This window comes from Agelaius tricolor, unplaced genomic scaffold, assembly GCF_023055355.1.
Source record: "Agelaius tricolor isolate 1412-34295 unplaced genomic scaffold, bAgeTri1.0.p SCAF_21, whole genome shotgun sequence".
NCBI lineage: Eukaryota > Metazoa > Chordata > Aves > Passeriformes > Icteridae > Agelaius > Agelaius tricolor.
Window position 1 is genome coordinate 8,278,024 of NW_027269281.1, and position 576,716 is coordinate 8,854,739.

General features: G+C 44.6%; 2 protein-coding genes, 1 long non-coding RNA gene and 1 other non-coding gene across 6 annotated transcripts; all 4 read right to left on the reverse strand.

Annotated features, from left to right (window-relative positions):
- Positions 1 to 93,202: 93,202 nt before the first annotated feature.
- Positions 93,203 to 363,068, reverse strand: LOC139598963 (protein FAM219A-like). 3 transcript variants are annotated; one of them, XM_071445889.1, is made up of 7 exons: positions 362,927 to 363,068; positions 254,315 to 254,351; positions 157,307 to 157,318; positions 117,406 to 117,508; positions 96,047 to 96,127; positions 95,618 to 95,672; positions 93,203 to 93,364 (listed from the first exon to the last, which is right to left on the reverse strand). In XM_071445889.1, exons 1-7 carry the CDS (start codon positions 362,984 to 362,986, stop codon positions 93,209 to 93,211), a joined length of 504 nt encoding a protein of 167 aa, XP_071301990.1. In that variant the 5' UTR covers positions 362,987 to 363,068; the 3' UTR covers positions 93,203 to 93,208. The 3 variants fall into 3 exon arrangements, with proteins under 3 accessions (XP_071301990.1, XP_071301987.1, XP_071301986.1); XM_071445886.1 differs by having other exon boundaries at positions 93,203 to 93,367; XM_071445885.1 differs by lacking the exon at positions 157,307 to 157,318 and having other exon boundaries at positions 254,255 to 254,351.
- LOC139598939 (uncharacterized) lies at positions 221,348 to 241,522 on the reverse strand. The gene is made up of 3 exons (XM_071445869.1): positions 241,422 to 241,522; positions 225,635 to 225,756; positions 221,348 to 225,116 (listed from the first exon to the last, which is right to left on the reverse strand). Exons 1-3 carry the CDS (start codon positions 241,520 to 241,522, stop codon positions 224,326 to 224,328), a joined length of 1,014 nt encoding a protein of 337 aa, XP_071301970.1. The 3' UTR covers positions 221,348 to 224,325.
- On the reverse strand, positions 321,736 to 329,493 carry LOC139598990 (uncharacterized). The gene is made up of 3 exons (XR_011682118.1): positions 327,271 to 329,493; positions 323,110 to 324,065; positions 321,736 to 322,141 (listed from the first exon to the last, which is right to left on the reverse strand). It is a non-coding gene; the product is annotated as an uncharacterized lncRNA (long non-coding RNA).
- Positions 363,069 to 443,703: 80,635 nt separating the features above from the next.
- On the reverse strand, positions 443,704 to 443,776 carry TRNAK-CUU (transfer RNA lysine (anticodon CUU)). Its single transcript has one exon. It is a non-coding gene; the product is annotated as a tRNA-Lys (tRNA).
- Positions 443,777 to 576,716: the final 132,940 nt, after the last annotated feature.

A 576,716-nucleotide genomic window follows, 5' to 3' on the forward strand; every position in this document is an offset into this window, starting at 1 on the left:
TTCCTTTTTAAATTCTCTTACATCCCCAGTATTAAGTGGGACTGTTACAAACCTTATTCCCATTTTATTTCCTCCCAAAGGTACTTCTCTAAGGGAGAATAGTTTCTTCTTTTGATCTTCCTCGTCCCTACTAGAATTATTTTCCTCGCGTTGTTCTCTCCTCTTGCTATGAGTCCTACTAGATGGTGGTGATAGTGGTGGAGCTGTCGGACTCCGGGGCCTCTCGGGGGAGGAGGGAGTTTTCTGTCCTTGATAGGGAGGGGGAAAATTGTCTAATGGTTCCCAAGGTTTTTCTTTTTCCTCCACCTTTCTCCCTTTTTTAGTTTTCAGGGAGTATAATGCTATCGCTGCAGAGGACCCCCTCCAAAGTGCCACATAATCACTTTTCTCCTGATGAAAGGGTTCCTTATTATTTACATAAATATTTAAAGCTTGACACATCCAATCATCAAAGGACCCACACACTGACCAATATAAATGATCAGGCCTAATTTCTTCCTTAGTCCATTCTACCATACAATAATGTACCATCTTTACTTTTTCCCTTCTGAGAGGGCATTGCATCTCAATGTGCAATCATTAACCCCAGGGGGCTGTCTAGGGGTATCTCTGGTAATTCACTCCCTTTCTTGTTTTTAGAGCCTCTCTGGGGGTCCCATAACCTTGAGCCTCTCTTGGGGCCCTTTGAGCCTCTCTGGGGGTTCATGGAACCTTTCTGGGGCTTCCTTGAGCCAGAGGTCTTATTATTCCCCTGACCCATTGTGACCAGTGTCTCACACCACTTGCTTCATGCCTTCACTGGCCAAGCCCCTCATGGGGTGATGGAACTGCAGATATAAGGACTCCTCAATAGTTTTGCAATAATATTGTGTCTCACTCACTTTCATTCAAACACTATCACGTCCACCCAACTGAACAATACTCACAGCCCGCTGTTCTCGTCCGGATCTTCGTGCACTAGAATTACAGGTGATTTAAACTGCAGTTCTCAGGGAGATCAATTCCTTGCTTGCTTTCTTTACCAGGTTCATGGTGCCGTTAGCTCTCCGGCTATTGGCTTCTATTGGCCACAAAAGTGGGGTGCCCCCCACAGTAACCTCAGTCCGAGAGATCCAAGGGCATCATCAGGTTGGTGTCACCAAATTGATATAAAATTTCAATAGCCAAACTGAATTTTATTTCTATATCTTTTATTTTAAAGAAAGCAAGCAAGCAGCGCTAGGTGGACAGGGAGTCACCGCTCCACTCACAGCACACACCACTTACAATTTTGGCAAAGTATATATACTGTTTTTAATCCTACAAAGCATTTTCCAATGTGCTTGCTTAGTCCGAATCAGCAAATATCAATAAGCTGGGATCAGAAATTTCATAATCTTTCCAGGTGGTCATTGGCTTCCTGTTCTTCTTGTGGTCATCTGGAGGGAGGCCTTACACTGGTGTCTGCTACATGATTTTTGTCAAGTCCATCTGAAATGGAGGTTTTGGGGGTTTGCTTAAGTTAGCAATATGAATTAAGCATTTAAATTTTAGCTTATATAATTAAGCGTTGAATTTTAACCTTTTACTTCAGAAACCTCTGCCATGCTACAAAGGGCATAAGAAAATGCAAATTTCTGAAGCTTCTTGCAATAAAGGACAATAACAGGAGAAGACCAGGGAATGCAAGAAACATAGATAAAGGAGCTCCTCTGTCTCCAAGCTGATCAAAACTGACAGATGTACTCAGATAAGCACCAAAGGACCACAGTGCATGTGCAAAGGAGAAAAGTTCAAAAGTTCAGTCATGAAGAAGACCACAGCCTTTGGCCTCAGAGACCATCAGAGACCCCCGTGTGACCACCACAGCAAATAATGCATGCCTAGAAGGGCGTGGATCTAATTACCATGTGAGACGAGGACAGGTGGGGCCAGGGGTGGAATATGCATGGAAAAGTTGTGTAATGTAATGCATATGGAACATCTTCGTGAATAAAGATGTGGGTCAGACCGATGCTCTTGGGGCACAAGCTTTCACAAGAGTTATCTCGTCTGTGCTGGGCGCTGACATACATACCCACTTCATAACTACATGAGGTTGTGGAGTCTATTTATTCCACATATCGCTTCACATCAAGCTGTTTATCATACTTAAGTATGGCCACATTTCTCTTCACAGAGAAAAGCAAGGCACAATTCTTCCCCAGAATATTTCTGGGTTTCACATTCTCTGAACCTCAGAGAAAGGATAAACAATTCTTTTCTTACTTCCTGTGCCTGTGTTTGTGCAAAAGTAGAATGCAATATGGAGATTGTTTACCCAAAGTGATGGTATTTTGTTTCCTTGGCCTATCAGGGCCAAGTGTGTGTGTGTGTCGGGACTGTCAGCAGACAGTCACGAGATGCTGTGCAGTTGTCTGCAGTTGAGTGCTTGGCAGATTCAGTTTAGATGTAATGTAACATAGTGTAATATAGTATAAAATAACATAGTATAATAAAGTAATTATTAGCCTTCTGATAAGATGGAGTCAGATGCATCATTCCTCTCTTTCTTCGGGGCATTTCCCTGCAAATTCGATACATAAGTATTTAGTTGCTTTGTTGCAAAGCAATCTTTTCAAAACTTCAGGGTCATATTTTACCTCTCTCCTAGAGAGAATATACTGGAGGACTTTTAGACCAGCCTGCTTTTCTTTTGAGAGCGCCTTCCCCATCCTCCAGCCCCCGGTTGCTCATCTGTTCCAGTGCTACAGCTGCACCTCCAGTGAATTTTTTCTGGAGTTGTTTTCCTGGCTCTGTGGAGTCATCCTCTGACTGCTCCCCCCCCGCGATCACTCAGCAGAATCACCTTCAGAGTCCAAAGTGTTAGGAAAATTAATCCACAAATATCAGAGGTTTATGTCCAAAAAGGAGACAGAGGGGTCCTTTTACTTTGTTAGAATAAAGGGAGAGGCCATGGCGCATTCCCCTGGGGTCTCTCAAATTTTTGGAGGACACAGCCTCCCTTTTTATCCTAATTTCCCGTCCGCATTTCCCTTCTCTCTTTCCCCATTGGCTGAGGTACTTGAGAGGTACAGACTTCCTGATACGCCTGATACCGAAGATTTGTCTCTAATGTATAACCCTCCCTTTTAATTTTTAATTTTTATGGAATTTAGGGGTTTTTCTTCCCCGTTGTGGAGGATCAGTAACGGGACATCATGCCATGATCAATATGATTGAGTAAAGCCAATTTATTGCAAAAGCAAGCTATATTTATACTGTTTTCTATTGTTCACGCCTCAAGCTTATACATGATTGGTTAAATCCTTCTATGCACGCATTTTAATATTTCAGTTAATTTTAGTTAGTCTTTCTTCTTCATGCATCTCACTGTGGTTTTCTTGTCTGCCTTTGCATCCTGAACCGTCTGCTTCTGAGCGTGTTCTTCTTCTTTTGTGTCCTTCAAGGGCATTGCGACCTTACTCAGTTTCTACGAAGGCTGGATTGTGCATATGTTGCATATGTCCATTGTTCTGTAAAAAGCTCTCAACAATTCCCATCTTGTTCTTGCACAAGCCAGACTGAATTAATAGCACATTCAGTTATTCTTTGCACACACTGTAATAAGCAGGGTACCATAAGCAAAATCACTAAAATAATGCAAAAAACCATAATGCCAAAGCGAACTAAGTCTTTAAGCCAACCAGTAATGCCCCAAGATTTTAACCATTCATCAAAACAGTTATTAACAACTGTTTCTTCATGTTTTCTTTAAGTTGCGAAAATTTCTTGCGAATTGATTCAGAGTGATCAAAAAGGTTCATGCAGCACATCCCTTCAAAATCTTCACACCCGTGCCCTTGTGCTAGCAATAAAACATCTATGGCAGCCCTATTTTGTAACACAGCATGGCATATGCTATCAACATCAGTGGTGAGTTCATCTAGCACTGTGGACATGATGTTAATTTGTTTCCCTACCCAACATGCTAGTCGCCTTAATTGGGTGAGGGCCTGTGCTGAGGCTACTCCTGGCGTGAAAAACGATGCCAATATAACTGATGGTGAGTCTCATAATTGTAACTCATCTCTACATTCAGGGCCCAACTGATGCACACTATGTCTCAAGCATTGGGACTTGTGACTGATGTTAAGCATCGGTGGATGTTAGGGGTGAATAACAAACATAGCTTGCCAAAATAACATGGTCCTCCCAATGCTTTCTGGGGCACCACAGGCCAGGGTCTATCCCCGCAAATGAGGAAAACCCCAGGAGGTAGCATTTTAGCTGCACCTTACTCTGTTGGTAAAGGCCTTATCCAATTGTTACAATAATCTGTGGTATTGTAGTACCATGAGGAGCCAGGGGATATCCAAGTGCTATCATTTTTTGGTCATCCCTCTTTTATGCCAAACAAATCTGAGCTTGTAAAATAATACCCAAAAAAATAGACAGTAATTGCCTGGCATAGAACTCAGGATGTCTAGCTCCTGTGGCTCCATGATGGTGATATTCAATCCCTGGGCAATTGTAAAAGCTTGTGCTCCCAGGGGGTTCATTGGAATCCCAAAAGTGTCGCACCAATTTGCAGAGGTTGGTCCGCTCTGGATATTTCACCATTGGACCATGCACCAACTTTACCAAGCCTCATTCAAATTTTTGTGCACCATAGCTTTAGTCCAAGGTCCAAATTCTTCCATAGAATCTAATGGAACTTCAATTAAACAAGTACGAAAAGGATCAGAAGGCGTAGCCAATGATAAGCAAATTGATTCCTGCCCTGTTTGATTAGCCCATGTAACCCACATGTTTGTTCGCTGATCAATGTTATGCATTCCCTGCATTTTTCCTATTATCGTAATGATTATCATCAATATTATTTGCGGGACAATTGCCATTGTCGCCACCTTTGTTGATCATGTCTACGCTTTAGCCAATATTCTTTGGCCTCGTCCCACTGACTGTCAGAAACGTGATGCTGTTGTGGCACTGTTATTCCTCTCCCACACTCTGCAGCTGTAATCTGACTTTGCAATACAATGTGATTTGCTATTGCCTGTTTTGCCAATTGAAATTGAATCCAAAGCAAACTTCGCTGATCCTGTGTTTCAATAAGGGCTAAATACTGGTTAAAATTCCAACGTTGTAAAAATATCCCTCTAAGAGGTTCGGGGGGAGGTTAACTTCTATGGCTAGGCCCTAAAAATATTTCTAGTGGGCGCTCAACATCAAGCGTATTAAGTATACTAAAACATCTATTGCAAGCTAAATTAGTAGATCTAAGTTTTTGCTTTTTCTTGCGAGTTATAAAGAGATTATTTTCCTGACGGACTTGTCGCCACCACTTCAACTTGCATTTAACACACAGGACCCTGATCCATGGTTTGCAAAAATAGCCATGAACAGAACAAGGTTGTTCAATTTGGTTTAAGACCCATATTGGAAGTGGTGGTAAGCTGTCGTTACTGGTTACTGTAACCCCAGGTCCAGCTAGTTGGCCTGCATCTGTTAATAGCTGTGGAAAAAAGTTCAATCGTTGTTCAACCGTCAGGTGCTGGAGTATCGGATTCAGCTGCGTCTGGAGTCAGTGTTGTTGCCGACGTTCTGCTTATGGACAAAGCATTAGCTGGCAGGTGTGACTTTAGGCAAGATTTTACCCACTTATCTGGAATCCAGGGAATTCCCTTATCTGTAAGTAAGCATATGTAACCTCTTCCTATTAATTTCACTGTGGCTGGCCCATCCCACATCCCCATTTCTGGGCTTTTAAACATGACTTGAATACCGTCAGGCAATTCCTCACTTGGCATGATGCACAAGAATAGGTGGTTTGTCCCTATCTCCTGTTGTTCTGAGATAATTAAGTACAAAGATAGCCTTAGCTGTCCTTTTTTCTGGGGATAACCCTATCATTCCTCCTTTTTGTTTTTGCAGCATGCTCTTGAACGTCTGATGGGCTTGCTCAATAATTGCCTGACCTGTAGGGTTGTGTGGAATACTGGTATCATGTTGAATACCCCATAAGTTGCAGAAACGTTGAAACTTTAAAGAACAATAAACAGGGCCATTATCCGTCTTGATGGCTAAAGGGACTCCCAACACTGCAAAGCAATTGTACAAATGTTTCTCAACATGACGTGCTGTCTCACCTGTTAAAGGGGTAGCCCATATAACACAAGAGTAAGTATCAAAGCAAACATGCACAAACTTCTTCTGGCCAAATTCTGCTACATGTGTTACATCCATTTGCCATAATTGCAAAGGTTGGGTACCTCTTGGGTAACACCAGTGCCTAAGCCAATGCCATCCCTTTGACAATCTGGGCAGGATCATACAATGCCAATGGCATCACTAAGAGGGATACCAAATTGCTTAACCAACATCTTTGCGTATTGATGTAAAAAGGCAGGAGAATTTTTTGCTTGTTGAAATTTATCAGAGGTTGGCATTGGCCAGACAGCGGCTACCAACCGATCAGCTCGAGTGTTACCTTCAGACAGACCAGGGAGATTCTGATGACTGCAAACATGAGTAATAAAATACTCCTGTCAGCGTTGGTTCAAGTTTCTCAGTAGTCAGCTTAAAAGTGAATACAAATGTTTGTTATTAACTTCCTTAACTACCACCCTTTCAAGGCGTTGTACACAGCCAACCACGTAAAGTGAATCAGAAACAATGTTAATAGCCTGATTGTTCCAATTCTCAAAGGCCCAAATAACTGCCTTCAACTCCAAGGTTTGCAATGTATCTTCTACTTCCCCAGGAATTATATGCTGATTCCATGAACCCTTTTTCTGCCACGTACAAGCAGCCCTTTTAGACCGTTTGCCTGCATCTGTAAAGATTGTTAGTCCTAGTACTGGATACTCAGATTGCCACAATCTGTCCTCCAGCCACTGCTAAAAAGGCTGTGTAACAATTGTGACTTTCAGTTGACTTAACAAATCCCTGCCAATTAAACCTAACAAACTACCGGGAGTCTGCATGACATAGGGTCTTGTTGTTGAGCTCACTCCATCTGGTAAAGTAAGGGTAATTACGTCCCTGTTTAATCGAGTTGCTTGGGTTCCACCAATCCCTGCAATTCCCAAAACAGGATCAACTACTGGCCAATTTTTGGGCCATATAGTGCTTGAAATGATCATTATATCTGCTCTGGTATTGATTGTGAGTCTCTTGGTAATAGAATTACCATTGGGATGAGTCAAGGTTACCTGCTTATCTGATTTACCTCTTGTAATGTCCATTGCCCAATACACTTCTGGGTTACCTGTGGAACCAAAACTGCCAGTTCCCTTCTCCTTCAATCCTGTGCAGGGAACACAAGACTTAAAAGGAACAAGTTGAGCAATTTGTGATCCTTTAGGGATAGATACAGGAGGGAAAAATGTCCTAACCATAATTTTGATAACCCCTTGATACTCTGCATCAATAACCCCGGGAATTACATCCAATCCTCTTCTGCTAGCAGATGACCTTCCTAACAGGAAGGCACTAAGCCCAGCCCCCAGAGGTCCCTTTACATTAGTCTCTACCAGATGTACTTCAGAGTCAGTGATGGTAAGGTCTACTGTGGTTTCCACGTCCATTCTGGCGCTTCCAGGAGTTGCGGATTGGAGTGAGTAAAGTCCTCCAGAGGGGGTCAAGCCACCCATGCAACTCTTTTTGCAACGTGCCTAAAATCTGCCAAGTCTTGTCATTAGCATTGTCAAAGGCAAGCATCTTAAACAGCTTCTGCTTTGTTTCCAGATGCAGATTGGGGTGATCATAAATAGCTCTATGCAAGCGGTCTATGAATTTATCAAAGTCCTAATTTCTGCCTTGACATATCTGTGTAAAAGCCTGAGTATGCAGCCCATCAGGCAATGCAAGGATCGAGTTGAATGCAAGTTGTTGGCTTAGATGCAAAACTTCATCGATACTTTGGGCTTGGGCAGTTGCTGTGGACCAGGGACCTTCTCCTAATAATTGTGCTGTAATTCCAAACAATGGGTCTCCCTGAGCCCGAGGTCTTGCTTCCTCTTCTTTACATGCCCCTTCCCAATTTCTATAAAACTGAATCTGCTGGTGAGGGAGCATGATTAATCTAACCAAAGTTTGAAGATCAGCTGGAATAAAGGTATCTGCTGTAAAAATGAATTGTAATAACAATTGTGCTAATTGAGATTTCAAGTCATATTGTGTAACAGCGCTTTTCAATTGTTCTAATATCTTCCAATCATATGGCTCCCATCCTCACCCTGTGGCTTGGGTTGCCACAGGGAAGGCTTCTATAGTACTAGGGGAAAATGTCCCTTCAATTATTGCCTCAGTAATAACTCCTTTCCACTTTCTTTTCTGTGCTGTTTCTATTTCGGGATCTAGCTCTAACTCCCAAACTTCCATGGTCAAGGGGGGTATCCACCTCCCTCTTCGCTCGTTGAGAGCCCTTTCAGAGCTCAAAATAGCTGGCAGCGCCCTCCTTTCAAAAGAATAGTCCTTTTGGGGAGCAACTCAATCGCTTTGTTGAATTACTAACTTCTGCAAATTGTCTACCAAAGCTTTTAACTCCTCCTCTACTGAGGCAGATCCAAAATTGGTTTCTTCTTCAGCCTTATCTTCAGATGATGAGTGCGTTATTTCTAACACTTCACCACCAGCTGCTCCCTTTTCCTGAATACTTTTATTCTTGGGTCAGCAGCTGAAACCTCTGAGGGAGGCTGCTTCCTGACTCTGTTTCTCATCTGAGGGTCCTGAGGTTTTGAGTTCCTCTTTGGTTAGTAGAACCGGGCTACAGAGTCCTGGGCAGCACCAAGGAACATGTAACATAGTTGAAAATAACTTGCTAGCAGGAAATGCCTGTGGCTCAGGATCGGGGCTCAGGGAAAAAGCAACACAAGCTGCTGCTTTCTTTTCTGCCTTCATCGCCCGTAATACCTCTACAATGCTTTTCCACAGGGTAGCATATTTAGACGCCTCTTTAGCCTCACATACTCCCGAGGCAATACAGTCCCACAACATGCCGCCCACAGCTTCCCATGTCGATACCTCAAAAGCAACCTGCGCTCCTGGTATGAGGTTTTGTTCCCATGCCCAGTAAATAAGTCCCTTCAGAGTGGAAGCATCATATTTCTGCCCTCTCTTAGAGAGGATATGTTGGGGGAGTTTCTGAACCCCATCTCTCTCATGGTCCGACCCCATTCCTCCCCAGCCACTCACCTGATCAGGGCGAGATCAATTCTTCTTCAATTGGAACTCCTTTATCCACTTCTGCTTCTCGTCGGGGCAGCGAGGATACTTTCGACTGGCTTCTCTGCCTCCCAAAGGCTGTCACTGAACCTCGTCACAGCAGTGAAATAGCCGTCTTCAGGTCCCTCATTCGGGCACCAAAAAATGCAGAGGATCAGTAACGGGACATCATGCCATGATCAATATGATCAAGTAAAGCCAATTTATTGCAAAAGCAAGCCATATTTATACTGTTTTCTATTGTTCACGCCTCAAGCTTATACATGATTGGTTAAATCCTTCTATGCACGCATTTTAATATTTCAGTTAATTTTAGTTAGTCTTTCTTCTTCATGCATCTCACTGCGGTTTTCTTGTCTGCCTTTGCATCCTGAACTGTCTGCTTCTGAGCGTGTTCTTCTTCTTTTGTGTCCTTCAAGGGCATTGCGACCTTACTCAGTTTCTATGAAGGCTGGATTGTGCATATGTTGCATATGTCCATTGTTCTGCAAAAAACTCTCAACACCCCATTGCTTCTTTCATCTTTCAATGTCTAATTTCATTTATCAGCAAACCTAAAGTTTATTTGTAAAAGCAAATATCTTTTTCCATTCATCAGTCAGTGGAATCCTTCCCATTGTTTCTTTATCTCTCAGTGCTAGTTTTATCTACCAGCAGACCCACAGCTTGTTTGTACAAGACAAATCCACTATTCCTCTCAAAAGGATTTAAGAACTCCCCTTTTAGAGTCCAAAAGTTTTAATCTACTTCATTAACACGTTCACTATTATATTGTGCATCACCAATATATTGTGGGAAATCCAGGACTGCTGTACAGCTGACCAGTATGATCAAGCAGAAGCTGTTTATTGTTTACATTACATACATATTTATAGATTCTACAAACTACTAAGTACACACTTCTTGATCAGTGCATTTGTCTTGTTCACTCGTTTTCTGCCTGCATTTCTCGAAGTATATGATTGGTTGCAGTCCAGGTGTTTCACAGTCCTCTGTTATCTAGTTCTTGCGGTCTTGGTACCTGGTTTCTCAGCCTCTTCTTTCTTAACACAATTTATGTTCCAAAAGCTTTGACGAATTCCTGAGGTTTTGATAACAAACTTAGAAGCAGGTTGGCTAGTGCACACTATGGCCTAACCTTTGCAAATACATTGCAACATTTACTGAATACTGGTATATACTGAATTTCTCATGTAGGGGTCAGGATCATTATCGCTTTCTCTTCCCTGGACTCAGCTGCCTTTTTAGCTTCTAAGTCTGCTAAGTTGTTCCCTCTCATTTCTAAGGCAATCCCTTTCTGATGCCCCCAAATATGCACAACAGCAATTTCCTCTGGCAACTGTATGGCTTCTAAAACTTGTGAGATAAGCCTTTCATGAATTAATCCTGTCCGTTTTGATTTTAGCAGTCCTCTTTCCTCCCAGATTTTCCCAAACATATGCACCATCCCAAAGGCATACTTAGAGTCAATACACACAGTCCCCCTCTCTTGTGTTAATATTTCAAGGGCTCATTTCTAAGCATACAATTCACATGCTTGAGCTGACCAACGGGGGGTAACCATCTCTTTTCTATGGTTACTAACCTTTAATCTACTATAGCATATTCTGACATTCGCTGCCCTCGAATCACCCTTGAGGATCCGTCAATGTATAATTGTTTCCCCCCCCCCCCCCCCCCGCAGGTGTTGGTCTGTCAGATCCTCTCTCACTTTGGTTTGATAGTTTATGATTTCTAAGCAAGCATGCACTAGTTGTTCTACTGGTTCTCCATAAAAAAACTGGGCAGGATTGAGGTGCTTATCTGAAATTAGTTCTAGATCACCTTTGTCTATTAGAATTGCTTTATATTCTAGTACTCAAGATTCAGTGAGCCACCTCTCAGCTTTCTGGTTCAGAATATTTCTAACTGTATGTGGGGTGTGCACTATTAATTTCCTCCCAAAAGTTAATTTTCTGCTTTCTTCTACTAGTAAGGCAGTGGCAGCTACTGCCTGGATACAGGTTGGCCACCCCCTACTAACAGGGTCTAACAATTTTGACAGATAAGCCACTGGTTTCTTGGATCCCCTCCATTCTTGGGCTAGGACTCCATGGGTGTTTTGGTTTGAAAAGATAGGTGTTTGCTAAGGAAGGCAGGAACTTCTCCTGAATTGGAAAATGTAAACCCCCTCCCTCTGAACTGTTATAATTTTGAAATTAGGGGGGTTCTCAGATAATGATATGGGAGCAGGAATAACAGTTTTTCATTAGGGAAGAAAATAAAAATAAAATAAACAATGCAGTAATACAAAACAACACTGACAGAGTCAGAATACAACCTGACACCCTGTTGGTCAGGATGTTGGTAGCAGTCTAATTGAAATGGTGGCTGCAGTCCTGTTGGAGTGGTATATGTGGTTTTGTTGAAGCAGTGATCTTGTAGAAGGGCGTAGTCTTTCTCTGAAGATCTAGTGGTGGTGTAGATGGGCCTGGTCTTCTGGGAATCCAGTCGAAAAGGCTGTTCTGGTGTTTTAAAATCTCAGATTACATCTAGTTAAGAATGCTTGGCTCTTCCTTTTGGATGGAGCATCTCACAATGGGATGATGTAATTTTTATCAGTCATGCAGTGACACTCAATAGGTCATTAACAGCAGATGTCTCCCCAGCGGGAGGATTGGTTTGTGGAAGAGATAAAGAAAACTCCGCAATTAACAGAAGATAACTGCCACACCTATGACAGATGGCAAATAGAATACACACATTGCCTTGCAATCTAGGACATAATCTACTCTTTATTCTATTTCTATCTGCATTACAATGAAACCTTACATACAGTTCTCACTTAAGACTAGGCTTCTCTGTGGTACACAAAGGCTTTCTTTATCTTTCTGTATTACTTACTAAGCATAACTAGGTCCTTGAGCAAAAACAATCTCATGGATGGGTTTGTCTTTGCTTGAGGTGAGATTAATCTAAACAGTCTTTCTTAAAATTCTTTTCATATGTATTACAGGGACTTCATCTACTGTGTGGTGTGTAAGGGTTCAGATTGGGTGGGACCAGTTCAATTGATGGACCTTCGGGTGTTGACTATCTAGGTGGCTTTTGCTAAGTTCATTTCTCAATTTCTAGAAGTTCCCCCACTAAGTGCCTTCAGGGTAGTTTTAAGTAGTCTGTTGTACTGTTCAACTTTCCTGGTAGCTGGTGCATGATAAGGGATATGATATATCCATTCAATACCATGTTCTCTGGCCCAGGTGTTAATAAGGCTGTTTTTGAAATGGGTCCTGTTGTCTGACTTAATACTCTCAGGGGTGCCATGTCTCCACAGGACTTGTTTTTTTAGGCCCAAGATAATGTTCCGGGCAGTAGTGTGAGGTACAGGGTAGGTCTCTAACTATCCAGTGGTGGCTTCCACTATGGTCAGCACATAGTGCTTGCCTTGGCATGTCTGGGGCAGTGTGATGTAGTCAGTGAAAAATGCGTATTTTATGATTGGCTTTTCGCAAATATTAAAATGAATATTATATGTGTTATGTTAGAAAGTTATGCTGTATTAATTTTTTTAAGTAGTGTGTTAAATATAGTTTTAGGTTATAACATAATGTTAAAATAGAAAATATGCTATGTAAGATACTTTTTTTTTAGAGAGGACTTGCACCAAGATAGCAGCCACAGGACACATAAATCTTTCAGAGAAAAAGAATTTATTGCTCTCTTATCAGAAGAAACTAACTTGTTCCTGCCTCGCTCATCTCTGAAGATGCCATTAGGATTAAGAGGAAGAAGTTGACACTGACCAGACAGAATTCTGTGTTTGAATGGAATCTATGCATCATGTATGAGTTGTATGAATATGCAACAGGCTATTGTTTTTAAGGGCTAATCCTCTGTTAACGTGTGTCCTTTTTTGGGCATATTTTGCCTGGAAAGAGGTACCCAGACTGTCCGTAACCCTTTGTCTTTTATTGTCTCATATTGTCCTAATCCAAATTGTCCAAATTGTTATTACTCTAATTATATGACTATTTTTATAACCATTTTATTACTATTAAACTTTTAAAATTTAAAAACAAGTGATTGGTTTTTCACATAGTCAATCGGCCAGGCCTCCCCATATTTATATTTGGACTACCACCCACCATACTATAGGGGCTTCACTCGCTTGGCCTGCTTGATCATAGCACACGTCTCACAGTTATCCATAACTTGTGAAATACAGTCTATGGTTAAATCTACCCCTCAGTTTCGTATCCACGTAGAGGTGGCATTTTTGACCTTATGACCTGAGGCATCATGGGCCTATCGAGCTAGGAACAACTCTCCTTTCTGTTGCCAATTTAAGCATATCTTTGACATCTCTATCTTTGCTGCTTGATTTCCCTGCTCATTGTTTCGGTGTTCCTCATTAGTTCAATTTGTAGGGACATGGGCATCTACATGGCGGACTTTCACAGGTAGCTTCTCTACCCGAGTGGCAATGTCTTTCTATTTATCAGCAGCCCAGATTGGCTTTCCTCTATGCTGTCAGTTGGCTTTTTTTCACCTTTCCAGCCAGCCCCACAGAGCATTGGCTACCATCTACGAATCAGTATAAAGGTAGAGCTTTGGCCACTTCTCTCTTTTAGCAATGTCCCGGGCAGGCTGAATAGCTTTGAGTTCAGCGACTTGATTTGATCTACATTTTCCTTCGGTAGCTTGTGCAACCTGTCGTGTGGAGCTCCATGCAGCTGCTTGCTACTTCCGGTTCATCCCTATGATGCGACAGGAACCATCAGTGAAAAGACCGTAGCGTGTTTCCTCTGCTGGTAGTTGGTTATATGGTGAAACTTCTTCAGCACATGTCACTTGCTCTTGTTTTTTTTCATCAATGAGACTAAAGTTTTCACTTTCTGGCTGATTTGTAATCATCTCTAAAATCCCAGGGTGATTCAGGTTTTTAATACAGGCCTGCTGCGTGATGAGAGAAATCTATTTGCTCCATGTGTCATCAGTGGCGTGGTGGGCAGTGGGAACCTTTCTTTTAAATATCTACCCCAGCACTGGTAGCCAGGGTGCCAAAAGGAGTTGTGCTTCCATGCCAATCACCTCTGAGGTAGCTTGAACTCCTTCATAGGTGGCTAAGATTTCTTTCTCAGTGGGAGTGTAGTTGGCTTCGGACTCTCTGTAACTTCGGCTCCAGAATCCCAGTGGTTGGCCTCAAGTCTCCCTAGGCACTTTCTTCTAAAGGCTCCAGGACAAGCCATTGTTCTTGGCTGCAGAGTAGAGCACGTTCTTCACTTCTGGTCCTGTCCTGACAGGGCCAAGGGCAACCGCATGAGAGATCTCCTGCTTGATCTGGGCAAATGCTTGCTGCTGTTCAGGACTCCAGTGGAAATAATTCTTTTTGCTGCCTTGGACTCCAGCTCATACTGGAGTTCCAGCATGTCCGGCACAGCAGCACTCAGCAGGGGAGTCATTTTATTCAAGCCACAATAGTCTACAGTCAATCTCTATTCTCCGTTAGACTTGTGCACAGGCTAGATGGGGCTGCTGAAGGGTGAGTGGATTTTGCTGACCACCCCTTGGCTCTCCAGTTCATGGATCATTTTGTGAATCGGGATCACGGTGAGATGAAGGACTACATTTTGTTCATCACGAAAAAGAGACCAGTGTGTTACAAGAGTTGTCTGCTGACTATTTCTGTACTACTTCATGAGATATGAGCTACAAGGATACCAGGGAAGGGGTTGCAGGAGCCCACACATAGTCCCACCCAGCAAATGGTACAAACAGATAACTAACAGAAATAACGACCAGGGAAAGGCTGGGGAAAGGGCAGGGGCAGATTAACACCCAGCAGGGAAACCTTTCCCGCTGACAAATGGTACAAGCAGATAACTCACAGAGATAACGACCAGGGAAAAGCTGGGGAAGGGGCAGGGGCAGATAAACAGTCTGCAAGGCAGGATATTTGCTTGCTGAAACTTGATAGGGCACATATTGCATTAATCATAAGATTTTGGTAATTTTCCACGGAGAAGTCACCAAATAAAGACATAGGGTGAAGAAGACGCAGCTGAGGAAGACTCCGCAGCCTTTTATCACCGACCACCAGGAGACAGAAGGATGACCCTCTAGCAACAACCAGCGCAGGCACAGAGAACTCCGAGATAACATGGACTCCTGAAGGATGGAGAGGATAAAAGGACTGAATCAGAAACTAGTTGGGGCGGCAGTAGGTGGAGCTGAGACTCCCCTGTCGCCCAGCGCTGAGCCTTTGCTTACGTAGTATAACTGCTTCAATAATTAATAAATTATTTGATTGGAAATTGCTCGTTTTGAGTCAATTTTATAACAACGGCATCTCAAATCATTCGATACTGCTGGCAGTGCACCGTCGAGGTGGCAATCAGCACTCGTAGCTTTTCTACCTTCAGGAGTCCTACTGCAGATGGGTTTTGGATCTCTGGAAGGGTCTCATGGAGTGGAAAGGGGCATCCGTTTCCTGGAGCGATTTTGAAAGATTATTTCTGTGGGCCAGAGAGCAAGGGTTTTTTTTCAGACCCTGCAGAGGCGTTCTCCAGGGAGGCATGGTCTCTCGTGGGAGACCGTCTCATGGAAGCCCTGTTTGATGATTGTAGTATAGATGTGGGATCGTTGCTGGTGCAATGGAAAAAGTTTGACGTGGTTTGGCGGGGGTTTGGATTTTGTAGCTCTCGGAGTTCCCAGGGGGACCCTTCCATCTCGGACGTGGATGAGGGGGAATTCAAATTCTTGGGCAAAGCAGAACCTTCCCCTCCCCCCTGGGACGATGAGCTGGGAGGCCGTTCCGTCTCGGATGGTGACGTTTGTTCCCCCGGGGTGGATTGGGCTCCCGGCCAACTGGTTCTGAGTGGCCAGCAAGTGGACAGAGCCCTGCGGGCTTCTGGGGGCCCTGTGGAGTTGGCTAAGCTGACCCCGCCCCTCCCAGTGCCGCGGGGGCGGGGATGGGGAGAATCACTCTCCCTTTGTGCCTTCTCGGCGCTCGGGGACTGCAGGGAGCCCCTGGCTCAGCCTCCGCCTCTGCTTGAGTCTGATTCGGTGACAACACTTTGTCGGCATTGTGGCGTTTCCACGAGATACCCTCTGAGCACAGTGGGAGCGGGTTTGTCCGGTTCAGCGTCGGTCTCGTCCTCGGGGGGGTGGGGAGGGGGGGAGGGGGGCGGTATCGACCGCCACGGAGTCTGCGCAGTCTGCCGGGCATGCGCAGGCGGTGGAAGCCACTGGAGGCAGGGCGTTGGTCGGTGTTCCGTCAGGCCCTGCCACGGTGGGCGGGAAGCCCGCCCTGCTCCGCTCCGGGGGGGGCAGTGTCCACTGTGGGGTTTCGGGTCACGGGCGGGACCTTGATAGGGGCGGTCCCGGACACCCTCGTGCCGCCCCGCGTGGCCGGGGAGCGGGGCAGTGACGAGGCTCCGTAAGTCCCGTATCTCTCTGCGCCCCACCCCTCCCCCGCGCTAGGGGAGGGGGGCACCGCGCAGGTCTCGCTCCAGTCCTCACCGGCTTTGTGAGCCCTGCTGGGACCTGCGTCCGCCGCGGCGTCCTCTGCCCATGCTGCAGCAGGCACCACTGCTGGGCTGCCGACGGGCACAGGTTCTGCTGGGGCTGGTTCGGCCCTGCCGCTCCTGCCTCCCGCGGATGCCGGGGCTGCGGCGGGAGCGGACGCTGAGGTGTTCACCTTTAGTGCGAATGCTGACGCAGCCGGCGGGAGACCAGTGGGTTCCCAGGGCCTTGGACCCTCCTCGTCAGCTTTGTGGACACTCCCCCCGTGTCAGGTGACCGTGCATCCAAAGGAACACGGGCGATTCGGGAGAGAAGTCCAAACTAAAGTTGAGGAGGTGGTTGAGTCTGCCTTCATGCAGCGTCTGCTGGATTGCGGAGAAGGCTCCTCTGGCCCTGCTAATGCTGCAGGGGGCACGGTGTCGGGTGGTGTTGAGCTGCCTCCCAGTCAGGCATCTTCCTCTGTTGCTGTGGGGCCCATGGGACGGGACTTGTCAGGTGCTGCAACCTTACCAGGGGGTCCCCAGGCCTTCCCTGTGCTCAGGGGTGTTACTCATAACACCTATCGACCTTTATCGTGGAAAGCTATGATGGAACTCTGTGATAAGGTTGGACAATATGGTCTGGGGTCTGTTGAAGTCATGCAGCTACTTTGAGTGCTTGCTGCTGCTTTGCTGACACCTTACGACATCCGCACTATGGTACATATTCTTTTTCTGCCTGTGGAATTCGACATTTTTGAGTCTAAATGGACTGAGTTGGCAGCCAGGGCAGTGGAGCGTGTGGAGAGCTAGGGACCTGCGTGCGGAAGATCTCAGGCTGTACGGGTAGATAAGAAGCCCCCCCTCACCCTGCAGTCTGACTGTTGCTCCGTACCCAGCCACACCGAGCCGGACGTGAGCAGAGGGAAGTGACACAGACTGCCCAAGCCATAAATACCCCTGAGACCCCTCAATAAACGCCATTTGCTGTCCACCATATTGGTGTATGTAGCATTGGACCGAGTGACCCTGGGCTTTGGGTCACCGTGCCGGACCTCCCGAACCAGGTCGCCACGCCGTAACGGCAACAGGAGCGGAATGCTACGCTGGGTCTGCAAGATCCCAGGTGTGTGATTGGCACTGATGTGCTGTTGGGCACAGGCAATTCTGCTGGTCCTAATGGGCAAGTTGGCTTCTATCCCCTCATGCTTGACCAGTTCCAGACAATAGGCATGGCAGCATTGGTTCAGACTATAGAACTGGCTGCTCCAAAGCAGTCATTTGCGACTGTTGCCCAGGGGGCTGATGAGTCTTTCCTACGATTTGCAGGGAGGCTGACTGCCTCTGTGGAGAAGCAGGTGGCAGATCCTGAGACAAGGAAGGACGTTCCAGTGTCCGCGTTGTTTTATTTCCTGTCCTATAGCGACACCAATACTGCTACTTCTCTTACCTGTTGGATCTCTTCCTCAAGGGGCTTCTAGCGTATTCTATGGTGGTGCTCCTGCATTCTCTCCCTGTGGACAAACATCTCTCTGACACTCATTAAAAGCTGCTCCCAGAGGGAAAGGCACTCTGGGTCCTTGACAAAAATCTGATTCATAACTTAGTCCTGGGTCAAGGGTCCCAAATTCCTTGCCTCACCACTATCCAGTTGGAAGCCTGTACTCATAAGGACCCAGACTGGAAGTAACCAGGTTGTATAAGCTTCCATGTCCCTGCCATACAATGTCTTTGTGCTGATTACAGAGACTTTCGTACGTCAGGGACTCAGTGATGGTTGCAATCTCTGGCTCCCCTGTGGGTTGTGAGGGCCCTCTATTCTTATCTTTGTCCGGGTCCTTTGATTTCATTTCAGATGTCTTTGTTTTTACAGGGTGTTGGAATCCTGGATGCTGCTGGCTGTGGCTGCCTTTGCAGTTCAGCTGGATCCTGGACAGTTGTAACATCTGTGGGTTCTACTGCTGCACTATTAGACTCTCCCTCTGAGGCAGGGGGAGGGCTTCTCACCAGCTCAGGAAATATGCTCCTTCAGCATCTGGCTTATCTCCTTTACTAGAACCCCCACCTAATCTGGGTAGTTCATATCTGAGGTGGGCTGTGGGGCAGGGTCAGGCGCTGGGGTGATATATGGTCTTCTTCAGCCAGGTCTCATAAGCTCTTGGAGATCTATATCACACCCAAGATAGCTCAGCTACCTTAGAAGGCATAAAATCAGCAGGATGGCTTCTGTGGTAGTGTTGGAAACAGAAAAGTTTTAATAAAAGGCAAAATAACAAAACTCTTTACCGAGAAAAACCGAGCCAGGTGCAAGAAGTTCTTGCTTCTGGTAAAACACCTCCCAAAAGCAATCAGTTCCTTTGTTCTCTTCTTTTTCTAGTAAATTGCTTAGGTGGGACTTTTTGGCTCCTGTCCAATTGGCTATTCTTAAGTTTGAGATGAAGTCCCCAAGGTTCTATGAGGTGTCTTTATACCTAATTGAGGAAAGAAACTTCTGGGCTTTTTACCTTTTTAAGGAGACAAAGGATAGTTTTGTCACTCCGTCAACAGGGGGCACATTCCTATACTGGGGCAGCAGCATCCCTAGTCTCTGGTACCGTGTCAGGTTTTGTGGCAGCATCTCTAGCATTTAATCGTCAGCTCCCTTGGCTTATTATATGCCCTAAGTATTTTACTTCCTTCTCTACAAATCGGAGCTTTTCTTTCGATACCCAAAGCCCCTGGTTTCCCAAAGAATTTAGTAATGATATGGTGGATTCTTGGACTTTTTCCTCATCCTCTGTCACACGTCCCAGCTAGATGGTGACGGGGCGGGGCAACAGTCCCCCTCTTTCGGGCTCCGCAGAATCCCAGCTACCAGTGGAGGCGCAGCGCGGAACAAAAGAACAACAGCACGGACCTGGGGTGGCACTGGGGTTACTTTATTTGATGGTAAAATTCCCCAAGTCCAGGGTCCCAGGCCCCGAACTGGGGGCAAACAACAGCTTATAAACTGGGGGGAGGTCTCAGGGGAGGATACAATCTCTAGCTAATCAGAAAAGCTAGGGGTGAAATACAAGGCAGGGCATACAACGTGTAAACCAATGAAGGATTTCAAGGGAGGGGAACAGCTTGGGATAGGAGGGGTTAACAACTGGATGGGGGGGAAGGGGGTTTGAAACTTGACAAGGAAGTAGCTAAGTAACAAACAGATAAACCAACACCTGGCTCAATTAAATAACAAAGGCAGGTCTGTGTCACTCTAAAAACAGGGGGAGAAAAAACCCAAAAGGACTACCAAACCACAAATCAAACAATAAACATGCCAAATAAAAACACCCTACAACAATCCTCTCCTGAGAGAAGTAAGTCATCAACATGTTGAATAAGTTTTACCTCTGGTATTATGGGGAAACATTGTAGTACCTCTTCTAAGTCTTGTCCAAATAAATTAGGGGATTCGGTAAATCCTTGGGGTAATTTGGTCCATCTAAATTGTTGCTTTCTCCCTGTATCGGGATCTTCCCATTCAAAACCAAATATATCTCTGCTTTCTTCTGCAGAGAAGGGGCAGGGACAGGCCCCAAAGGCATCTTTCACACTAAACCACCAATGCCATGGGGGGATTTTACTTAATAGAATGTAGGGATTGGGTACAACTTAATATCGATCTATAGTTCATTTATTTATTTCTCTCAGGTCTTGGACAAGCTTGTATGCCCCATTTGATTTTCTCACTGGTAATATGGAGGTATTGTGGGGAGTCATGCATAGTTATAAAGTTTGTAACCCTCTTCTCCCTTCTAAAGAGAGCAGGCATTGCCATACTCAAATCAGCCAATCAGTATTAGTTATTTTGATTACTATAGAGGTTATGTTTAACTTGTCCCTATTTCCAGGCTTGGCCCAGACTACTCCTTCAATTTGCTTTTCATCCTCCTCTTTTAACTGGAAGAGTTTGACCACCATTTTATCCCCTTCTGGAAGCACCCCGATACCTAACTGTACTTCTAAGTCCCTCCCCAGAAAATTACATCTCGCCCCTGGTACAAACAAAATGTCCCCCATTCCTATCTTGTTTGTTCATTCAAATACCACGTTTTCTTACTGGTGCTCTAAATCCTTCCCCTTTTCCCCCCCAGTATTTGAATTGTATTTTGGCTTTTCTTGCATCCTGTTGGAATTTTACAAACACATGTCCTCTCTGCCCCTGTATCTACTAAAAATTTAAATTCCTCCTGATAGTATAGGGATAAAATGTTTCTAAAATCATGAGACATTCAGGGGAGTTAGAAAGGAAGTATAGGCATGGTAGGCCCTAGGAAAATGTTAGGCTTTACTGGATCATGCAAAACTGCACCTGTATAATCATTTAATGACTATGATAAATGATATGATTGTTAAATGCGATGATTGCATGGTAATTGGATATAGTTATTGTTTAATCATAACAAGAATCATGAGAAACAATGTTTGGGGGGTTTGATGGAATTTACAAAATCCATGCTTGGATGAAATCAATGTATACAATAGAACAATGTGAGTTTAATAATTAATATGTAGTTATATAACGATAAGGGTACAAAAACATGTTTATCCCGAACCCATGTCGGAGTCAGATTTGGATCTGTACCCCTGACACCCAGAGCTCTACAATAAAAGCACCTGCATATAATCATTCCATGATTATGTATTTCTGAATGCTAACATGTTGACAGCAGTGACAGCAAGTCAGAGTCTGATACAGAGGACATTGATCCATAGACTCTAATCAAAATGGAAGCAACTCAGGCAGGGGATTGGGAACTAGCTCAGAAAATATCTGCCTTCCCAGTAAATTATATAAAGGGAAGAAGAGGTGGTTCCACCACTAGAACAATGTGGGAACCTAACACAAATAAAGAACTTGTACAACTTCAAAATATAGCCAAAGAACACAGTTCACATATTTTTAGAAATTTCCTATAAGCTATTTTCTCAGCACATGTTTTAGTACCCCACGATGTTAAAAATATTGCCCACTGCCTTCTTTCCCTGGCAGAATATATGCTATGGGAAAGGCATTGGAAAAGACAATTAAAAACATTATCAGGCACCTATGCTACAGATGCTGATAGGCCAGATTTTACAGTCGAACAGCTGGCTGGAGAAGGGGATTTACAGAAACCCTCTGACCAAGCAAACACCTTACCTAAGGCAGCACTACAAGACTTGGCTATTGCAGCAAAAACCTCCTTACTTCTTACCCCAGATGACTCTATTCCTACCCAACAGTTTTTTAATATTAAACAAGGAATAGATGAAAGCTTTATCAAATTTGTGCACAGAATTAAGGATGCGCTGGAAAAACAGATAGAGAGCACAGAGGCAAGAAAAGAACTCTTGTGCAAGCTTGACATGACTAACGCTAACGAATGGTGTAAAACAATTCTGAGGGCCCTACCCTTAGATACAGAAACTACCATAGAGCAAATGGTGGAAAGCTGTACATGTCATTTGTCCACTGAAAACACAGTGGCCCAAGCAGTTGCTAAGGGTATTGCAGAAGGAGTTTCTGGTGCATTTGCAGTAGTGGCTTCCAGAGACCAGGCCCACTGTTTTCACTGTGGAGAAGGTGAACATTTTATAAAGGACTGTCCAGACAGGTCACCTACCCGAAATTCTTGTAACACCTGCCAAAGACCCCAGAATCAGCGGCACTATGAACAGCGTTCAGGAAACTTCCAGCTGAGCGGGGTAGAGCCCTGTGCAAAGACAACAAATCAAAAGCCGTCCAGACCCAACCACCATCATCCCAGGAGATTCCAGATCACGTGAAGAGGATCCAACACACAGAACAATACAGATGGGAACCCGGCGCCAGCTGGTAACTGCTCTATCCATTGACTTTAATAATGAAAATGTTTATCGTATCCCACAGGCAAACATGGGCCAAAAGGTGGTCCTTTTGACATCTTAATTATAGGTGACACTCTCCATGGCCCAGAGGAAATCTTTGTTGTTCCAGAAGTACAAACAGTGCACTCGGGACAAGAAATCTCTGTCCAGCTGTACTGCATGGACTTACCATTTTTCTTTTCACGGGGAACTCTGATCCCACAAGTCTTTCTCCTCCCAAAGAATCACAAGGAACAGCTTCCTCTCAACCCTAGAGCAATGTGGGAAGAAGTTGCAGGTCCAAGTAAGCCTACCATCAAGTGTGGTCTATCCTGCAGAGGAGAGAAGATCTACTGACCGAGGATGCTGGACACCAGTGCCAATGTGACCATCATCGCCCGCTCAGGATGGCCGGCACACTGGGAACTACAACTGGTAGCAGGGATGATTTCAGGGATTGGTGGAGCTACAGTTTCTATGTGAAGCAAGCACAACATCCTCATTGAAGGGCCTGAAGGCAAGTTGTCAACCATCCGCCCATTTGCGGTAAGGGCCCCCATCACCCTTTGGGGCAGGGATGTTCTATCCCAATGGGGAGCTTCCCTACATATTCCCAGTTGGGATTTCTAACTGGGGCCACTGAGGAGCGCCCACTACCAGATACCCCTCGACTCACCTGGAAATGCCAAGACCCAATCTGGATTGAACAGTGGCCCCTTCTACAAGCCTTTGTGGAAGAACAGCTTGCCAAAGGCCACATCATCGAGACCACTAGCCCTTGGAACTCCCCAGTCTTCGTACTGCAAAAACCTGGAACGGACAGGTGGAGGTTCCTCCACAACCTTCACAAAAGCAGTAAGGTCATTGAGTATATGGGCCGCCTCCAGCCTGGCCTGCCTTCACCATCGATTCTATCTAGAGACTGGACACTTGCCATCGTAGATATTAAAGACTGTTTCTTCAGCATTCCGCTGCACCCCCAGGACGCTCCATGGTTTGCTTTCTCCATTCCCTCTCTTAACAGAGAGGCTCCACTCAAAAGATATCATTGGTGTTTTCTTCCTCAAGGAATGAAAACCTCGCCTATTATATGCCAGTGGTACATTGCTCACATTCTGTCCCCCATCTGAAACCAATTTCCAGATGCAATCATCTACCACTATATGGATGATATCCTGGTCTGTGCATCAGAAAAAGCTTACTTAGACAAAGCAGTTAAAAAGACCATTGAAACCATAGAAAAAGAAAGATTCGAGATCTGTGGGGACAAAATACAGTACACCAACCCATGGACTTATCTTGGATTCCAGACCCATGAAAGGACCATCGTACCCCAGCAGCTCGCCATCTGAGATGACCCAAAAACCCTGAGAAACTTACACAGTCTGTGCCAATCCATCAACTGGGTATGTCCCCTGCTAGGAATTACAACAGAGGACCTCGCTCCCCTGTTCAACCTTCTCTGTGGCAACGAAGACCTGGACTCTCCATGCACTCTCACAACAGAAGCCCAATGTGCCATCACCAAGGTCCAAGAAGCCCTGTCTTCACGCCAAGCCTATCGCTTTGAGGCCAACCTGCCTTTCCAGTTCATTATTCTGGGAAAAGCACCCCAGTTCTACAGACTGATTTTCCAATGGGATACTCAGCTTTGAGACCCTTTATTGATACTGGAATGGATCTTTACAAACAACCAACCTTCAAAGATGATTCCCCCCTTACAAGAATTCATGGCGCATCTATTATAAAAGGCCAGAACTCGCCTCCGCTCTCTTGCAAGGTGTGAGTTTACATGCATATACTTGCCACTGACCACTGGGGACCTAGAGCATTTGCTCCAGAACAATGAAAATCTCCAGTTCGCCCTAGATAGCTATACAGGCCAAATTTCAGTTCATATCCCAAAACATAAATTTTTTAATCCTGATGAAACCTTTCATCTGACCCTAAAATTAGTCCAAAATAAAACACCTCTCAAAGCTCTAACCATTTTTACAGACGGCTCAGGGTCATCCCACAAGTCTGTAATGACATGGAAAGACTCTAAGACCCAAAAATGGGAATCGGACACCCAAATAGTGGAGGGATCTCCAGAGATTGCAGAGTTAGCAGCTGTTGTCAGAGCCTTTGAGAAATTCAAAGACAAACCCTTTAATCTGGTCACAGATTCAGCTTATGTTGCTGGTATGGCTATGAGAGCAGAACATGCTCTTCTCAAAGAGGTTTCCAATCCAAAGTTGTACCAATTGATTTCTGCATTGATATGCTTAATCTCCAACAGAAAGCAACCTTACCATATAATGCATGTGAGGTCACACACCGACCTCCCAGGTATCATCACAGAAGGGAACAGGAAAGCAGATGCATTGGCCATGGCAACAGAGACTGCTAATGTCCCTAACATCTTTGCCCAGGCAAAGTTGTCACACGCATTTTTCCATCAAAATATACCTGCCCTTATTAGAATGTTCAAGATCTTGAAAGATCAAGCAAAATCTATTGTCGCCACATGCCCAAACTGTCAAAACTACCAGATACCATCTATGGGGACGGGAGTAAATCCCCGAGGCCTAAACAGCTGCCAGCTGTGGCAGACAGATGTAACTCACTTCCCACCTTTTGGAAGGTCAAAATATGTGCACATATTGGTCAACACGTTTTCTGGAGCAGTATTTGCTTCAGCTCATCCAGGAGAAACTACACAGCACACCATTAAGCCTTTCCTCCTTGCCTTTGTGACCCTGGGAGTACAAAAACAGATCAAAACAGATTGTGAACCTGCCTATACCTGTTGTAGGTTAAGAGTTCTTCAGTGAGTGGGGAATAGAACACAAGAAAGGCATACCTGCAAATCCCACAGGACAATCCATTGTAGAAAGGACACATCAAACCCTCAAAAGTGTCCTCAATCATCAGCAAAGAGAAACAAAAATAATATCTCCAGTAGAAAGACTTTGCAAGGCTCTCTACGTCAACTTCCTAAATTGTACAACATCAGAGCCTGACCTCCCAATACTTTGCCGTTTTGCAAATACCACCCAAGAAAAGCTCACCGAGAAACCACCTGTGCTAGTGAAGGACCCAGAAACACACCAAATTTCTGGGCCTTTCCAGTTGATTACTTGGGGAAGAGGGTATGCATGTGTTCTACTACCATCTGGCCCAAGATGGTACCCAGGAAAAAACATAAAACCATACCAAGGCAATGCAAACACTACTCCCACAAACACTGACAAGAATTCTCCTGAGTCAAACACAAGACCTCCTCAAAACCAGACCAGTTCTGCCTGGAGACGAAGGAGTCACCGAATGTCCGCATACAGAAGAAAAGACCATCCCATCACGCGACAGCAGACAAAATAAAAAGCTGAAAAACATTCTGCTGCATCAGTCAGGCCATAAGCCAGACACAGCCTGAACACAAACTATTCTCTAAATTACATGTCGTTACCCCTTTTTTTCCTAAAAGCCCTATTATTCCCCTTTCCCAACTCTTAGCAAAAACCCCTAACCTTATACCCACTCCCCCATCCTTAGCTTAAAGAAAAAGAAAAAAAAAGGGGGGGAAGGAATGGAGGAAAGAACAAGGGAGAAAACCCTAACCCTCCCCTCCCACCATAAGGCCCCATTCCTGCCCAAAGATGAAAATTATCTCCATTGGTTCTGTCCTCACTACTGCCTGGATGTTCTTCACTGTCCTGTATGCCTTCGGCTGGATTAGCCCACAGCCTAGCCATTATGTTTGGGTAACCTTAGCAAAGACATTAAAACAGGATAACATGTGCCTATCCATGAGAAGCCTTGATTACCCCCTTTCCACATGTCTGGTAGGGATTCCCTTCGTAGCAGATGACTGGCCTGTCTATAATTCAGAGCTCCTCCACACCACAGGTAAGAGACCAAACCTGGTAGATACTTGGGACGAGTGGACAAAAATGTTGCCCAATGCTCTAGAGGAACCCCAAGAATTGGACCTGTTGGGGTCCTCCAAAGCAACATACTGTGTCAAATTTTACTTTAAACGTCCAAAGAATAATTGTCCAGAAATTGACCAGACAAAAAACACATATCGAAAAGAGATATCACCAATTAACAAAGCCTATAACTATCTCGATTGGAGTAATTACACCGTTCACGTGATCTCTGCATCCTCTCTTCACCCTAAAGTATTACCCAAGGGAACATTTCTCATCTGTGGTGACTGAGTATGGGCTGGGATCCCCTCGCAGCTCCAGGGAGGTCCCTGTACCCTTGGAAAACTTTCTACCCTCACTCCAAATATCACTTTGTTACATAATCAGAAAAAAGAAAGTGAATTAAAATGCCACAAAAGATCCTACATGGAATTTGATGAAAATTGCCATCCCAAATTATACGATTGGAACAAACCAAAAAAGATTGCTGTCTCCCTATTCCTACCATGGGTAGCTGCAGCTAAAGCCCTTGGTGAAATAAATCACCTCGGGTGCTGGTTCAGTAAGCAAGCCTATGCTACATCTGCTGCCCTGAGTGATCTTTTAAAGGAAGAAGAAACCACAAGACATGCATCACTTCAAAATCGAGCAGCGATTGACTTCCTACTGCTTGCCCATGGACATGGCGGCCAAGACTTTGAAGGGATGTGCTGCTTCAGTCTCTCTTCACACTTGGAATCTATTCACGCAAACATCCAGAAACTGAAGGAAGTTGTGAAGGATTTAAAAGTAGAAAACAACCCAGACTGGGTCAATGATCTTTTTGGTCAATGGGGATTAACAGGATGGGTTGCATTTTTGGTTAAGGGAATGTTGTGGATTTTCCTTGTAATTGTCATTGTATTAGCTATGATCTCATGCCTTTTCCATTGTTTTAAAAGAACTATTGGGAACGCCTTTTTACTAAATACAGAAAGTGGGGTTGTAGCAGGCACAGGGCCTGCAAGGCCTCCCTGGCAGTCAGCAACCTAAGATAAGAAATGCTTAGTCATGATGACTGGACCTAAGAAGCCCCTCTTCTGCCTTCTGACCCTTGTTATCTCTCTGTAAAACGATAGGTCATTTTCACCTTGACCCTTACTTTTGGACTGTTTCCCAAAACTCCTATACCCTATATAAACCCCTATTTCTGCCCAGTTCAGGAGAAGAGCTGTCACTGGGACCCTTCGCAGAAGATACAATAAAGACATCTCTGTGGAACCTCATATAGCACTTCTCCTTTCTCTCCCTGCATCTGCTGCTGAAGCAATTAGCAAGCAAAGAGCTGAAATCACTAATGAGCTGAAAATCACCAAAGAGCTGATCTCACTTCAAAGGTGAGCAGCTTGCTAAGATTGCCTGCGGCTTTGGAGCCTGCCTGAGGGGCCCAGACAGGTTGTGCTTAACTGGACTTTGCTCTCTGGGACACCTATGGCAGCTGGGGTCGGGGAGACCCCGAAAACCCCTGAGCTGCATTACAAGACAATCACGCAACAATGTTGTGCTGTCAGAGGCAATTAAAATATTGTTCACATACAATTACTCTCCTTAAAAGACATGCGTACTTCTGGGAACTTCAGGTCCCTTTTTATCCCCCTCTCAAATACATATGCATAGAATTTCACTATAGATTCATACATATTCATTTTTACGAATTTTGCATGACATTTGCTGCTAGTTCTTCTTTATCAGAAAGAATTCCTAGGTCAGGTTGACCTGCTTTCACAGCAGTCTCTCTGTCTCTCTTTATCACCCTCTGTCTCCCCCCCCCCCCCATTCCCCCCCCCCCCCCCCCCCTTATCTCTGTCTTTCACTGAATCAGTTTCCCTGAGCCTAGGCTTTGCAGTCAGGCTACATAGCTATGTTTTCTAACCACAGATTCAAAGATGTACATTTCACATAAATCAAAATGGATTTCTACTCTGGAGAATTTCTACTCTGTCTCAGTGATACAGCAAAACAGATGGATATTTTTGCTGTATTGGCTGTATTGCTGAATGACTGACAAATTGACAAATAGTTGAACTGTTTTTCATACCCTGGGGTAGGACAACCCAGTGGTATCATTCTGTGGGGGTTTGACGATTGACAGATGGTAAAGAAGAGGCTAATTTCAGTGCATTGTCAGGATGTAAAGGAATTTTTAAAAATGGTCTTTTAAATCAATTATTGCAAATTCCCAGTGTTCAGTAATCATAGTGTGGTTGGGTATTCCTGGTTGTAATGACCCCATAGGTGACATGACTGCATTGACTGCCCTGAGATCCTGTATAAGTCACCACTTTCCTGATTTCTTAAGAATAATGAAAATAGGTGTGTTCCATGGGCTGGTGGAGGGGACTATGTGACCCAGTTGTAGTTGTTCCTGTACAAGGATTCAGGCTTGGTGAAGCTGCTCGCTTCTTAAGGGCCACTGGTCTTTCCACACAGGCTTACCAGTAGGGTAAGTTTCAGGAGCAGCATTTTGTCAGTGGCCCGCAAATGTGTTGAAATTATCAAGCCCAATTGAGTCAGTAGATCTGGCCCCCACAAAGTGTCTGCACGCGGGAGTACATATGGTTGCAAGGTGGCAGTCTTGCCTTCTGGTTCAACAATGTGTAGTTCTTTGGATGATTGCCATGGTATCTGATGTCCACTGACTCCAGCAACAATCACTGTAGAGGGTGCCATGGGCCAATCAGGAGGCTACTCCTTCTGTGCTATGATGGATACTATGATAGTATCAACCAGTCCTGTAAAAGACTTAGACTCTATTTGGCAGGTGAGTAATGGCTGTTGTGTTCCAATTACTTTGGACCAAAAGATCTGAGGAACACCTGTGCTCCCAAAGCTCCCATTGTTTCGTTGATGCTTCAATATTGGCACTGGATAAGGAATTGCTGGCAGTGGTATGAGTTGTACCAAGCGTGTCCCTTCAGGCATGGTGCAAGGGAGGTTAGAAGTCCAAGCCATAATTTTGATTTCCCTTTATAATTGTCCTGGTTTAAGGCAAATTTGGGAGAAAACCTCCAAAAGGGGGCCCCTCCAGAAAGCAAACCCACACAGCCCCTCCCCCAACCGGTTGGGGAAAGATTCCTTGGAGACAAGTGGAAAGAACCTGTTTATTTAACTGGCAAAACACTCCCCAGCACACAAAATTAACAATACCACATGACAACACTCTTTCACCGCTCTGAAAAAAGAGGACAAATTCAGAAAGTCTCTCCTGGGGGTGGTTGCTAGGTAATCAGTCCCTCCGTCCCCGGGAATGGCTGCTGCAGGCCACAAGGTGCAAACTCTTGGTGTTTCCCAGCTCCCAGTACGGAGCAGGTACGAGTAGTTCCAAAAAAGGAAAGGAAAAACAGTCCAGGGAAAAATTCGGACTGCTTAGCTAAACTAACTAATGGGCAGAAGCAAAAAGCAAGAGCAAAGCAGGAGCAAAGCAGAATCAAGAGCAAGAGCAAAGCAAAAAGCAAAGCAAAAAGCAAAAGCTGCACTATGTACTGCCCCGTCTCTGCATCCCGCCAACCGTGGGGGAGCAGCTGATAACAAAACCAAAACAAAACATTCACTCTTCAGAGCCATACTTGAAGGCACAGAACATAATATCCAGCATAAACAGAACAGACGACTGGGGATACAAGCATCATAACGTCACCCTAGGACAATAATCTGCATCAATAGTCCCCGGTAAAATAAACAATCCAGTTTGAGGGGTAGAAGAGAGACCCTCTAATAAAGCATGAGTTTGAAGTGGTAGCGGACCAAAATCAGCAGTGGGTAATAGATGAACAGAAGCATCTTTTAAGACTGTTGCAGAGATAATGGCCACGTCCAGGCTGGCAGAGCCTGGGGTGCCCCTTGCCAAACATGAGTTTGCATTGGGAGTTGGCTGAATTGGGCACTGTTGGGTTGAGGGGCCCCAGCCCATGTGCCCCTGTTCAAGTTTCCCTGCTTTTGAAGTGGCTTGCCATCCTTGTCAAATTTAAACGGGCATTGGCTACTCCAATGAAGGCCTTTTTTAGAGCGAGGACTGGCTTTATTTGGCTTTTTACTAGTTTTCTGCCCCTTTGGGCATTGTTTCTGAATATGTCCCTCATCTCTGCATGCAAGGCACTTAACAGTTGCTTTAGCTGCTTGCAATTGCTGGGAAATTGTAGTAGCGATTACTTCCACTTTATATTGTTCTGAGTCAATATTAGTACATACTTTGATATAATAAGCAAGTTCAACATCGGCATGGTTGTGTGTGGAATCTAGGGCTTTTTTACAGCCATTATTAGCAATTTTGTGAGTGAGGGATTTTAAAACAGCATCAGCTGCTGCTTGCATTTCAATTTGCCGTCTGATCACTGATTGCAGATGGTCAGTAAAGGTGATATATGGTTCCTGGGCACCCGACAAATGGCCACAAATCCTGGCTCTAGGTTTTTTGTATCGGGTACTTTCTTTGGAGCATGCAAGGCAATAGCTGTGCTTTGGTCCCAGGCCTAGGGTTGTAATTGCAGCTCGGCACAGCCAGTGGCATACATGCCAGTTCCTGAGAGCTGGGGTGCTGTGATATTAAGTGGCGGATTTTAATGACCATTGTTCAATGCTTGGGTTTGAGCCAAATCGACAAATTCCATCCACCACACAGAGTATTGCCCCCCCCAGTAAAACTGTTTTATAAAGAGATTTCCAGTCCACCTGTAGCATGGTATGTGTTTCAGCTATAGCATCTATTAAATTCACAGTAAAAGAGGAATGCAAGCTTTTTTCCTTCAGAAATTTCCTTAGTTCTTTAACCATTTCATAGGACAACTGTTCATGATGTGGATTTTGATTACACTATATTACAGGCATAGATTGTAAAAATTCAGTATCTCCTTTTTGTAGAGCTCTCCTGTGGCAGCTATGTATGAATCTTTCTGGCTCAGGTTCAGTGGGTAACATGTCTTCATCATCATTAGCAAGGTGACATGTGGCATAGGGAGGAGGACAAGTGGGTGAAAGGGTTGCAGCTGCCTTTCGGCATGCTGTCTGTAATATTTCTTTGGTGCTTGGAACGGTGGCTGCCGTAATGTGTATTGGGGTCAGAGAAGGGTATAAATCTGGTTCTTGATCAGGATCAACTGGCCTCGGATCAAACAGATCTTGTCCTGGTTCAGGGCAAATTTGGCAGAGAACCCCCAAAGGGGCTCCTCTAGGAAAGCAGATTCAATCCGCTCCTCCCCCCAACCGGTCCGGGAGAAAATACCTCCTTGGAGAAAAGTGGAAAAAACTGTTTATTAAACAATAAAACCTAAACAATATTAAACAATAAAACCCCTTGCTGCTCCAAAAGAGATGACAAACTCAGAAAGTCCCCTCCCCGAGCTGCAGTTCAGCTCACTCAGTCTCATATCAGTCCCTCCAGTGCTGGAAATGCTGCGGCCCAGGCCCGACCGGGTGGGCCACAGGTGCGAGCTGCCGGTGCTCTTCTGGGTGTTCAGTCCAGACCAGGTTTAAACAGGTCCAAAGAAAGGGGAAAAAAGAACCACAGTCCAGGGAACTTCTTTGCCTCAGCTGGCTAAACTAACTAAAAGCAAAGAAGAGCTCTGTCCTCTGTCTGTCCATCTGCAGACAACACAGTCCAGGAGCAGGAATGTGGAGGAGTGAGTGCAGTGTCTCAAAACAAACTGTACACTTCTTCTCTCCCCCCTTCACTCTCTGGAACAAGTCTTAAAGGTGCAAAACTTATTATTCAGCATAAACAGAACAAGATGATTGGGGATAAAAGCATCATATAGTCAACCTAGGACATGGATCATCCTCCTCAGGAGGAGAGGATAGTGGTTCGTCCAAGGGGACATGGTCCACTTCCTTAAATTGTTGCAAGGCAGAATAGATGACACGCCAAGTCACAATATCATCAGGGTGAATGTCATGGCAAGTAACCTGACGAGTCTGTAAACATTCCCCGACTTTTTGCCTATTGTGATTTATCAGTATTTAAACGCATTCACATTTTACTTTAAAATCACTATTTGTGTTTTTCCTTAAGTAGATGTTTAACTAGCCATTAGGAAGACGAATTCCTGCCAAAGTCCCTGCTACATCTGTCACAAAGCCCTTGGAAGCTGGACATGTATTAACAACAAATTCCAAAAGGGAACAGAAGATGAACTGGCAACATTTGAGAAAAAAAAAAAAAAAAAGCAAACCTTTTAAAGAATGACATTGTCCTATATTGTTTTCTTCTGTGTGAAACACTGAACCCCAGTGAAGGCAGTTGACATTGCAAAGATTTTTGCAAATTCTACTGAGAAAGGCAAGATAACCCAGGAGGAACACATTGTCCTCTACATCTGTAATTTTTGCCAGCAATGAAGCAATCTGCCCTGAGACTTTGTTCCTCACTATCACCTCCGGATTTTTCTCAGCTTGCTCTGGTGCAGGAGCTGAGTTAGCAGCACTCCCTTGAAACACTGAGGAAAAGGGGAGAGGGATCGCAACACTGCAGTACAGAAGGGTCTCCCTTGCACCTGTAAAATTTAGCAAGGGTATATTTTCTTGCAATGGGCCCTGACCAAATTCAGACTGAGGTGATGCTCAGAAAAATGAGGGCAGATAGGACTATCCTACAAAAATTGTTGGTCAGGTGTGGCGGGTTGAACTTAGCTGGCCACCAGATGACCACCAAACCATTCTATCATTCCCCTTCCTCAACAGGAAAGGGGGAGAGAATAAGATTAAAAACTCATGAGTCAAGATAAGGACAGGGAGACAACAATTATTGTAGGAGGCAAAACAGACTCATTTTGGGGAAATTAGTTTAATTTATCACCAAACAAATGAGAGTAGGATGATGAGAAATAAAACCAAATCTAAAAACACCTTCCCCCCCACCCCTCCCTTCTTCCCAGACATAACTTCACTCCCAACTCTTCCTCTTCTTCCCCCCAAGTGGCACAGGAAGATGGCAAATGAGTGTTATGGTCAGTTCATAATGCAGTCTCTGTTGCTCCTTCCTCCTCATCCTCTTTCCCTGCTCCAGCATGGGGTCCCACTCACAGGAGACAGCCCTTCATGAACTTCTCTAGCATCGATTCTTCCCATGGGATGCAGTTCTTCAAGACCTGCTCCAGAATGGGCCTTTTCCACAGGGTGTAGTCCTTCAAGAAATGGACTGCTTCAGCATGGGTCTTCCATATGGTCACAAGTCCTGCCAGAAAACATGCTCCTGCATAGACTCCTCTCCACAAGTCACAGTTCTTCCCAGGAGCCTGCTCTGGTGTGGGCTCTCCACAAGGTCACCGTTTCCTTCAGAGCACATCCACCTGCACATCTATTTCAGTTTAAGACAATTTAAGGGGTGACGCTATACAGGGGGACACTCTAAAATGAGTTACCTCCCCTTAGTTTTAACCAATCCCTTTCTACCAATAAGGAGAAATGAATACAAGTAGATATAAGTGAAAAAATAACAGTTTACTAAAAAAGCCAAAATAGCAACAAGCTAAAATTAACAGCAAATAATCACTAGATACAAAATTGCTAGATCTCACCCCCCCCAGAACAAAGAGAAACTTAAAATGGTGGAGTGACCCCTTCCACAAGATGGCGCTCTCCACAGATGAGCGCATGGCTGAAAAGACAAAGGGAAAATGGCAGAAGCCCCTTCAGCAGTCCCATCTGGCCTGTGCGCAAGTCTGACAAAGAATGGAGATTGACTGTGGACTATTGTGGCTTGAATGAAGTGACTCCACTGCTGAGCACTGCTGTGCCGGACATGTTGGAACTCCAGTACGAGCTGGAGTCCAAGGCGGCAAAGCGATACGCCACAATTGACATTGCTAATGTGTTTTTCTCCATTCCTCTGGCAGCAGAATGCAGGTCTCAGTTTGCTTTCACCTGGAGAGGCGTGCAGTACACCTGGAACCAACTCCCCCAAGGCTGGAAACACAGCCCCACTATTTGCCATGGACTGATCCAGACTGCACTGAAAAAGGGTGATGCTCCAGAACACTTGCAATACATTGATGACATCGTCATATGGGGGAACACGGAAGAGGTTTTTGAGAAAGAGGAGGAGATAATCCAAATCCTCCTGAAGGCCATTTTTGCTATAAAACTAAGTAAGGTCAAGGGATCTAACCAGGAAATTCAGTTTTTAGGCATAAAATGACAAGATAGACATTGTCAGATTCCAGTGGGTGTGGTCAACAAAATAGCAGCTATGTCCCCCACTAACCAGCAAGAATAAAACACAGGCTTTCCTAGGCACTGTGGCTACTTGAAGAAAGTATCTGCCAGAGTACAGTCAGATTGTAAATCCTCTCTATCATGTGACATGGAAGAAGAATGATTTTAAGTGGGGTCCTGAACAACAATAAGCTTTTGAACAAATTGAACAGGTGATTGTTCATGCAGTAGCCCTTGGGCCAGTCAGGACAGGACAAGATGTGTCAATGAGGATGGAATGCTCTAGTTATACCAGTCATGAACTCCTGATGTAGCTTGCAACCAGCCACCAATTACTCTCTCTTTTGTACACTTTTGTTATTAATATTTTTGCTGTTACTGTTTATCTCATTGCTGTTCCCAGTAATTTTTTCTTATCTCAATCCATAATCTTTACCTTTTGTGCCTCCATTTCTCCTCTCCTGAGACCCACATGAGGGAAGGTGGGGAGGGAGCAAGCAGCAATGTGATTTAAAAAGTATCAGTTGTTGCAGACATCTTTCATGAAAAATCCTTTCTTAGGATTTTTCCCTTGTGAGAAGCTGCAGTTTCAGCAACCAAAAGTAAACAATGGTTATCTGCTGCTGTGGAATGCAACAGGTAGACCCGTGATTGGTCTCCTGTGGGTGTTTGGATTTCCTGACCACTCATGGCAGAGCTGGCTCTTGCTCTGTCTGAGACACAGATCTTTGTTATTCATTCTTTTCTATTCTTAGCTTAGCTAGCTTCTGAAGAAACCTTTTCCTTTCTATTTCTTTTTAGTATAGTCTTAATGTAACATATATCATAAAATAATAAACCAAGCCTTCTGATCATGGAGTCAACATTCTCGTCTCTTCTTCATCCTGAAAACCCTTGTGACCACGGTCACATATCAGTGGGAGCACTAAATCAGGGAGTACCATTCCTAAACCATGACAGACACCTAGAAGACTAATAATTTTGGACTCATGTCTTGTCCTAGAAAAGTTTCCTAGATTTTAAAGAATTACTAATTCAAAGCCAAAAGTCAGTATAGAATATTGTTCTCAGAAAAATAGTTTAATCAAACATGTTTATAATATATTTCAGATTTTTTTTCAGTGTATAGTAACAAAAGAAACAACAGATTCAAAATAAGAAACCCTTCTGGATAAAAGCATTTTTAAAGAATCTCTTGATAATTTTAAAGCCCCAAATAAATATCTAAATATGACAATAACTGAATCTGATTCCTTGTCAACAGTTTTGATTTTAACAAATGGTGAATTTCAGAATTACATAAAATATTTCCAAATTTGCTTGACAATAAAACTTTTGATTCCTTTTTTCCTAGATCTTATCTTTTCTTTTTTTTTCTTTTCTTTTCTTTTCTTTTCTTTTCTTTTCTTTTCTTTTCTTTTCTTTTCTTTTCTTTTCTTTTCTTTCCTTTCCTTTTCCTTTTCCTTTTCACTTTTCTTTCCTTTCCTTCCTCTTCCTCTTCCTTTTCCTTTCTTTTTTTGCCTTTCTGGTCTGGCAGTTCTGCATAGAAACAAATTAAGAACTTCTGGTGGGGGGTGGGTTTAGACAACTAAAAAGACATATATTCTTTTGTAGGTAGTCAGATCACTCAGTGCAGATGTAAAATGCAATAACCATAAGTCTGTATTTGCTTTAGGTGTGTGGGAGGCAGGGAGACACAGCTGTGAATTTTGATAGCACTTTTACTCACTTTGATAGTTATAGAAAGCATGGAGAAACTACATAATTATTCTTTAATTTTGATGCACCTAAAGGGTTCTTTTATGTCTTTATTAGTCTCTTGTCAAAGACGATTTTTGGTCTTTATCCCTTTAACCCTATTCTTTAATTGCCTTTTTCTCATTTTCTGGAACACAGCACTGTGTTTTCAAAAGGTTTATGTTAGTGCCAAATTACTCATATAATCTTAGAAAAACCCATTCTTCTTTCCTGTACTATGTGTCCTTTTATTTTTAAGTAGTGAGGTAATTATTGAATTACATGTAATGTATTCATTTCTTCATTTATTTATTTACATTAATTTATTGTATTGCCTATTAAGATAGATTTGGACAGTGAGAAACAAAACCAAAATTAGAACAACAGCTGCCCCTCACCTCCCCCTTACTTCCCAGGCTCAACTTTGCTCCTTCAGTCCTGACTCCTTTAACTCCCCCCTCCCCCAAGTAGAATGAGGAAAAATGGCGAATGGTAGGTGGTCGCTGTGGTGCTCGATAAAGAAGGATGCAGGACACACTTTATGGCGTAAAAAAAAAGAAAAGGATCGACCCTGGTCCATTTTGCGTGTCTCTTTTTATAGAGTTTTTAAAGAACATCCCCTGTCCATCCCAATTTGGTCAGTAACAAGTTGCTGCCCTGTATTGATTGGTCACTCAAACCCCCAGTGTGTATGTCTTAGGTTGGAAATGGGGGTGTACATTCTATTCCTATCTGTTAGAGGGGGGGCAGTTATCTTCTGTTAATTGGGCAGTTTTCTTTATCTCTTCCAAAACCAATCCTCCCTCTGGGGAGATATTTTCTCTTAATGGGCCGTTGAGTCTCACTGCATGACTGATAAAATCACATCATCCCATTGTGAGAAGCTACATGCAGAGGGAGGAGCCAAACATTCCTATCTGGATATAATCTGAGATTTGGAACACCACAGCCAGCCTTTTCCCACTGGATTCCCCAGAGGAAGACTGTGGTATTCACATGTTCTTTGAACAGAGAGAGACATAATTCTCTCTCCTGGGCTTTTCCTGGGAAGCTGAAAGTCTGTGAGAAAGCTCAGACAAAGAAGGAAAACAATTCTTATCTCTACTTGCTGCTCCTGTTGTTTGGCGCATCTGGAATGTAATATTGAGATTGTTTACCAAAAGTAATTTGTTAATTGGACACAGGTGATGGTTGTTTTGACTGATTGACCAATTAGGTCAAAGCTGTGTCGGGACTGTCTGGAAAGGGTCACGGGTTTTTTCTTGAGTATAGTTTAGTATAGCATTAGTATAGTATAGTGTAATATAGTATATAGTATAGTGTGTATTGTAATACAGTATAGCTTCATAAAGCATTTGTTCAGGCTTCTGAATCCTTGGAGTCACTGCACGTTATTCCTTGGCTAGGGGTTGTCCTGTATTGATAGAAGACCAGGCCCATCTACACTACCACTAGATCTTCAGAGGAAAACTACAGCCTTCAACAAGATCACTGCTTCAACAGAACCACATCTACCACTCCAGGAGGACTGCAGCCACCATTTCAATTGGACTGCTACCACCACCCTGACCAACAGGGTGTCAGGTCGTGTTCTGACTGTCACTTTTGTTGGGTTGTTTTTTTGTTTGTACTATTGCATTTGTATTTTTAGTTTTCCTAGTAAAGAACTGTTATTCCTATTCCCATATCTTTGCCTGAGAGCCTTTTAATTTCAAAATTATTATAATTTGGAGGGAGGGGGTTTACGTTTTCCATTTCAGGGTGTCCTAAGGTGACTTTATGATGCTTGTATCCCCAATCATGTGTTCTGTTTATGCTGGATATTCTATTCTGTGCCTTCAAAACTGGCTCTCAGAGTGAAGGTGGGGACAAGAAGAAGCACAGAGTTTTTTGTTATCAGCCTCAGTAGCTCACTCCTCCACATTCTGCTGGATTGTGTTGTCTGGGCACGGATGGGGGGAAAACACAGCACTCCTTTGCTTTTTAGTTAGTTTAGCTAGCTGAGGCAGAGAAGTTTCCCTGGACTGGTTTTCTTTCCCTTTTTTTTGGAACTGTTCAAACCTGCTCTGGACTGGGACATGGGGAAACACCAAGAGCTTGCACTTTGTGGCCTACCGGGACCTTCTCTGCAGCCTTTCCCAGCACCGGAGGGACTGATAACAGAGCAACTACCCACTGGAGAGATTTTCTGAGTTTGTCATCTCTTCAGAGCTTTGTCATCTGGTGTTGTTCATTTTGTGTGCTGGGGAGTGCTTTGCCTGTTAAATAAACGGGTTTTTCCACCTCTCTCCGAGGAAATTTTTTCCCGAACCGGTTGGGAGGAGGGGCCCCATGGGTTGTCTTTCTGGGACAGCCCCTTTGGAGGTTTTCTCCCAAATTTGCCCTAAACCAGAACACAGGGGAGGCTCCTGCCTTCCTTAGCAAACACCTGTCTTTTCAAACCAAGACAGTGTACGTGCAGGAAAAGTTGTTTGTGAGAGATCATTTTCATTTTTCTATCTAATGGTGTAAAAACAGTTTATACAGGTGGCTAGTGTTTATCACAGTCCTAGAGCTCTTTCTCAGGGAAAGCAGGTTGGTTTTCACTGCTGCAGAACTGTGTTCTCACAAAGAGCTGTCAGCTTTCTCATGGCTTCTGTCCGCTCGAGTCAGGATTCAGTTTGTAGGCCTTTGGCTTGCTGTTTCACCACCACAGTTTCCCCTTTCTGTTTAGCGAGTTCAAAGTTGATCTCCATTGTTCTCTGCAGGGCTCTGAAAACAGGACAACAGACATGGCACAGTGACTGAAACAATTATGGTGGCACAGAATAGCAACTTAGATACAATGAGGTTCTTTACCTGACTTCATAAACTTAATTTCTCTAGCTAATAATCTACTTAAAATCTTCTAGGAGCAAGCAAAAGAGAAGCAACAACAGTATGACAACATAAAACAATGTATCACACACTACTTAGTTCTATAACTAAAACATTCAAAGTTAAGGAACCTTCATTCAGTCCTTTCATCACAAAACAACTTGGCTTATCCAAGTCACCTAACTTATCAGAATTAACACAACAATTTAACTTATTTAAACTGACAAAGAAACCTAACTTAACTAAATTGACAAAGGCCTTTGTTGTTACTAATAAAAGGTAGCAAAGATGTACTCTATAGGATTTCCAAAAAAGAAAGTGTGGCAGTGGGGGTTTGAAGATGTTTAGTCTCTCCCTGCCTGTGACAGTAGTTGTTTGAAGATGTTTAGTCTGTCTGAAGTTGTTTACCCCATGTCTCGCCGTGGCAGTTAGAATAATTCCAGATTCTTCCCTGTCTATCCTCAAAAATCCTGCCCCTTTGTCTAGAAGATTCTCTGTCAGTTATGATTTTTCCTTTTTGCCATTGGTCTGTGTCTTTCCCACTCCAGATTATGTTTACAGTTGTCACCCTAGACCCCTCCTAGCTAGCCAGACAGTCCCCTCCTGGATTTCTACCCCCCTCCTCAATAAAAGATGCTGTTTTCCTCTTTTTCCCACTCTCTGACACTGCCCCCTCTTCGGGCTGCATGGCACCCATGCCGTTCTGGCTCCCGCACCCCGCCGGCACTCGCACTGTGCAGCTCTTTTGCAGCCAGCCCTGCTCTCCACCGTGAGAAAGAAGAACGCCCTCACGGCATCAGCTGCCCTGCTCCTGCTGCTCCTGCCCGTGCCCTGCTGGCACCCGTGCCCCACGGCACCGATGCCACCGCCTGGGCAGCCACGACTCCTGCAGAGAGAGATCGCTCGTATGGCCGCTGCCACTTGAGCGGCCACTGCTGCTGCCATTGCTCGCGCGGCCCTCGCTGCATGGGGAAACACTGCCACTGCAGCCGCTGCAGCTGTCGCTGCCCATGGGTGTTGCATCATCTGCCTTGCTCTGGCACGGTTCCTGCCGTGGGAAAGAATAACTCCTGTGCCATGCTGCCGGTTCCAAGCAGTGCTGCTCTGGCACCACTTCTGTGTGGGAAAGAATTAAAGCAGCTCGAAGAAGCAAGCAGAGAGTCCTTCCTTTTTTCCTTCATCTCAATCCTTTGGTGTTTGGTCCATGTTTATCGACCACCTCGTCGGTTTAGGATCCCAGCCAGTGGCCGTACCACGACCCTGCCTGCTGGAGGCTAAGGCAGGGTGTGGCCCCTCTTGGCGAGCGTGCCAATCTCCTCCTGCAATCGGGGCACAACATCAAGAAAGGAACTTCTTTAATCCACACAGTTAAAACTTACAATTGTTATCTATGTAAATGGTATGAATTAGCATCATTCAATAACGAGAGCAATGTTATTTAAAAATTGTTACTTATCTATGGCATCAGCTGCTGGGTTGTCAGGCGGGCATTGCTGGTTGCGACCCCGATCAGGGCATAGTGCAGGGTGTGCGCATCAGGCAGGCACCCATTGCACACCAGCATCTGTAGAAACAGAAGCATATCCATACCCCCAAGTGACAAGGTCCCATGGGCCTTCCCACTTGTTGGTAATGAGATCCCATACCAATACCTTAGGCTTGGAAATCACTAGAGGACTGTAATGACAGAAAATTATTCAAGATAACAGGATTTTGAGAGTCTGGCAACACTGTGAGATGATTCAACATGTATAGGGCTTTAGCTACTCTGTTTTGAGGAGTTTCACCATGCATTCCCCCTTTTTGTTTATCAAAGATGTATTTCAAAGTGCCATGGGCACACTCAACAATAGCTTGGCCTCTTGAGGAATGAAGAATACTAGTGACATGTGACACGTCCCATAATTGCAAGAGCTGGTAAGCATGTTGAGAGATATACAGAGGGCCATTGTCAGTTTTAATAGTACAGGGAATGCCTAGGACGGCAAAGGCTAATTGCCACTGTGTGATAATATCATGACCCTTTTCTCCTGAATGAACTGAGGCCTATATAGTAGATGAAAAGGTGTCTATTGAAACATGAACATACTTTAGACAGCCAAATTCAGGAATATGAACTGACGTTTGTTTGCCAGATATGTAAAGCTTGCAGACCACAGGGATTTACACCCATCTGCAATGGTGCAGTGTGGCTTTGACAATCAGCACAGGTGTTAACAATATTGTGGGCCTCGGTATCTCTTAATGAAAACTGTCTTTGTAAGACTCAAACACCTTGGTGAAAAAAGGCATGTGATGCTCTCGCTTGTCCTAACATGTCTGGCTGTGGCACTGTCCAGGCAGGACTGGTTAGTAAATCAGCGCGGGCATTACCTTCTGCTATGAAACCAGGTAAATTGGTATGACTCCAAACATGTAACATATAATAAGGGTGATTTCTGGCTTGAATGACAAGCCACAAAGTTTTTAACAACTCAAACAGTGCTACATTATCAACTTCCTTCAGTAGTGCTTGGTCCAGTCACTGAGTGATGTCTACGACATAAGCAGAATCAGTTACAATATTCAAGGGATCATGAGGAAAGTGTTGGAATGTCATGATTACAGCACATAATTTGATCAACTGAGGTGACCTGCTATCGTGACCCTCTAGCGTGTGCCACCCATCATCACCTTTCCAGGTCACAATAGCTTTACCTGTTTTCTCAGACCCATCAGTAAAAACAGTAAGACCCTTTAAAGGTGTACAACTGCTTAGAGATTTTAAGGACAGCTCAGTGGTGTGACTTAATTGCAATAAGCGGTGACTGGGCAAATGGTAGTTGATTTGTCCTGTGTAATTTAGTAAAGTGCTCTGCAATGGTGTGCTGTTTATAAAGCTCCATTCAAAGTATTCCTGTCTCATAGGAATAATGATGTTAGAAGGATCTTTAGCATTCAACTGCAAGCGCCCGTGATGGTACTTAATTTGCAATTGTGCAACCAATTCAAAAATCGTAGGTGCCGTCTTTTTTGTCTGGTGGGGCAAAAAGACCCATTCCAGTATGTGAAGGGGGTCAGACCACTAAGCATGACACTGACCAATAATACCTGTAGGATGGAAATCTGTGTTGACAACAGATATTGTGATGGAAATTTCTGGACACATTTGATGAACTTTTCTGTTTTTGATAGCCCACTCTACCATCTCAAGTGTGGCCTTTGCTTCTGGGGTTAACCTTCTCTGGGAAGTTAACTCAGGGTCACCTTTAAGCATGTTAAACCAGGATGATAGTTATGATGTGGTCAACTCCAAATAGGATCTTACCCAAATGATGCTTCCCAAAAGTTTCTGTACATCATTCAGTGTCTGGATTTTAGTTGAAAATGGAATTGATTTGGGCCATATTGTTTGATCTAAAATTTTCACTCTGAGGTATTTCCATGGAGCTTCTTGCTGCACCTTTTCTGGGGCAATTTGCAGTCTGAATTCTTGCAATGCCTATATTAATTTTGACTGAATTTGCACAATGCCATCTTTGGTCAGGCTTGCTAATAAAATGTCATCCATGTAGTGATAGCAAAAGGCTCTGGGGAATTGTTCTCTGATTGAAGACAATGCCTGTGCAACATACCATTTGCAAATGGTTGGACTGTTTTTCATTCCTTATGGCAAAACTTTCCATTGGTATCATTTGGCTGGAACTGCATGATTGACAAGGCACTGTGAATGCAAACTTTGGGGTATCATCAGGGTGCAAAGGAATGGTAAAGAAACAATCTTTTAAATCAAAAACCAAAATGCCCCACGTGGGTGGTATCATGGTCGGGGATGGCATTCCAGGCTGTAAAGAGCCCATGCTCTTGATTACAGCACTGACCTTCTTTAAGTCATGGGGTAATCTCCACTTTCCGGATTTCTTTTTAATTACAAACACAGGAGTGTTCCAGGGACTGGTTGATGGCTCAATATGTCCTTGATCTAATTTTTCTTGAACTAGCATGTTAAGGGCGTCTAGTTTTTCCTTTTCTAGGGGCCACTGGTCCACCCACACAGGCCTCTCAGTGAGACACTTCAAAGCCAGGGTAGCATGCTTTACGCCCTTCATCACAGTGGCCCCCATTAAAAATCTGTACTCAGCCAAACTCCCCATGCTGACAAGACATCCCTCCCCCATAAGTTGAGTGATGCAACAGTGATGTAGGGATGGCCTGTGGTTACCTGGCCCTCTGGATTTTTAGTTAACACTGAGTTTCTGCTTAAATGGCTTTTTGTGGAACCTCTTACACCAGAAATGAAAGATTCTGCAGCTGTGAGGGGTCATGATCGAGGCCATGCGTCGGCAGATATGATAGTAATATCTGCTCCAGTGTCTATCATTCCCTTAACTTCAATTTGGGGTGGGTTTGCTTGAGGCATGGTAAGAGTACAGACCATATTTGGTCTTCTATCAGACATGACCCGAGTTCAGTATATTTGAGGTTCTCCTGTTGATCTGGAGTCCTGATTTCCTAGCAGTTCTGAGTCAGTTTCTAAAACACAAGACTTAAAAGGCACAAGTTGAGCAATATGAGTTTTAGCTGGAATATTCACAGCAGTACTTGTCCATACCATAGCATATATCTGTCCAGTATAGTCCACATCTATAACTTCAGGGCAAACAAAACCACCTAATACTGCTGTCGCAGACATCTTTCATGAAAAATCCTTTCTTAGGATTTTTCCTTGTGAGAAGCTGCAGTTTCAGCAACCAAAAGTAAACAATGGTTATCCGCTGCTGTGGAATGCAACAGGTAGACCTGTGATTGGTCTCCTGTGGGTGTTTGGATTTCCTGACCACTCATGGCAGAGCTGGCTCTTGCTCTGTCTGAGACATAGATCTTTGTTATTCATTCTTTTCTATTCTTAGCTTAGCTAGCTTCTGAAGAAATCTTTTCCTTTCTATTTCTTTTTAGTATAGTCTTAATGTAACATATATCATAAAATAATAAATCAAGCCTTCTGATCATGGAGTCAACATTCTTGTCTCTTCTTCATCCTGAAAACCCTTGTGACCACAGTCACAACTGCAGCATTGTATTGTCCTAATAGTAATGCACTTTGTCCATTCCCTATAGGCCCGTAGGCGTCAAGGGGAACTTCATGTACCCGCAGTCAGTCTATAATGACGGAGGTGGCGGTGGAAACATCAATTCCAGCAGCCCCCCTTGCTGTCCTTGTGTGGATGCCGAGAGAGAGAAACGGATAGTTTCCCAGGCATCGTTCTGGGAAAAGCTGTGAGAAGCTCAGAGAAAAGAATTAAAACAATTCTTATCTTAAGGCTCTACAGCTGGTGTTTTGACCAGTTGTTTTTCATTAGATGTTTACCAAAGGGTGGTTCCACATTAACCAATGAGTGACAGGTGTTACTAAGAGCCAATCAGGTTCTGGGTGAACCATGTTGTTTATAAATATTGGGAGATTATAATAAAGTAAGCTTTTATGCCTTCTGAAAATGCATGCAGTGTGTCACTCATTTATCCCTTCCTGACTCAACGGTGACATCCCTGTGAGTCGGTTGTACAGGCCTGTATCTGGGAATGGGAAGGTACTTGTGTCTTTGCTCTCCTTCCCTTCCTGCTCCTGTCACAGTTTCCCTGCTCACCAAGAAATTGACCATTAGCATGGAATTTAGACTTATATTGCTTGGCAAGATGACCAGGTTTTTCACATCAGCTGAAGTTTTCTACCATAGACGCAGGTTTGGGTCTCGGTCGTGTCTCCAATGAATCAGAGCTGTTGGGGCAGTATGCTTTCATATGGCTTCACTGTCCACAATTAAAGCATTGAAGCAGCGCCTTCATTGCAGCTGCAATAGAATTGGCTAACAAAGCTAGGTTATGAGGTGCAGTCCCCACTTTAGAGTATGCATCAATTGTGGGAAATCCAGGACTCCGGTATGACTAAGCAATATGATTAAGCAGAAGCCATTTATTCTTTACATTATGCACTTATTTATAGATTCTACAACTACTGCACAAGCTAGTCATGCATTTCTTATTGGTGCCTTTGTCTTGTCCATGCATTCTGCACGCACTTCTCAGAGTATGTGATTGATTACAGTCCAGGTGGTTCACAGTCCTCTGTTATCTAGTTCTTGTGGTCTTGGTATTCTGTTTCTCAGCCTCTTCTTTCTTATTTTACAACAGTTTATGTCTTAGTAACCTTGATGCATTCCAAAGGGCTCTGATAAGAAGAATTACAAGCGGTATGGCTGGTGCACAATGTGGTCTAAGTTGTTCAGATACATTGCTACAATCATTTTGTCTAAAGAATGGTTCTCTCCAGGCATTAGGTCAATAATTTTCCTGTATTCTTCATTAGTGTTATCTCTGGTTAATTGACGTATTATTTGTTCTTTGGCTTCTTTATTTACTATTTGTTTTTCTAATGCACCTTGCAATCGCTCTATGAACTGTAAATATGGCTCTGTAGCACCCTGTTTTATGGCTGTGTAGCTTTGAGATGATGTGAACATGTTATCAACTTTTAATATTGCTTGCAATCCCAGATCTTTGGCTTGCTCTAATATGAAAGGGTGGAGTCTTGCTTGTAACTGTGGATTCACTATGGGTGGCAAGCTCATGATCTGTGGAAGTCCAGAACCACATCGTGGGTCATCTATTGGCAAACTAGCATTAGGTAAGGCTCTCTCTCCTGATAGCCTTTGCCATGTAGATTCAAACATCATGTATTGAACTGGGTTACAAACCAGCTTTGCCAATTGCTTTACATCAAAAGGTATCATCTCCTCTGCAGTTAGAAATCCTAGTATGTTCTTTACAGCCAGAGATGCAAGTCCATGCTTTGCTACTAATTCCTGTAACTCAGAAAGCACCTTCCACTTAAAACCCACATGGGCATCAGGTGCTGTCCCGTTGTTCTGTATTATGGGACATGCTCCAGCTGTATTACTCATTGGTTCAGTGTCACCAGCTGGCATGGGCACAGTGATTTGCTGGGCACATTCTAAGTCTCACTCAGTTACAGCCATCAATTTGGTTTGATTCCAGAAACTAATCAGATCCCGAACAGGGGTAGTAGCCGATCAGAAAGTAAAGGTACCAGGTGAAGGCTAGATTGCCCCAAATTCAGGTCTCTTAAGTATATCAAAGAGGGAGTTTTACGCTCCTCTTTCTGTTGTGGCTGAGGGATTAACAAGTCAAGAAGCGGCCCAGCGCTGTCGTTGGTACAGGTGCATTCTTAACATTCCCATCACTCATATGCAAAGAGGGATTAACCCAGTTTGTAAGACTAGGAGATGCAGGAGGGGGTACAGGTGATGCCACCATTGCCGGGTTTTGTGTAGACATGAGCAAGCCCACCTCTCCCAGGCACCGGGGAGGGACAGACGGCACCACTGGTTCTGCAGACGTGGATGGCCCCCCCGCACCCACCCTTCCTGGGTGCTGGGGGAGAACAGGTGGCCCTGCCAGTTCTGGGCAGGGCGGAGGGGCAGATGGTCCCCCCACACCTGGGCACTGCACAGCTGCAGATATCACATCCATATCATGGCACCACGCATGCACGAAGATCATGTCCATCAAACAACATGACACGTCCCTACAGGGGGACTGCACATGCGCAGGGATGATGTCTGTACAGGCACTCTGCGCATGCTCAGATAGCACGCTCTGTTCCGCGACAGGCTCCGCACATGCCCCCAGCAGCTCCAAGTTCGCTTTTTCTCCCGGTGCCGCTCCACTGCTCCTGTCACTCCCCCCGGGTCCCCCTCCATCTTCCGGTTCTATGGGAACCCCCATTTCTGCATCCCTGTCTGCCTTTAACAGTTTCAAAGTGTCCAAAAGCAATCTCCAGGTAGTAAGGATGTGCCTCGCTGACTTGTCACCCCAAGAGGTGGAGTCCACATCTACTACTCCCGCCTTCTCCTAACAGGCTATGTTAAACGCATTTTCCAGATCGAGATATAAGCCTTGTTTCTTACACCATAATATCAGAGCTTGTAGCATACACTTATCACGTTTTTTGCCTTTTCTCCCCAGCATGCCAATCCAGATATTAACTATGGTTTTTTCTTGGGCTGAGACATGCTGACCCATTTTTCCTCCCCTGTATCACCCTCTATTCAACTTACAGTTTACACTTCTGCTGCTTGTCCTTTTCAAGGTTCGTCGACTGTACCCCCACACTCAGTGGTGTGATACCTTCTCCAGTTCGTGACCTTTCTCCCCTGCCTCGGTGGACGGAATGCTGTCTCCGATCGGCGATCCCTTTTCCCCACCTCGATGGATGGAATCTCTTCTCCAGTCCGTGTCTTGTTCACTCACCATGGCTCTTGTCCACTGTTTTTCCATGTCTCAGAGAATGCGTGTAAAGTGACTATCTTTGTGTGTCATCTCCCTCTTGCCGAAGGCAAGCACTGTCCCGGCACTTCATGCCTGCTGCCCAGTGTTGTAGTGTGTTTTTACACCCAGGGTCCACACCACCCGCCTGCAGGTGGGTGTCTTTCCAAACCAAGACAGATTTTGGCACCCAGCGTGGGGCTCGAGGGCACAGAAACAAAAAGGGAATAACAGTTCTTGAGTAATCTAATTTTTTGTGTGCGGCTATAGAAACCTTGATAAGTGACACCATGTGGTCTAACTTACCCTGGTTTGGGTGGCACGTGATCATGGCTATATTTCTCCCATTTGTAGGCCCTTATCTAAACATGGGTCCTATAACCAAGGCTACTGTGGCTATTATCCGGTTTGTTTTATGGGTGAATAAGGTGAGGAATTCATGGATTTTTAACTTCCTCTGGAAAGTGGGCACATGGATTCCCAGCTATCACACACTAACTGTATGTTTTTGGGGTTACTTTGATAATGGCACTTGCTGTAAGGAAATGACACCGGGGGAAATTTTCTCCCAACCCTTTAACCATCTCTTTGGATCTGCCCAACCAGTTTTTGAAGGGTTCAGATCCACTCTAAATATTAATGATATCATACAGTGGCTGGTGTTGCTGATAGGCCTGCTCTATTTAGCATTTAGAGAGAAGGGGAGACTAACCTGGATAACTACCCTGACACCTACCCCAGAACCTAACAGACCACCAGAGCCTAGGGATGCTGCTGCCCTAGAGCCTGACCCTACCCCACAGCCCACCCCAGATACAAACTACCCAGACTGGGTGGAGGGTCTGGTGAAGGAGATAGGCCAGATGCTGAAGGAATACACTTCCCCAGCTGGTAAGAAGCCCTCCCCCTGCCTTGAAGAGGGAGAGTCTAATAGTGCAGCAGCGGAACCCACAGATGTTACAACTGTCCAGGTTCCAGCTGAACTGCAAAGGCAGTCACAGCCAGCAGCAGTTGCCCCTGTAGAAACAAGGAGATCTAAGATGAAAGCAGAGCACCCAGACAGGGGAGGGCCCTCACAAACCACAGGGGAGCCAAAGGTTGCGATCATCACTGAGTCCCTGATGTACGAAAGTCTCTGTAATCTGCACAAAGACATTGTACGACGGGGACGTGAGGCTTATACAACCTGGCTACTTCGGGTCTGGGATCTTATGGTTAAAGGTGTCCAGCTGGATGGTGGTGAGGCAAGGAATCTGGGACCCTTGACCCAGGACTCAGGTATGAATCAGATTTTTGTAAGGGAGCCAGGGTCCCTTTCCCTCTGGGAGCGGCTTTTAATAAGGGTCAGAGAGAGGTTTGTCCACAGGGAAAGAATGCAGGAGCACCACCATAGAATGCGCTGGAAGACTCTTGAAGAAGGGATCCAACAGCTGAGAGAAGTGGCAGTATTGGAGGTACTCTTTGGTAGGGAGGGACAGCATGATAATGACCCTGACAAAGTCAGGTGCACAGGGCAAATGTTGGGGAGTCTGGCAAATCTAGGGCCATCTCAATACACCACCTTCATTGCAATGATTAATGCTGATACCGAGAGACAGTGGGCTCTGTGGCCAACAAGCTTAGGAATTATGAAAGTATGATCAATGGCCCGATGCAGGCTCATGTCTCTGCCGTGGTCCAAGAACTCAGAGAGGAGATGAGGGAGGAGGCGAGGAGGAACAGTTCCCACATTGCACCAGTGCGAGTCACAGGCCCCAAAGTCAGAGCCCAACGTTCTCCAGCTAGAGAGAGAGGGTACACCCCACGGGCTGACCTATGGTTCTTTCTGCATGACTGAGGGAAACACATGGGAAGGTGGGATGGAAAACCCACTTCTGTCCTGGCAGCACGGGTGCGTCAACTCAAGGAGGGAAACACTAATCGAGGGGACTCCAGTAAAGTGAAGGTAGCCTCAACCTCCCATGACTGAGCTGCTGAGTATGATCTGTCAGATCCCCTGGAAGGTACCTCTACCATGTATGCCCAGGAAAGAAATAATAACCAGGGTTAGCAGGGCCCTGCCTCTAGCCAGGGAGAGGCATGGGAAAACCGGATTTTGTGGATGGTGTGGATCCAATGGCCTGGCACATCAGAACCACAAAAGTACGATGCCTTAGTTGATACTGGTGGGCAGTGTACCCTAATACCATCAGGACATGTGGGCCGGAACCTATTTCCATTGCTGGGGTGACGGGGGGATCACAGCAATTGACCTTGTTGGAAGCCGAGGTGAGCCTGACTGGGAAAGAGTGGAAAACATTCTATTTTGACTGGCCCAGAGGCCCCGTGTATTCTGATCATAGATTTCCTTCGGAATGGCTATTACAAAGACACAAAGGGACTCAGATGGGCTGTTGGCATAGCTGCTGTAGAGGCAGAAAACATTAAATAGTTTGACACTTTGCCTGGCCTATCTGCAGAAGGTCTCCTGAAGGTGGAAGAGCAACAAGTGCCGATTGCCACCTCGACAGTGCACCGCCGACAGTACCGAACGAATCGAGATGCCGTGATCTCCATCCACAAAATGATCCATGAGCTGGAGAGCCAAGGGGTAGTCAGCAAAACCCACTCACCCTTCAACAGTCCCATCTGGCCTGTGCGCAAGTCTGACAAAGAATGGAGATTGACTGTGGACTATCATGGCTTGAATGAAGTGACTCCACTGCTGAGTGCTGCTGTGCCGGACATGCTGGAACTCCAGTACGAGCTGGAGTCCAAGGCGGCAAAGTGATATGCCACCATATACATTGCTAACGTGTTTTTCTCCATTCCTCTGGCAGCAGAATGCAGGTCTCAGTTTGCTTTCACCTGGAGAGGCGTGCAGTACACTTGGAACCAACTGCCCCATGGGTGGAAGCACAGCCCCAACATCTGCCATGGACTGATCCAGACTGCACTGGAAAAGGGTGAAGCTCCAGAACACCTGCAGTACGTAGATGACATCATTGTGTGGGGGAACAAGGCAATGGAAGTATTTGAGAAAGGAGAGAGGATCATCAGGATTCTGCTAGAAGCCGGCTTCGCTATCAAGAAGAGTAAAGTCAAGGGACCTGCCCGAGAGATCCAGTTCCTGGGAGTGAAGTGGCAAGACGGACGGTGTCAGATTCCCACTGAGGTCATCAACAAAATCACCACGATGTCTCCACCAACTAGCAAGAAGGAAACACAAGCTTTCCTGGGTGCCATGGGTTTTGGAGGATGCACATTCCCGAATACAGTCAGATTGTGAGCCCTCTTTACCTGGTCATCCGCAAGAACAAGTTCCACTGGGGCCCTGAGCAGCAACAAGCTTTTGCCCAGATCAAGCAGGAGATCGCTCATGCAGTAGCCCTTGGCCCAGTCAGGACACGACCAGAGGTGAAGAACGTGCTCTACTCTGCAGCCAGGAACAATGGCTTGTCCTGGAGCCTTTGGCAGAAGGTGCCTGGGGAGACTTGAGGTCGACCACTGGGATTTTGGAGTCGATGCTACAGAGGGTCCGAAGCCCACAGAGAAGGAAATCTTTGCTGCCTATGAAGGAGTCCAGGCTACCTCAGAGGTGATTGGCATGGAAGCACAACTCCTCTTGGCACCCCAACTGCCAGTGCTGGGGTGGATATTTAAAGGAAAGGTGCCCACCACCCACCACGCCAGTGACGCTACATGGAGTAAATGGATTGCACTTATCACACAGCGCACCCGTATTGGAAACCTGAATCGCCCTGGGATTTTGGAGATAATTACAAACTGGCCAGAAGGTGAGAAATTTGCTCTCGCTGATGAAGAAGAACAAGAAGTGACACGTGCTGAAGAAGCTCCACCATACAACCATCTACCAGAAGAGGAAACACACTATGCTCTTTTCACTGATGGTTCCTGTCGCATTGTAGGGATGAACCAAAAGTGGAAAGCAGCCGTATGGACCCCCAGATGACAGGTTGCACAAGCTACCAAAGGAGAAGGTGGATCAAGTCAACTTGCTGAACTGAAAGCTGTTCAGCTGGCCCTGGACATTGCTGAGAGAGAGAAATGGCCAAAGCTCTACCTTTATACTGATTCGTAGATGGTAGCCAATGCTCTTTGGGGCTGGCTAGAAAGGTGGAAAAAGGCCAACTGGCAGTGTAGGGGAAAACCAATCTGGGCTGCTGTTGAATGGAAAGACATTGCTGCTCAGTTGGAGAAGCTACCTGTGAAAGTCCGCCATGTAGATGCCCATGTCCCCATGAGTCAGGCTAATGAGGAACACCGAAACAATGAACAGGTAGATCAGGCAGCAAAAATAGAGGTGTTGAAGACAGACTTAGATTGGCAACATAAGGGAGAGTTGTTCCTAGCTTGATGGGCCCATGATGCCTCAGGTCATCAGGGTAGAGATGCCACCTATAACTGGGCATGAGACTGAGGGGTGGATCTAACCATGGACAGTATTTCTCAGGTCATCCATGACTGTGAGACATGGGCTGGCATCAAGCTGGCCAAGTGAGTGAAGCCCCTATGATATGGTGGGCGGTGGTCCAAGTACAAGTATGGGGAGGCCTGGCAGATTGACTACATCACACTGCCCCAGACACACCAAGGCAAGTGCTACATGCTGACCATGCTGAAAGTGAGGCAAAGTGGAAATTTTCCAGGGTAGAAATCCATTTTGATTTAGATGAAATGTACATCTTTGAGTTAAGTCTGTAGTTTGAAACACAGCTATGTAGCCTGACTGCAAGGCCTAGGCTCAGGGATTCGGTGAAGGACAGAGATAAGCGGGGGGAGACAGAAGGTGATAAAGAGAGACAGAGAAACTGCTGTGAAAGAAGGTCAACCTGACCTAGGAATTCTTTCTGATAAAGAAGAACTAGCGGCGAATGTCACGCGAAATTCGTAAAAATGAATATGTATGAACCTATTGTGAAATTGTATGCATATGTACTTGAGAAGGGAATAAAAAGGGACCTGAAGTTCCCAGAGGTACGCATGCCTTTTAAGGAGAGTAATCTCCGCATGCGTCTGGCGCTGTAATAATAAACATACCGGCTTTACAACTTTCACAAAGTTGTGGAGTTTTTGGCTATCTCCGCAAAACAGAAGCCACCACTGGATGTTTGGAGACCTACTCTGTGCCTCACGCCACTGCCCGGAACACCATCCTGGGCCTGGAAAAGCAAATCCTGTGGAGACATGGAACCCCTGAGAGAATTGAGTCAGACAACAGGACCCATTTCAAGAATGGCCTTATCAACACCTGGGCCAGGGAACATGGTATTGAATGGATATATCATATACCCTATCATGCACCAGCTGCCGGGAAAGTTGAACGGTGCAATGGACTACTTAAAACTACCCTGAAGGCACTATGGGAGGGGGACTTTTAGAAATTGAGAAATGAACTTATCAAAAGCCACCTGGATGGTCAACCCCAGAGGGTTCATCAATCGAGCTGGTCCTGCCCAGTCTGAACCCTTACACACAGTGGATGGAGATAAAGTCCCTGTTGTACACATGAAAGGTATTTTAGGAAAGACTGTTTGGATTACTCCCACCTCAGGCAAAGACAAACCCATCCATGGAATTGTTTTCGCTCAAGGACCTGGTTACACTTGGTGGGTAATGCAGGAAGATGGAGAAAGCCATTGTGTACCACAGGGAAACCTAGTCTTAAGTGAGAACTGTGTGTAAGGTTTCATTGTGATGCAGATGGAAATAGAATAAGGGGTGGATAATGTTCCAGATTGCAAGGCAATGTGTGTATTCTATTACCATCTCTATGGCAGTTGTCTTTTGTCAAGTGGGCAGTTTGCCTTATCTCTCTCTCTGAGTGACCACAATCACTCCTCCCTCGGGAGGGGACATCTGCTGATAACAGGCTATTGAATGTCAGTGCATGACTGATAAGAACTATAACATCCCATTGTGAGATGCTCCGCCCAGAGGGAGGAGCCAAGCATTGCTACCCAGATATAATCCGGAGGTTCTGAAACACCAACACGGCTTCTCCACTGGATCCCCCAGAGGAACAGCAGCTGCCTCTTCTTCCACTGGATCTTCAGAGGAAGAATACATCCTTTTCTACAGGACCCCCTGCTCCAACAGAACCACCCCTGACACTCCAGGAGGACTGCAGCCACATTACCAATTGGACTGCTACCAACACCCTGACCAAAAGGGTGTCAGGTTGAGTTCTGACTCAGTCAGTGTTGTTCTAGTGTACTGCATTGTTTATTTTTTCCTTTTATTTTTTTCTTCCCTATTAAAGAACTGTTATTTCCTGCTCCCATATTTTTTGCCCCTTAATTTAAAATTTATAGCAATTTGGAGGGGTGGGGGGGGGTTTACATTCTCCATTTCAGGGGAGGCTCCTGCCTTCCTTAGCAGACTCCTGGCTTTCCAAACCAAGACAATTGGTCACTCAAACCCCCAGTGTGTACGTGCAGGAAAAGTTGTTTGTGAGAGATCGTTTTCATTTTTCCATCTAACAGTGTAAAAACAGTTTATACAGGTGGCTAGTGTTTATCACAGTCCTAGAGCTCTTTCTCAGGGAAAGCAGGTTGGTTTTCACTGCTGCAGAACTCTGTTCTCACAAAGAGCTGTCAGCTTTCTCATGACTTCTGTTGGCTCGAGTCAGGATGCAGTTTGCAGGCTTTTGGCCTGCTGTTTTACCACCACAGTAGGTTGCAGTCAGCGTGATGCCTTTTTCAACCTAGAAATGAAACAACACACACTGTCGAGATAATATTAGTATGGGAGGTGTAATATATGTTATAAAGTAATTCATGCTGAAAGAGAAAATGTATATTATAAATTTGTAAAATCCAACGAGTCTCTGACCACAAGCAGCCCAAGGACAGATAACTACTTTGGAATTTCAAAATTCCTGACGGCAGCAGGAGAACAATGCTCCATTAGCCCATGAATAGATGTGGCCAGCGCGATTATGGGCTTCCTCTGGGGCCATCAGGAGACACCCAAGGGTGATCATCGCTTGATAGATACCATCAATCAAGATAACCAAAGTCACCAAGAAAGATACATCTGAATATGTGACTCCCCCTGACATGATCAGCGCCTGCCACTACTCAGGAAACAGCAATTGTCCAGCCCTGCACAGTGAAAGAAACTTTCATACATATGCAGGGTTACAAAAGAAATCGGGGCACCTCTGCCTCAGGCATAAAAAACTGTATAAAATAGCCTCACTGGAAACGGCATTTGTGAACAGAGGGAGATCTGGTGCGATAGAGGTTGGATCTAGGTTCACCCAGTGCCGATCCCAGGCTCGACGCTGTCTCTTTGGCTGTGGTTTTTGAGGACCATATTTTGGTCGGGAAAATAAAATCTTTCGCATTTATTAATTTGGAGTTCTGGCTGATCATTTATAACAGAGGTAATAAAAAGGTGGATCTTTATTGAAAGCCTTCAGGGGCAGTTATGGAAAAATTTCCACAAAAGCCTACCCCCCATGGGGGTGCGTACAGTTTTATAAGTTTGGTAAGTTAGAATAAATGACAAAAAAGCACCAATTAGTAGCACAATGGTGATGCAATTCCCCCCAGTCTAAGCCCCTTCTAAATTCTCCCCACCCTCAGATGGGTCTGGACTTTGTTGATGAAAATGTGTCTGAAGAGCTGTTTTTCAACCTTGGTAGCAAGGGAGAACCAAGATAGGATAGGGGCCCTTGGAATATGTTTTGTCTTTTTGCCTAGGGAAAGGGAATGGAAAACTACTGGGAAAACTAGCTAGAATACAATAATAGGCTACAGGGCTCCAAATATATGTGTAAAGAACACAGAGAATACATAAAAGAAAAAAGACAAAAATCAAAACGGCATCAAGCGCATAACACTTCCTCTCTTGCACTCCTTTCTCCTTACACTTTTAATCATCTCTGGAATGGGTCATTTCCAAGGCCTGCTGCCTTTCAGGAAAATTCTTCTCCAGCATGGTTCCTCCACAGACTGCACTTCCTATCAGGAGCATCTGCTCTAGCATGGTCTCTCCATGGGCTGCAGTTCTTTCAGGAAATATTCACCAGCTCTGCCATGGGGTCCTCCACAGAATGCAATACAGGTATCTGCTCCAGCACTGTCCTCTCCACAGGCTGTATTTCTTTTTCTCTCTTCTTTCTGGAATTTTTGCCTTTTTTAAGATATGTTTTCTCAAAGGCACAACCATCTTTGCTGATTGTCTCAACTTTGGTGTGAGGTGTGTCTGTTTATGAGCTGGCTGGAACCAACTGTGTTCAGCACAAGGCACCCTCCAACCTCTTCTCACAGAAGTCACACCTGCAGGCTCCCTCCCCCTGCTGCCAAAACTTTGCATGTATACTCAATACAGCACAGAAGAACAGTCTGCTTTCATGTTTTATTCTTTATATATTTCCATTGCTGGATTCTCCTTTTATGTGTTCATGGTTATCCAAAGGTTAACAGAAATTCATTGGCTTGTATGTTACTTGAGGCAGATACCCAGTAAAAAAAATATCAACACGTATAAGAAATATTTTTAAAGTTAATATTCTTTGCTTATGATGGTTCAAACATGGAACAAGTCTCGGTTTTGGACAAATTAGGAGGAAACATCCTGAAATGAATGTGTCCTCTAATAAAAGGCAGATTCCCACAGCCCCTCCCCCACAGGTTTGGGGGAAAAAATCCTGTAAGAAAGTGAAAAAAACCCTAAACTGTTTACTTAACAAGCAGGGTGCTCACAGGCACGAAAATAATGTTAGATAATAAACCTTCTTGTTGTGGAGAAGAGCTGGTAGATTCTGAGTCCTTTCTTTGGGTGTGGCTCAGCTCCCTCTGAGGTCTGGAGCTGGCATCTGGGGGGCTGCAGTGTTGGGGGGGCCCTGGTAATGTTCTGGTGTTTCGGAGTGGAGAAAAGCTGAACAGTTCTAGAAGAAGCAGCCACAGTCCCAGGAAAAACTTCTTGCCTCAGCTAACAAGCGAGAAGCCAGCTAAAAAGCAAAGATGTCCTCCCTCTGTTGATGTTAGACAACACAGCCGAGAGAGAGCCTGGGGGAGGATGTGTGAAAAACTGAGCTGAAAGAATTCCACTGGTTCCCCCTCTTCCAGATCTTGCTTAAAGGTACAGGATCTGTGTCTGAGCATCAAGCAGATGATAGGGGATACAGTATCATTACATCACCCCAGGACATTCCATCCCTTATTCCATATTGTTGGCTTAATGCCCAAACTAATATATTTTAACTCTAAACACACCCATTTATACATACATGCATACATATATACAGCTATATACAGGTAGTGGCAGCGGCATTCACTAAACAGTGGTATTTACGCATGGTTCTTACCCAACATCAAATCTCCCTGTGGTTCACAACGTGTTGCTCCATCCCTCTGCATTACCCACCATGTGCAACCTGGTCCCTGAACAAACACAATCCCATGGATGGGTTTGTCTGTACTCAAGGCAGAATTAATCCAGTCTTTCCTAACAGTCCTCTGACATATACTACTGTGACCTTGTCTCCATCTACTGTATGCAGGGGCTCAAATTGGGCAGGGTCTGCTCGGTTGGTGGAGCCTCAGGTGTTAACTAACAAGCTGGCCTATGCTAGATGCAGCTCCCAATTTTTGAAAGATCCCCCACCCAGTGCCTTCAAGGCAGTTTTTAACAATCCATTGTATCTCTCCACTTTGCCTGCAGCTGGGGCATATTAAGGAATATGGTACACCCATTCAATTCCATGTTCTTTAGCCCAAGAATTTATAAGGCTATTATTGAAATGAATCCCGTTGTCGGATTCAATTCTCTCAGGGGTACAATGCCGCCAAAGGACTTGCTTTTCAAGGCTCTGGATGGTGTTACAGGCAGTAGTGTGAGGCAAAGGGTAGGTCTCCAGCAATCCACTGGTGGCTTCTACCATTGTGAGCACGTAGCACTTGCCTTGGCAGGTTTGAGGCAGTGTGATGTAATCAATTTGCCAGGCCTCCCCATATAGGAATAAATCACACAAGTCTCCATTTTCTTCATGGTGGAAAAAACCTTGTCTTTATTCACATGACTCATTTTTATACAGTTTTACAGACCTCGTGTCTAACTCCAATTGGTTAGTAGCTTTCTTGCCAATCACTCTATTGGTTAGTAAAAGATATTTTACTTGTCCATCAAATCTCTCTACTCTTTAATGGTTTACATATTTTCTTTATTGGTTCTCATGGGATAGATTTAATGTTTATGCAGGTACTAGTTGTTTTTCACCCAGGAATAGATTGTTATGTTAACAAACTGTTCACACCAGGATTGCTTTCCCATGGGAACTTGCAAAGTGCTAGCTTGACAAGGCAAGCCACTGATTTAACAGAGCAGGCCTGATTTTGAGACCTTTCTTTATAATTTTTCTACCTTACTACATGTCATAGTTTGATGCTGGCACAATGCCAGTGCACCCATGAAAATATATTTTTCTCAAATAAGTGCTGTGAGATGCGACCAGACACAGAGCAGAGCAGGCTCAAGCTTAGGAATAAAGGAAGAAAAAACTTTATTAACCTACAATATAATCAGAAGAACACACAAAATTCAACATGAAAACCTTCCAAAACATTCCTCCTCCCCCCACCCAGTTTCCACCCAAGCACTGAGACATAACCTTAGATTCTCAGTCAAGTTACCACCCCTCAGACAATCAATTCTCAGTTCATCAAGGGAGAGAGGAGTCTCTCTTGTACCATAGTCTTCCCCAGGAAAACACAGTTGAAATCTCTTGTGTTTCCATGTCACACATGGCATCGCCCGGAGAAAATCTGCCATCATGACATCTTCCTCCCATGTACAGTGCTCTCACCACTGTTCATGGACCAAAACTGCTTATAGGGTTCCCCTTTTAAGGATACTTTGCCAAGTACCAAAGAACAACCATCTCTCATCTGGGAACAACAGTCCCCCACCATTTTCACTTCCCCTGGGTCAGAGGGTCTCGAGAACAGTGATCTTCTTCCCTGAAGCCAGAGGGCACCACCACACCCTCCTCATCTTTCTCTGTTCTCTTCACCCCTGCACTTGGCATCACTGCAGCAGGTAACTCTCTTGGCTCGAGCCATTGCATCCCCCTAAGTGCAGTCTCTAGGATTCTTCTCCATCTTTTGACATCCTTCACTTGCTCAGACCTTCACCACACTTGCCCATTTCCTTCTATTTCATGTCTGTCTCTCTTCTCGTTCAAATCAAGGAGGACTCAACCCAGGCCACATGGCTTCCTCTTCCCCACCCAGCCCATGGCTGGGCAGGGGAGGCCTGACCTCTTTCACTGACCGGAACCAAGAGAATTTCCCTGGGAGTTCTCTGCTTTTTAACCCCCTGTGTTCTCAGAGGCGTATCCATGTCTTCCGTGATCACACCAGGTGCCAATATTCAAATCTGACCACTGATTGGTTTGACCACAATGTTCCGAAAAACCCACTTCCTTGTCAACCCAGGACACTACAACATCCCCATACTCCTATTTGGATCACCGTCCACCTTACCACAGGGACTTCACCCTCTTGACCTGTTTGATCGCAGCACGTCTCACAGTCATGGATAATCGGAGAGATACTGTCCATGGTGGTTAAATCCACCCCTTGGTCTCATGCCCACTTATAGGTGGCATCACTGCCTTGATGGCCTGAGGCATCATGGGCCCATTGAGCTAGGAAAAACTCTCCCTTGTATTGCTAATACAAGTCTATCTGTGACACCTCTGTCTTTGCAGCCAGATCTACCTGATCATTGTTTTGGTGCTCCTCATTAGCCCTACATTTGGGGACATGGGCATCTACATGGCAAATCTTCACAGGTAGCTTTTCTACCCAGGCAGCAACGTCTTTCTACTCTTAGGCAGCCCAAATTGGTTTTCCTCTATGCTGCCAGTTAGCCTTTTTCCACTTTTCCAGCCATCCCCACAGAGCATTGGCTACCATCCATGAATCAGTGTAGAGGTAGAGCTTTGGCCACTTCTCACTTTCAGCAATGTCCAGGGCCAACTGAATGGCTTTGAGTTTTGCGAGTTGGCTTGATCCACCTTCTCCTTCAGTAGTTTCTGCAACCTATCATGTGGGGGTCCATATGGCTGCTTTCCACTTTTGGTTCATCCCTACAATTTGACAAGCACCGTCAGTGAAAAGAGCATATTGTGTTTCTTCTGCTGGCAGTTGGTTGTACGGCAGAGCTTCCTCAGCGTGTGTCACTTGTTCTTGTTCCTCTTCGTCAGTGAGACCAAAGTTTTCACCTTCAGGCAAACTTGTAATTATTTTTAAAATCCCAGGGTGATTCAGTTTTCCGATACGGGCGTGCTGTATGATGAGATCAATCCACTTGCTCCATGTGGCATTGGTGGTGCGGTGGATAGAGGGAACCTTTTCTTTGAACATCCACCCCAGCACCATTAGTAGGGGCACCAGTAGGAGTTGTGCTTCAGTGCCAGTTATCTCTGAGGCGGCTTGGACTCCTTTATAGGCTGCCAAGATTTCCTTCTCTGTTGGAGTGTAGTTGGCTTTGGACCCTCTGTAGCTTCGGCTCCAGATTCCCGGTGGTCAACCCCGAGTCTTGCCAGGCACCTTCTGCCAAAGGCTCCAGGACAGATCATGGCTCCCAGCTGGAGAGCAGAGCACCTTCTTCACTTCTGGTCCTGTCGTGACTGGGCCAAGGGCTACTGCATGAGTGATTTCCTCCTTGATCTGGGCAAAAGCTTGTTGCTGGATATTGTTCTTTTTACAGGTGTAACCAGATAGAGAGGGCTCACAATCTGGCTGTACTCAGAAATATGCATTCTCCAAAAGCCTATGGTGATGCCTTGAGAAAGCTGACCTAGAACAGAGGCTAGACAGAGTTAAAGAATAAAGTAGGTATTTATTAAAAAGCCTTAATGGATACCCCTTGGGGAGTACAAGAGCCTGGCCAGGGCTACACCCAAGATGGACCCAAAATGGTCACAAAATGGATGACCAGTCATGAGGTCTCACACTTTTATAACTTTTGGTCCATTTGCATATTGGAGTTAATTGTCCAATTATAGCTTTATGTTATGAAGTTCCATACTCCTTGTTTTTCTCTCCTCAATTCACCTTTGCTTATACTTTGTGGCCTGGAGCTTGTAACAGTTGTCCTTGGTCTCAAGTTGGAAAAGGATTCTTTTGTCTACCAACCCTGTGAAGAGAACTTGCTAACACTTAATATGAAGCTCAGAGTTAGACACTAAAGAAGCACAGAATCTGAAAAATATGAAAGCTTAAACTTAAGGCACCTAGAAAAGCTTGTGTTTCCATCTTGTTGGTTGGTGGAGACATTGCTGTGATCTTACTGATGACCTCAGTGGGAATCTAATGCCATCCATCTTGCCACTTTACTCCCAGGAACTGGATCTCTCATGCAGGTCCTTTGACTTTGCTCTTCGTGATGGCAAAACTGACTTCCAGGAGAATATGGATGATTTTCTCTCCCTTCTCAAATACTGCTGCCATGCTCCCTCCCACAATGATGTTGTCAATGTACTGCACATGTTCTGGAGCCTCACCCTTTTCTAGTGCAGTCTAGATCAGTCCATGGCAGATGGTGGGGCTGTGTTTCCACCCTGGGAGCAACCAGTTCCAGGTATATTGCACACCCCTCCAGGTGAAGGCAAACTGAGGCCTGCACTCTGCTGCAAAAGGAATGGAGAAAACTGCATTGACAATGTCAAAAGTGGCATACCACTTGGTTGCCTTGGACTCTGGCTCATACTGGAGCTCCAACATGTCTGGCACAGCAGCACTCAGTGGTGGTCACTTCATTCAAGGCATGATAATCCGCAGTCAATCTCTATTCTCTGTTAGACTTGCACACAGGCCAGATGGGAAGGAAGGGTGAGTGGGTTTTGCTGACCACCCCTTGGGTCTCCAGCTCACGGATCATCTTGTGGATGGGGATCACAGAATTTTGAGTTGTTTTGTACTGCCAGTGGTGCGCTGTTGAGATGGCAATTGGTACTCGTTGTTCTTCCCCCTTCAGAAGTCCTACTGCAGATGGGTTCTCTGATAGTCCAGGCAAGGTGTTCAATTGCTTAATGCCCTCTGTCTCTACAGCCACTATCCCAAATGCCCACCTGAGTCTTTTTGGGTCTTTGAAATAGCAACTTTGGAGGAAGTCTATGCCCAAAATGCACAAGGTCTCTGGGCCAGTCACAATGGGATGTTTCTTCTGCTCATTTCCAGTCAGGCTCACCTCAGCTTCCACCAGAGTAAAATCCTGTGATCCCCCTGTGTCTCGGTTTACAAGACAGGTGTCTGCTAGGGAAGGCAGAAAGCCTCCCTTGAAATGGAGAATGTAAACCCCCTCCTTCTGAATTATTATAATTTTGAAATTAAGGGGCTCTCAGGCAAAGATATGGGAATAGGAATAACAGCTCTTTACTAGTATGTATAACAAGGCAAACAAAACAATAACTATGGCATTAACAGCAAACAGAACCAGGGACCCAGTAACAGTGCTCTTGACTGCAGGCACTCTCCCCTTTGGTACAGTTACCGTCACAGCCGGCAGGAATGAGCAAAAATCCTGGGCTGGTGGGCGAGATGTATCAGAAGTTTCGCGGTAGCTGAAAATGTGGGGACGTGCCGGCAAGGCAGCAGGGTGCCGGCTAAGGCGTGGAGAAACCCAGAGCAGTACCGAAGAAAACAGCGGGGGCGGGACAGAGGCGGCCCGGCTCCGAGCAGGGCAGGGAGAGGCAAAGTTCAGGATTCCTGGGGCACACGAGCAGATGGTGATAGGTCCCTCATGGCTGAGCTCCAGCGGTGCTGGTGAATTCTCCTCGCAGTAAGCGACAGCCTGGCCGTCGCCCTCCTCCGATGCCAAAGAGCGAGAGAGAGCGGCTGCCCCCAATCCCATCTCTTTTACCTGCCCCCCCATTCTCGCGGTATCTCTGCCCCCCTCCCCCGCTACCCCACCCCGAGAGAAACTCCCAAAAACCAAAGGAGTTCCCCCTCCCCGCCTTCTCAAGCACCTAGCCATCAGTGCTCCTTAGCAACTCAATGGGAAAAAATTCCACAAGTAACAGGGAAAAAACAGAAAAAAACCCCATCCCCCAACACCGTGTCACACCAGCAATAGAAACAGGTTCACTGTGATTTGGGCTTGCCGGCTTGCTTCTCTGCCCCTCTGCCGCTTGGGAGCCCAGATCTCGTGCGTGCTATGCTGGGAGCCGGGAGCACTCCGTGTCGGGCCGCTCCCTCTGCACGGCAGCCCGACCCCGGGACCTGCCATCACCAGTGAGCTGTCCAAAGGAGCAATCCTCTACCCAGCTCCGCTGTTTTCTGCCGCTGCTTTAGGGCTTTTTGCTACATTTTAACTTGACACCCCGTGTCTGCCCAGACCCCCGCGGCTTCTGCCACGGCTTCAGAGTTTTTGCTACACTTTGCCAACCCGTGTGTGCTCGCCTCTGCTGTTCTACCCTGCTGCTCCGAGGTTCCTGCTACAGTCCATTCAGCTTCCTGAGTGGCACTGAGACTGGCTGCTTCTCGTGAGTTGGCAAAGGAAGCCCCTTTTCTCTCTCTTCCGCCATCTGAGCCGCCATTACCATGTGGAGAGCTTGGCTGAGCTCGCGCCACAGCGTCCCCTGTAGCCACGGGGGAATAATCGTACCTGTCCTGCCTAGCTGGGAGCCAACAGTCCCCCTGCTGGCTGTGGCCGTAACTGCACCAAAGGGGAAAGCCCTTGCCGGCCAAGAGAAGGCTGTTATTTGGTCTCTTTTTCTCTTTGTTCTTGCTGCCGTTGTTGTTTGTCTTGTTATACATACATACATACATACATACATATACATATATATATATATATGTATAAAAATAACTGTTATTCTTTTTCCCATATTTTTGCCTGAAAGCCCCATAGTTTCATAGTTCTAATAATTTGGAGGTAATGGGGTAATATTTTCCATTCCAAGAGAGGTTCCTGCCTTCCTTGGCAGACACCTGTCTTTCAAACAGGGCAAAAGAGGCTCAAATTAGAGATCTAAAGTGAATTTATCGCTAACAAAATCAGAGCAGGATAATGAGAAGTAAAATAAAACCTTAAAAATGCCTTGTCCCTACCCCTCACTCTTTCCCAGCCCTACCACCTACCTCAGTGGTGCAAGGAGACAGGGAATGGGGATTATGGTCAGTTCATCACCCATAGCTTCTCTCACTGCTCAGGGGGAGAAGTCCTTCCCCTGCTGAACCACGGAGTCTTTCCCACGGGAGACAGTTCTCCGCAAACATCTCTGACATGGCTCCATCTCACAAGCAGCAGTCCTCCCAAAACTGCTGCAATGTGAGTCCATCCCACGGGAAACAGTACCCCTCAAACTGCTGCAGCATGGATCACTGTTCCGTGGGGTGCAGTTCTCCAAGGTCAGGCAACTCCAGCCTGGGAGCAGGACCCCTCTCTCCACAGGTGCCCCACAGGATCACAGCCTCCTCCAGGAATCCACCCGCTCTGGTGTGGTGCTCCTCCATGGGCTGCAGGTGAATCTCTGCATCCCCATGGTCCTCCATGAGCTGCAGGGGCAGAGCCTGCTTCACCATGGTCCTCACCACAGCCTGCAGAGGAATCTCAGCTCTGATGGCTGAAGCACCTCCTCCCCCTCCTTCTTCACATACCTTGGTGTATGCATAGTTGTTTATCTCACATATGCTCACCCTGCTCTCTCTGGGTGCAATTAAAACTGCGTAACAACCTTTGTTTTGATTTCTTCTTAAATATGTTATTGATCCCTCAGGATTTTAACTTCTATATTTTTAAAATCCTATACTGCTTTAGTGTATAACTAAAACTCCATAGCCTGTCAGCTACTGTTGTCCCGTTTTATTCAGACAAAACAATCCCTCTAGGCCTGTAACTCAAGGACACTCTACTGCCTTAGGCCCTGAAAAGTATAAACAAAAGTGAGTTGCGGGGGAGCAAACTGGGGGTATATGGCTTCATTATCTGAAGCTGTAATTGGAGGATTAACACCTGATACGTAAATGGACCAAATTTATAATTGTCTGAAAAACTCATGACAGATGTCCATCTTGGGTGTAGCTTCTGGGAGGCTTCTGACTGCCCAAGGTGTACCTACTGAAGGCCTTTAATAAATCCCCACTTTATTCTCTTAAACTTGTCTAGCCTCTATTCTAGGTAGCCACTCCAAGGCATCATTATCACAGAGACATTACCACCATTTGTAATTGGCTCAGCCTTGGCCAGCGCCATGTACATCTTTGGACCCATCAGGGATTGGCTCTGCCAGACACGGTGGAAGCTTCTAGCAGCTTCTCAGAGAAGCCATCCCCCACTACTGAAAATCAGGCCATGCAAAACCAATACACTTGTGATGTCAGGTGTTGTAATAAATCAGCCAGGACTCAGTTTTTTCATGCAGTAAAAGCCAAATCTTTATTGCATAGGTCATATTTTATATGATTATCAGAAGGCACCGTGTTGAACTTAATTGATCAGCAATACAGTAAAACTCAGTTCATTGGTTGAGAAGGGCTATTGTACATGTCTATCAAATTTTCTCCCTCTAGATATGTTTACATCTTTTCTTCACTGATTCTCATGGGACAGATCTATTGTTTGTGCAGGTGCAGACTTATTTTTCTCTCCAAGAAGAGGTTGTTATGCAAACAAATTCTCATTCCCAAGGTTGTTTCGCATGGGAACCTAGCTAACTGCACTTAGAAGAAGTGACAAGCTAGTTTGGCAATTCAGCAGAGCAAGGCCTGCTTTTATAAAGCATTTATTTTTTAACGTCTTTTACCAGTCTGTAACAGTCAGGGACGGGGGGGGGGGGGATGGCCAGAGCTATTCCTCCTCTCCCCAAAATACAATTCCATGGGGCCAGAGGACATGTCAGACATGGTGCTTCCAGAGTCCTTGTTGGGAATTTGTGATAGGGATGATACCCACCACTTTCAGTCCATTGGTTGCTTATCCCTGCCCACGTGACCTTGGTCACTGGAGGCTGTGGTGTACCAGGAAAGTGTCCTGCAGGTAGTACTTACCACCAGGGGTCATTTAGGGGCCACTGGGTGAGTGAAACCTGGGGACTTGCAGACATCCCTAGGAACAGGACAGTCTCAGTGTGGGGATAGGAATGGGCAAAATCACAAGTGCCGGGGCTGGGGGAGGGTCTCTTCAGCACTGTGGGGAGGAACACAAAATGCAAAAGAGGGTATGAACAGAACCACTTCCACTACTCTCAGCCCCCCAACCTCATGGTTATGTGGCCTGTGTGATGCTGGGAGAGAAATAGTTGGGACCTCAGTGATACCCTTAGACCTGGCCAGCTGTTGCCACATATCACAGTACAATCTGGCTTGTACTAGGCAAATTAACCAGCCCCTGGGTTGACTGACAAGGGTTTCACCCAATCACATATTTCCTAAGGCTTCAGGCATATCACTGATCCAAGATTTGGGGGGTGTAAAGATCAGACCAATAGGCTATCCAGACCAGGTTTTTCAAATGACCTTTATAAAGAAGGGCTTGAGAATAAATCTTCTCTGTTGTCCCATGAACATTGGGTGAGTGGTCTCTTTGTCTCCAACCCACTCCCCCATGCACTAACAGCCAGCCAGCAGGGTCGATAACATTCCTGTATTACTCCTGCATCTCCACCTTAATCATTTGTTCAGGCTGACTTAAGCTTACCATATTTTGCACCGGGGGCATTTTTAGTCCCTAGAAACAGAAGCAAGTGGGGACAGATGCCCATGGCATGCGGCAGTGCATGTCTTCATGAGAGTTGGGGCACATGGTGAAGTGGGTTACTGAGCAGGGTCTAATGCCAGAGACCTGCCACAAGTGCCAAGCCCCTCTTCTCTACAGTGGGTGGTCATGGGGATTGTAGCAGCATTGTGATTCCCCCCCCCCCCCCCCCCCACCTCATAGCTTCACACTCACCCAAAACTGGGAGACAGAGGATGGCTTCTTTCCTGCTGCACCCAGGGTGTCTGTAGTCACCTGGGCTCTTTGCAGAGGAGGACACGGGATGGATGCACTGGGGCCACCAGGTATGGGGCCAGCAGAGGTTGAGAAAGGAGTTACAGGATGGAGCTAATCTACAGCTGACAAAGCCCAAGAGGGCTGGAGTCTTGAAGGGGAGAGGGGTTCCCTGGTTGCATGAGCCATTTCTGTCCCTGCACAGCAGTGACATCCCTCTCCATGCTTTCTACCAGCTCCCTTATTATAATGTACAGGCTAACAAGGCTGCAAGATATGAGCTGGTTTGCAGAGTGCTTTGCATCAGAGCCTGCATGCTTGCTAGCCCATGTGGGGACTACTGCATGTCCACAGCATACATGTGATGTACTACAGACACTCCTCCACAGTGAGGCCATGGTGCAGGGATTCCTTCAGGATCGGGTCTGGGAGAGGTGTTGAAGTGCTTAAATCTCCCCCCAGCCCGCACAGGGTCCCCCTGGCATGGAGCGCCCCTTCCTTCCCTCACCAAGTCAGAGCTGAACCAAGCCTGTGTACTGTGTGTTGGAGCTCTCAGGACCAGACAATCTGCTCCCCCATCATCATCATGTCATGCATCAGACCCAAGCTGAGCCTTGCCACTGCTTCAGTTTCATCTTCTGCAGCAAGATACTATCCTATGGAATATTAATCCCAATATTTCCGGGTGGGACGTGCCTGGCCTCGTCTGACCCTTGCTGCTAGGCCAAAGGCGGCAGCTGTGATGTTTCACCTCAGAGATACCTTTGGCCGGCTGGATGCTGCAGCTAGGCACTTGGAACAAATCCAGGCATGGTAGAAACTCAGTTTACCTCTGGTGGAAAAGGTTCAGGCGACGGTGAAGAGAAACAGGAGAGGATTCTATTGTAGAGTTTTAATCCAGAGTTTTATTCCAGGATGATAGACCTCTGAATCTTGTAACAGCTCCCAACAGAATCCCGACCGCATGGTCCCGTCTCCTTTTAAGCCCGGGGACAGGGGGAGGGGAAAGGAGAGGTTCACACACCTGGGGGGTTGGGATAGGGGAAACAGGAAATGGCATCACACTGCAACATCTCCCCCTAGTTTTGTTTAAAAAGAAGAGGACTGGGTATGTGGTGCAGAATGCTTGCCAAACCATGGTTGGTAAATCAGTTCCTCCTCTACAGGAGGTTCAGTGCTTTCCACTGAGGCTTCCATGTCATTCATTGGAGCACTAAGGGCTTCCAAATGGTAAACTTCAGGAGGGGGAGATGAGCTTGAAATCAACTTGAGAACCATGCGTTTAACTAGTCCAAAAACAATGCTAACAACTACAACAATGATAACTAATATAAACAATACTAAAATTACAGTTTTCAGAAAAGATCTCAACCAGCCCGAGAGTCCCCAGCCTTTGAACAGTCCACTTAGCCAGTCGTCAGTTTCTCTCTTGATGTCCGAGGTCTTTTACCAAGGTAGTCCATATGTGCTTTGGGCTGAGGGACTATCCCGGAGATCGCTGGTGGGATGATCGTGAGTAGGATGAGGAGCAGGCTTGGTCTCATGGCGTCTCGAGGCTACGCACGAACCGTGGGATCTAAACTGGTACAAGGAACTTAAGACAAACATATATTATAAACTATTCCAGATAGGAGGCTTACATGGAATTTCCTCCAGAGAACGCGTGTGGCGTTTCCTTCTCCAGGCAGCCTTAGCAACCTGGAGCGCTTCTGTAGATTTCTCTGAGACCTTGGGAACATAGGGCCTTATCCATTTGGAAGGAACCCACTTTAACCCAGAGGGAGTGGACACACAGGCATATCCATGTCCCCAAGTAACCAATTTGTAAGGTCCCACCATCTTCCAAGTCTCAGGGTCCTTTACTAAAACTGGAGGCTTTTCTTTCATCAATGTATGACTGCTCCCCCCAAAGTGGCGTAGGATAGGTGGGTTCAGGCTGCCAAAGGAACAATTCAGAAATTTTATTGTGAACAGTGCCCTGGACAACTGGATGTGGGGAGGTTCCACCTTCAGAATCTGTTGTTGATGGTCCAGGACTCTTTTAATATCGCAGTGAGTCCTTTCTACTATGGCTTGACCTGTAGGGGAGTAGGGGATGCCAGTTTTGTGCTCTACTCCCCATTGCTGCAGGAAGCTCCCAAATTCCTTGGATTTGTAGGCAGGCCCATTATCAGTTTTCAACTCCTTGGGGATGCCCATGAAAGAAAAAGCCTGTAAGAGGTGCTTAATGGCATCATTAGATGATTCTCCTGTGTGGGCAGAAGCATAGACCACTCCAGAAAAGGTATCTACACCTACAGGAACGTATTTCTGCCGTCCAAATGACTGTATGTGTGTAACATCTGTTTGCCACAGTTCACAACTGTTCAACCCCCTTGGGTTTGCTCCTGTACTCACTGTAGGGAGTGCATGTTGTTGGCAATTTGGGCACGTGTCCACAATCGCTTTGGCCTGTTCTTGAGTGATGTGAAACTGACGAACTAGGCCAGGTGCGTTTTGGTGGAAAAGCTGGTGGCTGATTTTTGCCTGTTCAAAAATATTTGGGAGAGTGGCCATCACTGCAGGTGCAGCAAGAGCATCTGCCCTTCTGTTGCCTTCAGCGATAAACCCCGGCAAGTCGGTGTGTGACCTGACGGGCATCACATAAAATGGTTGCTCCCGGCGAGTGACTAACTTTACAAGTTTTGAGAGCAATTTGAAAAGTGCGATGTTAGACACTTGTTGCAGTATTGCTTGATCTGCCCTGGATACTACTCCTGCCACATATGCAGAATCTGTAATCAGATTGAATGGTTCTGAGAACCTTTCAAAAGCCCTAACAACTGCAGCCAATTCAGCAACCTGAGGTGAACCTTCCATCTCAGCAATGTCCGTCTCCCACTGCTGGGTTTGAGGGTCCTTCCAAGTCATAACGGAATTGTGGGACCTCCGGGACGCATCTGTAAAGACAGTCAGAGCCTTTTTTAAAGGTCTCCTACTCTGAGCACTTCTCAATTTCAGAGTAAATTGAACATCATGTTCGAACATTTTGTGGGCAGGCCGCACTACAGAAATTTGTCCTGAGTAGGAATCCAGAGCAAACTGCAACACTTCATTTTCTCAAAACAATTGTTCCAATATTTGCATAGTATTTTGACCTGATTTTAACTCAATTGGAATGTGAATGCACTTAAAGTCACATCCTGCTAACTCCCTGATCCGGGTCCTTGCTTTCCGGATCAGTTCTGCTACCAGCTCCTGAGGCTTTGTCATTCTCTTGGACCTTTTGTGACTGAGGAAAACCCATTCTATGATCAAGAGAGGGTCCCTCTGGTCCTGGCCCTTTTTAGGTATGCCCTTTGCCTTAGGAGTTTGTTTTTCCTCCCACTGGAAAATGATTCCATGGAGGTGTGGCAACTTACCTAAGATGATAAGTTTGAATGGCAGGTCAGGCCAACATCGGTGGGCCTGTCTTGTGGACATTGCAATCTGAACCTTTTCTAGAGCTTTCCGTGCCTCTGGGGTAATAGACCTAGGAGCACCCGGGTCCTCTCCCCCTTTCAATAAATTGAAAAGAGGGGCAAGGTCTTCGTTAGTCAGACCAAGCCATGGCCTTACCCAATTCAAAGACCCACACAACTTGTAGACATCCACAAGGGTCTTGATCCTTGGATTAATTTCTAGTTTTTGAGGAATAATGGTCCTATTTCCAATTTCTAAGCCCAAATATTTCCAAGGTTGCATCTTTTGAATTTTCTTTTCCTGGAGCTCGAACCCTGCAACAATCAATGCATGGATCGTTAGGTCAAGCACATGTGTGAGTAAATCATCATTGGGGGCACACACAAGGATATCATCTATATAGTAATAGATGATGGCTTTCTCTGCAGCTGCACGCACTGGGGAAAGCAGGGAAGAGACATACCACTGGCAGATTGCTGGCGAGACCTTAAGGCCCTGAGGAAGAACTGTCCAATGGTACCTTTTCATAGGGGCTTCCATGTTGATGGTGGGGACTGAGAACACGAAACGCGGTGCATGGTCAGGGTGTAGGGGAATATGGAAAAAACAATCTTTTATATCAGTAACAGCTAATTTCCAGTCCTGGGGAAGCATTGCTGGGGATGGCATACCAGGTTGGGGAGAGCCCATATCTTCAGTGATATTATTAATTTGTCGGAGGTCGTGGAGGAGCCGCCATCTCTTTTTGTCAGCTTTCTGAATGACAAACACTGGAGAGTTCCACGGAGATGTGGTCTCCACAATGTGACCCTTTTTCAGTTGCTCTTCCACTAGCTCCTCAAGCGCCTTTATTTTTTGTTTACTGAGTGGCCACTGTTTCGCTTCAACTGGTTTGTCTGTTTTCCACTTCAGTTTTTGGGTGGGGCACTGTTGTTCAATGGCCGCTGTACAAAAATGCTGTGGAGAGTCTGGAATATCAATTGTGACACCCCACTGGTCCATTAAATCTCTCCCTTACAATGGTTCCAAATAATCTAACACAAATGGATGGATATTTGCCAATTGTCCGTTTGGTCCCTCAATTTGGATGATGCTTTTGGATTGTCTTGCCAATTGCAGGCCTCCTACACCTTGAACGTGACCAGCAACGTTTTGCAAAGGCCAATGTGCTGGCCAGTCTTGTACTGGGATCACTGTGCAGTCTGCACCCGTGTCTACAAGCATCTCAATGCGTTTTGACTCCCCACCCCCACTGACATTACACCATAATTTGGGTTTGTCTTTCCCAATAACTTGGACCCGGGCGACTGTGGGCCCTTGTTTTTCGGTGCCTTCAGGCAAAAACGGCACAGGGATAGCTTGTGCAACAATTTGTCCTTTGGGAAGAAACAGGGGTGGGTGGAAACAGTGCAGCCCAAGAACGAATTGCTCAGGATCTGATGCTGTCATTCCTGGAGCAATTTCAATCTCATGTGGTGTGTGTTTGGTGTCCCCAATGACAATGTACTTACAACGAATTTGGTGCCAAGTGCCCTTCTGTTCTGGACTGACAGAGACAAAATGCCAGTCTGTGTCTTTCAGGTGGAGTGATTCTGTCAGCTGCAACCTGTAAGGCTCATTGACAGAAGACGTGGTTAACATAGGTTCACCTAAATCATAACAAAGGTTATTTTATTTCACTTTCAACAGTGGACCAGCACCCGTGGTCTTTGAAGCATCTGCTTCACTTACAGAAATATTAATATTACCGCATGCTTAGTTTGTTTTGCTTCCCTAATTCCCTTGGCTTGCTCTTTTTGTGTCTGCATGTCTGGCAGGCCGGCACTCCCCTTTCAGTTTTTTTGTTGTTGTTGACCCCCTGGGAGTGTTTGTAATTTCCCTCCTGTGCCATTTCTAAATTCATCAAATTGCCTTTTCAGGGGACACTGGCAACTCTAATGTCCAAGGTTATTGCAAGGCAGGCATGGCTTTGTGGGGTCAACCATTGCTGGTCTTCACTGCTGCCCAGGGTACTGCTGTGCTAAGGGAATGGGTGCAGGGCTGGCAACGGCGACACGCTGTGGTGGTCTTGGCAGCAGCTTTGGTCTGGTGTCTTCAGCAACACTCATCAGAGGCACTTTCCTGTTACAGACTAGAAGCATATCTTTTAGTGTAGGGGGAGGTTCTAGAGGGAGACTCAGAATTGCCGCTCACACTGTTCATTTGCATTTGTAAATGCCATTTCCTCTAAAACCTCTTCCCTTGCATTCTGTTTTTTAACTTGGATTTCAATGGCTCTAGTTAACCTTTCTACAAATTTCAGAAAAGGCTCTGATGGTAGCTGCTTAATCAAACTGTAGGGCTCAAAAGGCCCCTCAGGTGTGAGGGAAAAGAATGCTTTTTCAGCTGCTTCCTTTACTTTCTCGAGTGTTTCTACAGGAATTGCGGTAGCTTGGATTGAGGGTGAAGACCATTGGCCTTCCCCGGAGAGATGCTCAATGGTAATTGGCATGCCATTAGCATCTTTCGCTGTGTTTGGATCAGCCTGCAAGCCTGGGAGAGCCTCTTTTAGCAGTTGTTTCCATGATAATTCCCATAATTTCAATTCTGTAGAGGTCATGAGGCACGAGAAAAGCTGCTTTAAATCATGTGGGACTACTACAGTTCTACTCAATTCAGAATTTAAAAGGCCACGGAAATATGGACTGTGTGGGCCATACTCCCGGTGAGATTTACAGATCTCTTTAATCAATTGTCGTCCAAAAGAGCTCCAATTAGCAGTTGGGGCTGCTCCTCCTTGTGCGGCAGGCTGATATGAAACGGGCGAATGACAAAGTGGGACCCTGTATTGGGTCTACAGCTTCCTGCCCTGTATCCTTTGAATTGGAAGCATTGAGATAACAGATACAGGTTTGGGGACATGCAGTGGGTGTGCCCCCACCATGGGAACCCGGGGAGGGGGCGGGGACAGGGGGAAGGCAGGGGGCGGGGACACCTGGTGACATCACATCAGCAGACGCCCCCTGGGAGGAGTAGAGGGGCGGAGCTGAGGGTACTGCAGGAAAGGGGGGAGGAGGGAAGGTGTCACGAGGAACAGGAGGAGAGGGGGATGGGGAAGGAATTTTGGGATGCTTAAGGGGATCTTGGGAAGAAGACGACCAGGTTTGGGATGGTGCCACGTGGCATCCTCCATCTTGTGTACCCCCTAGGCACTGGGGGCCATTTTGGGCATCACTGCTCTCAGAAAAGCTAACACATGCTCTGGGTTTCAGAGCAGGGGACACAGGGTTTTGGAAAATGTTCCACGTGGTCTGGCCAGGTCCTTGTGGACAAGGGAACTCAGGCATTTTAACATTCTGAGGGAATCGACTTCCAAGAACATGAGCAGAATTTGCTCTCTTTAAAATACCAAGTTTTGGGGTAAGAGGTTTAGGGCTGGAAGGGGGAGAAACAGGGAGAGCAGAAGTACATGGCTTGATATTTGGCTTTTTCTCCAATTCCCTTTGTTTGAGCAAGGCTGTTCGAATTTGTAAACTCCAGAACACAAATTTAGCTGAAGATGTATTCCCAGACTGTCCCAAGGTTATCAATTCATGTCCTACTTTATCCCAAAATTGAATATTGTGGACTTCCTCAGGAGAAGTTTGTGGGAAGTGTAGAAAAAGCCACCTTATAAACTGTTTCAATTTTCCTTTAGAGAACTTTACATTTACACTAACTAAAATTCCAACAATATGATAATACACTCCTTTTTGTGCTGTGCTTAACTTCGAGCCCATTTTAGATGTAAATGGCACAGAACAAAGTGCCGCCGACCGAATACAAAGCCAAAATCAGCAACCGATTTCTAAAAAGACAACGGATAGGAAAGCGATAACGATCAGACAAAAGCTTTTACAATACAGCTGTATATACTGGTTTTAAAAATGCCGTGGCAGCAGCAGCAGGGAATCGGGACCTGCTCTGCCGCGTGGAGAGACAGACAAAGCCTTCCCCGCCCGAGAATGCAGCCCCCCCTCGCCACATGTAGAGAGCAGCCCCCCCGCACCACGTGGCAAGCCGAAATCGGGACTGCTCCGCACCGCGTGTAGAGAGCACCCCCTGCCCCCACACTGAGAGAGAGCAGCCCCCCCGCACCGAAAGAGCTTCCCCCCCCTGCCGAGAGCCGAGCATGCTGCGCTGCCGAGCCGGGGGAGGGGCAGGCAGAGCTGTCCCGCTCCTCCAAGCCGGCGCCGCCAATTCTAAAAACGGCGAAAACACGCCACAGTGAGTTAAAGCTTTACAGGGTATTGCTTTCGCTCAGCAGGGCTGCGCAGCCTAAATGCAAGAGCAAAAAAGAACAAGTCTCACGGCAGAGACGGAATTTGAGCTTCTACTCCCAAGGAGCAGAAATGCTCACCAAAATCGAAGCTGTTGCTGGCAAAGTCAGGCAGGAAGGTCTCTTCACTTGAATAGGACCCTTTGGGCAGGAGAGGCTCCCCTATTCTCCCCTGGAAAATTCGCTCACCAGAAAGGAGCTGCACTTTCCAGAGGCATCGAGCATTCCACGAAACTTCTTGTGAGATCAGTCCCAAAGTTTCTCTGGAGAGCTATACATCCACAGCTCTACCAGTGGATGCTAAGCTGCCTTAAAGCTTTTCCAAGGTTCTGAGATTCCTTCTGGGGCTGCAGGTTCATGCAGCCACACGTTTGGGCACCAATATATGGAATATTAATCCCAATATTTCCAGGTGGGACGTGCCTGGCCTCGTCTGACCCTTGCTGCTGGGCCAAAGGCGGCAGCTGTGATGTTTCACCTCAGAGATACCTTTGGCCGGCTGGATGCTGCAGCTAGGCACTTGGAACAAATCCAGGCATAGTAGAAACTCAGTTTACCTCTGGTGGAAAAGGTTCAGGCGACGGTGAAGAGAAACAGGAGAGGATTCTATCGTAGAGTTTTAATCCAGAGTTTTATTCCAGGATGATAGACCTCTGAATCTTGTAACAGCTCCCAACAGAATCCCAACCGCATGGTCCCGTCTCCTTTTAAGCCCGGGGATAGGGGGAGGGGAAAGGAGAGGTTCACACACCTGGGGGGTTGGGATAGGTGAAACAGGAAATGGCATCACACTGCAACACTATCCCCTGCTCACTCTGAAACCTATTGATGGACAGGGTTGACACATGAGAACTTATACTAGTGACTGCCTGCCCCGCAAGCCCAAAGCCAATGCAGGGTACAGTTCTAGTGGACAAGAAGACAGCAAGCACAGACCATGGGGTGTCAAATGCTTTGCTAACCAGGGAACATGACCCCTCTTTCCCCCTTCTCCCCATGCGACTTGCCCAGCAACGAGCATCCACAAACAAGTTAGTGTCACAGTACAGCTGGTCTGTAGCTGAACAAGATAAATCTGTCCATAACAAATCCAATTTGGCTGACCTGGCTAATTCTAGAAAAGAGGTAACAGAGACCTCAGTCAACCGTGTTGTAGTGGTTTTGGTTTGCTAACTTTAGATTTCTCTAATTTTGAGATTTCTTAATTAATTTGCTGATGAGTGTGGTGGGTTTCAGTGCTGGCTAATTACTGAGACAGAGTAGAAATTCTCCAGAGTAGAAATCCATTTTGATTTAGGTGAAATGTACATCTTAGAGTCTGTGGTTAGAAAACATAGCTATTTAGCCTGACTGCAAAGCCTAAGCTCAGAGAAACTGCTTCAGTGAAGGACAGAGATAAGGGGGGGGGAGACAGAGGGTGATAAAGAGAGACAGAGAGACTGCTTTGAGAGCAGATCAACCTGAACTAGGAATTCTTTCTGATAAAGAAAAACTAGCAGCAAATGTCACGCGAAATTCATAAAAATGTATATGTATGAACCTAGTGTGAAGTTGTATGCATATGTATTTGAGAAGAAGATAAAAAGAGACCTGAAGTTCCCAGAAGTATGCATGTCTTTTAAGGAGAGTAATCTCCACATGCATCCGGCGCTGTAATAAACATACCGGCTTTACAACTTTCACAAAGTTGTGGAGTTTTTGATTATCTCTGCAAAACATTCTGGTGAGCCAGGCAGGAGGAACCGTCTCTGTCTCCACAGAGGCAGGAGATAACAGACGGACTCCTAGGCACGCCCCGGGATTTTCCTGGAGGAGCTCCGCTCGTCTCGGCTTGCCTGCTGCAGAGACAGACAAGGACCTGCTGGTGTGCAGAGGATACGGTATGTATTGAGGGGCCCCCGGGGGAAAACAGAGATAGGACGGCTGAATAAGTCACTAAGAGACGTCTGGGTGCTCAGCCTGCGCAACAGCCCAGTTGATAGAGCAACTGGGAGAGTTCACTGTCTGATAGAGCGGCTGCTAGCGACCCTGGAGGTGGGTTCGAGTGGACTCACGTGTGTGTGTGTGTGTGTGTGTGTATGTGTGTGGTGTCCGAACATTGTATCGTTGTGTAGTTAATGCATCGTGTTTTTAATCGTGCAAGTGCATGGTGTACAAAAGGGAGTATATCTACAGTGCGGGGGGGTTTCTACCTGTGACTGAAAGGGCCAAGTGAGGCCTGAAGCACTGGCTGGGGCAGGCTGTGAAGACAAGGAGCGCCCGGCAGAGAAGTAGAGCAAGTAGTGGAGAAGCGTGGGTGAGGACCTTCATTGAGGAAAGGTGGTGAATTGTGGTGTAGATTGTGCATACTTTTACCGTGGCTAGAAGAACCCAAGGGCTTCCTCTGCCCCAGTGGTTTGGACTCGACCCCTGGGAATTTGTGAATCCTGTGAATTATTAGGTAGATAGAGGAGATGAACAAGTTCATTTAGAGGGGTGTCGCAGACATCTTTCATGAAAAATCCTTTCTTAGGATTTTTCCTTGTGAGAAGCTGCAGTTTCAGCAACCAAAGTAAACAATGGTTATCTGCTGCTGTGGAATGCAACAGGTAGACCCGTGATTGGTCTCCTGTGGGTGTTTGGATTTCCTGACCACTCATGGCAGAGCTGGCTCTTGCTCTGTCTGGGACACAGATCTTTGTTATTTCATTCTTTTCTTAGCTTAGCTTAGCTAGCTTCTGAAGAAACCTTTTCCTTTCTATTTCTTTTTAGTATAGTCTTAATGTAACATATATCATAAAATAATAAATCAAGCCTTCTGATCATGGAGTCAACATTCTCGTCTCTTCTTCATCCTGAAAACCCTTGTGACCACGGTCACAGAGGGGCTTTACCAGACTTCAGCTGGTACTATAGTAAGTCTAGACTGGGAACAACCTGCTATAAAGGATTTAGAATTCTCTGTAATGAACGGAATAGCCTGCCTCTGCGAGCAATTCCTGAGAGCCTTTAGTGCATCAAGAGGCTGACACGCTGCATGGGTATTATTGCAGTGCAGTTTGTGAAAGACGCTGGTATTGCTGTTCTAATAAGTGTCAAGGCACATGCCCCGAGTGTAAATTAAAGTTTCCTGATCAAGCTGATTCAGAACCTAAGATCTTAAAGCTTGCATGTGAGAAATGACATCTGATACCTGCCACCTGGAGCTGTGTGTGGGAGGAAGACTAGAAAACTACTGTGAAGTTCCGTGAAGAGAGGTTTAGTTAGAAGCAAGATAGAACAAAGAGAAAGAGATAATAGGAACTAACCAGAGCAAAGAAGTTCCTCAGGCTAGCCCCTTGAGGTGCATCTTGGCCCACTGGAAGGAAGTCACTACTAGGGGGGGCTCTTGAGAATAAAAAAGATCTAATCCAATATTGCACACGCTGGTTGCCATTGCACAAGTTACAAGATGGAGCGAAGTGGCCACCCACTGGAACTTTAGATTATAATACCTTACTGCAGTTAATGTTGTTTTTAAGACAAGAAAGTAAATAAAATGAAGTTTTGTATGCTGATATGTTTTTTGTTTTAAGAAATCACCAAGAATAGCAAAGAGACTGTAAGATCAGACCACCCTCAGACCCACTGGTCTTAGCCCTTGAAAAGGAAAACAAGGCAAAGAGAGGGCAAATCAAATGTTGTTGTTCAGCATGCAGTATAAGACAACAGTGTATGAGATCAGACAAGGTTTATCATTCTGAAGAGCAAGAACGAAATACATTTGAGTAGATGAAAGCTCCTCCAAGGAGGAGGGAGGTTGAAGATGAAGATGAAGAAGAAAGAGACTTCCCCAAAAAAGAAGAGGACTCAAGCTGAGAAGGCACATCCACTAAAATCCACCCCCCCCAACAGTCCAGTTGCATCTAGAACTAGAAGGCAAGCAGTGTTATAGGCCCCTCTGCAAGAGGCAGTGAGACCAGAAGGAGAAAGATTAATGATTAAAGTGCCATTTACCACTCTTGATTTAGAGGCATGAGAAAAGATTGCTAAAATTTATCATATTGATCCGATACTTACTGCCAAACGTCTACAATATGTTATCAAGCAACACAACCCAGATTGGGCTGTCATCCAGTTACTCCTAGATGCTTTCACTGAAACGGAAATAAACCTGATCTTAAAGACAGCAGGCACTCCTTGCTGTGAGATAGGATTAGGAGAAAGGTAAAGCAGGTTCAAAACGTTTAAAGGGTATAAAGAAAATTTTATTAAAAGTAACTAAAAGGGGAAAAAAAGTACTAAGAATTAAAACAAACTCTTCAGACCACTTCTCCTCCCCCCACAACCTTTTCTATTGACAATGTAAAGAAACTAAACTTAAGATTTCTAGTCAGTTTACTACTTCTAAAATAGTCTTTCTTTGGTTGATTTAGGGAGAGAAGTTTTTTTTGTTAACGTGTCCTGGATTGCCAAGCAAATTGTATTCTATTTGCCATCTGTATGGCAGTTGTCTTCTGTTAAGTGGGCAGTTTTCTTTACCTCTTCCACAACCACTCCTTCCTGCAGGGAGACATCTGCTGATAATAGGCTATTGAATGTCACTGCATGACTGATAAGAACTATGTCATCCCATTGTGAGATGCTCTGCCCAGAGGGAGGAGCCAAGCATTCTTACCCAGATATAATCTTGAGATTCTGGAAGACCAACACGGCTTCTCCACTGGATTTCCCAGAGGAACAGCAGCTGCCTCTTCCACTGGATCTTCAGAGGAAGACTACACCCTTCTACAGGATCCCTGCTCCAACAGAACCACACCTGACACTCCAGGTGGACTGCAGCCACAATTCCAATTGGACTGCTACCAACACCCTGACCAACAGGGTGTCAGGTTGCGTTCTGACTCTGTCATTGTTGTTTTGGTTTACTGCATTGTTTATTTTATCTTTTTTTTTTTTCTTCCCCAATAAAGAGCTATTATTCCTGCTCCCATATTTTTGCCTGAGAGCCCCTTAATTTAAAATTTATAGCAATTCTGAGGGAGGGGGTTTACATTTTCCACTTAAGGGGAGGCTCCTGCCTTCCTTAACAGACACCTGTCTTTCCAAACTAAGCCATAAGGTTATGGAGACTTCTCTACAAGAAGAAAGAAAACAATTCTTTCGTGGTTTTAAATTTTGTTACAAATAACAGCCGCCTGGGGAACCTTGCTATTGTGAAGTTTTTCTTATTTCTACAAGCTTTTTTACAGCTTGTTGATGGGCCATGTTGACTTGTGGAGTATTGTTTTAAAGATGCGCTGTTTAAAGGTAAAAGTTCCCATTATCTATGTCTAAAATTATCTTCATCCCTGGGAACAGAGATTTTATTTGTCTTCTTCTTGGGGGTATAGGGTTTCATCACTCTACTCTCTTTTTCTGTTCAAACTTTTCATGGGATCACAGTTACTTTAATATTTGCTTACTTTATTATGGAGGCCTTTACTTGATATGAATTTGAACATTTTCTCTATAGTTTCATGCAATATAAGGAAAAAGAGTATTTTCTCTATGGTTTATAGGAGGATTTCAGCTTTAAAAACAAGGTATCTCCTCACTTTTCTTATTTGGGACTTAACTTTTTCCCTACTGGCTTTGAAGTCTTCATGTTGTTCCTTTATATGCTTGTATCTTGTTCCTTTCTCTCACTCAATCCTCCCTCAGAGGATTGAAGCACTGAAAGAGTTAACATTGTTTTGTATATAATTATAACTGTAGTCTTAGAGACTACCTCTGTGGGATCTCAGCACATCGTTCCCGATGTCCAGAGATGCCAGGAGAACCCTTGGGGGTCTCGAAAACCCTGGAATGTTGCCAAGAGTGTTTGGTGGCTTGATTTTGATCCATCCACAGAAGTAACAAGAGTCTGAGGACAAGAGAATCACTTTAGAGTACAAGGTGTAAAAGAGACACATTTAGAGGGTGAGATATAGACTTTAAGGTTTTTGGTACAGGGGGGTTATGGAGACAAGATGGAGGGATCAGGGCGTGTCTTGTCCTTCTTCTTTCTTCTTCTTGTCCTCCATCTCCTGTGATGATGTTGGCACTTAGAGATTGGTTTATGGTGAAGGTGCACTTGCTAACATGGGCGAAAAGCATTGGGAAATAAAGGTAAATATTGTATACGTAGGTTTTAGTATAAAAAGACATGACCGCCCCGTGGGTGGTCAGAGAGTGCCTGTGACTGCTTGCAGATCAGACCTCTGTTGGGCAGACAGAAAAATTTTGTAGATAAGAAATAATAAACAACCTGAAGACCGAAAGCTGAAGAGTCCAGACTCGTCCTTTGCATCGCGACCACCAAAGAACCACTCTACCCGTGTCGGGGCAGAGACAGACAGCCGGACCCGACATTTGGCGTCCCTGGGTGGGCACCTCGTGGGCACCGGCACCCCGTGGGCACCCGGCGGCGACCCGGGGGCAGCTCGGCAGCGACCGGCGATCCAGCAGCATCCAGCAGCCTTCACTGAGCCACGGTGAGCTCTGCTGTGCACCTCTTGCACAGGGGCAGCCTTGAAGCACCGAGTGGGCAGCTCCCGAGTTGGACTCATTCCCAGGAGAGCCTGATAACTCCTTGGGAAAACAGCCAAAAAGCAGCCAGGAGACTCTGAAAACGCAGCAGCCACAGAGGACATCGCACTCCACCTCAGCCGAAGAAAGTTCGTAGCAGAACAGCCCGGATCGGATCGGAAAGGCGCCTCCGGATCCATCTCCTGTGACCTGCAGGCCAGAGACCAGGAGCCTCCGGACTGCTCTGACGACAGGAATTCGGTGAGAAGGTCAAGAATTAAGAACATGGGGGGTACACTTTCCCAGGAACAAATAGAAATTCTGTCCGACCTACAAGGCGTGGCAGACACACACACTAAAGGGATCCCAAAGAAAAAGCTTAGAGAATTATTGCTGTGGGTGCGGTGTAATTACCCGTACTCCGAAACAAGGCTGTTATTTGAAGTAGGCTTTTGGCAAGAAGTTAACAGACACCTATATTTTCTAGCCATCAATGAGGATAAAACAGCCTTAAAATTGCTGTCCTCAGCAAGAATTATGTTAGAGGTGACCTCGACTCAATTTAGGGGGTCAGCCAGGCAACAAGTTGTTGCAGGTCCCAAAGGGGCGGAGGGAGCAGAGCAATGTTCCAAGCAGAAATTGGCTCTGATCTCAATTAGCCCGGGGGAAAAGGTGCCCGAGAAAAGGGTACAAGGGGAAATGTCATTGCCCTCAGTCCCACCATCCCGAAAACCCAAGGGAACCCTAAAGCACCCTGAAACCACAGAGAATACGGGGACCTCAGACTCCGACACAGACACTGATGATACCATTCCTCTTCCTGATGAAATGAGGTTTTCTCCCAGCGACATCGAGGAGACAGGCCACCCTTCCGGAGTGTACTGTCCCGATTCGCAGGAATCAGGGGGGGAGGAGGTGGAAAACGTGGCGGAGTCGGGGAGGGGGGTTCAAAGGGAACAAGCGGGGAGGGGGGATGCGCTCTCTCGCGGCAGGTGCGGCGGCGCGGAAGCGGCGGCGGCTGGCGGGGGGGGCGGGGAGGCAATGGGAGACATGGGTTTCCATGCGACTCTTGCGAGCGCAACGCCGAAAGCGACAGTCGCCTCTGGAGCGGTGCCAAAGACGCGCGGGTCGAGCAAGGCTCAGGGAGTGGCCGGGGAGACCTCTCAAACCAGCGCGGGAGCGTCAGACACGGGCGGCAAGGGCGGAGCAGCTGCAGAGCTCCGGAGAGCCGCTGTGGAGGGACGCAGGAGACGCGCAGTGGTGACGTCAGACCCGGAAGTCTGGACCCGGAGATCGGCTCGAATCGCAGCAAGAAAGGGAACACCCGCGGGGGGGGGGGGGGGGGGGGGGGGGGGGGGACTGCGCGCTTCGGCGGGGGGTGTGGATACAGCGTCAGAGGAGGAGGAGAGAGGGACAGGAACAGACGATAGGGAGGAGACTTCGGAGGTGGAGCGGGACGGAGACAGTGACGTCAGTACAGGGGAGGCAGGGGGCGTCCCCGAAGGCACGCATGCGCGGGAAGTGCCGGCGGAGCGAGGTCGGGGGCGGGTCCGATCCTCTGTGACGTCTGGGGCGAAAAGAAGGGGCCACACTCGGGGTTCGGCATCCCGGGGCTCCATCCCCTCTCTGAGCCCGATGCCACTAGCCTCAAACCCTATGGTTCAAACCCCTTCCACTCAAAAGAAACGCTCAAGTACTCAACCCTCAATGCCAGCTCAGTCAGTCAGCCAAAACAAAATGTTTGGGAAACGTTAGCCCAGGCAGCAAATTTAGAAAGTATCTGCCTGACACATTCGAAACCAGGGAAACCATTCACGGCATGCATGGTTGGGTTGCCAGTGGGCGAATGGCCAATTCCAGGGCATCCTCCAATGGAGATTTCACAGGTCATCAAAGATCCTGTGAATGAATGGTGTGCGTGGACACATCTTTTACCTGTGACTTCTACTGAACCGCAGGAATTGGAAATTTTTGGGTCCACAACAATGGAGCTATGCATGAAATTTGAAAATTCGAATGTGTCAAGGACAAACAATAGCATTGATGTCACACCAAATCATGAATATTATAGAAATGCATCAGCTTGGTGCAATCACACTGTGACGACAGCCAAAGGATCAATCCAGGTCCCAGTGCAATTGCCACGTGGGTTGTTTTTAATTTGTGGGGACAGAATTTGGCACGGCATTCCTGCAAATGCCAAAGGAGGTCCATGCAGCATTGGGAGGATTTCAATGTTGTCACCAGATTTAAAAGTGTTGAGAGAGCAAAAACACAAAGAGAAAAGGTCCTTGCAACATTACAGTGCAGACTGTGATGATGAAGTATACACCTGGGACAAGGCAAGGAGAATTGCAGCAGCAATTTTCTCACCTCAGACAGCATCGGGGGTGGCCTTGACTCAACTGGACCACATGGGTTGTTGGTTGAGCAAGCATGCTCAATCAGTTTCTCTCGCTTTGAGTGACATGTTGAAAGATGTAAGCAGTGTGAGAGAGGCAACTCTTCAAAATAGGGCAGCAATCGATTATCTGTTGCTCGCTCATGGACATGGATGTGAAGAGTTTGAGGGAATGTGCTGCATGAATCTCTCAGATCATTCGAGATCAATTCATGAAAGCATTCAAAATATAAAAGACAGTATAAAGAAATTAGGCGAAATCACTGGGTCATGGATTGATGATGTGGCGGGATTTTTTGATCTTTCTCCCTTATGGAGAGGGTTTTTAAAAATGGGATTTTATATTTTAATAATACTCTTAGTCCTCATGCTCATCGTCCCATGCATCTTTATGTGTGTGAGACGTGTCATGAGTCAAGTTGCCAAAGAAGTCTTCTTGGTGCAAACAGAAGGGGGAGATGTGGGATCTCAGCACATCGTTCCCGATGTCCAGAGATGCCAGGAGAACCCTTGGGGGTCTCGAAAACCCTGGAATGTTGCCAAGAGTGTTTGGTGGCTTGATTTTGATCCATCCACAGAAGTAACAAGAGTCTGAGGACAAGAGAATCACTTTAGAGTACAAGGTGTAAAAGAGACACATTTAGAGGGTGAGATATAGACTTTAAGGTTTTTGGTACAGGGGGGTTATGGAGACAAGATGGAGGGATCAGGGCGTGTCTTGTCCTTCTTCTTTCTTCTTCTTGTCCTCCATCTCCTGTGATGATGTTGGCACTTAGAGATTGGTTTATGGTGAAGGTGCACTTGCTAACATGGGCGAAAAGCATTGGGAAATAAAGGTAAATATTGTATACGTAGGTTTTAGTATAAAAAGACATGACCGCCCCGTGGGTGGTCAGAGAGTGCCTGTGACTGCTTGCAGATCAGACCTCTGTTGGGCAGACAGAAAAATTTTGTAGATAAGAAATAATAAACAACCTGAAGACCGAAAGCTGAAGAGTCCAGACTCGTCCTTTGCATCGCGACCACCAAAGAACCACTCTACCCGTGTCGGGGCAGAGACAGACAGCCGGACCCGACATACCTCTATCCAAAGCAATGCTGATTGGTCTTGGTCCCAGGCTTTTAATCAGTATACTGGATCCATGGGAGAACCTTCTGAGAAAAATTTAAACCTATCCACTGTAGTAATCCACGGGAATCAGGTATATGAGGAGCAGGAGTGGCAGGAACGAGAGCTGTGCAAGGAATCAGAGGAGAAAGACTGCCTCCCATGAAAAATGAAAAAACTTAAACCGTTCATAAACGTCTCGCTGAGTGATGGTAGATCTCAGTTCCATCGCCCGGTCCCGGTAAGCTGGTGCCCTTACTGGGAATTCCCCTCTCTGTAAGCTTTTTACCCCATGTTCCTTTTAAGATAGGGATCCCGCAAGGTGTAGTTCAGCAGGTGACTTACGGGGTGCTGGTCGTGCTGTCCTAACTGGCTGCCCACATTCTCCATTTGTTGCAGTGCTATGCAACTGAGTTCATCGTGTCCAAGGAGAGTGCAGCTGCTGTCCCCGCTTCCCCTGCTGTTTCGGCAGCGGGGATTCCCTTCCCCCCGCAGCCCTGGGTCTCTTTCCCACATCCCTGCGTCTCCCCACTCCCGTGGCTCCGGGTGTCCCCCCTACCCCAGCTCCAGGTGTCCCCCTGGTGGTAGCAGCCTCCGCCCCTTTCTACCGGCTGTCCCGGCAGTGGGGATTTCTTTTCTCCCCATCCCCTGCGGGACCCCCCCTCTGGGTCCTTCTCCTCCCCCGTTGGCTTTCCCCCCACCTCCGCTGGGTCCCACGGTTGCTCCCCTGGGTCTGCCCCCACACCCTACTGGGAGGGAAGCTAATCAGAAAAAGCCCTCCTATTTACACACCAAAGGCTCCAAGCATGAAGTGTACCCTGGCTGGGGCTCTAGTACTGATTCTAGAACATCTGTCTTTACCTCAGATAACAGTCAGACAGCGAATTTGAGGATCCCTGGGTTCAAATCAAAAGAGAAGCAACTTTGGATAAGAACTGGGAGTTCGCTGGAAAATTAAATGTCCTTGCCGCCCCAGTTAGATACAAAAGGGGGTTCCCCCCAAAATGAAAAACTATTCCTTATAAAGAGCTCAGAGAAATCTGCAGAATTTCCAAAGATTTTGGCCACTCTTCCCCATATTTCAAAAATCTCATACAAGTAACGTTCTCAACTCATGTGCTTGTCCCCTATGATCTCCGGCATGTTATGTCCCTCCTCCTATCACCTACAGAGCTACTTCTGTGGGAATCAATTTGGAAAAAACAATTAAAAACGTTAGTACAAAATTACCAATTGGAGGTTAGCCAAGCTTATCTCACTGTAGAGCATCTGAGTGGGGAAGGAAAATATGAAAATCCACAAGCGCAAGCCTGAAATTTATCCAAAGCTGTTTTAGAGGATATTAAAAATGCTGCCCAGAATGTTTTATTCCGAACACCTGATGGTACTACCCCACAACTAAGTTTTGCTGACATTTGTCAAAGCACTGATGAAACATATATTAAATTCATTGACAGATTAAAAGATACTATTGATAAGCAGGTCGATTGCCCAAGGGCTAAAGAAGAGCGGCTCAATAAACTAGCAGTATCCGATGCAAATGAAAATTGCAAAAAAATCATAAGGGCACTCCCTCCAGACCCTGAACCCACCATTCATCAAATGGTGGAAACCTGTTCCCGCCTCACAACCACTGAACATATAGTAGCCATGGCAGCCAGCAAAGGAGTAGCTGAAGCCTTTGTAGCACAAAACAAACAAAATATGCAATGCTGTAAGTGTAATGAACTTGGTCACCTCAAGGTGGAATGTGATAAGGACTTTGTGCAGAGAAACCCTTCCACTGGTTGTCCCTCTGCAGCATGCTTAGACTGTAAAGAACATTTTAAACACTGTCTGCAGTCTCAGTATCACTAGCAGATCCAGCATCAGCCCTCTCAACAGCAGCACCAGGGAAACTTCCCGCGGAGAGCAGGGCGGCCCTGTGCGATGACATCAAATGCCAAGCCGTTCTGTACCCCTTTCCCCACCATCCCGGAAAGCCCGAGGACCAAGAGACTGTCTGTGATGATGAGGAAGAGATCCAACTCTCCGAAGTCTACCAATACATTCAGGCAGGGACACGACGCACGCTGGTGAGCACCCTTTCCATACAGATTGAGGATATGAAGATCTACAAAATTCCAACAGGTAAATTTGGACCCTCTGATGGACCAAGGGACATTTTAATCATAGGGGACTCTAGTATTGGACCAGACCATTTGCAAGTACTACCAGAAGTCCAAACTGTGGGACCAAGGGAGGAAATTACTGTGACTGTCTCATGTGTACACCCACCTTGGTAATTGTCTAAGGGTATACCCAGTGCCCAAGCTTTCCTCTTGCCCACCCGGACTGACATTTTGCCAGAAAACCCTACAGTCTCACAGGCTGAGACTGTGGGCTCAGACAGACCTATTTTAGAGTGCAGTTTGTTTAACAAAGGGGACAAAGTTTATCTTCCAGGTGTAGCAGACACCAGTGCGGATGTGACCATCATTTCCCGCTCTGAGTGGCCACAGGGTTGGGAACTAGTGCCAGCCAATGGAGTCATTTCTGGGATTGGAGGAGCTGCCACCTCTATGTGAAGCAAACAAACAATCCTTATCCAAGTGTAGCTATGATATTTTCTGAAAAATCCCTTTTCAGGATTTTTCTCCTGAGAAGCTGAGAGGCCTCAGAAACAAAATGTAAACAATAATTATCTGCTGCTGTGGAATACAACAGGTGCATCTTTGATTGTTCTCATGTGGTTGTTTCTAATTAATGGCCAATCACAGTCCAGCTGTCTTGGACTGTCTGGTCAGTCACAAGATTTTATTATCATTCCATTGCTTGCTATTCCTTGCTAGCCTTCTGATTAAATCCTTTCTTCTATACTTTTAGCATAGTTTTAATATATCATTTTCTCTTAATATATATATATATTAAAATAATAAATCAGCCTTCTGAAACATGGAGTCAGATTCTCATCTCTTCCCATGTCGGGATTGCCTGCAAACTTCCACATCCAAGGACCTGAGGGTCAGGTAGTCACAGTAAGACGTTTCGTGGTAAGGGCACCCATCACCTTATCGGGTAGAGACCTATTGTCCCAATGGGGAGCAAGGCTAGAAATCCCCTCACCTTATTTGTAGGAAAGGGGGGAATGAAACAGAGCGGAAATTTTCCAGGGTAGAAATCCATTTCGGATTTAAGTGAAATGTGCCGTTTTGAATTATTAAGTCTGTAGCTTGCTAGCATAAGCGAACCTGTTTAGTCTGCTAGCTTCGCTGTGCTCACAAAAACTGCCTCAGCTGAGGAAAAAGGAATGCAATTTCTAAGCTGAAGAGATAAGAAGGGCCCCTTGAACTTTGAATCAAAGACAAAAGCCTAAAGCTGAGGCTGCAAGAGACCAAGAGAGGGACAAGATGACCAGAGAGTTCTCTCTGTACAAGGACTGATAAGGACTAATTGCAAGTTGTAACGTGAAACCAGTAAAATTAATATGCATGAACCTATTGTGAAACTCTATGCATATGTACAACTAAGGGGGGATAAAAAAGGTTCAGGAATTCTCAGGGGTGAGTATGTCCTTTAGAGGGGTGTGATCCCCACATGTGTCCAGCCCTGTAATAAACATACCAGCTTTACAACTTTTACAAAGTTGTGGAGTTAGGGTTTTTTTTCTGCAAATCATTTCCCCTGATTTCAGTATCCATGATTGTTTGGGTCTCAGACGAGATGGTGTGGTTCGTACCCACTCACCACTGTTCACTCCAATGACAGTCTGACAGGCTGGTTTTCATATGTATGCTTTTTAATATTAATTCTGTTACACTATACACAACCAGTAACAATGATAAATACTGCAATGGAAATGTTAAAAAAATATATACATAGTTCATGTTTTTGAAATCCCCCACTGTTTGAAATAAATTAAAGCATAAAATGGATGGTGGAAAAAAGAAAACCCAAAATAAACCACAACATGATTGATCTGTTTAATGCAGTACTCTACATGGATGGGAACAGAAGTACAGCAGTGTGCTACATGATCTGAACAGGAAAAAAGAAAGAAACACACCCCCTGCCCTATACAAGATGCAAATTGATGTTTCAAGAGTCAAAAATCTCCCAAACCTGGATAATAAAACCAATGGCCAAGTTAATGCAACATTAATGCACTCTGCATGTCAGATGATTTACAGGTTCCTTACATGAACTAAGGTCAAGCTACAACAAATTTATCTTCCTAATTAAAGGGTTATTCTGGTCAAACCCAATATTTAACTGTACTTTGCATTTGGATGTTTGAACAATGTTTCACTATGGGCAAGGACAACTGGAAATTAGTTTCCTGCTCTGAGATTTACACAAAAGTTGTGAGGTCTCCTCTCCTCCTGAAAGATATTTCCATTAAATACATCCAAAAAGGATCTTGCTTTTGGTGACCCCCAAATGCCTTCCACCATTGCCTCTCCTGAGGCACTAGACACCACATGGGGAAAGGAGACCTGGGAAGTATTTGGGTTGATTTTTATCCAAGCTAAGGGCATGAAATGGAAGTGCAGATTTGATCTGAACTCTGAGGAGTGCTGTCTGCCAGAAATGGCTATCTGGAGCCTGCTGAAAGCACTTTGCCAGCATGGGAGAAACCCAGCCTGTATCTAGGCTCTGGATAGAGATATGGTGTTTGCCATTAAGGTTGGTGTGAAGCTCCATACCTGTCTGGACAGTCAATTAACCCATTATTAATGCAGCCCAGAACTTGGCCACTGGAAGGTGGACAATAATCATAATACCAAAAAATCCCACTTTCTCTTAAAAAGGAAAAGAAAAGGGACAGTAGCTACTTCCTTCTGGTTTCTCCCAATGGATCCCAATCATTTGCCACCTATGCAAGATCAGCAGCACCAGATCTCACCATCATTGACAGAGTATATTCACAGTAAGGTTCATGTCTGTAAGGTGCTGCCAGGGGGAAAAGAAACTACTTGGGACATGGTTGGAGCCTCCTGTACTGCCCTGCTAGAGTGCGTGGGGAGGAAGCTATGGTACATGAGGAAAGAAACCCAAGCAGAGTTACTAAAAATTTAGACTTCTGATGGCTAACAACTGTCTGGGCTGCCTTGGGATTGGGTGGGAGAGGGGAGTGCAGAACTGGGCTGAGTCACTTTGGGTGCAACTGCCCCTGATGCTCATCACTAGTGCATAAGGGAGGGGGAAGATGATTGCTGCTTTGAGAAAAGAGGAGTGGAAAGAGGACGTCTGCAATATAACAAAGCTTGTGACTCTAGAACTATCCACTGGACATGGATACCAAAGTTTACCTGTGACAACTACCTATCTTTCTATGGTCACGACTGCTTTCCTTCCTTTCATGGTCTGATTCTTCTTCAGTTTGGAAAGCTGGGGCTGTTTGACATGATGGTCAGCACTGATTCTCCCATCCCAGTTCCCACAACACATGGTGACACAACTACAGTATGTACAATGAGGTCTGTAAGTCACATCTTAGGCACAGACCAACTGCATGCAAGTGGTGTCTGCTTTTAGAACCCTTCAGAAAGCTATTTAATGTTGGCTCATTTCCTTCTTTATTAAACTGAAGGTTCAATAACCCTTGTGGAAGGAGTAAAAATGGTTAAAAATGTGCAAAAAGGGGGAGAATAAATTTTTCTGAATTTTCTTCCCTGCAGACTTCATCCTTCATCTTTTTATCTGCACAACTACAGCCCTACCAGTGCACTCTGCCCCAGCATGGTGGGGACACAGCTGACTGGCTTTCCAACTGTGCCTCTGCTGTGGGTTTCCAGTCCATTTCACATGGGCTTATAGGCCTGGGACCTGGTGCTTGGGTCCCAGATCTCCCAGAGTGCTGAGCCTGGGAGGATGAAAGCAGCTGGCTCACACCAAGGTTTTACTTTAGCCTAGCTAACCCTCAGCCCCACTGCCTTCAGGTGGATGAAAAGAAACCCCAGTCTGCTCTCTGTCTCAACCACCATCACAGATGCTGGATGTCCTGCTGGTTTGATGGTTGCCTTATATTTGTCTCAGGACAGAGGCAGCTACAAGCCAAACACAGCTGCTATCCCAGCTTTTCCGTGAAAAAAAATTACCCCAGAAATCAGTGAGCTGGGGATGGAGATGAAGGTGATAAAAACCAGCAGGGATGTTGTGAAGAGAGCTTGTCCAATTTTTACAGCTATCTCAGTGGGTCTATATTACATGCCCCAAAAAGCTTCACATTTCCTATATCATGTGAACTTGAGGAAGGTGAGTAACAGATGGAGAAGGTGGAGTTACAGCTCTTTTTGGACCAGTTCAGAAGGAAGAATGCAGCCCAGGTAGACAGCAGTTCTTCCTAGTGAACTCATCCAGGGCAGCTGGATGGGCAACTACAGAATGCTGCTCTGGGAGGACAAACATCTCGGCAGATAATAGCAGTTATCTCAGCATGGCCTTTTCTTTTCCTGGTGCTTACTCTGCTGGTTTCCAGTGACACATTTGAGACAGTCACATTTTAATGAGACTTCTTTTGCACCTTCCACTCCCCGATGCAACCCTACCACCTCTATCACCATTTGTTACTTGTAACGACTCCACAGTCCAGGCACAACTGGTGAGATGGGTTCCTTCCAGGAGCAAATCCATCTTTTACTGGAGCAGCTTTTTACAGAAAGAGAAAGGCTCAGTCACCACCAGTTTCTGCTGACAACTGGGTCAGGAAAGCAATGGGAAGAGCTGCTATCCACAGGCATCAAGGAAAGATGCAACTTGTCCTGTTGCCCATGTTGCTCTACAACACTCAGAGTGCAACTGAGATAGTGAATGGTGATGGCAGGGAAGAGAGCATCGAATGGCTCCTTTGGGATATTCCCATGGCACTTTCATGCTCTTACTTTTAGCATCCATTTAATGATCTGAGGGTATAAACTGGCACTTTTGCCTGGGGTCTTCCTTTACTATTCTCCCTTAAAGCTCACACAGGGTATGGCCACTATTACCTAGAATGAAGTAGGCTTTATCACCTGGCTCCTGCTTGGCTCAGCAAGCACAGGCTACATGTGCCAATGTAAACATACCCTGGCTTTGACCTCTACCACCCTTCAGAGCTGACTCTTCACATGACCCTATTTCCACTTCTCACGTTTCAAAAGAACTATCTGAATAAATGGGCAGTGCCACAGGGCAAACTTGGCTAGGTTGAGCCTAAGGGGAAGGCATGGAAAAGTGCTCATTTTAAGGTGCTTTTCACCTTTAGAACATGGCATCCTTGTCACTTCCTTTCAAGGATTTCCTATGTAAGGGATCCTTCCAAACCTTGAACCACGTCTCATTATACAAACCCACATCTGTGACAGAGCTGCACAAGCCCTGTAGCAGAAGAGTCAGCAACTCAGCATAAAGGAAGAGGTTGTGATTTGGGATTACCTACACAAGATTAATGCCAGACTGACCAGGTGCATGTTTCTCACAGGGGCTGGCATCTGTATTTCAAGTCCTTGTTGGACTCCTAAATTCCTTAACTTCATTAGCAGTGGATGGTGCTGTTGTGCCACCAAATCTTTTTATGCATTCTTTCTGGCATCATGCAGATTGAGAAGTCAGTTGTGCAAGAGTCAGCTGCCAAATGTGTGAGAAACACATCCTTCCCAAACATCTGCTCCCAAAGTTCTTTAATCTCTTTACTAACCTCCACTCTGCAGCCTTCTGATGCATGTAAACAACATCAGAAAATGGTAAAGAGAAGGAAAGCAGAATTATGCTGCTTTTCTTTGTAGTACTTTGAAAATACATGCAAAACTTCTACAGAATGCTTTTTGCATCTTACTTGCAGAACTATACTATCAATGGTGTCCACCACACACTTGGCAACATCCATGCAGATGGATGCAGAGTGGTGGTAGGATCTTGTGAAGCCAGCTTTCTCTCCTGTGCTGCAGAAAGGAATGGATGTCAAGAGGGAATGTGACTTGTCTGAGGTTAGAGCAAACGTAGTATGTGACAACAGCAGTCTGACACCACCAAAGACACCTTTCAGCATTAATAAATCTCTCCCATGGGCACAAAGAGATGCCATGTCAAGACAATATCAACAGCCAAGCTCTGTGAAAATGTGCTTTCTTCAACTAGTTTTTCTGGTACTGACCTTCAGACTGAACAGTTCTAGTTCTGTCTTTTTTCTTAGATGAACACACTTTAAGATTTCTGAAAGCACATGGGTCTCGCAGAAATGAAGTATTAGCTGAAGTCATTATACATGGCTGGTCTGAACTCAGGAGTATGGTATTCTTGGGCAAAGACTGAATCCCTGAACTGAAGAGCATAGATAGACTGCAGATTGAATCCAATGTGTTTGGTGATAATTTAATGTGGAGCTAAGGACAGAGTGCATTAGATATGTGACACAACAGCTCTAACTAGTATTGACTCACAGTGAAATATCACCTATTTGTCCCTTTTACAAGTAAATGAATTGCATCATGCTAATCCTGACTAGCCTTGCCATAAGAAAGGATGCCCTCCTCTGTTCCTATTTCTGTGTCCCAGTTACAGTATAAGTATAGTTATGCAAATGTATCAGGTTTAGTGAATCAATTAAGAACTGATCTTCTCCAACAGGTAAAATCCTCTGACACCTCAGACTCACCCCTGATCTTGTAGATGGACTGGTTTCAGTGGGCAGCAGTAACTTCAGCTCCATCTCACCCTTCCCATTCTGGAATAGACACCTTACAAAACATCTCCAGTGCCTACACAAACCAAGGAGGTATCTCTGGACCCTTCTGCATTTGCTTTCCAGACCAGTCCATTCTGCCAGGCAGTGCCTGGCACTTTGATCAACTTGTCTTTTGTTTTATCATAGTTTAAAATAACTTATTAACCAATCATAAATTTTTGAGTTTCTTCTGGCTCCATGAACACAAAGAGGTGCATGTCCTACCATAGGAGGAAGCGATGACTTAAGTTTTATAGTGGAAAGCACTGAAAGCACTGCTGGCCTCACTACTGGATGTGACAGGCGGTGGAAGAGGTGGCTTGGCAACACATGCAGGTAGGGTTCACAGATTTAGGGGGAATTAGGTCGAGGTCCTCATCATCTGGGATCTCATCTAACCGGTACCCATCCTTTAGGAGCTGGATGTTCAAGTCTTGGTTGATCTGCTACAGACAAACAGACAAACAGACAAACACTTGAGATTTCTTCCTTCTGATGGCTGGAAGAGGAAAGAAGTCCTTTATTCTGAAATATATTTCCCTATCATTAGCAGCTGTCCCATCAATGAAAGAGTTCCAGTTTTTGACCACAGGTGAGGGCTGCTGTTGGGGTTTTAGTTCTCCTATTGTTTTTTGTGGTTTTTTTTTCCCTCATACATGTTGCTAGGAGACAATAACGACTGGCTACTTAAAAGGGACAAAAGAAGGTGTCACAGCTCAGGGGAGGGGTGCAGCTGGCTACTCTCTCTTTACATGGGGTTTCTCGTGAACAGCAGAGATACTGCAAGATTTAGACTGGGTAAACGGCATTGGGTGCAGCCCCTAACTCTCTTGTGCTCTCAGCATTCGGAGGGGAGAGACGCTGCGGTCGATGTGGAGAGAATTCGTCACCACTGCGGGATTCAGTCTCCTGCTGCCTGTCTTCTACCCTGAGTGGAGCTCTGTTCGTAAGAGTAGCCGTTGTACTGGGACTTTTTCCTGCCCTGCTCAGAACTGGGTCTGCCACTGCCCCGCCCCCGCCATTTCTTCTTCGTCACTGCTCCGAGCTTTTGCTATACTATAGCCCCGCACTCCCTGCCTGCCGAGAGGTCCCGCAGTTCCACCTACAGCCGCGGAGCTTCTGATACATCTCGTCCACCACCCCGGGATTTTTGCTCATTCCTGCCATTCCAGCTTGCTGCTTCCAAGAGTCCTGCTGGGGCACTGCAATCAGATGCCCCTGGGGTGTTTGTAAAGCAAGCCTTTCTTCCATGCCTTCTCATCTCGGTCAAGTCTGCCATTATCACATGCTCCCCGAACTCGTGCCACAGCACCCCCTGCAGCCGTGGGGGAATCATCACACCTGCCCTGCCCACCAAGAGCCACTAGCGCCCCTGCCGGCTGTGACCATCACTACACCACAGGGGAAAGAGCCTGCGGCTGGGAAGGCTGTTACTGGGTTTCTGGTTCTGTTTGTTGTTAATGCCATAGTTATTGTTGTTTGTTTGCCTTGTTATACATACTAGTAAAGAACTGTTTTTCCTATTCCCATATCTTTGCCTGAGAGCCCCTTAATTCCAAAATTATAATAATTCGGAAGGAAGGGTGTTATATTTTCCATTCCAAGGGAGGCTCCTGCCTTCCTTAGCAGAAACCTGTCTTTCAAACCAAGACACATGCCTTCTATTTTTTAAACTTCTTCCAGAATAGGAATATCTAGAGTAGCAAACTGATACAGTATTTTAATCTGGAATAATCTTTCCATAAAGATTAATCCCCATTTAAAGTAATGTAATAATAATGATAATAAACTGACTGGCAGCTGGGCAGTCCCTCCTTTCAGTCTGGGGCACTGTAGCAGTTGAAAGGTGGTAAAGCTTCTTGACTTTTTGTAATCTCAAATTCAAGTGCTGTCTAGCCAGATCTGGGTGAACAACACTTCATCAGGGCCCAGAGATGGTCCAGATCAGCTGATCTGGTCCCTGCTCTTGGACATTTCTCTGCATTTCAGAGGTATTTTGCCAAGGAAGAGATACAAATGGGAAGAGTTCCCAGTGGCTTGTGGGCATAATGGCTGTTCCACATCTTGGATGTAAAATAAGATCCTGCAGAAGCAGTACCTGGAGCCTGAACAACTAATTCACAAGAGACCTTGGGAATATATTCAGAAACAATGCAAAGGGATTAATAAGCCAGAGCTTCCCTGCCTTTTCTATTTGAAAGTGCAGAAGTTCATATCTGCAAGTCCTCCCTAGAATTTCTGGTGCTCCAAATAAACATGCACTGGGTGACTCTGACTCCCACAAGAACTGGAAATCACAGCACACCCTCAGATCCTTTATTCGTGTCCTTGACATGCATACAGTTTCTTATCTGCTGTGACAGAAAAGTTGATGCATTTGCACCACATGGGCCAACACTGCACGACTGAGCAAAACTGGGAAAAGCTTGAGTGAATCCAAAGGTATCTGTGATAACAGCCGATGGGCAGATCTGTGTCTGTGCCATGGAAGTGTAGGGATGGAGCCAACTGGATCGCCAGGAAAGACAGAAATATGACACAGTTTCTGCCATGGCCCCTTCCAGGCTCATAGAGTCTACATCACTGGTAAATTCCTTGTGGAGCTGTTTCTGGCAGCACAAGGCCATTCTAAGTTGTTTCTGGCTGTTCAACTATTAGCATTCATGGCAAAGATGGCAGGAAAGAATGTAACTCACCTCAGCTAATGAGTATCCTGAGGAGGAATATCTGGACATGTCAAAGTCATCATCACTGCAGGGAATGACAAGATGCAGCAAAGAAGGAAACAACAGTTAGAGAGACCTGTATTCCCTGGTTAGCCCTATCTTTCTTGTGTCATGAAGCTGTACTTCATCCACAGAGGAATTACATCAAGGGAGTCTGGAGACCAACTTTCATCTGAAACCCAGAGACCTTTCCATCAAAGTATTCTTTACTCATGTCTCTTCCTACTTGTTTACACACACAGACTTGTTACAGCATGTGCTGAAGGGCACAGCAAGGAAGAGTGCAAGTGTCCCACAGGAGCAGTTTCAGCAGAAATTCGCTTCAGTGCTGCACTATAGCATGAAAACTTGCTTGCACTGTAATATATATACATAAAATCTTATTAACCCTTTGCATACCTGTCTGTATCCAGGGCTACCAGTGGCTTTTCATCTGGACTCTGATCTAATGACGAATAGCCTTTATTGGGAATGATGAGCCTGAAATAATTAAATGTTGCCCGTTAACCATACAGTAAAGCTCAGTACCACACATAGTTTAGAGCAAAGCCATATATTTTGCTTTCTCTGTTTCACTTATGTTTTGGGGAGGGCTCATAAGGTGTATCCCAGAATAATTTGTACCAGAAATTGTCACAGTTCCCCCTCATTGTTGTCCCCACCCCCCCCCCCTCCCTTTGTGGTTTGGGGGATATCGCAAGATATGTAAGCTTAACCAGGACCCTGCAGGGGGGATGGGGGCAGGGCTAGGTTGTCTCTTCCCTTCTGGTTCAGGGATCAAGGAGAGTGCCCACGTGGGTGGTGGAGTGTGTGTATCTGGCCAGGGGTACTACTACATTGTAACTTGGTACTAGGATTGGATCTGCCTGCCTTCACCACTCTTGCCTGCTGCCAGGGGTGGTACCTAAACTGATTACTGCCTGTGAGTTTACAAAAAGAGCAATTTCCTCTCTTCCCCTTCACCCAAACCTCCATCACCACATGATGGAGGTTGCCGAGCTCACATTGGAATGCTTCCTGAAGCCAGGCAGAATCATCACACCTTCCCTGCCTCACCAGAGACTGCTAGCACCCTCTGCTGGCTGCAAGGTAGTCACTGCAGCTGTTGTCTCACCATAGCCACCAGCACCCCCTGCCAGTTGTGGTCATAACTACACCAAAGGGGAAAGTGGTGCTTAACATGTGGGAAAACTTTTGTTATTGGGGTTTTTTTGTTGTTTGTTCTGTTCTTATATACATATATATTTTCTGGTAAAGAACGTCTATTCCTTTTCCCATATTTTTGCCTGGAAGCCCTGTCATTTCAAAGTTATAATAATTTGGAGGGAGGGGGGATCATGTTTCCATTCTAGGAAGGTTCCTGCCTTCCTTAGCAGACATCTGATTTTTTTAAATCAAGACAACTTCCTTGCAAGTCCTCCCTTATCAGTGAAGACATTTAAATGGATGCAATTCAGAGGAAGCAGGCTGTGTGTCTGGGTAGTTCAGAGCAGTTTCACAGGGATGAACACTGGACATGCACTGAGAACACACTCCTCCCTGGAAGAAAAAACAGTTGGGACACTCCACACTTCATTCTGGTAAACCTGATCACTAGCATTGCTTGTTGTATCAAATTGCTCGTTCTTTCCTCTAGAAATTCTTTTTTTCCCCTCTAGCAATGAGTACATGACACTAGCAATAAATAAATGTGAGAAGGAAGCTGGGGAAATACAGAGGCTTGGTGCTCCTACTATTCTATTGAAAATCAAAGATTCAATCTTTCCTGCATGAGTTCCTACACAGACCTCCACAATACAACACTTTTGAGGTCTCACTCCTAAATTTAGTAATATGAGGAATATGAGCTGGTGGGTGCCGCACAAAAGTCCAGTCAGACTAGCTCTTTTAAAATTCTATTATTTTATAGACCTTTACTTCACCAGAAGTATAACAAAGGCTGATGATGACTCTGCACATTTAATTACTTATTAGATTTTATGTGTTGAAAAACAGGCTTCAGAGCTGTTGTAATAAGGAAAATACATTAATTCAGTGCTACCTACTTCACAACAGTTCTTTCATGCACAAAACTGAACATGAGTAAACAAAACATCAAGGAATCTAAGAGAAGAGCCCTTTGTGGTGCTATTTAATCAAATTTAAAAAATCACTACATCTTTTTCTTGAGAAATGTCTTCATTCATAATAATACAGAACGTCAATTTTTCTGCAACAGACAAAAATTGTAATTGTGTCTTTGCCCTCAATCAAAATCTTTCTTTTGCATCCTGATTGTTTTTATGCTTGCTTTCCATTGTCCTTGGAAAAAAGCCAGATTGTAGTCAGAACTGCTTTCATCTGCATGTGTCCTAGTATGAGATTCTTGTCTTGGTGGTTTTAATCACTTAATGTGAAATACGTTATGACAAAATCTGATTTTAGGTTATCCTCAGAGCAGGCTGCAATATCTGTCTGTGCAGAAGTGATGCAGATGGTGGTGTGGACTCTGCCTGTGTTACCAGATGATAAACGGCCTCTACCTGGTGAGCTAATACACTGCTTGTTCTCCAAAACTACTGGCCAATGGAAACTGCACAAGGCCCATTGTGTAAGAAGGAGAACTGGAAGTTCACCAGCCTCAGTGTCCTGCCACCTCAGCCAGGTCACCTGGAACATTGGGGTCTACTACCACCAAGGACCTCCAGAGAGACTCACAGGGCAGAAGAACACATATGTAAAGGGGAGGGGAAATATGTTAATGATTTCAGGGAAATGATTATCATGTGTATGTTTAGTCCAGGACAATCAATGAATATGTATGCAAAATACAGTATATAAACAGAAACTGTCCTGTACTCAGCATGCATGACTTTGGGAGGAGCTATCCCCCCATGTATCCAGCCAAATAAAGAATGCCTGCTTCTTAATGCTACACTGATGTTAAGGAGTTTTTTATTTTTTACCAAATTTTTGGTAACAGTTTTGGCAACCCAGGTGGAACATACTCCTGAATTTCAACGGATCCAAGGGATCACAGGACCTCCAGCCAGCACCGAGGGATTCTCAGGGAGAACCTTCGATCCCTAGTCTGAAGGAAATTGGAGCAAGACCCCTGGTAAGACAAAGGCATTCTTTACTTTAAAGGTGTTAACTTGCCTGTAAGGTGCAGCCAAAGCTTTGCAGGGCTGGATTTAAAGGTACCTAAGGTGGGAAAAGGGAAGGTTTAGAGTCCCTTCAAAAAGGGAAAGGTTAGAGTCCCTTCTAAGGAGCTCCTAAATAGTAATTGCTTATAATGGGAAAAAAAAACCTCGAAAGGGGTGTCACAGGTGTCACCACTGGGATGCATCTTGAAACATTGGAAACAAATTGGGGGTGATCTCCTCACATGAAAAACTTACAGAAGTTTGTAATCAGTTGTGGCTGCTTTACACTCTGTAAGATCAAGAGAAGTGGCCTAAAGATGGAACCTTACAGTAAAACACCATATTGCAATTAATGCTGCTTTGTAGAAGGGAAAATAACTGGGATAAAGTTCCTTATGTTGACTTGTTTTTCACTGTAAGAAATCATCTGGAGTGGCAATAGGAATACTGGAGGATCCCACAAGATCCATTAATTTTAGCACTTGAAAAGGAAAAGAAAGGCAAAGGGTTTCAAAGAGGTGTTGTTCTGCATGCAGCATAGGGCAGAGGTGCTTAAAGTGTGGAAGAGAGGACGAGGATGATTTACAGCTGATGGTTGCTCTGCGGCAATGAGCGGGTGGGGTGAATGATGAATTTCTGGGGAACATGGCTAGACACATATGTAGGTCATGGGAGAGTGGACTGGAAATGGAGACAAGGCTTTAGGGGATCATTTGGAAATCAACTAGCAAAAGAATTAGAACAATGGAGGAAAAATAACACTGGATGAGCAGTTTTACAGTATGTGGATGACATTCTGCTGGCAGCAGAGACCCAAAAACAATGCCTACAAATGACCATGAGTGTATTGAACTTTCTGGGACAGAATGGTTACAGAGTAACTAAAAGAAAAGCTCAAATAGGAAAAACAACTGTGAACTATTTGGGCTTTGAGATCACTCAAGGGCAGAGAATTCTTGACCTTGACAGAAAGGAAGCAATCTGCCAAACTCCAGAACCGCAGAATATCTGAGAATTACCAGGCTTTCTGGGAGTGGTCAGGTGGTGCTGGTTGTGGATATTAAACTATGGACTTTTAGTCTTTTAGTGAAGCCCCTCTATGAAGCCCTAAAAAAAACAAAGGAAGGACAATTGGTGGGGACTCCTGAGTGCCAAACTGCCTTCTGAGAACTGAAGAAGGCATTAATGACAGCACCAGCTTCCTGACTAAACCAAGCCCTTTGAACTGTTTGTGCATGAGAGGCAGCATTTAGCCCTGGGAGTCCTAAAGGAAAAGCTGGGAACCTGGAGGAAACCTGTGGGCTATTTCTCCAAACAGCTGGACAATGTGAGCAAAGGATGGCCAGGATGCTTGTGAGCAGTTGCTGCAAACTTTTTACTGATCCAAGAGGCCAGGAAGCTCATGACTGGACAGCACATAACTGTTTTTGTCCCTTGTAATATATGTGAGAAATAATTCATGCTATAAAAGAATGTATTTTATAAAGATTATGAAATCCAAACGAGTCTCTGACCACAAGCAGCCTGAGAGGTGGATGTCTATTCAAACTCCAAAATTCCTGGAGTCGGCCAGATAACGATCGGCATTTAGCTCAAGAATAGACACACCCAGCGCAATGATCACTGTTACCCCAAGTCATCGGAAACTGCCTAAGAGCGATCATCGCCCTGTGGATAACATCGATCAAGATAGCTGAAGTAGCCAGAAAGATACATGTGAATACACGACTTCCCGGGATTCAATCAATGCTGGCTATCAACCAGGAGACGGCGATTGTCCAGCTCTGCACAGTGAAAGAACCAACTATGAATGTGAAGAGTTACAAAAGAAACTGTGACTCCTTCTCCTCAGGCACAATAAACTGTATAAAACATCTCTGCTAGAAGTGACTCTCGTGAACGGGGGGGATTCGATGCGATAGAGGTCAGATCCAGGTTCACCCAGCACCAATCCCGGGCTCGACACTGTCTCTTTGGCTGTGGTGGTTTTGAGGACCGTATTTTGGTCGGGGAAAAAAATAAATAAATATTTTTGCATTTTTTTTGATAATTTGGCTTTTGATTGATCATTTATAACAATTCTGGTGACCCCGACATGATTTGAATTTGGGGTTCGGGGACCCCTCTCCGGTCAGGAGGCGCCCCGCTGATTTCAGTGGCCTGATGGGATTGGGAGTTCGCGAAACCAATCAAACACCGAACCGAAGCCAGAACTACAGCTAAAGAGGGATAAAACAGGCCTAGAGCTCTCAGAAACTTAAAATGATCCAAAGAGGGATCTCCAAGGCCACGATGCTTTTTTTTTCACTCAGAAAATTGGCGTGCATGAAGAATCCACGTGGGAAAGGAACCATGAGTACCGTGTGGTTGAGTGGGGTGTGATTGAGCGTGTGTGTGAGACGTGATTCTATCACGAAGTGAGTGTGGACCCCACGATCGCAGTTCCAATCTCCTGTGAGGGAAGTGGTCGGTCACGGGGGAAGAGACTGTTTTTTCTTGTCACACAAGGGACCTGAGACTCATAGGGAGTTCAGGGGATCGATCACGGTTGGGTCAGGAGGGGAAAAAACGTTCCCAAAATAATGTGGGAGCCGGTCCACCTTCTGATCTGGACAATCAGGTAAGAATGCTCCATACCAGTCAAAAGACCTGCGGAACGGTTCTCTGCATGGCTGAGTAGACTGGTAGTGTTTCACAGACTTAGGAAATTGACATCAGACAGAGCCTTGGGACTTGTGTCGAGAATCCCAGCCGAAGGACACAAGGTGAGAAAATTAGCAAACGGGTTTTTTGGGAAAATGGCATTGAGAAAGAGTAAGTGCCAGAAAAAGCCCCAGGAAAAACCTCCCCAAGATCCCAAGAAGGTTCTGCCTGAAATTCCGAGGGGAAGCCCGTTGGGATGGATGTTAGAACACTAGGACGACAGCCACAGGAGGGTGGGAAAGTCCAAGGAAAAGGTGATACATTTTTGATGGAAAAATGGGGGGGAAAGGAGATTGCGAAATATGTGGTTTGGCCGGTGTTCGTCACTTTTGAGATATGGACATGCAAATCCCTGTACGGCCACGTAGTTGATCACTGCCTGTCCTAGGGTGACGTTATGATGCTTGTATCCCCATTTGTGTGTGCTGTTTATGCTGGATATTATGTTCTGTGCCTTCAAGACTGGCTCTGAAGAGTGAAAGTTTTGTTTGGGTTTCTTATCAGCTGCTCCCCCATGGCTGGCGGGACACAGAGACGGGGCAGTAGCTAGTGCGTCTTTTGCTTTTTTGCTTTTGCTTTTTGCTTTGCTCTGGCTCTTGCTTCTTCTTTGCTTCTGCTTGCTCTTGCTTCTGCTCATTAGATAGTTTAGCTAAACAGTCCAAATTTCTTCCTGGACTGTTTCTCTGTTCCTTTTTTTGGACCTACTTGAACCCGCTCCAGACTGGGACCTGGGAACACCAAGAGTTTGCACCCTATGTCTGCAGCAGCTGCCCCAGTGCCGGAGGGACTGATAACAGAGTGAACACCCCCAAGAGAGACTTTCTGAATTTGTCATCTTTTTTCAGAGTGGTGAAAGAGTGGTGTCATCTGGTATTGTTCATTTTGTGCGCTGGGGGGTGCTGTGCCTGTTAAATTAACAGGTTCTTTCCACTTCTCTCCGAGGAATTCTTCCCAAACAAGTTGGGGGGAGGAGCCGTGTGGGTTTGCTTTCTGGAGGGCCCCCCCTTTGGAGATTCTCTCCCAAATTTGCCTTAAACCAGGACAGAGGAAATTGAGTACGCTGAGATGTGGAAATATGCTTGTTCGGGGTTATACCTGATCAGAGCTCTCAGATGCTCGGCAAACTGGGGCAAGGAGTGGGAACTGCTGGAAAACCTTTCATCTCCCTACCTTGTCCCTCCACCCCAGCCCACACCAGCCCAGGTACCTCCGCTGCCTGTGTTGCCTCCCGAGGCATCGATCCTGCAGGGACAGGCTTCAGCGTCGCCGCTCCCACCGGAGCTGGCTGCGGCACCTTCTCTCCCACGTGGGCAGGCAACGGCGCCTCCACTCCCATGCAAGCAGCCCCAGCCACCGACCCTTCCCAAGACTGAGGAGAAACAGGTATTTTCCCCAAAGAAAGCAAACTCTCCTCCGGCCCATCGAATGAGGCGGAGAACGAGGAGGGCAACCACTGGAGACAGTGATGACGAGGAGGAAAAGCCCCGTCTCTTCCCTTTACGGGAAGTACTGATGGCTCTGGGAATTATTGGCTTCGTACATGCGCCGATCAACACCGGGGACGTGAGGGCTTTCAAGAAAGAGATGGGGAAACTGATGGACGATCCTTTGGGGGTGGCAGAAAGACTAGATGAATTTCTAGGAACCAGCACCTACACGTACGAGGATCTCAATGCGATCCTGAGGTCGCTGTTCAACAACGAGGAGAGAGAAATGATCAGACAAGCCGCAGTCAGGGATTGGGAGAACAGGAATCCCCAGAGGGAGCGAGGAGATCAGAGGTGGCCGGACCAAAAGCCATCTTGGAATGCCCAGACTGAGGAAGGGAGGCAGAAAATTATAAATTTGAGAAATATGATAATACAAGGTATCAGGGAGGCTGTGCCAAAGGGACAAAATATGAGTAAAGTACTCAGGGAATGTCAGGGAAAGGACGAAACCCCCACGGAATGGCTGGAAAGGCTCTGAAAGAGCCTGAGAATGTATTCCAGGATGGACCTTGATTCAAGGATTGGGGCGGTTTTGCTGAGAACCCAATTTCTGGCGAAATCATGGGAAGACATAAGGAAGAAATTGGAAAAGATAGATGGATGGCAAGACAGGGAACTGCAGGAATTGCTCCAGGAAGCCCAGAAGACCTACATGAGAAGAAACGAAGAAAAGCAAAAGATTCAGGTAAAAGTGCTAGTGGCTGCAGTGAGGGAAGCACAGAAACAGGAACAGATCAGAGACTCGGCAAAAATGGCACTTGCAAAGAAGCAAAATCCTTCCCAGGGAAAGGGTTCAAACAACCAGAAGAAGGACATCGAGTGCTACCACTACAAGCAAAAGGGACACATTCGGAAGAATTGTCCCAACAAGGTCAAGGATCAAACTATGTTTCAGGAAGATTAGGGGTGTCAGGGGCTTTTCAGTTTGGGGTCCGGAACACAGAGGGAGCCCTTGATAAAATTGAGAGTGGGACCCCACAGGCAGGATATTTGGTTTTTAGTAGATTCCGGGGCTGAACAGACCATGGTGCAGCAGTTACCACGAGGGTGCTCTCTGAGCGATGATGCAATGATGGCAATTGGAACAAAAGGGGAACCTTTTAAGGTTCTGATCATAAAGAATGTCGAAATAGAGACAGAAACTAAAAAGTGTATAGGAAATATGTTATTAATAAAAGATGCAGACTTTAATTTGCTGGGACGAGATTTGATGGTGGCATTAGAAATTGGTTTAGCAGTGGAAGATTCCCAGCTCAAGGTGAGATTGTATAAACTCACCACCCAGGATGAGGAGAAAATTAATCCAAAGGATTGGTATGTCCAAGGGGAGGCCGGGAGGTTGGACATAGAGCCAATCCACATTGAAATTGAAAGGACAGAAGACCCCATTCAGGTCAAACAGTACCCAATCCCCATTGAAGGGAGGAGGGGACTGAAACCAGTGATTGATGAATTGATAAAGAAAGGAACGTTGGAGCCATGCATGTCCAGGCACAACACCCCGATTCTGGCAGTGCGAAAGATGAATGGTAGCTACAGGCTAGTGCAGGATTTAAGGGCTGTGAGTCAAAGGACTAAGACACTGTTCCCCACTGTAGTAAACCCCATAGATTTAGGAAAAGCACCATGGAGAATATGAACAATAGGAATGCTGAAACAGCAAAAGAAAATTCCTGTTTCCCTGTCCTCTGCCCTTAACCTATCTCTGTAACCCTATAAGGCAATGTCATGTTAACTCCTTACCATTAGTCAAGCTTGGATCCTTTCCAACCCTATAAAAGAAGCATACTGTACCCCATTAGGGGAGAAAGAAGAGCAGAGACCCTTCACAGACCTCCCCAAATAAAGCCATCTCCGTGGAACAGCCTGCGCCTTCTCCTTCTCTTCTCTCTCCGTCTGCTGCAGCCTCAAGCCCAGGGCACTATTACCTAGCAAGCAAAGCTGAAATCCTAAGAGCTTGCAATCACTATAGAGCTGATAATCACCATGCTTGCTAGATGGTAGCCCCGCGGCGTTGGCATGAGCGAGCTAGCCTCGGGCACCCAGTCCCTACTCAGGGACTGAGCTCCTGAGCCCTATTGCTCTGCTTTATAATAACGCCAATAAGAGGCTTTTTTACCCCACGGTCTCGAATCTTTATACCCTGCTAAATAACATCTCTCCCGAGGACACGTGGTACAGTGTGATCGATTTGAAGGATGCTTTTTGTACCTGTCCTTTAGCAGAGGACAGCAGACATTACTTTGCGTTTCAGTGGGAAGACCCAGAAACGAACAGGAAGCAGCAGCTCAGATGGATATTGTTGCCTCAGGGCTTTGTTGATTCCCCAAACCTTTTCGGGCAAGCACTCGAACAAGTGCTGAGTCACTTTGTACCAACGGAGGGAACAAAATTGCTACAATATGTAGATGATTTGTTGATTGCAGGCCCAATGGAGGAGGTTGTGAGGATGAGTACCATTGAACTTTGTGAACTTTTTAGGGGAAAAAGGATTGAAGGTGTCTAAGTCGAAGTTGCAGTTCACAGAGCCTGAGGTCAGATATTTCGGACATTGGTTAACCAAAAGGAAAAAGAAGTTGGATCCTGAAAGGGTGGCAGGGATTATTGCCCTGCCACCCCCACGGACAAAACTGGAAGTTAGGCAATTGCTGGGATTGTTGGGATATTTCCAGCAGTGGATTGAAGGATACAGCGAGAAGGTGAAGTTTTTGTATGAAAAACTCATGACAGACAGAATCAAATGGACAGAAAAGGACAAGGATGAATTCAGGGGGGGTCAAGGAAGCGCTCACAGCAGCACCAGTGCTGAGCCTCCCGGATGTGAGACGGCCATTCCAGTTGTTCGTGGATGTGAGCAATCACACAGCACATGGCATGCTGACACAGGACTGGGCAGGGGCCAGGAAACTGGTGGGTTACTTGTCTAGGCTTTTGGACCCTGTTAGCAGGGGCTGGCCCATGTGCTTGCAAGCGATTGTAGCTGTAGCACTGTTGGTGGAGGAAGCCAAGAAAGTAACTTTCGGAGCACCTTTGGTAGTATTTGCACCACACAATATGCGGGGCATACTACAACAGAAGGCAGATAAATGGCTCACGCGTGCTAGATTGCTGAAGTATGAGGCCATTTTGATTCACTCACAGGATTTGGAATTGCGGACAACAACCGCACAAAACCCAGCTCAGTTCTTGTTTGGGGAAGCTTCGGAGGAACTCGTCCACGATTGTGTGGAAGCAGTCGAATTGCAGACAAAGATAAGAGTGGATTTGGAAGAGGAGGAATTTGAGGTAGGGGAAAAATGGTTTTTAGATGGCTCAAGCAGAGTGATCGAAGGGAAAAGGAAATCAGGATATGCAGTCGTGGATGGGCAAACAGGGAAAGTGATAGAAGCAGGCCCCCTGAACGCGGGTTGGTCTGAGAGCCTTGAAAGGACTGAAGGGAAAGAAGGGAACAATTCTTACAGACTCTAGGTATGCCTTTGGGGTGGTTCATACCTTTGGGAAAATTTGGGAAGAAAGGGGGTTGATCAACACACGGGGACGGGGACTGATGCACGGGGAATTGATCCGGCAAATTCTGGAAGCAATAAGGGAGCCGGAGGAAATTTCGGTTGTCCATGTGAAGGGACATCAGGCAGGGATGCAGTTCTGGACCTGGGGAAACAACTTGGCAGACCAGGAGGCCAAGACCACGGCACTGATGACAGTAAGTACCCCGGAGATCGAAGGGATCAAGGTCCCTGACGACCCTCCTCAACCGTCCCCAAAGGAGATTGAAAGTTTTAGGAAGACTGGGGGAAAATTGGAAGAAGGTAAGTGGAAACTACCGGATGGGAGAGAATTAGTCTCTAAAGGTTTTACCAGGAGAATTTTGAGGAGACTGCACCAGCGAACACATTGGGGGGCTCAGGCCCTGGCTGAACAGTTTTTGAAATTTTTTGGGTGCAGAGGAATCTATGAACTGGCCAAACAAGAGGTACAGGGATGCCTGATTTGCCAGAAAATTAACAAAACTAAGGCAAGACAGGCAATCTTGGGGAGTCGCCCCATTGTGTACCGACCTTTTGAAAGAATTCAAGTCGATTTTACTGAATTTCCCAAGGTGGGAAGGTTCAAATTTGTGCTTGTAATAGTAGACAAATTGACCCATGGGGTGGAAGCTTTCCCCAGTCCAAGGGCAACGGCTCAGACAGTGTCCAGGAAATTGCTGGAAGAAATTGTGCCCCAATATGGGGTGGTGAATTACATAGATCAAGGGACTCATTTTACTTTGGAGATTATTAAGCAGATGGCAAAGGCACTGGGCATTAGTTGGGAATACCACACCCCATGGCATCCCCAGAGCTCGGGACAGGTTGAAAGGATGAATCAGACTTTGAAGGCGCAGTTGTATAAATTAATTTTAGAAACCCGGATGTCCTGGCTGAAATGCCTCCCTCTTGCCTTGCTTAATATCAGGACAATGCCTCATTCAGAGACGGGGCTCTCACCCTTCGAAATGCTATATTGGATGCCATATAAGCACGGGATGCCAGTGGGACACCCCACATAGGAGGACAGCCAAATTCAAACATATTTGGTAGCGATAAACAGAAACTTACAGGAATTGAGAAAACAGGGGATAGTATCTCAGAGCACCCCTCTGGGATTTGCTATCCACAAAATTCAACCAGGTGAGAGAGTACTTGTGAACGTGTGGAAAGACTTACCCCTCTCCCCTCACTGGGAAGGCCCCTTTCTTGTCCTTCTGACAACAGACATGGCCATTCGGATGGCGGAAAAAGGTTGGACACACGCGTCCAGAGTGAAGAAGGTCGAGCATCAGGAAGAGGCTCCCGAGTGGAGGATCACCTCTTCTCCAGGAGAACTGAAGATCAAGCTCCAATGTCCTCGTAAATGACCGACGGTGAACAGATAGGTTGTATACTGTCAGATTGTGTATGCTATCCGTTTGTACACTTCAAGTGTGAATATTGTCAAGGGGATTTTGTTATACATTGCAGAAGGGGCAGAGGCCAAAGGGTTGTGCACCCAGTGTCTGGAAGAGGAGCTTGAGCTGACTGACCGTATTCTAGCCTTAGCCACAAATTTAGGAATTATTGAATTACACTCACAAGAGTGGTTCCACATTTTTCAGAATGGGGTGCGTGGAAAACTCAAATCTAAGGCAGAGATTTTGGATGTGGAGTGTCGGAAGTCAATCAAAGTACTGTGTAGCTCAGATACTGTCAAGATCTCAAGGTGGGGCGCCTTTAAGAGGAGGTATGTGGCAAGGTCTGAGAATGTATTCCCAGAAGAATACTCCTGCTGCTGCGAAGATGGTCTTCCGCGCCGCTGGTGGCACCCCAGGGGGTGGAGGCAAAGGCAGAGAAGTATGCCTGGTGGGAATCCTGATTGGCCTGAGCCTAGCCATGTGCGGGACGCAGAGTCTGCACATTGAGACCCCGATCCATGACAGAAATCAGAGCTCCGTGGACGAGTGATAGTAAGTGCACTCAGATGGTCCCATTGAGCAAAGGGACAGGGGGATCTCAGCATACCAAGCCCCGGAGGAGTGCATCAGGGAGTCTGGCAGGTGCTGTTTGATAAACGGCACTTGGGTCAAATTGTGCAGATCAGGCAAAGAGATCTTGTGTTTGGATCTGAAGGCGGGGACGCAGAACGGGCAGTCAGACAAGCACCAACACCGAGTACTGAAAAGGAATGCAGAACCAATGTCAATCCCCATTTGCAGTCAATGTAACCGAACAATGTGGGTTGGGGGAAAGACAGAATCAATTTTTGTAGCATATCACCAGGTGAATCCATTGTGTTATGACAATTCAAAACTGGGAATGTGTGTGATGAATGGGAAAATGTATTGGGTGGAAAGATATAAAATTTGACAGCAAATTCACCCTGAACAGAGAGCCAACCATATTGGACTTAGCACAGGCAAACAATGATAGAGTCTGCCTGCAATATGATAGGGCTGTCTGTTTTGTGAGAAACAAAGATGGAACAGATCCTGAGGGAAAAATGAGAGAGATTACTCAGGAGCTGAAAAGGAGGGAGTCAGAACTGAGAAAGAAAAGGGTGGAACAGGAAAGATTGAAAACTTTGGGGGAGCAGTACGAACTGCTCGAGAAACAATACGCTGACGGGAAACTACCTTCCCAGGACCGGAACTTATTCATTGATTTAATGCAGGAAATTGCCACAGAATTGGGATTGTTAAACTGTTGGATTTGCAGGGGGCTGAAATCGGCAGAGAAGTGGCCATGAAAAGGATGAAGGTTTGGCTCTGGAACAGCTTTTGAAATGGGACAACCAAGGGTCTCAAAATTGGCACAGAGACCTGAAGGATGGGTATTGGATCAACGAGTGATTGGGACAATCTGCATCAGTCGAGAAGGGAAAGAATATACTGAAATGGTGGGATACACTCTGTGTATAACCACTCTGACAGTAAATTCAAACAGCAAGAGCAAAGTCTGGCAACCAGAACCTCCTACAGGGTACTGGAGTCAGAAAAATGAAACAAATTGTGATTGGAATAGTCAAATAGGACTTTGCTGGGTCAAGAGTCCCGGAGCTAATCCTTACCAATCCTTGGCAGGCCTGAGAGGATATTGGGGAGACCCAGGGAAAACTAATATCAGATGGAAAGCCTCAGATGGAATTTATTTGATTTGTGGAAAGAAAGCATACAGTGAGTTACCTCCAAGGTGGAAAGGATCATGCACATTGGGCATAATCCGGCCAGTTTTCTTCACTCTCTCCCAAACAAAAAGTAACCTACTAGGGGCTCCTCTCTATGAAACCCTGAGGAGGGAGCAAAGAAGCTTGAAGAAAATACCTGTCATAAGTGGCAGGCAAACTTGGGGGGAGGAGGAGTGGTCAGCAGCAAGGATAATTGATTATTATGGGCCGGCCACATGGGCTCAGGACGAAAGCTATGGATATAGGACTCCAATCTATCTACTGAACCGGCTGATCGGGTTGCAGGCAGTGGTGGAAATTGTGTCAAATCACAACTCAGAGGCCCTGGATTTGTTGAGTCAGCAGCACACTCAGGTACGAGAATTTGTGTACCAGAATCGAATAGCTTTAGACTATTTGCTGTCCAAAGAAGAGGGAGTGTGTAGAAAATTCAGTGAATCAGAATGTTGTATCGAAATTGATGATTATGGAGAAACCATAAGAAGATTGGCAGCTGAAATTAAGAAAGTGACCCATGTCCAAGTTCAGAAATGGAATTCGATCTTGCAGTCATCCTGGTGGGACAGATTATTTGATGGGGCCTGGTGGAACAAAATAATGGTTTTTGTGCTGTGTTCAGTACCAGGAATCCTATTCCTCCCATGTCTAATTCCTTGTTTTATTAGACTGATCCACTCTGTGGTACAGGGCATGGAGATAGCTGTAGTGCCCGTGGACCCAGAGTTGGCTTCCGGAAACAACATGTCCAAGATCATGAGCCTGGGAGAAGGGAAGTGTGCAAGCAATGCTGCCAAGGTCTTGGCAAAATTTGAGAAACAGGTCAAAACAAATGGGAACAATTATAATGGTTATCAGGGAATCCCGCAAGGAGAGCATGGAATGAGAATTTAATAAAGCTTTCTCTTTGTAGGAGATCCTTAAAGGTGGAGGGTAGAAGTAGGAAGTAAATAGTAATTTGGGATATAGAGGGAGCATGAATTAATGGGTTGATATTAAAGGGGAGGGATTGTAATATATGTTAGAAATAATTGATGCGATAAAATAATGTAATTTATAAAGATTGTGAAACCCAAAAGAGTCTCTGACCACAAGCAGCCTGAGAGGCGGGTCTATTCAAACTCCAAAATTCCTGGAGATGGCCAGATAACGATCGGCATTTAGCCCAAGAATAGACGCACCCAGTGCGATGATCACCGTTACCCCGAGTCATTGGAAACTGCCTAAGAGCGATCATCACCCTGTGGATAACATCGATCAAGATAGCTGAAGTAGCCAGAAAGATACATGTGAATACACGACTTCCCGGGATTCAATCAATGCTGGCTATCAACCAGGAGGCAGCAATTGTCCAGCTCTGCACAGTGAAAGAACCAACTATGAATGTGAAGAGTTACAAAAGAAACTGTGACTCCTTCGCCTCGGGCACAATAAACTGTATAAAACATCTCTGCTAGAAGTGACTCTCGTGAACGGGGGGGATTCGATGCGATAGAGGTCGGATCCAGGTTCACCCAGCGCCGATCCAAGGCTCGACGCTGTCTCTTTGGCTGTGGTGGTTTTGAGGACCGTATTTTGGTCGCGGAAAATGATAAATAAATCTTTTTGCATTTTTTTGATAATTTGGCTTTTGATTGATCATTTATAACATCCCTCACATGGTAATATCTGTATTAGAGCAAAAGGGGGGGCACTGACTATCTCCCAGCAGGATGCTTAAATACTAAGTTGTGCTTTTGGAACAGGATAATGTGGAATTGAAGACGACAGCAGCCACAAATCCAGCTGTGTTCCTTGATCCAAAGGCAGTGGATGAGGGAGCCCCAGCACATTATTCTCTCCAAACTGTCAAACAGGTATATTTCAGCAGAACTGATTTGAGAGATGAGCCAATAAAGAATCCTGATTTAGAATGATTCACAGATGGGAGCAGTTTTGTTAAGAAGGGAAAACAGATGGCAGGATATGCAGTGGTGACCATTACTGAAGTATTGGAAGCTTGATCTTTACCATGTCATCACAAAAGGCAGAAATAATAGCACTAAAACAAGCATTGCATTGGTCAGCAGGCAAAAGGGTGAATATTTGGATTGATTCTAGGTATGCATTTGGTGTAATTCATGGCCATGGAGCTATATGGAAGGAAAGAGGACTGCTATCAGGGCAACAATCAGCTATTAAACACAAAAAAGAAATTTTACAACTTTTGGAAGAAATTAAAAAACCAAAGGACGTGGCAGTGGTGAGTTGTAAAGCACATCAACCTGAACAAACTAATGTTATAGTGGGAAACTGATAGGCAGACAAAGCAGCTCAAGGACTAGCTTAAAAAGTCATCCTAGTGTTAGCATCAGAAATTGACCTATCTGAATTTAGGCTTAATTATGAAAGTGAGGATCAGTGCTTAGCAAACACATTAAAAGCCACTAAGAATCAGGAGGGATGGTGGCTAACAGATAGCCAACACATTATAGTTCCAACTTCTGTAATGAGAAAAATAATGGAAAAAAGAACACAACAAAACCTATTTGGGGAATTGCGTCCATGATACTAGTCTCCAAAGCTCTGTACTCAGCACAGGAAAGACTGAAATAGCCAAATCAATCCCAGTGAAATGTCCAATTTGTTTAAAAAACAATCCCATATATAGGAAGAGGCCACCTCCTGGAAATTTAAACAGGGAAATTTACCTGGAGATTATTGGCAAATAGATTTCTCTGAATTACCCAGGCAAAGCGGGTGTAAGTATCTTTTAGTATTGGTAGATACATTTTCTGGATGGTGAGAAGCCTTTCCCTGTCACACCAATAAAGCTAAGGAAGTGGTAAAAATCATGCTTAAAGAAATCATATCAAGATTTGGGGTGCCACTTGGGATGTCCACAGATAGAGGCCCACATCTCATAGCAGATGTGGTGCAACAGCTAAGCAAAACTCTAGATATAAAATGGGTCTTACACACACCTTGGCAACCACAATCAAGTGGGAAAGTGGAAAGGATGAATCAGACTTTGAAACGACAAATTAGCAAAATGTGTCAAGAAGCTTCCTTAAAATTGCCACAGACCTTCCCTCTGGCTCTTTTGTGAGTCAGAATTCAGCCAAGGTCAAAAACCAAACTAAGTCCCTATGAATTGCTGTACGGATGGCCGTATCAAACACCATCCATTCCCAGAGAAATACATTCAAAGGGACAAACAGATTTAAATCTATACTTAACTTCTTTAGGAAAAACTCTTGCTGTACTCCATTGGTTTATAACCATATCAGGACCAGTTGCTTTGAATGCACCCGTTCACCCATACCAACCTGAGGACTTTGTATATGTAAAGACCTGGAACTCTGAACCCTTGAAAGAAAAGAGGAAAGGACCCTTTCAAGTTCTCCTGGTAACCTACACAGCACTTAAGGTAGAAAGAATCGAACTCTGGGTCTATCACACGAGGGTAAAACCAGCAACCACACATTAAACACAGCAGAAACAAGATTAATTAACATTGTGCAAGGGTTTTTTTGTATATAAACCCTATTGTTTTAGGTATAAGATATGATTTTCTAGGGGGATATTATTTATTGGATCTAAATGAAGATGATAAATAATTGCATAATTATAATAATAATAGAAACTATGTTGGTAATCTCTGGGGAAGGGAAATGTGATCTTAAAGCTAGTGCAAGATTTTGGCAGATTACAGAATGTAACCTCTATAACAGCTTGTTTGCCAACACCAACCTCTGCAGAAAATCCAGTTCTGTGGGGAGCTTTAGTCAGCAATTTGACAAAAATTTGGGAATACGTGGAAAGGAAATAGCACCCATGCTAATTGGTCAGGGATGGAAGGAGAATATTCCTTATAATGGACACATAAGAATGATACTGTTGAGAATTGTAATATCTCAAAACCAGATCTGGAAATAACCTCAGGGAATATTTATTGGCTGACAGACTGCACTAATACCCCTTGGGGATGTCAAATACCAGAAATATGGAACATCCCTCAAATGGGACAAAGGGAAGATATTCATCCAGTTCAGTGGTGTCTAGACTGGGAAGAGAATTCAGGCCTCCCAGAAGACCCCTTACAGGTAGGTATAAAATATTCTGATTTAATAAGGTCAAGGCAAAAGAATCCAAAGATAAAAAAAAGTGTAATTGCACTCAAGTATACACTTGTACTAGTAATAATCCTGACATACAGTGACTCATGACTGTGGCTCAAGATCTAAGGTAAGGATGTGTTTGTAGAAATTATTCCACCTTTCTTAATGACACCTGGTGTCACCTAACAAACGAGACTTGGAAAGGTATAGACTGTCAACAAGACATGGCAAAATCATTAGGACCCACAGTATGGGTGGGAAGTAATGGAATCCGGCCCACACATTTGCCCCTGGGAGAATCAAGAGTACAATGGACACTGGGGGTATTAACGTGGTCCCTTGTGGAAGGAGTCACCACTGGGAACCCGACTACGGGGAAAAGTTAAACGTGATGAAACATGGAAATACCCTTGTACAGGAACCATAATGGGATGGATTCTAGAATCCATCTTCACTCCACAGATATCTACCTTCTGGAATAGACTAACCATACACAGTTTGACTCTGAAAATGGAAACTTTAGCAAATGCAACTCAGTTGGGGTTCACTGAAATAAAAGAACAATTGTAAGCCATAACTAAAATGACCGTACAAAACAGATTTGCCTTAGACTTAATGCTGCTACATGGAGTATGTGGATACTTGAATTTAAGCAACAATACTTGTGTCCACATTCCAAATGTGACTGCTGACTTGGATGATCAAATACAGAGGATAAAATCAGTTGATCCATCCAGCAGAGAATTAAGGGCAGGATTAGAAAGTAACTCATTAAACAAAATATTTAAAGGATTTGAATTTTCTCTAACTGGTTGTTGGCCTCTCTTTTCCAAAGTATAATTGTGATCATAGTAATAATTGTGATTATGATGCTTGCTTTAAACTACATAAAAACATGATTGCTAATGCAACATGAGGAACTTATATGATGTTAGTAAAAAGGCAAAGTGAGGCTTATGAAGGCTTGCAAAAGAAGACAAGCTTCACAAGCCTCAAAGGGGGGGAATGTTACCAGATGATAAACAGCCTCTACCTGGTGAGCTAATACACTGCTTGTTCTCCAAAACTACTGGCCAATGGAAACTGCACAAGGCCCATTGTGTAAGAAGGAGAACTGGAAGTTCACCAGCCTCAGTGTCCTGCCACCTCAGCCAGGTCACCTGGAACATTGGGGTCTACTACCACCAAGGACCTCCAGAGAGACTCACAGGGCAGAAGAACACATATGTAAAGGGGAGGGGAAATATGTTAATGATTTCAGGGAAATGATTATCATGTGTATGTTTAGTCCAGGACAATCAATGAATATGTATGCAAAATACAGTATATAAACAGAAACTGTCCTGTACTCAGCATGCATGACTTTGGGAGGAGCTATCCCCCCATGTAGCCAGCCAAATAAAGAATGCCTGCTTCTTAATGCTACACTGATGTTAAGGAGTTTTTTATTTAGCCGAATTTTTTGCAAGACCAGTGCTCATAGTGAGTATGCCAGCAACACCCCAACCTTGTTCACATATTATTATTTGCTCTTAGGGAGACCAATTGTGTTATAGATTCAGAACATTTTACCTCTAAGGCTGGCTGTGCCCCTGACCCAGAAGACTGAATAGTGAACGCTACCTAGTACTAGAAGCTGAATGTAAGAAATTCATACAGAAAATACAGAACAAAAGCCTTAAGAAAGGAGGAAAAGGTGAAGTAGAGACTAGGAGAGGTAATGTGGTTTCCTTGAATGAAGGAAAACATATTTGATGAGGAGAAGAGCAGAACTGTTAAAAATGTGGACATGGCTTGAGCTTATTCTCCTCCTGCAGAGACCAGAGGAAGTCAACAGTTTAGACTTTAAAGAACTACCATAACCTGATTGTTTTGCAGAGTATCCCACTGGAATATCTCCCATTGTACTGCAGTCATTATCCTGTGAAAAGTTGCTTGAACAAGCTTGTGGCATTTCTGCCTTCCTGGGGTTCCCTGTTTGTGGCACAACAGACAAAACTATTTTGAAGTATTACTAGGGCTATGCTTGTGGTGCTGCTTGGCTCTCAGAAAGCCAAGGGAGCTGGGAGATTAAGAGACATGGGCCAGTGAGACCCTGTGCCAGACATCTCCCAGCCATGTGGGAACAATGGAGCTTGGCTACATCTGCTGCTAAAACAATGGCTTCAAACCTCTGTTTTGCAGATCCCAAGGGATGCTTCTAAAAGCTGTGTGAAAAGTAACTAAGAAATGCAAGTCTACTGCCAACAGGCTCTGCTTGGCAGTGAAGGCATCCACATGTCCTCTGAACAGTGCTCAGGTGTACACAACTGACTGAACTGGCTGTTTAAAGCTTTTGTTGATGGGTGTCATTGCTCAGTCCTTTCCCACCTAAATCACTCTTCTTTTCATTGACAGCTCAGAAAGGGCAGCCTCTCCAAGGAGAAGTCACTAATTTTACAAGTAGGCACCTGTACATATCCCATCTTCTCTCCCTTAGCATCTTCCTTCACTAATTTCAGTGTTTCTAAACTTCTCAAGCAGCAAATCTTCTACCATTCCTCTTGGAAAACTAGCGTTCAGCCTATTGCCAAAAGAAACCATTTTTTTTCAGCTTGTATTTGGAAGACAAGAAGCATGGAAAAGCCAGTGGGAGCATCTGCCCAATTTCTTGCTGCCACTAAGGGTCTGCCTCCTTTGTATGATCTCAACAACCAAACAGAGCAGTGAGCAATGCAGTATGTTCCAACATCACAGGGGCTTACAAATAAAACTTGACAAAATCCTGGCATGATTTATGACTACTACTGTGGGGTTTGGGAATTAATTAATTAACAGAAAGGCTCTGATCTGCAGTTCCCTTTCTATGTAATATATGGTAATTCAAGCAACTTTATCATATTCTGCTGTTATTCTAAGTGAGGTCCTCCTCTAAAAACTGCAAAGCATATAATCCTGTGGACTCAGGGGAGGTTCCTTACTCCTGAATGCAGGTAAATGATACATTGGTGTACGGAAGCTTGCATGGAAACAATAGAAATATTCTAAATGAAAGTATTCATCCAATAACATCCTTTTTTACAGCAATTTGTGGCACTGTCTGATACTGTCATACAGAGATGTGCCAAAGTAGCTCCAGCAAAGTATGACCATGCTGTTTCAAATGAGGAGGAGGTATATGGCAAAGTACACAGAGATGGATTGTTAACAATCCTTTTTAAGTCAATAAGTATGGAGAAGGGGCCATCATCAAAAAGGAACAGGGGAACTACTGTAATAAAAGCAGCCAAAGCAGAATTAAGCTTTAAATCAGTTTGTGTTACATGAAGCAGCATCATACACTCTCCTGCTGTCAGGATTAGGTGTTATGTGAGACTACCCAGAACATGTAAAACAGTCATATCAAATCCCTAATTTCAACCAGGCTGGGCTTCCTCTGCCTCCTTCAGGCTGCATTGTCACCAGTCCTGAGCCCAGCTGTCCCTGCATCTCCCCAGGGGATGGAATGCAACACAGCATTTGGGCATGTCAGCACCAGGAAGGGTCATCACTGCTCTTGCAGTGTTTGGCAGTAGGCAAATAGCAATGACCATTATCCTTGCCCATCCTAAGATCATTAGGGATTGCAGCTTAAAGCACAGAGGAGTGCTTTTCCAGTCCTTTACCTTGTTCGTGCCATCACATTGTTCTTCTTGGGCTGCTGATTAACTGGGCTTCCCATGTTGCCATTCTTCAGGAAGCCCTTCTGAGCCAGCTCCCTCTGCTTCTCTGCATATGGGATACAAAGAGGGAAAGCAAAATTAGGGCAACAGCCTGGTTAGCCACCATACAGCTGCAGAAACTCAGATTTGATTGATGCTGTTGAGTCGGGGATGGATGAAATGACTCCATGGTTAAGAAGGCGAAAAAGAGGTACTTTATTAAGAGGTAGCGTCCTTTTATAACCAGGATCGCTAAGGTGAAATCTGATTGGTCTCAAAGTAAAAACCTTTCACACTATTGGTGAACTATGGATAGCACACTCTGAAGGTACATATCTATAAACAACATGAACAGAAAGAGAGATAATAATTGTTTTCATTCTTCCTCTCTAAGTTTCCCAGGCCTGAAGCCTGGGAGAATTCTCTTCGACTGAACTGAGAATCTCCACATTTGATAGTGATAGTAAAAGATTTTAAAATCATAGAAAATTCCGGGAGTTAGAAAGAAAGTTAGGCTTAGTAGGCCCTGGGAAAATGTTAAAGGTAGGCCCTGGGAAATGTTAGGCCTTGTATTTGCTAGATCGTGTGAAACTGCACCTGTGTAGTCAGTAGATGATAAATGATATAATTGTTAGATGTGATTAGATATAATTATTGTTTAAAGAATCATGAGAAACTATATTAGGGGTTTCATGGGGATCATGAGAAATCCGTGCTTGGATGAAATCAATGTATACAGTAGAACAATGTAAGTTTAATAATTATTATGTAAGTTATATAACGATAGAATATAAAACATGTTCGGCTAGAAACCATGTTGGGTCAGATTTGGGTCTGTGTACCCCTGACGCCCAGAGCTCCTTAATAAAAGCACCTGCATATAATCATTCTGTGATTATGTGTTCCTGAACGCTCACAATAGCAGCAAAATGCATAGCAGAATTAATAGCAACAGACATTACCTCTCCATCTCTCAGGAAAGGACAGCTGGATGAGCCGTGTCCCATTGTCTCCAAGGTCACCAAATGCTAAAGCTAACATACCCACTGTATTGGGTCTGACTGAGGTAAAGTTCACAGCCCTCATAGTGCTGTGCTTTGCGTTGGTAGCTGGACAGGTGTTGATAACAGACCATTGTTTTGGCTACTGTTGAGCAGTGCTGTCCCTCTGACATTCCTTCCCCCATCAAAGGGGGTGGGAGTGGGTAAGATCCTGGGAAGGGACACAGGGACACAACTGGGCCAGCTGACCCAAATTAGCCAAAGGGATATTCCATACCATATGATGTCAGCTCAGATATATAAAGCTAAGGGAGATGTGATGTGACTCGCGGGGGGGGCAGGGGGGTGGGCAGGAGACAAAGACCACTCACCCCAGTGTTCATGTGGCAACAGAGAGAGTTTATTTCCCAAGCCCTTCCCTATACAGAGCATTTGAAAAACCCGGTCTGGATACTTTCATTGGTCAGATCTCTACATCCCTTCAGGTTCTGGCCAGTGAAATGCCTGCGGTCTTAGGAGAGATGTAATTGGACGAGGCCCCTGTCAGTCAACCCAGGGGCTCCTTAATTCACACAGTACAAGCCAGCCTGTGTAGCAGTGCGGGGGTTTAGATGGTGGTTGCTGCTACCTATTTCCCTAATAAGTATCTCCTGTGGAAATGCCGCTTGGGTAAACATTCAGGCAAGGCAGTCAAGTCCACGCACACCACACTCACCACGGCAAGCTCAGCGAAGAGAGGCAGAAGGGCCTTTTATATAGTTAATTCCACTGAGGTTTATTTCTGCACACCAAAGGGGAAACCAGAGACAAAAGATCAACCATGTGCTCTCCACAAGGTTTAAGTAGGGGAGGCTATGGGGGCGGTACCAAGGAGCAGGGCAAAGGGGATTGGCTTTCAGGGAAGAAGGGGCTGGCCACCGTGGCACCACAAACAATGAGGAAACAGGGAAAGGAGAAACCAGGGGAAGTTGGGACATATGGAGAAAGGAACTGGGATGGATCAGTGTTGTGCAAGACTCCATAGGGAAGTCTTTTCTGTCTGCCCAGATGGGAAAACTCTATGGTAAGTCTCTCTAAGGGAGGCTCTGGGGAATTCCCTGAGGGGAAAAGATCCAGAGGATTCCACAATTCCCCTGTTTTTTCTTACTAAGAAGACTTCCCCAATGGACTTCTGCAGACACTTAACTAAACAGGGAAACATGAGTAAAACAATAAAAACAATGATTACAATTGAAAAAATTTCTTAAACAAAAGATGAATCCCATCCTGTCAACCCCCATTGTCCAAAAAGTTTATTAATCAAGAGAGAGTCTTATAATCTTTTGGAGCAGTAGAGAGTCATCTGCTTCTGTGACGAACATTTGTGTTTACAGTCTTTTTCCTTCTTCTGCTCCACACCACCCAAGCTTGACCTCTTTCCTGTCTCTGGGGTTCTGGGGAAGTGTCTCTGGGTGCTGTATTTGGCGACTTGATAAATGGCTTGACATTCTTGCCAGGAATCCACCTTGGGCCAGATTCTGTGGACATGCAAGCATAGCCTCTGCCCCAAGTTACTAATGGAATGGACCCATTATTTGCTTGAATTTGGGGTCTTTGATCAGCACAGGGGGTTTCTCTGTGAGCTGACCTCTGCTAGTGTTGGTGCAATGGGGGGTTTGGCTCCATAAATGAAGTATTAAGAAAATTGATGACATAAAGAGCGTTACATAATCTTTCTACATTTGGTAGTGTTTCAACTTCCCCCATGCTGCTGATCAAGGACTCTCTTGAGTGTACGGTGAACTCTCTACAATAGATTGCCCTGCTGGGGAGTGGGGTATGCCAGTGGTGTGCTTCACCCCCCATTGATCTAGGAACTGTTTGAAATTTTTGGAAGTGTAAGCTGGACCATTATCTGTTTTGGTGGCTTGGGGGATGCCTAGGGTGGAAAATGATAGAAGAAAATGCTTGATAATGTCTTTGGCCTTTTCCTCTGAGTGGGCAGATATGAATACAGCCCCAGAGAAGGCATCTATGGACACATGGATACATTTCTGTCTCCCAAAGGGTGCGTAGTGTGTGATATCTGTTTACCACAGCTGTAAACTTTTGAGGCCTTGGGGGTTAACCCCAGCCTCCATAGAGGGCAAAGCAAACTCCTGGCAATTGGGGCAGGAGCCCACAATTGCTCTTGCTTGCTCCCTTGTGATTTTGAACATACGGACAAGGGCTGGTACATTTTGGTGAAAAAATTGATGGCTCAATTTGGCTTGATAAAAAATGTCTGGTAGGGTGGCCTGCACTGCCATAGCTAAAATATCTTCTCTCTGGTTCCCTTCTGTAATTGGTCCTGGGAGGTCAGTGTGTGACCTCACATGCATAATGTGATATGGTTGCTCTTGGTGGGAGAGGAGGTATGTTAACTTCGAAAGCAAGCTGTATAAATCTGGATTTGGTACTTCCTTTAATAAGGAATGTTCCGCTCTTTCCACTATTCCAGCAACATAAGCCGAATCAGTAACCAGATTCAAGGGTTGTCTGAACTTCTCAAGGGCTCTGACAACAGCTGCTAATTCTGAAATTTGTGGGGATCCCTGAACAATTTGAACATCAGACTCCCACTCCTGAGTGTCAGGATTTTTCCAAGTCATAACTGACTTATGGGATTTTCTGGAGCCATCAGTTAAAACAGTCAGTGCCTTTAAAGGAGTTCAACTCTTAAATTATTTTTGAACCAAATTAAAACACCCATGTCCTGGATTGCCAAGCAAATTGTATTCTATTTGCCATCTGTATGGCAGTTGTCTTCTGTTTAGTGGGCAGTTTCTCTTATCTCTCACAACCACTCCTTCCTGCGGGGAGACATCTGCTGATAATAGGCTATTGAATGTCACTGCATGACTGATAAGAACTATGTCATCCATTGTGAGATGCTCTGCCCAGAGGGAGGAGCCAAGCATTCTTACCCAGATATAATCTTGAGATTCTGGAAGACCAACACGGCTTCTCCACTGGATTTCCCAGAGGAACAGCTGCCTCTTCCACTGGATCTTCAGAGGAAGACTACACCCTTCTACAGGATCCCTGCCCAAACAGAACCACACCTGACACTCCAGGAGGAATGCAGCCACAATTCCAATTGGACTGCTACCAGCACCCTGACCAACAGGGTGTCAGGTTGTATTCTGACTCTGTCAGTGTTGTTTTGGTTTGCTTCATTGTTTATTTTATCTTTTTACTTTCTTCCCTAATAAAGAACTGTTATTCCTGCTCCCATATTTTGCCTGAGAGCCCCTTAATTTAAAATTTATAGCAATTCTGAGGGAGGGGGTTTGCATTTTTACATTTAAGGGGAGGCTCCTGCCTTCCTTAGCAGACACCTGTCTTTCCAAACCTAGACAACTCATTAAATAGTTTATGTTTCTGTAGATGGACAGAGATTTGACCTGGGTATCTGCCAAGAGAGAACTGGAGGTGTTCATTGGTCTGGAGCAAAGCTTCCAGATCACCTGATGTCAATGGAAGGTAAATACATGTGAACTCACACCCTGCTAAGGTTTTGAGGCGTGATCTGACTTCTATAATGAGCTAAGCCATCAACTCTGGGGTGTTCTGATAGTCTTATGTGGTTGGTGCAATCGGAACACCCACTCTATGATTAAAAGCTGGTCCCTCAGAGTGGGGTCCCACATGGATAATGAGCCCATGAAACCTGGATGACTTACCCAAGATGACAAATTGGAAAGGCAGGGTAGGATCAGAGCGGTGGGCTTGTCTTAAGCACAGTGCCTCTGATACATTTTGGATTCCTACCTGGGCTTCGGGTGTGATGGTTCATGGAGAGTCGAGGTCATCAGAGCCTCTCAGGAGGTTGAAAAGGGGTGCAAGGTACTCGGTCGTGATCCCTAGCAGTGAACAAACCTAGTTTATGCTTCCACATAACTAATGTAGGTCCCTCAGAGTTCTCAGACTGTCCTTGATGGTGAGCTCCTGAGGTACAATGGTCCTTTCGCCAATTTGCAATCCAAGGTAGGTCCACGGGCAGGTGCGCTCAGTCTTCTCTGTAGCAATTTCAAATCCTGTTCCTTCAATGGCTTGCATAGTCTTTTTGAGAACCATCTCCAAATAATAGTCAGTCTCAGTGCATACTAAAATGTCATCCATATAGTGAAAAATAATGGCATGTGGGAATTTTTCTCGAATGGGCGAGACGACCATCATTGTGGAGTGCCCCTGTTCCTAAGTGGTGGGAATTTGATTGTACCCTCCTTGTGTTGCTAATAACTCCTCCCTTGACCCAAACCCTAACTCCACCCCCGTGATACCCTATAAAACCCCATGACCCTGCCTTTGCCTGGTGTTTTCATCTTTGTTCAGCCCCTCCTCCCCAGGGGTAATAAATGGATTCTTGAGCTTTATGAAACCAAGACCCATCTCGTTTGTTCCCATGCCCAGCACCAGCAGCTGCACCCTCCCTGGACACGATGAACTCAGTTGCAACGTAACGCAACAAACCTGCACTGTGATACATGGCAACAGGGAGAAAAGAGGAAGATGGGGCATTTGTGATTCTTCAGTGTTTGGCTCCTGGAGGAACCATTACGCGTGCTGAAGCCCTGCTTCCCAGGAAGTGTCCGAACATTGCTACTGACTGACCTTTTTTTCTTTAGCTTATGCACACACAGGTTCTTGCTTATTACTGTCTTTTAATATGGGAAATATGTATGTTAATGAAAACTCAGAATTTTAGAAGCATATAATGTACTCAGGCAGGTGGAGGAAAACAGAAAGATATATATAACTTATTTAGCAAGTTTGCAAAATTACAGAACACAGTTTGTAACAGGAATGTAACTTGCTAGGTAGAAACAACTTGTAACAGAACACATAAGAATTTAGTTGCTAAGTAAAGGCAATAAAGATAAGAAAACTCAGTAAAGCAAGACTCAGGTATTGTTGAAACCCATAAAGCAGAACCTTTTGCTTAAGGAGCCAGCAAGAACCAGGCCCCTGCTTTTGGCCAGGACAAACTGACCTGGGAGAAAGCCAAACCTCCACTGCGCTTGCCCAGAAGAAAAGGTCAAGTGGCAAACACTGAAGAAGATGATGTTACTTCATTGAAGACCCCTACCCCTGACCACCAGGAGGCGTGCCACCACCAAAGACTAATTATAATATGAAGCGCAAGAAGGCGGAGAATGGGCGGGGAATGGGCTGGCAGGGAGGTGTGGGCTTGGGGGATCAATTTGTATTTAAACCTGAAACCTGTCTCACCAGGTACGCATGTATGGTGGAAATATCCCCTATGTGTCCCAGCTGGAATAATGCATACCTGCCTTACAATTTTAATTGTAAAGTCCTTATTTACCAACTCACTTTCACTGTGTTATAGATGGATAATGAGATGATTGGCTCTCGCAATTAAGAGATAACTATTGTGTGAATATTAGGAAAACCTTTAGTGATGTATAGTTATGTTACTGTAGTTTAGATGTCCTCTGTTCTCCCTATAGTTCCCTTTACCCCCCCCTGTATTGTGACCATCAGACAGCCGGGGTTGTCTAGGGCAAGTTAAAGAAGGCGTGCACGAGTCCCTTACCTGGGGCAGTTGGGAATGGAAAAGCTTGTTGCTTAGGGGGCGCAGCATGACAACACCTGATCTCCAATCAAGTTACAAGAAAGATATCGCTAAAAGAGAGGCAGGTAAAGAGATGAGGGCTGGAGAGTTGGGGACACGCTCTCTCTCTCCTATGCTGGGCTTCGGAGGAGGACGGTCAGACCTGCAACTTGGGGAAAGGAATTCCCTGCCATCACCATAACCCAGCAGGGAACTTTTCTTCTGCTGCTAGGCCCCACATCCCCCTGCCCTACCAGGTCATCCCACAAGTTCCAGCTATTGCCATGGAGTTCTGATACATCTCGTCCACCACCCTGAGATTTCTGCTCATCCCTGCTGTTCCAGCCTGCTGCTTCCAAGAGTCCTGCTTGGGGCACTGAGATTGACTGCTCCAAGGATTTGTGAAGTAAAGCCTCTGTTCCATCCCTTCCCGGCTGAGCCACTATTGCCATGCTGTGGTGGTTTGACAGGAAATGTGTTTTTTGGGATGCTGTGTTTTTGGCCAATGGATATTCAGACTTTAATATTGGCATTTAACCTGGCCATTGGGACATGGACACGCCTCTGAGAACACGGGGTTAAAAGCAGAGCTCTCCCCTGGGAGGGGTCTCTTGGGTTTCTGGCGGGAAAGAGTTCGGGTCTCTCCCCCGGCCCAGCTGCTGGCTGGGCAGGGGGAGGGGAAAGCCATGTGGCCAAGAGAGGTAGGCCTGAGCCCCGGGGTGGAAGGGTGGAAGAGAGAAAGAGAGAGAGAGACACCGGGAGCCATCGGGCAGCCCCCCCTGAGAGACAGAGAGAGAGAGAGAAAGAGCCGCTGCCTGAGACTGTAACCTTGAAACTGGATAAACATGGGCCTGTGCCGGCAGCACGGCTGGGACGGAGAAGAGGGGGGGGGGGTTCATCCGGCTGCTTGTAGGAGCTTTTAACCCCTTTTTGGAGAATGAGAACTTTACAGAACATTGACCTTTCCTAGAAGATAGAGTGGAAGATGAGGAAGGAATGTGCAAGTGTGAGAGAGGTCTGGGCAAGTGAGAGATAGTAGAAGAGTAGAGAAGAATCCTAGTGGGAAGAGATGATGGAGTAGCTTTTGCTGGACTCTTTTTGTATAGCCATGGACAGAACCAAGAGGGTTCATTGTTGATGCCCCTCGGCCCCAGGGGGTGAAAAATATATGGGGGGGACAGGTCTCCCAAAGGAGAGATTGTGGGGACAGGTGTCCCAGAAGAGAGATGACGGCCTCAGAACCAAGAGGGTTCAGTGTTGATGCCCTTCGGCCCCAGGGGGTGAAAAATATGGGGGGGACAGGTGTCCCAAAGGAGAGATTGTGGGGACAGGTGTCCCAAAAGAGAGATGACGGCCTCAGAACCAAGAGGGTTCAGTGTTGATGCCCCTCGGCCCCAGGGGGTGAAAAATATGGGGGGGACAGGTGTCCCAAAAGAGAGATTGTGGGGACAGGTGTCCCAAAGGAGAGATGGACAGACCCAAGTTCCTTGTGACACAGAGACTGCATTCTAGGGGGAGGCAATGGCCTCAGAACCAAGAGGGTTCAGTGTTGATGCCCCTTGGCCCCAGGGGGTGAAAAAATATGGGGGGGACAGGTGTCCCAAAGGAGAGATTGTGGGGACAGGTGTCCCAAAGGAGAGACTGTGCCTTTTTTGGATCGGGACAGAGCATCCTTAAAAGACAACCCTAGAAGCAGTTCTGGTCCGTGTTCAGTGGTGAGAGCACTGGACATGAAAAGGAAGAAGTCACCACGGCAGATGTTCTCCGGGCGGTGCCACGAGTGACACGGAAACACACGAGGCTTCGACTGTGTTTCCAGGGGAAGCCCATGGCACAAGAAGGACTCCTCTCCTCTTGATGAACTGAGGATTGATTGTTTGAAGGGTGGTGCTGGACCGAGAGTTGGTGATTTGAGAAACAAATGTATTGTGTTGGAAATTTGGTAGGGGGAGGAGGAAATGCATTTGTGAAGTTTTCATTTTCCCTATGTGTGGGTTTTATTTTATCTGTAGTTGTAGAGTAGTTAATAAAGTTCTGGTTCTTTTTCCCTAAGTAGGAGCCTGCTTTGCTTATTCCTGGTCACATCTCACAGCAGAAACCAGGGAGAGGGTATCTTCATGGGGGCACTGGCATTGTGCCAGTGTCAAACCATGACACATGCGCTGCGCGAACCCACGCCAGAGCTCCCCCTGCAGCCATGTGGGGATCACTGCACCTGCCCTGTCCACCAGGAGCCTGCCAGTGCCCCTACCAGCTGTGACCATAACTACACCAAAGAGGAAAGTGATGCAGCCGAAAAGGCTGTCACTGGGTTCCTCGTTCTGTTTCTTACTTATGCTGTGGTTGTAATTGTTTTGTTTGCCTTGTTATATATACTAGTAAAGAACTGTTATTCCTATTCCCATATCTTTGCCTAAGAGGCCCTTAATTTCAAAATTCTAATAATTTGGGGGGAGGGGGTTTACATTCTCCATTCCAAGGGAGGCTTTCTGCCTTCCCTAGCAGACACCTGTCTTGTAAACCAAGACACACCACCATTTAGTGTTATCCCAGCCTAGCTTGACACCAGGCCTGAGTTATTACTGATTCCCTTTATGGCAACTCAACAGACTAACACACCTCACAACAGAAAATGTTGACCCTGCTTCTCTTCCTGGCAACCTGTGATGTCACCTGTGTGTCTTTCTCTTTTATCTCACATTGATTCTGGGAAGTGAAACATTCTGCAGCTGTATTTTTAAATAGTGTATTGTTTTCTTAGATTTTCAGAGTGTGAAAAATGCTTATTATATGATTGGCTCTTCACAAATATTAAAATGAATACTATATGTGTTATGTTGGAAGTTATGTTGTATTAATCCCTTTAAGTAGTGTGGTACATATAGTTTTTAGGCTATAGCATAATATTAAAATAGAAACTATGTGATGTAAGATACTTTTTGTAACTGACCCAAGGAATGGAAAAGATAACCAAGAAATTCTTCTCATTATCCTCTCTGGATGGAGATACAACAGGATTCCAAGAGAAGAATTATTGCCTCCTTATTGGGAAGGCCCAGACTCCGAGGAACCAGAGAAGATTGATTTACAAGATGAGGGGGGAAGCTGAAGTTAAGCAGAAAACACCCTTTGTTTGAAAAGAATTTTTGAATCATATATGAGATATATGAATATGCAGCAGGCTATTGCTTTTAAGGGCTAATCCTTTGTTACCAAGCTATGCTTTTTGGGGCTTAATGCCCAAGAAGCATCCAGATGTCTGTAATTCTTTGTTTTTATTGTCCTTTATTGTCCTAACTCTGATTGTCCAAATTCTTATTGCTTTAATTTGTATTACTATTTTTATAACCATTTTATTACTATTAAACTTTTAAAATTTTAAAACAAGTGATTGGCATTTTTCACAAGAGCTTGTTCTACATGCTGCTGAAATGTACCTTAAAACTTTGACAGTACATCAAGATTTCTTTGTCTATTCAGTGCAAGAAGTATTTAAATCAACTTCTCATTTAGGAGAGACTGTTCTTAATAACTTCTCACCACAGATTAACAACTAGAATTCAGGTCCAAAATTTAAGCCTTCTGCAGATATGCAGTGTTTGTGATGCATTATTACATTCTTGCCTCCAGTAGGGATAGGAGCCCATGTACAATCAGTTATTATATAAACTGATATTCAGTTTTCTGGTTGAAAGTCCTTCCTTGTTTCTTGTGGGAAATCAGTTGGATTGAGCTAGCAATTAGTCACAAAAGTTGAGCTAACTGTTCCAATCTCATTCTGCAGTGCTAGACAAGGCTTGTAGGGAAAAGCCAAGCATGGAGCCAGTAAGGCAGGAAAGGGCCTAGTTAGAAACATTCTCCAGAGTGTGAAAAAATGTTGGGAACTATTTTTGTGTCATGCCTGAATAATAAGGGTTTACCAGACTGCTGGCTGGGTGTCTTGGGGATGATTTATTATCCCATACAATTTTTGGGGCTTTTGATCTGTTTTGTTTTGTTTGTGCCTGGAGTGGCTGCTGTCCCCACCCCACCCCCCATCCTCGCTGGCTCTGGGACTATGTTTGGGAGCCAAGTCAGGGTTTCTGGAGGGAGTTGGGGGCAGGGCGAAAGGCTGCCCTTCCTCTTTCAATGTGGTCTGTTCAACTGGACACATGCAGCTGGTATCTCTGACCAGGGATCCTGCTGTTTCTGTGAGTTTTGCCTGCTTCTTTTTGATTTTTTTGCTTCAGCCCTGTGACTGAGCTTGCTGGCTTGGCGTCTTTTGCTGCTCTGCTGTTGGGAAGCCCAGATCCAGTGCATGCCCCACCAAGACTTGGGAACACCCTTGTTTTCCCACCAGGGGCCTGCCCCCCTACCCTCCACACAGCCCGGACCTAGGGACCAACTAGTGCCGGTGACAAATCGCAAAGATCCTTTTCCCTACTGTGTTTGGGAGCCAGACTGTAAATGCCCAACCCCTGCCATACCTCTGCCACTGCTCTGGGTTTGTGCTACACTGCAACTTTTCACCCTGTGCCTTCCAGGAGGTCCTGCCATTCCAGCTTGCTTCTCCTGAGGTTCCTGCTACAGCTCCTTTTGCTATCCAGAGGGGGCACTGTGATCGGCTGCCCCTAGGGGTTGGTAAAAGAAGCCCCTTCTCCCTCCCGTCCTGCTGACTGCATCCACCATTGTCCACGTGGGAGGGAGACGGCTGAAACTCCTGCCACAGGGCCCCCTGCAGCTGCAAGAGAATCATCAAACCTGCTCTGCCTGGCCGGGAGCCACCAGTGCCCCTGCCATCTGCAACCATAATTACACCAAAGGGGAAAGTGCTTGCAACCAAGAGAAGGCTGTTATGGGGTTTCTGGGGGAGGGGAGAGTAAGATTCCACAATTTCAATATCTAACATTTATTCAATTTTTTTAAATTTCTTTTTCTGTGCCTTATGAGCACCCTATTTTTGGTTAATAAACAGGGGTTTTTTTCCTCTTTCACCCCCTGGTATCCATCTCTCTGATTAGCAAAATAAAATGGAGTTATTGAAGCCCTTTCTCCTTAGAGGAAACACTCATTCCAGTGCGTTTTCTCCTGAAATTTGTCTTGAAACTGAGACACTGGGGAACTGGTATAGTTAATTTGTTTTGCTTCTGCTTCCCTGTAGTGTGTGAAATGTGCTGAAATAGTTTTTTTTTTTTTTCTTGTGGACTTTATTTCCTCTGGAGAGAAAAGCACCTTTTCTCACTTGTCTTGGGAAAGTGGCATGCCTACCAGGATGTATAAGTGTAAGATGTGCCAACTCATTCCTTTCCACATAGGTATAAGCAGGGGGACATATGTCCAAGGCCACCTTTTTGAGGCTCAAATAAACATCAGAGATGCCTAGAGATTGTGGTGATGAGCATGACTGAGGAACCTGAAAAGAAGACTGCATACTCCTACAAATCTTGCCCAGCTTTCCTGCTGCCAATAGCTGCGTTGAACAAATGCTCATTGAACTTGGCAGGAAAAGGATCAGACTAATAACTCGCTGGCATGAGATACAAATTCAGACTAATTTTTTCACACTGACCACAAATACACAGCACTGAGACAAGCTGCCAATGCTTCAGGAGGCTGTATAATTCACAAAAGGCACTTGACTCAGAAAAAAGGTTACAGGTTTCATTTTCTGCCAAGACATTTAAGGCCTGATGAAGCCTTTTAAATGGACCATCACACTTTGCTTTCTGTTGAATGCTCAGTACAAGCACTAATGCCCTTTAACTCAGATTTCTCATTCGGTCAATGAATCTGGACTTTTATTAATTGTCTTTTTCCTCCAACAGATCTCCCCATGATTATTTCTATGCTCTTACTGAAGGCTATTGCAATGTGTGGATCTGAACAATATGAAATTTCTTATTAAACCCCTTCTTCCACTTGTAGGCTTGGAGTGAACATTCCTAAAGCAATGTAAGTGTGGTAGGAGCATCCATGCCAGTGTCCCCAGCTAAATATCTTAAGCATGAATCAACAGTTCATCTTCCCCTTGGATGCTATGAATCCTGAGTCACTGGTGGCCAAAATGTGAGGGCTACCAGGAGGAATGGAAGTCTCTCTGTATTGGATTTGTGGGCCAAGTTTTGGTAACGGGGGCTAGAAGGGTGGCTCCTCTGAGAAGCTGCCAGAAGCTTCCCTCATGTCTAATCCCTCCCTGTCTTTATCTCAACTTATGAGCCTTTTGCTTTATTTACTCTCCTGTCCACTTGAGGAGGGGAATGATAGAGCAACCTTAGTGGGCACCTGGCATCTAGCCAGGGTCAACCCCACCACAGCCCTAGGATGTTGGGACAAGCTCCTAGAAGGTGGTAGAGATGCACATGATTAATTTCAGGCTTTGAAGCAAGGAAACCATCTTTCTGAGCCTTACAAATATTATGAACCACTACTACTTCCACCATCACTCAAAGAAGCTGTTTGGAAGACAATGTCCTGAAGTAATTCTGGGCTATAATTCCATCACACCAACCATCAGGTCCATCAGAATGGGGTAATGAAATTTTTAGTGCCCATTTTGTGCTCAGTGCTTCCTCCTGGCATAGCAGGTGGGGTTTGTGAACTCCATTTCTAGGTAGTGAGGTCATTCCCAAGCTTCCAGCTCTTGGTTTTAGCCCCCAGATGTTTCTTTGAAGGCCAGGGCCCCAAACTCTAAGCACCTAAGTTCCTTCTAGAAATGTGACTGATTTAGGGACTTCTGAAGTTGTGACTTTTGGGGTCTGAGATTTTAACAAAAATCTGTGATTTCACAAATTCAAACAGTTCTCATATAAGCTGCAATCAAACACATAAACCAACACAGTGAATAGATGAAAGAAGGAACTAAAACTTAGCATTGATAAGTAAATGGCATTTTTCTTTGAAGTTTGCCCCATATTGGCTGATGATACACCCAAATGAGCATGAATCCCACGATCACAATTCTCCATTGACCCAACTGTGCTAACCTTTGTGTGAAACCTGGAAACTATGCACCTGGGGAATTCTTAGGGCATGAAAAGCTAAGATGCTCTTTCCTTCTCAGTAATTCCAGACACTCCAGTATGGTAATCAAGTATTCATCACTGGACTGCATTCCTACATGTCTTCCCCAGCCTTGAGGCCACTGTTTATTGGGGGCATGGCCCCATCAGAGAGAATAGGCAGTTTGCTCTCAGCCCTTGGCAGTTTCTGCCTCTGGCTATGAAAAGACTCTCCAGGTTCAGAACTGCCTGTGCTGCCTGCAGCATTCAGTATGTGCAATGAACTTCCAGGAAGGCTACACAGCTTGATGGAAAAGTCTGTGTTGACCCTATTAAAATAGTTAACTCAGGGCAACTCTTGGGCACCAGAAGAATGAGGAAGGGTTGGTAACAGTCACTCCCAGCAAAATACGGGGGGAAAGGAACATACAAGAACAAATGAAGAAATAACAAATATCAGTGCTCAAATTATGCTATTTACATGGTATTTGCAAGTATTTGAAATAAGTTTTTTAGTTTCCATTTCACTTGGCTGTTCTACATTTTATCATTGTACCTAGCAAAATACACCCATGTGGTTTGTTGTCTTCCTTCCCATGAAGTGGCTATGGGTGACTATGCACACTGAGTACAGGTGTGATGGTTTGCAGAGCCAACAGGCAATCATTAGCAATGGCAGCAGGGCTGGTACAGTTTGGAGAGAGACAGCTTCCTGCTGGCTTTTCATGAATTTTCTCACCAGACATTTCTTTGAAGAAACAAGATAGAGCAGAGGAGGCTGAGAGGGCATGAAGTAGCCTGCATGTGCCTATGACATTGTCCTGCTTTAGGGCAAATTTGGGAGAAAACCTCCAAAAGGGCGCCCCTCCAGGAAGCAAACCCACACAGCCCCTGCCCTCAACCAGTTCAGGAAGGATTCCTCAGAGAGAAGTGGAACCTGTTTATTTAACAGGCAAAGCACTCCCCCAGCACACAAAATTAACAATACCGGATGACAACACTCTTTCACTGCTCTGAAAAAGATGACAAATTCAGAAAGTCTCTCCTGGGAGTGGTTGCTCTGTTATCGGTCCCTCTGGTGCTGGGAATAGCTACTGCAGGACACAAAGTGCAAACTCTTGGTGTTTCCCAGGTCCCAGTCTAGAGAAGTCTCGAGTGGTTCCAAGAAAGGGAAAGAAAAACAGTCCAGGGAAAATTCGGACTGCCTAGCTGTGACTGTGGTCACAAGGGTTTTCAGGATGAAGAAGAGACGAGAATGTTGACTCCATGATCAGAAGGCTTGATTTATTATTTTATGATATATGTTACATTAAGACTATACTAAAAAGCAATAGAAAGGAAAAGGTTTCTTCAGAAGCTAGCTAAGCTAAGAATAGAAAAAGAATGAATAACAAAGATCTGTGTCTCAGACAGAGCAAGAGCCAGCTCTGCCATGAGTGGTCAAGAAATCCAAACACCCACAGGAGACCAATCATGGGTCTACCTGTTGCATTCCACAGCAGCAGATAACCATTGTTTACTTTGGTTGCTGAAACTGCAGCTTCTCACAAGGAAAAATCCTAAGAAAGGATTTTTCATGAAAGATGTCTGCGACACCTAGCTAAACTAACTAACAAGCAGAAGCAAAAGCAAACGCAAAAAGCAAAAGCTGCCCTGTGTACTGCTCCCGTCTCTGTATCCCACCAACTGTTGGGGGACTGAGCAGACTGATAACAAAACAAAACAAAGTTTCGCTCTTCAGAGCCAGTCTTGAAGGTACAGAACATAATATCCAGCATAAACAAAACAACGACTGGGGATACAAGCATCATAACGTCACCCTAGGACAGACATGAAGAAGTATCCCTAATTTAGAGTCTGAAGATCTCGTCTGGTCATTAGCAGCGTTGCTGTGTTGGGTAATCTACCTGGCTCTCCATGCTTGAGTGGAGCCAAGCAAGATTAGCTTTGGTTTCAGTGGAGAGCTCAGAGAACAGACAGCTGTGCTGCCAGCCTGATGCAATGGGGAATTTGGCTGACCAGTGTCATTTTAGAAAATCCTGGACATTGTATCAGAAGAGGAATATGTGGAGTGGCATGTGTGTGTTCATCTGTGTGTGTATGTGGGGAAGGGGTCCAGGATCCTTTCGATACCACTATACTACTCTGTACAGCATGAGGGACATGTCTTTGTCTGGATGTGCAAACCAACAGATCACATCTCACCCCTCCTTTCTTATCTATCTTGACACTTCATCTTTAAGGCACTTTATCCCCTTATGACATTAAAATAATTTAAAGAAAGAAGATAAATCCATTTAACAAGCTAGCTGCTAGCTTCACACTAGCCTGTTCTGCCTGCTGGCCCCATCTGGGCCATTTAGCATCTGCTCCAAGTGCTGCTTCAAGGTGAGTGCTACTGGTGACAAGACAACAGCCAAGGAAGCCCACAGAGCTTCCAATAAGACAGAAATAACACTGAAGTATATAGGAGCAAATACATGCTGCAGACACGATCAGGACCATAATCGGATCCTGTCTGGCAATGGTCTCATGATATAGCTGCACACAAAGGTCCTCAACAAGATGGTGCCCCAGCATGCTGAGCACTCAGCAAATCATTCCTGCCCTGGTGTGCTTTCACCTGCCTGATTCAGGATGTCAGAAAATGGGCAAGTAATAGAGAACACACTCCCATGGGGAACCTCAGAGAAAATTGCATGTAAGTCAAGAGGAGCTGAATTCCCCCCTTCCTACCAGGAACAGCTACAAACCTAATGAATTATTTCAATAAATACTGTATTACTCAGTGCAATTTAAAATGGTTAATTGTTTAACTTGCTGGATGTGTCTAGCTGCTTTATAATGAGCCAAGATAGTAATGGAGAATGGGAAGCAGAATGGACTTAATGTGAATGTTGTCTATGTTTAAAATCAGATTTAAATATATCCAAAAAATTATTCCCTGGTGTCATGGTTTGACACTGGCCAAACCCCAGGCACTCACTAAAGTCACTCACTCACCCTCCCCTGCCACAGCTGGGCAGAGGAAAGAGAAATTTAATGAAGGCTTCATGGAGTTGAGATAAGGACTGGGAGACAACACTCCAAGGGCAAAACAGGCTCAACTTAAAGTTGCAAAGCGAATTTATTACTAACAAAATCAGAGGAGGATAATGAGAAGTAAAAAAATCCCTTAAAAACACCTTGTCTTCCATCAGCCCCTTCCTTCTTCCCACCAACAGTGCAGAGAGATAGGGGGATGGGGGTTTTGGTCAGTTCATCACTCAAGGTTTTCTTTGGCTGCTCAGGGAGAGGAGTCCTTCCCCTGCTACGCTCTGGGGTCCCTCCCACTGGAGACAGTTCTCTGCGAACTTCTCCAACATGGTTCCAAATCTCACAAGCAGCAGTCTTCCCAAAACCGCTGTAATGTGAGTCCCTCCCACAGACAGACAGTCCTCCCAAAACTCCTGTGGCGTGGCTCACTCTTCCATGTGGTGCAGTTCTCCAAGGACAGGCTGCTTCAGTCTGGAAGCAGGGGCCCTCTCTCTCCACTGGGTCTCGCACTGGATCACAGCCTTCTCCAGGAATCCACCCACTCCAGCGTGAGCATCTCCCCCATGGGCTACCGGTGGATCCCTGCATCCCCTGTAGATCCCCATGGGCTGCAGGGGGACAGACTGATTCACCATGGTCACCACCACAGCCTGCAAAGGAATCTCAGCTCTGGCACCTGGAGCACCTCCTGCCCTGAAGCGATCAAGCTGGGGAAGGATTGTCCTTCTCGGACGTCCCGGCTAGCTATCCAGCACCGCTAGCAGTAGGGAGGCACTATCCCGATCTCCATGGTTTGGGACAGCACCTAAGGCAAACACCCTGTGCTATGACAGCAGCGCTACCTTGTGGTAGGACGTGGCTTGGCTTATGGCTACAGTCAGCAGAAAAAGAGAGCTCTCTCCAGCTGTGGTGAATCCAGGTTTATTGGGCCCCAGGGGAACCGACAGCTGAAGAGAAAAAGTGGGAGGTTGCAACAGCTTATAAGGAGGGACGGAGACGGGAAGAGTTGGTCCTCTGGCAGATAGAGTTTTAGAGGGGAGTGGGATAAAAAAGATTGACTTAGGGAGAACACCAATGGGGATAACTTGAGGGTGGGGCCCCGGCCCCTGAACCAATCACTCGATGCTCTAGCTGGAAGTTTCTAGAGAGAAGGGTGGGAGCGCCAAGTGACAGACAGGTCACCGGGGAGGGATTTGAGAAAGGATACATTAGGCTACAAGGCAACTGGGGAGGGGTTGGGATAACTGGCAGCACAAGGGAGGGAAGAGAGAACCAGGGCAGAACCATTACATGATAGGGGGAACAGAACAGTCCAACTTATACAGACACAACACAACACTGCCCCTCCTTCTTCACTGACCTTGGTGTCTCCATGTTGTTTTCCCTCCTCCTCTTCTCTAGCTGGAATTCATATTGTAACCCCACTTTGCTTTGATTTTCTTCTTAAATATGTTATCACAGAGGTGTTACCACCATCGCTATTTGGCCCAGGCTTGGCCAGCGGCATGTCCATCTTCAGAGCCATTAGGGATTGACTCTGCCAGACATGGCGGAAGCTTCTAGCAGCTTCTCACAGAGGCCCCCTTCTGTGGCCCCCCCACTACCAAAAACCAGGCCATGCAAAACCAACACACTTGAGTTTCAGTCTTTAAATGAAATCATAGCCAGTTTTTATAATATTTTCCTCATTTTAAAAATGAAATTCTGAACAGCTTATTTGTTACATGTTGCTATGTGTGGCATTGATTTTGCCTACACACTGTCCAAAACCAGAAATGTCAAAAGTAGTCATATGCTTTGATCTCCTACAGAACTGCTCCTTTTATGATTTCAGGCAAAGCACATAAGCCAGGAAAATGGTGAACATCATGCATGTTATATGCTGAAGATCTACTTGGAGGGTCAGACCACCACCTAAATCCACAGTTTCCATTTGTCACAAGGTATTGAGATTTCAAGTGACTGACTATGGTTGGACAGTGGTAGGTGGAGAGTGGTTTGATGCCATCACCTCTCACTGCTTCTGTACTTGACCACTTACATCCTCCTCATCTGAGGCAGTTTGATCTGCATAAATGCCATTTGGTTGTAGACTAGGCTGATTTGCTTCCTTTGCACAGTGGGTTGGACTCATGCAGACTGACTGTTCCTGTCACTGCTGAGGGCCACTGCTGAGAGCCACTGGAGTCTGGGCCTTCCCGATAAGGAGGCAATAATTTTTCTCTTTGGGATTTTATTTTCTTGTTGCTGTTATCTCTGTGCAAAGAATTTTTTGATTATCTTATCCATTCCTTGAGCTAGTTACGAAAAGTATCTTACATCACATAGTTTCTATTTTAATATTATGCTATAGCCTAAAAACTATATTTACCACACTACTTAAAGGGATTAATACAACATAACTTTCTAACATAACACATATAGTATTCATTTTAATATTTGCGAAGAGCCAATCATATAATACGCATTTTTCACAACACATATATTTGTAGCTTTGTAGCTTCTTATTGTATCTCAGTTTCAATACTTTCCTAGGCAGAAAGACAAAAAAAATTCCAGGATCCCTATGCTATCTTGGTTCTAAGCAACCAAGTCTGAAAACAGCTTTTTGAGACATATTTTTGCAAACAGGGCCTGGATCTCATCCCAAGGGGGAAGCATCTAGAAGGTACTAGAGCTAGAGGGTTTACTTCACCAGGCAAGTTCCTAATTGGGGGGTTCTTGTCAGATATGCTAATTTGCAAAATCTATAAGAATTGTACACACGTCACTCACAAGGTGCTTCTTTGGCATTTTCCACCTGAAGGATTTGTGCACTTGAGGATCCTCATATAAAGGTATCCCTTTTTATCACCCTAACTGTGTCTAGCCCAAATTTTAGAACCAGAGAAAAGGGCATAATGGGGAAGCACCAGCACAGTCCCACACATCCTGAGGGTGTCATGTCTGCTAATGGGCCATAGTGAACTGAATGTTACCAGCAGAATAGGCAGCTGCAACAACCATCAAGGACTCAAAAAAATATCCTATGACTCAAAGGATTGCATCATTCCATTGTGAAACTCCTCTCCCTGGGGGAGGAAGTGAGCATTCCTGCCTGAATCTGAGCATATAAAATATCGAGGTTTGGGGACTGAGGACACCACCACCACTGGACAGATCAGAGGAGCAGAACTTCCACAGGACCACCACATTTGACTGCAACCATCACTTCAACTAGACTGCAACCACCACTTGATAGGACTGTAACCATCACCCTGACCAACAGGGTTCCAGGTTGTACTCTGACATAGTGGGTTTAAGCCAGTTGTCTGTGTATCATTGCATTTATTGTAATCTTTCTTTTACAGAATCACAGAGTCGCAGAATAATGAGGCTGGAAGAGACCTCTAAGATCACTGAGTCCAACCTATGCCTTAACATCTCAACTAGACTATAGCACCAAGTGCCATGTCCAGTCTTTTTTTAAACACATCCAGAGATGGTGATTCTACCACCTCCCTGGGAAGAGCATTCCAGTACTTTATTATTCTTTTGGTAAAAAACTTTTTCCTAATGTCCAACCTATACCTTCCTGTGGAGACTCTGGGGGGGCATTTTCTGGTTTAGAGAGACATGAGAAGCTTCTCTCAAAAAGCTGTTAGACCCCATTGGCTCTTTTCCTTGTTCTTATGTCTGTTCTTATGTCCTTGAGCCACTCCTTCTTTATTCTTTGATTGGCCTTCATTTTTGTACTGCCTTGAGACTAGGGTCAGCCTTCGGGCTTTTGCAGAGAGAAAAGTCAGACTCTTTATGTGTGTGTGTTTGGGATTTGATCATTTCACTGCGCAGCTGAATAAAACATTTGTGGATATTATGCAAAGGTCCTTTTTTCTTCCTTACTTTGGACTATGCTAGTAGCAATTCAGACTACTATAAAAAAGAATAACACTAAGAAATACCTCTACAGTCTAGGAGATGGAGAAATTTGGAATTTAATATAATACAAAGAAGAAAATGCCCCCAAGCAGCCAATGTGACGACTTAGTAGAGTTCCAGTGCACAGTAGTAAATATGCACAAAACTGCAAACTTATGAAATATTACCCATGTCATAGAAGTCTTTTATGCACTTACCAAAGAAATAGAACCCAAAACCAACAACCATCAAGCCTTAGCAACAGCCTAAAAGCAAGAAGAGCACAGAACACCAATAAGTGGTCCTGCATTCAAAAGCCCATGTCGATAATGAAAGAACTTTCCAATCCGATAAGTCCCACTTCTTCTAATACCCTTCCCCAATTCCTGTGGCCTCCTTGCCCCTCTCCTACTTTCTCTTTTATTTTTCTATTGTCTTATTACCCCTTTTTTATGTTCCCACAAATTCCTCCCACCTTTTCCCCCTTTCCATAGCCTCCCTCCACTAATCCCTTCCCTCAAAGTTCCTTCATAATACCAGAGGGAGGGTGATTGGAAGTGAAAGAAAGTTTCCCTAATACTTTTCTTGAAGTTAATAATTTCTATTCAGAGTTTCCAACAGACACACCACCACCTACACTACCTCATACAGAGCCAATTACAGCCAACAACACTGCCTCAAGTGGCAGAGAACCATTCCCTGCTAAAGGAACCTTCTCCTAACTCAGTTTCCTGATAAACCATACTAAGAAAACCCCGCATCCCTCCTACCAGCTCTAAGAAAATATGTTTGGACATTAGGGACTCAGAATTGTTTGCATTTTGAAAATTGTCTTATGAGCGCTTTTGATTGTTTTTGTCATTTTGTGTTGATTTAGCTGATCCTTCAGGGCAGCTTTCTTAATAATACAAAAAATGGGGAATTGTGGAGACCCTGGGGGTCATTCCATGGTCTAGGGAGACACAAGAAGCTTCCCTCAAAAAGCTGTTAGACCCCATTGGCTCCTTCCCCGGTTCCTATGTCTGTTCCTATGTCCTTGAGCCACTCCTTCCCTATTCCCTGATTGGCCCTCATTTTTGTGCTGCCCCAAGACCAGGGTCAGCCCCCGGGCCCCGGCAGAGAGAAAAGCCGGACCCTCCATGTGCGTGTGTCTGGGATCTGATCATCTCACCACACAGCTGAATAAAATATCTGTGGATATTATGCAAAGGTCCTTTTTGCTTCCTTACCCTGGACTATGCTAGCAGCAATTCAGACTGCTACACTTTCCCTGACGTAGCTTGAGACTGTGTCCTCTTGTTCTGTCAGTTGCTGCCTGGTGGAAGACACCGACCCCCACCTGTCTACAACCTCCCTTCAGGAAGTTGTAGAGAGAAATAGGTTCACCTCTAAGCCTCCTCTTCTCCAGACTAAACAACCCAAGTTCCTTCAAACGTTCCTCATAGGGCTTGTGTTCCAAGCCTCTCACCAGCCCTGTTGCCCTACTCTGGACTCGCTCAAGCATCTCAACATCCTTCCTAAACTGAGGGGCCCAGAACTGGACACAGTACTCAAGATGCGATCTCACCAGCGCCGAGTACAGGGGAAGAATGACCTCCCTGCTCCTGCTGGCCACACAATTCCTAATGCAGGCCAGGATGCCGTTGGCCTTCTTGGCCACCAAGGCACATTGCTGGCTCATATTCAACTGGTTGTCAACCAGCACCCCCAGGTCCCTTTCCACCTGAACACTGTCCAGCCACACTGTCCTCAGCTTGTAACATTGTAGGGGATTTTTGTGGCCAAAATGTAGAACTTGGCACTTAGACGTATTAAACTTCATCCTGTTGGACTCTGCCCATCCATCCAACTGATCTGTCTCTCTGAAGAGCCCTCCTTCCTTCCAATAGATCAACACAAGCTCCCAGCTTAGTGTCGTCTGCAAATTTACTAATGAAAGACTCAGTGCTCTCATCCATGCCGTCTATGAAAATATTAAATAGAACTGGTCCCAGTACAAACCCCTGAGGGACACCACTGGTGACTGGTCGCCAGCTGGATGCAGCACTGTTAACCACCACTCTCTGGGCCCGGCCATCCAGCCAGTTCCTAACCCAGCCAAGAGTGCTCCTGTCCAAGCCGTGGGCTGTCAGCTTCTCCAGGAGTATGCTGTGGGAGACAGTATCAAAGGCCTTGCTGAAGTCTAAATAGACAACATCCACAGCCTTTTCTGCATCCACCAGGTGGGTCACCTGGTCATAAAAGGAGACCAGGTTGGTCAGACATGACCTACCCTTCGTAAACCCATGCTGGCTGGGTCTGATACCCTGGCCATCCTGTAAGTGCTGTGTGATAGCAGTCAGTATGAACTGTTCCATTATCTTACCTGGTACTGGGGTCAGGCTAACTGGCCTGTAATTACAGGATCCTCCTTCCTACCTTTTTTGTAAACGGGTGTTACATTGGCCAGTTTCCAATCATCTGGAACTTCACCAGCGACCCACGACTCTTGATAAATGATGGAGAGCAGCTTCACAAACTCATCTGCCAGCTCCCTCATCACCCTGGGATGGATCCAATCTGGTCCCATAGATTTATAAATATCCAAGTGTCTCAGCAGTTCTCTGACTGCCTCTTCTTGGATAACAAGAGGACCATTCTGCTCCCTGGCACCACCTACCAACCTCTGAGAACAGTTGTCTTGAGGACAAGCTGTCTTACCACTAAAGACTGAGGCCAAGAAGGCATTAAGCATTTCTGCCTTTTCCTCATCTTTAGTTACTAGGTTGCCTGCATCATCCAATAAGGAACAAAGGTCAGTTATACCCTTCCTTTTACCATTAATATATTTGTAAAAACTTTTTTTATTATTTTTAACAGAAGTTGCCAAGTTAAGTTCAAACTGAGCTTCGGCCTCCCTAAGTTTTTTTCTACATGCCCTAGCAGCTCCCTTAAATACTTCCTGAGTAATCAGACCCTCCTTCAAAAGATGATACATCTCTTTTTTTTATTTCTAAGTTCCTTCAAAACCTCGTTGCTTATCCAGACTGGATGTTTGCCTCGTCAACTCATTTTTCAGCACACAGGGACAGTCTGTTCCTGTGCCCTCAAGATCCCTGCTTTGAAGCACACCCATCTCTCCTAGACTCCTTTGTTTTCAAGGGCTGTTTCCCAAGGAACTCTCTGAATAAGTCTCTTAAATAGGCCAATGTTGCAGACATCTTTTTCACTAAAAATCCTTTCTTTAGGATTTTCCCTTCTGAGGAGCTGAGGCCTCAGAAAAAGAATGTAAACAATGGGTATCTGCTGCTGTGGAATGCAACAGGTGGATTTTTGATTGGGCCATCTTGAATGTTTATAATTAATGGCCAATCAAGACGGAGCTATCTCAGAGTCCGAGAGAGCTGCCTTTTGTTTTCATTCTTCTTATTCTATTCTTAGCTTAGCTAGCTTCTGAGGAAACCTGTTCTTCTATTTCTTTTTAGTATAGTTATAATGTAATATATATATATCATAAAATAATAAATCAAGCCTTCTGAACATGGAGTCAACATTCTCGTCTCTTCCCTCATCCAAGAACCCTTGTGACCACTGTCACAGGCCAAAGTCTGCCCTCCGGAAGTCCAACGTAGAGATCTTATTGATATTCTGCCTTATTTCACCAGTTATTGAGAATTCTATAATTTCATGATCACTGTGCCCCAAGTGGCCTCCAGCCTCCACATCACCCACCAGTCCATCTCTATTTGTGAACAACAGGTCTAACATAGTCCCTCCCCTGGTGGGCTCACCCACCAGTTGTGACAAAAAGTTATCCTCCACACACTCTAAAACTTTCTAGACTGCCATTTTTCTGCTGTATTAAGTTCCCAGCAGATGTCTGGTAGGTTGAAGTCGCCTACAAGAACAAAGGCTGATGATCCTGAAACATTGTTCAGTTGCTTATAGAATAAGTTGTCCACCTCTTCATCCTGGTTGGGTGGACAATAGCAGACTCCCAGTAGGATGTCAGCCTTGTTGGCCTTCCCCTTAATACTTACCCATAGGCATTCATTTTCATTAGTTTAAATACCTATGACATCCAAAACCTCCACCTCTTCTTCCTTTTTGGTCTCTTCTGAAGAGCTTGTAGCCATCCAGAGCTGTGCTCCAACTATGTGAGTCATCCCACCACGTTTCTGTGATGGCGACTACATCATAGTTCTGCTGTTGTACCACGGCTTCCAACTCTTCCTGTTTGTTACCCATGCTACGTGCATTGGTATTCATGCACTTCAACTGGGCCACTGATTTCTCTCCTAACTCAGGCTTACCATCCTTGGGCCTGCTTCCAGACAGCCCAGATGCATCCCCTTCCCCCTTCAGACCTAGTTTAAAGCCCTCTCAACAAAGTCTGCCAGTTCATGAGCTAAAAACCTTCTGCCCTTAACAGAGAGATGTATCCCATCTGGTTCCAGTAGCCCAGGTGCCATAAAAGTTGCCCCATGATCAAAGAATCCGAAATTTTGCTGATGACACCAACCTTTGAACCACTTGTTAATGATGTGAGGTCTCCTATTTCTTTCATCATTTTTCTCTGCCACCAAAGGGACTGAGCAGAACACTACCTGGGCCCCTGTCCTATCAACCACTTGACCCAGTGCCTTAAACTCCCTTTTAATTGCCTTGACACTCCTCTTTTCAATCTCATCACTGCCAGCCTGGAGTATCAGCAGTGGGTAATAATCAGAGGACTGAATCAACCTAGGAAGCCTCTCAGTGATATTTCGTACCTGGGCCCCAGGGAGGCAGCAAACCTCCCTGTGGGATGGGTCTGGTCGACATATGGGGCCCTCTGTTCCCCTAGTTAGCATTGGAGGTGATGAGATCTGTAACCAATAGGAAACCAAATACTGAGAACTGCATAACTTGGTACCAATGAACATTGAACGAATTAATTTCTATGAGTTTTGACTGTATAAGTATCTGAAAAATCTAGTAAAATTCATGTGTCATAGAATGATATTTTCTGCACACGTGGTCTATGAGTGGATGAAATTATTTCTGTTGCACATCCTGGCTAGAATAAAGTAATGCCTTGATTGTCTAAGAACTAAAAATGTTGTAGGAGGGTTTTTGTTTTTCCCACAGTTTCAGTGGCAACTCCAATCGGAAATCTCTCTCAAGGTAATTGTGTGGGGTTAATTTCTCCTGCCGGTTTAGGTTTACTTTTTGTTATAGATACATATTATAAGATTGGCTTTTCACAAATATTAAAATGGATTCTATATGTGTGATGTTGAAGTAACTTTGCTATAAAGATATAGTTTTTATTTCTGTTGTTAATTAAGCTTAGACATAGTAGTGAAATAGCTGATATAAATATGCTTGTGTTAAAAATGCCTACTTGGATGGGATAACATCCAATGAACATATGAAGAGGACACCTACTACAGATATGCCAACTATCAGCACTCACCATCTGAAGACAGTGTGGGCCAGGGCTCAAAACTGAAGGTAATGATAAAAAAGGACTAAAACCACAACCAAGGAATATGCATGCTCTAAAAAGGTGGACCCAAGGAGGAGCCATGCTAAACAGTTCTTGGAACATATTAACTAGTTTGGGGAAATAGTTTACTATGCATAATTGTCTATGAATATGCAACAGGCTAATGTAAGGGAAAAGGTATTTAAGGAGTAGCCCCAAAGATAGCAATGTGGTCTTGGCTGAGTGCCAAGATGCACCGGGCCATAATAACCTTTGCTCTATGGTCCTTATCTCCTCTTGTCCTTTATTAAACTTTTAAATTTTCACAGGAGAGTGAATGTGTTTTTCACACTTTTCAAATCAGCACAGCAGAGAATTTAAATTCTACAATAAATAAAATTAATCTCTTTTCAAATCCTGATTAGCAATCAACAGAGTCTTGAGAAAACAGAGGAAGAAAGAACGAAGTGCTGACTACAACTTCCAATTTGAGACCAAGTCCCAGTTTCAGCTCACTTGCATCAGTTAGCTCAAGGACATTAGCCTGCTTCTAGTCAACGCTGAAATCATCACTACCTTCACCTCTGATAGAGAGTATTTGTCAGCAAGGACTGTGTTACTTCTTGGAGAGATTTCAAAGTATTTACATCATTAGGTGCTTTGCTTGCAGGCTATATAGAAAGGGAGATATAAAGAATGACATGTGCTGTGGCCATGCTGATCACAATAAGGACTGTGCTACCCAGGGAGATTTGGAGAGCCAAAATGCAACCACACAGGTGGGATTAGTGCAGCTGATGGCCATACCTCCATGTATTGTAAAGAAATGCAAAAGAAAAGTGCTTTTTACTAAACAGGGGTAGCAGAAATGAAAAGGATCTGCATGCTGCCAGCCCCCTCCTCTGAATATAGGAAATATGGTTTAAAGCTGATGTTATAGATGAGTAATGGGATGATTGGCTCTCGCAATTAAGGGATGAATATTGTGTGCATGTTAAGAGAAGCTTTATTGATGTATAGTTCTGTTACTGTGGTTTATTGTTTAGATGTCCTCTGTTCTCCCCATAGTCCCCTTTCCCCCGCTCTGTATTGTTGCAACTGGACAGCCTGGGTTGTCTAGGACAGGTAGAAAGAAGTCATGTACATGTGTTCCTTTCATGGGTCAGTTTGGAATGAGATAAGCTTGTTGCTAGGGGGATGTGGCACGACAACACCTGACCTCCAATCAAGGTGCAAGAAAGTAGCCTCCATCAATGAATGGCAAAGAAGAGTTGACTGACAGACTTCAGGAAGGGCCATGATTGCCTGATGCAACCCCCAAGGGTATAAAAGGCAGAGCAGTCATTTTGTAGATGAGCTCATGGCTGCCGGGTCACCAATTTTCAGCACCCTGTCCTTTTTCCTTATTCAGTCCTTTGTTGTATTTTGTTAAGGTTTTTAATAAACCTCTGAAATTTTTAAAAGTGAGCATTGTTTCTCACACTGCTATGCGCTGGGTGCCAGCATTGATTATTCGGGACAGGTCTTATGAATCAAGATTTTTTTCACCCAGCTTCATAAAAGACTCTTCAGATAAGCAAGAGTGAGACAGCTAGGTCATCCAACTATCAACTTGAGCATGTTGTGCAAGACACTATTTTTAGCTCAAGTATGTTGTTTTGCTGACACAGCCAAACTTGGGGAAATTAGTGAACTGTGTCTGATTGTGAGAACTGGTTAGCAAAAACAGCTGTATAAATCTGTCTTCCAAGGTCCCTCTTTGACAAAGTTTTAAGAGTCAAAATAGCTCAATTTTTGTGATAGATAAGTAATGTGATGATTTAGTCTCACAATTAACAAACAAATATCATGTATATAGGTTAAGAAAAGTTTTATAGATTTATAGTTATGTTTTACTCCCTGCGTTTTTATCAAGGAACAGCCAGGGTTGGGATATTTGGGAAGGTTGGCTTGTCACTATGGTGACATCTGACCTCCAATTAAGATTTGAGGAAGTAAACTCCACCACTGGACAGTGAAGAAGGAGTAGATGGACAGAATTTTGGGAGGGGTTAAAGGGTTAAATGGAAAAACCTCCATTGTGTGGATGAGCACATGGGGGGGAAAATCCTTTGCTCCTGGCACGGTAACATTTTCTCCATTCAGTCTTCTGTTGTATTTTTGATAAGGTTTTAATAAACCTTTCTAAATTTATGAAAAGTGAGTAGCCATTTCTCACAATTTTTGGGGACTCATCTGGGATAAACACCTCGCTCCTGTGGTGCTGGGAGTTTTCGAAAAGAGGTGTGCCCATGCCACAAATTTGGCGGAGTCTATCGGACACTCCCAGGGCCATGGGTGGTCGCAGGCTGAAGCCCGGAGACAACAGGAGGCTGGATAAAGAAAAGAGAAGGAGTGAGTCATAACTTTTTTTGGCCAGATAATTACTCTGTATTTCTGGTATAGGAAAGCAGACTCCATGCCAGTACTATACCAGACCCATCCTGGTCCATTGGAGTTTTAGGATATTGGGAGATTGGAGGGAACGGCGGGATGTGTGGTGAGGAGGAAAGTGAGAATTTTGAAGATTGAAGGGTTTATGAAGGGTTTCACAGCACAGAGCCAGCGGACACTAAGGGGGTCAAGCAGGGGCCCATGTGAGGTACCACCAGGCTCTGGTGCATGGCCGGTGCTGTGGTATTCTGGGCCGGCCAAGCAGCGGTAAGCAAGCGGCAGTTTCAGGGGAGGCACTGGCGAGCCAAGCGGTAACCGCGCCAGCAGTGACAGAGCCGGGGCAGGCCAGGGGCAGACCTTAGCCAAGCTGTGTCACAGCGAGTCAGGGCAGAGCTCCCAAACCAAGACAGGGTGGGCCAGGGGCGGACCTTAGCCAAGCTGTGCCACGGCGAGTTGGGGCGGAGATGCCAAACTGAGCTGGGACGGGGGCAGAAGCCCCCTGGAATGTAGGTTTTTTTTGGAAGAGAGGTAAAGTTCCTTTTTTGGTTTTTTTCTCTCTCTTCCCCTTTTTTTTCCCTCCCTTTTTCCTCTCTCTCTTCCCTTTCTTTCTCCTTCCTCCTTTCCTGGTTTCTTTCTTTTCCCCCTTTCCCTCGCCTTTCTTATGTGTAGTTGGCTGATTGGGGGAGGTGGGCTCTGTCAGAAGGGCTTGTGGTTATAAAGGAGGGCTCTGTTGGGGGAAGACCTGTGATCTGCTGGTCAGGATGGGATTATGGGTGAGTAGCAAATCCCCAAAGGAAGAAGCAGATATTGAAGAGGAACCAATGGGCATACCCCCAGATAGTCCACTGGGAAGGAAACTAGCCTTTTGGAAACATGATCCCAACACCAGAGATAAGGACGAGAGCAAAATGGTTCAGTACTGTGTATTGGAATGGTCCAGAAGGGAAATTAGGAGTGATCACGTATACTGGCTGAGATATGGGTCAGAGGAGGGATGGATATGATGGGCATTAAATATGTATGTAAGAGCTAAGAAACCATTCAATCAGGAAGAGAGTGAATATGCTGCTTGCTGGGAAAGGGAAACCGCACCCTCGAGGATGTGAGAGACAACTGCTCACTTTAAAAATTTTAAAAGGTTTATTAAGCCTTAACAAAAATACAACAAAAGGACTAAATAAGGAAAAATTGCAGCGCTGGGAACTGCCTTCAAGGCTGTCTACCACATGGCTGGTTCGTCTTCAAGATGGATGCTCAGTCTTTTATACCCCTGGGGGTTGCATCAACCAACCCTGGCCCCTCCCAAAGTCTGTCAGTGAACTCTTCTTTGCCATTTATTGGTGGAGACTGCTTTCTTGTAACTTGATTGGAGATCAGGTGTTGTCATGACGCACCCCCTTAGCAACAAGCTTTTCCATTCCCAACTGTCCCATGGAAGGGGCACATGTGCATGCCTTCTTTCTACCTGTCCTAGACAACCCAGGCTGTCTGATGGCAACAATACTGGGGGGGGGGGGGGGGCAGGGGAAGGGAACTATGGGGACTATGGGGAGAACAGATGACACCTAAACTACAATAAACTAACTATACATCAAAAAAGAAAAAGTTTGTCTTAATATTCACACAATATTCATTCTTTAATTTTGAGACCCTATCATCTCATTATCCATCTATAACAAAGGTGAGCGTGTTCAAGGTAGTGGAACATACAGAGTGGGACCCTATAGCAGGCACAGGGCCTGCAAGGCCTCCCTGGCGGTCAGTTGCCTAAGATAAGAAATGCCTAGTCATGATGACTGGACCTAAGAAGCCCCTCTTCTGCCTTTAGACCCTCGTTATCTCTCTGTAAGACAATAGGTCATAGTTGCCTCAACCCTTACTATTGGACTCTTTCCCAAAACCCCTATACCCTATATAAACACCCACTTCTGCCCAGTTCAGCAGAAGAGCTGTCACTGTCACCTTTCACAGAAGCTGCCAATAAAGACACCTCTGTGGCACCTCATACAGCCTTCTCCTCTCTCTCCCTGCGTCTGCCCAGGCATTTAGCAAGCAAAGAGCTGAAATCACCAGAGAGCTGAAATCACCAAAGAGCTGAATTCACCAAAGAGCTGATCTCAATTAAGAGCTGAGCTGCTTGCTAAGATTGCCTGTGGCTGGAACCCTGCCTGAGGGACCCGGACAGATTGTGCTTAGCTGGATTTCGCTATCCCAACACGTACGACAGCCAGGGTCGGAGAGACCCCGAAAACCCCCGTTGTAATAAATACGACCCATTAGACCACTTGCCCCCCCCACCTCCAGTAGCTCCAACTCTACCTCCCCTACCCCCTGATGGGCCTAGCCACAACACCAGGGACAGGGTAGCACAAAGAGAGGAAAGGAGATCAGAGGATGGGAGCCAAGCATTGGGGCTGTACCCCCTGAAGGAAGTACCCCTTGGGGGGGGTACAGGGAGGAATTGGATTTGTAACTGTACTTCTCAGTTCCTCTGATGTAAGAATGTTTAAAAAGGAACTAAAAGGACTATTAGAGGACCCCCTCGGGTTAGTGGAGCAGTTAGACCAGTTTCTGGGGCCCAATATTTATACATGGGAGGAAATGCAATCAATAATGACTATGTTGTTTACACCAGAGGAAAGACAGATGGTCCGGGTGGCTGGGATATGGATATGGGAAAGGAAGCATGTGCAAGGACCTCCTGGGGATCTGAAAATCATCACTCATGCCTGGCCAGATATACGGAGAAAGTTAGAAAAGGTTGGCAAGAAAGGGGGTTAGAGGATCTTTTAAGAGAGGCACAAAAGGTGTATGTAAAGAGGGACGAAGAGAAGGCCAAGGCAAAAGCCAAGGTAATGGTAACTGACATTAGGGAAGGAAACCAGCGCGTAAAGAACTACCCATTTAAGGCAGGGGGACTCCGAGTACAAGAAGATAGAGTGAGGGGGGATGCAGCTACTTGGGACTGGGCACAAAAAGGAGTTTGGAAAACAGGGGAACCTAGGACCAGTTTGCTTTTACTGTAAAGAGAATAGACATATCAGAAAGAATTGCCCCCAGAGGGAAAAGGACCTGAGGGTCCATGAGACTGAGCAAAAAGGAGAAGTGGAAGATTAGGGGTGTCAGGGGATCTACCTCCGGGGGACAGAATACCATCAGGAGCCCTTGATAACTTTAAAAATAAGCCCCCAGGAGGAGGAATTTGAATTCCTAGTAGACACGAGGGCTGAAAGAACTTGTGTTTGTAGAATCGCGAAGGAGTCCAAGAAGGCTCAAGATACCATACAAGCACTGGATGCAAAAGGGGAGGAGTTCAAGCTCTTAGTTATAAAGGAAGTAAAGTTTGAAGGGGCAAATACAGTAGGAATCGGGGATGTTCAATTAGTTCCAGAAGCAGGGTGCAATCTATTAGGGTGGGATTTACAGGTACAGTTAGACATTGGAGTACTCCCAGAGTAAGGAAAAATGGTAGTTAAGCTTCTCCAATAAAGGGATGAAGATGGGGACAAAATTCATGAGATAGTGCAGGCAAAACCTAAAAATCAGGGTAAATTTAACATGAAACCTATAGTAATAAAAATAGTTCATGAGAGCCATCCAGACTAGGTATGACAATATCCACTCTCCCTGGAGGGGAGACGAGGACTACGGCCAGTGATCCAGGACCTACTTGAGGACGGGACCTTAGAACCATGTATGTCCCCCCATAATACACCCATATTACCAGTAAAGAAGTCAGATGGGACTTATAGGCTTGTCCAAGATTTAAGAGAAATGAACAAAAGATCAGTGAATCAATACCCAGTAGTGCCTAACCCCTATCCACTACTAAGTAACCCCTCACACCAGTGGTTTAGTGTGATAGACCTAAAAGATGCTTTTTGGGCATGTCCACTGGCAGAGGACAGTAGGGATATATTTGCCTTTGAATGGGAGGACCCCAATTCCGGGAGGAAGCAACAGCTTTGGTGGACTAGATTACCCCAAGGGTTTTTCTAATCCCCAAACCTATTTGGTCAAGCCTAGGGAGAAGTACTACAACTCTTCTCCATCAAACGTGAGATAAAGCTCATCCAGTATGTAGATGATTTGCTTCTCTCAGGATGGGAAGAAAACGAAGTTTGGGAATGCACCAGAGCATTGTTAAATTTTCTAGGGAACCAAGGACTTCGAGTATCAAAAGGGAAACTCCAATTTGTAGAGAGGGAAGTAAAATACCTAGGACATGTGATTTGTCAAGGGAGCCGGCAGCTGAGCCCTGAGAAAATTAAGAGGGAAGTTAGAAGGTTTCTAGGCCTGTTGGGATATTGTAGGCTGTGGATTGATGGATACACACAGGTCATCAAGTTCTTGTATGAAAAGCTAGTAGAAGAAGACATTAAGTGGGAAGAAGACGATGAACAAAAGTTTGAAGCCTTAAAGCAAAAATCAGTCAGTGCACCAGCACTGAGTCTTCCTGCCTTAGACAAAGCTTTTTATCCGTTTGTAGATGTAGAAAGAGGGGTAGCTCATGGAGTACTAGCCCAGGACTGGGGAGGATCCAGGAAACCGGTGGCCTATTTATCAAAACTACTAGACCCTGTCAGCCAGGGATGGCCAACCTGCATTCAGGCGGTGGCAGCGACTGCTGTACTCATAGAGGAAAGCAAAAAATTAACCTTTGGGGGAAAATTGAAAGTATATACCCCTCACTCAGTTAGAAGTATCCTAAGCCAAAAGGCTGAGAAATGGCTCGCTGATTCCCGAGTGCTAAAGTATGAAGCCATCTTAATAAATAGTGATTTAGAGCTGATCGTGAGTAACCAACTCAACCCTGCCCAGTTTTTATATGGAGAACTAGGTGAGGAATTAATACACGATTGTCTAGAAATTATAAACTATCAAAGTAGAGTAAGAGATGATCTAACGGATCAACCTCTCCAAGGAGGGAAATGATTGTACATCAATGGATCTTCAAGGGTAATCCAGGGGCACCGAGTATCAGGGTATGCTATAGTGGATGAAGGGTTGGTAGCCATAGAAAAGGGAAAGTTACCTTCCAACTGGTCAGCCCAAGTGTGTGAGCTATATGCCTTAAAACAAGCTCTGGAAATATTAGCACAGAAAAGGAGAACAATATATACAGACTCAAAATACGCTTTTGGCGTAGTGCATACCTTTGGAAAAATTTGGGAAGAAAGGGGGCGATTAAAATCAAAGGGAAAGGGACTGATTCATGAGAAACTTGTTTTAGAATTGTTAGAAACCTTACAATTACCAGAGGAAGTAGCAGTAGTATATGTTAAAGGACATCAAAAAGGAGTGACTCAAGAGGCGCGAGGGAACAATTTAGCAGATTTGGAAGCTAAAAATGCAGCGGAATCAGGGACAGAAAAACTAATGATGGTGTTAACCCCCATGGGAGAAATACAAGAAGTCCCAGTGTTTAGTAGGGCAGAAGAGGAAGAACTCCTCAGAATAGGAGCCAAGAAAGATAAAGAAGGGAAGTGGAGATTAGCGGATGGGAGGCAAATGTTGAATAAGCCCCTTGCCAGGAAAATGCTGGAAGGCATACATGGGACAACACATTGGGGTACACAAGTGCTAAGTGATCAATTTCTAAGGGATTGGGGATACATAGGAACTTTTGGGATAGCTAAGCAGGTGACTGAACGGTGTGTGATATGTCAACAAGTAAATAAGAAGGTCATGATGAAAACACCCAGGGGAGGGCAAGAACTAGCCTTAAGGCCCTTTCAAAACATCCAAGTAGACTTTACTGAGCTTCCCCAGGTACAAGGTGGAAGATTTTGCTAGTGATAGTAGATCACTTGACTTATTGGGTAGAGGCGGTACTCACTGTTAAAGCCAATGCCAATGCTGTGAGTAAAACACTCCTAGAATCAATCATTCCCCGATATGGCATGGTAAACAGGATTGATTCAGACCGGGGAACTCATTTCACATCAAAGATATTGCAAAAAGTGGTTCAAGCCCTGGGAATGAAATGGGAGTTACACACTCCATGGCATCCACAGAGTTCTGGTAGGGTTGAGAAAATGAATCAAACTCTTAAAAGAGCTCTAGTTAAGCTAATGACTGAAATCTGAATGCCATGGATAAAATGTCTCCCTTTGGCCTTATTAAGAATTAGAACCCAACCCCGGTCAGATTTGGGGGTGTTACCCTATGAAATGATGTTTGGGTTACCCTTCCTGACCTCATCCCAGAAGGCTGCCACATATGAGGAAGGGGAAACCAATGCCAAAAAAATATGTTTTGTCTATAGCACAAACCTTAGATGGGCTAAGACATAAAGGGGCAGTTCCTCAAACTACCACCCTGAATTTCAGAATCCATAATATTAATCCCAGGGATTGGGTTATGATTAAGTCATTAAGAGATCAGCCTCTAACTCCTCAGTGGGAAGGTCCCTTTCAGGTACTGCTCACCACCAAATCAGCCATGCAAACTGCAGAGCGGGGATGGACTCATGCCAAAAGAGTTAAAGGCCCAGTAGAAGAACCCAAAGAATGGACCGTAACATCCAGGCTGGGGGAAATGAGATTGACTCTCAAGCAGAGACCGAGCGACAACCAGAAAAACAACAGGATGCAAAAAAAATAGAGTCAAGTTTCCACGAGCCAGCCCAAGAACTGTTGTTTTTTTCATGTTTTAATGAGAAAGAATTATGAGCATCTCTTGAGGGGAAGTGCACAAGGGACCATAAAAGGTGATGGGGCAGCTTCCTTATGAAAATAAGACAAAGGAAGGAGGGCAAGACCGGGTTGGCCCCTTTGTTTGCTCCCAAGAAGACTCCATAGCCCTGCTGCAGGTAGCAACACCATAGGCATGGTAAGGTAGGGACAAAAGGCCATACTGGACCTCTGCAATTCCCCAACTGTCTTTGAATACAAAAGGGACTGGAGGGCAAGAATGAGTTGGCCTCTGTACTCATCACTAAGAGACACCTCCTATGGGTAGCAACTCCATAGGCAAGGTAGATGGGGGTAAAAGCCATACCAGACCTCTGTAATGTCCTTTTGATCATTCTGGTTAAGGGTATCTAGGGAAATTTTTGTTTCTTTTCCCTTTCGTTCCCTCTGTCCTTGCCCATATCAACAGATGCTAGTATGACTAATTGAGTTAAATTGTTTGAGCCAAATAATCTCTGGAAAAGGAAAAGGGGGGATTGTGATAGATGAGTAATGCGATGATTGACTCTCACAATTAACAAACAAATATCATGTATATAGGTTAAGAAAAGTTTTATAGATTTATATTTATGTTTTACCCCCTGTGTTGTTATCAAGGGACAGCCGGGATTGGGACATTTGGGAGGGTCAGCTTGTCACTATGGCGACATTTGACCTCCAATCAGGATTTGAGGAAGTAAACTCCACTACTGGACAGTGAAGAAGGAGTCGATGGAAAGAATTTTGGGAGGGGCTAAAGGGTTGTGAAAAGTACATATTACATGGTTGGCTCTTCACAGATATTTAAATTAATATTATATGTGTTATGTTAGAAAGTTATACTGTAATAATATTTTTAAAGTAGTTTTAGGTTATAACATAATGTTAAAATAGAAACTATGCAATGTAAGATACTTTTTTAAACTAGCTCAAGTAAGGGATGAGATGATCAAGAAATTCTTCGCACAGAGATAACAGCAAACGACACCTAAATTCCCTAGAGAAAAATTATTGCCTGTCACCTTGTTTTTTCTAAGTTCTTCTGTCTTCTGATGTTTACATTCTTGTAATGAACTTTCTCACACACTTTATGTAAATAATTAATTGTTTTGCATTCTTTTATGGAGGAGGAGAAATTTGATGGACTATTGGTTTGTCCAGTGTCATTGGAGAGGTGGCACTGTCATCCTCCAATCCACTGTCACTTTTGGAAATCCATAAATGTTGGAGTCAGAAATTAAACTGCCCCCTTTTTTACCTTGGACATTCCAGTGTCCGCGTTGTTTTATTTTGTGTCCTAGAGTGACAATTGCCTCCTTCTCACCTTCAAGGAGCCAAGAGGATCAAGGGGGAGAAGTTGACAATAACCAGAGAAGACCCTTTGTTTAAAAATAATTTATGCATCATGTATGAGATATATGAATATGCAACAGGCTATTGCTTTAAAGCATTAATCCTTTGTTAGCGGGTGTGCCGTCGGGGCTTTATTGCCCAGGAAGGTACCCAGACTGTCCGTATGTCTTTGCTTTTATTGTCTTTTATTGTCCTAACTCTTATTGCCCAAATTCTTATTACTTTAATTTGTATTACTATTTTCATAACCATTTTATTACTATTAAACTTTTAAAATTTTAAAACAAGTGATTGGCATTTTTCACAGGGTTAAAAGGTGAAACCTCCATTGTGTGGGTGAGCATATGGTGGGGAAAATCCTTTGCTCCTGGCACTGTAACATTTTCTCTATTAAGTCTTCTGTTGTATTTTTCATAAGGTTTAATAAACGTTTCTAAATTTATGAAAAGTGAGTAGCCATTTCTCACATTTTCTTATGTTTTGCTGATCTGGCTGCTGCTCTGTCCCTTTGGCATGGATGAGAGTTGGCACAAAAACCAACAGGCTTTGAGTGGTTTTGTTGGAAAATGTACTAGTTTAAAAAATTTTGTATAACTTTAGTCAAGGGGTTTTGTTTGCCTTTGCCCTGGGGAAAAAGAATTTTAAATTTCGTTCCAGGACATTGTTCCACCAGGTGGAGTCTGATGAACTCAACATATCAACAGACTGGGAGTAGCCCAAAAGATCAAGGGCCATCAGAGGCCATCAACAAGCATCTACCCTCAGATGCTGCCTCTGGCAGAGTTGGAGACATCTGGTCTGGAAAGGACTGATAAGAAAATCAAAGAATGAAGATCTAATTAATCTTGGAGGGGAAGAGATTTGGATCCAATGGGAAACCGAATACTGGGGGTTGCTCAACTCTGGACCAATGAACTTTGAAACAGTCCATCTCTATAAGTTTTCACTGTATAAAGTTTGGGGGGAAATCCTGTAAAATTCATGTGTCATGGAATGATTCTCTCTGCACACCTGGGCTATGTGTGGATGAGGTGATTTCTGTGGTACATCCTGGCCAGAAAATAAAGTAATGCCTTGATTCTAACATTAAAAATGTTGTTGGAGAGTTTTTGTTTTTCCCACAGTTTTGGCGACAGTTTTAAGTTTCCCTGAAGGCCTGATCAGACACATAACTGAGGTGAAAAACGCCAAACACTTGTTTTAAAATTTTGAAAGTTTAATAGTAATAAAATAGTTATAAGAATAGTAATAAAAAATAGAGCAATAAGAATTTGGACAGTCAGAGTTAGGACAATAAAGGACAATAAAGAAAAAGCAAAGAATTACGGATGTCCGGATGCTTTGCTCAAAACAGTATGTCCGCTAACTAAGGATTAACCCTTAAAAGCAATAGCCTGTTGCATATTCATATATCTCATTGTCATGGTTTGATGCTGGCACAATGCCAGTGCCCCCATGAAAATACATTCTCCCCGGTGTCTACTGTGAGATGTGACCAGGAAGAGCGAAGCAGGCTCCAGCTTAGGAATAGAAGGAAAAAAACTTTATAAACTTACAACATATAGAAGAAACACACAGAACTCGGGATGAAAACCTTCCAAACATTCCTCCTCCCCCCAAACAAGTTCCCAATACATCACAGTAAGACAAAACCTTGGACTCAATTCAGTTGCCATTCCTCAGATCACCAACTCTCAGTCCATCACCACCCTTCAGATAACCAATTCTCAGTTCATCAAGAGAAGAGGAGTCCTTCTTGTGCCATAGGCTTCCCCAGGAAACACAGTTGAAACTTTGTGTGTTTCCATGTCACACGTGGCACCACCCGGAGATCATTTGCCATCGTGACATCTTCCTTCCATGTCCAGTGCTCTCACCACTGCACATGGACCAGAGCTGCTTCTAGGGTTCCCCTTTTAAGGGTGCTTTGCCCAGTTCCAAAAAGAGAACAGTCTCTCACTTTCAGGACACCTGTCCCCCCCAAATTTCACCCCCTGGGGCCGAGGGGTCTCAAGAACAGAGATCTTTTCTTCCACTTAAGATTGAGGGCACCAACTGTAGTAAACCCCATAAGTTTGGGAAAAGCACCATGGAGAATATGAACAATAGGAATGCTGAAACAGCAAAAGAAAATTCCTGTTTCCCTGTCCTCCGCCCTTAACCTATCTCTGTAACCCTATAAGGCAATGTCATGTTAACTCCTTACCATTGGTCAAGCTTGGATCCTTTCCAACCCTATAAAAGAAGCATATTGTACCCCATTAGTTGAGAAAGAAGAAGAGCAGAGACCCTTCACGGACCTCCCCAAATAAAGCCATCTCCGTGGAACAGCCTGCGCCTTCTCCTTCTCCTCTCTCTCCGTCTGCTGCAGCCTCAAGCCCAGGGCACTATTACCTAGCAAGCAAAGCTGAAATCCTAAGAGCTTGCTAATCACTATAGAGCTGATAATCTCCATGCTTGCTAGATGGTAGCCCCGCGGCGTTGGCATGAGCGAGCTAGCTTTGGGCACCCGGTCCCTACTCAGGGACTGAGCTCCTGAGCCCTATTGCTCTGCTTTATGATAAGGCCAAATCAGAGGCTTTATTAACCAACCACCCTCCTCACCCATCGTCTCTGTTCCCACACTCCTTCACATAACAACACTGAACTCTCTTGGCTCTGAGCCATTGCGTCCCCCTAGATGCAGTCTCTGTGTCACAGGAAAAAAAGGTTCTGTCCATGGCTATACAAGAAAAGTCCAGCCAAAGGCCACTCCATCATCTCTTGCCACCTAGAATTCTTCTCAAGTTCTCTCAGACATCTTTCACTTGCACAAACCTGCATCACACTTGCCCATTTTCTGCTATTCATCCCTATCTCTCTTCTCATTCAACTCCAGGAGGATCAGCATTTGTAAGGTTTTCATCATCCAAGAAAAGGGTTAAAAAATCTAAGGCTCTGTCTGTCCAGAGCTACCACGCTGCCCTGCTGGGCACCTTCTAACTGCTACCCCCCCCCCCCTTCTCCTTCTCGCTGGCCATGCTATCAAATTTCATGGTGGCACAGGCACAGACACCGGCTCTCGCTGTCTCTCTCCTGGGGGGGGTGGCTGCCCGATGTCTCTTGGTGCTCCTCCACCCTTCCATCCTCAGGGCCCAGGCCTACCTCACCTGGCCGCATGGCTTCCCCTCCCCTGCCCAGCCCACAGCAGCTGGGCAGGGGAGGTCTGACCTGTTTCACTGCCGGAACCCAAGAGAAAGTTTTCCTGGGAGTTCTCTGCTTTTAACCCCCCATGTTCTCAGAGGCGTATCCATGTCCTCAGTGGCCACACTAGGTGCCAATATTCAAATCTGAGCACCTATTGGTTTGACCACAGCATCCCAAAACACTCACTTCCTCTCAAACCACGACACTCATACATGATGCAAATATTCTTTTCAAACAAAGGGTGCTTCCTGGTTATTATCAACTCTCTCTCTCATCTTGTAAATCAATCGTCTTGGTCCCTCAAAGTCTGGTTCATCCCAATAAAGAGGCAATACTTCTTCTCTTGAGTTTTTGGTGTCTTGTTGCTGTTATCTCTCCTTGAGCTAGTTAGAAAAAGTATCTTACATCACATAGTTTCTGTAGCCTAAAACTATATTCACCTCACTGCTTAAAAAGATTAGTACAGCACTACAAAGAAGGATTAATACAACATAACTTTCCAACATAACACATCTAGTATTCATTTTAATATTTGCGAAAAGCCAATCATATAATATGCATTTTTCACAACTGATAAATGACCTAGGGACTATAAATACAATGTTTTCATCTTTTTTCTGAGGATACAGCTCTTAACTTCTCAGAGCTACTGCAACAAGAAGCCAGTTCATTGCATGCAGAGCAATGAAGGGCTCATTCTGGGGTAACACTCATCAAGTGTTGACTGCACAAGTTACAGAGAGGTTTCTGATGGCCAGGCTGATGTTAATTTTTGTGTTTCTCTTCAGAAAGCACACACCAAACAGAAGTGCCATGCTATTCCTCAGCACAGAGGAGGATAGGTAAATGACTGCTCTGGGCCTGACCAAAACTTAAACCATGAGTCTCCCAAAGTGGCTTTATTTTCCAGCAGTATGCACCAGTCTCAGTCCCAAAACTCATTTATCTGACCTTCATGTGATTATAGGAAGGAAGGACTTCTCTGTTTATATCCACTATTGGGCTTTGATGCATAGGAGAGCAGGGCATCCAGTGTAGTTAGCCAGTGAGCAAAGAAAACCTTATGGCTGTAACTTTAAGTAAAAATGTACTTCTTTAAACACAGAAAATATTGCTTCTTCATGGTATAGTATAATAATGAATCATCTTTGTGAAACAGTAAGCTGTATTTTACCGATGGGAGAAACTATTTAACTGATTTGCCTGAAAACCATGTTAAGCACCTGTGGCAGCATAGATCCTGAAATCCTACCTCATAGACACCTTCTGCCCCATAGATCGTGCCCTATAGATCCCCTGTGCCCCATAGACACCTTCTGCTCCATAGATCCTGCCCTATAGATCCCCTGTGCCCCATAGATCCTGTCCTCTGAGCTGTTATTGGGGCACACAAGAAGGAGTACTTTGGACCTGATTAGCACAAGAGATTTGATAATGTCTTGGTTTAGGGCAAATTTGGTAGAGAATCTCCAAACCCACACAGCCCCTCCCCCCAACCGGTTCGGGAAGAATTCCTCAGAGAAGTGGAAAGAACCTGTTTATTTAACAGGCACAGCACCCCCCAGCACACAAAATGAACAATACTGGATGACACCACTCTGGAAAAGATGACAAATTCAGAAAGTCTCTCTTGGGGGTGTTCGCTCTGTTATCAGTCCCTACGGCACTGGGGCAGCTGCTGCAGGCCACAAGGTGCAAACTCTCGGTGTTCCCAGGTCCTAGTCTGGAGCAGGTTCGAGTCAGTTGAAAAAAAGGAAAGGAGAAACAGTCCAGGAAGAAATTTGGACTGTTTAGCTAAACTAGCTAATGAGCAGAAGCAAGAGCCAGAGAGCAAAGCGAAAAGCAAAAGCAAAAAAAGCAAAAGACGCACTAGCTACTGTCCTGTCTCTGTGTCTCGCCAGGCTGATAAGAAAACCCAAACAAAACTTTCCCTCTTCAGAGCAAGTCTTAAAGGCACAGAACATAATATCCAGCATAAACAGAATACATGAATGGGGATGCAAGCATCATAACCTCACCCTAGGACAGATAATCAGGATGCCTTGGCAAGAACAAACAGAGCTTTGAGGATTGAATCAAGGAAAGAAGATTGAATCAAGACTGGCTGACAGGAAAAGAAGATTAAATCAACTTCTGCAAGCAAGAGATGTTGCAAAATGTATGTTTGTTTATGTGATGATTAACCCAATCACTGTAGTAAAAAATTACTAGTCGTCCTAGAATAGTATATAAGCATATGTAGTCCACAATAAATTGGGATTCTGATCAACAGTCAAGTCTCCCTATCTCTCTCCATTGCCGATAATTGGTAGCCCCATGTGAGGAGCAAGGAAAAGCCTATCTGGCTGCAATCAGTGAGCCCCCCAGAACTGGAAGTGCTGGTGCAAGAACCAGGAGCAGGCCCGAAACAATCTCCCCACGGAGAAAGGAGGTGAGCCAGGGGGAACATAGAACAAAGTACGTCTAAAGAAGAGAGAGGCGTTTTTGAACTAATGATTGCTTTGCTAGTGAAACATGGCAAATTTTTGCCAAAGCTGGACTCCTCTATTTTTACAGCTCCTGTTTGGGATGATGTGGGGGTTATGCTCTATGATTTAGCTGCTACAGGACATGAGCCAGCAATGTGTATGCTCCCATCCTGCAGAATAATTTTTGAGACATTGAATAAGCAGAAGCACTCTCAGGCTGTATCCTCTGTGGATAATACTGGCCCCCTACCCTGCTCTGTCTCTCCTCACGCTAACTCTCCCTGCCCACCTGAAACTGGCACCTCTGATACTGAAGTGCGGTGGCAGCCATCAACCTCACCCCTGCCCAGACAAAGGAGGGGAAGGCATCCTTTCTCATGGTCGTTAGCAGTTTATATTGCTGACCTCAGCTCTAGCAGTGAGGAGGAGGGGGAGCCCTTTGATCCAGGACCAATAGATTCAGATTATGAGACTGATCTATTCCTTCCTGACCCTCATGATAACTGGATGCAATTAAAGAAAAAGGCTCTTAAGGAGGGGGACCCCCGAACGTGCTTCAGGTGCAGGAAATCTGAGCATTTGAAAAATGACTGCTTCAAAAAGGGGGAGGCCAAATCCACAAGTCCCAGTATTTGCCCTTGGTGCCATAAGGGAAGGAATTATGCTAATCAATGGTGGTCCAAGTATGATTTTGAAGGGCGTCCAATATTGGGAAACCAGAGCCAAAGTGCAGAGCAGTACCATGCAAAGACACAAATGCCCCCGCTGATGCTTCAGAGCGGACCACCACAAGCTTCAGCCCAGCTGCCACCCCAAGCAGCCTTCGCCAGACCACAAGCAGCCTTCACCGGACCATCGCCAATTTACAGCCTGTCACACCAGGGAGTGACAGACTAGACCTAGCAACCTCCATCACAGTAATGTTTCTTGATTCATCTGTTCATTTGCTTCCCACAGGAGTTTTCAGACCACCTGAAAATGTTTTCAACACATGCATGCATTGCTTTTAGGTCAGTCATCTACCTCTTTGATGGGGCTGGTTGTTCTTAAACAGAGTGGAAATTTAACATGGTAGAAATCCATTTTGGATTTAGGTGAAATGTGCCACTTTGAATTATTAAGTCTGTAGCTTGCTAGCATAGGTAAAATATGCTGTTTTAACTTGTTTAATCTGTTAAACTCTGCTTGCAAAAACTGCCTCAGCCAAGGAAAGAATGCGAATTTCCAAGCTGAAGAAATAGGAGGTGCCCCTTGAACTTCAAAACAAAGGCAAAGAGCCAAGACTGAGTCTGCAAGAGACGAACAAAATGACCAGAGAGTTCTCTGTACAAAGATTCATTGCAAGTTGTAACACAAAAACAGTAAAATAAATATGCATGAACCTATTGTGAAACTCTATGCATATGTACCAGTAAAGGGGAATAAACAAGGATCAGGAATTCTCAGGGGTGTGCATGTCCTTTAGGGAGAATGATCCCCACATGCATTCAGTGCTGTAATAAACATACCGGCTTTACAACTTTTACAAGTTGTAGAGTTAAGTTTTTTTCCCACAAATAATTTTGGTGAGCCAGGTAGGAGACTGTCTCATTCCTCATAAGGGCAGGAAGGGGGTCGGCCCTCCTAAGTGTGTGTCAGGATTTTCCCTGGAGGAACTCTACTCTGTCTCAGCTTGCCTCCTATGAGACAGACAACAGCCTACTAGTGTGCAGATAAACAGTATATATATCAAAGGGCCCCAGGAGAGAGAGAGATAGGACTACTGGTAGGCCACTCAGAAACGTCTGAGTGCAAAGCTTTGTCCCTGTGCATACAGGCAGCCATCGGCCAAGAACACAGTCAGCAACAGAAGTCCCCTGGTTGATAGAGCAAGTGGGAAGACTAGGGACAAATTCATTATTCGATAGAGCGACCACTAGTGACTCTAGGAGTAAGTCAAGTGAACCCAAACTTTGTGTACTTGTGGTGTCCAGACATTGTAATTAATGTTAATGTGTTTATAATCGTGTAAATGCGTAGTGTATGAAAAAGCAAGCAAATGAGTGCACCCATGATGTGCGGGGAAAAGTTCTACCCACATCTGAAGTGGCCAGGTGAAGCCCAGAGTGACGACTAGGGCAGGCTATGAGGGCAGGGAGCGCCCCACAGAAAAATGAAACAAGTAGAGAAGCATGAGTGAAGACATTTATTGTGTTTAAAAGTAGTGATTTGTGTAAATTATACACATTTTAACTGTGGCTAGATGAACTCAAGGGGTTCCTCTACCCCAGTGGTTTAGACTTGATCCCTCAGAGTCTTTGAATCCTGTGAATTATTAGATAGATAAAGGAGACGAACAAGTTCATTTAAAGAGGCTTTATTGGGCTTCAGCTAGTAATATAGTAAGTCTAAACTAGGAACAACCCACTGTAAAAGATTTTAAAATCCCCGGAGTAATAAACGGAACAGCCTGCCTCTGCGGGCAGTTCCTGAGAGCCTTTAGTGCATCAAGAGGCTGACACCCTGCATGAGTACTATTACAATACAGGGTTTGTGAGAGGTGCTGGTATTGCTGTTCTAGTAGACAGCAAGGCATATGCCCCTAGTGTAAATTAAAGCTTCCCGATCAAGCTGATTCAGAACCTAAGATCTTACAACTTGTGTGTAGAAGATCACATCTAATACCTGCCACCTAGGGGTGTATGTGGGAGGAAAACTAGGAAAAGACTGTAAAGCTCTGTGAGGATAGGTTTAAGTAGAAAAAAATAGGACAAGGAGAAGGAGATAATGAGAACTAACCAGAGCAAAAAAGTTCCCCAGGCTAACCCCTTAGAGTATATCTTAACCTACTAAAAAGAAGTCGCCAGTAGAGGCGACTCAGACAATAAAAAAGATTTAATTCAATATTACACACACTAATAGCCGTTATACAGGTTAGAGGATGGAGCGAAGTAGCCACCCACTAGAACTTTAGATTATAATACCTTATTACAGTTAATACTGTTTTTAAAACAGGAAAGTAAATAGAATAAAGTTTCGTATGCTAATATATTATTCACTTTAAGAAATCACCCAGAATAGCAGACGGACTGTGGGCTCAGAACTCCCTCTGACCCACTAGTGTTAACTCTTAAAAGGAAAACAAAGCAAAAAGAAAGCAAATCAAACATTGCTATTCAACATACAGTATAAAACAACGATGTATAAGATCAGACAAAGTTTATCATGCTGAGGCACAAGAACTAAATACATTTAATTTATTAAAAACTCCTCCTAGGAGAAGGGAGGAGAGGATAAAGATGAAAATAAAGAAGATTTTCCCAAAAAAGAGGAGAACTTCCTCAAAAGAGAGGAAGACTCAAACTTGGAAAACACATCCACTTAAACCCATCCGCCTCCTAACAATCCAATTTCATTCAGAACTAGGAAACAAGCAGTATTACAAGCCCCTCTGCAAGAGGCAGTGAGAACAGAAAAAGAGAAATTAATGATTAAAGTGCCATTTACCACTCTTAATTTAGAAGCATAGGAAAAGATTACTAGGAATTATCACATCAGTCTAATACTTACTACCAAATGTCTATGGTATGTTATCAAGCAACACAATCCAAATTAGGCTAACATCCAGTTACTACTGGATGCTTTCACTGAAACAAAAAAACAACTAATCTTAAAGACAACAACGACTTTAGCAGAGGATCATTACAAAAGCAAACAACTAGATGTAAAATAATATTTCCCCCTCCAAGACCCAAAATAGGATCCCAAAGAATCAACAGAAGTAAAGAAATTAGGAGATTATCAAAAGTAGATAACAACAAGAGTAGAAAGAGCTATTCCAAAGACCATAAATTAGTCTGCCCTATATTCCCTTAAGCAGGGGCTTTCCAAGACTCCGTCCGAGTTTCTAAAGTGTTTAAGGGATACTATACGTCACCATACATCATTGAATCCAGAGTCTGAAATAAGGATGAATCAGCTAGTTAATTCATTTCTGGACAGTCTACTAGAGATATTAGGTGTAAACTTCATAAATCCAGGGACCGGAAAGGAGAAACCTCAAAGTCTTACTAGAGGAAACATAGAGTATTTAGTAACCAGAAAAAAGGATATAAACAAAAAATAAAAAAGCTAGTGGCAGTAGTACAGGAGGAAAAGCAAAGAAAACACAAGCAGGAACCACCCAAACAAAATCCACCTCAGCTAGGCAGAAACCAGTGTACAATTGCTCTGGTTTAGGGCAAATTTGGGAGAAAACCTCCAAAATGGGGCCCCTCCAAAAAGCAAACCCATCTGCCCCCTCCCCCCACCTGGTTCGGTAAAAAATTTCCTCATAGAGAAGTGGAACCTGTTTATTTAACAGGCAAAGCCCTCCCCAGCACACAAAATGAACAATACTGGATGACAAAACTCATTCACTGCTCTGAAGAGATGACAAATTCAGAAAGTCTCTCCTGGGGGTGGTCGCTGTGTTATCAGTCCCTCCGGTGCTGGGAAAGGCAGCAGAGTAGGCCCCAGCAGGCTACAAAGTACAAGCTCTTGGTGTTTCCCCAGGTCCCAGTCTGGAGCAGGTTTGAATGGTTCAAAGAAAAGGGAAAGAAAAACAGTCCAGGGAAAGCTCAGACTGCCTCAGCTAGCTAAACTAACTAACTCAAAAGCAAAAGGAGTGTGGTGTTCTGCCTTGTCCGTGCCCAGACAACAGTGTTCCAGCAGACTGTGGAGGAGTGAGTCTAGTTCTTGATAACAAAACTCTGTGCTTCTTTTTCTCCCTGCCTTCGCTCTCAGCCAGTCTTGAAGGCACAGAATATAATATCCAGCATAAACAGAACACACGATTGGGGATACAAGTATCATAACATCACCCTAGGACAACAATCTATAAAAACCTAATCACTAGAAAAACCAATACCCAGAACAAAGACAAGGTAACTGACAAGTGGTTGCACACATACAAAACAACTAAGGAGGACCAAGGGATTCCACCCCAGCGAATCCACTAGTTATAACAATAAGGCTAGGGAAAAAAGGAAAAAAGGTAGAATTTTTAGTTAATACAAGGGCCACATATTCAGTTTTAAATAAAACTTTAATACCTGTAAAGAATAATTATATTGCAGTGTGAAGAACAACAAACCAGTCTAAGAAAACATACTTTTGCAAACCTTTAAAATAAAAATTAGAGAAACAATAGGGTATTCATAAGTTTTTGTATATACCCAATTCGCCAAAGGTGCTTTTAGGGAGAGACTTATTAGAACAGATACAAACAACCATTACATTCAAAAATGAGGAAGTTACTCTGGAAGTAAATAACCAAAAATACATAAAAGTTTAAAGTTTAACATTAACAACCATTAAATTAAGGAGGAAATTAGTGAAGAAATATTAAGTCAAGTATTTCCCATAGTATAGGCCTCTGATGTACCAGGGAGGGCAAAAAATACCCCCCTCCCCCACAGTAATTAAACTTAAAGAAAGGATACAACCAATGAGAATTAAGCAGTACCCCCTAAAAAAGAAAACAGAGAAGGAATCAACCCAATAATTAAAAATTTTCTGCGGTTAGGGTTATTAAAAGAATGCCAATCTAATTTCAATACTCCTATTTTACCTGTTCAAAAACCTAATGAATCATATCAGATAATACAAGATTTGAGGACTGTCAATAAGATAACAGAAAATTTATATCCTGTGGTAACAAATCCATATACGTTACTAACTTGTTTAAAACCTAAACTAACCAAATGTACCATTTTAGATCTGAAAAATACCTTATTTTGCCTCCCTATCCACAAAATCAGCCAGAAAATTTTTACATTCAAATGGGAAAACCCTAAAAGCGGACACAAAACCCAACTCACATAGGCCATATTGCCTCAAGGCTTCAAAAATTCCCCCACTCTGTTGTCGCCGTTACGGCATGGCGACCTGGTTCAGGAGGTCCGGCACGGTGACCCAAGGCCCAGGGTCACTCGGTCCAATGCTACATACACCAATGTGGTGGACAGCAAATGGCATTTATTGAGGGGTCTCAGGGGCATTTATGGACTAAGGGGTTTCTCTACATCAGAAAGGGGTTTGGCTATACTTTCTAGGGTTAGTATGGAGTGGAAAGTTACTGGCATCTATAGGTTAGGGGGGCTACATGTTTGGCTACATTCCAAGGGTGATCCTTATCTCTGGGGAAAGGGGCAGAAGGATTCCTGTAATTTTCCGTCACAGCCCGAAATCTTCCGAACGCCTGTCCCTTACCTACCACACTTCCCCCCCCTCTTTCACAGGTGAAGCACTCAAATGAGGTAGGAGGTTGAGATCTGACTAGGGAAAAGGGTCTTGGAAAACCTGAGTAAGGTTCTGCCAGGCAAGTCTCTCGTGACTGGCAGTGTTCCCTGTTGAATTCACAGTAATTGTTGCTGTCCCACGAACAGGATGCTAGCCCGTTCTAGGCGGGCCTGAACGAATGAGACTAGCTTGTTCAGCAGGCATGGCCCAAAGGTAATAGCTAAAAGCAGCATTGCCAATGGACCTATTAGGGTAGAAATTAGGGTGGTTAGCCATGGTGATCGATTGAACCAGGACTCGAACCAGCCCTGTTGAGCTTCTCTATCTGCTTTCCTTAGGTTTAGCCGATTTCTCAGTTTGGCCATGGAGTCTCTGACAACTCCGGTGTGGTCTGCATAAAAGCAGCATTCCTCTTTCAAGGCAGCACACAGGCCCCCTTGCTGCATGAATAAGAGGTCCAGTCCTCTCCTGTTTTGGAGGACAACCTCTGAGAGTAAGGAAAGGGATTTTTCCAGGGAAGAGATGGATTTCTCGATCCTTTGCAAGTCCTCATCAACTGTCATCTGCAGTTGTGCCAGTCCCTGATGTTGTGTTGCAAGGGCCGAGATGCCTGTGGCAGCGCCGGTAGCTCCTAAACCGAGGAGCATTGCGATGGTGACGCCTGTTATCACCTCTCGTTTGTAGAGCCGGTTGGGTTCCTCGAACAAGCGGTACACCTCTTCTTCTTGGCGATACAGGACTCTGGGGACAATTAGAACTTGGACACAAAAGTCAGTAGAACACGCTTAAGAATGGACTGGAGAGGGTTGGTTTGGTTAAGAGATCGGATGGGGAGACTAGTTTCACCTCTGTGTTTCGCGGCTAGAACTACCATTAGCTGCGATCTCTTCCCTGGGTCTACTTACTACTAGAACCGGATTGGGTCCGACTGATTGGGATATTGAAGCTGGGAGTCTGATAATTTGTATGTTCGCCCAGATGCTGCGGTTAGGGAGATGAGCATACGCTGTCCACACTTTACCTGTGGCCCAGGCATCATGGGTCGGCTGCAGGATTGTCATTATATAACCTGTGCAAGTGTGCTGTTTCAAGCCTCCGGGCATAAGCGCATACCCATCTCCGTCATATTTTGGTTCGATACAGCCGTGTGGAGTGTACTTAATTTGCAGGAACTTATCCGGCTGTTGAGGCGTCCATCTATTGCTTATCACAATAGTTTCACACCCCCAATATCCACAATATCCATGCCCTGGGTAATTACAATAACTTTTTCCTGGGTTGGAAGCAGGGCACCAGTACATCCCAAATACTGTTGTCTCCTGAAATCTGGGGTGCCCTGTATTCATGGGAAAAATGTCTTTTAACCTGAACTCGAAAGATGGGATGTCAGCTGTAACAATTTCTTTGATGACCCCCTCACCTGAGAGATGGCGTAGAACCCACCTGAATGGCTGGTGAGGGTAATGTTTTGTGTCTGCTTGTTCTCCGCCTACTAACCCTAGAAACAAGATTACACAGAGATACCGTTGCTGCTTTAATTTTGATGGCGCGAGCTTCTCAGGTGGTGTCGGGTTGGCCTCTCTCTCTTTCCCAGTAGTGGGGCATATGAGTTTCGGGGACGTCCAATGATCCAGTCCTGCAAACAAAGTCTCACAATTCTCATGAGTTTCCCTTTGAAGGTCTGGTTTGATAGATTTGAGTGGACACCATTTAATGTCCCCGTCTTTTTTAACGGCCGCATATCCCCGCCCCATGAGCACCAATCTCCAACCCTGTTCCCACTCCCCTAGTTCATTTTTGATCACCACCCGTGGGCCTTCCTCTAGCGCCCGAGTGGCCCAGTATCTCTGAGCAGGACTGTTTGTTTCGTCCCCCCTAGGGAATTGATTTAACGCTAGCAGCGCAGTTGCCAGCATGCGCGCCTGGTCACCCGGGGGAATGGCATTGGTGAAGCCTTCTGCCTTTGCTAGCACTTCCAGCTTAGTTTTCAGAGTCTGGTTTGCTCTTTCAACGATGGCTTGCCCGGTGCTGTTGTATGGGATGCCATGCACCAAGGCGATGTTCCATTTCGAGGCGAATGCTTGGACTACCTTTGAGATGAAGTTTGGGCTGTTATCTGTTTTGATCTGTTTTGGAACTCCAAGCCATGCCATGGCTGTTAGCCAATGTTGGATGGTCGCTTTGGAATCGGTCTTGAGATGCTGTGTGGCCACAATCATGCTGCTGTACGTATCTACGGTAACCGCGAGCCATGCTCGGGGTTTCAACAGCTGGCATTGTGTAAAGTCTGTTTGCCATATTTCTGAGGCTTTGAGGCCTCTGGGGTTGACGCCACTTGACCACAGTGACGACTTCTGGCAGTGGGGGCACGTAGCGACGACGTGCTTTGCGTCCACGGTAGAAATCCCGCACCTTTTCGCAAGCGCTTTAGCTCCGATGTGAAGGGATTCGTGCAACTGACGAGCTTCTTTCAGTGTCCATACGCCCTTTGCGGCAGCGTCAGCCTTGTCGTTGCCTATTTGGTAGAATCCTTTGACCGGGTCATGGCTGTTGACATGGATGACTGATATGGTGCCTTTCCGTGAATAGAGTGCTTCCTCCAGCATCGTTGCCACTGTGGACACTGACACACCTGGTCCGGACATGGCTAGGCAGAGCTTGGCCACAAATATGGAATCAGTCACAATGTTAAGGTGTTCTTCTGGGAACAGTCCGCACGCTAGCACCACAGCTGCTGCTTCAAGCTGTTGGACCGAAAGCGTGGGGTCGGTTGCCTTGACACATTGCCACTGTTCTCCTGACTGCCATACTGCTGCCGCGGTGGAGGTCTGCGATGATGTGTCCGTGAAGATGGTTGGTCCCGCCCGCGGTCGGTCAAGTACTTTTGGTGGGAGGTCGATATCGATGACCGTGAGCAGCCGAGTCCAAGGGGGTTTTTCCGCGAAGCAAATCTCTCCTCCAAAGCCTGTAAGGGCCATGGCTAGATATTCCGATCTTGTTGTTGACTGCGCAGAGAGCTGTTTGCGGAGAGGCAAGCTTATCCTGGAAGGTTCGATGCCCAGATGTCTTAGGGCGAGTTTCCTGCCTTTCATGATGAGGCTGCAGAGGCACTCGACTCCCGAGGAAAAGGCACGCGACGGTTTCCCCAAGACCACCCATAGTATTGGTTGGGCCTTGTCGGGGGGTCCTTGGGCTAAGGCTCCCACTCCCCCCTTTTTTGTAAAGTGGACATACAGATCGACTGGAGCACTTGAGTCCCATCTGGTGAGCATGCTCTCTGACATCTGACATTCGATGAAGTTGAGCGAGCATACCGCTTCCGGTGTCAGGGTTTTTTGCTCCCATGGGTTCTTCCCTTTCAAGAGGTCATTCAGAGGGTCCATGACCTCGGGAGGAATCAGGACGATGTTGCGGAGCCACTGTAAGCACCCTACCAGCTGTTGCATGTCGTGGAGCGTCTTGATGTCTCGGCGGATTTTCATCTAGGGAGGAGTTATGTAGGAGCTTGTGATTCCCACTCCTAGGAAGGTCACGCACGGTCCCTTTTTTATTTTTGCACTCGCTACCTCAAAGCCATTTGTCCTTAAGGTCTCGGAGATGGTAGACACCAGCTGGTCCACTTGTCTCGTGGATGGTGCGGCGATCAGGATGTCGTCCATGTACTGCACAATGGTTACAGTCGGATTGCTCTGCCGGACTGGTGCTAGCGCTCGGTCCACGGTGATCTGGCAGATAGTTGGGGAGTTGAGCATTCCTTGTGGAAGCATCCTCCATTGGAAGCGTAGGTTGGGCCGCTGGCTGTTTGGGAAGACGATGGAGAAGGCGAAACGCTCCTCGTCGTCTTCGTGCAGGGGAATAGAAAAGAAGCAGTCTTTGATGTCGAGCACTGCACAGGGTTGTCCTTTCGGTATCACAGAGTTCATGGGCAGCGAAGTCTGCACAAGGCCCATAGGCTGGATTCTCTTGTTCACTTCTCGCAAGTCGTGCAGGAGTCGAAAGCCTTCACCAGACCGCTTAGGTATTACGAAGATCGGAGTGTTCCATGGACTCGTGGAGGGTTCTATATGATTCTTGTGTAATTCACGGCTAACTAATTCAATGAGGGCAGTCATTCAAGGCGTTGACAAGGGCCACTGTTCGACCCACACTGGGTCGGCTGATTTCCAAGTCAGCTTGATGGGCAATGGCGGGTACGCGACAGTGGCCCTTAGAATAAATTTGTCACCCTAACATCCAGCAGGGCTAGGGCATCCTTCCCTAGCAAGGGTGGGCAGTCCGACATCACATATGCAGTGATGGTGATAGTTCTTCCCGGTCCTCTCTCGGTGCAGAGGGTTATTGCCACTGGTTGGGTGCTCTTGTGGGCTCGGGACAGCCCTCCAACTCCGCCCGCCATGGGGGCTACTTCTAGCTTCCATGGTCGAGGCCAATGTATGTCTGGGATGACGGTGACATCTGACCCTGTGTCCACCCAAAAGGGAAGGCAGATGGCTGAGTCGTCGGAGCTGTTGTGGAGATGACACACTGCCCACACGATCAGTGGGTGTTTCCCCACCTTTGCGGCGAAGGCCACCCATGGGTCCCATTCCCATGCTTTCATGGCCAAAGCCACCCAGGGGCCTTGGCCCCAGGGAGCTGTTCTTGGTATTCCTGAGGTGCAGATGGGTTCGATTGAGCCATTGGCTGGGCGACAAAGTTGGTCATTCCCTGAGAGGGTGGTGGTGGTGGGCATGAAAGCCGTGTGCCCCATTGGGGGTTGCTGTAGCTGGGCCGCTGCATGTTCCAGGTGGGAGGAGGCTGGATACGGCCTGGCTGCCCCCTCCCTCTCCCGTTTCCCTGATGCCTGGATCTGCATTCCTTAGCTAAATGCCCTTTCTTTCCACATGCCCAGCATAGTCCCCTAGGTCTCCCCTGGCGTGGTGGAGCAGCTGCTGGTGGGCGCCCTGACTGGGGGCAGTTTGTTGCCACGTGCCCAGCCTGGCCACACTTAAAACATGCCATGACACTCATTATTGCAGCGTGAACTGCTGCCTGAATGGGAGCTAGGTGTTCTTCCTTTGCAACGTGTCTGATCATGGCAGCTAGATTAGACCCTTGCGGCAGTGATCTTAAAATGTCTTTGGTGGCTGAGTTGCATTGCTGGCGTAGGCACTCTGCCAGCACAGGACCCTTTGCCTCTGAGGGTAATGTTGAGGAGTCCAAGGCAGCCTGTAAACGATCCACAAACTGAGTGAAGCTTTCACTCTCACTCTGCTTTATTGTGGACCAAGGCGACGGTTTGGCTATTACTTTGGAAGCAACACGGATGGCTTCTTGGGCAGCACGGGTTGTTGTCATAACCTCATGTGCCCGCATGCAAGCCCTCAGCCTGTGCCTGAGGGGTGATCATTGTAGGGTCTGTGCCCATTAGCCTCTGTATGCTGGAGCCGTGCAGTGGATGGTCTGCCCCTGTTACCAGGGCCAGCTGCTTAATACAGTTATCCTCCCATTCCTGCTTAAAAACGATCATCCCTGCCCCATAAAAAATCATTCTGCAAGTCTGCTTAATATCAAAAGGTAACATGTCATCTCCTCCAAAAACGCTGTCAATGAGTGTGGAAACCATGGCAGAATTAATTCCCCTATCTGCAATTGCTTTAATAATTGCCTGCACGTCTTTCGGGTTTACCGGGGAATAGGTCCTTTGATTCCCGCCGGCTCCCCCCACCCGAAACGGGGACACCAGTTTCGCCGACGGAGTCCATTCAGCACACGCTATTTTTATTTTCCGCCAGTCTGTAAGCGGAGTTCGATCTTTCTCCGATATCTCCTTCACCCATGCAGGAGCGCTGTGGCTAGTGACCTTGTATGCCGCTGCTCCCCTTCTGTTAAAACCCGAATCCGAGTCGGAACTCCCCGATCCCCTCTCGAGCTCAGAGCTCGAGTCCGAGTCCGAGTCCGAGCCGGAAGTCGACTGTCCGGACGTTTCCGGGCTGCTCTGCCTTTTTCTCGGGCTCCGACCCCGCCCCTTCTTGTGGGGGTCGGGCCGTTCCCTCCCCCTGGGGTCCCCCCGCCTCCTACTGGGGGAGGTCCTTGCCCTATAAGGACCTAAAGTGAACTGAGCGCTCTGATTGGCCTTACGCTCCTCCGCGGGGGCCGCCCCGTCCCCGCGCTTGCCCGCGCATGCGTTGTTAAGCAGGCTGACTGCATTTCCGCCCGCCGTGTTTCCCTTTCCGCCCTGAACACGCAGTTCGGCGCCATTTTCAAACGCATACGGAGGGGGTGCGCTTTTATCCACCCCTTTGGGGTGCGGCAATTTCGCCGCCTCCCGCGCTTCCTCCGTTAACCCCCGCCAAAACGCCCGCGCGCGTTCCCCCCCCGATGGTGAAGCAGTCTGCTCGGGGGAATCCGGCGTTCGCGGTTCCGCGGTGCCGATCTGATCGAAGCCCTCCGCGGTCTGCGTTGCCGCACCCACCCCCAACTGCGGCGTGGCTAATAACCGAGCCTGCGCGGCTTTCCAGGTCTCCTGCTCTTCTCTAGCTTTCTGCAGAGCCTGCACGACTCTGCCCCATGACTTTAGAGCTTTCCCTGAGCCTGAGGACATAGTTTCCTCAGCTAAAACCTTTGTACAAGTATCCCATATCTCCGAATGGAGAATATCCACCGGGCTGTCTATCGCCCCCAGCTTAATAAGTCTCGGTATAGCAAGACATAAATCTTTTAGCTTACAATCAATCCCCCATTGAGCATGCATCTGAGTTACGACCTTCGCTATGGCTTCCATGGTCCACGCTGGTCCGGGGGCGTCCCCCCCGCTGCACTAGGCCTGCTGTGCAGCCGCCGGTCCCCTGTCCAGGCGAAATCCCGAACTCCGGGCGCTGCGGTTTTCCCGGGGTTTCGGCACCAGATGTCGCCGTTACGGCATGGCGACCTGGTTCGGGAGGTCCGGCACGGTGACCCAAGGCCCAGGGTCACTCGGTCCAATGCTACATACACCAATGTGGTGGACAGCAAATGGCGTTTATTGAGGGGTCTCAGGGGCATTTATGGACTAAGGGGTTTCTCTACATCAGAAAGGGGTTTGGCTATACTTTCTAGGGTTAGTATGGAGTGGAAAGTTACTGGCATCTATAGGTTAGGGGGGCTACATGTTTGGCTACATTCCAAGGGTGATCCTTATCTCTGGGGAGAGGGGCAGAAGGATTCCTGTAATTTTCCGTCACAGCCCGAAATCTTCCGAACGCCTGTCCCTTACCTACCACACTCTGTTTGGAGAACAACTTGCAAAAAATCTAGGCCTAGGAAACTCCACAAGAAAAAGGAAAACTATTACAGTACGTGGATAATCTTCTAGTAACCACTCAGATGAAAGAAACATGTGTGACCTGGATGGCAAGCCTTTTAGATTTCCTAAGTCTCCAAGGATACAAAGTATCAAAAAAAGAGACACAGATAGAAAAAGAAAAAGTAATCTACCTGGAGTACGAAGTTAGTGCTAAGCAATGAACTTTAGAACAAACTCTCAAGGAAACAATATGCCAAACCCAGAAACCCCAGACAATAAAAGAACTCCGAACCTTCTTAAACATGACAGAGTAGTACCAGCTGTAAGTTTATAATTACAAACTACTCATCAAACCCCTCTATACTCTTATTACCAATAGAAATAAAGATCTCCGGGAGACAAAAGAAACCACACAAGCTTTTCACCAACTAAAAAGTACCCTCATATCAACTCGAGCTTTGAGACTTCCAGATGTAAGTAAACCATTCTTTCTATTTTCCCGTGAAAAACAGGGAATTACCCTGAAAATATTAACTCAGGACTTAGGTCCATATCAAAAGGCAGTTACTTACTTTTCCAAACAACTACATACAACAACCAAAGGATGACCAAGTTACCTCAGAACTATAGCAGCAGTTGTACTAAATATTCAAGAAACACACAAATTTACCCTAGGACTGAAAATGAGTATACTAGTGTCCCACACAGTGTCCACAGTACTAGAAGGGCAGCCACTGACTTTCACCACAGAAGTTCCTAAAATACCAAACCATCATAGTAGAACAAGATGATATAGAGATAATGATAACTAATATAATCAACCCAACTTCTTTTCTCAGTAGAAATCAAAGAAAACCAGTAAACCACAATTACCTAAAAACTATTGAAACTACTTACTCCAGCCACCCAGAATTAAAAAACACTTCTTTAAATGATGCAGAGACTTAATTCACTGACGGGAGTAGCTATGTTACCAATAGAAAACAACATACTAGATATACAGTCACTACCTGCAAAGAATAGAATCCAAACCTTTACCAACAGACACCTCTACACAAAAGGCCAAGATAATTACACTAACCTGTGCCTTAGAAATAACAAAAGGAAAAAGAATAAACATATATACAAACTCGAAGTATACATTCAGAATTGTACACACACATAGAACCATCTAGAGAGAGAAGAAACTACTAACCTCACAAGAAAAGCACATCAAACATACACAAAAAATAATTCGGCTACTAGAAGCAATTCAGCTACCTAAAAATATAACAATTATACATATTAAGGCACACCAGAAAGTGAACTCAGAATTAGAGAAAAGAAATAAACTAGCGGATAGAGAGGAAAAGGAAGCAATGAAAAGTAAAATAATTATTGAAGGAACTCTAATTCCAGATAAACAAATTTCCCTTGAAAGTAAACCAGAATATAATAAGAAAGACAGAAAACTAATCAAAGATCAAAAAAAGACATACAATCAAGAGGGTAGGCTACTATTGAAGAGAAACTAGTAATCCCTTCCCATTTGTTATAGTCACTAATAAAAGAGGAGCACCAGAAAACACACTAAAAATAGAGACCTTGAACACCTATTTGATTAAAAGAATCATTGCCAAGAATTTATATGTCACTATTACTCAAGTGACCCAACGATGCAATCTTTACCTCCAGACTAACCCCAAGAATACCCCCAGACCAAAACTTAATCAAATTAAGCAGGGCCATAAACCTGGACAGCAGTGGCAAATTGACTTTTCAAAACTCCCAAGGAAAAGGGGGTATCAGTATTTATTAGTACCGACAAATACATTTTCAGAGTGGCCAGAAGCGTTCCCCACCAGAACTGTCAAGACTTGAGAAGTAACCAAGGTAGTATTACAAGAAATGGTACCACGCTTCAGAGTTCCAGCCACAATATCCTCAGACAGGATCACATTTCATTTCCAGAACAGTACAGCAAATTAGTAACCATCTGGACCTAAATTGAGAGCTTCATACTCCACACCACCCCCAATCGAACAGCCAAGTGGAGAAAATGAGTCATTCAATTAAACAAATTGTAAGACTGGGGCAAGAAATTAATCTACCCTAGCACCAAGCTCTTCCACTAACACTGTTGCAAATTCAAACTAAACCTAGAACTAAAAAAAAGCTAAGTCCCTTTAAAATACTTTATGGAAGACCATATAGAATACAAAAGGGAATATTCACCCACATTGGGAAAGTAATATTGGCCACCTATATGGTGGTTTTAAATAAACAACTCAGAAAATTTGAAAAACATGTAGCTGGAACTTGGAACAGAGAACTAGATAGACCAGTACGTAACATACAACCTAGAAATTATGTATATGTTAACTCTCTTACAGAAAAAACTTTGGAACCACAATAAGAAGGACCATTACAGGTACTTTTCACCACCTTCACCATGATCAAAATCAAGGAGAAAAATGCCTAGATCTACCACTCTTAAGTGAAGAAGGCCCCAGAAACCCCTTAAAAAGTAACACCAGGAAACAATAAACTAAGACTAAAACTTACTGAAGCAAAATAAGTGTATTGTGACCAGGGGTAATTTGTAATTTCATTTACAGAATTTTTTCGTATATAATAATAATTAGAATCTTAGAATTAGAGAATAAGTTTAAAGTTATCTTTTATATTACTAATTTTTTTACTATTTACTAATTTGAGAATACTACAGCGAGTAACTATGCTAACCTCCTTATCAAATATACATGGTAAAACATTAAAGAACACTTATCGTAAGGATTTACATTAAGTAAAAGAATTTACTTATTTTCTAGGAAAGGGGGGAATGAAACAGTGGAAATTTAACACAGTAGAAATCCATTTTGGATTTAGGTGAAATGTGCCACTTTGAATTATTAAGTCTGTAGCTTGCTAGCATAGGTAAAGTATGCTGTTTTAACTTGTTTAATCTGTTAAACTCTGCTGCGCTCGCAAAAACTGCCTCAGCCAAGGAAAGAATGTGAATTTCCAAGCTGAAAAAATAAGAGGCACCCCTTGAACTTTAAAACAAAGAGCCAAGACTGAGTCTGCAAGAGACAAACAAAATGACCAGAGAGTTCTCTGTACAAAGACTCATTCCAAGTTATAACACAAAATCAGTAAAATAAATATGCATGAACCTATTGTGAAACTCTATGCATATGTACCAACAAAGGAGAATAAAGGATCGGAAATTCTCAGGGCTACACATGTCCTTTAGGAACAATGATCCTCACATGCCGTCCAGCTCTGTAATAAACATACCGGCTTTACAACTTTTACAAGTTGTAGAATTAGGGTTTTTTCCCACAAATCAGTTCTCCCTGGGGTAATAGACTTTGACAATGAGATTATGATAATGGCCTGGACACCTCAACCTCCTTGCATTGTTCCCCAAGGGACTCAAATAGCTCAGTTGATTTTACTTCCCCAAACCACAAGCATACCCTTCACAGACCTAATGGGACAAGAGGGATTTAGGTTTACTGAGACACCCCAAGTATGCTGGGTACAACCTATATCAGAACAACGCCCCACATTCCAATGTACCCTGACATTAAAAAGACAAGAGATAACACTTGTCGGTCTTTTAGACACAGGAGCTGACATTACAGTTATCGCTCAACCCAAATGGCCCCCACAATGGTCCCTTGCTGAAGGTCCGAAGGTGCTCTCAGGCATTGGAGGGAGCAGCAGTAGCTATCAAGGCCAACACTTGATCCAGATCAAAGGCCCTGAGGGACACCTCACCTTAGTCAAACAGTTTGTTACCAGTTGCTTGCCTTTAACTCCAGTTTTAACAAAGCAATTTTACTGTGAACCTTTGGGTACAGTTATTTAGTATTATATAACTAAATTTTTATTGGTTTAGCCTTCAATGTTTATATCCCATTACTTTTATTAAGCCAAACTTGAATCTATCATACAAGTGTTATAGATACATATTATAATATTGGCTTTTCACAAATATTAAAATGGATTTTATATGTGTAGTGTTAAAGTAACTTTGCTATAAAGATATAGTTTTTATTTCTGTTGTTAATTAAGCTTAGACATAGAAGTGAAATAGCTGATATAAGTATGCTTGTGTTGAAATGCCTGCTTGGATGGGATAACATCCAATGAGCATAGGATGAGGACACCTGATACAGATATGCCAACTATCAGCACTCACTTTCTGAAGACAATGTGGAACAAGGCCCAAAAACTGGAGGTGATAAGAATGGACTAAAACCACAACCAAGGAATATGCATGCTCTAAAAGGGTGGACCCAAGAAGATATGCTAAACAGTTCTTGAAACTTGTAAGCTAGTTTGGGGAAAAGTTTACTATGCATAATTGTCTATGAATATGCAACAGGCTGATGTAATGGAAAAGGTATTTAAGGGGTATCTCCAAAGATAAGTGTGGTCTTTGACTGAGTGCCAAGATGCACCCAGCCATAATAACCTTTGCTTTATGGTCCTTGTCTCCTATTGTAATTTATCAAATGTGAAAAACATGTTCACTCTCCTGTGAAAATTTAAAAAGTTTAATAAAGGACAGTAGGAGACACACATCCACATGTCCACACGTCCTTGCTCCAAACCATCCCCCTGACAGCTTGAACACCTCCCACTCTTCACAGCACAGGAAATCCTTCCTCTTCATTAGTATAATACAATCTACCTTCCTCCACAAAATAAAGTTAAACTTTAAATCAACAATCTATATCACATATACTTTCCTTCATTCACACTCACTCACTTTTATTTCTTTAATATCTCACTCATTCTCACTCACAACAAGACAACAACAAGGTACCTTTAACTTTCAAGTCACTTGTTAATATTCACCCATGGGTATTGCAAAATCTCAAAATGTTGTTGGGCAACCCTGGATTTTCTTGGGTACCCCTCAATCCAGCAGTGTTGTCCAAACCTGGATGCTTTTAGGCATCCTATTCCTCAATCCAGTAACTTTGTGGGGCACACGCTTTTGTCCCATTTTCCCAGTGGATTGTGCCAGGAAAACGCTCAGCTCCCTTCCTCCAAGGGGTACAACCTCTCCCTGAGACCCAGTCCCAGTTACCCCAAGGGTATCTCTCACTCTTTTTATCTCTCACTTAGTCTCCTCGCTGGTCGTCTGTCAGGACCCAGGACATTCCTCTGGCTGTCCTGAGCAGCCAAGACCCCTGCCAGGGGTCTCAGAGACCCTGGCACAGAGCCAAAAAATGCCTGTGGTTTTGATTATGACCCGTGGAGCAAGTTACCAACCTTAGATGAAGATCTGCAAGCCACGACAAATTAAGTAGAATGACAGTGAATTTATCACGGGGTGAAAAAGTAGATTTTCGGGTTTCTAGAATGGAGGTTCAGGGGGCAAGATGGAGGGATCTGGGCATGTCCAGTCTTTCTCCTTCTTCTTCTTGGCCTCCATCTTCTGCTGTGATGTTAGCACTTTTAGATTGGTTTAGAGTAGAAGCTCACTGTCTAACATAGGTGATAGGTATTGGAAAGTAATTGTAAACATTGTATATGTAGTTTTTAGTATAAAGACATAACACCACCCTGGGGGCAGGCAGAATGCCTCTGACTGTCCTGCTGAATGGACCTCAGCAGGACAGGAGAAAGAATTTTATAGATAAGATAAAATAAACAACCTTGAGACCGAGAAATGAAGAGCCCTGACTCCTTCTTCAATCTCCAGGCTGGGAAAAGAGACTTTCTAACATTTCTCTGGGTCACTCTGACCAGTTAGAGACCCCGACAATTGTCTTTCTCACAAAAGATTGGAAATGCAGCCCTCAGAGACCCCCCCCATCAATTTGAAGGTCTGGAATAACCAGCCCAGGTCTCGTTCATACACATTCATCCCCTGTGGTTTCTGACAGTCTGGTCAGATAAACTTTCCCAGGCATTGCTCTGGGGAGTTATGAGAAAACTCAAAGAATTAAAATAATCCTTAATCTTTGCAGCTGGTGTTTTGAACGGGTTGTTTACTTGTAAGATGTTTACAATAAGGGTGTTGTTCCTAATTAGCCAATGATGTGAGGGGTGTTGATTGAGGACCAATAAGGTCCAGCTTCTTGGAACAATCTATAAAAGAATGGGAAGTTCCATAAACTTTGCATTTGTCTTCTGACAAAATAGGAGTCTATGTTGCTTCATTCAGTTGTCCCTAATACAACAGCCACAATCCCCCATATTTGCCCCGCCAAAAGAATACTCTACGGGAACTGGGTGGTAATGAACTAGGAAGACCCAAATGATCCTAGGAATGTACAAAGAATCACACCTAATTGGGAAATAAGGCCATGCTTATATCATTGCTTTCAAGTGCTGCCTGGACAAGTCCTGAGACACCTCTTACACTCCCCTTGGAGAGGAATACTTCCACTTCAAACTGGAGGATCAGGACTGGTTCGGTCAGAGAGTTCTCATATTCTGGCCTTAGCCTGTGACTTATACAAAGAAGAGGAGGAATTAAAATTTCCATCAGTGCCATACTGTATACTTTGTTTTATTTGTCCCAATACTGGACACACTAGCTGGGTTATATGCAAATGTTTAAATTGTGGGAAAGATTGGTATTGTAGTTCACAAAATCGACGGTCTCGTTGCAGGAAGTGTCGAGCACCAAATCTATCCCCTATCCAGATAGAACTCAAAACAAATGAAATAGTAACTTTGTTTTGTGGATGGGAATTATTTCTGCCTGTTGAATGGGAGATACCTGAGGAATGGTGGGAAACAACAGTTAAGGAGTGTCAAAAACGATTTGTCTAGAAATTAGTAAAAAGGAAGTGACAAGGGAAAAAGAGGGCAAGCCTGGGTTGACCACTGTACTTGCTACCGAGAAGATCATATACATCTGCTATGGGTTGCAACCCCACAGGCAGGGAAGGTGGGGGTATAAGCCATACCAGACCTCTGTTATTCCTTTTTCTTTTACTCATTTGTTGTCTTTTCCCTTTCGGGATACCAGCAAGATCGTGTCACATATGCTACCGAAAGCATTACATGGAAAAAAACCAAAGTTCCTTTTTTATTGCACATACCCATGTCAACAGTCACTGTTATAACCCATCCAAATTAAGTACTTGTAGGCAAAACATGGAAAAATATTGGATTGCAAGAAACTTAGGAAAAAGCGGTAATAGACAGGGAATTGAATGTCCAAAAGGAGATGGATTTGTTTCACATTTGACCTTAGGGATATAGTCCAAGATTTGGTAAAAGAGCAAGTAGTAAACAAAAAGGTAAAACCAGCACAGCAATCTAACTCTGTATTGGCCCCAAATTATATGCTGAATCATATTTTATAAGACTCCAAGCAGTTATAGTGATGAAAACAAGCAAAGCTGCTTGGGCACTGGAATTAATATAAAGTCACCAAAGCCAAACAAAAACCGTAGTGTCTCAGAATAGGTTGACTTTAGACTATTTATTGGCTAAAGAAAGGGGTGTTTATGGAAAGTTTAATAAATCAGATTGTTGAAAATAGATGACAATGGGGATGTCACCCTTGAAAAAGCAAAAGATATCAGAAAAATAACCCAGGTACCGGTCCAAAATTGGGAAACAATGTTAAAAACTAGCTGGAGAGGTAATGTATTTGGGATAGAATGGTAGAAGAAATTAGGCTTCTACCTTTTATGTGTTACAACTGTCTTGATATTTCTTCCTTGTTTAATCCCGTTTTATTTGATTAATTACCAGCACAGTCTAAAGAATGCAAGTGGACAAGAAATATTGCTCAAGCCAAATATTTATAAAGAATAAGAGGGGGGATTGTTATAGATACATATTATAAGATTGGCTTTTTGCAAATATTAAAATGGATTCTATATGTGTGATGTTGAAGTAACTTTGTTATAAAGATACAGTTTTTATTTCTGTTGTTAATTTAGACATAGTAATGAAATAGCTGATATAAGTATGCTTGTGTTAAAATGCCTGCTTGGATGGGATAACATCCAATGAACATATGAAGAGGACACCTGCTGCAGATATGCCAACTATCAGCACTCACTGTCTGAAGACAGTGTGGGCTGGGGCCAAAACTGAAGGCAATGATAAAAAAGGACTAAAAGCACAACCAAGGAATATGCATGCTCTAAAAAGGCAGATCTGAAGAGGAGATACTTAAACAATTCTTGGAACATGTAAACTAGTATGGGGGAAATTTTACTATGCATAATTGTCTATGAATATGGAACAGGCTGCTGTAATGGAAAAGGTATTTAAGGGATATCTCCGAAGATAAGTGTGGTCTTGGCTGAGTGAGCCATAACGTTTGCTCTATGGTCCTTGTCTCCTATTGTCCTTTATTAAACTTTTTAAATTTTCACAGGAGAGTGAACGTGTTTTTCACAGCTGTTTGGTTGGTGTGTGGGGCTGATAAAAACAGTAGAACAGAACAGCATTTTACTCTGATGAGGACAGTAGATCAGAACAGCACAGCCTTGTAGAAATCGAAAAAGGATGTAACTTAGGCAAACAGAAGTTATGCAAAACACAAACAATGCCAGCTCACCTCTACAAGGTTGACAATGTAGAAGTTATGCAAAACAACAATATTTCTCTTTCTCAAAAGTGGGGGTCAAGAACAGCCACCTCAAAAGGACACAGGACACTGAAGACAGATCCCAAAGAACCATACAAGGACTTCCAATAAGGGATGTGACTATGTAAAATAATACATATACATCAAGTAAGAGGGGATAGCTAAAGCATATGTAATCATTATGCATGATAAAAACTCTATTTACCCAATGCTCGAGGCACTCGATTAGAGGAAGGATCCTCCAAGTGACCAGCATGCTGTAATAAAGAATGCCTGCTTTCTAATACTCTAAACTGTATTTGAAAGTTTCCATCTGACTGCTGCCAGGTGGCCCCTGGAGACAGCTCAGCATTACAGCCCAGTCCTTATACCTGGTGCACCTCAAAGACTCCTCTCTTCTGAAATCTCTCCAGATGGTGTGGAGGGAGGCAGGCAGGGTTTTATGCAGTGCAGCTTGTGACCTCACAAGTACAATTTCAAAAGGCCTAGCCTCTCATTTTGGTATCCACACTTCTCACATGGATTCAGGTGGCTGGCCCACCACAGGGGAGGTGCAATAATGTAGGAATGTGCTCCCTGTTGACAGAATGACCAAATTATTCTTTGTCTGCTTTAAAAGCCAAAAAGCCCAGAAGTTTCTCTCCTCAATTTGGAAAAAGACACCTCATAGGACCTTTGGGACTTCACCTCAAACCTGAGGCTGCCCAATTGGACAGAGGCCAAAAGGTTAATTCACTAGAAAAAGAAGAGAACAAAGAAAATTATTGCTTTTGTGGAGTGTTTTAGCAAGAACCTCTTGCCCCTGGCTTGGTTTTTCTCTGAAAGAGCTTTGTTATTTTGCCTTTTATTAAAACTTTTTCTGTTTCCAAAACTATCTCAGAAGCCATCCTGCTAATTTTATGCCATTTGGGGTAGCAGAGCTATCTCAGGTATGATAAGTTCTCTGAGAGCTCATAAGACCTGGATCGAGGAGAAACATATCACAATAATTCCTTTTTTCTTTCTTTTTGAAGAGGACTCAGAGAAAGCTCATGGCTTCATCTGTGACTTTCTGTCCTATGCGATGTGCTCTGAATGACAGGGTTCACTGAGTGATGTGATCTGTTTCTCATAAGGTACACCTGTACATAGGGACAGGATGCTGCCATCTTTCTCCTCCAACTTGCACCCTGCTTTGGCAAAGAAATAAGAACTAGGCTCAGGAATTAGTCCCAAACTATCATAATTATTGAATCTTCCCATCCTGTGGTGGGTTGACCCTGGCTGGATGCCAGGTACCCACCAAAGCCTCTCTATCACTGCCCTTCTCAACTGGACAGGAGAGAGAAAATATAACAAAAGACTCATGAGTTAAAGACAGGGAGAGATCAGTCACTGATTATTGTCATGGGCAAAACAGACATAATTTGGAGATATTAATTGAATTTATTACCAATTAAAATCAGAGCAGGATAATGATAATGAGAAGTAAAACAAATCTTAAAAACACCTTCGCCCCACCTCTCCATTCTTCCCAGGCTCTACTGCCTTCCCCTCTGTTACCAGATGATAAATGGCCTACACCTGGTGAGCTAATACACTGCTTGTTCTACCAAAACCACTGGCCTGTGGAAACCGCACAATACCCATTGTGTAAGGAGAACTGGAAGTTCACCAGTCTCAGTGTCCCGCCACCTCAGCCAGGTCACCTGAAACACTGGGGTCTACTACCACCAGGGACCACCAGAGAGACCCCCCAGGACAGAAGAATGCATTCATAAAGGGGAGGGGAAATATGTTAATGATTTCAGGGAAATTATTATCATGTGTATGTTTAATCCAGGACAATCAATGAATATGTATGCAAAGTACAGTGTATAAACAGAAACTGTCCTGTACTCAGCATGCATGACTTTGGGAGGAGCTTTATCTCCCCCCTCCCCTCCGTGCATCTGGCCAAATAAAGAATACCTGCTTCTTAATGCTGCATTGGTGTGTTAATGAGTTTTTAATTTACCAAATTTTTGGTAAGAGTTTTGGCGACCTGTAGCAATGTGTCTGAACAACTTAGGCCTCAGTGTGCACGAGCCATACCACTTGCAACTGTTCTTATCAGAACTTTCTCAGGGCACAGTGAAATTCATCAAGGTTAATGTGGTGGTTTGACAGGAAATGTGTTTTTTGGGATGCTGTGTTTTTGGCCAATGGATATTCAGACTTTAATATTGGCATTTAACCTGGCCATTGGGACATGGACACGCCTCTGAGAACACGGGGTTAAAAGCAGAGCTCTCCCCTGGGAGGGCCTCTTGGGTTTCCGGCGGGAAAGAGTTCGGGTCTCTCCCCCAGCCCAGCTGCTGGCTGGGCAGGGGGAGGGGAAAAGCCATGTGGCCGAGAGAGGTAGGCCTGAGCCCCGGGGTGGAAGGGTGCAAGAGAGAGAGAGAGACACTGGGAGCCATCGGGCAGCCCCCCCTGAGAGACACACAGAGAGAGAGAGAGAGAGAGCCGCTGCCTGAGACTGTAACCTTGAAACTGGATAAACATGGGCCTGTGCCGGCAGCACGGCTGGGACGGAGAAGAGGGGGGGTTCATCCGGCTGCTTGTAGGAGCTTTTAACCCCTTTTTGGAGAATGAGAACTTTACAGAACATTGACCTTTCCTAGAAGATAGAGTGGAAGATAAGGAAGGAAATGTGCAAGTGTGAGAGAGGTCTGGGCGAGTGAGAGATAGTAGAAGAATAGAGAAGAATCCTAGTGGGAAGAGATGATGGAGTGGCTTTTGCTGGACTCTTTTTGTATAGCCATGGACAGAACCATGTTCCTTGTGATACAGATTCTGCATTCTAGGGGGAGGCAACGGCCTCAGAACCAAGAGGGTTCAGTGTTGATGCCCCTCGGCCCCAGGGGGTGAAAAAATATGGGGGGGACAGGTGTCCCAAAGGAGAGATTGTGGGGACAGGTGTCCCAAAAGAGAGATGGACAGACCCAAGTTCCTTGTGATACAGAGACTGCATTCTAGGGGGAGGCAATGGCCTCAGAGCCAAGAGGGTTCAGTGTTGATGCCCCTTGGCCCCAGGGGGTGAAAAAATATGGGGGGGACAGGTGTCCCAAAGGAGAGATTGTGGGGACAGGTGTCCCAAAGGAGAGACTGTGCCTTTTTTGGATCGGGACAGAGCATCCTTAAAAAGACAACCCTAGAAGCAGTTCTGGTCCGTGTTCAGTGGTGAGAGCACTGGACATGAAAAGGAAGAAGTCACCACAGCAGATGTTCTCCGGGCGGTGCCACGAGTGACACGGAAACACACGAGGCTTCAGCTGTGTTTCCAGGGGAAGCCCATGGCACAAGAAGGACTCCTCTCCTCTTGATGAACTGAGGATTGATTGTCTAAAAGGTGCTGCTGGACCGAGAGTTGGTGATTTGAGGAACAAATGTATTGTGTTGGAAATTTGGTGGGGGGAGGAAGAAATGCATTTGTGAGGTTTTCATTTTCCCTGTGTGTGTGTTCCTTTTTATCTGTAGTTGTAGAGTAGTTAATAAAGTTCTGGTTCTTTTTTCCCTAAGTAGGAACCTGCTTTGCTTATTCCTGGTCACATCTCACAGCAGAAACCAGGGAGAAGGTATCTTCATGGGGGCACTGGCATTGTGCCAGTGTTAAACCATGACAGTTACTAAAACATAATCTGTGCTAAAATAAGAGCAAAGAAGCTGAGAAACCAAATACCAGGATCGCAAAACTAGATAACAGAGGACTGTAGAACACCTGCATGGTAACCAATCACAGACCCTGAGAAATGAAGGCAGAGAATGAGGGAGCAAGACAAAGGCACCAATCAAGAAGTGTGTACTTAGTAGTGTGTAGAATCTATAAAAGTGTGTTTAATGTAAACAAGAAACGGCTTCTGCTTGATCATATTGTTCAGTTGTACAGGAGTCCTGGATTTCCCGCAATAGCGACCCAGGTGGAACATACTCCTGAATTTCAACAGATCCGAGGGATCACAGGACCTCCAGCCAGCACTGAGGGATTCTCAGGGAGAACCTTCAATCCCTAGTCTGAAGGAAATCGGAGCAAGACCCCTGGTAAGACAAAGGCATTCTTTACTTTAAAGGTGTTAACTGTTAACCTGCCTGTAAGGTGCAGCAAAAGCTTTGCAGGGTTGGATTTAAAGGTACCTAAGGTGGGAAAAGGGAAGGTTTAGAGTCCCTTCAAAAAGGGAAAGGTTAGAGTCCCTTCTAAGGAGCTCCTAAACAGTAATTGCTTATAATGGGAAACAAAACCTTGAAAGGGGTGTCACAGGTGTCACCACTGGGATGCATCTTGAAACATTGGAAACAAATTGGGGGTGATCTCCTCACATGAAAAACTTACAGAAGTTTGTAATCAGTTGTGGCCACTTTACACTCGGTAAGATCAAGAGAAGTGGCCTAAAGATGGAACCTTACAGTAAAACACCATATTGCAATTAATGCTGCTTTGTAGAAGGGAAAATAACTGGGATAAAGTTCCTTATGTTGACTTGTTTTTCACTGTAAGAAATCATCTGGAGTGGCAATAGGAAAGCTGGAGGACCCCACAAGATCCATTAATTTTAGCACTTCAAAAGGAAAAGAAGGAAAAGAAAGGCAAAGGGTTTCAAAGAGGTGTTCTTCTGTGTGCAGCATAGGACAGAGGTGCCTAAAGTGCAAGCAGGAAGAGGAGGAGAGGAGGATTTAGATCTGATGGTTGCTCCACAGCAAAGAATGGGGGGGGGGGGGGATGAATGATGAATTGCCGGGGAATACAGCTATATGCATGAGTAAGTTGTGGGAAATTGGACTGGAACAGAAAGAACGTTTTAGGGGATCGGTGGAGAGGATGCTGGGGGAGATGCCAGGGAAGTTCTTATGGCTTCCCTCCAGCAGGCAATCAGGAATCATGGTGCAGTAACCCCGTTTTCAATACTGGTTTTAATATCATGGAGAAAGGTGGCAGGAGTTTATATGGAAAATCCAGACAGACTTGCTAAAGTATTTGAAACCGTTTGAAACCGTAATTAGGACTCAGGACCCCTCTCACTTAGAAACAATTGGCTAACTGTTATAATAATTGGTGACTAAAGTATACTTTACTTTAGTAATGTGAAAAACAAGGTTCACTCTCCTGGTAAAATTTAAAAGTTTAATAAAGGACAAAAGGAGACAAAGCAAAGATATAAGGGTGTATCTTGGCACTCAGCCAAGAGCACACCTGCTATTTTGGAAACACCCTTTATATACCATTTATATTGCATCAGCCTGTTACATATTCATAGACAATTATGCATAGTAAACTTTTCCCCAAACTAGCTTACATGTTCCACGAATTGTTTAGCATATCTCCTTCTCAGGTCCACCTTTTTAGAGCATGCATATTTCTTGGCTGTGGTTTTTAGTCCGTTCTTATCATCACCTCTAGTTTTGGGCTTTGGTCCATACTTTCTTCAGATGGTGAATGTTGATAGTTGGCATATCTGTAGCAGGTGTCCTCATAATATTTTCATTGGATGTTATCCCATCCAAGCAGGCCTTTTAACACAAGCATACTATATCAGCTATTTCTAAGTTTTAGTTAACAACAGAAATAAAAACTATATCTTTATAGCAAAGTTACTTTAACACCACACATATAGAAACTATTTTAATATTTGTGAAAAGCCAATATTATAATATGTATCTATAACAGTAATTTGTATTAATTAGTGGCTGAAGTATATCTGGCAATTTGTATTGTGATATTTAGTGGCTAAAGTGCATTTAGCAGTTTGTGTTGTGATAGTTGGTAGCTGAAATGTGTTTGGCAATTTGTAAAGAATGGGGACATTGGAAAAGAGAGTGTCCCCAAACCAGGAGAAATTGAACAAAGAACATAAACCAGGCTCTTCAAGCCAGCAAGATCAAGATCTTAAGTAAAAATTAAAACCCCCCCCTGAAGGAACCAGGGGAATCATCCTCAGCTGAGCCCTGCTTACATTATTGCTGGGAATGAAAAGGTAAATTTATTAATTAATACAGGAACAACTTATTTAGTACTGAATATGTGCAGAGGAAAACTTAGCTTGGAACTTGTAAGTGTTGTGGGTGAGATAAAGAGGAAAGAGAACAGGCCTTTTTTTACAACTATTACTATTTAAATTAAGAAAACAGTGGAGGAAACACCAATTTGTACATGCCTGAATACCCAATCCCTTTGTTGGGGAGAGATTTATTGGGAAAATTTGTTCAAATAGCTTTCTAGGATGGGAAAATACAAATTCAAACACCAGAATCAAAAACCATCGAGGCAAAGACTTTATGTTACAGGACTCAGAAGAGTTGGAAGAAATCCCAGAGGAGGCAGAGACTGCTGTAACCCTGTTGGTATGGGCAACTGAGCTGCCTGGATGATCAAAGGTGGCCAGATCAGTGAGGATTACTCTCAAACCTGAAGCCAGACTGGTAAAGCAAAAACAATATCCTATTAAGTGTGAGGCAAGAAAAAAGTTGGAAAAATTCATAAAAACTTATAAAATAATTTTAGCATATGGGTTTTTGAAAGAATATGAATCAGAGTATATAACACACTGTCCTAGGGTGACTTTATGATGCTGTATCCTTGTATCCCCAATCGTCTGCTTTGCTTTACTGCCAAATATGAGCTCTGTGCCTTTAAGATCAGATCCAAGAGAGAAGCCTGGGAGAAGAGGTAGCGCGCAGTTTGTGTGCAGAAACTTCACTTCCTCCCCTGGATTCCTCTCTCCGGTGTGTTGTCTGCTGCACGGCCAGCAGGAGAGAGGCTTTCTTTGCTGCCTTTTTTTTTTTTTTTTTTTCTAGCTTCTCCATTTGTTAGCTAAGACAGAACGTTTTTTCCCGGGACTGTAGCTTCTTCCTCTGGAACTGTTTAGCAGAGAGACTGAGCATACCTACAGAAAGTACTTTGGACTCTGAATCTCTGAATCTACCATCTCTTCAGAGCCGCGAAAGGTTAATTGTTTAATATTATTCCTTTTTTTCTCTTGTAAAATAAACAGTTATTTTTTTCCACTTTGTCCAAGGAAATCTTTCTCAAACTGGTTGGAGGAGGGGCTGCTGGAATCTGCCTTTTTAGAGGAGACCCCTTCAGGATGTTTCCTCCTAAATTTGTCTCAAACCAGGACACACACCAATATTACCAGTTATAGATTAGTAGAAAATTTAGGGGACATTAATTAAAATACCTGATATTCATCCAGTAGTAGCTAATCTGTACACACTCTTGACAGCACATTAAAGGGAATTACAAATGGTTCACGGTGCTTGATCTTAAGCATGCCTTTTTCTGTAATACCTCTTGACTCAAATAATTTGAAAGATTGCTTTTCAGTGGGGGAATCCCAACACAGGGTGAAATGCACAGCTAACATGAATTGTGAAAAAAAATTAATAATACCAGGAAAATCCCCTGGAAAATATTCTGCCAGCAATCAGGACTGAAAGTAAATGCCTCAATTTTCCAGTAAGTGTTACATTTCTTATGATAATCTAGATACAAAGTGTCAAAGAAATGACACAAATGGGCAAAGAAGAAATAATATATTCTAGTTTTGAGATCTCGCAGGAAAAAAGAACCTTGGGAAGCAGCTGAAAATAAGCTGTTTCCAGACTCCCGAGGCAAAGACTACAAGCTGCCTTGGGTGTGGCCGGGTAGTGTCGTTTATGGATTGCCAATTATGAAGTACTAGCAAAACCCTTGCACCAAAATTACTTGGTATGGACTCCTGAGAGTTGGAGGGCCTTTGAAGCCCTAAAAGGAACTTAAAAAAACATTGGGACTCTCACACTTAAGCAAACCATTTGAGTTATCTGTGCATGAAAGGAGGCACCTGGCACTGGGGGTACTGGCTAGTGTTTGGGGTCATGAAAGCATCCTGTCCAAACAATTGGACAATACAATTGAAGAATGACCTGAATGCCTGAGAGCAGTGGTAGCTGCAGAGAAGCACAAAAGCCGATATGTAACCCACATAGTAATCGATGGTTTTGGAACAAAAAAGAAAACATTGGACCAGGTTACTCAATTGGAGCAGGACAATGTTGAACTTAAGGTAACCACTACTTTAAACCCCAGCCATGTTTTCTCCAGGCTTCAGAAGAAACCCAGAGACCTTTGTGCCATGACTGCCTGGTAACCATGGAACAAGTGTGTTCTAGCAGACTGGATCTCAAGAGTGATCCCATCCAGGACCTGGAACTGAACTCAGCATGCATGGCTTTGGGAGGAGCTACTCCCCCATGCATACAGCCAAATAAAGAATGCCTGTTTTTGATGCTACATTGGTGTTAAGGAGTTTTTTTTTATTTTACCGAATTTTTGGTAACACCCCCAGCGGCACAGGGAGACAGGGAAAGGGGTTTATGGTCAGTTCATAACAAGTTGTTTCTGCGTCCTTCTCAGTGAGGAGTCCTTCCCTTGCTCCAGCTTTGGGTCCCTCCCACAGGAGACAGTTCTCCACAAACTTCTCCAATGTGGGTTTCTTTTTATACAGGCTGCAGTCTTCAGGAACAGGCTGTTCCAGCATGGGTCCCCCACAGTGTCAAAAGTCCTACCAGGAAACCTGCTTTAGCATGAGCTCCTCTCTCTATGGGTCCCTGCCAGGAACCTGTTCCAGTGCAGGCTTCCCATGGGGTCACAACCTTCTTTTGAGCATCCAGCCACTCTTTCTTGGGGCTTCTCCATGAGCTGCAGGTGGATTTCTCCATCCCCGTGGACCTCCATGGGCTGCATTGGCACAGCTGCTTCACCATGGTCTTCACTATGGGCTGCAGGGGAATCACAGCTCTGGCACCTGAAGCAACTCCTCACCTTCTTTCTTGGTGTCTGCATAGCTGCTCCTCTCATGTATTTTCACTCATCTCTTTTCTGAGCACAATTACATCTGCACAATAACTTTTAATCCTTCTTAAATATGTAATCACAGAGGTACTACCACCATCTGTTTGGCTCAGCCTTGGCCAGTGGCAGATCTGTCTTGAAGCCGGCTAACATTGGCTTTGTTGGACATGGGGGAAGCTTCTCACAGAAGCCACTCCTGTAGCCCTCTCTACTACCAAAATCTGTCCACACAAACCCAATACACCTCCTCAAGGGATCCCCTGCCTCCTTTCTCAGGTAGGGCTTCTATCTACCAGTGTCAGGCAGTAGAGGAATGGCTGAGGGAAAGGTAGGCTGCTACTGCCAGCTATTTCATGTTCCTTAGTGTCTTCTTCCTTCCAGGGATGAGATACAAGGCTGAGTTTGGCAGCTGCCTTTTCCCTCCACTCTCAAGGAGTCTGGTGGCAAAACACAGCCATGCCTCAAATGGCACAGGGAAACAGGACTGGACAGAGAAAGTTTATATCCCTGATTAAACCCCTGAGAAAGGGGCTTGAAAGACAAGATGAAAGGGACTTTTTGAGTTCCAGGTTTCTGAATGCATCTGATTTGAGTGCTGAAGGAGGGAAAGCAGGTCTAGGGTGTGAGGGATGTCATCCCAAACCACAGATCACTGCACTGGAAATCAGACATGTGCACTGATGAGCTGAAGCATCTGTCAAAGGAGTGGAAGTTCTAGTCACACAGAGAGTTCAGAGACTCATGGAAGAGTTTAACATGCTGAAGGTAACAGTAATGTACAGATAAAGATGATGACAGTTCTTAATATGAAACTCTGATGTCAATTAAATGGGATTTAGTATTTTAATGCTGATGTATTTTACATCTTTCTTACCTGTCAGGACAGTGCATGGGGCAACAATGCTCAGAAGCAGTTTGCTAACACAAGGTGTCATGTGCTGGTGTGCCCATTCAGGACTGTGGTTATAACACTGCCCTCCCAATGTCTCTCACTGCTGGACCACAGTCTCAATGGAGAAAGGATGGGTGCTAAAGCACTGCTGGCCCGAGCAAAGTTTAACATTGCCTTTTGGAAGGACTGTAAAAGGGAGCCTGGGTGGAAGGGAGGAAAGGTCAACCTAGATTTTGAATGTCAAACCCCATGTCTCACTCCACACATTACTAATCTTTTTGCAGACTCCTGCTTTTCTGTCTTGCCACAGCTCTGTTGCCATTAGTTAAGAATGGCTGAAGAAAGGCGACATTAACTCCATGCTCAGAAGGCATAAAGCGAGATTTATTAGGAACTTCACATATTTTATAGACAGGATTGTCCACCCAGAACCTGATTGGTTCTTAACAACACCCCTCACACCATTGGTTAATTAGGAAAAATACCTTCTGGTAAAATATCTTTCCATAAACATCACATACAAAGATTCCACATGTTCACAAACACCAGGTGCAGAGATTAGGATAAGAATTGTTTTAATTCTTTCTCTGAGCATTCTCACAACTTCCCTAGGACGATGCCTGGGAAAGTTATGTTTCTTTCTCTGACTAAACTGTCACATCCACACAGCTCAAGCCATCCTGAGATCCCATTGATTGGAAATTGAGCCCACCTCCCCCAAACAGCAGGCAGGGGATATTTCTGACTCTGTCTCCCAGCTGCCTGCTCTCACCACTGTGGCATTAAATGAGATTGATGACAACACTGCAACTGCAGAGTCCCAGATATCTGACCCACTCTCGTAAATGACCCAGTGAGGCAGAAATTCTGGCAGAACAACATTTTTACCTTCTTCCCATATGGCCAGCTATATGCACCAAAGGGAGGAAAAATCCTACCTTAAATTTGCTTATTGGAAGACCATTAGCTAAAGATTTCCTACAGCACTTTTAAGACAAAAAGGAGAAGACAAGAAAAAGAAATACAAGAATTATTGTAATTTCTGTGCCCCGTGAATGCCTGGGTCAAATTTTAGTTGGGGCACAGTGCACACATTTTCAGTTTCACTTGGCACATACATTTTTGTGAGCTAAAATCACCAACTACATACAAACATAAGGTTTATTGTGGTAGTTACCTGTTTGGATGCCCGACTGAAGCTGAAGGTGAGATGAAAGGAACAGAAGAGTTGTAAGAGTAGAAGAAAAGAGGAGAGAAACAGCTTGAGGGTCTCAGCAAGCAAGGCTTTATTGCAGTAGCACTAAGGGACTAGTGAGTGTGTATAGAAGACTTGTCTGAAGAAATAAAGACAGAAACCAGACAGTGCATAAGGAGTACAGACAGCTAAAATGGTAGATATTTTAGCAATCTATGGTTCCTTGTAATTTCAACTTCAGTTTGAATTATATTTCAATAATTAAAATTTACAACAGGTTTTAACTTGCACACACACAGATATTTAAGTACAGTGAAAGTGTGTTGTATTTAATGATGAAAAATTGGAGTGAGGAGGGTCAGGGCTTTTCCCTGATAAAAACTTTGCCAAAGTCTGTGCTAATTCCAATCTCTTTTAAAGGACTTTGTAAGAAATTACCTGCCTGCCCTTCAGCCAGGTGGTGCTGCTGGCTGGACAGGCAGGGGAGGGAAGAGATGCCAGCAGCAAGAAGATCTCACATTTGCTGCTGGAATGGGCAGCAGGATGTGCAAGGAACAAACCCCTACAGACTGTAATTTAGAGGAAAAAACATGAGTCAGGGGTTGTTGTCACAGAATCACAGAATAAGCTGAGTTGGAAGGGACCCTCAAGGATCACTGACCCCAACTCCTGATCCTGCACAGCACTATTGTAAATCAAAGGCGACTCGGACAAAGGGGAGAGAGAATGATGCATCTGACTCCATCATCAGAAGGCTAATTAATTACTTTATTATACTATACTATGTACATTGTATCTAAACTGAATCTGCCATGCACTCACTCTTGCTCACAACTGCACTAATCTCTCATTCCCTCGTGACTGTCCCGTGACAGTCCGACACACACACACTTCTTGGCCCTAATAGGCCAAGGGAAGAAAACATCCTCACTTTGGGTAAACAATCTCCATATTGCATTCTACTTTAGCACAACACAGGCACAGCAAGCAAGATAAGAACTGTGTTTTCCTCTTTCTCTGCTTGTCTCACAGCTTCTCTCTGTTCAGAGGGCATGTGAATACCACACAGCACCATCCCCAAGAATCTCACCATGTGCCTCAAAGCATTATCCAAATGCTTCTTGAACTCTGTCAGACTGCTGTGACCACTTTGCTGGGGAGCCTGTTCCAGTGCCCAACCACCCTCTGGGTGAAGAACCTTTTTCTAATCCAACCTAAACCTCCCCTTACACAAGGCATGGTGCAATTTCAGAGATCCTTTGGAGATGCAGAGATGGAAGTCTGTTTTGTTTTTCTTTTTGCTACACATTTTTGTAAAGAAATGAACTTTGCTGTTTATAATCTATTTTGAATGAAAAAAAAAAAGCAGATTACCATTACTAACTGCATGACTGCATGCAGGGTTAGTAGTATCAACTGTTCTTTTTTCCCCCATTATTTGTCTCTGTACAAGCATCAGGTCACACTGCATCTTAAATCACCCAGGGGACAGAAAGTAAGGATGATGGGATTATCTGTCCCAGAGACAATTCCAGTTTGAAGCAACATCAGAAACCCTTTTTGAATACACAAGTTGAGACATCTGTAGTGTCTGAACCCAAGACATTGCTCTGACTGCCCTGGAGGACTCAAGACCCTGGCAGGGGGCTCAGAGACCTTGGTACAAAGTCAAAGACACCTGTGCCTTCGATATTAACCCATAGAAAAAATTACCAACTTCGTGCAAAGAGTTACAAAACACAAGAGTTTGAATAGAATGATAGTGAATTTATCACAAGGTGAAAAAGTAGAATTTGGGGGTTTTAGAATGGGGGTTCAGGAGGCAAGATGAAGGGATTTGGGCGTGTCCTGTCCTTCCTCCTGTTTCTTCTTAGCCTCTATCTTCTGCTGTGATGGTGGCACTTTTAGATTGGTTTACAGTAGAGACAAACTGTCTAACAGAGGTGATAGGTATTGGAAAATTATTGTAAATAAAGTACACGTAGTTTTTAGTATAAAAAGATAACACTGTCCTGAGGGCAGTCAGTGTGCTGCAAACCAACCTGCCAGACAGACCTTGGCGGGTCAAAAAAAGAATGTTATAGATAAGAAAAAATAAACAACCTTGAGAACGAGAGCCAAGAAATCCTGTCTTCTTCTTTGGTCTCAGGGCTAGGGAAAAGAGACTTTTGAACACCTCAAAGTCATCCCGACCTCAGAGACCCCATCACTGTAGGACACAGGGAGCAGAAGTGATGCACCAGTTCCCCCAAGGCAAGAAGTTTAAGCAAGGGCAGGGAGGATGAAAAAACTGTGGTGTGTGTACACACACAATCAATAACACTCTTAAGCCTGAAATCTCTTTCTCATGCACAATATGCTGGAAAGACCCTGGGTTTTGCCAAGACCCAATGTCTTAGGTTGCACTGCAAGATGTAACCAAATGTATTCTATTATCACCTGTTAAAACTAGGTGGAGGAGTGTTCTTTATCTCTTCCACTCCTCCCTCCAGGGGGATATCTTCTCTTAATGGGCCATTAAGTCTCACTGCATGACTGATAAAATTACATCATCCCATTGTAAAATGCTCCACCCAGGGGGAGGAGTCAAGCATTTCTACCTAAATATAAAGTGAGATTTAGAACACCACAGTCAGTCTTTTTCCACTGAATTCCCAAAAGAAGAGCAGACCCATCTACACCACCACTGGACCTTCAGAAGAAAACTACAACCTTCTACAGGATTACTGCTTCAACAAAACCACATCTGTCATTTCAGGAGGACTGCAGCCACCATTTAATCAGACTGCTACCAACACCCTGACCCACAGGGTGTCAGGTCGTCTTCTGACTCTGTCAGTGTTTTTGTACTACTGCATTTTATTTTAATTTTCCTATTAAGTTGTAAGGGGGGAAGTTGGTTTGGTGTTTTTTGTTTTTTTAAAAATTTATGCATACTAGTAAAGATCTATTATTCCTATTCTCATATCTTTCCCTGAGACCCACTTAATTTCACGATTATAATAATTCAAAGGGAGGGGGTTTACATTTTCCATTCCAAGGGAGGCTCCTACCTTCCTTAGCAGACACCTGTCTTTCAAACCAAGACAGATTTTGGCACTCAATGATGGGCAAAAAGGCATTGAGAGAAAAAGGGTGAAAAAAACCCAAAAACGAGTTCTTGAGTAACCTAATTTTTGTGTGCTGATATAGAAACCTCATTAAGTGTCACCATGTGGTCTAGCTTTACCTGGTTTGGGTGGCACATGGTCATGGCTATATTTCTCCCATTCACAGACTCTTATCTAAACATAAGTCTTGTAACTAAGGCTACTGTGGCTATTATCCAGTTTGCTTTATGGGTTAACAAGGTGAAGAATTCATGGATTTTTAACTTCCTTTAGAAGGCAGGCACATAGATTCAGGGCTATCACACACTAACTATGTTTTTGGGGTTACCTTAATAATGGTACCTACCATGAGGAAATGACACTGGGGGAAATTTTCTCCCAACCCTTCACCCAGCTCTTTGGGCCTACCCCAGCAGTTTTTGAAAAGTTCAAATCTTCTCTAAATGCTAATGATATCGTACAGTGGCTGGTGTTGCTGACAGGCCCATTCTATTTAGCATTCAGAGATAAGGGGAGATTGACTTAGATAACCACCCTGATACCTGCCCCAGAGAACAAGGATGCTCCCTCAGAAGCTGATGTGGCCCCAGAGACTAGGAATGCTGGCACAAAGCCTGATCCTGCCCCACAGTCCACCTCAGAAATGAACCACATGGATTAGATAGGGGTAATGGAGGAGAAGATATGCCAGGTGCTGAAAAAATAACTTCCCCAGCTAGTGGGAAACCCCCCCCGCCTTCAAGAGGGAGAGTCTATTAATAGTGCAGCAGTGGAACCCACAGATGTTACAAGCATCCAGGTTCCAGAAGAGCTGAAAGGGCAGTCACAGCAAGCAGCAGTCACCCCTGTGGAAAAAAAGAAGTCTAAGATCAAATCAGCACACCCAGTGAATAATGATGGGAAACAAGGACACTTACAACCCACAGGGGAGCTGGAGGAGTCCCTGTTGTACGACAGTCTCCGTAATCTGCACAAAGACATTGTGCAATGGGGGCGTGAGGCTTATACAACCTAGTTACTTTGGGTCTGGGACCTGAAGGGTACAGGCGTGCAACTAGATAGTGGTAAGGCAAGGTATTTGGGATCCTTGACCCAGGACCCAGGTGTAGATCAGGTATTCGTAAGGGAGCCAGGGCCCCTTTCCCTCTGGGAGCGGCTTTTAACGAGTGTAAGAGAGAGGTTTGTCCACAGAGAAAGAATGCAGCAGTACCATCATAGAATGCAATAGAAGACCCTTGAGGAAGTGATCCAACAGCTGAGAGAAGTGGCAGTATTGGAAGTACTCTTTGAGAGAGACGGACTGCATAATAATGACCCCGACAAGGTCAGGTGCACAAGGCAGATGTTGTAGACCCTGGCAAAGCTAGGGCCATGTCAATACACCACCTTCATTGCAACGATTAATGCCGAGGACAACCGAGAGACAGCGGGTTCTGTCACCAACAGGCTCAGAAATTATGAGAGTATGGTCAATGGCCCAATGCAGGCTCATGACTCTACTGTGGTTAAGGACCTCAAAGAGGAGATGAGGAAGATCAGTGCGGCACCAGTGCAAGTCACAGGCCCCAGAGTAAGAGCCCAACTTCCCCCAGCTAAAGAGAGAGAGTACACTCCACGAGCTGACCTGTAGCTCTTCCCACACGACCATAAAAAAAAAACATGAGAAGGTGGGATGGGAAACTCACTTCTGTCTTGGCAGCATGGGTGTGTCAACTTAAGGAGAGAAACACTCACCAAGGGAGTTCCACTAAAGTGAAGATAGCCTCAGCCTCCCATGACCAATCTGCCAGGTATGATCTGTCAGAACCCCTTGAAGAAACTTGTAATATATATGCCCAAGAAAGAAATAATAATCAGGGCTAGAGGGGCCCTGCCTCTAGACAGGAAGAGGCAGGGGAAAAATCAGATCTTTTGGACCGTGTGGATCTGATGGCCTGGCACATCAGATCCTCAAAAATATGAAGCATTAGCTGATACTAGTGCACTGTGTATCCTAATGCCATCAGGACATGTGGGGGCAGAACCTGTTTCCATTGCTGGGGTGATCGGGGGATCGCAGCAATTGACCTTGTTGGAAGCCGAGGTGTGCCTGACTGGGAAGGAGTGGAAGAAACATCCTATTGTGACTAGCCCAGAGGCCCCGTGTATTCTAGGCATAGACTTCCTCCGAAACGGCTATTACAAAGACCCAAAAGTACTCAGGTGGGCTTTTAGAATAGCTGCTGTAGAGGCAGAGGGCATTAAGCAATTGAAAACCTTGCCTATGACGGTATACCACTGGCAGTATCAGGCGAATCAAGATACCATTATCCCCATCCACAAAATGGTTCCATGAGCTGGAAAGCCAAGGGGTGGTCAGTAAGGCCTACTCACCCTTCAACAGTCCCATTTGGCTTGTGCACAAGTCTGACAGAGAATGGACAATGACTGTGGGCTATTGTAGCTTAAATAAAGTGACTCCACCTCTGAGTGCTGCCATGCCAGACATGCTGGAACTCCAGTATGAGCTGGAGTCCAAGGCAGTGAAGTGGTATGCCACTATTGACATTGATAACGTGTTTTTCTCCATTCCTCTGGTAACAGAATGCAGGCCTCAGTTTGCTTTCACCTGGAGGGGCGTGCAGTACACCTGGAACTGACTGCCCCAGGGGTGAAAACACAGCCCCACCATCTGCCGTGGACTGATCCAAGCTGCACTAGAAAAGAGTGAAGCCCCAGAACACCTGCAGTATATTGATGACATCATTGTGGGGGGGAACATGGCAATAAAAGTATTTGAGAAAAGAGAGAAGATCATACAGATTCTCCTAGAAGCCAGCTTTGCCACTAAAAAGAGCAAAGTCAAAGGACCTGCTCGAGAGATCCAGTTCCTGGGGGTAAATTGGCAAGACAGACAGCTTCAGATTCCCACTGAAGTTATCAATAAAATCACAGCAATGTCTCCACCAACTAGAAAGAAGGAAACACAAGCTTTCCTAGGCGCCATAGGTTTTTGGAGAATGCACATTCCTGAGTACAGCCAGATTGTGAGCCCTCTCTACCAGGTTACCCGCAAGAAGAATGATTTCCACTGGGGCCCTGAACAGCAACAAGCTTTTTCCCAGATCAAGCAGGAGATCGCTCATGCAGTAGCCCTTGGCCCAGTCAGGACAGGACCAGAGGTGAGGGATGTGCCTTACTCTGCAGCCGGAAACAATAGCTTGTCCTAGAGCCTTTGACAGAAATTGCCTGGGGAGACTCGAGGCCAACCACTAGGATTCTGAGGCCGAAGTTACAGAGGGTCCAAAGCCAACTACAGTGCAACAGAGAAGGAAATCTTGGCCACCTTTAAAGGAGTTCAAGCTGCCTCAGAAGTGATTAACATGGAAGCACAATTCCTCCCAGCATCCCAACTACCAATGCTTGGGTGGATGTTTAAAGCAAAGGTTCCCTCTACCCACCATGCCACTGATGCCACATGGAGCAAATAGATTGCCCTCATCACACAGCACGCCCATATTGGAAATCCAAATCGCCCTAGGATTTTGGAAATAATTATAATTTAGCCGGAAGGTAAAAACTTTAGTCTCACTGACAAAGAAGAGCAGGAACAAGTGACAGGGTGAAGAAGCTCCACTGTACAACCAACTGCCAGCAGAAGAAACGCTACACTCTTTTCACTGACAGTTCCTGTTGCATCGTAGGGATTAAACGAAAGTGGAAAGCAGACATATGGAGCCCCACATGACAGGTCACAGAAACTACTAAAGGAGAGGGTGCATCAAGTCAACTTGCTGAACTCAAAGCTGTTTGGCTGGCCCGAGACATTGCTGAATGAGAGAAGTGGCCAAAGCTATACCTTTATACAGATTCATAGATGGTAGCCAATGCTCTGTAGGGTTGGCTGGAAAGAAAGGTAGAAAAAGGCCAACTGGCAATGTAGGGGGAAAACCAATCTGGACTGCTGAAGAGTGGAAAGACATCGCTACCAGGGTAGAGAAACTACTTGTGTAAGCTCGCCATGTAGATTCCCATGTCCCCAAGAGTAGAGCCAACGAGGAGCATTGAAATAACAAGCAGGTAGATCAGGCTGCAAAGATAGAGGTGTCAAAGATAGACTTGGATTGGCAACATAAGGAGGAGGTGTTCCTAGCTAGATGGGCTCATGATGCCTCAGGCCATCAGGGTAGAGATGCCACCTATAACTGGGTACAAGACCAAGGGGTGGATCTAACCGTGGACAGTATTTCTCAGGTTATCCATGACTGCGAGACGTGTGCTACAATCAAGCAGGCCAAGCAGGTGAAACCCCTATGATACCATGAGCAATAGTCCAAATATAAGTATGGAGAGGCCTGTCAGATTGACTAAATCACACAGCCCCAGACACACCAAGGAGAGTACTATCTGCTCACAGTGGCAGAAGCCACCACTGGATGGTTGGAAACTTACCCTGTGCCTCACGCTACAGCCTATAACACCATCCTAGGCCTTGAAAAGCAAGTCCTTTGGAGGCATGGTGTTGTCATTATATTGCAAAGGTTCTATATTGTTGTCTCCTTATTGCAAATATTTCATACCGCCTTGATGTTTCTTATAGGCATCTCCTCTAAGTACTGACTCTTCCTTCTTTTTGCAGTAGCCAACTAACTCCAGTTCCCCTCTTAACTAACCAACCCACTCTTTTATAGCACTCTTCTCATTGTCTACAGCTGTGGCCTGTTAAAGTCAGGCCCGTTCCTAATCTCTAATAATTGGCTCAGCTGCAACTCCTTAGGGGTAAGATTACTTTCTATACTACCATTATTTTTCTTGTATTCTATCCCCCTACAGCATGGTACCCCTGAGAAGATTGAGTCAGACAATGGGGCTCATTTCAAGAACAGCCTTATCAACACCTGAGCTAGGGAACATGGCATTGAGTGGGTGTACCATATCCCATACCATGCACCCACTGCAGGCAAAGTAGAGAGGTACAATGGACTGTTAAAGACCACCTTGAAAGCATTGGGTGGGGGATATTTCAAACATTGGTAGTAGCATCTAGCAAAGGCCACCTGGTTAGTTAACACCTGAGGCTCCACCAACTGAGCAGGCCCTGCCCAATCTGATCCCCGGCATACAGGAGATGAAGTCCCAGTGGTGCTGAGACAGAGTAGAAATTCTCCAGAGTAGAAATCCATTTTGATTTAAGTGAAATGTACATCTTAGAGTCTGTGGTTAGAAAACATAGCTATGTAGCCTGACTGCAAAGCCTAGGCACAGAGAAACTGATTCAGTGAAAGACAGAGATAAGAGGGGGGAGACAGGGTGATAAAAAGAGACAGACTGCTATGAAAGCAAGTCAACCTGACCCAAGAGTTCTTTCTGATAAAGAAGAACTAGCAGCAAATGTCACGCGAAATTCGTAAAAATGAATATGTATGAACCTATTGTAAAATTGTATGCATATGTATTTGAGAGGGAGATAAAAAAGAACCTGAAGTTCCCAGATGTACGCATGTCTTTTAAAGAGAGTAATCTCCGCATGCGTCCGGTGCTGTAATAATAAGCATACCAGCTTTACAACTTTCACAAAGTTGTAGAGTTTTTGGCTATCTCCGCAAAACATTCTGGCAAAGCCAGCCAGGAGGAACCGTCTCTGTCCCCGCGGAGGCAGGGGAGAACAGACTCCTAGGCGTGCCCCAGGATTTTCCTGGAGGAGCTCCGCTTGTCTCGGCTTGCCTCCTGCAGAGACAGACAAGGACCTGCTGGGGTGTGGAAGATATGGTATGTATTGAGGGACCCCCGGGAGAAAATAGAAGATAGGACAGCTGAGTAAGTCACTCAGAGACGTCTGAGTGCTTGGCCTGTGGTTGCATCCGATAGAGTGGCTAAACTAGAGACGGGGGTTCACTGTCTGATAGAGCAGACCGCTAGGAACCCTGGGGGTGGGTCAAATAAACTTGTGGTGTGTGTGTGGTGTCCGGACACTGTATCATTGTATGGTTAATGCATTGTGTTTGTAATCGTGCAAGTGCATGATGTACAAAAGGGAGTATATCTACAGTGCAGGGGGGTTTCTACCCGCGACTGAAGGGGCCGAGTGAGGCCTGAAGCACCGGTCAGGGCAGGCTGTGAGGGCAGGGAGCACCCGGCAGAGAAGTAGAGCAAGTAGTAGAGAAGCGTAAGGACGTTCATTGAGTAAAGGTGGTGAATTGTGGTGTAGATTGTGCACACTTTTACCGTAGCTAGATGAACCCAAGGGGTTCCTCTGCCCCGGTGGTTTGGACTTGACCCCTGAGAGTTTGTGAATCCTGTGAATTATTAGGTAGATAGAGGAGATGAACAAGTTCATTTAGAGGGGCTTTACCAGACTTCAGCTAGTACTATAGTAAGTCTAGACTGGGAACAACCTGCTGTAAAGGATTTAGAGTTCCCTGTAATAAACAGAATAGCCTGCCTCTGCGAGCAATTCCTGAGAGCCTTTAGTGCATCAAGAGGCTGACACGCTGCGTGAGTACTATTGCAGTGCTGTGTTTGTGAAAGACGCTGGTATTGCTGTTCTAATAAGCGTCAAGGCACATGCCCCGAGTGTAAATTAAAGTTTCCTGATCAAGCTGATTCAGAACCTAAGATCTTAAAGCTTGCATGTGAGAAATCACATCTGATACCTGCCACCTGGAGCTGTGTGTGGGAGGAAGACTAGAAAACTACTGTGAAGCTCTGTGAAGAGAGGTTTAGGTAGAAGCAAGATAGAGCAAAGAGAAAGAGATAATAGGAACTAACCAGAGCAAAGAAGTTCCTCAGGCTAGCCCCTTGAGGTGCATCTTGGCCCACTGGAAGGAAGTCACTACTAGGGGGGGCTCTGAGAATAAAAAAGATCTAATCCAATATTGCACACGCTGGTGGCCATTGTACAAGTTACAAGATGGAGGGAAGTGGCCACCCACTGGAACTTTAGATTATAATACCTTACTGCAGTTAATGTTGTTTTTAAGATGGGAAGGTAAATGAGATGAGGTTTCGTATGCTGATATGATTTTTGTTTTAAGAAATCACCAAGAACAGCAAAAGGACTGTGAGATCAGACCGCCCTCGGACCCACTGGTCTTGGCCCTTGAAAAAGAAAACAAGGCAAAGAGAAAGCAAATCAAATGTTGTTGTTCAGCATGCAGTATAAGACAACAGTGTATGAGATCAGACAAGGTTTATCATTCTGAAGAGCAAGAACAAGATACATTTGAGCAGATGAAAGCTCCTCCTAGGAGGAGGGAAGTTGAAGATGAAGATGAAGAGGAAAGAGACTTCCCCAAAAAGGAGGAGGACTCAGGCTGGGAAGGCACATCCACTAAAATCCACCCCCCCCAACAGTCCAGTTGCATCTAGAACTAAGAAGCACGCAGTGTTACAAGCCCCTCTGCGAGAGGCAGTGAGACCAGAAAGACAAAGATTAAAGAGCCATTTACCACTCTTGATTTAGAGGCATGAGAAAAGATTGCTAAGAATTATCATATCTATCCGATACTTACTGCCAAACGTCTACGATATGTTATCAAACAACACAATCCAGATTGGGCTGACATCCAGTTACTACTGGATGCTTTCACTGAAACGGAAAACCAGCTGATCTTAAAGACAGCAAGGACTTTGGCAGAAGATTACTGCAAGAGCACGCAGCTAGATGTAAAAGAATATTTCCCCCTCCAAGACCCAGAATGCGATCCTAATGTATCAGCAGAGGTAAAGAAATTAGAAGATTATCAAGAGTAGATAGCAACAAAAGTAGAAAGAGCTATCCCAAAACCCATAAATTGGTCTGCCTTATATTCCCTTAAGCAGGGGCCTTGAGACTCCATCTGAGTTTCTAGAGCGTTTAAGGGATGCTATGCGTCATCATACATCATTGGATCCAGGGTCTGAGATAGGGATGAATCAACTAGTTAATTCATTTTTGAGGCAGTCTGCTAGAGATATTAGACGTAAACTTCAGAAAATTCAAAGACCGGAAGGGAGAAATCTCCAAGTCTTGCTAGAAGAGGCCTAGAGGGTATTTAGTAACCAGGAAAACGGATATAAACAAAGAATGAAAAAGTTGGTGGCAGTAGTACAAGAAGAAAAGCAAAGAAAACACAACCAGAGACCACCCAGACAAGGACCACCTTGGCTGGGCAGGAACCAGTGTGCAATCTGCAAAAGAACTGGTCACTAGAAAGATCAATGCCCAGAATGGAGACGAGGTGACCAACAAGTGGCTGCACACATACAAAACAACTGAAGAAGACCAGGAGATTCTGCCCCAGCAGATCCACTGGTTATAACAATGAGGCTGGAAAAAGAAAGGAAAAAAATAGAATTTTTAGTTGATGCAAGAACTACATATTCAGTTTTAAATAAAGCTTTAGTACCTGTAGAAAATGATTATGTTGTAGTGCAAGGGGCAACTAGCCAGTCTGAAAGAGCATATTTTTGCAAACCTTTAGGGTATAAATTGTGAAAACAATTGAGTATTCATAAATTCTTGTACATGCCCAATTCACCAAAGGCACTTTTAGGCAGAGATTTATTACAAGCAACCATTACATTCAAAAATAGAGAAGTTACTCTAGAAGTGATTGTTCAAAAGTACATAGAAGTATTAAGTTTAACCTTAACAGCTACTGAAATCAAAGAAGAAATTGATGAAGAGATACTAAGTCAAGTATTTCCCAAAGTATAGGCCTCTGATGTACCAGGGAGGGCGAAAAACGCCTCCCCTATAGTAATTAAACTCAAGGAAAGGACACAACCAGTGAGAATTAAGCAGTACCCGCTAAAGAAAGAGGACAGGGAAGGAATCAGCCCAATAATTGAAAATTTTCTGCAGTTAAGGTTACTGAAAGAATGCAAATCTGATTTCAATACTCCCATTTTACCTGTTCAGAAATCTGATGAGTCATACCCGATAGTACAAGATTTGAAGGCTGTCAATAAAGTAACAGAAGATTTGTATCCAGTGGTAGCCAATCCATATACTTTATTAACTTGTCTAACACCTGAGCTAACCTAGTTTACTGTTTTAGACCTAAAAGATGCCTTCTTTTGCCTCCCCATCCACAAAGCCAGCCAGAAAATTTTTGCATTCAAATGAGAAAGCCCTAAAAGTAGGCGCAAAACTCAGCTCACATGGTCGAGATTGCCCCAAAGCTTCAAAAATCCCCCCACTCTGTTTAGAGAGCAACTTGCAAAAGATCCAGAGTCCTGATAAGCTCCACAAGAAGAAGGAAATCTTTTGCAGTAGGTAGATGATCTTCTAGTAGCCACTCAGATGAAAGAAGCCTGTGTAGCCTAGACGGTAAGCCTTTTAAATTTCCTAGGACTCCAAGGATACAGAGTATCAAAGAAAAAGGCACAAGTAGTGAAACAGAAAGTAATCTACCTGAAGTACTAGGTGAGTGCTGAGCAACAGACTTTAAGGCAAGCTCGCAAAGAAGTCATATGCCAAACCCCAAAACCCCAGACAATAAAGGAACTCCGAACCTTCTTAGGCATGGCAGGGCGGTGCTGGCTGTGGGTTTATAATTATGGACTGCTCATCAGACCCCTCTATGCTCTTATTGCCGATAAAAACAGACATCTCCAGTAAACAAAGGAAGCCACATAGGCCTTTCACCAGCTAAAGAGTGCCCTCATGTCAGCTCCAGCTTTGAGACTTCCAGATGTAAGTAGGCCATTCTTTTTATTTTCCCATGAAAGACAGGGAATTGCCCTGAGAATACTAGCTCAGGACTTGGGTCCATACCGGAGGGCAGTTGCTTACTTCTCCAAGCAACTAGATGCAACAGCCAAAGGATGGCCAGGTTGCCTCAGAGCTGTAGTAGCAGTCGTGCTGAATATTCCAGAAGCACGCAAGTTTACCTTGGAACAAAAAATAACTGTGCTAGTGTCCCATACAGTATCTGCGGTACTAGAAGTAAAGAGTAGCCACTAGCTTTCACCACAGAAGTTTCTGAAATACCAGGCCATCATAGTAGAGCAAGATGATGTAGAGATAGTGGTGACTAATATTATCAACCCAGCTTCCTTTCTCAGTAGTAATCAAAGAGAAGCAATATACCACGATTGCCTAGAGACCATTGAAGCTACCTACTCCAGCCGCCCAGACTTAAAAAACACTCCTTTAGACGATGCAGACCTAGTTCACTGACAAGAGTAGCTACGTTGCCAATAGAAAGCGACATGCTGAGTATGCAGTGACCACCTGCAGAGAAGGAATAGAATCTAGACCCTTACCAACAAGTACCTCTGTGCAGAAGGCCGAGATAATTGCCCTGACCCGTGCCTTAGAAATAGCAAAAAGAAAGAGAATAAACATCTATACAGACTCAAAGTATGCATTCAGTTGTACGTGCACATAGAGCCATCTAGAAAGAGAGGGGACTGCTGACCTCACAGAGAAAGAACATCAAACACACACAAGAGATAATCCAGCTGCTAGAAGCAGTTCAGCTGCCTGAAAAAGTAGCAATTATGCATATTAAAGCACACCAAAGAATGAGCTCAGAATTAGAAGAAGGAAACGAGCTAGCAAATAGAGAAGCAAAAGAAGCAGCAAAAAGTGAAGTAACTACTGAAAGAGCCCTAATTCCAGATAGACAAATTTCCCTGGAAAGTAAGCCAGAATATAATAAGAGAGATAGAAAATTAATTGAAGATCAAAGAAGGACGTATAACCAAGAAAGGTAGGCTACTGTTGAAAAGAAGCTAGTAATCCCTTCCCATTTATTGTAGTCACTAGTAAGAGAAGAACACCAGAAAGCACACTGAATATAAGATGCCCTATACATCTACTTGATTGAAAGAATCGTTGCTAAGAATTTATATGCCACTATTACTCAAGTAACCCGACAGTGTGATCTTTGCCTCCAGACTAACCCCAAAAATACCCCCAGGCCAAAACTTGGTCAGATTGGGAGAGGCCATGGGCCTGGACAGCAGTGGCAAATTGACTTTTCAGAATTCCCAAGGAAAGGGGGGTATCAGTATTTATTGGTATTGACAGATACATTTTCAGAGTGGCCAGAAGCATTCCCCACCAGAACTGTCAAAGATTGAAAGGTGACCAGAGTATTATTACAAGAAATAATACCACACTTCAGAGTTCCAGCCACAATATCCTCAGATAGAAGATCACATTTCATTTCCAAAATAGTGCAACAGATTAGTAGCCACCTGGGCATAGATTGGGAACTTCACACTGCATACCGCCCCAAATCAAGCGGCCAAGTAGAGAAAATGAATCATTCAATTAAGCAGCAAATTGTAAGACTGAAGCAGAAAGTTAATCTACCCTGGCCCCAAGCTCTTCCAGTAGCACTATTGCGAATTCAAACTAAACCTCAAGTTAAAGAAAAGTTAAGTCCTTTTGAAATACTTTATAGAAGACTATATAGAATACAAAAAGAAATGTCCACCCACATTAAAGAAGTAACACTAGCCACCTACAGGGTGGCTTTAAGCAAACAGCTCAAAGAAATTGAGAAACACGTGGCTGGAACTCAGAGCAGAGAGTTAGATGAGCCAGTACATAACATACAGCCTAGAGATTATGTATATGTTAAGTCTCTTACAGAAAAGACTTTAGAATCACAGTAAGAAAGACCGTTCCAAGTGCTTCTCACCACCTTCACTGCAATCAAAATCAAAGAGCAGAATGCCTAAATCCATCACTCTTGAGTGAAGAAGGCCCCAGAAGCCCCTTAGAGAGTGACACCAAGAGACAATGAACTGAGATTACAACTTACTCGGGCAAAATGAGTATATTGCAGTCAAGAGTAGTTCATACTTTCATTTACAGAATTGTTTTGTATGTAATTATAACTGAAGTTTTAGAGCTAGAGAGTACCTCTATCCAAAGCGATGCTAAATAGCCTTAGTCCCAAGCTTTTAATCAGTATACTGAATCCATAAGAGAACTTTCTGAGATTTAAGATTTAAACCTATCCACTATAGTAATCCACCAGAATCAAGTATATGAAGAGCAAGAATGGCAAGAACAAAAACTGTAGACACTTCAAAAGATCAGAAGAGAAGAAATCAAAGTAAAGGGCCAAGTAGTCAATGAGACAGCTTATGAGAGACCAGATGCAATTAGTGTCTCAACCTCTCCTGGTGTATACAAACACCAGGAAGTTTGTGATAGCCTAAGTGATTCAGACTGTTAGTGTAATTTCACCTTGATACAACCTGTAAGTGATTCAGACTGTTAGTGTAATTTCACCTTGATACAACCTGTAAAAGTGACTTGCCTTTAGGCTCGAGATGCTATCAGACTTTCATTTAAATTTAAAGTAGACACTGCACATTTTACAACAGCAAGACTTTATACAACCCACACAAAGTCTCAAATAGTTCAAACTCAATCCAAACTTGAACCTGAAGTGTATGAAATAGACCCCTATGTAGTGAAAAATGTGAGTGAACAAAAACTGTTGTTCAATCCAGAATGGTCTCTCAAACGTGTTGAGTTGCTAATGCAAATTAACATCTCAAAAATCCAACCAGCCTGCTCCTCTTGCCTAAGAACATCCTTTGAGAGCTGAACAACGTAGTTACAAAGACAAGTATACCTCAAGAGCAGAATAAGAAAAGATATAACTGAGATATTAGAGACAAGATTAAGAGTTTTAAATAGAATTGATTCAAAAATACTGATGAATAAACTAGCCACTGCAGCAAGTAGCCTAACAAAATTTAAGCAGCCTTTACAGTCATCTCTATTAGCATTAAGAACTAGCCAGTAGCAGATTTCAAAAGTACTGCCAAAGTGAGAAAAAGCCAAAGACCAAGACCACAAGTTAATAATAGAAGCACTTAGCACAGTTCAAGATAATGTGTCTTTAGCTTTCAGTTGTATACAAGCACAGTTATGGATGCAAGCAACAGCAGCTCTGATCATAAGGGAAGGGGGTGAAGGTAATTTTCCAACTGAAATTCAGAAAATTGTCTGAGATAATGCAATTGATTTTGAAAAGAAGTTTCAATCCTAGTAGACTATGGTAAATTTCACCTATGATCCTGCTTGTAATATGGCCACTGCCTTTGTGCTTACCATATGTAATGCCACTGTTTACATTATCCACCCCATCATTGCACTAAGATTAAACCATGAAAAAACAGTGCTCTACCCTTCAGAACATAGAGTGTAAGCACAAAAAGTGAATGAAAAGTAGCAAACAGTAAACTTCGACTCCTGCATTACTAGAGAACAAATGAGATTCATTTGTAAAAGCAATACTATTAATGCTCAAGATGTGTGTCTAGAAACTGAACAGAGCATTTGCCACTTCGAAGTTCATCCAGTCACTGACCAGAAAACTGTGCTCGTATATACTAGAAAAGAGTGTATGTGCTTGAGAACTGCTTGTGCTGCTGTCAAAATTGATAGCAACGATGTTATTTTTTCTAGTAGAAATCATTCTAATTTTTGTATTTGTAATTTTGTAAATATTATCGAGTGTGGTTTTTTTGTACTTGGCCCCAGTGACATCCCACCAGTTGATTAAAACCAATTATACAATGCATCACAAACTATCACCTACCCCTATTGAGATAGACCTTACATTAGTAAAACAATTAATTAAGCACCAAGACCTACTAGAGATCTTGAAAGAAATCCAATAAAGCAGAAAGAAAACCTTAATTATTGTCCAACATGATACAAAAAAATAACCAGAATTCTACAAAAAATAAAACAAAATGCAGATCATCACTAGTAAAATGTGATCTTTAAGTAGTCACCAACTGCAAATAGAATCTTTAATAAGTTGTGTCATCCCATTGTAGTTTTGTTAATATTAGTTAGAATAAGTTTAAGATTATCCATTATATTGCTAATTTGGAATTAGAGAATACTACAGCAAGTAGCTGTGTTAACCTCCTTATCAAACGTACATAGTAAATCATTAAGAGACACTTATTGTCGTAAAGGTTTGCATTAAGTAAAAGAATTTATTTATTTTCTAGAAAAAGGATGAAATGAGACAAAGTAGAAATTCTCCAGAGTAGAAATCCATTTTGATTTAAGTGAAATGTACATCTTTGAGACTGTAGTTAGAAAACATAGCTATGTAGCCTGACTGCAAAGCCTAAGCTCAGAGAAACTAATTCAGTGAAAGACAGAGATAAGAGGGGAGAGACAAAGAGTGATAAAAAGAGACAGAGAGACAGCTATGAAAGCAAGTAAACCTGACCCAAGAATTCTTTCTGATAAAGAAGAACTAGCAGCAAATGTCACGCGAAATTCGTAAAAATGAATATGTATGAACCTATTGTAAAATTGTATGCATATGTATTTGAGAGGGAGATAAAAAAGAACCTGAAGTTCCCAGAAGTACGCATGTCTTTTAAAGAGAGTAATCTCCACATGCGTCCGGTGCTGTAATAATAAACATACCAGCTTTACAACTTTCACAAAGTTGTAGAGTTTTTGGCTATCTCCACAAAACAGTGCATGTCAGAGGTTTGTAAGGAAAAACTGTTTGGATCAATTCTGCCTCCAGTACAGACAAACCCATTTGAGCGGTTGTCTTTGCTCAGGGACCAGGTTGCACATGGTGGATAATGCAGAAAGCTGGAACAACACGATGTGTATCTTAGGGAGATCTGATTGTTGGGTGAGAACTATGTGTAAATATCACTGTTTGTTGAATGTTACTGCCATTGTCTGTATACAGCTGTATACTGTATATATATGTATGTATAATGTATGTGTTTGTGGAGTTAGAATATATATTAGTTTTGATAGTAAGCTGATGATATGGGGATAAGGGGTGGAATGTCCTGGGGTGACTTATTGATGCTGAATTATATTCCCATTCATTTGTTTAGTCCTGAAATAAGTTTTGCACCTTTAAGACTGGTTCTGAGAGCGAAGGGGGAGGGAGACAAGAAGTGCACAGTTTGTTTTCAGAAACTGCACTTGCTCCCCCACATTCCTGCTCCTGGACTTGTGTTGTCTGTGGATGGACAGACAGCGGGATAGAGCTCTCCTTTGTTTTTTAGTTAGTTTTTAACTAGCTGAGGCAGAGAAATTCCCTGGACTGTAGTTTTTCTTTCTCTTGGAACTGTTTAAACCTACTCTGGACTGAAAACTCAGAAGAGCACTGTGAGCTCACACCTGTGGCCCACTGGGCTGGGCCTGGGCCGCTGCATTTCCAACACCGGAGGGACTGATAAGAGACTGGGTGAGCCGAGCTGCAACCCACAAAAAGGACTTTCTGAGTTTGTCATTTCTTCAGATTGGGAAGAGGTTTTATTGTTTAATATTGTTCTTTTTTTTTTTTTGTTTTGTTTTGTTTTTTGTTCTGGTGAATGCTTTGTCTGTGAAATAAAGTTTTTTTCCACTTTTCTCCAAGGAAACATTTTCCCGAACCAATTGGGGGAGGGGCCACTTGAATTTGCTTTCTAGAAGAACACCTTTGGAGGTTTTCTCCCAAATTTGCCTTAAACCAGGGCAATTGATAAGGGTAAATAATTTGGTGAGGTGAAGTACCACAAAAAATGTACTCACAAATCTTCATTTTTAGATACCCAAATATTCTCTCCTTAATTGTTCACAATTCTGTGGTTCTGCCACTGTGTATTGGGTCTGACTGAGTGCTGTGCTTTACATAAGTAGCTGGATAAGTGTTGATAACAGACCAGTGTTTTGGCTACTGCTGAGCAGTGCTGTCCCTCTGACATTCCTTCCCCCATCAAAGGGGATGGGAGTGGGCAAGATCCTGGGAGAGAGCACAACCAGGCTAGGTGACCCAAATTGGCCAAAGAGATATTCCATACCATATGATGTCAGCTCAGATATATAAAGGGGGGGAAGGAAGGGGAGGAAGGGGGGGCATTAATGATTCTTCAGTGTTTGCCTTCTGGAAGAACCATTACACATGCTGAAGCCCTGCTTCCCAAGAAGTGTCCAAAAATTGTTGCTGATAGGAAGTAGAGATTGACTTTTTTTTTTTTTTCTGTAGCTTATGCATACACAGATTCTTGCTTATTTCTTTCCTTTCACTGTAATAAAACTGCCTTTTCTCATCCGCTGGTTGTTCCCCATCTTATTCTCTCCTTATGGAAAAGGGAGTAATAGAGCAACTTAGTTAACACGTGGCACCGAGCCAAGCTCAACCTGCTACAGTCATTTTGGTGCCCAAAGAGGGACTTGAACCATAGACCCTCAGAAAAGGTGTGGCACATGCATTTTTTTCTAGCCAGAGAAGAGGAGGAGGTGAGAACATGTGAGGGAAAACAACATGGCAACACCAAAATCAGTGAAGAAGGAGGGGCAGGAGGTGCTCCAGGCGCCAGAGCTGAGATTCCTTTGCAGGCTGTGGTGATGACCATGGTGAAGCAGGCTGTCCCCCTGTAGCCCACAGGGGATGCAGAGATCAACCCACAGCCCATGGGGGAGATTCTTACACTGGAGCAGGTGGATGCCTGGAGGAGGCTGTGATCCAGTGCGAGACCCAGTGGAGAGAGGGGGCCCCTGCTTCCAGACTGAAGCAGTCTGTCCTTGGAGAACTGCACCCCATGGAAGAGTGACCCATGCTGCAGGAGTTTTGGGAGGACTCACGTTACAGCAGTTTTGGGAAGACTGCTGCTTGTGAGATTTGGAACCATGTTGGAGAAGTTTGCAGAGAACTGTCTCCCGTGGGAAATGACCCCACAGGGTAGGAGGGGAAGGACTCCTCTCCATGAGCAGCAGAAAACCTTGAGTGATGAACTGACTAAAACCCCCATCCCCCTGTCTCCCTGCACTGTCAGTGGGAAGGAGGGAGGGGTAGGGGGAAGAAAAGGTGTTTTTAAAGGATTTTTTTACTTCTCATTATCCTCTGTTGTATTGCACTAAATAGTTTATTTAGCTGTTGTTTTGCACTGGGTTGGTAATTTGCACTGAATAGTATGTTTGTATCCTCATGGGATTCCCCTCTTATATCACATGGTCTTTCCTTCCCCAAAGCCCCGATGGTGGTGTCTCCCCAGGTTACTCCCTCCCCTCTCCCCTCCCATCACTGGTATCCCATTGGCTGTGTTCCCTCTTCTCCGCCCCCATTTCCCTGGGTTTAAAATCTCCCGCCATGAGAGATTCAGCCTCTTTCCCCCCAGGGACACCGCTCAGGCAGCTCCTATCCATGAATAAAGTGGGACTCAGGTCCCGAGAGGAAAAAGTGCCTCAAGTCTTTTACTTTTGTTCTTGTAAGGCTGCGAGGGGCCAGGGTCCAAAGCTAGCCAGATTGGACCTGAATGGCCCCAGAGATCAGCTTTACAATCTTCCTCTGATTTTATTAGTGATAAATTCATTTTGTACCTTTAGGTCGGGCCTGTTTTGCCCTTTGAGTATTTTCTCCTGGTCCTTAACTCCACAAAGCCTTCATTAAATTTTTCTCTCCTCTGCCCAGCTGTGGCAGGGGAGGGTGAGTGAGCAACTTTAGTGAGTGCCTCGCATTTGGCCAGTGTCAAACCACGACACTATTATAGAGCTGGTCTGTTGTTGGTATGTTGAGGGGCACAAGACACATGATGGACTTTGGACCTGGTTAACATAAGAGATTTGATAACAGGATGCTTTGGCAAAAGCAAATGGAACTTTGAAAATTAGACCTAGATTGCGAGAAGATTAAATCAGACAGGTTTACCAGAAAAAGAAAATCTCATTAAACTCTGCAAGCAAGAAACCTTGTTATATGCATACGTTTGTGTATGCGATTGTAACCTAATCATTGTAGTACACATTAGTAGTCTCCTGTTATAGATGCATATTATAATATTGGCTTTTCACAAATATTGAAATGGATTTTATATGTTATAAAGATATAGTTTTTATTTTTGTTGTTAATTAAGCTTAGACATAGTAGTGAAATAGCTATGCTTGTGTTAAAATGTCTGCTTGGATGAGATAACATCCAATGAACATAGGATGAGGACACCTGCTACAGACATGCCAACTATCAGCACTCACTTTCTCAAGACAGTGTGGACCAAGGCCCAAACTGGAAGTGATAAGGAGAAGGGGCCAAAACCACAGCCAAGAAACACGCATGCTCTAAAAAGGCGGATCCCAAGCAGGGATACATGTAAAATAGTTCCTGGAGAATGTGAACGAGTTTATGGATATGCATAAGGGTCTATGACTATGCAACAGGCTGATGTAAGGGAAAAGGTATTTAAGGGCTATCCCTGAAGGTGAAGGTGTGCTCTTGGGTGAGTGCTAAGATGCACCCAGCCGTAATAACCTTTGCTCTATGGTCCTTGTCTCTTATTATCCTTTATTAAACTTTTAAATTTTCACAGGAGAGTGAATGTGCTTTTCACACTCCCTAAAATAGTATATAAGCATTTGTATCCCACAATAAAATCGGATTGTGATCACTGAATCAGCCTCCCCATCTCTCTCCATTGCCGACAATTGGTGCCCCGTGTGAGGAAAAAGACCCAGCCTGACTAGCAGGCAGTCGGCACACCCCTGGAACTGATTGTGACAGTGAGAGAACTGCATCTGGGCCCACAATCACCTGTCTGCTGCAACTGACAGGTGAGCCAGGGGAACTAAAAATGGGAAAGGATATGTCCAAAGAGAGAGGCATCTATGAAACCATGCTTGCCCTTCTGGGCAAGCATGACTCTCCCATCTTAAAGCAGGACCTTAAGTCACTTTTACTCCCATCCTGGAGGATACTTTTTAAGACACTGAAAAGGTGAGAGCGGTCGGATGCCGCCGGCCCCCTACCCCTCTCTGTCTTTCCTTGCTGTGACTCTCCCTACCCACTTGAAACTGGCACCTCTGATACTGAAGTGTGGTGGCAGCCATCAACCTCACCCCTGCCCAGACAAAGGAGGTGAAAGCATCCTTTCTCACAGTCGTTAGAAGTTTATATCACTGACCTCATCTCTAGTAGTGAGGAGGAGGGGGAGCCCTTCGATCCAGGGCAGATAGATTCAGATTATGACTGATCTATTCCCACCTGACCCTCATGATAACTGGATGCAACTAAAGAAAAAGGCCCTTAAGGAGGCAGACCCCCAAACTTGTGGGAAATCTCAGCATTTGAAAAAGGACTGTTTCGAAAAGGGGGAGACCAGATCCAAAACTCCCAGTATTTGCCTTTGGTGTCATAATCAATGCCAAGTATGATTTTAAAGGGCGTCCCGATATTGGGAAACCAGAGCCAAAGTGCAAAGCACGGCACCACGCAAAGACACAGATGCCCCAGCCAATGCCTCAGAGGGACCACTGCAAGCCTCAGCCTTTGCCGGACCACAGGCAGCCCTGGCCAGACCACAGTCGCTGACCTACATGGAGCCACCCCAGGGAGCGGTGGACTGGGCATATCAAACAATGCCACAGTAACGTTACTTCATTCATCTATTCGTTTGGTTTCCACAGGAGTTTTTTCAGACCACCTGGACAGTGTATGCATACTTTGTTTGTTCTCCCTGGAGCTATTGACTCTGACTCATGGCATGGACTCCCCAGCTGCCCTGTGTTGTCCCGGCTGGGAGACATACAGCCCAACTCATATTTTTTTCCAGCAGCACCCCTATCTGCACCCTTGATAACTGAACAGAGGGAGGGAGATTTTTGCTTCTACAGGGGTCTCACAGATTTTTTGCTTCCACAGGTCTCAGCGTCCAACGTGCCAATGCAAAGTGACATTGAAAGGTAAAGACATACTCCTAACAGGACTTATTGGTACAGGAGCCGATATGACTGTTATCTCAAAAAGCCAATGGCCCAGTGATTGGCCATTATCTTTGTCTTCAGCGTGGGTGGAAATAGTGAAAGCCTGCAAAGCCAACACTTGGTGCAAATAACAGAGCCTGACGGGCGGATCGTCATAGTTAAACTTTTTGTGCTGTCTGTCCCCCTGGTTTTGTGGGGGAGGGATGTGTTAACACAGTGGGGAATTTTTATGCATTCAAATTTTGTACAGGAGTCATTGGGGACACTCAACACCCCCACAATGGTCCCTGGCTAAACTGCCCCAGGCGCTTTCAAGCATTGGAAGGAGCAGCAGCTACCAAAGGGACACTTGATACAGAACTAAAGCCCTGAGGGACACCTAACCCTGGTCAAACTGGTTATATTACCAGTCGCTTGTGGGGTTTTTTTAACAATGTATTTTGTTGCGAATTTTTTGGTACAGTTATTTAGTACTATATAACTAAATATCTTTTATTGTTTTAGCCTTCAATGTTTATATCCCATTACTCTTATTAAGCCAAACTTAAATCTATCCTACAAGCAATTTTTAAAAGCTACTGCAGGGGGTGTAGCACCCCTGCCTGGCATCAGCCAGTGTTAAAATTTACCTTCTACTCTTAGTAACTTGTGGATTGTGATTTTTAACAGGATTGCTACTCGAAAAAATTCAAAGATGTTTGTATAGAGGTGGTGTCTTTTTACATATTAGTAATATAGCAAACCTGTACAGTTCACTGAGAGTAATGAGATATAAATTCAAGATTCTTTAGCTCACATTCAAGACAGACCTTGAACTTTATCTGCAGTAGTTATTTGAGACTTAACTATAATTAATATATAAACTCCACTGTCAGCTTTATTAAGTGCTTGCTTTTTACTCCATAGTTCTAACAAGGTAATTTTATTGTAAATATTTCAGTACAGTTCTTTACTTGCATAATTATCTTTATGTTTAACTGTTATATGACAATTTTTCAGTAACCTTTTTGTAATAATAGAGTATAAATAAGTTAATTCTTGTTAAGATTAATTTTTATTTAGTCTCAGTGATGTTAACTTTAAGTTCTTTTCAATATATTTTAAGGTTAAGTTTTAGTGAAGTTGATTTTACGTTTTGTTGAAGTATACCTGTTTGAATTATAATTCCTTTCCCATACAAATGAATGACATAAAGCCTAAATTAATTTTGTCCAAAATTGCTCATTTAAATTACAAGCTACAGCTATTTGTCAATGTTTAGCTGTTTAACTAACAATAAATGACAAAGCCAGCTACTTTAGAAACCTTCACGTATTGTTGTATAGCTATATAAGACATATTATTTTTCTAACTACTATTACTAAGAGGTTTTTGAAATATATTAAAGAGACACCTCCAGTTAAAAGCCTGGACCATGGCCAAGTCCCAGCCTTAACTAGTAGAGAAATTTTTCTGCACCAAAATCCAAAATTATATTCAAGTAATTCTGACTTGCCAAATTTGGACTTATAATACCTAAACCTCCTTTTAAAGTGAATTTGGGAATCTTAGCCGGGAATGATTTTCCAAGCCCTCACTTTAAAAAAGAAGCTTGCCAATTGCTACAGACTCTAAGTAATAGTTCAATATTAAAGAAATTGATAATGCATTATTTTAAATCACCATTCTATTTTTCATGTGTGTGAAAAGTGCATATTATATGATTGGCTCTTCACAGATATTAAAAGGAATACTATATGTGTTATGTTGTATTAATTAGTAGTACTGTATTAATCTTTTTTAAGTAGTGTGGTAAATATAGTTTTAGGTTATAACATAATGTTAAAAAAGAAACTATGCAATGTAAGATACTTTTTCTAACTAGCTCAAGAACTGGATAAGATAATCAAGAAATTCTTCGCACAGAGATAACAGCAACAAGAAAATAAGATCCCAAAGAGAAGAATTATTGCCTCCTTATCGGGAAGAATGAGGCTCCTTCTACCTCCTTCCAGAATTTCACGGAGCCAAACCATGATTTGCAAGATGAAGGGAGGGGGAAGTTGACAATAAACAGAAAAATCCCTAGTTTGAAAGGAATGTTTGCATCATGTATGAGATATATGAATATGCAACAGGCTATTGCTTTTAAGGGTTAATCCTATGTTAGCAGACATGCTTTTCTGAGGAAAGCATCCAGACGTCTGTATTTCTTTGCTTTTTTATTGTCCTTTATTGTCCTAACTCTGACTGTCCAAATTCTTATTGCTCTAATTTGTATAACTATTTTTATAACCATTTTATTACTATTAAACTTTTAAAATTTTAAAACAAGTGATTGGTGTTTTGCACAATGTGCTACTAATTGCATCTATTATGGCAGGGGTTTTCAGGGTCTGTCAAACCTTGGCTGCCATAGGTGTCTGGATGGCGAAGTCCCGCTAAGCACAACCTGTCCAGATCCCTCAGGCAGGCTCCCAGCCGCAGGCAATCTTAGCAAGCAGCTCAGCTCTTAAGTGAGATCAGCTCTTTGGTGAACTCAGCTCTTTGGTGATTTCAGCTCTTTCTTTAAGGGCCTCAGCAGATGCAGGGAGAGAGAGGAGAAGGCTGTATGAGGTGCCACAGAGGTGTCTTTATTGGCAGCTTCTGTGAAGGGTGACAGTGACAGCTCTTCTGCTGAACAGCACAGGAATAGATGTTTTATTTAGGTTATAGGGGTTTTGGGAAACAGACCAATAGTAAGGGTTGAGGTGAATATGACCTATCATCTTACAGAGAGATAACGAGGGTCCGAAGGCGGAAGAGGAGCTTCTTTGGTCCAGTCATCATGACTAGGCATTTCTTATCTTAGGCAACTGACCGCCAGGGAGGCCTTGCAGGCCCTGTAGCTGCTACAACTTCACTTTCTGTATATAGTAAAAAGGCATTCCCAATAGTTCTTTTAAAACAATAGGAAAGGCATGAGATCATAGCTAATACAATGACAATTACAATGAAAATCCACAACATTTCCTTAACCAAAGATGCAACCCATCTTGTTAATCCCCACTGACCAAAAAGGTCATTGACCTAGTCTGGATTGTTCTCTCTACTTATAAGTCCTTCACAAGTTCCTTCAGTTTCTGGATGTTTGCATGGATGGATTCTGAGCATGAAGAGAGATTGAAGCAGCACATCCCTTCGAAGTCTTCACAGCCATGTCAGTGGGCAAGCAGTAGGAAGGCAATTGCTGCTCGATTTTGAAGTGATGCATGTCTTGTGGTTTCTTCTTCCTTTAAAAGATCACTCAGGGCAGCAGATGTAGCATAGGCTTGCTTACTGAGCCAGCACCTGAGGTGATTTATTTCACGGAGGGCTTTAGCTGCAGCTACCCATGGATAGGAAAAGGGAGACAGCAATCTTTTTTGGTTTGTTCCAATTGTATAATTTGGGATCGCAATTTTCATCAAATTCCGTGTAGGATCTTTTGTGGCATTTTAATTTGCTTTCTTTTTTCCAATTATGTAATAGGGTGATGTTTGGAGTAAGGGTAGAAAGTTTTCCAAGGGTACAGGGACCTCCCTGGAGATGCGAGGGGATCCCAGCCCATACTTGGTCACCACAGATGAGAAACATTCCCTTGGGTAATACTTTGGGGTGAAGAGAGGATGCAGAGATCACACGAGCGGTGTAATTACACCAATCTGGATAGTTATCGGCTTTGTTAATGGGTGATATGTCTTTTTGGTATGTGTTTTTTGTCTGGTCAATTTCTGGACAATTATTCTTTGGACGTTTAAAGTAAAATTTGACACAGTATGTTGCTTTGGAGGACCCCAACAGGTCCAATTCTTGGAGTTCCTCTAGAGCATTGGGCAACATTTTTGTCCACTCATCCCAAGTATCTACCAGGTTTGGTCTCTTACCTGTGGTGTGGAGGAGCTCTGAATTATAGACAGGCCAGTCATCTGCTACGAAGGGAATCCCTACCAGACGTGGAAAGTGGGTTATCAAGGCTTCTCATGGATAAGCACATTTTATCCTGTTTTAATGTCCTTGCTAAGGTTACTCAAACATTATGGCTAGGCTGAGGGCTAATCCAGCTGAAGACATACGGTAGGGCGAAGAACATCCAGGCAGCAGTGAGGACATAACCAATGGAGATAATTTTCATCTTTGGACAGAAATGGGGCATCTGATAGGGAATATAATGAAAATTTGTTATCTTTATGGTGGGAGGGGAGGGTTACGGTTTTCTCCCTTGTTCCTTTCCTCCATTCCTTCCCCCTCTTTTTTTTTTTTTTCTTTCTTTAAGCTAAGGATGGAGGAGTGGGTATAAGGTTAGGGGTTTTGGGTAAGAGTTGAGAAAGGGGAATAATAAGGTTTTTTAGGGAAAAAAGGGGTAATGACATGTAATTCAGAGAATAGTTTGTGTTCAGGCTGTGTCTGGCTTATGGCTTGACTGATGCAGCAGAATGTTGTTCAGCTTTCTGTTTTGCTTGCTGTCGCATGATGGGATGGTCTTTTCATCTGTATGTGGACATTCGGTGACTCCTTCGTCTCCAGGCAGAACTGGTCTGGTTTTGAGGAGGTCTTGTGTTTGACTCAGGAGAATTCTTGTCAGTGTTTGTGGGAGTCGTGTTTGCAGTGCCTTGGTATGGTTTTATGTTTTTTCCTGGGTACCATCTTGGGCCAGATGGTAGTAGAACACACGCATACACTCTTCCCCAAGTAATCAACTGGAAAGGCCCAGAAATTTGGTGTGTTTCTGGGTCCTTCACTAGCACAGGTGGTTTCTCGGTGAGCTTTGCTTGGGTGGTATTTGCAAAACGGCAAAGTATTAGGAGGTCAGGCTCTGATGTTGTACAATTTAGGAAGTTGACGTAGAGAGCCTTGCAAAGTCTTTCTACTGGAGATATTATTTTTGTTTCTCTTTGCTGATGATTGAGGACACTTTTGAGGGTTTGATGTGTCCTTTCTACAATGGATTGTCCTGTGGGATTTGCAGGTATGCCTTTCTTGTGTTCTATTCCCCACTCACTGAAGAACTCTTAACCTACAACAGGTATAGGCAGGTTCACAATCTGTTTTGATCTGTTTTTGTACTCCCAGGGTCACAAAGGCAAGGAGGAAAGGCTTAATGGTGTGCTGTGTAGTTTCTCCTGGATGAGCTGATGCAAATACTGCTCCAGAAAACATGTCGACCGATACGTGCACATATTTTGACCTTCCAAAAGGTGGGAAGTGAGTTACATCTGTCTGCCACAGCTGGCAGCTGTTTAGGCCTCGGGGATTTACTCCCGTCCCCATAGACGATATCTCGTAGTTTTGGCAGTTCAGACGTGGCAACAAGAGCTTTTTCTTGATCTTTCGAGATCTTGAACATTCTAAAAAGGGCAGGTACATTTTGATGGAAAAATGCATGTGACAACTTTGCCTGGGCAAAGATGTTAGGGACATTAGCAGTCTCTATTGCTATGGCTAATGCATCTGCTTTCCTGTTCCCTTCTGTGATGATACCTGGGAGGTCGGTGTGTGACCTCACATGCATTATACGGTAAGGTTGCTTTCTGTTGGAGATTAGGCATGTTAATGCAGAAATCAATTGGTGTAACTTTGGATTGGAAACCTCTTTGAGAAGAGCATGTTCTGCTCTCATAGCCATACCAGCAACATAAGCTGAATCTGTGACCAGATTAAAGGGTTTGTCTTTGAATTTCTCAAAGGCTCTGACAACAGCTGCTAACTCTGCAATCTGTGGAGATCCCTCCACTATTTGGATGTCAGATTCCCATTTTTGGGTCTTAGGGTCTTTCCATGTCATTCCAGACTTGTGGGATGACCCTGAGCCATCTGTAAAAATGGTTAGAGTTTTGAGAGGTGTTTTACTATGGACTAATTTTGGGGTCAGATGAAAGGGTCATGATTAAAAAGTTTATGTTTTGGGATATGGATAGAAATTTGGCCTGTATAGCTATCTAGGGCAAACTGGAGATTTTCACTGGTCTGGAGCAAATGCTCCAGGTCCCCAGTGGTCAGTGGCAAGTATATGCATGCGAACTCACACCCTGCAAGAGAGTGGAGGCGAGTTCTGGCCTTTTTTATTAGATGTCCCATGATTTCTTGGAAGGTGGTAATTGTCTTTGAAGGTTGGTTGTTTGTAAAGATCCATTCCATTATCAATAAAAGGTCTCGAAGTTGAGTATCCCATTGGAAAATCAGTTTGTAGAACCGGGGCGCTTTTCCCAGAATACCGAACTGGAAAGGCAGGTTGGGCTCAAAGTGATGGGCTTGGTGTGAAGACAGGGCTTCTTGGACCTTGGTGATGGCATCTCTGGCTTCTGTTGTGAGAGTGCATGGAGAGTCTAGGTCTTCGTTGCCACGGAGAAGGTTGAACAGGGGAGCGAGGTCCTCTGTTGTAATTCCTAGCAGGGGACATACCCAGTTGATGGATTGGCACAGACTGTGTAAGTCTCTCAGGGTTTTTGGGTCATCTCAGATGGCGAGCTGCTGGGGTATGATGGTCCTTTCATGGGTCTGGAATCCAAGATAAGTCCATGGGTTAGTGTACTGTATTTTGTCCTCACGGATCTCGAATCTTTCTTTTTCTATGGTTTCAATGGTCTTTTAAACTGCTTTGTCTAAATAAGCTTTTTCTGATACACAGACCAGGATATCATCCATATAGTGGTAGATGATTGCATCTGGAAATTGGTTCCAGATGGGGGACAGAATGTGAGCAATGTACCACTGGCATATAATAGGCAAGTTTTTCATTCCTTGAGGAAGAAAACACCAATGATATCTTTTGAGTGGAGCCTCTCTGTTAAGAGAGGGAAGGGAGAAAGCAAACCATGGAGCATCCTGGGGGTGCAGCGGAATGCTGAAGAAACAGTCTTTAATATCTATGATGGCAAGCGTCCAGTCTCTAGGCAGCATTGATGGTGAAGACAGGCCAGGCTGGAGGGGGCCCATGTCCTTGATGACCTTATTGATTTTACAAAGGTCATGGAGCAGCCTCCACCTGTCCATTCCAGGTTTTTGCAGTACGAAGACTGGGGAGTTCCAAGGGCTGGTGGTCTCGACAATGTGGCCTTTGGCAAGCTGTTCTTCCACAAAGGCTTGCAGAAGGGGCCACTCTTCAATCCAGATCGGGTCTTGGCATTTCCAGGTGAGCCAAGGGGTATCTGGTAGTGCATGCTCCTCAGTGGCCCCAATTAGAGATCCCAACTGGGAATATGTAGGGAAGCTCCCCATTGGGATAGGACATCCCTGCCCCAAAGGGTGATGGGGCCCTTTACCACAAATGAGCAGACGGTTGCCAACCTGCCTTCAGGCCCTTCAATGAGGATGTTGTTCTTGCTTCACATATAAAATGTAGCTCCACCAATCCCTGAAATCATCCCTGCTACCGGTTGTAGTTCCCAGTGTTCCGGCCATCCTGAGCGGGCGATGATGGTCACGTCAGCACCGGTGTCCAGCATCCCTGGTCAGTAGATCTTCTCTCCTCTGCAGGAAAGACCACACTAAATGGTAGGCTTACTTGGACCTACAACTCGTGCCCACATTGCTGTAGGGTTGAGAGGAATCTGTTCCCTGTGATTCTTCGGGAGTAGAAAGGCTTGTGCGATCGGGGTTCCCTGTGAACTGTAAAATGGTAAGTCCGTGCAGCACAGCTAGACAGAGGTTTCTTGTCCCAGGTGCACTGTTTGTACTTCTGGAACAACAAAGATTTCCTCTGGGCCATGGAGAGTGTCACCTATAATTAAAATGTCAAAAGGACCACCTTTTGGCCCATGCTTGCCTGTGGGAACACGATAAACATCCTTATTGTTAGTCAATGGACAGAGCAGTTACCATCTTGTGCCGGGTTCCCATCTGTATTGCTCTGTGTGTTGGATCCTCTTCATGTGATCTGGAATCTCCTGGGATGATGTGTGGCTGGGTCTGGATGGCTTTTGATTTGTTGCCTTTGCGCGGGGCCTGACTGGGCTCCGATGGACCGTTTCCCGAACTCTGCTGGTAGCAGTGCTGATTCTGGGGTTTTTGGTAGGTGTTACAGGGGTTTCGGGTAGGTGACCTGTCTGGGCAGTCATTTATAAAATGTCCAAAGTCTCCACAGTGAAAGCAACGGGCCTGGTCTCTGGAAGCCACTACTGCAAATGCACCAGAAACTCCTTCAGCAATACCCTTAGCAACTGCTTGGGCCACTGTGTTTTCAGTGGATAAATGACGTGTACAGCTTTCCACCATTTTCTCTACGGTAGGTTCTGTATCCAAGGGTAGGGCCCTCAGAATTGTTTTACACCGTTCGTTAGTATTACTCATAGTAAGCTTGCACAACAGTTCTTTTCTTGCCTCTGTGCTCTCTATCTGTTTTTCCAGAGCATCCTTAATTCTGTCCACAAACTTGATAAAGCTTTCATCTACTCCTTGTTTAATATTAGACAAATGTTGGGTAGGAATAGAGTCATCTGGGATAAGAAGTAAGGAGGTTTTTGCTGCAATAGCCAAGTCTTGTAGTGCTGCCTTAGGTAAGGTGTTTGCTTGGTCAGAGGGTTTCTGTAAATCCCCTTCTCCAGCCAGCTGTTCGACTGTAAAATCTGGCCTATCAGCATCTGTAGCACAGGTGTCTGATAATGTTTTAATTGTCTTTTCCAATGCCTTTCCCATAGCATATATTCTGCCGGGGAAAGAAGGCAGTGGGCAATATTTTTAACATCGTGGGGTACAAAAACATGTGCCGAGAAGATAACTTCTAGGAAATTTCTAAAAATATGTGAACTTCTACTGTGTTCTTTGGCTATATTTTGAAGTTGTACAAGTTCTTAATTTGTGTTAGGTTCCCACATTGTTTTAGTAGTGGCGCCACTTTTTATTTTCCTTTATATAAATTACTGGGAAGGCAGAAATTCCCTTAACCAGTTCCCAATCCCTTGCCCGAGTCGCTTCCATTTTGATTAGAGCCCATGGATCAATGTCCTCTGGATCAGAATCGGACTTGCTGTTGCTACTGTCCTTAGTGGCGGAGTGAGAGTGAGCAGGCGGTGCAGTATGCTATTTTGGGCGTGTTGGAGTGAGAGTTTGCAGGGGTGTAGGGGACTGAAGAGGGTGTGAGGAGGTACCTGGCAGAGCTTGGCTAGAGGGAGGCAGAAGTGGAGAGTTAATGGCAGCGCCACATGTGGTGCAGACTGCACAGGACTGAGGTGCGTGGAGAAGTGGGGTGCCACCATGGGGGGTCTTGGAGGTGTGTTCAGGGGATCCGGAGGGTGGGTGGGTGGTTGCAAAGCCTGGGAATGCGGGCAAGGGAGAAGTAGGGGAGAGGAGGCAGTGGGATTGGCAGGGGCTGTTGCTGTCACAATGGGCACGACGGGGTGTGCGGCGTGGTTTGCCAGAGCTGTGGCAGGCAGGCAGGGAGAAGACCGTCTGCTGCAGCAGGAATGGTAGCGGGGGTAGGGAGACAGACAGTGGGGGTGAGAGGCACGGCGGCAGGGGTGGGGGGGTAGCGGCATGGCTGGGGGGGGGGTTTTGGCGGGCTGCGTGGTGAGGTTGGAGTGAGGGGGGGCAAACCCGATAGGGACCAGCACAGTTACACCCTAAGGTAGCACGGGGGGAGGGGTGCAAGAAGCATGCTGTGGATTGTGCAATAGGTGGAGTGGAATCCGCGCTTGCTGCGTCCGGAGGAGAAACCGAAGGATGGGCGGGTCCTGCGGAGTCTGTGGGCGTGGAGGGGGTGGGTGGGCGCAGTGTGAATTTCGTGTTCCCAATCTCAGGAAGTGGGCCCAAGGGTGGAGCGGCCCCAGAGACAGCGTTTGGACCCAGAGAAAGTGGAGGATAGGATTCAGAGGCTGAAAGGGGAGGAATGTTATTTGCATTTGAAGAGAGAGTCTCTGGTGGGAGAGATAAGGTCAGAATGCCCTCAGCAGGGAAAGGTTGCAAAGAAATTGAACTCTTTATATTTGTCTTTTCAATCGATTTGGATATAGAATGAAAAAGAGGTAAAAACCAAGTTACAGAAAAATCTTCATTAGTTTGGAGAGAATATATTCTTGTCCCTACTGTGTCCCAAAAAGAATCTAGAGCAATAATGTGTGTGTTAGTATCTGGAAACTGGGAAAGAATGCATTTTATAAATTTTTTCAAGTTAGTTTTTGAGACATTGCCTTTCGAGAAAGAAAAGCTGTTAGCGGATAGGATTTCTAGGATTTGTAAATATAAGCCTCTCTTGTTCTGGGATCGTTTTAATTTACTAGATTTTGATCCCATTCCCTTTTCCCCTCCAGCAGCAGAAAGAGAAAAAAAAAAAAAAAAAAGAAAAAAGTACCCAAGGTAAAAGCACGCAAAAAAAGGCTGTTTTAAAACTTACACTTCTTCAGCCGAATGTGGGTCAAAAACTGCTGGTTGGTGGTCTGCCGTGTCCGACTCCTCAGGATCTCATCCCAGATGTCGATATGGAGAGTCGTCGGACGCCTTTTCAGATAACTTCTTCTATAACAGAGAACTTATCTTCAGGAGGTTGTAACAACCCGAGGCAGTGCCAATTCAAGAAGAATGCTGCTCTCTGCTGTGCTAGGGTGGAAGCACGCAGTTCAGTGCCCCTAATTTATTATGGCAGGGGTTTTCGGGGTCTGTCCGACCCTGGCTTCTGTAGGTGTCCAGATAGCGAAGTCCCGCTAAGCACAACCTGTCCAGGTCCCTCAGGCAGGCTCCCAGCCGCAGGCAATCTTAGCAAGCAGCTCAGCTCTTAAGTGAGATCAGCTCTTTGGTGATTTCAGCTCTTTGCTTGCTAAGTGCCTCGGCAGATGCAGGGAGAGAGGAGAAGGCTGTATGAGGTGCCACAGAGGTGTCTTTATTGGCAGCTTCTGCGAAGGGTGACAGTGACAGCTCTTCTGCTGAACAGCGCAGGAATAGGTGTTTTATTTAGGGTATAGGGGTTTTGGGAAACAGACCAATAGTGAGGGTTGAGGCGAATATGACCTATCATCTTACAGAGAGATAACGGGGCCCGAAGGCAGAAGAGGAGCTTCTTTGGTCCAGTCATCATGACTAGGCATTTCTTATCTTAGGCAACTGACCGCCAGGGAGGCCTTGCAAGCCCTGTGGCTGCTACATGCATCTATTATCTGATTTATTTTTACTTAATATAAGTTTATTGTTATGTTACATGTTGTTTTGCTTTTATGTTACCTTCATGTTCATAATGCAAAACACATGTTATTAAAAATCAAAATAAAAAAAATTAGGGGGGAATATAGTCCCTCCAGAATTTTACACTAATATTTACACTAAAAATTTTGAAAGCAAATCAAATCACTTCAAATTGGATCCCTTACCCTCCTGAAACACCCTTGGAACTTCAAGAATTAGAGTTCTTGGGTTCTGTGAAATTGGATTTTTGTGTTAATTTTAGATACACATGAAGGAGTCAATCTAAAATGTTTCTCCCTTTCACCCTGTGTATAAGAATCAAACCTTTTGGTACAATTACACTTCTGGCAGTCTTTCTAAATACAGTAATGCGGCTGCCATCAAGAATGTTTTTAGTTTATAAAGATCAAGCCTGAGCCTTTTAGTGGCTGAAGTTTTTAACTAAAAGATTCTTTTAAACATAGGTATATATGTGATAATTTTGATAATAATTGAATTAATCATGATACCTTTCAATGTGTGCAGAGATTAATTAATAAGGCCATTAAAAGAGTGGTTTTGGTTGAAAGTAAAGGGGGAGATGTTGGTATGTTGGGGGACACAAGACACATGATGGACTTTGGACCTGGTTAACATAAGAGATTTGATAACAGGATGCTTTGGCAAAAGCAAATGGAACTTTAAAAATTAGACCTAGATTGCAAGAAGATTAAATCAGACAGGTTTACCAGAAAATCTCATTAAACTCTGCAAGCAAGAGATGTTGTTATATGCATAAGTTTGTGTATGTGATTTTAACCTAATCATTGTAGTACACATTAGTAGTCTCCCTAAAATAGTATATAAGTGTTTGTATCCCACAATAAAATCGGATTCTGATCACTGAATCAGCCTCCCCCTCTCTCTCCATTGTTGACAGTCTGTGAGGTCTGACAAGTTGTTTTTCTTTTGTATCCTGCATTTGAAAAGTTTTAATATTTTTCTGTAACCATGTATTCTGCTTTCATCTGGGATTGTTAATTTTCTTGTTAGTAGGTGGTACAGTGCTGCATTTTGTATTCAGTATAATGTTATCAGAATTTTATAGTCAGAATAATGCTGATAACACACTGATGTTTTGGTTGTTGCTGAGCATTGCTTACCCTGAGTCAAAGGCTTCTCAGTGTCTCATGTTCTGCTAGGGAGGAGGTGCACAAAAAGTTGGGAGGGAGCATAGCCAGGACAGGGGACCTGAACTGACCAAAGGGATATTCCATACCATAGGACATCATGCCCAGTATATAAACTAGGGAGAGGTGACTGGGAGGAACCAATCGCTGTGGGGGGGACACACTGGACATCAGTTAATGGGTAGTGAGACGTATTGTGCAATACTTGCCTTTCTTGGATTTTCTCTCTGTCTCCCTCTCCCCCTCCTTTACATTACGATCATTATTATTGTTATTAATATAATTTGTATTATTATAATGTTTTACTTTGTTTGAATTTTAGAACTGTTCTTATCTTAACCCACGAGTTTTACTTTTTTCTGATTCTCCTCCCCCTCCCACTGGGGAGTGGAAGAAAGTGAGTGGCTGCATGGTACTTACTTGCCAGCTGGGGTTAAACCACAGCAGTAATTTTTGGTACCCAATGTGAGGCACAGAGGGTTGAAGTAACAACAGATCTGACCAGAGAGTTGTAAAAGAATTTTTTTAGAAGTATTCATCATATTGGTTTAATAGTAGATGGTCATGCATGATGATGTTTGCTCTCGGAGTTGTTGCGCTTGTTCTCAGGGTTGTGTTATCTAATACCATACTTGCAATATGTGTTTCCCATGGTGATGTTTATCTTCCATGGGGCCTGGACTGATTATCCTTGTGGTGTACTTTGTAGTATTGGCTTATGATATGATAGAATTGCTGGTCATGAAACTAATCTGGTTTGTGTACTCTGCGTTGTCATAATATCTGTATTTTGGGAGCCATCTATTGGTAATTATTAACAATTAAATTTTTTGCCTTTTCTTCTTGGAGAGCCTACCTATTGAGGATCCTTCCTTTCTCCCTTCCTCCCTTCCTTCTTCCCTCCCTCCCTCTTCTTTATCCTCCAGTCTGATTACAGGACCACTTGAGAATTTTAAAGATTTTTTAATATCCTTTGAACACCCTTGAAACCAACCTGCTCCTTTTGCTAGGAGCCAGCCTGTTGCTAAATATGGTTCAGGTCCTATTTGAGGTTAAACAGCTGTTTAAGAACATTGTGGGAGCAGTGCCAAACACTTGGCATCCTGACCAAGATTAGAACAAGAATATGTTAACTCCTAAGGGCCCTGCTAAATTGTGTGCTTGCTGAAGGATGCTATGGAATCTCATTTCTTGGCAGAACACTGCTGTGTGAGTGTGACTGTGTGGCTTATTGTGATTGAAAAGAATCACATGCATGGAAAGCTTGAGTCATGTTTTGTGTGTTACAAAATTAACAGGACGCCCTAGGGACCAATGAGAAGATGATTGTTTATCTGTAATGAGATTTAATTAAAGGGGGCTCGCCTGAGAAGTGAGGGGATTGAGGAGAGAAACAGTACCTGTCAAGCCCAACACCACTATAACACTGTATCAGTGTGGTTTTTTATCATCACCAGGGCATGTGTATGTATGTGTGTGTGTGTGTATATATATATATATATATATATAATATTTAGGTTTTTCTTTGGATTTAAACTTGGTCATCAACAAACATCACCCAGAGATCTGTCTCTAGGTCAGATAGTTAGGAGTGGCAGGGTGTGAGAAATAGTATGGGCCTAGGACAGTGGCCACCTCCAACATTTTGTAATTTCATCCCCAAACAAGTGCAGAATCCAGAAAAAGAACAAGACCAAGAGGTAACCACTCAATCCTTTTCCTTGAGTAAGCTGCAGGATATACTAAAATATTTGAGCCATTATCCAGGTGAGCACATTTTGAACTGGGAGCTTTGATGCTGGGATAACAGGACTAACAGTTTGGAATAAGAGAGTAGGGAAGCCAAGCAGCTGGGATCAGTTTCTAAGGAAACAGGTATTGACAAGGCAATTAAAAGAGGGACATGAGTCCTTAGCCTCTGGAAGTGACATCTGTCAAATGTGAAGGAAATGTACCCCTCCAAGGGAGATGTTATATGTCACCCAGGCAAGTGGATTACAGTAGGGAAAGGTAGCCAGTACCTGACAGAATTAGCCATGCAAGAGATTATTTGACTTTAACAAAGTGCAGTTACCCACAAATCAAGATGTAGTCCATTGGCCATGACCCATGTGACAGAAATTTGCATAGAGTGGAGAGGACATGAGGAAGTGGGATGGAAAACCTACCTTGACCCTAGAGGCATGGGTATGTCAATTGAAGGGAAAAGCAATCACAAATGGGGGTTCTTCCAGGAAAGTTGCCGCTCCAATCTCCAGTAGCCAGTTCCACAGGCAAAGTAGAAGGGCTAATTTTACTCTTGATCCTATGAGAAGAAATCTCAGGAGAGGGTATTTCAAGGATCCAAAAGTGTACCGGTAGGCTTTCAGTATAGCTGCCCTGGAAATTGAGGAGATTAAGCAGCTGTCTGCCTTGCCTGGTCTCTCAGAGGACCCTTCTGTTGTGGGGTTGCTGAAGGTCAAAGAATAATGGGTGACAATGGCTACCACAGTGGTGCACCAGTGGCAATATCGCACCAACCAAGACTCCTTGTTTCCCATCCATAAGCTGATTTGTCAACTGTGGAGCCAAGGAGCGACCAGCAGGACCTGCTCACCCTTTAATAGTCTCATATGGGCAGTGTAAAACTCTAATGGAGAATGGAGACTAAGAATAGATTATTGTGGCCTGAATTAAGTCATGCCACCACTGAATACTGCTGTACTGGACATACTAGAGTTTCAGTATGAACTGGAGTCAAAGATAGCCAAGTGATGCCACAATGGATATCACTAACGTGCTTTTCTCAGTCTCTTTGGCAGCAGAGTGCAGGCCACAGTTTGCTTTCATTTGGAGGGGCATCCAGTACACCTGGAACCGCCTGCCCTGGGGGGGAAAACACAGCCCTAACATCTGCCATGGACTGATCCAGACTGCACTGGAACAGGATGAAGCTCCAGAACACCTGAAATAAATTGATGACATCATTGTGTGGGGCAATACAGAAGAAGACTTTTTTGAGAAAGGGAAGAAAATAATCCAAATCCTTCTAAAAGCTGGTTTTGCCATAAAACAAAGTAAGGTCAAGAGACCTACAGAGGAGATTTAGTTTATAGGAATTAAATGGCAAGCAATGTCTCCACAAACTAACAAGAAAGAAACACAAGATTTTTTAGGTGTTGTGGGATTTTTGAGAAATCACATTCCAAATTGCAGTCTGATTGTCAACCCTCTCTATCAAGTGACTCTGAAGAATTATTCCAAATGGGGCCCTGAGCAATGATAAGCCTTTGAACAAATTTAGTGGGAGATAGTTCATGCAGTGGGCCAGTTTGGACAAGGCAAGATGTAAAAAATGTGCTCTACATGGCTGCTGGGTGAGAATGGTCCTACCTGGAGCCTCTGTCAGAAAGCACCAGGGGACACTCAAGGTCAATGCCCAGGCTTTTGGAGTCAGGGATACAGAGGATCCGAAGCCTGCTCTACTCCATGAGAAAGAGAGATACTGGCAGCTTATGAAGGGATTTGAGCTTCTTTGGAAATAATTGGTACTGAAGCAGAGCTCTTCCTGGCACCCCAGTTACCTGTATTGGGCTGGATGTTCAAGGGAAGGGTCTCTATGCATCATGCAACTGATGTTACATGGAGTAAGTGTATCACAGTGATTGAAGCTCTAATAGGAAAACCAAGTAATTAAAGAATCTTGGAAGTGATCATGGACTGCCCAGACAGCAAAGATTTCAAAATGTCACCAGAGGAGGAACTGACACATGCTGAAGGAGATCCACTGTATAAGAAATTACCAAAAAGTGGGGAGTAAAATGCCTTCTTTACTGATGGGCCCTGTCAAATTGTAGGAAAGCCATTCACTTAAGAGATGGACTAGATCCTTATGGGTCCCTTTCAACTCAGAATATTCTGTGATTCTGTGAAAGCATCAGAGATGGAAGGTAGCTATATGGAGTCCCGTATGACAAGTCACAGAAACTGCTGAAGGAGGTGAATCCAGTCAGTTTGCAGAGTTGAAAGCCATCCAGTTGGCATTAAACATTGCTGAATGAGAGAAATTATCAATACTTTACCTCTGTACTGACTCGTGGATGGTAGCACATGCCCTGTGGGGGTGATTGAAGCAATGGAAGCAGAATAACTGGCAGCACAGTAGTAAACCCATCTGGGCTGCTGCATCGTTAGCAAGATATTGCTGCCCAGGTTGAGAACCTGGTTGTGAAGGTACATCATGTAAATGCTCATGTACCCAAGAGCCAGGCCACTGAAGAACATCAGAACAAACAGCAGGTGGATCTGGCTGATAAAACTGAAATGGCTCAAGTGGATTTAGATTGCCAACATATGGGTGAATTATTTCTGTCTTGGTGGGCCCATGACACCTCAGGCCATCAAGGAATAGATGCAACATACAGATGGGCTCACGATCAAGGGGTGGACTTAACCATGGACACTATTGCACAGGTTATCCATTAATATGAAACACTGAAACACGTGCTGCAATTATTCTGGCCAAGTGGTAAAAGTCTCTCTAGGATGGAGGACGATGGCTGAAATATAAATATGGGCAGGCCTGGCAGATTGAATATATCACACTTCCACAAACCCACCAAGGTAAGTGCCATGTTAATACGATAATGGAAGCAACCACTGTATGGGTGGAAACATATCTCATGCCCCATGTATCTGCTAAGAACACTATCCCACAAGTTTTTAATTATTTTAGATTCTCCTCCCCATCCCACTGGGGCAGAGGGAGTGAGCAAGTAGCTTCATGGTTTTTATTTGCTGTCTGAGGTTGAACCATGACACCTTGTTGAATGTAACAATCAAGTTTTCATAAGTATTTCTTACTTCTGAACTCCTAAAGCATGAAAGAAAATTTCTTTATTTTCACCTATGGGCAACACATTGGTTTCTTCTAGAACAGCATTCATTTTTTCTCAAGGCAACCTCCACTTTTAACAGATTTGAACATTTATCTACTGCCTCCACTCCTCTCCTAAATTCCTTATAAGAAGATTTTCTGGTCAACCTAAAGGGCAAGAAGGAAACACACTGGCAGTGGAAGCAAGGACAGGTACCCTTGGGAGAGTACAACAATGCAGTTCAATTGTGTCAGGATAGGGTGAGGAAGATCAAAGCAAAGCTGGAGTGGAACTTGGCAAGGAATGCAAGGAATAACAAGATGGGCTTCTACAGGTATTTCAGCCAGAAAAAGAAGGTCAAAGAAGGTGTACCCCCCAATAAACAATGCTGGAAAACTGGTAACTACAGACAAGGAGATGGATGAGTAACTCAACAACTTTTTTACCTCAGTCTTCACTGGCAACCTCTCCTCCCACCCTTCTTGAGTGGATGGACTGCAAGATGGGCACTGGGGGGAGCAAAGTCCTTCCCACTGTAAGAGAAGATCAGGTTCATGACCACCTGAGGAACCTGAATGTACATAAGTCTACGGGACCTGACAAGATGCATTCCTGAGTCCTGAGGGAATTGGCTGATGTAGTTGCCAAGCCATTCTCCATATTTGAAAAGTCATGGCAGTCAGGTGAAGACCCATGTGGCTGGAAAAGGGGAATCATTGTACCCATCTTTTAAAAGGGTAGAAAGGAGGACCCTGGGAACTATTGCCCTGTCAGCCTCACCTCTGTGCCTGGGAAGATCATGGAACAGATCCTCTTAGAAACTGCTCAAAGGCACATGGAGGACAAGGAGATGATTTGAGATAGCCAGCATGGCTTCTCCAAGTGCAACTTCTGCCTGACCAACCTAGTGGCCTTCTATGATGGAGTGACTCCATCAGTGGAGAAGGGAAGGGCTACAGATGTCACTTATCTGGAGTTTTGAAAAGTCTTTGACATGGTCCCCTACAATATCCTCTCAAAATTGGAGAGAAATAGATTTGATGAGTGGACTGTTAAATGAATAAGAAAGTGGTTGGATGGTTGCATTCATATGGCAGTGGCCAACAGCTCAGTGTCCTGATGGACCTCAGTGACAAGTGGTGTTCCTCAGGGGTTCATACTGGGACCAGTGTTATTTCATATCTTCATTAATGGCATAGACAAAGGGATTGAGTGCACTTTTAGCAAGTTTGCATATGGCATCAAGCTGAGCGGTGCGGTTGACACACCTGAAGGACAGGATGCTATCCAGAAGACCTGGACAAGCTTGAGTTAAAAAGGTTAAAAAGGTTTTCCTTAACATAATTAAGGTGAGAAAACAAACAGGTTGGAAATGAAGCACCCACTAAATACTGCAGACATTTTACTGCCAATTCAGCCTTATTCATATAATTCCTCACTAGCACAGAGGAGGTTTCATATGAAGGCTTTCCACTTATCTTACAACTCTCTAGATTATCCTGGTCATCTCTCATCTGATGATCATTACCAGGCAAATGCAGACAGCTAGCACTTTTTCCTCTTTATTCCTGTCCTTTTCCCTTTCTCCATCTTGCCTTGCCCTGAAGCAGAGATTACATCCTGGTTCTAGTTCAGATTAATGTCCTGGAGACCCCTTGGAGATAATTCACTTCATCTAGTCAATGAGACCCAAAGCAGCCATAGCCTTTTCTAACATGGCCATGACACCACTTTCTAGGGAGGTGGAAACTCCCAGGTACCTATGAATTGCAGTTAGAAAGAAGAACATTGGCAACAAAGGAACCAAAATTACTTCTTTGTGTTACTGATCATCCCCTTCCCACAAAGTACAGTAAAACTCAAAGGACTCAAGCCAAATCCAAGGACTTCAAGTGTATCGTTGCTCTTCTGCACATAGTCAGGAGTCAGCTATGTGATCTGGGAAGCACTAAAAACATAACATTTGCCTGCATAGAAATATCTATGTCAAAGTTTTGTTTTCATATTTTGCAATTGCTTCATGCCCTGCTCCACAGATCAGAGGCTGCATAAAGCCACATTTCAGCTTAGCAGTTAAAGAATTTAGGCAGAAAAAGTAATCAGACTTGAGTCTTCCATGTTCTGTCTGAAAATCTATAGCTAAAAAAAGGCACAGCTGTTTTGTGACTTGAGCCTCCCAAACTTTTTATAGCCAAAATCACCTTGAAAATCAGACATTAATTTTGTGAATAGTTTTGAAATTACCAATTACATATTCTTTATGTGAAGTTAAAAAAAAATAGTTATGGGGTTTACTAGAGACTTTAATCCCAAGATACCTGTTGATTGTTTGGCGGGTTTTTAATTGTAAGCAAAACCTGAAAATCTTGATTTTAAAAATTGGCCTCAATTCTGGACTTAAACTACCCATGCCTGAAAGCATCACTTTAAAAATTAAATATGCTAGCCTTGTCAAGACATTTTAGCACAGTGTCATTTAATGTCAAAAACTGCTTTTCAGATCAACTTATACCGTTATCTCACTTTTAATATTTATTTGTTCTCCCAAATTTCTAGTCCTACAATCAGTATTTAAAATAAACCATATAAAATCTTTCTTTTTTGAAAATCTGTTCTTACTTTAAGGCTGGGTAGTGATGGGGGAACTGAGAGAGGCTGTATTCTGTCATGGTGTAGAGTTGCAGTGTAATGCCATTTCCTGTTTCACCTATCCCAACCCCTCAGGTGTGCCAACCTTTCCTTTCCCTTTTGCCCTCCTGCTAAGAGCTGTCCATCAATCTTAACATTACAGCAAGGGCGTCGTGTGGTTGGCAGAAGTTCAAAAGATGCCCCTCAGGTCCAGGCTCATTGGCCTGTCCAAGCGTCTATATCCCTTGAGCCTTCCCCTCCTCCCACCTGGTTGGTCCTCACCTGTCCTTTCCCCTCCCCCTGTCCCCGGGGCTTAAAAGGAGACGAGCCCATACAGTCAGATTCTATTGGGAGCTGTTTCAGAGGTCTACCATCCTGCAATAAAACTCTGGATTAAGACTCTACGATAGAATCCTCTCCTTTCTCTCCACCTTCACCTGAACCTTTTCCACCAGAGGTAAACTGAGTTCCTACTATGCCTGGATTTGTTCCAAGTGCCTAGCTGCAGCATCTAGCCGGCCAAAGGTATCTCTGAGGTGAAACACCACAGCTGCTGCCTTTGGTCCAGCAGCAAGGGTCAGACGAGGCCAGGTGCGTCCCACCCAGAAATATTTGGATTAATATTCCATAGTGTAGCTGGTGTTGCTTGTGAGCTCCATAGCAGTGGAGAGACTGCCAGCAGCCTGTAGCTTTGAAACACACGGTGTGATTAAACTCTCTTCTTTTAGCCAGCTGGACATTTATTCATGGCAGAAAGCACTTTTAAGCTCTTGAACTTGAGGCTATTGACCTAGATGGGAGAACTGCATAATTCCTTTAAGAGATATCAACACCTGCTGTCTTGATTGTACCAGTTTCATAGAAGAGAGCAAAGAAGAGGGTATTTTGTTGTTTGGAAAATGCAGGGGTTATCTTGCATTCAGAGCAGAAGGTAGAAAAATTTGAAGTTACAGCAAACATAACATGATGGGTTTGGATTTATGGTAGAATTGCCTTAAAACCCTAATTCTGTCTTGGTAGTTATGAATCACTGTTATATCCTTTGTGTGGAAGGTAAACCGAAACCAATGGACATGATGAAGTCTGTGCTAAGTGGAAAAAATAAAAAGCTTAGTTTGTTGCTGCTGCTGCTTCTATCCAACTTCCTCACTGTTTAATGCTGTACATCTCCCTGACATTAAGAATTAGCTGTATCACTTACTGTACTTGGCACACTAGGGCTCTGCTGTACATAGCTGGGTGTAACACTGTGTCATGGTTTAACTCCAGACAGCAACTAAGAACCACAGAGCCACTCACTCACTTGCCCCTTCCCCTACCTCCCCAGTGGGATGTGGAGGAGAATCAGAAAAAAACAAAACAAACTCCTGGGTTGAGATAAGTACAATTTAATAATTGAAAAAAAGTAAAATATAGCACTAATGATAATAATAGTAACAGTTGTAATGAAAAGGCTACTGAACTCCAGTGAATTCCTCTGTTCCAGTTTCTCTTAATGGCTTTGCTGTTTATCTGAGCCTGTGTCAGCTACAATGTACTAGCTCTTCCCTTCTTACCCCTCTATTTCTCCTCTAACTAATCTGCAATAATATCACAACTGTTTTTCCTTCCTCTAAGTGCCATGTCTACACATCTTTTAAATATGTCTAGGGATGGTGACTCAACAATTTCTGTGGGCAGCTGTCACAGACATCTTTTTGTGAAAATCTTTTCTTAGGATTTTTTCTCTTCTGAGAAGCTGAGGCCTCAGAAACAAAATGTAAACAATGGTTATCTGCTGCTGTGGAATGCAACAGGTGGATCCGTGATTGGTCTCCTGTGGATGTTTGGATTTACTGACCAGTCACGGCAGAGCTGGCTCTCTCTCTGTCCGAGCCACATATCTTTGTTATTCATTCTTTTCTATTCTATTCTTAGCTAGCCTTCTGAGAGACGAAACCTTTCCTTCTATTTCTTTTTAGTATAGTTATAATGTAATATATATATATATCATAAAACAATAAATCAAGCCTTCTGAACATGGAGTCAACATTCTCATCTCTAGCCTCATCCAAGAACCCCTATGAACACTGTCACAGATGGTGACTCCGAGTGACTGAAGAGGAAATTCATCACTTGGTGAGACCCTCAGAGGAGCATTGCTACATTTGGGTAAACCCCGAGTATGTGGCATTGATGGTCACCTCACAAGTGACCACAGAAGTGGATTCTAGCCAGGAGCTGAAGAACTGAAGATCCTGATTTAGACGGAGTACGCAGCAAGGCTGACCACAAAGAGAACCTTTTGAAAAGCCTCCAGGAAGATGTTCGGAAAGCTCAGCAGCACCATGCAGCTGGCCAGAGAGTGCTGGACACTGTCACAAGGTACTGTTAGCTTTTCCCTTCTGGACGATGCTGCCCTTTGCAGATTGTGGCTGCACATGTGGGGGGCCTCTCCCACAGAGGCAGAGGTTCCATTCTCCCCTTCAGAGGAGAAACTTATTGCCCTCTGGCAAAAATGGGGTGAAGAGGATGAAATTCTCCTGTTGGAGAGACATCTCTATGAGTTTTTTCGATTGGCAAAGTTCTTTGGGTTTTTTATGAATGTGCTCTATGCCCTTGATATGTTTGTATGGGAATGCATGGAATCCATTTTCCAAGACATTTTGAACTGTGGATTGGGGTACCCCCGCATTTATCCAGTGTTCAGGGCACTCTTCCCAGTTTTGAAACGGAGAGCGGCTGCCTTTCAGTGGATTGCTGACTGCAGGAGGCAAGCCCCATTCCCCCCAATTCCCACGGGAGAAGACCCTTTGGAGTGAGACGATCTGCTGCTTCCCAGCCCCCCTGAATTGCAGCGGGGGGGGGGGGAGCGAGATTTTGCCCGCAGCCGAAGTTTTCTTTCCTGCGTTTTCGGAGCATGCTCAGACGGAGCCATCTTTCCACCCCCCTCGTCTCTCTCTGGGGGATGCTGAGTGGGCTGCGCCGCCCCTGGCAGCCCTGCAGGCCCCGCCCCGGCCGGGCCCCTGGACCCCACCCCGCTCAGAGCTGAGGGCAGCACTGGTCTCCGAGGTCCTGCCTTCCGGGCCCACGGGGCCGCCTCCCGAGTCTGTAGGGCCGCCCCAACTCTCCCCGTGGCCGCCTCTCCGGGCAGCCCCGCCCGCGGCTCCGCCGTCTTCTGTGCGATCTCAGAAACACCATTTCCTGCAGCTGCGCTGGTGTTGCTAGGCAACGCACTCGGCGGCTACAGTGATCGGCAAGCGGCACCGCCCCTGCCGCTTCCCGCAGCTGCGCCTGTGTTGCTAGGCGATGCACTCGGCGACGACACGGCTGCTGCTTCCGGCCCAGCCGGAGATGCATTCCCTCCGGCCTCGCCGCCCCCACCAGCCCCTCCGGCGGCCTTGCTGCCTTCCGCCGAACCAGTCCCAGTTCAGGATGCTGCTGAAAATGGCGCTGAGCCCGCGGGATCGTCTTCGGAGCTGCCCGTGGTCCTGCCACCCCCAGCGGCAGCTGCCGCGGCGCCTCCTGCAATCGGCGTGACTTCCCCCCCGAGTTTTTCGGGCTGTCCCAAGGCTGCCCCTGCGGGGGGAGCTGGGACAGGGGAAGAGGGCATCAGCCTCTCCTTCCGTGGAGGAGGCATGGCCTGACAGCTGGTTGCGGGCACAACCTGGCTGCCTGCTTTCAAGCTCAGCATTCTTGGCGGGTTGGGGGGTGTTTGGTCGGTTGTTTCCCCTTGGGGGGTGCGAATCTTTCTGCCGCCCCTCGCGTGCCCCAGCGGCAAGGGGGAGGGGGCTCCCGAAAGTTCTGCCTTTGGCCCCCAGCCCAGAGGGGGTGGTACCGGGAGGCAGATGGGAGGAACACATATTGCATTTGCATTGCAGAGGCAGAGGGAACGGCGGAAAACCATCATTGCTTGTTTGCTGTGGGGAAAAAACATTCCCAGACCCGAGATGAAGATCCTTGGAACAGCTTCTGTCACCCCACTGCCGGCATGCCTTGGTGATTTTGGGGAAAGGAAGCGTTTGGTCACTCGTGCTGCCATTGTACTGGCAGCAGGGTGCAGGTCTGTGACAATGCAGAGCCTGCCACGTGGGCAAGGTTTGGAGTTCCTGATCTTTCCAAGGGAGCCAGGGTGCCCCAGGACCTCTCAGGCTCCTCTGCTGCTGCTGCTCTTTCCGACAAAAAAAAAAAAAAAAAAAAAAAAAAAAAAAAAAAAAAAAAAAAAAAAAAAAAAAAAAAAAAAAAAAAAATTAATTAAATAAAAAGAGTTGAAAGAGCTAGCAGCAGCTCAAAAGCATTGAAGGGCCAAAAATCAAAAATTAGCTTCAGCCCAAGTTGTTCAATAAAGGGCTGTGGCCAAGACATTCCAGAAATTTTCTCAAAATTGTTTGACATTGTTTGATGACTGTCAATGGATTTTTGATAACTATTGGTGGATTTTTCTGTAGCAATTTGTTGTTTCAGGATTCTGCAAGCCTGTTTCAGGACCAAAAGGAACTTTCAGAGATGTCAAAGAGGAACATCTTCAGTCCATGGACTTTTCCTGAAACTCAGCTGTTTGGACTTGAATTTCTTTGCATTGTTTTTGCATTTTCTTATATTGTAAAATTGTTTTAATGATATGATAGAGTTTTATGTTCTACATTCCACATCAGCACTTGACTGAAGTTTTGATTGGCAACAGATAACCTGTCAAGTGTTTGTTCTTTCCTCTGCATGAGCCCAGCAGAGAAAATTACAAACACTTTTCTTTTTAATTTAACTAAATAAAAAAAGGTGACATGTCACAGACATCTTTTTGTGAAAATCTTTTCTTAGGATTTTTTCTCTTCTGAGAAGCTGAGGCCTCAGAAACAAAATGTAAACAATGGTTATCTGCTGCTGTGGAATGCAACAGGTGGATCCGTGATTGGTCTCCTGTGGATGTTTGGATTTACTGACCAGTCACGGCAGAGCTGGCTCTCTCTCTGTCCGAGCCACATATCTTTGTTATTCATTCTTTTCTATTCTATTCTTAGCTAGCCTTCTGAGAGACGAAACCTTTCCTTCTATTTCTTTTTAGTATAGTTATAATGTAATATATATATATATCATAAAACAATAAATCAAGCCTTCTGAACATGGAGTCAACATTCTCATCTCTAGCCTCATCCAAGAACCCCTATGAACACTGTCACAGGCAGCCTCTTTCAATGCTTGATAACCCTTTCAGTGAGGAAATTCTTCCTAATATACAGTCTAAACCTCCTCTGGCACCACTTGAGGCCATTTCCTCTTGTCCTATCCCTGGTGAATTAAAGAACTCAAATCCAACAGCAAAATTCCATTAGATCAAACATTCCTTTATTACAGCGCTGGAGACATGCTGGGAATTTTTGCCATGAGCCTGTCCAATGAGACACAGTTTCCTGGGGTTTAAATACATTGCAACACTTAAAATTTCCTCACAGTCCCTCCCAGGGTCTGCCCAGTCCATTACATCAGAGGTGCTGTTTCCAATGTTGTCTTGCTGTTCTTTCATGGAGCAAGGCTGATATCTAGTGTCTTTTTCCCTGTATTATGTTAAGTAGGGGGCTCTGTTATTTCATCAGTGTCTTCATTATGGTCTTCATCACCTGTCCTCTGGATGACTCTTCCATGTTGGCAGCTCCCAGTTCATGCATAATTTACTTCTGCTGACCTCTAGTTTCTTATCTTATTGTTCTGTCACTACTAAGATACTACATTTATCTTTAATTAAACACAACCCAAAACTCCTCTTACCTAAACAATTCTTTATTGAATTTGCTTCCTTAGCTGAACAACCCTCTATTGATTAAGTTTTCTGAGGTGTATAGGTCTCTCGAGTTATTTCCTGCAGGTGCAAGCTCAGCTGTTCCTTAATTTTCTCAGGTACTTTATCTTGTTCTACTGACACTAAGTTAAACACACATTTAAGCAAAAATGGCTAAAATTTAAAAGCCCCAAAAGCCATAAATTCCTTAGTCAACTAGGGCACAGCTCCTTACAAAGTTCAGGGGACCACAGGATTCTCGGCTGAGATAAAACTCCTTTTCACTCATTTGGGAGAAGAGATAGACCCCCACCTTTCTGCAACCTCCTTTCAGACAGAGTGATAAGGTCTCCCCAGAGCCTCCTTTTCTCCAGGCTAAACAACTCAAGTTCCCTCAGCTGCCTTTCCTAAGTCTTGCTCTCCAGACCCTCCACCAGTTTCATTGCCCTTCTTTGGACATGCTCAAGCACCTCAATGTCACTACTTATTGTAGTGATGGTCAAAAACTGAACACAGTATTTGAGGTGCAGCCTCACCAGTGCTGAATACAGGGAGACAATCACTTGCCTCCTCCTGCTGGTCACACATACAATCCAATACAGTCTAATACAATCCAGGATGCCATTTGATTTCTTGGCCTTCTTGGTCACATGGGCATACTGCTGGCTCATATTCAGCCAGCTGCCATCCAACATGCCCATGTCCTTTTCAGACAGGCAGCTTTTGAGCCACTCTTCCCCAAGTCTGTAGAGCTGCATGGGGTTGTTGTGATCCAAGTGCAGGATCTAACACTTCACTTTGTTGAATCTCATACAAGTGGCCTTGGCCCATGTCTTGGTTTTGTATTGGAGCTACCCATGATTTATTTTTTAAGAGAAACTGCTGAGAGCTTCTTCTGTGCTTAGCAAAATTAACTGTTGGTTAGTTTTAAGAACAGGCATGTTAATAGCTAATTAAAAACTAGATCTGCCTCTGTGAGATTCACATTTTAAAACAAAAAGAAATTAGGAATGTTATTTTTTTCTTCTGACTTGGGAATAGGTAACAAGGCCGGTCCAGCCCCCCGGTCTTGGCTGGGTGAGCTCTGCCAGGGGGCTGGGCTTTTTTCTGGGGAGCCTGCTCGGGTCCATCCCAGCCAGGCTGGGCCCCAGTGGCTGAAAGGCAGGGAGAGGGGAGGCTGCAGCTGTTAAGATCTTGCCGCTAGGTTGCTAGGTCTCCCCCTCCCCCCCCTCAACATGCCAGCACGGCCGCCACACAAAATTATGCGGCTGTGGCCAGAGGCGGCCCTGCTGCCCACACAGAGAGTGGCTCTGTTGCTGGAATTGAACGCAGCAGGGGCGGGCGACACAGCCCCCCAGTGCGGCCTCACTGCAACTGCTTCGGCTGCCACCTGGCAGGGATCACGTAACTATTTGTAGGCCCCAAGTGAGATATTATTGTTTCAGTGCACAGATAAGACTTACAGACTTCCAATCCTCCCTCGGGTGAGAGAAAGGGACAGAGTAAAGGCATGTAGAAGAACAACATGAAGACACCAAGGTCAGTAAAGAAAGAGTTCAGACCAAGATAAAAAAAGAATGAGGAGATGTCAATCTTGGGCTGAAATCTTCTTATAAGGCTATGGAGAAGAATGTAATTGATTCATCAGACTCTTTTTCTCTGTAAATCATTGAAAAGTATGGGGAGATGAAGCATTCAAATTGTAGATATGAGCAAAGGCATCTATGCTGAAGCAAGTAGATGTTAAAGTACCTGTGATCTTATGAGAAGTTTGAACAGAAAGAGAGAAGAGTGATGAAGACACTTTACCCCAGGGAAAGAAGAAGACAACCTCTATTCCCAGAGATAAAGATGATCTCAGAAATAGATAGCAAAGAAAACCTTTGCTCTTGAACAACTCATCCTTAAAATAGTACCCCATAAGTTGACATAGCCCATAAACGCAGCTGTTGGAAAGCTGTGAAAAATGAGAAAGACTTCACAACTACAGATTCCTGGATGGCTGCTATTCGTGGAAATTAAAAGTCACGAGAGAACTGTTTTCTTGTGGAGAAGTCTCCATAACATAAGAGAGACTCCTCTCCTTAAGTAAACTGAAAAAAAACTATTCTAGAAGTGATAAACTGACTAAATTGTTTCTGTATCTTGTTAGTAAGAAAGAAAAGATTGTAGGGGGATGAGAAGTGTTCTAAAAGTTTTATTCTAATTCTTATTATTCTTTCTTTTAGTCGTATTAATAAAGTTTTCTTTACACCCTTTTAAAGTTTTAAGCCTACTTTGCCTTCCTCCTAATCCTATCTCACAGCAAAAGATAAGTAAATAATTCTAAAAAGTACATAAGCATTTAGCCAGCACTGAACCCATCACATTAATTAGTGCATTAACCAAAAAAACTCAAATTAGCAAACCAAAATCACTACACGAAATTAGTATTTCCGCTCAAAACCAAACTAGAACCACCACAGCCCATCAATCCAGCCTGTCCAGATCCCTCTGTAAAGCCTTCCTACCCTCGATCAGTTCAACACTCCCACCCAACTCGGTGTCATCTGCAAACTTACTAAAGGTGCACTCAATCCTCTCATCCAGGTCCTTGATAGATATTAAAAATAATTGGCCCCAATATGGAGCCCTTGGGAACACCACTTGTGATCATCTGCTATCTGCATTTGACTCCTTTCACCACAACACTTTTGGCCTGGCCATCCAGACAGTTTTTTACCCAGCAAAGAGTATGCCCACCCAAGCCACGAGTAGACAGTTTCTCCAGGAGAAAGCTGTGTGAGACACTGACAGAGGCTTTACTAAAAGTCCAGGTAAACAAAGTCCGCGGGTTTTCCCTCATCCACTAAATGGGTCACCCTGTCATAGAAGAAGATCAAGTTGGTCAAGCAGGACTTGACTTTCCTAAAACCATGCTGACTGGGCCTGATCACCTGGCTGTCTTGTATGTGCTGCATTATGGTATTCAGGATGATCTGTTCCATGATCTTCCCTGGCACCGAGGTCAGGCTGACAGGGCTGTAGTTCTCTGGATCCTTCTTCTGGCCCTTCTTTAGATAGGCATCACATTGGCCAACCTCCAGTCAACTGGGGCCTCCCTGTTCACTCAGGACTTGTTGCGTATAGGTAAAAAATCACAAAATAAGAGCCTTGCTACCCTTGTAAAATCATGGCTCAGGCCTGTTACTTTGGCTAAGTGGAAAAGGACTATGGGAAAGTGACTGAGCTGAATTGGAAGTAGAAAAACAAGTTATATAACCACTACATGTTCACATCATAGTTTATGGTGTTGGTTGAATTATATTTGTTGTGCTGAAATGGAATGTAACTGATAACAACCTAATTGCTTAGATAGTCCTGGTCTTTGCAATAAAGAGCTTTCTCTTGCACCTGCCTGGGGACTCTGTGTCACTCTGCTTCCTAACATTTGGCGCCCAACAATGGGAGATCAGATTGCAGTGAAGTGGTGGACTGCGGCACACAACACAGCCCCTCAGACCCAGAACACTGGGATACCAGACTGCAATAAAGAGATGGACTGCAACTCGCCTAGGCAGCCCTTACGATCCTGGACCTTCAGATTGCAAGCAGAAAGCAGAGCTCAGACCCTTCTATAATTGTGGTGGTGTTCACAGGGGTCCCAGGATGAGGGAAGAGACAAGAATCTTGACTCCATGTTTCAGAAAGCTGATTTATTAGAAGAAAGGATTTCATCAGAAGGCTAGCAAGGAATAGAAAGGAATGGAATGATAATAAAATCTTGTGACTGACCAGAGTCCAAGACAGCTGGACTGTGATTGGCCATTAATTAAAAACAACCACATGAGACCAATCAAAGATGCACCTGTTGCATTCCACAGCAGCAGATAATTATTGTTTTTCTTTTCCTCTGAGGCCTCTGCTTCTCAGGAGAAAAAAATCCTAGCAAAAGGATTTTTCATAAAATATGTCTGTGACAATAATGACAGGGGACTTTCTTTGTAAACCACAATCTGACGGAGAGCAAAATGCCTATAAGGTTAGGTCAGAGGTATTCACTGGATGAAGAACCACAGGACTGTGAGTATCCTGGGACTTGGGAGGAGTCCCAGTAGTGTTGATGCAGCTTAAAGATATTGCAGCACATTCTCCACATTGAAGCAACTTTTATTATGGGTTGAATAACCCTGTAACTATTTCCTAAATGAGAGAGGCTTTGATGTTAAAAAACTCCTGTGCATAGCTGCACCAGGGACTGCTGGAAAGGCTACTGATAATTAACCTGGGCACAGATCCAGGGCACGGATCCAGGGAACGGATCCAAGGAACGAATCAATCCTCAGTTTAGTGTGCAGTGTTGTGGGCACTAGCAAAGCCCGCCCGGAGCTCCCTCCGGAGCAGAACGCTCCCCCCAAAGCAGGATGCCCCCTCCCCCCTGCCACCACCGCTCTGCTGGGTCCCTCCCATGCAAGCGGCTTCTCAGCTGCCAGCTCCCCCACAGTGGCTCCTTCTCCAGCCGTCCCCCCAACACCAGACCCCTCGCAGCTGCTCCCTTGGCCCTTGTAGGGCTCCCAGCCTCTGTTTGCCCCCCAGGCCTCTGTCGGCTCCCTTGGCACTTGTAGGCCCCCTTGGCCCTTGTAGGCCCCCTTGGCCCCCTCCAGCCCTGCCAGCAGCAGCTTCCCATGGTGAGACCTCTTTGCATACTGCCTCCCCCACAGTGGCTGTTCTCCATGGTGCCCCTCCTGCTGCGGCTCCTCCAGAGCCTGCCCCTCTGACCGTGGCTTCTTTGCTCCCCACTCCTCTCATAGTCACTCCAGCCTCTGCAGCCCCCACTCACCTAGAGGCAGTTGGCCCTCAATAGCTACCCTGGCTCAGTCTACTCTTCCTACCCAGGAACCATAAATCATGGCACATGGCAGATTCACAGCTTACACAAAATGCTGGTGCTGCTGCACATTACTGTCAAAATGCCAAGAGGACACATTGCAACATGGAGATCTGGCAGTTATTACTGCGTGCCCACCCGCTTACAAAGACTTAGGCTACTCTATTATCAGAGACCTGTGGAAATTGGTACAGGAGAGTTTGTTGTTCAGTTAACAAGTGATGCTGCGTACTCAAACTCCAGAACGCAGACAGGCTATCCTGGCGATATTTGTGATATCATTACCCAGAACTCTGTTAAAACTAACCTTGTATTTTCAGTGAGCTGTGGATTTTGACAGGAGTGTTTATTGGAGAGATTCAAGGCTAGCTGTGTGGATGTAGTGTCTTTCCGCATGTGCTGAGGCTGCTTAGCGCAGTCTAAATTCTTCAACAGAAATGCTGATATACTGCATGATTGGTAACACTTGCCATGTGGGATGTATACTGCCTTTTCAGGAATTTTTATTTAAAAATCTGATTGGACTGAATTAATATCAATTCTTTGCTCAGTTATAATGATGTTAGCTGTTACCATGAAAATTAGAAACTTATATACCTGGAAAAACATTTGCAAACTCAGTACCCTTAGAGCATCACTTATTGTTATGTGGCCCTTTAGAAAATTCGGTAGATCCCTCCTTGGAAATATTTCAAGTGGATATTAATGCAAAAGCAGTTAATGTTCAAGCCCAATGTCAAAACAAGTCATGATTTACATGGGTGAGGCCCATGCCACTCATAAATCAGGCATTCCTTTGCTCACTTGAAGGCAAACCCTGAATGTTATCTGCAGAGGCTATTCAAGAATTAGACATAATTAGCTCTTGACTCTCCACTGTAAAGGTAGGCAGAACTGTGCTGGCTTTGCCTGTTTGCTTGCTTTTTATCCCACAGTTTTAACAGGGTAATTTTATTGAGACTCTTTAGCCATGAAGAAACATGTGACATCATTTCAGATAGGTACAGTTATTTAGTGATTCTATTGTAGTTATTATTCCTTGCCACGTATAAATTGAAATTGAACTTGATATCAAAACAGTGTAAGTACATTGATGGACCACAAGTGCAGTAAACAGTAGCTCACTCCTTTAGAATCATCCATACCATGACTTTGTAGCTGTTTATATACATGCGCCAGTCTTAGACACCCACTGACCTAACTGAGTTACATGTGAAAAACTCATGGCAGTATTATATAACTAGGTCCTTGATGATTTATCCTTAAATGTTTATATCCCATTACCTTCAATAGTCCAAGCTCAAATCTATTGTACAGGCAATCTTGAAAAGCTGTCTTACCATCTGCAAACTGAGCAGGTCTGAAGTGCAATTTGCCAAGATATACAATGATGTCTTTTTCCTGAGGAAAGCTGCACTTTAAAAAACCCTAGCAAACTTATACTAGAACAGTACTGACCATGACCAAGCATTTTCAATAATATTTGCACTTACCATGAGCTATTCCCAAAAATAAATTATGTAAAATCATAACATATTTGCCACATCTTTATAATCTCTCCAGTAAATCCATGTTGCTGGAATTTCATTTCATCAAATCAGTCCTTTGCTTGCATATTGATCATTGATGTTTAACTGTGGTATGACAAATTTCCAGTAGCTTTTTTGTAAGGATGGAGTCAAAATGAGTTAAATTCTGTTGTATCTGAAACCTTTAAAGGAACACTCTCAACTCTGACTTTAGTTTTATTACATTTAAGTGATGTTAATTTTCAGTTCTGTTATGTTTCTGTTCTGTACAGTTTAAGTGATGTTAAGGTTCAGTTCTGTAAAGTTTAAGTGTTGTTAAATTTAAGTGATGTTAGGTTTACATTCTGTTAATTTGAAGTTCTCTTACATTTAAGTTCTGTTAAGTTTAATTTCTGTCAAGTTTAATTTCTGTCAAGTTTAAGTGTTCTTAAGTTTAAGCAAAGTTAAATTTAAGTGTTATTCAGTTTAAGTTCTGTTATTTTAAGTTCTGTTAAGTTTAAGTAAGTTCTATTACGATCAATTTCTGTTCAGTTTCAGTAATGTTAACTAAGTTCTGTTAGGTTCATTTTCTGTTGTGTTTAGGTGACGTTAGGTTTGAGTGAGTATAAGTTCAAGTTCTGTTGAAATCTGCTCCTTTAAATTACAAGATACAGTTCTTTTGTTATAGAGATAAGATGGAACTGACTGAAACAATTATGATGAAGAATTGGTAAGCAACTGTTTAAGAATATAAGTTGTGTAAAAGTATGTGAAGATGCAGATTATTAGATACTTAATTTCATTGAAGATTCTATGGGTATAAATGTTCTGCATTGCTCAATTAGGATAATTATTCACAACAATCTTTGCTGTTTTATCTCCCATAAGTAGCACAGAGGAATGAGTAACAATTCCAAATTATGGCTGTTATTAATTGTAAACTGTTTAGTGCTTTCTTTCTTGCTTTTATTTTACTTTATTGTCATATATGCATAGATGTGTGGAAAAATATAATCACTTCTTAGGACAGTTACTGTTGCTATATTAATGATTCTGAATATGTTGTTAATGTCATAGCGCGAAATCACTGACTTCATAATGGGCATTATCCATAAGATATTATTTGAGGTTTCACAAATGCATTCCTTTGGTTGTTTGCAGTTTGTTCATCGTACCATTGACTACTTAGCTAAAGATAAATTACAAAGCCAGCTGCTTTACAAACTTTCCCATACCATTGTGTAGCTATCTGCAAGACATGTATGATTTTAATAGACTTTCCCAACTGCTATTCATAGAGGCTTGTTTGAAGGATATGTTAGGGAGACCCTTCTAGTTAAGGCCTTGGCTCTGGCCAAGCCCTGGCCCTAGCTGGTCAGAAGTATGCCAACAGACCCAGGTGTTTTCTGCAATAAAATTGTACTCAGGTTACTTTGACTTGCCAATTTGGGCTTATAACAGCTGGATCCTCTTTTGAGGTAAGCTTGGAAGCCTTTCCCAGGGATGGTTCTCCAGGTCCTCATTGTGAAACAGGGCTTGCCAGATATTGCAAACTCTGGGTGACGGTACAGTATTTAGGCAATCGATGATGTATCATTCCAAATCACTATCCTTTCTCTTGTGTGCTAATGATTACATGTATTACCTTGCTTATTTTTTCTTGATGTGAGTTTATTGCTTTGTTACATGTATTGCTTTACTTTCATGTTGCCTTCACGTTCATAGTGAGAAACGTGCACATTGTCAAAAAAAAACAAAGAAGAGGGGAATATGGCTCCTCAAGAACATTTAGATAATGCAATATTTACACTAGAAATTTTGAAAGCAGATCATCAATTTTGATCCCTGGCAGAGCAATATTGCTCTGAAATTTGCATGTGTGGAACCAGTTTCTGAAAGTTTTACATAAAGATCCACAATTGGGTGTGCAATGGCAAGGTCTAGCTGATTTACTAACCTAGGAGAGAAGGTACACGTGTTTTATTGCCAACAGGTCTAAAGTGGTTACCTTCTTGTCTGGACAAATATAGATTGCCTCCAAGAAGACGAGGCCCAGTGAGAGGAAAAATGCCCTAATCACCATCCAGCCCTTGTAGCCAAGGCAGGAGCAGGCGTAGGACTGCCAGGACATGGCTGTGTCTGGAGGGAGGCTTACAGAGGCAGCCTGCTGCCTTCCTTGTGTCCCACTATACCCACCACCATGTTATTGTGTTCCTGCTGACCTTCTTCAGTTATTCCCTGTTCCATACTTCCAGAAAGACACCCAGTAATAGCAAAGTCAGCATTTCCAGCTAATGGACTCCCTCCTGCCTAAACAGCATGGCCCTTGAGCTCCAGCCATATGAACTTTGGAACAGTAGCCATTTACTTCCACTTCCTGGGGACATTGGACACTATCTTTTTGTTTTCCTATGCTGCAGGTCTCTTTGTCAGTGTCATGGTTGTTTTTGATGGGGTTTTGTTGATTGTGATCTGTATTCCATGTATCTTATCCTGTGTCCAGCAGATGACCAGTAATAGTATTAATAAGATAATGGCCTTACAGGTGCAGACTGTTTTGACATTAGAGTACATGAACCCTTTGCACAAAAAACAAAGAAAGGGGGTTATGTTGCGTATAGGTAAAACCTTACAAAATAAGAGCCTTGTTACCCTTGTAAAGCCATGGCTCAGGCCTGTTACTTCAGCTAAGGAGAAAAGGACTATGGGAAAGCTGGACTCAGCTGAATTAGAGGCAGAAAAACAAGTTATATAACTATTACGTGTTCACATCGTGGTTTATGGTGGTTGGTTGAATTACATTTGTTGTGCTTAAATGGAATGGAACTGATAACAGCCTAATTGCTTTGAAAGGCCTGGTTTTTGCAATAAAGAGCTTTCTCTTGCACCTGCCTGGGGACTCTGTGTTGCTCTGCTTCGTAACAAGGACTGCTGGGAAATTATTGAAAGGGGCTTGGTGAGCACTTCTGCCAGCTTTGTCAGTACTCTTGGGTGGATCCCATCTGGCCCCATAGACTTGTGTGGGTCTAAGTGGTGTAGCAGGTCACTGACCATTTTTCCCTTAGATTATAGAGGCTTCATTCTGCTCCCTCTCTCTCTCTTTCAGCTCAGCAGGCTAGATACTCACAATTAGTCTTACTATTAAAGACTGAGGCAAAGAAGGCATAAATATCTCAGCCTTCTCCTCATCCTTTGTCACTATGTTTCCCCCTGCATCCAATAAAAGATGGAGAGTCTCCTTAGCCCTCTTTTTCTTGTGAATACATTTATAGAAACAATTTTAATTGTCTTTCATTGTAGTGGTGCAATTAAGTTATTGTTGGGCTTTGTCCCTGCATAATTCAATGATAACTTTGTAGTCCTCCTGAGTTGCCTGTCCCTTCTTCCAGAGGTCATAAACTCTCTTCCATCCCTCCTGTGTTCCAGCCAAAACGCTATGTCCAGCCATGTTGATCTTCTTCCCTGCAGGTTTGTCTTTCAGCATAAGGACAGCCTGGTCCTGAGTTTTTAAGATTTCCTGCTTGAAGAATGTCCAGCCTTCCTGGACTCCTTTGCCCTTCAGGACTGCCTCACAAAGGATTCTGCCAACCAGGCTCCTAAACAGGCCAAAGTCTGCCCTCCAAAATCCAAGGTAGCAGTTTTGCTGACTCCTTTTCTTACTTCTCTGAGAATTGAAAACTAGATCATTTCATTCTCACTGTGCCCAAGATGACCTCCAGCCATCACATTACCCACATTCTTCTCTGTTCACAAACAGCAGGTCCAGTGGGGCACCTTCCTTAGTTACCAGCTGTCACAAACTTATCTTCCACACGTTCTAAGAGACTGTTTCCTCTCTCCTGTATTGTATTCCATCAGACATCTGGTAGGTTGAAGTCCCCACTGAGAATAAGGGCTACTGATTGTGAGACTCCTCCCAGCTGCTTATAGAATATTTCTGTCTCCAGTAGGCCTGGTATTATGTAGACCAACCCATGACCAAAAAACCACAAATTCTGCTGGTGACAGCAGTCACATAGCTAGGTATTGATCAGCTGAGTCTTTCTGTTTCTTCCAACATCATTCCTTGCAACTGAAAGGATAGAGGCAAAAAAAAACTTGTGCTCCTGATCCCTTAACCAGCTGTCCGAAGGCCCTGAACTCTCTTTTGATTGCCCGTGGACTTCTTACTGCAACTTTATCATTGCTGTTATGATTAAATTTTCTTTCCCAACTTGTTTTTGGTGTCAAAGTCATTAACGAACATATAAATGAAATGGCTGTTGGACAATTCCATTAGCAATGTCCTTTTTTCCTGATACTTTCTCCTTCAACACCACCTGATGTGTTTGAGTTCCTGGGCTTTTTAATTTCCTGACTCTGCTTGAACTCTTAATTTATAAAACTTATTTTTGTTATAGATCTACTTCAAATTATCTTTTCATTTAATTTGCGTGGATTGTACTTGTTGTCCTTGAATCCAAAACTATTTCCTATGATCAGGTCTTCTATATCATCTTTGTGACTTACCAAAGCCAAGTCTATAATAGCACCATTTCCTGACATGTTAGTGAATTTCTGGAGAATATTTTTATTTTTAGTGCCTAGAAATACAAGAACATCTCAGACTTACCAGTCATAGAATTAATTGCTTTCCAACCTGATTCCTGATGTTAAATTATACAAAACAACTGCTGCAGTCACAATTATCTCTCTAAAAATATTACAGAACTCTTTTGGCAGTGAAAAAGGATCATGGTGGCATATGGCATGCTGGAAGTGATAATCTTTTACTAAACTGCGAGTTGTGCTGTTATTAATACACACTGCTGCTCCCTGCATTTTCCTGAAAAGCAGCCACTGGTTTTCAGAGTGTTCATCACTGAGATTGCAGGAAAGATCTACTGTCCCAATGCATTCACTCATATCCTGTATCAGTAGCTCAAGGTCCTGCACTTTGCTGCATTATCTTGCTACATTTACATATTCATCTTTCTGACTTCTCCTCCCTAGCCACTCTTCCAGCAAGATCTTGCTTATTCAGCCACTTTATTTTCCTTTGCTGTCCATGGGCCTACTCTGTGACATTCTTTTCTGCACTGTGATGACCAGATTTGTGTGATTATTTAATTTATACTCAGTCAGAGCCTTGAGATTTCACAAGCACTTCCCAGCTTTTTCCTGGTGTTTCTTTAAGGTTTCTCTTAGAAATGAGGCCAACACCAGTGTTTGCAGGAGTACTCCAGGCCCTTAGGTGAAACCTATCTATCAGAGAACATGTCTTCATAATTATACACCAATGCCCAAACTTCCCCATATCTTCAAACCTTCGCTGTTTGCTGACCTTACCTGTGGTGGCTGAACAGCAGGCCTGTAAAAGCCTCACAGACTGAATTCTAACTTGAATCAACTGTACCAGTGAGAAATCTGTCAACCTTTCCTGAGAATGGAATCCTGTAATGGTAAAAACCAGCTTGTTTGCCTGAGAAAGAATTCTAGGACTGGGACTGTTACTTGCACCTGTATAAACTATTCTGAACCGTCCAAGAGAAAAAATGCAAACAATATCTAAAAACAGACACTTGCCAGCACGTAGGCATCTTTGGTGAACTGACCAATCCTTACAGGGTAACATCTAGTTATTGACCTATTAGAAGTTGGCATGATATGTTTGTAAAACTCTATAGAATGGGATGTGTGAGTAAACCGGGACCTTTTTTCACTGCATGAACAAGAGTGTGTCTTGTCTCTCTAATGCAAGGTCACAGAGACACTTCCCTGTCACTCATTTGGTAGTGGTCAGAGCTATTCCACTGAACATCTGGGCACCCACTTCTTTCAGAGCCTTACCTAGCATGGCATACAATCATAGAATGGTTTGGGTTGGAAGGGACCTTTAAAGGTCATCTAATTCAAACCTCCTGCAATAAGCAGGCACATCTTCAACTAGACTAGGTTGCTCAGAGCCCCATCCAATCTGACCTTGAATGTTTCCAGGAATGGGGCATTTACAACCTCTCTTGGAAACCTGTTCTAGTGGTTCACCACCCTCATAATAAAAAAAAATTCATCCTTATACCTAGTATGAATCTACCCTCTTTAAAACCATTATCCTGGGTTCTGTTGCTAAAGGCCTTATTAAAAAGTCTGTCCCAATCTTTCTTATAAGCCCCCTTTTTAGTATTGAAAGGCTGCAATAAGGTCTCCCCAAAGTCTTTCGTTCTCTAGGCTAAACAACCCCAACTCTCTCAACCTTTCCTGATAGAAGAGGTATTCCATCCCTGTGACCATTTTTGTGGCTCTCCTCTGGACCCACTCCAACAGGTCAACCTCAACCAGCTCCAGCAGCATCCTGTCAGTGTCATTTGTTCTGATATGAAGGATAACCAGGGGACTGCTTCCTGCTCCTATGTGAAATTTTCAAGACTTAGATTCCCATTTTTTTATTCATGCTCAGAGCAAAATGTACACTTCCTTTGATCTCTCCCCTGTCAGGTCTTTGAGTCTGGTGGCACAATAGAGGCTCAGATTTTGGAGACTGGACAGTCATGTGTGGATTGCTGTCCTCTTGTAAGCATTAGCTTTGTGAGGAAGTAGACTATTGTGCTAATATAATTCTGCTTCCAGAAATTCAAAAATATTGCTCAGAAATAGCATGAGTATTTCTATGTGAACCTTTACAAACCTTCAAACCCTCCAGCTTGCAGTAACACTGCTCTTCCTGGTAGTCCAAGTCTCTGATCCTTTCCCTTTTGTTTGCAGTTATCCTGTCTTCTCTTCTATACACTCCCTCTATATTATATTCTTTCTTTTCCTACCCAAACCCTTGATAAAAATCTGTAGGTTTAAAAAGCTATATCTTCCTTTCAAGGCATAGTTTTCTTCCTCTACCACAGCCTGTGATAAAGTGCCCTTGCATATTTGCAGAAGAATCACACTGATAAAGTTCTCTGGACTTGTCTGAGCTGAGCTGGCATGCTCAGCCATATACATGAAGATCTCCATATGGTCCCACAAGCACCTCACCATATTTCAGACCTTGGATTCGGCCTTTTTACTCTCCATCAGCAAAGACTCACCTAATTTCACTTGAAGTGGGGATGGCTTACAGTTCATGGCTACAGTCTCTCCTCTCATACCACAATCTCTGTCCAAAATAGATGCAGCTGTTGGATCCTGTTGAGAAAGAAAATGAAACAAAGCAATAATTAAACTAAAAGTTCTGCAGTCTGTTATCTGACTGTTAGGTGAGTCCATTCCCACCCACATTCAGAGGGAACAGAGAACATGCCAGTGTTTTGAATGGCTGAAACCTAGGGAAACCTAGACAAAACTTTGGAAGCATGTTTAGTGTGCTATGTTTAGTTTCCGGGGTACTGTAAGTACCCCAGAAAACACCAGATTTCAACATCTGGCTTATATGATAGATAATACTGAGAATATAATATAGAGGGTGGGTTGCCAGTTCAAATTCAGCCTGCTCTCGCAGTAGTCCAAAACAATTTCCATGTGATGACTTTGGGGTGTTGTATGAAACACATTTGCAGTTTCAGCTGAGTTCCAAGTGGACCAGTCTGCCTCATGAGTAAAACTAAAAAACTCATGACCAGCTGTGTTAAAGTCCATCTCAGAAGAAATAAGGACTAAATGAGTAAGAGAATTCAATCTCCAGTCCCTCTTGGAGAGGATTAAAGAAGTCTGTAGTTCCCAACCTGGATCTATTTGGTTTTGACTAACTAGAAAGATTTAATTTCAGTATCTGTCAGCACAGCATTTTTCACTGCCACTGAAATCCCCCTGAAAACCAAAGTTCCTCAAACACTGAGTCCACCCCATTATGCCTACTTGTAGGCAGCCTAATTCAGTTAGTTTTGTACTCTATGGTACAGCATAGCAGAGGATTTAGATATACAAAGTGCCAATTCAGGCAACTCCAGCACTGATGAAAATATGATTTTTGAGTAGTCTTGGGAATCCAGAGAGGTGCCAGATGACTGGAAGCTAGCTAATGTTGTCCCGATTTTCAAGAAGGGCAAGAAGGAGGACCTTGGAAACTACAGGTCTGTGAGTCTCAGTTCAGTGACCAGTAAAATAATGGAAAAGATTATTCTGGGAGGTATTGACAAATGGAGGACAACACAGCACTGGTCACAGCCAGCATTGCTTCATAAGGAGAAAGTCCAGCTTGTCGAACCTGATTTCCTTCTACAACAGGATAACACACCTAGCTGATCAAGGGAAGCCAGTAGATGCAATCTCTTTTTATTTCAGAAAAGCTTTTAGTATTGTGTCGCATAATATCCTTCTGGACAAAATGTCCAGCACACAGCTGGATAACCATGTTACGTGATGGGTGAACAACTGGCTCAGCAGTTGGGCACAGAGAGTCAATGGGGTTAAATCAGACTAGAGTTTGGTCACTAGTAGGGTTCCACAGGGCTGCATCCTATGCCCAGTTGTCTTTGATATCTTCATTAATGACTAGGATGCAGGACTGTCTTCAGTTGGAAATAGGTGTGTGTATTCTATTCCTATCTGTGGAGCTTTCTTTATCTCTTCCACAACCAATCCTCCCTCCAGACAGATATCTTCTGTTAATGGGCCATTGAGTCTCACTGCATGACTGGTAGAATTACATCATCCCATTGTGAGATGCTCTGCCCAGGGGGAGGAGTCAAGCATTTCTACCTAAATATAAAGTGAGATTTAGAACACCACAGGCAGCCTATTCCCACTGGATTCCTAGAGGAGCAGCTTTTTTCTCTACTGGATTCCCAGAGGAAGACCAGGCCCATCTACACCACCACTGGATCTTCAGAGGAAAACTCCACCCTTCTACATGATCACTGCTTCAACAAAACCACATCTGTCACTCCAGGAGGACTGCAGCCACCATTTAATCGGACTGCTACCAACACCCTGACCAACAGGGTGTCAGGTCGTATTCTGACTCTGTCAGTGCTGGTTTTTTTGTTTGTACTATTGCATTTGTATTTTTAGTTTTTCCTAGTAAAGAACTGTTATTCCTATTCCCATATCTTTGCCTGAGAGCCTTTTAATTTCAAAATCATAATAATTCAGAGGGAGAGGGTTTATATTTTCCAATTCAGGGGAGGCTTCTGCCTTCCTTAAGCAGATGCCTGTTATTTCAAACCAAGACAAGGACTCAAAGGAATACTAAGTAAGTTTGCTGTTGACTCCCTTAAGGACAGAGAGGACCTGCAGAGAGACCTCAACAAATCACCAACCATATAAAGTTTAACAAGGACAAGTGTGGTATTTTCTGAGACCCCCGTTGAAGGGAGGAAATGATGAATCTGACTCCATGTTCTTAGAAGGCTAATTTATTATTTTATGATCTATATTATATTAAAGAATGCTATACTAAACTACACTAAAGAATAGAGAAAGGATACAGATAGAAGGCTAAAAGAGACTAATGAAAAACTCGTGACTCCTTCCAGAGTCCTGACACAGCTGGACGGTGATTGGTCATTAAGTAAAAACAATTCACATGAAACCAATGAAGCAAGCACCTGTTGGTAAACAATGTCCAAACCACATTACAAAGCAGCAAAACAGAGGAGAAGCGAATCAGATAATTATTGTTTTCATTTTTGTTTGAGGCTTCTCAGCTTCCCAGGAGAAGAATCCCAGGCAAAGCGATTTTTCAGAAAATATGACAGTGACAAACAAGTGCTGAATTCTGCAACCAGGATAGGGCAACCCTGGATGTGTCTATAGACTAAGCAACAAGAGGCTGGAAAGCAGCACAGGGCAAAGGGACCTTGGGGTTGATGCCTTAAGTTTTAGCTTTTTATATTTTTCAGATTCTGTGCTGCCTAGGTATGTAGCTCTGAGCTTCATATTAAGTGTTTGTAAGCTCTCTTTACAGGGTACTTAGACAAAACAATCCTTTTCCAGCTTGAGAACCAAGAACAACTGTTACAAGCTTCAGGCCCAAAAAGCATAAACAACGGGGAACTGTCCTAGGGTGACGTTATGATGCTTGTATCCCCATTCATGTGTTCTGTTAAGGTTGGATATTATGTTCTGTACCTTTAAGACCGGCTCTGAAGCGGGAAAGTTTTGTTTTGGTTTTCTTATCAGCCTGGCGGGACACAGAGACTGCAGTTTTTGCTTTTGCTGCTTTTGCTTTTTGCTTTTGCTCTCTCGCTCTTGCTCGCTTTGCTTCTGCTTGCTTTTGCTCTTTAGCTAATTCAGCTAAACTGTCCAATTTCTTCCTGGACGGTTTCTCCTTTCCTTTTTCTGATCACTTGGAACCTGCTCCGGACTGGGACCTGAGAAACACCAAGATCCTGCACCTCCTGGCCTGCAGCAGCAGCCCCAGCGCCGGAGGGACTGAGACCAGAGTGACCACCCCCAGAGAGAGACTTTCTGAATTTGTCATCTTTTTTCAGAGTGGTGTCATCCGGTATTGTTCATTTTGTGTGCTGGGGGTGCTGTGCTTGTTAAATAAACAGGTTCTTTCCACTCCTCTCCGAGAAATCCTTCCCGAACCGGCTGGGGGGAGGGGCTGTGTGGGTTTGCTAACTGGAGGAGCCCTAATTTGGAAATTCTCCTCCAAATTTGCCCTAAACCTCGACAAAATCTTGGTGCCCAACGCTGGGCTCGAGAGAGTGAGTGGAAAAACCCTGTTTTGAGTGTATTTTGGTTGCCATTACTCTCTGTTTGAAGCAGTTAATAGCCATGCTTTTTGAATTGATGATGAGTGTTGGGGTGAAGGCTTGCATGTGCTTCTGGTCCCTAGGGTTTTTCGAGATTTTAATACCTCTGTGGTCCCTAGGTTTATTTTCCTATCCTGAAATAGTTGTAGTATTGTCCCTCATACGTAGTTTTTACAGCAGAGGGGCAGTGACCAGAATAGCTATCCTGCTGGGATTGATGGCAATGATGTGCAAGAAGTTTATAAACATGTTGGGGTCTGCTCCAGGTATGAATGGTTCTTGGCTATGGTTATTCGTCCAGTTTGTTAGAGGAGGAGCAGCAGGGAATGAGGCTTTTCAGCCTTTGCTTTCCTTCTTCTCCTATGAATCGGTTGCATCAGTAGTAAAGGATGTTCAGTTTCCCCTGAATGTTAGAGAAACCATCTTTCTTGTATTCAATCTGGTAACCTTCCTCTATACAGTCTGCTGTCTCTCCAGAATGAGGGCTGAGATTTCTAGACGGGCTGATGAGACCCCTGACTTAGGAGTAGACCCAGGGGTGAAACATCCTGAGTGGTGTGGGAAATGGGAGGAAATGGGCCACATCCTGAAGGAATTCTCCGACCCTATAGTCTGGGATTTTCCCCATAAACAAATTCAGAACCCAGCTGAGGTGGGGAAATATCTGAAAGAGAAATACCAGGATGAGCCTAAGGAGAGAAAGGTCATTGTGGTGAGCTGGGCCCTGGCATATGCTTATCGCACTCTGTTGGAGACTGTAGGACAGCAGACAGAGGCAGGGGGGCAGGGAGATAAATCAGCTATCCCAGTCACTCAGGCTGCCGCCAACACCACAGGCTCAAAGCCAGCAGCCAAACCAGATAGTGAGCCTAAGCCAGCAGCTAAACCAATGGCTGTTGCTACCAGTACCAGAAGTGGGAAATGCACAGACAAGACCAATCGACCAGTGGATGATGATGATGATGATGATGCAGCAGAAGGAACCTCAATGCCTCCTGACATAAAATCAGGAGTCAAAGCAGCAGGTGCAAGACCAGATGCAAATATTGAGTCCTTTTCCCTGAAGGACCTTCGTGGCTTACGGAAGGATTACACCCGACGACCTGATGAATCCATAATTAGTTGGTTAGTCCGTCTCTGGGATGCTGCAGGCGAGGCTACAATTCTGGATGGCACAGAAGCGAGGCATTTGGGATCCCTGTCACATGATCCTGTCATTGACCAAGGAATGATGAGGGGGGCAAACCCTCAGAGCCTCTGGGCACGGGTCTTGGAAAGTGTTGCACAAAGATACCTGTGTGCAGATGATCTTTATATGCAACAGACACAGTGGAAGACCATAGAGCAAGGGATCCAACGCCTGAGAGAGATGGCAGTGGCAGAGATTATCTTCTCAGATGATGTGACAACTAGGAACCCAGACTTGGTGCCATGCACGTCTGTGATGTGGCGGAAACTTGTGCGACTTGGGCCACACGAATATGCTTCTGCCCTAGCCATAATGAAGCGGGATGAGAGGGACGAGACTGTGCTGGATATGGCAAGGAAGCTCCGAGCATATGCAGATGCTGTGCATGGCCCAACACATGCCAGAATTGCAGCGGTAGAAACACGTCTGCAGAACTTAGAGGATAAGATAGAGGAGAATCATAAGAAGCTCAGAGAGGAGATTAAAGAAGACCTTCTCCAAATCTCAGCAGTACAGATCAGAGGTTCTGGTATCCAAGGCAGACGTTCCCCAGATGGCCAGAGAAGGTACACCCCACGAACAGAGCTGTGGTTCTACCTGCGTGACTGTGGAGAAAATATGAGGAGGTGGGATGGAAAACCTACTGCTGTTCTGGCACGACGGGTGCGTGAATTGAAGGAAGCCACCAGGAAGAAAGCAGCTCCAGTTGCCCGTAGCCGAACCGCCAGGTATGATGCTGATGATGCCACGTCTGATCCCCTTGAAGGAACATCTAAGACATATGCCCAGGGAAAGAAGGATAACCAGGCTTAGAGGGGCCCTGCCTCTAGCCAGGTAGAGGCCAGGGAAAATCGTGTTTTCTGGTCTGTGTGGATTCGTTGGCCTGGCACATCGGAACCACAAGAGTATAAAGCTTTGGTTGATACTGGCGCACAATGTACATTAATTCCGTCGAGACATGTGGGGACCGAGTCTGTTTCTATTGCTGGTGTGACAGGGGGATCCCAGGATTTCACTTTGGTGGAAGCTGATGTGAGCCTCACTGGGAATGAGTGGAAGAAACATCCTATTGTGACTGGCCCAGAGGCCCCATGTATTTTGGGCATAGACTACCTTCGAAGTGGGTATTTCAAAGACCCAAAAGGACTCAAGTGGGCATTTGGGATAGCTGCTGTAGAGACAGAGGGCATCCAGCAATTGAACACCTTGCCTGGGCTGTCTGAGAATCCATCTGCAGTAGGATGTCTGATGGGAGAAGATCAACGAGTGCCAATTGCCACCTCCATAGTGCATCGACGACAGTATAGAACTACTCGAGATGCTGTGATCCCCATCCATAAGATGATCCGAGAGCTGGAGAGCCAAGGGGTGGTCAGCAAGACCCACTCACCCTTCAACAGCCCCATTTGGCCTGTGCGAAAATCTGAAGGAGAATGGAGATTGACTGTGGACTACCGTGCATTGAATGAGGTGACTCCACCACTGAGTGCTGCTGTGCCAGACATATTAGAGCTCCAGTACGAGCTTGAGTCCAAGGCAGCGAGGTGGTACGCCACTATAGACATTGCCAATGCATTTTTCTCCATTCCTCTGGCAGCAGAATGCAGGCCTCAGTTTGCTTTCACGTGGAGGGGAGTGCAGTATACCTGGAACCGACTGCCCCAGGGGTGGAAGCACAGTCCTACCATCTGCCATGGACTGATCCAGACTGCACTAGAAAGGGGTGAGGCTCCAGAACATCTGCAATATATTGATGACATCATTGTGTGGGGGAACACAGCTGCGGAAGTGTTTGAGAAAGGAAAGGAAATCATCCAAATCCTCCTGGGAGCTGGTTTCGCCATTAAAAAGAGCAAAGTAAAGGGACCAGCTCGTGAGATTCAGTTCCTGGGAGTGAAGTGGCAAGATGGACGGCGTCAGATTCCTACAGACGTCATCAACAAGATCACAGCAATGTCTCCACCCACCAATAAGAAAGAGACACAGGCTTTCCTAGGTGCCATAGGCTTTTGGAGGATGCACATTCCTGAGTATAGTCAGATCGTGAGCCCTCTTTACCTGGTCACCCGCAAGAAGAACACTTTCCACTGGGGCCCTGAGCAGCAACAGGCCTTTGTCCAGATCAAGCAGGAGATAGCTCATGCAGTAGCTCTTGGCCCAGTTAGGACAGGACCAGATGTGAAGAACATGCTCTACTCTGCAGCCAGGAACCATGGCTTGTCCTGGAGCCTTTGGCAGAAGGTGCCTGGGGAGACTCGGGGTCGACCACTGGGATTTTGGAGTCGAGGCTACAGAGGCTCTGAGGCCAACTACACTCCCACAGAGAAGGAAATCTTGGCTGCCTATGAAGGAGTCCAAGCTGCCTCAGAGGTGATTGGTACAGAAGCGCAACTCCTCCTGGCACCCCGACTACCAGTGCTGGGGTGGATGTTCAAAGGCGAGGTTCCTTCCACTCACCATGCCACCAGTGCCACATGGAGCAAGTGGATTGCTCTTATCACTCAGCGCGCCCATATAGGTAAACTAAATCGCCCTGGGATTTTGGAGGTAATTACAAATTGGCCCGAAGGTGAGAATTTTGGTGTCACAGATGAAGAACAAGAACCAGTGACACGGGCTGAAGACGCTCCTCCATATAACCAACTGCCCCCAGAGGAAACACGCTATGCTCTTTTCACTGACGGTTCCTGTCGCATCTTAGGGATGAACCGGAAGTGGAAAGCAGCGGTATGGAGCCCCACACGACAGGTTGCACAAGCTACTGAAGGAGAAGGTGGATCAAGTCAACTTGCAGAACTCAAAGCCGTTCAACTGGCCCTGGACATTGCAGAAAGAGAGAAATGGCCAAAGCTCTACCTCTACACTGATTCATGGATGGTAGCCAATGCTCTGTGGGGATGGCTGGAGAGGTGGAAAAAGGCTAACTGGCAGCGTAGAGGAAAACCAATTTGGGCTGCTGATGAGTGGAAAGATATTGCTACCAGGGTAGGGAGGCTACCTGTGAAAGTCCGCCATGTAGATGCCCATGTCCCCAAGAGTAGAGCCAATGAGGAGCACCAAAACAATGAGCAGGTAGACCAGGCAGCAAAGATAGGGGTGTCAAAGATAGACCTAGATTGGGAACACAAGGGAGAGTTATTCCTAGCTCGATGGGCCCATGATGCCTCAGGCCATCAGGGCAGAGATGCCACCTATAAGTGGGCAAGAGACCGAGGGGTGGATTTAACCATGGACAGTATTTCACAGGTTATCCATGACTGTGAGACGTGTGCTGCCATCAAGCAGGCCAAGCGAGTGAAGCCCCTGTGGTACGGTGGGCGATGGTCCAAGTACAAGTATGGGGAGGCCTGGCAGATAGACTACATCACACTGCCCCAGACACGCCAGGGCAAGCGCTACGTGCTGACCATGGTGGAAGCCACCACTGGATGGTTGGAAACCTACCCTGTGTCTCATGCTACTTCCCGGAACACCATCCTGGGCCTGGAAAACCAAATCCTGTGGAGACATGGTACCCCTGAGAGGATTGAGTCAGACAATGGGACTCATTTCAAGAACAGCCTTATCAGCACCTGGGCTAGCGAACATGGCATTGAGTGGGTGTACCATATCCCCTACCATGCACCAGCTGCAGGCAAAGTGGAGAGGTACAATGGACTACTAAAAACCCAGCTAAAAGCTTTGGGTGGGGGATCTTTCAAAAATTGGGAGCAGCATTTAGCAAAGGCCACCTGGTTAGTTAACACCCGAGGTTCCACCAACCGAGCAGGTCCTGCCCAGTCTGAGTCCCTGAATGTAACAGATGGAGATAAAGTCCCAGTGGTACGTGTCAGAGGTTTGTTAGGGAAGAATGTGTGGGTCAATTCTGCCTTGAGTACAGACAAACCCATTCGTGGGGTTGTCTTTGCTCAGGGACCAGGTTGCACATGGTGGATAATGCAAAGAGATGGAACAACACGATGTGTACCACAGGGAGATCTGATTGTGGGGTGAGAAATAAATGCATGATGTGTGGTAGTATGTTGATGATATGGGGATAAGGGGTGGAATGTCCTAGGGTGACGTTATGATGCTTGTATCCCCATTCATGTGTTCTGTTAAGGTTGGATATTATGTTCTGTACCTTTAAGACCGGCTCTGAAGCGGGAAAGTTTTGTTTTGGTTTTCTTATCAGCCTGGCGGGACACAGAGACTGCAGTTTTTGCTTTTGCTGCTTTTGCTTTTTGCTTTTGCTCTCTCGCTCTTGCTCGCTTTGCTTCTGCTTGCTTTTGCTCTTTAGCTAATTCAGCTAAACTGTCCAATTTCTTCCTGGACGGTTTCTCCTTTCCTTTTTCTGATCACTTCGAACCTGCTCCGGACTGGGACCTGAGAAACACCAAGATCCTGCACCTTCTGGCCTGCAGCAGCAGCCCCAGCGCCGGAGGGACTGAGACCAGAGTGACCACCCCCAGAGAGAGACTTTCTGAATTTGTCATCTTTTTTCAGAGTGGTGTCATCCGGTATTGTTCATTTTGTGTGCTGGGGGTGCTGTGCTTGTTAAATAAACAGGTTCTTTCCACTCCTCTCCGAGAAATCCTTCCCGAACCGGCTGGGGGGAGGGGCTGTGTGGGTTTGCTAACTGGAGGAGCCCTAATTTGGAAATTCTCCTCCAAATTTGCCCTAAACCTCGACAGGAACTGAAGAGAGCAAACAAGGAGGATGGAACTTCATAACCTGAAGCTATAATTGGACAATTACCCCAATATGAAAATGGACCAAAACTTATAAAAGTGTAAAACTTTGTAACTGGTCATCCATTTTGTGACCATTTTGGGTCTATCTTGGGTGTAGCCCTGGCCAGGCTCTTGTACTGCCCAAGGTGTATCCTTTTAGGCCTTTTAATAAACACCTACTTTATTATTTTCACTCTGTTTAGTCTCTGTTCCAGGTCAGCCTTCTCAAGACATCAGGGTCCTGGTTGATGGCAAGTTGAATATGAGTCAGCAGTGCCCTGTCAGCCAGGAGGGCCAACTGTGTCCTGGGGTACATCAAGCACAGCATCATCAGCCAAAGGAGGTGATTGTCCCCCTCTGCACTGGTAAGGCCTCACCTCGAGTACTGTGTGCAGTTTTGGGCACAACAATATAAAAGACATTAATCTATTGAAGAGCATCCAAAGGAGGGCCACAAGGATGGTGAAGGGTCTACAGGGGAAGCCTTATGAAGAGTGGCTGAGATCACTTGGTTTGTTCAGCCTAGAGAAGAGAAAACTGAGGGGAGACCTCATGGTGGTCTTCAGCATCCTCACAGTGGGAAGTGGAGGGGCAGGCACTGATCTCTTCTCTCTGGTGATCAGTGACAGGACTCGAGAGAATGGCCTGAAATTGTTTCAAGGGAGGCTTATGTTAGATATGAAGAAAAAGTTTTTCACCCAGAGGGTGGTTGAGCACTGAAACAGGCTCCCCAGGGAAGTGGTCACAGCACCAAGCCTGACAGAGTTCAAGAAGCATTTGGACAAAGCTCTCAGGCACATGGTGTCATTCTTGGGTTGTTCTGTGTGCGCCAGGAGTTGGACTAGATGATCCTGATGGGTCCCTTCCAACTCAGCATATTCTATAATTCTGTTTTATGATTCTATGATATTCAAACTCCTTTCATGGCAAACATCAAACTTCTTGTAACTGTCTCTATTTAGCACCATATTAAATAAAATTGGTTTTCAAACACATTCACTTCTTCCCACTAGAAGCTAGAAACTAAATTAAACATGGAGATATATATATATATATATATATATATATATATATATATATATATATATACAGGATGTGTAAGTTGGTAAGTGGCAGGCCACCACCTGTGTCCAGGCTTCCCAGATAAGAACCTTTTCTCCAACAGTCTGGGAAGAGGAAATATACAGCTGCTTTTCAAAAACATGACTCCAAGAGCTGGATGCTTCCTAGTAGTACTGAAGAAAACTAAGTCCTTGGAGACTGTAGGAAAATGACTGAGGACCCTGTGGACAGGTAACTGGGGATACAATTAGAAGAAACTGAAGAGTTGTATTGGCATCTTAACAGGAGTTATAACAGTACAGAAATTATACAGTAAATCACTTGTTGCTCCCTGGATGGAATGTGGTTGGCATGACTTGAAACCTATTCCATGATGATTCCCCATACACACACATCTGCAAAGGGTGATGGAATGGAGGGTTGGAGCAGAGTGGAGAAACCATGGCCAGACTCTGGAAATCCTTGCAGGGAAGGGAACTCAATGATACTTTACAACTGATAAACCACATAACACCTGTCAGTCAGGGGCAATAGGGGAAGACATCCTACTGCTGAGCCAGCAACTGTGGGGAAATTCCTCTCCTTAAATGAACTTGCTTTATTAACGCCTAATAATAATGCACACCTCCATCCCAAAGTTACCTGCCTCCAAGGTATGACCACCCCTCACTGGGCATGCGCTCTATATTCTTTTTGACTGTATCTTTAAAAGCGAAGCTAAAGAATTTTACACCAATCAGTAACAAAGGTATGCGTGACTAGAGTCACTCAAGACTCATCTAAACACAATAAACACAAAGAAATAGTATAAAAATCAGTTGAGAATGGGGGAAAAGTTAGGGAAGACTCCATTATAACTACTGGGATCAGTTGATGGGCTGAACCTGTCTTCTCCCCCATATGGATGCCTATTGGGTAAGAATCATACTCTATGCGTGTGCTAAACATTTTATTGAAAATAAGAGCTTGCCTCTTGTGTTGGTTTTGCATGGCTTGGTTTTTTGTAGCAGGGGGGCCACAGAGGTGGCTTCTGTGAGAAGCTGCTAGAAGCTTGCACCATGTCTGGCAGAGTCAATCCCTGATGGCTCTGAAGATGGACATGCTGCTGGCCAAAGCTGGGCCAATTAGAAAGGTTGGTAACACCTCTGTGATAAACATATTTAAGACGAAAATCAAAACAAAGTGGGCCACATGCAATTTTTTCTTCTAGTCAGAGAAGAGGAGGAGGTGAGAACATGTGAGGGAAAACAACATGGAGACACCAAGGTCAGTGAAGAAGGAGGGGCAGGAAGTTCTCCAGGTGTCAGAGCCGAGATTCTTCTGCAGGTCATGGTGATGACCATGGTGAAGCAGGCTGTCCCCCTGCAGCCCATGGGGATCCATGGAGGATGCAGAGATCTACACGCAGCCCATGGGGGAGATGCTCATGCTGGAATGGGTAGATGTCTGGAGGAGGCTGTGATCCAGTGGGAGACCCGGTGGAGAGAGAGGGCCCTTGCTTCCAGACTGAAGCAGCCTGTCCTTGGAGGACTGCACCGATTGGAAGAGTGACCCATGCCACAGCAGTTTTGGGAGGACTGTGTGCCCGTGGGAGGGACTCGCATTGCAGCAGTTTTGGGAAGACTGCTGCTTGTGAGATTGGAGCCGCACTGGAGAAGTTCGCAGAGAACACTCTCCTGTGGGAGGGACCTCACAGTGTAGCAGGGGAAGGACTCCTCTCCGTGAGCAGCCAAAGAAAACCTCGTGTGATGACCTGACCAAACCCACGTACCCTGTCTCCCTGCCCTGTCAGTGGGAAGGAGAGAGCAGGCTGGGGGAAGAAAAGATGTTTTAAGGGCCTATTTTACTTCTCATTATCCTACTCTGACTTTGTTAGTAATAAATTCACTTTGCAACTTTAAGTTGAGCCTGGTTGAAATATTTTCTCACGGTCCTTAGCTCATGAACTCTTCTTTAATTTTTTTTTCTCCTCTGACCAGCTGTGGCAGGGAAGGGTGAGTGAGCAGCTTTCGTGGATGCCTGGCATTGTGCCAGTGTCAAACCACGACACCTGCATATTTCTTCAAGTATATTTTTGCAGTCAGCCACTATCACCAACAACCTTTGAACCTTAACCTGTCATGATTTTATATTAATAGAGTGTTATTACATAAACTGTTTGTGTGAATCCTTTGTGGACACTGGCAGTTGCCAGCAGCAGGTAACACTAATAAAGACCTGCTGAGGGGTCTCCCTTATGCTGTTGATGTGTTACTCTAATTAAGTCAGTCAAACCACACTCCTATCTAATAGGACAGCTCAGTGAAGGATCCCTCTAACGGGACACTGACAAACTGGTCAGGCACAAGGGTCTCAACTTTCCTGGGATGCTGACAGACAAATTAAACACTAAGGGTTGAGTAAATCTTCCCACACTAAGGGTCAAGGAAGCCTCCCCTTGTCAGACCACAGACCCTCAATCTGCTGGCTGCAGGAAGGCATGGGATTAGACATGTTATGTTAAATGATGGTGCAATGGCCAGATATTGCCTTCTGTGGTGGTGCAGTCTAGGACTGGAACATATGAGGTCCCACATGGAAGGAACACACAACCAGCAGTTCACGTCAGGGAAAGGGCCAAGCCACCTGGACTAGCTCAGGCTCAAACGGTTAAAATTCTACTTAAACTCTTTAAATGAAAACCAGACCCTATTTTTCTTACAAGTTGATATACTGACTGTAGCTTATCCTTGTGGGTAACCTTCCAGTGACATTAGACATTCATGTGCATGAACAGCAGGAGGTGAGAAATGTTCTGAGGTGCCTTTGAGGATCTGGACTCTGGTCCTGGACCAGAGGACTCTGCTAGAACAATGTCAAAGCTGGGCTCTAGAGCAAACAAATAGAAAGGGCTTCCTAGACCACCAGAGAAGAGGAGGGTGATTTTCAAAGAGTGATTTATTCCATTCTACGTTAGACATTCATCTTAAAAGGAGACAAGTCCATCCCTGGAGATGTGTCTTCCTTTCCCCCTAGTGACTAGAAAGGTCTGGAAACTGGTAGAGACTGCATCCCTGCCCCTGCCCCTGGAGATGGGGATGATTAAAGACATACCAGCATGATAGTGGAGCCCTGGAAAATGTTAAAAATAGTCTTTGAAAATATTGGGCTTTGTGTTTTCTCAGATCACTGCACCTGCGTAAGCAGTATGATAAAAGATATAATTGTTAGATGTGGTGATTGTTTAGTAATTAAATATAATTATTATATAACCATAAGAAGAATCGTGAGAAACTATGTTGGAAATTTAAAGGGGGGCTATGTTTAGCTGAAATCTGTGTATACAATAGAACAATATAAGTTTAATAATTAACATGAAAGTTATGTAATTGTCATGGTTTGACACTGGCACAATGCCAGTGCCCCCATGAAGATACCCTCTCCCTGGTTTCTGCTGTGAGACGTGACCAGGAATAAGCAAAGCAGGCTCCTACTTAGGGAAGAAAAAAAACCAAAACTTTATTAACTACACTCCAACTACAGATAAAAAGGAACACACAGAGGGAAAATGAAAACCTTACAAATACATTTCCTCCTCCCCCCACCAAATTTCCAACACAATACATCTATTTCCCAAATCACCAACTCTTAGTCCAGCACCACTCTTCAAACAATCAATCCTCAGTTCATCAAGAGGAGAGGAGTCCTTCTTGTACCATGGGCTTCCCCTGGAAACACAGCTGAAGCCTCATGTGTTTCCATGTCACTCGTGGCACTGCCCGGAGTACATCTGCCGTCGTGACCTCTTCCTTTCATATCCAGTGCTCTCACCACTGAACACGGACCAGAGCTGCTTCTAGGGTTGTCTTTTTAAGGATGCACTGTCCCGATCCAAAAAAGGCACAGTCTCTCCTTTGGGACACCTGTCCCTCCCCATATTTTTTCACCCCCTGGGGCCGAGGGGCACCAACACTGAACCCTCTTGGTTCTGAGGCATTTCCTCCCCCTAGAATGCAGTCTCTGTATCACAAGGAACATGAGTCTGTCCATGGCTGTACAAAAAGAGTCCAGCAAAAGCCACTCCATCATCTCTTCCCACTAGGATTCTTCTCTACTCTTCCACTATTTCTCACTCACCCAGACCTCTCTCACACTTGCACATTTCCTTCCTCATCTTCCACTCTATCTTCTAGGAAAAGTCAATGTTCTTTAAAGTTCTCATTCTCCGAGAAGGGGTTAAAAGCTCCTGCAAGCGGCCGGCTGCACCCCCCCCATCTTCTCCTTCTCAGCAGTGCTGCCGGCACAGGCCCATGTTTATCAAGTTTCAAGGTAAAAGTCTCAGGCAGCGGCTCTCTTTTTCTCTCTCTCTGTGTCTCTCAGGGGGGGCTGCCCGATGGCTCCCAGTATCTCTCTCTCTCTCTCTCTTCCACCCTTCCACCCCCGGGGTCAGGCCTACCTCTCCCAGCCACATGGCTTTTCCCCTCCCCCTGCCCAGCCAGCAGCTGGGCCGGGGGAGAGACCTGAACTCTTTCCTGCAGGAAACCCAAAAGGACCCTCCCAGGGGAGAGCTCTGCTTTTAACCCCGTGTTCTCAGAGGCATGTCCAATGTCCTAATGGCCAGCTTAAATGACAATATTAAAGTCTGAATATCCATTGGCCAAAACACAGCATCCCAAAAAACACATTTCCTGTGAAACCATCACAGTAATGATAGAGTATAAAACACGTTCACCTCGAATGTATGGTCGGAATCAGATTTGGGTGGAAATTACCCAGATTCCCAGAGCTCTTGAATAAAAAGCACCGCGTATAATCGCTTATGTGATTATGTGTTTTTGAACGCTAACAAGCAGAGTCCTTAACAATGCCTGTCCACACCAGGAATTCATTTCCAAGGTTTGGAATTATGCTTTTCTGCCTCAGCAGCACTGCTCCTCTACAACAGAACCCACAGAGGAACATGCTATTATCACTGCAAAAGAGACTCACAACTAGGGTAGAGGGATCACAAAGAACCATCAGTCTGGGCAATCACCACTGTATACATCGGCCAGGTCCATTTCCTCCAAAGAGTAAAATGGAACCAAAAGGAAACTGAACTAGGCCAGAGACAGCATCTGCAGTGCCAGCATGTATCTATCCCTGGTCCAGGAGCATCAAGGCAATGTCTTATTTCCCATCACTTCATATGCATTCTGTAGCAATGAACAATCCCTGGCTGTGGGAAGACAACTTGGCTGGAGTGCCCTCTTTGAATGAACATGCTCTGCTTCTGTGCATCCTGAATAGATGCATTTCCCTCTCTATAGCTCGTCCACCCAGAAAAACATTTACTTGACTAATTAGCCCCTTGCTTATGAAAGCCTATGAACACACTGAGACACCACAGGCTTTTGTTATTGAAATTCACTTGGCAATTCTGACAGTTTTTACAAGCTTCCCTAGACTGATGCTTTCAGTTCTGACCCCAACATCAAAATCTCAGCTTTGTGGTGTGACCAGCCCTGAGCCAGATGATGAAAATAGACTAGACTAGAATAGAATAGAATAAAATAGAATATTTCAGTTGGAAGAGATCTACAGTGACCATCTGGTGCAACTACATGACCAATTCAGGCCTGATCAAAAGTTAAAGCATGTCATTAAGGGCATTGTCTAAATGCCTTAAACACTGACAGGCTTGGTGCATCAACTACCTCTCTAGGAAACCTTTTCCAGTGTTTGACCACCCTTTTGGCAAAGAAATGCTTCTTAACATCCAGTCTAAACCTCTCCTGGCACAGCTCTGAACCATTCCCATGCATCCTCTCAGTGGACACCAGGGAGGAGAGATCAGCACCTGTAATGAGTTGACTCAGGCTGGATGCCAGGTATCCAACAAAGCCTTTCTATCACTCCCTTCCACAGCTGGACAAAGGAGAGAAAATATAATGAAGGGTTCATGAGTTAAAGACTGGGAAACATCACTCACCAAATGCTGTCAGGCAAAACAGACTCAAATTAAAGATATTGATTGAATTTATTACTAAAAAAAAACAGAGCAGGATAATGAGAAGTAAAACAAGATCTTAAAAACACCTTCCTCCCCCCTCCTTCCCTCCTTCCTCAAGCTCCACCCTCCTCCCCCAGTGGTACAGGAAGACAGTGAATGGGGGTTATGGTCAGTTCATCACACATTGTTTCTCCCACTGCTCAGGGACAGTTCTTCCCCTGCTCCAGTGTGGGGTTCCTCCCATGGGAGACAATTCTCTGTGAACTTCTCCAACATGAGTCCATCTCATGAGCAACAGTCCTCTGCAAACTGCTGCAGCATGGGTCACTCTTCCATGGGGTGCAGTCCTTCAAGGACAGGATGCTCCAGCATGGGCTCCTCTCTCCATGGGCCTCCCAGAGGTTCACAGCCTCCTCTCAGGAATTCATCTGCTCTGGTGTGGGCCTCCTCCATGTGCTGCAGGTGGATCTCTGCCCCTGCACTGATCTCACAGAAGTCAACCTGGTTGCCAAAACCTGGCCATGCAAACTGAATGCCGCACCTCCCTCTCCACTTCCCCTCCTCAGGAAGATGGAGAGAGGAATGACATCACCCCTCAGCATCTTTTTTTCTGAACTAGATGAGCCAAAAATCCTTGGCCACTCCTCTCAGGACATACCTTCCAGCCCTTTGACCAGTTTTGTTGCCCTCCTTTGGATGTATTCAAGGACCTTAACATCCTACTTAAATTGTAGGACCCAGAACTACACACACGACTCAAGGTATGGCTGCACCAACCCTGAATACATCGGGATAATCACCTCTTTTGACTGACTGGTTATATTGTGTTGGATGCACCCCATGATGCAGTTTGCCCTCTTGGCCACCAGGGCTCACTGCTAACTTTTACTGAGCTTGCTATTGACCTGCACTACCAGTTTCCTTTCTACAGGGCTGGTCTCCAGCCACTCCTCTCCCACGTCATATTTGTGCCCAGCATTACTCCATCCCAGGTGCAGAATCTGGCATTTTGACTTGTTAAATTTCATCCCATTAATCATAATCTAATGCTCCAATCTATCTAGAGCAAGATATCTTGTCCCTTAAGCGAGTCAACAGCAACTCCCAGTTTGGTATCTGCAAACTTGCTAATGGTGCATTCAACTCCTGCATCCAGATCATTGATAAAGATATTGAACAGAACTGGCCCTAGAATTGAGCCCCAAGGAACACTGCTGGTGACTGGTTGACAGTCAGATTCGCTACAAACAATACAAACAATTGACAGTCCATTCACTACAAACCTTTGAGCTCTGCCCTTCAGCCAGCTCTTCACCCAGTGCACTATAAACCTGCTCATCCCACAGTTGGACAACTTGTCCAGAAGGATGCTGTAAGGGACAGTATCAATGGCCTTACTAAAATCAAGAAAACTACATCCATTGCCTTCCTTTCATCCACTAGGCAATTGACATTATCATAGAAAAATATAAAATTAGTTAATAGGACTTTCCCTTTGTGAACCCATTAATTGTGCCCGATGATTGCATTGTTCTTTAAATACCTTTCAATAGCACCCAGTATGATCTTCTCCATAATTTTTCCGGGTACCGAAGCTAGACTAACCAGTCTGTAGTTCGCTGAGGCTTCCTTCATGCCCCTCTTATAGATTGGAATAATATTGCCTAGCTTCCAGTCAGCAGGCACCTCCCCAGACTCCCACGACCTTTAGTAGATGATTGAGAGGGGTCCTGCCATAACATCCTCTAGCTCCTTCAGAACTCTAGGATGAATCCCATCAGGCCCCATAGACTTATGAACATTCAGATGATACAGCTGGTAATTTACAGTTTTAGTGTCCTCAAAGGAAGGCAATGTTCCTGCAGTCATGGCTCTCCAACTCAGAGGATGGGGCAGCCCAAGGTCTATCAGTATCATTAAAGACTGAAGCAAAAAAACCCCATTTAATGCCTCTGCTTTTTGTTCATCTCTATCATTCAGATGACCATCTTTAACAAGTGCAGTCCAATGTTTTCTTTACACCTCCTCCTGTTATCAACACACTTTAAAAAACCTTTCTTGTTGTCTGACCTAACACTGGCCAGTTTCAACTCTAATTGAGCTTTGGCCTTTTGTGTCTTCTCCCTACATATACTAACCACAGCTCTGTAATCTTCCTGAGAAGCCTGACCTCGCTTTCTGGGATCATACCATTTCTTTTTCTCTTTGAGCTCCAGGAGTTTCCTGTTCAACCAAGCTGGTCCTCTGCTCTGCTTACTTGACTTAGGACACAATGAGATTGCTTACTCCTGTACATTTAAAAGGTGGTTCCTAAAGATTGACCAGCACTCATGGACTCTTTGGTACTAAAAAGCAGATCCCTGGGGTACTCTGCTAAATAGCTCCCTGAGTAGCTTAAAGTTTGCTCTCTCGAAATCCAGGGTATCAACTCTTTTGACTTTTTTCTTGTTACACTGAAAATTTTAACCTCAACCATTTTGTAATCACTGTGGCCAAGACAACCACCATCACATCTCCCATGATTCCTTCTCTAGTCACAAAGAAGTCTAGGAGGGCATCTTTCCTAATTGGTTCACTGAGTACCTGTGACAAGAAGTTATCTTCCACAAACTTCAGGAATTTTACAGACTTGCTTGTCACAGAAGAATGGTATTCCCTGTTGATGCCTGGAAAATTGAAATCTCCCATAAGGACAAGGGCTACCAATCCAGAGACTTCTCCTAATTGCCTGTAGACTAACTCCTCAGTGTCATTGCCTTGGCTGGTTGATCAATAGTAGACACTCACCATGACAGCTGCTTTGTTTTCCATCCCCCTAATCCTCACCCAGAGGCTCTCAACCACATCAACCCAAACTGTAAATGGACATACAGTTATACCTCTCACATACAGTGCAACTCCTCCACCTCGCTTGCCCTGCCTAGCCTTCCTGAACAGCCTGTAGTCCTCCATCCTGGCATTTCAGTTGTGGGACTTATTAGACCAAGTCTCACTAACATCAATGACATCATAACTCTGGGAACTGACCAACGCTTCTTGTTCATCCTGTTTGTTTCTCATACTGCACGTGTTGGTGTACAATGAGTTCAGGTGTGCTTCTGAGCCCTCCATGCTCCCAGGAGCAGCATAAATGTTCCCACTAGCATTTCTACCCTCAGGCAATGCCATGAAAACCCTTGTCTTACCTTCAACTCTCCTGTTGGTATCCCCTTTCCCATCAATTCAAGTTCTTTATCAGCCCCATCATCTTATGTCCAAAAATGTGCTTTCTCCATCTGGACATCAAGACCCAGAATACTTTGCCTCTTGAAGGCTATTCCATTGCTTAAAACCCCAACATTTCGGTGCAGGCACCAGTCCTGCAGCCAGGTATTGATATTCTAGGCTCACCTGTTTCTTCCAAAGTTTCTCCCTATTATTGAGGAAAATCCCCCAGAATTGAGGAAAACACTACCTGTGCTCCTGCATATTTTATCATTCTTCCCAGGACTCTGATGTCACTCTTGCACTGAGAATGACACAGGAATAGGCAGGAGGCAATATTTTAGAGAGAGCAAAGAAGGTTTTATTAAAGAGAACTGCGCAGTTTTTATAGAGTGATACGATAGATTTTATTTCATTGGCTAACTAACAAAAATATCTTCTTCACACACTGTCTTTGAGAAGAACAGACAGATGAAGTAGAAAAACACTACTTGTAGATTGTTTATACTTAACAAGTTATCACATCCTTACAACTCCCTAAAAGTTCTTACAAGCCGCTGTGAGAAATGCTTGCCGTTTCTCTCTCTGTCCAATGGCATCCACACTCTGAAGTTTATTTTGATTGATATTAGACTTTTTGTTGTGACATCATTTGTACCAACGTCAAAGTGCAGAAATGGATGGTAAATCGTCTGTGATTTCTCTCTACTCAGTGGGAGCAGAACACAACCTTCCCAATCAAAAGGCAGGTGCTGAGATGTGGCTGTAAAGGCTCTAAAGGGCTCTAGGTTCACATACATTTAAGGGGCTTTTTGTTCCTGAGGCCTCCTTATGTCTTCATTCTTAGGGAGAAAAATACATTCCATCAGGCCACTGTATAACAGTTGGCTGAGGCCAGAGTTTAATCAGTTTTGTCCCCACATACTCAGAGCTTAATTTTGTATGGTTGCTGCAGCATTCAAATGGTGGGGTGGTTCCTTATTTGGTTTTTCTATAGGCTTGACATGATGGGCCTTGAAAACTCTGCCCTCCTGCTAGGTACAGCTGTGTCGTACAGTGTGTACAATGTGCCATTTCTGAACATCAGAAAATAGTTCCAGTGAGCCTTCATGGAGCAGGAGTGCTGTGAATCCTCAGTATGCAGGGGCACAGAGAAGCTGAAATCACTTTAAACTGAAATCAGGGATTTAAGGAACATGGCATGCTCAGTAGAGTTTTTAGTCTTTGTTTAAAACAACCCATGGAAATACCTTCTTTCCTTTTGGCAGTACTGAGCAAGAAACACAAAATCTGCCATAATGCATCAGGTCAACAGTCTTTTTACACCCATCACCTGCCCACACTCTCTGTGGTGGGAAATAGCTCCAGACAACAGTGTGCACTTACACTCTGAGCAATGGATCTGGGTGCTGAGTACAAATACACCCTTGGTAGAACCTTAGAAAATGTAGCTTCCTTTGACACAGTAAACACCTCTGACATCTGGAAAGTTTGGGAAGTCTCTGCTTTCCACCCTGTAATTACTTTGGGAACCCAGTGCATGCAGAAAGGAATGGGAACACAGATTCTGTGGCCTTCAGATGCCCCTTAAAAGCATGGCTGGGAACTGGGATGTTGTTACGTGGGGTCATTGGTTGGAGACAGGGATGGCACAAACTCTCAGAGATCCATGTGACAACAGCGACAGTTTATTATGGACTCCTGCTTATCATATAGGTGGTTTGAAACTCCTGGGTTTAAGCAGCTGATTGCTCTAGTCTTAACACCACCCAGTTCCTTGACCAGTGAGATGTCTGCAGCTTAGGGTGGAACAGGATTGGGTGAAGTCCCTGTTTGGGTTTGAATGTATCCTATCATTGTTCACCCAGGGATCGGTTTATCAAACCGGGCTAGCTGAACTGGGTTTCTCATTTATGGCCAAATTATTGCCCAGTCACCGGCCAGCTGTGCTGTGACAGGATGTGTCTATTTGCCCACCCTTCCCAATTAATTTTTACAGCCCTGAGAAAATATTCTCCACTCTGGTGTCTGTGGGAAATTTTTTGATCATTAAAACAGATCTGCTCTTTGATAAAGAAGAAGAGGAAGATTTTCCTACCCTCCAATCTCAAGGAAAGACCCAATATACAGGGATTTACCCACCACTTCCCTCCAGAGTTCAGAGGCTTTGGTATGATCATCATCAGCTGAATTATTTTGAGCTGACTGCTCAGGAATACCAGTCATAGAATCATCAAGGTTGGAAGAGACCTTCAAGATCATCTAGTCCAACTGGCAACCCAGCACCACCATAATCAGCTCTAAACCATATCCCCAAGTGCCACATCCAGACATGTCTTGAACACTTCCAGAGACAGTGACTCCACCACCTCCCTGGGCAACTTATTCCCATGTCTAACTACACTTTCTGTGCATTTTCTGTTCTAATATCTATTACAAACCCACTCTGACACAACTTAAGGCCATTTCCTCTCATCTTTTCACTTGAGACATGGCAGAAGGGACTGACTCCCACCGCACTACAACCTCCTTTCAGGTAGTTGTAGAGAGTAATGAGGACCCCCTGAGCCTTTTCTTCTCCAGACGTAACAACCACAGTTCCTTCAGCTTCTCCTCATGCAATATGCTTTGTATACCCTTCAATAGCTTCATTGCCCTTCTTTGGAAACACTCCAGCACCTCAATGCCCTTTTTGAAGTCAGGGGCCCTAATTGAACATAGTATTCAATGTATGGCCCCACCAGTGCCAACTACAGGGGGACAATCACTTGTCTAGTCCTGCTGGCCACACTATTCTTGATATAGGCCAAGATGCCATTGGTCTTCTTGGCCACTTGGGCACACTGCTGGCTCATATCCAGCCCGCTGTCAACCAGCACACCCAGGTCCATTTCTAGTGGAAATCCATCAGGTAGAATCCTATCAATGCATATGTAATAATGGCCCATGCATTCTGATTCCAGTTGGTTCTCATCAACAATAACATTTCTAATAGATATGGGAGCACATCATTCAATATTAACACAGCGAGATGCTGAGAAGCTGGGTGTATGACCCTGTATTGGGTTTGCATGGCCTGGTTTTGTTAGTGGGGAGCTACAGGGATGGCTTCTGTGAGAAGCTGCTAGAAGCTTCCACCATATCTGGCAGAGCAAATCCCTGGTAGCTCTAAAAATTGACATGCTGCAGGCCAAGGCTGGGCCAATTAGAAATTGTGGTAACACCTCTCTGATAACATATTTAAGAAGAAAGAAAAATGAAAAGCTATTGCAAAGCTGTAATTGCGGTCAGAGAAGAGCAGCACGGGAACATGTGAGAGAATCAACTCTGCAGACACCAAGGTCAGTGAAGAAGGAGGGAGAGGAGGTGCTCCAGGCACCGGAGCCGGGATTCCCCTGCAGCTCATGATGAAGACCATGGTGAAGCAGCTGTACTCCTGCAGCACGTGGAGATCCACAGGGATGCAGAGATTCACCTGAAGCACATGGATGATGCCCATGCCAGAGCAGATGAATGCCTGAGAGAAGGCTGTGAACCAGTAGGAGGCCCATGGAAAGAGGACCCCTCTCTGGAGCATCCTGTCCTTGAAGGACTGCACCCTGTGGAAGAGTGACCCATGCTGCAGCAGTTTGAGGAGGACTGTTGCCCCTGGGATGGACTTACATTGGAGAAGTTTGTGGAGAACTGTTGTCCTGGTTAAAGGAGTAGAGCACCATTTTAACACTGTGGTTGTAACCCAAACTGTGTATTCTACTCTCCTCTATGTAATTTCTGACAAACTGTTAATAATGGGCTGTTTGCAGGAGCTGCCCAGTGCACACCAAACACCTCAGACTACAAACTGGGTGTTAAATGAAATACAGAAAAAGAAGCAAACCCTGTGAGGCAGGGTAGTGTTTCTTTTTCCTCACAAATAACTCAGCTGTGATAACTCCCTCTGGGGAAGCACCAGCACAGTCCCAACCATCCTGAGGGGGTCATCTCTGTTAATGGGCCACAATGAACTGAATGTCACCAGCAGAATAGGCAATTGAAATGACTCACAGGATTACATAATTCCATTGTGAAACTCTCCACCCTGGGGGAGGTACTGAGCCACCTGAACCTGGCCATACATAATCTTGGGGTTTAGGAACTTGGTATACCACCACTACTGGACGGATCCAGAAGGGGAACAGAACTTCCACAGGACCACCACTTTTGGCTGCAACCATCACTTCAACAGGACTGCAATCACCACTTGATAGGACTGCGACCATCACCCTGACCAACAGGGTGCCAGGTTGTACTCTGACTTTGTGGGTTTAAGCCAGTTTTCTGTGTATCATTGCATTTACTGTAATCGTTCTATTAAATTATAACTCCGACCTGAAATCTCTCTTAAGCTAATTGAGTGAGGTTCATTTCCCCCCTGGTTTACTTTCAAACCAGCATAACTGTCTCCCATGGGAGGTACCCCACGGTGGAACATGGGAATGACTCCTCTCACTGAGCAGTGGGAGACAACTGGTGATGAATTGACTGTAACCCCCATTCCCTGTCTTCTTGTGCCGCTGGGGTAGGAGGTAGAGCTGGGAAGAAGGGAGGGGTGGGGGAAGGTGTTTTTAAGGGTTTATTTTACTTCTCATTATCCTGCTCTGATTTTGTTTACTAGTAAATTTAATATCTCTAAGCTGAACCTGTTTTGCCCATGACAGTATTTGGTGAATGATCTCCCCCAGTCCTTCTCTGTCGGAACCCAGGACATCCCTCTTACTGTCCTGAGCAGCCAAGACCCCTGCCAGGAGGCTCAGAGACCCTGGCACAGAGCCCAAGATGCCTGTGGTTTTGATTATGACCTGTGGAGCAAGTTACCAACCTTAGATGAAGATCTGCAAGCCAAGACAGTTTAAGCAGAATGATAGTGAATTTATCACAGGGTGAAAAAGTAGATTTTGGGGTTTTTAGAATGGAGGTTCAGGGGGCAAGATGGAGGTATCTGGGCGTGTCCAGCCTTTCTCCTTCTTCTTCTCGGCCTCCATCTTCTGCTGTGATGTTGGCACTTTTAGATTGGTTTAGAGTAGAAGCTCACTGTCTAACATAGGTGATAGGTATTGGAAAGTAATTGTAAACATTTTATACGTAGTTTTTAGTATAAAGACATAACACCGCCCCAGGGGCAGGCAGAGTGCCCTGGATTGTCTAGCTGAACGGACCTCAGCTGGACAGGAGAAAATATTTTATAGATAAGGAACAATAAACAACCTTGAGACCAAAAACTGAAGAGCTCTGACTCCTTCAAGCGCTGGGCTGGGAAAAGAGACTTTCTAACATTTCTCAGGGTCACTCTGACCAGCAAGAGGCCCCGAGACACTTTTCTCAACCCATGAACCCTTCATTTCATAAATTTCATAAATTTTCTCTCCTCTGTCCAATTGCAGAGAGGAGTGAGAGTGGCTTTGGTGGGTGCCTGGCATCTGGCCAGGGTCAACCTACTACAGACCTAGATAACAAAGAGCTAAAATCACTGGAGTAAGTGGAGGAAGTGTTACCTTACCACAGAACTGCTGAGGTTAATTTATGGGTCCTGGGTGAGAAGTGGATGCCAGCTACTCACTTTGAAATTAATGATCACAATTAAAACATTTTGGGTTTCAATGTTCTGAATGGTGGAACCTGGTGTCTGCTGGAAAGCAGCATGTGGTCCTTTGGTTTGAATGTTAACCCTAACCCTAAAATAAATCTGAGAATACAGTGCACTTACTCCATGCAGCACCTGCATTCCCAGATTCAAAAATTAGTAATGTACCACAATATCAAATTTCTGCTGCAGCACAAAATGGAATTTCTGAAGTCATAGCTGATTTGGCCCCATTAACAGCTGCAGTACCCAATATTGCAAACCTATCAGCCACAATACAAGCACCCTCATGCTTTGATGCCTAAAGATTTTTGACATTTATATACTTTATATATATTTGTAGCTTTGTAGATTTTTAATATATAGCTGTATAGTTTTTAACACTTCCACATGCTTTAGAATAGCAGATTACCCTTTCTCACACATTTGTGCCACCTTCTTGAATTTCTCTTATTTTCAAGAAAAAAATTTCTAACAAGGACACCCTGTTTTGCACCAGCACTTGGGAGACATAACAAAATAAGGGGCTAAGAACTCTTGGATATACTTCAAGAGCAGACCCAAGGGTGGGTTACGAGGGCAACTGGCCAACCCAGGACAGCAGGACAGGTGCGATTGATTCCCCCACAGCTGCAAGGGGGCGCTCTGGTGGAGTTCGGGGACCATGTGGTAACGGCAGCTTGACTGAGATGGGAAAGGATGGAAAAAGGGCTTGCTTTAGAAACCACCCAGGGGCCCCAGCAGGACTCTCAGAAGCAGCAAGCTGGAACAGCAGGAATGAGCAAAAAAAAAAAAAAAAAATGCTGGGGTAGTAGACAAGATGTAACAGAAGCTCTGCAGCTGTAGCTGGAATCGAAGGGCGTCTGGGCAGGGCTGGAACTGCGGGGAATCCCACGTCCCAGCAAGGCAGGGGGTTCAGAGCCACAAAGTAGTGAAAACTCAGACCAGTAGCAAAAGAACTGTGGGGGCGGGGCCGCAGCAGCCTAGTTCCCGAGCAGATGGTGAGAGTTCTTTTTTTTTTAGTGAGGTAGGTGTTAATAAGGCCCCAGTTAGATGGCTGCTCTCACAAGGAGAGGCTCACCCCATGGCAGAAGAAGCAGGACTAGGCTGGGCTACAGCAGCAGCAGCAAATTCCATCCCCCAAGCAGCAACTCCTCCGAAGTCAAAAGAGAGAGAGGGAGACAGACAGACAAAGACAGAATGGGGGCTGCAGTCCAATTCTCCCGGTATCTCTACCCTCCACAAGAAACCCCCAGGTAAAAAAAAAAAGAGTACCCAGCTGGACCCCTCCCCTGAGCTGTGGCCACTTTCTTTTGTCTCTCTTAAGTACCCAGTCATTATTGTCTCCTAGCAACACATATGGGGAAAAATTCTTTAAGACAAAGAAACAAAAGAAAGACTCTTAAACAGCAACAAGTACCTCAGCCTTCTCCTCATCCATTGTTACCAGTTTTCCAGCATTTTTTTCTCATAGGTGGTACACCTTCTTTGACCTCAATGCATGTGTTGTGAGGGAATAGCAAAGATTTATTTGGGAAAGTAACACCATTAAAGCCTGAGACATTTGTTTTGTCACTGAACATCATGTTTATCATTTTGAAAAACATCCTGATGAAAGCCCTTGTAATATATGTTATAAAGTAATTCATGCTTAAAGAGAGAATGTATGTTATAGAATTATAAAATCCAACGAGTCTCTGACCACAAGCAGCCCAGGGAAAGATAACCACTCTGGAATTTCAAAACTCCTGAAGGCAGCAGGAGAATAATGCCTTGTTTACCAATGAAAGAACGTGGCCAGCAGCGATGATTGGATGATTGGCCGCCTCGGGGCCATCAGGGAACACCCAAGGGTGACCATAGCGGTAGATACCATCAATCAAGATAACCAGAGTCGCCAGAAAGATCCATCTGAATACACAACTTCCCCTGACATGATCATCACTGGCTGCTACTCAGGAAACAGCAATTGTCCAGCCCTGCACAGTGAAAGAAACTGTCATACATATGCGGAGTTACAAAAGAAATCAGGGCATCTCTGCCTCAGGCATAAAAACCTGTATAAAACAGCCCCACTGGAAACGGCATTCATGAACAGAAGGGAATCCGATGCGATAGACATCGGATCTAGGTTCACCCAGCGCCTATCTCGGGCTCGACGCTGTCTCTTTGGCTGTGGGTTTTTGAGGACCGTATTTTGGTCGTGAAAATAAAATTTGTCGCATTTATAATTTGGATTTTTGTCTGATCATTTATAACAATTCTGGTGACCCTGACCTGATCTGAATTTGGGGTCCGGGGACGCCCTGTCTGGTCAGGAGGCACCCTGCTGATTTCAGCAGCCTGACAGGATTGGGGACCAGTGGAACCAATCAGACACCAAACCAGAGCCAGAACCACAGCCAAAGAGAGGATAAAAATGGGCCCAGAGCTCTCGGGAACTCGGAGTGATCCAAAGAGGGATCTCTGGGGCTGTGGTGCTTTTCACTCGGAAAATCTACGTGCATGAAGAATCCTTGCAGGAAAAGGAACCGTGAGTACCATGTGGTTGTTGAGTGGGGTGTCATCAAGCATGTGTGAGTGAGATGTGATTCTATCACGAAGCGAGTGTGGACCCCAAGATCGCAGTTCCACTCTCCCGTGAAGGAAGTGGTCGGTCATGGGGGAAACAGACGCTTTTGCTTATCAAACACGTGAAGCCTGAAGCTCAGGGAGTTCAGGGGTTCAATCACAGGTTTGGGTCAGGAGGGAAGGGCCATTCCCAAAGGGTTTGGGAGCTGGTAAACCTTCTGATCCAGAAAATCAGGTAAGAGAGCTCGTTACCAGTGAAAAAGCCCGTGAAATGGTTCTCCATGAGGCTAAGTAAGCTGTTAGTTTGTTTCATAGACAAAAACCAGTACCAAACAGAGACTCAGAGTTCACGTCGAGAATCCCAGCCAAAAAGGACTTAAGGTAAGAAAGATCAAGAAAAGGGGTTTCCAAAGGATGGGACAGAAAAGAGCAAGTGTCAGAGAAAATCCCAGGAAAAATCCTCACAGGTTCCCAAAAAGGTTTTGCCTGAAATCCCAAGGGAAAGCCCATTGGGATGGATGCTAGAACATTGGGAGGCCAACCCCAGGAGGGTGGAAAGATCTAAGGAAAAGATGGTCCATTTTTGCATTGAAAAATGGGGAGGAAAGGAGATCAGGAGGTACGTGGTCTGGCCAGTTTTTGGCACCTTCGAGATGTGGACGTGCCAAACCTTGTACGACCATGTGGTCGACCAGTACCCACAAGACAGAAGAAATAGAGTACACTGGAATGTGGAAAAATGCTTGTTTAGGATTGTACCCAATAAGAGCCCACAGACGTTCCGCAACTTGGGCAGGGAATGGGAGCCGCTGGAGAACTTTCCACCTCCCTATTTGGTCCCTCTGTCCCAGCCTGCACAAGTGCAGGTGCCTCCAGTGCCCACGCCACTTCCAGAAGCGTTGCTCCCACAGGGACAGGCTTCGGCACCTGCGCTCCCACAGGAGCAGGCTTCAGCGCCTCAGCTCCCATGTGAGCAGGCTTTGGCACCTCCACTCCCATGTGAGCAGCCCCAGCCCTCGCCACCTCCCAAATCAGAAGAGAAGCAAGTCCTCCCCATGAGTGGAGTAGACTCTCCCCCAGCCCGTCGAACAAGGCGAAGGACGAGGAGCATGACCACGGACCATAGCGAGGACGAGGAGGAAAAGCCCAACCTCTTCCCTTTACGGGAAGTGCCGACAGATCCGGAAATTATCGGCTTCGTAATGTCCCGATCAATACTGGGGATGTCAGGGCTTTCAAGAAAGAAATTGGAAAAGATAGAGGGATGGCAAGACAGAGAGTTACAGGACTTGCTTCGGGAAGCTCAGAAAGTCTACATGAGGAGAGATGAGGAAAGGCAGAAAATTCAGGCGAAAGTGTTAGTAGTTTCAGTAAGGGAGCCTCAGAAGCAGGAGCAGGTCCGAGACTCGGCAAAACCAGGGCCACCAAAGAAACAGAACCCTTCCCAAGGTAAGGGCTCAAACCATCAGAAAAAGGACATTGAGTGTTATTACTGCAAGCAAAAGGGACGCATTTGGAGGAATTGCCTGAAGAAAGACAAGGATGAGAAAATGTTTCAGGAAAATTAGAGGTGTCAGGGGCTTTTCAGTTTGGGGTCTGGGACATCTAAGGATCCCTTGACAAAATTGAGACTAGGACCCCACAGGCAGGAGGTATTGTTTTTAGTGGACTCTGGAGTTGAACAAACCACAGTGCAGCAATTACCACGAGAATGTTCTATAAGTGACAATACTATGATGGTAATTGGGGCAAAAGGGGAACCTTTTAAGGTCCCAATTATAAAAGATGTTGAAATAGAATCAGAATATAAGCCTTGTATTGGAAATATGTTGTTGGTCGAGGAAGCAGAATATAATCTGCTGGGAAGGGATTTGATGGTGACACTAGAAATTAGCCTAGTGGTGCAGAATTCCCAGCTCATGGTGAAGTTATACCAACTCACTGCCAAGGATGAGGAGAAAATACACCCTAAGGTTTGGTACAACCAAGGGGAGGCTGGGAGGTTGGACATTGAACCAATTCACATTGAAATTGAGAGACCAGAAGACCCTATTAGGGTCGAACAATACCACATTCCCATGGAAGGGAGGAAGGGGCTGAAACCAGTGATCGAAGAATTAGTGAAGAAAGGAACATTGGAGCTGTGCATGTCCAGATATAATACCCCTGTCGCAGACAACTTTTATAAAAAATCCTTTCCTTAGGATTTTTTCCTCCTGAGAAGCTGAGAGGCCTCAGGAACAAAATGTAAACAATGGTTATCTGCTGCTGTGGAATGCAACAGGTGGATTTTTGATTGGCCCATCTTGGATGTTTATAATTAATGGTCAATCACAACCCAGCTGGCTCAGACTCTCAGCCAGAGCCACAAACCTTTATTATTCATTCTTTTCTATTCTTAGCTTAGCTAGCCTTCTGAGAGGAAACCTTTTCTTCTATTCTTTTAGTATAGTTTTAATGTAATATATATCTTAAAATAATAAATCAAGCCTTCTGTAACATGGAGTCAGATCTACGTCTCTTCCCTCATCCTAAGACCCCTGTGACCACCATCACATACCCCCGATACTGGCAGTGCGAAAAACAGATGGTAGTTATAGGTTAGTGCAAGATTTAAGGGCTGTGAATCAAAGGACTAAGGCACTGTTCCCCACAGTTTCAAATCCCCACAGTTTCAAATCCTAAAACAGCAATTCAGATGGACATCTTTGCCTCAGGGGTTTCTGGACTAACCAAATTTGTTTGGGCAAGCACTCGAGCAAGTGCTGAGTCACTTTGTACCAGTGGAAGGAACAAAATTATTACAGTATGTGGACGATTTACTGATTGCTGGTCCAAGGGAAGAGGATGTAAGGATGAGCACTATAGCGCTCTTGAATTTCTTAGGGGAGTGTCATGGTTTGAGAGGAAGTGAGTTTTTGGGATGCTGTGGTCAAACCAATAGGTGCTCAGATTTGGATATTGGCACCTGGTGTGGCCACTGGGGACATGGATACGCTTCTGAGAACACGGGGGTTAAAAGCAGAGAACGCCCAGGAAAACCTCTCTTGGGTTCTGGTCGGGAAACAGTTTGAACCTCTCCCCTGCCCAGCTGCTGCGGCTGGGCGGGGGAGGGGAAACCGGGTGAGGTAGGCCTGGGCCCTGAGGATGGAAGGGTGGAGGAGCACCAAGGGACATCAGGCAACCACACCCCCCCCACCCCCCAGGAGAGAGAGAGAGATACGGTGCCTGTGCCACCTTGAAATTTGATAGCATGCCGTCTGAGAAGGAGAAGGGGGTGCGGCGAGAAGGTGCCCGGCAAGGCAGCCATGGGAGTTCTGGACAGGCAGAGCCTGAGATTTTTAACCCTTTTCTTGGATGATGGAAACCTTACAAATGCTGATCCTCCTCCTGAATGAGAAGAGAGATAGGGATGAATAGCAGGAAATGGGCAAGTGTGATGCAAGTTTGTGCAAGTGAAAGATGTCCGAGGAAAGTTTAGAAGAATTCTAGGTGGCAGGAGATGATGGAGTGGCCTTTGGCTGGACCTTTCTTGTATAGCCATAGACAGAACCATTTTTTCCTGTGACACAGAGACTGCATCTAGGGGGACGCAATGGCTCGGAGCCAAGAGGGTTCAGTGTTGGTACCCCTCAGCCCCAGGGGGTGAAATTTGGGGGGGACAGGTGTCCTGAAAGTGAGAGACTGTGTTCTTTTTGGAACTGGACAAAGCACCCTTAAAAGGAAAACCCTAGAAGCAGCTCTGGTCCATGTGCAGTGGTGAGAGCACTGGACATGGAAGGAAGATGTCACGATGGCAGATGTTCTCCGGGCGGTGCCATGAGTGACATGGAAACACACGAGGTTTCAACTGTGTTTCCTGGGGAAGCCTATGGCACAAGACGGACTCCTCTCCTCTTGATGAACTGAGAATTGATTATCTGAAGAGTGGTGATGGACTGAGAGTTGGTGATCTGAGGGATGGCAACTGAATTGAGAATCCAAGGTTTTGTCTTATTGTGATGTATTGGGAACTTGGTTGGGGGGAGGAGGAATGGTTTTGGAAGGTTTTCATCCCGAGTTCTGTGTGTTTCTTTTATATATTGTAAGTTAATAAAGTTTTTTTTCCTTCTATTCCTAAGCTGCAGCCTGCCTTGCTCTATTCCTGGTCCCATCTCACAGTAGACACCAGGGAGAAGGTATTTTCATGGGGGCACTGGCATTGTGCCAGCGTCAAACCGTGACAGGGACAAAGGATTGAAAGTGTCTAAGTCGAAACTGCAGTTCACAGAGCCCGAAGTCAGATATTTGGGACATTGGTTAACAAAAGGTAAGAAGAAATTAGACCCCAGGAGGGTGGCAGGGATCATTGCCCTGCCTCCTCCATGGACAGAGAGAAGTGAGACAATTATTGGGGCTTTTGGGATATTGCTGGCAATGGATTGAAGGGTACAGTGAGAAGGTAAAGTTTTTATATGAAAAGCTCACCACTGACAGATTGAAATGGACAGAAAATGACGAGGATAAATTTAAGGGATTAAAGGAAGCACTCGTGGCAGCACCAGTGCTGAGCCTCCCCGATGTGAAATGGCCATTCCAGTTGTTCGTAGATGTCAGCAGTCACACCGCCCATGGCGTGTTGATGCAGGACTAGGCGGGAGCCAGGAAACCGGTAGGTTACTTGTCTAAGCTTCTGGACCCTTCAAGCAGGGGCTGGCTCACATGTTTGCAGGCAATTGTAGCTGTGGCATCGTTGGTGGAAGAAGCCAAGAAAGTAACCTTTGGGGCTCTGTTGGCGGTATATGCGCTGCATAATGTGTGGAGTATACTACAGGAAAAAGCAGACAAATGGCTCACTGATGCTAGGTTGCTAAAGTATGAAGCCATTTTGATTCACTCGCCCGACTTGGAGCTACGAACAACGACTGTACAAAATCCAGCCCAATTTTTGTTCAGGGAGGTCTCAGAGAAGTTTGTACATAACTGGGCAGAAGTGGTGGAGCTGCAGACCAAGATAAGACCGGATTTGGAGGAGGAGGAATTAGAAGAAGGGGAAAAATGGTTTGTGGATGGATCAGCGAGAGTGATAGAAGGCAAAAGGAAATCAGGATATGCAGTCGTGGACGGCAGGAGAGGAGAAGTGATAGAAGCAGGTCCTCTGAATGCGGGATGGTCGGCTCAGGCATGCGAACTGTACGCAGTCTTTAGGGCTTTGAAAAGGCTGAAAGGAAAAAGGGGACAATTTTACAGACTCCAAATATGCTTTTGGGGTGGTCCACACATTCGGGAAGATCTGGGAAGAGAGAGGGTTGATCAACACTCGAGGACAGGGACTGGTGCATGGAGAGTTAATAAGGCAAATTTTGGAGGCGATAAGGGAGCCAGAGGAAATTTCAACAGTACATGTAAAAGGGTATCAGATGGGAATGCAGTTTCAAATCCGGGGAAACAAAGAGGCCAAAAATGCAGCGTTACTGATGGTAAGTACCCCGGAGGTCGAAGGATCCGAGGCTCCAGAATATCCTCCATATCCCTCCCAAAAGAAGATTGAAGGGTACGAGAAAATTGGGGGAAGATTGGAGGAAGGTAAGTGGAAATTACCAGAAGGGAGAGAATTAGTGTCAAAAGGTTATACCCGGAGAATTTTAAGGAGATTGCACCAACAAACTCACTGGGGGGCACAGGCCCTTGCAGAACAGTTTTTGAAATTTTTCAGGTGCAGAAGAATCTATGAATTGGCAAAACAGGAGGTACAAGGATGCCTAATCTGCCAGAAAGTTAACCAAGCTAAGGCAGGACAGGCAATCCTGGGGAGCTGACCCATAGCGTACCGACCATTTGAAAGAATTCAAGTTGATTTTACCAAACTGCCTAAGGTGGGAAGGTACAAATTCTTGTTAGTAATAGTAGATAAACTGACCCATTGGGTGGAAGCCTTTCCGAGCTCGAGGGTGACAGCTCAAACAGTATCTAAGATACTTTTGGAGGAAACTGTACCCCGATATGGGGTAGTGAACTACATAGATTGGTGTGGGAACTCAGCACATCACTCCGGATGTCCAGAGTTACCAAGAGAACCCTTGGGGGGGGGCTTGGAAATCCTGGAATGTTGCCAGGAGTGTTTGGTGGCTTGATTTTGATCCTTCTACGGAAGTGACACCTGTTTGAGGACGTGAGAATCACTTGGGAGTGAAGGGTGCAAGAAAGACACATTTATAGGGTGAAATATAGATTTTGGGGTTTTTGGTACAGGGGGGTTATGGAGACAAGATGGAGGGATCAGGGCGTGTCTCGTCCTTCTTTCTTCTTCTTGTCGTCCATTTTCTGTGGTGATGTTGGCACTTGGGGATTGGTTCATGGTGAAAGTGCACTTACTAATATGTGAAAGGTATTGGGAAATAAAGGTAAATATCATGTACGTAGATTTTAGTATAAAAAGACACGACCACCCCGTGGGTGGTCAGAGTGCCTTTGGCTGCCTTGCAGGTCAGACCTCTGTTGGGCAGACAGAAAATTCTGTAGATAAGAAATAATAAACAATCTGAAGATCAAAAAACCGAAGAGTCCAGACTCATCCTTTGAAGCGCAGGCCGCCCAAGAACCACCCTACCCGTGTCCGGGCAGAGACAGACAGCCGAACCGGACAATTCGGACCAGGGAACTCATTTCACTTCAAAGATTATTAAGCAATTGGCTGAGGCTCTAGGAATCCGGTGGGAATACCACACTCCGTGGCATCCCCAGAGTTCGGGACAGGTCGAAAGAATGAATCAGACTTTAAAGGCGCAATTATCAATATTAATATTAGAAACCTGGATGCCCTGGCTGAGGCAGAGTAAGAATTTTCCAGGGTAGAAATCCATTTTGATTTAGGTGAAATGTACATCTTTGAGTTAAGTCTGTAGCTTGCTGTTTAGTCTGACTGCCTGTTCTCTCGAAAGGCCTGTGCTTAGAAGGACTGCTTCAGCCAAAGGACAAGAGATAAGGGGGGAGGAGGGAGGCAGACAGAGCAGAGCAACCTGACCCAGGAGTTCTTTCTGAAGAATAAGTAGCAAGTGTCACGTGAAATCAGTAGAATGAATATGTATGAACCTATAGTGAAATTGCATGCATATGTATTTGAGAGAGAGATAAAAGGAAATCTGGAGTTCCCAGAGGTACGCATGAAGTGCCACCCCCTTGCCTTGCTTAATATCAGGACTATGCCTCACTCAGAGACGGGGCTCTCAGGGTTTGAAATGTTATATGGAATGCCATATGAACATAGAATGCCGGTGCGACACCCTAGGTTAGAGGATAGTCAGATTCAACCTTACTTAATAGCGATAAATAGGAATTTACAGGAACTCAGGAAACATGGGATAGTATCCCAGAGTGCTCCTCTGGGGTTTGCTATCCACAAAATACGACCGGGAGACAAAGTGCTTGTGAAAGTGTGGAAAGAAGTTCCCCTCTCCTCTCACTGAGAAGGTCCCTTTCTTGTCCTTCTGACGACAGACACGGCCATTCAGACGGCGGAAAAAGGCTGGACACACGCATGGCAGGTGTAAAAGGTCGAGCACGAGGAGGAGGGTCCCAAGTGGAGGATCATCTCTTCCCCTGGAAATCTAAAGATAAAGCTATGCCGTCCAAGTAAATGACCGACGCTGGGCGAATAAGTTGTATACTGTCAAATTGTGTTTGTTATCCGTTCGTGCACTTCAAGTGTGAGTACTGTCTGGAAGTCTTTGTTGTACATTGTTGAAGGGGACAGTGGGCCAAAGGGGTTGTGTACTCAGTGTTTGGAGGACGAACTTGAACTGACTGACCATGTTTTAACTCTTGCCACAGATTTAGGAATAATAGAATTGGACTTTAGAGAGTGGTATCACATATTCCAGAATGGTGTAAGAGGGAAGCTAGATTCCAACACTGAAATCTTGGAGGTTGAGTGTCAGAAGTTGATCAGAGTACCTTGCAGCTCAGATGCCATCAAGGTATCCAGGTGGGGCACCTTTAAGAGGAGGTATGCAGCTCGGTCCGAGAGTGAGATCCTGGAAGAATACTCTTGCTGCCAAGAAGATGGTCTTCCTCACCGCTGGTGGCACCCCAGGGGGCAGAGGCAAAGGCAGAGGAGTACACCTATGGGAAATCCTGATGGGCCTGAGCCTAGTCTTGTGCAGAACAACCAGTTTGCACACTGAGATCCCGTCTCAGACAGGAGGACAGAGTCCTGTTGAAGACTGCAGGCAATGCACTCGGATTGTCCAAGAGGGACAAGAAGGAGAGGGAGTCTCGGCATACCAAGCCCTGAAAGATTGCACCATGCAGCAAGGCAGGTACTGCATCATGAACGGCACTCAATTGAAATTATGCAGATTGGGTGAGGAAACATTTTGTTTCAGTCAAAAGGCGAGAGTTAAGGGCAGGCTGTCAGAAGGGTTCAATCACAAAAGACAAAAGAGGGATGTGGGAAAGACCTTGGTCCCTGTTTGTAACCAATGCAATCGAACTCTGTGGGTTGGGGGAAAAACTGAATCGGTTTTTGTAGCGTATTATCAAGTTAACCCATTGAGTTATGATAATACCTGATTTGAAATGTGTATAATGAACAGGAAAACGTACTGGATTGGGAAAAATTTTAAATATGAGAATAAGCTCCCCCTGAACAGCGAGCCTGTCATCTTGGACCTCCTTGAGGCAAATGATGGATGACAGGGCCTGTCTGCAATATGACAGGGCTTTCTGCTTCTCGAAAAAAAAGAAGGGATAGATCCCGCAAACAAAATGAAACATATGGCTCAGGAGTTGAAGAGACAAGAGTCAGAGTTGAGGAAAAGGAGGGTGGAGCAAGAAAGGCTGAAAACTCTGAGTGAGCAATATGAGCAACTCGAGAGACAATATACCGACTGGGGACTACCTGCTCCAGATCGAAATTTATTCATTGACCTTGTTCAGGAAATTGCCACGGAACTGGGATTGTCAAATTGTTGGATTTGTCGGGGGCTGAAATCTGCCGAGAAGTGGCCTTGGAAAGGTGAGAGTTTAACCCCAGAGCAGTTGTTGAAATGGGATAACACCCAGGTCTCCAGGATGACACAGAGACCTGAGGGTTGGGTGTTGGACCAAAGGGTGATTGGAAATATTTGTATCAGCAGGGAAGGAAAAGAATACACCAAGGTGGTTGAGTATACCCTGTGTATATCCACATTGGCGGTAAATTTAAGTAGTAGGAGCAAAGTCTGGCAACCAGAGCCTCCTACAGGATATTTGAGTCAGAGAGACAAACTATGAATGGAATGATAAGATTGGACTTTGTTGGGTCAAAGGCTCCAGAGTTAACCCTTACCAATCCTTGGAGGAATTAAGAGAATATTGGAAAGAACCAGGCAAAACAAACATCAGGTGGAAAGCCCCTGACGGAATTTACTGGATCTGTGGGAAGAAAGCATACAGTGAGTTGCCCCCAAAGTGGAAAGGGTCGTGCACTTTAGGCATGATACGACCTGTGTTCTTCACTCTCCCCTGATTGAAAAGTGACCTGTTAGGAGCTCCCTTGTATGAGACTCTGAACAGGGGAAAGAGAAGTTTCAGAAAGAAATTCCCTACCATGGGAGGCAGTCAGACATGGGGAGAAGAAAAATGGCTGTCCAAGAGGATAATTGAATATTATGGGCCGGCCACATGGGCACAAGATGGGAGCTGGGGATATAGGACCCCAATTTACCTACTGAACAGACTGATTAGGCTACAGGCAGTGGTAGAAATAGTCTCGAACCACAACTCAGAGGCCCTTGAGTTTTTAAGCTGGCAGCACTCTCAAGTGCAGGCTTTCGTGTACCAAAACAGAACAGCATTAGACTATTTGTTGGCCGAGGAAGGGGGAGTGTGTGGAAAATTCAATGAGTCCCAGTGCTGCATTGAGATTGACGATTATGGAGAAACCATCAGAGGTTTAGCAGCAGAGATCAAAAAGGTGGCTCATGTCCCAGTCCAAAAATGGAATTCCATTTTGCAGGCAACTTGGTGGGACCGACTATTCAATGGGGCCTGGTGGAAGAAGATAATATTCTTTGTGATGTGTTCAGAAGCAGGGGTCATATTCCTACCATGCCTAATACCGTGCTTTATTAGGCTGATACACTCTATGGTACAGGGCATGCAAATAGCGGCCATGCCAATGGACCCAGAGCTGGCTTCCAAAAATAACAAAATATCTAAATCATGAACTTGGGGGAAGGAGAACAGGAAAGTAAGGCTGCTGAAGTCCTATCAAAATTTGAAAAACAAATCAAAGGTGATGGAAACACTTACAAATTATACCAAGGGGTCCCACAAGGAGAACAGAACACAGAAAGAATCTGAAAAGTTCCCCCTCTCCTTGTAGGAAGCCCTAAGAGGTGAAGGGTAGATTTAACCAAAATGTAGATAATAGATATAAGGGTTGTAGTGGGAGCATGAATTAATGTGTTTATATAGAAGGGGAGGGATTGTAATATATGTTATAAAATAATTCATGCTTAAGGGGAGAATATATACTATTAAAAATTGTAAAATCCAATGAGTCTCTGACCACAAACAGCCTGGAGACAGATAACTACTCTGGAATTTCGAAACTCCTGGAGGCAGCAGAATAATGCCTCGTTTACCAATGAAAGAACATGGCCAGCGCGAAGATGGGCGAAGATGGGCTTCATCCGGAGCCATCAGGGAACACCCAAGGGTGATCATTGCTTGGTAGATACCATCAATCAAGATAACCAAAGTTGCCAAGGAACATACATCTGAATACGCGACTTCCCCTGACATGATCAGCACCTGCCACTACTCAGGAAACAGCAATTGTCCAGCCCTGCACAGTGAAAGAAACCTTCATACATATGCGGGGTTACAAAAGAAATGGGGGCACCTCTGCCTCAGGCATAAAAAACTGTATAAAACAGCCCCGCTGGAAATGGCATTTGTGAACAGAGGGGAATCCAACGCGATAGAGGTCGGATCTAGGTTCACCCAGGGCCGATCCCAGACTCGATGCTGTCTCTTTGACTGTGGTTTTTGAGGACCGTATTTTGGTTGCAAAAATAAAATCTTTCACATTTATTAATTCGGATTTCTGGCTGATCATTTATAACACCCCCCTTCTTTTCATACGCGTCCCACCCTGCTTCCAACCATCCAGTATCCTGAAGCTTCAACAGACCAGGATGGATCTGTATATTACTACTGTGAAGCTCACGTTCATATACTGGAATTACAGAACTATATTCTGGCTAAAATAATTATGAGGATTTTTTTCTGTAAGCACAGTCCCAAAACTACTTCACTCACACTTATACTCACAATCTTCTAGATCCTTCTCCTTCTTCTTTTTCATTTTATAGTCCTTTGTAGTCCCCAGGTTTACCTGCAAACACTGATGGTCCCAAGAGAAGTCGTTCGATCTGCTAAAATCAGCAGCAGCGCCATTCGTCTGAAATCTCCTGGGCCACAGGCAAAGAGGCTTTATATCCCGGTTCTACGAGGCCCCATTGTGAGAAACAACTGATCACTTTGAAAATTTTAAAAGGTTTACTAAACCTTAACAAAAATACAACAAAGGACTAAATAAGGAAAAAGCTGCAGCCCTGGGAACTGCCCCTTGTGCATACCACACAGCCAGTTTGTCTTCAAGATGGATGCTTGGTCTTTTATACCCCTGGGGGTTGCCTCAGCCAGCCCTGGCCCCTCCCAAAGTCTCAGTCAGCTCTTCTTTGCCATTTATCAGTGGAAACTGCTTTCTTGTAACTTGATTGGAGGTCAGGTGTTGCTATGCCGCACCCTCTAAGCAACAAGCTTTTCCATTCCCAACTGCCCCAGGTAAGGGACACATGCATGCCTTCTTTTTACCTGTCCTTGACCACCCCAGCTGTCTGATGGTAACAATATAGGGGGTAAAAGGGAACTATGGGGAGAACAGAGGACATCTAAACTACAATAACATAACTATACATCACTAAAGTTTTTCTCAATATTCACACAATAGTTATCTTTTAATTGCAAGAGCCAATCATCTCATTATCCATCAACAACAATACATATGTGTATTGGGTTTACATAGCCAAGCTTTGGTAGCTGGAGGGCTAAAGGGATGGCTTCTGTGAAAAGCTGCTGGAAGCTTCCTCAATTTCTGGCAGAGCCAATCCATGGCAGCTTCAAAGATGAATGTGCCTCTGGTAAAGGCTGGGTGAATTAGAAATTGTAGTAATTCTTCTGTGATAACATATTTTTCCCATGTACTCAGCATAGGTTCAGCCGCACAGTGAGTACTGTGTCCAGTTCTGAGCCCCCTAAATTAGGAAGGATGTTGAGATGCTCGAACATGCCCAGAGAAGGGCAACAAGGTTGATGAAGGGTCTAGAACACAAGCCCTATGAGGAGCTGTGAGAGACAAGAAAAGTCTTATAAAATAAGTAAAAGGCCTTTGCTCACTTTTGTTCATTATTCACGAAAAGCACTTTGGGAAAAGTACAGCCGTCATGAAGACAAGAACAAGTTATGTAAGCTTTGCGTGGACAACACCGGATCAGAGTTCTAACTGGTCAGAGGAACGTGTGGACAGCAACAGAGGAGGTAGCATGCGGCAAATGCGTGTTTGTTTTCGTTAACAAGAATGCTAGCAAGTATAATTTTAGCCAGAGTATTTTTAGCATAGTATAAAAGCCTAGCATAGTCGTACGGTATATAAGGCCTTGCATGACGGTAATAAATTATTGTCTTAGTAAGAAACAAGGAAGTCCATGTCTTTATCATCACTACAAGGAACAGCTGAGGGAGCTGGGGCTGTTTAGTCTGGAGAAGAGGAGGCTTAGGGGAGACCCTATCACTCTCTAAAACTCCCTGAAAGGAGGGAGTAGCCAGGTGGGGGTCGTTCTCTTCTCCCAGGCAACCAGTGACAGGACAAGAGGAGAAAGCCTTAAGCTACACCAGGGGAAGTTTAGACTGGACATTAGTATCCTGGTTTAAAAGGACAAGTGCCTGCCAAGGAAGGTAGGAACCTTCCTGGGATGGAAACTATTAAACCCTTCTCTCCAAATTATTATTATTATAACTTTGAAATTACAGGGCTTTCAAGCAAAGATATGGGAAAAGGAATAACAGTTCTTTACTGATATATATATGTATAACAAGGCAAGCCAACAACAACAACAGCAACAACAACAAACCAAACCAGAAACCCAATAACAGCCTTCTCTTGACTGTCAAGCAGTTTCCCCTTTGGTGTAGTTATGGTCACAGCTGGCAGGGGCACTGTTGGCTCCTGGCCAGGCAGGGCAGGTTGCAATGATTCCCCCATGGCTGCAGGGGGCACTGTGGCACAAGCTCAGCTGCCTCTCCATGTGGTAACAGCAGCTCAGCTACCAGGAGAGGGAGAAAAAAAGGGGTTTCCTTTGCAAACTCACGGGGAGCAGCCAGTCTCAGTGCCACTCAGGAAGCTGAATGGACTGTAGCAGGAACCTCAGAGCAGCAGGCTGGAACAGCAAAGGTGAGCACACCCAGGGTGTCAAACAAAGTGTAGCAAAACCTCCAAAGCCATGGCAGGAGCCACGGGGGTCTGGGCGGACATGTCAAGTTAAAGTGTAGAAAAAGCCCGAAGCAGTGGCAGAAAAACAGCAGGGCTGGGCAGTAGCAGACAGGCTTCTGCAAGCAGCTGGGTGACGCTCCCTCTGGGGGAGGGAGGGGGTCAGGGTTCCCTTCCCAGTGAGGTTGGGTGTTGAAAAGGTCCCAGTTAAACAGCTGCTCTCGCAAGCAGAGGCTCACTCAGGTTAAGGACAAGCAGTGCAGGACAAAAACTCCGCAGGTGGCAGCAAATCCCCTGGGCAGCAAGTCTGGCACCAAAACCACAACTTTCTCTACTCTGATCCCAAGACCAAGTGTGTGAGGGAGGGCTGAGCCCATCCCCTCACCCTCCAGCCAAAATCTCGAGGTATCTCTGCACTTCACAAAAGAAAGTCCCCCATCAATAAATGGTAGCAAACTGCACCCTTCCCCCTTCTCCTCCTTCCAGCCACATCTTTTGCCTCTTAAGTATCGTCATTATCATCTCTTAGGCAACAAATGGGAGAAAATTCCCTGAGATAAAGAAAAAAAAGGAAAAATCCTAACCTCCAACAATTAGGAAAAAGTTCTTCACAGAAAAATTGGGCAATGGAATGGACTGCCCAGGGAGATGCTGGAGTCACCATCCCTGGAGGTGTTAAAAAAAGAACTGGATGTGGCACTTAGTGCCATGGTCTTGATGCCAAATGATTTTTGCCTTGTTCTTTTATATAGTCTTGTTATAGATACATATTATAAGATTGTTTGCTGTGGAAGAATGGCTACGTGACAGGGGCCACGTTCTGGACCAAGAATCGGGAGGATGCAGCTAATCTGGGTCCCTGCACTTGCAAAACACTGTCCTTGAGCATAGCTGTGGTACAATAACAAGTAGTGAGAGAGACATGAGAAAAGAAAGATGTAACCCCTAAGGTATGAGGAAGAGCTGATATTGTAGTATAGCCAATAGATTGCTTAGCTTGCAGAATATGTATGAGCTTATTACTTGTGCATAAAAGTCTGATGGTCACTTCAATAAACGAAGTTTGCTAAACACTCATATTGAGCGTCCAAGTTTCCCTCACCGCGACAGTTTGCAAATATTAAAATTAATTTTATATGTGTGATGTTGAAGTAACTTTGTTATAAAGATATAGTTTTTATTTCTGTTGTAAATTAAGCTTAGACATAGTAATGAAATAGCTGATATAAGTATGCTTGTGTTAAAATGCCTGCTTGGATGGGATAACATCCAATGAACATATAAAAAGGACTCCTGCTACAGATATGCCAACTATCAGCACTCACCATCTGAAGACAGTGTGGGTCAAGGCCAAAACTGAAGGTGATGATAAAAAATGGACTAAAACTACAACCAAGGAATACGCATGCTCTAACGAGGTGGACCCGAGGAGGGGCCATGCTAAACAATTCTTGGAACATGTAAAATAGTTTGGGGAAAAGTTTACTATGCATAATTGTTTATGAATATGTAACAGGCTGATGCAATACAAATGGTACATAAAGGGTGTTTCCAAAATAGCAGGTGCGGTCTTGACTGAGTGCCAAGACGCACCCAGCTGTAACATCTTTTGCTCTATGGTCTTTGTCTCCTATTTTCCTTTATTAAACTTTTTTAATTTTCACAGGAGAGTGAACGTGTGTTTCATAGTCTCTATATTCTTTACACATATATTTGTATAAAAAGTTTAGTTTCCATCTGAGGGGAGACAATTTAAAAGGAGCTTGAACCAGGGGAAATTGCATCACCATTTGTGCTCCTAATTGGTGCTTTTTGTCAATTATGCTAATTTGCTAAACTTATAAAACTGTATTCTTCCTGTGCGGCAGGAGAGGCGCAGTTTGTGCACATTTTCCATATCTGCTCCTGGAGGCCTCCAATAAAGACCAGCATTTATATTGCCTCCTATACTAATATTATCTTGAAAGTGTGTAGTTTTATTTCTAGGTTCTTTAAGGCATCAGTTTAGTTGACAAGGTGGTGGTCGGTCACAGGTTGGGCTTGATGACCACAAAGGTCTTTTCCAACCTAGTTAATTCTGTGATTCTGTGATAATTAATAAGAAAAAAAAAAGTTATTGCGCAGTTGCAATTGCATCTAAAGAAGAGCAGGGTGAGAATATGTGAGAAGAATAATTCTGCAGTCACCAAGGTCAGTGGAGAAGGAGGGGGAGAAAGTGCTCCAGGCACCAGAGCAGAAATTCTTCTGTAGCTTGTAGTGAAGACCACGATGAAGCAGGCTGTCCCCCTGCAGCACATTGAGATCCACAGGGATGCAGAGATACACCTGCAACCTGTGGATGAGTCCCACGCCAGAGCAGATAGATGCCTGAAAGGAGGCTCTAATCCAGTGGGAGGCCCATGGAGAGAGAAGCTCATGCTGGAGCAGCCTGTCCTTGAAGGATTGCACCCTGTGGAAGAATGACCCATGCTGCAGCAGTTTGGGGAGGACTGTTGCCCATGGGATGTACTCATGTTGCAGCAGTTTGCCGAGAAGTGTTGTTCATGAAATGGACTCACACTGGAAAACTTCATGGAGAATTGTCTCCTGTGGGAGGGACACCACACTGGAGCAGGGGAAGAACTCCTGTCCCTGAGTAGTGGGAAAAACAATGTGCGATAAACTGACCATAACCCCCATTCCCTGTCTCCCTGTGCCACTGGGGAAGGAGGTAGAGCTAGGAAGGAGGGAGGGGTGGGGGGGAAGGTGGGTTTTTTTAAAGATCTTGTTGCCATGGGATTGATGCTTTCAGCTGACAGTAAACATCTTGCTGTGGAAGCAGATGTGGGGAGAGAAGCTGTAATTTCCAACCAACAGACACTTCACAAACTATAAAAGCTACACTATACTTTCACAAAGCAGAAGTCTTCTGCAAATTCCTCGGAATGTGTGGGGTCTTTTCCCCAAAGTCAGGATGCCTACTTTGTGGTTACTCTCCCGGAGGCTGAGTGAAAGGACTCTATGTGTACCCTATCATCAATTGGTGGTAAGTTACATGGGCTCCTAACCTACAATATCTCTTTGCTGGCTATAATATAGGTACCTTTTATGTTGTGCACTGTTTTATGTAATCTACTTGTAGTTCTTTGGTTTATCTTGTATAGTAAGTAACTCTGTTTAAGGCCTTTTGTCTGTTAATCTCCTGCCTATTCAATAAATAACTCATTTTATAATAGACCTGATCTGCCATTCTTGAGAACTTGCGAGCCAGAGCGATTTAGGTGCAGGTCACCTGAATAAAGCTGCTGCTAAAAATCTGAACCTAAGGCAGGGCTGGTCTAAAGTTTTCACTCGATCCATAATAGGCTATCATGGAAATGAGTCCTGTTGTCCAACTCCATGTCACCACAGGACTTGTGTTGCCACATTATATCACAGTACAAGCTGCCTTGTACTGAGCAAATTAATTCAGTTACCCTGCCGGCTCCATAAACCAGACCCTGTGTTGACTGACAGGGGCCTCACCCAATAACATCCTTCCCAAGGATCAAGCATATCACCAGTCCAGGACCTGGGGGGCGTAAAGATCAGACCAATGAGCTGTCTAGACCCGGGAGTTTTGAACTGTCTATAAAAGTAAGCTCCAAACAATAAAACACACTGTTTGCTGATGACCAACTGGTGTTTAGTTGTGTGTCTGTCTCCGACGCTCGACCACCGCGGTAACAGACTTTCTTTTCAAGGTCCAAGATGGCGTTCCAGGCAGTGGTGTGAGGCACAGGGTACGACTCCAGCCATCCAGTTTCCACCATTGTAAATACGTAGCACTTGCCTTGGTGGGTTTGCAGCAGTGTGTTGCAGACATCTTTCATGAAAAATCCTTTCTTAGGATTTTTCCTTGTGAGAAGCTGCAGTTTCAGCAACCAAAGTAAACAATGGTTATCTGCTGCTGTGGAATGCAACGGGTCGACCCGTGATTGGTCTCCTGTGGGTGTTTGGATTTCTTGACCACTCATGGCAGAGCTGGCTCTTGCTCTCTGTCTGAGACACAGATCTTTGTTATTCATTCTTTTTCTATTCTTAGCTTAGCTAGCTGCTGAAGAAACCTTTCCTTTCTATTGCTTTTTAGTATAGTCTTAATGTAACATATATCATAAAATAATAAATCAAGCCTTCTGATCATGGAGTCAACATTCTCGTCTCTTCTTCATCCTGAAAACCCTTGTGACCACAGTCACAGCAGTGTGATGTGATCCATCAGCCAGGCCTCCCCATGTTTATATTTTGACCATCATCTCTCATACCACAGGGACTTTACCCGCTTTTCCTGCTTGATTGCAGCATGTTTCACAGTTATGGATAACCTGGGACATATGTTCATGGTTAAGTCCACCCCTCTATCATGAGCCCATTGGTATGTTGCATCCCTTCCCTGATGACTTCAGGCATCATATACCCACCAAGACAGTAATAATTCACCCTTGTGTTGCCAGTCCAAATCTACCTGAGACACTTTAAACTTGGCAGCTGGATCCACCTGTCCGTTGTTGTGATATTATTCAGTAACCTGACTCTTAGACATATGTGCATTAAGGTGACACACTTTTACAGCCAACTTCTCTACCCAGGCAGCGATGTCTTGCCCCACTTTGGCAGCCCAGATGGGTTTCCTTCTTCACTGCCAATTGTTCTTTTTCCATCAGTCTAGCCATGCTCACAGAGCATTTGCTACCATCCATGAGTCAGTGTAGAGGGAAAGCACTGGCCATTTCTCTCGTTCAGCCATATCTAAAGCCAGATGGAAAGCTTTCAGCTCTGCAACTTGACTCTATCCACCTTGTCCCTCAATAGCTTCTGCAACTCAACACGTAGGACTCGATACAGGAGATTTCCATTTTCGATGCATCCATGTGATTCTCCAAGAACACACAAATTTTACAATTTCACAAATTTTAAAATAACTAAGAGGATCCAACAAGCTAAACATATTTCTGCCTGTTCCACTAAATGAGTCACAGCAGATGTACATGCTGGTGAAAAAAGTAAGATATCTGGGGCTTTTCCACAGAATGCTGTTGTCAGCTCTCCCTCCTGCAGTGTCTATGCCCAGTGCTCCCTGGATGCAGGGTATTTCAGATCACATTCTCCCAACAGCAAGGGCTTTAAAACAAATGAGACTTTATGTATTATAAAATACTCTCATGTGTGGCAGGACTTCTCCCTACCACAAAAAAGCTTATCTGTTATGTTAATCAGGTGGTGTGATAGTTCCAGGCATTCTTCCCCTCACATGAATGGTTGAGATAACCCAGGCCCGATAGGCATCTGCTAAAGGAGTTATCTCTGACTCCAGAGGGGTGAAATCCCTGCTGACAAGGAACAGCTTGCCTTGAGAACAAGATGTAGGTAGATAGATAAGCTGAATTTCTCACTGATAGACACTTCACAAAGTATAAAAGTGTCGTGGTTTGAAAGAGAGGTGTCTGCCGAGGGAAACAGGAACATCCCTTGGAATGGAAAATTTTACCCACTTCTCTCCAAATTATTATAACTGAAATTAAGGGGCTTTCAGGCAAAGATGTAGGGAAAAGGAATAACAGTTGTTTACTAGCATGTATATGTACAACAAGACAAACAAACCACAACAACGGCAGCAAAAACAAACAAAACCAGAAACCCAGCATCAGCCTTTTCTCGGCTGTCAGGCACTTTCCCCTTTAGTGTAGTCACAGTCGCAGCCAGCAGGGGTGCTGTTGGCTCCCAGCTGGGCAGGTGCGATGATTCCCTCGCAGCTGCAGGGGGCGCTGTGGCACAAGCTCTGCTGCCTTGCCCATGCCGTTAAATGGCAGGAGAGATAGACAAGGGGCTTCCTTTACAATCTCAAAGGGGTTGCCGATCTTGGTGCCTCTCCGTATGGCGAAATGGGCTGTAGCAGGAACCTCAGAGAGGCAGCTGGAATGGCAGAGGTGGCCACAGCCACACACCCAGGGTAGCAAGGAGTAGCAGAAACTCCTGTAGCAAGAGCCTCAGGGTGTCCTGGCAGGCACGGGGTGTTGAGTTACAGTGTAGCAAAAAAACTGGATCAGTGGCAGAAAAACAGCAGGGCTGGGCAGCAGCAGCTGGGCTCCTGAATGCATCCCCGAGAGGCTCCCTCAGAGGGGAAAGGGGCTTGGGGTCCCGGGTTTTCCCCTGAGGCACCCAAGCAGATGGTGAGGGTCCTTTTCACTAAGGTAGGGTGTTAATAAGGTCCCAGTTCAACAGCTGCTCTTATGAGCAAAGGCTCACCCATGATAGAAGCAGTGGAAAGACAAAAGCTCCACAGGGGCAGTGAATCCTCAGGGCAGCAATGGTCTGTTCCCCTTGGATCCTGAGAGAGAGAGAGAGAGAGAGAGAAGAGAGAGCGGAGGCCCAGCCCCTTGAGCCCCAGAAAAAATCTCTGCTCTTACAAAAGAAAGCCCCTCAGCTACAAGAGTGCAGCTGCACCCTTCCCCATACATTGGCGACTTCAAGTACCAGTCCTTATTGTCTCTTAGCAACAAATGAGACAAAATTTCCTTAGAGAAAGGAAAAAAAAGAAAAAATCCAAACTTTCAACAAAAAGCTACACAAATGTTCAGGGCAGCAGAAGTCCTACACACAGCCTGGAAACCTGTGGGGCTTTTCCCTGAAGTTTGGATGTGAATTTTGTGGTTACTTTTCCAGGAACTGAGGGAAAGGACTCTATGTGTACTCCATCATCAGTTTGGTAGTAAGTTACATTGAGTCCTAATCTATACTTTTTCTGTTCTAGCTGTAATATAGGTACCTTTTATTGTGCACTGTATTTTTTATCTACTAGTAGTTCTTTTTGTTTTATCCTGTTTAGTAAGTAGTCTGTTTAAAGTCTTATGTCTGGTAATCTTGTGTCTATTCAATAAATAATTCATTTTGAAATAGACCTAATTGGCCATTCTTAAGAACTTGTGAGCGAGAACCATTTGGAGTGCAGGCCACCTCAAACAGAGCTACTGCCAGAAAACTGAGTCAAAGGCAGGACTTGTCTAAGCTCTTGTCTTCATTTGTAACAATACGCTATAGCCATGTGATGAAAACTACATTCCATATAACTTGCTGTATTCATATCTGCTTTAACACAGCTCTACCCTCAGCAGGTACTGGTAGCATGTACAGTAAGATCCACCTACAGAATGGAGGTGCTTAGATCAAACCTTAAGCTTAGATACATGTTATAGATACATATTATAAGATTGGCTTTTCGCAAATATTAAAATGGATTTTATATGTGTAATGTTAAAGTAACTTTGTTATGAAGATATAGTTTGTATTTCTACTGTTAATTAAGCTCAGACATAGTAGTGAAATAGCTATGATTGTGTTAAAATGCCTGCTTTGATGGGATAACATCCAATGAACACAGGATGAGGACACCTGCTACAGATATGCCTACTATCAGCACTCACCATCTGAAGAAAGCATGGACCAAGGCCCAAACTGGAAGTGATAAGGAGAAGGAGCCAAAACCACAGCCAAGAAACATGTATACTCTAAAAAGGCAGACCTGAGGACCATGTAAAATAGTTCCTGGAAAATGTAAAGCAGTTTATGGATATGCATATGGGTCTATGAATATGCAATAGGCTGATGTAATGGAAAAGGTATTTAAGGGGTAGCCCCAAAGGTAACAGTGTGGTCTTGGCTCAGTGCCAAGATGCACCCGGCCTTAATAACCTTTGCTCTATGGTCCTTATCTCCTATTGTCCTTTATTAAACTTTTTAAATTTTCACAGGAGACTGAACATGTTTTTCACAATGCACAATACTGTTACATTTAGAACAGTAACTGACTAACTTGCATCTTCCCAGTAATATTCTGCAGAGAGGAGGATTTTGTTTATTATATCTATGCAGCACAATTTGGTCTCAGTGTTCAAACTCAGTTATGAGAAGTTCCTCCTGCGTTATCAGCTGGCCATGGTCTTTTTAAGGTTCAGCACCTCTCTGCCATACAAATCACCTCTGCAGGATCAGCTACATGTCCCAAGATGGATGTCTTTGCTCTGAAGTAGTTTATTTTATACACCTGTCAAGTTAAAAACTTTCTGCAAGATACCCTGAAGCAGGAGCAGATTGTCTCTAGAGTTATGTTCTTCAGGAGTTAGCATTGCCTGGCATGTCAGCTAACACTGGGGCAATTTTATGCCTGAGGTGCTCTTGTCCTCCTTTCTGTCCAAGGCTCCGACAATCTTCCTACCTCCAGACTGGCCATGGTGCTGCATCATCATGGCAGAGGCTTTCAGCTCATCAGCCAGAAGAAACTGAGGGTTTTCTGAGGCCACTATTCAGGTTCTTCCTGAGCTTATCTCTGAGTCCAAGGGATAAAAGAGAAGACTTTTTTAAAGTCAGAGTAAAATGCTTGCAGATAGCACAGTTGTGGTAGCAGACTCCAGATGATGGAGATGCAAGGATAACTCTAAGCCATTCTGATACCAAAAGGGTTAATTAAAATTTTACTGTGCCTGTGAACTTTTAGCAGAAAAACAAGGCATGCAAAAACTGCTTTCCCAGAAAGGACAGTAGGAAGATAAGAAGGCATCTGGCTCAAGAATATACTGATAGACAAAACAAGAACCGAATCTGGGAACTCGGAGTAGATTTTATGGTAATGTGTAAATTGTAATATGCATGTAACCACTGTATATAGGCAGCACGCTTGTAAAATCATGTACCTGTGTAAGATTAGGAGTATCCCCCATTGGACCTCAAGCTTGAATAAATGATGCCCTCTTGAACACAACATTAGTGTTGTCTTATTCCGATATTTCGGAGATTTGGTGACAGTAATTGGCACCCCAGATGGGACCTCAGCCTTGGGCCTTGGCATATCCATGGTGAATAGTCCAGCTGGCTCCAAGGGATTCTTGGGGAGACTGTAACTTCTGACCATCCGGACCTTGGGGCAAGATCTCTGGGTAAGTAAAGGCATAATTTAAATTATTTATCTTGGGGTTATTGACAAGGGGTATGAATCCCCACATGGAGTTACTGGTAAGGGGGTTCAATTCCCCCAGAAAAGGGTTTGAAACCCTGGGTAAGCTTATCAATGGGGGGGGGGGGAATTCCCTCCCCTTAGGGAGTACTGAAAAAGTATTAGGGGTTCAAGACCCCTGGAGAAGAAAAAAAAAAAAAAATTGAGGTCCAAGTTCCCTGGTAATATCAGAAGTTGCCCCCAGGAGGTAACATAAAACTGAGCTCGTAGTTTTGCTGTCCCACAGTGTGCTGCTGCAATCTTGACTTGGGCAGAGAGAAAAAACACCAGGCTCAGTATACAACTGGAGCCTGTTCCCAGCCTAGGCAGGAGTCTCTTTTGTCATTAAATGTGTTCAATTCCTTTGCATTCTTGAACTGTGAGGGTGTTTGTGTGAGAGTGGTGTGTTAATTTGAGTCTTCGGGGCATATGACTGTGGGCATGCCCGTGATATAAATATTTGTTTACCGAGAGAGTGTTGACTGAATGTTTTCTGGGGTTTTGGACTATTGTTGGATGTTGCTTTATTTTTGTGTGTGCAGTCAAAATCGTGTTTGTGGGTGAAGTCATGTTTGTGGACTTGGGAGCATCCGCTTGTGTTGGTCTTAGTGATTGCAGGTTTGGTGGTCCCCCTTCTCTCCCCCCTTCCCCGTAACAAATCTGTGAACCCCATTACGCCATTTTGAAGTATTAGCTTGTGTACTTGTAATTATTGAATATGGGGGAGGTTTCTTCTAAAACTGAGGCATGATATTCCAAATTCTCCATTGCATGTATATTGAACCACTGAAAAATGATAGGAGGAGACCCACTAAGTAAACCTAAACCTAAACTAATCCAGTATTGTAATCAGTGGTGGCCAGTATATAAACTTGACCACCAAGCTAAATGACCAGAAAATGTACCCTAAATCACAACACCATTTTACAATTGATACTGTTTTATAGAAGAAAGGGTAAGCAGAAAGAGAATGAGCAGGAGATAAGAATGAGAGAGTAGGAAGAGGGTAAGCAGAAAGTAAAAAGCAGAAAGAAGATGAACAGGAGAGGGGTAAACAAGGTGATAGCTATCAAGGAGATGGAAAAAGAAAGGGAGGAAAGAAAAGTAGCTGGAAAGATGAAGTGATGCAATGCTAATAGTCGCCCTGCAGAGGGCGGCATCTAAGTGCAGAGCAGGGAGAGGTCCTGCCCTGGGAGGATTGAAGCCAAATCAGCATGCATATTGTAAAGGTTTTGGGCACTGAAAACACAAATATCCCTGTAAGTTGAAGGGGGGCATCCCCTAGTTACCATAGAGCTAGGGAAAGAGAAAACTGACTTTTAATAGACACTGAAGCTTCTTACTCAGTATTAAATACAAACCAAGGAAAAGTAGGCTAAGAAACTGTAAATGTTGGTGCAACAGGGAAAGCCGAAAAACAACCCCATTATTTTTAAATATGGCAAAAGATGAATAGCACATCAATTTTTATATATGCCGGAGTGTTTGATTCCTCTTTTGGGAAGAGACCTGGTCTCAGATTATATTTAAAGATGGAGAAGTACATTTATTTGTATATAAGACTAAAAAACTATTGAGGCAAGAATTTTTATGTTGCAGGGAATACCAGAACTAGACAATTCTGGAGGAATACTGAAAGCCATAGAAAATGCAGTAACACCCTTGGTTTGGGCCAGAGGAACTCCAGGACATTCCCGATGAGCTCAGCCTGTAAGCGTTACCCTAAAATCTGGATCGAAACTGGTAAGGCAGAAACAATATATTCTAAAATTAGAAGCTAGATGGGGAATAGAGAGTTTAATAGAGAACTTCAGGGAATTTGGATTAGTGATAGAATGTGAATCAGAATATAACACTCCCATTTTGCCAGTTAAAAAGCCTGAGAGAGACAAATACAGATTAGTACAAGACCTACAAGCAATTAATAAATAGTTCAGGATATCCACTCTGTTGTAGCCAATCTTTATACCTCGGTAACAACCCTTATGGAATATCATCAATGGTTTAAAGTAATAGATTTGAAGGATGCCTTCTTTTGCATACCTCTTGATGAGCAAAGTTAGAGCATTTTTGCCTTTGAATGGGAAAATCCCCAAACCAGATGAAAGACTCAGCTTACCTGGACTATATTACCACAAGGATTTAAAAATAGACCAACATTTTTTGGGAATCAATTGGCAAAAAAATTAGAGACCTGGAAGAAGGGTTGGTCCTGCAGTATATGGATGACATCTTACTAGCAACTGAAACTAACGAAAACTGTATGGAATTGACTATGACTCTTTAAATATCCTAGGCCAAGGAGGCTACAAAGTATCTCAGAAAAAAGTTTAAATCATGAGGAAGCACGTTACCTACCTAGGGTTTGAAATTATTCCCGAACAACAGAAATGGGAAACAGACAGAAAAGAAGCCATCTGCCAGGTACCCCAACCTGCGACTGCCCTAGATTTCAGAGCATTCTTGGGTGGGATGGTGTAGATTGTGGGTCTCAAACTAAAGAGGCCCTGGAAGGCCTGAGAGTGAACACGCAATCTGTAACTTAAAGATGGCCCTGATGTCCAACAAAGCCTTTTGAGCTTTTTGTGCATGAATGACAGCACCTAGCCCTTGGAGTTCTGGCTCAGAAGGTAGAAGATTTCAAGAGGCCAGAAGAGTACTTTTCAAAACAACTCAACAACATTAGCCAGCAAGGGCCTGGATGCCTGCAAGCTGTAGCAGCAACTGTTCTCCTCATCTAAGAGGCCAGGAAATTGACTTTGGGACAAAAGATAATAGTATATGCTTTGCACATAGTAACCACTGTATTAGGCCAAAAAGGGGAGGCACTGGCTTTCCCTGAGCTGTATGCTGAAATATCTGTTTTAATGGAGCAAGAAGATGTGGAGTTGAAAGTAACCCCAGTGGTAAATCCAACCCAATTCCTAAATACCCCGATGCAAGAAGAGTGGCTAACCTATGATTGCTTACAGATGTAAGTTGACTAGACCTACAAGATGCAACCATTAAAGATCCAGAGATAGATGGAAGTAGCTTGGTGCAAGATGGAAAATAAAGACCTGGCTATGCAGTAGTCATGGCAACCAAGATAATAGAAACTGCACCCCTGCCCACAGACACCTCAGCACAAAGGACAGAGCTCATAGCTCCGCAAAGATCCCTGGAATCGGCAGCAGGAAAAAGAGTAAGCATATGGACCGACTCAAAATATTATTTTAGCATTGTTTATGCCCATGGAGCTATATGGAAAGAGGTTTATTAACAGCACAGGGATCTCCAATTAAATATAAACAAGGAATATTTCCCTTCTCAATGCTATCCAACTGCCTAGAGAAGTGGCTGTACTACACTGCAAAGTACACCAACGTGGGGTTTCCGGAATTCATGTAGGAAATAGACTTGCAGATAAAGCTGCACGAAAGGTTGTGCAACAAGGCATCCTGGCATTATTACCTGAGAAGACTATTTCACTCCCAGAAGTTAGCCCTGGATATAGTCAAGCAGATTTAAAATTAGCTACTTATCTAAAAATCCAGAAAAAAGAGGGTGGATGACTAGTGATTCCCAACAATCAGGTTATAGTCCCACAACTGATATTACAAATTGTAAGGAAGAAACACCAGCAAACTCACTGGGGAATCAATGGTATGGCGATTGGTCTATGGACTTAGATACTCAGTGTCTATATGACAAAAATTGTCAAGTCTGTTACAGAAAAATGTCCAATATGTCTTAAAAGAGGAAACATTCCCAGAGATTACTGGTAAATTGATTTTTCTGAGTTACTGCACCAACAAGGATAGAGGTATATCCTAGCGTTAGTGGCTTTTCTGGGTGGCCAGAAGCTTTTGCCTGCTGCACCAACAAGACTAGAAAAGTCACCAAGGTACTCTTCAAAAAAATCATACCCAGGTTTGGAGTGCCTATAGGTATGTCATCTGATAGAGGACCTCATTTTGTATCTGAAGTGTTACAGCAGCTTAGGGAGTAGTTCGGTATTAGTTGGGATTTGCATACTCCATGGAGACTGCAATCTAGCAGAAGGGTTGAGTGAATGAATCAAACTTAAAGACACAAATTAGTAAAACGTGTAAGGAAACTTGTTTGAAATGGCCACAGGTGTTACCACTAGCTTTGTTATGAATTAGAATGCAACCTCGAACTAACCTGAAGGTGAGACCATATGAGTTGATGTTTGGGAGACCATATTCTGTTGCAACTTTCCCTGAATCCAACCCTGTATCTGAAGAACAAATTTGGAATCACGAAACAGAGCAATATTTAGTTTTGTTAGGGAAATCCTAGAATGAATAAAAAAGTTTGTCATTCTCTCAGAACTTCTTACCCCAGATAGCCTAGTTCGTTCATTTCAGCCCGAGGATCAAGTATACATCAAGACCTGGAATTTGGAACCACTTCAGGAGCGGTAGAAAGAACTTTATGTAGTTCTGTTAACTACAAGAACAGCATTGAAATTAAAAGGACTTAGCTCTTGGATTCACTGCACCTGAATTAAGATGGCTCTCGACTCAGAGTGGACAGTGGAAAACACCGGACCTCTGTGGCTGAAAATTTCAAAGATATCTGTAGACGACTAGTGAAATGTATAGGCTAATGTTTATGGGAATATTTTTTATCTTTAAGTGCAGGTGTGGAAGAAAATTTAATATTGTCTTTAATCCAAGGGTTTGGTAAAATGCACTATCTGTCCATCATTACAGCCTGCCTCCCTATCCCTGGTTCAGCAGCAGAACCTATTCCTTGGGGAATTATCCCTATAGATCTGTCAATGGTAATTCAATAAGACAATCTAAGGCAATAGCAAAAGCAAGCAATGCACACTATTTGGATGACAGAGTTGTAGGTGATGGGGAGATGGCCTTCTTGAGGATCCAATAGCTTGGAGGCCAGGAGATAATAGAATTATTTTTGGAAAGGAAAAAGGTAAGGATGGCCCAACAGGGTCTCATAGTCTTGACCGACATTTTGTGGAATCCACCTTAGCAGCCTCAGGAAGCCAAGCAGCCAGGCTTTTAGATTTATGTGTTACTAAGAATTACACCCAAAATGTTTCAGACTGGCCAGAATGTCAAACCCTCCAAAGCAAGCCTCGTACTTGGAGAAAGCCCTTAGAAGGATGATGGAAATACTTATGAAAGGTAAAATGATGTCTGAATTGGGGAATCACACCTATGTATAATTAAGTGAAAATCAATGGAGGAGAAAAACAAAACCATGAAAGTTGTTCCAGCACCATAAGCTGAATGGCCAAATTAGTTCAAAATTGTAATAATAAACCTTTAGATTGTGTTAAATCTTTGAAAATTCCTTCCCCAGGTTACACTGTTTGGGCTACTTCGGATGGATACTGGACCACTCACCTCATGCTTGACCCAACCACCATGCAAGTTGCCTTACATTTATTAACCTTATGTCCAGCTTGGAAAAGAAGCCCCATAAAAGCCCAATACTGGAATAAGGTAAAATAAGACAGAAATGGATGGACAGGGCCTTCAGCTTCTACACAGTTTGAATGGGCTCTACAGAGTTTTCTCTTACCAGGAATGTACTAGTTTGAAAGCAAAACAGTGAGAAATTCCAAGTCAGAACTACAGTTTAATAGGAAAATTAAAATACAGGCAGAAAACACTGGCTTAAACCAACAGAGTCAGGATACAACCTGACACCCTGTTTGTCAGGGTTGTGGTAGCAGTTCGATTAAATGGTGGCTGCAGTCCTGATGGAGTGGTTTTGTTGAAGTAGTGATCCTGTCTGGTCTTCAACTGCAGGTCCAGTGACAGCTCTTGTTCTCTGGGAATCCAGTAGGTAGTGCTGCTCGTGCTGTTCCAAACCTCATATTGTATCCAGGTGGGAATGCTTGGTTCCTCCCCCTGGGTGGAGCATCTCACAATGGGATTATGTAATTTAATGAGTCATACAGTGAGATCTTGATGGCCCATTAATGGAGATAGCTCCCCCAGAGGGAGTTATCAGGGATGAGTCATGGAGAGAAAGAACACTGCCCCACCTGTTTTAACAGCTTATGAAGATGGTAATAGAATACATAGTTTTGGTTACATCTTACATTGTAACCTAAGACAAGGAGCCATGGCTCTAGAAAACAGAATTTTGTTAGATAATATAACTAGGCGAGTAAGGAAACTATCTGAAGCCACAATAAGGGGATTTCAAATTATGAATAAGCAAATATGGGAAAATACTAAACTCACATTACAAAATAGACTGGCCTTAGACCTATTGCTGACCAAAGAACAAGGGTTTTGTGGGTATTTAAAATTAGATAGAGAACATATAGGCGTGTGCCCCCTGTTGACAGAGTGACAAAACTATCCTTTGTCCCCTCAAAAAGGAAAGAAGCCCAGAAGTTTCTCTCCTCGATTAGGTGGAAAAGACACCTCATAGGCCTAGGGGACTTCACCCTAAACTTAAGGATAACTAATTGGACAGAAGCAAAAAAGTCCCGCCTGGGCAATTTAGTAGAAAAAGAATTGAACAAAGAAACTAATTGCTTTTGTGAGGTGCTTTACCAGGGGCAGGAGGGCCTTTTGCACCTGGATAGGTTTTTCTCTGTAAAGAGTTTGTTATTTTGCCTTTTATTAAACCTTTTTGTTTCCAACACTGCAACAGAAGCCATCCTGCTGATTTTTATGCCTCCAAGGGTAGCTGAGCTATCTTGGGTGTGTTATAGGCCTCCGAGAGCTTATTAGACCTGGCTCGAGGAGGCTACTATATCAAGAACACTGTTGTGTACACATCCCAAATGTAAAACAAGATCCCCAAAAACAACTTAACAAAACGTGGCAAATTGTTGAAGATAGAAATGCTATCTAAAAGGCCTCTGAAACAAATTGGCTCAATAAAATTCTTCAAGGAATAGGGAGATGGCCCCTGAGAGGATGGTTGGCTGGAATACTGAAAACCATCATAACTGCAATTGTAGTAATTATTGTAGTAATTACTGGTTGTTAGTTGTGTTTGTAAAATAACTGATGGGGGTGTCATGAGAATGTATATGACTATAGATAGAAATTGAATTGAAAATTATCAAATGGCCTTGAGGAATTTGAAAAGTTTCAAAGGGGATAATTGATACCAAAAGAGTTAATTTAATTTTTACTGCACTTGTGAGCTTTTAGCAGAAAAATAAGGCATGCAAAAACTGCTTTCCAACAAGGACTGTTGGGAGATAAGAAGACATGTGTCTCAACAATACAGTAATAGACAAAACAAAGGACTGAATCTGGGAACTTGGTGTGGGATTTATGGTAATGGGTAAATTGTAATGAGTATGTAGCGACTGTATATAAGTAACACACTTTTAGAATCACGTGTCCGCATAAGGTTAGGAGTACCTCCCATTGGATCTCAGGCCTAAATAAATGATGCCTTCTTTAACACCAAATTAGTGTTAAGGAGTCTTATTCCAATATTTCAGAGATTTGGTGACAAGTTCAGCAGTTTTAAGATAAATCAAATTTTTGGCCCTATTTTTTAAGCAGACACTTGTGCCTTTCTTTCCATGCTGCCTCCCCTGTAGAGTTATCTACAAAACACATCCTTTAGGACTCACATAAAACTCAAGTCAAATAAGTGAGCATCAAAAGAATCTCCCGTCCGGATTAATTTTCATAAGTAACCTCACTGGAAGCAACTTGAATACATTAGTAGGTGAAGACATATAACCATGAGGCAATACAACCTCTGCATGACTTGCACGCACCCTTGCATAACTTAGAGGCACATCTCTTCTATGTGGCTGAAAAGGTTCAGTGCTCTGAGGCACTCACTGCTATCTGAGTTACTGTAGCACAGCTGAAAGATAACTTCACTTTGCTTTAAAGAAGTTACCTGAGGTATATTTTCATCAGAAAAGCATGAAGCTTACTGAAGGCTAATTTACCTGCCTTCTGGGACAGATCTCACAGTCCTGTTGGGCTCCATGATAGGATGCAGGAACAGACATTTTTATTTTAACAATAAATTCAGGCATCTCTACACTATGATGGAGTTGTTGATGTGGTTACAGCACAAATGCACCTTCGGATGTTCCTGAGAATGGAGAACAGTACTGCACACTCACTAATTTTCCCACACAGTTGTAACAGCCATTACCACTGTGAAGCCAGGGACTACCTATGTAATACCCTGTTCCATACTGGACAGGAGGTACCTTCCGTGAAAGCGACTTAGAAACCGATTAAAAGATAACGGTATGTTGCTCATAAGCAGAGAGTTACATCCCATGCCAGTTAGCTGAAAAATGCAGCCAAGTCATTTAATTGTAAAACACAAACATTGCTATAGAAATATTTTCTATTTCTGGTACAGACACATTCATATATTTCTGGTCTATATAAAAGGAAAACTGTGGCATTCACATTCTCTGAACAGAGAGAGACAATCCTCTCTCAGGGTTTTTCCTGGAGAAGCAGAGAAAAGAATGATCAAAACAATTCTTATCTCTTGCTGCTCCTGTGTTTGTGCGCAAGTGGAATGTATTCTGGAGATTGTTAACCTGAGGTGACCAATGGCATCCACGTGTGTGTGTCAGGACTGTCAGCTGACAGTCACAAGTTTTCAGTAGTAGTAAGTAGTAGTTAGAAGAAGTTAGAAGTAAGTATGATGTAGTATAGTATGTATCTCTTTAATATAGTATAATGTAATATAATATCGTTTTAATAAAGCGAACATTCAGCATTCCAAGGCCGTGGAGTCAGATGACAATCATTTCCCTTCGTTGGGGGATCGCCTGATTTTACAATAGAAAACCATTCCAAAACTGTCGGTCCTACATTAATGCAGCTTGCAACATCTGTCTGTATAACCAGGAAGAGTGGTGATTATTCAGGGAGAACAGACATGACACTGATATACCAAAAGGTTCTTTCTTGCCTAAGATGGCTGCTGACTACCAACTGACTGAGGTGAGAACAACCAGATGGTATGAAGACAAAAATTAATGCTGTAATATCCTATTAGAGATTGTCTGTGGGACATAAGTGTCTAGCACTCTGGAGTTGTGATTTGGTTTGCTTGGCAAGACGGACCCACAGCTGGCCAAGACTGAACCAATCAGCAATGGTAGTAACACCTCTGCTATAACATATTTAAGAAGGGAAAAAAAGTTATTACCTAGATGTGGAGAAGCCCCACACCAGAGCAGGTGGATGCCCAAAAGAAGGCTGTGACCCCATGGGAAGCCCTTGCTGGAGCAGGCTTCTGGCAGGGACCCATGAACCCGTGGAGAGAGTAGCCCAGGCTAGAGCAGGTTGCTTGGTAGGACTTGCAATCCTGTGGGGGAGCCATGTTGGAGCAGGCTATTCTTGAAGGATTGCACCCTGTGGAAGGGACTAATGCTGGAGCAGTTCATTAAGAACTGTAGCCCACGGGAAAGACTCAGGATGAAGAAATCTGTGGAGAACTGTCTCTAGAAGGTGGGACCCCATACTGGAGCAGGGGAAGGACATCTTCATTAACAACTTGGACGCAGGACTCAAAGGAATACTAAGTAAGTTTGCTGTCTACTCCCTCGAGGGCAAAGAGGCCCTGTAGAGAGACCTCAACAAATCACCAACCATATGAAGTTGAGCAAGGGCAAGTTCTGGATTCTGCACCTGGGATGAAGCAACCCTGGATGTGTGTACAGACTGAGCAACAAGAGGCTGGAAAGCAGCACTGGGGAAAGGAACCTGGGGGTCCTGGTTAATGGCAAGTTGAATATGAGTCAGTAGTGTCCCAGCAGCCAGGAGGGCCAACTGTGTCCTTGGGTGCATCAAGCACAGTTTCACCTCCCTGTCAAAGGAGGTGATTGTCCAGCTCTACTCTGCACTGGTGTGTCCTCATCTTGAGTACTGTGTACAGTTCTGGGCATGGCAATATAAAAAAAACATTAATCTATTGGAGAGCATCCAAAGGAAGGTCACAAGGATGGTGAAGGGTCTGGAGGGGAAGCTTTATGAGGAATGGCTGAGGGCACTTGGTTTCTTCAGCATGGAAAAGAGGTGATGGAGGGGAGACCTCATTACAGTCCTCAACTTCCTCATGAGGGGAAGCAGAGATGCAGGTACTGATCTCTTCACTCTTGTGGCCACTAACAGGATTCGAGGAAATGGCATGAAATTGTGACAGGGGAGGTTTATGTTGGTGTCATGGTTCTGTAAACCCCCCGCCCCCGAGACTCCAAAACCACATGCCGCTCACTCACTTCCCATCCCCTCCTTGTCCACTTGTGGGTGGCTGAAGAGGAGAGTTAGAGGCACAAATGGCAAAAATCACAGGCTGAGATAAGACCAATTTACTGCAAGCAGCCATGAGACAAGAAAAATTAACAGCAACAGCAACAATATTAATTAAAAAACATATAAGACAAAGGAACGATTTACACATAAAATAATACCAAACTGTTTCTCCCACTATGCTTTCTCCCACTGGAAGGGAATGCCCCCCTCTCCCAGAAGCAAGTCTCCCTTACTTCCATCCCCGAGCGATGACATGAGGTGGTATACAATAACAACCTATACACACTCACGTGGCTGCAAGCTACACCCCCTCACAGCTACTGCAAAAATAATTTACTCTCTCCTAGTCAAAACCAGGACAGTTGGATATAAGGAAAAGGTTTTTTACCCAGAGGGTGGATGAGCCCTGGAACAGGCTCCCCAGGGAAGTGGTCAAAGCACCAAGCCTGACTGAGTACAAGAAGCATTTCGACAACATTTTCAGGCACATGATGGGATTTTTGGAGTGTTGTATGCAGGGCCAAGAGTTGGACTCGATGATCCTGATTGGTCCTTTGAAACACAGTATATTTTATGATTCTATGACTCCTGTCCCTGAGCAGTGGCAGGAACAACATGTGATGAAATGACCATAACCCACATTTCCTGTCTCTCTGTGCCACTGGGGGGAGGAAGTAAGGCCCAGGAAAGAGGGATGGGTGAGGGGAAGGTGTTTTTAAGATTTGGTTTACTTCTCATTATTCTGCTCTTATTTTGTTTGGTAATGAACTCAATTAATTTCCCCAAATTGAGTCTGTTTTGACTGTGATGGTAATCCACAAATGATCTCTCTTGGTCCTTATCTCAACTCCTAAGCCTTTCATAATTTTTTTTCTCCCCTGTCCAGTTGCAGAGAGGGGTGATAGAGAGGCTTTGGTGGGTACCTGGCATCCAGCCAGGGTCAACCTACCACAAGCTGCAAGGTTCCCTACATTAAATAAAGTCTAATATTCAGTAAGTTTACAACATGGTTGCCTATAGCAACACAAAGGCACTATCACCAGACTCTACTTAATTGAGACTGCAGTTTTAATCAATATTAACCAAGTGCACATTCAATTAGAGGTTTTGCACTGACACAGAGCTGGCATTTAAGTACAATTATCTGGTTAAGGAGCTATTTTTATAACAACCAGAGTTGGTTATTTAGATGAGCATACTTAAAGATACAGTATAGCACCACAAAATTATCATGTTCTTAATCATGTTATGTGATTCTGTGATCAACACTGAATATAAAAAATTTGAATCTTACAAAGCACGATAATATATTCTAGAGAAGAGAGTTTAAATTTTTGTTTTCTATGGTTTTCCACGTCTTCCTCTGGAAAACAGAAGTCACTACCCAGAAGTCATTACTTAGTTTCTTACATAGAACTCTTTCAAGAGAGAGCAGGGACCACAAAAGCCCAGCATGCCACTGTGGAGGGCTACAGCAGGGCTTTCCCAATACATCAACATGGTAACAGTTTTCATAATATGGGGGCATGTCCTGGGTATGGAGAGAAGGGGGTGGAGTTTTCAGCGCTGTTTATTCGAATACCATTCACATCATAGCCATGGGTGTGGTTTCAGCAAGTAAAAGACCATGGCCACAACCGGAAGGTGGTCCATTTTGTCTGGCTCACTGAAGCAATCAGCAGACCCTGGCACTGTACGACCCATGGGTGTCTTCCCATTTATGAGCCCTCCAGGACACTTCTGCAGAACAAGGGGTCTGAGAAGAGGAAGCAGGGCAGCTCCCAAGTCAACAGTGCTGAAGTGACAGCTCCGAAACTGCAGCTGGGACAGGTGGGGCCAGGACCACAGTTTTCGGTGCCTGGCAGGACCATTTCTGCTCCCCCCCCCCCCCGCCGCCACCCACCATGGGGCTGAGACCTGAGACAGTGGCACCAACACCATCTGAGTCCAGCCGAGCTGAAAGGGAGTCCAGCAGGTGGCAAGAAGAGGCATATAACCTTAAGTGGGCCATAAACCTCTTTCCTGGAAATTTGGGCAAAGTCTCTTCCACTGAACATAAAATTTTACTGCTTTTGGCTCATCAGGAAACTTTTGTGACTCGTAACAAATTCCTAGACATTTTGGAACAGAACTAAATCCTTTCACCACCAGTTGTCCAGGTTTGTCCCTTTTTCAAGAGATCTCTTGTAGAGAAAAGGTCACAGATAGGATAAATTCAAACAAATTGCAGAAGAAATATTTTCTTTTTCTTTTAAAAATTCTTCCCCTCCAGCAGACCACAGTGGATGGAGCTTGGGTGCAATTTTTCCTTAACCAGGGAAGAACCTTTCCTTAGGGCAAGGCCAAAGGGGTAAAGCAATTTGACAGCCAACAGCAATGCAGGCAAAGGGGTTATAGCAGATGACATGAGCAGGTATCATAAGCTTAGTTGGTGGCCACAGATCAAACACACACTGCCTACACACCAAGTCCTACGCATGTGTTTTTGGAGTGGCCCAAAACACAATTTTTGATTCCTTTGTACAGCTATGCCAAACCAGCATGTCCTAGGGTGACGTTATGATGCTTGTATCCCCATTCATGTGTTCTGTTAATGTTGGATATTATGTTCTGTACCTTTAAGACTGGCTCTGAAGAGGGAAAGTTTTGTTTTGGTTTTCTTATCAGCCTGGCGAGACACAGAGACTGCAGCTTTTGCTTTTTCTGCTTTTGCTTTTCGCTTTGCTCTCTTTTACTCTTGCTTGCTTTGCTTCTGCTTGCTTTTGCTTTTGCTCATTAGCTAGTTTAGCTAAACTGTCCAAATTTCTTCCTGGACTGATTCTCCTTTCCTTTTTCCGACCATTTCAAACATGCTCCGGACTGGGACCTGGGAACACCAAGAGTTTGCACCTTGTGGCCTGCAGCAGCTGCCCCAGCGCCGGAGGGACTGAGAACAGAGCGACCACCCCCAAGAGAGACTTTCTGAATTTGTCATCTTTTTCAGAGTGGTGCCATCCGGTATTGTTCATTTTGTGTGCTGGGGGGTGCTGTGCCTGTTAAATAAACAGGTTCTTTCCACTTGTCTCCGAGGAATTCTTCCCGAACCGGTTGGGGGGAGGGGCCATGTGGGTTTGCTTTCTGGGGGCCCTCCTTTGGAAATTCTCTATCAAATTTGCCCTAAACCAGGACACAGCAGTTAACAGGAAGACTACCTTGCAAGCCCTGAAGTATTCCAACTTACCTAAATTTGTCAGAGGCCTACAGGCAGCAAAGAAACCACCACAAATGCCTCCCTCCATCCACTGGATAATAGATCCCAAAAGGGTTAATTCAATTTTTACTGTGCCTGTGAAACTTTTAGCAGAGAAACAAGGCATGTGAAAGCTGCTTTCAGCAAGGATGGCTGGGAGACAAGAAGAAGACATCTGGCCCAAGAATGCAGTGATAGACAAAACAAAGGATTTAATGTCTAGGAACTTGGGGTGGAATTTATGGTAATGGATAAATTGTAATATTCATGTAGCAACTGTATATAAGCAACACACTTCTAAAATCACAGGTCCATGTTAGGTTAAAATCTCCTACATGCACCTTCAGGCCTGAATAAATTATGCCCTTTTTAACACAATTTTAGAGTTGGAGACACTCATTCTGATATTTTGGACATCTGGTAACATAATTAGCCAGATGGCAAGTCTGCAACAAAACCACCATGAGATAGTCAATACTGTTAACTGGACCTTGTAAAGCAGCTTAATTTATCCAATCTAAATACCAAGTTCTAAAAGCTCCTTCTCTTGCTCATTTTCCAGACAACAGTAGGATGAACCTGCTTTAGCAAGGGGGTTGGACTAGGTGATCTCCAGAGGTCCTGTCAAACCTCAATCATTCTGTGATTCCAGAAGGGAGCTGTTAGCATTAAAAATAGGATCTGTCACATTAAGACATCAGTGCATTCTGTAAAAGCTGAGGAAAAGATTTGATGTAAACACTACTGTCTTGGGGTGATTTTATGATGATACTCTATTCCTGATCGTCTGCTTAATGTCCAGAAATGGCTGCTGTAGCTTTAAGCTGGGTCCAGGGGAGGGGCGGGAGTCTTGGAGCTTCTGCACGGGATTTGTTCAATGACTCACTCTGGAGCACGCTGGGCATGGCGCAGACCGTAGTTACTTTGCTGCTTAGGTAGGTTAGTTTTTTGCTAGCTGTCCTAGGGTGACTTTACGATGCTGTATTGTATTTGTATCCCCATCCATCTGTTTAGCCCAGAAATAAGTTCTGCGCCTTTAAAGCTAGATCCGAGAGCAAAGAGGGGGAGAAGGAGAAACGGTGGAATGTCTGAGGTGCTGTCTTCAAAACATAGAGATAAGCAATGCAGCTCTCTCCGAGCTGGCGGCAGTGCTCTCCAAGTTTCTCGGCTTCTGTGGAGAGAAAGAAACAAAGAGGGGTTTTTTCCTTCTTTGCTCTATTTTTTTGCTGGTTTTCCTTGTTAGCTAGGATAATAAAAGTTTTGTCAAGACTGGGGCTTTTTTTCTGGAACTGTTTGTCTTCTCTCCAGTCCAAAACATCAAGACAGTCACCTGCTCCCCCCCCCAAGCTGCTCTGCAGCCTGGAAACTGTGTCTGAGCCCCAGAGGGACTGAAAGAGACTGAGCGAGCCGAGCCACACCCCACAAAAAGACTCTCTCTGAATTTGCCATCTCTTCAGAGCAACAAGAGGTTTTATGGTTTAATATTACTCCTTTTTCATGTTTTTGAGTACTTTGCTTGTTAAATAAACACTTTTTCCCATTTTTCTCCAAGGAAATTCTTCTCCCAAATGGATAGAGAAAGGGGCTGCTGAAATTTGTTTTTTAGAAGAGACCCCTTTGGGAAGTTTCCTCCTAAATCTGTCTTAAACCAAGACAACTAGCTTAAGCAAGAAGATTTTCTTTCTTTCTTCCCCTGGCCTGGAGAGGCTGCAGCAGCAATCTTTTGTTGGCTTCTATTTTGCTTTGTCTTGAACTGTTCAGCTTAGTTTTTGGTCCAAGATCAGACAATCGTTGAGACAGTAGACTGGGACCTGCAAGAGACTGGCGGGGGCTGCTCTGGCCAGCCTGAGACCTTGGAAAAAGCTGAACCAGCAAGAGAAAGGACACCAAAATCCATCATCTTCATCTACTGTGAGGAGGAGAACAACGCCGGAGGTTCAACAGGTTCCCATCTGTTTTGCCTGAGCTGCTGTGTGAACTCCTTTTTCCCTTCCCTGAGACAAAGCCAGCCACCATTTTTCCTTCCCTGCCATGCAGCCAGCCAGCATGTTTTCTTCTTCAGGCATTTTTGGGGTTTTTGTTCTGCTGTGGGTGGTGGGGTGTGTGTAGGTGGGGGGGGGTAAGGTTCTGAAAGTTCAATATCTAGCATTTATTCAATTTTTTTCCCCATACCGTGCAGGCACTTTGGTTTTTCAATAAATAGTTTGGGTTTTTTTCACTTTCACCCACTGGCATTCATTTTTCCCATTGGCAAAAGGGATTACTGAAGCCCTCTTCTTAGAGGAAACACTCATTCCAGAGCGTTTTCGCCTAAATTTGTCTCTAAACCGAGACAACTACAAATTTTACTAGTTTTTCCTCTTGCTATTACTTGGCCTTTGCATTCAAGGGGTATTCAGCACAGTGAAAGCTGCCCTGTGATTGAGTTCCAGCAAGGAAAGTCTTGACCTAGCACCACAACCATAGCTAAATCTGTAGAAACTCTTCTCTGAGCTATGATTCTATGATATAAACTTGAAACAGCAGCTCCTCTGGAGATCAAAAAGAACCCCTTCTAGTTGCTTTACCATCAACTTTTCACCAATGATTTGTTTTCGAAAGTATTAGCAAAAGAGTTACTTAATATTCAGCATGAACCAGCTGGGGCTGGTCAGTGTCCTGTGATATTTCCTGGCATTTATGGCCACAAACTCATCTCTGACTTGTGATGGTGTGCTTGCCAGCTTGCTTCCTTCCTTTGTCTCCCCGCCCCACTGTTTAAGTCATAACCACCAGTGGGAGTTATGATGACTGTATTTAGCTTACTCTGGAGTTTAGGGGATGAATAGCAACATGGTAGCCAAAGGCTGTGACCTAGGCATCTTTCCAGTATGCAAGTATAAGTCAATGACCTTTATTAAGTAGTGGACAGCCCAGGGCCTGGTGAGCTTTCCTGCACAGCAGCAGGCTGCATGCCAGGATCTCCCCTTGAGTGGGGACAACTCCTAAAGTTATTCCTCAAGGTTGAGAAATCCCTTGCTGCAACAGATTAATAGCATACTAAACTTTGAAATTTCCACTAAGTCATGTAAAGGATTGATTGTGCTCATATAATCCTTCAGACATAAACTGTTGACCAAGTCTGGGACCAGGCTTGGATCCAGCTGCAATTAGACTCCTCTCTGAGAAAGCATTGAAAAAGCAAGGGGGTACTTTCTGCACCTCATGACCCATGGGGAGGGACTCCCTGAAAGTTTTTCCTGACCCTGTCTTCTATTTAGTAAATAATCAACTGTACCTTGTCATTGAATTTTCTTAAACCACTGTCACAGTTACCACTGAATTTTGCTAACTCACTATTTTATGTAAATTAACTATATTGTTGCTTTTCTCACGAGTGAACTGCATCACTCCATTTGCAACAAATTGGAGTAGTCAGCAGGATGGCAAGTGTCTTGGTTTGAAAAGACAGGTGTCTGCTTAAGGAAGACTGAAGCCTTCCTTGAAATGAAAAATGTAAACCCCCTCCCTCCAAATTATTATGATTTTGAGACTAAGAGGCCCTCAGGCAAAGATATGGAAATAGGAATAACAGTTTTTTACTAGGAAAATTAAAATACAAATGCAATAGTACAAACAAACAAAAAAACCAAACAAAAAAACCCACTGATAAGAGTCAGAATATGACCTGACACCCTGTTGGTCAGGGCATTGATAGCGGTCCGATTAAATGGTGGCTGCAGTCCCCCTGGAGTGACAAATGTGGTTCTGTTGAAGCAGTGATCCTGTAGAAGGGTGTAGTCTTCCTCTGAATGTTCAGTGGTGGTGTAGATGGGCCTGGTCTTTCTTCTGGGAATCCAGTGGAGAAAAAAGCTGCTCCCCTAGGAATCCAGTGGAAATAGGCTGCCTGTGGTGTTCCAAATCTCAGATTATATTTAGGTAGGAATGCTTGGCTCCTCCCCCTGGGCAGAGCATATCACAATGAGATGATGTAATATTATCAGTCATGCAGTGAGACTCAATGGCCCATTAGCAGAAGATATTTTCCCAGGGAGGATTGGTTTGTGGAAGAGATAAAGAAAACTGCCCAACTAACAGAAGATATAACTGCCCCACCGCTGACAGATGGCAAATAGAATACACACATATCTTACAACCCAGGACAGCAAGCAATAATATTTATAGAGGCTGAGACAGAGTGGAAATTATCCAGAGTAGAAATCCATTCCGATTTAGGTAAAAAGTACATATTTGGATTAAGTCTGTATCTTGTTAACATAGCTGTTTAGTCTGACTGCCTGTTCTCGTAAAAAAACCCCTATGTTCGAAGAAACTGCTTCAGCCAAAGGACAGAGATAAGGAGAGACAGAGAGGCTGCAGGAGGCAGGGCAGGATGACCCAGGAGTTCTTTCTGTACTTAATGATAAAAAAACCTAGCTGCAAGTGTAACTCGAAATCAGTAAAATGAATATTTATGAACTTATTGTGAAAATCAATGCACATGGATTAGTAAGGGAGATAAAAAGAGATCTGGAGTTCCCAGAGGTACGCATGTCCTTTTAAGGGGAGCAATCCCCACATGTGTCCAGCGCTGTATAAACATACTGGCTTTACAACTTTCACAAAAGATGAGTAGTTTGTTTCCTTTTCTGAAATTCAAGGCATAGAGTGAATGAATTCCAAATTCTCAGAAGAACAGGCTCGTAACAATTGGCATAATTAAGTTGTTGAAGACCACTTAAAGGCAATTAGGGGTCATATAAAGTATGGAAAAGGGAAAGGAGATGCTAGATACTGGTTTACAAGAGGCATATCAAGAAAGGGAGAGAAGACAAAGGAAGGAACGGGACCTAGAAAAGGAAATAGAAGATGTATATACAGTGCTCTTTTAAAAAATGGAACTGCTGCAAAAACAATTAGAGGAAGATACCTTGCAGTGCTGTGCAATTCTTCAATAGGACCTGAACAGGTTGGAGAGTTGAGCAGAGAAGAATCTTCTGAAATTCACCAAAGGCAAGTGCAGAGTCCTGCACCTGGGGAAGAATACCCTCAGGCACAGGCTGGGGGTGACCAGCTTGTAAGGAAACAGCAAAGCCTGGCACTGCAGAAAATTCCTGGGAAGCATGGAAGAACCTAGATTACACACTGAGAACAGGAAAGGCATCCTGCTTCTTCAAAGCCTGCAAACCTTGAGGAAACTAACAAACTGTCAGGATGATGGATTTATTACAGGCCTGCAACCAGGTTGCATGGGAAGGACTGAACAAAGATTCTCTCACTAAGTGTATAGGTACTGTCTTAACTCTGCAATAAACAGATTCGTTTTGCTCTCAGTTTATGAGTGTCACATTCATACGCCACAAATGGCTCCAAAGTTTACAGGGACTTCATTACTACTGACCTGATCCAGTCCAGTGGCGTACCCCAACCGAATTAGTATGTTTGTGTTCAGCTGATCACGAAGGAGCTCCTCTCATAACTGGCTATAGAAGAGGTTAGCCTTTTGTGAATGGTCGGGCAGCATTTTTATAATGAGGCAAGGCGCAACTTAATCCCAAAAACTGCATAAAGACTGTCTGTTTTGCATCACCAGGGAACAGGGTTATAAACTGCAACCCCAAAGCCTCATCCAATTGCTTATATGGGTCAAAAAATTTTGTCCCTGGTATCTATTAGATGGTTCCTATGATCTTACTCACGGGCAAAAGGTTGGTGAAAGTTTACAAACCTGCCACATTTCTCATCACGATGTCCACCCTGATGACATTATTACTTGGCGTGTGGTATACTTGGCTTTGTAACAATTTAAGGAAGCAGATCACGTCCTTGTGGATGGTCCGCATGAATCACTGTCATATTCTGTTATTTTTATTAATGAAACATCACCTGAGGATAGTGATCCGGAGAAAAAGATCTGTTTGATCCCAGTCCTATTGATTCTGGACAAGAACCAGATTTATATCCTCCTTTAGCCCCAGTATGTGCTATGGTGGCAGGTGCTCCTAGCGCGGAAGAAATACTAAAAATAGCATGCAAAAAGGCTGCAGCAAATATTTCACAAATTCAACCACTGTCTTATACCTCGTCCCATTCCTCTAGCAACTATGATGAGGAAAGAATACCACCTATAGGACCTGAACCAGAAAGGTTTATACAGAAATGCCGGAGGTGAGCGTTGGAAGAGGGTAATAATGAATTTTTTCAAACAATGCCTGTTGTATATTGTAATCAAAACCCACATCATGAACAATTGTCATATGAGATGGTAAAGGAACTGAGGAGATCGGTGAAAGAAAATGGTTTACATTCTTCCTTTACTATGAATTTATTGGATGCAATTGCAGAAGGACATACTATGTTACCAGTGGATTGGAAATCTCTTTTTAAGACAATTTTGACAGGAGGACAATACTCTGTCTGGTGAACGAAATGTGTAGATTTGGCTCAAACTCAGGCATTGAATAATGGTAATCAGCAACTACCCATTAATATCACTGCGCCACAGCTCTCTGGCACAAATGCACATGCACTGCTCAAGCTCAACTAAGACTCCCCCCCCAAGCATGGGATCAGTCTACTGTTATTGCCATGAGGGCCCTGCAAAAGTGGCAGGCAAGGCTCAATACTCACTACTGCCAGAAGGAGGCAGTGTAGGAGCATTTCACAAAGCTTCATTGGAATTACAGGGAAACTAAATTTCCATTTACTTCCAGTGAGCTTTTTAGGATATTTGAATTTGCCATGCTCTCACAGCCCACTTTTTAGAGGTGGTGCTGAGAGTTTCTTTTCTCGGCCTTGATCCTTAAATTTTGCAATAAATAACCATAACATAGGAGAAGGCCGATGGGGCATCAGCTGTTTCTTATGCACTGGTTGGAATCCTGCTGCGTCCTAGTCTCCCAGTAGTTTTAGCACATGTTAGAGTGGGGAGAGGGATGGGTTCTTCCCCCTCTAACAGGTCCAAATTTTTCACACAACAGGTTGCTTCCTGGGCAAAAGACCAGGACACTCTGTTATGTGCTTCCTCTTCGAAAAGCTTTATTTCATTCCTCCCATTAGTAAAATTTTTCAAAACATTGTCAAATTAATTTTCTTTGGGTCTATTGCAAGTGTTCCCTTGCGTAATATATGGTAGGGATAATTCATGCTATTAAAGAATGTATGTTATAAAAGATTGTAAAAATATAAACACATGTCTCTGACCACCTCAGCCCAAGAGCAGATGTCTATTCAGATTACAACGAATTCCCGGACACAGCTAAGATAATGATCGACACTTTAACGCAAGAATGGATGCTTCCAGGGTGATGATCACTTATCGCCTTGCGGATTGCATCAATAAAGATAGTCAGCGACCCCAAACTTATATATCTGAATACACATACACGGCTTCCCTGGAGCCCATCAACGCTGACTGCACACCTGGATCCGACCTTTGTCCAGCTCTGCACATTGAAAAGAACAGCGATGAATGTGAAGAGTTACAAAAGAAATTTGGACACCTTTGCCTCGGGCACAATAAACTGTATAAAACCTCGCCACAAGAAGCAGCATTTGTGAACGGGGGAGACTCTGACGCGCTAGAGGTCAGGTCCAGGTTCACCCAGTGCCGATCCCGGGCTCGACGCTGCCTCTTTGGCTGTGGTGGTCTCAGGGACCGAAATTCGGTCACTCAGATAGTTTAATAAATCTTTTCGAAATTTTTGATAATTTGGCTCACGATTGATCATTTATAACACTTGCAACTTAACTGCTTCTATTGCAGAGTGAGATAACATTAGCGTAGGCTGTGCCTGCTGATAAGCAAATTCTGTCTACAAGAGGGCAGAGCTTGGGGTGAGGGGCAGAGGGGATTGGTTTTGCGGAGTCAAACCCCTCCTCCAGGGAGTGGAGAGAGGTGACATCATGCTCAGGGAGTCCCACCTCCCTCTCTGCCTCCTCATTTTTTACAGGCAGGCAGAGTTTAGGGGGAGGGGAGGGGTTTGACTGCGTCCAACTCCTCACAAAGGCTGAAGGGGTGACATGTTCAGGGAAGCCCAGCTCCTCCCCCAAGGCTGGAAAACCCCGGTTCATCCTCCACACCTCCCCCAGCAGTGTTAATTTGCAATTCTTTAGAGCTCTTTGGCTCTGGACAATCTTGTTAGACTGGTTTCTCAGGTTCTGAGCTATCTTCTTCTGGGATTTAAATTCTCACTGCCCTGAGGGGTCCTATTGTTTCAGCCTCTAAAGCAATTTGCAACTAAACCAGCTTTTTCTGTTTGCACTCCACAACATATTTCTCTCTGAGTTGGGCCTCCATTCATGTAGATTCCAGGCCTTGGCCCTTACAGGTTTTTTTCTTTCTTTCTTTTGCCAAAGTTCCGATTTTCTCAGCAAATAACTGCGGATTTTGCCAGTGTTTCTCAACCCACATCTCTCTGTCTGGGTCTGGACAAGCTTTTAACAATTCTATTAGCAGAGAGCAGTTCAGGTTAGGCTTTATACCCGGGGTTCCATAACCTTTTTGCCAGAGAATATCAGTTTCAACCGAAAATTATTTTTCTCCTTTATTCTTTGATGAGCAGTTAACTCCAAATAAAATACCTCTTCGTCAACTCAATAATATCCTGCCGACTACACCATTTTAAAAATGTAAGGCCCCAAACAACATTGCTCGATGAGACACTTAAAAGGGCTTACAGTTGTTCATGTACTCTGAGTTAGATGAATGGGAGAAATACCAATTAGATATTCTCAAGAGGTCAAAACAACAAAAAGAGCTTTATTGGCAACTTTAGAAAATCAGAGGACTTTGGCAAAAGGATTAGAGTGGCATTCAATCAACATGAAACACTTCCCAAAGCATTAACTTAACCCATTTAACTTAGAAAACTTTAGGCCTGTTCACTTTTAAGTTACTCAAAAATTCCAAGGAGAGGGAATAAGAAGAAGGAAAGACAGAAAAGATGGAGAAAGGCACACATAGCTACTGTGAGAAACAACTGCTCACTTTGAAAATTTTAAAAGGTTTATTAAACCTTAACAAAAATACAACAAAAGGACTAAATAAGGAAAAACTGCAGTGCTGGGAACTGCCTTCATGGCTGCTTACCTCATGGCTGCTTACCACATGGCCAATTCATCTTCAAGATGGATGCTCAGTTTTTTATACACCTGGGGGTTTCATCAGCCAACCCTGGCCCCTCCCAAAGTCTGTCAGTTAACTCTTCTTTGCCGTTTATTGGTGAAGACTGCTTTCTTGTAACTTGATTGGAGGGTCGGGTGTTTTCATGCCACACCCCCTTAGCAACAAGCTTTTCCATTCCCAACTGCCCCATGCAAGGGGCACACGTGCATGCCTTCTCTCTACCTGTCCTAGACAACCCAGGCTGTCTGATGATAACAATACAGGGGGGAGGAAAGGGGAACTATGGGGAGAACAGAGGACATCTAAACTACAATAACATAACTATACATCACTAAAGTTTTTCTTAATATTCACACAATAGTTATCTTTTAATTGCGAGACCAAATCATCTCATTATCCATCAATAACACTACCAACTCCTGGGTTCCAGCAGTGTTCACTCAGATAGAAATTCCAAGAGGAGGTAGGATCAAGACATTTGCTTGCTTTGTGTTTGGCCTTAAATACCCCTTGGCCTTCCTGCTTCAAGTTGTGTTAGAAAGTATGTTTCCTAGCTGATTTCGGTCTCAATACAAAAATTGGCAGACCTACTGTTTGTCTTAAAGTCATCGGTATCAGTAGCAGAGTATGCCTCTGAGACCAGCCCACAATAGGCACTACCCATATGCTCCTTATTTTGATCTCTATTCTCTTTATCTGTCCCTACCTTGATGTTATATGGGGGTGAAAAGAAGGAAACTAACATTCACACATGTTCAGGTTCATCCCCTCCACAACATACAATCCCCTTGCTTTACACCTCCTTCTCAATAAATGGTTGTGCTCTGATTTTTTAAGATTTTCTAAGCCTTCTGATGTTGACATTCTTGTAGCAAACTTTCTCACACACTTTCTGTAAATAACCCATTGTTTTGCATTCTTTTATGGAGGAGGAGAAATTTGATGGACTGTTGGTTTGTCCAGTGTCATTGGAGAGGTGGCACTTTCACCCTCCAATCCACTGTCACTTTTGGAAAACAATAAATGTTGGAGTCAGAAAATAAACTTCCCTTTTCTTCTTCACCTTGAGAGCAGCGGTGTGCGCTTGTGTTCTTTCATGTCCTATAGTGACATCTGGTGACCGCCGAAGTGACTGCAGCCTAGGCTGAGACACAGAGTCCGGATCGCCGGTGAGGTCGTGTCGTTCCCCTCCCCTGTTTGGTGCTTTGCCTGTTTTGGACCTCTGGAGGGAGGTCCTGGAGTGGAAACAGGTTTCCGTTTCCTGGAGTGATTTTGAGAGGCTGTTTCTGTGGGCCAGAGAGCAGGGGTTCTTTTCAGACCCTGCAGAGGCGTTCTCCAGGGAGGCGTGGTCTCTCGTGGGGGTCCGCCTCATGGAGGCCCTCTTTGATGATTGCACCATAGACGTGGGATTGCTGCCGGTGCAGTGGAAAAAGCGTGAGGAGATTTGGCGGGGGTCTGGTTCTTGTAGCCCTCAGAGTTCCCAGGGGGGCCCTTCTGTCTCGGACGTGGACGATGGGGGGTTTGGGTTTCTGTGCGATATGAAGCCCTCACCCCCACCCCAGGACGGTGTGCTGGGGTACGGATCCGACTCGGGGGATGGCGATTGTTCCCCCGGGGTGGATTGGGCTCCTGGCCAGCTGGTCCCGAGTCCGGGGGGGCAGAGCCCCGTGGGCTTCTGGAGGCTCTGTGTAGCCGGCAGGCCGTCCTCGCCCCACCCCGCGCAGGCGGCGGGGCGGGGGGGTGTGCCGCCCTCTCTTTGTGCCTTCCCGGCGCTTGGGGGCGGCGGGGAGTCTCTGGATCAGCCTCCGCCTCTGACTGAGTCTGATTCGGTGACGACTCTTTGTCTGAATTGTGGTGTTTCCATGACATTCCCCCTGAGTGCGGCGGGGGCAGCTTCGCCCGTCTCTGGGCCTGTGCAGCCTGCTGGGCATGCACAGTCGGTTGAAGCAGCCAGGGGCAGTGTCGGTCGGTGTTCTGTCAGGCCCCGCTCCAGTGGGCAGGCAGCCCATCCCGCTCCTCTCGGCAGGAGCGGTGCCCGCTGTGGAGTCTCGCGTCTCAGGTTGGACGCTCATAAGGGGTGTGCCGGGCTCCCTTGTGCCGCCCTGCAGTGATGTGGCTCCGCGGGCCGCACCTCTCTCGACGCCCCGCCCCACTTCCCTGTCGGGGGACGAGGGCCCCACGCTGGTCTTGTTCCGGTCCGCACCGGGTTTGCGCGCCGTGCTGGAACCTGCGTCTGCTGCGGCACCCCCTGCTGGGGCTGCAGCGTGACAGGGCGCTGAGGTATTTACCTTTAGCGCGACTGCTGATATGACCCGGATCAGCAGGTGTGGATGTCTGCACAGCAGCAACAGTTGTCTTAGAATCTTGTAAAATACACAAGGTTCCCCTGGATGCCTTTGGTCCCTTGGGTGGGGGCATGAGTGGTCTCCTGATGGGGAGGTCTAGTGCCACCCTTCAGGGCATCATTGTGCACCTGGGGCTCATTGATGCAGATTTCACAGGGCAGATTTCTGCCACGGTCTCCACACCCACCCCCCTCCCCCCCCCGTCACGATCCGGAAAGGGACGCGACTTGCTCAACTTGTGCCTTTTAAGTCCTCTGTTCGCAGGACAGCTGACCAGTCGAGTGAAGCTGGCAGCTTGGTCCTGACCAAGGACCGTCCCGAGATGCTGTGTACCCTGTCCATCCCTGGTGCGACGCCGTCGGAGATCTGCCTCAGTGGGCTTCTTGACAGCGGTGCTGACGTCACGGTTCTCTCCCTTCCTGCCTGGCCCCCGAGTGGCCCCTGAATCCGGTGGAGACGTCTGTTGCGGGCCTGGGAGGGACGGTGCAATGCTACGTGAGCCAGCGGCCCGTGCTGGTCGTGAACCCAGAGACACAGAAGGCCTGGGTTAGGCCTCATGTTACTTCTACTCCTGCCAACCTCTGGGGGAGGGATGTTCTGTCCGTCTGGGGGTGCACATCAGGACGGGTTTTTGATGGGGGCCACTGCAGTGAAGGGCGCAGAGTGTCCTACGCCTCCTATATGGTGGCTGGTGGACAAACCTGTCTGGGAGAACCAGTGGCCCCTCCCTCAAGATAAATTGGTTGCCCTTTGAAATCTGGTGCAGGAGCAGTTGGACCAGGGTCATCTGGAGACTTCTACCAGTCCCTGGAACACTCCTGTCTTCTGCATCAAAAAGAAATCTGGGAAATGGAGGTTGTTGCAAGACCTTTGAAAGGTCAATGCCGTGATGGAAAGCATGGGAACATTGCAGGCAGGCATGCCATCGCCTACCATGCTTCCCGCAGACTGGCCGGTCCTCATTTTGGATCTGAAGGATTGTTTCTTTACGATTCCTTTGCATCCCAATGACAGACTGAAGTTTGCCTTCTCGGTGCCAGCGATTAACGATTAACAATGCTGAGCCCGCACAGAGATATCAATGGAGGACATTGCCTCAGGGCATGCGCAATTCTCCTGCCATATGCCAGTGGTATGTGGCCTGTGCCTTGTCTGGAGTTCTCAAGCAGTTTCCTGATGCACGTCTGTATCATTATATGGACAACATTTTGGTGGCCGCGTCCACCCAGGATGAGCTGCTGAGGATTCAGCCTTGGTTGCTCAATGCTCTGCATGCTCATGGGCTGCAGGTGGCTCCAGAAAAGGTTAAACAACAACCACCTTGGAAGTATTTGGGGGTCAAAATTCTGGAACGGACAATCCATCACCAGGAGGTGCAATTTGTGCATTTTATGGAGACACTGAATGATGCTCAGAAGTTGGTAGGTGTCATCATTTGGTTACGTCCGTACTTGGGACTAACCGACGCACAGCTGTCTCCTCTGTATGATTTGTTGAAAGGAGACTCTGATCTAAAGTCGCCTCGTACATTGACCCCTGAGGCGTGTAAGGCGCTGGAGGTGGTTCAGCAAGCTGTTTCAGCTTGCCAAGTTCATCACACTGATCCCTCTGTTGATGTCACTGTGTTCATTACCACTCCAGATTCGCATCCCACAGGCATCATTGGCCAATGGAGTGACAAATGGTCTGATTCCTTCCACATCCTGGAATGGGTTTTCCTGCCCCATCAGCCGCAGAAGACTGCAACCGCATTGTTTGAGCTGATTGCTCTCTTGATAATCAAATGCCGGCAACGGTGTTTGCAATTGATGGGTGCGGATCCTGCAAAGATCATACTCCTGGTGCAACGGGAGGATTTTGACTGGAGCTTTGCAAACAGTGTGTCCCTGCAGAGTGCTCTGGAAAACTTTTCAGGGCAGATCACTTATCATCTGCCCAGCCATAGGCTACTGCATATAGCAAAGTTCACACAAATCTCTTTGCGGCCCAAAAATAGCCAGGAACCCGTGCAAGGACCCACTGTCTTCACTGATGGTTCAGGGAGGACTGGGAAGGCCATTGTTACCTGGAGGGATGGATCTGAGTGGCAGGTTCTGGAAGGCCACAAGGATGGGTCAGCCCAATTGGTTGAACTGAGGGCTGCTGTCATGGCATTTGAGAAATTTTCCCAGGAACCTTTCAACATGGTCACGGATTCCGCCTATGTGGCCGACATCGCGCAGCGGTTGGGTAATTCGGTTTTGAAGGAGGTCAGTAATCCTGCCTTGTTTCATTTACTGAAGACCTTGTGGTGTGCCATTCAGGCCCGACTTCATCCATTCTATGTTCTGCATGTGAGGAGTCACACCAATTTGCCAGGCTTTATAGTGGACGGTAACGCGAGGGCTGACAAGTTGGCTAACCCAGCATGGGTAGCGCCTCAGCCTGATAGACTCGCGCAGGCCAATGGGTTTTTCCACCATGGGTTTTTCCACCAAAACACACATACCCTGCAGAAGCAGTTTCAGCTGACGCCAACTGAGGCTCGTGACATTGTTGAGTCATGTGATGACTGCCACGCACTTGCTCCGTCTTTGCCAGCAGGGGTAAACCCCAGAGGCCTTCGGGCCTTGGAGCTTTGGCAGACCGATGTCACCCAGATTGCCGAGTTTGGCCGGCTCAAGTATGTGCATGTCACTGTGGACACGTTCTCCTCTGCGATGTGGGCTTCTGCTCACACTGGAGAAAAGGCCCGCAATGTCCTTGCCCACTGGAGGCAGGCCTTTGCTGTTCTGGGCATACCTTCTGCTGTGAAAACCGACAATGGTCCTGCTTACGCATCGCAAAAGGTGCGGCAGTTCCTGCAGTTGTGGGGTGTCTCACACAAGTTTGGTATCCCTCATTCTCCGACTGGTCAAGCTATTGTAGAACATGGTCATGGTACTCTGAAGCGGGTTCTTCAAAAACAAAAATGGGGAATGCAAGGTGAAACCCCACACAGTCGGTTGGCAAAAGCTTTGTGCACAATCAATCATCTCACTGTGCCACAGAACTCAAATAATCCTGTCATTTTGAATCACCATCTCTCATTGCAGGCTGCGGACAAGGCACATCAGCCTCGAGTGAAGGTTCGGGTGTGGAATTTAGTCACCAAACAGTAGGAAGGTCCCTATGACCTTATCGCTTCGGGGCACGGGTATGCTTGTGTATCCACAGATACTGGGGTACGCTGGGTACCTTCGAAGTGTGTTCCCCCTGACCTGCAACTGCAGAGACAGAATCCGGCCGACAGGCAAAATGGAAACAGTGACCAAACTGAAAGGTATCAAGCGGGTGAATCATTGAGTGATGACTCGGATGCAGACGACGCGAGTGATCACTCCGATGATTCCTCCGCAAATGGACACTGAACATTGTTCATGTTTTTCTTTTCACATTGTTCATTTTCTTTTCTCTTTTTCTTTTTTTGAACAAAAAAGGGTGAGATGTCACCCTTATTTTTTAAGATTTTCTAAGCCTTCTGATGTTGACATTCTTGTAGCAAACTTTCTCACACACTTTCTGTAAATAACCCATTGTTTTGCATTCTTTTATGGAGGAGGAGAAATTTGATGGACTGTTGGTTTGTCCAGTGTCATTGGAGAGGTGGCACTTTCACCCTCCAATCCACTGTCACTTTTGGAAAACGATAAATGTTGGGAGTCAGAAAATAAACTTCCCTTTTTTTCTTCACCTTGAGAGCAGCGGTGTGCACTTGTGTTCTTTCGTGTCCTATAGTGACACATGGTATCAGCATATTCCCCCCCAATTTACACTTTTTCTGAATACCTGGATCTCTATACAATGTCATAAAAGCATCAACATAAAAAACATCCCATTTACGAAGTCAGTGCAAAGCAACATCAACTGTAAGATTTATATTAAACTGCAATAACACGTTCCCCATCGTCTGATTTATTAGGTGGTCATCATTGATAACAACAGCTCTTCATTTTATCTTTAGTCATTGGGTTAGCCCCAAACTTATTCTAATTTTTCAAAATACAACCCACAGGACTACAGAGAGCAATTATGGACTGTCTTGATACTATACTTAATAAGGCCTTTTCTGCTTCTCACACAACCCCACCAGCAAGTAGGCTGGGGGTGCACAAGAAGTTGGGAGGGTATAGCCAGGACAGCTAACCCAAACTGACCAAAGGAATATTCCACACCATATGGTGTCATGCTCAGTATATAAAGAGGGGAGGGAAGGAGGAGGGAGGGGAAGACATTTGGAGTGATGGTGTCTGCTTCCCAAGTAACCGCTACATGTGATTAAGCCCTGCTTTCCCAGAGATGGCTAAACACCTGCCTGCCCATGGGAAGCAGTGAATTAATTCCTTGTTTTCCTTTGCTTGCATGCATGGCTTTGGCTTTACCTGTCTTGTATGAGAACAACAAGGATTTATTTGTTAAAGTAACACCATTAAGGCGCAAGACATTTGTCTTGACAATGAACGAAATGTTTGTCAGTTTTAAATACATCCTGATGAAACCCTTGATACTATACTTGTATATATTGGAAAAGGACGTGCTTGTATGAAAACCGCTTGTTTTACTTGGAGAAACTGGTTGCTCATGGCTTGGATGGGCATACTCTGCTGTGTAAAAAACTAGCTGGATGTCCAGGCCCAAAGAGCAGTGATGAATGGAGTTAAATTCAGTTGGTGGCTGGTCACAAGGGATGATTCCAAGGGCTCAATATTGGAGACAGTTCTGTTTAATATCTCTATTGATGGTCAGGACGAGGGGATTGAGTGCACCCTGAGTAAATTTGCAGATGACACAAAGTTGGGTGGGAGTGTTGATCTGCTGGAGAGTAGGAAGGGTCTGCAGAGAGATGTATGTAGATAGGCTGATTGATGGGCCAAGGCCAATTGTATGAGATTTAACAAGGCAAAGTGCTGAATCCTGTACTTGGGTCACAACAAACCCCATGTGTTGGGAAGGATGAAAGTTTGACAAGAAAGTCTCACAGATATGTATGCTTGGCAGAAAGATTTTTGAATGTAGAATCTGAAGAAGGAATAGAAATGGAAGCAAGTTTTGATATAGAAGAAAAGAATTGCTGAGCCAGTCTTACTGGATAACCAAGAAGGCAAAGGGTATGTTAGTTAGAAGGGGTTTTTATGACTTAGAGCAAAGGATAAACCCACTTCAAAGAAGAAGATGTTTTTACCAAGCAGAAAGATAGCACAGGCAAACAAGACTGCCAATGCTGCAAGTAGAAAAAAGGTCTCAGAATTTTCCACTGCAAGAAAACTGAAAGACAACTTCTAGCTTAAACTGTAATGTACTAACTTTTAGTGATTGGAGAATAGTAACATGAATATGGTAATTATAGTAGTTTTGATAGGCTATAGGTAAAAGTTAAGGTATAGATTGGTTCTTCTGTATTAAGATGCTCAGCAAAGAAAAGTATATAATGCATTGTAACCAAAACTAAAGGATCTCCAGGCTTGCCTGCAGCTGGAGCTGACAGCTGTAGGCACAGGCTCTGTCACCCACGACCTTGGACTGCTGTAACATCTTGGATGTAATAAACTGCATTTTAAAGAGCTGCCTGGAGTCTCACATCTCTCATTCAGGCTCTTAATCCCATGGAATGCTAAAGGATTGGGTAAGAGTGGCTCAAAAGCTGCCTGGTAGAAAAGGACCTAGGGATGCTGGTTGACAGCCAGCTGAACATGACCTAGCAGTGTGCCCATGTGGCCAAGAAGGCCAGTGGCATCCTGGTTTGTATCAGAAATAGCATGGCCAGCAGAGCTAGGGAGGTGATTGTCTCCCTGTGCTCGGCACTGGTGAGGCCACACCTCAAATACTGTGTTTGGTTTTGTGTCCCTCACTACAAGAAAGACATTGAAGCACTAAAGCATGTCCAATGAACAGCAACAAAGCTGATGAAGGGTCTGAAGAACATGTCTTATGAAGAGAGGCTGAGGGAACTGGAGTTGTTAAGTCTGGAAAAAAGGAGGATGAGGGGACACCTTATTGCACTCTACAACTACCTGAAAGGATGTTGTAGACAGGTGGGTGTCAGTCTCCTTTCCCAAGTAGCAAGTGATAGGACAAGAGGAAAGTGGTTGAGTCATCATCCCTGGAGGTATTTAAAAGAAGTGTAGATGTGGCACTCTGGGACATGGTTTAGTGGTGGACTTTGTAGCATTAGGTTAGTAGTTGGACTCAATGATCTTAAAGGTCTTTTTCAACCTAAATGATTCTATTCTATGAAAGAGTCAATTCTTGACAGTTAAACTTCAGTACAGATGTATTTATAAGGCATTTTCAAGAAGAGTTGGATGTCCTGTAACTCCTTTACCATACTGTTCCAGATTGCAAGGCAAGACGTATTCTATTACCAACTGTATGGCAGTTGTCTTTTGCCAAGTGGGCAGTTTGCCTTATCTCTCTCTCTGAGTGCTCACAATCACTCCTCCCTCGGGAGGGGACATCTGCTGATAACAGGATATTGAATGTCAGTGCATGACTGATAAGAACTATAGCATCCCATTGTGAGATGCTCCGCCCAGAGGGAGGAGCCAAGCGTTGCTACCCAGATATAATCTGGAGACTGGAATAACTGCACGGCTTCTCCACTGGCTTCCCCAGAGGAAAAGCAGCTGCCTCTTTCTTCCACTGGATCTTCGGAGGAAGACTACACCCTTTTCTACAGGATCTCTGCTCCAGCAGAACCACACCTGACACTCCAGGAGGACTGCAGCCACATTTCCAATTGGACTGCTACCAACACCCTGAGTAACAGGGTGTCAGGTCGTGTTCTGACTCTGTCAGTGTTGGTTTGGTTTACTGCATTGTTTATTCTATCCTTTTATTTTCTTCCCTATTAAAGAACTGTTATTTCGTGCTCCCATATTTTTGCCTGAGAGCCCCTTAATTTAAAATTTATAGCAATTCAGAGGGGTGGGGAGGGTTTACATTCTCCATTTCAGGGGAGGCTCCTGCCTTCCTTAGTAGACTCCTGTCTTTCCAACCGAGACACATAACCATTCCCTTTTATCCTAGAGTATGATTTAGATTCTGGTTTTGATCAATGTTTTCACACACACAGATTTAGAGAAACTGAATCACTAGCTAGCAGTTTCTCCTCAGCTTATAAACTGCCAAAAATCCAGTGTGAAGCACATTCTTCTGTGAAGACTACAGCACTTCTTCACTTTGAGGGGAAAAAAGGAATTTGCAGTACCTTAAATCTGAGAACACCCTCACAGAGGTACACACAGAAACATAAAAAATCCCAAGTTAGACAACTGTGCGTAGGAGTGAAATAAAGAACTGATGAAAACATAAAAATAACTCCATTTAAGGAAGATAAAGATATTCAGTCCACCAAGAAAAAAAAAAAGATCATTTATTTGCCAACCATAAAAGAGATTTGTTTGAAGGCAAGAAGCAGGAGAGGCCACCACCAAAGCAAGCCATTTCATACGAACTCAAAAGCTCCTCCAGTGCCTGTGGCAAACTTAGTGAAAAAACAAACATCATTTCCCTCCCCGCCATCCTTCAGCTTTACTGCCGAAAATAACATTTCTTGGTCCCTAACTAAGAGGACTTTACATCTCACTTAGTAAAAGCAGTTTGGATATAGTCAGTATACTTGGCATGCATTTAAGAGAACATTTCTTCCCAGAGAAGCAATAAACTGTTATTCTGTGAATAAATAGTGGCTATTTCCAAAAGCAGGTACTCTTTGAAGCTGAAGAAAACATCTACATAGAATTTCATTCTCTCCACCTTGCTAGCCTCAGAGTCAAAGGAAAGAAGCAAATGCTTGCTTTCTATTACATACTCCAAAATGGACACCAATCTGTTGTACAAGATTACTTTAAACCTGTTATGGTTTAAACCCAGCTGACAACTAAGCACCATGCAGCTGCTCACTCACCCCCCACACACCAGCAGAACAGGAAAGAGAATCAAAACTTGTAGGTTGAGATAAGAATAGTTTAATGATTGAAATAAAATTAAAATATAATAATAATAATAGTAAATATGTTTAAAAATAAGATTAGAAAAACCCAAGAAAAAACAAGTTATGCACAATACAATTTCTCACCACCTGCTGACTGATGCCAAACCCCATCCCTGAACCCTGATCGGCCCCTCTTCCAGGCAACTCCCTTTAGTATATATACTGGGCATGATGCTCTATGGTGTAGATTTTTTTGACCATTTCAGGTCAACTGTCCCAGGTGTGCTCCCTTCTAGTTTCTTGTGCACCTGCTCACTGGCAGAGCATGAGACACTGCAAAGTCCTTGACTCAGGGTAAGCACTACTTAGCAACAACTAAAACATGTGTTTATCAACATTATTCTCATACTGAATCCAAAACATAGCACTGTACCAGCTACTTAGAAGAAATTAACTCTATCACAGACAAAACCAGGACAAAACCTCAGAAAGGAGAATAACAGTCAGGGAGACCACACACGGCTAGAGCTGGAACTGACAGATTTACTAGTTGCAAGTGGCTGCATCACTACAATGTCAATTTTATAGTGACAGAATAACCTCACAAGGACCTTATTTTCAGAATGGCACAAGACTTCACTAAAGATGCATGCTGTGAGTGTATGAGGAAAGAGGTGCATTTCTACAGACTGTGAAAAGCAACAGATCTGCACAGAAGCCCAAAGACAACTACTCCAGACAAGGTCTTAAGATGTCTGGAAAAAACAGGTACACCTTCATGACTGACTCCAAGTCCTGCCATTAGCCAGCTCCATTCTTAATCTCCAACTCCACAGATCAAATCAGTGATGAGGTCCAGTCTTCTTCTCTTACCACATTCAGTCTTCAATTTCACAGCAAGGATGATACAACTCAAGAGTGAAAGAGATATATTAATGTCCTGAGTTGGGTATATGATGCTTGTATCCCCAAAAATCTGTTCTGTTTATGCTGAATAATAAGTTTTGCACTTCTAAGACTTGTTCTGAGAGCGAAGGGGGGAGAGAAGAAGTGCGTTTCTTAGCTAAGAAACTTAATGATCTTGAATTTTATAAGGAACTATATTGAAAATAGTTAAGAAATTTGTTTCTGTGACTTTGCTATCTTAGTTTTTATAATCTTGTTGCTTTAGCTGTTCTTAGTTTTAGTGAATGGATAACTTTGTTCTAATAAAATAAGGATGTTGTGGGAAAGAACAGGGAGTAACTCAGGCTTAGACTGATGAATGTGTTATACCTGTGGTAAGGAAAAGTAGCTATACATCACAAGTTTTAGTCAAAAGAGAATTGTTTTAGCTAGAGGAGCCTTGGAGTTATTTTATAACTAGAGATGAATTAGATGTCTAAATAAGAAATTAGAACAATAAAATAATAAATGGGACATCACAAGAAGAAAAAGCACGTGTGAGGCTTGAAAGGCCATGTGGAGGATGGCATGACAAAGATGATGGTGATGAAGTAAGAGATCTCCCCCCGACTCCTCCTCAAAATTACCAGAAAAGAACGTTAGATGGCAATACTGCTTCACAGAAAAACAGCGAGAAGAAACATGATACATCTGTATCTGACAAAATAGTGGGCTGAACTCAGCAGAAGGGGGATAAAAGTTGCAGTGTATATAAACCCCTCTCAGTCTTTGTTTCGTCAGTCACCCTTGGTGAATAAATGACTGCTTGTCCCCGATACTGGCCAGCGTTGTTGTTAGGGACATTACTTCAACAACTCATAAGTTGTTGAAGTTTTAACCTTTTGGTTCTCTCTGATTCAAGAGGCTGCATATACCTTACAGTCCATGTAGGTAAGCTGAGGGCTTTCCCTGAATGAAAGCTTTCAGAATTAAAAAGCACATGTTCCCCTCTCTCATCCTGGCATTCTGCTCACTTTGTCTGACCCCAGTGATAGGTAATGCAGCTAAATCAGAGAACCAACCCATACCATCATCAGTTGCCCCTATACACAAGAAGAAATGGACATGAAAGACAGGTCATTTAGTAAAGGAGGATGAAGCAGTGCCATCACAGGAACAGGAGGAAGAGGCAGAACCAGAACAAGAGGTAACCACTCAATCCTTATCCTTGAATGAGCTGCAAGACATACTAAAATATTTCAGCCATCATCCAGGTACACATATCATCCCTGCATGAGAGCAGACAGGTGATAACAGTGCTAACAGTTTGGAATTAGAGGATAGAGAAGCCTAGCATCTGGGATCACTTTCTAGTCAAAAAGGCATTGACAAGATGATTGGAAGAAGGACAGGAGTCCTTAGCTTCTGGAAGCAACTCCTATCAAGCATTAAAGGAAGATGTTATATGTCATCCAGGCGAGTAGAATGCAGTAAAGCAAGGTAGCCAGTACCTGAGAGAATTAGTGTCATGGTTTGGAATGGAAGGAAAATTTGGGGAAATGATGCAAAAGCTTTTTGTGTAACTGACAGTCTGTTGAACCACTGAGAAGCTGGACACACCTCTGTGAAAAAGACATGTAAAGACGAAAAAAAACGGGAACCTGTTCTCTCTTTTCCGGTTGGCAAGGAGGTGGCAGGCCCCGGCCCTGGCCCCCATCTTGCCCAGGCCGGGCCGGCTGGCCCTGCCGCAGGCCGGGCCCTTTCCTCCTTCCCGGACCGCCCGCCGGCCCCCCCATCAGCCCCGTTCTGGCTGGGCCGGGGCCCCAGCAGCTGCAGGGCAGGAAGGTGGAGGGGAGGCTGCGGAGCCCAGGCCGGAGCAGGGCTGACTGCGGCTGTTAAGATCTTGCCGTCAGGCCTCCTCCCCCCAGAGCGGCTGAGACCAGAGACCCCTGCAGCCCGTGCAGAGTGGCCCTGCGGAGGGAATTGAACACAGAGAAAAACAAAGACCAACCATGAGGCCGATCCTGACACAGTCCCAGCCGCGGCTCCTGCCACAAGTTACCAGCAGGTCGGGTAGGCCCTAGGCAGGATGTTAACCCTTTCAGTGCTTCAAGCCTCCCTGGAGAGCAAGAAAGGAACAAGATGCAAGCATGTAAAGGAACAACATGAAGACATAAAGGTCAGTGAGTGTGAAAAATGTGTATTTTATGATTGGCTTTGCGCAAATATTAAAATGAATATTATATGTGTTGTGTTAGAAAGTAATGCTGTATTAATTCTCTTAAGTAGTGTGGTAAATATAGTTTTAGGTTATAACAAAATGTTAAAATAGATACTATGCTATGTATGATACTTTTTTTTCTAAAGAGAGGAGGACTCGCACTGAGATAGCAATCACAGGACACCTAAATCTTTCAGAGAAAGGGAATTTATTGCTCCCTTATCAGGAGAAACTAACTTCTTCCTGCCTCGCACAGCCAGGATGACACCTTAGGCTTATGAGGAAGAAGTTGACAATGACCAGACAGAATCCTGTATGTGAATGGAATTTATGCATCATGTATGAGGTGTATGAATATGCAACAGGCTATTGTTTTTAAGGGTTAATCCTTTCTTAATGGGTGTCCTTTTTCAGGCTTATGAAAAAGGTACCCGGATGTCTGTAACTCTTTGTGTCTATTGTCTATTGTCTCATATTGTCCTAATTCAAATTGTCCAAATTATTATTACTCTAATTGTATTACTATTTTTATAACCATTTTCTTACTATTAAACTTTTAAAATTTTAAAAACAAGTGATTAGCGTTTTTCACAGTGAGGAAGAAGTTAAGTCCCAGATGGGAGGGAGGAGAAGATGCCTTGGTCTTGGGGATGAAATCCTCTTGTAAGCTATGGAGAAAAGACTCTTTTTTTCCTATAATGCATTAAACTATGGGGAGATGAAAGTGTTCAAATTAATATCGAGCAAAGGCCTCCATGCTAAGATAAGCAGATGTTGAAATAGCTGTGATCCTATGAGAAGTTTGAACAGAGAAAGAGAGTAGTCCTGTGCTTCCAGGAGAAGAAGAAGATTTCTGTTCCCAGGCATGAAGATGATTTTAGAAATAGATAATGAGAACTTTTGCCTTTGAACAGCTCATCTTTAAAACGATACCCCATAAGTCAACATGGCCCATCAACAAGCTGTGGGAAGGCTTGTGGAAATGGGAAGGATTTCATGATGGCAGGGTTCCCCAGGCAGCTGTTATTCGTGACAAAACTGAGAGCCACGAGAGAACTGTTTTCTTTCCTCTTGTGGAGAAATCTCCATAACCTTAACAAGAGGGACTTCTCTCCCTAAGTGAACTGAAGAAAGACTATTCTAGAGGTGGTAAACTGACTGGAAATTTTAGGTTTGGTTTCTTTACATTGTCAGTGGGAAAGAAAAGGTTGTGGGAGGAGAAGTGGTCTGAAGGCTTTGTTTTGATTCTTACTACTTTTTTACTTTTAGTTACTTTTAATAAAAATTTCTTTATACCCTTTCAAAGTTTTGAGCCTGCTTTGCCTTTCTCCTAATCCTATCTCACAGCAGGAAGTGAGCGCCTTGGTGATTGGCCAGCACTGAAGCCCACCACACTCATCAGCACATTGGTTGGGAAATCTCAAAATTGGGGAAATCTGATATTGGTGAACCAAAACCACTACATGAAATTGGTGTTTCTGCCCAGTTTTGAACTGAAACCACCACAATTAGCCATGCAAGAGATTATTTATTTTGACTCAAAAAATGTGCAGTTACCCACAGACCCAAAGTCCAATGACCCATGTGGTGGAAATTTTATGGGAGTGCACCATTGTTGCACACCAAACCACTGGCAACAACAGTAACAATGGGCCACCAACGGTGGATGAAGTGGGTCACCAGCTCCAGGAATACAATGACAATCTCTCTTCCTCCTTTGTCTTGGCTGTGGAGAAACTGGTCCAGCAACTCAAGAGGATAGATCCTACTCCCTCCCTACCTGTATGGACCAGCATCACAGCCATGAACACTAAGTGTCCTCCCACTCATGAGGAAGGATATGGAAAGTACACACCACAGGGTACTCTGTGGTTTTACCTGCGGGACCATGGAGAGGACATGAGTAAGTGGGATAGAAAACCTACTTTGACCCTAGAGGCATGAGTATGTTAATTGCAGGGTGGTAGAAAGGCTGATTTTACTCCTGACCCTCTGGAAAGGAATTCTACTGCTACAGGAAATGGAGAATCCTATGACCAGTAGGAGAGGAACCCTGCCTCAGACCAGGTAGAGGAGAGGGACAACTGGGTTTACTGGACTCTATAAATCAGAGGGCCTGGAAAATCAGACCCACGGGGTATCCTTATCCTGTGGATCTCTGGTAGATACTGGTGTATTTACTGCCCATCTACTGCACAGTGTACCATAATGCCATCAAGCTATGCAGAAGCAGAATCCACTAGCATTTCTGGAGTGACAGGAGTATCCCAACAGCTGACTGTTACCTAGCCTCATGGAGGACCCTTCTGTTGTGGGGTTGCTGAAAGCTGAAGAACAATAGGTGCCCATCTCTACCATAATGGTTTACTGGTAGCACACCAACTGGGATTCTGTCATTCCCATCCTTAAGCTGATTCATCAACTGGAGAGCCAAGGAGTGATCAGCAGGACCTGCTCGCCCTTTAATAGTCCCATACGGCCAGCGTGAAAGTCAAATGGAGAATGTAGACTAAGTGTAGATTATTGTTGCCTTAATGAAGTCACACCACTGCCAAGCACTGACATACCAGACATGCTGGAACTTCCATATGAGCTGGAGTCAAAGGCAGCCAAGTGGTATGCCATGATTGATATTGCTAATGCACTTTTCTCCATCCCTTTGGCAGCAGAGGGTTATCCACTACACCTGGAATTGATTGCCCAGAAGTGGAAACAGAGGCCTACCTTCTGCCATGGACTGATCCAGACTGCACTGAAACAGGGCAAACCTCCAGAATATCTGCAAAACATTGATGATAATATCGTATGAGGCAATACAGCAGAAGAAAATCTTGAGAAAGGGAAGAAAATAGTCCCAATCATTCTGAAAGCCAGTTTTGCCATAAAACAAAGTAAGGTCAAAGGACTTTCACAAGAGATTCAAGTTTTTAGCAATAAAATGGCAAGATGGACGTCATCAGATCCCAATGGATTTGATTAACAAGATACTAGTTGTTGGAGACTGTGAGGAGGAAAGGGTTAAAAAAGGAAGATTGGTAAAGAGAGTTGTGCTCAAGATGACCTTGCAGCTGGGGGGTACTAAGAATATTAAGGCTGGGAAAATTCACTGTTGTTTCTGTCTATCTTGAGAAGTCAGATAACATAATGCTATAAAAAGACCTAAAAAGCATTCTTCACAGGCCTAGGCCTACTGTGAAGGCAGGGGGGAAGGGAAATAAGAAGCTTGTAGATTGTAAAACACAGCCTTGTGAAAAATTGTGCCTGTGTCAGGCCTTTGATATGTGAGACCAGGAACAGCCTGAGTGCTTTTTGCCCCTGCTAAAATGACATAAGCTTAGCAGTGTATTGGTCCCTGTTTTGCCAGCAAAATAATGGAATAAATCCTTTCTTCACACTTCACCTGTGGATCTGGCTGGACAGCAGCCAGGCAGAGAGGGGCCTGGGGATACTGACAGCAGACTGAACACGAGTCAGCAATGTGTCCACACAGCCAAGAAGGCCAATGGCATCCTGGCCTGTATCAGGAACAGTGTGGCCAGCAAGACTAGAGAAGTGATTCTTCCCCCGTATTCTACATTGGTGAGGCCACACCTTGAGTACTGTGTCCAGTTTTGGGTTCCCCAATTTATGAAGGATGTTGAGACCCTGGAGGGTGTCCAGAGAAGGGCATCAAGACTGGTGAAGGGACTAGAACACAAGTCCTATGAGGAGTGGCTGAGGGAGCTGGGGTTGTTCAGCCTAGAGAAGAAGACGTTCAGGGGAGACCATATCACTCTCTACAACTACCTGAAAGAAGGTTGCAGCCAGGTGGGGGTTGGCCGTTTCTCCCAGGCAACCAGAGACAATACAAGAAGACAGAGTCTTAAGCTGTGCCAGGGGAAGCTTAGGTTGGACATTAGAAAAAGGTTCTTCACAGAAAGAGTGACTGGGCCCTGGAATGGGCTGCTATCTTAGGTTGCAAATGCAAGATGTGGCTGGGGAGTGTGTATTCTATTGCCATCTGTTAGATGTTGCAGTAGTATTAATCAAGTTATAATAAGCAGCTCAGATAGTCTGGTACCCTGGGGGCAGAAAGAATCGAGTCTACCCGAAGAGATGGGGTCGGTCACATGGGATAACTGTCTCAAAGCAACTAAAACCAACATGTCCTCTCATCCAACCCAGCAAGGAGCCAGCCTTTCCCTATAAATGGATGATGAAGAAGAAAACAGACACCAATTTTCCACCCCTCAAGAGTCTCACAACCACTTTACCCCCTGATAAATCACAGTTGTCATGTTCCAAAAACTTTAATGGAAGCACTAAGGGGTTACCATACAAAAGTTACAAAAATGCGCAACTGTTTGTGAGATATGCCCTGGAACTCATAGTACAATATTCATTGTGGATATTTGGGATTGTTAAGACCAAAATCAATAACCCTACAGTCAGTAAAGTGTTGCATTTCTGACTCAGGCAATTACTATTATGCATCAAGGAATCTTTAGTGTATGTGTTGCTATGTATCTTTTCAGTACTCTTGGTGATTACTGTTGCATTGTTTTGAGAAGGATGGGTAAGATCCAGGGGATATCCACTGAGATACTCATAACAAAATTAATTTGTCATAGGCAAATTTCAGTTGTGGGGTTCTTCAGCTAAAGTTCTGCCACTTGTCATCATTTTAAAAGATAAAAGTCATCTATTCTGGGTGTTAGATTTTTCTTTCAGGGATAAATGGGTTGCACTATCATTCTTGTGAAAATTCTTCTTACACTAGATGTCAATAAAGGCTTACTTAGGGGGGAAAAAGGGGTTGGGGTGAGAGTACACGCCCCTCTTTGAGGCTTAAGTAAACCATATAACAGTACAATGATCCTATGATAATTCAGCTTCCTAAAACCAAGATAAATGCATTACAATGAACATTCGAAACCACAGACACCAGTCGATGTCCCTTCATCAGACATCATGAAGCCATGTAACCAAAACAACTGATAACTACCTCATAGAAATCTGGGACTCTTAAAGTAACAGTTCATATAAAGACTCTATTTATTTACAAATTGCTTTATCTGTTAAGTTTGTTTTTTCTCACAGTTCTAAAGCTGAATATTTCAAAGTTATAAATTCAGCTTAGAGTTAAGATTTAACTTGCAACTTTGTTTACAAATTAATTTTCCTGTTTACAAACTGTTTTTCTGTTTACAGATTGTTTTTTCTAGTAGTTAGACTTTTCTTTAACAGTTTTAAGACTTGAGTGGTTTATTGTTTTTAGAGCTAAGTTGTAACTTGTAACCTAAACACTAAGAAATTCTTGCCTACAGACTCTAAACCAATATACTGCAACTTTACTGTATATAAGTCATACAAATTAAAACCATGCTATTTTTCTGTCACCCTGTTTGATTGGGATTCCTGCAAATAGGTTACAGAGAACAGATCACAATTTTTAGTAAAAACAAAACAGTGAGATGTTGCAGTAGTATTAATCAAGTTATAATAAGCAGCTCAGGTCAGCTGCATGGAGCAGCCTCTGGGCTGACTGACAGAAGCTCACAACCAATGGGAGCTCTCCTAGGATGCAGACATTGTATTGGTTCAGAGTCTAGGGGCACAGGAATAGACCAATGAGATGTCCTGACCTGGGAGTTTTGAATAGGCTATAAAAGGTGCTAGACACAATAAACGATGCTGTTCTCTGATGACCAAAAGGGAGTTCTGTCCTGTGTTATGTCTCAGACATATGAACATCACGGATTCAGCTGTAATAGTTAGAGGTGGGACAGTTATCTTCTATTAATTGGGCCACCTGTTAAAACCAGGTGGGGCAGTTTTCTCTATCTCTTCCACAACCCATCCTCCCTCTGGGGAGATAGCTTCTGTTAATAGGCCATTGAGTCTCACTGCATGACTGATAAAAGTACATTATCAGCGAAGGGGTGTCAGGGACAGATAAAGGTGATAGAGACTATCATCAGAAGGCATGAAAAGGCACTTTACTATTAGAAATTCACAGTTCTTATAGAAACAATGGTGGACCTAAGACCTGATTGGCCTTTAGAAATCTTCTCTCACCTATTGGTCAAGAAGGGACAATTCCTTCTTGTAAACATCTTTGACAGAGATTGCTTGCCAGGTGCAGAGACTGAGATAATAATTCTTTTAATTCTTTCTCTGAGCTTTCTCACAGCTTCTCAGGAAAATCCTGGGAGAACTATGTCTCTCTCTTGTTCAGAGGATATGTGATTACCACAGTACATCATCTCATTGTGAGATTCTCAGCCCAGGGGGAGGATCCAAGCATTCCTACCTGGATATAATCTGAGATTTGGAACACCACAAGCAGCCTTTTCCCACTGGATTCCCAGAGGAACAGCTGTCTTCTCCACTGGATTCCCAGAGGAAAGACCAGGCCCATCTACACTACCACTGGACCTTCAGAGGAAAACTACACCCTTCTACAGGACCACTGCTTCAACAGAACCACATTTGTCACTCCAGGAATACTGCAGCCACCATTCAATCAGACTGCTATCAACACCCGGACCAAATGGGTGTCAGGTCATATTCTGACTCTATCAGTGTTGTTTTGTATTACTGCATTTTTATTTTTATTTTCTTCCCTAATAAAGAACTGTTATTCCTACTCCTGTATCTTTGCCTGAGAGCCCCTTAATTTCAAAATTGTAATAATTCAGAGAGAAAGGGTTTACATTTTCCATTTCAAGAGAGGCTGCTGCCTTCCTTAGCAGACACCTGTCTTTTCAAAGTAAGACAGCTGCCCAGGGAGGTGGTGGAGTCACTGTTCCTGGAGGTGTTTCAGGAAAGACTGGATGTGGCACTAAGTGCCATGGTCTAGTTGACAAGGTGGTGTTAGGTCATAGGTTGAACTTGAGGATCTCAAAGGTCTTTTCCAACCTAGTTGATTCTGTGGTCATGGCCATCTTGATGTTACATCCACATATTCAATTCACACAGAGATATTGCTGTTAAGTAAGACACTCAAGCTTTTTTAGGCATTGTGAGTTTCTGGAGATAGCATATTCTAAAGTACAGTCTCATTGTGAGTCTTTGTCCTGGTTTGAAAAGGAAGTGAGTTTTTTGGGAGTTTGGTGGTCAAACCAATAGGTGCTCAGATTTGAATATTGGCACCTGGTGTGGCCACTGAGGACATGGATACGCCTCTGAGAACACAGGGGGTTAAAAGTAGAGAACTCCCAGGAAAACTTTCTCTTGGTTCTGGTGAGTGAAAGAGGTCAGACCTCCCCTGCCCAGCTGTGGGCTGGGCGGGGGAGGGGAAGCCATACAGCCAGGTGAGGTAGGCCGGGGCCTTGGACAGAGAAGGGAGGCCAAGGCCCCTGCCAGATGGAAGGGTGGAGGAGCACTGAGAGGCATTGGGCAGCCCCCCCGGGAGAGAGAGAGAGAGCCTGTGCCTGTGCTTGTGCCACCTTGAAATCTGATATCATGTGCTGACAGCACGGCCGAGAAGGAGAAGGGGGGGATGCGGCAAGGAGGTGCCCAGCAGTCCTGGGAGAGTTCTGGGCAGGCAGAGCCCAAGATTTTAACACTTTTCTTGGATGATGGAAACCTTAAAATGCTGATCCACCTGGAGCTGAATGAGAAGAGAGAGATGAAATAGGAGGAAATGGGCCAGTGTGATGCAAGTTTGTGCAAGGGAAAGATGTCCGAAGAAGTTGAGAAGAATCCTAGGTGGGAGGAGATGATGGAGTGGCCTTTGGCTGGACTTTTCTTGTATAGCCATAGACAGAACCAGTTTTTTTCCTGTGACACAGAGACTGCATTTAGGGGGAGGCAATGGCTTGGAGCAAAGAGAGTGCAGTGATGTTATGTGAAGGAGTGGCATGAATAGAGACGATGGGTGAGGAGGGTGGTGGTGCCCTCAATCTTCAGAGAAGAAGATCTCTGTTCTTGAGACCCCTCGGCCCCAGGGGGTGAATTTGGGGGGGACAGGTGTCCCGAAAGTGAGAGCCTGTGCTTTTTTTTGGAACTGGGCAAAGCATCCTTAAAAGGGGAACCCTAGAAGCAGCCCTGGTTCATGCGCAGTGGTGAGAGCACTGGACATGGAGCAAAGAGGTCATGATGGCAAATGTTCTCCGGGTGGTGCCACGTGTGACATGGAAACACAAGCGGTTTCAACTGTGTTTCCTGGGGAAGCCTATGGTACAAAAGGGACTCCTCTCTCCTTGATGAACTGAGAATTTATTATCTGCAGGGTGGTGATGGACTGAGAGTTGGTGATCTGAGGGGTGGTAACTGAATTGAGAATCCAAGGTTTTGTCTTACTGTGATGTACTGGAAATTTGGTGGGGGGAGGAGGAATGTTTTTGGAAGGTTTTCATTCTGAGTTCTGTGCATGTTTCTTTTTACATATAGTTGTAGGTTAATAAAGTTTTTTTTTTTTTTTTCTTTATTCCTAAGTTGGAGCCTGCTTTGCTCTATTCCTGGTCACATCTCACAGCAGACACTAGGGAAAATATATTTTCATGGGGGCATTGGCATTGTGCCAGCATCTAACCATGACAGTCTTCTTTATCAAGTGATCCAGAAGAAGAATTATTTCAAATGAGGCCCTGAGCAACAAAAAGCATTTGAACAATTTTAACAGGAGATAGTTCATGCAGTAGCCCTCAGGCCAGTCCAAACAGGGAGAGATGAAAAAAACCCTGTGCTCTACACTGCAGCTGGGGAGAATTACCCCACTTAGGGCCTCTGGTACTTGAGGTCAACCCCCAGGCTTTTGGACTAAGGGATGCGGAGGATCCAAAGCCTGATATACAGTCCAACTGAAAAAGAGATACTGGCATCTTATGAAGGGTTTTGAGCTGCTTCAGAAGTGATTGGTACTGAAGCACAGTTCCTCTTGGTATGCCAACTGCCAGTGCTGGGCTGGATGATCAAAGGAAGGGTCTCCTCTATACTCCATGTAGCATAAGTTGCATGATGTATGTGGGTCACACTGATCAAAGCTCAAACAGGAAACCCCAGTCATCCAGGAATCTTGGAAATGATCATGGACAGTCCAGAAAGCAAAGATTTTGGAATGTTATCAGAGAAATACATAATGTGCGGTATTGGGTCTGACTGAGATAGAGTTCATTTTTCCTTAGCAGCCTTCACAGTGTTGTGCTTTGCATTGGTAGCTGAAAGGGTATTGATAACACACCAGTGTTTTGGCTACTGCTAAACAGCACTGTCCCTCTAACACTCCTTTCCCCCATCAAGGAGCTGGGAGGGGACTGATGCCTTAAGTTCTAGCTTTTATATTTTTCAGATTCTGTGCTGTTTTAGTGTGTAGTTCTGAGTTTCATATTAAGTGTTGGTAAGCTCTCGTCACAGAGTAGGTAGACAAAATAATTCCTTTTCGAGCCTGGGACCAAGGACAACTGTGACAGTGGGGGTTTGGAGATGATATGTTTGGTCTCTGACTGGAGTTGTTTGCCACCTGTCTTCCCACTTTTTCTCCGTGGCAGTTATGATAATTCCAGATTTTTCCCTGTCTATCCTCAAAAATCCTGCCCCTGCAGCTTGTCTGTCATAATTTGTTACACCCATTTATCCAGAAAATTCGCTGTCAGTTATGATATTTCCTTTCTGCCACTGGTATGTAACTTTCCTGCTCCACGTTATGTTTACATTTGTCCCCCCAGACCCCTCCTATCTAGCCATTGATTCATTAGACGATCTTCTCCCGGGAATCCACCCCCCCTTCATAAAAGCTGCTGTTTTTCTCTGTTTCCCGCTCTTTGCCACTGCCCCCTCTTCGAGCCACACAGCTTCCGCGCCCCGCCTGCACCCGCACGGCGCAACGGTTTGCAGCCTTGGCACCGCTCTCCACCGCGAGAAAGAACACCCACGCGGTGTGGCATCAGCTACCCCACTTCGGCGCCGCTCCTGCCATGGGAAAGAATGCCTGTGCAGTGCTGCCGCTGCCTGTGCAGCTCTGCCACTGCCCGCGTGGCACTGCCACTGCCCGCATGGTGCCGCGTCACCTGCCTCACTTCGGTGCTGCTCCTGCGTGGGAAAGAAATAAAGCAGCTTGGAGAAGCAAGCAAAGAGTCCTTCCTTTTCCATTACTCTGATCTTTCGACATGGGTCCACGTTTATTGGCCGCTCCCTGGTGGTCCGGGACCCCAGCCAGTGGCCGAACCGCGATCCTGCCTGTCGGTGGCTTAGGCGGGGTGCGGCCATTCCTGGCGTGCATGCTGATTGTCCTTCCCACAATCAGGATGCAACGTCAGAAAACCAATACAAATTTCCAGCCCAAGAGCATAAACAACAGTGAATTGAAGAGAGAAAAACAAAGAGGATGGAACTTCATAACCTGAAGCTATAATTGGACAATTAACTGAAATACGCTAATGGACCAAAACCTATAAAAGTGTGAGACCTCGTGACTGGTCGTCCATTTTGTGACCATTTTGGGTTCATCTTGGGTGTAGCCCTGGCCGGGCTCTTGTACTGTCCAAAGTGTATCCATTGAGGGTCTTTTATTAAATACCTACTTTATTCTTTAGCTCTGTCTAGCCTCTGTTCTAGGTCAGCCTTTTCAAGGCATCAGGACAAGATCCTGGGAGAGGAAACAACCAGGCTAGCTGACCCAAATTAACCAAAGGGATGTTCCATACCATATGATGTCAGCTCAGATATAAAAGCTAAGGGAGAGAGGAGGAACAGGGGGCATTTGTTATTCAACAATGTTTGCCTTCCAGAGCAACCACTATGCATGCTGAAGCCCTGCTTCCCAGGAAGTGTCTGAACATCGCTTGCTGATAGGAAGTAGAGATTAATTTTTCCCTTTGCTTATGCATGCACAAACTTTTGCTTGTTTTTTTCTTTGCTTTAGTAAACTGCCTTATTTCAACTTACGAGTTGTTTTCCATCTTATTCTCTCTGCCCTGGCCCACTGGGAAAGGGAAGGATAGAATGGCTTAATGGGCACCTGGCACCCAGCCAAAGTCAAACCAATACATGTGCTGAAGAAACCCCATTGTATAAGAAATTACCAGAAAGTAGGAAACAATATTCCTAGTTTACTGATGAGCTCTGCCATATTGTGGGAAAAGATGGAAAGTAAACAGCAGCTGTACAGAGTCCCCTATGACAAGTTGTGAAAACTGCTGGAGGTGAAGGTGTGTTGACTCAGTTTGCAGAGCTGAAAGCTCTCCAGCTGGCTTTAGACGTTGCTGAATGAGAAAAATGGCCAATACTTTCTCTCTACACTGACTCATGGATGGTAGCAAATGCCCCATCCCCATGGGGTGGCTGCAGCAATGAAAGCAGAATAACTGGCAGCATAGGGGTAATCCCATATGGGCTGCTGCATTGTGGAACGATATTGCTGCCCAGGTGACGGTCACTGTGGTGGTGCATCTCCCCCCCCCCCCCCCCCTCAGCCCACACTATGATCTGAGAAATGCTCCTTAAGCCTTGACCTTGATGAACAGCATCTGGACTAAGCTCCTCTTGAGCTTATCAACACTGTCTGCTCCCAGGAACTTTGGCTAACAAGCTCATGTTTTTTAAGGAACAGCCTTGGAAACTTATTTTTCTTGCCTGAATAACAATCCAAGTGGAATAATATTTTTGTTATAGAACTTTCAAAGGAAGTTACCAACCTAAAATGTGACCAGGATGGGAAATTACTATGACTAAAGCCCACTCCTGCAACTCTATAAACAGCGGTCCAAAGTGAGATCCTTTGAGCTCTCTTGGACTGCAGCGGGCTGTGACCAGCAACCTCCTTCTGAGTGGGGCCTCTCAGAGCCACCGAACACTCAAGTTTGTCACACTGGGAGAATCGCTGAACAATGCCGATGGATCCTGGGCTGATACCCCCCACTCCTCAAGGCTCAACCTTTCTCCTGCTGAAGAGATGCAAGTGCATCTGAAGTGAGTATTTCACTGAACTTAAGGGGAATTTTTCACAAGTACCTTGTACAAACACTAGGTTTGTGTGCATGCAAGTGTGCATATGCTATAGCAAATGTGCTAGGAATGCTGCTCTACTAGATTCTTAAGTACTTTAGATTTGTAAGTTAGGCCTGTAAGTAAGCTACTTTGTGGTATAATAAATTCTATATGAATCCTTTACTAAATTGTTTAACTTATCAATTAAGTTTTATGTTAAGTGCTGTTGGGCCTTTAGGCATAAACTGTTGATCAAATCCTGGCTCAGTTTAGCATGGGGATCTACCCTGAAGCTTGTGACTCAACAAGAGGGTCTTCTGTATTCCTTTTTATCCTTACCCTTTCATAGCCTTTTGTCTACCCCCCTCCAAGCCTCCACATAGATAGTTTTGGATTTATTTCAATTTGAGTTGATTGATTTTGGATTTCTGTTTGGTTTTTTCTTAGTGTGCTTTAACCATCTAGTTTTTGCAGATACCGTTGCCAGTGATTCTTTAGGTGACCTTTAAACATTCACTCACGACAGTCACGTAGATGCTTATGTATCCAAGAGTCAGGCCACTGAAGAATATCAGAATGACTAACAGGTGAATCAGGCCACCAAGATGGAATTATTTCTAGCTTAGCAGGCCCATGACACCTCAGGCCATCAAGGAAGAGATGCAACATACCAAAGGACTTGTGATCTAGGGGTGGACTTTACCATGGACACTATCACACAGGGTATCCATGAATGTGAAATATGCACTGTAATCAAGCAGGCCAAGCAGTTAAAAGCCCCTGTGGTATAGAGGACAATGGCTGAAATATAAATATGGGGAGACTTGGCAGATTGACTATATCACACTCCCACAAACCTGCCAAGGCAAGCACCATGTGCTTGCAGTGGTGGAAACAAGAACCAGATAGCTGGAAACTTAACCTGTGCCCCATGACACTGCCCAGAACACTATCCTGGGCCTTGGAAAGCAAGACTTATGGCAATGTGGTACTCCAGAAAGAATTGAGTCAGACAATGGGGCTCATTTTTGAAACAACCTCATAGACCCTTTGGCCCAAGAACATGGCACTGAGTAGGTATATCACATTCCCTATCACGCACCAGCCTCTGGAAAGATGGAATGATGTAATGGACTGTTAAAGACTACACTGAGAGCAATGGGTGGTGGTACCTTCAAACATTGGGATACACATTGAGCAAAGGCCACAGGGTTAGTCAACACCAGAGGATCTGCTAATTTGGGCTGTCCCTGCCCAATCAAAACTTTTACATACTGCAGAAGGAGATAAAGTTCCTGTAGCACACAATACAAATATGCTGGGGAAAACAGTCTGGGTCATTCCTGCCTCAGGCAAAGGCAAATCCATCCATGCGATTGCTTTTGCTCAAGGACCCACGGGCACTTGGTGGGTAATGCGAGAGGATGGGGAAGTCCAGTTGATAGTAAGAGGTTTTAAAATCATAACATTCGGGGAATTAGAAAGAAGCTAGACTTAGTGGGGCCCTGGAAAAATGTTAAAAATAGACTCTGAAAATGTTAGGCTTTGTGTTAGCCAGATCATGTGAAATTGCACCTGCATAAGCAGTATATGATAAATGATATAATTGTTAGATGTGATGATTGTTTAGTAATTAAATATAATTATTGTTTAATCGTAGGAAGAATCATGAGAAACTATGTTAGAAGTTTGAGGGGGGCCACGAGGAGCCCATGCTTGGATGAAATCTATGTATACAATAGAACAACATAAGTTTAATAATTAACATGAAAATTATATAACGATAGAATATAAAAACATGTTCATCCTGAACCCATGTCGGAGTCAGATTTGGGTTTGTACCCCTGACACCCAGAGCTCTTCAACAAAAGCACCTACATATAATCATTCTCGTGATTATGTGTTTCTGAACACTAACACAGTGTGTGCCTCAAAAGGATTTAATTTTGGATGAGAAGAGACAATGAATTTAACTATATGATGCTAATAACTATATAAACACTATTATCACTTCTATGGCAGCTATATGCCCATCTGTGCCACTCTAGATTTGGTGATCCGAACACGACTCCCCTTCAGTCACCACATTAATGATGAATGAATTGTGATGAAACCAAACAAGGGCAGCCTTGATGGAATCAGAACTGGCTTCAACATGTGATAAGACCACACACTGGTTTTCCTGCCTAAAAGACTGTTATGATAGAAGGATTCCAAGGTCATGGACTAAATGAACTCAACAGACTTTTATAGGGATGGCCCATCAACTGACGAAATTAAATTATATCTGTGTGTATATCTATCAAAAGACAGGAAAGGCAATGGTGTAGTGGACAGCCAGGCATCTGGCATGATGTAAATGGTGTGGAATAAGGGGTGGATACAGTCCCCATAGCAGCTGGGATAGAGTTAATTTTTTTCTTGGCTGCTGCTACAGTGCTCTGTTTTAGATTCAGTTTGAGAATAATGTTGATAACAGACTGTAGAAGCCCAGAAGGGGCTAATGTGAGCATTCTGGCCACAAGCCAGGCAAAACTGAAATCCAGCAAGTGGAATCCTATCAATGCATATATAAAAATGGCCCAGACATTTGGATTCCAGTTGGTTCTCATCAGCAATTAATAAAGTTTCTAATAGGTATGGGAGCACAACATTCAATATTAATGCAGTGGGATGCTGAGAAGCTGGATGTATGACCCGGGTAACAGAATTAAAATCACTGGAGTAAACAAAGCAAGTGTTATCTGCCAAGCTGCTACGGTTAATTTACGGCTCCTGGGTGAGAAGCAGATGTTGGCTACTCACTTTGCAATTAAAGATCATAATGAAAACATTTTTTGATGTTCTGAATGATTGAACCTGACGTCTGGACAGCAGCATATGGTCCTTCGGTTCAAATGTTAACCCAAACCAGAGACTGCAGTGCACTCCATGCAGCACCTGCAGTCCCTGATCCAAGGACTGCCAGTGCATCACAGTGCCAGATTTTTCCTGTGGCACAAGGTGGAATTTCTGAAGTTCTAGTTGATTTGGCCCCACTAACAGCTGTGGTACTCAGTACCACAAACCTAACAGCCACACTACCAGCAGAAGGGTGGTAACAGATTTGGAGAAGAGAGGTATTATCACTGACTCACATTCCCCTTCTGATTCTCCTGTCTGGCTGGTGAGAGACAGACAGTTGTGGTTTACAGTTCATTACAGGCAATTAAATACCAATACTATGCCTTTAACTGCTGCTGTGCTGACTTTTGCAGAACTGGTAACTCAAATTCAGAGAACATCCTACTTATGGATGGCAACCGTAGATGTAAAAAATGTTTTTTATGATTCCACATCGGGAACATGACAAGGCTCAAATTGCACTTAACTGGAAAGGAGTGCAATACACCTTTCAAGAAACTCCCGCAGGGGTATAGGCATTCACCTATGATTGCACATGCTGTGCTTGCTGAACTTTTACAGACAGTCTCACTCCCTCTAGACATGAAATTATGTACTACTCTAATTGCAGGAGACCACCCTGAAAAGGTGGTGGAAGTAGCAACAGCAGTGCAGAAAGCACTTCATGAAGTGTAAGCTGAGATTCTACCTGAGGAATGGTAAGGCCAAACTGGCCCTGTCAGAACAAAACTATCTTTACTGTTCAACTCAACTGCATTTAAAGAGACAGAACAGAGATAGTCTGAGTGGGAAAAATTAACTTTGTCATTAGTCCAAGCTGTCAGACAACTTGAGCCACTAAGGGGTAACCTGTTCAGACTAACCCTGCCAAAACTTGTATTGTTTTCTCTTTCCAGGAATGATGCCAGCACACCCCCACTGAAGATGAAGCTAACCATCAAAGGACTGCTTATCCTTCTTGCAGGAACAATCATTGCCGGCATGAACTAAATCTGGTTCACACATCAACAAGCTCAACCCTGAGGGTGGAGACCCTCAGTTCTTATGCTAATAAGTATGGTAACTATAGTACATTCTACATCCCACATGCTTCTCAGTTGTGGGTGCAATTTACTGTGGCAGCAATTAAAAAGGAAGAAGATAAAAGCTATTTGTCCACTGACATTCAGAAGATAACCTGGGCAAATGCAACAAAATTTGAAAGGGAATTCCACTCTTGGTGGTAATTAGCTAATTTCCCTTGTGATTTCACCAAGAGTAAAGCCACAGTTGTTGTTTTAACAATACAACAGTGCTTTGGTATATACTATATATTCAGTCATTATGTCAGACTTAAATCACAGTGGAGCTGTATTCTATCCCCTGGAACAGAGTACAGGCCAATGGAATGGATGAGCCTGTATGATAACCCCTTGTGATTTTGTACTTGTAGACAACTTTATTGTAGATACAAGTAATCACTCTAATATTTGTGTCTGTAATTTTTTTAACATTATGGGATGCAATTTTATTTACTCAGCTCCTGTTATATCTTATTGATTGTTATGATTTAATTAAATACTGATTTAAAGCATACAGCCTATCCCTATTGGAACAAATCTCACCTTGATACGGACAAAAGACTTTGATTATCATTCATAATGATGTGGAAAAAATCCAACAAGCATTGCAACAAGAAAAACAGGGAACACCATTAGTAGGACATTTTATTTGGATGGTCACCAACAGCAATGGGAATTCTTAACAAGATGTTACACCCTGTGATTGTTCTTTTAATGTTAACCTCTCTGCTTTTTATTTTGGTAATCTAATTACACCTTAAGATGTAGGGGATTAAAATGAGATTATCCCCAAAATTTAGAGACTGCTTATAGAATGCATTTGCCCCTTTCTGTCTCTCCTTCTCGCTTCTTTTCTCTTTTCAATGGATCACCAAGTCTATATTGGTGTTTGAGCCATGGAGTGGTGTAGAATCCCAGAAAATAAGGGGCTAATGTGTATGTCTCAAACACCGATAGCCAGATAGCTGTGGAGCCAAGCAAGGATTGCTAGTAATAACAGTCGAGGATTGTTGGTAATAACACACCATGAGAAAGAACAGGTTGTGGCTGGACAAGGGGTCCATGTGGAGGTAGGGCAGCACTTTTCTGGGACAAACATCCTTGTTCTAGTTTCTGGAGGTAAACACAACACAATACACCACAAATGCAAGAATAAAGTCAAGAAGCAGGCATGGACTGTGGGAGGGGGGAAATCAAGACCACCAAAGACCCCTGAAGCCATCCAACACACTTCCATAAAGGTCCAGAACAGATTGCACATGAGAACTAACTTGCATAGAAAGCAAGAAACTTATCTCTGGGGTGGGGAAAACCTATATATAAAAAGGTACTTCCACAAAGCCCAGATGGCACACCCAGGACCCTGGACACCCCAGCTGTATTGATGCTGGGACCAGAACAGGTGATCTCTTTTTCTTTTCCTCTCCCCTTCTTCAATTAATCTCTCACTTTCTCTCTTCCCTTTGCCCTACCCCTTTATTCAAAACCCACTGTCATGTACTTATATAGTAGGTCAGGGACTAGCATACCAATTCCCATGCTAAGTGTGTAGTTTACTAATAAAATTGTGAGGTTTTGTGGACCCTCTGACTTTTGTCATTCCTTTCAACCATGACCATCTGCAAATCTTGGGTGCTCCCTTCCCCTTAAGGGTAGGACATCATACACACTGATGTTTTGGTTGTTGCTAAGCAGTGCTTACTCTAAATCAAGGACTTTTCAGTATACCGTGCTCTGCCAGTGAGCAGGTGCATAAGGAGAGGGGGAGGGGGGGGGAAGCATAGCCAGGAGTGGGAGCCTATGCTGGAATCACTTCTGGAATTTATCCCTAGCCTGGGGGGTATAATAAAAATGCTCCTGTACCTCTGCACCTAAGACCTGATACAGGGCAGAGAAGGAACAAGACAATCCCAATGACAAAAATGAAACATGCAGGGAGGTAATTTTTAGGTTACTGCAATAAATGACACAGCAGCACATCAAAACAAGCTGTATAACTAAAAGCAGCACTTTCTGAATTATTTTAATTTCAGAACTCATAGTGCTATAGGCATTTACAAAACATATAGCTGTGTAACCCATGGGCTACATTAAAATTAATATACATAGGGATGACATTTTCATTTTAGAAACTTTTTTCCACCTAGAAAGGAATTTCTTGTGTATCTACGCTAGACCTAACGTTATATTAGCATACTCATTCTAAGCCCTACAGGTAGGCTTTTATTTTTGCTTCTTCATTACTCTTACTTTCTCATTTTAGGTTTTCCCCTCTCTTTCAGGTATGCATCAGACAAAACAAAAAGGTCTCAACGCATAGCACAACTTCCCTAGGATGAAACAGTCAATATGTTCCACAAATAATGAATATGGATTTGATAAGCATGCTGAACACTGATACTGTCCACTGACTAAAATGATAGTTTTGTTTTTAAAAGCTAAGCATACAGTAGATAGCTTAGTTTTTTTCTCTTCTAATGTTCAAAGAAAGCTGTATAGAAAAGCATCTTCTGTATCCTTCAAAGTTTCAGAAAATTTTGTACCTCCAGGAGCAGCACATATTTGGCATCTCAGCTAGAAAACCAACAACCTCACTGTGGGATGCAGCTAAGCAAAATCCTTGGATCAGCTGCAGTCATAGCAACTAGAGCTACCAGCCCAAGGTCCTACAGCCTGGCAAACATCTGCAAGGAAGCAGCGTGGCCACAATACTTCAGAACAAGATCTAAGAACTATTAATTCAATTTCTCCAGAAAGAGCTCCCACTTTTCATGTGGGCAGATAACTGACAAACTAAAATACTCTGTTACACATGTCGCTTTCAGAAAGCAAGCCAAAGTCTCATAAGTTTCTAGCAAAGCTCCTCTGAAGCTGCTGCACTTTGACAGGTGCTTTTTATTCAGAAAAGTCATACTGGTGCTGTGTGGGCAAGAGCATGTTTACTTCCATTTTTTTGCTAAGAACAGAGACTGTCTGCATCAGTGTATGGGAGCAACATGTGGTCCAACACCATCATTTGTCAATTTGCCATCATATGCCAGTCAGTGCTTGGTGTATGCTAGAGATACAGGCTCAGAAGGATTTCAGACAGCTGATCAATAGTGCCAGTATCGATGGCAGGTTTGGAGGCTGAAGGGCTCAGAAAAGCTTCAGACTACTTTCTAAGAATGGCTTCTCTTCAGCATTTAATAGCATACCTATTGCTTCATTTTGAACATTAGCAGAGCAGCAGGCCTGCCTGTCACATTGTTTCTAGGCAGATCTCCGACAGTTATCCTGGAGTTCAGCATGTAGACATCAAAAGGTAAGATGACACTTTACCTACACAGATGAACGGACATTAAAAAGTATGCATGCTCATCAAGAACACAAATTTTTAAGGATTTTGAGAAAAGCCTAGCTTTACAAACCTCACTTCAGGACCCTTCTCACACTGCCATGTACTGGCCAGACTCAGAAGAAACAGTGCTCTCTTAGGATACCCTCCAGCCTAAACAGGATGAAAAAATATTTCTTATTGTGTATGCACTTCAGACTGGTCAAGGGACCTTCCATTCTCTATTTGCTTTCAGCAAGGGATCATGTTTCAAAACAGGTTTTGATAGCTTTAATAGTAGTTATAACAGCTCTCAGGTTTTGCCTGGAAAACAAATTTCTACCTCAGCCCTTTGGATGGGGAAAATATTGCCAGACTCCTTTGGCCTTCAACACTGGACAACTCATCTGTCCCCAAGACCACGTGAAACTGAACACTTTTATACTGGGAAGAGAAAAAAGTCCTGAAATGCTAAGGTTATTCTCTACTTATAAGCATGTGATGGAGGAGAGAGAGAAGGGTCAAACGGTTACTGTAACAGAATAAAGCAGCAATATGGGACAGAACTGTGTGGCAAATCAGTATGATAAACCTCAGTCACCTTCCGAACTGCAGCGATTCTTACAAGCATCCAGTCCCTACTTGCAAAATACAAACCAGGAGCTACACAAAGTAGACAAAGCCCCTGGAAGCATTGTACCAGACTTGTTCTGTCCCACTTCTGAGCCCAATGCCAGCATTTCTAGGAACACAGAAAAATCACATATATCCAGTCATAGCAACAGCCTTCAACATAGACAAGCTTGTACTATGCATTCCATTAGTTAAAAATGAACTGAAACCCTGAAACAAAGTTTCAGAATATTCTTTTAATGCAAGTGTTAAATCTCTTTGTGAAAAATTCTTAATTATTGGCTGCTGAAGAAGAAGGAAACCTATTTCCAAATCTTACTATGACAGCTGCATAATATACCATCCTACCCTGCAACAGCAGGGCTGGACCAGACCATCGCTTTGGGTTCTGATCACTCCATGACCATGCAAACGTGCATGCACAAGCCAATTCCATCCCTCTACTATTATCATGAGGTTTCTAAGAAGTACTTATGTGTATTTTTTTTTCATCTGCCAACAACTTTTCCAAACTTCCTAATCTCACTACCATGCCTACCGCTCTCAACACGAATAAAGAGGGTCAGCCTTGTGATGCCTGCTGTCTCTGCTTGACAAAACACACACACACCAAGTAAGGCATGCAACAAGTCTACATCAGCTTTTATGGATGGTTTTCTTCCCCACCACAAAGGTTAGAAGCTGAAAATATAAACAGGAAAACACCACCACCCAGCTTAAAATATTTTCACAATTTTTCAACACTCCCACCATAAGAAAAGTGGTTTTCCTGCCACTGAGGGGTAATTTAAATTTGTAAACTGTCTTTCTGTTCACAAGACAATTATTTTGTTCTCAACTTTTTTGCAAACACTAGCTGCAACAAGAAACTAAGGACTGGTACATGAACACTAAATTATGTAGTTTGATATACTGGAAATCTCAGTAGTATCTTCAGTGCTAACGTGAACCAGTCAATAACCTATCCTCACCTGCGGTCAAAAGGATCTGTACACGTACTTTATTAAAGTTATTTCCACTTCTCCAAATATTTCATATCATTGTCTCACGCAATCGGATGCCAAGATGGAATTTGCTTACTCCAGATGCCACAGGGAATCAGCATCTTGAATCAGCTCATATCCAGCTTTCACTTTAATGCCAAGGTGAACTGTATTTCAACAAGTCCCAGGTTGCACATAATAATGCACCTTCAAGTGAAGAGTGAGGCAGACTGAATTTAGTGGAGAGGAACACACAAAGGAACCTTTTCCGGTTAGGAAACAAATACATAACCACATTCAAGTGTTCTGCAGAATGCAGCTGGGGCACAACACACACAAGCAAGCCTGTAGCATCAAAGCAAAGCAACTACACACTCATAAGAAATCATCACCAAGACTACTTGGTGATGATCTAGCATCTCCCATGACTACCAGCCAGCTGGCCTTCCTTCATAAGCATCACTTCAGAAGATACCAAGAGCCCAGGACCACTACCTGCCCAGTTGTGCAGCTAGAAAGTCCCACAAGCCTGTATACTTCCTTCTCTGCAAAGATTCCTCAGGGTCCCATGTAGTAGTGTAACCTTTATGTGAACTTCCTCAGAGCTCATTAACTGGGTATAATTGTGGCCATGAAGTGGAAAAATAAAACAAAATGAAAAACATATGCCCTGACGTGGGGGAAAAAAATCCAACACCTTACAAATTGCTTTTTTATGTAAAGAATTTTACATGAGCAAAACTGTAATTTGACACAGATGTTTCTTTGCAGAACACCTGGATTTTTCACACGAGTATCTAATAGCATTTTTCCTCTAGAGCAATGGCTATAAAATCAGCCACAGAGAGTGTCCCACAGCTTCATACAACTCACGCCAGATAGGCGTATTTAACGCCCATCCCGTGCGGATATCTCGGTCCTAGGGAGAACCTCTCAGACCGGACTGCGCATAAGCATCGCTCAATTGTACCCCAGACCTCACCTATATTGTAAAAATCAACTAAAACCCCACCAATTCTTTACGCCTCCAGCTGCTCTGGCTGCCCGTCCTTACTTGGACGGGCTCCTCAATCTTTCCGCCGCTCCCCACTCCCCCTGAGCACTCCCCTCCCCTGCACTGGAGCCCACTGGCCGAGGCGGCGCGAAACACTCACCTCATGCACTAGCCAGGCCAGGGCGTTTCGAGACGTTACTGCGTTTGCAGAAGCGACGTTTCAACCGACGCAGGGGCAGAGCCCCTTTTGCCCACCCCCTTCCCTTCTACCCCCCTTCGCGGGCGGCTTCTGCCCTTGCCACCGACAACACCGAGGGAGGTGACGGCTATTACACGACAATCGCGGCGCACAGGCACAGGGAGCACACACCCCCATGGCAAGGGAGCAGCTCCCGGAAACAGCGCGGCCTCTCTCACCAGCGGCTGCATCTCGGCCCGAACGGCTGGCACCTGGAAGCGGTCTATCTCCTCCATCATGATGGTAGAGACAAGGCGGAAAGAAAGAAGACCGAACACAGGGAGACTCCTCAAACGTCGAAAGATTACGACAACGCCGCCGCCTACCGCGGGTTCTGCCTTATCGTCGTCGCCGCCGAAGTGACTCAGCCGCGCCGCTTCCGGGCCCGGCCCCCACCGCCCCGCCCTATATTTGCATATTCATGAAAGGCGGGAGTTCTGGCAATAATTCCGGGGTCCAGACGCTCGGTTCTCTGCAGCCCTCGCCTCACTGCCGCAGGGACGTACACTTTCCTCTCTCGGGAGGCGCGGGGACACTTCAGGGAGAGGTGGAGAGAAAAAGAATAGCCAACGCCGACAGCGTTCTGCGCCCGGATTAGTTGCCATGGTTGCTACTATCGACTTCCGTTGGCCGGAAGGGTGTGGGGCTGGTGTGAGGAGCAGCTGGTGACGGGGAGCCGCTGCGGTAGCTGTCATGTCAGTCAAGGTGGGCGACAGGCACCGGTAGTTAGAGGGTTTGACATCAGCGGGCATCGTAGCAGGGCTGTGTCGCCCTCTCGTGTGACAGCGCCGGGGTTGAGCTCACCACCTGTGCTTCGTTTTTCGGGGGAATAGTGATTCATACCAGGGAGCATCACTATGAGGCCCTGCTGTCTCTGCTGCCCTCAGCTCCTGCTCTGAGCGCGTGCCTCAGTGTCACTGGTGTGACACCAGGCCCACAATGAGATCACCATTCCCACTGTCACCACATGTTACATTGGCATGCACAGCCCAGCTCCTTTCCCTCTGGAGTGCCACATAGAGCTGTAATCCCCCAGGGCTGGGTGGGACATGGGGGCTTGGTACAGTCCCTCTTTGGCACTGCTTGCTGTGTTGATACTTCATGTTGCATCACTCTGTTCCTGCACTGAGGTATGTCATCACTCTGCCACTGATACCCTGCATGTTCCATGGCACTTCTATGTGTTGCCACCCTACTCAGGCAAACCAACATGTCCCAAAGCTGCAGCACCCCACACTGTTGCAGTACTGTTGCATCCCTATGAAACTACAAGAGTCTCTGGTCATCACTATATTATGCATTTTTGTCACTGTTACAGTGTATGACACTTCCAGTACAAGTTTTAATGCACTTGAGATATCCTTAGTCTGTCAGAAAACCTTTAAGGCTGCTAAATAAATAGGTTGAAATCCTGTTGTAGTTGAGCCGGTCATAGTTGAGACAGAGACAATACAAAACAACACACTCCATTTTCAGAAGGCTTCAAACCCCATTTTATTATAGCATGCATGCTTTTTATACATTCTTACAAGACTCATAAGTTTACACTTTACTCATTGGTCATGAAAGACCAAAAAAGTGCTTATTGGAATAGACAGTTGCAGTTTTCTCTTATTTATCCTTCTCTCTTGCTTGGTTTCTATGTCAACAACCTAGGTAGGAAATTCTTTCAGGGGTAAACATGGATCCTCTTATCAAACTTCTCTCTGGCTCACAGAAGTCGCTGTAAAACCTCTTCCACCATTCCCCCTTTTTTTTGTATTTGAACCACAAACACAACTGCTAAGGACTTTTGCAGGGCTCTTGCAAAAATCTAAGCAGACAAGGGTGACCCAAAATGTGGGGACCCTGAGAGGCATTCCCTGGGTTAGGGAGACATGAGAAGCTTCCCTCAAAGCTGTTAAGACCCCATTGGCTGCTTCCCTTGTTCCTATGTCCCTCAGCCACTCCCTCCCTATTCCCCCATTGGCCCTTATCGTTGTACTGACCCGATACCACTGCTTAGCCCCTACCTCTGGACTCTCCCCATGAGTGTACCCTTGGACCCTGAACATCTCACTGCGTGGCTGAATTTAACATCTGCGGATATTATGCAAAGGCCCTTTTTGCTTCCTTACCCTGCACTTTATTAGCAGCTATTCCAGCTGCTACAACAAAACAATGACAACCACCAGCAAAATTAAGAGTCCACCTTCCAACAATACCCCAAGCCATTCAGCAATATCCCAACATACAAGGAAACTACTCAAACATTTCCATCCTTCATTCACCTGCTAATTACTGACTTCTTCCTTCAAATCCAAAACTCACATGAACTGATCCACTATGATCTAACAAGCCCATACAACACATACCCTCAAAATCCTGATGTTCATAACCATGCACCAACAATAAAGATGTACCAACAAGGCACATAGAAAATGAATTTTCAAATGCTGTTACAGATCCTGCAGTCCCTTAAAGACACATTTATGGCAGGATGACACTTTCACTTTTAGTTGAAAACATTTTTCTCCACACAGAATTCGAGACCAAGTCATCTGCCTAGTCACCACTTAGAACTAAGTAGCATCCACTTAACTTACAACTGGTTGCTGCTATCAGAATGGGCAGCTAACCTAGTTGTTCAACGTGTGAAACCTTAGCTACTATTTCAACACCCCTATGCAAAGGCAACACTTCTCCTCTAGGTACATTAAATTCCCCTATTTTGGGAACGTCAGTGCCATGCAAAGGGAAATGGTACAAGACACATTACTCAGCACTACCAACCTCTCTGTAGAAAAATACTAAGAACTAAAGTAAAGGTAACATCCACCAATTTAAATTCGAGTTTTCAGCGGGAGTCAATATACCCATTTGCTCTGCCTTGAATTATCATCTTCACAGCATGTTCTTTGAGGGTCCATGCTTCAATCCACCTAGTGGCCAGTGTCACCCACTCACTCTACTTCAGCTGCGGAACCACCCATCCTGTTCCTTCCTATATACTCCAAATAAGACTTAGCACAATGAGCAAAAACCCAACGAGGGCCATTCTCTGTCGGAACACACATGTCCCTTCCTTCACGTTATTAATTCCACTGAGCCAGTCCACCTTCCAGTAATCAAATCTTTAACCCATACCTTAATATTTTTACAAACATTTGACTATTTAGAATTCAAAGAAGAAAAATTATAGAATACAGGAGACAATTGTAAATCAAGTAAAGGACTGTCCTGGTTTAGGGCAAATTTGGGAGAAAACCTCCAAAAGGGGGCCTCCCCAGAAAGTAAACCCACATGGCCCCTCCCCCCAACCAGTTCGGGAAAAATTTCCTCGGAGAGAAGTGGAATAAAACTTGTTTATTCAACAGGCAAAGCACTCCCCAGCACAAAAAATGAACAATACCAGATGACAAAACTTGTTTGCCGCTCTGAAGAGATGACAAATTCAGAACATCTCTCTGGTGGGTGGTTGCTCTGTTATCAGTCCCTCCGGTGCTGGGAAAAGCTGCTGCCCAGAGTAGGCCCCGGTGGGCCACAAAATGCAAGCACTCGGTGCTTGCCCGGGTCCCCAGTTCTCAGAATCTCTGCTGGTCGGAGTGACTCTGAGATACATACAAGTCTCTTTTCCCAGCCCAGCAGTCGAAGAAGGAGTCAGGATTCCTCTGTTCTCGTTCTCAAGGTTGTTTATTATTTCATATCCATAACATTCTTTCTCCGACCCGCCGAGGTCTGTCTGGCAGGTTGGGTTGAGGCACACTGACCACCTTCAGGGCGGTGTTATCTTTTTATACTAAAAACTACGTGTATATTATTTACCATAACTTCCCAATACCTATCACCTATGTTAGACAGTGAGTTTCTACCTTAAACCAATCCAAAAGTGCAAGCATCACCCGGAACATGGAGGCTAGGAAGAAGAAAGAAGAAGGACAGGGTATGCCTAAATTCCTCCATCTTGGGACCCCAAGCTCCCATTCAAAAAAACTCAAAAATCTATTTTTCACCCCGTGACAAACTAACTATTATTCTACTTAAACTCTCTTGACTTGAAATTCTTCATATAAAGGTGGTAATTTGCTCCATGGGTCAAAATCAAAGTCACAGGTATCTTGGGCTCTGTGCCAAGGTCTCTGAGCCCTCTGACAGGGGCTTGAGCCATCCAGGACAGCCAGAGAGATGTCCTGGCTTCTGACATCCAGTCTAGAGCAGGTTCGAACAGTTCCAAGAAAAGGGAAAGTAAAACAGTCCAGGGAAAACTTCTCTACCTCAGTTAGCTAAACTAACTAAAAAGCAAAGGACAGCTCTGTTCTGCCCCATCCATGCCCAGACAACACAGTCCAGTGCAGAATGTGGAGGAGTGAGTGCAGTCTCTGATAACAAACTCTGTGCTTCTTCTTCTCCCGGCCTTTGCTCTCAGAACCAGTCTTGAAGGCACAGAATATAATATCCAGCATAAACAGAACAGATGACTGGGGATACAAGCATCATAACATCACCCTAGGACAAGGACATGAAAGTTTAACACATAAACATCTTTATCTAATCTCACTTAAGGTAACTCCCTATACATTCTCCCTTTTTATTTTTAAACCTGGCACTTCAAAACACCATGACCATGTTCAAAAATTACTTGCCTTATTGAAATATGGGGAATGATCAACACCCCAGGGATGAAAAAATGTCTGCCATTTTTGTGAAACATATGCTGGGCCATTATCCGTCTTTTTTACGATGAAACACCTAAAATAGAAAAGGCATGGCAAAAATGATGAATAACACCCCAAGCTGCTTCACCTGCCAATACTAATGCAACCATGGCATGAGCAAAGATGTCAATTGTAGCATAAACAGACTTTAAATGGCCAAACTAAGGCATTTTATAACATCTGTTTGCCATTCTTACAAAGGCAGTAGGTGTCTAGGATTGGTACCATAATATTATGAAATATGAGTCATATGCCAGTCAGAACAAGAAGTAATTGATTTTGTTTCACTTTGTGACAACTTAAATTATTGCTGTAGTGCCTAAGCACCTTGGTGAAAAAATTTATGAGATAACACATTAGGTACCGTTTTTACTGCCAAAGCAGCCACAAGGGAATCCACATCAACCAAATAAGAAGACCCTTGTTGAATCATAAATTCATATTCCCAATGACCATCCTTTTTCCAGGCTACAGCTGCTTTTCCAGTTTTCCTTGATCCATCTGTAAAAACTGTCGCACTTTCCAGTGGAACAGGAGAACAAATTTGTTTCCCCTAACAAGGAATATCCCAAGTCAAAGTCAAAATAGAATGAGAAGGTAAATTATATGTTATTTAACCTGTAAAATAAAATAAAGCAGATTGCAATTCATGATTATTTTGAAAACACCATTCAAAATACTATTGTTATACACATATCACAATAGTTACAGGATCATGGTCTAAGATTTTATGACACCTGTGACCCTTGATAATGATACCTGCAAAAAACTCATAAAGTCCTGAAGCTGTTTTTCAAGATCTGAAAGATAAATATATCCATTCCAAAGTATACAATTTATCTTCCCAATCATCATTCCATTGACACAATAGTCCACATGGTATTTTTGTTCTTTCAAAAGAAATAATTACACACAAACAAAAGCATTTATCCTGTTAACAAGTTTGCATGTCAAAGCTAATTCAACTTCTTCCATGGCCTTTTTTTTTTTACTGCATCAAATATCTCCCATCAGTAGAAGTAATCCCTGACAATAATTCAAACAAAGATTGCATTTGATTAGTTATCCCCAAATGTGACCTAATCCAACCTATTGCATCAACCAATTTTTATACATCAGTAACAGTTTTAACTTCAATATCTAAGTTTACAGATTGAGACATAATTCGAGTATTGGTTATTATCAACCCCAAATATTTCCAAGGCATCTATTTTTGTACTTTCTCTGGGGCAATAACTAAACCCAAAAGTTTTCAAATTTGTTATAGAACATTGTTCAAGATCTGCCAACTGTTGTTTATTATCAGAAGCCAACAAGATTTCATCCATGTAATGATAGCAATAGTAATTACTAAATTGCTCTCACACGTTTGATAAGGCCTGTACCACAAACCATTAACAAATAGTAGGTAAATTTCTCACTCCTTGAAGAACTCTCCACTGATATGTTTTATTAGGTTCAGCATGATTTAAAGAGGGCACAGTAAAAGCAAATTTTTTCCTTATCTTGTTCAGCCAATGGAATGGTAAAAAGCAATCTTTTAAATCAATGATAATTATCCCCCATACCCGTGGAATCATTATAAGTGTTGAAAGACCTAGTTGTAAAGGTCCCATTGTAGCCATTACAGCATTTATCTGCTGTAGATCATGCAAAAGTCTCCATCTTCCTGATTTCTTTTTTATCACCAAAACAGGGGTATCCCATTAGCTAAATGACTCTTCATTATGTCCAGCTTACAGCTGTTGTGCTACTAATGCTTGCAGGGCAGTAAGCTTTTCAATAGGAAGGAGGCACTGGTCAATCCAGACAGGTTTATCTGTCAACCATGTCAGGGTTACAACTGGAAGCTTAAGGACTTGCATCACAGTGGTCCCTACTAAAATTCCATAGTAATTTTAACACCCCATTGGGATAAACAATCTCATCTCCACAAATTATGTAAGGCATTGGTAACATAAGGCCTGATGTTAGCTTGTTGGCCATCAGCTCTTTTTACATTAATCAGAATCGCAGACAGACCACCTGTAGTAGAGCTGCCCAGCCCCATGATTCCAAAACCTGCCTGACTGAAAGGCCATGACTGAAGCCAAAAAAAGATGTGAAGTTATAGTTACATCTGCTGTCATGTTAATCAAACCTGTTATTATTATGGTCTCTGGATGATGTCCCTTGGCTGTAATAATGCATTCCTTTTCTGGGCATTGATCTTTCACTTTTTGAGTTCAAAATACTTGAGGTGGTCCTGTAGATCCAAGACCTCCTGTACCACGACTCCGATTCACTGCAACTGGAACATAACTCACAAAAAGAACAAGTTGAACAATACAAATTCCTTTTTGAATAGTAACAGGGGATTCACTAACAGATACCATAGAATGAATTTGTCCCAAATAATCAGAATCAATAATGCCTAAATGTACATTAATACCTTAAATAATATACAAATATCAAATACAATACATCACACACATTGATGATATAGGTTTTTAAACTAAGCAATTTCATTGTTACAATATTCAGTAATGTTCCCTTTAGATTTTTTTTTCTACTGTTTTTTATCAGACTCTAGAATCTAAAGATTGTTTCTTATAAATTTCTAAACTTTTCGACACATCAAAACTTGGTGACAGTAGACTAAGTACTGATTTTAAGCAAATATCTCTAGCTATAGGAAAGTTCACATCAGGGCCTCGGTGAGGGAGGGGTCCAGGTTCCTCTAGGTGGAGCAGCAACACAGAGCTCTGAGCAGCTCCCAACACTTTCCGAAGTCCTGAGAGGGGCCCAGCGCAGCCATCAGCCGAAGGGGGGATAGAGAGATGGCACAGGACGGCTCCAGCCCTGCCCCCACGGAGTTCCTCCAACTGCAGCAGACACAGCCCCCACGGAGTTCCTCCAACTGCAGCAGACACAGCCCCCACCGTCAGGGCGCAGCTCCCGCCCCACCCTTGCACAGCCTCCGAAAGAGCAGCAAGGGCAGGGGTGGTCCCGGGGCGCTCGAGGGGGGCCCCGAACAGTCACGTCCCTCCCCCACACCCGCAGCACCCTGTCCTGGGTGCCGGCAGCCGCTCGGCGCAGGGTGGGGAGGGGGAAGGTCAAAGGCTCCTCCAGGAGATCTTATCACCGGCTTGTCGGGAAACGAAGAATACAGAGTTAATGAATCCATTCATCTGTTCAGTTCGGGAGGGAGTGGAGGGACAGACGACTCGGGGGGGAGTGGGGGGATAAACAGCTCGGCTTGTTCTTCAAATTGTCTCTTCTGCGAATGCATTTCGGTAGAAGTAATATATTTTAACTTAGCATTCAGTTCTGTGAAAAACGCCAATCACTTGTTTTTAAAATTTTAAAAGTGTAATAGTAATAAAATCGTTATTAAAATAGTAATACAATTAGAGTAATAATAATTTGGACAATTTGGATTAGGACAATATGAGACAACAGAAACAAAGAGTTACAGTCGTACGGGTACCTTTTTCTGGGGAACATAAGCTCGAAAAGGGACACCAAAGGATTAACCCTTAAAAGCAATAGCCCGTTGAATATTCATACATCTCATACATGATGCATAAATTCCATTCAAACAAAGGATTCAGTCTGGTCAGTGTCAACTTCTTCCTCTTAATCCTAACGGGCATCTTCATGGCTGAGCAAGGCGGGAAGAAGTTAGTTTCTTCTGATAAGAGAGCAATAAATTCTCCTTCTCTGAAAGATTTAGGTGTCCTGTGGCTGCTATCTCGGTGCAAGTACCTCATTCCTTTCTTAAAAAAATATCTCACATACATAGGTCCTATTTTAACTCCAAAAGTTACCTTTTAACTACAAAACTACATTTACCATACTATTAAAATGTTAATACAGCACTACTAATCAGTACAACATAATACATATAGTAAATATCTGCGTAGAGCCATATAATATGCACTTTTCACAGTTCGATCAATTGCTGTGCCAAAGCAAGGCACACAGGCTGTTATAGATACATATTATAAAATTGGCTTTTCGCAAATACTAAAATGGATTTTATATGTGTGATGTTAAAGTAACTTTGCTATAAAGTTATAGTTTTTATTTCTGCTGTTAATTAAGCTTAGACATAGTAGTGAAATAGCTATGCTTGTGTTAAAATGACTGCTTGGATGAGATAACATCCAGTGAACATAGGATGAGGACACCTACTACAGATATGTCAAATATCAGGACTCACTGTCTGAAGAAAGTGTGGACCAAGGCCCAAACTGGAAGTGATAAGGAGAAGGAGCCAAAACCACAGCCAAGAAACACGCATGCTCTAAAAAGGCGGACCTGAGGAGGGGCCATGTAAACTAGCTAATGGATGTGCATAAGGGTCTATGAATATGCAACAGGCTGATGTAATGGAAAAGGTATTTAAGGGGTATCCCCAAAGGTAACAGTGTGCTCTTGGCACTTTGCTTTACTGTCTTTTGTCTCCTATTGTCCTTTATTAAACTGTTTAAATTTTCATAGGGGAATGAATTCGTTTTTCACAAATGGGCACTGGACCTGGGATGTAACACCTCTCCTCTGTGACCACCAGGAGATCCCTAGTGGGGAAGGTGCGCCCTGCCAGGTTTAGGCAGCCTCGCTCTGTCTCTCATGGCATGATCGGTGGTTGCAGGTAGAACACCCGGTGGACAAGAGGAGACACATAAAGCAAAGGAAAGGGGGGAAAAAAAGGCTCTCTAAGAACTGTGGTAGCCCCATAAATTCTTGTGCAAATACTTGGTAAAGTATTCTTTCAGGGGGGAAAATTTGGGGGATGAATGTGCGTGTGAATGAGAGGCGGGCTGGTTATCCCAGACATGCCAAGTCAGTGATGGGGTCTCCCACACTGCGGTTCTGTTCTTTCACGAGAAAAATGGCCAGTAAAGAGACAAAGTGAAAGATAAAAGGAGTGAGAGAATGCCCCGGGGTAACTGGGACTGGGTCTCAGGGAAGGGGTTGGACCCCTTGGAGGAAGGGACCCAAGGGTTTTTCTTGCATAATCCACTGAGAAAGTGGGATGAAGAGTGGAGAGGGCTGTGACGGTGTTCACAGGGGTTCTTGGATGAGGGAAGAGATGGAGATCTGACTCCATGTTTCAGAAGGCTTGATTTATTATTTTATGATATATATTACATTTAAAACTATACTTAAAGAATAGAAGAAAAGGTTCTCATCAGAAGGCTAGCTAATAATAGAAACAGAAAGAATGATAACAAAAGCTTCTGTCTCGGACAGAGAGTCCAAGCCAGCTGACTGTGATTGGCCATCAACTAGAAACAACTCTATGAGACCAATCACAGATGGACCTGTTGCATTCCACAGCAGCAGATAACCATTGTTTACATTTTGTTCCTGAGGCCTCTCAGCTTCTCAGGAGGAAAAATCCTAAGGAAATGATTTTTCATGAAAAGATGTCTGCGACAGAGGGCCCCTAAAAATTCTGCTGGACTGAGGGCTAAATATGCCCAAGAGCATCCAGGATTGAACCTGATGGGTTGAGGGATAAATATGCCCAAGAGCATCCAGGATTGTGAATCGTTAAAACCTAAAATCACGGACAAAGACTAACTAGTCAAGTTCGAAAGTGGTATGTTTATTACGCCGGCGGGCGGCACCGTGGGGATCATCCCTGAAATGCGTGACTGCACTGCATAAGCATTTTTACCTTCTATTTATTTCCCAAAATAATACATATGCATAACCCCAGCACCGCCTATCCCCGCTTTGTATTAAAATGAAGTTATCAGTCTTTCACACATGCACAACTCTTCTCTTGAGTTGGGTCGGTGGTCTCGAATTGGGTCAGGGGTCCCAGGGGTGAAGTCAGGAAAGTCTTCGTCAGGTCTCTGTGACCCTCTGGCACGATCCAAGAGGCCCCCTGCTTCATGATGGATGAACATAGAGTCCAGGTGCTGGGCATTGTTCCACTGGTTTCAATATGTTCCTCTAATGGTTCACTTGTTCCCCTTCCTTCTACAAATGAGCTCATAATATAACAATTAGATTATCTTAAGCATCTAATAATCATTAACCTATATAACCTATATCTAAATTCAATATGAATTGGTTTTAACCCTCAACTAAAATCTTAAACCTTTAAAATCATGATTCATTTGAACCTGCTGGGTTGAGGGATAAATATGACCAAGAGCATCCAGGGTTGAACAAAATTCTGCTGGAATGAGGATATGCCCAAGAGCATCCAGGATTGAACAACACAGCTGGACTGAGGGATGCCCAAGAGCATCCAGGGTTGGCCAATAACATTTTGAGATTTTATAATACCCATGGGTGGATATTAACAAATTACTTGAGAGCAAAGGTACCTTATTTTTGTGTTGTCCTGCTGCGGAGTGGGAGTGCGTGAGACATATTAAAGAAATAAAAGTGAGTGAGTGTAAATGAATGAAAATATATGTGATTTGGATTGTTAATTTAAAGTTTAACTTTTCTGGAAGAAGGCGGATTGTATTTTTCTGTGCTATGAAGAATGGGAGGTTTTCAAGTTGACAGGGGAATGGATTTCTCATGGGGAAATGAGATGGGGAGTCAGAGAAAGGGGCTGGGACCCCTGGAAATGGTGCCTCTTCCTGTCTCCAGTTTCTCTGCTCATGCCAGGAGCTCCAGTCTCCCTACCCATATCAGTTTCTCTGCCTGTGTCAGGAGTTTCAGCCCTCCCCACCCGTACTGACTGTGATCACTTCCTTCCCCGCTGTGACTGGAACCATCTGCTCCTACCTCTGTTTCTTTGTTGATTCCGGCTTTCCTGTTGACTTCTGCTCCTAACTCTGTGCCTTTATTGGTTCCAGCCTCACTGCAGACCTCAGCTCTTGTCTCTGCTCCCTCAGTGATTCCAGCTCCTGCTGTTTCTATGAGAGGGGTTCAGAGCCCCAGTGTGGTCAGGGTCCCGGGAAGGGACTAGGGATGCCTGTTTCTGCTGTAGCGGGGGAGGGCACCCTCACTTAGAGGGAGACTTGGAGTTGCTTCAGGGAAGTGCCTAGTGAAGGAGTGGGAAGATCATGGGCTCTGTTTTCTGGGGGATAAATGCTGTCTGGAGCCTTTGATAACTTGGGAAGCAGGCCCCCAAGAGGATGTATTGGAATTTGTAGTTGATTCTGGGGCAGAGAGAATTTGTGTGGTAGAGATTCCAGGGAGATGTGATATGGGTGGTGACACGGTGGAAGTGGCAGGGGCAGAAGGAGAAAGGTTTAAAATCCCTGTCTTACCTGTCTTAGAGTAATTAGGAGAGAGACTGGCATGAATATAGGAGATGTCTTGTTGGTTCCTGGGGCAGGCATCAGCTTGTTGGGGAGAGACTTGCAGATGCAACTGGAAATGGGGGTTGTATCAGAAGATAAAAGGGCTGTGGACTTACTTTTAGAGATAAACTAGTTGTGTGTACACCTCATGCAGTCCAAAGTGTGTTAAATCAGAGGCAAAAAGAGGAAAAAAGAGGAAAAAAATGAAAAAAAGAAGAAAAAGAGAGGTTGAAAAAGAAAAAGAAGAAGGGTGGTTAACAGACTAAGATGTTGGAATGTGGAATGATGATAACTTGATAGTGGAGGAGGACGGGTTTGAATACAATTTCTGTATGAACAGCAAGGAGGTGCCTTAAACATGTTTGTTTAGAGGTTGTTCAGTGCTGAACTGGGGCTTGTCAAGAAAATTAATCCACAAACATCAGAGGTTTATATCCAAAAAGGGGACAGAGGAGTCCTTTTTACTTTATTCGAATAAAGGGAGAGGCCAGACCATGGGGCATTCCCCTGGGATCTCTCAAATTTTTCGAGGACACAGCCTCCTTTTTATCCTAATTTCCCTGCCGCATTTCCCTTCTCTTTCCCCATTGGCTGAGGGACTTGAGAGGTACAGACTTATCACCAAAGGGGTGTCGGGGACAGACAAAGGTCATACAGAGACTCCATCATCAGAAGGCATGAAAAAGGACTTTATTATTAGAAATCCACAGTTCTTATAGAAGCAATGGTGGACCTAAGACCTGACTGGCCTTTAGGAATTTTCTCTCACCTATTGGTCAAGAAGGGACAATTCCTTCTTGTAAACATCTTTGACAAACAGAGATTGCCTGCCAGGTGCAGAGATTGAGATAATAATTATTTTAATTCTTTCTCTGAGCTTTCTCACAGCTTCTCACAGCTTCCGAGGAAAATCCTGGGAGAGCTATGTCTCTCTTTGTTCAGAGGATATGTGATTACCACACAGACTTCCCGACATGCTTGATACCGAAGATTTCCCTCTAATGTATAACCCTCCCTTTTAATTTTTAATTCTTATGGAATTTAGGGTTTTTCCCCATTGTTTCTTTCATCTTTAAATATCCAATTTCATTTATCAGCAAACCAAAAGTTTATTTTTAAAAGCAAATATCCTTTTCCATTCATCAATCAGTGGAATCCTTCACATTGTTTCTTTTATCTATCAGTGCTAGTTTTATCTACCAGCAGACCCACAGCTTGTTTGTAAAGACAAATCCATCATTCCTCTCAGGTTTGGGAAGATCTAGCAGGACAAGCCCTCCTAGAAGGGGAAAGAAAATATGTTAATGGTTTGTCCAAATGCCTACAAAAGAAAAAAGAATGATAAGTGTGAAAAATGCATATTATATCATTGGCTCTTCGCAAAGGTTAAAATGAATACTATATGTGTTATGTTGGAAAGTTATGCTGAAGTGTTGTATTAATCTTTTTAAGTAGTGCGGTAAATATATTTTTGGGCTATAACATAATATTAAAATAGAAACTATGTGATGTAAGATACTTTTTGTAACAGGCTCAAGGAATAGATAACCAAGAAATTCTTTGCATAAAGATAACAGCAACAAGACACCAAGTCTCTAAGAGAAGAATTATTGCCTCCTTATTGGGACAATACAGACTTCTTCCAGACTTCGAGGAGCCAAAACATTGATTTACAAGATGGGGGGGGGGGGGGGGAGCAGAAATTAAGGAGAAGACACCCTTTGTTTGAAAAGAATGTTTGAATCATGTATGCGATATATGAATATGCAAAAAGGCTATTGCTTCTAAGGGTTAATCCTTTGTTAGCAAGGTGTGCTTTTGTGACAGAGTGCAAAAGCATCCGGATGTCTGTAATTCTTTGCTTTTTATTGTCTTTTATTGTCCTAACTTTAATTGTCCAAATTCTTATTGTCCTAATTTTTATTACTATTTTATTACTATTAAAATTTTTAAAATTTTAACACAAGTGAATGGCGTTTTTCACAATAAGAGCACCTGTGGACACCAGGTTAAAGGTTGTCAAGGTTAGGAGGTGTTTGGCCACTCTCAAGCGAGCAGCAAGGTCTCGGAGGCTGGGGTAGGGGCTGATTTATGGGGGTGACCCGGTGCGGCAACTCCCAGTGTTCTCCCACCCGGTGGAGGCGGCGCAAGAAGCGATTAGCATGGGGCACCGCTGGGGGTCGGGAGCTGGCTTGGTTGTGCCAGGGTCCCCAAGGGCGAGGTGTTGCTGAATGCGCTCGCCAGCCTGGCGGTGGTGCTGGGTGCGGAGCAGGCTGGCTCAGCGGCAGAGCTGCCGGGGCGGCTCCCAGCCTGCCGAGGTCCCGAGTCCAGGATGGTAGCCTTGGCCCCGGCAAGTGGGTTGAGGGAGAGAGAGAGAGAAAGAGGGGTGGAAGGGAGGCGAGGCACAGCCCCAGGGTCCCTGAGCAGGTGGCTGTCTGCGAGTTTCTTCCTGCTCCTGGAGCGAGCCGGGGCCACTGCAGTGCAGTGGCGGCAGCGGAGGAAGGGAGAGGGATGGCGTTGAAGGCACTGCTGTGAAAATAGGGAGAGGCACCAGCACGAGAGATAAGATCAAGGCAGAGATAGCCTTAATCTCTCACTGGCTCTTCAACCCTCACAAAGTTGTTTATGTTAAAGCAAGATTTCTTTTTTCTTTCTGTTTCTTTCTTTTGTTTTTTCTTGCTGTTTGGTGGTGGTGGAGGGGGGGGGAGGGGGGTGGTCTTTTGTTTTGAGGAATGGGTCTGTGATGCTAAAACAGTTATATGTTGCCCAGAGGGTAAAAAGCAATACTTGTGATTCATCTTGTGAAGAACACATTCACTCTCCTGTGAAATTTTTAAAAGGTTTAATAAAGGACAATAGGAGACAAAAGACAGTAAAGCAAAGATTATTTTCCATTACATCAGCCTGTTGCATATTCATAGACCCTTATGCATATCCATAAACTAGTTTACATTTTCCAGGAACTATTTTACATGGCCCCTATTGTGGCTGGGTGTCCCCAATGTAGGAAATAAAGAGCCTTCGTAATTGCAGAAGGCTGAACAAATGCTTTATTAAGCTATACTATACTATACTATACTATACTATACTACTACTATACTAAAGAAAAACCCGTGACCCTTTCAGACAGTCACGACACAGCTTTGACCTAATTGGTCAATCAATCCAAACACCATCACCAGTGTCCAATTAAGAAATCCCTTTTGGTAAACAATCTCCATAACACATTCCACATGTGCCAAACAAGAGATGCAGCAAGTGAAGATGAGAGTTGTTTTTCTTCTTTCTCTGAGCTTTCTCACAGCCTTCCCCAGGAAAATCCTGGGAAAGTTGTGCCTGCTGCTCTCTGTGAAGCAAGCTGTGGCCACAGGCCCCTCCTTGGGTCCACCTTTTTAGAGCATGCGTGTTTCTTGGCTGTGGTTTTGGCTCCTTCTCCTTATAAAATACTTTCAATTATACTTATTTGTAACTGTTATCACTTTCCTTTTGTTTTACTATTTGGTCTTCTCTCAGTTCAGACAATTAACGGAGATTATCTGCTAGCCTTTGTGGCCATAACCCTACTCTGGGAGCAGTGGTGTGGGTGGATGTATGTCTGTGAGACCTCACTGTCTACCATGTGCTCTGCATGGGCATCTCTGTATGCATCCTCTTACAGGATGAAGGGCTCAGATTCATTCCTGGATCTCATCTACTACTGGAGTATCAAAATATTTGCTTTAAAAGTAGAGGTTGACCTGGTAGATAAAACCTTTTTCATAGCAGGTTTAGGTCAATCTCAATGTATTTGATCTTTGGGTTGGGGAAAAGAGGGTTAGCATAGGCGGCCCAGAAATGACAGAACAAAGCAGCCTACTTCCTCAATCTAGAACATGTGCCAGAAATCCATAACTAACCAAGTGTGGCATCCCATCCTTAAGGGAAGGGACCACCCAAACTTTGTAAATGCCTGTGGTCAAAAGGAATGACGAAAGTCAGAGGGACTGCAAAAACTCACAAAGTTTTATTAGTAAATTACACACTTGGCATGGGAATTGGTATGTGAGGCCCTGACCTGCTATATAAGCACATGGCAGTGGAGTTTGGATAAAGGAGTAAAATGAAAAGGAAGAGATAAAAAAAAGAGATTAATTAAAGAGGAAGAGAGAGAAAGAGAGAAAAAGACATCACCAGTCCTAGTTCCAGCATTGATCCAGCTGATGGGATGTCTAGAGTGCTGGGGATGCTGCCCAGGGTTGGTGGAGCTACCTTTTTATGTATAGGTTTCCCCATCCTGAAGATAGGTTTCTCAATTTCTATGCAAATTAGTCATCATGCGTAGTCTGTTCTTTCGGACCTTTCTGAAAATGGGTCAGAGGGCTTTGGGGATGTCATGAATGAGTGTTTCAGGGTTGCATTAAGAATCATCAGCAAAGGTATTGGCAAAAACATGTTTAATATAAAAGTGAAAGCACGACAAAGATCCTTGGTAAGGTTCACTCTACTTCTTACTAGATGGTTAAAGCACACAGAAAAACAGCAAACAGAAGTCCAAAATCAATCCAAATTGAAATAAACCCAAAACTATGTAGGTGGAGGCAGCGGGGGCAAGAAAAGGATAGGAAAGGATAAGGATAAAAAGGAATATGGAAGACCCTCCTGTTGAGTCACAAGGTTCAGAGTAGACCCCCATGCTAAACTGAGCCCTGAACTGGACTTCACCAACAGTTTATGCCTAAAGGCCCAACAGCACTGCTTAGCCTTAACACTTAAACTCGAAAGAACTTAACAGTACTTAATTGATAACTTAAGTGTCCTGGTTTTAGCCAGGACAAGATTAGTTTTTTGCAGTAGCTGGGAGAGGATGTGGCTAGAACACAGACTTTATTCTATACCACTCACATCATTGCTGGGGGTGGGGGCCAAAGGGACTCTCTCTCTTCTGGGGAGAAGGGGTTCTTTCTGGTCAAGAAAACATGAGCTCTACTGTGAGCATTTTGCATCACCCTCTCTTTTGTATACTTTTGTTATTACTGTTGCTTTTACTGTTTGTTTTCTTATCTCTTTGCTATTTCCGGGAAATTGTTTTTATCTGAACCTGTGATCTTTATCTTTTGTTCCTCCAACTGTATTGAGGGGGGAGGGGAAGCAGTACATGGTTTTAGCAGGAGTACTAAATTGGGGAATACCATTCCTAAACCTTGTCACTTAAATTAAATAGCTTAGCAAAGGATTCATATAGACTTTACTATACCACAACAATAAGTCACAGGCCTAACTTACTTAAAAATATGAAGTACTTTAGAATCTAGGAGAGCAGCATTCCTGATTATCCTGGTTTTAAAGACAGGTATCTACCAAGGAAGGTGGGAACTCTCCCAAAATGGAAAAGATTACCCCCTCCCTCCAAATTATTATAACTTTGAAATTATGGGGCTTTCAGGCAAACATATGGGAAAATGAAGAGCAGTTCTTGACTAGAAAATATATATACATATGTATATAAATACAAACACACAACAACAATGGCAAAACCAAAAAACCAGAAAACCCAACAACCTTTTACTGCCAGTCAAGCAATTTCCCCTTTGGTGTAGTTACAATCACAACCGGGAGGGGGCGCTGTTGGCTAGGGTGGGTGCAGAAAGGCTGTGGTGCAGGGGCACACTGATGCAAGATCAGGACCTCCCTGGTGGAGATGGCTGCTCAGAGAGAGAGAGAGAAGGGTTGATTCTTGCAGCCACCCACGTGGGTGGTGATCAGTCTTCGGCACCGCTAACAGCAGCCAAAACATGCTGGGAAGGGAGGCAGGGCTTTATTGCGACATTGCACTACTGTACAGAGAAGAGGTCTGACAGGGTGTTGGTCCGGCTTTAGGCAGCCCTCCATGCAGCGGCTCTGGGTGTCACCAAAAATCGGGGAGAAAATAAAACTCTCTGGAACTATATTTGAAGTGATAAAGAATCAGGCATTACTTTATTTTCTGGCCATGATGGGACAATGAAAATATTCCAAACACACATGTTTTTGCAGGATTTTCCCTAAACTTTATTCAGTCAAAACCCAGAGATGCACTGTTTCAAAGTTCATTGGTCCAGAGTTGAGCAACCCCCAGAATTTAGTTTCCCATTGGATCTAAAGCTCCTCGCCTCTGATGCTAATTAGATCTTCATTCTTCGATTTTCTTCTAAGTCCTTTCCCGACTAGATGTTTTCAACTCTGCCAGAGGCGACATCTGAGGGTAGATGCACTTAGATGGCCGCTGGTGTTCCATTGATGTTCCTGTTGATGGTCTTTTATCTTTCTGGGTATCTTTGGGCTACTCCTAGTCTGTTGCTATGTTAAGCCCATCTCCTTAGAGTGATGCTTCATCTCCTAAAAAAAACTAAAGAATATTCTTTTCCCCAAGGCAAAGTCAAGTCAAGCCTAACTAGAGAGAAAAAATAAAAATTTTAAAGTTATATTGTTTCCAACACGGGGAGAAGGGGATAAGGGACAACTCCTCCAGGCACCCAAATGGATTGCGTTTGTCTCTCAGTGCTTCTCTCTTGTGAGCAATGGGCTCACAAGCTGACAGCAGGCAGAGCTCCACCCCAACATTGGAAAAAAAATCCCTGCACAGGAGAGATCCAAGAAGAAGAAGCACCACACAACCGTCTCTGCTCCAGACCAGGCAAAGACTGCCCAAGCCCCAGCTAAGAAACTGCCAAAACCACTCGCTTCCCCCTCAGTCATCACTCCTAAACTCTTGTTTCTCTGGCTGGGCCAATAGCGTGGTATGTGGGAACATGGGGCCATTTTCTTTTGTTTCCTAATTGCTCCTATTTGTCCCTTGGGCAACCCCCTTTCCCGCATAGTCTTTCTTTCCAGTAGAAGATGGAAGAAAAGATTCCCTGAGGAAAAAAAATCAAAAAACCTGACCCCCAACACTGGTATGTTTGCTATAGCATATTCACACTCACATGCACACAGACATAAAAAGTCTGTACAAGGTACCTGTGAAAAATTCCCCTTAAGTTTAGTGAAATACTCACTTTGGATGCCTTTGCATCTTCTCAGCAGGAAAAGGGCTGAGCCTTGAGGAGTGGGGGGTATCAGACCAGGATCCATCAGTGTTGTCTAGGAATCCTGAGTATAGCAAACTTGACTGTTCACTGTCTCTGAGAGGCTGCACTCAGAAGGAGGTTGCTGGTCTCAGCCTGCTGCAGTCCAGGAGAGCTCAAAGGGTCTCACTTTGTACTGCTGTTTATAGGCTTACAAGACAGTTGGCTTTAGTTGGTAATTTTCCATCTGAGAGGAAAGATGTGTGCTAATGTCTTTATAAATAATTTGATGGGTGAAGGTATGAGTGTTAATGTCTTTGAAATGGGTCTTAATGGTTCTACTGACTTTAGGCAGCAGGTTTGTTGCAGAGGCCAGATAGCTTAGTGCCTGAAACTAACAAGGGTCTTCACAAAACGGAGTTTCTGATCTTTGGGGTAAAGTGGCAGGTTCAAGGGGGAAAATGGGGTAGGCAGTCCGGGAACACTGTACCTTCCTAGTACCTCAGCCAATGGGGAAAGGAAGAGGGCAATGTGCGTCTGGGAGTTTAGGATAAAAGGAGACTGCATTCTCAGAAACCTCAAGTGAGAAAACCCCATGGGCGTGTGCACCAGTAGATTCTCCCCCTATTCTCGAATAAAGTTGAAGGACTCCTCTGTCTCCTTTTTGGACATAAACCTCTGGCATAAGTGGATTTTTCTGAGGCCTTAGCTGAACACTAGGTGTTAAAATACCTCTATGTAACTAAACAAATGGTGTAAAGTGATCTTGTTGTTCCCCTTTCCATTGACTGAATCCTCCAAGTGATAAGATAATCATGGCACAAACCAGAGCACTGGAGGACAATTAGAGAATACCATGTTAAATTTAAGGAGGACATACTAAATCCTTATCAGAGGATGTGAAACGGCAGGATTGCTATAGATACATATTATAATATTGGCTTTTTGCAAATATTAAAATTGATTGATATGTGAATTGTTAAAGTAACTGTTATAAAGATACAGTTTTCATTTCTGTTAATTAAGCTTAGTGAAATAGCTATGCTTGTGTTAAATCAGCACTCACCATCTGAAGACAGTGTGAACTGTGAAAAATGCATATTATATGGTTGGCTCTTCGCAAATATTAAAAGGAATACTATATGTGTTATGTTGGAAAGTTATGTTGTATTAACTTTGTAGTACTGTATTGATCCTTTTTAAGTAGTGTGGTAAATATAGTTTTAGGCTATAATATAATATTAAAATAGAAACTATGTGATGTAAGATACTTTTTCTAACTAGCTCAAGGAATGGATAATTAAGGAATTCTTCGCATAGAGATAACAGCAACAAGACACCAAAATCCCCAAGAGAGGAATTACTGCCTCCTTACCCGGAAGAACCAGACTACTTCCAAACTTTGAGGAGCCAAAACACTGATTTACAAGATGAGGGGGGAGCAGAAATTAAGGAGAAGACACCCTTTGTTTGAAAAGAATGTTTGAATCATGTATGAGATATATGAATATGCAAGAGGCTATTGCTTTTAAGGGTTAATCCTTTGTTAGCAAGGTGTGCTTTTGTGTGGCAGAGAGCAAAACTCACCTAGACATCTGTAATTCTTTGCTTTTTATTGTCTTAACTCTGATTGTCCAAATTCTTATTGCTCTAAATTTTATTATTATTTTTATAACTATTTTATTACTATTAAACTTTTAAAATTTTAAAACAAGTGATAGGTGTTTTTCACAGGACCAAGGCCCAAAAATTGGAGGTGATAAGAATGGACTAAAACCACGACCAAGGAATATGCATGCTCTAAAAAGGCAGACCCAAAGAAGAACCATGCTAAACAATTCTTGGAACATGTAAACTAGTTTCAGGTAAAAGTTTACGATGCATAAGGGTCTATGAATATGCAACAGGCTGATGTAATGGAAAAGGTATTTAAGGGCTAGCCCCGAAAAGAAGTGTGGTCTTGGCTGAGTGCCAAGATGCACCCAGCCATAATACCCTTTGCTTTATGGTCCTTGTCTCCTATTCTCCTTTATTAAACTTTTAAATTTTCACAGAATGGAGACACAAGAAAAAATAAAATATATTGACGTGACACACAGGATGTCATGCAGATAAGCCAGAGTGTGAAGAAGCCAAAAAAAGGAGTTCTCAAAACATCAGAACTCCACAAGAATGTTTGAATAATGTATGAAACACATGAATATGCATGTACCTTAGCAATGTAAGGATGATAACACTGCCTGTATATACCAGCCTGTTCTTTGGCTGTTCGCCAGGAGCATGCCAGCACTGGACTTTTTGCCTCTTATTTTATCCCTTACTAAACTTTACAAAAATTCTTTATCTTCAACTCCATTTTTCACACTATATAGTTTTTGGCTTTCACTATTATGTATTGGCTTTTGCAAATTATTATTAATCACAACGATTTTGATATAGTACAGTTTGTAATCACTTTTACATGCTTTTGATATAGTGTGATTTGTCACATTTTTGTGGCCAATGCCCTGGTCCCTGTGTAGCTCATAATTTCAGAACATCATTTATGGATGATATTTTAGCTTGTGGACATCCTGATTGTAAGAGCGTCGGGGGATTGCACAGTCGGGACAGACAGAGATGAGAGATCTCTGAAGCCAGGTCATGGAAGTTGCGGTTTATTGCAAAGGGCGTGGGTGCAGGGCCCGGCTGGGAGCTGCCAGCCGCAGCTCGGAGCAAGCCCGAGAGAAGAGAGGGGTAGAGAGGATGAGAGGGTAAGAGTGCAAAAGCATAAGAGAGTAAGAGGGGTAAGAGAGTAAAAGGCAAGAGCTAAGAGGGGCAAGAAGGGCAAGAGCTAAGAGAGCGAAGTTCCCGTTACAATACAATAAATCATCTTCTGCGTTGAATATTCTGATTCTCACTAACCAATCTAGTACAATATACAAATTCTATTGCATTTCCATACAGTCTATAAGAATCACTACATTACCATACTGTGCTACATTTTAAACCCTAAAAACTACTCTTTGGACCCCTTCTGCCAAGCTGGCAGGGTCTGCTCGGACCCTTGGACCTGCCTGCAAGCAGAGGGTCTTGTTTCATTAAAAGGGGATTACCTTCAGCCAGCCACACCATTGTTTTCCCGTTATTCAGTAACAAAGGGATCTCAAAGTTTGCTTTCATTTCAATCTCGCTTATAGTTTCCATATTCTCAAAATCTTTTGCCAGGCAATCATATTTATAAGGCTTTCCTGTTTCATCTTCCCCAACACCTGATAAACATTGATTTGGTTTGAAAAGAGAGGTGTCTTCTAAGGAAGGCAGGACCCTCCCCTGAAATGGAAAATGTAAACCCCCTCCCTCTGAATTGTTTTAATTTTGAAATTAAGGGGCTCTCAGGCCAAGATATGGGAGCAGGAATAATAGTTGTTTATTAGGGAAGAAAAAAAATAAAATAAACAATGCAGTAATTCAAAACAACACTGACAGAGTCAGAATACAACCTGACACCCTGTTGGTCAGGGTGTTGGTAGCAGTCCAATTGAAATGGTGGCTGCAGTCCTCCTGGAGTGAGAGATGTGGTTCTGTTGAAGCAGTAATCCTGTAGAAGGGTGTAGTCTTCCTCTGAATGTCCAGTGGTGGTGTAGATGCACCTGGTCTTCCTCTGGGAATCCAGTGGGAAAGGGCTGCTCCTCTGTGAACCCACTGGGAAAAGGCTGGCTGTGGTCTTCCAAATCTCTGATTATATCCAGGTAGGAATGTTTGGCTCCTCCCCCTGGGTGGAGCATCTCACAATGGGATGATGTAATTTTATTAGTCATGCAATGAGACTCAATGGCCCATTAACAGCAGATGTCTCCCCGGAGGGAGGATTGGTTTGTAGAAGAGATAAAGCAAGCTGCCCAATTAACAGAATATAACTGCTGCACAGATAGGAATAGAATACACACACCCATTTCCAACCTAAGACAACATATATTATAGTTTTGGCTTTCACAAAATATTAAAGTGGATGCTATGTGTTGTGCATTATAATGTTAACTTTTGCCCAAGTTGCTGTAGTTGTGAAATAATAACTAATGCTTTTATCCTTGTAACTAACTGACAATTATGAGAATAATGCAGATATGTTTGTGAAATAGCTAATTTTGATTTAAAGTACTTGTGGAAACAGCTAAAACTATCTTCATGGTCAGATAACATTTAAGGAACAGATGTGATGAGGACCCCTGCCACTGACGTTTTTGACTGTCAATAACTTATGCCTGCTGAAACCATGGAACAGGGGGCCATTGTGAGGAAGTGACACACAACCCTCAAAACAACAATCCACGATTACTGCACGTACTCTAAAAAGGCCGGTGAGGGGTCTGAGACAAAGTAGAAATTCTCCAGAGTAGAAATCCATTTTGATTGAGGTGAAATGTACATCTTTGAGTTAAGTCTGTAGTTTGAAAACATAGCTATTTAGTCTGACTGCCTGTTCTCATAAAAAGCCTAGGCTCAGAGAAACTGCTTCAGTGAAAGACAGAGATAAGGGGAGGAAGATAGAGAGACTGCTGTGAAAGCAGGTCAACCTGACCTAGGAATTCTTTCTCATAAAGAAGAACTAGCGGCAAATGTCATGCAAAATTTGTAAAAAATGAATATGTATGAACCTATTGTGAAATTGTATGCATATAGATTTGAGAGGAAGATAAAAAGAGACCTGAAGTTCCCAGAAGTATGCATGTCTTTTAAGGAGAGTAATCTCCACATGTCGTCCAGCACTGTAATAAACATACCAGCTTTACAACTTTCACAAAGTTGTAGAGTTTTGTTTATCTCCGCAAAACATTCTGGCGAAGCCAGCCAGGAGGAACCGTCTTTGTCCCCACAGAGGCAGGGGAGAATAGACGGACTCCAAGGTGCACTCCAGGATTTTCCTGGAGGAGCTCGGCTTGTCTCGGCTTGCCTCCTGCAGAGACAGACAAGGACCTGCTGCTGTGCAGAGGATACGGTATGTATTAAGGGGCCCCCGGGGGAAAAGAGAGATAGGACGGCTGAATAAGTCACTCAGGGACGTCTGGGTGCTCAGCCTCGTTCCTGTGCCTGCAGGCAGACCGGTTGATAGAGCGACTGGGAGATGGGGGTTCACTTTACAATAGAGCGGCCGCTAACGACTCTGGGGGTGGGTTCGAGTGAACCTATGTGTGTGTGGTGTCTGGACACTGTATTGTTGTATAGTTATTGCATTGTGTGGTTAATGTTAGTGTGTTTGTAATCCTGCGAGTGCATGGTGTACAAAAGAGAGCGAGCCAGTGAGTATATTTACAGTGCGGAGGGGTTTCTACCCACGACTGAAGGGGCCGAGTGAGGCCTGAGGCGTTGGCCAGGGCAGGCTGTGGGGGCAGGGAGTGCCCGGCAGAGAAGTAGAGCAAGTAGTAGAGAAGTGTGGGTGAAGATGTCCATTGAGTAAAGGTGGTGAATTGTGGTGTAGATTGTGCACACTTTTACCGTGGCTAGATGAACTCAAGGAGTTCCTCTGCCCCAGTGGTTTGGACTTGACCCCTGGGAGTTTGTGAATCCTGTGAGTTATTGGATAGATAGAGGAGACGAACGAGTTCATTTAGAGGGGCTTTATCAGACTTCAGCTGGTACTATAGTAAGTCTGGACTGGGAACAACCTGCCGTAGATTTAGAGTTCCCTCTAATAAACGGAATAGCCTGCCTCTGTGGGCAATTCCTGAGAGCCTTTGGTGCATCAAGAGGCTGGCATGCTGCGTGGGTATTATTGCAGTGCAGAGTTTGTGATAGACGCTGGTATTGCTGTTCTAATAAGCATCAGGGCATGTGCCCCGAGTGTAAATTAAAGTTTCCTGGTCAAGCTGATTCAGAACCTAAGATCTTAAAGCTTGTGTGTGGGAAATCACATCTGATAACTGCCACCTGGAGTTGTGTGTGAGAGGAAGACTAGGAAACAACTGTGAAGCTCTGTGAAGAGAGATTTGGGTGGAAGCGAGATAGGGCAAGGAGAAGGAGATAATGAGAACTAAACAGAGCAAAGAAGTTCCTCGAGCTAGCCCCTTGAGGTGCATCTTGGCCCACTGGAAGGACGTCACCAGTAGGGGGGGCTCTATACAGGTTAGATGACAGAGTGAAGTGCCACCCACTAGAACTTTAGATTATAATACCTTATTGCAGTTAATGTTGTTAAGACGGGAAGGTAAATGGGATGAAGTTTCATATGCTGATATGTTTTTTGTTTTAAGAAATCACCAAGAATGGCAAAGAGACTGTGGGCTCAGAGCCCCCTCTGACCCACTGGTGTTAGCCCTAGAAAAGGAAAACAAAGCAAAGAGGCGGCAAATCAAACGTTGTTCAGCATGCAGTATAGGACAACGGTGTATGAGATTAGACAAGGTTTATAATTCTGAGGAGCAAGAACGAGATACATTTGAGTGGATGAAAACTCCTCCTAGGAGGAGGGAAGTTGAAGATGAAGAGGAAGAGGAAGAGGACTTCCCCAAAAAGGAGGAGGACTCAGGCTGGGAAGGCACATCCACTAGAACCCATCCCCCCTCGACATTTCAGTTGCATCCAGAACTAGAAGGTAAGCAGTGTTACAAGCCCCTCTGCGAGAGGCAGTAGGACCAGAAGGAGGGAGATTAAAGATTAAAGTGCCATTTACCACTCTTGATTTAGAGGCATGAGAAAAGATTGCTAAGAATTATCGTATCGATCCGATACTTACTGCCAAAAGTCTACGATATGTTATCAAGCAATACAATCCAGATTGGGCTGACATCCAGTTACTACTAGATGTTTTCACTGAAGCAAAAAAAACCAGCTGATCTTAAAGACAGCAGGGACTTTGGCAGAGGATCACTGCAAGAGCAAGCAGCTAGATGTAAAACAATATTTCCCCCTCCAAGACTCAGAATGGGATCCTAATGTATCAGCAGAGGTAAAGACATTAGCAGATTATCAAGAGTGGATATCAACAGGGGTAGAAAGAGCTATTCCAAAAACCATAAATTGGTCTGCCTTATATTCCCTTAAGCGGGGGCCTTCTGAGACTCCATCTGAGTTTCTAGAGCGTTTAAGGGATGCTATGCGTCATCATACATCATTGGATCCAGGGTCTGAGATAGGGATGAATCAACCAGTTAATTCATTTTTAGGGCAGTCTGCTAGAGATATTAGACATAAACTTCAGAAAATTCGGGGACCAGAAGGGAGAAATCTTGAAGTCTTGCTAGAGGAGGCCTAGAGGGTGTTTAGTAGCCAGGAAGAAGGATATAAACAAAGAATGAAAAAGTTGGTGGCAGTGGTACAGGAGTAAAGGCAAAGAAAACGCAATCAGGGACCACCCAGACAAGGACCACCTTGGCTGGGCAGGAACCAGTGTGCAATCTGCAAAAGAACTGGTCACTGGAAAGATCAATGCCCAGAACGGAGACGAGGTGACCAACAAGTGGCTGCACATGTACAAAACAACTGAGGAGGACCGGGGGATTCTGCCCCAGCAGATCCACTGGTATAACAATGAGGCTGGGGGAAGAAAGGAAAAGGGTAGAAATTTTGGTTGATACAGGGGCCACATATTCAGTTTTAAATAAACCTTTAGTACCTGTGGAAAATGATTATGTTGTAGTGGAGGGGGCAACTAGCCAGTCTGAAAAGGCATATTATTGCAAACCTTTGAGGTATAAATTAAGAAAACAATGAAGTATTCATAAATTTTTGTACATGCCCAATTCACCAAAAGCACTTTTAAGCAGAGATTTATTGGAGCAGTTACAAGCAACCATTACATTCAAAAATGGATAGCTTACTCTGGAAGTGATTGATCAAAAGTACATAGAGGTATTAAGTTTAACCTTAACAGCTATTGAAATTGAGGAGGAAATTGATGAAGAGATACTAAGTCAAGTATTTCCCGGGGTATGGGCCTCTGATGTACCAGGGAGGGCGAAAAATACCTCCCCCATAGTAATTAAGCTCAAGGAAGGGACACAACCAGTGAGAATTAAGCAGTACCCGCTAAAGAAAGAGGACAGGGAAGGAATCAGCCCAATAATTGAAAATTTTCTGCAGTTAGGGTTACTGAAAGAATGCCAGTCTGATTTCAATACTCCCATTTTACCTGTTAGGAAATCTAATGGGTCATACCAGATAGTACAAGATTTAAGGGCTGTCAATAAAGTAACAGAAGATTTGTATCCTGTGGTAGCCAATCCATATACTTTATTAACTTGTCTGACACCTGAGCTAACCTGGTTTACAGTTTTAGACCTAAAAAATGCCTTCTTTGCCTCCCTATCCACGAAGCCAGCCAGAAAATTTTTGCATTTGAATGAGAAAGCCCTAAAAGTGGGCGCAAAACCAAGCTCACATGGTCCGTGCTTCCTCAAGGCTTCAAAAATTCCCCCATTCTGTTTGGGGAACCACTTGCAAAAGATCTGGAGTCCTGGGAAGCTCCACAAGAAGAAGGGAGGCTGTTGCAGTACGTGAATGATCTTCTAGTAGCCACTTGGACGAGAGAAGCATGTGTGGCCTAGAGGGTAAGCCTTTTGAATTTCCTAGGACTCCAAGGATACAGAGTATCAAAGAAAAAGGAACAGGTAGTGAAACAAGAAAGTAATCTACCTGGAGTACAAGGTGAGTGCTGGGCAACGGACTTTAGGGCAGGCTCGCAAAGAAGCCATATGCCAAACCCCGAAACCCCAGACAATAAAGGAACTCCGAACCTTCTTAGGCATGGAAAAGTGGTGCTGGCTGTAGGTTTATAATTATGGACTGCTCGTCAGACCCCTCTCTGCTCTTATTGCCAATAGAAACAGAGATCTCCAGTAAACAAAGGAAGCCACACGGGCCTTTCACCAGCTAAAGAGCGCCCTCATGTCAGCTCCAGCATTGACACTTCCAGATGTAAGTAAACCATTCTTTCTATCTTCCCATGAAAGACAGAGAATTGCCCTGGAAATATTGGCTCAGGACTTAGGTCCATACCAGAGGGCAGTTGCTTACTTCTCCAAGCAACTAGATGCAACAGCCAAGAGATGGCCAGGTTGCCTCAGAGCTGTAGCAGCAGTCATGCTGAATATTCCAGAAGCACGCAAGTTTACCTTGGAACAAAAAATAGCTGTGCTAGTGTCCCACACAGTGTCCGCAGTACTGGAAGTAAAGGGTGGACACTGGCTTTCACCGCAGAAGTTTCTGAAATACCAGGCCATCATGGTAGAGCAAGATGATGTAGAGGTAGTGGTGACTAATATTGTCAACCCAGCTTCCTTTCTCAGTAGAAATCAAGGAGAAGCAGTACACCATGATTGCCTGGAGACCATTGAAGCTACCTACTCCAGCCACCCAGACTTAAAGGACACTCCTTTAGACAATGCAGAGACCTGGTTCACTGACGAGAGTAGCTAGGTTGCCAACAGAAAGCAACATGCTAAGTACGCAGTGACTACCTGCAGAGAGGTAATAGAATCTAGACCCTTACCAACAAGCACCTCTGCGCAGAAGGCCGAGATAATTGCCCTGGCCGGTGCCGTGGAAATGGCAAAAAAAAAAGAGAATAAACATCTACACAGACTCGAGGTATGCATTCAGAGTCGTGCATGCACATGGAGCCATCTGGAAAGAGAGGGGACTGCTGACCTCACAGGGAAAGAACATCAAACGTGCACAAGAGATAATCTGGCTGCTAGAAGCATTTCAGCTGCCTGAAAAGGTAGAAATTATGCATATTAAGGCACACCAAAGAATGATCTCAGAATTGGAAGAAGGAAATGAGCTGGTTGATAAAGAGGCAAAAGAAACAGCGAAAAGTGAGGTAACTGTTGAAGGAGCCCTAATTCCAGATGGACAAATTTCTATTGAAGGTAAGACGGAATATAATAAGAGAGATAGAAAATTAACTGAAGATCAAAGAAAGACATATAACCATGAAAGGTGAGCTACCATTGAAAAGAAGCTAGTAATCCCTTCCCATTTATTGTAGCCACTAGTAAGGGAAGAACACCAGAAAGCACACTGGGGAATAGATGCCCTATACACCTACTTGATTGAAAAAATCATTGCTAGGAATTTATATGCCACTATTACTCAAGTGAACCAACAGTGTGATCTTTGCCTCCAGACTAACCCCAAAAATACCCCCGGGCCAAAACTCGGTCAGATTACGAGAGGCCATGAGCCTGGACAGCAGTGGCAAATTGACTTTTCAGAACTCCCAAGGAAAGGGGGGTATCAGTATTTATTGGTATTGACAGATACATTTTCAGGGTAGCCAGAAGCATTCCTCACCAGAACTGTCAAAGCTCGAGAAGTGACCAGGGTATTATTATAAGAAATAATACCAAGCTTCGGAGTTCCAGCCACAATATCCGCAGATAGAAGATCACATTTCATTTCCAAAATAGTGCAACAGATTAGTAGCCACCTGGGCATAGATTGGGAACTTCACACTGCATACCGCCCCAAATCAAGCGGCCAAGTAGAGAAAATGAATCATTTGATTAAGCAGCAGATTGTAAGACTGGGGCAAGAAGTTAATCTACCCTGGCCCCAATCTCTTCCACTGGCACTATTGCGAATTGGAACTAAACCTCGGGCTAAAGAAAAGCTGAGTCCTTTTGAAATGCTTTATGGAAGATCATATAAAATACAAAAGAGAATGTCCACCCACATTGAGGAGGTAACATTGGCCACTTACCTGGTGGCTTTAGGCAAACAGCTCAGAGAAACTGAGAAGCATGTTGCTGGAACTCAGAGCAAGGAGTTAGATGAGCCAGTACATAACATACAGCCTGGGGATTATGTATATGTTAAGTCTCTTACAGAGAAAACTTTAGAACCACAGTAAGAAAGACCATTCCAGGTGCTTCTCATCACCTTCACCGCAATCAAGATCAAAGAGCAGAATGCCTAGATCCACCACTCTTGAGTGAAGAAGGCCCCAGAAGCCCCTTGGAGAGTGACACCAAGAGACAATGAACTGAGACTAAAACTTACTCGGGCAAAATGAGTATGAGTATATTGCGGTCGGGGGTAGTTCATACTTTCACTTACAGAATTGTTTTGTATATAATTATAACTGAAGCCTTAGAATTAGAGAGTACCTCTATCCAAAGCGATGCTGAACGGCCTTGGTCCCAGGCTTTTAATCTGTATACTAGATCCATGGGAGAACTTTCTGAGATAAAAGATTTAAACCTATCCAATGTAGTAATTCACGGGAATCAGGTATATGAGGAGCAGGAGTGGCAAGAACAGGAACTGAAGACACTTCGAGAGATCAGAAGAGAAGAAATCAAGGTAGCGTGCCGGGTGGTCAATGGGACGGCTTATGAGAGACAAGATGCAATTAGCGTCTCAACCTCTCCCATATACAGACACCAGGAAGTTTGTGATAGCTCAAGTGAATCAGACTGTTGGTGTAATTTCACCTTGATACAGCCTGTAGAAGTGACTTGCCTGTAGGCTCAAGATGCTATTGGGCTCTCATTTAAATTTAAAATAGATACTGCACTTTTTACAACAGCAGGACCTTATACAACCCACACTAGTACTCAAGCAGTTCAGACTCAACCCAAACTTGAACCTGAAGTGTATGAAATAGGCCCCTAAGTAGTTAAGAATGTGGGTGAACAACAACTGTTGTTCAATCCAGAATGGTCTCTCAAGTGTGTTAAGTTGCTAATGCAAACTAACATCTCAAAAATCCAACCAGCCTGCTCCTCTTTCCTAAGGACATCCTTTGAGGGCTGGACAACATGGTTAAAAAGACAGGTATACCTCAAGAGCAGAATAAGAAAAGATCTAACTAAGATATTAGAGACAAGATTGGGAGTTTTAAATGGAATTGATTCAGAAATACTGATGAATAAGCTGGCCCCTGCAGCAGGTAGTCTAACAAAATTGAAGCAGCCTTTATCGTCATCTCCATTGGCATTAGGAACTAGCCAGTGGCAGATTTCAAAAGTACTGCCAAAGTGAGAAAAGGCCAGGGACCAAGACCATAAATTAATAGTAGAAGCACTTAGTACAGTTCAAGATAATGTGTCTTTAGCTTTCAGTTGTATACAAGCACAGTTATGGATGCAGGCAACAGCAGCTTTGATCATACAGGAAGGCGTGAAGGTAATTTTCCAGATGAAATTTGGAAGGTTGTCTGGGATAATGCGATTGCTTTTGAAAGGAAACTTCAATCCTGGTGGACTATGGTAAATTTCACCTATGATTCTGCTTTTAATGTGGCCACTGCCTTTGTGCTTACCATACGTAATGCCACTGTTTACGTTATCCACCCACCCCATCATTGTACTAGGATTAAATAATGAAAAAACAGTGCTCTACCCTTCAGAACATAGGGTGTGGGCACGAAAGGTGAATGAAAAGTGCAAACAGTAAACTTAGAATCCTGCATTACTAGAGAACAGCTAGGATTCATTTGTGAAAGCAATACTATTAATGCTCAAGATGTGTGTCTAGACACTGAACAGAGTATTTGCCACTTTGAGATTCATCCAATCACTGATCAGAAAACTGTGCTGGTAAAGGTTGTGTATGCTTGAGAACTGCTTGTGCTGCTGTAAAAATTGATAACAACTATGTTATTTTGTCTAGTAGAAATCATTCTAATTTCTGTATTTGTCATTTTTTTAAGATTATCGGGTGTGATTTTTCGTACTTGGCCCCAGTGACATCCCACCAGTTGATTAAAACCAATTACACAATGTATCACAGACTATCACCTACTCCTATTGAGACGGACCTTACATTAGTAAAACAATTAATTAAGCACCAAGACCTACTAGAGATCTTGAAAGAAATCCAATAAAGCAGAAAGAAAACCTTAATTACTGTCCAACATGATACAAAAGAAATAACCAGAATTCTACAAAGAATAAAACAAAATGCAGATCATCACTACTGAGATGTGATCTTTAGATGGTCGCCAACTGCAAATGGAATCTTTAATAAGTTGTGTCATCCCATTGTAGTTTTGTTAATCTTAGTTAGAATAAGTTTAAGATTATCCATTATATTGCTAATTTAGAATTAGAGAATACTACAGCGAGTAGCTGTGTTAACCTCCTTATCAAACGTACATGGTAAAGCATTGAGACACTTATTGTTGTAGGAGTTTGCATTAAGTAAAAGAATTTACTTATTTTCTAGAAAAGGGGGAAATGAGACAGAGTAGAAATCCATTTTGATTGAGGTGAAATGTACATCTTTGAGTTAAGTCTGTAGTTTGAAAACATAGCTATTTAGTCTGACTGCCTGTTCTCATAAAAACCCTAAGCTCAGAGAAACTGCTTCAGTAAAAGACAGAGATAAGGGGAGGGAGACAGAGAGACTGCTGTGAAAGCAGGTCAACCTGACCTAGGAATTCTTTCTCATAAAGAAGAACTAGCGGCAAATGTCATGCAAAATTTGTAAAAAATGAATATGTATGAACCTATTGTGAAATTGTATGCATATAGATTTGAGAGGAAGATAAAAAGAGACCTGAAGTTCCCAGAAGTATGCATGTCTTTTAAGGAGAGTAATCTCCACATGTCGTCCAGCACTGTAATAAACATACCAGCTTTACAACTTTCACAAAGTTGTAGAGTTTTGTTTATCTCCGCAAAACAGGTCAAACCAAGCTAAAGAATTCCTGGAACATGTAAATAAGTTCAAAGAAATGTTAGAATATGTATAATCTGAATGAATATGTATTTGACCAGTGCAATGGAAAAAGTATATCAGAAGAGTTGTTATGGTTAACCGGTATGCCTCTGGCTACGGTTACACACTTAGCGCTGTTATTGTCCCTTTCATCCCTTTTAAAAATTTTAAAGAGCGAGCTTTGTTTCTCACAAAGGGAAAGTAGGGAAGGGTCTCTGCAAATCTCACCAGTGAGTACAACTTTGGGGAGTAAAACATGGCAAGACGCCCAGTGTAGGCAACAAAGAAAAGTCGACAAAAGGGTCTCGACTATAGGGATGACTATCCCAAAATACCTCCAAAGGGTCCTTTAGGAGAATGTTGAGATGGTTTGTACGTTCTCCTAGAAGTAGTAAAAAGGACATGGGCGCACAGAGCAGGCAATATGGGGAATGTGGATGCACAAAGGTGGCAATTAGAAGTACTGAGAAAGGGTCTCGGTCACCTACACCCAGAGGGGGCAATATGATGTTGGTTTGGGAAAGGATTGGTTGAAAGGGAGTGTGGAGAAATATGGTGAAGGCAAATAGCAGTGGGAGGCTATGTGATAAGGAAAGATGGGAAGTTCTCTGCCTTATCTTCAAAATCTGCAGTCTAATGCAGGGCTGGCTGCAAGTCTTTTGTATTCCTGGCTTCCAGGATAGGGAAAACAGGGAAGTACTGCTCCTACACACCCACCCCTCCCCAGGTCATTATGGAGCCATGGTGGAGGATTTGGGTTTGTCCACTTGCTATTCAGGACTTAAGGGCTTCTATTCAGGACTTCTGTCTGAGGCCAGGTGTGGGATCAGCAGCACGGGCTGGGGACCTCTGGGGGAGGTGCGGGACCAAGTTGAGGCTGTGGGACAGCTGGAGTTCAGCTCCGGGAGGTTCCTGACTACTGCCACTCCCCCAGACAGGGGCTGCAGTGGGTCCCCTGTCCCATGAGGCTGTGGGACCTTCTGTCCGCCAGCCTGTTCCTGTGGCACCATCTGCTGTACTTGCTCATTGGGACCTGGTGCTTTACAGAGCTTGTGGTGCAGTGAGAGTGGCCCAGGGGCCTGAACAGGTGTGCTGCAGGGGGGTGTGGACACTGCTTTGGTGTGCAGTGTAAGGTACAGCGAGTGGTTTTGGTATATGATATAAGAGAAAATGTGTCACCAAAGCCTGTCCTGATACACTAAGAGATTTTGTTTGGATCACTGGAGAAATGAGTGATTTTGGGCTGTGGGAGAATGAATATTCTGAGGCAGTAGCAGGGGACTAGAGGAAGGACAGAATAAGCCCCTGGATTAATTGTTTAAGAGGTGTACATAAGAAGAGATTAGAAAAAGGCGAAAGCAAAGGCAAAAGTGATGGCAGAGCTTTTACAACCACCGACAGGAAAAAGTGCAGAGAGACCCTGGGACCAAAGGGAAGGGGGCAGTGTGGGTAATGTGATGATTTGCTCTCACAATTAAGAGATGAATATTATGTGTATGTTAAGAGAAGTTTTATTGATGTATGGTTATGTTATTGTAGTTTGTTGTTTGGACATCCTCTGTTCTCCTCATAGTCCCCTTCTCCCCTCAGTATTGTTGCCACCAAACAGCCTGGGTTGTCTGGGACATGCAGAAAGAAGGCGTGTGGAGCGGTGGCCGGTGGAAAGTAAAACGCCCAGGCTAGATAAGTGTCCAGCCAACCTCCAGCCAGTAAGGCACTTCCCCAACCCGAAGTCAGGGCCTTGTGCCTAAGGCGATGTCAAGCCTTGCGGACGTGTGGCCGCAGTAGAGAGCTCTGAAGTCGCAGGATGAAATGAAGAGACGACCCTCAGTTTCTTCAGGGGCGGGGGTGGTTTTATTGGTAGGGAAACGTGGAGGTTCAGGTAGAAGGAGCTGAGGGCCCCGAGGCAGGGAAAGCCTCGGTTTTACAGAGGGTGGGAGGGGTGAAAGATAGCAAATCAGAGAAGGATACATTGAGGATTGGCATAATCGGAGAACCCATCAAACACAGTTGCGGGAGGGACCCTGGCCCCTAACCCAATCACTCGACACCCTGGCCCGAACTCTCTAGAAAAAGAGGCAGGGGTGTCGAGTGACAGGCAGGCTGCCAGGGGTGGGGAACAAGAAAGATAACCAAGACAACTGGGGAGGGGTTTGGGGATTGACACAAACTGGTAACAGGGCAGGACCTTTTGAGAGAACAATGGGGGGAAAACTGAACAAGCATAAAACACACCACAACATCTCCCCCTTTTTCGTTTAAAAACAAAAGAACAGTAAGGGCAAACACCGTTCAAAATGAAGTTTCAGCCTGCTCCGCATCGCTAGAAACCGAGCTGGAGTCTTCAGGATCGGAGTTCTCTGACAAAGTGGTGTTAACTCTTTCTCCTTCTTCTTCTGAGACTTCCGCTCGGCTGACATCTGGGACATTGATGGTCCTGGATATAAGTCTCTTTACGAGTCCCCAGACTACGGAGCAGGCGATCAAAACAATAAGTAAAACTAAAAGGGTGGAAAGTATAGACACGTTCCATCGGGGGAAAACTAAAAACAAACAAGAGACAGACATAAGGAATGACTCTGAATTAGGTCCTGCCCGGGGCAGGGAGAGGGTTAAACTGGGAGTGGCTCCATCCCTGGGAGCTTCCGCCGCCACCGCCAACATGCCTCCGTGACCTGTTCTACGTTTTCTGCTCTCAGAGTCTTCCCAGGGCGGAAGGGCTTGACCCACTTAGCGGGGATCCATCTCGGACCTGAGGGGGTGGACACGCAAGCGTATCCCCTTCCCCAAGTCACGAGATCGAAAGGCCCCTCCGTTTTCCAGGTCTCCGGATCCTTAATCAGGACAGGAGGCCTGGCCCTGACCTGCAGCTGCTCATGTCTCCCAAAATGTCGCACGATAGGCGGATTGAGATTTTCGAATGAACAGTTTAGGAAATTAATGGTAAAAAGCGCCTTCGCGAGACGGATATGGGGGGACTCCACCTTCACGGCCACTCGTTGTTGTTCCAGAACACTTTTTAGGCTCTGGTGGGTCCTTTCTACCACGGCTTGGCCTGTCGGGGAATAGGGGATGCCGGTCTTATGCTCTATTCCCCATTGCTGCAGGAAGCTTCGCAGCTCCCTGGATTTATACGCCGGGCCATTGTCTGTTTTCAGGACCTTGGGGATGCCCAGGACAGCGAACGCTTGAACTAGGTGTTTTTCACAATCTGCTGCCTTTTCCCCTGTGTGGGCAGAGGCATAGACTGCGCCGGAGAAGGTATCCACTGAGACATGTACGAATTGCAGACGGCCAAAGGCAGGAATGTGGGTAACATCCATCTGCCACACCTCGCAACTAGATAGACCTCTGGGGTTAGCTCCCAAGGGTATTGTTGGGAGCTGGTGGGACTGGCATTGAGGACATGTAGCCACGATCGCCTTGGCCTGTTCGCGTGTAAGATGGAATTGTCGAACAAGGCCAGGGGCGTTCTGATGAAATTGCTGGTGGCTGATCTTGGCCTGACTGAACAGATCAGGGAGTGGGGCAGCTTGAACAGGAGCGGCAAGGGCGTCAGCACGCCTATTGCCTTCCGCAATAAACCCAGGCAAATCGGTATGTGACCTGACATGCATCACATAAAAGGGTTGCTCTCGGTGGGAGACTAAGTTCACAAGCTTAGAGAGCAAGTTAAACAAAGGGATGTTTGATACCTCCTGTAAAATTGCATTTTCGGCTCTGGAAACTACACCCGCGACATAGGCTGAATCAGTGACCAAATTGAATGGTTCAGAGAACCTCTCAAAGGCTCTGACGACTGCGTCCAACTCAGCAACTTGAGGTGAGCCTTCCACCTCGGTGACATCTGCCTCCCACCGCTGAGTCTGAGGATCCTTCCAAGTCATCACTGACTTGTGGGATGCTCCAGACGCGTCTGTAAAAACTGTCAAAGCCTTCAGAGGGGTTCTACTCTGAACTGATTTTATAGACAATGTGAATTCCTGATTGAATAATTTGTGGGCCGGCCGATCTACTGCAATTTGGCCGGTGTAGCTGTCCAAAGCCAGTTGAAGCGTCTCATTTGTTTCCAGAAGGTTATCAATCATCTTTCTTTTTAGATGGCCTGAATCGAATTTTAAAGGAATGTGGATGCAGTCAAAGTCACAACCTGCCAACTCTCTGATCCGTGATCTAGCCTTTCTGATCAATTCTGCCACCAGCTCAGCTGGCTGCGTCATCCTTTTGGACCTGTGATGGCTGAGGAACACCCACTCTATGATTAAGAGGGGATCCCCCGAGCCCCGATCCTTGCCCTTGATGGAATCGTCCCACTGGAAAATCACCCCATGGAGGTGTGGCATCTTACCTAGAACAATGAATTTAAATGGCAGGCCCGGGTGATATCTGTGGGCCTGCCTGGCCGAGATGGAGTTTTGGATCTTCTCCAGCGCTGTCTGGGCCTCTGGGGTAAGGGACCTTGGAGAACTAAGCTCTTCTCCCCCTTTCAATAAATTGAAAAGGGGGGCTAGGTCTTCTGTTGGAACGCCTAGCCAAGGCCTTACCCAATTCAAGGACCCACACAGCTGGTGGACATCCGCCAGGTTTTTGATGTTAGTTTTAATAGCTAATTTTTGCGGAACAATGGTCCGCTTCGTTATTTCCAGGCCCAGGTACTTCCAGGGTGGCATCTGTTGAATCTTATCTTGCTGGAGCTCGAACCCTGCAACAACCAATGCATCGATTGTCAGGTCAAGCGCGTGGGTAAGTAGGTCGTTGGTCGGAGCACACACTAGGATGTCATCCATATAGTGGTAAATGATGGTGTCTTTGGTGGCTGCACGTACTGGGGACAGCAAGGAAGCGACGTGCCATTGGCAGATCACTGGGCTGGTCTTTAGGCCTTGTGGAAGGACCCGCCAATGATAGCGCTTGCTTGGGGCTTCACGGTTGATGGCAGGAACCGTGAAGGCGAAACGCGGAGCATCGTCCGGGTGTAAGGGAATTTGGAAAAAGCAATCTTTTATGTCAATTACGACCAAATTCCAATTTTGGGGGAGCATCGTTGGGGACGGCATCCCTGGTTGGAGAGGCCCCATATCTTCAATGATGTTGTTAATTTGGCGGAGGTCGTGAAGGAGCCGCCACTTATCTTTGTTGGGCTTTTTGATAACGAACACTGGGGAGTTCCATTCGGACATGGTCTCCACCAGGTTGCCTTTAAGTAGCTGCTCTTTAACGAGCTCATTGAGCGCCGCTAATTTTTGCTTGTTGAGCGGCCACTGCACTACCTGCACTGGTTTATCTGATTTCCAATTCAGTTTCCAGGTAGGGCGCTCATCAGTGACCGCTGCTCGAAAAACCTGGGGAGCTGCTGGGAGGTCAATTCGGGCTCCCCACTGGGCCAAGAGGTCTCTCCCCCACAGGGGTTCCGTGTAATCTAATACGAATGGGCGCACTGAAGCTAATTGCCCATCCGGCCCCGTAATTTGTACGACGCTCTTAGATTGGCGTGCCAATTGTAAACCCCCGACACCTCGGACGTGGCCAGGCGCGTTTTGCAATTCCCACTGTGACGGCCATTCCCGGGAAGGAATGATCGTTACATCTGCTCCTGTGTCCAACAAGCCTTTAAGAGGCTTGCCCTCTCCCCCTTTCGAGATATGACAGGTGATATGAGGCTTTTCCCGCCCCAGGACCTGGGCCCAAGCTACTGTTGGATTTTGGAGTTCAGCCGGAGGAAACCCCAGGGCCCAAGTCATTTCGGGAACAGGGATCGCTTGCGCAATCACCTGTCCCTTGGGCAGGAAAGTGGGGGGTTGGACACAGTGCAGCCCCACAGCGAACAGTCCCGGGTCAGATGGCAGAAGACCTGGAATTATGTTCACCTCTAAAGGTGTGTGCTTAGTGTCTCCGACAACGACGTACTTACACCTTATCCGCCCCCAGTTTCCTGGGCATTCCGGGCTGACTGACACGAGTTGAAAATCGGAGTTCTTAAGATGTAGCGGCTCCGTCAGCTGCAGCCGGAAGGGTCTGAAAGCAGAAAAGGTAGTTAGCACGGGTCTAGGTTGGAGAAATGCAACATATGACAAGTCCGGTGAGAATATGTCTTGTTTGGCAGGCGGCGGTCCCTGAGATCTCCCCTCCCTGCGTGGTGTTGGTTGTCCCGCCCTATTTTTATCATGGCGCAGGGGGGAACTGCGCTCAGATGTTAGTTTTTTGTCTGGGTTTTCCCCAGGAGTCCCTGCCCCTTTTTGAATTCATAAAATTCCCGCCGCAGCGGGCAGTCGGGCATCCAATGCCCGAGCTTTCCGCACAGATGGCAGGGTGATTTGGCGGCAGAAGGACCGGGAGCAGGCGAGCGGCAGGTGGCTTCAGAGAAGGTGTTTTCAGGCGCTTCTTCTGCGGCGCTGACTCGGGGCGGCAGCTGTTTTCTCTTCTCTCCCTCCCTAGATGGCATGATTAGGACCTTCCGGGTGCAGACCTTGAGCATATCGTGCAGCGAGGGGGGCGGGTGCACCGGGAGGCTGAGGATGGCGTCCCTACACGCAGAGTTTGCATTCGTGGACGCTACTTCCTTCAGGATATGTTCCCGGGCAACCTCGTCCGCCACTTGCTGCTCGACAGCTTTTCGAAGACGCTCGACAAAATCGAGGAAAGATTCCTCGGCGCCCTGAAAGATCCTGGAAAAAGAAAGGAGAGGAGCCGCCCCCGGCAGCGCCAGGAACGCCTTCTCGGCTGCCTGCGCTGACTCCCGGAGCGCTTCCTGGGGGATGGCACTCGCCTGCGAGTGCCCATCTGCCCAGTTCCCGGTCCCAAGGAGTTGATCGACGGCCAGGACATTGCCCGTTAGGTCCAGCCCTGTGTGGGGCTGTTCCCACAGGCTCGGGAGGGCCTCCGTCACTCCCCTCTTCCAGGCTGCCTCCCACATAGCCCGCTCGGTGGGATTGAGCAGGCACGTGAAGAGGCGCCGGATGTCATAGGGGGTGACATCGGCTTCGGTAAGTGTTGCCTGCAACACTCCCCGAAAGTATTCGCTGTCCCGGCCGTAATCTTTCTGTGCTTTGCACAGCTCCTTGATCTGCGAGTGGTGTAATGGGACCCATTGGCGACGCACCCCACCATCTCCCTCTGGATGGTAAACAACCGGGGCTGCAGATGGTATCGCAGCAGACTCCGGTTCCCGGTTCCCAACTGCCGCCCCCCCCCGGAACCCAAAGCGCGGGAGCCGGTACGGAGAGCGTGGGAACCGGGAGAGGAGGAGGTAGGGGCGTGGCTGGGAACTTGAGCAGGGCGGTCCGATATCGAGGGACCCTCCCAGGAGGCGGAGACAAGGGGTGGAACTTTTTGACTGGCAGGGGGTGGAGAGATGGGAGGTGGTATGGGAGGGACCGAGGGAGGAGCCATGGGCGGGGATGTGGGAGGAGAAAGGGGAGGGACTACTGAAGGGGAGGTTTCGGGAAAGGAGGAGGGACCAGGAGGGGGGAAGGGCGAGGGGGTAGAACATTGGGAGTGGCTGAATGGCAGGAAGGGGTTGGGACTTGGGAAGAAGGGATTCTGGGGAGAAGAAGAGGGCTTTCCCGCCATTTCGGCCATGTGGCTGCCTCCATCTTGGGCCCCATAGGAGCCATTTTGGGGAATTGGAGGCGACTGGGAGCAAACTGGGGACTTAGAAATTAGGGTTTTGGATTTTGGGGTTTTAGAAACTGAGGACCTGGGGACGGGAACAGGGGAGGTAGGGGAAGACGAGGAGCCCCTAAGAGACTGGCCAGGACTCTTAGGGCGGGGGGGCCGAGGATTCTGAAGGGGGCCAGGGGACGAATGGTCACCCTGCGCGGGGCTGGAGCGCGCCGCACCCTTCAGAATCCCGGTTTTACGTTTATGGGGACAGGAAGGAGGGTTAGGGGTAGAGGGAGAGGCGGAAGAACTGGGGCACGAACTAAGACTGACCGAAGGTTTTTCTGAGTTTCTTCCTGCTTTCAAGATAGATCAAATTTGTGAAATCCAAAACGCTAACGGAGAAAGCGAGGTGTCCCCTGATCTAATCAAGTTTGATAACTTGGCATTTGCCCTCTGCCAAAAGGCAGGATCCTTAATTAGATCGGGGGAGACTTCGGGAAACTCAGAAAAAAGCCATCGGATTAATTTTTTAACTTCCTTTTTATCAACAGAACAACCCCCCCCTAACTAGGATACCCACAACTTGGTAAAACAGCCCCTTCTGAGCTGCCGAGAGCGAAAACTTTGCACCCATCGCTCGATGTTATAAGTGGCAGCCGCGGTAAAGCCCCCCCGTTCCAGTAAACGCGAAAGAAAGAAAGAAATAAGTGTGCCCACCCCCGGCCCCTGTCTAGAGAAAAAGAAGGGTGGTGACGAAACACCAATAGAGGGGAAGGCGACAGGGAGAGTAGCAGAATACTCACAAAGTCCGGAGGCGACAAACGAAAAGCTGGAACGAGGAGTTTCCTGCGACAAGGACGACTCCAGGGTGCAAGGAGCTGCCGTCCAGGGTCCCTGGGGAGCGCCACCTCGCGAACAAGGTCTGCTCGACCACAGGGTAGTTCCGCGACCGCTGGGATTCTCGAAATCCCGTCCGTGGGGTCCACGAGTCCGAAAAAGGGGGGGCCTCACGCTGGGCGCCAAAACTGGAGCGGTGGCCGGTGGAAAATAAAACGCCCAGGCTAGATAAGTGTCCAGCCAACCTCCAGCCAGTAAGGCACTTCCCCAACCCGGAGTCAGGGGCTTGTGCCTAAGGCGATGTCAAGCCTTGCGGACGTGTGGCCGCAGTAAAGAGCTCCGAAGTCGCAGGATGAAATGAAGAGGCGACCCTCAGTTTCTTCAGGGGCGGGGGTGGTTTTATTGGTAGGGAAACGTGGAGGTTCAGGTAGAAGGAGCTGAGGGCCCCGAGGCAGGGAAAGCCTCGGTTTTACAGAGGGTGGGAGGGGTGAAAGATAGCAAATCAGAGAAGGATACATTGAGGATTGGCATAATCGGAGAACCCATCAAACACAGTTGCGGGAGGGACCCTGGCCCCTAACCCAATCACTCGACACCCTGGCCCGAACTCTCTAGAAAAAGAGGCAGGGGTGTCGAGTGACAGGCAGGCTGCCAGGGGTGGGGAACAAGAAAGATAACCAAGACAACTGGGGAGGGGTTTGGGGATTGACACAAACTGGTAACAGGGCAGGACCTTTTGAGAGAACAATGGGGGGAAAACTGAACAAACATAAAACACACCACAACAGGCGTGTACATGTGCCCCTTGCATGGGGCAGTTGGAAATAGGGAAGGCTTGTTGCTAGGGAGGCATGGCATGACAATACCTGACCTCCAATCAAGTTGCAAGAAAGTAGTCTCGACCAATGGATGGCAAAGAAGAGTTGACTTACAGACTTTCGGAGGGGCCAGGGTTGGCTGATGAAACACCAGGGCTATAAAAGCCATTTTGTGAGCAAGCTCGTGGCAGATGGCCACACTCTCAGTGCACTGTAATTTTTTCCTTATCCAGTCCTTTGTTGTATTTGTTGAGGTTTAATAAACCTTTGAAAATTTTAAAAGTGAGGGGTCATTTCTCACAAATGGGGACTCGTCTGGGATGAAAACCTCATCTCCGTGGCGTTATGATATTTTGAATGGGAGGCACACCGCACTGAATTTGGCGGCTCGAATAACTTCTCCTGAGATCATTGGTTGACATGTGGGGCTGAGTGTCTGAGATGGAACACTCGTTCATCAGCAAAACAGCCTTGTTTATTATCCGGAGCTTACTTTTATAGGCAATTCAAACCTCCCGGCTCTAGACAGCCATTGGTCTAATCTCCACGACCCCTAGACTCTGAACCAGTCAAATGCTTGCACTTTAGGAGAGTGGTTATTGGTTGAAACCTCTGTCAGTCAGTCCACAGGCTGGTTTATGGAATTGGACTGGGTTTCTTATTTATAACTGGATTAATGCTCAGTACAAATCAGTTTGCACTGCAACAATCAGTGACTTGCAGGTCGACACTCCGAGGACAACAAAGGAGTAAATAATGAAAAAGAAGAGGGGGAGGAAGGGAAAAAAGCCCCCTGAAAAAAACTGCAGACCAAAAGATCTGGAGGACTGCTGTTGCACTGCATGTTTTTGATTGTAATTTGGTCCTAGTAGTCAGTTTTATAAACCCTTCCCTCCCATTTTCTATTGTTATGGCATATTTTATTATCAGTGGATTGTTCCTTTTCCCCCTGTATTGTTAGTTTTGCCCTAGTTATCCATCTCCCCAAAGACCTGTCCTTTTGTTGCCTGTTCCTCCTTCCATTGAATGTCAATCCCTTCCCATGCCTGCCCGTTTCTCTAGAAACTTCCCTATCGATTTTGTATCCTTTGAGGCCCCATTGGTTTGTTTAAGTTGTTCTCCTCCCCTGTAATCCCCTATTGGTTTATACATTGTCTCCCCCGCCTTGTGTTCCACTCCCAGTTTCTCCCAAATGGTTAAAGATTGTATCCTCCCCTGGGACCTCCCCTGTATATAAGTTGATGTATGCCTTTGTTCAGTGTCTTTCTGTCCCTGACCCTCCTGAGAATAAACACCTTTGGAAAACATACAGAAGACCTCTCCCTGTTCCTTGTCCCTGCCCTCAAGGCAGTCCACCCATGCCGTAGAGCAGCTATGCCCTACAGCCGCACCCTGGATTCAACAGCTTTCTGGGGGGGGCCCACTCCCGCTGATGGTGTCGGGAGCTAGTTGGGCTGAAGAAATCTAGCACTGCAGCAGATTGTGAGTATTGTGCTTGTGGGAAACGGAGTCCTGGAGTGTGCTTGGGGTGTGATTGAGACTTGGGAGAATTGATTTGAAAAGGCACCATCACCATCCTCATAATTGGTCTGGCCAGGTTGCCCATAATGCGAGTGCACGAGCCCAGCTCCAGGCAGTGCTGTGCAGGATCCATACCAGAGTACGTTGGAACTAAAGGATATAGGACGGTTGGGAGGGACCCGGGAGTGGAGAGAACTGCAAGTGGGGGAGGAACTCAAGACCACCTGGGAAAGCCAGGTTGACAGTTACTGGGTTTAAGGGGTGTTAGATTGTCAGCGAGGACTGCCGATCAGTGGGGACCACGATTGCCAGGGACCAGTAGCAGTGGGGACTGCGGGCAGGGGCAGGTCCCCATGGGTGGCAGTGAACATGTGGTGGAGCTGACCCAGTTGTACAGGAGTCCCCGGACTGAGGGCAGGGGTGGGTCCACATGGGCGGCGGGCAGCAGGCCGTGCTCATAGAAGACTGGACAGCTCCGGGGCGCAGGGCTGCGGCCACTCCCCTGTGGTGCCTGCCAACACAAGGGAAGGTATGGGCCCCTCCAGTCTCTGTTGCCGCACGCACATTCTATCTGCCTCCGTGCACTCAGGTGCAAGTGCAGCGCACAGAGGCAGCTCCTGGCCTGCTGTGGTCCCAGGCACTTAGCAGTGGTTGCAGCACCTGGTAAGGGGGGGTTGAGAAGGGCAGAGAGGGAGAGAATGAAGTGAGGCATGGGCCTCACCCCCGAATTTCCCCTCATGCGGACAGCGTGGGCAGCTGGGGGGAGAGCTTTTCTTTGACAAAGCCACACCGTGGTGAGGTGGCAGTGGCCGGGCAAAGCGAGGGACGGCATTGAAGGTGCCACCATGGGTCGAGAGAGAGAGAGACCTGGCACCAGCAGTGAGTGATGATGCCAGGGTGATAGGGTTATCCCTGGAAGAAAGGACAGCTAAGTCTATCTTTGCACTTAAATTATCTCAGAACAACAGGAGATAGGGACAAACCACCTATTCTTGTGCATCATGCCCTCATACGGAGGTCAAGTGAGGAATTACCTGACGGTATTCAAGTCATTAATTCTAGCATGTCAACAACCTCTGGTCCCTTTTGCAATGTGCCTAAAATCTGCCGAGTGTTGTCATTAGCATTGTCAAAGGCAAGCATCTTAAACAGCTTCTGCTTTGTTTCCAGATCCAGATCGGGGTGATCATAAATATCTCTATGCAAGCGGTCTATGAATTTATCAAAGTCCTCATTTCCCTCTTGATGTATCTGTGTAAAAGCCTGAGTATGCAGCCCATCAGGCAATGCAAGGATGGAGTTGTATGCAAGTTGTTGGCTTAGATGCAAAACTTCATTAATACTTTGGGCTTGGGCAGTTGCTGTGGACCAGGGACCTTCTTCTAATAACTGTTGTGCTGTAATTCCAAACAATGGCTACCCCTGAGCCTGAGGTCTTGCTTCCTCTTTTTTACATGCCCCTTCCCAATTCTTATAAAACTGAATCTGTTGATCAGGGGGCATGATTAATCTAACCAGAGTTTGAACATCAGCTGGAATGAAGGTATCTACTGTAAAAATGAATTGTAATAACGATTGTGCTAATTGAGATTTCAAGCCATATAGTTTAACGGTGCTTTTCAATTTTTCTAATATCTTCCAATCAAATGGCTCCCATCCTCTCCCTGTGGCTTGGGTTAACACAGGGAAGGCTTCTATAGTACTAGGGGAGAATGTCCCCTCAATTATTGCTTCAGTAATAACTCCTTTCCACTTTCTTTTTTGTGCTGTTTCTATTTTGGGGTCTAGTTCTAACTCCCAAACTTCCATGGTCGAGGGGGGTATCCCCATCCCCCTCCGCTCATTGAGAGCTCTTTCAGAGCGCAAAATAGCTGGCAGCGCCCTCCTTTCAAAAGAATAGTCCTTTTGGGGAGCAACTCAATTGCTTTGTTGAATTACTAACTTCTGCAAATTGTCTACCAAAGCTTTTAATTCCTCCTCTACTGAGGTAGATCCCAAACTGGTTTCTTCTTCAGCCTCATCTTCAGATGATGAGTGCGTTATTTCTAACACCACCACCAGCTGCTCCCTTTTCCTGAATACTTTTATTCTTGGGTCGGCAGCTGAAACCTCTGAGGGAGGCTGCTTCCTGACTCTGTTTCTCATCTGAGGGTCCTGAGGTTTTGAGTTCCTCTTTGGTTAGTGGAACCAGGCTACAGGGTCCTGGGCAGCGCGAAGGAACATCTAACATAGTTGAAAATAACTTGCTAGCAGGAAATGCCTGTGGCTCAGGATCGGGGCTTGGGTAAAAAGCAACGCAAGCTGCTGCAGTGGCTTTCTTTTCCCCCTTCATCGCCCATAATACCTCTACGATGTTTTTCCACAGGGTAGCATATTTAGACGCCTCTTTAGCCTCACATACTCCCGAGGCAATACAGTCCCACAACATGCCGCCCACGGCTTCCCATGTTGATACCTCAAAAGCGACCTGCGCTCCTGGTATGAGGTTTTGTTCCCATGCCCAGTAAATAAGTCCCTTCAGAGTGGAAGCATCATATTTCTGCCCTCTCTTAGAGAGGATATGTTGGAGGAGTTTCTGGACCCCATCTCTCTCATGGTCTGACCCCATTCCTCCCCGGCCGCTCACCTGATCAGGGCGAGATCAATTCTTCTTCAATTGGAGCTCCTTTAACCATCTCTGCTTCTTGCCAGGGCAGCGAGGATACTTTTGACCGGCTTCTCCACCTCCCAAAGGCTGTCACTGAACCTCGGCACAGCAGTGAAATAGCCATCTTCGGGTCCCTTGTTCAGGCACCAAAAATGCAGAGGACCAGTGACGGGACATCACACCATGATCAATATGATCAAGTGAAGCTGATTTATAACAAAAAGCAGGCTATATTTATACTGTTTTCTATTGTTCATGCCTCAAGCTAATACATGTTTGGTTAGATCCTTTTACGCACGCATTTTAATATTTCAGTTAATTTTAGCTAGTCTTTCTTCTTCATGCGTCTCGCTGCGTTTTTCTTGTCTGCCTTTGCATCTTGAACTGTACGCTTCTGAGCGTGTTCTTCTCCTTTCATGTCCTTCAAGGGCATGGTGACCTTACTCGGTTTCTATGAAGGGTGGATTGGGCACGTGTTGCATATGCCCATTATCCTGCAAAAAACTCTCAACACCAGGGCAGAGATAGCTCTGCTGAAGCTTGTTCAGTCTCGCTCATTGGCTCCCACTGTGACGGAGACAGTGAGTCAGTCTCTCATTAGTTCTCGGACCTCACCAGGCTTGAGAGAAATAGCTACTCACTTTTCATAAATTTAGAAAGATTTATTAAACCTTATCAAAAATACAACAGAAGACTGAATAGAGAAAATGTTACAGAGACAGGAGCAAAGGATTTTCCCCACCATGTGCTCACCCACAAAATGGAGGTTTCACCTTTTAACCCTTTAGCCCCTCTCAAAGTTCTGTCCTTCGACTCCTCCTTCACTGTCCAGTGGTGGAGTTTACTTCCTCAAAGCTTGATTGGAGGTCAGATGTCACCATAGTGACAAGCCGACCCTCCCAAATATCCCAACCCCAGCTGTCCCTTGATAACAATGCAGGGGGTAAAACATAACTATAAATCTATAAAATTTTTCTTAACCTATATACATGACATTTGTCTGTTAATTGTGAGATTCAATCATGGCATTACTCATCCATCACAGGCTGTTTATTCGCTTTTGCTTTCCTGGAGGAAGGCAGAGGTTTCCCTTCCCTTCCCTTCCCTTCCCTTCCCTTCCCTTCCCTTCCCTTCCCTTCCCTTCCCTTCCCTTCCCTTTCATGAAAAATGCATATTATATGATTGGCTTTTTGTAAATATTAAAATAAATATTATATGTGTTATGTTAGAAAGGTATACTGTATTAATCCTTTTCAGTAGTGTGTTAAATATAGTTTTAGGCTATAATATAATAATAAAATAATAGAAACTATGTGATGTAAAATACTTTTTCTAACTAGCTCAAGAAATTCTTCACACAGGGATAACAGCAACAAGACACCAAAATCCCCAAGAGAAGAATTATTGCCTCCTTATCAGGAAGACCCAGACTTAGTGGGGACCGAGATGACTGATTTACAAGATGAGAGGGGGTTGATAATAACCAGAGAACACCCTTTATTTGAAAAGAATTTATGCATCATGTATGAGATATATGAATATGCAACAGGCTATTGCTTTTAAGGGTTAATCCATTGTTAGCGTGTGTGTTTTCGGGGCTTAATTGCCCAGTAGGTACCCAGGCTGTCCGTATGCCTTTTTTTTATTGCCTTTTATTGTCCTAACTCTGATTGTCCAAATTCTTATTACTCTAATTTGTATTACTATTTTTATAACCATTTGATTACTATTAAACTTTTAAAATTTTAAAACAAGTGATTGGTGGTTTTCACCCTTTCCTTTCCTTTCCTTTCCTTTCCTTTCCTTTCCTTTCCTTTCCTTTCCTTTCCTTTCCTTTCCTTTCCTTTCCTTCTCATGGCTGTTGGAAAGGCAGGCTTTTCTTGTGAAGACCTCTAATTGGCTCTTGGAAAGGTGGGCTTTTGTGGCAACAACCTGTGATTGACTGTTAGAAAGGTGGACTTTTGTTGTGAAGGGCTGCTAGAAAGATGGGACTAGGAGTAAATAAAGAATCCCCAAAGGGAGGGAGAGATGAAAGGATACCCCTAGACAACCCCCTGAGAATAGGACTAGCCTGGTGGAGATGTGACCCCAACACCAAGGGTGAAGATAAGGTTATGCAGTATTTTGTGATAGAGTGGACTGAGAGGGAGATTGGGTCTGACCATTTGTACTGGCCGTGGTATGAGTCGAATGAGAAATGGATGTGTCAGTGGAGCAGTGGCCGGTGAAAAGTGAAACGCCCAGGCTAGATAAGTGTCCAGCCAACCTCCAGCCAGTAAGGCACTTCCCCAACCCGGAGTCAGGGGCTTGTGCCTAAGGCGATGTCAAGCCTTGCGGACGTGTGGCCGCAGTAAAGAGCTCCGAAGTCGCAGGATGAAATGAAGAGGCGACCCTCAGTTTCTTCGGGGGGGTGGTTTTATTGGTAGGGAAACGTGGAGTTTTCGGTGGAAGAAGCTGAGAGCCCCGAGGCAGGGAAAAGCCTCGGTTTTACAGAGGGTGGGAGGGGTGAAAGATAGCAAATCAGAGAGGGATACATTAAGGATTGGCATGATCAGAGAACCCATCAAACACAGTTGCAGGAGGGACCCTGGCCCCTAACCCAATCACTCGACACCCTGGCCCGAACTCTCTAGAAAAAGAGGCAGGGGTGTCGAGTGACAGGCAGGCTGCCAGGGGTGGGGAACAAGAAAGATACATTTGGTAACCAAGACAACTGGGGAGGGGTTTGGGGATTGACACAAACTGGTAACAGGGCAGGACTAACTGAGAGAACAATGGAGGGAAAACTGAACAAGCATAAAACACACCACAACATCTCCCCCTTTTTCGTTTAAAAATAAAAGAACTGTAAGGGCAAACACCGTTCAAGTAAACCTAAAAGGGTGGAAAGTATAGTCTTCAGGATGGACTCGGCCCAGCTTGACAGGCCCCATCCTTGAAAGAGGTCCCCCAGCCAGTCTGATGTCTGTTGTTTTATTTGGTGGACAAGGCCTTGCATTTTATCTACGGCCACCCTCGCGTCCTCGGCCCGAGATGACAAGTTGAGGCAGCAGAGGCCCTCAAACTCCTCGCAGCGGTGGTGATGCAGTAAAAGCAGGAAGTCAATTGCCGCGCGATTTTGGAGGGTCGCCTTCCTTGTAATTTCCTCGTCTGTGAGGAGGTCTGATAGCGTCGCTGACGTTAAATTGGCTTGCTTAGCTACCCAACACTCCAGGTGGGCCAATTCACCTAGAGACTTGGCCACAGACACCCAGGGCAAAAACAGGGTGAGGGCTACAGTTTTTGGTTTCGACCAATGTTCAATTTGGGAGTCACAATCCGGGTCGAGATCTTTGAGATCTCTTTTGGAGCGGGCCGAATTCGGTTGTGCTCTTTTCATTTTCCAATCGCGAATTTGGGTAATGCTGGGTGTAAGCAGCGACAGCCGCCCAAAAGTGCAGATACCTCCGGCTAGACGAGTGGGGATGCCAGCCCAAGCTCGGTCTCCGCAAATGAAAAAGATACCTCGGGGCAGGGACAGCGGTTGGCTACCCAGGGTGGAAGCAAGTGGCATCTCGATGGTCATTTGACACCACTGGGCAGCTTTGTACTCGGGCCTTGATGGTTTCATCCACGAGTACCTGCTGTCCCAAGGGTTAGGGGCGAACTGAAACCAAATACAGAGGGAAGCATTGGCTGAGCTGAGCAAATCAAGCTCTGGAGGTTCAGAGCTCAAAGGGACCAGCCCCTTGACTCCTTCTCCCCAGGCATTTTGTGCATGGATTTTTAGAGGAGGGGTCTTGGATAAGAGGGAGGTGAGGGAAGTATTGAAAGGGGAGGGAAATTCATTAAGGGAGAGAGGGATCCCCACAAGGCATGATGACATCGGGTCCTCTGCTGAGCCCATATCTAAACATATGTGTTCTTGGCCGAGGGCATTCGCGAGGGTGCGCCAAACGTTGGCCTTGGGCTGGGGGACGATCCATGGGCCCACTGATGGCATCAGGGTCCAGATGAGGACGGCTGTCAAGCGGGCTAAGATGTAGACACGTTCCATTGGGGGAAAACTAAAAACAAACAAGAGACAGACATAAGGAATGACTCTGAATCAGGTCCTGCCCGGGGCAGGGAGAGGGTTAAACTGGGAGTGGCTCCATCCCTGGGAGCTTCCGCCGCCGCCGCCAACATGCCTCCGTGACCTGTTCTACGTTTTCTGTTCTCAGAGTCTTCCCAGGGCGGAAGGGCTTGACCCACTTAGCGGGGATCCATCTCGGACCTGAGGGGGTGGACACGCAAGCGTATCCCCTTCCCCAAGTCACGAGATCGAAAGGCCCCTCCGTTTTCCAGGTCTCCGGATCCTTAATCAGGACAGGAGGCCTGACCCTGGCCTGCAGCTGCTCATGTCTCCCGAAATGTCGCACGATAGGCGGATTGAGATTTTCGAAAGAACAGTTTAGGAAGTTAATGGTAAAAAGCGCCTTCGCGAGACGGATATGGGGGGACTCCACCTTCACAGCCACTTGCTGTTGTTCTAAAACTCTCTTTAGGCTCTGGTGGGTCCTCTCCACCACGGCTTGGCCTGTCGGGGAATAGGGGATGCCGGTCTTATGCTCTATTCCCCATTGCTGCAGGAAGCTTCGCAGCTCCCTGGATTTATACGCCGGGCCATTGTCTGTTTTCAGGACCTTGGGGATGCCCAGGACAGCGAACGCTTGAACTAGGTGTTTTTCACAATCTGCTGCCTTTTCCCCTGTGTGGGCAGAGGCATAGACTGCGCCGGAGAAGGTATCCACTGAGACATGTACGAATTGCAGACGGCCAAAGGCAGGAATGTGGGTAACATCCATCTGCCACACCTCGCAACTAGATAGACCTCTGGGGTTAGCTCCCAAGGGTATTGTTGGGAGCTGGTGGGACTGGCATTGAGGACATGTAGCCACGATCGCCTTGGCCTGTTCGCGTGTAAGATGGAATTGTCGAACAAGGCCAGGGGCGTTCTGATGAAATTGCTGGTGGCTGATCTTGGCCTGACTGAACAGATCAGGGAGTGGGGCAGCTTGAACAGGAGCGGCAAGGGCGTCAGCACGCCTATTGCCTTCCGCAATAAACCCAGGCAAATCGGTATGTGACCTGACATGCATCACATAAAAGGGTTGCTCTCGGTGGGAGACTAAGTTCACAAGCTTAGAGAGCAAGTTAAACAAAGGGATGTTTGATACCTCCTGTAAAATTGCATTTTCGGCTCTGGAAACTACACCCGCGACATAGGCTGAATCAGTGACCAAATTGAATGGTTCAGAGAACCTCTCAAAGGCTCTGACGACTGCGTCCAACTCAGCAACTTGAGGTGAACCTTCCACCTCGGTGACATCTGCCTCCCACCGCTGAGTCTGAGGATCCTTCCAAGTCATCACTGACTTGTGGGATGCTCCAGACGCGTCTGTAAAAACTGTCAAAGCCTTCAGAGGGGTTCTACTCTGAACTGATTTTATAGACAATGTGAATTCCTGATAGAATAATTTGTGGGCCGGCCGATCTACTGCAATTTGGCCGGTGTAGCTGTCCAAGGCCAGTTGAAGCGTCTCATTTGTTTCCAGAAGGTTATCAATCATCTTTCTTTTTAGATGGCTTGAATCGAATTTTAAAGGAATGTGGATGCAGTCAAAGTCACAACCTGCCAACTCTCTGATCCGTGATCTAGCCTTTCTGATCAATTCTGCCACCAGCTCAGCTGGCTGCGTCATCCTTTTGGACCTGTGATGGCTGAGGAACACCCACTCTATGATTAAGAGGGGATCCCCCGAGCCCCGATCCTTGCCCTTGATGGAATCGTCCCACTGGAAAATCACCCCATGGAGGTGTGGCATCTTACCTAGAACAATGAATTTAAATGGCAGGCCCGGGTGATATCTGTGGGCCTGCCTGGCCGAGATGGAGTTTTGGATCTTCTCCAGCGCTGTCTGGGCCTCTGGGGTAAGGGACCTTAGAGAACTAAGCTCTTCTCCCCCTTTCAATAAATTGAAAAGGGGGGCTAGGTCTTCTGTTGGAATGCCTAGCCAAGGCCTTACCCAATTCAAGGACCCACACAGCTGGTGGACATCCGCCAGGTTTTTGATGTTAGTTTTAATAGCCAATTTTTGCGGAACAATGGTCCGCTTCGTTATTTCCAGGCCCAGGTACTTCCAGGGTGGCATCTGTTGAATCTTATCTTGCTGGAGCTCGAACCCTGCAACAACCAATGCATCGATTGTCAGGTCAAGCGCGTGGGTAAGTAGGTCGTTGGTCGGAGCGCACACTAGGATGTCATCCATATAATGGTAAATAATGGTGTCTTTGGTGGCTGCACGTACTGGGGACAGCAAGGAGGCGACGTACCATTGGCAGATCATTGGGCTGGCCTTCAGACCTTGTGGAAGGACCCGCCAATGATAGCGCTTGCTTGGGGCTTCACGGTTGATGGCAGGAACTGTGAAGGCGAAACGCGGAGCATCGTCCGGGTGTAAGGGAATTTGGAAAAAGCAATCTTTTATGTCAATTACGACCAAATTCCAATTTTGGGGGAGCATCGTTGGGGACGGCATCCCTGGTTGGAGAGGCCCCATATCTTCAATGATGTTGTTAATTTGGCGGAGGTCGTGAAGGAGCCGCCACTTATCTTTGTTGGGCTTTTTGATAACGAAACACTGGGGAGTTCCACTCTGACATGGTCTCCACCAGGTTGCCCTTGAGTAGCTGCTCCTTAACAAGCTCATTGAGCGCCGCTAATTTTTGCTTGTTGAGCGGCCACTGCACTACCTGCACTGGTTTATCTGATTTCCAATTCAGTTTCCAGGTAGGGCGCTCATCAGTGACCGCTGCTCGAAAAACCTGGGGAGCTGCTGGGAGGTCAATTCGGGCTCCCCACTGGGCCAAGAGGTCTCTCCCCCACAGGGGTTCCGTGTAATCTAATACGAATGGGCGCACTGAAGCCAATTGCCCATCCGGCCCCGTAATTTGTACAACGCTCTTTGATTGACGTGCCAATTGTAAACCCCTGACACCTCGGACGTGGCCAGGCGCGTTTTGCAATTCCCACTGTGACGGCCATTCCCGGGAAGGAATGATCGTTACATCTGCTCCTGTGTCCAACAAGCCTTTAAGAGGCTTGCCCTCTCCCCCTTTCGAGATATGACAGGTGACATGAGGCCTTTCCCGCCCCAGGACTTGGGCCCAAGCTACTGTTGGATTTTGGAGTTCAGCCGGAGGAAACCCCAGGGCCCAAGTCATTTCGGGAACAGGGATCGCTTGCGCAATCACCTGTCCCTTGGGCAGGAAAGTGGGGGGTTGGACACAGTGCAGCCCCACAGCGAACAGTCCCGGGTCAGATGGCAGAAGACCTGGAATTATGTTCACCTCTAAAGGTGTGTGCTTAGTGTCTCCGACAACGACGTACTTACACCTTATCCGCCCCCAGTTTCCTGGGCATTCCGGGCTGACTGACACGAGTTGAAAATCGGAGTTCTTAAGATGTAGCGGCTCCGTCAGCTGCAGCCGGAAGGGTCTGAAAGCAGAAAAGGTAGTTAGCACGGGTCTAGGTTGGAGAAATGCAACATATGACAAGTCCGGTGAGAATATGTCTTGTTTGGCAGGCGGCGGTCCCTGAGATCTCCCCTCCCTGCGTGGTGTTGGTTGTCCCGCACTATTTTTATCATGGCGCAGGGGGGAACTGCGCTCAGATGTTAGTTTTTTGTCTGGGTTTTCCCCAGGAGTCCCTGCCCCTTTTTGAATTCATAAAATTCCCGCCGCAGCGGGCAGTCGGGCATCCAATGCCCGAGCTTTCCGCACAGATGGCAGGGTGATTTGGCGGCGGAAGGACCGGGAGCAGGCGAGCGGCAGGTGGCTTCAGAGAAGGTGTTTTCAGGCACTTCTTCTGCGGTGCTGACTCGGGGTGGCAGCTGTTTTCTCTTCTCTCCCTCCCTAGATGGCATGATTAGGACCTTCCGGGTGCAGACCTTGAGCATATCGTGCAGCAAGGGGGGTGGGTGCATCGGGAGGCTGAGGATGGCGTCCCTACACGCAGAGTTTGCATTCGTGGACGCTACTTCCTTCAGGACATGTTCCCGGGCAACCTCGTCCGCCACTTGCTGCTCGACAGCTTTACGAAGACGCTCGACAAAATCGAGGAAAGATTCCTCGGTGCCCTGAAAGATTCTGGAAAAAGAAAGGAGAGGAGCCGCCCCCGGCAGCGCCAGGAACGCCTTCTCGGCTGCCCGCGCTGACTCCCGGAGCGCTTCCTGGGGGATGGCACTCACCTGCGAGTGCCCATCTGCCCAGTTCCCAGTCCCAAGGAGTTGATCGACGGCCAGGACATTGCCCGTTAGGTCCAGCCCCGTGTGGGGCTGTTCCCACAGGCTCGGGAGGGCCTCCGTCACTCCCCTCTTCCAGGCTGCCTCCCACATAGCCCGCTCGGTGGGATTGAGCAGGCACGTGAAGAGGCGCCGGATGTCATAGGGGGTGACATCGGCTTCGGTAAGTGTTGCCTGCAACACTCCCCAAAAGTATTCGCTGTCCCGGCCGTAATCTTTCTGTGCCTTGCACAGCTCCTTGATCTGAGAATGGTGTAAGGGGACCCACTGGCGACGCACCCCACCATCTCCCTCTGGATGGTAAACAACCGGGGCTGCGGATGGTATCGCAGCAGACCCCGGTTCCCGGTTCCCAACTGCCGCCCCCCCCCGGAACCCAAAGCGTGGGAGCCAGCAGGGAGAGCTGCAGGGAGAGCGTGGGAACCGGGAGAGGAGGAGGTAGGGGCGTGGCTGGGAACTTGAGCAGGGCGGTCCGATATCGAGGGACCCTCCCAGGAGGCGGAGACAAGAGGTGGAACTTTTTGACTGGCAGGGGGTGGAGAGATGGGAGGTGGTATGGGAGGGACCGAGGGAGGAGCCATAGGCGGGGACGTGGGAGGAGAAATGGGAAGGACTACTGAAGAGGAGGTTTCGGGAAAGGAGGAGGGACCAGGAGGGGGGAAGGACGAGGGGGTAGAACATTGGGAGTGGCTGAATGGCAGGAAGGGGTTGGGACTTGGGAAGAAGGGATTCTGGGGAGAAGAAGAGGGCTTTCCCGCCATTTCGGCCATGTGGCTGCCTCCATCTTGGGCCCCATAGGAGCCATTTTGGGGAATTGGAGGCGACTGGGAGCAAACTGGGGACTTAGAAATTAGGGTTTTGGATTTTGGGGTTTTAGAAACTGAGGACCTGGGGACGGGAACAGGGGAGGTAGGGGAAGACGAGGAGCCCCTAAGAGACTGGCCAGGACTCTTAGGGCGGGGGGGCCGAGGATTTTGAAGGGGGCTAGGGGACGAATGGTCACCCTGCGCGGGGCTGGAGCGCGCTGCACCCTTCAGAATCCCGGTTTTACGTTTATGGGGATGGGAAGAAGGGTTAGGGGTAGAGGGAGAGGCAGAAGAACTGGGGCACGAACTAAAACTGACCGAAGGTTTTTCTGAGTTTCCTCCTGCTTTCAAAATAGATCGAATTTGTGAAATCCAAAAAGCTAACGGAGAAAGCGAGGTGTCTCCTGATCTAATCAAGGTTGATAACTTGGCATTTGCCCTCTGCCAAAAGGCGGGATCTTTAATTTGATCGGGGGAGACTTCGGGAAACTCAGAAAAAAGCCATCGGATTAATTTTTTAACTTCCTTTTTATCAACAGAACAACCCCCCCCTAACTAGGATACCCACAACTTGGTAAAACAGCCCCTTCTGAGCTGCCGAGAGCGAAAACTTTGCACCCATCGCTCGATGTTATAAGTGGCAGCTGCGGTAAAGCCCCCCCGTTCCAGTAAACGCGAAAGAAAAAAAATAAGGGTGCCCACCCCCGGCCCCTGTCTAGAGAAAAAGAAGGGTGGTGACGAAACACCAATAGAGGGGAAGGCGACAGGGAGAGTAGCAGAATACTCACGAAGTCCGGAGGCGACAAACGAAAAGCTGGAACGAGGGGTTTCCTGCGACAGGACGACTCCCAGGTGCAAGGAGCTGCCGTCCAGGGTCCCCGGGGAGCGCTACCTCGCGAACAAGGTCTGCTCGACCACAGGGTAGTTCCGCGACCGCTGGGATTCTCGAAATCCCGTCCGTGGGGTCCACGAGTCCGAAAAAAGGGGGGGCCCCGTGCCGGGCGCCAAAACTGGAGCAGTGGCCGGTGAAAAGTGAAACGCCCAGGCTAGATAAGTGTCCAGCCAACCTCCAGCCAGTAAGGCACTTCCCCAACCCGGAGTCAGGGGCTTGTGCCTAAGGCGATGTCAAGCCTTGCGGACGTGTGGCCGCAGTAAAGAGCTCCGAAGTCGCAGGATGAAATGAAGAGGCGACCCTCAGTTTCTTCGGGGGGGTGGTTTTATTGGTAGGGAAACGTGGAGTTTTCGGTGGAAGAAGCTGAGAGCCCCGAGGCAGGGAAAAGCCTCGGTTTTACAGAGGGTGGGAGGGGTGAAAGATAGCAAATCAGAGAGGGATACATTAAGGATTGGCATGATCAGAGAACCCATCAAACACAGTTGCAGGAGGGACCCTGGCCCCTAACCCAATCACTCGACACCCTGGCCCGAACTCTCTAGAAAAAGAGGCAGGGGTGTCGAGTGACAGGCAGGCTGCCAGGGGTGGGGAACAAGAAAGATACATTTGGTAACCAAGACAACTGGGGAGGGGTTTGGGGATTGACACAAACTGGTAACAGGGCAGGACTAACTGAGAGAACAATGGAGGGAAAACTGAACAAGCATAAAACACACCACAACATGTCAGGTTTTAAACATCCATATAAAAACTAAAGAACAACCTCAGTACAGATCAGAGAGAAGGGATTTCTCACTGAAAAACCCTTCTAACTCTGGCCTCTCAGTCATGAATCAAAAAGGAAAGCTATTCCGCACACCACTCCATCCAAACAGAAAATCCTGTATTCGAGCAAAGCACTGGTTTGGGGTATGCTTTGTTTTCCTCCTTCCTTTTGCCATGTCCTACCTTTTTCTCCATGAACACTAATTTTGGTCAAGTGTAACACAGAACAGTTGTTCTCCTCTCAAATTTAACGCTAATTTTTTCATGCATATACACTGATTTCAAAATAAATTACCTTTTCCTCTTTCAATCCGAGATGAAATCTTGAGGAACTGTTTCAAGGTCACTGTCACCCCTGCAGAGAGGCCTGGAGCTTTCCTTACCATGTGTGCCTGATCCCCAAGAGACTGTGAGCTGTCCTCCACAGTAATAGGGACCCCAGGTACCCTCCCCCCGCTTCAGTTAAAGGGTAAGAGGTGCCCCTTGACAAAACACAACAGTTAGGCTACTGCATTTCCCCTTCCCTTCCTCTCCTGAACCATAAAACAGCCCCACTGGGATAGCAAGACCTGGGGCTGGGAACTGCAGCCTTTGGAGTTGCATCTCCTCCTCTGGCAGCCAGTGCTCAAAGCCCAGAGGAGGTGCTCTGTGAACTTTAAGTTCCACCAGCAGGGTAAGAGCCTGCATGGGAGGAGGAGGGGTTCACCAGAGCCCTTCTGTGGCCATGCTGGCTCCAGGGCAAGGACTGAAATAGAAGCCAACCAAGGCATAAACCCCATCTGCTCTGCCAGTTCCTGTAAGAATAGACTGCTGCAGAGGAGCAGATTGGGGTGAGAATATGCCTCTCTAAGAAGGCCAGAACTAGATGCTTCCACAGAGATTTCAGCTTCTGGAGCAGTGGGGTAGGGCTGTTGTTGGTTCCTACCTCAGCATCCCATGATGATGTAAGGGGTGAGGAATGCCATATGTGCTATGCACTGGCAGTGATCCACAATAAATCCTTCTAATCCTCTCTTTCGTGTTGGTCAAGCTCCTGGGGAAGACAGGACAGAAAAAACGTGCTCAGTTTGTGCCCTCCTGCCCTTGTGCAGTGTCCTGGTTTAGGGAAAATTTGTGAGAAAACCTCTAAAAGCATTCCTCTAGAAAGCAGATTTAAGCTGCCCCTCCCCAAACTGGTCCAGGAAAAAGATTTCTTTGGAGAAAAGTGGGAAAAGACTGTTTATTTAACAGGCAAAGCATTCACTAGCACAAAAAATGAACAATATTAAGCAATAAAACTTCTTGCCAATCTGAAGAGATGACAAACTCAGAAAATCCTTTTTGTGGGTTGCAGCTTGACTCACCCAGTCTGTTATCAGTACCTCCGGTGCTGGAAATGTTGTGGCCCAGGCCCAGCCTGGTGGACCACAGGTGTGAGCTCCTGGTGTTCTTCTGGGGTTTCAGTCTAGAGCAGGGTTAAACAGTTCTAAGAAAAAGAAAAACTACAGTCCAGGGAACTGCTCTGTCTAAGCTAGTTAAAAACTAACTACAAAACAAAGGAGAGGTCTGTCTCACTGTCTTTTTGCAGACAACACAGTCCAGGAGCAGGAATGTGGAGGAGTGAGTGCAGTTTCTGAAAACAAACGGCACTTCTCTCCCCTCCCCTTTGCTCTCGGAACGAGTCTTAAAGGTGCAAAATTTATTTCTGGACTAAGCAGAGGAATGGGGATACAATTTAGCATCATTAAGTCACTCCAGGACATTTCACCCTTTATCCCCATATTGTCATCTTACTGCCAAAACTAATCTATATATTCTAACTCTATAAACACATACATTATACATACATATATGTATATACAGTACATAGCTATATTCAGGCAATGTCAGTAACATTTAGCAAACAGTGATATTTACACATAGTTGTCAGCCAACAATCAGATCTCCCTGAGGTACACATCGTGTTGTTCCATCTCTCTGCATTATCCACTACGTGCAACTTGGTCCCTGAGCAAAGACAACCCCATGAATGGGTGTGTCTGCACTCGAGGCAGAATTGATCTAAACAGTTTTTCCTAACAAATTTCTGACATGTATCACTGGGACTTTGTCTACTGTATGGAGAGGCTTAGATTGGGCAGGGCCTGCTTGGTTGGTGGAGCCTCAGGTGTTAACTAATCAGGTGGTTTTTGCTAGATGCTGCTCTCAATTTTTGAAAGATCCCCCACCCAATGCTTTTAAGATGGTTTTTAACAGTCTATTGTACCTCTCCACTTTGCCTGCAGCTGATGCATGGTAGGGGATATGGTACACCCACTTAATGCCATGTTCTCTAGTTTAGGCATTGATAAGGCTGTTCTTGAAATGAGTCCCATTGTCTGACTCAACCTTCTTAGGGGTACCATGCCTCTAAAGGACTTGCTTTTCAAGGCTTAGGATGGTGTTATGGGCTGTAGCGAGGTACAAGGTAGGTTTCTGTGAGAGACAACTGCTCACTTTGAAAATTTTAAAAGGTTTATTAAACCTTAACAAAAATACAACAAAAGGACTAAATAAGGAAAAACTGCAGCGCTGGAAACTGCCTTCATGGCTGCCTACCACATGGCCAGTTCATCTTCGAGATGGATGCTCAGTTTTTTATACACCTGGGGGTTCCATCAGCCAACCCTGGCCCCTCCCAAAGTCTGTCAGTTAACTCTTCTTTGCCATTTATTGGTGGAGACTGCTTTCTTGTAACTTGATTGGAGGGTCGGGTGTTGTCATGCCACACCCCCTTAGCAACAAGCTTTTCCATTCCCAACTGCCCCATGCAAGGGGCACATGTGCATGCCTTCTTTCTACCTGTCCTAGACAACCCATGCTGTCTGATGATAACAATACGGGGGAGGGGGGGCAGAGAGGGGAGGGGGAAGGGAACTATGGGGAGAACAGAGGACATCTAAACTACAGTAACATAACTATGCACCACTAAACCTTGTCTTAATATTCACACAATATTCATCCCTTAATTGTGAGAGCCAACCATCTCATTATCCATCTATAACAGTTTCCAACAATCCTGTGGTGGCTTTTACTATTGTGAGCACATAGTGCTTGCCTTGGCAGGTTAGAGGTAGTGTGATGTAGTCAAAATGCCAGGCCTCCCTATACCTATATTTGGACCATTGCCCACTACACCATAGGGGTTTCACCTACTTAGCTTGCTTGATGGCAGCACACGTCTCACAGTCATGGATAACCTGAAAAATACTATCCATGGTTAGATCTACCCCTCAGTTTTGTGCCCACTTATAGGTGGCATCTCTACCTTAATGACCTGAGGCATTATGAGCCATTTAGCTAGGAACAACTTCCCCTTATGTTGCCAATCTAAATCTATCTTTGACACCTCTGTCTTTGCAACCTGATTTACTTGCTTGTTATTTCGGTGCTCCTCATTGGCTCTATTCTTGAGGACATGGGCATGTACATGGCAGACTTTCATATGTAGTTTTTCTACCCTGGTAGAAACTACTCTTCAGCAGCCCAAATTGGTTTTTCTCTATGCTGCCAATTAGCCTCTTCCCACTTCTTCAGCCATCCCCACAGAGCATTGACTACCATCCATGAATCAGTGTAGAGGTAGAGCTTTGGCCACTTCTCTTGGACAGTGTCTTAGGTTGCAAATGCAAAGATGTGGCCAGGGGTGTGTATTCTATTGCTATCTGTTAGTGGTGGGGCAGTTATCTTCTGTTAATTGGGCCACCTGTTAAAACCAGGAGGGGCAGTTTTCTTTCTCTCTTCCATGACCAATCCTCCCTCTGGGGAGATAGCCTCTGTTAATGGGCCATTGAGTGCCACAGCATGACTGATAAAATTACATCATCCTATTGTGAGATTCTCAGCCCAGGGGGAGGATCCAAGCATTCCTACCTGGATATAATCTGAGATTTGGAACACCACAAGCAGCCTTTTCCCACTGGATTCCCAGAGGAACAGTTTTCTTCTCCACCGGATTCCCAGAGGAAGACCAGGCTCATCTACACCACCACTGGACATTCAGAGGAAGACTACACCCTTCTACAGGATCACTGCTTCAACAGAACCACATCTGTCACTCCAGGAGGACTGCAGCCTCCATTTAAACAGATTGCTACCAACACCCTGACCAACAGGGTGTCAGGTCATATTCTGACTCTGTCAGTGATGTTTTGTATTACTGCATTTTTATTTTTATTTCTTCTAATAAAGCACTGTTACTCCTACTCCCATATCTTCACCTGAGAGCCCCTTAATTTCAAAATTATAATAAATTGGAGGGAGGGGGTTTACACCTTCCATTTCAAGAGAGGCTGCTGCCTTCCTTAGCAGACGTCTGTCCTTTCAAACCAATACATTCAGCAATGTCTAGGGCCAGTTGAATGGCGTTGAGTTGATCTACCTTCTCCTTCAGTAGCTCCTGCGACCTGTTGTCTGCGGCTCTATATGGCTGCTTTCTACTTTTATTTCATCCCTACAATGTGGTAAGAACTATCAGTAAAAAGGGCGTAATGTGTTTCTTCTGCTGGCAGTTGGTTGTATGGTGGATCTTTTTCAGCACGTCACTTGCTCTTGTTCCTCTTTGTCCATGAGACTAAAGTTTTCACCTTTGGGCCAATTTGTAATTATCTCCAAAATCCCAGGGCGATTCAGTTTTCTAATACAGGCGTGCTGTGTGATGAGAGCAATCCACTTGCTCTGTATGTGGCATTGGTGGCATGGTGGGTAGTGAGAACCTTTGCTTTGAACATCAACCCCAGCACTGGTAGTCAGGGTGCCAGGAGGAGTTATGCCTCTGTGCTGATTGCCTCTGAGGCAGCTTGGACTCCTTCATAGGCAGCCAAGATTTCCTTCTCTGTTGGGGTGTAGTTGGCTTCAGACCCTCTGTAGCTTTGACTCCAAAATCCCAGTGGTTGACCTCAAGTCTCACCAGGCACTTTCTGCCAAATGCTCCAGTACAGACCATGGCTCCTGGCTGCAGAGTAGAGCATGTTCTTCACCTCTGGTCCTGTCCTGACTGAGCCAAGGGCTACCGCATGAGCGATCTCCTGCTTAATCCGGGCAAAGGCTTGTTGCTGTTCAGGGCCCTACTGGAAATTGTTCTTCTTGTGGGTGACCAAGTAGAGAGGGCTCACAATCTGGCTGTACTTAGGAATATGCATTCTACAAAAGCCTATGGTGCCTAGGAAAGCTTGTGTTTCCGTCTTATTGGTTGGTGGAGTCATTGCTGTGATCTTGTTGATGACATTGTTGGGAATCTGACACCATCTATTTTGCCACTTTACTCCCAAGAACTGGATCTCTCGGGCAGGTCCCTTAACTTTGCTCTTCTTGATGGTGAAACTGGCTTTCAGGAGAATCTGGATGATTTTCTCTCTTTTCTCAAACACTTCTGCTGCTGTGTTCCCCTACACAATGATGTCATTGATGTTCTGGTGAGTTGTTAAAACTGAATATCACAGACAAAGACTCTCTAACTAATCAAATTTAGAAAGTGGTATGTTTATTAACACTAGCGAGTGGCACGGGGGGTTGTCCCCGAAAAGCATGACCGTGGTCTACAAGGTTCTTTGCCCTCTATTTATTTCCCAAGATCTTACATACAATACATATGCTTAACCCCAGCACCTCCTATCCTTGCTCTGTATTAAAATGAGGTTATTAGTCCTTCACGCATGCACAGTTCTTCTCTTGAATTGGGTTGGTGGTCTCGAATTGGGTCAGTGGTCTTAAGGGGTGAAGTCAGGAATATCTTCATCAGGTCTCTGTGACCCTCTGGCACGATCCAAGGCCCCCTGCTTCATGACTGATTGACATAAAGCCCAGGTGCTAACCATTGTTCTACTTGTTTCAATATGTTCTTATAACGGTTCACTTACTCCACTTCCTTCTCCAAACAAGCTCATAATGGCAAACAATATAACAATTAGCTCTTGCTTAAGCATCAAATAATAATTAACCTATCGTCTACTTACCTAACTTACATTCTAATCACTATGAATTGCCTCTAACCCTCAGCTGAAATCTTAACTTTTTAAAATCATGCTTCATTTCCCCACTTCTTCTTCAAGGTTAGGAAATTCTTTTACTAATATATAGATTCTTCATCTAGCAAAATTGTGTGGTGGGTGTCTCTTAAAACCATATGCTCTTGATAGTGAAGTTAAAGCTGCTACTCATTGCAACATTTTCTAATTCCAAACAAGTATTATTACAGACAAAATCAAACTTATACCAACTAAAACAAGCAAAACAATAATTGGATGAACCAAGGTATTGAGCAAGTTGGTTGCTGTTGGTGACCGCCCAAAAAGCACATCCCACCAGTGATGGGATGGGCCTACGTCTCATCTTTTGAACACTCTTCATATAGTCTGTGCCATGGTGTACTGTAATCAAAGTTCTCTTTCCTTGATCTTTAATTTCTTTAAGAATTTTCTTTAGTTCATTATGTTTCAACAATTGGGTAACCAAAGTTAACTTCATTCCTATAGGCATGGGCAATATTTCTTGGACAGTAGTCAAATTTGCCTACATATGTTGGTACGATACAACAGGTGCCCTGACGCAACTACTGGAGTCTTTAGCTAGCTCCTTTAGAACACCAGCAGCCACACCAAGGTGTGTGGAACAACTCCAGGACAAATTCACCAGGAGCTGAACTTCTGGGCTGTGGCTGTACAGTGGGATTAGCTTTACCAGTGTCAGGGAGAAAAGTAAAAGAGTCTACAGATGCTGTCCACCTGCTATTCCAGAAAGTCTTTAATCCAGAGATTCAGAAGTGAAAGAGGAAGAGCACAGCTCTGCAGTGGTTTATATACAGGCCAAAACCGGTGGGGGGGGGGGGGGGGGGGGTACAAACAGCCAGCCAATGGGATAACCTTAGGGGAGGAGTAAGGGGAGTGGTTTACAGAACCAGTTCCAATGAGAGCAAAGGGGAGGAGAAAGGGGAGGGGTTTACATCAGGGGTGGATACAAGTTAGGGAGAAACCAACTTGGAACAACATAGGGAGGGCTTTGGAAGCAACCATTATCAGCGAACCCAGATTATGAAACTGAAAACTGGGGTAACACAAACATTAACCACAACATCTCTTCCTATTTTTTTCAAAAAGAGGCAGGATCGGGATTATACTCTGATTTTGGGCATAACTCTTGCAACCATTGATGTGGGAGGCTGTCATCAGGAGAATCCTTAGTATTGGGGTTATTGGCATGGGGGTTTTCAGAGTCAGAAGCATCAGGGGTCTCTATAACATTAATTTTAGGAGGGGAAAAGGTGAGGTATGTGGCAGTGGAAAGGCAATATCTTATTAAAATAGCAAAGGATATTATAATAAGGAAAACAGTTACAATAAACCAAACTATGGATTTAACAGTGGAAGAAAGCCACCCAGTCAACCTCCACCCTGAGAAACTGTTCCCCAGCCAGTCCTCTGATTATTTTTCTATTTCAGTTATTCGTTCTTGCATTTTTGCAGGGATGGGTGGACATCTGGTGCCATTGATGTTAGGTTGAGGCAGCAGAGACCTTTGAACTCTTGACATTCCTGTCTGTGCAGCACCAGCAGGAAGTCAATAGCTGCCTGATTTTGTAGGGTAGCTTTCTTAGTGATTTTTTCGTCTGCTAGGAGGTCACTGATTGTGGTTGTTGTTAAATTGGCTTGTTTCAGTACCCAACACTCGAGGCAGCCCAATTCACCTAGTGCTTTAGCAGTTGCAACCCATGGTAAAAATAAAGAGACTGCAGCTCTTTTTAGCCTAGACCAATGTATTATTTCTAATTCACAGTGTTCGTCTAAATTATCAATGCTTTGCTTTTGGATTCTTACATTGTTTTTCTGTTGCAAATCCATAATTTGGGTTTGGTTGGGTGTGAACAGCGACAACCACTGAAATGCGCACGGACCTCCAAGCAGGCAAGAGGGGATACCTGCCTAAGCTCTATCCCCACAAATGAGAAAAGTACCTTTTTCTAGTCTCTTTGGTTGGTGGTCCTCTGTGGACACTATCTTAACATGCTCAATCTTATCGCACCCCCTGTTAGCCTGGTAATCTTTTTAATACTGGAGGACATTGGTGTACTGTTCTATGTGGTACCTTGGTTCATAGACAAACTGAATGCAATAGGCTGCACTCGAAGACCCTAAAATTTCAAGTTTTTGTGGTACATTGTTCATGTCGAGCAGCTTGCCTACCCACTCTCGCCAGAGCATGAGGGGGTTGTTAACAGGCAATTTACATTCATAGGTCATGCTAGGTGTTTGGTAAACTATGTGGGTGTTTTGTTTGCTATTTATGTTTTTTTTATGTTCTTTCAGGCTTTCAGGGCACTCCTTGGGTTTAAATGGGACTCTCACTAGTCAGGTTTACATAGGATTTTCTGCTGTTGTAGACAAGCATATATGGTCTTGCTTAAGGGCCTCTGCCAACATAACCTAGACATTTTTCCTGGTTTGCGGGATGATCCATGGATCAGAGGATTAGTTTAGGGCGAACAGGATGAAGCAAATTCCAGTGAGGGCTGGCCTGGGGAAAATGGCTTTTTCCTAAAATAATATAAAATTTAACAAAGGTTATTTAGCATTTCATAATCATCAGTGAACATATTAAGTGACGGAAAGTCAGGATAGAAGGAGGAATTTGGGTGTCCTTTTCCACCTAACAGACTTTTCCTCTTTTTAGCTGCTACTGCAATGTCTTTTTTAGCGTCAGCAGGCCTGTTAGGGTGTTTGGTAACATAGGGTTTCATCAATTTTTGTGGGATCCACTGCAGGCCTAGCAGAGTAGACACACAGGCATACCCACGTCCCCATGTTACCAGTTTATAGGGTCCTTCGATTTTGGATGTTTGTGGGTCCCAGATAAGGATGGGCGGATGTTCTCTGTATCTGTAAGCTCTGTGCGGTATTAAGTGTCTTACCACTGGGGGATTCAGGTTCTCAAAAGAACAGTTTAAGAAGTTAATAGAGAAGATAGTTTTGCAAAGTTTTTCCTGAGGTGTTCGTTTCTTGGTGCCCTCCTGTTGACATTCTAGAACCTGTTTGAGCGACTGGTGTGCTCCCTCAACCACGCTTTGACCTGTGGGGGAGTGAGAGGTGCCTGTCTTATGTTCAACTCCCCATACCTGCAGGAATTTGTTAAATCCCTTGGAAGTGTAGGCCGGGCCATTGTCTGTCTTAATTGCTTTAGGGACCCCCAACACTGAGAAAGCCTGCAGCAGGTGTTTCTTTGCATGCTCAGCCTTCTCTCCTGCGTGGGTGGAGGCATAGGTTGCCCCAGAGAAAGTGTCAATAGAGACATGCACATATTTCAGCCTGCCAAATTCAGATATGTGGGTGACATCAGTCTGCCACAATTCGCAACTGCCCAGACTCCTGGGGTTAACCCCCTCTCCTAATGTTGGAATGGTGGTTGACTGGCAGTTTGGACAGGTTGCCACAATGGCCCGGGCCTGATCTCGCTTCAGGTGGAATTGTCAGACCAGCCTTGGCACATTCTGAAGGAACATCTGATGGCTCATCTCTGCTTGCTGGAAAATGTCAGGAAGCCTTGCTAGATCTACAGGGGCTGCAGCCAGGGAATCTGCTCTTTGATTTCCCTCAGCCACTGGTCCTGGCAGGTTGATATGCGATCTCATATGCGTGATGTAAAATGGATGCTCTCGGTGGGAAACAGCATAAATTAATTTTGAGAGCATTTCAAAGAGAGTCTGGTTCAAGACCTCTTTCAGAATTGCATTCTCTGCCCTAGCTACTATTCCTGCTACATAAGCTGAGGCGGTAACTAAATTTAATGGCCCAGAAAACCTCTCAAAAGCTCTAAGGACAGTAGCCAATCAGCTATCGGCAGAGACCCCTCCACGTATTCTACATCTGTTTCCCACTGCTGAGTTTGAGGATCCTTCCAGGTCATTACTGACCTATGGGATGCTCCAGACGCATCAGTGAAAACTGTCAGAGCCTTGAGTGGCCTCTGGCTCCTTTTCTCTCTAGGGATCAAATTAAACTTTTCATGAAAAATTTGTGGGCAGGAGCTTGGACAGAAATCTGTCCTGCATAGCTATCCAGTGCAATTTGAAGGGTCTCATTTTCTCTTAATAGTTGTTCGAATATATCTACCGTCAACCTCCCTGGGGATGCTGTATCTTCAGAGAGGTTGACTGGCAGATAAATGCACGCAAAATGGCATCCAGCCAGTTCCAGGATCCTTACTCGTGCTTTCCTGACCAGCTGAGTCATCAGCTCTCGTGGCCTTGTTATATTCTTGGATCAATGGTGACTGAGGAAAACCCACTCTGTGATCAAGAGAGGGTCCCTCTGGTCCTGGTCCCATTGGAATATTAAAACGTGTAAGTATGGCAATTTTCCCCAAACGATAAATTTGAATGGCAGGTCTGTTTTACAGCGGTGGGACTGTCTCTCTGTCAGAGCTTTCTCCACTTTCTCTAAGGCAAGCTTTGCCTCTGGAGTCAGGGTCCTGTGAGAACTTAGCTCCTCTCCTCCTTTCAATAAACTGAAGAGGGGGGGCTAGGTCTTCTGTTGTGATACCCAGCCAAGGCCTGATCCAATTCAAAGACCCGCACAAGGAGTGGAGGTCCTCTAAAGTTTTGGGATCACTGTCAATAGCCAATTTTTGAGGAACAATGGTCCTCACAGCAATCTGAAGCCCCAGATACTTCCAAGGGGGCACCCTTTGAACTTTTTCCTCCTGTAATTCAAAACCTGCAGTTATCAAAACATTGACCACTTGGTCAAGTGTGTGTTGGAGCACATTGTCACTGGGGGCACACAGAAGCACATCATCCATATAGTGCAGGATGATGGCTTCCCCCACCATGGTACGCACAGGAGACAGCAATGACGTGATGTACCATTGGCAGACAGTAGGAGAAGCTTTCATTCCTTGTGGCAACACTTTCCAATGGAATCGCCTCATGGGAGCTTCCCGGTTTTTGGTTGGGACCGAGAATGCAAAACACAGGGCGTCAGCTGGGTCAAGAGGAATTCTGAAAAAACAGTCTTTTATATCATTAACTGGCAGGTTCCAATTTTGGGGAAGCATCGCTGGGGAGGGCATCCTTGGTTGAAGGGGTCCCATGTTGACAGTGACTTAATTTATTTTTCTGAGATCATGGAGGAGCCGCCACTTGTCCTTCCCCAGCTTTCTAATCACAAAAATCGGGGAGTTCCAAGTGCTGAATGTTGGCTCAATGTTACCTTGGGCCAAATGCTCCTACACGAGTTCATTGAGCGCCTGCAATTTTTCATTGCTGAGCGGCCACTGAGCTACCCATACTGGCTCATTAGTGGTCCAATTCAGCTTCTGGGTAGGATGCTCCACAGTGGCCACTCTTAAAAATCCCAGTGGGTTTTCAGGATTTCAATGCATACCCCTCATTGTGACATGAGGTCCCTTCCCCTCAAGGGAACCCTGTAATCTGCAACAAACGGGCATATATGAGCCAATTGCCCGTCCGGCCCCTCAAATTGTACGACACTTATTGATATTCTTGCCAATTGGGCACCCCCTATTGTCAGTGTCATATTTTCTGAAAAATCCCTTTGCCAGGATTTTTTCTCCTGGAAAGCTGAGAAGCTTCAGAGAATTATCTGATTGCTTCTCCTGTGTTTTACTGCTTTGGAATGTGGTATGGAGATTGTTTATCCCACATGTGAATTGTTTTTACTTAATGACCAATCATGCTCCAGCTGTGTTGGGATGCTGGAAGCAGTCACACGTTTTCATTATCATTCTTTGTAACCTTCTGTCTGTATCCTTTCTCTATTCTTTAGTGTAGTTTTAGTATAGCTTTCTTTAATATAAATACATAAAATAATAAATTAGCCTTCCGAGAACATGGAGTCAGATTCATCAATTCCTCCTTCATCCTGGGGACCCAGCAAATACCACACCCTATGCCCTGTATTTTGCCTGCTACGTTTTGCAGTTCCCAATGTGACTGCCATGCCCTTTCGGGTATGATCGTCACATCTGCTCCTGTGTCTAACAAGCCTTTCATCCCTATCCCATCCAGGCCTTGCCAAATGTGGCAGGGAATCATAAGCTTGTCTTCCCCCACCACTTCTGCCACCACTTCTGCCCAGTAGACTTCTGGTGCTTGATCGTCTACTGGGATCTTTGCTGGAATAGGAATAGCCTGGGAGATGACCTGACTAGGTAAAATGGTGGGTGGATAAACATGCCAAGAGAACAAGACCGCTCGGATTTGCTAAAAGCGTCACCGGAACAATCTCGATCTCAAGTGGTGTGTGGTTGGCATCACTCATGACAATATACTTACCACCATGTTCTAGAGGCATCAGTGTTTCCCCCAGTGGTTTGACATCTATCAGCATCCAGCTTCGGGACCTGAAAAGCTTTTTGTCAGATGTAAGAAGTAGCAGTGGTGGCTGAGGCAGCCACACTTTACTACAACTGTCAATATCAGCGGAGTGTGTGTCACGTCTTGTGTGGGTGTCATGTCCAGTAACGTTATGTAGTTCAGGTTTTATTTGTCCCACTCCCCCTTGCCCCTGGGACCCTGCTCTATTTATTTTTACATGTGAAGCAGGATCGCACTGCCACACTAGTTTTTGTAGTGGGTGCCCCTCCCCCATGGTTCTCTTTTGGTTCTGCCTGAGGGGGGTGGGGTGCTGGACAGGATTTGGCCGTGTGCCTGATTTGCCCGCAATGGTAACAGGTTAGTGGTCCCTGTCAAAAGGGTGGTGGGTCAACAGAGGCAGTGGTGGTTGCTGCAACAGTCCTGCCCAACGGTTGTGCTCTATTCCAGTCGGCTGCTATGATGTTCTCGGTGCAGGCCTTGATAACAGAGGGTAGAGGGTCTAGCAGCATCCCTCTGATGATTTTCTGGCAGGCCTCATTGGCCTTGACCTTTGCCATTTCCAGTAGAATCACTGGGTGTGAGTCTGGGTCCTCTACCTGTCTTTTGACTTGCACTTTCAATTTATTAATAAAATCTATAAAAGGTTCATTGGGCTGCTGCCTGACATGGGACCCATGGGAGAGAATTTGATAGAATGCTCTCTCAGCAGCTCCCTGGATTAAATCTAAAGTCAGCACAGCCAGCACGTTGGCTTGTAGCCTAGGCTCAGCCCATTCCCCCTTGCTACACAGGTGGTTCGTAGTAATAACATTTCTAATTGCGTCATGGGAATGATTTGGAATCTGCAAAAGGTCAGAAAAAATTCCCTGCAATGATCTCTTCCATGCCCCCTCCCACAGGAAGTATTCTGCTGGAGAGACAAGGCACGAAATCAAATCCTTGAGATCATGTGGCACTATTAGAGGAGAAGGTAGTTCTAAGCAAGCCTTTAAAATACTCACTCCCCCTCCCAAATTCGTTTTGTGCCTTGCAGATTTCTTTTTTACTTTGGTAGGACAGAGGCTCCCCTTCTTGAAGCAAACCTTCTTGGCCATCACTAAAGGTCACTGGTGCAACAAGAGGAAGAGCCTCTTGTTTTGTGTTGAGGGATTTTGGCTTGTAGCTTTCGGTTTTCATATTGTGGGAACTGGAAGGAGGAGCCTGGGATCTGGGAGGAGGGGCATGGGAACCAAAATTAAGAAGAGGGTGGTTACCGTGGAAGCTGACGGAGGAGGAGAAGAGGGGGTTAAGGGCAGGGCTAGGGGCAGAGCAGCAACATGAAGGGATGAGGACTTTAGGAGAAGGGGTCAAGATGGGGGAGGAGAGACCCGAGGGAGGAGAAAGGGGAGGGGTTGGTGAAACAGAGTGGAAATTTACCAGGGTGGAAATCCATTTCGGATTTAGGTGAAATGTGCTGTTTTGAATTATTAAATCTGTAGCTTGCTTGTGCCCAAGACTGCCTGTTCTCGCAAAAAAACCTATGTTCAAAAAACTGCCTCGGCCGAAGGAAAAATGCGAGAGAGATACGAGGGACCCCTTGAACTTCGAAACAGACAAAAACCAAAGCCGAGGCTGCAGGAGACAGGGCAAGATGACCCAGGAGTTCTTTCTGTACTTTCTGATAAAAAAAACTAGCTGCAAGTGTAACGGGAAACCAGTAAAATGAATATTATGAACCTTTTGTGAAATTCTATGCATATGTACCAGTAAGGGGGATAAAAAAAGGATAGGGAGTTCTCAGGGGTGTGCATGTTCTTTATGGGGAACGATCCCTACATGTGTCCAGTGCTGTAATAAACATACCAGCTTTACAACTTGTACAAAGTTGTGGAGGTTTTTTCCTCTCCACAAATCATTTGGGAGGGAAGGATATTGGGAAAGGCTGGAAGAAAGGGGTTCTGGGGAAGGGACACACATGACTGAGACCCGACCACGTGGTCGCCGCCATTTTGGCACCCGACCACGTGGTAGCCACCATTTTGGGACCTGGCCACGTGCTTGCTGCCATTTTGAATCAGGGAAGGGAGGGGATTGGGGAAGGCAGGACGAAAAGGATTGTAGGAAAGAGGAGCACATGTCTGAAAAATGACCATGCGGTCATCACCATTTTGAGTTCTTCGGGGGCCATTTTGAGGAGCAGAGAAAGGGTTAGGTTTTTGTGGGGAAGGGGAATAAGCTGGGGGAACTTCAAAATGAACAATTTTCTGGGTTTGAACTGGGGCAGAGGGTTTAGGAGAAGGAGCCCTTGCAGTTAGGCCGTTTCTGCCAGAGCTGGGGTGCTGAAGGAGATGCGGAGAGCTGGGGGAGTGAGGCTTGCTTGGCCACCCTTCTTGTCCGCTTTCCATCATTCCCCTGGGGTAGGACAAAGAGGCCAGGGAGGGGGGGAGAGGATAACCGAGGGAGATAGCTGTGGCTGTTTCTCCCCTTCCATTTTCTCAACTAAAGCAAGTTGAATTAAACCAAAGAGTGGGATCAATTTGGATGCAGAGGTGTACCCCTGGTTCATCAAATCAGTCAATTTTCTTCCAACCTTGTCACCAAAGGGGATGGAGGTTATATTCATGGGGGACAGCCAGGGGGAGTGAAGGAACAGCCAGCAGACCAATCTTTGTAAAAACCCTTGAGAAAAATGCTTTTACCTAGCCGTCAAGGTTCCTGCAAGCTGGGTAAGAATCCCTCTCTGCTGTGCTGACAACTTAGCACTCATGATAAGATATTTACTCGGGTTAGCTCAGAAAACACTACCCTTGACTACAGCAAAAATATTAAATCAAAGAAAATAATATAAAAAAAAGGTCCAGAAGCAGCCCGGGGACAGGACACCACCCTCCCATGCTTCTAGGGGGCTCAGGACACAAAGTAAAAATGTCCCTCCCAGTCTCACCCAATTTCCCCCCTGGGGAATATTTACCACTGCTGCCTGGACAAGGGAAGTTGTAGCCAAGGTCCCTCTCCCGAAGATGGCCCCTGGTGCTTTGGGAGTTGTCATCTCTGTCCCTGGGGATGCAACTGGACAGAAAGCAGCCTGCTTCTCACCAGGGTAGCTAACGACAAAGTCCTTAATTGCAGTCACCTGCAAGTGACTGCACAGGTTCTTCCATGAGGTCTCAGACCTATCAGGAGGCCTCACGTTTGGGCACCAGCTGGCACAACCACTGGAGTCTTTAGCTAGCTCTTTTAGAACACCAGCAGCCGCACCAAGGTGTATGGAACAACTCCAGGACAAATTCACCAGGAGCTGAACTTCAGAGCTGTGGCTCTATAGTGGGATTAGCTTTACCAGCGTCAGGGAGAAAAGTAAAAGAGTCTACAGATGTTCTCTGCCTGATATTCCAGAAAGTCTTTAATCCAGAGATTCAGAAGCTAAAGAGAAAAAGCACAGCTCTGCAGTAGTTTATATACAGGCCAAAACCAGTGGGTGGGTACAAACAGCCAGCCAATGGGATAACCTTAGGGGAGGAGTGAGGGGAGTGGTTTACATCAGGGATGGATACAACTTAGGGAGAAATCAACTTGGAACAACATAGGGAGGGCTTTGGAAGCAACCTTTATCAGAGAACCCGGATTACAAAACTGAAAACTGGGGTGACACAAACACTAACTGCCACAATCTACTTCTATGGTGGGGCATGCTGCTGTTAGGCATATACAACCTTGGCCTATATACACAAGCATAGTTGTCTGGTTAAGCAGATGAACCTCAAAATGACAGCTACTCTGGTTGATATCTAGACAAATATCTTGTTCATCTATCATGCTACTTTCACAAATGAATTCTAGCTGTTCCCTTGCAATACAAGATTCTATATTTACAGTTTGCCACTTCTCCTCAGTTTTTTGTCCCCAAGTTCTATGTTCAGAAGGATATAACACAGCTTTGTCATGGTTTAATCCTAAGGCAATGATGGGGTGGATCATGTGTATTGAGGCAGTATGTATGGCCAACACAAAAACAGTCACTATACTAGTGACAGGCTCATAAGTGAAATTTACTATCCACCAGGATTGATACTCTAACTCAGTAGCATTGTCCCAAACAACCCTTTGGATCTCAGTGGGGAAGGTGCTCTCCCCTCCCTCTCGTATAATTGAGGCAGCCACTGATTGCATCCATAATTGTGCCTGTATACAGCTAAGGGCTAAAGAAACATTGTTTTGAACTGTACTTAGTGTGGTTATTGTTAATTCATGATCCGGTTCCTCCGTATTTTCCCACCCTGGTAATACTTTAGATTGTTTCCATTGACTAGCACCTAATGCTAGTAAGAAAGACTGTAGAGGTTTTTGTAATTTAGCTTGATTGCTGCCTGTCACAGCTAATCTGTTCATTAGTACTTCTGAATCTATTGCATTTAAAACCCCTAGTCCTGTTCCCAGTGCCCCTGTAAGGTCTCTCTTCCTTCGAGTTTTGTGGGGCATAAGTTTCTGTAGCAAATTTATCCATTCTATGAAGGATGTCTTAAGGAACGGAGCACAGTCTTACTGGATGTTAGAAGCATTCACTTGCACTGCCATTTTGACTCGCCTCAGGGACCATTATGGGTTAATCAATAGGTTTTGAATTCTCATATTTTTTAATGGCATATGGCCCTATTTTGGAAATTACAGGTTGGAGCTCCTCCTTATGTTGGGGCTTTTCTTTTCTTGTTATGTTTTTATCAAGATCCTTGTCTTAATTTAAACAAATTTGTGTTATTGTATAGGAACTGCGTTGCCCCTGGTTCTCTGCTTTCAATGAGATTTCAGAAACTGTACAGTTAATTAGGCATTTGTTGCCAATCTCTGTTGAACGTATGGGCCCATATTTTGTCATATTGTAAAACATTTTCCCTGACCAGTTTGTTGTGTTCCCAGTAATACCCATACGTATAGACTTGTACAAGTCTGCCTACAACTTATCAACAGTGGCGGTGCCATTGCAGGTGCATGTGGGTAATATATTTTTTGTTTCTCCCGCATTCTGGCATCCTTTGATTAAAATTAAGATCATGAAAAGAGCAATTTTCCAGGATGTACTTGCGTGACCTTCCAGGAAGACTGTGGAACCTTTTTGATTCTGGTGTGATGTACCCATGATGCTTGTTCCTTGATCTTGACTGCTGTGAAGGAAGTGAGGAATACTTGGAATGGCCCCTCCCACTGTGGCTCCAGAGTTTTTTCTGCAAGAGACTTTACATACACATTATCTCCAGGTTGGATGTTATGCACAGGCCCGTCCAAACCCCTACTTTGAATCCCAACCAGATTTCTCAGTTTTGTTGAGTTGTTTGCCTAATGCCACCATGTAGGAGGTCATAATTTTATCCCCAGCTTGTGCAGACATCCCTTTTTGTATTCCATAAGATCTCCCATACAAGATTCAAAAGGGCTCAGTCCTTCTTTTCCCTTGGCCTAGTTCGTATGTACAAGAGTGCTAGAGGAAGAGACTGAGGCCAGGCTGACACTGTTGAGTCAAGGACGGACGAAATGACTCCATGGTTCAGAAGGCAAAAAAGAGAGATCCTTTATTAAGAGGTAAGCATCCTTTTATAACCAGGATCGCTAAGGTGAAATCTGATTGGTCTCAAAGTAAAAACCTTTCACACTATTGGTGAACTATCAATAGCATACTCTGAAGGTACATATTTATAAACAGCATGAACAGAGAGATAATAGCTGTTTTCATTCTTCCTCTCTAAGTTTCCCAGGCCTGAAGCCTGGGAGAATTCTCTTCGACTGAACTGAGAATCTCTACACCAGGCCAAGTTAGTTTCTTGTCCTAATTTCACAATCTGCTGTTTGATCAAGTGGTTAATCTTTTCTACTTGTCCACTTGACTGAGGGCAATATGGGGTATGAAGTTGCCAATCAATATCCAAATGGCAGCTGATTTGCTGCACTATTTTTGAGATAAAATATGGTCCTCTGTCAGAAGACATAGTTGCTGGAACTCCAAAGCGCGGTATTATTTCTTGTATTAGTATTCTAATTACCTCCAGAGCCTTGGCTGTTCTGGTAGGGAATGCTTCTGGCCAACCTGAAAAGGTATCAGTACTAGTAAATATCTGTACCCCCCTTTTCTTAGGAGTTCCATAAAATTAATCTGCCACTGGTGCCCAGGCCTGTTGCCTTTCCCAATTTGGCCCATTTCTGGTTTGGGAGTATTTTTGGGATTAGTCTGGAGGCAAAGGATCACATTGCTGAGTCACCTGTTTCACAGTAGTGTATAAGTTTCTAGCTATAATTTCTCTAAGAAGGTGCTGCTATAAGGCTTCTACCCCCCAGTGCCTTTTGTAGTGTTCTTCCTTCCCTAACTAAAGGCCATATTAAATAGGAGGGAATGATCACTTGCCCTTGTGGGGTGAGAGCCCACCCTCCTTTATTTTATGACCCCTCTAGCTCTGTAGTAAGGCTTTGATCCTCTTTGGTATATTTTAGCTCACCTTCTAGGGAGATTTGCCCATCAGGGATCAAAGCTCCTTCTGTTTTTACCTCTCCTTTTGTGGCCTGTTTCATGTGTCTGTTCACCAGCTCATTTCCTTTTTCTAATTCTGAGCTTCCTTTGTAGTATGCTTCGATGTGCATGATTGCCACTTTCTCAGGGAGCTGGACTGACTCCAACAGTTTCAGGATCTCTTCTGCATGTTTAATGTTTTTGCCTTGTGAATTTAATAGTCCTCTTTCTATCCATATTGCTCCATGTGCATGTATGACTCCAAAGGTATATTTTGAGCCTGTATAGATATTTACAGTTTGGCCTTGGGCCAGTTCCAAGGCGCGAGTTACAGCAATTATCTCTGCCTTTTGTGCAGAGGTATTGATGGGCAAAGGTCCTGACTCTATTATTTCTTGGCTGGTGGTGATGGCGTATTCAGCATGTCTTTTACTGCTTAGGACATAACTGCTTCCATCCATGAACCAGTTTTCCATGTTCTCCACAGGACTATCTTTCAAGTACAGACAGCTTGAATATGTCGCTTTGATGGTTTCCAGACAGTCACGATGCTCTGGTTCCCCTGTATTTCTGCTGAGAAAAGAAGCTGGATTGACAATGTTAATTATTATGATTTCCACATCATCTTGTTCTACTATTGTCGCCTGATTTTTCAAAAATCTCTGTGGGGAAAGCCAATGCCTACCTTTCATTTCTAGTACTGCAGATACTGTATGGGACACTAGCACAGCCATTTTCTGGCCCAGGATAAATTTTTGGGCCTCCTGGATGTTTAGTACTGCAGCTGTGACCGCTTGCAAACATCCGAGCCAACCTTTCACAGTTGCGTCCAGTTGTTTGGAAAAGTAAGCCACTGCTCAGCGATACGGGCCCAGATCCTATGCTAATATTCCTAGAGCAATCCCCTGCTTCTCGTGGGAAAAGAGAAAAAATGGTTTACTCACATCTAGGAGTCTCAAGGCTGGAGCCGATATCAGGGCCTTTTTTAGTGACTCAAAGGCTTATATAGCTCCTTTATTCCATTGAAGGTTTTTTTGTTCAGTGGTTGTGAGCGCATATAGGGGTTTAACCAGCAGTCCATAGTTGTAGATCCACAGCCTGCACCACCCAATCATCCCCAAAAAGGTTTATAACTCTTTCACTGTTCGTGGCCTTGGGGTTTGGCATATTGCCTCTTTTCTGGCTTGTCCCAGAGTTTTTTGTCCAGCACTGATCTCATATCCCAGATAAATTACCTCCCACTGCATTACTTGGGCCTTTTTCTTAGATACCGGGTATCCCTAGAGCCCCAAGAAATTTAGCAGACTCACCATCCAGGTCCTTTGTCTTGGTGGCAATTAGGATATCATCCACATATTGTAACAGCTTCCCTTCTTCAGATGGGGGCCTCCCAGGACACAAGATCTTTTGCTAGTTGATTGCCGAATATAGTGGGGCTGTTCTTGAATCCTTGGGGTTACACAGTCCAAGTAATCTGGGTTTTATGCCCGTTTTTGGAGTTTTCTCATTCAAATGCAAATATTTTCTGGCTGGCTTTATGGAGAGGGAGGCAAAAGAAGTCCTCCTTCAGGTCTAAAACAGTAAACCAGGTTAGTTCAGGTGTCAATACAGTCAACAAGGTGTAAGGGTTTGCCACCACTGGATAGAGGTCCTCAGTTATTTTGTTTACAGCTCAAAAGTCCTGGACTACTGAATATGACCCGTCAGGTTTATGGACAGGTAATATGGGGGTATTAAAATCCGACTCACACTCCTTTAACAATCCCAGTTGTAAAAATTTTTCTATCACTGGCTTAATTCCTTCCCTGTCTTCCCTCTTCAGGGGATACTGTTTGATTCTTACCGGCCACCGTTCCTCTTTGAGTTTGACCTTGATGGGCAGAGCATTCTTTGCTCTCCTGGGCACATCAGTGTCCCATACCCCAGGATATACCTGGTCTGTGATTTCTTTGCTGATTTTTTCCTCTGTAGGAACACTAGCTAGGGATAAGCTCATTATTTGTATATACTGCTGGTCATTTACCTCCAGAGTAATCTCCCTTTTCCAAATTTAATTACTGCCCCCAATTGCACTAATAAATCTTTTCCCAAAAGTGCCTTCGAGGAATTAGGCATATACAAAAATTTGTGAATGCCCCATTGTTTTCCCAGTTTGTATCTCAGAGGTTCACGAAAGTACGCCTTTTCACTTTGTCCAGTTGCACCTTTCACCATGATATAATAATTTCGCAGGGGCATCAAAGCTTGGTTCAAAACCAAATACATTGCCCCCGTGTCGACCAAAAGTTCTGCTTTCTTTTGCTCTTTCCCTAGCTTCATTATAACCAGTGGATCCGCTAGGGTGGATTCCTCAGGTCCCTGTCAGTCTTCTACAGGGGCCACTATCCTCATTTTCTGGTTATTCCATCCTGTCTCCTTATCCTTTGGTTTTTCCAGACATTCGTTTTTCCAGTGGCCAAACCTTCTGCATAACACACATTGGTCCCTACCTAGTCAGGGCGGTCCTCATCTGGGTTTTCTTTCTCCCCCCTCCCCGGCAACTGCCAGCACCCTTCCTTTTCCCCGCTTGTGATTTTCTTCCCTGTCACTAAACACTCTCCATGCTTCATCCAGCAACACTTCCAGGTTCCTGCTCTTTGTAGAACACAGCTTTTGAAGCTTCTGCCTAATATCTCCTGTAGACTGGCCCAGAAACAAAGAAACTAGTTGTTGTATTCCTACCTCTGACCCAGTGGTGTGTTATGGTGCATCACGTCCCTCAGTTGATCCAAGAATTCGGATGGTGACTCAGATGGACTTTGTTTAATTGCACATAGCGCTGACCAATTTATGGTTTTGGGAATGGCCCTTTCCATTCCTTTTGAGATCCATCCCTGATATGTCTGTAATTTTTCCATATGTGCAGACCTGTACGCATGCCATTTTGGGTCTTGGAGGGGGAGATATTCTTTAATGTCTTCCCCCATGGTTTTATAATAATCCTCAGCCAAATCCCCTGCAGTTTTTAGAATTAATTGCTTTTCGGTTTCAGTCATATATTCTAATAATAGCTGTATGTCATTCCAATCAGGATTGTGTTGTTTTACTATAAACTGTGTTTGGATACACTTACCGGGTTGTTCCAGTAATCCCTGGCAACTCTCTTCCATGCCTCTAAATCGGTGGTAGAAAAAGGTACCTTAATTAGCATCATCCCTCCCTCAGGTCCTACTGCCTCCCAGAGAGGTGCCTGCATGACCACTGGAGCTGACTTTTTTCTGGTGCAGGAAGACAAAGGCCTATTCAGGCGAGTGATGGTTCCATCTGAGTCTGCATCTTGTTCCTGTGATCGAGGGGGAAGCTTTAACAAATCAGTTAGATCCTGTTCTGGTACCTGGTGAATTTTATCTGTTCTAGTGCACCATTGGCCAATACTGCACGCCGAGCAACACTGCTTCAATGTACCTTTAAGGCTTTTGTTATTTTCCTTCTTGAGGGCGAGTGCAAGAGGGTCATGTGGTGGCACAATCCCACAGTCCCTCTGCCATTCCAGGTGGTTTCGGAGTGTGAAAAATGTATCTGCATATGATGCTTCATCCCATTTTCCCTCCCTCCTTAAGAACAACATTAACTGCAAAATAGCGTTATCATCAATTTTTCCATTAAGCAGCCATTTTGCCTCATTCCCTAATTTGTACAATGGCCACCAATGGTTGCAATATTTAATGAGAGTCCTTTTATTTTCTGTACCTCCTGAGCCAACTATATCTTTCCAGTGCATTAATATGCAACCTAAAGGGCTTTTTTGTGGGACCTCTTTACTCTGGTTTTTCCCCATCCTCTTTGTTCCTGAGCAGCCTGTCAAATACACAAATACACATTCTCTAGTTTCAAAGCCAGCTTAATATATTGTTGTTTACGGCTTGGATCCATGGTTTCCCGATGTTATAGGTATACAAACTGTTTACGGTACCAGACAAAAAATTTTTAAGCACTCTCACTTCGCAGTGATGCTGTGTTTCAAACACACACACGCACGCACACAAAAACATGAAACATTGAAGTATTTAACGTAAAATACCCAGGCATTTACAAATTAAACATCCAATTATTATTCCAGTTAGTACTCCTCCAACAGCTGCAAATACTATCCAAGTAATCATTTAAAAGTGTCTGCTTACCCTTCTCCTGCTTCTTATACAATCATTAGCAGGTCTGTCCTGGCTCTCAATGCTAGGATGTAGCCGTAGCACCAGGTTTACTTGATCTACCCTCAAGATCACTAGTGGCCACTCTATCGGTCAGCAAACCCCTGACCAACCAACATACAGGGTACCCCTGTCCTATACAAGGACTATGCCATATGCCAGACATCTCTGAGAAGTTTACCAGCAGCCCCGGCCAAGCACGGGCATCCCCTATAACTTACTGGCCCTTTTTGTTAAACATACCGTTTGTCCACAGCTACAGGAAGTCGTTCTCTGTTCCTGCAGTGAGCAGCTGGGAGTTCCTCTGAGAAAAGGGCTTGGGGTGCGCCTAGGATGTACGCTCCACAGTCGATCCTGCAGCCAAGCAGAGACTCTCCTGCCTGGCTTGCCAACTGACAACGTGGAATAGAGACTCCACAACCAGCGGGTTTGTGAAGTAGGTATGTTTATTCAGCACTGGGCGCATGGGGGATCACTCAACCACAAACATGAACACCAAAAAGAGCAGATGCTCTATTTATATACACTGAAGATCATACATATTTATGAAAGTTTCAGCATTGCCTATACATATTCATGACCTATCCCTGTAGTAAACCCCACAGATTTAGGAAAAGCACCATGGAGAATATGAACAATAGGAATGCTGAAACAGCAAAAGGAAATTCCTGTTTCCCTGTCCTCTGCCCTTAACCTATCTCTGTAACCCTATAAGGCAATGTCAGGTTAACCCCTTACCCATTGGTCAAGCTTGGATCCTTTCCAACCCTATAAAAGAAGCATACTGTACCCCATTAGTTGAGAAAGAAGAAGAGCAGAGACCCTTCACGGACCTCCCCAAATAAAGCCATCTTCGTGGAACAGCCTGCACCTTCTCAACTCCTCTCTCTCCGTCTGCTGCAGCCTCCAGCCCAGGACACCACTACCTAGCAAGCAAAGCTGAAATCCTAAGAGCTTGCAATCACTATAGAGCTGATAATCACCATGCTTGCTAGATGGTAGCCCCGTGGCGTTGGCATGAGCGAGCTAGCCTCGGGCACCCGGTCCCTACTCAGGGATTGAGTTCCTGAGCCCTATTGCTCTGCTTTATAATAACACCAATGAGAGGTTATAAAAGTGGTGCCCAACATGGGGCTCGAACCCACAACCCTGAGATTAAGAGTCTCATGCTCTACCGACTGAGCTAGCCGGGCCGGTCGGAGCCACTCCGTCTGTGAAGGGACTTTTCGTTTTAGAAAATCCTTTCCCCAGGAGGGTCAGTTTGACACTCAAAACTTACATCTGAACGAAAGTTCCTAGGAGAACTGACGCAGCAGACCCCTTCCACAGATCTTGGACCCCAGGAACTGTAAGTATTAGATAATATTGCACGCATAACTTCGGGGCTCTAAAACTTTTTTCGTTTTTTTTTTTCCTTTTTTTTCGCATTTTTTCTGCTGGAAGGGCTAACCATTAACATGGGTACAATTTTTAGTACATTAAAACTAAGTAAAACCGAGAGAGAGATATATTTAACTATTTTAGAAATCTTATCTGCTAACAACTTCTCCTTTTCTAAAGGCAAGCTCTCAAAAACTAACCTTAAAAAATTTGTAACTTGGATTATTTCGCAATACCCTGATACTGATAAGAAAGCAGTCATTGAAAATTCGTTTTGGGATATGATCAGGAACACAATATATATATCCCAAACAAACCAGGATTTCTCTGTAACTAATTATTTGCCTTTATTCCATATAATAACTAAAACCGTTGAAAGATTTAACAGAGAAAAGATTTTGCAGTCGGTAACAGACACTTCCTCTTCAAATACTAAGATTGATAAGGACTCAGAGGAAAGTCACTTGCATATCTCACATCAGCCCCTAGGTCCTAAAGTCCCTCTCGCCTCCGTTACTCCTAAAGCCGAGGTTACGCTGCCCACCACGGTTCCCCCCCCCCCCCACATCCTCCACCCCTGCGGGACCTGCGCTGCCTGTCTTATCTATAACTCCACACATCCCCCCTACCCCCGGCTCGGCTTCCTCCTTGCTTCCGGTCCCGGGTGTCCCTTTTCCTGCCTCTGCCGCCCCCTCGACCCCTGCGTCGGCTCTGCCCCCCTCCGCTGCGGCCCCCCCCACCCCCACGCTGGTGTCCCCCACCATCCCTCCCGTCGCCGCGCCCACTGCCCCCGCTCCCCCCGCCCCAGCTCCGACCGGCCCGGCCCCTCCCGACGGCTCCCTGAGCCACACCCCCGCCACTCCCGAGCTCGTGTCCATCCCCGCCCCCTCCCCCTGCTCCCTGCCTGCCACAGCAGGAGGACCTCACACAAGCGTAGTCCCATCACACCACCCCGTAACCGTGGCACCCCGGACCGGTACCACCGCCTGCTCACCCCCACCCCCCCCATGCCCGCACCTCCACCCCGCCCAGCCCCCCTGCCCCCACCATGCGTCCCCCCAACCGCCCGCCCACCCTCAATGCCACCCGAACGGAATACCAGAGACCCCCCAAGGTGCTACCCCCGCCACCCGGTCCTGTGCGTGCTGTACTGCCATCCCAGCTCCATTGGCACCTCCCCCCGACCAGGTCATGCCATGTCTCCCCCCCCCAGCCACTGAAACCTTTGAAAAACGCTTCTAAACGAAAAAAGCATAAGTCACGGATAGCAACCCCCCCCAGTCCTCCTCAGAGGACCAGAGCTCTTGCAGTGAATCTGATTCTGATACGATCCACACGGATCCATGGGCTCTTATTAAAATAGAAGCGACAAAAGTTGGGGACTGGGAGCTGGCACAGAAAATTAATGCTTTCCCAGTAGAATATAAGCAAGGACGGAATGGTGGCGAGTCCACTGTAAAGACATGGAAGGCTAACTCGAATAAGGAACTAGTGCAATTAAGAAATATAGCCAAAGAACATGGGCGAAGCTCACATATTTTTAGAAATTTCTTAGAAGCCATGTTCTCAGCACATGTCCACTGAAAATACAGTGGCCCAAGCAGTTGCCAAAGGTATTGCTGAAGGAGTTTCTGGTGCATATGCAGTAATAGCTTCTAAAGACCAAGCTAAATGCTATCACTGTGGGGATCTTGGACATTATATAAAGGATTGCCCAGAGAGATCACACCCCCGATACCACCGCAACAATTACCAAAGACCCCAGAATCAGCAGCGCTACCAGCAGCGTCCAGGAAACTTCTTGCACCGCCCGGTCGAGCCCCGGGCGCTGACAACAAATCAAAGGCCACCCAGACCCAACCCCGCACCAACCCAGGACGTTCCGGACCACAAGAAGAGGATCCAACCCACGGGGCAACCCAGATGGGAACCCGCCGTCAACTGGTAACTGCTTTGTCCATTGACTTTAATAATGAGAATGTTCACCGTGTTCCCACAGGCAAATATGGGCCAAAAGGTGGTCCTTTGGACATTTTAATTATAGGTGACTCTCTTAATAGCCCAAAGGAGATCTTCATTGTTCCAGAAGTGCTGACAGTGCAGCCAGGACAAGAGATTCTCGTCCAAGTATACTGCATAGACTTACCATTTTTTCTTTCAAAGGGAACTCCAATAGCACAAGCCTTTTTACTCCCAAAGGATCACAGGGAACAGATTCCTCTCAACCCTACAGCTATGTGGGCACAAGTTGAGGGACCATCCAAGCCTACCATCGAGTGCGGCCTCACCTGCAAAGGCGAGAAGACCCACCTACCAGGGATGCTGGACACCGGTGCTGAGGTGACCATCATCGCCCACTCAGAATGGCCAGCACACTGGGATCTACAACCTGTTGCAGGCATGATTTCAGGGATTGGCGGAGCTACAGTGTCCATGAGAAGCAAGAACAACATCCTCGTGGAAGGGCCTGAAGGCAAGCTGGCAACCATTCGTCCATTTGTGGTAAGAGCCCCCATCACCCTTTGGGGCAGAGACGTTCTATCCCAATGGGGAGCTTCCCTACATATTCCCACTCAGTATTTCTAATCGGGGCCACTGAGCTAAGCGCGCTGCCAGAAACACCTCGTCTCACCTGGAAAAGTCACAAGCCAATCTGGATAGAACAGTGGCCCCTTAATAAAGCCAAGCTGCGCGCCCTAAACACCCTCGTGGAAGAACAGCTCGGAAAAGGCCACATAGTAGAGTCCGACAGCCCTTGGAACTCTACAGTCTTCATTCTACCAAAGCCTGGGACAAACAGGTGGAGGCTCCTCCACGACCTTCGCAGAATCAACGAGGTCATCGAGGACATGGGCCCCCTCCAGCCTGGCCTGCCCTCCCCATCAATGCTGCCTAGAGACTGGACACTTGCTATCATAGACATTAAGGACTGTTTCTTCAGCATTCCTCTGCACCCTGAGGATGCTCCATGGTTTGCTTTTTCCGTTCCCTCTCTTAACAAGGAGGCCCCGCTCAAAAGATATCATTGGCATTATCTTCCTCAAGGCCTGAAAATCTCACCCACTATTTGCCAGTGGTACGTGGCTCACATCCTGTCTCCCATTCGGAAATCATTCCCCGATGCTATCATCCATCACTATATGGATGACATCCTGGTGTGTGCTTCAGACAAAGCTTACTTGGACAATACAGTTAAAAAGACTATTGAAACCATAGAAAAGGCAGGAATGGAGATTCATGAGGACAAAATCCAGTACACCAAGCCATGGACTTACCTTGGAGTCCAGATCCAGGAAAGGACCATCGTACCCCAGAAGATCACCATAGATGATGACCCAAAAACCCTCAGGGACTTAGACAGCCTTTGCGGATCCATCAACTGGGTACGTCCACTGCTAGGAATTACAACAGATGACCTTGCTCCCTTGTTCAACCTTCTTCATGGACCTAAGGACCTGGACTCTCCCTGCACTCTCACAGAAGAAGCCAGAAGTGCCATCACCAAAGTCCAGGAAGCCCTGTCTTCACACAAAGCCCATCGCTTCGAGCCCAGCCTGCCTTTCCAGTTCATCATCCTGGGAAAAGCACCTCGATTCCATGGACTGATTTTCCAATGGGACTCCCAGCTTCGAGACCCTTTGTTGATACTGGAATGGGTCTTTACAAGTAGCCAGCCCACAAAGACACCACCTACCAGGAGGTCATAGCACATTTAATAAAAAAGGCAAGGACTCGCCTTTGCTCTCTTTCAGGTTGTGAGTTCGAATGCATATACTTACCAATAACTCTTACAGACTTTGAGGATTTGATCCAGACCAATGAAAGCCTCCAGTTTGCCCTGGATAGCTACATGGGCCAAACTTCAGTTAAGATCCCAAAACACAAACTTTTTAACCCTGATGTAACCTTCCATTTGATTCCAAAACAAATCCAAAGTAGAAAACCTCTCAAGGCTCTAACCCTCTTTACAGATGGCTCAGGGTCTTCCCACAAGTCGGTGATTACATGGAGAGACGCCCAAACACAAGATTGGCACTCTGACATACAAATAGTGGAGGGATCTCCACAGATTGCAGAATTAGCAGCTGTTGTCAGAGCCTTTGAAAAATTTAAAAACGAGCCTTTCAATCTGGTTACAGATTCAGCTTATGTCGCTGGGATAGCGATGAGAGCAAAACATGCTCTTCTCAAAGAGGTCTCTAATCCAAAGTTGTACCAACTGCTCTCTAAATTAATATACCTAATCTCCCACAGACAGCAACCTTACCATATAATGCATGTGAGGTCACACACAGACCTCCCAGGTTTTGTTGCAGAAGGCAACAGAAAAGCGGATGCATTAGCAATGGCGGCAGAAACTGCTAATGTTCCTAACATCTTTGCCCAGGCAAAGTTGTCACACGCGTTTTTTCATCAAAATATACCTGCCCTTATGAGAATGTTTAACCTCTCAAAGGATCAGGCAAAGGCTATCGTTGCTACATGTCCGAACTGTCAGAACTATCAGATACCATCTATGGGGATGGGAGTCAATCCCCGAGGTCTGAATAGCTGCCAGCTGTGGCAGACAGATGTAACTCACTTTGCACCTTTTGGAAGGTCAAAATACGTGCATGTATCGGTCGACACATTTTCAGGAGCAGTATTTGCATCATCACACACAGGAGAAAATACCATGCACACAATAAAACACTTTCTCCTCGCTTTTGCCGCCCTGGGTGTACCAAAAGAGATTAAAACAGATAATGGACCAGCCTACACTTCCCGCAAGTTAAAGGAGTTCTTCAATGAATGGGGAATAGCACACAAGACCGGCATACCTGTAAACCCCACAGGACAATCCATCGTGGAAAGGACACATCAAACCCTCAAAAGAGTCCTCGATCAACAGAACAGAGACACAAGAATCACATCTCCAGTGGAAAGACTTTGCAAGGCTCTCTACGTCATCAACTTCCTGAACTGTACAGCATCAGAGCCTGACCCACCAATACTTCGCCACTTTGCAAATACCACCCAAGCAAAGCTCACTGAGAAACCACCTGTGCTCGTGAAGCACCCTGAAACACACCAAATTTCTGGGCCTCACCTGTTGATTACCTGGGGTAGAGGATATGCATGCGTGCTACTACCATCCGGTCCAAGGTGGTACCCAGGAAAAAACATAAAGCCATACCTAGGCACTGCGAACACTACTCCTGCAAACGGGGACAAGAACTCTCCTGAGGCAAACACAAGACCACCTCAAAACCAAACCAGCTCTGCCTGGAGACGAAGACGTCGCCGAATACCCACAAACTCAAGAACAGACCGCCCCATTACAAGACAGCAGACAAAACTGAAAGCTAAACAACAGTCTGCTGTCTCAGACCTTGGATAGCCTTAACACAAAAGTGTTCTCTGAACTATATGTTGTTACACTGGTTTTTTTTGTATTTAAATAAATAAAAAAGAAAAAAAAAAAACTGTTATTCCCTCTCCCTAACCTTTTAAAACCCCTTAACCTTCTACCCACTCCTCCTCACTTAGTGTAGCTTAGAAATTAAAAGAAAAAGGGGGGGAGGAAGGGAACACAGAAAAGAACAAGGCAGAAAACCCTCTCATCATAAAGATAACAAATTCTGCTTATATTCCCTATCAGAAGCCATATTCCTGCCCAAAGATGAAAAATATCTCCGTTGCTGCTGTCCTCACTGCTGCCTGGATGTTCTTCACCGTACCGCATGCCTTCGGCTGGATTAGCCCACAGCCTAGCCATAATGTTTGGGTAACCTTAGCAAAAACATTAAAACAGGACAACATGTGCTTGTCCATGGGAAGCATTGATAATCCACTTTCTACATGTCTAGTAGGAATTCCCTTTGTAGCAGATGACTGGCCTGTCTATAACTCAGAGCTTCTCCGCACCACAGGGAAGAGACCCAACCTGGCAGATACTTGGGACGAGTGGACAAAAATGCTGCACACTGCTCTAGAGGAACCCCAAGAATTAGATCTGTTGGGGTCCTCCAAGGCCACATACTGTGTCAAATTTTACTTTAGACGTCCAAAAAACAATTGGCCAGAAATTGACCAGAACAAAAACACATATCGAAAAGACATATCACCAATTAACAAAGCCTATAACTCTCACGATTGGTGCAATTACGCGGCTCGTGTGATTTCTGTGTCCTCTCTCCACCCCAAAGTATTACCCAAGGGAATGTTTCTCATCTGTGGTGACAGAGTATGGGCTGGGATCCCCTCCCGACTCCAGGGAGGTCCCTGTACCCTTGGAAAACTTTCTACCCTTACTCCAAACATCACCCTGTTACATAATTGGAAAAAAGAAAGTGAATCAAAACGACAAAAAAGGTCCTACACTGAATTTGATGAAAATTGCGATCCTAAATTATACGATTGGAACAAACCAAAAAAGATTTCTGTCTCCCTGTTCTTACTCTGGGTAGCTGCAGCCAAAGCCCTCGGTGAAATCAATCACCTTGGGTGCTGGCTCAGTAAACAAGCTAACGCTACTTCTGCAGCCTTGAGTGATCTCTTAAAGGAAGAAGAAACCACAAGACAGGCTTCGCTCCAAAATCGAGCAGCAATTGACTTCCTGCTGCTTGCCCATGGACACGGCTGTGAAGACTTCGAAGGGATGTGCTGCTTCAATCTCTCTTCCTGCTCAGAATCCATCCATGCGAACATCCAGAAACTAAAAGATCTCGTGAAGGACTTGAAAGTAGAAAGAATCCCAGACTGGGTCAATGAACTTTTCGGGCAATGGGGATTAACAGGATGGGCTGCATCCTTGGTTAAGGGAATGTTGTGGATTCTCCTTGTAGTTGTTATTGTGTTAGCTATGTTCTCGTGCCTTGTTCACTGTTTCAAAAGAACTATAACGAACGCCTTTTTTGTAAAAACAGAAAGTGGAGTTGTAGTAAACCCCATAGATTTAGGAAAAGCACCATGGAGAATATGAACAATAGGAATGCTGAAACAGCAAAAGGAAATTCCTGTTTCCCTGTCCTCTGCCCTTAACCTATCTCTGTAACCCTATAAGGCAATGTCAGGTTAACCCCTTACCCATTGGTCAAGCTTGGATCCTTTCCAACCCTATAAAAGAAGCATACTGTACCCCATTAGTTGAGAAAGAAGAAGAGCAGAGACCCTTCACGGACCTCCCCAAATAAAGCCATCTTCGTGGAACAGCCTGCACCTTCTCAACTCCTCTCTCTCCGTCTGCTGCAGCCTCCAGCCCAGGGCACCACTACCTAGCAAGCAGAGCTGAAATCCTAAGAGCTTGCAATCACTATAGAGCTGATAATCACCATGCTTGCTAGATGGTAGCCCCGTGGCGTTGGCATGAGCGAGCTAGCCTCGGGCACCCGGTCCCTACTCAGGGACTGAGATCCTGAGCCCTATTGCTCTGCTTTATAATAATGCCAATGAGAGGTCATTATATCCCCACCTACTCTCGCTTCGTATGTTAATCAGCCTTTCATTGTTCTACGCTTGCGCACTATCTTCTGGTAGTCTCAGGCAGGGGCCACTGGATGAAGTAAGAAGTCATCCTCATGATGTCCTCTGGATTAACCTGGTCCCTGCACAGGGTCTCTTGGTGTCTGGTAGTCCTTTAAGGCTTTTGGCCAGAGTCCAAACTAATGACCCAGTTTTTACTGGTTTTTAGTGCACTAGTTCCTGCTTTATCAGTGTTAAATAATAGGCAAAATCCTGTTGTTGCATAGCAAAGGATTATCTGTTCTTAACACACTTGATTACACAGCAAACTATAGTCGCATAAGCTTAGTTATAAGTTCCCTATATCACCCTGCTCTGCCTCTCGTCTGTCTCCCGGACAGTCTTGGGTATCCAATCAATTGCCCAGTGCCGGACATTGCCAAAGGGAGCTGGTCACCGAAACTCTTGCCGCACACCAGACCCAGACAATGGAAGGATTCTGGATGAACTCCCAATTGTCAGGAAAGTCCACAAATGCCAGAGATTTATGTCCAAAAATGAGAGAGGAGTCCTTCAACTTTCTTCGAATAAAGGGAAAGAGTCCACTGGGCCACATGCCCACGGGGTTTTCTCTCTTGGGCCTTCGGAGGGCGCAGCCTCCCTTTTATCCTTAATTCCCAGCCACATGTTGCCATCTCCCTTTCCCCATTGGCTGAGGTACTTGGAAGGTACAGCCTTCCCAAACTGCCTACCCCATATTCTGCCTTGAACCTGTCTGTGGTGGTTTTGCAGCTAGCAAAACTGAACCCACCACACTGTCATTTCCCCCCAAAGTTCAGAAGTTCAGGCTTGTGCAGACACCTGTCTGTTTCAGGAGCCAAACTGTCTGGGCCTGGTAACAAACCTGACGCCCAAAGTCAGTAGAAACATGACGACCCATTTCAAACAGTTAACACACATCAGATTGTTTGTAAAGACATTAGCATACATCTTCCCTCTCACTATTTGTGGCAGGAAGTGTCCTCCCCCCTCTACCACAGATGGTTGGTGCATGTTAAAAAGAGGACTGCTATATGATATTGGCTTTCGCATTTATATGTTAGTTTTTTGCATTGATCATAAGTATTCAAATATAATATCATGTATGCCTTTATTTAGCTGTTTGTCAGTATAACAAAATCTGTAAGTTTAAGTATGTACTGCATAGTTTATACAAATAGTAGTGGGATGAATATACTATATTATAGGCCTTAGCTGAACACTAGGTGTTAAAATACCTCTATGTAACCAAACAAATGGTGTAAAGTGATCTTGTTGTTCCCCTTTCCATTGACTGAATCCTCCAAGTGATAAGATAATCATGACACAAACCAGAGCACCAGAGGATAATTAGAGAATACCATGTTAAATTTAAGGAGGACATACTAAATCCTTATCAGAGGATGTGAAACAGCAGGATGGAGACACAAGAAGAAATAAAATATATTGACCTTATACACAGGATATCATGCAGATAAGCCAGAGTGTGAAGAAGCCAAACAAAGGAGTTCCCAAAACATCAAGGTTCACAAGAATGTTTGAATAATGTATGAAAAACATGAATATGCATGTATGTCAGCAATAAAGATAACACTGTCTGTATATACCAGCCTGTTCTTTGGCTGTTTGCCACTAGCACCCCAGTGCTGGATTTTTGTCTCTTATTTTTAATCCCGTATTAAACTTTACAAAAATTCTTTATCTTGCACTCCATTTTTTCACAGTGCATGTGGAAGACATAACCCAGGTGGCTGAAAGGCCCAGCAAGGGGTCATCTCTGATGCCAAAAGGTCTCAGGCCCCAGCTAAGAATCAACATCATCTGGAGAGCAAATGTGGGAAGAGATAAAAGAAAAATAACTATTATTGACTAAGAGAAACTCTTTTACAAAGACTTCAAAAGACACACAAATTATCACAGAGGCACAAGCCTCCTACACACATACCCTGACAAGGTTCATGACTTCTCCCAGGAGTTTGGATGCAGATTCTGCAGCTATTCTCCTGAGAATTGAGGGAAAGGATTTCGATTTGTACTCCATCACAAATTGGTTGGTAAGAAACACTGGATCCTAAGTTATATTATTTCCTTGCTAGCTGTAAAATTAATAGGTACCTTTAACCTTGCACTGTATATACCTACTAGTAGTCCCTTTTGTCCTTATTCCTGTGTAGTAGTTTGTTTTACATCTTATGTCTGTTAGTTTTGTGACTATTAAATAAATAATTCATTCTATAATAGACCAAATCAGCCATTATTAAAAACTTGTGAATGAGAGTGGATTTTGGGGGGCTGGTCACTTCAATAAAACTACTGCCAGCTGCTGGAGGCCTGGGCAAAAGGCAGGGACTTAACCCACACATCTAATCATAATGTCTTCACGTAGTTGAAGCAGGATTATGGCACGGTGTTAATCCTCTTCCAGCAGATGGCTGGTTTGAGTGGGAAAAAAATCCAAGATGTGAAAAATGCAATTCATTTTTGTTAAAATTTTAGAAGTTTAATAGTATTTAAAATAGTAATGAAAATAGTAATGACAATTAGAACAATAAGAGACAATAAAAAGCAAATAATTACAGACATCCTGGTGCCTGGCACTCTGCCACAAAGCAGCCTTGCTAACAAAGGATTACCCCTTAAAAGCAATAGCCTATTGCATATTCATACATCTCATATATGATTCAAACATTCCTTTCAAACTAAGGTGTTTCTGATTAATTTTAGCTTCCCCCCCTCCATCTTGTAAATCAATCTTCTTGGTTCCTTGAAGTCTGAGCTTTCCCGATAAGGAGGCAAAAATTCTTCTCTTGGAATCTTGTTCTCTGTTGCTGTTATCTCTATCCAGTTAGGATAATGTGAAGAATTTCTTGATTATCTTTTCCATTCCTTGAGCTAGTTACAAAAAGTATCTTACATCACATAATTTCTGTGAAAAATGCCAATCACTTGTTCTTAGAATTTTAAAAGTTTAATAGTAATAAAATGGTTATAAAAATAGTAATATAATTAAAGTAATAAAAATTTGGACAATTAGGATTTAGGACAATATGAGGCAATAAAAACAAAGAGTTACTGACGGTCCAGGTACCTCTTTCTGGGCAAAATAAGCCCGAAAAAGGACACACGTTAACAGAGGATTTACCCTTAAAAACAATAGCCTGTTGCATATTCATACAACTCATACATGATGCATAAATTCCATTCAAACAAAGGATTCTGTCTGGTCAGTGTCAACTTCTTCCTCTTAATCCTAATGGCATCTTCAGAGTTGAATGAGGCAGGAAGAAGTTAGTTTCTTCTGATAAGAGGGCAATAAATTCTTTTTCTCTGAAAGATTTAGGTGTCCTGGGGCTGCTATCTTGGTGCAAGTTCTCTCTTTAAAAAAAGTATCTTACATAGCATAGTTTCTATTTTAACATTATGTTATAACCTAAAACTATATTTAACACACTACTTAAAAAAATTAATACAGCATAACTTTCTAACATAATACATATAATATTCATTTTAATATTTGCAAAAAGCCAATCATAAAATACGTGTTTTTCACATTGTAGTTTAGATGTCCTCTGTTCTTCCCATAGTGTAGCCATGATATTTTCTGAAAAATCCTTTCCTTAGGATTTTTTCTCCTGAGAAGCTAAGAGACCTCAGAAACAAAATGTAAACAATGATTATCTGCTGCTGTGGAATGCAACAGGTGGATCTGTGATTGGTCTCATGTGTTTGTTTCTAATTAATGGCCTATCATGGTCCAGCTGTCCGGACTGTCTCGGTCAGTCACAAACCTATGTTATAATTCCTTTTCTATTCTTAGCTAGCCTTCTGATGAAATCCTTTCTTCTATTCTTTTAGTATAGTTTTAATATAATATATATCATAAAATAATAAATCAAGCCTTCTGAAACATGGAGTCAGATAGTCTCTTCCCTCATCCTAAGACCCCTGTGAACACCATCACACCATAGTTCCCTTTTTCCCCCCATATTGTTACCATCAGACAGCTGGGGTTATCTAGGGCAAGTAAAAGAAGGTGTGCACGTGTCCCTTACCTGGGGTAGTGGGGAATGGGAAAGTGTGGGAACTCAGCACATCGTTCCCGATGTCCAGAGATGCCAGGAGAACCCTTGGGGGGTCTTGGAAATCCTGGAATGTTGCCAAGAGTGTTTGGTGGCTTGATTTTGATCCATCCACAGAAGTGACAGCAGTTTGAGGACATGAGAATCACTTTAGAGTGAAGGGTGTAAAAGGGACACATTTAGAGGGTGAAATATAAACTTTAAGGTTTTTGGTACAGGGGGGTTATGGAGACAAGATGGAGGGATCAGGGCGTGTCTTGTCCTTCTTCTTTCTTCTTCTTGTCCTCCATCTCCTGTGGTGATGTTGGCACTTGGGGATTGGTTTATGGTGAAAGTGCACTTGCTAACATGGGTGAAAAGTATTGGAAAATAAAGGTAAATATTATGTACGTAGATTTTAGTATAAAAAGACATGACCGCCTCGTGGGTGGTCAGAGTGCCCTTGGCTGCCTTGCAGATCAGACCTCTGTTGGGCAGACAGAAAATTTTGTAGATAAGAAACAATAAACAATCTGAAGACCGAAAAGCTGAAGAGTCCAGACTCGTCCTTTGAAACGCGTGCCACCCAAGAACCACCCTACCCATGTCGGGGCAGAGACAGACAGCCGGACCCGACATTTGGCGTCCCTGGGTGGGCACCCGGTGGGCAATCTGGGGGGCTACTCGGCAGCGACTGGCTACCCAGCAGCATCCGGCGAGCACTCGCTGAGCCACGGTGAGCTCTGGTGTGTACCTCTTGCACAGGGGCAAGGAAAAATGTCATTGCCTTCAGTCCCACCATCCCAAAGACCCAAGGGGACCCCAAAGCATCCTGAGACCCCAGAGAGTGCAGGGGTTTCAGACTCCGACTCAGACACAGATGATATCATTCCACTCCCTGATGAAACAAGGTTTTCTCCCAGCGACATCGAGGAGACAGGTCACTCTTTGGGAGCATACCGCCCCGATTCGCAGAAGTCAGAGGGAGAGGAGGTGGAAAAAGTGGTGGAGTCGGGGAGGGGGGTTCAAAGGGAACAAGAGGGGAGGGGGGATGCGCTCTCTCGCGGCAGGCGCGGCGGTGGCTGGCGGGGGGGCCGTGGAGGCGATGGGGGACATGGGTTCTGGTACGGCTTTTGTGAGCGCAACGTCGAGAGCGGCGGCAGCCTCAGCTGGCACGGTGCCAAAAGTGCGCATGACGAGCAAGGCTCCCGAGAGAGCGGGGGAGGGCTGTCAAGCCGACGCGGCAGCGTCAGACACGGGCAGTAAGGGCGGGGCGGCTGCAGGGCTCCGGCAGGCTACTGTGGGGGGACGCAGGGGACGCGCGGTGGTGACGTCAGACCCGTAAATCTGGACCCGGAGATAGGCTCGAATTGCGGCGCGAAAGAGGGTGCCCCCAGGGGGACGGCTGCGCGCTTTGGCAGGGGGGTGTGGATACAGCGTCAGAGGAGGAGGAGAGAAGGACAGGAACAGACAATAGGGAGGAGACTTCGGAGGTGGAGCGGGACGGAGACAGTGACGTCAGTACGGGGGAAGCAGGGGGCGTTCCCGAAGGCGCGCATGCGCGGGAAGTGCGTGCGGAGCGAGGACGGGGGCGGGTCCGATCCTCTGTGACGTCTGGGGCAAAGAGGAGGGGCCACGCTCGGGGTTTGACATCCCAGGGCTCCACCCCCTCTCCGGTCTCGATGCCTTTAGTCTCAATCCCTATGGTTCAAACCTCTTCCACTCAAAAGAAACATTCAAGTATTCAACCCTCAATGCCAGCTCAGTTAACAGCCATGCAAACTCGGTCTCAAACACGATTGCAAGCGTTGCAGTCTGCTGAGCAGGAACCGATTGAGGTCTGTGTCGTCATCACAGTTGTCCAGGCAGGCGACAGCGCCACCTTGTGGAGGGACGACCACACTGCAGGACATGTCGGACCTGCTCAACAGCGCCATCACATCACCTGCTGGCCAAACTGCAACAACACTGCAGGACATGTCGGACCTGCTCAACAGCGCCATCACATCACCTGCTGGCCAAACTGCAACAATGCAACAATTTTTTCCAATGATTTATAAAAAGAAAACCACATTAAAGAAAACAAAAACAACAACAACACAACAAAAGGATAATTTTCCATCAACTTCAGGATCATATGAAGTTGAAGACAGCTCAGATGAAGCACAGCCTCAAGGAGAAGAAATGATACACATTACAGCAAGAGAGGGAATTCCAGCATGGATGCTTTCAGCAGCAGAAGCAGCAAGAAATCTTCTGCAGTCTTTTGATGCAGCAAAAAGAAAGCATTCAAGAGAACCTCAAGTTTCTTTTTCAGATTTAGGAGCAAGACCGAAAACCTCAAGTCAAAGAACATGGAGCGAAGGATCACCAAGAGCCTCCACGATTCCATTGTGCAGGCAATGGCCAATGGAGTTTCCAGAGGAGGAAGAAGAACGACCGATAGAACCAATAGACTGGAAGGAAATTAGAAATGAATTATCAAAAGGGTCTGATCAGAGGATCAGGAGACATAATAATGCCAGTGACATATGATGCACAAGGTCAAAATCCAAGGTGGGAAAGGTTGGGTCATGAAGTGATCAAAGACTTATCAAAGGCCATTCAGAACAATGGTCTGAATTCACAATTCTTCAAACAGCTCCTGAAGGGGACATTCAATACGTATGATTTCACGCCATTTGACATTCGATGTCTTGTGTCAATGATTCTCACTGACACACAAAGTCTTATCTGGGACAGAAGATGGCAAAGATATCTCACAGAGTTGAGAGCCAGCTATCAAGGTGGGCCAAATGCAAACCTCACAGAAGCACAGTTGGCAGGAGATCCTCCAGATGACAATCCAGTGGAGCAAGCAGCACGGCTTCCACGACAGGTGTTGAATGACATCAAAGAAGCAGCACGCAAAGCGATCTTGCAGATTGCTCCGGCAGGAGTTCCGGACGTCCCATTCTTATGCGTCAGGCAAGGTCCCACAGAACCATTCTCATCTTTCATAGATCGACTCTCGCAAGCTGTGGATCGACAGGTGACGATTGACGAGGCGAAGCAACCTCTCATGGAAAGTCTAGCTTTCGGCAATGCCAACCCGGATTGTCAATGGGTCATCAGCGCAATGCCAGGACGGCCATCCTTGGCAGAGATGGTGGAGGCATGCAGCAGAGTGGGAACACCTCAGCACGTCGCGTCGATCGTGAGGGATGAGCTGAGAGGAGAATGGGGAGAACAGATAAGAAGAAACCCGGAGAGGCAGTCAGAAGATAAGGACAAGGTAGTTGAAAAGATGCTGGAAAAGGTACTCCAACAACAGAATGAAAACATAAATAAAGTTCTTGCAACCATCCAGAAGAAGAACAATCTCATTGGGAGGACAATGCTACAAATGTGGAGCGTTTGGACATTTGAAGAAGAATTGTCCACATGCACACGCACAAGTGCAGACACAAAAGCCTGCAAAGCCACTCTGTGCGCGGTGCGGAAGAGGAAGACACTCTGTGAAGGAATGTTATTCCCAGACAGACGTGGAAGGGAATCCTTTACCACTTCCGAGAAACGGGAGAAGGAGCGCGCCCGCAAACCGTCAGCTCGCGTCGACACAAGTGATGGCGGTGACACAACAACCAACAGGACAATCATCGGGGATCATCAAGCAGACGCCCTCAGCAAACTCCTCAGTCGATTCTCAAGCGACCCAGAGTTCCTTCCACCAGGAGCACAGTGCACACTGGCAACTTCCAAATTAATTTGCTTTCTGGATGAAAGTCATGCGGAGGTTCCAACAGGGATCCGCGGAGATTCATACAAAAAACAAGATTTCTTAATAATAGGACAGGACAGGAGCAGAATCCTTGGACTTATTGTTTATCCATCAGTTGTTTCCGCAGACAAAAATACGGAACTGACAGTTCTAGCAAAAGCACTTCGTGAACCATTGACCGTGGCGGAAAACACTCAGATCGCGAGAGCTTTTGCTCTGTGTCCTAGGGTGACGTTATGATGCTTGTATCCCCATTCATGTGTTCTGTTAATGTTGGATATTATGTTCTGTACCTTTAAGACCGGCTCTGAAGCGGGAAAGTTTTGTTTTGGTTTTCTTATCAGCCTGGCGGGACACAGAGACTGCAGCTTTGGCTTTTGCTGCTTTTGCTTTTTGCTTTTGCTCTCTCGCTCTTGCTCGCTTTGCTTCTGCTTGCTTTTGCTCTTTAGCTAATTCAGCTAAACTGTCCAATTTCTTCCTGGACGGTTTCTCCTTTCCTTTTTCTGATCACTTCGAACCTGCTCCGGACTGGGACCTGAGAAACACCAAGATCCTGCACCTTCTGGCCTGCAGCAGCAGCCCCAGCGCCGGAGGGACTGAGACCAGAGTGACCACCCCCAGAGAGACTTTCTGAATTTGTCATCTTTTTCAGAGTGGTGTCATTTGGTATTGTTCATTTTGTGTGCTGGGGGGTGCTGTGCTTGTTAAATAAACAGGTTCTTTCCACTCGTCTCTGAGAAATCCTTCCCGAACCGGCTGGGGGGAGGGGCTGTGTGGGTTTGCTAACTGGAGGAGCCCTAATTTGGAAATTCTCCTCCAAATTTGCCCTAAACCTCGACAAAATCTTGGTGCCCAACGCTGGGCTCGAGAGAGTGAGTGGAAAAACCCTGTTTTGTGGGTATTTTGGTTGCCATTACTCTCTGTTTGAAGCAGTTAATAGCCATGCTTTTTGAATTGATGATGAGTGTTGGGGTGAAGGCTTGCATGTGCTTCTGGTCCCTAGGGTTTTTCGAGATTTTAATACCTCTGTGGTCCCTAGGTTTATTTTCCTATCCTGAAATAGTTGTAGTATTGTCCCTCATACGTAGTTTTTACAGCAGAGGGGCAGTGACCAGAATAGCTATCCTGCTGGGCTTGATGGCAATGATGTGCAAGAAGTTTATAAACATGTTGGGGTCTGCTCCAGGTATGAATGGTTCTTGGCTATGGTTATTCGTCCAGTTTGTTAGAGGAGGAGCAGCAGGGAATGAGGCTTTTCAGCCTTTGCTTTCCTTCTTCTCCTATGAATCGGTTGCATCAGTAGTAAAGGATGTTCAGTTTCCCCTGAATGTTAGAGAAACCATCTTTCTTGTATTCAATCTGGTAACCTTCCTCTATACAGTCTGCTGTCTCTCCAGAATGAGGGCTGAGATTTCTAGACGGGCTGATGAGACCCCTGACTTAGGAGTAGACCCAGGGGTGAAACATCCTGAGTGGTGTGGGAAATGGGAGGAAATGGGCCACATCCTGAAGGAATTCTCCGACCCTATAGTCTGGGATTTTCCCCATAAACAAATTCAGAACCCAGCTGAGGTGGGGAAATATCTGAAAGAGAAATACCAGGATGAGCCTAAGGAGAGAAAGGTCATTGCAGTGAGCTGGGCCCTGGCGTATGCTTATCGCACTCTGTTGGAGACTGTAGGACAGCAGACGGAGGCAGGGGGGCAGGGAGATAAATCAGCTATCCCAGTCACTCAGGCTGCCACCAACACCACAGGCTCAAAGCCAGCAGCCAAACCAGATAGTGAGCCTAAGCCAGCAGCTAAACCAATGGCTGTTGCTACCAGTACCAGAAGTGGGAAATGCACAGACAAGACCAATCGACCAGTGGATGATGATGATGATGATGATGCAGCAGAAGGAACCTCAATGCCTCCTGACATAAAATCAGGAGTCAAAGCAGCAGGTGCAAGACCAGATGCAAATATTGAGTCCTTTTCCCTGAAGGACCTTCGTGGCTTACGGAAGGATTACACCCGACGACCTGATGAATCCATAATTAGTTGGTTAGTCCGTCTCTGGGATGCTGCAGGCGAGGCTACAATTCTGGATGGCACAGAAGCGAGGCATTTGGGATCCCTGTCACATGATCCTGTCATTGACCAAGGAATGATGAGGGGGGCAAACCCTCAGAGCCTCTGGGCACGGGTCTTGGAAAGTGTTGCACAAAGATACCTGTGTGCAGATGATCTTTATATGCAACAGACACAGTGGAAGACCATAGAGCAAGGGATCCAACGCCTGAGAGAGATGGCAGTGGCAGAGATTATCTTCTCAGATGATGTGACAACTAGGAACCCAGACTTGGTGCCATGCACGTCTGTGATGTGGCGGAAACTTGTGCGACTTGGGCCACACGAATATGCTTCTGCCCTAGCCATAATGAAGCGGGATGAGAGGGACGAGACTGTGCTGGATATGGCAAGGAAGCTCCGAGCATATGCAGATGCTGTGCATGGCCCAACACATGCCAGAATTGCAGCGGTAGAAACACGTCTGCAGAACTTAGAGGATAAGATAGAGGAGAATCATAAGAAGCTTAGAGAGGAGATTAAAGAAGACCTTCTCCAAATCTCAGCAGTACAGATCAGAGGTTCTGGTATCCAAGGCAGACGTTCCCCAGATGGCCAGAGAAGGAAATCTTGGCTGCCTATGAAGGAGTCCAAGCTGCCTCAGAGGTGATTGGTACAGAAGCGCAACTCCTCCTGGCACCCCGACTACCAGTGCTGGGGTGGATGTTCAAAGGCAAGGTTCCTTCCACTCACCATGCCACCAGTGCCACATGGAGCAAGTGGATTGCTCTTATCACTCAGCGCGCCCATATAGGTAAACTAAATCGCCCTGGGATTTTGGAGGTAATTACAAATTGTCCCGAAGGTGAGAATTTTGGTGTCACAGATGAAGAACAAGAACCAGTGACACGGGCTGAAGAGGCTCCTCCATATAACCAACTGCCCCCAGAGGAAACACGCTATGCTCTTTTCACTGACGGTTCCTGTCGCATCTTAGGGATGAACCGGAAGTGGAAAGCAGCCATATGGAGCCCCACACGACAGGTTGCACAAGCTACTGAAGGAGAAGGTGGATCAAGTCAACTTGCAGAACTCAAAGCCGTTCAACTGGCCCTGGACATTGCAGAAAGAGAGAAATGGCCAAAGCTCTACCTCTACACTGATTCATGGATGGTAGCCAATGCTCTGTGGGGATGGCTGGAGAGGTGGAAAAAGGCTAACTGGCAGCGTAGAGGAAAACCAATTTGGGCTGCTGATGAGTGGAAAGATATTGCTACCAGGGTAGGGAGGCTACCTGTGAAAGTCCGCCATGTAGATGCCCGTGTCCCCAAGAGTAGAGCCAATGAGGAGCACCAAAACAATGAGCAGGTAGACCAGGCAGCAAGGATAGGGGTGTCAAAGATAGACCTAGATTGGGAACACAAAGGAGAGTTATTCCTAGCTCGATGGGCCCATGATGCCTCAGGCCATCAGGGCAGAGATGCCACCTATAAGTGGGCAAGAGACCGAGGGGTGGATTTAACCATGGACAGTATTTCACAGGTTATCCATGACTGTGAGACGTGTGCTGCCATCAAGCAGGCCAAGCGAGTGAAGCCCCTCTGGTACGGTGGGCGATGGTCCAAGTACAAGTATGGGGAGGCCTGGCAGATTGACTACATCACACTGCCCCAGACACGCCAGGGCAAGCGCTACGTGCTGACCATGGTGGAAGCCACCACTGGATGGTTGGAAACCTACCCTGTGTCTCATGCTACTGCCCGGAACACCATCCTGGGCCTGGAAAACCAAATCCTGTGGAGACATGGTACCCCTGAGAGGATTGAGTCAGACAATGGGACTCATTTCAAGAACAGCCTTATCAGCACCTGGGCTAGCGAACATGGCATTGAGTGGGTGTACCATATCCCCTACCATGCACCAGCTGCAGGCAAAGTGGAGAGGTACAATGGACTACTAAAAACCCAGCTAAAAGCTTTGGGTGGGGGATCTTTCAAAAATTGGGAGCAGCATTTAGCAAAGGCCACCTGGTTAGTCAACACCCGAGGTTCCACCAACCGAGCAGGTCCTGCCCAGTCTGAGTCCCTGAATGTAATAGATGGAGATAAAGTCCCAGTGGTACGTGTCAGAGGTTTGTTAGGGAAGAATGTGTGGGTCAATTCTGCCTTGAGTACAGACAAACCCATTCGTGGGGTTGTCTTTGCTCAGGGACCAGGTTGCACATGGTGGATAATGCAAAGAGATGGAACAACACGATGTGTACCACAGGGAGATCTGATTGTGGGGTGAGAAATAAATGCATGATGTGTGGTAGTATGTTGATGATATGGGGATAAGGGGTGGAATGTCCTAGGGTGACGTTATGATGCTTGTATCCCCATTCATGTGTTCTGTTAATGTTGGATATTATGTTCTGTACCTTTAAGACCGGCTCTGAAGTGGGAAAGTTTTGTTTTGGTTTTCTTATCAGCCTGGCGGGACACAGAGACTGCAGCTTTTGCTTTTGCTGCTTTTGCTTTTTGCTTTTGCTCTCTCGCTCTTGCTCGCTTTGCTTCTGCTTGCTTTTGCTCTTTAGCTAATTCAGCTAAACTGTCCAATTTCTTCCTGGACGGTTTCTCCTTTCCTTTTTCTGATCACTTCGAACCTGCTCCGGACTGGGACCTGAGAAACACCAAGATCCTGCACCTTCTGGCCTGCAGCAGCAGCCCCAGCGCCGGAGGGACTGAGACCAGAGTGACCACCCCCAGAGAGACTTTCTGAATTTGTCATCTTTTTCAGAGTGGTGTCATTTGGTATTGTTCATTTTGTGTGCTGGGGGGTGCTGTGCTTGTTAAATAAACAGGTTCTTTCCACTCGTCTCCGAGAAATCCTTCCCGAACCGGCTGGGGGGAGGGGCTGTGTGGGTTTGCTAACTGGAGGAGCCCTAATTTGGAAATTCTCCTCCAAATTTGCCCTAAACCTCGACACTCTGCCACCACACGCCATTGAAATCATGTCAATCTTCGATGAAGAAGGGCTTCCTTTGAGGGAACATGTCGAAATACATACCACATGGGTAAAACACATAGGTCGAGATCGACCCACGCTCACATGACAATTAACTTGTGGAGACAGAACAATAGAGGTCAGAGGCATGCTCGACACAGGGGCAGATGTCACAATAATATCCTACATCTTTTGGCCTCGCAACTGGAGCTTGATTGCGCCCTTGGGATCTCTCTCAGGCATAGGGGGAGTTTCTCTGTGTCTGCAGAGTGAGAATGCCATCGTTGTCGAAACAAGACGGCGATCATTCGTCCTTTCGTTGTGCAGAAGCCAATCACAGTTTGGGGACGAGATCTCTTGGCACAATGGGGCACGAAGATCGAGGTGGATTTTTAGTCAGGGTCACTGTGGCACTCGCCACATTGAAGTTGACTTGGAAAACGGATGATCCAGTCTGGGTGGATCAGTGGCCCCTGGAGCGAAAAAGGTTGAGTGCATTGAAAACCCTGGTCCAAGAACAGTTGCAGAAGGGACACATCAAGCCAACAAACAGCCCTTGGAATTCTCCAGTGTTCGTCATCAAAAAGAAGCTGTCAGGCAAATGGAGGCTGTTGCACGATCTCAGGAAGATCAATGAAGTTCTCAAAGACATGGGACCGCTTCAGCTGGGTCTTCCATCTGTTTCGATGATTCCCAGAGATTGGCCGCTTGTGGTCATTGACCTCAAGGACTGTTTCTTCAGCATTCCGCTTCATCCGGATGATGCTCCGAGGCTTGCCTTTTCAGTTCCAAGTATCAACAAGGAAACGCCTCTGCAGCGGTACCATTGGGTGGTCCTTCCTCAAGGCCTCAAAAACTCGCCGACAATCTGCCAATGGTATGTGGAATGAGCTTTGTCACCAGCGTGGAAGAAATTCCCGAAGGTGAGGATCATTCACTATATGGATGATTTGCTCATTGGGGCATCAACACAACAAGAGCTGCAAAAGGCTCGTGACTGTGTGATTGCAGAAGTGCAAAAGGCAGGTCTGGAAATCAGTGTTTCAAAGATTCAGGAGGTCGCGCCTTGGAAATATCTAGGGTGGAAGATCTCGGAGAAAACAATAAGGCCTCAAAAGATGGAAATCAGCACAAAAGTCAACAATCTGCATGATTTACAGCAACTTCTAGGGGAAATCAATTGGATGAGGTCGATTTTGGGAATCACAAACAGCGACATTCCAGCGTTACTTGATCTCTTGAGAGGAGATGCAGACATTTGATCTCCCAGGACGCTCACAGAGGAAGCGAAGAAGGAGCTGGAAAAAGTTACAGATGCCGTTCAGAAGAGACAGGCACATCGATTCGTTGAATCGTTGCCTTTCCAATTAGCAGTGTTGGGAAAGAAAGCACAATTCCATGGTTTAATCTTCCAATGGGATGCGTCTCAGAGAGATCCTTTGATAATCATAGAGTGGATTTTCTTACCATATAGGCCTTCAAAGACAATTCTGACAGATTTGGAGATGGCAGCACAGATCATCATAAAGGGAAGAACAAGATTGCTGACAATGGCGGGACGAGAATTTTCAAAGATTTATCTGCCTTTGAAGAAAGATTATTTTGATTGGGCGATGCAGAAATCAAAAGATTTGTTAATTGCGTTGTTAGGTTTTCCAGGAGCTTGCACCATCAACTTTCCGCAACATAGAATGTTGCAGTCGCAAATATGCTACAGAGCAAAGCCAAAAATAAGTGAAGAACCTCTGGACGGGATCACAGTGTTCACTGATGGATCAGGAAAGACACACAAGTCAGTGATCACATGGATGAACTCAACGACAGGGGAATGGGAATCAAACGTGAAGACGGTTCAAGGCTCTCCACAAATTGTGGAGTTGGCAGCTGTTGTCCGAGCATTTCAGTTGTTCCAACAACCGCTCAATTTGGTCACGGACTCTGCATATGTTGCAGGGGTGGTCAAGCGATTGGAAGGTTCGCTCTTGAAAGAAGTCAGCAACGAAGTTTTATATTCCTATCTAGCAAGCATGAAAACAGTGCTAGAAAGCAGGGAAGAAGAATATTTCATCACTCACATCAGAGCGCACACAACACTTCCAGGATTTCTAGCGGAAGGGAATGCTCAAGCAGACAGATTGACAATGCCCATTTCACAAACACTTCCGGACATTTTTGAGCAAGCACGACTGAGTCATGCATTTTTTCATCAGAATGCGCAGGCGCTGATGGAATCCTTTCGTCTCACAAAAACTCAGGCGAGGGAAATAATTAGTGCTTGTCCAGATTGTCAGCTCGTGCAACCACCTGCTTCGACAGGAGCAGTCAACCCACGAGGACTGCAAAGTCTTCAGCTGTGGCAAACAGATGTCACAAAATATCCATCATTTGGGAGACTCAAAAATGTTCATGTTTCAGTAGATACATTCTCAGGGGCAGTCTTTGCTTCAGCATATGCAGGGGAAACAGCAGAACATGCTTGTCGACATTTTTTACAAGCGTTTGCATCATTAGGTGTACCTCAAGAAATAAAAACAGATAATGGTCCAACATATACAGGCAGGGTGCTTGACAGATTCCTGAAAAGATGGGGTGTCAGACACACATTTGGCATTCCACATTCACCCACAGGTCAGGCAATCATTGAAAGAATACACCACACCCTGAAATCCCTTTTGGACAGGCAGAAAAGGGGGGAGCCAGAGGCGACACCACACATGAAGTTAAACAAAGCATTGTATGTGTTGAATTTTCTTAACAGTTCGTCTTCAGAACCCAATCCACCAATCGTGAGGCATTTTTCAAACAGCTCTCAGGCAAAACTAAGTGAGAATCCTTTGGTTTTGATCAGAAACCCAGAGACAGGACAAATAGAGGGTCCTTTCAAACTAATCACTTGGGGCAAGGGTTTCACTTGTGTTTCCACAGGGCGAGGGCTGAAGTGGGTGTCAGCGCGACATGTGAAGCCATTTCGGACAAGAGAGCAAGAGAGCACTGATCCCAGAAGCAGAGAAACGAGCACGCAGATGGAGGAAGAAACTCAAGTTGTGAGCAACGACTGAGAAGAGGGACAAAAAGAATAAAAACTTTGGGGGTTTTTCCTTTGTGGCTTTGAGTGAGAGCATGACAATGATTTTTCATAAGGATGAAGTCATGGGCTTCATGATGCTCATGCTTTCATCTGTTGCTTTAAGCAATGGAGCAAATCTACCCATCAATCAACCAAAACAAAATGTTTGGGAAATGTTAGCCCAGGCAGCAAATTTAGAAAGTATCTGCCTGACACATTCGAAACCAGGGAAACCATTCACAGCATGCATGGTTGGGTTGCCAGTGGATGAATGGCCAATTCCAGGGCATTCTCCAATGGAGATTTCACAGGTCATCAAAGATCCTGTGAATGAATGGTGTGCTTGGACACATCTTTTACCTGTGGCTTCTACCGAACCGCAGGAATTGGAAATTTTCGGGTCCACAACAATGAAACTATGCATGAAATTCGAAATTTCGAATGTGTCAAGGACAAACAAAAGCGTTGATGTCACTCCAAATCACAAATTTTATAGAAACGCGTCAGCTTGGTGCAATCACACCGAGACGACGGCCAAAGGATCAATCCAGGTCCCAGTGCAATTGCCACGTGGGTTGTTTTTAATTTGTGGGGACAGAATTTGGCACGGCATTCCTGCAAATGCCAAGGGAGGTCCATGCAGCATTGGGAGGATTTCAATGTTATCACCAGATTTGAAAGTATTGAGAAAGCAAAAACACAAAGAGAAAAGGTCCTTGAAACATTACAGTGCAGACTGTGATGATGAAGTATACACCTGGGACAAGGCAAGGAGAATTGCGGCAGCAATTTTCTCACCTCAGACAGCGTCGGGGGTGGCCTTGACTCAACTGGACCACATGGGTTGTTGGTTGAGCAAGCATGCTCAATCAGTTTCTCTCGCTTTGAGTGACATGTTGAAAGATGTAAGCAGTGTGAGAGAGGCAACTCTTCAAAATAGAGCAGCAATCGATTATCTATTGCTTGCTCATGGACATGGATGTGAAGAGTTTGAGGGAATGTGCTGCATGAATCTCTCGGATCATTCAAGATCAATTCATGAAAGTATTCAAAATATAAAAGACAGTATAAAGAAACTAGGCGAAATCACTGGGTCATGGATTGATGATGTGGCGGGATTTTTTGATCTTTCTCCCTTATGGAGAGGGTTTTTAAAAATGGGATTTTATATTTTAATGGTACTCTTAATCCTCATGCTCATCGTCCCATGCATCTTTTTATGTGTGCGACGTGTCATGAGTCAAGTTGCCAAAGAAGTCTTCTTGGTGCAAACAGAAGGGGGAGATGTGGGAACTCAGCACATCGTTCCCGATGTCCAGAGATGCCAGGAGAACCCTTGGGGGGTCTTGGAAATCCTGGAATGTTGCCAAGAGTGTTTGGTGGCTTGATTTTGATCCATCCACAGAAGTGACAGCAGTTTGAGGACATGAGAATCACTTTAGAGTGAAGGGTGTAAAAGGGACACATTTAGAGGGTGAAATATAAACTTTAAGGTTTTTGGTACAGGGGGGTTATGGAGACAAGATGGAGGGATCAGGGCGTGTCTTGTCCTTCTTCTTTCTTCTTCTTGTCTTCCATCTCCTGTGGTGATGTTGGCACTTGGGGATTGGTTTATGGTGAAAGTGCACTTGCTAACATGGGTGAAAAGTATTGGAAAATAAAGGTAAATATTATGTACGTAGATTTTAGTATAAAAAGACATGACCGCCTCGTGGGTGGTCAGAGTGCCCTTGGCTGCCTTGCAGATCAGACCTCTGTTGGGCAGACAGAAAATTTTGTAGATAAGAAACAATAAACAATCTGAAGACCGAAAAGCTGAAGAGTCCAGACTCGTCCTTTGAAACGCGTGCCACCCAAGAACCACCCTACCCATGTCGGGGCAGAGACAGACAGCCGGACCCGACAGGAAAGCTTGTTGCTTAGGGGGTGCGGCATGGCAACACCTGATCTCCAATCAAGTTACAAGAAATCAGTCTCCACTGATAAATGGCAAAGAAGAGCTGACTGACAGACTTTAGGAGGGGCCAGGGCTGGCTGATGGAACCCCCAGGGGTATAAAAGACTGAGCATCCATGTTGAAGACAAACTGGCCACGTGGTATCCACACAGGCAGTTCCTAGCACTGCGAATTTTTCCTTATATAGTCCTTTTGTTGGATTTTTGTCAAGGTTTAATAAACCTCTTTAAATTTTCAAAGTGAGCAGTTGTTTCTCACATGCATAAGCTAATACATAAATGTGAAAGCCAATATTATCTGGTAATTTTTCATACTTTCAAGTATAACTTTGGAGATTTTGTGTCAAATTAACACTGCTGAAGAGTGGACAATATACTAAAATCCTCTTGCCTGGGGGAGAGGTTAGACCAGTTTCCTCTGTCTCTCAACCCCTCCATACTGCCTGCTTCCAAAGATTTACATAACTAAAGTCAAAGCTGATGTTGGTAATATCTCACTCTACAGCAAAATTAGTTAATGAATACCCCTGCATTTATAGACATACAGAGCAATAGCTCTAAATATTGAAATAAGAGTACAAGTGATTAAAAAAAAGACTGGGAAGTTTACCCATAGAAGAATTAAAAGTGGTAATACTGGTAGTAAAAAGAAAGACAAAGACTGTATGATTGGTTTCGTATTTTTATCTGGGCTGGTGCCACATGGTGATTGTGTAAGAAGAAGTGTTAGATTGGCAAGTCAATAGAAAGAAATTTAACAAAAGACAAATTTGAATAGTTGTTTTTACAGGCTCAGTACTGACAAATCCATACAGGTTGAGTTAAGACTCATGCAAAAAACCGAAATATTACAAGCCTGTTATAACAAAGTAAATTAACTGACAAAAATCAGAAAGATAAAAATTAATCCACAATGCTGATATCAATTTAGTAAATAATTGCTTTATAAATTAGGCATACTAGAAACCTTATTTTTGCAGCACAAACCATAGTCTGGCCAATAATAGGAAGATGTATAAAAATGTTCTCACACAGTGTCCTCAGTGTCAGCTGAGTCTTGAACAGAATCACAGAATCACCCAGACCTGGCACCACCTTTACGCATCAAAAGTAAGAAGACACTGTGGTCAACCTGGCAAGTAGATGATATTGGACCTCTGAAAGCATCTAAAGGTTACAAGTACATACAGGTATAGAAGTTATATCTGGGCTATTAAGGGCCACAGAGAGCGGGCATGATCAATGCAGAAACTGTGTCAGGGCCCAGCAACTGGTTTTCCAACCTCCCTATCCTAGACTATACAGAGCGAACATGGATCACACCTCACCAGCATGGTGGTACAGGATTGGGCTAGGAAGGAAAGTGTCAAATGGATTTTCCATACACCCTATTATCCCCAGGCAAATGCGATTGTGGAGCCTGCCAATGGTTTGCTAAAACGCTACCTTAAGCCACGCAAGGCTGGGTGGGATAAAAGACTGCCTTCTGCACTGTACCAAATAAACAACCGATATGGGCTGATGGGCAGCCCAGTTTCATGAGCTTTCCTGAGTTCTAGGTATTTTGAAACAACTCCAAATAACAAAATTGAAACTTTTCAGAATAATTTGACCATGGGCCAACCAGTCATGGTAAAGTTGCCTCAAATTGGAATTGTACCTATGACTCTGACAGACACTCGAGGGCCAATGGCCTTGGTGGCTACTGATTCTAATGGCCACCAAAACAAGATTAATTCCCGATGGGTATTCCCCATATTCTAAACTGTCCCTGTTTCCGTAATAAACCTGGGTTTGTTCTGAACAAAACCAATTTCCCAATGAAGCCTCGCAAACCTTTCCTACACTGCCCCCGTGTGGCAGCAGTGAGCATAGCGACATGCTTGCAACTAGAGGCCAGAAAGGGAACCACTACCATAACTCTTTATAAAAAGCATAACTCTTATTGCTTCAGTTCTGTTGTTTTGATTTCCTCTAATAACCTTGAATGTTAAAGCATACCCTCACTAGACAAAAGCTAGGTGTGTATCCAGACATGGAACAAAAAAACATTCAAGCAGCAGTGAAAAGTGTCCACTACCTGCACAGCTGTGAAAACTACCTAAATTCCTGGATTCTTGTAAGCAAATAAAACCAGCTTTGGACCCAGAGAAGCAATAATGGGCTGCACAGTAACTAATGAATCAGCTGTAACCAGAAATGTTAATTGTCTGCAATTTTATACTTACAAGTCAATGTTTGCAACAATGCCGCATAGCTAATTAGCCATCCCAACAAAAACTAACAATGTTGTTTTTCCTAAAGACATATACAACAAAAGTTACCTGACCCTTGGAAAGGGTAGTTTACATGTAAAGTTAATGCAAGATGTGACACTGATCACAAATTACAATTATTTGTTTGTTCTCAGGCCTCCATATATTTCATGGAAATATTAAAATAGTGAGAACTCCATACCAAACATATTTTCTAAAAGCCTTCTTCCAACTAGTGACTTTATCAGACATTGTTTTGCCTTCTTGTGCTAGCTGCTGCCAGATACTGAGGTCTGGGTGCCTTGGTGGAAAGGCTTGTGAGAAGTGTTGAGGCAGAGCCAAACCTGGTGGTTGTGCTTTGAGGCAGAGACCCCCTGAGCTGCCTCCTGATGGTTCTGGACAGCAGGAGCTTGGTAACGGTTCTGATGCTCAAGAGCCATCAATCATCCACATGGCAGCTGAGAGCTCCCACTCTGCATAAGGCTGGAGATTTGGTGGGCTGAGGTGTGCTGCTGTGGTTGTTGCCTTGTTTTGAGGGTGACTTTGTTTAGGGATCCTACAGTCTGTCAGAAAATGGAAGCATGCCTCAAGGCTTTCTTCAGCTGGCCTTGTGTCTCCTACAGCAGCTAGAATACCCCTGGTCAGTGCAGGTTGCCAACCCTAGAGCCGGTGTCAGCAGCTTTCTGCACCGTATGTAGCTAGGCAGCTCTCCATGCTGGGGAGACTGCAGACTTCTGCCAGCAATACAGCAAAACCTGTTGCAAGGGTCATTTTGCTGCTGCCACAGGCTGTTCAGGTCAGCTACATGTGGCTGGGGGTTGGAGGACAGCTTCTGAAATACCAGCTATGTCATCAGGCCAGGTGTGAAGGGGATCTTGTACTGATTCCCAGCCACAGTTAATCTTTTCCAATCAAACCTTTTTACAGGTATTTTAAAAATATTTACTTTAAAACAAATGTTACCCGACTTCAGTAGTAAATTGAATTTTAAATTATGTCAATTATTCAAATAAAGTATCAAGCATCTGCCATGAGCATTACTAGTCTTTGTTTCACCTGAATACAAAACCCATTTTAGTTTGATATTTATTTGATTGTACATGGCCAGTCTCTTTAAAGCTCTCAGACTGCTGTAATGACACACTTTGACATACGTTCCTCAAGTTGAAATGAAAACCTTTCATATAAGGTGTCAGTATGATATCAAACAACAGAAAGGGGATGACTCTTTTAAGATGCTTATTTAGCAGATTTTCACACAAGAGTTAAAGTAGCATCTAGGTAAGAACCTTAAGAGTGGAGAGGAGAACACTACATTTTTGACAACAGCTTTGGTAGTTTCTGTTGCATACTGGGAGCCCACATTTGGTATCTCTTGGGTATGCAACACTTCAAGTATGTCTGTAGTCCTTTTATTACAAAGAATGGGTGGATTTTCACATACAGGGATGCTTAATCTTATTCTTTTTTTTTTCAGTCAAGTCTCACATTCAGTAGGGAAAAATTAAATTCTGAGAACAGACTGATTATAAAACCTCACATTTAATATGGTAGAGTCTCATGCATTGGCTGGATGGCTCCAGTTTAAAAAATATTATCAGACCTTGGAAAACTGCTCTTTTGTTTTCTTGTTTTCTTTATGTGAGGGTGGTTTTTTTTTTGTTTCTTGGCATTCCTGGACATTCCTCCAGAGAGCAAATAGTTCCTGCTCAGAGAACTTGCATTGGAACTCAAATGTGCCAGACAGTCTTGCCTTTTTCACAGTAGACTGAATAGGAATCACAGGGGGCTTAAATCTGACATGTGACTTAAATCTTGTCTAATTTGCTTATGGAAATTTTTGGTCACTCATCTGTCTTGTCACGACTACCTCTGAAAATACCAAGGTTAGTGTTATAAATAGGTAATGAGATGGTTGACTAACAATTAAGAGATGAATATTATGTGTAATGTTAAGAGAGGTTTTATAGATGTATAGTTATGTTATTTGTATATGTTCTCCCCATAGTCCTCTTTCCCTTCTCCCCTTGTATTGTCACTAGTCAGAGCATTTAGGGGAGGGAGAGCTTGTTAATAGGAGGCACGGCATGGCAACACCTGACCTCCAATCAAATTGTAAGAAAGTGATCTCCACCAATAGACGTCAGAGAAGGAGTTGACTGACAAGACTTTGGGAGGGGCCAAGAGTATAAAAAGCAGAGCATTCATTTTATAGATGAGCATGTGGCTATTGATCACAGAGACTCTCAGTGCTGTAATTTTTCCTCATTCAGTCTTCTATTGTATTTTTGTTAAAGTTTAATAAATCTTTGACATTTTAAAAGTGAGCATCATTTCTCACAGTTAGGACACAGCACTATTGGTTGTGTGAATGGTTCTTCCTTATGTGTTGTTTTAGAAATGGCCAGCTTAGAAAAGAGACTGAAAATTCCTGCGAATGTACTTTGCTAAGCTGCTCTTTAAAAAACCCTGAAATTATTATCAACCAACACTCATCTCCCAAATATCAGCATATTTAGAGGGAAAATTTTCCTCCCTCTCACTGCATTGCTGGCTGGGCATCTCATTTTCCTGTGACCTGTGCACATGTCCTACAGTCTGACATTTTTCTCAGCTCCAAACTAAGTTGCAAAACTCCTCAGCAGCTCCCTGATAGCCCTGTTTTCTGTATGCTCACTAAAAAAGTGCTGGGAAAAATACTTTAAGTATTCACATCCATTTATGATTTCAGAAGATATAAGGGCTACCATATATTCTCTTCACCTTATGCACAGAAAAGCTCTCCCTTCTCCCAGGAGGTGAAGGGCACTTTCTAAGAGTTGCTTGTTTTAATTGAGAGCTTGGTCTAATGCCTGTTCTTCCCTCTATGGTATAACAAGATGCTGGGTGTGCCACTACTTTATCTCTCTTGGCTGTCAAGCACCACTCCTCTGCATTGTGTACAAATGCCACTGACACTAGGAGTCCTCCCCTTGCACTTCTGTTCCTCAGAACTATTGTCAAAAATAGGATCAGACTCCCAGTACTAAAAGTGATTTCGGCATTTATTATAATAAATAAGGAAGGCCTAAAGCATGGGGGCCTGTGGCCTAAGCAGGAGTGTTCCTGTCGAGGATGCTGCAGTGCCGGTGCTGGGTCTTCTTCAGCAGCAATGTCCCCAGTGTTCCAGGTGGAGCGGCACAGATTCAGTGGGTCAGATGCCCCTTTTTATCCTGATTTTGTCATTTTGAATTGGTTTATTTTTGGATCCTTCATTTACATGAAAGTTTAAGGCACTTGATTGGCCCATTACAGTTCTGTCCAGGCTGGCTCATTTTGCTGGGGGGTTGTCACTGTCATATTTTCTGAAAAATCCCTTTGCCAGGATTTCTTCTCCTGGGAAGCTGAGAAGCTTCAGAGAAAATTGAAAACAATAATTTTCTGATTGCTTCTCCTGTGTTTTGCTGCTTTGGAATGTGGTGTGGAGATTGTTTATCCAACATGTGAATTGTTTTTACTTAATGACCAATCACGGTCCAGCTGTGTCGGGACACTGGAAGCAGTCACGCGTTTTTAATTAGTATCTTGTTAAGCCTTCTGTAAGGATCCTTTCTCTATTCTTTAGTATAGTTTTAGTATAGCATTCTTTAATATAATATAAGTACATAAAATAATAAATTAGCTTTCTAAAAACATGGAGTCAGATTCTCAATTCCTCCTTCGTCCTGGGGACCCAGCAAATACCACAGGGGGAGTTGCTGAGAAAGAGTGGAAATTATCCAGAGTAGAAATCCATTCCAATTTAGGTTAAAAGTACATATTTGAATTAAGTCTGTAGCTTGTGAACATAGCTGTTTAGTCTGACTGCCTGTTCTCACAAAAAAAACCCCTATGTTCAAAGAAACTGCTTCAGCCAAAGGACAGAGATAAGGAGAGACAGAGAGGCTGTGGGAGACAGGGCAGGGTGACCCAGGAGTTCTTTTTTGCTTTCTGATTAAAAAACTAGCTGCAAGTGTAACTTCGAAATCAGTGAATGAATATGTATGAACCTGTTGTGCAATTTCATGCATATGAATTAGTAAGGAAGATAAAAAGGGATCTGGAGTTCCCAGAGGTACACGTCCTTTTAAGGGGAGCTATCCCCACATGCATCCAGTGCTGTAATAAACATACCGACTTTACAACTTTCACCAAAGTTGTGGAGTTTGTTTCCTTTTCTGCAATTCATTGTGCTTTACTTAGGTGTATTATGGTACATTGAGTACCATATTTCTTATAACTACCCTTTTAAACCCTTTTACCATAGCCAAACTAACAGTACATGCTTAACAATCTATCAACTATTTTACAACAGCTTCTAACCTTTTAACACTGTGCTATGTGACTTTTTTTGGAGTGTTTGCACCAAATATGCAACCCAGATTACTGAATGTCACTGTGATTATTCACTCAGCCAAACCTGGGCTCCTTGGGGTTGCTAGAGAAGCAGGCAGTAAAATCCACAGCTAGTCAGACAGCAATGTTCCATTACCCTTGGCATTTTTGCCTACTGAGCGGGCTTTGATAGGGCTACTACAGGCATTACTGAGGAGACACTGAGACTGATGAATGTGCTGGGACAGCCCTAATTTTGGAGTGGGAGAACTCACACAGCATGTTATCAGTGAGCATGTTTCAAGGTCACTTGTGCCTTCAGCAAGTGGACTCACTTTGTGGTTCACATGTAGTGCATGCAGCAGCAGAGATTTTGCAAGGCTCCCCAGCTGATTATTCTATAGTTCTTGATCCAAATATGTCTTGGTTTGAAAGACAGGCATCTGCCAAAGAAGGTGGGAACCTCCCTTGGAATGGAAAAAATGTGACACCCCCCCCCCCCTCCAAATTATTATAACTTTGAAATTAAGGGGTTTCCGGGCAAAGATATGGGAAATAGTAATAACAGTTCTTTACTAGTATGTATATGGATAACAAGGCAAACAAACAACAACAGCAGCAACAACAAACAAAACCAGAAACCCAAACACAGCTTTCCCTCAGCTGCCAGGCACTTTCCCCTTTGGTGTAGTTACAGTTACAGCCAGCAGGGGCGCTGGTGGTTTCCTGGCTGGGCAGGGCAAGTGTGCTGATTCCCCCATGGCTGCAGGGGGCGCAAGTTCAGTTGTATCTCCCTTGGTAATGGCAGATGGGCTGGATGGCGAAAACAGGCTGCAGCAGGAACCTCGGAGCAGCGGCTGGGACAGCAAGGACGAGCAGATTCCAGAGTAGCAAATGAAATATATCAGAAACTCTGCAGCTGTAGCAGGAGCTGTGGGGTGTGCTGGCAGCCAGGGGGTGCGAGGCTACAGTGTAGCAAAAAACCTGGAGCAGTGGAAGAGAAGCAGCAGGGCTGGGCAGTGGCAGCCTGGCTCCCAGACACAGCCAGGAGATGCTCCCTCAGAGGGGGAAGGGGTTCCCGGGTTTCCCCTGAGGCACCCGAGTAGAGGGTGAGGGTGGGACCTTTCTAGTGAGGTAGAATGTTAATAAGGTCCCAGTGCAACAGCTGCTCCTATGAGCAGAGCTTCACTCATGGTAGGAGAAGACAGTGGGAGACAGAGCCTTGCAGTGGTGGCGAATTCTCCCCACAGCAACTGCAACCTGTCTCCCCTCCAATGCGGACCGCTAGAGGGCAAGAGGAGCCAAGCCCTCTCACCACCTGGCCAAAAATCTCACGCTATCTTTGCCCTTCCAAGAAGAAAACCCCCCAGGTAAAGAGAGTAGCCAGCTGCACCCTTCCCTTCCCTCCTCCTCCCAGCCACATCTTTTGTTCTCTTAAGTATCAGTAGTTATTGTTTCTTAGCAACAGATGGGACAAAATTCCATGAGAGAAGGAAGCAAAAGGAAAAATCCTAACCCCCAACAAAATACCAGCTTCACATAACAGCTCTGTTAACAGCTTCTGAAAGCCCACTGCCTCTAAGCAGACCCTTTTTTGATGTGAAAATCAATTCTCTAAATCCAGATGATGACCGCTCTACAGCTGTTAGACAGTGCGTCAGACATCGTTTGCAGCAGGTAAGCTGTTGGTTTTGCACTGTTATCAGCAGTATGAAACCTACATGCTTATTAACACACTGAATGAATCTTTAGTACAAAGTCCCTGCTAACCCACTTGTTGCCCATTACTTAAGCCACCTCCTTCAGGAGTATTCGTCCCAAACACAGAATTAATGCAATGATAACCTTCCTCCTTCTGAAAGTGACAGCACTTCTTGTCCTGCCTTGGCTTCCATTTACTTATGGTCTAGTTATGTTAGTGTACATAACAAACAGTGGCTCTTCTGTCTTTCCTGGCTTCTGTTTCCAAACACTGTTCTGGATAGCTATTGAGTATTTCTGTTCAGATCTGTCTCTTCAAAGTGTTTTTCCTTTCCTTTTCATTTTCTTAGCAGCAGAGAAGTGCCTTTAATATGTGAGAAGCTGCTATGATACATGAAAAAGACCGCCTGCTGCTTGGTGAGATATTTAAAGACTGCTGAATCATTATTCTTAATGTGAAAAATGCCAATCACTTGTTTTAAAATTTTAAGTTTAATAGTAATAAAATGGTTATAAAAATAGTCATACAAATTTGAGCAATAAGAATTTGGACAATCAGAGTTAGGACAATAAAGGACAATAAAAAAGCAAAGAATTACAAACGTTTGGATGCTTTATTAAAAAAATGCACATCCGCTAACTAAGGATTAACCCTTAAAAGCAATAGCTTGTTGCATATTCATATATCTCATACATGATGCATAAATTCTTTTCAAACAAAGGGTGTTCTCCGGTTATTGTCAACTTCCCCCCCTTAACCTTGTTGGCTCCTCAAGTCTGGAAGGAGGTGGAAAAAATTTGGTCTTTTCCAATAAGGAGGCAATAATTCTTTAGGTGTTGTGTTGCTGTTATCTCTGTTATAGGTAATAAATTATAAAGCCGAATTAATAATCAAAAAATAGGTTTTTATTTTGAGACTAAGATTTGGTCTCCGATAGCCACAATCAAAGGGACAACGTCGAGCCTGGGATCCACGCTGGGTGAACACTGATCTGAACTCTACCGCTTCGGATCCCCTCTGTTCATGAATGTTGTCTCTGCCGGGTTAGTTTTATACAGTTTTTTTCTCCTGGGGCGAGTTTCTCCTATTCTTCTCATTGCTTCACATATTAATGTAGTTTCCTTTTTTCTGTGCTGGGCTGGACAAAACCGTTTCTGGGGAGCGATGAATGCTGATGTCGAGTTATGGGAACCTGGTATTGGGATGCAGCCCTTGACTACTCTATCTTGATTGTAGATACTTATTGAGTATTCAGTAGATACTTATTGAGTATTCATCGCTTGGGTGTTTTCTGGACTGTCCCAGGAAAGGGCCCATCTCCGCACAGAGCCATGTCTTTTCGTTTGCTAATTAGGTCTTTCTCTCCACTGGCCATCTGTGGTTTCGCAATTTGTAAAGCAATCTTTTCCCCGTCTGCGGCTTGTGGTTTTAAATCTTTAAAGATTTTTTGTACAAGCCCAAGTTATTTCATGTATATTTTGCACAAGCACGAATTATTCCATAACATGTATCACATCTCTATGCAAAGAATTTATTTATTATCTTGTTAGGAAAATGAATCCACAGACATCAGAGGTTCATGTCCAAAAAGGAGACAGAGGAGTCCTTTTACTTTATTTGAATAAAGGGAGAGGCCATGGGGCATTCCCCTGGGGTCTCTCAAATTTTTGGAGGATGCAGCCTCCCTTTTTATCCTAATTTCCTGGCTGCATTTCCCTTCTCTCTCCCCCCATTGGCTGAGGTACTTGAGAGGTACAGACTTCCTGATACGCCTGATACCGAAGATTTCCCTCTAATGTATAACCCTCCCTTTTAATTTTTAATTCTTACAGAATTTAGGGGTTTTTCTTCCCCATTGTTTCTTTCATCTTTCAATGTCTAATTTCATTTATCAGCAAACCTAAAGTTTATTTGTAAAGGGAAATATCTTTTTCCATTCATCAATCAGTGGAATCCTTCCCATTGTTTCTTTTATCTATCAGTGCTAGTTTTATCTACCAGCAGACCCACAGCTTGCTTGTAAAGACAAATCCGCTATTTGTCTCAATCTCATCCCTTTCTTGAGCCAGATAAAAAAAGATCTTACATCGCATAGTTTCTATTTTAACATTATGTTATAACCTAAAACTATATTTATCACACTACTTAAAAAATACAGTACTACTAATTAATACAACATAACACATATAGTATTCCTTTTAATATCTGCAAAGACCAATCATGTAATATGCACTTTTCACATTAACTGAAAACTCTCCTCATCCACACTCTGCAGCATCATGTGTGGCAAAATGCTGGCTGTTGTTTTCTGTAGTTGTTCTTGTGCATGTGCGCGAGAATAAAGGTTTAAACTTGTTATAAAAAACTATGTAGTCATTGGGTTTCGCTATTATGTATTAGTTTTTGCAAATTGTTATTAATCATGACATTTTTCATATAGTACAATTTGTAATCACTTTTCATTGCTTTAATATAGTATAACCTGTTAGCTTTTGTAGCCGATGCCCTGTGCAGCATATATATACATCGGCAATGAAGAGAGAGACGGGAAGTAAGTGAGACGGTCAAAAGAATCCAACTTTATTGTTGTGATAGATGAGTAATGTGATGGTTGACTCTCACAATTAAAAGGCAAATATCATGTATATACATTAGGAGAAGTTTTATAGACTTACAGTTATGTTTTACCCCACCTTGTGTTGTTATCGGGGGTGGGGGGGGGGGGGGTGGCCTGGGTTTGAGACATTTGGGAGGCTTGGCTTGTTACTATGGCAACATATGACCTCCAATGAAGGTTTAAGGAAGTAAACTCTACCACTGGACAGTGACGAAGGAGTCGATGGACAGAACTTGGGGAGGGGCTAAAGGGTTAAAAGGCAAAACCTCCATTGTGTGGACAAGCACATGGTGGGAAAAATCCTTTGCATCCAGTGCTGTAATATTTTCTCTATTCAGTGTTCTGTTGTATTTTTGATAAGGTTTTAATAAACCTTCTAAATTTTTTAAAACTGAGTATCCTTTCTCACAATGGGGCTCTTGTCCGGGATTTACACCTCGCCCTGGTGGTACTAGGAGTTTTCGAAAGAGGTGCCCCCTGCCACATATTTGGCAGAATCTATGGGACTCTCCCAGGACTACCGGCTGTTGCAGGTTGAATGCCCGAAGACACCAGGAGACTGGATAAAGAAAAAAGGGGAAGGGGGCTGAGTACCATCCTCATAACTGTTTTGTGGCCAGACCATATTTCCGTAATTCCGATATATGAACGTGAGCTTCACATCAGTAATATATACGGATCCGTCCTGGTCAGTTGAAGCTTCAGGATAATGGACGGTTGGAAGCAGGGCGGGATGTGTGGGTGAGAAAGGCGGGGGGGGTTGGGGGCCCGTGACGGAGACACCGTGGCCGGCGGGATGCATGAGATTGAAGGATTTGTTGGGACTCGGAGTGGGAGCGGCTTCTGGGTGCAGACAGTGCTATAATTTGCAGAGCCAGACGAGACCGGGCTGGGGAGCAGGGTGACCGCTGAGGGGTTGAGGGGTCGCCCAGGAGTAGATGTAACACTACACATGGTACGGCGGCTCACGCACCCCCGAGCCAAAGGGGGTCGGGGCGGGCTGGCCATGGAGCTGAGTCGCAGCGGGCCAGGGGGCGGACCCGCGGCCACTGAGTCGAATCGGTGTGGGCAGAGCCACCAAAGCTGAGCTGAGCAGAGTGCGATCGTGGGAGGGAAGTCCCTTGGATTGTAGGTGTTTTTCGGAAGAAAGGTAGAGGTTTTTTTACCTTTTTTCTTTTTTCTCCTTTTCTTTCTTCTCTCTCCTCCTTCCTCCTTTCCTGGTTTCTTTCTTCTCCTCCTTTCCCTCTCCTTTCTTAGGGAGGTGGGCCTTGCTGGGAGAGTGTGTAGTTGGCTGATTGGGGGAGGCAGGCTCTGTTGGGAGGGCCTGTGGTTGGAAAGGCGGGCTCTGTGGGGGAAAACCTGTGATCTGCTGGTCAGGATGGGCTAATGGGTGAGTAGCGAATCCCCAAAGGAAGAAGCAGAGACTGAGGAGGTACCAATGGGCATACCCCCAGATAGCCCACTTGGTAGGAAACTAACCGGGTGGAAATATAACCCCAACGTCAGAGATAAGAACACGCTTAAAATGATTCAGTAATGCACGGTAGAATGGACCAGAAGGGAAATCAGGGGCGATCATGTATACTGGCCGAGATATGGATCAGACAAGAGATGGATATGCCGGGCATTAAACATGCATGTAAGAACTAAGAAGCCATTCAGTTAGGAAGAGAGTGACTACGCTGCTTGCCGGGAAGGGGAAACCGCACCCTCGAAGGTGAACGTGTTTAAGGTAACAGAACATAAAGAATGGGACCCGTTAGACCACTTACCTCCCCTACCCCCTGATGGGCCTAGCCAAAATACCAGAAACAGAGTAGCACAACGAGAGGAAAGCAGATCAGAGGATGGGAGCCAAGCCAAGCATCAGGATTGTACCCCCTGAGGGAAGTACCACTGGGAGAGGTGCAGGGAGGTATTGGAATCAATAGAATATATAGGATGTGACAGACCACAATTGACTAATAATGAGCTTTTTTGCTTTTGAGTTGTTGAGAGGGAACTGTGATATTACTTCTCTGAGATTTTTAATACCTCAAAGGGCTCCTCTGGATTGCAGCAGGCTGAGGCCAGCACTTCTTTCTGAGTGGGGCCTCTTAGTGCAAAAGAGCTCTCAACTTTACTGTTCTTGTAGGACCAACACCAAATCACCAGGACCAACACCAAACCACAGCAACAAAGCCTGGGACAGCTCAGATTATAATCAGAGCAAGAAAAAGATTGTTATCCATAAATCAAATCTCATTTATATTTTCTTTAGCAAAATAGTTTTCTTTTAAATATAGGTTGCTTAGATTTTTAATACCTTTTGTGTCAATAATATAGAAATAAGTTAAAACATTTCTAGATAATGACCTTTGATAAGTTAAGTATTCATAAGATTAAGTAAAATTTCACTATGTTTAAGTACTCTTAAGTTATATTTTACCATTTTGATATTCTGTTAATATTATTATTCTTTGTTATTAGAGCTCATTTATTCTAAGTTTGTGTTGTTTAATATAAAGCATTTTAAGTTTTGTTAAAAGCTATTTATTTAAACTCTAAGATATGTAGTTAAGTTTTTAGAGAGATAAGACAGCTTTGATCAAAACAGCTGAGATGAAACATTGATACACCTGTTTGTGAATGGAAGAAAATGCAGTTCATTATGTCATCAATTTCATCAAAAGTTCTATTCTTCATTACAGTCTCTGCTGTTTTTGTTTTCCAGAGGTAACATCAAAAGATAGTGATTGTCATAGGTATCAAATTGTTTAAAGCTTTTGCTTTGTCTTTTTGATACATGAATATTTATAAGATGTTGTCTTAACTTTCTTAAACACTTACTGTTGATATATTGCATAATGTGAATTTATTGATTTTTTAGAATAAGAATGATTTATAGAGTATTTTTATTTCAGCTAGATTTCATCTGTTTTACCATCTTATGTGATCACTTATAAGACACGTATTGTTTTCAGGATCCTTCTTTTTATTCTCTGCTAACATCTTATAATTGCTATTATGAGAAGACTTATTTTTTAAAAATATTTCAGGTAAGCCCCTCCAGGTAGAGCTTGGGCTGTGGCCAGGTCCTGGTTCTATCTAAATGGGATGCTTGATGCCAACAAACCCAGATATTTTCTGCATCAAAATAATATTCAAGTTGCTTTGGCTTGGTAATTTGATCCTCTATATATGACAGCTGAATCTACTTTTAAAGTGAGCTTGGACAATCATTATTCGGACATGATTATCCAACCTTCCACTGGTTTGAAGTTTATCAGCTGTTGCAGATTCTGGGATGATAGTTCGGTGTTATAGTGTTTAATAATTATCTAATTCCACATGTGTTATTGATTGTGTATAACATTTGAATAATTCCCAATTGCTACAGCTGATTTCCAGGATTTCTAGCAGAACGTAATGCAAGAGCTGATGAACTGACAGTGGCTGTTGCTAGTACTCTGCCCAACATCTTTGAACAAGTAAAACTAAGTCATGCCTTTTTTTCATCAAAATGTATAAGCACTTATGCGAACATTCCATCTTTCTGGAGATCAGGTAAAGGCAATTATAAGTGCTTGCCCTAGTTGTCAGCTTGTGCAACCTCCTGTTTTGACAGGAGTGGTCAATCCTCAAGGATTGCAAAGCCTGGAATTATGGCAAACAGCACCAAATACTCATCGTTTGGGAAATGTAAAAACATCCATGTGTCAGTGGACAGTTTTTCAGGTGCAGTCTATACCTCCCTACATACGGGGGAAACAGCCAGTCATGTATGTCAGCATTTTCTGCAAGCATTTGCTTCATTAGGGGTGCCTCAAGAGATAAAAACAGATAATAGCCCTGCATACACAGCCAAGAAATTGACTGAATTTTTAATGGATTGAAGTGTTCAACATACTTTTGGTATTCCATACTCTCCCACAGGTCAAGCAATTGTTGGAAGAACACATCGCTCTTTAAAACATATTTTAGATCAACAAAAGGGAGGGTTGACACAGGTAACACCACAAATGAGATTGAGTAAAGATTTGTAAGTTTATAATTTTCAAACAGTCCTTTTACAGAACCCGATCCGTCAATTCTCAGACATTTTTCCAACAGCACAAGGGCAAATTGAAGGTCCATTTCCTCTAATAACTTGGGGAAAAGAATTTGTTTGTATTTCAACAGGTACAGAATTCAAGTGGACTCCAGGAGGAGATGTGAAATCCTATCTAGTGCAAGAAAACGCTGATCACTCCACAACCAAAGAAGTGGGGACACAGACATTAATTACTCAGGGATTCCAACTTGCACCTGATGTCGTTTGCTTCACCCACAGAAGACTGTGAACTTTGGGTTCCTTTTTAAATGTGGGAATCAGTAGTGTTATAGAATTTTTGTTAGATAATAGCTTAAGGGAAATATGGGGCTCAATCAAGTATGCTTTTGCCTTTTTACTTTACTTGCTTTTAGTAGTACAGATTTGCCAATTAGCCAACCTAGAATAAATGTTTGGGTGACTTTAGCTAATGTATCAGGTCTGTCTAACACAACCCTGGAAAAAACATTTTTCACCTGTTTGGTTGGTGTGCCAGTGGATGCTTGGCCAATCCCAAAAGAAGTTGATGAAGCCATGCAAGGTACATTTGCAGGGTCATCCACATGGGATCTTTGGTCCCCAGTAGATGTGTGGGATTGGTGGGTTACTCACCATCCCAAGGCATCTTTTGAACCTCAAGAATTGGAGATCCTTAGTTCTGTAAAAATGCCCTTTTGTGCCAAATTTAATTATCCAGGGAAAAATCAAGCTTAAGTCATAGATGTTTCTCCTTATTATGCTACATATAAAAATCAGACCTTTTTGTGTAATCATACTTCTTTAGTTCAATCTGCATTTAATAATATCTCTTTTCAATTACCACAGGGAATGTTTTTCATTTGTGGAGATAGAGTTTGGCCTGCCATCCTGATAGTGGAGCCCTGGAAAATGCTAAAGATAGACTTTGAAAATGTTAGGCTTTGTGTTTTCTCAGATCACTGCACCTGCGTAAGCAGTATGATAAATGATATAATTGTTAGATGTGGTGATTGTTTAGTAACTAAATATATTTTTTGTATAATCATAAGAAGAATCATGAGAAACTATGTTAGAAATTTAAGGGGGGAACCATGAGAAGCTATGTTTAGCTGAAATCTGTGTATACAATAGAACAATATAAGTTTAATAATTAACATGAAAGTTATATAACGATAGAGTATAAAACACGTTCACCTCGAATGTATAGTCGGAATCAGATTTGGGTGGAAACTACCCCGATTCCCAGAGCTCTTAATAAAAAGCACCACATATAATTGCTTATGTGATTATGTGTTTTTGAACGCTAACATTTTGGCGACCCAGATGGGACCCTGTGGGTGCTGCTGAAGTGAGTTTTGTGACTCAACCACGCTCCAGCCGGCACCAAGGGATTTCTCGGGGAGCTCGATCGGCCGCGACCGCTTCTGCCGCTCGCAACGTCCCCGGGAGAAAGGTAAGGTGCTTTTTACTTTGGTTTGGGTGCCTGCCAATAAGACGCAGCGAAAGCTACGCTTGGTTGGGCTAAAGGAATTCCTGGTGGTACAAGCCTAGGCACCGTTCCATAAGACAATCGTGAAAGCGTTGCGGGTTCAGCAATTTGTGGTATATTTGGAATGGAGAAACTTAAAGGGATTTTGGGCGGCAACACCTCTATCCCGCAAACTTCTCCCTTGGGGTGCTTATTAGCACATTGGAAACGGTAATTTTGGGGAAGAATTACGTAAAGCTAAGTTGATTGATTATTGTAATTCACGGTGGCCAGGATATGCCTTGGAGAATGGCGAAAAATGGCCAAAATACGGTACTCTGCAATATATTTCGCAGTTAATGTCGTTTTGTAAACAAGAAGGAAAATGGGATGAGGTTCCGTATGTTGATTTGTTTTTCTATTTATGGGGAAAGCCAGAAAGCTTGCCCCAGTTGTGGATAGAAAAGACATAAACAGACAAAAATGGACTGTAATTTCCCCCTTGCGACAAGGTTTAGGAGTGGAAGGGCCAGTATTTGTAAGAATGCCTTTCTCTCCTGCAGATTTAGTTATTTGGAAACAATCAGCCGGAACTTATAGAGAAAATCCTGATAAAATGGCATGAGTATTAAAAATGGTTATAAAAACTCAAAATCTTGAGTTTTGATGACATACAAGTAATATTAGATACTTTGATGGATTCTACTGAGAAAGAGATGGTACTTAAGGCAGCCAAAGAAAGGGCAAGACAGGACATCAGAAACGGACTCGTAACAGGGAATTTAGATGAGAATTTCCCAATTGAGGATCCAAATTGGGACCCTAATTTATTTTGCGATATGGGGAGACTACAGAAATATCAAGAGTGGATCCAAATAGGAGTTCAGAATGCTGTGCCCAAAACTATAAATTGGTCTAAACTATATGAAGTTCGGCAGGAAAAGACAATGTCCAGACTTGAACAACCAGTTTCACCAGGGCAATCAGTGCCAGCAGGTTACCAAGGGGATGGTTTTGGGGGAGTATACCAGCTGACTAGACACAGAGCCAGTAGAACAAGTTAAGGAACCTGTTATAAATAAACAATTAGGACATAAAGAGGTACAATTTCTAATAGATACAGGAGCTACTTACTCGGTATTGAATGATTTGCAAGGACAAATTGGGGACAAGGAAACAACAATAGTCGGTGCTACAGGGAAAGAGGAAAAACAGCCATTCTTGCAACCCCTAGATTTGTGTTTTGGGAACAAAGTTATAACACATGAATTTCTATATGCACCTGAGTGTCCAATTCCGCTTTTAGGGAGAGATTTGCTAGCGAAACTTGATGCGGTAATAACCTTTGAAAATGGAGAGCTTATAATGAAAATACCTGAATCAAAGACGGGACAGATATTAATGATCAAAGAAAAACCTGTTCCCTCTATCCCTAGGGAGGTAGAAGATGCAGTGATTCCCTCTGTATGGGAGACAGATATACCAGGGAAATCTAAATTGGCACAACCAGTGCATGTAGAGTTAAAAGAAGGGGCGAGGGCTGTACAAGTCAAAGAGTATCCCATAAAACCAGAAGCATGGCAAGGAATAGTAAAGATTATTGAGAAGTTCTTGAAATACCGAATTTTAGAAGAATGTGAATCAGAATTTAATACACCAATATTTCCAGTAAAGAACCCAAATGGTGAATATAGATTAGTGCAAGATTTGAGAGCAATAAATAAAATAACAAAGGACATTTATCCAGTGGTAACAAATCCCTACACATTGCTGACATCCGTAAAGGAGATATATAAATGGTTTTCTGTAATTGATTTAAAAGATGCCTTTTTCTGCATCCCCCTTGACAAAGAAAGTAGGAAACTGTTTGCCTTTGAGTGGGAAAACCCAGGGAACGGGAGAAAGACCCAGCTCACCTAGACACGATATAAGAACTCGCCGACCCTATTCGGAAACCAACTGGCAAAGGAGCTGGAGATTTGGACCGAGAATGGGCAAGTACCAAGAGACCAGCACCTGTTGTTGCAGTATGTTGATGATATACTAATATCTACAGAAGAAAAGCAACCTGTATAAAGGTAACCACTGAGATTTTAAATTCACTGGGAATGGGAGGTTATAAAGTATCCAGAGGAAAGGCACAAATTGCCCAACAGACTGTGATCTACCTGGGATGTGAAATTTCACAAGGGCAACGAAAACTAGGTACTAACCATATCCAAGGTATTTGTGCTATTCCAGAGCCCCAGAATCTACATGAGCTGCGAGTCTTCCTCGGGATGGCAGGATGGTGTCGCCTGTGGATCATGGACTATGGACTGATTGCGAAGCCCCTGTATGAAGCTCAGAAGACGCAGCCATTCACCTGGGGCAAGCCACAGAAAGAAGCCTTCCTAAAATTAAAGGAAGCACTGACAACTGCTCCAGCATTAGGGTTACCTGATCTGTCTAAAGATTTTCAGCTGTGTGTACATGAGAGGCTGCGCCTAGCACTAGGAGTCCTGACCCAACGTCTGGGGAGCTGGAAAAGGCCGGTGGGCTACTTTTCCAAAAAACTTGATAACATAAGTGCCAGGCGGCCTTCATGTCTGCGGGCAGTCGCAGCCACTGTGCTTCTGATACAAGAAGCCGGGAAGCTTACTATGGGAAGGCACATATATGTCTGTGTACCACACATGGTAACCACTGTCTTAGAGCAGAAGGGGGGCCATTGGCTATCCCCAAGCAGGATGATGAAATTCCAGGGAGTCCTGACTGAACAGGATGATGTCACATTAAAAACAACTAAGCTTTTGAATCCAGCTTTGTTCCTAGGTACCACAACTGAAGAAGGCCCATTAGAGCATGACTGTGTAGAGGTAATAGAGTACACCTATTCAGCAAGAGAAGACCTGAAAGATGTCCCACTAGAGCAACTGGAGTGAGAGCTGTTTACAGATGGGAGCAGCTTCGTGGAAAACAGAACCAGATATGCTGGATATGCGGTAACAACAGTCAATACAGTAGTGGAGGCAAAGGCATTACCATCAAATACATCTGCCCAGAAGGCAGAACTGGTTGCTTTAACTAGGGCACTAGAATTAAGTGAAGGGAAAAAGGTAAATATCTGGACTGATTCAAATATGCTTTTGGAGTGGTGCATGTACATGGAGCACTGTGGAAAGAAAGAGGATTACTATCTTCTCGGGGTACGCACATTAAACATCAAGATGCAGTCCTGCAATTGATAAAGGTGGTACAAAAACCTGAACAAGTGGCAATTATACACTGTAAAGCACACCAATCAGGAAACTCTAAAATCTGTGAGGGAAATCAAAAGGCAGACTGGGCAGCCCAACAGGTTGCTCGAGAGGTGCAAACAACAATGGCATTGATACCTTTAAAGCTTAATGTATCCCAATTCAATTTGCCTCCAGAACCAAAATATTCAGTAGAAGATGAGAGACTAGCACGTTTGCTAAATGCACAAAAGAATTCAGAGGGAAGGTATGTGACTGCACAAGGACAAATAGTGGTACCCCCCTTGATAATGAGAGAAGTTCTACAAATTAAACATAACGAATGTCACTGGGGAGCAGAGGCATTGGTAAAATTGCTAAAGCAAAGTTTACTTTCAGTAGGGATGTTAACAATGGCAAAATCAGTAATGTCAAAATGTGATGTCTGCTTGAAAACAACCCAGTGGCTAGGCGACAATCACAGCTAGGAAGAATTCAGATAGGAATAGAGCCAGGAGACTATCGGCAGGTAGATTTTGTAGAACTGCCAAGAACTCGAGGATACAAATACCTGTTAGTGGGGGTTGACACATTTTCTGGGTGGCCAGAAGCCCTTCCCTGTCGCACGAACCAAGCAAAGGAAACAGTTAAGTGGTTACTACAGGAGATTATTCCCAGGTTCGGGGTACCCCTAGGGGTATCATCAGATAGGGGGCCCCATTTCATAGCTACAGTGGTAAGAGAGGTAAGTAGATTTCTGGGGATAACTGGGGACCTCCACACACTGTGGCGACCCCAGTCAAGTGGACAGGTAGAAAAGATTAATCAGACACTAAAAAGGAAAATCGGTAAAATATGCCAAGAAGCCAAATTGCAGTGGCCCCAGGCTTTGCGAATAGCACTGTTGAGGATTCGGATAAAGCCTAGGAGTGGGATGTCAGTAAGTCCTTATGAGATAATTTATGGGAAACCATATGAATTTCCTGAGCCTAAGCCTAATGTACACGTCACAGGAAAGCAGGAAGTGTATAATTATGTTCTGTCAATCGGGAAAACTTTAGCTCGGCTCCGGAGCATCCTCGTGTGGAATAGACCACTACCTCTCGAGAACCCAGTTCAAACCATACATCCAGGAGACGAGGTGTACATCAAGAACTGGAACGAAGAACCCCTGAAAGAAAAGTGGAGTGGACCCCATCAGGTACTGCTGTCCACCTTTACAGCAGTCAAAGTAGCCAGCGTGGACCCCTGGATTCATTACACCCGAGTGAAGAAAATCCATCCTGGATCACCGACTGTATAAACTGTGGAACCAACAAGGCTGCAGATAAGATGTGTTTAATTGCTTTAAGAATGCTATCAGTAGTTGTGCTAACGTTATGGTCATTAATGTCTTTGGGATGTGGAATGCAAAATGAGCAACTAACTACTCTTCATTCTAGAATGAAGAGAGAGGTACAAGCAGAAACACAGGTGATAAAGGTTTCTAATGCAGTTCGTGCTGAGAATGTAATGACGGGCTTAGTCAAAGATTTTGCCAAAATGCAAAACACCAGTAGAATAACTGCCTGTCTTCCAATACCAAAGGCAGCAGGAGACCCAGTAAATTGGGGAATCATAACATCAAAACTACCTGAAATACAAAAGAACAAAACAATTGCATGTAAACAGGTACCCAAATCGAGGCAAGTAATCAAGGAACCTTGGGAGAAAATAGGAACATGGATGATACCCATGGGCCAGAAAGACTGTATTCTAAGTGATGGCATACTAGGAACCCCTATGGGAGAATCAGGAGGCATCACACAATGGCAATGCTATTTACCACACTATAAAAAGATAATAGAAAATGTTACAGAAACCACTCTGGTATGGAAGTGTGAGGCCAAGGATCGGAAAAATCACATAGAGCCTTGGGACAGTGCGTGTTCTGTGAGTATTCTTCAAAGATTCCAATATATGGCAAACACCCCTTGGTGTATTAAGTGGGAAGGCCCCGAGAATGAAACAGATCCAGCAGTAACGTACACTGCCACCAGTAGCAGAACGAGGGCAGACAAAGTAAGTTGGTGGGCATGTAATAAAACTTATGAGTGCACTTCTGATGATGTAGAGATAAAACAGATGCCACCCCTGGAAATAGCCCTACAAATTGGTTGTGCTTGCAGAGGGATCAAACATAAACAAGGCAGAGTGAATTATAAAGCAGTCATAGGATGTACCAGAATTACAGTCTGAAGTCCAGGACAATTTGTATGGGCAGCAAGCGATGGTACCTGGACAACACATCTGCCTGTAGATGGGAATGTAAAGGAGATTACTTTAGGCCTCCCAACCTTATGTCCAATTTGGAAAAAGTCCCCATTTAACAGAAAACATGAACTTCTGCAGATAAGAGCAAAACGAGAAGTTCTAGACAATGAGAATCCAGATGACACTTGGCAAGAACCCTCTAGTGGAGTGAAATTTGGGTGGGCCCTAGATTCATTACTTGGTCCTATAGCAAACTATCAGAATAGGGAGATGCTGTACAAACTTACAGGTCAGGTAGATAGACTGGCAAGAGTCACCCAGGAAGGATTTAAACATACAATTACAAGCCACCACAAAGATGATTTTACAAAATTGATTAGCCTTAGATTTGCTACTCCTGAAAGAGCATGGAGTATGTGGATTTTTAAAGGGACAAGTTGATCATTGCTGCATTCATATCCCAAATGTAACTGCAGATGTAGAATATGACATCAATCAGTTGAAACAAATAGAGCGTGAAGCACAAGAAGAGAAAAAGGACTTGACTACAAGCTGGTTAGGAAAAATCTTTAAAGGGTCAGGGTGGAATGTGAGTTCATGGATTAAATCTATCATTGAGAGTGTGATAATCTTACTAATTGTATTCTTAGCAATTTGGTTAGTTTACAGCATTTTAAAGGGAGAGATACAGAAGAAAATGTCCTGGAACCAGAAAATAATAAAGGCACTGACACGAGATCCACGCCCACCATCTTCTGGTTCTCCAGTTCCTGATAGCATCCACATCAACCCTGGATTCGAAGAACGTCAAGTATAAATTGAGGAATAAAGGACTGTATCAAGTGAAAACATTTACACCTATAGTGAAGTGAAAATGCTTTCAGAGGGGGGAGAATGATAGTGGAGCCCTGGAAAATGCTAAAGATAGACTTTGAAAATGTTAGGCTTTGTGTTTTCTCAGATCACTGCACCTGCGTAAGCAGTATGATAAATGATATAATTGTTAGATGTGGTGATTGTTTAGTAACTAAATATATTTTTTGTATAATCATAAGAAGAATCATGAGAAACTATGTTAGAAATTTAAGGGGGGAACCATGAGAAGCTATGTTTAGCTGAAATCTGTGTATACAATAGAACAATATAAGTTTAATAATTAACATGAAAGTTATATAACGATAGAGTATAAAACACATTCACCTCGAATGTATGGTCGGAATCAGATTTGGGTGGAAACTACCCCGATTCCCAGAGCTCTTAATAAAAAGCACCACATATAATCGCTTGTGTAACAATCCCACCACACATCAAAGGTGGACCATGTAGCATTGGGAAACTTACTCTGCTAACACCCAGTGTAAAAACAAAATATAAAAGAAAAAGGTCTATCAGTCAGTATAAGCCAGGCTGCAAAGATGACTTTGAACCTTGGGGGTTTGGAAAAAGGTTCTTGGCATCCCTTCTTTTGCCATAACTCAGCTCAGCAGTGGCACTGAAACAATTAGATCGATTAGGGTGTTGGCTGAGTAAGGAGTTCAATTCTACTTCTCTTGCATTGAGTGATATGCTAACGGATGTCAACAGCGTTAGACATGCAACCTTGCAAAACAGGGCTGCAATTGATTTTCTCTTATCAGCACATGGACATGGATGCGAGGATTTTGAAGGAATGTGTTGTATGAATCTATCTGATCACTCAGAATCTATTTACAAAAGTATACAACTCAAGGAAGATGTGTCAAAGATTAGAGTTGATGATGGGACTTGGTTAGATAGTCTGTTTAATAGATGGAATTTAACATCATGGGTGAAAGAGCTTCTAAAAATGGGTTTATATATTTTAGTCATCATAGTAGTTGTGCTAATCATGCTGCCTTGTTTTCTCCAATGCATTCGACAGATGATTAATAAAGTAATTAAGGGAATCTACATGGTTCAAAGAGGAGCGGGAAATGTTGGAATGCAAGCCTCTCTGAGTTCCTCAGAGGAGAGGAATGCAGGGGTTGAAATAAAGCCTTTAGAGAAACTAAGATATATTAAGCCACATAGATATGAAGTAGAAGTGTAAGTTTAAGTAAATAGAAGTGTAAGTTATAGTTTTAAGTAAGCTTAAGTTTTAGGTTTTAAGTGAGTAGAAATACATTCTTAGTTCCTTAAAAACTGTATTAACTAGCAAAGGCCCTAAGGCCTAGTTAAAAGTTCAGCAACTTAGCCCTAGACATAACAAAAACATAGCAGAACCTTGCCACTAGAACAGATAGAATTATTCACGTAAAATACTTAAAACTACATGCATAAATAGATAGAACTCTTCATGTAAATAGATAAACTTATCCACATAAATTTTAAGTAAGAAAGCATAATACATTTACGTAAATAGATAATATTATATGCATAGTTTTTTAGGTAAGAACTGACACTACTTCCATATTACCATCGCACATTAGAATCAAGTTCAGATTGGTTTAGAAAGAATGTTTTCGAATCATGTTTTTAGCTGATTGGATGTTTTATAGATAAAAAGTCCCGTAGTGGGGTACAAGGATCATCATTATCGGCAACATCTTCTTCAGCATCAGCTTCACCATCATCATCATCATCATCATCGCCCACCACAGCATCAACACATCAGCAACCACAAGAAGAGGACAACAGAAGAAGAAGAAAGAAGAAAAGCTGTGGCCCCTGCTGCTGCTGCCTGGAACAGCAGACTCTCTTACTGCTGCCACTGCCCAGGACATCGGACTCTATGCCCGAGAACAACTGTTGCTGCTGCCGTTGTTCCTGCACGGAACCTGGGACTCTATACCAGAAAGCAGTCTTGCAGCTGCTGCTCCAGCTTGGGACTTTATGCCAGAAAGCTTTAACACAGACTCTAACACCTTGAACTCTTTGCCTTAGAGATTAATGCCTTCATGCAATAAACAACCTTATAGCAACCCAGAACTGCTAGTGTCTCTTTGAAGACCCTAGATCCAGGAACAACCTCAACAACTGTACCTCTCAGTTCCTCTGAGGTAAGAATGTTTAAAAAGGAATTAAAAGGACTATTAGAGGACCTGATTGGATTAGCAGAGCAGTTAGACCAGTTTCTGGGCCCCAATATTTATACATGGGAAGAAATGCAATCAATAATGACCATGTTGTTCACACCAGAGGAAAGACAGATGATCCAGGCGGCTGGGATATGGATATGGGAAAGGGAGCATGTGCAAGGACCTCCTGGGGAGCTGAAAATGCCCATAGTGCGCCCCAATTGAGACCACAACAGCACTGGGAGGAGGCAAGACATGGAGGAATATAGAACATTGATTATAAGGGGTATCAAAGAGGCAGCTCCACATAATCAAAATGCCCGTAAGGCTTTTGATGAGCAGCAAAAGAGGGAAGAAACCCCAACAGAGTGGTTAGAAAGATTGAGGAAAAATATGAGGCAGTATTCAGGGGTTGACCCTGACACAGTGGCCAGACAGATCTTTTTAAAGATAAATTTTGTCACTCACACCTGGCCAGATATACAGAGAAAGTTAGAAAAATTAGATGATTGGCAAGAAAGGAGGTTAGAGGATCTTCTAAGGGAGGCACAGAAGGTGTATGTAAAGACGAATGAAGAGAAGGCCAAGGCGAAAGCCAAGGTAATGGTAACTGCCATTAGGGAAGGAAACCAGCATGTAAAGAACTACCCAGGTAAGGGAGGGGGACTCCGAATGTGGGAAGGTAGACAGAGGGGGGATGCAGCCCCATGGGACTGGACACAAAAAGGAGAGTTTGAGAGATGGGGGAACCAAGGACCAGTTTGTTTTTACTGTAAAGAGAATGGCCATATCAGAAAGAATTGCCCCCAGAGGGAAAAGGACCTGAGGGTCCATGAGACTGAGCAAAAAGGAGAAGTGGAAGACTAGGAGTGTCAAGGGCTCTACCTCCTGGGGACAGAATACCATCAGGAGCCCTTGATAACTTTAAAAATAGGCCCCCAGGAGGAAGAATTTGAATTCCTAGTAGACACGGGGGCTGAAGGAACTTGTGTTTGTAGAATCCCAACAGGGTGCAGAAAGGCTCAAGATACCATGCAAGTAGTAGGTGCAAAAGGGGAAGGGTTCAAAGTCTCAGTTATAAAAGAGGTAAAGTTTGAAGGGGCAAATAAAATAGGAATTGGGAATGTTTTATTAGTTCCAGAAGCAGGGTGCAATTTATTAGGACGGGATTTACAGGTTCAACTAGACATTGGAGTACTCCCAGAGGAAGAGAAAATGGTGGTTAAGCTTCTCCAATTAAGGGAAGATGATGTGGAGGAAATTAATGAGATGGTGTGGGCAAAACTGAGAAATTGAGGTAAATTGAACATGAAACTCATAGTAACAAAAATAGTTAATGGGAACCATCCAGTCCAGGTATGACAATATCCACTCTCCTTGGAGGGGAGATGAGGACTGCAGCCAGTGATTCAGGACCTACTTGAGGACGGGACCTTAGAACCATGTATGTCCACCCATAATACACCCATATTACCAGTAGTCAGATGGGACTTACAGGCTTGTCCAAGATTTAAGTGAAATGAACAAAAGAACAGTGAATCGATATCCAGCAGTGCCTAACCCCTGTCATGAACGGCGGGAGAAATGCGACACACCATATGCGTGAATAGCAAATCCCGAAGTTTATTGAAAACCCACACATATTTACATTGGTGTTAATGAAGCTTATACATATTGCAAAAGCTGAGCTCATTATTGGTTAAAGCACACTTAGATCAACCACACCTACTTCTATCTTCTAGTAATTGTTTTGCTTCTATGTTTGCATTCTTCTAGCTTCTCTACCTGCGATATCTACATTTTCTGGCAAGCGATCTTCTCCCCCGTCTTCCCGTTTCAGAGAAGGTCACTGTGACCTTTGTCAGTGATTGGACACTGGTTGCTCAGTTCCCAGCTTGTTTCCCCTATCCTTATCCATCGGTATCACATCGAAATGTCCTTTCTCAGCTAACCAATTATCCAAAAAGCTCTCTACATTTCCCCCGTTTTTCTGTTGAACAAGCATGGTTTGATTAAATGCGGTAGTTATCATCTTTCGCACCATATTCTGTAAGCATATACAAAAACAAGGCAAGACTAATACTAACAACAAAGCTACAATAGCCACTACAATGCTAACCTTAACAATAGAACGTAACCATGATCCTAAGTTTAAAGACTTGAGCCATCCATCAATATCAAGGCCTGATTCTACTTGTAAGTTCCCAGTTAACCTCCGTAACTCAGAGAGCTGTGAGTGTACAGATCGTGCATGATCAGAGAGATTCATGCAACACATGCCCTCAAATTCATCACAGCCATGGCCTTGTGCAAGTAAGAGAAAATCAATTGCAGCTCTATTTTGAAGTGTTGCATGGCGAATAGAATCTACATCAAGCAAAAGACTGGAAATTGCTAAAGAAGTTGCATTTGTTTGTTTAGCAAGCCAACACCCTAACTTATTTAAAATAGCATGAGCACCTGCTGCTGATACCCCTGGAGCTAAGAAAGATGCTGCAACTATGGCCGCTGGGGACCAAAACTTCACATCATCCCTGCAGTCTGCAGCAAATGCATGAGCCATTCGTCTGCCTCTACGATGGCGACGGCTCACGTTCAGTATCATGGACATGTTAGGTGTAAGTAGAGACAGCCGTCCAAGTGTACATGGTCCCCCGTGCAGCATTGATGGGATACCGGCCCAAGCACGGTCTCCACATATCAGGAAATATCCTGCTGGCAATTGAATAGGGTCATTTGATGAGACTGACACTCTCTTTGTTGTATAATTGCACCAGGCCAATGCATTCCGGTAGACAGCCATGCTGGAAGTTACAACATTAGAGTGGTTCTTGACTGACAGCAGGCTTCTATGGTTAAAATGAATGCATGCATCTGCCATCACTGACCCTAACAACTCTAACTCTTGGGGCTCTTGTGGTGCTATAGGAAAGCGGGAAATCCATTGATCCCAATTGTCCACACTCATCCTAGCATTGCTGACCTTGCAAGTTGGCACATGTAAAGGGCACGGCCAGGGATCTGCTGGTAATCCAACCAAACAAGTTGTGAAAGGATTGCCAGGAGAAGACAATGACAGGCAAATAGTCTCTTGTTTGGTTAAGTTTGCCAGGGTGACCCATATGTTAGTCTTGGGCTGCGGTGGGGCCCATGCCTGATGGTCTACACTGTCCCCAAAAGAAGCAAAAATTAATAACGCAACAACATAAAGTTTCCATCAAACACAGCTGCTCGGGTCCATTTAGCAGGTACCCACAGAGATCCTATACATCTTTCTTTACATCATCTGTTTCATGTACATAGTGACGAATCACAGCAGGAACCTTATTTTCCCCAAAAACACACAGGTGGTTCAAAACAAACAAGCACTTTAACAATCTTTCTTGTGGCTCTCTGGTATCCATATATTTACTCAAATATCTTTTTAAGGTACCATTCGCTCTCTGCAACTGCATAAACAGTTCATGTAACCTCCGGTTTTGAACCTTTTTTGTAGAGGCATCCTCTATTCGCTCACACACGCCTGCAACATACACAGAATCTGTTACAATGTTAAGAAGTCCAGAGAAATGCATCATGGCCCATACAACAGCCAATAGCTCCATCGTTTGCAAAGTGTCCACCTCAGTAGCTCGGAGTATGTGATGATGCCATTGTCCCTTTTCTTGCCAGGTCACTGCTGCAGTTTTGGATTTTCTTCCTGCATCTGTGTAAGCAGTTATAGCATCTGATAAGGGCTCTAATGATCTTTTTGGGCATTGAATCCAACCCCACTGTCCTATCACGACCCTTTTTGAGCAAATCAGCTAAAATTTCAATTTTCTGAAGAAGGGTTTTATGTTGTTGAAATGGAGGAGATATCCATTCCAAGGCCCATATCTCCCCCGTTTTTCTGTTATGCTGAGTAAGTGCACTCAGTAAAAATTTTGGTCCACACCAAACTGTCAGCTGTATAGGAAGATCAAGATCACGTCTCCGAACACTGCCTTGTGTAACACAGTCTAATATCTGCTGCAGTGTCTCACCCTGTTCAGGAGTTATACGAACAGGCTGTGCAGGATCAGTTCCCTTTAACAAAGGTCAAAGTTCATCTAACAGTTCATTGTTCGATTTGCATAGGTGGAAAAAGAGTATGCACCATAATGGAAATCTCCCCTGTATAATCAGCGTCTATTATTCCAAATAAAACAAACAATCCCATCATTGTAGCCGAGGAACGTCCTAAAAGCAAAGCTCCCATAGGTAATCCATCAATAATGAGTGGTCCTTTCACCCCAGTTGGAACCTTTTCCGGGTGAGCAGTTATCAGGGTCACTGGCCGCTGCTGCTGCCAGGTCCACTCCGAGGCTCCCGGCGGTGGCGGGCTGGAGGCAGGTTGAGCCGAAGCGGTGACAGCTTCTACTGGTGTCCGGGCACAGGGAGCTGGTGGCCAGGAAGCAGAACTGCACTGGGCAGCCGCGGGGCGGGCGGACCCCCCGGAGCCCGCCGCTCCACGGGGGGTGGGAGGCCCGTCCTGCCGCCCCCTCGGCTCGGGGGTCGGGGCGGCTGCGGAGCGGAGCAGGCGGCAGCCGCGCTGCAGCTGTTAAGTCGCCCAGGACCGGGGCCGGCACGAGCCTCTCCGGCAGGGTGGCTGCGGGCGGCACGGCTGGAGTACGCGTGGGGGGGGGCTGCTGCCCAAAGCAGGAGCTGATAGCTGCAGGGAGCTGCTGTCTGGAGCGGGAACTAGGGTCGGCGGGGAGCCGCCGCTTAACGTAGATGCCGGTGCTGGCAGGGGACCGCTGTATGGGGCAGGAACCGAAGTCGGCGAGGGGGTGCCACTTAAAACAGGCGCTGATGTCGGCGGGGCCGTGTTGCTTAGAGCAGGCGCTGACAGGGGTGGGGAACTGCCGTTTAGAGCAGGAGCTAGTGTCGGCGGGGACCCAAACCAGTCTCTGTAACTCCTGTTTCTTTCATGGGCTGCACTAGTCTGCTGGGCAGCTCTTTCCTCTGCCTGGTATTTCAAGAATCCAGCATGCACGACTCGCCATAAATTTCCCAACTTTCTCGCGGCTTTATCAGCATCTATGACTGCCTGCCACAACTAATCCCCAAATATACGGCACTCTGATAACCTATGCCCTGTGCGAGGAGTCCGAAAAAGTCTTTGAGCATACCCATGAGCTAACAACCCATGAAGCTTCTTCTGCAACTCTATACTCTTAACTTTACGCTTTTATAAAAAGCTAGGAAATAAATTATATGCTGCTTGCCTTTCTTTATCCGTGTTAAACGATAACAGCGGGCTTCTTGCAGCTCTTTCAGTCTCCGGCAGCACGTATCGGCCGGGCTCTCCTCTGAGGTCACCCGGGGCCGGCACCTTCCCTTTTTCAGTGGTGCTTTTGCCGTCCTCAGCTGCGATAGGACCCGAACTCCGCTCACGCCGCCGACCGTGGCTAGTCCCGACGTCCGGGGTCACCATTTGTCGTGAACGGCGGGAGAAATGCGACACACCATATGCGTGAATAGCAAATCCCGAAGTTTATTGAAAACCCACACATATTTATATTGGTGTTAATGAAGCTTATACATATTGCAAAAGCTGAGCTCATTATTGGTTAAAGCACACTTAGATCAACCACACCTACTTCTATCTTCTAGTAATTGTTTTGCTTCTATGTTTGCATTCTTCTAGCTTCTCTACCTGCGATATCTACATTTTCTGGCAAGCGATCTTCTCCCCCGTCTTCCCGTTTCAGAGAAGGTCACTGTGACCTTTGTCAGTGATTGGACACTGGTTGCTCAGTTCCCAGCTTGTTTCCCCTATCCTTATCCATTGGTATCACATCGAAATGTCCTTTCTCAGCTAACCAATTATCCAAAAAGCTCTCTACAAACCCCTATACACTACTGAGTAATATCCCCCCAGCACACCAGTGGTTTAGTGTGATAGACCTAAAAGACACTTTTTGGGCGTGTCCACTGGCAGAGAAAAGTAGGGATATATTTGCCTTTGAATGGGAGTACCCCGATTTCAGGAGGAAGCAACAGATTTGGTGGACTAGATTACCCCAAGGGTTTCCCGAATCCCCAAACCTATTCGGTCAAGCCTTGGGAGAAGTGCTACAACTCTTCCCCATCAAACCTGAGATAAAGCTCATCCAATATGTAGATGTCTTGGTTTGGAAAGACAGGTGTCTGCTAAGGAAGGCAAGAGCCTCCCCTGAAATGGAAAAATGTAAAACCCCCTCCCTCAGAATTGTTATAAATTTGAAATTAAAGGGGGGCTCTCAGGCAATGATAACCCTACACCCTTTCTACAGGATCCCTGCTCCAACAGAACCACACCTGACACTCCAGGAGGACTACAGCCACAATTCCAATTGGACTGCTACCAACACCCTGACCCACAGGGTATCAGGTTGTATTCTGACTCTGTCAGTGTTGTTTTGATTTACTGCATTGTTTATTTTATCTTTTTATTTTCTTCCCTAATAAAGAACTGTTATTTCTGCTCCCATATCTTTACCTGAGAGCCCCCTTTAATTTCAAATTTATAACAATTCTGAGGGAGGGGGTTTTACATTTTTCCATTTCAGGGGAGGCTCTTGCCTTCCTTAGCAGACACCTGTCTTTCCAAACCAAAACAATATAGAAAAAGGTGTAGCTCATGGAGTACTAGCCCAGGACTGGGGAGGATCCAGGAAACCAGTGGCCTATTTATCAAAACTGCTAGACCCTGTCAGCTGGGGGTGGCCAACCTGCATTCAGGTGATGGCAGCAACTGCCGTACTCATAGAGGAAAGCAAAAATTTAACCTTTGGGGCAAAATTGAAAATATCTACCCCACACTCAGAAGTATCCTAAGCCAAAAGGCTGAGAAATGGTTCACTGATTCCCGAGTGCTAAAGTATGATACCATCTTAATAGATAATGATTTAGAGGTAATCATGAGTAACTAACTCAACTCTGCCCAGTTTTTATATGGAGAACTAGGTGAGGAATTAATACATAATTGCCTAGATGTTATAAACTATCAAACTAGAGTAAGAGAGGACCTAATGGATCAACTACTCCAAGGAGGGAAATGATTGTACATTAATGGATCTTCACGGGTAATCCAGGGGCACTGGGTATCGGGGTACTCTGTAGTGGATGAAGGATTAGTAGCCATAGAAAAGGGAAAGTTACCTTCCAACTGGTCAGCTCAAGCATGCTAGTTATGTTCCCTAAAATGAGCTCTGGAAATATTAGCACAGAAAAGGGGAACAATATATACAGACTCAAAATACGCTTTTGGCATAGTGCATACTTTTGGAAAAATTTGGGAAGAGAGTGGGCTCTTAAATTCAAAGGGAAAGGGACTGATTCATGAAAAACTTGTTTTAGAAGTGCTAGAAACCTTACAATTACCAGAGGAAATAGCAGTGGTATATGTTAAAGGGCATCAAAAAGGGGTGACTCAAGACGCGTGAGGGAACAATTTAGCGGATTTAAAAGTGAAAAATGCAGCTGAATCAGGGACAGAAAAACTAATGATGGTGTTAACCCCCATGAGAGAAATGCAAGAAGTTCTGGTGTTTAGTGGGCCAGAAAAGGAAGAACTTAAAATAGGAACCAGGAAAGATATTGAAGGGAGTTGAAGATTAGCAGATGGGAGGCAAATGTTGAATAAACCCTTGCCAAGAAAATGCTAGAAGACATACATGGGATAACACAAATGCTAAGTGATCAATTTCTAAGGGACTAGGGCTGCATAGGAATTTTCGGGATAGCTAAGCAGATGACTGAATGGTATGTGATATGTCAACAAGTGAATAGGAAGGTCATGAGGAAAACACCCAGGGGAGGGCGAGAACTAGCCTTAAGGCCCTTTCAAAATATCCAAGTAGACTACTGAGCTTCCCCAGGTACTAGGTGAAAGTTTTTGCTAGTGACAGTCGATCACTTGACTCATTGGGTAGAGGCAGTACCCACTGTTAAAGCCAATGCCATCGTTGTGAGTAAAACACTCCTAGAATCAATCATTCCCCAATATGGGATGGTAAACAGGTTTGATTCAGACCAGGGAACTCATTCCACATCTAAGATATTGCAGAAAGTTGTTCAAGCCCTGGGAGTAAAATGGGAATTATACACTCCATGGCATCCACAGAGTTCCGGTTGGGTTGAGAGAATAAATCAAATAATGGGTTTTTCTTCCAGCCAGGTCTTATGAGCTCTCAGAGAAACCAATCACACTGGAGATAGCTCAGCTACTGCGAATGGCATAAAATTAGCAGGATGGCTACTGAGGTAGTGCTGGAAACAGAAGGTCTAATAAAAGGCAAAATAACAAAGCTCTTACTGAGAAAAACCAAGACAGGGGCAAGAGGTCCTTGCTCCTGCTAAAACACCCCACTGTCTTAGGTTGGAAATGGGGGAGGTGTATTCTATTCCTACCTGATGGGGCAGTTATCTTCTGATAATTGGGCAGTTTTCTTTATCTCTTCCACAAGCTATCCTCCCTCCCAGAGTGATATCTTCTGTTAATGGGCCATTGAGTGCCACAGCACGACTGATAAAATTACATCATCCCATTGTGAGATGCTCTGCCCAGAGGGAGGAGCCAAGCATTCCTAACTGGATATAATCAGAGATGTGGAAGACTACAGGCAGCCTTTTCCACTGGATTCCCAGAGGAATACCAGGCCCATCTACACCACCACTGGATCTTCAGAGGAAGACTACACCCTTTCTACAGGATCACTGCTTCAACAGAACCACACCTGACACTCCAGGAGGACTGCAGCCACCATTTCAATTGGACTTCTACCAACACCCTGACCAACAGGGTGTCAGGTCGTATTCTGACTCTGACAGTGTTGTTTTGTATTACTGCATTGTTTATTTTATCTTTTTATTTTCTTCCCTAATAAAGAACTGTTATTCCTGCTCCCATATCATTGCCTGAGAGACCCCTTAATTTCAAAATTATAACAATTCAGAGGGAGAGGGTTTACATTTTCCATTTCAGGGGAGGCTCTTGCCTTCCTTAGCAGACACCTGTCTTTTCAAACCGACACCCAAAAAAGCAATTATTGCCTTTGTTCTCTTCCTTTTCTTGTGAATTACCTAGGTGGGACCTCTTGGCCTCTGTCCAATTGGACAGCCCCAGATCTGAGGTGAAGTCCCAAGGGTCCTATGAGGTGTCTTTGTCCCAAATTCGGAGAGAAACTTCTGGGCTTTTTGCCTTTTTAAGCAGACTAAGAATAATTTAGTCACTTCATCAACAGGGAGCACATTCCTACAATCAAACTCGTAAAAGAGCTCTAGTTAAGCTAACGATTGAAACCCAGATGTCATGGATAAAATGTCTCCCTTTAGCTTTGTTAAGAATTAGAACCCAACCCTGGTCAGATCTGGGGGTCTCACCCTATGAAATCATGTTTGGGTTACCCTTCTTGACCTTGCCCCAGAAGGTTGCCACCTATGAGGAAGGGAAAACCAATGCCAAGAAATATGTCTATAGCACAAACCTTAGATGGGCTAAGACATAAAGGGGCAATTCCTCAAACTACCACCCTGGATTTCAGAATCCATAATACTAATCCTGGAGACTGGGTGATGATCAAGTAATGGAGAAATCAACCTCTAACTCAGTGGGAAGGTCCCTTTCAAGTACTGCTCACCACTGAATTGGCTGTGTGAACTGCAGAGCAGAGATGAACTCATACTAATAGAGTCAAAGGCCCAGTAGAAGAACCCAAAGAATGGAGTATAACATCCAGGCCAGGTGAAATGAGATTGACTCTCAAGCAGAAACCGAGTGACAACCAGAAAAACAGCGAGACGCAAAAAAAGTAGAGTCAATTTTCCACCAGCCAGCTCAAGAACTGTTTCCCTGTTTTAATGGGCAAGAATTACAAGCATCTGTTGAGGGGAAGTACACAAGTGACCATAGAAGGTGATGGGGCAGCATCCTTAAGAAAATAATACAAAGGAAGGAGGTCAAGACTGGGTTGGCCCCTTTGTTCGCTACCAAGAAGACTCCATAGCCCTGCTGTGGGTAGCAATCCCCTAGGCATGGAAAAGTAGGGGCAAAAAGGCCATGCCGGACCTCTATAATTCCCCAAATGTCTTTTAATACAAAAGAGACTGGAGGGCAAGACTGAGTTGGCCTCTGTACTCACCACTAAGGGACACCTCATATAGGTAGCAACCCCATAGGCAAGGTAGACAGGGGTAAAAGCCATACCGGACCTCTGTAATGTCCTTTTGTTCATTCCAAATAAGGGTGTCTAAGGAAAACTGGGGATTTCTTTTTCCCCTTGGGTTCCCTCTGTCCTTGCCCACATCAACAGATGCTAGTATGACTCATTGAGTTAAATTGCTTGAGCCAAAAAACTGGTGGAAAAAGAAAAGGGGGGATTGTGATAGATGAATAATGTGATGGTTGACTCTCACAATTAAAAGGCAAATATCATGTATATATGTTAAGAGAAGTTTTATAGACTTATAGTTATGTTTTACCTTCCCCCCCCCCCCCTTTGCATTGTTATCAGGAGCTGGCCTGGGTAGTCGGGACATTTGGGAGGGTCAGCTTGTTACTATGGCAACATCTGACCTCCAATCAAGATGTTAGGAAGTAAACCCCACCACTGGACAATGACGAAGGAGTTGCTGGACAGAACTTTGGGAGAGGCTAAAGGGTTAAAAGGCAAAACCTCCATTGTGTGGACGAGCACATGGTGGGAAAAATCCTTTGCATCTGGTGCCGTAATATTTTCTCTATTCAGTGTTCTGTTGTATTTTTGATAAGGTTTTAAAAAACCTTCTAAATTTTTTAAAAGTGAGTATCCTTTCTCACATTGTGGAATATCTATACTTATATACTATTTTAGGAAGGCTAGTAATGTTTTGCTACAATGATTGGGTTAATCATCACATAAACTTATGCATTTTACAATATCTCTTGCTTGCAGAACTTGATGTAATTTTCTTTTTCTGCTAAGTCAGTCTGATTTAATCTTCTTGCAATCTTCAAAGCTGTTTGTTCTTGCCAAGGCCTCCTGATTGTCAAATCTCTTATGCTAACCAGAACCAAAGTCTATCACCTCTCTTGTGTGTCCCAATATATATATATAGTAGTGTGATATATATATTATAGCTTAGGCCTTCACAAAATATTAAAATAGAGACTGTGTTGTGCCTTTATTTATATAACTAACTGACAATAGTGAGAATAACTCAGATAATGGTGATTTAATGTACTTGTGGAGTATCTTATCTGAATGACAAGATAACATTGAAAAGAACCAGGAAAATAAACACCAAGAGAAAAAAATGCAAGGAGGAATTTACTACTGACCCTCCAGTAATGAAGAACTGTCAAACAACAGAAAAGAACCTCGAGAAGAAATAAAATATATGAATATCATCTACAGGATGGCATGAAGACAAGTCAAAAGTCAAACCAAGGAAAAGAATTCCCAGAATATGTAAACTCAAGAATGTTTGAATGTGTATAATCCTCATGAATATGCATTTAACCAATGTAATGAAAAAGTATATAAGAAAATTGTTTTAAGCTAACTGGTGTGCCCCTGACAGTTTGCCAAGACCCCAAGGCTGTGTACTGTCCGTTTTAACCCTTATTAAACTTTAAAAAATTTTAAAAAGTGAACCTTGTTTCTCACAAACTGATGGTGAGACATGGGGTTAGGAATTAGAAGGGTATTGATTAGAAATAGATATTTAGATGATATTGTTTAATATTTGCTGCATGTTACTGTGCTAACTGCCTGTAAAGGGAAGACAGGGTGTACATGGGACACAGGGTGTACGTGCGAGAGCAATATGAAAAAATGCAAGGATGTGTGATCAGGGAAGGATGATGTTCAATCAAAACAAGACAAAGTTACAAGGCTACCAAGATAACAAGGCTCCTCAGACCCCTGAACCAGATTAGACCATCCTCATGGTTTGGACTGTGACCAAAGGATCAGTAAACATGAGCAAGAAGATGGGATAAGAAGGTCAACTTTGATGAAGACCACTTACTTCATCCCCCTGCGACCCCCAAGATGACCACCAGGGACAAGTACGCAGGCGCAAGGGACTGATAAGTTAATTAGCATACGAAGCAGGACAAGGTGGAGGCAGGAAATGAATATGCATAGATGTATTGCAAATCCTAATGTAGATGCAACATTTTAGAGGATGAAAACGAACACTAAGATGCGCATGCTTTTTCGGAAGTATCTCGCATGCGCCCGGCTGAAAAAATACATACCTACTTTATAACTCACTTTATCTTTGAGTTTTAGAGTCTTTCCATTTATCATTTCTGGTGACTCTGGTGGGACGTTCTCTGCCAGCCATAGGATCGACTGAGTGGCGGACTTCCTAAGGCACGCCCCTGGATTTTCCCTGGAAGGGATTGCACTTCTTGGATCGCTCACTGTGGGGACAGACAACAACCTCCTGAGCAGCGAGGAAACAGTATGTATTTGTTTTTAAAAAGGGGGACCCTGTAGGGACCACTGATATGCCACTTAGAGATGTCTGAGCACACAGAAAGGGTCCTGGTGGGTTTGGGCTTGCAAGCAATATTGTATTTGCGTTTCCCCCAGAAAAAGGAAGGAATGATAAATCTGACTCCATGTTCTCAGAAGGCTAATTTATTATTTTTTGTTACTATATTATATAAAAGAATACAAAACTATATTAAAGAATACAGAAAGAATACTTACAGAATGCTAAAAGATAATAATGAAAACTTGTGACTCTCGCCAGAGTCCTGACACAGCTGGGCACTGATTGGCCAATGAGTCAAAATAATTCACACCAGAAACCAATGAAAAAATCACCTGTAGGTAAACAATCTCCAAACACATTCCACGTGTGAGCAAAACAGAGGAGAAGCAAATGAGATGAAATTGTTTTCCTTTTTCTCTGAGGCTTCTCAGCTTCCCAGGAGAAAAATCCTGGGCGAAGGGATTTTTCCAGGGAATGTGAATGTGACACAAGCAATCATTGGTTAGATGTGCAGCTACCGGGGGAAGGGGTTCACTGACCAGTGGAGCGGTCGCTACCGGTTCTGGGGGTGAAGTGAGTGAATTCCTCTTTTATTGCTGATATATTGATTGCGTGTGAGTTCTAAAAGTTCGGATGTGTGTTTTGTTTGGTTGTGTGCATGCCTGATACCCACCTTTGGTGAAAAGTGAAGCTGTGGAGTTAACTTGTGTGAGGGTGACCATTGTTTCGGGAGCTGTGGTGCATTTATGAGGTAATACTGCCATTTTGTGTCAAAAGTCATAATTGCAGCAAACTGCCATCTAGATATTCTCTTTTACCGTGTGCTGTCTTTAGGGCTTTTTTGGTGTTGCTTGCCAGGAGTACTGTTTCTTTAAGGGTTTTGTGCTTTACTTTGGTGAAGTGTTGTCTGTAAGGTTTGTTTGGCTTTGCTTGCTGTCAGTATTGTTTTAGGGTTTGCCGTGAGGTGTGTTTTAAGGAAAGAGCAAAGGCATATGGGAGGGTTGCAGAGTTGCAGTTGTCCCAACTGCAGCGAGATGTGTGGAAGGAGTCCCTCTCTCCCAGTGGCTTGGACTCCATTCCTTGGAATTCGTAACTCCTGAGAGTAATTGGGTGATAAGTGGAAATGAGCGGGTTTATTTAGAGGGACTATATAGAACCTCTGCAGGGAAAATAGTTGCATTAGACTGGAACAGCCAGCACCAAAGGATTTGAATATCTAGACAAATAGGAGAGGTGGAATAATCTGTTTCTGCAGGTAAGGGCAACATCTTGCATGGGTGTTGGTTAAGTGCAGGTCCTGCAGAGAGCATTGGTACTGTTCTTCTGGTAGAAGACACATTGCATGTCCTCAGTGTTAGCTGCAAGGTCAGGGGGACCCTGAACCAGAAATTTTAGAGTATTTCTGTGGAAGATCGCATTTAGTCCTAGAGATTTGGAGTGCAAGGGAAGAGGATTGGGAAGGATTGACTGTGCGAGAGTGTGAGAAGAGATTTGGGTGGAAGCGAAACAGGACAAGGAGGAGAAAATAATGGGATCAGGAGAGAGTAAAGAAATCCCTAGGGCAAGTCCTCTGGGCTGTATTTTAATCAACTCGAAAGGAAATTGCAAGCCCGGCAGGCATAGAGTCCAAATGCACATCTGTGAAGTACTGCACACAGTGGTGGCCCTTATACAGACTGGAAACTGGAGCTAAATGGCCACAGACTGGGACCTTAGAATATAACACCTTGTTGCAGCTTATGCTTTTTCTCAGGTGTGAGGTTTCATATGCAGACATATTCTTCTCCTTCCAAAATAATCCTGAATGTCAGAGGGATTGTGGAATTAGAGCCTCCTCTGATCCCCTAGTATTAACCCTTGAAAAGTAAAACAAAGCTAATAGAGGGAAACCTAAACGATGCTGCAGTACATGCTCAATCACCCAGCGCTGCAAGCATCATGACAAGGTTTATCAAGCAGAGACACAAAAACAAGAGTCACTGGGCCAATTTGGGCCACCCCCTGAGGAGCAAGGGAGACAAGGGGAAAAGCAGATTCAGCTCCCTTGGAAGGAAGACAAACTGGGCTTTCTGCTCCTCCACTTACTTCCAAATTACAAAAAACGCTTGTATTCCCCATTGCCTGATAGTGATGATGAGGAACCTTCCAGCGAGCGGTCCCATAGCATCCTGGACTAGAAAACAAACAAGGGAAATAATACAAGCCCCTTTACAAGAGGCATTAGGATCTGGGAATCAAAGGATATTAGTGAAAATTCCTTTTTCTACAATTGACTTAGAGGGCTGGGAAAGAATTGTCAAGAACTATAGAAGTGATCCGATAGGAACAGCCAAAAGGTTAAGATATATGATTAAGCAACATAAACCTGCCTGGTCTGACCTACAGTTATTGTTGGAGGCGTTAAAGGAGACAGAAAAACAGTTAGTTCTGAAAACAGCGGGGGACTTAGCAAAGAATGCTTGTAGAACAACACAAGAGGATCTTAAGGATGTTTCCCCTCTCCAGGATCCAAATTGGAATCCAAATGAACCAGGGCAATTGGTAAAAATACAAAACTATCAAGAATGGGTAGCAAAGGGGATGGAACAGGCCATCCCCATAACTATAAATTGGTCAGCTTTGTATGCCATTAAGCAGACCCCCTCCGAAACGCCTTCTGAGTTTTTAGATCGCCTGAGAGACGCGATACACTGCCATACACCATTGGATCCTGGATCCGAGGTAAGGATACAGCAGCTAGTAAGTTTATTTTTAGGGCAGTCTACGGGAGACATCAGAAGAAAACTTCAGAAGCCCCAGGGACCAGAAGGAAGGAATTTAGAGGCCTTGTTAGATGAGGCATGGAGGGGTTTTATCAACCAAGAAGAAGGATATAAGCAAGGGATGAGAAAGTTAGTAGCAGTAGTAAAAGAAGAAGGGAAAGGAAAACGTGGATGGGAACCATCTAGGCAAGGACCTCCCCTACTGGACAAGAATCAGTGCATGATTTGCAGAAAATTTGGACACTGGCAGAATGGATGCCCTGAACAGAGAAGAAATGGGAAAGGGAACCGAGGAAGGGAGGTGGTGGTCGCTCATGAGAAAAATGACTGAGGGGGACCAGGGGGATCTTACCCCAGGAGATCCACTGGTTATAAAAATGGAACTGGGGATGGAGGGAAAAAAGGTGGAACTTATGGCAGACACAGGAGCAACATTTTCAGTTTTAAATAAAGCTTTGGTACCAGTGGGGAACAATTATGCTAGGGTGAGGGGGGCAACTGGCCAATCTGAAATAGCATATTTTTGCAAGCCACTGAAATATAAATATGGAAAACAATGGGGCATCCATAAGTTTCTATATATGCCCAACTCTCTGGAGTCACTCCAAGGGAGAGAATTGCTGGAGAAATTACAGGCAACCATTTCATTTAAAAATGGGGAGGTTACTCTGGAGGTGAATAAGCAAAATGTGTAGAAGTGTTGAGTTTAATATTGACAGCTATTGAGGTTTAAGAGGAAATTAGCGAGGAGATACTGAACCAAGTGTTTCCAGGAGTATGGGCTTCCAGTGTACCAGGAAGGGCAAAAAATGCACCCCCAATACAAATTAAGCTTAAGGAAGGAAAACAACCAGTTAAAATTAAACAGTAACCTTTGATAAAGGAAGATAGAGAAGGGAATAGCCTGATAATTGAAAATTTCTTACAGCTGGAGTTGCTGAAGGAATGCCAATCTGATTTCAACACTCCATCTGTCCAGAAACCTGATGTGCCATACCGAGTTGTACAGAATTTACAAGCTGTTAACAAGATAAATGAGGATCTCTACTCTGTGGTGGCTAACCTGTACACTTTGTTAACGTGTTTAACACCAGAGCTAACTTGGTTTACTGCTTTAGATTTGAAGGATGCCTTCTTTTGCCTCCCTCTCCATGAAGCCAGCCAGAAAATTTTTGCATTCGAATGGGAAAATCCCACAAGCAGACACAAAACTAAGCTCACATGGTTGGTCCTTCCCCAAGGGTTCAAAAACTTGTCCACGCCGTTTGGAGAACCACTTGCAAAGGATTTGGAATCCTGAGAAGCTCCACCAGGAGAAGGGAAACTGTTGCAGCATGTGGATGACATCCTAATAGCTACCCCAACAGAAGAAGGATGCGTGGCTTGGACAGTAAGCCTTTTAAACTTTTTGGGGCTTCAGGGGTATAGAGTGTCAAAGAAAAAGGCTCAGGTGTTAAAGCAGAAGGTGATCTACCTGGGTTATGAGGTCACTGCTGGACAACGGACTTTGGGGAAAGAGCACATAGAATCGATATGCCCAACCCCGAAACCCCAGACCATAAAAGATCTAAGGACCTTTTTAGGAATGGCAGGATGGTGCAGATTATAGATTCATCATTATGGATTACTTGCAAAACCTCTGTATTCACTCATTGCAAACGGGAACAGAGACCTCCAGTGGACAAAAGAAGCGACACAGGCCTTTGATCAACTGAAAAAGGCCCTTATTGTCAGCTCCAGCTCTAGGACTTCCAGATGTGAGTAAACCATTCTTTCTCTTCTCCCATGAGAAACAGGGACTATCCCTGGGGATACTAGCACAGGACCTGGGCCCATATAGAAGGGCAGTTGCTTATCTCTCTAAGCAGCTGAATGCATCAGCTAAAAAATGGCCAGGCTGCCTCAGAGCCATTGCTGCCGTTGTACTGAACATTCAAGAAGCCCACAAGTTCACCCTGGGCCAGAAAATGACTGTGCTAGTGTCCCATACAGTATCTGCAGTACTGGAAACAAAGTGAGGCCATTGGCTTTCCCCACAACGGTTGCTAAAATATCAAGCAATCATGGTTGAGCAAGATGATGTTGAAGAGTGGTTACTAACATTGTCAACCCAGCTTCTTTCCTTAGTGGAAATCAAGGAGAGCCGGTACATCACGACTGCCTGGAAACCATTTGTCCTGGGTTGACTATATGCTGCTTTTATCCCCAATAGTCTTGTTCTGTTTATGCTGAATAATAAGTTTTGCACCTTTAAGACGTGTTCCAGAGAGTGAAGGGGAGAGAGAAGAAGTGCGCAGTTTGTTTTCAGACACTACACTCACTCCTCTGCATTCCTTCTCCTGACTATGTTGTCTGCAGATGGACAGACAGCGGGACAGAGTTCTCCTTTGCTTTTAGTTAGTTTAGCTAGCTGAAGCAAAGAAGTTCCCTGGACTGTGGTTTTTTTTCCCTTTTCTTTGGACCTCTTGAAACCTGCTCTGGACTGAACACCCAGGGGAGCACCGGCAGCTAGCACCTGTGGCCCACTGGGCCGGGCCTGGCCTGCGACATTTCCAGCACCGGACAGACTGATCAGAGACTGAGTGAGCTCAGCTGCAACCTGGGGATGGGGTTTTCTCAGTTTGTCATCTCTTTTGGAGCAGCAAGTGGTTTTATTGTTTAATATTGTTTAGGTTTTATTGTTTAATAAATAGGTTTTTTCCACTTTTCTTCAAGGAGTTAGTTTCTCCCAGACCGGTTGGGGGGAGGGGCCAATTGAATCTGCTTTACTAAAAGAGCCCCTTTGGGGGTTCTCTCCCAAATTTGCTCTGAACCAGGACACCATTGAAGGCACTTACTCCTGCTGCCCAGATCGGAAGGATACTGCCAGTTTTTGGCTTCTTTTCTGCCTCTGTCAAGGTTGGGATTGAAGCTCTCGAGACCATATTTTGTGTTCAGACTCAGGTGTTTATTATTTCTCATCTATATCACAGTCTCACAAGGTGTGACTTCTGCAGTATTTCACTAACAAGGCACAAAATGGCTAACTATCTTTCTCTACAAGGTCTTTTAAGGCTAAACTATCTATTTAAGAAATGACACCTAAATTATTTTTACTTTTACCCCAATAACTAACCACTTGTGTCTCACAATGTGGACTTTTCTGTCCAATTACAAAATACCACCCAAACCCATGAAGAATAAGGTGTAGAAGAACAACCAGCCACTGCCCTAAAACCTCCATCTTGCTTCATATATATTACTGTATTCTAAAATCTTAAACTCTAAGATTTCCACTACTTGCTATTACACACTTCTAATCAAACTACACACCCATAATCCTAGTTCTATCATTCAAATCTAGAAGCCTTCTCCACGGCCTCAGGTCAAATGCAGTGCTCTCCTGGGGTCAGAGTCTGTCAGCACAGAAAGTCTAAAATTCTCAGCATCCAGAGTTCCAACAAGATACCCGTCTGGATGATGCAGAAACCTGGTTCACAGATGGAAGCAGCTACGTCATCAATGGAAAATGACATACTGGGTATGCGGTTACCACATCCAGAGACCTAATTGAAAGAGGACCTTTTCCAGCAGGTAGTTCTGTGCAAAATGCAGAAATAATTGTCCTAACCCCTGCCTTAGTGTTATCAAAAGGGAAGAGAATAAACATTTACACAGATTCAAGATATGCATTTGGGGTGGTGCCTGCTCATGGAGCAATCTGGAAAGAAAGAGGACTGTTAAACTCGCAAGGGAAGAACATTAAACACACACAAGAAAGAATACAACTGCTGGAAGCAGTCCAACTGCCCTCGAAGGTAGCAATCATGCACATTAAGGCACATCAGAAGGTGAGCTCAGAATTGGAAGAGGGAAACAAGCTGGCAGACAGAGACAAAAGAAGCAGCAAAAGGTGAGGTGACAGTAGAAGGAGCCTTGATTCCCGATGGCCAAATCTCCCTAGAAGGTAAGCCAGTGTATAATAAGAAGGACAGAAGGCTAATTGAGGATCAAAAGGGAATGTATAACCAGGAGGGATGGACTGTTACTGCAGAGGGAAAACTGATTATCCCCTCCCATTTACTATGGCCATTAGTAAGAGAGGAACATCAGAAAACACACTGGGGAATTGACGCTTTGTATAGTTTTTTGATTGGAAAAATCACTGCCAGGAACTTATATGCCACTACCACTCAAAGTGGCCTGGCAGTGTGAACTTTGCTTCCAGATTAACCCTAAGAATACCCCTAAACCAAAACTTGGCCAAACTGGAAAGGGCCATGGTTCTGGCCAGCAGTGGCAAATTGATTTTTCAGAATTACCAAGAAAAGGGGTGTACTGATATTTGTTAGTACTAACAGATACCTTTTCAGGATGGCCAGAGGCTTTCCCCACCAGGACTGCCAAAGCCCGGGAGGTAACCAAAGTGCTGTTGCAAGAAATAATACCACGCTTTAGAGTTCCAGCCACAATATCCTCAGACAGGGGACCACATTTTATTTCAAAAATAGTACAGCAGGTCAGTCAGCTTCTGGGCATAGATTGGGAATTTCACATGCCATACCATCTCCAGCCAAGCGGCCAAGTTGAGAAAATGAATCATTTGATCAAACAACAAATTGTGAGACTAGGGCAGGAGGTGAATTTGCCTTGGCCCCAGTCCCTCCTGCTAGCATTGCTACGACTCCGGACTAAGCCCGGAACTAAAGAAAAGCTGAGCCCCTTTGAAATGCTCTATGGGAGACCATATGGTGTGCAGAAACGGATATCCACCAAAATTGGAGAGGAAAGGCTGAATGCCTATATGGTGGCCTTAGGTAAACAACTTAGAAAAATTGAAAAACGTGGCTGGAACTCAGAGCAGAGGCCTACACGTACCGGTGCATGACATACAGCCTGGGGATTATGTGTATGTCAAGTCTTTTGCAGAGAAGACCTTAGAGCCACAGTGGGAAGGACTATTCCAAGTGCTTCTCACCACTTTCACTGCAATTAAGATCAAGGAACAGAACACCTGGATTCACCATTCTCTAGTGAAGAAAGCTCCAGAGACTCCTTGGATGGCAACACGGGGTGATAATGAACTGAAACTAAAACTCACTCAAACAAAATGAGTACATTTCGGTTGGGAATGTTTAGTAATCTAGATTGCAGGAATTTAATCAAGAAAATTGTTTTGTTTGTAATCATAATTGCAATCCAAGAATTGGAAAATACCTCTAGTCAGAACAAAGCTGAGTGGTCTTGGTCCCAAGCTTTTATTCAGTACACTGGATCCATGGGATGATCTGATATGAAAGATTTAAACCTATCAACTGTAGTAATGCACGAAAACCAAGTATATGAAAGGCAAGAAAGGCAAAAACAAAGGTTATGGTCACTTCAAGGGACTGTAGGAGAGGAAATTAGAATAGGATGTCAGATGATTAATGGAGCCACTCATAAGAAAGCAATCCAAATTTGTGTTTCAACCGCTCCCACAGACAAACACCGGGAGGTCTGTAGTTGTTCAAGTGAATTAGACTGTTGGTATAACTTTACGTTAATACAGACCATTGAGGTGGTTTGTCTTTGGACCCATGATACTATTGGGCTCTCCTTCAAATTTAAAATAAATGCCACAACTGAGCCCGTTACAACTTATGCCAGCACTCCAGCCCAAACCCAAATCACGCCACCTAGGTTTGAACCTAAAATTTATGAAATTGGCCCATATGTAATAAGGGACACGGGCCAACAGCAGTTTTTTAATCCAGAATCGTTGCAGACACAAGACCTGCAATGCCTCCGTGGTGTTCAGCAGCCTAAGATAGGAAATGCCTAGTCATGATGACTGGACCTAAGAAGCCCCTCTTCTGCCTTTGGACCCTTGCTTATCTCTCTGTAAGAGGATAGGTCACTTTTGCCTCGACCCTTACTATTGGACTGTTTCCAAAAACTCCTATACCCTATAAAAACCCCTACTTTTACCCAGCTTGTCAGAAAAAGCTGTCACTGGGAACCTTTGCAGAAGCTGCCAATAAAGGACATCTCTGTGGAACCTCACACAGCGCTTCTCCTCTCTCTCCCAGCGTCTGCCAAAGGCACTTAGCAAGCTAAAGAGCTGAAATCACTAATGAACTGATAATCACCAAGAGCTGATCTCACTTAAGAGCTGAGCTTGCTAAGACTGCCTTCGGCTCTGGAGCCTGCCTGAGGGGCCAGGACAGGTCGTGCTTAACTGGACTTCTCTGTCTTGGACACCCATGGCAGCTGGGGTCGGGAGACCCCGAAAGCCCTAAGAGCTGTCTCGCAGAGTGGTCTCTCAAGCGTGTTGAATAACTAATGCAAACTAACATCTCTCGAGTCCAACCAGACTGCTCTTCTTTCCTAAAGACATCCTTTGAGGGTTGGACGACATGGTTGCAAAGGCAAGTATGCACGAGGGGCAGAATGCAAAGGGATCTGACAGGAATATTAGGGACAGGGCTGGGAGTTCTAAACAGAATTGATTCAGAATTATTAATGAATAAATTTGCCACTGCAACAAGTGATCTAAGAAAATTAAAACAACCCTTACAGTCATCTTTGCTGGCATTAGGAACCAGTCAGTGGCAGGTTTCAAAAGTGTTACCAAGTTGGGAAAAAGCAGAGGACCAAGACCATAGGTTAATCATAGATGCACTTGCTATGGCTCAGAGTAATGTCTTTGGCTTTTAGCTGTATACAGGCACAATTATGGTTGTGTCCTGGTTCAGGGCAAATTTGGGAGAGAACCCCCAAAGGGCTTCCTCTAGAAAAGCAGATTCAATTGGCCCCTGCCCTCAACCGGTTCGGGAGATAATACCTCCTTGGAGAAAAGTGGAAAGAACTGTTTATTAAACAATAAAACCTAAACAATATTAAACAATAAAACCACTTGCTGCTCCAAAAGAGATGACAAACTCAGAAAAGTCCCCTCCCCAGGTTGTAGCTTGGCTCACTCAGTCTCTTATCAGTCCCTCCGGCACTGGAAATGTCGCGGCCAGGCCCGGCCCAGTGGGCCACAGATGCAAGCTGCCGGTGCTCTTCTGGGTGTTCAGTCCAGAGCAGGTTTCAAGAGGTCCAAAGAAAAGGGAAAAAAACCCCACAGTCCAGGGAACTTCTTTGCCTCAGCTAGATTAAACTAACTAAAACAAAGGAGAGCTCTGTCCCACTGTCTGTCCATCCACAGACAGCAACAGTCCAGGAGAAGGAATGTGGAGGAGTGAGTGCAGTGTCTGAAAACAAACTGCCTGCTTCTTCTCTGCCCTCCGTCACTCTCTGGAACAAGTCTTAAAGGTGCAAAACTTATTATTCAGCATAAACAGAACAAGACTATTGGGGATAAAAGCAGCATATAGTCAACCCAGGACAGGTTGCAATCAACAGCTGCCTTAATTATAAGAGAAGGAAGTGAAGGAGCCTTTCCAATTGAAATTCAAAAAGCTGCCTGGGACAATGCTACTGATTTTGAAAAGAAATTTCAGTCCTGGTGGACTTTGGTAAATTTTACCTATGATCCTACTGCTAACATGGCTACTGCCTTTGTACTCACTAAACGCAATGCCACAGCGTCATGGTTTGACACTGGTGCAATGCCAGTGCCCCAATGAAAATATAGTCTTCCCAGTGGCTGCTGTGAGATGTGACCAGAAATAGACCAAAGCAGGCTCCAGCTTAGGAATAAAGGAAAAAACTTTATTAACTTACAATATGTAAAAAGGAACACACACAGAACTCAGAATGAAAACCTTCCAAAACATTCCTCCTCCTCTCCCCAATTTCCACCACAGCACAATGAGATAAAACATTAGATTCTCAATCCAGTTGCCATCCCTCAGATAATCAACTCTCAGTTCATCACCATCCCTCAGATAATCAACTCTCAGTTCATCAAGGAGAGAGGAGTCCCTCTTGTACCACAGGCTTCCCCAGGAAACACAGTTGAAACCTCTTGTTTTTCCATGTCACACGTGGCACCCCCTGGAGAACATTTGCCTTCGTGACCTCTTCCTTCCATGTCCAGTGCTCTCACCACTGTGCATGGATCAGAACTGCTTCTAGGGTTTTCCTTTTAAGGATGCTTTGCCCAGTTCCAAAAAAAGCACAGTCTCTCACTTTCGGGACACCAGTCCCCCCGCAATTCACCCCCTGGGGCCGAGGGGTCTCGAGAACGGAGATCTTTTTCACTGAAGACAGAGGGCACCACCACACCCTCTTCATCTGCCTCTGTTCATGCCACTCCACATAACATCAGTGCACTGTCTTGGCTCCAAGCCATTGCCTCCCCCTAAATGCAGTCTCTGTGTTACAGGAAAAATGGTTTTGTCCATGGCTATACAAGAAAAGAGTCCAGCCAAAGGCCACTCCATCATCTCCTCCCACCTAGGATTCTTCTCAACTTCTTCTGACATCTTTCACTTGCTCAGACCTTCACCACACTTGCCCAATTTCCTTCTATTTCATGTCTGTCTTTCTTCTAGGAAGGTTAATGTTCCGCAAAGTTTTTATTGTCCAAGAAAAGGGTTAAAATCTTGGGCTCTGCCTGCCCAGAACTCCCATGGCGGCCAGGCATCTTCTCGCTCCACCTCCCCCCTCTTTCTCCTTCTTGGCTGGCCGTGCTGCCAGCACATGATATCAAATTTCAAGCTAGCAGGTTCTCTCTCTCTGGGATGGGGGGGGCTCTGTCTGGGGCTGTCCAGGACATCTCAGTGGTTCCCCACCCCTCCATCCTGCAGGGGCCTTTACCCCCCTTCTCTGTCCAAGGCTCTGGCCTACTTCAGCCGAGGCCGCATGGCTTCCCCTCCCCCACCCAGCCTGTGGCTGGGCAGGGGAGATCCGACCTCTTCAACTGACCAGAACCAAGAGTGAGTCCCCCTGGGAGTTCTCTGCTTTTTAACCCCCTGTGTTCTCAGAGGCGTCTCTATGTCTTCGGTGGCCACACCAGGTGCCAATATTCAAATCTGACCACTGATTGGTTTGACCACAACTTCCTAAAAAACTCACTTCCTTATCAACCCAGGACACTCAGTTTATGTTATTCACCCCATTGTAGCATTAGGATTAAATAATGAGAGATCAGTGCTCTATCCTTTGGAATACAGAACATGGACACGGAGAGTGGATGAGAAATGGTAAACTGTGAATCTAGAATCCCGTGTTACCCAGGAACAACAAGGGTTTATTTTTGAAAGCAACACAACTGATGCTCAAGACATATGTCTTGATACTGAGCAAAGTGTTTGTCACTTCAAGATTCACCCAGATACTAGTCAAAGAACCGTACTTGTATATATTGGTCAGGGCTGTGTATGTTTGAGGACTTAGTGTGCTTTTGTAGATATAGACAAAGATAATGTATCTTTACTCAGTAATAATCATTCCAACTTTTGTATTTGCAATTTTGTTAAGATTGTAGGATGTGACTTTCAGTATTTGGCACCAGCTGTATCCCACCAGCTAATTAGGTCTAACCACACAATGTATCACAAGTTGTCACCTACACCTATTGGAATGAACCTCACCTCAGTGAAACAATTAATTAAGCATCGGGACCTTGTCAAAATTCTAAAAGATATTCAAGAAACTGGGAAGAAAACTCTAATCACCGTCCATCATGACACAAAAGAAATAAACAAGGTCCTGCAAAGGGTCAAACAGGACGTGAGTCACAACTGGTGGGATTCACTTTTTTGATGGTCTCTGACTGCGACTGGGATTCTAAATACATTATGTCACCCCACTATTTTTTTATTGATATTATTTGGTATAAGTTTAGCACTGTCTTTTGCAATACTTATCTGGAATTGGAAGATGCTGCAACGAGTAGCGATATTAACCTCTTTATTCTGAGTACATGGCAAGGCATTGAGAGACACATATCATAGAGATTGGAAAGAAGAATTTATGTACTAAGTAAAACAATTTATTGCCTTATAGAAAAAGAAATTGAGACATGGGGTTAGGAATTAGAAGGGTATTGATTAGAAATAGATATTTAGATGATATATATATTGTTTAATATTTGCTGCATGTTACTGTGCTAACTGCCTGTAAAGGGAAGACAGGGTGTACATGGGACACAGGGTGTACGTGCGAGAGCAATATGAAAAAATGCAAGGATGTGTGATCAGGGAAGGATGATGTTCAATCAAAACAAGACAAAGTTACAAGGCTACCAAGATAACAAGGCTCCTCAGACCCCTGAACCAGATTAGACCATCCTCATGGTTTGGACTGTGACCAAAGGATCAGTAAACATGAGCAAGAAGATGGGATAAGAAGGTCAACTTTGATGAAGACCACTTACTTCATCCCCCTGCGACCCCCAAGATGACCACCAGGGACAAGTACGCAGGCGCAAGGGACTGATAAGTTAATTAGCATACGAAGCAGGACAAGGTGGAGGCAGGAAATGAATATGCATAGATGTATTGCAAATCCTAATGTAGATGCAACATTTTAGAGGATGAAAAAAAATACTGAGAGTGAGTAGATGCGCATGCTTTTGCGGAAGTATCTCGCATGCGCCTGGCTGAAAAAATACATACCTACTTTATAACTCACTTTATCTTTGAGTTTTAGAGTCTTTCTGCATATCAATGGAAGCATTTTCAGGGACATATCAGTGCCAGGAGAGGCTAAATAAAGCTGAAGCTGGGAGCGCATCATTTGGATACACTTTGACTTCAGTACCAAGATTTCATCCAACTTGATAATGAAATTCTAAAAATCCTGGTGAGGAAGTGAAAGGAATAAGAGAGATTTGTCTATACAAACAAACTGTGGGTCTGCTGATTTTCAGAGACTGAAATATTATAGTTTATAACTTAAACATTTTCATGAAGGACTTTTGCCTATTATAGCAGAACTGTATTACAAAATCTGCTAAGAATACCACCCCAGCCTGAATAGGTCATCAGGGTGAGGCTCTTGCCAGTTCGCTGATGAAGATAAAGTAACAAATTCATTCTTTCTTTTTCTTTCTTTCTTTCTTTCTTTCTTTCTTTCTTTCTTTCTTTCTTTCTTTCTTTCTCTCTCTCTCTCTCTCTCTCTCTCTCTCTTTCTTTCTCTCTTTGCCTCTTTTAATATTAAATAAAAGATATCAATTTTTTGGCACCAACATCTAACCTTGTTTGGTTTTAATCTTGTTTTTGGGTATATTTTGAACCTTCTAAGTTCTTTCCAGTTTATACACTGAAACTTAGCTTTCTTTGCTTTTCTGGATTTAAATGATATCATAATACTGATAAATAAAGTTAGATACTGAGACATGAAAGAAACAATAGGAAGAATCATAAATTCCATAGGAATTCCACTGATCAACACAAGGAAAAGAACAAGGGGGGGTATGCATTAGAAGGGGGTCTTAAGTATGAGATGATTCATGAAGTTTGTACCTCTCAAGTACCTCAGGCAATGGGGAAAGAGAGAGGGAAATGTGGCCGGGAAATTAGGATAAAAAGGAGGCTGTGTTCTCTAACAGTTTGAGAGACCCCATGGGAAATGCCCATGATCTCTCCCTTTATTTGAATAAAGTAACAGGACTTCTCTATCTCTGTTTTGGACATAAACCTCTGAGTGTTTGTGGATTAATTTTCCTGACAGGAAGGCAAAATGAAAGTTTTGGGAACAACAATAGCAGCAGGTTGGAGAAAACCAGCATATTTTATGCACTGCAGAAGTACATAAAAGCATGTTTTTCATTCTTCAGTCTAGTAAATAACTTCTAGATATCGAACTGCTAAATCTCACAACCCTATGGGAACAAAGAGAGACACAAAATGCTGGAAATACCTGTTCCCAAAATGGTGCCAGCCAGAGGTGGCCACATGGCTGAAGGACAACGGGAAGATGATGTCACACCCTGCTCTTCCAAGATGGATCCTCCCATGCAACTGTGTTCCCAGGAATAAAGAGACAAGATGGTGTCAACTCCTCCCAGGAAGGCAGGAGCCTACAGAGCAATTCTAGAGACATGAAAAACTTGCCAGCTCATGTAAGGTCTGCCCTGCTGCTGCCACTTCCTCTTGCCAGTCATGGGCAGAAAGAAAAGGACTTCCCACGGTTTCTTTTTTCTTAAATGTGTTATCATAGAGGCTCTTCCAGCTTTTCCAATTGGCCTAGCAGTGTGTCAGTTCTCAGAGCTAGCCAGTAATTGGTTTTGCCAGGCACGGAACAAGCTGTAAACCCGCCTGCCTGGTGGTCTGATCTTGCCCCCAAGCAGGCAGCATGAGCCGGATAGCTCAATCCCTCCCGGGGACAGAGTGTCCGAATACCCAGGCCGCTCGTAGCCGTGGCTATCTTAGCAAGCTTAGTGGATATCAGCTCTTTAGTGATTATCAGCTCTCTTAGGATTCCAGCTCTTTGCTTGCAAAGGTACCTGGCAGGCTAGTGGGGAAGCAGATGCGAGAGAGAAGAGAAATCGTCCTGGGGTTCCACAGCGATGGTTTTATTGAGGGGTCTGTGAAGGGTTCCAGCGATGGCTCTTCTTCTGCCGAATGGGCTAAAACAGCTCCTTTTTATAGGGTATAAGGGGATCCAAACTTGTCCAATAGTAGGGGTTAGGGGAAAGTGACCTATGGGGTTACAGAAATAAGCTAGGGTCTGAAAGGTGGAAGACAGGAGCTTATTTTGCTATTTCATCATGACTCAGCAATTCCCATCGTTAAGCCTCAGCCCTCCATGGGCCCCTAGCCAACTCCATGAAGCCTGCTACAAAGCTGTTAGCAGCTCCTTACAGAGAATCATTTCCATGGCTGAATTTTTCTATCTTCACCAAAGACCAATTAAATGCAAAACCAGCACAACGTATTTAGCCAGGAATCTTGTAGCCCTCTCATTTTTTACAAGGAGCTCTATTGTAGTTAGCTAAAGAATTTATGTTTTGTTATTTTAGTTGTTTTAGGTTTAAATCTGTGTTTAGTTTAGCTTTTATAGAACATGATAAAGCGTCCTGAGAAAATTTGGAGTATCCTTGCTTCACCTGCAGTGGGGAGTCACTCCATGGACCTATACACCTCAGAAAGCTTAATCGATAGGAATTGTTTATCTAGGGAGGCAAATTTAATAAAGTATTATTTAGTTAGAGGAACTATGAGTTCTCATTTAACCAAAGATAGATGGAGTGTCTAATAGTAATTAAAACAATATGATTAAAAATTGGGACTCAGCAGAAATATACCATGCATGAGTCAGAAGTTGCCAGCATAAAAGGTCAACTAAAGGATAAAATGATGATGACTCTGATGAAGTAATGAGAAGCCCTCCTACACAAAATAACCAAAAAAGGATGCTAGACGGTAGTCTAACTCCACAAAAGAATAGCAAAATGAAATTAGAGAAGGAATTTTATCGTGATGAATCATGCAAGATTCCATTTTATTCATGCAGGAAAAAGCCCATTCTTTATTCACACAACTTGTTTTTATACAGTTTTCACAGACCTCATGTCTGACTCCAGTTGGTTAGTAGCTTTCTTGCCAATTACTTTATTGGTTAGTAAAAGGTATTTTACTTGTCCATCAAATCTCTCTATTCTAAATTGTTTACATATTTTCTTCACTGATTCTCATGGGATAGATCTATTGTTTATGCAGGTGCCACTCATTTTTCTCCCCAAGAATAGATTGTTGTGCAAACGGATTTTTCTTCTCAAGATATTTTCACATGGGAACTTAGCTAGATGCTTAGCTGCGCTTAGAGGAAGTGACAGGCTAGCTGGTAATTTAGCAGAACGAGGCCTAGTTTTATGAGGCGTATCTTTTATAGTTCTTTTACCTATCACAACAAAATTTTATGTCATAATGGACTAAGGTGGAATTCAGAGGCTGGGGGGAGTGTGTTTCTGGGTGTTGTAGTGTATTTAAACCTCTGGAAGTCATCTTTCGTCAGACATATTTTGACAAATAAATTCCCATGAGTCCCCAACCTTGGTCAATGTTGTTATTAGGAATGTTCGGTCCACTAACCTTTGTTGTTGGATTTAAAGTTATTTGTTTCAATTACCAGTACTATCTTTAACATCAGCATCACACTCTCGGCCACCTCAGCATTCTTTGTATGTTGATTTACTGAGAAACAAACCACACTCTCTCTCTTCCCTGATGTCATGGTTTAATCCCAGCTGGCATCCAATCCCCACACAGCTGCTTGCTCACTCCTCCCCTGTAGCAATGTATCTGAACAACTTAGGCCTCAGTGTGCACCAACAATACTATCTGCAACTGTTCTAATCAGAATTTTCTCAGGGCACTGTGGAATTCGTCAAGGTTACTAAGACATAATCTGTGCTAAAATAAGAACAAAGAAGCTGAGAAACCGCATACCAGGATTGCAAGAACTAGATAACAGAGGACTGTAGAACATCTGCATGGTAACCAATCACAGACACTGAGAAATGGAGGCAGAGAACAAGGGAACAAGACAAAGGCACCAATCAAGAAGTGTGATCTTAGTAGTTTGCAGAATCTATAAAAGTGTGTGTAATGTAAACAATAAACGGCTTCTGCTTGATCATATTGGTCAGTTGTTCAGGAGTCCTGGATTTCCCGCAATACTCCCCAGTGGGATGGGGGAAAGAATCTGGAGGGTAAAAGCAAAAAAATCTCGTGGGTTGAGATATAGACAGTTTAATGGGAAAAGCAAAAGCCATGCACACAAGCAAAGCAAAGCAAAGCAAGGAATTCATTCACTACTTCCCATGGACAAGCAGGTGTTCAGCCATCGCCAGGGGAGAAGGGCTTCATCATGTGTAGCGTTTACTTGGGAACCCAAATGCCATAACTTGGAACATCTCCTTCCTTCTTCTTCCCCCCAGCTTATATACTGAGCATGATGTCATATGGTCTGGAATATCCCTTTGGTCTGTTTGGGTCACTTGTCCAGGCTGTGTCTCTTCCCAAATTCCCATGCACCCCCAGCCTTCTCGCCAGCGTGGCAGTAAGAGAAGCAGTAATGGCCTTGGCTCTGTGCAAGTGCTGCTCAGCAATAACAAAAACATCTCAATATTATCAACCCTGTGTTCAGCACAAATCCAAAACACAGCCTCATACCAGCCACTGGGAAGCAAATTAACTCTATTCTAGCCAAAACCAGCACACCTGGAGCCGGTGAATTCAGCTGCAGCTATTTCTGTCAGGTCATATCCAACAAATGGACTGTGAATGACTCCTTACGTTTATGAACCCAAGCCCAGAAGGCAGCAGCATAGCTTTACATCACAGCAGGTGGGTGAAAGTCATCTGACCCTTGTTTGTGGGAAATGCAGAAGAGTGCAGTGTGTTCCTCCACAATGCATTTATTTCCCCAGGTCCAGCATGCTGTTCAACAGAGCTCTGCTTCTCATACACTGCCAATTTTCTTCCTCAAACCTTTTCTGGGAACCATGTATGTTCTTGTCCACAGGGCAGCGTCTCTCGTTTAGAAGACATTTTCTCTGTATCACTTGTTTCCTCGTAGTCAAGAAGGGACACCATGAGAGGAGCCATTAGCTCAGAAGTTAATTCTGAGGAACAACTGGATAATCTGGAATGGTTAACTCCATTTTTTCAAGCTTTCCATTTTACATCTCCTGCAAGGGCAACTTGTGTATCCAAAGTGCATTCTTCCTTCTCTTCGTGCTGGAGGTGTCTGCCCTCTGGAGTTCCTGATTTCAGTACAGGAGAAACACATAGATTTGAAGCATCCTTTTCTGGAGTCAAAGTGGCTTCACTGGAGTAAATGAGACATCTGTGTTTGGATTTGTACTGTTTGTGATCAGCTAGGAAATATTTGTCATTTTTTCCAGTTACAAGCAGGATCTTGCAGGCAGTAAGGTTTTTCTGCAGTATTGCTTGTAGAGGACTCAATAGTTAAGTCATAGCTCCAGTCTGATGGAGTTTTGCGGCAGCCTGCATTTTTAATGGATTCCTCTGTCTTTGGGCTGCCCTCACTACAATCCCAGCTGTCATCTAGTTCATGTTCTTGAATGGGTATTGCATATTTAAAAAATAAATCCCATTGATTTTGGCCTTTTTGCTTTTCCTCATTTCCTTGTTCTCTTTGATGAAGGAAAAAAATTAATGCTATCTGCATTTGTTGGTATTTCTTCTTTTCACACTCTTTTGACTACAGGCAGATAAGAAAGAATTTTCACTGAAATCACAGTCATCCAGATCTTCCAACTGCATCCCCTCTTCATACTTCTGTGGGAGTAAGGCTCAGCTCCTGCTTCATTTGAATCTCCTTTGACTTGTATTTCATTAGAAACCTCTCAAGAGTTTGATAATTCAATTTTTGCTGTAGAATAGGTGTCTGCTGAAACTGCTGGTGATAAAGACATGAATTTTCTTCCCTTTCCTTCTGAAATGGAGGCAGAACTGTCCAGATTTCAACACACTGTTTAGCACAGTGTCCTGGTTTAAGTCAAATTTGGGAGAAAACCTCCAAAGGGGTTCCTCTGGAAAGCAAATTCAAGCGGCCTCTCCCCCAACTGGTTTGGGAAAATATTTCATTGGAGAAAAGTGGAAAAAAACTGTGTATTTAACAGGCAAAGCATTCACCAGCACAAAAAAAAAAAGTAAAATATGAAACAATAAAACCTCTCGCCACTCCAAAGAGATGACAAACTCAGAAAGTCCCCTTCGTGGGCTGTAGCTCAGCTCACTCAGTCTGTTATTAGTCCCTCGTGCGCTGGAAAATGCCGCGGCCCAGGCCAGGTCCCGGTGGGCCACGGGTGTGAGCTGCCAGTGCTCTTCTGGATTTTCAGTCCAGAGCAGGTTCAAACAGTTCCAACAGAAAGAAAAACTACAGTCCAGGGAACTTCTCTGCCTCAGCTAGCTAAAAACTAACTAAAAAGCAAAGGAGAGCTCTGTCCCGCTGTCTTGTCTGTCCGCAGACAACACAGTCCAGGACAAGAATGTGTGGGAGCAAGTGCAGTTTCTGAAAACAAACTCTGCACTTCTTTTCTCCCCCCCTTCGCTCTCAGAACCAGTCTTAAAGGTGCAAAAGTTATTTCCAGGCTAATGTGGCTCCAGGGTTTTTGGGAACTCCCTGAAAATGGCTCCCATGGATGTTCCAGACAGCGAAGTCCAGTTAAGCACAACCTGTCCCGGCCCCTCAGGCAGGCAATCTTAGCAAGCTCAGCTCTTAAGTGAGATCAGCTCTTTAGTGATTCTCAGCTCATTAGTGATTTTCAGCTCTTAGCTTGCTAAGTGCCTCAGCAGCAGACTCCGAGAGAGAGAGGAGAAGCGCTGTATGAGGTTCTACAGAGATGTCTTTATTGGTATCTTCTGCAAAGGGTCTCAGTGACAGCTCTTCTGCCAAACTGGTCAGAAATAGGGGTTTATATAGGGTGTAGGAGTTTTAAGAAACAGTCCAATAGTAAGGGTCAAGGTGAAAATGACCTATCGTCTTACGGAGAGATAACAAGGGTCCGAAGGCAGAAGAGGGGCTTCTTAGGTCCAGTCATCATGACTAAGCATTTCTTATCTTAGGCAACTGACTGCCAGGGAGGCCTTGCAGGCCTTGTGCCTGCTACACTGGGCTAAACAGATGAATGGGGATACAAGCATCATATAGTCACCCCAGGACACAAAGGCATTTCCCCATTCCTGTGTGCTGTCAGAAGACAGATTTAGATCTTCAAAAGAAAATATGTCTTAGAAACAAGCTGTTTCTGAACAGGCTGCACTGTCTGGACTTTCAGGCACTGGACAGGTGGTCTGTGTTGTGTATACTTGTATCTCTGGCCACTCTCTTTTGTTTCTGCCATGGCAGCATTTTTGATGAAATCTTTTGCAGTGGGATTCTTTTCAGAGTGGGGAGACAGATCATCAGTTTTCTTCTTCAGGGGATGTGCTAGCTGTAGGGCTAGTGTGTTGGAGCTATGGTGAGCTGGGATTTCCTCTGTAGACGTGCACTTTGTTGATTCCCCTAGGGACAGAGGTAAAAGGAGCACTCGGTGGCTGGAGTGCTCCAGTTCCCTAATCATCTTTGTAGTACTCTGCTGAACCCGCTCCAGGAGCTCCATGTCTTTCTTGTACTGGGGAGCCCAGAACTGGACACAGAACTCCAGATGTGCCTCACCAGAGCTGAGTAGAGGGGCAGGATCACCTCCCTTGACCTGCTGGCAATAGTCTTCCTAATGTGTTGTAGTGCGTTCTTATATTTTGTAATACTTTAAAGTAGTTTGTTTTGTATTCCCATGTTTTTCCCAAATGGTTTATCCCAGACTGTACCCCCCCCCTCCTTTTCCCTCTACTTGTGTTATCCCTTTCCCGGGATAAGATCTCCAAAACCCCCACCCTGGCTCTCTGTCAGTCACCTCGACATCCCAGCCCCTTACCTAGAAGTTTCGGTCCAAGTTGTCGAGTGATTAGCCAGGGGCCAAGGGTCAACCCCCCAAGCCCTGCCCCATACGCTGTTTTGTATGTCTATCCCCCCAGCACCCATCCCCCAGGGATACCTATTGGTTAGTAGGATTTTATCTATGTTAGTTTCCTCCCCCCTTTAAATGTGAACTCCGGACATCCCCCAGCGCTCTCGGCAGGAAGCCCCTGAGGTATAGGAGCTCCCTCGGGACTCCTTAATAAAACCTTGGAATACCCCCTGCTGGGAGACGGCCCCTTTCCTCTTCCACCGACGTCTCAGTCGTCTCTGCTGCAGCAAAGGCAACCAGCCTGAGTGCCCTCAGCACCCTCGGGGCACAGAGAGTGTCTCCCCGCAGTCGGCTGTGGTGGGGCTGCACCCCCCACTCTCTGCCGACCCGGGTAAGGCCCAGGGACTTGAGAGGCTTGCAGAGAGACTGGGACAGCTTGGCGCCCAGCCGTGGGGCTCGGAGACCATTCCACGAGCCCACGGAAAGGGGCTCGGACATTCTTTCAGTCTGTTCGATAAGCCTTTGGCCGGCAAGCTACCTCAGGAAAGAAAAAACTCCGTTTTAGTGAGTTGCTCTCCTGTGGACGAAACTGGGAACTTCGAAGTACCCTAAGAAGTCAGTTTCAGGTGGAAATCAACATCCCAGGCTTTTTCGTTCCCCTGTCCTGCAGCTGGATTGGTAAGTTTTACCCTTCTCTTGTTTCTCCCCTCTTTGGGAAGGGGTGTTTCCCTGCCCTTTGTTCTCAGGCCCGCCGCGGAGGGCCGAAGTTTTTTTTTCTCTCTATTGTGGGCAGGCTGCCAGCCGCAGGCTTTTTTCTCCCCCCCCCCACCTGGGTTGCTGAAATTTGAGATACAAATTTAAAATCAGAGCCAAAATGGGTGCTAGGCTTTCTGTATCTCACAAGGGTGTCTATTATCATCTTTTAAACATTCTTAAGAGTGAAAAAATCCGATTTTCAAAAACAGATGTTAAACAGTTCGTCAGATGGCTTTTTGTTCACATTCCTGACGTGTCCACTGAAAATCTCAGTGATTTGGCCTTTTGGGACAAAATTGGTAGTGAATTATTGAAGGCAGGGAAATCAGGAGACATATCTCCGTCAAAATTCGCTTTTGTAGCCCTGCAGATAAGAAATGTTGTAAAATTTAATTTAAAAATGCAAGAACAGCCATCCGGCAACAGTTTCAATATCTCTGTTTCCCAGAAACCCGATCTACCCCCCTCCAAGTTCGGTTCTCCCTCCCCCATCCACCTTTCCCCACCCCCAGCCCCTGCACAAACCCCTGCCCCCCCCCAGAGGCTCCCTGTCTCCAACCCGGACACTTCTGCCCTGAATTCCCGAAATCCCACCCTTCCCCCTGCTTCCCCAAGTTATAATACCGTGTCTCACAACCTTAGTGCCCGCCTTTGTACCCCCGAGACGCGCCCGGTAATTTCCCCGGACCATAATGGTGGACACCACGTGGCAATGCTGGTTTCCTCTCCTTCCCAGAATCCCTTTCGCTCTCCCAACAACCCATTCTGCTCGGAGCACCCCACCCCCGAAACCCGCCTTCCCCCGGCCCCTCCTCCGGCCCCTCCCGCCCCCCCCCCCACGGCCCGCCCTCCGGCCCTCAGAGCAGTGTAACAAGAGACGCTGTCGCCGGCAGACAGAACCCGGAAACAGCACAGTCCTTTTCTGTTGCCCCTGTCTCATATATTCCAGATGTCACCGGGGCATTCCAGCCAAATTATAGCCCCCTTTCTGTTGATTCTGTTAAAGAACTAGCCAAAGCCCAAAAATATTTTGGGAGATCAAGTGAATATTTTAGAGGGCTCCTTAAAGCTACATTATTCGCTCACATTTTAACCCCTGCTGATATAAAACACCTTTTTTCCTGCCTGTTATCCTCTTCTGAATATCTCTTGTGGGATGTTGCATGGCAAAAAGGATTGAGAGCAATTTTACCAGCTCTGTGGGCTGATGAAGCTACTGCTCGTGATGTTTATGGTAACATGTTATCTCTCGACCACCTCTGTGGACAGGGGGGTTGGGAAGATGCCTTGACCCAGGCAGAAAGCATTCCCACAAGGGCTTTCAGAGAATGTGCTAGAGCAGCTGAGAAAGCCTTCTTTGGGCTCCGTCCTGGTATTCCAATTGAGAATTATTTGAAAATAACACAATCTCCATCTGAGTCCTTTTTGAGTTTTGTGGAAAGGTTGAGAAAAGCTGTTGAATTGCAAGTTCAGAATGAAGGAGCCAGGATGGAAATCCTCACCGAGATTGCTAAAGAAAATGCCAATGAGAAGTGCAAAGCTGCTATTCTCAGCCTGCCTCTTGACCCAACGCCTACGCTGCAGGCCATGCTTGAAGTGTGTGAGAAGAAAGTTACCATTACCCTCGCTGACCACGACGAGAGACCAAAACCACAGAGAAGGATTGCTGCAGTGGAAGCCCCTGAGCCACCATTCACCAGCCAGCTCCAGCATGTCACGATGCCACAAGAGAGAATCTCCAGCTCTAATAGACCTTGCCATCTTTGTGGGAAGTTAGGGCATTGGATGCCTGACTGCCCTCTGAAAAAGCAGTTTTTAGATTTTAAATACAATATGCTTAAAAACCAGAATTCCCCAAAGGATCACCTCTCAAAAAACTGAGTAAAGAGCGCTCCTTTCCCCAGCGCTATGACAAAAATAGGGTGGGCTCAATTCAAGTACGGGGGAGGGAAAAGAAATCTAGTGTAAAAGATGTATCGGTGCCAAGCGAGGCACTGGCTTTAAACAAAACAGAACATTCATTTCATTGGAATAATCCCAGACCAATTTTAACCACTGACTCTTCACATAACCCTTACAGGCTGGCGTTGACAGAACCTCTCCATCTCAGAGACACTAACTGGCATTTCATATCTGTTAACCCTGAACAACCAGGTACTTGGACACAGCTTTGCCAGAAACGTCACAGTAAGTATGTCGTCCTTGGGGACACAAAACACACACCCCAAGAAATTATTATTCCTCCGGGTCTCATATCATCAGACCCGAAACAATTTGTCATATGGCTTCACTGTACTCATCCACCCGTGTACTTGCCCAAAGGCCAAATCATAGCCCAAGCAATCCCAGTACCTGAGCCTCCATGGGACCAGGAGCAAGCAGACACCCTCAGAGGTAAACTCCATCCCAATGTCTGCTGGACTCAGGTATTGGGAAAAGAAAAACCCAAGCTATCATGTGGGTTACACCGTGGTGGCGAGTACAAGTCCATACAAGGACTTTTAGATACTGGAGCAGATGTCACGATCATTCCATCTAAAGAGTGGCCATCACACTGGGAATTGCAAAACGTAGCAGGACACGTGCAAGGTGTAGGGGGAATTCAATTGGCAAGACAGTCAAAAAACGTTGTTCAAATTGAGGGACCCAATGGCAAAATAGCTTCCATTCGCCCGTTTGTTTTAGACTACACAGAGCCCCTCTGGGGCAGAGATTTAATGGTTCAATGGGGAACCACAATTGACATCCCAGAAAACCCGCAGGTTTTTCGGGGAGCGGTCGCTGAGGTGCGCCATGCCCAAAAATTGATTTGGAAAACTGATACTCCAATAAGGGTAGTTCAGTGGCCGCTCAATAAAACCAAATTAAAGGCGCTTGAAGAACTTGTACAAGAGCAGTTAGAAAAAGGTCACATTGTGGAGACCACGTCGCCGTGGAATTCGCCTGTCTTTGTCATTAAAAAACCAAACAAAGACAAGTGGAGACTACTCCATGACCTCCGTCAAATCAACAACGTTATTGAGGACATGGGCTCCCTACAACCAGGGATGCCCTCACCAAGCATGCTTCCACAAAACTGGTCTTTAGCTGTAATTGACATCAAAGATTGTTTTTTTCACATTCCCCTACATCCTGACGATGCTCCGCGCTTTGCCTTTTCGGTTCCCACCATTAACCTGGAGGCCCCAATGAAGAGATACCATTGGACGGTCCTCCCTCAGGGACTAAAAGTCAGTCCTATGATTTGCCAGAGGTATGTTTCCTCCCTGTTGTCTCCAGTCCGTGAAGCTGCAGGAGATTCCATCATCCTGCACTACATGGATGACATCCTGGTGTGTGCCCCAACCGATGACATGCTTACTCACACACTTGACCTGACAATCAATGCATTGGTTGCTGCAGGGTTCGAGCTCCAAGAAGAAAAGATTCAAAAGATGCCACCTTGGAAGTACCTGGGCCTTGAAATTGGAAAGCGGACCATTGTGCCGCAAAAATTGACTATCAAACATGATATCAAAACCTTAGCGGATCTCCATCAACTTTGTGGATCCTTAAATTGGGTGAGACCTTGGCTAGGCATTTCCACCGAAGACCTAGCCCCCCTTTTCAATTTGTTAAAAGGGGGAGATGACCTTAGTGCTCCTAGGACCCTCACCCAGGAAGCGAAAACCGCACTGGAGAAAGTTCAGGAAATCATGTCTACTAGACAGGCCCACAGGTGCCAGCAGGGTCTCCCCTTCAAATTTATCATTTTAGGCAAATTGCCACACCTCCATGGTATGATTTTTCAGTGGGAAACTGTCCAGGCAAAGAAAAAGGACCAGGTCAAGAAAGATCCCCTCTTAATTATAGAGTGGGTCTTTCTCAGTCACAACAGGTCAAAAAGGATGACAATGCCACAGGAGCTGATGGCAGAATTGATCCGGAAAGCAAGGATACGGATCAGAGAATTGGCAGGGTGTGACTTTGACTGCATTTACATTTCCTTAAACCTGAAATCAGGCCATTTGTCTCAAGCAATGCTAGAGCAATTTTATCAAGAGAATGAAGCCTTACAATTAGCCCTAGATAGCTACACAGGCCAAATTTCAATTCACAGACGGGCCCACAAAATTTTCAACTCAGATGTTCAGTTTTCATTATCACTGACAAGTATTCAGAGCAGGACACCTCTAAAAGCACTGACAGTTTTTACTGATGCGTCTGGTGTGTCTCACAAGTCAGTGGTAACTTGGAAAGATCCCCAAACTCAACAGTGGGAAGCAGATATTGCCAAGGTGGAAGGATCACCCCAAATTGCTGAGTTGGCCGCTGTAGTCAGAGCTTTTGAGAAGTTTCCTGAGCCTTTAAATGTAGTTACTGATTCAGCTTATGTTGCAGGTGTAGTGTCTAGGGCAGAGAATGCTGTGTTGCAAGAAGTTTCCAACATTCCTTTATATGAATTACTTTCTAAGTTAGTAAGAATTATTTCTGGCCGAGAACACCCATTTTATGTGATGCATGTTAGGTCACACACAGACCTGCCGGGGTTCATTGCAGAAGGTAACCGGAAAGCTGATGCCCTTGCGGCTACAGCCAAGATGGCCCCGCTCCCAGAGGTATTCCAACAAGCAAAGATCAGTCATCAATTTTTTCATCAGAATGCACCTGCCTTGGTTCGACAATTCCATCTGAAGCACAAACAAGCCCAGGCCATCGTAGCCACGTGCCCTTCTTGTCAAAATCAGTCACTACCTACCTTAAGTGCAGGTGCAAACCCTAGGGGCTTGCAGAGCTGCGAAGTGTGGCAGACAGATGTAACCCACATCCCATCATTTGGCAGATTTAAATATGTCCACGTCTCCGTGGATACCTTTTCTGGTGCCATCTATGCTTCTGCCCACACAAGGGAGAAAGCCAGTGAGGTAAAGAAGCATTTCATGCAAGCCTTTTCCACATTAGGAATCCCTAAGGTCATCAAAACAGACAATGGCCCAGCGTACAAGTCCAAAGACCTTCAGAGCTTCCTGCAGCAATGGGGAATAGAACACAAAACAGGCATCCCCTATTCCCCGACAGGTCAAGCTGTGGTGGAGAGAGCCCATCAGAACCTAAAAAAGGTTCTTCACCGACAACGTGAAGTGATGAAAACGGAGACCCCTCAAATCCAGCTGTCCAAAGCGCTGTTCACACTGAATTTTTTGAACTGTACCTATGAAAACCTTAACCCACCTATTGTAAGACATTTTAACGAGAACAGTCAGCACAAATTAAAAGTCCGTCCGCCAGTCCTCATAAAGGACCCTGAAACTTGGAAAATAGAGGGGCCCCATGAGCTCGTAGTCTGGGGTAGGGGATATGCGTGCGTATCCACTCCCTCAGGCTTGAGATGGATCCCCTCCAGGTGGGTGAGACCGTACATTCCTAAGGTGTCAAAGGACAAAGCTGCAACACAGGTAGCCAGTGCCTGCTGGAGGAGGAAGCGCCGTCAGACTCTTTAAAGTTAGATTGTTGTTACCTGGACCTCATCCCTAACATTTTTTATTTTCAGTTTTAGTGTTTTCCTTTGATCTGAACTCAGCCCTGGTGTCATCAGAATGAGCCCCATCCTTCCGTTGCTTCTGTTGACAGCCGTCCATCCAGGTCAGATGTGGATCGTTCCACAACCCCAAGCAAATGTGTGGACCACCCTCGCCAGAGTCCTCAACCAAGACCACATTTGCCTGTCAGCCTCTTCTGTGTCTGACCCGATGTCCACTTGCCTTGTGGGGATCCCATCTAAATATGATGAATTTCCGCCAACATTAGCTGCTCCCCTTCCCCCAGTATATAATCCGTTATCCCCTTGGTCAAAATTAATTGATAGACAAGCAGTAGCAGAAAAAGAACCCCAAGAATTTGAACTCCTTGGTTCTGCCAAGGCATTCTATTGTGTTCAGTTTACGTTTACACCAAAAGATCAAGTAGATTTGTACCATGAAGTCAAACAGTTTAAAGTGAATTACACAGCAAAAATTTGGTGTAAGAAAATTTCCCAAGTAGGAATACCTTCTACCCCTGATAATAAGCCCCGTGCCCTTCCTAAGGGGTTTTTCCTCATTTGCGGGGACAGGGCATGGGCAGGCATCCCCTCTCATCTAATCGGAGGTCCATGCACCATTGGAAAGCTGAGCCTGTTTACACCCAACAAAACCCAAATCATGGATTGGCGAACCAAAACCAACACCCGCAATTCGGCCCGCAAAAAGAGAGATTTAAGGAATCTGGACCCAAATTGTGATTCTGAAATTGTACATTGGTCCAAACCAAAAGGAGTTGCGATCACCGTGTTTTTGCCATGGGTGTCTGCAGCTAAAGCTCTAGGCGAATTATCACATCTAGAGTGTTGGGTTGCTAAACAGGCCAATATTACATCAGCTGCACTTTCAGACCTCCTGGCAGACGATGAAACAACAAGGAAAGCCACCCTACAAAATCGGGCTGCAATTGATTTTCTCCTCTTGCTACATAATCATTGTTGTGAGGAGTTTGAAGGTCTCTGTTGCCTGAATCTGTCATCCAAAGCTGAAAATGTCCACAAAATCATCGGAAAGATGCAACAAATGGTCCAAGACATCAAGCAAGAAACAGCGGACTGGATGGATGGACTCTTTCAGGGATGGGGACTCTCGGGCTGGGTCAAATCCATTTTGAAATCTGTATTTTTAGTTTTGCTTGTTCTTCTTGTTATTTTGATCAGTTTTGGGATCATCAAGAGCATTGTGACCAAACTGATCTCGAAAGCTATTTCCCCTTTAGAGGTCAATCAGGTGACTGTTCCCACCTCTTCTGAGGAAGAGACAGAAACCTCTGCAGAATTTACCAAACAGCCTTGGTTTGCTGATGCTTGATAGCACTCCGAGCTGAAATTTAATGTTTAGGTGCCTCTTCCTTTTTTTATTTAAACGAAAAGAGGGAGATGTTGTAGTGCGTTCTTATATTTTGTAATACTTTAAAGTAGTTTGTTTTGTATTCCCATGTTTTTCCCAAATGGTTTATCCCAGACTGTACCCCCCCCCTCCTTTTCCCTCTACTTGTGTTATCCCTTTCCCGGGATAAGATCTCCAAAACCCCCACCCTGGCTCTCTGTCAGTCACCTCGACATCCCAGCCCCTTACCTAGAAGTTTCGGTCCAAGTTGTCGAGTGATTAGCCAGGGGCCAAGGGTCAACCCCCCAAGTCCTGCCCCATACGCTGTTTTGTATGTCTATCCCCCCAGCACCCATCCCCCAGGGATACCTATTGGTTAGTAGGATTTTATCTATGTTAGTTTCCTCCCCCCTTTAAATGTGAACTCCGGACATCCCCCAGCGCTCTCGGCAGGAAGCCCCTGAGGTATAGGAGCTCCCTCGGGACTCCTTAATAAAACCTTGGAATACCCCCTGCTGGGAGACGGCCCCTTTCCTCTTCCACCGACATCTCGGTCGTCTCTGCTGCAGCAAAGGCAACCAGCCTGAGTGCCCTCAGCACCCTCGGGGCACAGAGAGTGTCTCCCCGCAGTCGGCTGTGGTGGGGCTGCACCCCCCACTCTCTGCCGACCCGGGTAAGGCCCAGGGACTTGAGAGGCTTGCAGAGAGACTGGGACACTAATGTACCCCAGGATCCCATTGGCCTTCTTGGCCACAAGGGCACACTGCTGGCTCAGGGACAACTTATTGTCCACCAGGACCCTCAGGTCCCTCTCCACAGAGCTGCTTTCCAGCAGGTCATCTCCCACCGTGTGCTGGTACACGGGGTTATTCCTTCCCAGGTGCAGGACCCTGCACTTGCCTTTGTTGAATTTCAGATGGTTCCTCTCCGCCCATCTCTCCAACCTGTCGAGGTTCTTCTGAAGGGCTGCACAACACTCTGCGGTATTGGCCACTCCTCTCAGCTTTGTGTAATCAGAAAACTTGCTGAGGAGTCATCTGCCCCTTTGTCCAAGTCATTCATGAATAAGTTAAACAATACTGGGCCCAGTATTGAACTCTGGGGGACACCACTAGTGACAGGCCTCCAACCCTGTGCCACTGATCATGACCCTCTGGGATCTGCCACTCAGCCAGTTCTCAACCCACTTCACTGTCCACTGATCCAGTCCACACTTCCAGAGCTTGCCTATGAAGATGTGAGAGACAGTGTCAAAAGCCTTGCTGAAGTCCAGGTAGACAATATCCACGGCTCTCCCCTCATCCATTCAGGTAGTTGTTTCATTGTAGAAGGCAATCAGGCTGGTCAAACATGATTTCCCTTTAGTGAATCCATGATGACTGCTCCAGATCACCTTCTTGTCCTCCATATGGGTAGAGATGGCCTCCAGAATGAGGGGTCCATCCCCTTCCCAGGGATTGAGGTGAGGCTGACTGGCTGGTAGCTCCCTGGGTCCTCCTTCTTGCCCTTTTTGAAGACCAGGGTGACATTTACTTTCTTCTAATCCTTAGGCACCTCTCCTGATCTCCATGACCTTTCAAAGATGATCTTGAGTGGCCTTGCTATGGTGTCTGCCAGCTCTCTCAGCACTCCTGGATGCATCCTGTCAGGGCCCATGGACTTGTGGATGACAAGTTTGCCTAGGTATTCTCTGACCCAATCCTCCTTGACCAAGGGAATGTCCTCCTCCCACCATTCCTTTACCCGGGTCTCCTGGGTCAGAGATCCCTGAGGGCTGGTCTTGTAGGTGCAGACCAATACAAAGGCGTTGTTCAATAACTGCCTTCTTTGAGTCCTCTGTCACCAGGGTCCCTGCGGATTTAGTAACAGGTCCATAGTATCCTTAGTTTTCCTTTTGTTATTGTATTTGAAGGAACTCTTCTTGTTGTTTTTAACATCCATGGCCAGATTTAATTCCAGATAGGCCTTGGTCTTCCTTTTCTCATTTCTACTTACTCTGACAACCTCTCTATATTTATTCCAAGAGGTCTGACCCTACTTCTATCTTGTCTGTCTCCTGCTTATGCTTGAATAATGACAGGAGTTCTTTATTCATCCATGTAGGTCTCTTGCCCCCCTGTGCCCAATTTCTTACTCATTGGGATGCGTTGCTCTTGACCCTGGGGGAAGTGGTGCTTGAAAATGCTGGGATGGACAAGGAGGAACTTAGGAATAAAAAGAGGATGTATCATCTTTGGAAGGAGGGTCAGGTTTCTCAGGAAATATTCAAGGGGGCTGCTAGAACATGTAGGAAAAAAAAATAGGGAGGCCAAAGCTCAGTTTGAACTTAAAATGGTGACTTTTGTAAAGGATAATAAAATATGTTTTTACAAATATATTAATGGTAAAAGGAAGGGTAAGACCAGCCTTTGTTCTTTATTAGATGTAAGAGGGAACTTAGTAACTGCAGATGAGGAGAAGGCAGAGGTGCTTAAGGCCTTCTTTGCCTCAGTTTTTAGTGGGAAGGCAACTTGCTTTCAGGCCAACTGTCCTCTTGGGTTGGTAGATGGTATCAGGGAGCAGAATGGTCCCCCCGTTATCCAAGAGGAGGCAGTTAGAGAACTGCTGAGATGCTTGGATATTCATAAATCTATGGGACCAGACGGGATCCATCCCAGGGTGATGAGGGAGCTGGTAGATGAGCTTGTGAAACCGCTCTCCATCATTTACCAACAGTCTTGGCTCACTGGTGAGGTTCCAGATGACTGGAAGCTGGCCAATGTGACACCCATTCATAAAAAGGGTGGGAAGGAGAATCCTAGTAATTATAGACCAGTCAGCCTGATCTCAGTACTCGGTAAGATTATGGAACAGTTTATACTGAGTGACATCACATGGAACTTACAGGATCGCCAGGGTATCTGACCCAGCCAGCATGGGTTTAGGAGGGATAGGTCGTGTTTGACCAACCTGATCTCCTTTTATGACCAAGTGACCACCTGGTGGATACAGGAATGCCTGTGAATGTTGTGTACCTGGACTTCAGCAAGGCCTTTGAAACTGTCTCCGTCCTAGATTGCAAGATAATGTGTGTATTCTATTTACCATCTGTTAGAGGTGTGGCAGTGTCCTGGTTTGGAATGGGAGGAAATTCAGGGAAGTGATGCAAAGCTTTTTGTGTAACTGACAGTCTGTCGAACCACTGAGAAGCTGGACACATCTCTGTGAAACACACATGTTAAAGATGAGAAAACCTGGGAGCTCTCTCTTTCCTTTCTGGTTGGTGGGCCAGGCTGGGCGGTTCTGCTGCGGGCCGGGCCCCTTCCCCCTCCCTGGCCCCCCCCCCCTCCCCCATCCGCTCCAGTCTGGCCAGGCTGGGCTCCAGCAGCTGCTGGGCAGGAAGGCAGGGGAGGCTGCAGATCCTGGGCGGGAGCAGGTCTGGCCGCGGCTGTGAAGATCTTATCATCAAATCCCCCTCCTCCAGCATGGCTGAGACCAGACACCCCTGCAGCCCATGCAGAAAAGCAAAGACCAACCATGAGGCTGCTCAGCCGTAGCTCCCCACCACAAGTTGTAGCTTCCTGCCACAAGTTACCGGCAGGTCAGGTAGGCCTCAGGCGTGATGTTAACCCTTTCAGTGCTTCAATCCTCCCTCGAGTGAGAGAAAGTAACAAGATGCAAGTACATAAAGGAACAACATGAAGACATCGAGGTCAGTGAGGAAGAAGTCCCAGATGGGAGGGGGAGGAGATGCCTTGTTTTTGGAGCTGAAATCCTCTTGTAAGCTATGGAGAAAGGACACTTTTTCCTTATAACACAGGAAACTATGGGGAGATGAAAGTGTTCAAATAGATATCGAGCAAAAGCCTCCATGCTAAGTAAAGCAGATGTTGAAATAGCTGTGATCCCATGAGAAGTTTGAACAGAGGAAGAGAGAAGAGTAGTCCTGTGCTTCCAGGAGAAGATTTCTGTTCCCAGGGATGAAGATGATTTTAGAAATAGATAATGAGAACTTTTGCCTTTGAACAGCTCATCTTTAAAACAATACCCCATAAGTCAACATGGCCCATCAACAAGCTGTGGGAAGGCTTGTGAAAATGGGAAGGATTTCATGATGGCAGGGTTCCCTGGGCAGCTGCTACTCGTGATGAAATTGAGAACCACGAGAGAACTGTTTTTCCTCTTGTGGAGAAGTCTCCATAACCTTAACAAAAGGGACTTCTCTCCCTCAGTGAACTGAAGAAAGACTATTTTAGAGGTGGTAAACTGACTGGAAATCTTGGGTGTGGTTTCTTTACATTGTCAGTGGGAAAGAAAAGATTGTGGGGGGAGGAGAAGTGTTCTGGAGGGTTTGTTTTGATTCTTACTACTTTTTTTCCTTCTAGTTACTTTTAAAAAAATCTTCTTTATACTCTTAAAGTTTTGAGCCTACTTTGCCTTTCTCCTGATTCTATCTCACAGCAGTAAGTGAGTGTATTGGTGATTGGCCAGCACCAAACCCGCCACAGGCAGTTATCTTCTGTTAATTGGGCAGTTTTCTTTATCTCTTCCACAAACCAATCCTCCCTCCGGGGAGACATCTGCTGTTAATGGACCATTGAGTGTCACTGCATGACTGATAAAAATTACAGCATCCCATTGTGAGATGCTCTGCCCAGGGGGAGGAGCCAAGCATTCCATCCTGGATATAATCTGAGATTTTAGGACACCAGGGCTATCGGAAATCAAGCCAACCCCGATGAAGGGAAGAAATGATGCATCTGACTCCATTGATATCAGAAGGCTAATTAATTACTTTATTATACTATATTATTCTATATTGTATTACACTGAATCTGCACAAGCACTCAACTCTGCTCAACTGCCCAGAATCTCGTGACTGTCAGCCACGTGGATTCAATTAGTCAATGAATCAAAACACTCACACCAGAATCCAATTACCAAGTCCCTTCAGGTAAACAATCTTCCACAATGCATTCCACTTGTGAACAACAAGAGGAGCAGCAATAACATAAGAATTGTTTTTTCTTTCTCTGAGGTTCCTCACTGTGATTCCCAGAAATATCCTTGGGAAGTTGTGCCTTGCTTTTTTCTGTGAAGAGAAATGCAGCCACACAGGGCAGCCTTTTTTCCCACTGGATTCCCAGAGGAGTAGCTGTCTTCTCCACTGGATTCCCAGAGGAAGACCAGGCCCATCTACACCACCACTAGAGGAAAACTCTACCCTTCTACAGGATTACTGCTCCAACAGAACCACACCTGTCACTGCAAGAGGACTGAAGCCACCATCCAATCAGAGTGCTACCAACACCCTGACCCACAGGGTGTCAGGTTGTATTCTGACTCTGTCAGTGGTTTTTTGTTGATGTTTGTACTATTACATTTGCATTTTTTTAGTTTTTCCTAGTAAAGAAGTGTTATTCCTATTCCCATATCTTTGCCTGAGATCCTTTTAATTTCAAAATTATAATAATTTGGAGGGAAGGGGTTTACATTTTCCATTTCAGGGGAGGCTTCTGCCTTCCTTAGCAAACACCTGTCTTTTCAATCCAAGACAGTCTCCTACATCATACTCCTGGAAAAGCTGGCAGCCCAAGCTTGGACAGGAGCACTCTTTGCTGGGTTAAGAACTGGCTGGATAGCTGGGCCCAGAGAGTGGTGGTGAACAGTACTGCATCTGGCTGGTGGCCAGTTACCAGTGGTGTCCCTCAGGGATCTGTGCTGGGGCCTCTTCTGTTCAATATCTTTATTGATGACATGGATGAGGGTATTGAGTCTTTCATTAGTAAATTTTCTGATGACACTAAGCTGGGAGCATGTGTCAATCTATTGGAAGGGAGAAGGGCTCTGCAGAGAGACTTGGAACAGTTGGATGGATGGGCAAAGTCCAATAGGATGAAGTTTAATAAATCCAAGTGCTGAGTCCTGCATTTTGGCCACAATAACCCCCTGCAGCACTATAGGCTGGGGATGGTGTGGCTGGACAGTGCCCAGGCAGAAAGGGACCTAGGGGTACTGGTCAACAGTTGACTGAACTTGAGCTAGCAGTGTGCTGTGGTGGCCAAGAAGGGCAACGGCATCCTGGCCTGTATCAGAAATAGTGTGGCCAGCAGGACCAGGGAGGTCATTCTTCCCCTTGGCACTGGTGAGGCCACACCTAGAGTACTGTGCCCAGTTCTGGACCCCTCACTTTAGGAAGGATGTTGAGACACCTGAGCACGTCCAGAGGAGGGCAACAAGGCTGGTGAGGGGCTTGGAACACAAGCCCTATGAGGAATAACTGAGGGAGTGGAGGTTGTTTAGCCTGGAGAAAAGGAGACTCAGAGGTGACCTTATGTTCCAGATTGCAAGGCAAGACGTATTCTATTACCATCTCTATGGCAGTTGTCTTTTGTCAAGTGGGCAGTTTGCCTTATCTCTCTCTCTGAGTGACCACAATCACTCCTCCCTCGGGAGGGGATATCTGCTGATAACAGACTATTGAATGTCACTGCATGACTGATAAGAACTATAGCATCCCATTGTGAGATACTCCACCCAGAGGGAGGGGCCAAGCATTGCTACCCCAATATAATCCGGAGGTTCTGAAACACCAGCATGGCTTCTCCACTGGATTTCCCAGAGGAACAGCAGCTGCCTCTTCTTCCACTGGATCTTCAGAGGAAAACTACACCCTTTTCTACAGGACCCCCTGCTCCAACAGAACCACACCTGACACTCCAGGAGGACTGCAGCCACGTTACCAATCGGACTGCTACCAACACCCTCACCAACAGGGTGTCAGGTTGAGTTCTGACTCTGTCAGTGTTGTTATAGCGTACTGCATTGTTTATTTTATCTTTTTATTTTTTCTTCCCTATTTAAAGAACTGTTATTTCCTGCTCCCATATTTTTTGCCTGAGAGCCCCTTAATTTAAAATTTATAGCAATTTAGAGGGGTGGGGAGGGTTTATATTCTCCATTTCAGGGGAGGCTCCTGCCTTCCTTAGCAGACTCCTGTCTTTCCAAACCAAGATAGATTTTGGCGCCCAATTTGGGGCTCGAGGGCACAGAAACAAAAAGGGAATAACAGTTCTTGAGTAATATAATTTTTTGTGTGCGGCTATAGAAACCTTGATAAGTGACACCATGTGGTCCAGCTTACCCTGGTTTGGGTGGCATGTGATCATGGCTATATTTCTCCCATTTGTAGGCCCTTATCTAAACATGGGTCCTATAACCAAGGCTACTGTGGCTATTATCCGGTTTGTTTTATGGGTGAATAAGGTGAGGAATTCATGGATTTTTAACTTCCTCTGGAAAGTGGGCACATGGATTCCCAGCTATCACACACTAACTGTATGTTTTTGGGGTTACTTTAATAATGGCACTTGTTGTAAGGAAATGACACCGGGGGAAATTTTCTCCCAGCCCTTTAACCATCTCTTTGGGTCTGCCCAACCAGTTTTTGAAGGGTTCAGATCCACTCTAAATACTAATGATATCATACAGTGGCTGGTGTTGCTGATAGGCCTGTTCTACTTAGCATTTAGAGAGAAGGGGAGACTAACCTGGATAACTACCCTGACACCTACCCCAGAACCTAACATGCCACCAGAGCCTAGGGATACTGCTGCCCCAGAGCCTGACCATACCCCACAGCCCACCCCAGACGTGAACTACCCAGATTGGGTGGAGGGTCTGATGAAGGAGATAGGCTGGATGCTGAAGGAATACACTTCCCCAGCTGGTGAGAAGCCCTCCCCCTGCCTTGAAGAGGGAGAGTCTAATAGTGCAGCAGCGGAACCCACAGATGTTACAACTGTCCAGGTTCCGACTGAACTGCAAAGGCAGTCACAGCCAGCAACAGTTGCCCCTGTAGAAACAAGGAGATCTAAGATGAAAACAGAGCACCCAGACAGGGGAGGGCCCTCACAAACCACAGGGGAGCCAAAGGTTGAGATCATCACTGAGTCCCTGACGTACGAAAGTCTCTGTAATCTGCACAAAGACATTGTACGACGGGGACGTGAGGCTTATACAACCTGGCTACTTCGGGTCTGGGATCTTATGGGTACAGGTGTCCAGATGGATGGTGGTGAGGCAAGGAATCTGGGACCCTTGACCCAGGACTCAGGTATGAATCAGATTTTTGTAAGGGAGCCATGGTCCCTCTCCCTCTGAGACCAGCTTTTAATAAGTGTCAGAGAGAGGTTTGTCCACAGGGAAAGAATGCAGGAGCACCACCATAGAATGCACTGGAAGACTCTTGAAGAAGGGATCCAACAGCTGAGAGAAGTGGCAGTATTGGAGGTACTCTTTGGGAGGGATGGACAGCATGATAATGACCCAGACAAGGTCGGGTGCACAGGGCAAATGTTGTGGAGTCCAGCAAATCTAGGGCCATCTCAATACACCACCTTCATTGCAACAATTAATGCTGATACCAACCGAGAGACAGTGGGTTCTGTTGCCAACAAGCTTAGGAATTATGAAAGTATGATCAATGGCCCGATGCAGGCTCATGTCTCTGCCGTGGTCCAAGAACTCAGAGAGGAGATGAGGGAGGAGGCGAGGAGGAGCAGTTCCCACATTGCACCAGTGCGAGTCACAGGCCCCAAAGTCAGAGCCCAACGTTCCCTAGCTAGAGAGAGAGGGTACACCCCACGGGCTGACCTGTGGTTCTTTCTGCGTGACCATGGGGAAGACATGGGAAGGTGGGATGGAAAACCCACTTCTGTCCTGGCAGCACGGGTGTGTCAACTCAAGGAGGGAAACGCTAATCGAGGGAACTCCAGTAAAGTGAAGGTAGCCTCAACCTCCCATGACCGAGCTGCTAAGTATGATCTGTCAGATCCCTTGGAAGGTACCTCTACCATGTATGCCCAGGAAAGAAATAATAACCAGGGTTAGAGGGGCCCTGCCTCTAGCCAGGGAGAGGCACGGGAAAACCGGATTTTGTGGACGGTGTGGATCCAATGGCCTGGCACATCAGAGCCACAAAAGTACGATGCCTTAGTTGATACTGGTGGGCAGTGTACCCTAATACCATCGGGACATGTGGGGGCGGAACCTGTTTCCATTGCCGGGGTGACGGGGGGATCACAGCAATTGACCCTGTTGGAAGCCAAGGTGAGCCTGACTGAGAAAGAGTGGAAAAAACATTCTATTGTGACTGGCCCAGAGGCCCCGTGTATTCTGGGCATAGATTTTCTCCAGAACAGCTATTACAAAGACCCAACGGGACTCAGATGGGCTTTTGGCATAGCTACTGTAGAGGCAGAAAATATTAAGCAGTTGAACACTTTGCCTGGACTATCAGAAAGGACATCTGCAGTAGGTCTCCTGAAGGTGGAAGAGCAACAAGTGCTGATTGCCACCTCGACAGTGCACCGCTGACAGTATCAGACAAATCGAGATGCCATGGTCCCCATCCACAAAATGATCCATGAGCTGGAGAGCCAAGGGGTGGTCAGCAAAACCCACTCACCCTTCAACAGCTCCATCTGGCCTGTGCGCAAGTCTGACAAAGAATGGAGATTGACTGTGGACTATCGTGGCTTGAATGAAGTGACTCCACTGCTGAGCGCTGCTGTGCCAGACATGCTGGAACTCCAGTACGAGCTGGCGTCCAAGGCAGCAAAGTGGTACACCACTGTTGACATTGCTAACGCGTTTTTCTCCATTCTTCTGGCAGCAGAATGCAGGCCTGTTTGCTTTCACCTGGAGGGGCGTGCAGTACACTTATTTTATCCTTTTATTTTTTCGTCCCTATTAAAGAACTGTTATTTCCTGCTCCCATATTTTTTGCCTGAGAGCCCCTTAATTTAAAATTTATAGCAATTTGGAGGGGTGGGGAGGATTTACATTCTCCATTTCAGGGGAGGCTCCTGCCTTCCTTAGCAGACTCCTGTCTTTCCAAACCGAGACACCTTATCACTTTCTACAACTTCCTAAAAGGTGGTTTTAGTCAGGTGGGGGTTGGTCTCTTTCACCAGGCAGCAACTGACAGAACCAGAGGGGACAGTCTCAGTGTCACTATAGGACACGAAAGAACACAAGCACACACTACTGTTCTCAAGGTGAGGAAAAAAGGGAAGTTTATTTTCTGACTCTAACATTTATAGTTTTCTAAAAGTGACAGCGCATTGGAGGGTGACAGTGACACCTCTCCAATGACACTGGTCAAACTAACAGTTTATCAACTCTCTTCTATAAAGGAATGCGAAACAATAAGTTATTTACAGAAAATGTGTGAGAAAGTTCACTACAAGAATGTCAACATCGGAAGGCTTAGAAAATCTTAAAAAACCAGGGTGACAGTCTCAGGCTGCGTCAAGAGAAATATATGTCGAATATTAGGAAAATGTTTTAACTGAAAGACTGATAAAGTACTGGAATGGCCTGCCCAGGGAGGTGGTGGAGTCACCATCGCTGGATGTGTTTAAAAAAAGACTGGATATGGCACTTGGTGCCATGGTTTAGTTGAGGTGTTAGGGCATGGGTTGGACTCAATGATCTTTAAGGTCTCTTCCAACCTAGTCATTCTGTGAATAGTGACCAGCTCTCTTGGACCTCCCTTCCCTGCTGTGTCCCTTCCCATTGGATTCTTCCAAGAAGATCCCTGATGATACATGGGGTTAGAAATTAACTTGTGGTAGAAATCAATTTCGAATTTAGAGGAAGTGTTCTGTTTTGAATTGTTTAGTCTGTAGCTTGCTCACATAGATGAAGTGTGTTGTTTTAGCTTGTTTAGTCTGTTGACTTCCTGTGCTCGCAAAAGCCTGTAGCTCGCAAAACTGCCCCAAAAAAGTGGAAGGAATGTGAGCTTCCAAGCTGGAAGGAGATAAGAGAGGCTCCTTGGACCTTGAAAGAAGAAGCAAACCAAAACTGAGGCTGCCAAGATACTGAGGAGAGTTCAGACCAGAGAGCTGTCCGCACAAGGACAGATAAGGCCTAATTGTAATGTGAAGCAGGGCTAGTAAATGAATATGCATGGACCCTTTACGACAATTAATGCATATGCAACAGGTTAGGGGACAAAGGGGGATCTGGACTCTCAAGGAGTGCATGTTCTTTGAGGAGCAATCCTGCATGCGCCTGGCGCTGAATAAAAATACATACCTACTTCACGACTTTTAAGAGTTGTGAAGTTTTTTCCATAAATCATTTTTCTGGTGAGCCAGCCAGGAGATTGTCTCTGTCTCCCACAAAAGGAGAGTGGGGAGGTGAACCTCCAAAGGCACACCCTGGGGGACTTTCCCTGGAGGAGCTCTGCATCTTGGCTCACCCCACCTGTTGAGACAGACAATGGCCTGCTAGTGTGTGGATAAATGGTATGTACCAAGCTTAAAAAGGGGCCTTGGCCAAAAGGTCTGCTGGTAAGCTGCACAGAGACATCTGGCATACAGCGCAGTCCCTGTGTTAGTAAAGGTTTGGGGCTTGCAAGCAGCCACCGGCCAAGCATGGCTGGCAGGAGGGGGAAGGGTCCACTTGCTGATGGAACTGCTAGTGAAGGGATTCAGTGCTCGACTGTGTGATCCCTAGCGGCTCTGGGGGTGAGTCAAGTGAATCTGGATCTTAGTGCTGCTATTCTACTTACTGCTATTGTGTGGTTGTGGTGTCCGGACATTGTGGTTAATGTTAGTGGGTTTTTGTGATTGTGTGAGTGAGTGGCTTTGTGGGCTCAGTTATATAAAAGAGGGGGCAAGTGAGTGAATGTACCCATGGTGTGGGGGGAGACTCTACCCACGACTGAGGCGGCCGAGTGAGGCCCAGGGTGGCAGCTGGGGTGCACCGGCTAAGAGGTTGTGGGGGCAGATAGCATCTCGTGGGGTCCCAGCTGGGGAGAAGCAGAGCAAGCAAAGAAGTGTGGGTGAGGACACGTATTGGTTTTAAATGGGTTTGAGTAGATCGTGTATATTTTAACCGTGGCTAGATGAACTGAGGAGATTCCACTGCCTCAGTGGTTCGAGCTTGACCCCTGGGAGTTTGTGAATCCAGTAAATCACTGGATAGATAGAGGGGATGAATGGGTTTATTTAGAGGGGCTTTACGGGACTTCAGCTAGTAATATTGTTTCTCTGGATTGGGAACAATCCACTGTAGAGAATTTAGAAATTCATGAAGAAGTAAATGGAATACCCTGTCTTTGCAGGCAATTCTTAGGAGCCTTGGGCACATCGAGAGGCTAGCACCCTGCATGGGTACTATTGCAGTGCGGAGTTTGTGAGAGGCGTTGGTATTGCTGTTCCAGTAGGAAGAGGGGCATATGCCCTAAGTGTGGATTGAGGTTTCCTAATCAAGCCAATTTTGAACCTCAGGTTTTAAAGGTTGTGTGTGGAAAATCACATCTGGTAACTGTAACCTGGGGTTGACTGTGGAAAGAGAATTGGGAAAGGACTGTGAGGCTTTGTAAAGAGAGGTTTGGGTGGAAGCGCGATAGGACAAGGAGAAAGAGATTATGGGAACTAACCAGAGCAAAGAAGTTCCCCAAGCTAACCCTTTAGGGTATATCTTAACCCACTGGAAAGAAGTCGCCAGTAGGGGCGGATCTGAGAACAAGAAAGATTTAATCCAGTACTGCATGCGGTAGTGGCCATTATACAGGCTGGAAGATGGAGCAAAGTGGCCACCTGCTGGAACTTTAGATTATAACACCTTATTGCAGTTAATGCTGTTTTTAATATGGGAAGGGAAGTAGGATGAGGTCTCTTACGCCGATATATTTTTCGCCTTACAAAATCATCCAGAATGGCAGAGGGACTGTGGACTCAGAGCTCCCTCAGACCCACTGGTATTAGCCTTTGAGAAGGAAAACAAAGCCAAGAGAGGGCAAATTAAGTGAGGTTGCTCAGCATGTAGTATAGGACAGTGATATACCATATCAGATAAGGTTTATCATGCTGCAGCTCAAGAACAAGAAACAATAGATTGCTGAAAGCTCCTCCCAGGAGATGGGAGAATGAGGATGAGGTGGACTTTCCTAAAAAAGAGGACACAGGCTTGGAAGGCACATCTGCTCAAACCTACTCCCCTTCTTGCAGTCCGGTTTCGTCCAGAACCAAGAGGCAAGCAATGTTACAGGCCCCTCTGTGAGAGGCAGTGGGACCAGAAGGAGGGAGACTAATGATTAACGTACCATTCTCCACCCTTGATCTAGAGGCATGGGAAAGGATTGCTAAAAATTATCTCATCAATCCAATACTTACTGCCAAACGTTTACGAAATGTTATCAAACAACACAAGCCGGATTGAGGAGACATCCAGTTATTACTGGATGCTTTCACTAAAATGGAAAATCAGTTGATCTTGAAAACAGCTGGGACTTTGGCAGAAGATTACTGTAAAAGCAGGCGATTAGATGTAAGAGAATTTTTCCTCTCCAAGACCCAAAATGGGATCCAAATGTATCAACAAAATGAAAGAAATTAGCAAATTTTCAAGATTAGATAACAACAAAAGTGGAGAGAGCTATTCCTAAGACCATAAATTGGTCTGCCCTATATTCTATTAAGCAGGGACCTTCCAAGACTCCGTCTAAGTTTCTAGAGTGTCTGAGGGATGCTATGCATGGCCATACATCATTAGATCCATGGTCTGAGATCGGAATGAATCAGCTAGTTAATTCATTTTTAGGACAGTTTACTAGAGATATCAGGCGTAAGCTTCAGAAAATCTGAGGGCTGGAAGGGAGAAACCTTGAGGCCTTGCTTAAAGAGGCATGAAGAGTATTTAGTAACCGAGAAGAAAGATACAAATGGGGAATGAAAAAGCTAGTGGTAGTGGTACAGGAGGAAAAGCAAGAGAAACACAAGCAGGGTCCACCTCAGTTGGGCAGAGACCAGCGTGCAATTTGCAGGAAGACCAGTGTGAAAAATGCCATTTACTTGTGTTAAAATTTTAGAAGTTTAATAGTATTGAAAATAATAATAAAAATAGTAATAAAAATTAGGACAATAAGAATTTGGACAATCAAAGTTAGGACAATAAGAGACAATAAAAAGCGAAGAATTATGGATGTCCGGGTGCCTTTGCTCTCTGCTACAAAAGCACATTTTGGTAACAAAGGATTAACCCTTAAAAGCAATAGCCTATTGCATATTCATATATCTCATACATGATTCAAACATTCTTTTCAAACTAAGGGTGTTTCTGCTTAATGTCAACTTTCCCCCTTCATCTTGTAAATTAATCTCTTGGTCCCTCAAAGTCTGGTTTGTCCCGATAAGGAGGCAATAATTCTTCTCTTTGGGATTTTATTTTCCTGTTGCTGTTATCTCTATGTGAAGAATTTCTTGACTATCTTATCCATTCCTTGAGCTAGTTACAAAAAGTATCTTACATCACATAGTTTCTATTTTAATATTATGCTGTAGCCTAAAAACTATATTTACCACACTACTTAAAAGAGATTAATACAGCATAACTTTCCAACATAACACATATAGTATTCATTTTAATATTTGCGAAGAGCCAATCATATAATATGCATTTTTCACACCAGTCACTAGAAAAACCAATACCCAGAGCAGAGACGAGGTGACCGTCAGGAGAAGAGAGTGGTGGTCACTCATGTGCAGGATGACTGAGGAAGACCAAGAGACTCTACCCCAGAAGATCCACTAGTTATTACAATGAGGATGAGAGAAGAGGAGAAGAAGATGAAATTTTTGGTTGACGCAAGAGCAACATATTCAGTTTTAAATAAAGCTTTAGTGCCTGTGGGGAATGATTATGTTGTGGTGCAGGGGGCAACTGGCCAATCTGAAATGGCATATTTTTGCAAACCTCTAAAATATAGACTGGGGAAACAGTGGGGCATCCACAAGTTTTTATACCTGCCCAATTTGCCAAAGGCGCTTTTAGGGAGAGACTTATTAGAACAATTACAAGCAACCATCACATTCAAGAATGGGGAGGTTATTCTAGAAGTAAATGATCAAAAGTACATAGAGGTGTTAAGTTTAATACTGACAACTATTGAACCCGAAGAAGAAATTAGTGAAAAGATATTGAGCCAAGTGTCTCCTAGAGTATGAGCCTCCAATGTACCAGGGAGGGTGAAAAATGCCCCTCCCATCGTTATCAAACTTAAAGAAGGGAAACAACCAGTTAAAATCAAACAGTACCTCCTGAAAAAAGAAGACAAGGAAGGGATCAGCCTGATAACAGAGAACTTTTTGCAGTTAGGATTGCTAAAGGAATGCCAATCTAATTTCAATACTCCCATTTTACCTGTTTGAAAGCCTAATGAGTCATATAGAATAGTACAAGATTTAAGGGTTGCCTAAAAGATAACAGAGGATTTATATCCTGTAGTGGCAAATACATATACTTTGCTAATCCACTTAACGCCTGAGCTAACCTGGTTTATCATTTTAGATCTAAAAGATGCCTTCTTTTGCCTCCCCATCCATGAAGCCAACCAGAAAATCTTTGCATTTGGATGGGAAAACCCTAAAAATGGGCACAAACCTCAGCTCACCTGGACTGTATTGAATCAAGGTTTTAAAAATTCTCCCACTCTGTTTGGAGAACAACTTACAAAAGACCTAGAGTCCTAGGAAGCTCCACTGGAAGAAGGAAGGCTATTGCAGTATGTGGATGATATTTTAATAACCACACAGATGAAAGAAGTGTGTGTGGCCTAGACTATAAACCTTTTAAATTTCCTAAGACTCTAAAGATAAAGAGTATCAAAAAAAAGGGCACAGATAGTGAAATAGAAGGTAATCTACCTGAGATACGAAATTAGTGCTAGACAACAGACTTTAAGGCAAGATCACAAGGAAGTGATATGCCAAACCCCGAAACCTCAAAAAATAATGGAACTCTGAGTCTTTCTAAGAATGACAAGGTAGTGCCAGCTATGGATTTATAACTATAGGCTGCTTGTAAAACACATATATGCTCTTATTGCTAATAGAAATAGAGATTTCCAGTGGACAAAGGAGGCCACACAAGCCTTTCATCAGCTAAAGAGTGCCCTCATGTCAGCTCTAGCTTTGAGACTTCCAGACATGAGTAAACCATTCTTTCTATTTTTCCATGAGAAACAAGGGATTACCTTGGGAATATTGGCTCAGTATTTGGGTTCGTATTGAAGGGCAGTTGCCTACTTTTCCAAGCAACTAGATGCAACAGCCAAAGGATGGCCAGGTTACCTCAGAGCTGTGGCAGCAGTTGTGCTAAATATCCAAGAAGCACGCAAATTTACCCTAAGACAAAAAAATGACTGTGCTAGTGTCACATACAGTGTCTGCAGTACTAGAAGTAAAAGGCAAGCACTAGCTTTCACCACAAAGGTTTTTGAAATACCAAGCCATCATGGTAGAACAAGATGATGTCTAAATAGCGGTAACTAATATTATCAGTCCAGCTTCTTTTCTCAGCAGAACCCAAGGAGAAGCAGGACACCATGACTGCCTGGAGACTATTGAAGCTACTTACTCCAGCCACCCAGACTTAAAGGACACTCTTTTTGACAATGCAGGGACCTGGTTCACTGATGGGAGCAGCTACATCGTCAGTGGAAAACGACATGCTGGGTATGCGGTCACTACCTGCAGAGAAGTAATAGAATCTAGACCGTTGCCAACAGGGACCTCTGCACAAAAGGCCGAGATAATTACTATGATTAGTGCCTTAGAAATAGCAGAAAATAAGAAAATAAACATATACACAGACTCAAGATATGCATTTAGGGTTGATTTAGGGTTGTGCATGCACATGGAGCCATTTAGAGAGAGAGAGAGGACTGCTGACCTCACAAGGGAAAAACATTAAACACGCACAAGAGATAATCCGACTATTAGAAGCAGTTCAGCTGCCTGAGAAAGTAGCAATTATACACATTAAGGCACACCAGAAAGTGAGCTCAGAGTTGGAATAAAGAAATGAGCTAGCGGAAAGAGAGGCAAAAGAAGCAGCAAAAGGTGAGATTCCCACTGAGACAACCCCAATTCCAAATGGACAAATTTCTCTTAAAAGTAAGCCAGAATATACTAAAAAAGACAGAAAGTTAATCCAAGATCAGGAAGAGATATATGACAAAGAAGAGTGGACTACTATTAACTAGGCTCGGGCAGCAGTGGCAAATTGACTTTACAGAACTCCCAAGAAAAGGGGGGTATTGCTATTTATTGGTATTGACAGATACATTTTAAGGGTAGCCAGAAGCCTTTCCTGCTAAGACTGCCAAAGCTCGGGAAGTAACCAAAATATTGTTACAAGAAATAATACCACGCTTCAGAGTTCCAGCCACAATATCTTCAGACAGAGGATCACATTTTATTTCAAAAATAGTGCAGCAGATTAGCAACCACCTAGGCATAGATTGGGAACTTCATACCCCATACCACCTCCAATCAAGTGGCCAAGTAGAGAAAATGAATCATTTGATAAAGCAGCAAATTGTAAGGCTGGGGCAAGAAGCAAATTTACCCTGGCCCCAAGCTCTTCCACTGGCACTGTTGCAGATTCAGATTAAACCTAGAGCCAAAAAAAAGTTGAGTCCCTTTGAAATGCTTTATGGAAGACCATATAGGGTGCAAAAGGGAATGTCAATGTCTACCCACATTGGAGAAGTGACATTAGCCACATACATAGTAGCTTTAAGTAAACAACTCAAGGAAATTGAAAAACATGTAGCTGGAACTTGGAGCAGGGGGACTGAATAGACCAATACATAACATATAGCCTAGAGATTATGTATATGTTAAGTCTTGAGACAGAGTAGAAATTATCTAGAGTAGAAATCCATTCCGATTTAGGTAGAGTACATCTTTGAACTAAGTCTGTAGCTTGTGAACATAGCTATTTAGTCTGACTGCCTGTTCTCGCAAAAAAAACCTATGTTCAAAGAAACTGCTTCAGTCAAAGGAGAGAGATAAGGAGAGGCAGACAGAGAGGCTGCGGGAGGCAGGGCAGGGTGACCCAGGAGTTCTTTCTGTACTTAATGATAAAAAAAAAAACCTAGCTGCAAGAGTAATGCGAAATCAGTAAAATGAATATTTATGAACCATGCATATGGATTAGTAAAGAAAATAAAAAGAGATCTGGAGTTCCCAGAGGTACGCGTGTCCTTTTAAGGGGAGCTATCCCCACATGCGTCCAGCGCTGTAATAAACATACTGACTTTACAACTTTAACAAAAGTTGTGGAGTTTGTTTCCTTTTCTGCAATTCAATCTCTTACAGAAAAGCCTTTAGAACCGCAGTGGGAAGGACCATTCTAGGTGTTATGTTGCTCATGGGGGGGGGAAGGGGCAAGGAGACAGAGACACCTCACCTCCAGATGTTCATGTAGCACAGAGGAAGTTTATTCCGTAGGCTACCATTTATAAAGACTTTTGAAAGACCTGGTCTGGATATTCTCATTGGTCTAAACTCCACACCCCCTCGGGATCTGGCCAGTGAAATGCTTGCAGCTTCATATGACATCTGATTGGAAGAAGCCCCTGTCAGTCAATCCCAGGGCTTAGTAGCTAGCTATCCGGTAACATCCAGGTGCTTCTTACTACTTTCACTGCGATTAAGATCAAGGAGCAAGGCGCCTAGATCCACCACTCTTGAATGAAGAAAGCCCCAGAAACAGAAGACACTTAGAGAGTGACACCAAGAAACGATGAATTGAAATTAAAACTTACTCGAGCAAAATGAGTATATTGTGGCCAAGAATAGTTCATAGCTTTATTTGCAAGAGTTTAATTAAGAGAATTGTTTTGTGTGTAATTGCAATTAAAATCCTAGAATTAGAGGGTACCTCTATCCAGATCAATGCTAAATGGCCTTAGTCCCAAGCTTTTATTCAGTACACTAGATCCATGAGAAAACATTCTGATATAAAAAATTTAAACCTGTCAACTGTGGTCATGCACAGAAACCAAATATATGAGAAGCAAGAGTAGCGAAAACGGAGACTATAGTCACTTCAAGGGATTTTAGGAGAAGAGATCAGAGTAAGATGTTGGATGATTACTGAGACTACTCATAAGAAACCAAATCAAATTAGTGTTTCTGCCTTTCCTACATACAAGCACCGTGAGGTTCGTTATAGCCCAAGTGAATCAGGCTGTTGGTATAATTTCACATTAGTACAGCCTGTAGAGGTGACTTGTATTTAGGCTCATGATGCTATCAAGCTCTCATTTAAATTTAAAATAGATGCTGCACCTCTTGCAACAGCAAAGCCTCATACAACTTATGCCAGTACTCAAGCAGCCCAAACCCAAACTAAACTTGAACCTCAAGTCTATGAAGTAAGCCCATACGTAGTGAGGAATATGAGCCAACAGCAACTGTTGTTTAATCCAGAGTAGTCTCTCAAATGTGTTGAATTGCTAATGCAAATCAACATATCAGAAATCCAACCAGCCTGCTCCTCTTTCCTAAAGACATCCTTCAAGGGCTAGACAACATGGTTACAAAGACAAGTACACCTCAGAAGCAGAACAAGAAGAGATTTAAGTAGGATATTAGAGACAAGATTGAGAGTTTTAAATGGAATCAATTCAGAAATATTAATGAACAAGCTGTCCACTGCAGCAAGTGATTTATCAAAACTAAAATGGCCCCTACAGTCATCTTTATTAGCATTAAGAACTAGCCAGTGGCAAGTTTCAAAAGTGTTACCAAAATGGGAAAAGGCTGGAGACCAAGACCACAAGTTAATAATAGATACACTTAGTATGGTTCAAGATAATGTGTCTTTAGCTTTCAGTTGTATACAAGCACAGTTATAGATGCAAGCAACAACAGCTTTGATCATACGAGAAAGAGGTAAAGGTGAATTTCCAGGTAAAATTCAAAAAGTTGTTTGAGACAATGCGATTAACTCTAAAAGAAAATTTCAGTCTTAGTAGACTATAGTAAATATTTACTATGATCCTGCTTCTGATGTAGCCACTGCCTTTGTGCTTACTATAGGTAAAACCACTGTTTGTTATCCACCCCATCATTGAACTAGTACTAAACCACGAGAGGACAGTACTCTACCCCTCAGAACCTAGAGCATGGGCACAAGTAGTGAATGAGAAGTAGCAAACAGTAAACTTAGAATCTTGTGTTGCCTGGGAACAACTAAGGTTCATTTGTGAAAATAATACTACTGATGCTCAAGATGTGTGTCTTGATACTGAACAAGGTATTTGCCACTTCGAAATTCATCCAGTCACTAGTCAGAAAACTATGCTTGTGTATACTAGCCAAGGTTGTGTATGCTTAAGAACTACTTGTACTTTTTTAGAAATAGATAACAAAGATGTAGCTTCATCATTCTAATTTTTGTATTTGTAATTTCATTAAGATCGAGTATAATTTTTCATATTTAGTACCAGTAACATCTCACCAGCTGATCAAAACCAATTATGCAATGTATCGAAGGTTATCACCTACTCCTATTGGAATGGACCTTACATTAGTAAGACAATTAATTAAACACCAAGACCTATTTAAAATTTTGAAGAAAATCCAGAAAAATAGAGAGAAAACTCTAATTACTGTCCATGATAATACAAAGGAGGTAAGCCAAGTTCTGCAAAGATTAAAACAAGATGCAGATCATCACTAGTAAAATATAATCTTTAGATAGTCGTCAACTGCAACTAGGATTTTTAATATGTTGTGTCACCCCATTGTAGTTTTACTGATATTAGTTAAGTTTAAGGTTATTTTTTATAGTACTTATTTAGAATTAAAGAATATTACAGCAAGTGGCAGTGTTAACCTCCTTGTCAAATGTACATTGTAAAGCATTAAGGGATACATATTATCATAGAGATTTGCATTAAGTAAAAGAATTTACTCATTTTCTAGAAAAGGGGGGAATGAGACATGGGGTTAGAAATTAACTTGGGGTAGAAATCAATTTCTGATTTAGATGAAGTGTGCTGTTTTGAATTGTTTAGTCTGTAGCTTGCTCACATAGATGAAGTGTGTTGTTTTAACTTGTTTAGTCTGTTAACTTGCTGTGCTTGCAAAAGCCTGTAGATCACAAAACTGCCCCAAACAAGGTGGAAGGAATGTGAGCTTCCAAGCTGGAAGGAGATAAGAGAGGCTCCTTGGACCTTGAAAGAAGAAGCAAACCAAAACTGAGGCTGCCAAGATACTGGGGAGAGGAATGGATGACCAGAGGGCTCTCTGCAAGGACTGATAAGGCCTAATTGTAATGCAAAGCAGGGCTAGTAAATGAATATGCATAGACCTATTATGAAACTTAATGCATATGCAACAGGTTAGGGGACAAAGGGGGGGTCTAGACTCTCTCGAGGAGTGGGCATGTTATTTAAAGAGGGATCCTGCATGTACCCAGCGCTGAATAAAAATACATACCTACTTTACAACTTTTATGAGTTGCAGAGTTTTTTCCGCAAATTGCTGAGGAGGCTAAAATCAGCTCTCTTGAAGTCCATGGTTGTGATCTTACATGCTGCCCTTGTCACAGACATCTTTTATGAAAAATCCTTTCCCTTAGGATTTTTCCTCCTGAGAAGCTGAGAGGCCTCAGGAACAAAATGTAAACATTGATTATCTGCTGCTGTGGAATGCAACAGGTGGATCTTTGATTGGTCCATGGTGGATGTTTCTAATTAATGGCCAATTACAGCCCAGCTGGCTCGGGCAGAAAGTCCGAGACAGAGCCTTTGTTATCATTCCATTCTATTCTATTCTTAGCTACCCTTCTGAGGAAATCCTTTCTTCTATTCTTTTAGTATCGTTTTAATGTAATATATATCATAAAATAATAAATCAAGCCTTCTGAAACATGGAGTCAAATCCTTGTCTCTTCCCTCAACCTGAGACCCCTGTGAACACTGTCACAGCCCTGCTACCTCTTTGCCTGATACTGAACTCCACAATCTCGTGGTCACTGCAGCCAAGGCTGTCCCCAACCTTCACATCTCCAACAAGTCCTTCCCTCTTTCTTAGTATAAGATTGAGCAGCACACTATTCTTCATTGGTTCCTCCACCACCTCTGACAGGAAGTTGTCATCAATGCATTTCAGGAACTTCCTGGACTGTTTGTGCTTTGCTATGTTGTTTCTCCAGCAGATGTCATGCTTTCAGATATTTAGCTGTCCTGGTTTAGGGCAAATTTGGAGAAAACCTCCAAAGGTGTTCCTCTAGAAAGCAGATTTAAGCAGTCCCTCCCCCAACTGGTTTGGGAAAAAGATTTCCTTGGAGAAAAGTGGAAAAACCTGTTTATTTTACAGGCAAAACATTCACCAGCACAAAAGAAATGAACAATATTAAACAATAAAACCTCTTGCCAATCTGAAGAAATGACAAACTCAGAAAGTCCTTTTTGTGGGTTGTAGCTTGGCTCACTCAGTCTGTTATCAGTCTCTCCAGTGCTGGAAATGCCATAGCCCAGGCCAGGCCCTGGTGGGCCACAGGTGTGAGCTCCCAGTGCTCTTCTGGGTTTTCAGTCCAGAGTAAGTTTAAACAGTTCTAACAAAAAGTAAAACCACAGTTCAGGGAACTTCTCTGCCTCAGCTAGCTAAAAACTAACTAAAAAACCAGAGGAGAGCTCTGTCCCGCTGTCTGTCCATCCGCAGACAACACAGTCCAGGAGCAGGAATGTGGAGGAGTGGGTGCAGTTTCTGAAAACAAACTCCGCGCTTCTTCTCTCCCCAGCTTTGCTCTCGGAACCTGTCTTAAAGGTGCAAAAGCTATTTCCAGACTAAACAGACAAATGGGGATACAAGCATCATAACGTCACCCCAGGACATTAGGCTAAATAATAAATTCAGTGTTGTGATTTCTATTTTAATTGTCAGTGATCTACACAAGTATCAAAACCCTTCTGCCGAAATGCTTGCATTTCTGGAAAGGTCTTTTGAAATGCTTACTTGAACAATGTGGAACAGGTCAAATGAGTGAAGAAGGCCTCTCTTTCAGTGCAAGGGGGTTGCATTTCCACACTTTGTAATGCAGCATGGCACAGCGCCAGCTCAAGACATGCCTAGTACTCTCCACAGTACATCATTGACACAAAGTAGGGCTTTTGGAGTACTTGCAGAGGGGCTCATTGGCTCAGGTCATATGTGTATGGGGCTACATTGCTCTTAGATCAGACTCAGCAACTGTGAAGAGCTTCTTACCTGGTATCACCCTATCCCCTATATTGTCTCCTTTATCCCTCTTCCCCTTAAGCATCCCTTATCCTCTTAACCTCAGCATTGAACAGCCTATAATTAACAGCCTCCTGTGTAGGAGGGACAGACTTGCACACATTATAGACAGAACTACAATAGAAAATTAAACCAAAACTTTTAATTGCTGAGGTTAATAATCTGGCAGTTAGAGGGAGCACAGTGATATTTTCATCACTGAAAGCTACCATCTGAAAAGATTTGCAAGACCCAGAGAATTTCAAGACCAAGTACAAGAGTTGGAACAGATAAGGATGTTATTTGCATTGTGAAAATTGCATTTTCTTGCCTAAATAAACATTTCCAATGCGACCAAAATAAAATGTAATGACAAACTTTTTTCTTTGTGTTTTTTTGCCTTGACAAGAGTGTGCTTCATCACCTACCTGTCAGCATATCATAAAGCCTTCAGGATATGGTCTGTAGCTATGTGGCTAGGTGATACATTGGCTATTAAACATGTCTTGGATTTGCCAAACATAGAATCCATTAGCATCTAGGGTTGGAAGGAAAAAATGAAATTCTTAGCAATTCCTATATTTCTTTTTAAACATGTTCTTGTCCTTATTTTACACACACACACACACACACACACACACACACACAAAAGTGATTTAATTTGCTCAGAATTTTTGAAAAGTTACCTTGCATTTCCTCTACGTTAGCAATGCGTACAGAGGCAGTTTAACATGAGTCAGGTAATGCACAGCTAGTCTCTTTTTAAAAAAAATACATTCATCTTTTCTTAATTTGTCTTGTAATTCTTTGTTTACAATTTAAAATTAATACAAGCATTAATCAGGGCTCTGAACAAGCCCTTGCACTGGGGGCCACAAGGACGTCCATATGTTTTGAAGAATAAAGCATATGTTACAACTGGAGTTGTAGAATTGTTGATGAAAACTCCCATGAGTGTTAATGCACTGTGGCGTATGAATGCGAGACTCACAAGCTGAGAGCAAAATGAATCTGTTTATTGCAGAGTTAAGACAGTACTTATACACTTAGTGTGAGACTCTTTGTTCAGTCCTTTGCATGCAACCCAGTTGCAGGTCTGTAATAAATCCATCGGCCTGACAGATTGTTAGTTTCCTCAAAATTTGCCAGCTTCAAAGAAACAGGATGCCTTTCCTGTTCTCACATAGTGCTTAATCTACTTTTTTTTCATGCTTCCCAGGAGTTTTCTGCAGTGCCAGGCTTTGCTGTTTCCTTACATCTCCCCCTCCCTTTTGTTTTTTATCTAATTTTTATTTTTATTAGGGTCCTAGATAAGGCTAAGGTAACCATTACTTGTTTTTGCATGCTTTTAACAGCTCTGATTTTGTTAAAAAGGACAAGACAGAACATTAGAAAGAATATCATTGCCAGACAGCTCAGTTCAATGAAAACCCAAACTCGTAAATTTATCCCAGAAAACCAAATTTTTGGATTTAGCCAAGGAAGATCATTTTTCAGATCTGTCAACACATTTTGTTCCTGTAGAGTTTGTAAAGTTCTGAGTTGATCCTTTAATTGAGTGTGAAGCAACTGTATATTCTGTTGTAAGGATTTATCAAAGGCCCCTTGGAGGTGGTTTTTCACTGTCTTGCAGTTCTGTTCTGTGTCATTCCATGGAAGGGGAGTGACACATAAGGAATTATGGATATGTTCCAAATCACAGTGCAGGGATAGATGAGTTTTTTGGGCCTCAACTCTCTCACCTACCCATATAAGAGCACTTTCCAAGGCATTTAATCTAGCCATTATTTCTTTATCAATGTTTTCCTGTGTTTGTAATACTTTTGTGATGTTAGTTAAAGCCTGTCCCACAATATGGGTAGTTTGAATGGAATGGGTTAAGGCAGCAATGGGCACAGAAGCTGTGGTTAATACTATTATGGCAGAAACAATAGCAAAAATTAGCCAAACCAGAAATTTGTGAACCCATTTCTTAGTTGTTTGGATTTCCTCTTGGACTAGTCAAGCCAATTGTGAAAGACCATTTTGTCTTTCCCAAGTCTGAGTCAGATTTACAGGTACCCAAATTTCAGGTCTTCTTTTAAATGGAAGAAGGACAGAATAGTTACACATATCTTCATAAGTTTTACATGATTTGAAAACAAAAGAATCAGCGGATAAAAAATACGAACTATTTCTATAATCTATTGAAAAATCATTAGCTAAAGCAAAAACATGCAGGTGTGAGGTACGAGTCGTTAGCAATTTGTCCTTCAGCAACATTAAATTGGCAATTGTAGCATTCCCATACCATTTTACTTGGTATATCCTATTGCCAAAAGCAGGTAACAATATTTTCCACAAATGTTTATACACGCCGGATTGATTATTACCTAAAAAATATTGAATTAAGGATGCACTTAGGACCTGATAAACATAAGAGATTTGATAATCAGGATGCCTTGGCAAGAACAAACAGAGATGAAGATTAAATCATACTGACCTACCAGAAAAGAAAATGACATCAAGTTCTGCAAGCAAGGGATGTTGTAAAATGTATAAGTTTGTTTATGTGATGATTAACCCAATCACTGTAGTAAAAAATTACTAGCCTTCCTAGAATAGTATATAAGCACATGTAGTCCACAATAAATTTAGAGTCTGACCACCAGAACTCAGTCTTCCCTGCCTATCTCCATCGCCGATAAATTAATGATCCGACCATCCCACCATCATGCCAAACAATACTGTGGTTTGCCTTTTGGGACTGAAGAATGGTTATCTTGGTCCCACTTTCTCTAAGAATACCTTGTGGTCCCCAATCGATTACCCTCCCATACTGTAAGAATTGTTATTGTGGCCGTTGTCCTACGCATGATGTCTATTCCAAACGCCATATATTGGAGATGGGTGTAAAACGACATTTGGGGAAATGAGGTGGAGTGGCATCCACAGATTTGTTGGAGGTAGACAGAATGGACAGCAATATAATAGCAGTCAAATTTCTTGCAGTCTCTGAGTGTACATATACTAAATGCAATTGCATAGAAAAGTTAGCACAAGGTAAAGGTAAAGAGGTACTTGTTTGATTCCATGTTAAGCATATTGTTACAATAGGACACAAAATGAACAACGCATGCTGAAACTTCCAAGGTAAAAAGAAGAAAGTTTATTTCTTGACCGCGATATATATAGAATTCCAAAAGTGACCATGGATTGGAGGATGAAATTGCCACCTCTCCAACAACACTGGTCAAACCAACAGTCCATCAAATCTCTCCTCCTCCAGAAAAGAATGCAAAACAATCATTATTTACATAAAAGTGTGTGAGAAACTCCATTACAAAAATGTAAACATCAGAAGGCTTAGAAGAACTTAGAAGAACAGGGCAACACATATAGGTGATAAATCAGTAACATAAGCAGCATTGCTAATATACATATCTACAATGTCTTGATCTAAGGGAGGAAACCAAGTTCCTCCTACCCATTCTGTTCCATTGTTGCTGAGGGCAGGCTCTGGATCCCATCAGGTCAGAAGGCGGAACAGCAGATGTTGAATGATGTGGGCCCAGTAGATTGTCTTTTCTACCATTTGATGGCAGTATAGCATCAAAAAGATGACAAGGTTCATGGTTGTCGCCCTTGACTGGTTTTGATGTATCTTGCTGGAAGCCAATATGGTCCTGTAGGTAAAGAAACACACCCATAGCCTCTTCCCCAAGCTAACAATGGAACTGGACCTTTCCACTTACCACTGTGTACATCCTTGTATATAACTTTTGGGTGAACTCCATCTCCATCAGCAGTCTGACACAGGAGCCTTTTATGTGCAGTTACATCATCTCTAGTGGAGACATTAAAAAAATTAAAACATAGGTTGCTTTGTCAAGCTGCTCTTGAGGGAGCATGCCTATTGTATTTCTCTTCTTTTGTTTTTGTAGCATGTTTTTCAATGTGTAATGTGCCCTTTCCATAATGGCTTGCCCTGTTGGGGAATGGGCAATACCTGTGACATGCTTGATACCCCAAGTGTGGAAGTATTCTTGTGTTTTATGAGATGTATATGCAGGTCCGTTATCTGTTTTTATCTGTTGAGGGACATGCATTGTGCTGAAGGCACAGATTCAGTGTTGGGTGGCATCTCTTGATTTCTCACCCTTGTGTGCTTTTGCTACTATGAAACCTGAAAAGATATCAGTAGGAGCATGGACATATTTAAAAGTCCCTAAGCCTGATATGTGTGTTACCTCTGTTTGCCAAATGTCATTAGGTTTCAACCCTCGTGTGTTTGTACCTAACGTTTCTGGCAAAGAGTCTGCTGACACTGTGAGCAAGTATTCACTACATCCCATGCTTGTGGAAAAGTCAGATCAAATTGTTTTGCCAGTGCTTGGGCATTTTGATGGCAAAAATCATGAGAAAGTTTTGCCTGCCCTAACTTTTGTAGTACAGTGACTGTCATGGTGAGGGTATCTGCCCTCTCATTACCTTCCACTATAGGTCCGGGCAGAGTGGTATGTGACCTAAAGTGCAGGATGTAATATTCATGAGACCTGTGAAGTAAAAAGTTGTACAGACTGGTTAATAACACAAAAATATCTTTGTTAGATACTTCCTTCAGGAATGAATGATCAATCCTCTTGACAATTCCTGTAACATAAAGAGAATCGCAAACAATGCTAATAGGTTCTTGTGAAAAAAGACTAAATGCTTCTACCACAGCTGCCAGTTTGACTAGCTAGTTAGATCCAGGTTGAAAGGTTACTGAATGTTCCTATTGTCCCTTATAATTTCTCCACAGGGTGACAGCTTTGTATGTCTTTCCTGATCCATAAGTGAAAAGTCTTTGCCTCAGGGATAGGCATCTTTGACTGTAATCGTCACAGTTGGAAGGGAAGTTCTTTGAAGGATTGCACAACAGAGCATGTCAAGGTATCGACTGAATAAACTGTCCATCATAGTCATCAAGGGCAATTTGAAATGACAGTGAGTCCCTGAATAGTCTCCAATTCTGCTGTAGTAACAGGGAGATTTATTACTGCCAGATCATGTCCTGTCAGGCTCTGGCATGGGAGTCGTCCCATCAACAGCAGTCAAATAAGCATCTCAAGTTGAGTGTGATGCCTTGAGAGGCTACCTGGAACAGAGGCTAGACAGTGTTAAAGGAATAAAGTAGGTATTTATTAGAAAGGCCTTCAAAAGATACACCTTGGGCAGTACAAGAGCCTGGCCATGGCTCTACGCAAGATGGACAACCGTTCACAAGTTTTCACACTTCTATAAGTTTTGGTCCATTTCCATATTGAGGTTAATTGTCCAATTCCAGCTTCAGGTTATGAAGTCCCATCCTCCCAGATTGCTCTCCTCAATTCACCATTGTTTATACTTTTTGGGCCTGAAGTTGCAACAGTATCCTTGGTTCTCAGGCTGGAAAAGGATTGTTTAGTCAAACTAAACTGTGAAGAGAACTTGCTATCACTTTATATGAAGTTCAGAGTTACATACTAATGCAGTACAGAATCTGGTAAATATGAAAGCTAAAACTTAAGGCATCAAGGGGTTATAGTTTTTGCAAAAGTATGTGGCAGGAAAATCCATTCTAATAGCCAGAGATGGTGTTCCTGTACATCACATTGACCAATAAGAGCATAAGATTGAAAGGATTGAAGAATTATGAACAACTGCAAAGGCAAATTCAGCACTGGCAAAGGATTTATTAATCTTGTCACTTACATCTGCCAAAGCCTCTCAGGCAGTCTTTGTTAGGTGCCTAAGGGAAGAAGGATCTGGGTCACCTTTTAACAATTGAAATAGAAAGGATAATTATTCTGTGGTGATTCCCAATAAAGGGTGAATCCAACTAATAGTGCCTAATAGCTTTTGCAAATCATTAAATGTGCATATCTCACACATTAAAGTTACTGACTGTGGGCTGTGGGGTGACTTGTTTCCAATAATTTCAAGCCCAGGTATTTCCAAGGAGGTTCTGTTTGAATTTTTTCTTTGGTTATGTACAAGCCTCAGCTGGCAAGCATTATTTTTAAAGCAGCAAGGAAATCATGTTACAATGAAGAGCTGTTGGAAACAATTAAAATGTTGTCCATGTAGTGATACAGCAAAACAGATGGATATTTTTGCCATACTAGTTGTATCACTGAGTGAATGATGAATTCACAGATTGTAGGACTGGTTTTTATATCCTGAGGTAGCACAACACACAGGTATCGTTCCATGAGGGTCTCATGATTGACAGAAGGTAAAGAAAAGGCAAATTTAGGTGCATCATGAGGATGTAAAGGAATTGTAAAAAAGCAGAATTTTAAGTGGATTATCACTAATTCCCAGTGTTCTGGAATCATTGTGGGGTTAGGTATTCCTGGTTGCAATGCCCCTTCCCAGGGGAGCCCCCTGGTCCCTTTCTTTTTTTGTCAGCACTGCTGGGCCATGCCGGCCGGGGATATACCAGTGCTGGGAGCAACCATGCAGCCAGGACCAGCGCTGGGAGTAGTCCTGTGGTCAGTGCTGGGGGCAGCCATGAAGCCAGGAGTGGCTGGGGCTGGGAATGGCTGCCACCAGGCCGGTCTGGGAGCGGCCATGCAGCTGGGACTGCTTGGCCAAAATCCACGCGGCCAGGGCAGCACCGTGCGGCTGTGGCTATCTCGGCATGGCACCCAATGAACTTTGTTTGCTTAGCCACTTTAAGCCAGCTATGCTGCAAACAGAACGACAAAAGCAGTGGCAGCAGGTTTTTTCTTTTTCTGTCTCCCCACATGAAGGAAAGGCGCAGGGGTGGCCCCGGCAGGCAGCGCGATGTACACGGTGCCAGCAGAGACCACGCGATCAGCAGCGAGAGACACAGTGATTCCTCGATTGCAGAACCTGGACAAGATCAACCTTTCAGTGCTGCAAAACTCTATAAAAACTGTTTCAATTGATAAAGCTTGAGAAAAAATGAACATGCAAACACCAATTCTCTCCCTAATCAGGAAAAAGGAAAGGGTGAAGACACGTAGAGAAAACAACATGGGACACTAAGTTCAGTGAACAAGGAGTCAAATTCTAGATGGGAGGGGATTGAGGAGATGCCTTCGTTTTGGGCTGAAGTTCTTTTGTAAGGCTATGGTGAATATATATTTTATATATATCAGACTTTGTTTTTTCCCTGTAATTCATTAAATGTATTGGGGGGATGTAGCATTCTAACCACAGCGGTGAGCAGAAGCACCAGTGTTGGAATAAGCAGATGTTGCAGTAGCTATAATCCAATGAGAAGCTTGAACAGAGAGACATGAGAGAGATGAGAAACTTTGCCCCAGGAATAGAAGAAAACTGCTGTTCCCAGAGATAGATGAAGAGAACTTTTTGGTTTTATGCTAAAACAGCTTATCCTTAAAATAGCACCTGAATAAATTGACGTGGCCCATGAACACAGCTGTGGGAAGGCTGCAAGAGATGGGAGGGACTTCACGATTGCGGATTTCCGGGCGGCTGCTATTTGTGGAAATTAAAAACCAAGAGAGAACTGTTTCTTGTGGAGAAGTCTCCATGGCATGGCAAGAGAGACTCCTCTCCCTTTCAAGAACTGAAGAATGACTATTTTAGAGGTGGTAAACTGACTGAAAGTCACAGGTTTTGTCTCTTTATGTTGTCAGTGGGAAAGAAAAGAGGGTATGGGGGGAGGAGAAGTGTTCTGAAGATTTTATTCTGATTTCTTTTTTTTTTTTTAGTTCTGCTAATAAAGCTTTCTTTATACCCTTTAAAGTTTTGAGCCTGTTTTGCCCTCCTCCTAATCCATATCTCACAGCAGAAAAAGGAGTAAATATATTCTAGTGGGTGCACTGGCATTTGGCCAGCACTAAACCCACTACAAAGACTTAGATTCTATTTGACAAGTAAGTAATGGTTGTTGTACCCCTATGATTTTTGACCAAAATATTTGCGCAGTACCTGTGCTCCCAAATCCTCCTACATTTTGTTGTTGCTCTAAGATCAGTGCTGAACAGCGAACTGCTGGCCGTGGTATTAATTGTGCCAATCAGCTTCCCTGTGCCACTGTACAGGGAGGATTGGGCATCCAAGCCCTGATTTTAATTTCAGCTTTATAGTCAGCATCAATGATTCCTGGTAATATAATTATTCCAGTGCAGGTGGTAGACGAATGTCCCAGGACTAAAGCATGTGTTTGAAATGGCAATGGCCAGCACACAGGGGTGGGCAACAGAACAGAGGTATCATTTAGGACTGTTATAGCACTGATGACCAGGTCCAAGCTGGCACTCCTGGGGTGCCCCTTGCAAGGTTTGTGCTTGTATTGTTTGACTGGGGTTTTGTTGGATTGGAGGTCACTGGACCTTTGGCCCCGTTTCGAGTTTCCCTGATTTGGGAGAGGGTTGTCATCTTTGTCATATTTAGACCGGCATTGATTGCTCCAATGAAAACCGTTTTGGCAGCAAGGACAAGGTTTATTGGGCTTTTTATTGCCTTTTTGTCCTTTTGGGCATTGTTTTCTAATGTGGCACTCTTCCCTGCATTCAAAGCACCTAACAGCTGCTCTGGTCACTTGCAGTTGTTAGGCTATTGCAGTAGCAATCAGTTCTGCTTTAAATTGTTCTGAGCTAATATTAGCGCATGCCTTGATATAATCAGAAAATTCAACATCAGCATGGTTACGAATCATGTCCGGGGCTTTTTAACAGTCATTGTTAGCATTTTGATAAGCAAGAGATTTTAAGACAGCATCAGCTGCCTCCTGCATATCAATTTGCTCCCTAACAGCTGATTGCAATCAGTCAGTAAAAGGGATATATGGTTCCTGAGGGCCCTGCCAAAAAGCAGCAAAACTGGGCTCTAATTTTTTTGTATCAGGTACTTTTCATAGTGCTTGCAGGGCAATAACAGTAGCTTGTTCCCATGCTTGTGGGAGAATTTGTAATTGTGAATGGGCGGTAGCATATATGCCTGTCCCAGAAAGCTGGGGGGCCGTTATATTGATTGGTGGTTGTTGATTACAATTATTCAATGCCTGAGTTTGAGCCAAATCTACAAATTCCGTCCAGCAGGCAGAGTATTGTCCTCCTGTTAATACTGTTTTAAAAAGAGATTTCCAATCCACTGGTAACATAGTATGTGCTTCTGCAATTTTATCTAGTAAATTCATTGTAAAGGAGGAATGTAAATCATTTTCTTTCACAGATTTTCTCAGTTCCTTTACCATTTCATTTGACAGTTGTTCATGATGTGGGTTTTTGTGGGTTCTCTGCTTCCTTTTTCTACCTCTATTGGGGTCAGGATTGAAAGCACTTGAGATGATAGTTGGCATTCAGACTCAGGTGTTCATTGTTTCTTATGAATGTAACAGCATCACAGCAGTGAGTTCTGCAGTCTTTCATTAGCAAGGCACAAGATGGCTAACTATCTCTTGTTAGAAGGTCTTTTAAGGCTAAACCATCCAATCAAGAAATGACACCCAAATTATTTTTCCCTTCAACCCAATAACTGATCACTCGAAGTCTGCAATGCAGACCTTTCCATCCAATTACAAAATACCATCCTGTCCTAGGGTGACGTTAGGATGCTTGTATCCCCATTTGTGTGTGCTGTTTATGCTGGATATTATGTTCTGTGCCTTCAAGACTGGCTCTGAAGAGTGAATGTTTTGTTTTGTTTTCTTATCAGCCGTTCCCCCACAGCTGGCGGGACACAGAGACAGGGCAGTACATAGTGCTGCTTTTGCTTTTTTGCTTTTGCTTTTCGCTTTGCTCTCTCGGTCTTGCTTCTGCTTTGCTTCAGCTTGCTCTTGCTTCTGCTCATTAGCTAGTTTAGCTAAACAGTCCAAATTTCTTCCTGGACTGTTTCTCCTTTCTTTTTTTTTTGGACCAACTTGAACCTGCTCCGGACTGGGACCTGGGAACACCGAGAGTTTGCACCCTGTGGCCTGCAGCAGCTGCCCCAGCGCTGGAGGGACTGATAACAGAGCGACCACTCCCAAGAGAGACTTTCTGAATTTGTCATCTTTTTCAGAGCGGTGAAAGAGTGGTGTCATCCGGTATTGTTCATTTTGTGTGCTGGGGGGTGCTGTGCCTGTTAAATAAACAGGTTCTTTCCACTTCTCCCTGAGGAATTCTTCCCGAACCGGTTGGGGGGAGGGGCCGTGTGGGTTTGCTTTCTGGAGGGGCCTCCCTTTGGAGATTCTCTCCCAAATTTGCCCTAAACCAGGACACACCCAAACCTATGAAGAAGAAGGAAGAGGAAGGTAAAGAAGAACAACCTGTCTCTGCCCTAAAACCTCCATCTTGCTTCATATCTGTTACTATACTCCAAAACCCCAAACTTTAAGTTTTCCACCCTGTGATATTACACACTCCTAACCAACTACACACCCGTAATCTCAGTGCCATAAATAAACTTTGGAAGCCTTCTCCACAGCCCCAGGTCAAATTCAGTGCTTCCTTAGGGGTCTGCGCCTCTCAGCACAGAAAGTTCAAAATTCTTCAGCATCCAGGGTTCCAACAGGTTTTGATTATGATACACAACAGGCATTGCTTAAAAAATTCAATATCACCCTCCTCCAAAGTCCATCTTCAACATTTCTGTATAAACCTTTCTGATTCAGGTCCTATAGGTGGCATTGTTTCCTCATCATAGTTGCTAGAGGAATAAGATGTGGCATAAGGCAGTGGTTCAGTTTGTGAAACAGTTGCCGCAGTTTTTTTGCATGCAGTTTGTAATATTTCTTCCACGCTAGGAGCAACAGCTGCCATGGCACGTACTGGGGCTAAAGGAGGATATAGATCTGGTTCTTGTTCAGGGTCAACAGGGCTAGGATCAAAAAGATCCTCTCTCTCCAGATCATCTTCCTCATGTGAAGTCTCATTAACAAAAATGACAGTATCTGACGGGGGTGCAGGTGGAGCATCCACAAGGATGCCATCTGCTTCCTTAAATTGTTGCAAAGCCAAGTATACCACATGCCAAGTAATATCATCAGGGTGGACATCGTGATGAGTTATTTGGTGGGTTTGCAAACATTCACCAATCTTTTGCCAGTGAGTAAGTTCATAGGAGCCATGCAATGTGTACCAGGGACAAAATTGTCTGACCCATATAAGTAGCTGTATAAATCTTTGGGGTTAGATTTTATATCCTTGTTCTCTGGAAATATGCAAAAAGCCATCTTTATGCAGTTTTTGGGATTTCGTTGTGCTTTGCCCCATTATAAGAAATGCTTCCTGACCGCTCGCAAAGCCTAACCTGTTCTATAGCCAGCAATGAAAGGAGCTGTTTGGTGATCAGCTGAACACACCCATGGTTGGTTCAGTCAGGGTACACTACTGGACTGGATTATGTCAACAGTAATGAAGTCCCTGTTGTTCGGGGGTCATTTGTAGTGTATGAAGGCAAGACACAACCTGAAGCAAGTGAATCTCGTTTATTGTAAAGTTAACATTTATACTTTTTAATGTGAGAAGCTATTTTTAGTTGCCTACCTAAAGCAGGTTACAGTTCCTCAACAAACTCATCATCTTGACAGTTTATTATTCTTTTCTCAGGACCACAGGCTAGCAAAAAGGACGCCTTTCCCGTTTTCAGATGTTGTGTGGTCAGCATTCTTCCACATTTCTCAGCATTCTTGCCGGCGCAGCCTTCCATCCAGGCACATGATGCAGTGGTGTCTTCCTCTGTAACTCCACATATGTGTATGTTCCTGACCCAACACCTGAATGTATTCCTTTAACTACCAAAAGAAAAGAAAACAACAGAGGAAGGGAAAACATCAATCACACACCAGTGAGGAACTGAAGTACATCAAACCAAACCTACAAATTTGCTATTTCCTTCATGCACCTTTGACTCCTACTGTGTGATGTCCCTGTTGCCTTTTTCAAGCTAGAAAGGAAACTCAAGATAGTTTTAGTATAGGAGGTAATAAAAAGTGGATCTTAATTTGGAGGCCTCCACTGGCAGTTATGGAAAATGTTCACAAAAGTCCACCCCCCCCCCCCCCCCCAAGGGTGAGTACATTTTTTATAGGGTTTAGGAAATTAGCATAATTGATAAAAAGAACCAATTAGGAGGACAAAGTCGTGATGCAATTCCCCCCCCCCCCCCCACCCCAGTCAAGCCCCTTCTCTGGAGCCCTCTCACTCACCACTAGCTGTACTTAGTCTGTGAAAATGTATCTTGAAGAGTTGTTCTCAACCTTGGTAGCAAGGAAGAACCAAGATAGCACTAGGGGCCTTGTATCCCCTGGGGCTTGGAGCTCTGGAATTTGTTTTGTCTTTCTGCCTAGGGAAAGGGCATGTAAAATGTGAAAAATGCATATTTTATGATTGGCTTTTCTCAAATATTAAAACGACTATTATATGTGTTATTTTAGAAAGTTATGTCGTATTAATTTTTTTAAGTAGTGTGTTAAATATAGTTTTAGGTTATAACATAATGTTAAAATAGAAACTATGCTATGTAAGATACTTTTTTTAAGAGAGGACTCGCACAGAGATAGCAGCCACAGGACACCTAAATCTTTCAGAGAAAAAGAATTTATTGCTCCCTTATCAGAAGAAACTAACTTCTTCCCACCTCACTCAGTCCTAAAGATTCGTCAGGATTAAGAAGAAGAAGTTGACACTGACCAGACAGACTCCTTTGTTTGAATGGAATTTATGCATCATGTATGAGGTTTATGAATATGCAACAGGCTATTGTTTTTAAGGGTTAATCCTCTGTTAACATGTGTCCTTTTTCAGGCTTCTTTTGCCCAGAAAGAGGTACCCGGACTGTCCATAACTCCTTGTTTTTACTGTCTCGTATTGTCCTAAATCCTAATCGTCCAAATTTTTATTACTGTAATTATATTACTATTATTATAACCATTTTATTACTATTAACATTTTAAAATTATAAGAACAAGTGATTCGTGTTTTTCACAAAAAATTACTGGGAAAACTAGCCACTAATACAATAGGCTACAGAGCTACAAATATAGAGAAAAAAGCAAAAATCAAAATGGCATCATCTCTTGCAAGCAGAGTTTGTTGCTGCCACAGCCATGAATAGCATGGGAGACATGCAAGAGCACATGAGAGCAAACAGGATAGAGAGCATGCAAAAGAGACAGAGAGTGAGACATGGGGTTAGGAATTGACTTGGGTTAGAAATCCATTTCAGATTTAGATGAATTGTGCTGCTTTGAATTGTTTAGTCTGTAGAGTCTTTTAATTTGCTGTACTCATAAAAAAAGGCTATGCTCACAAAAGCCTGTAGCTCACAAAACTGCTTCAAACAAGGTGAAAGGAATGTGAACTTCCAAGCTAGAGGAAGATAAGAGGGGACCCTTGAACCCTGAAACAAGAAGCAAACCAAAACTGAGGATGCAGGAGAGGACAACCAGAGAGCTCTCTGCACAAGGACTGATAAGAAATGAATATGCATGAACTATTTGCAAAACTTAATTCATATGCAACAGATTAGGGGACAAAGGGGAAGTTTGGACTCTTGAAGGGTTCACATGCCTTTGGAAATTATTCTGCTTGTGCCCCCCCCCCCCCCCCCAGCGCTGTAGTAAACATACCACTTTTCAACTTTAATTAGTTGAATAGTTGTCTGAGGGTGCATCAAGAGCATGCAGGAGAGAGCATGTGAGACAGCAGAAACTCATGCAAGAGAGCTAGCACATGCAAAGTGGGGGAAAGAGGAAGAAAGAGATGAGAGATGGAACAGTCAGCACATGCAAGGAAGCATGTGTGTGAAAATAGGAGAGAGGGAGCAGGAGACACTATGCAAAATAGTACATTTGAGAAAGAGCATGCATGTAAGAGAGCATGAGAGTACATGTGAGAATGCATGTGAGACGACACGTAAGAGAGAGGCATGGAAGAGCATGCAAGAGAGAGCACATGTGAGAGAGCACATGCAAGAGAACACATGAAAGAGAGAAAGCTAAGCTAGCACGGGAGGGGGTGAACACTAAAGAAAGGAAGTATGTGCAGGTACTGGGTTTGTCTGGGATAGAGTGAATTTTCTTCAGAGCAGCTCACATGGTGCTTTGTTTTAGATTTGTGGCTGAAACACATTAATGTTTTAGCTATAGCTGAATTGTCAAAAATAGGTTAGAAACTGTTGTAAAATAGTTGATAATTGTTAAGCATGTACTGTTAGTTTGTTTATTATATTGTAAAAGGGGTTAAAAGGGTAGTTATAAGAAATACGGTACTCAGTATACCGTATTACACCAAAGTAAAATGCACCCCCCCAAGCGAAACGAGCCAGCCTGGACAGAATTGTAATGGGCCAATCAAGCACCTACAACCTTCATGCAAATGAAGGATCCAAAAATAAACCAATCCAAAGGAACAAAAAACAGTATAAAAGGGGGCATCTGACCCAGTGAATTTGTGCCGCTCCACCTGGAACATCGGAGACATCGCTGCTCAAGAAAGGAAGAAGACCCAGCACCAGCGCTGCAGCATCCTCGACGGGAATGCTCCTGCTCGACCCACGGGCCCCCATGCTTTCGGCCTTATTATAACAAATGCTGAAATCACTTTTAGTACCAGGAGCGTCATCCTGTTTTTAACAGAATGGTGTTTGCAAAGCATCAAGGCCTTCTCTGGTTCTCACTCTGTCCCCTCAGTGAATAGAGTAGGGGGTTGTACAAAAGGTTGGGAGTGGACACAACCAAGAAGATGACCCAAAGTAACCAAAGGGATATTCCATGCCTTAAAACATCATGCTCAGCAATAAAAAGGGGAAAGAGGGGATTTAGGGAGGTTATTTATCTTTTGCTTTGGAACTGGCTGGGCATTGGTCTTCCTCTGGAAGGTGGTGATGCCTTTGTAGCACTTATTTTTTTTCTTCGACTTTTTCTTCGCTTCTTAAATAATTATGTCAACCTCCAAGTTTTCTCTCTTTTTTCTAAACCCACGTGTTGTGGTTTAGGAATGGTATTCTCCAATGTAGTGCTCCCACTGAAATCATATGCCACTCTCTCACTCCCATGCTCCTCCTCTGCTGCAGCAGCTGGAGAGGAGATCTAGAGGCACAAAAGGCAAAAATCAAGGGTTGAGATTGTTTTGCGGAGATATAGCCAAAAACTCCACAACTTGGTGAAAGTTGTAAAGCCTGTATGTTTATTATTACAGCGCTGGACGCATGCGGAGATTACTCTCCTTAAAAGGCATGCATACTTCTGGGAACTTCAGGTCTCTTTTTATCCCTCTCTCAGATACATATGCATACAATTTCACAATAGGATCATACATATTCATTTTTATGAATTTCCCGTGACATTTGCTGCTAGTTCTTCTTTATCAGAAAGAATTCCTAGGTCAGGTTGATTTGGTCTCACAACAGTCTCTGTCTCTCTTTATCACCCTCTGTCTCCCCCCTTCTCCCCCCCCCCCCCCCCCCCCATCTCTGTCCTTCATTGAAGCAGTTTCCCTTGAGCCTAGGCCTTGCAGTCAGGCTACACAGACTTTAAGATGTACATTTCACCTAAATCAAAATGGATTTCTACTCTGGAGAATTTCTACTCTGTCTCAAGATAAGAACAATTTACTGGAAACAGCAATAAGATAAGAAAACAAACAGTAACAGCAACAGCAAAAATATTAATGACAGAAGTGTACAAAACAGAGAGTGATTCCCATGCAAAAATGCTCATCCTGGAACTTGACCTGACTGCAGCCACACCACCCTGACCGCTCCTTCTGGCTTGGAACTGGCACCACACTTGCTCAACCAGAAGGAATCCCTTCTCTGCAGAAGAGACTCCTTTCCACACACCCCCCCCTCCCAGGCAATAACTTGAGGTGGTAGAGAATAACCTCTGGGTCTTGCCCATGCCCCTTCTTGGCTACTGCAAAAATTAACCCTGTCCTGGCTGAAACCAGGACATTATCCACCCCTTATTCTATAACATGTAGTTCATGCCCAGATCCTACACCTTCAACTATACACACACACATGCACATATATAACTACACATATATACAAGCACAGATATAATTTCCATAGTTAATGGCCATTCCTCCAAGATGTCTGTTGATTTAATTTAGTCCATGACTATGGGTTCTATCTGTCCTGGATGCCTTCCAGGGGAGGAGGGCTGCTGTGCTGTTGGCTAGTTTCAAGCTGCATCAGGAGCTCATGACTGGTGTATCTGGAGCAATCAATCCTCATTGTCCATGGTAGTTATGGCACATAGTGGCAGCATCATTCAGCAACCAATATTATACAATTCAACATTACAGGCTGTTCTCACCCAAAAATCAAATCCCCTTGAGGTACACATCATGTTTCCCTATCCCTCTGTATTACCCACCAAGTACACCCAGGTCCTAGAACAAAAACAATCCCACAGATGGGTTTGCCTTTCCTTGAGGCAGGACTAATCCAAACTGTCTTCCCTAACACATTTCTCATATGCACCACAGGGACTTTATCCCCTGTAGAGAGCTTTTTGGAGAATTGGTTAGCTGAGAAAGGACATTCCGATGTGATACCAATGGATAAGGGTAAGAGAAACAAGCTGGGAACTGAGCAACCAGTGCCCAATTACTGACGAAGGTCACAGTGACCTTCTCTAAAACGGGAAGACGGGGGAGAAAATTGCTTGCCAGAAAATGTAGTTATCCCAAGGTAGAGAAATTAGAAGAATGTACACATAGAAGCAAAATAATTGTTAAGAGATAGAAGTAGGTGTGTTTGATTATAGTGTGCTTTAACCAATAATGAGCTCAGATTTTGCAATATGCATAAGCTTCATTAACACTAATATAAAAATGTGTAAGCTTTCAATAAACTTCGAGATTTGCTATTCATCGCATATGGTGTGTCGCATCTCTCCCGCCGTTACGACAAATGGTGACCCCGGACGTGTACCTTCGGGACTAGCCACGGTCGGAGGCGTAAAAGTCAAGTTCAGGTCCTATCGCAGCCGAGGACGGCAATAAGCACCGCGGAAAAAGGGAAGGTGCCGGCCCCGGGCGACCTGATAGCAGGGCCCGGCTGATACGTGCTGCCGAAGCTGGAAAAGGGCTGCAAGAAGCGCGCTATTATCGTTCAACACGGATAAAGTCAGGCAAGCAGCATATGATTTATTTCCTAGCTTTTTATAAAAGCGTACGGTTACGGGTATACATTTGTAGAAAGGGCTTCATGGGTTGTTAGCTCGTGCGTATGCTCAAAGACTTTTTCGGACTCTTTGCACAGTGCATACGTTATCAGACTGCCGTATATTTGGGGATTAGTTGTGGCAGGCGGTCATAGATGCTGATAAAGCCGCGAGAAAGTTGGGAAATTTATGACGGGTCGTGCATGCTGAATTCTTGAAATATCAAGCAGGGGAAAGAGCTGCCCAGCAGGCTAGCGTAGCCCGTGAAAGAAACAGGAGTTACAGAGACTGGTTTGGGTCCCCGCCGACACAAGCTCCTGCTCTAAACGGCAGTTCCCCACCCCCATCGGCGCCTGCTCTAAGCAACACGGCCCTGCCGACATCAGCGCCTGTTTTAAGTGGCACCCCCTCGCCGACTTCGGTTCCTGCCCAATACGGCGGTCCCCTGCCGGCACCGGGATCTACGTTAAAGCGGAGGCTCCCTGCCGACACGAGTTCCCGCTCCAGACAGCAGCTCCCTGCAGCTATCAGCTCCTGCTTCGGGCGGCCCCCCACGCGTATTCCAGCCGTGCCGTCCGCGCCGCCTGCCCCGGTGTTAAACCCTGCACCGCCTCTGCCTCCTCCCGCTCCGGACCCGCACCCTCCGGAGCCCTGCCGCAGCGCACAGCCCGCAGCCGCCCCGCCGGAGAGGCTCGTGCCGGCCCCGGCCCTGGGCGACTCAGCAGCTGCAGCGCGGCCGCCTCCCGCTCCGCAGCCGCCAGCACCGCTCCGCAGCCGCCCCGTCCCCGAGCCGAAGGGGGGGCGGCAGGACGGGCCTTCCACCCCCCGTGGAGCAGCGGGCTCCGGTGAGTCCGCCCGCCCCGCGGCTGCCCGCAGCTATCACCACTTCGGCTAAACCTGCCTTCAGCCCGCAACCGCCGGGAGCCTCGGGGTAGACCTAGCAACAGCAGCAGACAGTGATTTTGGTGACTGTTCACCCAGGAAAAGTTCCAACGGGACTAAACAGACCACTCATTATTGATGGATTATCTGTGAGAG

What these genes read in the sequence shown, in the direction of transcription:
- LOC139598939 (XM_071445869.1), bottom strand. Translation starts at nt 241,522, where the DNA reads ATGGGCATGTTGGATGGCAGCTGGCTGAATATGAGCCAGCAGTATGCC. An exon ending in ATCCTGGATTGTATTAGACT is followed by an intron (nt 225,757 to 241,421) that starts GTATTGGATTGT and finishes TCTCTGTTATAG; the next exon opens with AAGAAGTTATCTGAAAAGGC. An exon ending in CCACATTCGGCTGAAGAAGT is followed by an intron (nt 225,117 to 225,634) that starts GTAAGTTTTAAA and finishes CTCCCCTTTCAG; the next exon opens with CCTCTGAATCCTATCCTCCA.
- LOC139598963 (XM_071445885.1), bottom strand. Translation starts at nt 362,986, where the DNA reads ATGATGGAGGAGATAGACCGCTTCCAGGTGCCAGCCGTTCGGGCCGAG. An exon ending in AATGTGATGGCACGAACAAG is followed by an intron (nt 96,128 to 117,405) that starts GTAAAGGACTGG and finishes TAATTATTTCAG; the next exon opens with GCTCATCATTCCCAATAAAG. An exon ending in GTAGCCCTGGATACAGACAG is followed by an intron (nt 95,673 to 96,046) that starts GTATGCAAAGGG and finishes CATTCCCTGCAG; the next exon opens with TGATGATGACTTTGACATGT.